Consider the following 576,716-nt stretch of genomic DNA (forward strand, 5'->3'; position numbering starts at 1 on the left):
ACATGTAGGATTTAGCCATCTAAAAAGGAGGGAATTTTAAATCCGTTTTATCTTTGAATCCAAGGCAAGGAGAAGAGCTTTGTATTTTCAGTTTGGAATGGATTACGACTCCATTTCCAGAGATGGACAGACAGTGTGCTGATATATTGTGACGTTCAGATCATCATAACTGAAAACATATTTTTAATTATTTCAGAAACATGATTTCAACATGTATTGAAAAAAAATCCATCTTTGTTCGCATTAATATGTAATTATGGGATTGCATTAATGATTGTATAAACAAAATATACCATGCTCCATTTGAAATTTTAAATTAAGGTTATAAATTTCACTTTGAGTAAAATCCAGGCACCATCGTTTTTTGCTGATCATAAGTTGTATACTGAACCATTGCATCATATGGGATCAAAACCAGAAGTGGTATCACTACCTTCAAAAACTGTAATCACTTTTAACGAGATCAATTACCTTTTGGGAGAGAATTCACTTTGTGGAATCTTTCAATTTAGTTTTGATCTGTCTTTTTTATTAGCTATCTGCGGTTGCAGGTGATCTAAAAAATTGTGGTTTCTACCACAGTTTAGTTGAATTATTTTAACTTCACTGCCCTTTTCAAGCCTTTATGTATCATTTTTTGCATGATTTCCCTTTAACATCTACCATTGTCCTTTCCAGCACACAGCACTTTTGTATTAAATGTATTACACACTCTAGTAATCATACAGCTACATTTGTATTCCATTGGTTCTCTCAATTGAAATTTAATAATCCTCTTTTCTGAGTTTCAGATTTTGCAGGTAATTTAGGATGGATGGATTGATGAATGGCGAGATGACAAACTGCTCTAAAACTGAAAAATAAATTAAAAGTTATAACTGACTAGTTATCCTAGCAGAGATCTCTCTTTCAGTTTGGATAAATTGACCTGCAAGTAAGATTAGGGTGTTGAATACAAATGTTAAAGATAATTTCAAGGTCAAACAAAGATATATTTTAAAACAGAAGACAATGAAAAATATAAGGTCTGAGTATATGTTCAAAGTGATAGAACTATTATAGAGGATCATGAACTGGTTGTGTGTGTTTTCTGCATCCATTCATTTTGGCTCAATGATGATTGTAGGACTCAGTCAGCTGTGTTATTTGAAGATAACGCAGACGATAGTTGATAAATACCTGTGTTGAAAGTGGCAAGGCCTTGATATATTCAGAATTTTTATCATTAACTTTCATCAGCTAGGTGTCTAGGAAATGGAAGGTAAATGTTCAAGAAAGTATCACTGGAAATTATGGACCAGTTAAGCAAACACTGGTGAGGAGTGAGGAATGTATCTAAATGCTTGAAAGCTTTTCAGAACAGCCATTATAGATTTAGAAAAAAAAAACAGTTAATGACTATCCATTTTGTAAAATTTGCTTAAAATAGTTGTGTTTGAGGAAAATTAAAGTCTTAAAGTCAAAGGTAAATTTAATTGACTGGATTATAGATTCAACCGACAAGAGTGAGCGGGAAATAAGGTTCTGATGTTATTGTAGCTGTTTTTTTTGCGTGGGAGGGGGCTGGGGGGGTTTAACATTCTAGCTGCTGTTTTCCAGGTGGGTAATCTGATATTTTTTGTGCAAGGGAGGGGTTGGGGGTGTGGTTTGGGGTTTACAACATTGTTTTTTTTCTTTGTCGTGTGGAGGGGGAGGGTTGATGTCTTTTTTTTCAATGACTTCCATGGTTTTTCTGTATTTCCTGGTGATCCGGAGAAGAATCTCAGAGTTGTATTCTGTGTACATACTTTGATAATAAGATGAACCTTTGAACCTTTGCAATCGAAGGTTGTGGCTGGTGGAGATTTACAGACTTATATTTACAACTCCCATCTCTAAGGAAAGTATAGCTTGTAATACAGTGACACAACATCACTCGATGGACTAGGTACCACTTGATGGGCATAAGTAACATGCAGAGAATATTGAACAAATTAAATAGATTGATTTAGAAATGATAGGAGTGATTACCTACAACATAGTAGATTGTACATGAATGCAAGGAAATAGAAAATGGAACTGATTAATGACTAGTTGCTTTGCCAAAGATATAAGAGAAGAAGGATCTCAAGTGATTGTTAACCATTTACTCAAGATATCCCATCACTATTAATAACTCAACTAATCATAGACAATAAATATCTAGTAACCCGGGATGCTTGGGACTGTGGTGGTGCTGCTCTGGAATGTTTTCCATCAGAGACCTCATCTCTCTGGAGATCCCCCTCCATCCTTACTGTTTCCCAAACCTACACTGTCAATTTCCAATATCTACCAAATATTCAGAAACCAAACAACCCTGGTGGTCCATTGTTTCTGCCTGGTCCTGCCCTGCCAAACTCCTCTCTTCATTTCTTGGATCTATCTTGACCCATGGTCCAATCCCTTCCAGTTACATCTGTTACATCCACATGCTCTCCTCCATTTCAACAACTATCATCTCCCTGGCAGAGAACACATTATTTTCTCCATGGATGTCCGGTCCCTGTACGCTTCTATCCCCCATCAGGAAAGCATCAAGGCTCTGCATTTCTCTCTAGAAAAGGAAGTAAACTGGTTTCTGCACCACCACCCCCCCTTGCCCTCCTCCATTTGGCAAAACTTGTGCTTACCCTCCAGAGTGCAAAGTCCAGATGGAACACTGACTGTTGATTTCCCTCCATAGGTGCTGACTGACACACAGAGTTCCTCCAGGGCTTTATGTGTTGTGACAGACTTTCCAGACTGCAGTATATTATTCCTATTTATCCCCCAAAACACTTTTAGTTCCATGTTTTATGTACTGCACAGTAACGTAAAAAAGATTCCAGTGACCCTGGTAAGATTAAAGTGAGCGAAGGAATTAGGGTAAAGATTAATGGGTGCATGGGAACCCAGTGAGTTGAAAGAGAGCAATCATCACTTAGTCAGCCACACACCAAACCATTGGGACTTCCAAATAATCAGATAGCAGACATATGAGTTTAACTATTTTGGGGTGCATCTCAAGTCACTTGATTGCAAGTTAAAGCAAATTATTCTGACCTTTTTATTTTTGCTACAAATAGAATATTACATATCATTTTGACCTTCTGAAATGAGGAGCGAAGGCAGTCTGAAACTGTGTGGGAATTAAAAGTCATGAAAAAAGTAGGGTACACCCTGGCCCAAGAAAGAGGACTCTGGTGAGCTTCCAATGGTGGCCTATGCGCTAGGAGGGCCGATCGGCTGAAGAAGACGTGTTCAGTTTTTGTCACCAGCCTACAGGAAAGATATAAATAAGACTGAAAGAGTACAGAGAAAATTTACAAGGATGTTGCCAAGGCTGGAGGACCTATGTTATAAGGAAAGATTGAATACGTTAGAGCTTTATTCCCTAGAATGTAGAAGATTAAGGGGAGATCTGATTTAGGTATATAAAATTATGAGGGGTATAGAAAGGGCAAATGCAAGCCCTTCCATTGAGGTTGGGCAAGACTACAACTAGAGGTCATGCGTTAAGGGTGAAAGGTGAAATGCTTAAGGGTAACATGAGAGGAAACTTCTTCATTCAGAAGGTGGTGAGAGTTGGGATAAGCTGCCAGTGCAAGTAGTGGCTGCGATTTTGATTTCAGCATTTAAGAGAAATTTGCTAGTACATGGATGGGAGGGGCATGAAGGGTTATGGTTCAGGTCAGGTCAATAAGACGGGGCAGTTGAAATAGTTTGGCATGGACTAGATCAGCCGAAGGGCCTGTCTCTGTGTTGTATTTCTCTATGACACTATTACTCTTTATAATTAATAATTAGAAGTATTCAGTTTGTGCACCAAAGCATTTATGAAAGATACTTTCAATGTTCTCCTAATTAAGTTATTTTTAAAGGTCCAATCTTTCAGTCTTACAACATTTATCATTGTATATTGCTATTCTGCTTATATTTTATAATTAGAATGTTTGTGATGGGTCCCATGGTTAAAAATAATAATTTTCTTACTGTAATACGAATACAAAAGAATTCATGATTTTTCAGACCTTTACGTTTTTCTTCCTAATGCGTAAGAAAAAAGTGCTTGTAAAGATCATATATGAATAATATGTTTTTGCGTTTAAAATTTAAGTACTCAGTTATAATACAACTACTGCTTCATTTAGACAAACAGTCCAAGCCATAGCTACGGATGGCAGAGGGAATGGGAGAAACAGCAAGTAAAAACTGAAAATTTTAAATATACTTTTATTTTTGTTGAAAGCTTAATGTTACCAGAGGATTTGAGTTCTGTTTAGCCAAGCTTTGCTTCCTTGGTACAAAGATGTGTAAATATCTTCATTCATGGAATAAAGATTGGAAATAATTCAGATGGAATTTATCACTACAACTACCAGAAAAAGACGAGTGAAATGCGTCATAAACATCTGACTAATTTTCCAGACGGTTTTCGGGAGCAAATTCATAGTAATTGGTTTTGTAATCGTCCAGTCACAAGATTTTTTATGGAGTAAAATAGGAACATAAAATTTAAAGGCTATGTGATAATGAAGTGTTAAGGGGTCAAATGTGTTGCTACTTCTCATCCTTGTTATCTTAAAGATACTGTAACTGAAGAAAAAGCAGTACTTTGGATTAGGCAACCTTGTGTTATAGTGGCCAATATTAAACAATATGATTCTCTTCCTTTTAAATATTCTCTTATTCCCTATCTTCTTTTATTCTTACATGCCAGAAGAGTGAAAGATCACAGATGCCATATGATTCCTGACTTCATTGCTAGTTTCTAAATGATTTATTGGGCTGCTTGATCTACAGACAGAACTCAGCACAGCTCAGAAGTTGCTTCACTTATCATCCGGACTAAGCTGATAAAAGCTCATCATACATGTGGTTACGGGCAGGAAAAGATTCTACCCTTCCTACCTCTTATAAAGGAATTCGCTTGAGGGAGGATAAAGCTGATTTTCTCAGAACAAATGAACTTACACAATTTTATTTTCAATAGAACAAGAAAAGGAGAATTTTAATATACAGCCAAGGTTAACAAGATTGTAAATGTAATCATCCAGTCAAAACAATGGTATTGGAGAATTTTAATTGAAGAGAAGCAACCAAGATTTTCTAATAACTTTTAAACCAACAAAATAACTTCTAAGGTCTTTCGTAGGAGCCCCAGGGTGAAATTTGGCATTGAGGCACAGGAAAAACATTAGGGCAGATAACTGATCAGTGGGTTAAGTATCTGAAAACAGGAGAAGCGATAAACTGTAGAAAAATGCCCAAAATTGGGAGAGATTAGAGAGTTGGCAATAGATTTAAGTCTGGATTATGGGAAGGGAAGGCTGTAAAGGGATTTTGTGAGCTGATGGTCATTCTCTGTAGTTATCATAAATGGTTCACAGGGACATGGTTAGCATGACACTGTTGCAGCTTGGGTCATCAGAGTTCATTTCTGACACTGTCTGTAAGGAGTTTATACGTTCCTCCCCTTGAATGTGTGAGTTTCCTCCAGTTTCCTCCCATATTCCAAAGACATGTCAATTAGTAGTTTAATTAGTCATTGTAAATTGTCCTGTTATTAAGCTAAGGTTAAATATTTGGGGTTCTGGGCGGTGTGGCTTTTTGAGCCTGTTTCATGCTGTATCTCTAAATTAAATTTTAAAAATCCGTAAAATAGAATGCAAACCAATCAGAAAAGAATTAAAGTCTGCACAGTGCTCATAGTAACATAAGAGAACTGGATGCAGTTTTGTAATACCAGAAACCAGACATAGGGATTACTGAATGACGACTACAGTGAAACCAGGAATTATCCTTTGATACAAGAGATTCTGCAGATGTTGAATATTTTGAGTATCACACACAAAATGCGGGCAGAACTCAGCTAGTCAGGCAGCATCTATGAGAGTGATCCATTGCAGGATATAACATGTTTAGAATAGAAGGAGACAGGGAAAGATGTGGAAAGTGGGGTTTGAGGGGGTGGAGATGGGAAGGGAGAGTGTTGATGGATGATACATATTAGAGATAAGAAGAAAAAGAAATACACCTATAATAACAACAAAATTGGAATCCATTTGAAAGGAGATAAAAAAATCATTTACATAGTGTGTACAGTACCTAGTTAGTACACAGAAGAAGAGGAGGGAAAATGGGGCCAAATTAGTGAAATAAATATAAAACATAGATTAGTAATAATGGAGATTTCAGCTACTTATTCTAATTTGACACAATAAATACGGGAAATACGGGAATGCATTTCCTGTATTGCAACAGTACTCATTTCAATCCGAATCTGAAAAATGCTGAGGCAGGATTTGCTACTGGATCTTGAAACAGGGAGTGAACTAGAGCAGATGATAAAAGTTAAAATAGGAGAACATTGGGGCCGTAATTACGATAATGTAATATGCTTTAAGTTGATAATAGAAGACATATGTATGACAACAGCAAGACTAATTGAATCGGGAAAAGCTGATTATTGAGAATCTGAGAATAGAATTTCAGAAGATAAAATGAACAATAAAAATATAGGCAAATCCCTGTATATAAAACAAAGGGAAACGTGTCTATCGATATGTAGCAATGCAGGAAAAATATATTCTGTTAAAGAAAAAGAACTCATGGAACTCCATGGATAAATGAAGACATAATGGCACGAGTGACAGTAAGGAAAGGGGAATTTAATATGCAAATTGAAGAAAAGATCATAACAAGAGGGAGTGCAAAGGGATTAGCAAAATAATGTCAAAATTAGGAAAGCAAACAAGGAGCAAATTATATGGTAAAATATGCTATAGAGACACAGCAATCAGTAAAAATGAGGATGGGGTCTGAGCCATTAAGGGGTAGGTGTGAAGGCACAGATGAACATAATACAGACAAGAATAGGGAGAAAGCAGCAATGTTATTATGCCTCTGTGCTTGCAAGGAGAGAGAACAGGTGGACCTGACATTATAGGTCCAGATAGTAATAAAAAGAAGAATGGATATATAAACTAATTTAATGAAGCTCAGAGGATAAAACACCATCCCAAGGGATTCTATCCATCCATTTGAAATAATCTAAAGAAGAGAAAGCAAAAGCATTATTGCACATTGTAATTTATTAAGAAAAGGTTAGGTGCCCGAGGACTGACAGTTAGCTAACATAATCTATATTTAACAAAGGGAATAGAATACATTAGTTTAGCTCTGGTGGTAGGAAAGTTAATGGAACCCCTGCCAACCAAGATAATGGAATATCCAGAATAGGGAAGTATAAAAGTGATTCAGCGTGGTTTTTAAAGGGGAAGCCCTGCTTGACTAAATTTAATCAGTATTTCTGGAGGAGGTAAGAGAGGAAGTAATCAACGATAGGGAGATGGTAAAAATACGACTTTGTTTCGGCAGATGTAATGTATCTAAAGGCATTCGCTAATGTGCCCAATGGTAGACGAATGAGAAAGGTCAGTGAATGCCGAGTCAAGGGAAAAGTAGCAGGAGAGATTGCTGGTTGGCCTCAGGACAAAGCACAGCAAAGAGAAGCTATTAGCTAGGACCACTGCTGTTAACAAATTAAGTCTTCGGAATCTAAAATCAAAAACACACTTTCTAAATTTGTAGAAGGCACCAAATTGGGAAACTGGTTAATACTGAGGAGGAATAAACAAATTACTGGACATTTATTAAACTTGCAGAATGAGGAAATAATTGGCAAAAGAAGTTAAACATGGATAACTGCAAGGCAATCAGTTTAGAGGTTACATCTTCTCTGGAAGATGCAAATTTTGATGGGGGAGAGGAACAAAGGGATTTTTGATTACAAATATACATTGGTAGTGGTGTCACCCACTGCTACAGGGAACCTGGTTTGTTCCAGAGTTCAGATGATATCTGTCTGGAATTCCCCTGTGACCACATGGGTTTCTGCTAGATTTTCTGGTTTCCTCTCACATTCCAAAGGAAGATTAACCAACTAATGTAAATAATCCCTGAATGTGGGTATGTGAGTTACAGGGGAATAGGGAAGTATAGAGAGAGGGGAAGGGATTGAAGGGATTGCCCTGTTGGGGCTGGTGTGGACCTGATGGACCAAAACCTTTCCTTTTGTGGAAAGAGAAACAGTTAATGCTTCAAGTCTAGGACCACTCATCACAACAGCTGAAAGGCATCACAAGTAGCCTGCTTAGGAGCACATAGAAACATAGAAACATAGAAAATAGGTGCAGGACTAGGCCATTCGGCCCTTTGAGCCTGTACCGCCATATATTATGATCATGGCTGATCATCCAACTCAGAACCCTGCAACAGCCTTCCCTCCATACCCCCTGACCCCCGTAGCCACAAGGGCCATCGCAAGCTAATGTACACTGTGAAGCCAGGTGACAGACAAGCTTGGATGGCAACAAACAAACTGCTGGAACTCAGTGGGTGGAACAGCATCTTTGGTGGGGGCGAGCAGGAAATTATCAAGTTTTTGCGTCAAAACCCTGAAACCATGCATCAAATTTGGTTCACTGATTTGCATAAGATTCTCCACCTTCTATGTCAAATAATTTATCACTGAGTTGCTGACCTCTTGCTCTTCTGGCAAGGAGGATGAGAAACATGCCTACCATTATCTTCCAACACTTCCTCCTTGCTACTGACTTCTGCCTGAGTAATAGCATTCCAGAGGTGGTCAGTATAATCTCCTTCATGTGAATAACCTGCTTCAGAGTTTTACGGGAGAACTGCTGCCACCTCTTCTTAGATGCCACCTTGTTCAACAAAAGTCGGGGGGGGGGGAACAATTAGTGATGAGTAGCCTACAATGTGCACATTGTAGGTTATAACGTGCATTGGGCAAGTGGCAGAGCTGAGTACGTGACCCTGTGACTTTATCGTAGGAGTTTTGATGAACAGAAAGCATTGGAAGGTGAATGAAATTAGTCTAGTCCATAGAGCAGTATGAGCCCGCTGGTATAGCAGGTGATATTTGAGTTTTGAACATCACTGTTCACTGACCTTGACCAATCAGGTGAGGTCATGGAATCTTTTGTGGAACTAGTTCTTTTTTCCTTTTTCAATGTTTTTATTATTAATTTCTACATAAAGAATACAGAGTACAAGAAGTATATATTATTTCAATAAAAGATAAAATAATACCAATACATGTTTGAATCACACTTGCAATCTCATTATTCTATATTCATGTAAATTAAATTAAATCATAATATTGAAATATGATAATTTTATTATTATACAGAAAAAAACTCTAAACCCACTACCAAGATTGAAGCTGCTTGGTAAAGAAAGAAAGAAGGAAGATAAATCCTTATTATATAGTGAAATATGTTATTAGCCAACATCTGTACTTTAACAACAAATCACAGATTTTGAAAATATTCACAATGTGTGAAAGTCTTGGCTAGATTCAGAAATTGAGCAATGGATCTTTTCTAAAGTTAAACATGACATAACATCATGTAACTATTTAGCGTGAGTAGGCGGAATGACATCCTTCCATTTAAGCAAAGCATCATCCTAGCTATAAGAGAAATAAAAGCCAAAATGTGCATATCAGATGTCAAAAACTAATTCAAGTTCAAGTTTATTTATGTCATTTAAATGCCATGAAAATTTTGTAGCAGCAACACAGCAAATTATAAGAAGATCCAAATATTTATCATAAATGAACATAAATAAGACCATGAAATATAGGAGCAGAATTAGGCCATTTGGCCCGTCAAGTCTGCTCCATTATTTCATCACGGCTGATCCATTTTTCCTCTCAGCCCCAGTCTCCTGCCTTCCCCTGCCCGTCCCATATCCCTTCATGCCCTGACCAATCAAGAATCTATCAACATCTGCCTTAAGCTATTGCCTGTGGCAGTGAATTCTACAGATTCACCACTCTCTGGCTAAAGAAATTCCTCCTCATCTCTGTTCTTAAAGGACGCTCCTCTATTCTGAGGCTGTGTCCTCTGGTCTTAGACTCTCCCATCATATGAAACATCCTCTCCACAACCACTCTATCAAGGCCTTTCACCATTCGATAGTATTGAATGAGGTCACCCTTCATTCTTCTAAATTCCGGTGAATACAGCCCAGAGCCCACTAAACGTTCTTCATATGACAAGCCATTCAATTCTGGAATAATTTTCGTGAACCTTCTTTGAACCCTCTCCAGTTTCAGCATATCCTTTCAGAGATATGGGGTCCAAAACTGCTCACAATACTTCATGTGAGGCCTCACCATGCTTTATAAAACATCAACATTATATCCTTGCTTTTATATTCTTGAAATGAAATGCTAATATTACATTTGCCTTCCTCACCACAGACTCAAGCTGCAAATTAACCCTTAGGAAATCCAGCATAAGACCTCCCAAGTTCTTTTGCATTTCAGATTTTTGTATAGTCAACTCTTTCATTTCTTCTACCAAAGTGCATGACCATACATTTTCTGACACCGTATTCCATCTGCTGTTTCTTTGTCCATTCTCCTAATCTATCTAAGACCTCCTGTAGCCTCTCTATTTCCTCAAAACTACCTGCCCCTCCACTTATCTTTGTATCATCTACAACTTTGCAACAAACCCATCAATTCCATCATCCAAATCATTGACATATAACGTAAAAGGAATTGGACTGAACATAGACCCCTAGTCACCAGCAGCCAACCAGAAAAGGCTCCCTTCATTCCCACTCTGTGCATCTTGCCAATCAGCCACCGCTTCATCCGTGCTAGGACCTTTCCTGTAATATCATGGGGTTGTAGCTTGTTCATCAGCCTCATGTGTGGCACCTTGTCAAAGGCCTTCTGAAAATCCAAGTACACAACATCAACCGATTGCCCTTTGTCTATCCTACTTGCTATTTCTTCAGGAATTCCAACAGATTTGTCAGACAAGATTTTCCCTTGAGGAAACCATGCTAACTATGACCTATTTTATCATGTGCCCCCAAGTACCCCAAAACCACATCCTTAACAATTGAATCCAACCACTGAAGTCAGACCAACTGGCCTATAATTTCCTTTCTACTGCCTCTCTCCCTTCTTGAAGAGTAGAGTGGCAATTTTCCAGTCTTCCTGAACCATTCCAGAATCTAGTGATTCTTGCAAGACCATTACTAATGCCTTCACAATCTCTTCAGCCACTTCGTTCAGAAACCTGGGTGTACACCATCTGGTCCAGGTGATTTACCTACCTTCAGACATTTCAATTTCCTAAGAACCTTCTCCCTAGTTATGGTAACTTCATGGCCGGTGACACCTGGTAGCACCATACTGCTAGTGTCTTCCACCCTGGAGACTGATGCAAAATACTCATTCAGTTCATCTACCATTTCCTTGTCCCCCATTACTACCTCTCCAGCATCGTTTTCCAGCAGTCCTTTATCCACTCTTGTCTCTCTTTTATACTTTACGTATCTGAAAAAACTCTTTTTATCCTCTTTAATATTAGTGGCTAGCTTACTTTCATATTCCATCTTTACTTTCGTAATGACTTTTAAAATTTGCCTTCTTTTGGTATTTGAAAGCTTCACAATCCTCTAACTTCCCTCTAATATTTGCTCTATTATATGCCCTCTCTTTGTCCTTTATGTTGGCTTTTTCGAGCCATGGTTCTGTCATCTTTCCTTCAGAATACTTCTTCCTCTTTGGGATGTATATATCCTGCGCCTTCTGAATTGCTTTCAGAAATTCCAGCCATTGCTACCCTGCCGTCATCTTTGCCAGTGTTTTTTTTCCATGGCTAATTTACATAATTTGAAAGATTCGGAGAAAGAAAAAAAAATACAATATAATCCAAGCTCATTTTATGATTTTTCAGGTTGGTTGAAGAACCTGATTGCAGCTATTGTTGAGCATTGCGTTGTGTGTCTTCAGGCTCCTCTACCTCCCGCCTGATGGCAGTATAAAAGAGGGTAAGGCCTAAATTGTGCAAACTACATGGTTCCCACCTTCCTGAGATGGTGGCAGGGCTACACCCATGATAGAGCTGACTGAGTCAACCCCCCCCCCCCCGTGGCCTCCTGCATACTAGGTCATGATAGAGCCTGGCAGAAAGCTCTACAATGTATATCTGTAGAAGGTTGTCAAAGTGTTTGATGCCATGCCATATCAACTTAAATTTTTTAAGAAACTAAGGACATTGGCTTGCCTTCTTCATGGACGCATCTATGTTCTGGGCCAAAGACAGTTCTTCCAAGATGCTGACATACAGAAACTTCGACCTGCTCACCTGTCCGAGGCAGATTCTTGAATGAAGACTGGTGCATTGTTTGTCTGACTTCCCCTTCCTCAAATCCACAGTCAGTTCCTTGGTCCCGCTGATATTGAGAACAAAGTTGTTTTTAGACCGCCTTGTCAACATACATAATTCAACCAACAATTACACCAATATGTTCTTGGTTCTTGCATTAATTGCCCTGATCATCTGCACCCATTGCCCAAGAAGAGCTTAGTGGGTTGCCTCCTGGGGGTCTATGTCAAAAACAATGGATGAAGGTTAATCAAACAAGGTAACCTCTGTGTCCACTTTCAGGGGCTCTCCAATTTATTGCTTGTCTGCTCTGTTTGCAAAGCCCTTCACAAAGACTATATAACAGTGGGACATCTCAACCAGCTCTGCTGCTGAGAAAAATATGTAGGAGCTGGCCAATTATTCTAAATAGGGTATACAACTCGTATCATAAGTGAAGCAGTTGGGCATATTACCTCAACATAAGAAGCTTTCAAACTGAAATCACTGAATGCTTCCTTGTATTTCCAAAATATTTTGGCAATGGACCATGTGTCCATTCAGAAATGCATACTATCAGATGCATTTTATATTCTGTCTGCTTTATATTGTAATATAATATACTAAATTCCAGTCTTCTTCAGCATTTGCAAAGAATTCGTTTGAAACCTTGACTGTGAAGAATTAGACAGATTTTGCAGTCTAAATTAAGGGAAACTGGGGAAGTTTTTTTTTCAAGAAAGTGCTCATTGGTTAAAAAAAATGTGTCTGTGATTGTAAATCCTTAAGTCATGAGACATACAGTAGTCATAGCATTACTTTCTAAACACAATTAAACCCACTATGCCTGCTCAATGTGAGTAGTGTGTACTTCACCACTTGTGACTAAAATAAACTTGAAAAGTAATGGGGCTATGGTGTGATTTACTGCATCTCTGTCATTTTTGTTATTCTAACTACTCCTATGCAAGAACTTGGAGTTTGATCAAAAGTTCTGCAAATAAGAATACTTGGTGGATTTTGAAATTAATACTTAAACAAGAATCTGATTTTTACATTTAGCTATTTTCGTCTCATTTCTTTTTGCCTTGATCATATAATATATTTTTTAAATAATTCTTTTTAGCATGCACCTTGAATTTTCCAATTCCTGATAAAAATAATTGTATTTATGATTATGCAAGTAAAACCAGCATGAGCAAAGCCCATTGAACTCTATCCTTCTGTGCAGTGATGCATAAGGCTAGTTCAATGCACAATTTAGTTACCCTTGAGAAGGTCACCCATCTGCTTGAATTGCTGTAGTTGCTGTGATGTCAGTGCTCTCACTGTGCCTCTAGGCAAGGACTACTGGGATTTTAATTCGGGAACAACGAAGGAAGGCAACCTAATTGCTACACAGTATTCAATGATGTTTGGAGGTGGAGATTCCAGGTGCCTCATGTTTGGCAATGTTGCTGCAATCTCTTCTACATAAGTGTCAGGCTTCTGGAGCTGCATTTATTCGGTCCAATTGGTTCTGTCACATTCCTGACATGCCTTGTAGCTGTTCAAAATACTTTGGGGGATCAGGAAGTGAGTCATTCTCCATGGGAAACCCAATCTCTCAGAAGATTTTGTCTAGCCACAGTATTTAAGTGGCTAACCTATTTAAGTTTCTCATTTATAGAGCGCCGATGGAATGCTGCCACAGGAAAGCAGCATCCATTATTAGAGCCCCCACCATTCAGGCTTTCGTCTTGCTGCTGCCTTCAGGAAGGAGATACAGAAGCCTTAGGCCCCACACCACCAAGTTCAGGATGGCCATTAAGCTCTTGAACCAGTGTGGGTAACTTCATTCACCTCAACACTGAACTGATTCCACAAACCATGGACTCACTTTTAAGGACTTAGCCACTCATGTTCTCAGTATTATTTACTTCCTAATCATTATTATTATTATTAGGTTTTTTTGTATTTGCAGAGTTTGTTTTCCTTTGCACGTTGGTTGTTTGTCCGTCTTTGTGTGTAGATTTTCAATGATTCTATAGTGTTTCTTTGTTCTACTGTGAATGTCCACAAGAAAATGAATCTTAGCGTAGTATATGATAACACATACATACTTACATAATAAGTTTACTTTGAACTTTGAACCATGTAAAATAACTCATCTAAAAATTATATCTGTATTCCATTGTTTGTGGGAGACTTCAATTTTCTAACCGAGAACACATTCCATCTTTGATACTTCCTCTTTCATTCATCTGGCTATCTATCAATGTTTACCATGTGTATCTTTGTTAGAGATCATTTAAAATGTAGTTCATAAACAGCTAATAACATGATTTCAGTGGAGAAGATGTTGTCATTCATGCAAAGTAAAATACAATAAAATAATTATTTTTTTCTTGATAGTAAAATGGGAGCTTACAATGGAGAAGTAGATTATACTGTATATGGTAAATACTGTATATGTATGTGTCCATTTTTAAATGATTTGCTACATAGCCAAGTGAGAGAATTCTATCCATTAAACGGGCAAGATTGTTTTTGTAAAATTTGTTAGCAATCTCAAAAAGTTATTTGGAATTAAGGTCAAATGCAGAAGTCAGTGAAGTGGTAGATCAAAAGCACAATCTTTGGAGATATAAAAATGTCTTTATGGGTGAGCTGTAGAGAAGTATGGGCACTGGCACTCCTAATTTCTAATTAGCTTGAGGGCATTATTGTTACAGATTTAAAGCTCTGCAGTTTCACTGAAGAGAGAGCAGAGAAGATTCACCAGAATGTTGCCCAAGATGGAGTATTTCAGTTATGAGGAAATATTAGATAGACTGGGTTTACCTCCCTTGCTGAAGAGCTGAAAGAAGTGTACAATATTATAAAAATCATAGAGGATATAAGGGAAAAAAACACCGAGAGTTGTTGAAATTTGGAATGCTATCTGAGAAGTTGATCGAGGTACGTATTCTCATTACATTTAAGAAGTATTTGGATGAGTATTTGAATCACCAAGGCATAGAAGACTATGGACCAATCGTTGGCAAATAGCATAGATAAGTGCTTTGTGCTTGCATAGATACGATGGGCTGAAGGGCCTGTTTCTGATCTGTATGACTCTATGATCTTAACTGGACATCACAAAACCAAAGATCAGGGGCAAGCTGGTGCACCAATGTTCAAATTCAAGTTAAAGTTTAATTGTCATTCAACAATACATGAATACCCACGAATGCAGCCAAATGAAACAGCGTTCCTCCATGGCCAGGGTGCAAAACACAGCACCAACATTCACATAAAGCACATATACCACATATAAAATAGCAGTTAAACACACTGTCACACAAGAAAAATATAATACAGCCCATCTCTCAGAGTCCATGGATGATATCGACAAAAGCAAGCCTGCAGCAGTCTGTAGGCAAATGCAATCTAGCTTTTCTCCCACTGAGTGAAAACTGGAGTGCAGCACTGATACCAGCATGGATGCTGCACACCAGCGCCTTTGACATCACTCTCTTGGGCAGCAGCAACAGGCGACACTGCGGCATAAGACCTAATCGAGGTCATGCAGCATCCCCGCCACTACCAATAAACTAGCGAATTGGACTTGCAGCATTCCATATTGCCAATGTTCAACAGGGTCTTGTGATCCCAAGAAAAATGGCACAGACAGTCACTCGCTGTTAAAACTGAACACCGCTCACACATCAACTCCGATGTCTCTCTGTAGTACGCAGCAACACGGTCCACACCAAATCCAGCTCCTCTACCAACGAGCATCTCCCTGATGGGGTACACCTGCAGAACTTGAAGTTCTTAATGTTCAGCAGTGTCTTGCAATCATAAAAAAGATGTTTTAAAAAGACAGCAACACCTTTGATTGCCCCCATAGAGGCTGCCATCTTACCAGATTTTTAATTTTTAAAAGTTAGAGGTAAAAGCACAAGCCTCATATTCCAAATGTTTTGAAGACATCAAGTTGATGGATGCTGGTAATTGATACTCCTGACACTGACATTCAGAATTCTCAGATGACTTTCAGCATCATTTGCTGATTTATCACTTGCCCAACTCTAAACTATGATTCAGCACTTGTTACTTTCTCTAGCTTGCGCACTTTACATTCCATTTCAGTTAAAAATGCTATATATTTTTAAATGTACTTAAAAACAATTTCCTAAATTTTTCAAGTATTAGAAATTAATTTTCATACGGATGGAGAAAATGACAGATCACGCTAAAAATATAGACAGAAGTTCAATGGATAAATTGCTACTGAGCTGTTTAGTTTCTACCAATATATTTGGGATTTAAGGAAACACTGAAGTTTCTGCAGGAGTTATGATAGGAACAAGAACAGTCCTGCTTTGCTTTTGCTGTTTCAAGAACTCCTGGTCCTGGACTGATTCCCTGATTCCCATTGTAAATTATGCCAAGAGGAATAAAGTGTATGTCAACTATTCATAGTGTATTATGTGTGTGTGTGTGTGTGTGTGTGTGTGTGTGTGTGTGTGTGTGTGTTGGTTCTCAATATAATCTACGATTTTGCAACTCGCCCAGAAACTGTGCTGATAGCCTTCTCTGATATCATTGTGTCTGCACCAAACCATGAAAATAAGACCATAAGATATAGGAGCAGAAGTAGGCCATTCAGCCCATCGAGTCTGCTCCCCCATTCAATCATGGGCTGATCCAATTCTTCCAGTCATTCCCATTCCCCTGCCTTCTCCCCATTTTTTTTGATGCCCTGGCTAATCAAGAACCTATCTATCTCTGCCTTAAATACACCCAATGACTTGGCCTCCACAGCCACTTATGGCAACAAATTCCACAGATTTACCACCCTCTGACTAAAGTAATTTCTCCGCATCTCTGTTCTAAATGGACGTCCTTCAATCCTAACACCATGCCCTCTTTTCCTAGGCTCCTCTACCAAGGAAAATAACATAGTCATAGTCATAGTCATAGTCATACTTCATTGATCCCGGGGGAAATTGGATTTTCGTTACAGTTGCTCCATAAATAATAAATAGTAATAAAACCATAAATAGTTAAATAGTAATATGTGAATTATGCCAGGAAATAAGTCCAGGACCAGCCTATTGGCTCAGTGTGTCTGATCCTCCAAGGGAGGAGTTGTAAAGTTTGACGGCCACAGGCAGGAATGACTTCCTATGACACTCTGTGTTGCATCTCGGTGGAATGAGTCTCTGACTGAATGTACTCCTTTGCCATATCTAATTTGTTCAGGCCTTTTAACATTTGGAATGTTTCTATGAGATCACCCCTCATCCTCCTGCACTCCAGGGAATATAGCCCAAGAGCTGCCAGACATCCCTCATACGGTAACCCTTTCAAAAGCCTTTCCAATGTTAGTATATCCTTACTAAATTAAGGAGCCCAAAACTGCACACAATACTCCAGGTCTGGTCTCACGAGTGCCTTATAGAGCCTCAACATCACATCCTTGCTCTTATTTTCTATACTTCTAGAATGAATGCCAACATTGCATCCTGGCTATATAAAGTGGAAACTACAACTACTTTGGGTGTGCTAATTGGATCACCGGAGTGAATTCAGAATCAGAATCAGGTTTAATATCACCAGTATATGTCGTGAAATTTGTTGTTATATGGCAGCAGTACAATACAATACACAACAATAAAAACTGTGAATTACAGTAAGTAAACTTACAGTGCCTATAAAAAGTATTCACTGCCCTTGGAGTTTTCATATTTGATTGTTTTACACCATTGAATCACAGTAGATTTAATTTGGCTTTTTTGACACTGATCAACAGAAAAAGACTCTTTAGTGTCAAAGTCTTTTTTTGTTGATCATATTTAGTAGGTAAATTAAGTAAGTAGTGCAAAAAAAGTAGTGAGGTAGTGTTCATGGGTTCAACGTCCATTCAGAGATCTGATGACAGAGGGGAAGAGGCTGTGTCTGAATCATTGAGCATATGCCTTCTGGCTTCTCTACCTCCATCCTAGTGGAGGAACATTCCACAGGACTGAACTTAACTTCAGAATTTCATATATATATATATATATATATATATATATATATATATATATATGTTTGTACAAACGTATGTGAAACTTGCATGTGTGAGTTAAGAATACTACTCATGGGTACTCAAAGCAGAACTATTCATGCTTTCTTATTGTGGGAGATAGAAATCTCACCACCACTGATGTAATTAATAGACAGTGCTTCTTACCTCTTGAGGGAGATGCACTCAGATAACTTACTATTAAAATTGAGCACCAACATGGATGGCAAAAGTGGTGGAGAAAGCTCCTAGCTGACATTTAGAGCTCTGCTGAAGATCATGAAGGAGACTGTGGGCAAGTGGAAAGAGCTGCTTTTTGCAGAATTTCAAGGGAAGTTATTGGTTTCCAGTGTGTACGGAGAAATGAGGAGCACAGCAGTTAAAATACTGAAATACTTGGGTTAGCAGAGATGTAGTAACTGACCAAAAGTATGATCCCAAATGAGCAAATCTCAACTTTTCTGCTTAGCTCTGATCTCTGTCCGGCTTCAGAATTCTCAAATCTTCTGCCTGCTGCAACTTCAAATTATATCATCACGCTTTGCTGCCATGTTTTCCTCTGCTACTTGCAGGCTCATCTCAATGACTTCCCTCTGCTGTTTAAAAGTTATGCCCTTCTTCAAGCAGAGCTGCTCAGTCCGAAGAGGCATTTCTTCACATCTTGTCATTTGGCTGCTCGGCACTGGTCATGTGTTTCTTTAGGAATTCCATTGATGACTGCTTGGGAATTCAATAGCAGAAGATTCCTTTTCCACATGTTGAATTGAAAATTGTTTTTGTTTCTCTCAAAAATTAAATATCTTTTTGACCATTTCTAGGCCACACTAGAGATTTGACCAGGTACATCCTTGCAACTCCAGTGAGATTTTCTCCTTCTGAGGTGCAGGGGATGATGCCATTCACCTTCCAGCAGTCCATCCTTAAGCACGCCCCCCCCCCCAGCTTTTTCCACCCGACACCCAGATGAGTTGAGGAAGTCCTCCTGGTCTTCATGAATCATTATAGGACTTGCCTGGTTGTTTGTTGTACATGCATATTCTTCCACTGCCATCCTCTCCACACAGACCATAGCCTCTGGTGCCCACTGTTCCCACAGATCTTCCTGACCTCTGCCTTCCTCACACCTGACCCCACCTAAGGTTCTCATATGCATTTGAGCATGCCTTGGTAATACAGTACTGGGTGCTCTGGGTTCGATCACACACTTGTATAACAGGTAGTGGGCCTAATTCAAGTGGATCAACCACTAGTACCTTTGCTGGCCCACAGCTTCTGCATCATCCTGGCTCGTCCTAATTGGTGCTTGACAATTTTGATATTAATGTGCTAAAATTATGGTGACAATTTGAATGAAATTAGAAATTATTGGTGAAGGGTTCTTTATACAAAAATGAACTTAGATTAACATAATCTAAAAACTAATTGAGCCACTGCAGAGTTAATTATATTTGCATTTTGACTCCTCTGTTTCTATATTTTTAACCTGGAGCCATGAATTACACTGATCTGTGAGAGGCCATGAGATATAGTCTTAGGCTATGATCAGACACTTTGCAATTTGCTGTTGCTGATGCTTAATCTCTTGGTATTTCCATATTTTGCTGCTGCGGTTATTGATCTCATTAGCACAGTATTTCTGTTAATGACTGATTCGAAAAAAATAATTGCAGTGAATTCCTAACATTGTTTCAGAAAGTGGAAGATGCTAGACAGTTGACATTTGGAGGGGCTTGGCCATTGTAAAACGAAGCTCCATGGTTATTAAGCCAAATCCCTCTCTTTTAACTCGGCAGTTCCTCCAATTATTTTTGTCAAGCTGTGTCATCAAGATTTTTCCCTTCAACATTAAAAAAAAGTGTGCAGTTAAAAGGATATGGAATGTATTCCAATTAAAAAAAGGTTAATTCCATTTTAAGCTCGCTCAGTATTTAGTTAAACTAAAGAATTTAGTAAGGGTGCTGGGCAGAGATTGTCAAATGCTCCCATGACACTATAAAAATGACAACTGTGGAAAGCAAATGATCATATTTGAATGATCTAAAACAAATCTAATATCCAAATGTTACTTTCTTTTTGCTGGATAGCTGGAGAGAAATTTAAGAGGTACATACTTTAATGTTTTATCAATGCTTACTTCCTTGGGATATTCCTTTCAAAACTGGAGAAATATTTATTGTGCAGCTGAACTCCATTTTTGTGACTGAGTGCAAGTTGAAAGTATATCTCGGTGAGGCTTATTTCTTGATCAGTATTCAAGTAGTATGAGCTTCTAAACAATTCTTGTTGGCCTTGGCATAGGGCATTTGTAACTGATGTTACAGATATCAAAAAAAAATGTCAGGAGAATTTGAGTTTTGCTAAGTTAAAATAAGAATTCAATGAATATTTTAGCATTATTTCTTTCCTCTTGTTTCTTTTGCAGTACTATTTGTAACTTGACTTGTATGTACCCAGGGGCTGTTCTTTGATCTGGGTTGCTGGCAACTCACCATGTTCTCACTTTAACACAGGCTCCTAATTTATATCCTGTTTATCATCAAATCTGCTTCCTTCTATTGCCCCAACATCACCTGCCTCAGTCTTGTTGCAGGGTGCACCATATTCTGCATCTTTGCCCCCTCCATTCAAAACTACTCCACTGCAGACCTGATTCTTCACTCTCAACACTACCCACACATTACATAGCACCTAACTGTGCTTACATGTCATAGATTCATACATCACAACAGCACAGCAAGAGGCCCTTTGTCCCATCTAGTCTGTGCTGAACTATTATTCTTCCTAGTCCCATCCACCTCCATCCCCTCCCATCCATGTACCTATCCAAATCTCTCTTAACTGTTGAAATTGAACCCGCATCCACCACTTCCACTGCCAGCTTGTTTCACTCTCACCATTCTATGTGGATGAATTTGCCCTTAAGTTTCCCTTGAATATTTCATCTTTCACCCTTAACCTAATTGGGTTCTGGTCTCACCCAACCTCAGTGAAAAAAGTCTGCTTGCATTTACCCTATTTATACCCTCATAATTTTGTATAGCTCCAACAACTTTTCCTTATTATTCATGATCTCAAATCCTGGCAGCATCCTTCTAAATGCTCTCTGTGCTCTTTCAATCTTATTGACATCTTTCCTGTATTCGCTCCAGTTTTTGTTGAACCACAAAGTGCACTTCATTTAGAAATTTGCCTTGTATTTAAGTACTATCCTATAGTATTCTTTTCCTAACTTGGTAACATCTTTAAATCCTCCAGCTTTTTTGAAGGATTTCACCTACCACAAGCAGTGGTGTGTTGAACTACAAAGGTCTTATCAACTAACTTTCTCCCCAAAACTCTCCTATCCAATTGATCTAGTTTTTAACACCCCAATTTCAGCCATGATGGAGTGGTGGAGAAGACTCGATGGGCTGAATGGCCTAATTCTGCTTCTATGGCTTATGGTTTAATAGACTTCTTGTCTTTGGTGTTTGAAATTTGGCTCTAAAGTCACTTTCCTCACTGGTTTTGCTGGGATCTAACTGCCAGGAAAACTCTAGGTCAGCCTTTTTCATCTATTTCTCAGTAAAACATTCAACCTCTTAATGGAACATTCCCTCTCTCTTTGCTCAAGCTACTGAAACTATTGATCAAAGCAGATTTTAAAAAAACACCATTCTAGTGAAAAAAGACAGCAGCAGCAGCAAAATTGCATGATAAACTGACTCAGACTCACTGGATTTTGAAGCTAAGTTATAACAGAAGTAGCTGTGTCATCGAGAAGATGGAAACTTTAATTTGCCTACTCAGTAACAAGTGTGCATTATAGTAACTGTCTTATTTATGTAAATTGTAAAAATGTAAAATGTAAAAGTAATGCAAAACTGAATTAAATACCATAGCTGACTGATTATGACCTCTTTGTTCAAGTGAGTTTTATAACACCTGAACTAATATTATGTAAATTGGTATCTCTCTCCTGAAAATTAACCTTGTACTTTGAAAATATTTATTGGTGTTGGTCCTAAATTGTTGCACCAGGATTTGTGTAAGAGTGTGCGTGCATGCCTGCATGTGCGTGTGTGTATGTGTGTGTGCGCATGAGAGATCAATGGCTTCAATCTTCTGATCATGTGATCCGATGGAAGTTCATGACTACCATGTGAAGGTAGAAATAACTGGTGAACCTGGTCAAGTGAGGTGAGCCAATTCATTTCTGCATGGAAAAGAGCTAATATAGAATAATTTCCTTCACTTAATTGTGAAGGTTAGATATGAAGGATCACAGGCAGAAAAATGTTGACTGTTTCCTTTTCCTTAAGCACTGCTTGCTCTGCTGATATTTTTTTTCCAGCATTTTTTTGTTTCTGTTTCAAATTTTGTGCCAGTGACCTGTGTTCATTTCCCGCCACTGTGTTTAAGGGACTCTGTGGATATTCTCTAGGTGCTCTGGTCTCCTCGCTCTTTCCAAAGACATACCAGGTTAGTAGGTTAATTGGTCACTTGCGTGCATTTGGGCAGCATGGGCTTGTTAGACCTGTTTCTGCATGGAATCTCTAAAAAAAATAAAATTTCCAGGATTGGCAAGAATTTGTTTTAAATTCCTGATTCAAACGATCATTGGTACAGCTAATGTGCCTAGATGCAGAGTTTAACCAGCACTCAAAGCAACTGATGGCAGGGCTTGTCACCTTTCTTTAGTTCAGGGGTTCCCCACCTTTTTAATGCCACGCACCCTCACCATTAACCGAGGAGTCCGTGAACCCCAGGTTGGCAATCCCTGCTTTAGTGATTGTCTTTAGTGACTTTAGTGATTCTCCTTTAGAACTGGTGCAGTGGGATGAAATGAATACCATGTGAAAGTGTCTAATTAAACAATGATGTTTAAACGACATTTGCAGAAGTACATGGATAGGAAAAGTTTATAAAGATATGACACAAATGCAGGCTACCTTACATAGGCAACTTCTCAGCTGGATCAGTTAGGCCATATTACTCTTGGACTCTAGTCAGAAGTCATTCAGTTCATTGGGATTGCTTTGTGAGATGACAAAAGCCAATTCTCTCACTAATTTTCTCTGTGACCCACCTGCACTGGGGGCAACTTACCGGGCCAACGCGAGGAGACTGGAGCACATAGAAAAAAAATCCACACACTCTCAAGAGCAACAAGCAGACTGTATGCAGACAATATCGAAGTCAGAATTGAACCCAGGTCGCTGCAACTGTGAGGTACCAGCTCCAGTACCTCTGCCAATGGTTTTGATAATCCCGTGACAGCTGGATCCCAGTTACAGGCAGCTGGGTCCAGAGACTTACTTTGGTCAAGATCTGGCTTCAAAATCAAGCGCTGAGCTGAGGAAGCTCTGCACCAACAGCTCAGAAACATGGGTATCAGAAGCAATTTAGTTTAAGGTTTCTTGATCTGACATTCTCTGACACTTGCTTAAGTGTTCAAATAAATAAATTTGTGCAGAATATTTAATAACCAGACAAAGCCACAAAAAATTCTGGAGTGTCCACTTTCAGAATGATAAGAAACAACTCAACTTCCATTATGTATTCTTCTGGTTTTCAATAAATCATTTATTCACAGATTTGGCTTGTTTATTTATTGTAGTATTTATGCACCACACATAGTCAGATGATGACTACTGTAAAGCAATGACATTTCACAGGAGTTAACTTTTACAATGTTCTACAAAATAGTCTGTGGGGAAGATTTTGGCCTTGGATGTTTCTTGCCTGATGTCTCAGAGGTTTTACAATTGTAAAAGTTTATCCATGTGAAAGTTTTTCACTTTTAGGAATGTTTTACACAGTTGATACAAGTATTCTAACATAAATTTCATTACTTTCCTAAGAACTAGATATCAAACTGTGGAGCTTTACTTTAGTTTGTCATATCGTACAATACTGCTGTTCAGTGATACAATCCTAGTCACCTATCTCACCATTCTATGCTCTGTAAAGTACTGTCCAATCAAGTTTTATCGTACTACATTTTAGAGTAATCAGGTTACTTACCATGGATGTTACAATTATTTTAACTGTTGCAACTTATTCTGGAAACCTAGATAAAAGTTGCTTTAGAAAATGCATTGGATGCTGATTATATTGAAGAATTCAGGATTCGTATACTGAGAAGTACTTCTCTTTCACAGAGATTCAGAATCCTTTGAACGACAGTATAATTTTTGCACCATAACTTGTTTCTTTTCAAAAAAAAAGTTCAGAAACTGAAAATGTCAATGTTTTTCATGGTGCGAGGGAAATACAGCACCTAAATAGTTAAGAATACAGACAATGGCTGAATTGCAAAGCAGCTGGACTCACCTACACCTTCACATGCCTTGTGCTTTTCCATTAAACCATGCTAGAATCAATACTGTTCATATATCAGTGCAACATCGTCCTAGCTAATTAACTAAACATTCATTATTTCTTCAGAAATGATTTATAAAATTGCACTAAGCAATTAGAGCTTGGTAATGGGAACAGGGTTTATTAAAAGGGAGAATTTGGTGAACGAACAGTCTCGGACGAGCTTGGTGAGTAATCTTCAGATTCAGAGTTGTGTTCTGGTGCATTAGTTTGTACCACATAGCTTCTCCTCACATCCTGGTTGCATCTTCTTCGGAAAACCTGCCTCTCCTTATCAAGAGCGGTGGTCTGTCAGGGTCATAAAATAGTAAATGAGAAAAAAAAATCAGGTTTGAGACACATGTAGGAACATTACCTAAATTGTAATCATGATCAAAGGGAATAAGACTTTATATATATTATACATTTTACAAGTGGATATCTTGGAATAGATAATTGCATTTCAAACGGTGTCTTTGAAGCATTCTAGCACTGGCAATTGTCACGTTTCATAAAATATTATTTTCTGTAAGTTGATGCTTGTAAATGAAATCTTTGATGTTAATTTTCCAATATGCAAAAACCTATTCTATTCTGAATTGTGCAAATAAATTTAGTCCAACCTCATTAATGTTGTTATTTACAGGAATTGAAAATAATGTGAAGTCTTAGTTAATGCATTCACTGTGGATGTACAGTATGCCTAAAATGCAGGAATACTAGGGCCTCTGTTAGAGTGAGGTCAGAGCTGCTGTAAAACTGTTAATAGGTCCCCTTTGAAGAAAGGGATTAACACTCTCATTACCTTCTGGCTGCCCAGGACACTCCTGCCCCACGTATATATACACACACACACACACACACACACAAACTTCAACAAGCAGTGAATTATTTCTAAGGTTGGAGTGTACATTTCAGTCCAAAATCAATTTGGATTGGTTATTATTTGTTTTTAAAGTTCAACATAATTCTAGCTTTTTTGTAAAATTGTAATCGTGCCTATTGGCTTGCAGATGTTGCATACCATACTGTGATTCTAAAAGCTGTGAAATCCATCCAGTAAAAGTTTAATTTAATGTATTTAATCACCATAAACCAATTACTTTGACTATATAAAATAGTAGATCCTTTGTGTAATGTAGGCAAGCCCACTGATTTTACCTTACCACAGGAAAGATAGATAGAGTAATGGAATACCATTCTAAAACAATAGTAAGTTTACTCTTCTCCCATCTAATATAAATAGAACCCTGTAAAATTGTTTATCAAAAATTTGTGGCACTGTTACTGAATATTATGTATTCACATTAAACAGAAATCCAAGGATGAACACTAGAAATTTATACATTAAAGTAAGCAGCATCTTTGACTACTAAAACTATATCCATTTTCCCATTATTGATACATTTATTCATTTGGGGTCAGCCAACTGTTTTGATTTCATCCGATTTCACTAACAAGAATTTGGAAAAAGAATAAGAAAATCTTTCCAATAGGCAAAAGAGCAATAGAACCATAGAACGGCCCTTCTAGTCTGTGCTGAAACATTATTTCACTAGTCCCATTGACCTGCAGCCAGTCCATAACCCTCCAGACCTCTCCCATCCATGTACCTACCTAATTTATTCTTAAAACTTAAGAGCCTGCATTTACCACGTCAGATGGCAGCTCGTTCCGCACTCCCACCACTCTCTGAGTGAAGAAGTTCCCCCTAATGTTCCCCTTAAACCTTTCCCCTTTCACCCTAAAGCAATGTTTATCTCTCCTAATCTAAGTGGAAAGAGTCTATTCACATTTACTCTGTCTATACCCTCATAATTTTGTAAACCTCTATCAAATCTCCCCTTATTATTCTATGCTCCAAGGAATAAAGTCCTAACCTGTTCACTCTTTCCCTGTAACTCAACTCCTGAAGACCCGGCAACATCCTAGTAAATCTTCTCTGCACTCTTTCAATCTTACTGATATCCTTCCCATAGTTAGGTGACCAGAACTGTACACAATAATCTAAATTTGGCCTCACCAATGTCTTATACAACCTCCCCATAACATCCCAATATATAAAATTATTTTAGAATGTATTTTTGATTATCTGGCAGCAATTATCTTGAGAGGGAGGTGAGCCAATGAATTATTAAAAGTACAAAAACATTATCAGGAACTTTAAAAAAATCAAAGTAACAATTATTTCTTATACTTTTCCCTGAATGCAAGTCAGTGACACTTAGAACTTATACTGCAGCCTGACTGGTTCAGCTGTCCTTTTATAATAAAGGAATAATGCTTTAAATTCTTTTCCTACATTTTGGTTTTTAAAGTTCAACATAATTCTAGCTTTCTTTGTAAAACTAATCGTGCCTATTGGCTTGCAGATGTTGCATACTATAATGTTGTTGGATTGCAGTTTGTGTTTAAAGTTTTGAAAATGAAAACAAAAAAATAAAAATTTAAAAATGTAACCAGTTCTATTAACAATGCACATTCACTTCATTGCTTGATGGGAATAATTTAAGGTATTTTTGCATTCGGAATATTGCTGTAAATCACGATACACTGAGGTACTTTATTCTGTTCATATGAGCACTTTAGTTAATATTGCATCACATTATGATGTAACATTAATGATTACAACTTAAAATATAATTCGATATCTTGTTGAAAATAAGTGTGACATTTAAACAATCCTGAGACAAACAGAGGAAGATTTGCTGAAAATTATGCTGACATCTGCCTTATTTACCATTGTACAAAGTTCAGAATGAAACTAACAAAAGAAAACTGGGGAGTTTCTTGCTTTTACGGTAGTTAGGTTGCTGTTATACCACATCTACCTGACTGACTGACACATGTATAGATTTTGCAATTTTCTTGCCAGCAGACTGGTTATATTGTAAACCACACTGAACTAAGAGATGAAGAGACTGCACATACCCTAAGTGTAGGAATTACTTAATTCAAAGTTACATGAGAAAGATTTTTACAATAATGGAACAATTATCTTTTTCTGAAAAATATCAGCAGTTCTGACAACTTTCTTCCAAGACTGTCAGGAAGCTTTGAATACTTGTGCAAGGCCGGAGTTCAAATCTTTCCGACAGTTGTTTACTGGGATTTCTAGACTGGGCTTTGCTGTTAGACACTTTGTGAAGTCATGTGCTGGAGCAACAACCCAGCAAATCCCCAGCAGCTATGCTGATTAATCTGTCCAGCTAACCTATACCAAGCTGGTTTATCACTTTTTAAAGGAGCTCTAAAAATATGTACAAGTAACAGAAATAATGAAGTCTGAAAAGTCGGAAGACTTTGCAAAGACTAACATTTTAAAATATAATCCTTTTAATGCGACTTGCTTACACTATTGTTAATAACAGACTGACATCTAGAAAAGTAACATCCAGGAAAGACATCACCATCTGGGACATCTCTTCTTCTCATTACTATCACCAGGGATGAAATACAGAAGACCCACACACAACATTTTAGGAACAGCTTCTTCCCCTCCGCCATCAGATTTCTGAATGGTCCACGGACATTATTTCACTATTCCTCCTGTGCACTATTATTATATATTTATTGTAAATTACTGTCACTTTTATGTCTTGCTCTGTACTGCTGCCACAAAACAACAAACTTCACAAAATATACCAGTGATAATAAACCTGATTCTGGTTCTATTTCTAATTGATTGTAAATAAAATCCAAAGTTTCAGAATCTACTACCCAGAGTTCTAAACAACTTGCTATTTATGGAAAAAGAGACATCTCATGAGCACAACATAAGCGAAAAAAAGGATAAGTAGAAGGTAGTTGCCTTTTAGCCTGTATCCAGAATGAACAAGATTAGTGAACAAGATTAGTAACCTGGAAATCAATTTAAAATTTTGAATTGGTATTCAAACTTTCCCAAACACCATACAAGCAGATGTCACAATACCTCCATTTTCATACGTTTCTTGGTGACATGCATATTTTACTTTTAATTGATTAGAAATACTAACACTTAGAACTTTTAAAACAATGTAAATAACAGAGTTGAATGTTACGATGTGTCTCGCCTGAGAAAAGCTTTCTGTTTAGCAGCTTAGTACATTCAAAGAGCGAGTTCAGTAACTGAGATCATTAATTATGTTATTGCTGATCCGCTAATGCTTCTGAATGATTCCCGCTGGGACCGGTACTTTTAAATTGTTCAACACTCTCTCTTTGGCTTTTTTTAAAAAGGCAAGCTCTTTACACTTACAGTATTCCAAAATACTAGCAAAGTCACTGCAACCAAATGTCTTAGTAACAGCAAATTGTGTAGTCTCTCTATTCTGCTTTTGAAAACAGGTTAGTGAATAGCATATGAATTTTGGGAAAATTTCTTGTTCAGATAACGAATAACTGGAGGTATGTAAGAATTTTACAATGCAAAGTAGAAATTCCATCTGTAACATCCTTTTTCAATCATAGCTCAAGCTTATATAGCCACAGAGTATTGGTTTTCATGTTAATATACCATTCTAACAGCAACAAAGAAATGCACTGGACATGCACAGTGTAAAAGGTAAATGGTTATGGCATTTCCCATCATTCTCAACTCTTGTACTCAGGGTTGTTATCTTTTTAAAAATCCCTTTGAAGTTTTTCTGGAGTTGAGTTTTGGGAAATGGAATACTTTCTCTTCTGGGGAACCAGTACCATTGTTGAATATTATCTGTTTCACTTCACTCTGAGAAAATGGTAAACACAACTTGAGAATACTCAACAATGACAATGGTTGCCAAAGCGAGAGTGATTTTCAGACTCTGCAAATTGCTTCTTACTCTATTAGTGACATTCTTCCTTTCCCATTCCAGCTATCACATGATATCTCTAAGTAAGATTGCCAATTTAGTCCTAAACTGAGGGCAATTAAGACCTGCACGAACTGGAAATTGGGATGCAATAGTTGGTACTCATTTCATGTGAATCTTTCATCTAAGTGAGATAAGAGACTCGTATTCCATCAGAATGGGCTGCAATCGCATCCAGGATAAATTGTCTGCTCTTATTCCCTCAATCTCAATACTGTAACCTTATAGTGACCATGGGGAATTGACTGATATTCTTTATTTTTGAAATTTAACAGAGAAGTATGTAAAAAGTTCTGGTACTTCTGAAGTGAATTATCGACATCTGTAACTTTATATCCATCCTGGGGGCGAAACGAACTCAAAGCTTTGTTGTTACATAATCTTCATAAAATAATCTGACTGAGGGGCTGCCTCCTCCAACCATGTCTCTGATATATTTCCATTTAAATCATTGATTTTGTCAATGCATATGTTGTAATTCAGCCTTAATATGTGGAAGGAACCAACAAAAAAATGTAAGAGAGAAAAATGGGGAAATATGATGAGGGACGAACTATAGACTGAGCTGGAGACATACAAAAGCAATTGTTTCTTAATGGAATGTATTTCTGCGACTCTAGGATTACCTTTTCCTTTTATCTTGAATAATGTTAGGAAGACTCCGGGGACTCTTGTCTATTTTCTCAATGAACTCATACATTCAATCAACTAAACCATTGCTTTCTGTGTGAACTACAGCAGTGATTCTTGCACGAAGAATAGGCATGTTTTTCTGAACTACTGCTCTGCATGTATTTTTATACTTTGAAATTAATAATATGGAGACTGAATACAGTTACGTTCATGTTCTTGTTTGGATATGGACAATTGAATAAAACACAGATAAACATTAGAACTGTTGTGATAATCACCCACTAGTTTTTCATATAAACAGTGGGTTCCAAAATTTGCACTATTGAAGATAGCAGTTTGAAAATGTTCCAGAATTTGCTGAAAGCTATTGGTAGGGCAACTTTTTATTAGGTGATCAAACCTTATGAAAAGTCATTGACACAATAGTTTTTAGGTAGCTATATGAAACCAATTAGCACCAAATATGAGTCCAGCTCAGTCTACAAATAAAATGCTAAGCAGAGGCAGAACATGGGGCTCTATGACTTTGTAACTATGATTCTAATTATTAAAGGACAGTCTTTAGTCAATGTATTTGGCTTAAACAGTGAGTACTATTATGAAGAAATGTTCTGGAGCAGGTACCAAACTTGATGTGCAAGAAAAATCAATCTTTCTAGAACATAAATGTAGCATTGAGAACTGTGCCAAAAATCATTTCTGTGTATGCTGCCCGAGGTACTGCACCGGAAATGGTAACTGTAAATAACTCTCCACCAGAGGAGCAAAGCACCACATGCTGCAATGTATTCTGGGTAGGGTGAGGGTCTGCTGAGCCCACACCTCAAGGCCAATAATATGATGGAGCTCTAGTACAGTTGTTATTTGTTACTTCAGAGCCCTAGAATGTTTGCCAAATTTTTAAAAAGAGTTGACAAAATCAATGTTTAAGCTATTGAAGCAACCTATAATTAGTGAAATTTCATTTTTAATGTTGTTTGCTGCTCTCATCTGCCTTTTATACTACACCGGTGTCCAAGTAGACGATAACATAGTACTATAAAAAATGTATGAGTCCTCTTTGGGTAAATCTTTCTATGAGATTAGGACTGACCAGCCTGAATAGTAAATCTCAAGCACTTTCAAGTGGAAAATGGTTCAGATGATCATGTGAGTAGCCTGCATGTGCACTGAATAACCCAATTGGAGCCAGTTAGTATTAAGTTAATGACAGACACGGGACATGCCAGTATGGAACAATTCCTCTTCTGACAGACAGTATGGCAGAGTTTACACCACACCGTCGCCTATATCTGCACTCAAGAAGAGACTGAAAAATGTGAAGGGTGGGGAGGAGGGTGGTGATTGTGAGAGTGTGATCAATAGGAAATGATGGGCCACTCTTCAATGTGTAATTTCCTCCTACGAGCCTATTTGCATGACCTAGTCACGACCAGGAGTGTGCCTGTACAGACGATATTTCTTTTCCTGGAAATAATTAGATTGGCAACATTGAAGATAATTTAATTTTAGAAGGGCTCTTCTAGCATAACATGTGGCTTATTTTCAAATGCAATGGACAACTGCATTAGCCTGGAACTTCAAAGCAACTTTTGTCCACATGTGGGATCCCAAAGACTTGCTAGTTGATAGGTTAATTGGCCTCAGTGCAGATGAATGGAAAGAAAAGCAGGAGTTGGATTGGGGAGCTGATGGACATATGAAAGAGACTACAGGGAATAAATTGGGGGAATGGGATGGTGGGAATGGGATGGTAGGAATTGCTGACCTGACCACAATGGGCCACATTAACCTCCTCTTATACAGAAATAAAATATGTGAAATAACTCTTCAATGGCTGGAGTCACGTCGTGCACAAAGGAAAATATTTGTAGTTGACGAAGGTCAATTATCCCAATCTCACTACATTACTGTAGAGTTCCTCAAGGTCGTGTTTTAACCTCAGCTACCTTAGTCAATGATTGTACAATGTTCAACTGCATTTGCAACTTCTCAGAAAGTGGAGTTCAAACCTTCATCTAGGATTTAGGGATAGGCTATTAAGTAGGAAAAAAAGTGTCAGAATTAATAGACAAAAGCCTTCTCCATCAATGGAGCATTAAACTATCTTGATATTCAAAATACATGGCCAAGTCCCTCTCTGTTGACTTTTTGAGGGTCACCATTGAGCAGAAACTCAACCGGACCAACAATGTGAATACAAGAGCAGGTCAGAGAAGAGTATACTGTAGCAAGCTGCTAACATTCCAAAGACCATCCACTAACTGAAAAGTTCAAATCAGAAGTGTGATTGAACACTCTCCGCCTACTTGATTAGGTGAAGCTTCCAACAACGTCAGATCAGTTCCATCCAGGACAAAAATAGGCCTCTGCACACTGTGACCACAGTCCCTTCTATCTTAAAAAAGCCCTGCAATGATTTATCTGCCTATTCCAACAGCACTCTCGAAGTCACAACTTCTGCTGTCCAGAAAGATAAATGCAAAATGTATATGGGAACAACACAACCTGAATGTTCCCCTCTAAATCACATACCATTCTGCCTTGTGCTTGGCCTAGACCCCAGAACTCCTTACCCAACAGCATTATGGGAGACAGAGTCACCAGACAGAGTCTAGTGGTTCCAAGTAGTCACAACAGTTATTGTCATTTTTCAACAAAATGGCTGACCCATTATGCTGTGTAATTATTAATTCTAAATTCTCCAACCAGGAAACTATTGATCATCTTTCCTGTCAAGTTTAATAAACTTGTTTCAATATGTCCCAATCTTCTAAACTCCTTAACAAAAGCATAGAAAGCTAGGATACAAAAAAAAGGATCTATTCTGTTACACAAGACAAAAAGAATTTAGGTTAATCTCACTTTCCAGCTGTTACTTGATCATCTTGTACGTTATACCCCTCAGGTAGCTCTTGGAAACCTAAATATCCATTATTGGTTCCTGCTCATCTACTCTGATACAGTCATTTAAAATTCAAACAGATTCCAAGATTTGTGCAAACTCTAAAAATATCTTGTTGTTCTACTCTTCCCATGAATGTGAACAACCAATCTTTTCACTACATCGTATTTTTGTTCATTGCCTATATTTCTCTGAACTCTCATTGTGATATAACCTGAACTGTCACTCCACTGGAGAGAAGCATATGACTATCTCAGTAATCTGTGCATCCTCCCTCATTGGTCAGACCTACCATGATGCACGAATATTATATTTAAACAAGCCATTGGGGAAACTGATGCTTAATATTCAAGGAGTGATGCTTCTGCATTGCACTTCTGGCTTTCAAGAAGACCATAAGACATAGGAGCAGAATTAGGCCATCTGGCCCATCCAGTCTGCTCCGCCATTCAATCATGGCTGATCCTTTTTTTAAAATCTCCTCCTCAACCCCAGTTCCCGGCCTTCTCCCCGTAACCTTTGATGCCATGTCCAGTCAAGAACCTATCAATCTCTACCTTAAATACACCCAACGATCTGACCTCCACAGCTGCATGTGGCAACAAATTCTACAAATTCACCACCCTTTGGCTAAAGAAATTTCTCTGCATCTCTGTTTTGAAAGGGCGCCCCTCTATCCTGAGGCTGTGCCCTCTTGTCCTAGACTCTCCCATCATGGGAAACATCCTGCCGACATCTACTCTGTCTAGGCCTTTCGACATTTGAAAGGTTTCAATGAGATCCCGCTTCATCCTTCTGAATTCCAGCGAGTACAGACCCAGAGCCATCAAACGTTCCTCGTATGATAACCCTTTCACATAAGAACTGCTGCTTGGTAATAGTTTTCAAAGTAACTGCATTATTTTGGTTTAATTTCCTGTCTTGAAATGATAAATCTGTCATTTGCCTCAATTAAGTTATATTTCAAACATTACAAACTGATCACTTTTATTCATCCCTTTTGTTTATGGGGTTTAGATTGATGGGCAGTGCTTTAGTTGTATCTTAAAAACAAAACAGCAGAAACACGAGGAAAAAATGAACAAACAGACATGAGATTAATACTTGCTCCTTGTTCCCAGCGCAGCGATGTTGATGAACAATTGTGGTATCAAAATTTCATTTTCAAGCCAAAATGAAATGGCTACCAAAGCAAATATATGATGCAAGGAATTTGTGAAAGCGACACAGAATGCTGAAAGAAAACTGAAAAGAAATTTGTCGCAGAACAGTGAATTGTGAAAGGAGATTGAAAGATTCCCTCTTGGTTAAAGTAAAAGCTTCATTTGTTACTAACACTGTTTAAAAGTGAAGAATTGAAGCATTTTAGTCTGCAAAACTCAAAGGCAGTTATTGATATTAGCTGTTGATGTTAAGGTTAAAAAATTGTAAAATATGTTTTATTTGAACAGTTGTTAACAAGCCCGCACAGCCAGAAGCTGAGCCATTTACCAAAGAAGAGCAAATAAATGAACTTTAGATGTAAAATGACATAATAATCATTTACATTCACAAAGCCAGCTCACTGGGGTTCATTCACAAAGAGTCAACACTATGCCAGTCAAAGATCTGAAATGGGACAGTAACCTGTCACCTAATTAATTGGTAAGGAAATTAATCAACCATTTACACTTGTATTGGCTTTGCTATTTTCACTCTGTACCCTTAAAACAAATGCATATACAAAAACACAAGGAAATTAGGGCAAGACAGGATGACTCAGCACCTCAAATCTGTTCCATCATTCAACACTGATCAACACTGGCCTAAATTTGTCATTTATACTAGTTCCCCTATACTCTCATTACCCTGATTTTTCAAAACATATCCTCCTTCACCTTAAATACTTTTAATGATCTAATCTGCACACCCTCAGGGTACAGAATTCCAGAGCTTCACCATTGTCTACAAAAAGAAATTTCTACACATCTTTTTGAATTACCAACTCCTTATCTTGTAGCAATGCTCCTTGTTTTTTTAGTGAGAACATCTGAACATTTATCTTGTCAGGCACCCTCAGGATCTTTTATGTCTCCATAAAATCACAGCTCATTCTTCTGAACTGCAAAGCAGGCCCCAACTGTCTAGCCCCTTGATAGGACAGCACCTTGATTATTTGGATGAATAAATATTATTCAATCTTTTTTCCTGTTACATCACTCAGAAGCCCACTGAAATATAACCATATAACAATTACAGCACGGAAACAGGCCATCTCGGCCCTTATAGTCCGTGCCGAACTCTTACTCTCACCTAGTCCCACTGACCTGCACCCAGCCCATAACCCTCCATTCCTTTTCTGTCCATATAGCTGTCCAATTTCACTTTAAATGACAACATCGAACCTGCCTCAACCACTTCTGCTGGAAGCTCGTTCCACACAGCTACCACTCTCTGAGTAAAGAAGTTCCCCCTCATGTTACCCCTAAACTTTTGCCCCTTAACTCTCAACTCATGTCCTCTTGTTTGAATCTCCCCCACTCTCAACGGAAAAAGCCTATCCACGTCAACTCTATCTATCCCCCTCATAATTTTAAATACCTCTATCAAGTCCCCCCTCAGCCTTCCACGTTCCAAAGAATAAAGACACAACTTGTTCAACCTTTCTCTGTAGCTTAGGTGATGAAACCCAGGTAACATTCTAGTAAATCTTCTCTGTACTCTCTCTATTTTGTTGACATCATTCCTACAATTCGGTGACCAAAACTGTACACAATACTCCAAATTTGGCCTCACCAATGCCTTGTACAATTTCAACATTACATCCCAACTCCTATACTCAATGCTCTGATTTATAAAGGCCAGCATATCAAAAGCTTTCTTCACCACCCTATCCACATGAGATTCCACCTAGAGGTGTACATTGCACCACTAAATTCCACCAAGTAGTGAGTGGTGTATGTGGTATTATGCTACAAGAACAAAACCTCTCCAAATTAATTTTCCAAGACAAATCATCTTTACCTTGGAAAGTGATGGCTTTTGGACAGCAGGAAATAGAACCTGAATATGAGTGATTCTTCACATCTTTCAGAGTGTAATGGAAGTTATATACTGGTGTATTGTGAGGAACTTCACTACAAAATGAGAACTGAAGTTGTAGGACTGGCCACAACCAGCAATACTCCAAGCATTCATCTGTGTTTGGGCATTCAAACTAAATTAAGTCTGGACTTACATGCACATGCTTCGAGTCTGGGGTTTACTGAAATATTGGGATGCAGGACCTGTTACCCAGCTCTTCAGCTGCATTCCCCATAGATTCCAGTGGCAGACCATGATTATTCTAGGAAAACGCCAGCTGGATCCTCTGTCACTCAACCTTAGTCAGCTTAATTGTTTGTATTAGTGAACCAGATTTAAGAGGCGTTCAGCCAGACACATGAACAGCAGGGTACGGAGGCATATGGGCCTCACAATGACCAGACATCATAGGCTGAAGGGCCCATGGCTGTGCAGTAATGTTCTATGTAGGTCTGCATGTTGGTAGGTGTGGATGGAGGTAATTGAAAATGTATAAAAAAACAGATATTGAAAAGCTGAAATTAAAATCAAAAACGCTGGAAACACTCAGCAGGTCAGCCAGCATCTTTGGAATGAAAAACAATACCAGGTTCTCAGGCCAAAGATCCTACGTCAGAACTACGGGAGAAAACAGGCTGGTTTTAAGTTGCAGACAGGGTAGGAGGAGCAACAGAGTCATAGAACACCACAGCACTGTAAGAGACCCTCAGCTCGTCTAGTCCATGCTGATCTACTAACCAGCCTAGTCTCATCAACCTGCACCCGACTGTAGCCTCCATACCCATCCCATCCATGTACCTATACAAATTTCTCGTGTTGAAATTGAACCTGCGTCCACCACTTCCACAGGCAGCTCGTTCCACTCTCTTACCACCCTCTGAGTGAAGAAGTTCCCCCTCACATTCTCTTTAAATATTCACCTTTCACCCTTAACCCACGACCTGTAGTTCTAGTCTCACTCAACCTCAGTGGAAAAAGACTACTTGCATTTACCCTACCTACACCATCCATAATTTTGTATTGTTTTTCCTTTTCATGCCTTGTGGCATATTGGGTGACATTTTTGCTGTTTCCATAGCATTTGACTGTTTTTACAAGGTCGAGTTGCTAGCTCAACACTTAACCCAGCATAGGTGGAAAGTGTGCAAGGTGCTGACTGGATTCGAATTCAGGATCAGTCACCTCGAAATCCGGTGCTGATGCCACACCACCGGCCGGCAATAATTCTGTATACCTCTATCAATTCTCCTACGTTCTAGAGAATATATTAAAGCCCTAACCTATTCCACCTTTCCTTATAATTCAATTCCTGGCAACATCCTTGTAAATTGTCTCTGCACTCTTTCAATTCTACAGCTTTCCTGTAGGTAGGTGACCAGAACTGCACACAAGTAAATGAACTACCTCTGGTAGCTTGAGGTCAAGGTGACCGAGGAGATGCTAACTGGGTTAAGACCTTACCACTGGGCCTGGAGGGGTGATACTGAGCTCCCAGCTACATGCTGCTTTAAGTTTCCAGCTCATTCTATGTTTCTACTTCTTGTTTCCTGTACAAAGTCCAACATGAAAAACAGCACTTCAACTTCTGTTTGGACATGTTGCAGCCTTTAGCACTGAATTCAACTATTTCAAATAACTCAATTCTTTTCTGTGTATATCAGAAATGTCCAGTTCTACTGTAAGGTTATCCATCTGGAACATAATTAATTCAATGTTTGCCTCTACACAAACAGTCCAATCTGTTGGGGATTTCCACTTTCCCCTTTTGGTTTATCCTTTTAATAATATGTATGGCTTGGATTTTGCGGCTTTCTCTCCCTCTCATTACCCTCATTCAACCATTGGCCAGACCACTCCAAAAACATCGGGATCAGTCGAGCCAGCCCTGCCTCATCCTATCTGTTTTGAAGGAGGATCAACAGCCTGAAATGCAAACTCTTTCTTATTCTGCAGTGCTGTCTGAACATACTGTTTATTTCCAGCATTTTATTTCACATCTTATTAAAGGGGAGAGCGTTAGGGTTTTTTAAAAAAAAACCTTTAGTTTAATTTGTTAATTATTTAAGTACTTTTGTATGTTATTAATAAATATTATTAATCCCAAATTTTTCTTACTCAGTTTTAAAATGCCTCTGAAATATACACGTTAAAAAGACTTGACAGAAAACTATCTCATCATAACTAACTATGTTTCATCATGTTTTTGAGATTTATTGCATTGACCTACAACCTCAGGGTATCTGTAGATCGTACTGTAAAAGAATGCACCTGTAATTATTGTGGTGCCGCCTATAGTTGTCTCATTAAGATGACAGCATTACAAAGTTGTTCTGATCCATATTGCTTGTTTTCTTCTCTCTCTTGCATCCTTTGTGAGTGTACTACTCTATAAACAATATCTGAGGGGAGGGAGGGAACGTCAACTCAGACCATGAGAGGTCTGTGTCAGGCATTTTCATGCCTTACAAGGCGCAGATTGAATTTTCTTAGATTGTTGTGATTGAAGATGACTGTGACTTCTTTGAGATGAGTACATGCGCCAAGATCTATCTTTCCAGATGAATTTAAAGTTTTGCACAGAACTCCTTGAACAGCAGGGTTGACCCCTGGATCAATTTCCATTTCATCGGCTAATACTGCTTAAAAATATCTTCAGCTGTGTCATTCAGTGCTATTTCTGGAACTTTACTGTGTGTAAATCAGCTGCTGCAACTTTGATAACTGCACTTCAAAAAGTTCTTAAATCAGTGTAACAATCTTTGGGATATCTTGAGGTCACAAAGACTGCCTTTAAATATTTTGTCCTTATGTAAGCTCTTTCATTGTGGTGATTTTTAAATCAACAAAAAATTGAGTATGTTTAATTTATCCTATGCAGAATATTTAACAGCACACATGAAATGCCGGCAGAACTCAGTGGAGGTTGTCCAGTTTAACTTTCTGGTGAAGGGTGACCCCAGGGGTGTTGATGGTGGGGACACTTGGTGATGGTAATGCTACTGAATTTCAGGATTGGTTCATCTGTCTCTTGTTGGAAATAACCATTGCCTGGCACTATATATGGCCTGGTTGCTACTTACCAGCTCACATTTGATTGGTTGTCTGGGTTTTGGTGAATGCGGATATGGACTGCTCATTTGAACTGGTAATCATCAATGAATGTCCTCATTTCTCAGAGACACAAGAGAGGTTATTGATGAAGCAGCTGAAATTTGTTGAACCTTAGGATGCTGTCCTGAAGAATTCCTGAAATGATGCCTCCAACAATCACGAACATCTTTCTTGGTGCAAGGTTTGAGTTGAGGATGTTTCTTTTTCTTTCCCCTTGGCACTCAAAATCACTTCACCAGAACCTTTTGTTGCCAGACTTTATTAAATACAGCTTTAATTCAGGAACTGAGCTCTTGGGTCCATGTTTATACCAAGGCTTCATAGACTTGTGGAGCTCAGGGTTCTGGTAATACCCGAACTGACCATCAGTGAATACATTATAGGTGGAAAATTGGCATCAGCATTGCTTCTGTATCATCTTCCATCACTTTACTGTTGACCAAGCAGTGGATTTTTGATTCTTTTTGTGAACAGACTATTTCTTACACTGTTAGTTGATATTAGTGTTGCAACTGCACGAGAACGCCAAGGTCAGAGGACTAGAAAAATAAAAAAATTACAGCTACTAAAGTAGTACTAATGAAGTGACTGAAGTGATTTTTTTTTTCTGCTTTCCTCTCACTAGATGCTGCCTGATCGGCTGTGTATTTCCAGAAATTTCTATTTTTAGAGCTACAGGAGTGGCTAGTTTCAGGCTGAAGTCTTCAGTATTACAGCTGGGAGATTGTCTCATCTGATAGCTTTTTTTAAAAACACCCAATACTAATCGGTGTTTCTTAGTAATACAGAGTGAACTGAATTGACTAAATGTTGGATTCTGTGATGTCCAAGATCTCTGGGGAAAAAATTTGAGATAGATTATCTATTTCACACTTTTGGCTGAACATGGTGGTAGTGTGCAAGGTGGTTGCTGTGAGTTCTGTAGAATTAGTAAAAATTAGAACTTAATGATGTGGCACAATTTTTAACTATTTTTAAATCATAAAGCACTTTACAAATAAATCCACAAAGAGAAGAACTAGTTAAAAGTAAACTAACTAGAGGAATGAAATTTCTGCAAAATAATTTTCAATGGAATTAAACCCAAAGAAAGTCAGAATTTACAATGAGTTAGAAAATCATTGCTAGTAGGAAGGAAATTTTAGCTGAGAACATTCTTTTTTTTCTGAAGAAGAGATAAAATTAATTGATGCTTATCTGCTATGAATGTGGCAACCCGTAAAGGAAATGCTTTCAGTTCAAACATGAACTACTGAGATAATGCAATAGGACAAACTGATTTTTAAAGGTGTTTAGATTGATGGTGAAAAGTTATTCCAATAAAGTGCCAGTATGATAGTGTTAAATGGACACTAGTGATAAAACTGTTTCATGTTGATCCTTGTATTTCATCAGACCAAAAATAATTTATTCTGAGCTCCTCCAGCATTTTGTGTGTGTTTATTGCTTTGAATGTTCCCTTTATTAGTGACAGTTATCCTAATGGCAGTAAGTATGATATGTTGACTAACAATGGCTTTCGCAATGAGTGGGAGAACTTGCAGAGACAATGTTTTTTTAAAAGTGAACTGTCCAAAACAGTTAACTAGAGTAAAGAGTATTAACTAAATTGTTCAAACTAAGTGACTGTATTTCAAAGGATTTTGGGACATCCTAGGGATGCAAATAGCCACTAGCTAAATGCAAATTAATTCTTCCTTTTAGTTCTGATCTGTATTGTCAAGGACTCAGACCGTATTCATTTGTGCCTTTGAAAGAAGAGTTAAAATTGATTCCTCTTTGGTACATGCCAAAATGAAATGCAAGTTTGTAAGACAAAATGGTGTTAGCCTAGAAGTGGGAATGTTTTGAAGAAGTGATAAGGAGTACAAGTCTACAGCCCTAACAGTAGATAATGATGAATACGTTTTTATCTGGGGAAGGTGAGATCATCTGCAAGTGCAAGTACCAAGAGGTCAAGACTGCAGCAGCTACTTAAGACATGAGTAGGCCAAGCTTCCTTCCTTCTGCAGACTACTGTCACATACCTGAAGACTGAAGTATGTGTCAAGTCCAAAAGAAAGTTTTGAGAGCTGTGAAATTTAATTCTGTGGAATAAAGGTGAACTTTGCTCTTGGAAGAACAAGCAAAAAGCAACTTGTTCACTGTAATGAATGTGGAAATAAAATACAATATCCTTCTGTGAATATGACCACTGGCATGCTGAGTTTTGTTGATGTTATGCAGCTTGCCCCTTTCCTTAATTGATTTTCTTTATTTCTTTAGGATCCCAGTAGTTATAGCTGGGTGTAATCTGTGTTTGCTTCAGTATTATTACTTTAATTTTTATTATTTATATGTTGTACTACAAGTTGGGAATAAAAATTCTGACATTCTATATTGTCACGGACCAGTGGTTTAGTTTGGCTGATACCTGAGAGTACCAGAATCTCATTCATCAAATGTCCATTCAAGAACAATAATCTGGTTACATTAAAAAAGAAAAATGCTGCTTTTACAGAAATAGGACTATATTCAATATTACTTCAGTCTTCAAAATGGGCAGCTCTCTGGTTAACCTCTGGATTTTTTTTTTGGTGTTTTACTTCTAATTAGGTATTTCAATCTGTTTTCCTCAGTTGTATCAATGCTGAACTGAACAAGTGAAGTCTCACATGAAACAAATCAAAGGAAGGGGGAAGAAAAATTAAAATAAAAAATCTGCAGGCTATTGTACAAATGTTTCTTGCCCATTTACAAGTAATCATGAAACAAATTTTGGAAAAGTTGTGGCTTACATCATTTCTCTTTCCCATGTGACTAAAACTAATCATAACAAATATGATACTTAACTGGAAGGAATGTATTTGGACAATGGAAAGAAATAGTTTCCAAGAGAGACCAAGAAAAAAAGTAAAAGTTTGGGGGTGAGCCAATTTTCAGATGGGCTGTTCTACAGCTGGATAACTGTCAGTCATGATTGCCAATTAAAATAAGAGTTGTAGGCTGCGGCCGTGTTGATCATTCTACAGCCCAAATGTAGGAAAACAACAACTTGAAACCATATAGTGCTTTTAATGTTGTGAAGCACCACAAAGGGCTTGTTTTAGAGGAAGCTTTTAAAAGGGCTCTTAAAGGAGGCCTCTAAGAGGAGCACAACCTTATGGTTTGGAGGCCTGTGTGCCTCAAAGACCTGGAGAGCTATGTTGGCTGCAGTCAAGGCCTTACGCTTTGGCTCTTGGAAGGGTTGTGAAGCCCCTTGTGATGCTTCACTACATTAAAAGCACACAATAATTTCAAGGTGTTGTTTGCCCTTGCCAAACAAGTCAAAGGGTTGAGACCAGACTAAGAGTGGTCCAGTAGTCCTCCAGGTTCAGGGGTTCAGCTTAGGGCTAACCACCCTGACCGGTAAAACAAAGTTGTTAAGGAAACAGCAATGAACAATCCTTCCACATCTAAGTGTGACAGTATTTGTGAGGCTCCACCCAGGACTTGCATGACTGACAGTAGTGAAAACCGAGAGGAAATTACTGACATGATGGAGGACGGCCTGAGCACCACCAGAGATGGAGGACCTTCACTGCTGCCCACTAGCAGCATAAGGAGGAATGAGTTGATTGGCAGTGAGGCTTAAGGGGAGAGATGTAGAGCTACGAGCTTTTCCAGTTTAAAACAAGCTTGCCAATGGTGCAGTGAATAAACTCGATGATCACCCAGGCAGAATTTGGCTATTCTATGGCTGGAAGTTGCATTGACTGGGAGTGATGTGAACACAAAAATGAGAACATTAAAATCAACGCATGATCTAACCAGGAGCCATTGTGGTTTAACATGGTGGGTGGATGGGATATGTTGTGAGTTTGGACAGTTTTTATGAATTCAAGTTTGCAGGGTACAAAACAGGGGAGGCCAGCCACTAACATAATTGAAATATAGGGTCAGGGGTTGAAGAAAGGAACAGATGAGAGTTTCACCTGCTGAAGCAAAGTTACAAAGGATAGTGTTAGTTGTGGTGCAAAGATGTAGCTCAACTCTCATCTCAGGATCAAATAAAGCTTTCAGAAAATTTCCAATGAGAGGGATGGAGCTAGTGGCTGAGATCCAGAGTCTGTGACAGCGACTAAAGGCAAGGGCTCCAACCTTATCAACATTCAGCAGGTGGAATTTTTTGCTCATTCCATACTAGATGCCATTCAAGCTATCTAATAATTTAGAGATTGGACAACTGAGGAATAGCTGGATGCTGTCAGGATACCTCTGGAAATTGTAGATCATCAAGCACAGGGTTGAGGGTGATTGTCATGGTACATTGAGGAGCAGGGGAATCAGAATGTTGTATGATTTCAGCAATATGTAGATGACAAATAAGAGGAAATTAAGTCATGCCACTTAGCCAGCAATGGAGGTGTGGGATGGGTACTTATGGAAGGCCATTCCCTGGCTATGAGAGCATCAGGAAGAACAGCATTAGCCAAGTACATTCCCACTCACCCAGATGACAGTGGAGAGTGATTGGAAGATGAGGAGGGGGAAGATTAGGTTAACTTTGAAGACTGTGAGAAATCAAGAAAAGTAAGGGGAGAGGTTATTATTGTTGTAAGTTTAGAATAGTTAAAGGTATGGGTGAACTAACATGAACACTGATTTTTCTCCCCTCAAAGGGAATGTGTGATACTGATAAAGGTTTAAAAACAGAAGACATTACTTTAGTGCGTGACTCAATCAGATCATGCTTGATCTATTTAAATAGATTTTATACATACCTCCAGCACATATGCAAACAGTGCAATACAAATATGATGTATTTTTTAAACCTGTCTGTATTACTTTGCAAGATTAAATGTGAAACAATGAAAATTTAAGCTAAACTGATATACAATGAATGGGTAAAAGCTTACAATGACGGCATGATGCACGAGTGGAGGATGAAGATGAGTGATTTGTTGTTTGTCTGTTACGATGAACTGATAAAGCAGCATATGGATAAATCAAAGGCACAGCTTTAGTTGCATAACTGACAGCTGAAGTAAGGTTAATGGAGACTGCCAGCACGTTGTCATGGAAACACTGACTTTTGGCACTGCACCATTTCATACCTTATCCAATACATTCCTGGTTGCTGGTAGTAGTCCAATGACTCTGATCGGTTGATGGTAAACCCCTGGTCCAGCTGAGCAGAGAGAAATCGGCAACTCAGTCCATTGCCATTGCGATCCCATACCCAACAGACCCATGTTGAGACTAGCCAGCTACTAATTCATATAAAGCTACAGACTATAGCCTGGTAACATTTTACCATAAAACTTAAAAATTAGGCCATATTGCAGGTTCGGGAACGTCTCAATGTTGCAACAGACATGAAAAATAACATGCAAGCTTCATGTAAAATGCAGTATTCATAGTAATGTAATAAGTTGCAGTATTAAAACCAGTTAAAGGCTATCATCCATAGAGTCAATCACAAGCACTAGATTGATTTAGCATACTGCATACCATTTTACCCAGTTCCAAGTAAGACAAAATCTATGAATTTTGTTTATTTTAATGTAGATTAACCTATTTATCTTTGGTACTCATGAATGCTTTGTTTAAAGCTTTCACATATTTAAAATGATAAAAAATTAATTGATCAAAATATCATTCCTTTTTATATAATAAAATTTTTTGACTATAGTTCCATGTATGGTTACTTAATTTTTTGACTTCATCTATTCACAGCATATTGTTCATTATAAAATCTTCTATAATATCCCTAGTGTTATGCTCAAAAATCATTCTGCATTGGACTCTTGGAGTAAAGAGAATTAGTGCTTGGCAAGCTTATGTTCGTCTACCAAATACAAAACTCCTATTGTTAGTACAACAGTAGCTCTCTTACTTCTAACGTTCTGGCCATGACTTTGAGGTTCCACAGCTATTTGTTACTCCAATCTACTTGCTGCACTTGTGGTTTGTTATGCTGGTTCAGATCTGAACAGTTGGGCAAAGAGCAGTGCTGTTGCTAAATGCCATACTCTTTGAGATGACTGGACATGGTTTCCTCGTCTCACTATAACATCTCCTTTAGTGACTAAATTTCTACAAAACCCACCTTACCGAGCTTAAACACATCTAACTATGCGACCCACCCATCCAAACTTGATTTCTTCAGTACTTGTTTCAACTTTTAAAAGATTGCACATGGTATGGTAATAATTAGATAGTGATTTGAAAGTATTCATTAAAATCACTTCCAATCTATATTAATAGTTGGCTTCTTCTCTTTCTGGATGTTCTTCAATATAAATCAGCAGAGAAAATACATGATATATTTTGGAAAAAAGCATATTAAATACAAATATTTGATTCAATACAGTACTAGAATTCAAAAAGAAATCTGTCATACACAACTCATCTTTTTTTAAACTACACACACAAACCATTCCTTTCGCAAAATACTATTTTGTCTCTTGAAAGCCTAAGATATAAAATTATATCTCAGCAGCCCTGAACAAATGAAGGCTTGTCTCATATCATTGGTGACATCATTAAAATGGCTGTTGCTGGTTCATGCATTAAATGCATTATTTATTTTAATAAATGCAGCACTTCCTGAAAATGGCTACCGTGATAAGCATGGTCCACTTTGACTGAAAACATGTTTTTTTCTTGGCTCTCTATTTAAATTGGACTCAAAATACAAGGCTTATTTGAATTTTTTTGAAGAATGCTGTTACAGACTTATTTAAAAGGCTATTTCTGGACCATTGGTAAAGATTCTCTCTAGGAACTGTTATGTAACACTTCCTTTTGTAAATGGTATACTTACACGTTACCTAAACAATCATGTTTTATTAAAGGCAACAGCCATTAAGATAAAAACCAATGTTTTCCATTTGATCATATCCATTTCCTTCCTCTAAAGCTGAAAGCCTTTTCTCCTGTCAACCGCTGCCATCTGGTGGCCATTTAGTTTGTGCTAAGTGTTTTAAAATCCCTCCAATGGCTATTTAGGATATTATCGCTACATCTTCTACGATTAGCTTAAGTTTAAAGTACTCTTCTTTATGTTATTTATAAATACCCATTACTTACAATCAACTTTACTGAATTTTATGAAAAGCACAAAAATGGTCTTTAAAGGAACAACTGCACAAATATAATGAGGTGAGCTGATTTTTATGAACATGCTTCCTCACTAATACTACTCCTGTATAGACTTTTTATGCATGTCTACTTTTTTTTTATAAATCCACTATAAAAGAATACTAATTGTTATTTACTATAGGATTTAATACAAACCTTGGCATTTCTTAGAAAGTCTGAAGACTATATGTACAACAGAAATTTCAGAATTTACAAAATACAAACTTTATTTTTGGAACGCCACATTCCTGCAGTTAGTTGATGACATCAGATATGCAATAATATTTTCCACAGTGAAAAATCACCGAGACTGGAAACAGATAAACAATTGCCAATGTCTTTGTTCCAATAACTATTATTATACTCACTTAAATTCCTGGACTTCTCCTTAAAAAGATGATGCTCACATTATTACATTTAGGTGGTCATTATATATTTTAGAAAACTTAATTTAGGCTTAAGAGATCCAGAAAGCAAAAATATTCTAAGATTGCACAATGAGAAAATAGCTCCACATGACCAAGCATATCCTGTTAGAAACCTTAGCCATTGAGTGCTTGACCCCAAATGAAATGACTGACCTCACAGGATATGTTAGAGGTTAAAGGTTATTCTCAACTCATAGAACATGTCAAAGGCAACATATCTGATTGAAGTCCTATGCTCACCCCGAGGTCAAACCATTGCATAATGGTATCTGGTAATATACGGATTGTTTCAAATTCAAAACTGTTAAACTTCAATAACATACAGCCAGATAAAAAGTTCCGGGAAATAATCTAAATGGTTCAGCATCCATTACCTTCATTACATTTGGAATTTTTAAAATAAGTTCTACGGCATTAAATTGAATGCCTAAGGGTCCTTTAATAATAATATTTTATTATTAAGTCTGTTATTATGCAAAATGCACAGTGAAGTTAAATAAGTGGGGTTTAAGACATGTTGGTAAAGTAACTGATAAAATAATGCACAGGGTAAGAACAATATTTCACATGTATTTACCTACTAAACTGCGAACCCACACTAAACACTATTTAACACTAAATAGAAAACTGTTGACAAAATGGGTATTAATTAATATCTGGGTTAAAACTCATTCCTTTTTGCTTCAACTCCATACTTCAATAACTGATTTTTGACTTATCAGGTTAACATGCAGTTTTACATACAGTTTATAATATTCTTTTTATTTTCCTCCTCCACTCCTTGCTACAATATTTATGCTGGGGTATAGTGCACAGATGGCCAATACCTTCCAATACTAATTCAAAATTCTAATTTTCATCTTGCTTCTCAAAAATATCATCACATGATCATCACAGCAAAGCTCTGCTTTGTCCTCTTTTGACATCAACACAGAGCCATTTTCAATTTGAATTACTAAGTAGCAATGACAAGGAGGAATCCAGTTTGTTCCATATCCTAGGTCAAGGACACCGGTCCCTGCTGTTTTCCTGGCCAAGGTAATTAAATTAAGCAAAAACTAAACAGCAAATGTAATCATACAACAGGGTGTATTCACCTATTCAGTCATAAGATGATTCAATGCACTATATGCATCTGCAGTAAAATTCACTTAGGGCGCAAGGTAATTGCAAGTTGTGTACATTTATAAACTTATAACTCAAGATGTTTAAAATCATAAAAAATGTTCACATTATTATTAAGGGCGTATTTAAAATTAGTGACTCTATTTTTGTAATATCAAGAATACTTCAGTGGGATAGCAGGAAATACATTTTAAACAGTTTTTCTCTTTGAAATTGCTTCTTTCTCTTTTAATTTGCTTCACTCATATCAGACATCATTATCTTAGCTGCTAGGCAAATGTGTCTTGTTTCTAATCCTCTGGGGGATAAAATGGTGCACGTTTTGGGTTGGCTCATCAGAGGATTTTTCTCCCCACCATGGGATTCTTTAAGTGTATCCTATGCTTTATTATGTTAGAAGATTATTGTGGACCATATACCTTGTGCTATTTGCTACCAGTAAATTACTGCCTTTCACCTTTTGCCACATATTTGAAAATAGGTTACTCTTTTTAACCAGGTACACAAAAGCAAACTACTGTGATCATTAGAAACCTGAAACAAAATAAAAAGTGCTAGAATACTTAGCATTTTCTGTTCTTATACAAATTTCTAAACAGTTGCTTTTTTAGGTGCCTATCAGCTATCATGATGTACAAACAACATCCTAACTGATTTGCTAACATTCATTAGGAATGTAGCATTATCTCATACATTTATATTCTGGATAGAAAATGGAGAATACAAATGATCAGAGTAAAATAATAAGCAATTCAAATGGGAAAATTACTATCTTCAGCATAATGAGATTAAAGCAAAAAAATCAATTACCATATGATTTTTGTGATATTTGAGATTAATAATTCAAATAATAATTCTGATAGTCTATAGTAAATGAATAAGACAATTACTCTCCCAAATAAAATTACAGTACTTTGTAAATTCCTAACTGTTTTGTGACTGTATCCTGATATTTTGCCATGGAGATTTTTGACTTTGTTGAAAATCAAATTGTAACAATGATGCTGATTTGAATTTCCAAACTAGTCTAACTTTAATAATTTCCAAATGTGGTCATATTAACCATTTAGTAAAATAAATTTACTGTAATGTCAGACATAAACAGTGCTACCAAAGGACAATGAAACTGATATAAAGGCTTGTAATTACACAGGAATTTAGATTACATGGATACAAGTTAAACAGACTATTTGTGGTATGTGTTAAAATTTTTAATGTTATGAATGGCCTTTCTCAAATTCTTCAACACATGAATTAGAAAATAGAATTCTCCCCATGAAATACCTTTTTTCCTCTTTGAATTAATGCTTCATTTCTTTCTTTGCTTCCCCTGAAAAACTTTATATTCATTGCAAATATCTCTCAATGAAAAAAATGACTGAATAAATAGCACAACAAACTTTTGACATGGCTTTGAGTCCATAAAAAGCATATCATTGAAACTAAGATTTAAGTAGAAATCAAAACATGGTTTTGGAAACTCCAATTGGAAGTAAAACATGTATTTATGGTCATGGTCCAACCTTCCAATCAACACTACAAAATTCCACTCAATTAATTAAGGCACTTTTAAAGAGAAAGAACGTATGCAGTAACATCTATCATATTAGTTACTCCATGAGAGGAGGCTATTTAGCTCAGCGAGTTTATACCAGTTCTCCAATCAATCCCATTCTTCCACTTTATTCACTAAAACATGTTCACCCTTTCACTGCAACCCCTCAAATCTCTCACCAGTCATCTACGGATAAGTTACAGGAGCCAATTGGTTAAGGTGAAAGAGATATAGGAGGAAACCTACATGGTCACAGTGAGAATATTCAGACTTCATACAGGTTGTTTCAATGCTTGTCACAGCAGACACATTACCTGTAGTGCCATGGTGCTATCTCTTATCACCTTTCATTGACTCAAAGCATCCCAAAACACGTTACAGTCAACAGAATGAAATGTAGTTCCTATTGAAATCCAACAGCAAATTTCTTCATTTCAAATTAAAGCCATGCAATGTGATTCATCCCCTTGGGATCCTACTGTATGTGTGGAGTTCAGGTTGTAATGGTTTTGAGAAAAGTCAGCCCTTGGCCTTGAGTCAAATTGGACGAGGTCAGCTCTGTATAAATAAATGAAGTAATCGTCCCCAGTTGAGTTCCTGATTAAATGCAGACCACTTCTTAAAAAATAAATCCCAAACTGAATCAGCATCACTATTGACTGCCTGCCTGTATGTACTCTATCATTAGATTGAAATGATTCCATACAACACAAATTAGCATGGGCATTGAAATGCCCTGCCATTCTCCAGCCTTTTAGTCTGATGGGTCAAGGGGCAGTGGCAAATGATCATGTTTGGCTTTGCTGAATTATGGAGAAGATAGGATGAGTGTAACTGGACTGGAACTGATTAAGTGTTGGAGTTTCTGAGTGATAAGTGAGCTGCAGGAACCTCTGACACTAGCCAGGATGAGGAATAATGTTCCTGAGTTCTAGCAGAGGTTTTACACAATGGACATCCTGGAATATGAATGTGAAATATTGGTGCATTCCGATGGCTGTGTGGTGGTGCATATCCTGAATCTATGGTAGAGGGCTCAATGATTTGGGGAGATGGGAGACAGCTTGACTCAGGCAATGTGGCAAATGGAACAGCCTGAAGGTGGGGCTCCACCAAGGGACAATGCCTGCATTTAAGGCCACAGACCACTACAGAACTGGTAAACTCCAGATTTGAACCTATAGGCTTTCTTAACTCAAGTAGATTTGTCACCTGCTACAAAAGAAAAGAGATGATCATGTTGACCAGACTTTAAACATGCTCTCAATGAATGGAGTCTACCTGAACTCAGCTTGACACAAATTTACATTCATTGTATTGAGACAAGAGCAGAATTAGAGATGATAAAGACTTTTGTTGTTATGATTCAAAGACAAGTTGCCCCCACAGGATTGTGGGCAACTATTAATTTCCAGTAGATCTTGGTCACTTGACCCAAGACTGCTTGGGCCCAATTATAGTCAGTGGGTTTGGAGAAACGTGCAAAAGTTTTGTACAATCAATTAACTACTTGGAAAAACTCTAAAACCTACCCCTGACCAAAGCAAACTGTGAAAGAGGCCAATGATTTTCCACAAGTAGGGATGGAAAATCTAAAGAAATTAGCTTGCCTTTTTAAGTAGTTACACAGAAAGAAAAATAGTGAAAATAAAAGTCTTAAAGTAGAAAATAACGGAAATGCATTGTAATCCTATTGATTGTAATGCATCTTGACAAAAGGTTACTATCCAAAACATTAAAATATTTTCTTCTCAGATACAACACACCTGCAGTGTTTACTGCATTTGTTTCAGTGCCACTCATAGTAAGTGGCGACATCAAGAACAAATCTCAGGCTCAGGCTGTGAACAAAATGAACACCGGAAAGACATTCAAAGTTTACATATCCCTCACTCTGTCACACTTCCTGAATTTGTGAATAAAACAAAATAATTACAAGGAAAATTTGATATTTCACCTAGCTGGCACTCATGTATATTTGTGGAGTGTAATGTATCACTAATATATTGAAGTACAACATGACAGCTCACTGGTACTATAGATGAGTCTTTATGCATGGTGTCAGTCATTGTACCTACACTTATAGGTAAACTGTACATCTGCTGAACCACAACAAATAAGATGTATCATTTTCTAATGTTATCACACTGCCTCATATATATATATATATATATATATATATATATATATATATATATATATATACACACACACATACACACACAGTTTAGAAAGCTTCCCATAATCTACATTATGTAAATCCTGAAACATGTTCACAATGTAACCAAAACCAAAAATCATGAATTTAGCTTCAATGAGTTGAATTATCATTGGAGCTTCCTGTATTTTATACACTAAAAGATAAACATCTTGCAGCATTCAATAAAATAGCAGTTTTACCACTTTTCCATCCTTTTTTGCACACTGATTGTCTGTCCTGTTGGTGCGGCCTTTCATTGATTCTATTATGATCATTGGACTTACTGAGTATGCCTGCAAGAAAATGCATCTCAAGATTGTATATGGTGACGTATAGGTACTTCGATAATGAATGCACCTTGAACTTCAAGCTTTGTATTTAGAAATCTAAATAATATAAGATTTGTAGAAGATGAATATATGAATATGATTTAGGTAACATATTTGCTGGTATTATTTTAAGCTCTTGTTTTGTGTGTCTATCTACTGGTGTTACTTTTGCTTTTAAACCATCTGCTGTATTTCCTACTAATTAATCCGAACTGAAGCAATATCTGTGGTGTTCCAAGATGAATTTCTGGAGAAATCCAAGTTCAGCGCACTTCATATTTTTATGGTGCCCAGATGATGTTATCACGTGGTTGACACAAATTTGCATAACACAGGAAGAACTTGGAATGGCTGAATATATTCTTTGTAGGTTCACACAGTGCAAATGACATCACCCACAAATGCATTCATGGGCTATCTCCACTCTCTTTCAGATAGATTGGTAAAAGGACAAAGAGAGCAAATGACTGTGCAATCTAATGGCAATTGTGAGCAGTTTTGGGCACCTTATCTAAGAAAAGCTGTGCAGGCATTGGAGGGAGTCCAGGGGAGGTTCACGAGAATGATCCTGGGAATTAAAGTGTTCAAAGGTTCATTTAATATCCGAGTATGTATACAATACATGTATTAGGGATAATGTAAGTATATATACATACAGTATATGTATTAGGGATAATACAAGAGGAGCATTTGACAGCTCTGGCCTGTACTCACTGGAGTTAAGAATAACGAGGAGGAATCCCATTGAAACCTATTGAATATTGAAAAACCTAGACTGAGTGGATGTGGAGAGGATGTTTCCTATATTGGGTGAGTCTACAGATGAAGGAATACAGCATCAAAGTAGAGGGATGTCGATTTAGAACAAAGATTAGAAGGAATTTCTTTAGCCAGAGGATGCTGTATCTGTGGAATTCATTGCCAAGAACAGCTGTGGAGGCCAAGTTATTGAGTGTATTTAAAGTGCAGGTTGATAGGTTCTTGGATAGTCAGGGTATCAAAAGTTACAGGGAGAAGGCAGGAACAAAGTGTTGAGAGGGATCATAAATCAGCCATGATGGAATGGTGGAGCAGACTAGATGGGCTGAGTCGTCTACTTCTGCTTCTATGTCTTATGGTCTAAATGATGTGGCACGATAAAATATAATTAGTGGAAATTATAAAACACTTCTATATTTATATAAAATGGTCAAAGTTTTCTTTTAAATGTTCAGTAATTCCCATTTTCCAACTCCTAGGGTTATTCCAGCAATTGCTTTGTTGAGTGGAGAGTAAGAGGGGAGGACAGAGAATGTGGATACGAGATCAGGACACTCTGAAGTAATACAATACCTTGTAAAAGTATTCACCCCCAACCCTTTGTTCACATAAATGGGTATTACAACCAAGGATTTTGATCAACTTAAATGAGAATGTTAACACAGGGAAAATTGTAAAGCATGAAAAACTAAAAATTCAATGACTACAATGTCCGCAGTTCAGAAGTTTTCATTCCCTTTCCTTGGTATTTATTTGAACACCTCTCACAGTTAGTACAGCCAGTAGTCTTTTTGGATAAATCTCTATTAGCTTTGCACAGTGTGATGGAGCAAGATTTGCCCATTCCTCTTTGTCAAATCGCTCAAGCTGTGCCAAATTAGTTGTAGTGTGGTGGTGGAGAGTAATCCAGAGGTCTTGCCAGAGATGTTTGATTGGGCTAAGGTTAGGATACTAACTGGGCCACTCAAGGACATCAATTTTCTTCATTTGAAGCCACTCTGCGGTTGCTCTGGCAGTGTGCTTTGGGTTGTTGTCCTGATGAAAGATGAACTTTCTCACCAGTTTAAGCTTTTTGGCAGAGACTAGCAGGTTTTATCCAGGACCTCCCTGTGTTTAGCAGCATTCACATCAATTCTGACCAGATTTCCAGCCCCTGCTGCTGAACTCCCTGTAGAATGAAGCAACCTCCGCCATACTTTACAGTAGGGATGGTGCTACCTGGCTGACGTGCAGTATCAGATTTACATCACACGTACCGCTTCATGTTGAGGCCAAAAGTTTCCACTTTAGTTTCATCTGATCACAAGATCTCCCTTCCACATCCTTACAGTATATTGTAAGTGACACTTTGCAAACTCTTTATGGGCAAGGATATGTTTTTTTTTAAGTCAGAGCTTCTTCCCTGCCACTCTTTCATAAATACCCTTTTTGCGTAAAGCCTTAGAAATGGTGGAGCTATGAACTTCATCTCTAGTCGCAACCACTGATTTCTGCAGCCCACTCAGAGCGACTGTAGGCATCACAGTAGTCCGTCTAACAAGTGCCATTTTTCTCTGGTGACTCAGTTTAGAGGAGCAGTCTAAGCTAGGCAGTGAGACTGTGATTTCATATTTTTTCCACTTTCTCACAATGGACTGCACTGAGCTCCAAGGCATGTTCAGTGCTTTTGAGATGGTATTGCACCCTTCCCCAGATTTGTGCTTCACTATTATTATTTCCCCGACTTGTCTAGAATGCTCTTTTGTCTTCATTTTGGTTTGGTCTGCTGAAAATCGACCATACGGTTGGACCTTACAGAGAGCGGGAGTGTTTATTCCTATGAATTCATTGAAACAGGCGATCCTCCAATTTTCTACATTGACAAATTGGGTGAGTTGATAAGGTAATATATAGTATTGCACCTGAGGAAAGTTAATGTAGTAAACAAAGGAGATAAATACTTCATCAGCCCCACGATATTGGTTTTTAATTTTCAGTAAATTGTGGACAGGTTTTGTAATTTTTCTTTTGATTTCACATAACGTTTTGTAGATTTGCTCAAAAAATTCCTACTTCAGTATATTTAAATTTAGAAAACTAGACAGCAAAATGTGAAAAGAGTTGTGGAGGCTGAGTGCTTTTTCCAAGGCACTGTAAGTTCAGTGTAGCTTTCAGCTGGGCTATTCACATTTTGTGTGGGGTCTAATTTTGTTCATTTTGTCAGTGGCTGTGGGATAAGATGCAGGTCAGGGAGTAAAGGTCCTCCTCTCAGCCCAAACCAATTGTTGCTCTCTGAAGATCTGATGATGCTGTGCATGAGGAGAGGTAATTGGATTAATGGAGAGGCGCAGAAGGCCAGTCCTTTTGTGTTTGGGGGAGGGTGTGCGGGATCTACCAGGCAACCCTGTTTTTTTTTGGACATGGAGCAAAATTCCTTTTACCACTTGTGCATAAATAGTCCATAAATTCATCCAATTCTCTTAAAATTCAGTTCTTCCTCACTTTCAGTGGCTGGAAACCCAGCAGTCTGTACATATAAATGGATTAAATGCTAAAATTAAGACATGTGGCCTCATGACAAAATCTTTCACACAAGCAAGAAACATCTTTCACACAAGAAAGTAGATTCAGTTCCTGATGCAGCCTTTTCCAGTTGAGCCTCTGTCACAACTCCACATGCCAACATATGTTAAGATCAGCCACTGTCTGCCTCTCTGAGTAAATTATACAACAGAACATGATGACAGAAAATTACAACAATCTTTCAAGTCTGGTTCTTTACTCCGCCCTCCATGCAATTCCTACTGGACCAGTCATGGAGGGCTTTTTCATTCATTCAGCATCCTATAGAAATAGTAAAATGGTAAATGCATGAAAGGTATCGAGCATCCATTTAGCTGGCCTACAGAAACTGTATGAAGCTATGTGAGTCAGGGTGGGGGAGTGTCCTGTTTATATCTCTGTGTAGAAAGCAACCTTTCTTTTAAGAGGTGTGTGTTATGGTTTCCTTGAATTTCACTCTGTGTTTTCTCTCTCTGTGGCTGGGGCATGAATGATAGAGAAAAGTAGGCACTCGGTGCATTGCATACAGAAGGGAAACTTCGGGTGTCTTTGGATTTTGATCAAGATCGCTATAAAATTGGATTTGGTGTTTTCATTGAAAGAGCTTAAATGATTAATAATTATTGATGCTTACTGCTATCACAGACACTCCAGCCGTGGTGTTGTTAGGTTTGGGGCCTGTATTGAAGTGCTTCTGTAACTTTCCTGCCACTGAGAGCTGATACTCATTTTCTGGTAATCCATCATCCTAAACGAAGAGAAGAAAAACAAACATAAAATAAGCCATTAAGTATAAAATATCTGTTTGAACATTTATTGAGACTTTCTAAGTATCTTAATCTAATATCATATAGACCCGAGTAGCAAGTTCTTTTTAAATATTTTGCATCAGGTAAAGAATATAAGTTTAGGAACTTAGTAACCATTGCCATCAGCAAGTCTGGTAATGAACAGTTAGCTTATGATTAAAGTATCCTATTATACTGTCCAACAACAGGCCAAAAATTGAACATTGATGCCTTACATCACCTTATACCCAATTAGTACAAAAAAGGGCATTTTTATTCTGATAATATAGATTTCATTTCATTTTTCAACTTTGCTTAGCTGAGATCAGACTTCCTAATCAATGTTATGAATTATCCTTAAAGCTGGTAAGAGCCCACTTTGATTTTATCCATTTGAGATAGACTCAAAGACATTTTCCTGAATGACAAGAAATTTAGATACTTCCCATTCGTTCCAAGATAATTATTTTTAAGTTTACGCTATATTATGCTATTTACTGCAAAATAATTGAAATCAAGAACTTATCATTCCCGCAATACATAAAATTAATTTCAAGCATGATAGAACACTTTACCAGCATATCTTTTTCACTATGGATATTCTGATAAAACTGCAATTACATGTTTCTGTACAACAGAATTACATGATTTATCTGAATCGTATTTCTAATAATATACTTCTAATTAAAATATTTTGACTAATATTGGCACTTGTACACCAGCTGTGCACTAAGCCAAAGATATGAAACTATGCAGTATTGTGTAACTCAAATTGTGACATATTCTTGTGTTTTATTGCCTTTTCACTGTTTATAGAGATACATTCCCAAACTACTTCTGCAATATTTCATAGGAGAATTATTACCACAATTATCTACCCGTCATATCCATCTATCCCTCCAGCTGTGGAAATATGAAACTGAAATATTCTGCTCGAGCACATGATGAAAGCATCAGTAAACAAGACTTACATTCACCCAGGGGTGGTCCAGTAGCTGCTGTGCAGAATATCGTTGTTCTATATCAACCTGAAGCATCATGGTGATAAGCTCCTAAAAATAAATGCCCAGATGGGTATAATGAAATATCACACAAAGATTCCAGATGACTATTTACCTGGATCAGCAAGGAAAACATTAGGAAGCAATAATTCATTAGTCCAACAAAGCAAATCTTCTGTATTTCATGATAATTGCCAAGTATTCCTAACCTAAGTCAGAGGTACTTCATATCAGGAAAGAGATAACAAAACAGATATATGAAGGGTGTGCACAGGAATTTTAATTTGACCAGTTTTGGAGGTATACCTTAAATAAAAGCACGTTATACAAATATACCTACATGCTAAATGAATATTAAGAATGCCATTGCCTCTGCTACTCTGTTCATCTCTCTCATGTCACCTTTCAGCACCACCAACCCCAAATCATACACTAATTCTTGGGTACACCCCTGCAGAGAGGACAATATACTGTCACATCTTCATATATGTTCAGATTAAGTTTAAATACATGCCAAACTATATGGTACTCTTCAATAATAGGAAACACAGCTCTCACTTCCCTCATTTCCTTCAATTAATCTACATCTGAGTTACATATTGATTTTTTTTAGTGTTTTTGATCCTCCCAATCAACATCAGTGAAATGTTTAAGAACTTACTCCAGAGATATTGTTCTTACAAATTTTTAATCCGAGCACTCTGGAAGATATATGCCAGATGAATGAAATTATTCTCCTGATGATTACAGAATATGCCTTAAAGTTGAGTTGTTGGATTGCCAAGTTTTGAATTATGTTGAACTTTTGATCTAAACTGCTATAATCTAAGTTGTTTAAAGCAGTAAAAAAAAACTCAACTATTTTTCCTATTGGTAACTGAAAATTGGAAATGCCCTAAATAATAGAACTTTGTAAATACTGTCATGTTTAGATTCCAAATTTTGGACCTATTAATCAATGAAACTCAAGGAAGTGGAAACATACCACTGTGTTCATTGAATTCGGCAACCCATAGGGCCAGTTTATGCCCTTATGCATTTCCAGCATCAGGTAAAATCCTTAAACCATCACAGCTCCAATTTCATTTTAAAGTAACAATGTTTATAATCAATCCTTTTTTTTTACTTCTATGCTGGTTTATATATGTCTGGTTTTCCTAACTACAGTATGTTTTGCTTTATCAATTAAAAATCAATTGTTCTGTTTACTGATATTTGAAATACTATCCAAAATGCATTCATCTTAGCCAGTTAGATTTGATATAATTACCAATGGCAATATATTACATTTATTAAACCCAGTGCCATTCTGGTGCAGTACATTCCATCCTTTATTATATATAAACATTTCAGAAATCAATATTAAATTGAGTCAGGCCAAAGGGAAGTCTAGCTTTTGTATCCAGGTAAATGAGCTCAATTAAATTAATTATTGATTTATGATCCTATCAGTGTCATTCTTGCCATGGGATCAGTAATCATTCTTGAAAATATGGAAACAACCACGTTATCTCACATGCTTTTCTAACTCCCCGCATTCACTTCAGTCAGTGATGTTTATATTAAACTCTTCATCAATTATTAAACAACGTAATGCCTTTTAGTATATTGTAGTGCTGTGAAGTATTAAAATACAATAATAATAGCTTTTAAAGTGCAGTGAATGGATGAGAAACATTTCTGCAGATTTTTGTAATTTTTGAATTAAATCACAGTAAATCCAAGGCCACAACATGACCTCAGCTTTCCCGACACAAACTGAAGCCACAATAACATATTATCGTGAGGCTGAGGGATCAGAGCACCATGAAAATGAACTGAAGTGTTTCCTGAATGTCAATGACACAACTACATGGTGAAGACTCCCCATCTGATTGTTACTTCCCCAACCACCCTGAGACATCCAAATTTTGCTTGTTACTACTGCAGAAGATGGTTGACACTGAGAGCAGGGAATCTGAACGGTAACCAGGACTCACACCCACCTGTCGAATTCTCTGGCACTGTACAACTGCAGTCTTATGTACTGCCTAACTGTATCCCAGTGTTAGGATGACAGACTAATGTCCACCAGTATAGAAACACAGGAACTGCACTGGTCAGTACTTGACACAAGAAAACCTGTACATGCTGGAAATCTAAGCAGCACACAAAATGCTGGAGGAACTCAGCATTTTGTGTGTGTATTTAGTCAGTACTTGACCCCATTTTGTAATCCAAACACTAACCTGCACTTACTGATACAATACTTTATACTTTACAATACACCTGCATAGAGCTCTGGCAAGGGGTTTGGACCAACCTAGAAGAAAAGGGCACTTCTCACATTCAGCTAATCCCTCCCCCTTCCCCCTTTCAAGGGTGGGAATCCCAGTTTCAACTATCCTTTCTGTGAGGCATTTTGCACAGGACCTTGTACAGAGTTTGGAAGTTATACTTTCCAGGTAGGAAGCACTAATTTGAAAATCTGTGGATCTAATCACAATGAGGCATCAGACGGTCCAAAACTATCTAATGTCTCAGCACCGTATGAAGAGCGTTTGATGGCTCTGGGCCTGTACTCACTGGAGTTTAGAAGAATGAGGAGGTATCTCATTGAAACCTATCGAATATTGAAAGGCCTAGATACAGTGGACGTGGAGAGAATGTTTCTTATAGTGGGGGAGTCTAGGACCAGAGGGAACAGCCCCAGTATAGCAGGACATCCCTTTAGAACAGAGATAAGGAGTGATTTCTTTAGCCAGAGTGTGGTGAATCTGTGGAATTCATTGCCACAGACAGTCGTGAAGGCCAACACTCACAATGCGCTGGAGGAACTCAGCAGTTCGGGCAGCATCCGTGGAAAAGATTGGTCGACGTTTTGGGCCGGAACCTTTCGTCTTTTCCACGGATGCTGCCCGACCTGCTGAGTTCCTCCAGCGTGTTGTGAGTGTTGCTTTGACCCCAGCATCGGCAGATTATTTTGTGTTTACGTGAAGGCCAAGTCATTTGGTATATTTAAAACTGAGGTTGATGAGTGGACCACAATTTTGGTGTGGTTTGGAGGTTTGCGTGCCTCAATGACTTGGACAGCCATACTGGCTGGAGTCAGGGCTTTATGCTTTGGCTCTTGGTAGGGCCCCCCATGCCAAGAAGTTCAAAGGGTAAAGGCCGATTAAGAGTGGTCCACTGGTCCTCCAGGTTCAGGGGTTCAGCTCAGGGCTAACAACTCTGACTGGTAAAACAAAATTTTTACGGAAACAACAATGAAGAATCCTTCCACATCTGAGTGCAACAGGACTTGTACGACTGACAGTAGAGAAAATTGAGAGGAAGCTACTGACATGATGAAGGAAGCCCTGAACACGGCCAAAGATGGAGGACCTTCATTGCTGCCTTGAGTGCCAGCAGCATAAGTTGATTAGTTCTTGATCGGTAAGGGTGTTGAAGGTTATGGTGCGAAGTCAGGAGAATGGGGTTGAGAGGGATAATAAATCAGACATGATGGAATAGCGGAGCAGAGTCAATGGGCCAAATGGCCTAATTCTGCTCCTATGTCTTATGGTCTAAATGCAAAGGAAGCTCAGCCTGTATTATCTAAGGTCAGGTGACTGACATTGGGATGCAGATTAGAGTTTGTAAAAGGATTTGCAGACATCACTGCAATCCGGCAATCTATCAACTAACCAGATATATGAGACACAAACACAGTGAAAAGTCATTGGCTCCATAAACCACAAGCCAGATGTATTGTACTCCCAACTCTGGTGTGGCTCTGACAATTGCCTATCAACCAGCTAGGCAGCATTCAAGCCAGGACTCCTAAAGCTGCTGAAATTTGCTCTCTAGTACCATCTGCAGTTCAGCAGCCACCTGTCAGCCATGATGCAGGTGGTGGAGTGGTACATATATAAACACGAGAAAGTCTGCAGATACTAGAAATCCAAAGCAACACACATAAAGCGCTGGAGGAACTCAGCAGGCCAGACAGCATCTATGGAAATGAATAAACAGTCAACATTTCAGCTGAGGCCCTTCTTCAGGACTTGAAGAAGAGTCTTGGCCCGAGACATCGACTGTCTATTCATTTCCACAGATGCTGCCTGACATGCTGACTTCCTCCAGCATTTTGTGTGTGTTGCTTTGGTATGTATATACACAGTCGGCCAGACACTAAAGAAACGCGCAGGGGTGAATAATTACATTTGAATAAAAATGGCATGTTTTCATTCATGAATTTGGTTTCACACTTTTTGTGTTGACTTTAAATTTTTGCATCGAAGAAAGGGACACTTCGTAATTTTACCTTCAGCTCCTCAGCAAGTTGCCTTGCAGTTGGTACAAAGGCTGAGCCCTCATGATGTTAAGGCCCTTCAGCAAACAGCAGATCACAGCACCTGCCAGCCACTCTCTTGAAAAATGCAAAGTTCCTCCAGAGCAGTGCAGGAGGTAGGTACAGCATACCAACTGCCTACCCTAGCACATTTTCAGAGGCAGGAAGGCTTTCATTCTGCACATCCTGCAATGTGGTGCATTAAATAATCAGACACAAATTATAGCACATTGTCTTTATCACTAGTAACCAGGGTCTGCTTCCCCACAGCTGACTCAGCTAACTTTAGCAGAATGGAGGTTATTGGACTGTTGTCAGGACCTGATCATCAGGATTGACTGGCTATTATCTTAGACCAGCTATACGTTAAGGGCTGACAGAATCCCTTTCAGATTTGGCACAGGGCAGGATTGAAATGTGGAGCATGCTACACACATCACTGGAATTCCACATTCTCCAAATGTTCTATGGAAAGAGCAAATAGGGAATGAATCCTTCTACTCAACACTGATTGTCAAATTACAACATTTTACAAATTCCTCCAACTCCAGCATGAAAGGAGCTAAACTCATGAAAAATCTTAACTACAATCATTCTGACAGACAGATGAGCGCTTCTTTTGCTTTGTGGTTATGCTTGTAGCTACAGGTGGTAGTAAAGATACACGCTGTACACGTGCAACTAATTCGTGCAGAAGCCTTCAAGGTAACACAAAGTCCTTCAACACCTGCCAGATCACTCTGTCAACTCAGGCAATGTGATAAATATAGAAACCACTGAACACCTAGAGGATCACATCAAAGGTCAAAGAAATCAATTAGTGTCTGAATTTTCAGCATCTACTCCTTGCAAATAGCTTACCAAGCGAGGGCAGTAATAACTTTCTGATATTAAAAGGCCATGCTGGCATTTGATCAGAGCATGAACTGTCTGGTCTACATACTTCCTTCAGATGTTCATTATGACCTTGACAATATCCTCACAAATGGCATTCTGCACGTATGTACAGTGGCTCAAAGATAGTAAACACCCAAAAACAAAAGACTGACTGCGCCCATTTTTGTGTAACACAATCTCTCTATACTGTCTTCAAACATGTATGATCAGTTTTAGATCCTCGGTTAGAATACCCCATGATCTTGAAACCTCATACTCCCAAGCAGAAGCATTTAATGCCTCCTGAAGTAGTTCTAGATAAGTTCATGAATTTTTCAAAAGGTCAGTTTAAAATATAGCTCCACGCTGGAATGAAAGCATACTGCATCTATTATATGACTTAAATATTTTATCATATTGATATGATCCTATGTATTTTGACTTTAATATGTTTAGTAGTCAGGTTCTAATCTAATATCTACAAAATCTCCCTCCCATACATACATGTCTGTAACCGCAAAAGTACCTTTACAACTGCACAGCAATGAAGAGTATATGTTTAGCTTTCAAGCAAATCATTACATTGGCATGGTTTCTTGCTAATTAGCAGATACTCACTTTTGCAGAGTCTGAAATATTGTCCCAGTATGGTGATGGAAATTCCTGGTGTCCCATCAGTATCTGATCAAATAGGACATCCTGATCATTGCTATGCCTGTAAATAACATCATCTTTAGTTTATTACTTTTCTTTAAAGATGTTCAGGAAAATATAACATTTGTGGAAAAGGAAGCTGAAGATATAAAATTGCTTAATGTAATGCTTTTAATAAATCTCCAGACATGAGATTTTAAAATACTGAGAATATGGGTAGAGAGTGCCAATGATGGGACCTTCTGAGTTGGTTTTTAATAACAATACCTACAATATACAAATCATCTAGAAGAAACATAGTGAATCTATAGTTTTTGGGAACTTTCACATCCTAATGTTAAAGATAGTTAGCATAAAGTTGTTTTTCCCAAGATAATAGAAATAGAAATGTAGATAGATGAAATAAAATTTAAGTATTATTTGTTCAAATATTTAAATCCAAATGTTGCTGTTACTGTAATACACTAAAACTTCACTAATCCAGCAAACTGAGGACTTCAGTGATGGTAGACTGGCAGATTTTTGGATGTATTCAAATTAATATTCCAACACATTTAAATTCAATTACTTTAGTTATTACACAATATACAGTATATTATAATAATTTTGCCAGCAAACCTTCTAAGTTTAAAATGAGTGCAGAAACTGGGGCTCGATTGTGTGTAATGGGAGCAAGGCGTGAAACTGCACTGTGTGAACCAAATGCTGAACCATCAGGATTTTCAACATTGAAACAGCAGACCATTGATATTTTACCATAGTGGCATTTCTGAAGCATGATTAATAAAAACTCCAACATTATTACGATGCACCACTAAGATTTATCAAAGTACTTGCTAAAGGAAAACTAAATACTTTACAATAGAGTGGAGGAAATAAAGAGGCTCTGGAGGGATAAAGGTAAGCTGTGACAGAAGTGCTAAAAGAAGGCTTTTGGAACAGGAAGGTGTTGGGGAATGCTTACAGTAAAACTTTTTCAAAGGACAGCAGCTTGGGTTATGAATGACCTGAGTAACAAAAATCCAATTATGGAAATGTTCTCTTTGTTTTTAAAGCATTTTTCAATCTAGTATTAATAAAAGAATGTTTCGTGAAATTCATTATTGACTGGATACGTTCCATTATCTTAAATATGGGTAGTGGTATGGTGATTATTCAATGAAATTAAAGAATTAAAGCAAGTGTACGTGGAGCAATTTTATATGGAAAACCAATGATTCTGACTTAAGAAGAAATCAGTTTACAGACAGTTCTCAGGGACAGAACCCTCACACATCTCATAGTTTGTGGGCACTTACAATAATAGCTAATGATAGCGACCTAAAGTGAACAGGAGGATTATGTCTCAACAGCAGAGATCGGTTAAGAGTACAGATATGATTAGTGGCGATGTCTAGAAAGGGAAGGCAATATTGAAGTTGAGGACAACGATCTTGGGATCCATGCACTAAGTCCAAATGATTCTGTCAAAAATAGTGGTAGGAGGGGGAGGATTAAAAGTTGAAGTTTCGCTCAGTATAGGGGAGTCTAAAACTTTCTTTGGTTTATTTATAAAGGAAACCTATTGAATATTGAAAGGCTAAGTAGAGTGGATGTGGAGAGGATGTTTCCCATAGTGTGGGAGTCTAGGACCAGAGGGCATAGCCTCAGAATAGATTAGAGGGATGTCTATTTAGAACAGAGATTAGAAGGAATTTCTTTAGCCAGAGGGTGTATATTTAAAGTGGAGATTGATAGGTTCTTGGTTAGTCAGGGCATCAAAGGCTGTGGGGAGCAGGCGGGAGAATAGAGTTGAAAGGAATAATAAATCAGCCATGAAGGCATGGCAGACAACTCAACGGGTCTTATGTCCTTATGGAAACTGTTGATAAAGTTGCAAGGAGAAGCATGTTGCAAGGTGATTTTGACAGGAATGGGGAGAAGGCTATGGTTGTGGCGTTATCATGGACATTACCCTGTATTCAGCGGAGTCCACAAGAAATGATATAAATTAATATTCAATTTTAAATGAAAATTTACATTGCTTTGGAATCACAGCAGGGAGTGTTCAGTGAATTTATTCAAACGATTTAGTGAACTTATCCCATTATTTTAGCTCATTAAAGTGTCATACTGAAAGTTATTTAGAATTTTTATTGAAATACTGACAATTCTATTTCGAATGAACTCTGAAGCAAATGAACTTTACTTATTACCCCCCAAAAATTATCTCCATATCTTAGGTGAAGGAATCCAATTTGTACTTTAACATTTAGCTCTGAAACTGACCGTTTTTACCTCTGTGCACAACTTATGGCCCCTTGCTGCACTCATAAAATAGGGTATGATGCTATTGAGCAGTTACATCTTTGAATGGCATACCTAATTCATGAAATATTCTACTATCATAATAGCTAAGTGGTTCCTTAAGGTTGTCATAGCCAAAGGAGGTAGTGGGGATAAGTTCCCACTACCTATTAAGTGCTCCCAATGGTATGTAGCTCAAATAGCCGTTGGCAACCAAGTCTAGCTCACGTGTGGCTTAGCTACTAAACCTAACAGATCTGTTTCTACTGACAGGAAAAGGGGCAAAGGAGGGTTGCTGGTGCCTTAAAACCAGTTCTTTGGGCCAACGGGGCTCGTCAGCCATGGTTAGCAGCTCATGTAAGAGAAGTAAAACTCTGACCTCAAACCGCCACTGCCATGCGGCTAAACATACTCATGGGAAAGACTTCAGGAGTAAACCTTGAGGGAAACATCTGGAGCTGGAGTCCCTAAGGCAGTGCTACATTGAATTCAAGTTGACTGGCAACTCCTGTGATGGCGCCGGTGCCAAACTGCATTGGTCTCTGCTGTTTCTTTGGATTCACCAGCTGCACGGAGAGAGGGAGCCTGCTGCATTGGAACAGCTTGCTCTCCATATCGTACTGCACTGGCCTGCATATAACGTAGACAGCCAGGACACAGCATCGTCAAATTACTAACTTTATCAAAGCACAATGCAGTTTTCAAGAACTTCTTAGAGCCTCTTTCCCAAAATAGGCAAGGGGTTGATGTCTAAAAATTGATAAATATTAAATCTAAAAAATTACCCAGAACCATTTATTCTGAGGGAATAGGATGCACAAATTAACACCCTGAGCATTAATGTACCTGATAAAATACATTATCTCAGAAATCTCATGGATTATATCATTGATTAGTGGTCACACAACTTGATTTTAGTAGGGTTTCTGTTGGATTCCACAAATTAACTCATCTACATCATCTTGTATTGCATTGTACTGCTGCCGCAAAGTTAACAAATTTCACGACATATGCTGGTGATATTAAACCTGATTCTGATTCTGATCTGTTGTTTAAACTAAGTTACTGAGTTATTTTCACCAAGGTTGTTAGTTGGTATCCTTATTAAATTCACACCTATCGGAATTTGGTGGCAGATTGTGGCTGATGTTGATGGAACTGTCCAACAGCAGTTTGTACCTTTAAAAAAATGAAGCGAAGCAATTTTGCTGTATAACTGATTGTCAAAATAATAGACTTAATCTATGACAACAGTTTGCAATGGCTGCAAACACTGAAAATAAATATCAATTTATACAGTGCATGTGGTCAATGAATTACATCTGTATGATTTCCATACTGAAAAGTCTTAAACAGTAAGCTGAAGGACTAGTTTATCTTTCTCTGTTGGTTAACGTGACAGTTTATTGTGATGAAGGCTTCTGGCACTCAGTTTAACATCTCTACTAAAAATAGCATGTTTGAAAATCTTTGTACTCTGCTGTAGTAATTTTCTTTATTATGTGCTTAAGTAGCTGGAAATGGGCTTAACTACATAGGATTTAACTAATCCAACAGCAAGGTTACTGTAGCCAGTATCTGTTCAGTATAATATATCGTCATTTCATAACTTGTCAGAGCTTTGCAAAAATAACAGATCAAATGCTATATTAAAACAAATCTCAATTTCTTTACTATCAAAATTGTAACAGTTATTTAGTGTTCTTAATGCTTATCCATTCAGTATGCTTCCAGGATTAGTAACTAGTGTCACAAAAGTGCTCTAGAATAAAATCTTACCGTAGAATAAAATAGCATATCATTATAACATATTGTACTACATTTAAACAAAACTATATGTAAGCAAGCTGCAGTTTTCGATTCTGATATTAATGGAACAGAGTAGGAATAAATGATGAAACACTGTGTCATTGCAAGAGGCCATTCAGACCATTAATTCTATGACAGCAAATGTATTACCTCACTGAAGTGATTTACCCAAAGTACTTAAACAACTTGAAGTGTTACAAGGTAGAAAGTCATACCAAGACTGAAATGAAAACTGCCATTAAATACATCAAATACAATTCTGAAGGTAAAGATCAGCTTCAAGACAGTTTTCTGGCATTTTGTTTTAACAATGCTCTGCTGATTGCCATCTATTATCATCAGAGCTTGAGATGGAAGATAAAGATAAGTTCACAGATCTCCACTTCACATTGGAAAAAATTTGCTGAAATGTTCCTGTGCATTTGCCAAGGTATCCACTTGCAGATTACTCATTCTTTCCTGGAAGCCTGATTTCTATATTGTCTACAGACACTGAGATTCTGTTCAGCTTTTTGTTCAGTAAAAAGTATCCTCAATTAAAATCTACTACAGCATCACATATCAATAAAATGAACTAAATAGCTTGAGAGCAGTTTGAAGTACCCATGCACATAAACTAGTTTTTCAGGACATAGCAGAAGGTCATATTTTTAAGTTCTATGTGTCCGTCACAATTTTACATCAGCAAAATAGTCTACTTGATCTAAATTATAGAAATAAAATACTGAATAATTCAGGTAATTCATTGATTTATGATCTTGAGATAAGAAGACTGTAGCAGTCACATGACTGAAGTTGTTATACATTCTTGATGGTTATATATCATTTCTCTTAACTCATCAATTATAACACAATGTAGCTCATCAGCAGCCAATTGCAGCTGTCTTTTACTATTATGAACTTCAGCTGAACCTGTGAATAATTATAAGATGATGATGAATTATCAACTCTGCATTAAGTGAGTGATTATTCATAGCTGTTCTATAAGGAATTTGGGGAGCAATCTGACCAAATGATAGAGATAAATTCATACTTGATTGAGATAATAAGACAATGATTGCAGGTCCACAGATGCCTATCAACTTGATATGCCCTCAGTCATTCCAGAATTATACTAGTATATGTCAATTTTGAAAGAGATTTTAAATTAATTTAATATAAAATATGAGCATGTACACAATGAAAGCAATTACAAACTACAGCCAAATAATAATTTAAAACAAAGCTAAAAAATGATATTTTTCCATTTCCAGTTTTAATGCCCTAGGCCTGACTTACATCTATAATTACACTATTACGCCCTCATTCTCTATTGCACTCTCATACATTATTAGTCATCTTATCATTAAGATCAGTTTTGATTTTTTTTTCCCAAAAATGTGTTGATCACCCCGTTTCTCTTTCTGGTTCAGCTGGCACTGTTATATTTTTAGATCTCTCACTACAATCCTATTATTAAACAAAAGGTTTGATTTTGTCCTTTTCATTCTAACCTCAGCAATTCTCTGAGATGTCTGCAGTGCACCAAACGCAGACTCTTGACTTTCCATTACGCTCCTCCCAATGTTGTGTCCACAGTGTTATACACATAGAAACCTAAAATAACCTTACTAGATTGCCCTACATCTCTCTTCTATAAGCTTCTCCTTCAAAACCGAACTGTTTGAGCAAGCGATCAATTATCTATCATAATACATCCTTAACCAGCTCAGTGTTAGTTCGTGTCCAACTCAGCCTCAATGTTAAAGCTGCTATATAATGTCTTCCTGTGCTTTCCAGGAAATGTTGATATTTGCTGTTACTCCATTTAAATAAAGAAAAAAAAAGCAAGGTCCATGTTCAGCATTGTCCACCAATATCCACTAAAATGAACTGAAAAGCTAAAAGAAGATCATCTGCATAGTACATACCCACGAAACGGAGGGAAACCACAGAGCAGAATGTAAGTGATCACGCCAGCAGCCCAGATATCCACCTTCAGTCCATATCTATGAAGATAAAAACTCATTTAGGTATGTATAGATATAAACAACAATCTTCAAAACTCATATGTGCAATATGGATCACTAACAAGGCTCATGCAATGTCCTTCACATAGACTATGTTGAGAATATTAATTCGTGCTGCAATGTGTTCAAACGCATTTTTATCCTTTCTCTCTCAGACAGAGTTCTTCATTTAAGTTCTGTGCTGTGGCTGTTGCTGGCCCATTTGTTGTTTATTAGGTGAGTAAATCAGGTTCTGAATGTAAGTACTGATCCACCTCTTCAAAGGCGATACACTGACAGTAAAACAACGAGAGGAGAGATGTATTTCCTTTCATTTACACCACCTAGCTTTAAATTAATAAGCTTCTTCTCTCCTAGAAAATAAATCAGCTGTCTTAATGCAAAATTTAAATGATCTCTTAAATTTGGATTAAAGTTGCCATGAGATTGTTTGTATGCATAATGAAAAATGTCCCACTGATGTAGGAACATTGCTTTTCAAACATGATCAGGACTGAGTAGAGACTTATTTTACACGGATAAATTCTCTGCAGAGTTTACATAAACCTAAGAAAAAATATTCTATTTTAGTTTTTGTTTAGTCATGCAATAAACTCATTTCACTTAGCATGTGAAAGTTAAAAATATTCACAAATTTAAAACAGAAGGTCAGGAACAGCTGCTGAGTACATGAGATATAAATTCAATAGAGATGATGACCATCGAGTATCACAAACGCACAAAATCCTTTCTCTCATTATATTTATGCCAACTATGATGCCAAATTAAACTCAGCTCATCCAAGATTAGAGTGAAATGAACCATGCCTGCACATGGTCCATTTCACTCTTTTCCCTGCTTGTTCATGCCTCATCAATGTTGCTGTTCTAAAGGATTTTTTATACCTTCCTAACTGCAGCTTCTCTTGGCAAAATGCTCTCAGTACTTATCACTCTCTGAGTTGAACTTGCCTCATAGTCTTTGTTTAAATTGTCCTCCTTTGGCCTTAAATTTATGCACTCTTGTATGTGATATCTCTACTCAAGAAAACGACTCTACCTACCTTATCTGGGCCTTTCATAATCTTGTATACAGCTATCATGTTGTTCCTCAGCTTTCGATGTTCAATAGAAAACAGTCCAAATTTACAGTCACAGAGAACTACAGCAGTGAAATAGGCCCTTTTGCCCATCTAGCCCATTCCTAACTGCCTAGTCCCATCCACCCTCACCTGGACCATAACCCTCCATACTCTTCCCATCCACGTACTTAACCAGACTTCTCTGAACCCCCCTCCACCACTTCCACTGGCAGCTCACTCTACACTTGAATCAGCTTCTGAGAGAAGAAGTTCCCTTTAAATATTTCACACTTTATCCTTACGTATGATCTCCAGTTCTAGTTTCACCCAATCCCAGTGGAAAAAGCCTGCTTGCATTTACCCCATCTATACCCCACATAATTTTGTATAGCTCTATTAAATCTTCCCCCATTCTCCTATGCTCCAGGGAGTAGTCATAACCTATTCAACCTTTCCCTATAACTCAGATACTCAAGTCCTCACACCATCCTTGTAAATTTACTCTACACTCTTTCGATCTTATTGATATCTCTCCTGTAGGTAGGTGACCAAAACTGCACACAATATTCTAAGTTTGTCCTCACCAACGCTTTATACAACTTCAACATAACATCCCAACTCCTGTACAGAATGCCCTGATTTATGGAGGCCAATGTACCAAAAGCTCTCTTTACACCCGTCTGTCTATGACACCACTTTCAAGAAATATGGATCTGAAATCCCTTTGTTATATGCTGACTTTCCCTAATGAGTCCATGATTTTCCAAATGCAAGTACACCCTGACCCTTAGAATCTTCTCCAATATTTCCCTATCACTGATGTAAGGCTTGTCCATTTACGGTTTCCAGGTTTGACTGTTTCCCTTCTTAATCAAGGGAACAGCAGTGGCTAATGACTATTCTCCATTCTTCTGGACCCTCACCTGAGGCTAATGAGGAATCAATGATCTCTGCAGATCTCGCAGCTATTTCCTCACTTGCTTACCTCAAAGTATTTTAGGATCGATCCTATTGTTGGGACCTCCGTAATAATTTTCAAGACAGATGTCACCTCCTCCTTCCTGATATCCTCTCCCTAATTTCTAGAGATGTACCATGAAGAGCATTCTGGCTGGCTGCATCAGAGTCTGATATGGGGGGGTGGCGGCTACGTCGAGGAGCAGTGCCCAGAAAGGCGGGATCCATCATTAAGGACATCAGCCAGGACATTCCCTCTTCTCATTGCTACCATCAGGAAGTAGGTACGGAAGCCTGAAGGCACACACTCCCTGATTCAGGAACATCTTCTTCCCCTCCGTCATCCGATTTCTGAATGGACATTGAACCCATGAACACCATCTCATTACTTCTTTTATTTCTATTTTTTTGATCTTCTTATTTGATTTAACTATTTTATTTCTCTATTATTATGTACTGCATGGTACTGCTACTGCAAAGTTAACAAATTTCACGACATACGCCGGTGATATTAAACCTGATTCTGATATCATCTTTTTTCCATACCCTTCTTAGTCTTATATGTGCTACTACAACTGCCTTACATCCTTGGGTTAGAGAAGGGAAGAAAATTGCTCAGAATTCCTGAATTCTATTTATTGAACCTTGACAGAAAGTTCAAGTTTGTCCATGACGTCATTCACAATTAAATAGCATTGTTATTTCAGCTCTATAAAAGAAATCTAGCCTCTTGTTTGATGTGGTAATAGGACAGCTGATATCAAAGGAAACATACACAAGTATTTCTATTCTGGAGAAAAATGGAAAAAAAACGAATGGAAGTCATAATAGAACATGCAATAATACTTAAATGTATTGCTTAGAGGAGGATATCTGTACATGGCAAGCATATTCATATGGTACAATACCCCGTCTCTGCAATTATTTCTGGAGCCACATATGTAGGTGTTCCACAGACAGTGTACAAAGGCCCATCTACTACCGTGGCAAGGCCAAAGTCCCCTAGCTTCAGAGATTTGCTTCCATCTTGATGCTCATATACCTATGCAATAAAATACAAACAACAGGTGTTTGGGTACATGCCAGCTATGCATTTGTTTTTCTATAGCAATACACTGAAATCGTGACCCTTCCGTGAGAGCAGTTTTATAATCATAGTACCAGTGGGGACAGCCATTCATAATGTCATATTTAACTGATGCAGATTCAAAATTGCAGTCACCAGTTAAAGAAAACATAAGGATGCAGCCAAAACACTTTGATTCAAAGACCAATGCAATAAGACATGCATGTCGTTAAGAATTTCTGTCCTGTCTGTGGCTGTGCCTCTCATCCCACTTTGGCCTCAGTAGTCAACTCAGAATCCACAAAATTGGAGTAGAAGCAAATCATATTCAATCCTAAGGGATGGCTTAAGAAGAAGAGTTAAATGTTTCATATTTTTTCTTAATTATCAAATGTTTCACATAGTTGCTTTGTGAGTTATTTTATTCCCCTTTATTGCTGCTATTATTCCCTACATGTTATTAAGAGAGAGGCAGTGCTCTGTTCTTTGCCTTAATATAACAAACTATTAATAAAACAGAAGTCTACTTGCTAATCAAAAATATCTATTTAAAAAACGGGCCATCTAGGGAACAGAAGAGCCGTTCCGGGTGTTATTTAATCACACTCATTACCTCAGTGATCGTGTGGCTTAATTGTTCTCCAGCATTAAGAAAAATAATAAACATTTGTTATTATAACTACTAATTTGAGACTTAAGTGCTCCATAATTCATTACTGTTCAAATCACTGTCTTATTTCCTTTGTGCTTAAAGAAATTAATTCCATAGCGAGTCAATGATCAAGCCAAGATTATGGAAACAATAGCACTTGCAAAAAATGACCAGCTAAATTACAACTAAGGACAAGGTAATGTTGGGTTTATTTTGTATTATGTGAATTACATTTGCTCCACTTTGAAATGCAAGTCTCTCATGTATCTATTATCCCTTTATATAGGTATGCAAAAGAATTGAGGAACAGTAGCTAACCAGAATCCAGTGTAACGATATTTTAGATTGTTTTTATAGTCTTACTTATGCAGTAAAATGTGTTAAGGAGCTGTTCAAAACAGAAATTGTGCAAAAGTGGGGGAAAAATAGATAACTAAAGGCACGTTTGAGAGATAATTTTTGTAAGTGGTTAAAATCCCACATTAAAAACAGTTGTAAGAACTAAATTATATTAAATAGAAATCTAATAAAATTTAAAGTCAATTAAATTGCAGATGCTAGAGATCTGAAACAAAAGTAGAAAATGCAAGAAACAAACATAAGGTCAAGCAGTTTCTGTGGGCATTGTGATTTTGGCCATTTTGATTTATAAAATAATGGTCAACATCATGCATGCATCAACCTACGTATTCCCTGAGAGAACAGCTGAGTACTTAAGCATTTCATATTTTCAATTTATGACGATCAACAATGGGCAGACAAAAAGGTACAGAATAGTTGAGTAAGCAACGCAACATGGGTTAGATAAAGACAGCTACGCAAAAATCGATAAGGGTTTGAAGCTCTAAAGTTATGAAGTATTTCTGGTGTTGAAGTCAATACTGGAGGATTTCTGGGGCTTCAGGTCCCAGTGTGAATGGCTAACCCTGTTAATGCCCTCAATAAAGCCAAATTTCATAGTGTTTGCTATATGCTCAGTACACTAGCAGCAGTTCTAAAGACAAATTATAAAATATTGCAGTGAATTGTGCAGTTTTGAGTTAGCTTTTAGTGTTTATTTTTAGACTAGTTTCTCTCAAGAGGGTTATGTGAATTTTTAAAAAGATTGTTGGCTCCATTTTTTTCTCCTTGCTCTTTGGTTATATTCTATCCCAACTCATTTTTGAGATTAGTGGAGAGAGGAGCATAGTGGAGAATATCCTGATTGGCTGCATCACAGTCTAGTTTAGAAACATCAATGCCCAAGAATAGAAAAACCCACAAAAAGTAGTGGATACAGCCCAGTCCACCATTGATTGCATCTACAAGGACTGTTGCCACAAGAAAGCGGAATCCATCATTAAGGACCCCCGCCATCTAAGCAATAACTTCTTCTCACTGCTGCTATCAGAAGGAAGTACAGGAGCCTTTGGTCCCACACCATCCGGCTCAGGAACAATTATTACTCTTCAACCATCAAGCTCCTCAATCAGCATGGATAACTTCACCCGACACTCAAAATGATTCTGAGTTCAGTTTTAAAACAAAACAGGTGTTGTATGCTGACCAGGTAATTTATTTAAGATACGTGTTGGCCCTGATGCTGGAAGGACTCCCTATTGTTCTTGAACAGAGTTTTGGATTGTTTTACAAGTTTGTGATGGGACAGACATGGTCTCACTTCTAAGTACTCAATAACTCATGTTCTCAGTATGATTTATTTACTTAATTATTATTAATTTTATTTGTTTTTTGATATGCACAGTTTGTCTTCTTTTGCACATTGATTGTCAGTCTTTGTTTCTGTGTAGTTTTTCATTAATTCTGTTGTATTTCTTTGTTCTACTATGAATGTATGCAAGAAAATGAATCTCAAAGTAGAGTACGGTGACAAACACATAATTTGATAATAAATTTACTTTGTCTTTGATTTATGAGTGCAGAAGTCTTGTTGTTATTCTTAATTTCAAAGACTTCATCAGAAAACGTGGGGTGATATATCATTGCAGCAGAGAAGACGTGCTCCACTATTAGAATGTTTGTCCCATTACAAATATGCAAAACAATCCAAAACTCTGTTCATGGACAAGAGGGAATCCTCCCAGCATCAAAGCCAACCTATATCTCAAATCAATTACTTGGTTACATCCAAAAACAATTTTATGTTGAAACCATATTTCCCTCAATGACTGCATTTCAAACATTTTGGAATGCCTAGAGAAGGTGAAACATGCTCTATCTTCTATCTTCTTTTCCTAGACACATTTTTTATGAACACAGTTGAGATTGGCTGCTCAAACTATTTAAGCAAGCCAGTTGGACATATACAGTATATCAAATTGTAATACTCTTCAACTGTTAGTGTTTTAGAAGTGTCCAGCCTCAACAACCACAATTCTACAAAGACTTAAGCTTGTAAATTCAACATATTTTTATGTAAAGCTGCAATGAGAATAATTAATAAACAAGTCACAATTGAATAGTATAACTGATAAATATATCATGTAAATGACCTCAGAACCTTGCCCCAGCTTTACTATTTTAGATTAAATTGATATTAATTTGTAAACATGTATTTCTAACCCACATATGATTTGCATTGCATAGATCCAGATTTATAGAAGTAATAAACATATCATTGAAAAACTTTTCCCCAGTTCTTTGAGCTGTTAGATAATCGTAATACAATTTTGTTTAAATGGTAATGAGTGGAATAGCAGATACTTCTGGCACAGAAGGTTACCATTTGGCCCACAGTATGAATATCAACTCGAAAAGCACTGCCCAGCCTAATTCCAACTGTTAGTTCCGGTTTCCGAGTCTTGTAGGTTAAAGACACATCCAAGTACTTTGTAAATTCCACAAGAGTTTCTGCCTTTATCACCCTTACAGGCCACCCATCTTTTAGGTGGGGATAATTTCCTCAGGTCACTTGACTAATTTCACTATTCATCTTAACTCAAGTTTTTACCCAACTAATGCTCATTCCAGCTCCAACTAAAACAAACAGATCTCATTTTTGTTTTACTGTCTACCTCTCTTAGTTGCCTTTGTTCCACTTGATGATCTTTACCTGAAGCCAAAACTCTCCAGTCCTGGCAAAATCAACTTATCTTTACTGATATAGGAATCATTGAAACAACAAGACATTTGTGATTTCTATGATACCTACATCAGAAAAAGTAACGTCTGGAGTCTTCTCTTTGAATCAGAAGCAAATATGATGATGTGGCATTATTCCCTTTGCAACCAGATCCTTGGCTTCTTGACCAACAGACATCAATCAGCTAGGATAGGCAGCAACACCTCCTCAACACTTGTGCTCCACAAGGCTGTGACCTCCGCACTCCCCTTTATTTCTTATACACATGGTCCGACTCTGCTCCGACTTCATCGATGAGTTTGCAGATGACACCACTATGGTAGGCCGAATCTCAATTAATAATTAGTTGGAGCACAGAAAGGACACTCTAATGGCATGATGTCATGACAATCACTTTTCCTACAGTGTCAGGCAAACATAAGAGATGGTTGTGACCTCAGGATGGGGTGAGGTGGGGGGGAGGTAATGTACATGCTCCTTTTTGCATGTCATGCATCGATGCTGCTCTGGTCCAGAGGGTTGACAGCGTCAAGCTCCTAGCAGTGAACATCACCAATATCGATGTGGTCCAACCTCATAGACACCACAGTCAATGAATACACACCAGTGCCTCTACTTCCTCGAGAGACTGGAGAGTTCCACTTCATCCTCACCAATTTTTACCAATGCATCACAGGAAGCACCCTACGTGGTGCATCATGGCTTTGCACATCAGCTGCTCTGCCCAAAACTGCAAGAAGCTGAAGAGATGTGGACACAGCTCTGCACTTCACAGAAACTGATCTCCGCCCCATTCAGTCTGCCTACACTTCTTGCTGCCTATATAATCAAAGACACCCGGACACTCTTTCTTCTCTCCTCTTGCATCATGCACAGAGTACAATTGCTTGAACGCACACACCACCTGGCTCAAGAATCGCTTCTTTCCAGCTGTCTTAGGACTCTTGAATAGTACCCTAATATGGTAAGATGGACTCTATCTTACAATCTACCTTGTTATGGCCTTGCACCTTATTTTTTCCCTTCACCGCACTCCCTCAGTAATTGTAACACTTTATTCTGCATTGTTATTGTTTATCTTTGTACTACTCAATGATTGTAAGAATGGAATGATCTACATGAATGCCATATCCTTGGTACATATGACAATTAAAAAAAACAATTCACCGATTGGGGCTACACTCAAAGCAGACTAGGGAAGGATAAATCTCATAAAGATCTTTTTGATTTTTATCACTATTTTGAAAATTAATCATTACTAATCATTTTTGTAGTTAGTATTTAAAATATGTGATTTAAAAGTTAGAGGGAATCTTCTATGAGTATGGACTATTGTTACATTGTTCCATTAGTATGCTCGCATATTGCCGTGTTATCATATATGTTAGTATTTTTCAAGGATATTTATTTCACAACTTACCAATAGATTTTCTGGTTTGATATCCCTATGCACGATGTTAAGGCTATGCAGGTATTTGATAGCGCTAGCCAGATTGTAAAGCATTCCACTGGCATCACGTTCTGTGTATTTGTTGGTAGAGGTAATTGCATCAAAAAGATCTCCACCCTAAAGAAATTATATCACTGTATGGTTACCCTTTCAGAAATATATTCCATCAAATATTCTAATAGATTCCAATTATGTAGATAGATAGATGTAAATATTTCAACAATTTTACTGTTATCAAGTTATTAAAACTTGATTTGATTATATATTTGAGAAGCATTATAAATACATTTTATTAAGTTATTTAATTTTTCATTACTCATTCATCAGTAAAATAGTCTTACCTTGACCAGCTCCATGACAAGATAGAGCTCATTTGGTGTATCCATCTCTTCAATTAAAAGAACAATGTTTGGATGTTTAACTCTTCTTAAAATGGACACCTCATTTTGAATCATATGTTCCTGCAAGAGGTACAAGGAGCATTATTTTTGTAATATGACATCATATAACTTTTCTGCCTACCTTTGTCAATGCAACCACGAAGATAGTTAATCAGCCGGGATTTTTGTTTTAAACTGTTCCATTATTCTATATGATAACAGATGATCCTCTACCTCAGTGACATATTCCCACTCTCTGCACATACCCCTTTAGGGATTTTCTATCTAAAAACATGTTGATTTCTTTCTTAATAGGTTTTGCCAGAAATTCTACTGTACATGGAACCACAGCTCCCTTCAGCACAAGTCCCAATATGTTTTAGCCCCACAGACATATTCACAAATCCTAAACATATGAGCCAAGCTCTACTAGTAATTTGCCCACAGTGCTCTGTGGTTGCACTTCCCACCAAGTTTAATGGTCAAGCACAAGTTCTGCCAGAATTCTTCAGCATGTATGCACCTGCCCTCAGAATTTGAGTCAGACACAAATCCATTCATTTGACACAAGCGATTCTGCAGATGCTAGAAATCATGAGTAACACACGCTAAAAGTGTGAGAAACGCAGGAAGTCAGGCTGCACCTATGGAGGGGAATAAACAGTTGATGTTTCAGGCTGAGCCTTTTCATCAAGACTTCATCAGGATCAGGATGGAAGGTCTTGACTTGAAACATTGACTGTTTATTCCCCTCCACAGAATCTGTCTGACTGGTGCTGTATCCAATTAGCCAGCTCCCTGGGATCCCACACCATCTAACCTTCCACAGCAGCCTTGCAGAACCAGCATTTTGTATGTGCTATTCCATTCATTTGAATGTGGATTGTTAGTTCTGTGAGGATCAGTCAGAATGTAAGTTATCTTTCTAAAATTTGTTTCCTTTTAATATTACAGGTGTCCCCCGCTTTTCGAACGTTCGCTTTACGAAACCTCACTGTTACAAAAGACCTACATTAGTACCCTGTTTTCACTTTCAGAAGGTGTTTTCACTGTTACGAAAAAAAATCAGCGGCGATAAAAAATTTCAGCACGCGATAAAAGGCAGCGCGCACTCCAAGCAGCCGCTCTCCCCCGGATTCGGAATGGCATTGCTTTTACACGTGCCTGTGAGCAGCCGTTTGCAAGATGAAGTTCTAAGGTGTCGGAAAAGCATATAAGAGCTTGTAAGGGTGTTACATTTAGCGTAAAACTAGGCATAATTAAGCGTTTTGATCGTGGTGAACGAAGTAAGGACTAAATGAGTTTGGCTTGAGGAAGCTGACGAAGATGATGTTGAAGAGGTTTTGGCATCCCATGACCAGAAACTGATAGATGCAATTGGAAGAGAAAAGGATAACAATCCAAACCAAATGCAGTAGCGAAAGTGAAGCCACTACGTGAGATTTTCGCTGCAATGATAAAGTACGACTTTAATTTTGAAAGGGTACGTAGGTTTAGGGGATATTTTCAGGATGGTTTGAGTCCTTACAAAGAACTGTATGATAGAAAAATGTGCGAGGTTCAGCAGTCAAGCAAGCCTTCCACATCAGCCACAGCAGACGACGAACCTCGACCTTCGACATCGAGGCGGGCAGTCATAGGAGAAGGTGAGCTGCCTGCCCTAATGGAAACAGACGATGAGATGACACCCCAGTGTCCCATCACCCCAACACCCAGGCCACGGACAGATACTGTACCGATTCGCGGAGAATGTAGCAGTAGCCGGGAGGCACACAGCACATCTTTAAGAAAAAAGCCGAAATAAACATGCTAATTAATTAGGTGCTGCCCAACACATAATTGTCGGCCCAGATCAGAGGCGATGCAATCGGCAATCAGCACTGATCTGGGCCGACATGCAATTGGAAGAGGAAGTGGGCTTGTTTATTTCAGCTTTTTTCTTAAAGATGTGCTGTGTGCCTCCCGGCTACCGCGGGACCCCTGCATGCTTCGCGGATTGGTATCGGTTGGCGGCCCGGAGGGTGGGGGCCACTGCACCAGCCAACCTGCGATGACTCAGTCTAACACACCATCATCAGTGTGCTCTGCGCTGTCTTCCCAATTCCAGTAAGTGATACTACACTGTACATACATTATTTCTACTTTATATAGGCTGCGTATTTTTACGTGTTATTTGGTATGATTTGGCAGCTTCATAGTTTAAAGGTTACTGGAGAGCACTTGCACCGTGTTATTGCCAACAGCGCTTGCGTGAGATTTTCTGCCAATGGCGCTTGCGTGAGATTTTTGCTACGGAGAACAGTGCAGTAATGATTGTGGAAAAGTATTTCTACTTTATATAAGCTGTGTATTTATCATATCATTCCTGCTTTTACTATATGTTACTGTTATTTTAGGTTTTATGTGTTATTTGGCATAATTTGGTAGGTTATTTTTGGGTCTGCGAACACTCACAAAATTTTCCCATATAAATAAATGGTAATTGCTTCTTCGCTTTACGATATTTTGGCTTATGAATCGTTTCATAGGAACGCTCTACCTTCGGATGGCAGGGGAATAGTGTACTTAAAATTTGATTTGGTTGTAATTTTGAAAAATAAAAATTACATTTTAAAATAATTTTCTTAGATTTTAACCTTTATTTAGATGCTTTAGAAATTCAGAAATTGTGGCTCAGAATTCGCTTGTGCAGGCTCCTCTGGATGCAGAGAAGCTATTTTGCAGAATCCTGCATTATGTCCCTTAAAAAGACCTTAAAAATATAATGGAATGATCCTGAAACTATTTTAGAAACCTTTGACAGACAGCAGCTTTGTAGAAATATATACATTTTTAATGTCTTATATCTAAAAATAAATTCACTATTTTTAAACCAACAAAAATTAAAAGTAATAAACACAAATATGTTAAAATAAAAGCAATATACAAAGGAAAAAAATCCAGATAATCTCTGCCTACACAAAATTCTGTAAGTGTGAAATAAAAGCAGAAAATGCTGGAAATGCTCAGGAGGTCTGGAATCGTTGGTGGAAGAAGAAACAGAGTTAACATTGCAATTCCATAACCCGTATAACTTGCAGGGTATTTCCATTTCTTTCTATTTTATACCCCCCTCTTTACCACTTTTGCAGGTCTACAATCCTTAGTGAAACCAGTAAGCGATAACTAGCATAACACAGGATTCCTAAACCAAAATGCTAGACAATACCAGCAAAGTCCAACTCCACTCATTTCAGTGGCCCAGCAAAGCTGGGAAAGGAAATTAGACCTCAAGACAGTAAGTTCAGGATTTCAATGTTTGCACTTCCCATCAGAACTTATCTACTGAAGAATCTTACTGATATCTTAGACAGATGGCACTGCTAAGGGAGGAGAATTTTTTATATGTTGAAGCTTTTCTGTATGAGTTCTCGGGCAGGGTTTCTTCTAAACTATCCATATCACCCTGTCACATTACTCATGGCCCTAACATCAGTCAGGATATTGTGGTTCATCTTCAGGATCATCTACCTTTAAGTGAATGAGGAACATTGGTGACAAGATCCATTAAGGAAAATCCAGTACATTATTTCCAAGCAGTAGTAGTTTAAGAGAAAAAATAATTATTTCTGTACTCACTTTTCCTCTACACTTGCTTTTATTAATAATTTTCAAAGCATATTCTCTGCTGGTTGATCTAATGGAAAAAGCAAAAAAAAATTAAAATGCTTGCTCAGAACAAGTACAACTTAAAACAAACAGTTGCAAGTGCAATCAGACTAAAATTAATAAAAATTATGATCTGGAGACCATGAAAATACTCAATAAACACTTTTTAACCGCAATGTACTTAACAACGGTGTAAAAAAACTGATAACATTTTCTTCAATGGGTACACCATCAAGGAGGAGCTCCTCTGGTCTGTGGCCTCAAATCTGATCGACACCCTGGTCACAAGTTCACAGTAAAGACCCCTGCATTAGTTATTTTCAGGAGCTCCTAAACTGGACACTTGCTGATTATGAATCAGGAATTGATACAAAGTGCAAGGAATTTACAAACTCATTAAATAGTATATCTGAACAGTACCAAGGAAAGGAGGTGTGTAGCCACTTTAGTCAATTAATTGTGCTTATTAATCAATAGTTCCTCAAACATACCTTTAAGGAAAATACAACCAGATATACAATAGACTTAATACTGCATATGAAGATGTCCATTTCAACAGACAAACCTTTCTATGCATTCTTTCACAATTGCAAAATTTCCATCCCCTATTGTTCTGCCAACTTTGTAACGTTCAGCTATAGATGCTGGCACCTGGAACTCTTCCTCCACAACTTCTGCAACAGAAAGGTACTAGTTAAACACTTTGTCAAGAAAATAAGACCTTTGAGTCAAAGTATAGGCTTGAAATTACTGTCTTTCATAAAAGTGAAAAATGTTTAATACTCCCTTTCAACGCAAGTGCTAACCCGATGAATAGGTTTACGCCTTTAATGTAATAATGTCAGGGAAAGACATATAATGCATGGGTATAGTCCTACTGTTATTGTCAACAGTGATTTCTAACCTAAAATGTTTTAACATTTAAAATATGTCATTTTAATGATATTTTTGGTAAAGTAAATGGTTATTGGTCAAAAATTACATTATTGTGTTTGTACAATAGATTACATTAAAATCTAATTACATTAATTAATTGTATTTCTACTTACGTGTAAGTTATTCTTCTCAAAAACAATCCTACCATTGTAACATAGTGTTATTACATTATCAAGGATGGAAAATTCCTGAGGCAAATTTAAAAACTGAGGAAATTTATAAATCAATACATTAAACTACAAGGTATAAATGGAAAATGCCATGAATGAATAGAACTGCATAATGGAATAATCACAAATAAGACAACTAAAAATTCTAAAGTTAGAGTGATAATGACACCCAAAGTGGGAGACCCTGAAATCCCAAAAGATCATTATGAGATATCAGAAGTTAGCAGTGTAAGGTAAATGCCTAACAAATTCTCCATAAATGATCTAATTTTAATCTGCAAGATGTATCAAAGACAATAACTTTGATAATTAAAATGCACATAATTTAATACTTGAAAACTTCACAACTTGCAAGATTTTGTAAAGAGTGGCAAGGAGGTATATTGTACATAGAACAAAAAGAGGAAATGTTAGAAATGCTTTAACAGGTGAGGCCTCGTCTGTGGAAAGAGAAACAAAGTTAACATCTGAAGTTGATAACCATTTGTGAGAACTGAGAAATATTAAGAGATAAACAAGAGCTTTAACTTGCAGAGAAAATGAGGAGGGTTTATTCTAGACCTTCCCCATTGTTCTCTCTAACCCCTACCCTTTTCTCTGTAATGTAAATCTTTTTGTTAAATATAACTTTTTTTCCCAGTTCTGATTGAAGTTTTCAGTCTGAAACATTAATTATCTTTATCTCTCCACAGACGTTGCCTCACCTGGTAAAATTACCAGCATTTTCAGTTTTAAATTTAGATTTCCAGCATTTGAGATATTTACTTTTGAAGCATTTATAAAAAGCTAAAAAAAACTTCCCCTACTATTAACTGGTACATTCACACATAACAAAAACAAACATAAACTATAAAAGAGAAAAAAACAATACACTGTAATAGACCAATGTAACAAAAATACTACATGCTAAATGAATTCATACCTTCGCAACCTGGCCCCTCATTGTCATCTATGGAACTACAAACTTTGGTTGATGCCAGAGATGTTGAGGATCCACTGTGTTGAGAGCTCTAGCAGCAAAGAGAAATGTCATTGCAGTAAGTGAATAAATTACATTCTTCATAAACCTCATATGTCATTTTCTGCTGAAGTGCATTACCATGCAATGGCTCATTTTATTTCAGTCCTAAAGAAAAGGTCAGCTGCAGTAATGTTGAATAGTGCACGTATAACTTGCTGAAATTAGTTATGGGAAAGCATTAAACTTTGCTTTCACAGGAAAATATACTTCATTTCATGCAAACATTTGTAAATATTCATGCAAGAGTCTAATAATTTGAATTACGATTTAACATTGATCTCTTCTATTTAATATTGTACACAGAAAGTCAAAACAAAAAAAAATTCCAATACGACTGGAGATCTGTAATTTTTATCGGCTCAAGGTGCCCAGTCGCAATCAAACCTTAAAATTTTGGTGAAGCTCACCAGATCAAGAAGAATACCTCTTCCCATACCTGCTCACATTTTGTAACAGAAGCCTTTATATACCATGGGAATTTGTTGTTAAAAAAAGGACTACTTTAAATATCCAGACAATAAAAACAAAAAACTAACTAATGTAACTTCAAGATCTGTGACCACAACCACAACTGTGACCATAAGAGTATCAGGCACAAGCAACATTAGCACCTTCACTTTCAATGGGGTACATGTATTTCCTACGAGCTCCCTGTTTAAAATTGTGTCCTGTAGCTTATACAGATCCTCCTTATCACATCGTAACTATTCACATTTTTTCAACATTAAATATCTTCTGCTATGTATTTGCCTATTCCCACAGCCTATCAATACTTTTTATGAAATCCATTAATAGCTACTTCAAAAATCCTCTTTGCCTCCAGCTTTTGCATCATCTACAAATTTGGAATTGTGATTTATACATCCAAATCTAAATCATGAATACATAACTAATGTAAAGCAATGGTCACAATTGCGAGCCAGAGAATTCCACTGTGCACTAACCACCCCCAATCAACCCTTAGAGGGATCTTCCTTACTTTCAACTACGTGCTGGCTTTTCCTACTCAATTAACCACTCATTTTCTGTCCCTGATTATCATTTCTGTAATATTCCCCACCATTATCACCATTCATTGTTTTACTAAATGTTTTCCCAGAGATAATGTGTAATTCTATAATGTGTTTACAATAGACCCCCCCACAAAGAAGGTTCTGTACTGGAATATAGAACTGTTCAAATTCAATATTTTAATTAAATTGTCCTGTTTTTTTCCAAACTGGACTAAAACAGACTTCACCAAACAGTACTGATTTCAAATCAAGTTTGCTTATAAGTTGAAAAAAAAACAGCATTCTGTTTACAGACTTTATAAACCTATTTTAAATTTGAATGGGCAATTTGACAATATGCCTAATTCCTCTCACCATCTCAAAAAAGGGAAAATAAAGTAAAACCACTGAAAACTTCAAGTGCAGTAAAAATTTAAATTCCATTTAACTTTGCAAGCTTATCATTTTGAAGTTAATAATGCTGTAATTATATGTGCACGAATCCCACAGCAATATTAAGTGGCGAGCAGCTGTGCATTTATTTGCCAATATTCAAAGATTCCTCTTCAAATTATGAAGTTCTTTAGTTGTATAATGAAAGTAATACTTCAGTCTGCCTCAGTAGCGAAGGAGGAGTCGTTTGAACCGTCTGATGTTGTGAGACTTACATAGTAGTTAATATCTCTTTTGAAGTCAAGTTTTAGATCATATCATTTCAAGTACAACAATCTTTTAGCAAAGTGATACACATTAATTATTGCTAATCAACCCCTTTACACTAAAAATTAGCTATCAAAACCACAGTTACATTCCTTAAGGTATTAAATGTTATTGGTGTTGTTAAAAGAATTCAACAATTTTTGATAGTCATAGATGCTACAGCACCAAGCCAGGCCAATCGGCCCATCTTTCATGCCAAAATCTTTAATCTGCCTAGTCCCATCAACCTGCACCTCGACCATCGTCCTCCATACCGCTCCCATCCAAATTTCTCTTAAATGTTGAAATCACACCTGCATCCACTACTCGAGTTGGCACCTTGTTTCACACTCTCACCACCCTCAGAGTAAGGAGGGTCCATCTCATGTTTCTCTTAAACATTCCAACTTTCACCCTTAACCCATTCCCTCTGGTTGTAGTCTCACCGAAATTCAGTGGAAAAAGTCTGCTTTCATTTACCCTATCTATACCATGATCAAATCTCCCCTACACTCTAGGGAAAAAAATCCTAACCTATTCAACCTTTCCCCATAACTCAGGTCCTCAAGCCCTGGAAATATTCTTGTAAATTGTTTCTGTATTTTTTTCAATCTTATTTACATCTTTCCTATAGGTACAGTAGGTGACCAAACTGCACACAAAACTCTAAGTTAGGCCTCATCAACATCTTATGCAATTTCAAGATAACATCGGGAGGAGGAGAAGATGGTGGCGTGATGCAGCGCGCACGGCCTCTCTAGTGATGAATATCTGTAATCTGTCAAGTAGGAGGGCATACACAATTCTGATTTGATGGAGGCAGACGTGAGAACACAGAGGAACATCTGGTGAAACTTCTGAAATGCCCGCTTCGCTGCCGTTGCTACTGTGTGATCCGAAATCTCTGGAGGGGAAGGCCCCGAATCCTCGGCTTTGCCTGTTGCTTGGCGGCCGGGGTCGAAGTGCTCGGCAGAGATGGTGCTCGGTGCTGGAGGCTCGAAGTTTTCAGATGGACTCAGAGTCGGACTGTGGTCAGGTGCTTCCAGGATGCTGCATTGGCAAGTTTACAGTGCTGGAAGAGTTTCTTCCTTCTACCGTCTGCGTGAGATGTTGGGGCTATCGGGATCTTGAGACTTCTTTTTTACCGTGCTCATGGTCTGCTGTCATCAAATTACGGTATTGCTTTGCACTGTTGTAACTATATGTTATAATTATGTGGTTTTGTCAGTTTTAGTCTTGGTCTGTCTTGTGTTTTTGTGATATCATATTGGAGGAACATTGTATTATTTTAATGCATGCATTTCTAAATGACAATAAACGAGGACTGAGTGTCCTCATAATCTAATCTAATCCCAACTCCTGTACTCAGTACATTGATTTATGAAGGCCAATGTGCCAGAAGCTTTCTTTATGATCCTATCTACCGTTGACACCACTTAAAAGGAATTATTCCCAGATCCCTCTGTTCTACCACACTCCTTGGTGTCCTGCTTCTCACTGTGTAAGATCTATCCTGGTTGGTCCTCCCTAAGTGCATCTCCTTACACTTGTCTGCATTAAGTTCTATTTGCCTTTTTCAGCCGTTTTCCAGTTGGTCCAGATCCCACTGCAAACTTTGATAGTCTTCCTCGTCGTCCACTATACTCCCAATCTTGGTGGCATCTGCAAACCTACTGATCCAGTTTACCACATTGTCACCCAGATTGTTGATATAGATGACAAACAACGATGGACGCTGCACCGATCCCTGCAGCACACTGCTAGTCACAGACTTTCAGTCAAAGTTGCAACCATCTACTACCACTCTCTGGGTTCTCCCACAAAGCCAATACCTAATCCAATTTACTACCTCATCTTGAATGCCAAGTGACTGAACCTACCTGACCATCCTCCCAAGCAGGGCCTTGTCAAGGGCATTACTAAAGTCCATGTAGACAACATCTACTGCCTTGCCTTCATCAAATTTTCTGGCAACTTCCTCGAAAAACTATAAATTTGGTTAGGCATGACCTATCATGCATGAAACCATGTCGACTGTCCCTAATCAGTTCCTGTCTATCCAAACACTTATACTAATATATACATTCCAATAACTTTCACGCTGCTGCAGTCAGGCTCACCGGCCTATAGTTTCTTGGCTTATTCTTAGACCCATTCTTAAACATTTGAATAACATTAGCTATCCTCCAATCCTATGGCACCTCATCCGTTCCTAAGAGTGTTTTAAATATCTCTACTAGGGCCACTTCATTTTCTGCAATAGCATCCCACAGGGTCCAAGAGAACATTTTATCAGGCCCTGGGAATTTATCCACCCTAATTTGCCTCAAGGCAGCAAACACCTTCTCCTCTGTGAACTGTATAGGGTCCATCAGTTTGCTGCTGCTTTGCTTCACATCTATAGACCGTATGTCCATCTCCCGAGTAAATACAAATGCAAAAAATCCATTTAAGATCTCCCCCACCTCTTCTGGCCCTCTATGCATAGATTACCACTCTGATCTTCCAGAGAATCAATTTTGTCCCTTGCTATCTTTTTGCTCTCAATATTTCTGTCGAATCCCTTAGGATTCTCCTTCACCTTGTCTGCTAGGGTAACTTCATGCACTCTTTTATCCCTCTTGATTTCTTTCTTTAGTGTTCTCTTGCATTTCTTATACTCCTTGATAACTTCATTTGTTCTTGCCTGCCTATACCTGCTATGCACCTCCTTCTTTTTTCTTCACCAGGGCTTCAATATGTCTTGAAAACCAAAGTTCCTTAAACCTGTTTCATTGCGTTTTATTCTGACAGGGACATACAGGTACAAACTCTGTACTCTCAAAATTTCTATTTTGAAGGCCTCCCACTTACAAAGTTCACCTTTGTCAGTAAACAACCTGTCCAGTCCACACTTGCCAGGTCCTTTCTGCTACCACAAAATTGGCCTTTCTCCAGTTTAGAATCTCATCCCAAGGACCAGACCTATCTTTTTCCATAATTATCTTGAAACTAATGGCATTATGATCAATAGATGCAAAGTGTTCCTTTTTCTTTTTTTTATGTAAGAGCAGAATTAGGCCATTCAGCCCATTGAGCCTGCTCCACCATTTCATCATGGCTGATCCCGGCTCCCACTCAACCCCATACACCTGCCCTCTCACCATATCCCTTGATGCCCTGACCAATCAGAAATCTATCAGCTTCCGCTTTGAATATACCATTGGACTTGGCCTCCACCGCAGTCTGTGGCAGAGCATTCCACAGATTCACCACTCCTTGGCTAAAAAAAAATTCCTCCTTACTGCTGTTCGCTCCTCAGTTCTGAGGCTTTGACCTCTAGTCGTGGGTGCTCCCACCAGAGGAAACATCCTCTCCACATCCACCTTATCCAGTCCTTTTAATATTTGATAGGTTTTAGTGAGATTCCCCCGGCATTCTTCTAAACTCCAGTGAGTTCAGATCGAAAGCTGCCAAATGCTCCTCTTATCTTAAAGCTTTTATTCCTGGAATCATCCTCGTGAACCTCCTCTGGACTCTCTCCAATGACAATACATCCTTTCTGAGATAAGGGGTCCAAAATTGTTGGCAATTCTCTAAATACGGACTGACTAGTATCTTATAAAGCTCCAGCATTATCTCTTTGTTTTTATATTCTATTCCCCTTGAAATAAATGCCAACATTGCATTTTCCTTCTTTACCACAGACTCAACCTGTAAATTAACCTTCTGGGAGTCTTGCACAAGGACTTCTAAGTCCCTCTGCAGCTCTGATATTTGTATTTTCTCCCCATTTAGATAATAGTCTGCACTATTGTTCCTTTTATCAAAATGCTTTATCATACATTTCCCAACACTGTATTCCATCTTCCACTTTTTTGCCCTTTCTTCCAATTTGTCCAAGTCCTGCTGCAATTGCATTGCTTTCTCAGTGCTACCTACTCCTCCACCTATCTTTGTGTCATCTGCAAAATTTGCCACAAAACCATCAATTCCACTATCTAAATCTTCTTCTCCCCCTTCCTTTTGAGCCATAGAGCCAGGCTCAGTGCCAGCGACCTGACTGCTGTGGCTTTCTTCTGCCATTTCGCACTCTCCTCCCTCACCCAGTTACCAGCATCCTGCATCTTGGGTGTAACTATATGCTTCCCCGTATGTCCTGTCTAACAACCACTCGGCCTCCCAAATGTTCTGAAGTTCATCCAGTTCCAGATCCATCTCCTTTACACAGTCTGTTAGAAGCAGCAGCTAGACACACTTCTTGCAGGTGTAGGGCTGTAGTCATCAGGGATACTGGAGGTCTCCCTGCCTTTCTACAGCCCACAGGAGGAGCATTCCACTATCTTCCTCCCTGGCATCCCCACCGCTCTAAATATGAAATAAGAAAGAAAGAATAAGTAACAAAAAAAATCTACCTACAGTCTAAGCCTCTTCTCACTGAAGCCTCGATAAGCTGAAGTCTCAACTCCTCACTCTAACAATGGCCCACTTACACAGCAACCACTCTCCTTAACCTTACTTCTTTTTACTGGATCTTGCCAAATGCCTACTTTTGTACAATCCAATGTCTCCTTGGGAACAGTGGCGCACAAATTATGCTGATTGCCCCCACTCGCTTCTTTTAACTCTCCCTCCCTCTATGCAATCCAATATCCTATTGCAAACTGTGGCATGCAAAGTATTTTAAAACATTTCCTGTTTTATTTTTAATCTCCAAATGCATCCTTACTTTTTTCCCCCAATGCCTAAAAATTGGATCAACTTGCACACCTTGCACTATTTCCCTTAAGTCTCAGCTGTTAAAGTGACTACTCCAATCATGTTCACAGTAACAGATGGCATTTCCCTATTGTCATTACACACATAATGACATCATCATTGTGCATGGCACTCAATACTGCCTTTTCACAAGAAACTGATTCAAAAGGTCAGTGCCTAGAACCGTTATTTTTCACCTACTGTCAAACTGGGAATGACATTTTATGAGCATCAGCTCCCTACATTCATATTCATGTACTGATCTTTAGTCAGAGATAAGAAAATCACTAAGACACTCCAGCAGAAGCAGGTCTGCCTTACCAATCAGTAAGAGCATTGCTGATCCAAGTTTGGCTTCAACACCACTTTGCCTCTCTCTCCATATCCTCTTCACAGTTCTTGCAGCTCAAATATCTGTCAATCTTCACCTTGCATATGTTCAATTAAACTGTACCCACAATTCTCAGAGGTTGCATATTCCACAGAGTCACAAGCTCCTCATCTCTGTTTTGTATCAGCAATCCTTTGTCCCACTAGGGGACACATCGTCCCAGCATCCAATCTGTTAACTTCCCCCAGAATCTTAAGTGCAAGATAAAGATCATCTCTCACTCTTCCAAATTTCATTGAGTAAAGGTCCAGCTAACTCAGTCTTTCCTAATCCATCAACTTCTTTATCCTGCAGGCAACAATGGCAAATCTGCACCAGATTACCAATGCTGCTGCTTGAGGCCCTAAAAATCTAAATGTTTGCCTTGGATTGGGGTCCATCTGTGGTACAGTGCATGTGCATGCTGCTGCTTCTAAGGTAGGTGGGGTTGAGAGATGGTCTCAGTGAGCAGTTAGAGAGTTGATTTCCCTTCCTCTTACTAATTTTAATCATCCCCCGCCCCATTCTGTTCTCCTTCATCCCTTGGCAACCTGTTCCAACAGCATGGCTACTAAGCTGTCAGATTTTTTTAAGTTTAAAAAAAAGCTCCATCTTGTCAACATGAGGGTCAAGTATTAATGTTTCAAAATGGTACAAAATTAGAATAACAACTTCTTAAAACAATGATGTCCTAACTTCACGATCTCTTTTAGTGATTCCCTATTTGTGTAATACTCTTTGACCAACTTAATTTCGCTCTTCATAAATGCTACTAAACCTGCTGGGTTAGTCCAAAAAGTTCTGTCTGTATTTCAGATCTCCAACATTCACTGTATCTGCATTTTTAAGAAAATACACAATGTCCTCTTGACCTCTTTAGGGCACAAGCAGCAGCACATGAGGAAACCGATCTTAACATCTGTGTAATACTAAGTGAACTTATTCAAATTAAGGTTAGAAAGCTTACTTTTATCTTTGTAGGTAGAGTCTGATTTTAGATCACCAACCACTTATAGAACATGCCTGATCATTGTTCCACTGAAACCGTTGCTGTAGAGCTAAATGAAGCAGCTGTAAGCCACAGGGAATGGGAATGGTACTATGGTGATTGCCTTGGTTAGAACTTAAAGAGTTGTGTTCAATGTTGGTATTTAAGTTACTGCCAGAAACAGTGGGGAAGAGAATCATTTCAATAAAGCTAAGAGAACAAATTTCCTTCAGATTTTGGTTTGGTAAATTAATATTCATAGCATGGTTTCATCTGCACTGATATTGGTTGAACGAGAGCATGAGCTAATCTTCATCGTGTTCATCAAAATGATGCCAGACAGTCTTCTTGGAGATGAATGCTAAGTACAGCATTAAACAAGAGTCACATTGGAGAATTTGGAGAAGTTCTTCAGTGCCTCTCCACCATTGGACATTGCAGAGGTCAGATTAGAAAAAGCATTGAACTGAGGAGGCTTAGAAATGACTCTACTCACTGCATTGAAATTGAGTGTGATAGTAAAGCTGAAACCAAAAAAAAAGTCCACCTTCATATGGTTCTGTATCCTTTGCTGGAAGAAACTGTCCATGAAATTTAAGAATCAGGGATTGATTAATGTTGGTTTGTTTTTAGGATGTTCTTAATTTGTTAAAAGGGAAATAAACTGAGATCAATGCGATTGAGAAACAGCATGGACACGATGAACCAAATGGCTTCATTCTACATCATAAAGACAAAAGAAATGAAAAGAGAAATAACTACTATGTTCAGGTTTCAGCCAACAACGTCAGTTACAATATTCTTCAGTTTGATGATTCTTCAAAAAAATAGTGGGTGATAATTGGACTAACAGGCACTGAAGAAATACAGGTCTGATAAATTCAGATACAACTTTAGTGGATGTGGATTTTAGAAAGGTAGTATGCCATCTACAATATTAGAACAATATACGTGTAAAGGACAGGAATGAATGGCATATAAAATGTGAAAAAATATGAATTATGTTAAATAACCATTTTTGCTTTTTGTTCATATTTGATATAGTATTTGTAATAATGTCAATAAGTCTTGTTAATGAATACAAGTAGTGATCTTATAATTAAGCAAAGAATAATGAAAGCTATTATTATAGGTTTTCATCCTTGGAGCCTGACTCACTTGATGCCCTTCACTATTTGCCCAGAGAGAATGGCGGTGGACCTTGTTGACCAATCCACTGAGCAATTTCACACCACTGTACATATTACTGAGACTGCACACAGGCTATTTAATAGTAAGGTGAAGCCTTCTACAACCATTCAGCAGCTTCACAGTCACTTATTATTCCTTATTGTTCCACTAATATTTAGTTTTTACTTTGTGATTATTTGACCATCACCTAACTTTAAAAAGTTATGCATAGATGACTGAACTTTAGATGCAATTCTTTCCTCTGGTTTCAGCAAGAAATTAAAGATAAATAATTAAAAATGTAAAATCATAAAGGTAGTTAAATGTGATACTATTACGTAACAACCTCTGACATTTAGCTCTATTGTCTCTCTACATTTGAGTCTCCCACAGAACATGAATCATTGATAGAGAGGGGGAGGTACAGTCCCCATGAGATGAATTGAAGTGCAGTATTGCACGCAGTCCTTTGAATTATATTTCCAGATGTATTGTCTGGTTTGAAAATTTACATTCCATTAACCCTTACTTCACTGGAAACTCAGGATTATTCAGGTTAGTTGTAGCTGTTTACTGAAGTGGAATTAATCACTGAATAAAACCTAACAGACTCTGTGATGCTGGACAGTTGGATATCACCAGTTTAGCCCTGTGTGATCCTGGATGAAGTTATAAGTGCATCTTTAAGTATATAACATTCTGAATCTAAATAGTATTTATGGTATGCTCTTTATACACACACTTTTTTGCTGAAATTCGCAAAGAGAGTCATTTTGAATCAAATGACTGCACTGTCAACAGTTCTGCCCTATCATAAATAAACTACTAGTTGACCATCCAGTTGCTTCCACGGATGTTGCTTGTCCAGCAGTTTAATTTTTGCCCCAGATTCTTGCATCTGCAATCTCTTGTGTCTCCAAACCATTAATTAGAACGTGCTTAAGTTTGAATAAATGACAGTCTATGCCTTAGTAGCATCAGAACTTCAAAATTATTGCAAATGGAGTGCATTTGTAAAATGAGAACACTATAATCAGTTCCATGCCAAACATTTAAAGAAAATCAGAGTCAGATGTATAGTTTTAAAATTGTTGTATATCAAAATTACAATGATGTCTCAGTATATCTGCAAAAAAAATGTTTATCTGCATTCAAGCATTTTTTTTAACTGTAAAGGGGAAAATAGAAGGAATGCTAATGATGGAGCTGACCTTGCAAATATTTGCATTTCTTTGATTCTCCTCATTGCAGATTTAGTTGCTTTAGGCATCGTAATGATCAGAAAGAATAATAATTAAAACCAGTACACAATGCAACAGCTATCTGAGGAATACTATGCCTTTCATTTTAGCACAAACAATTTGTACTCACATCGTCATACTTACAGCTGAGGGACATGCACGTGAAAAACTATAGCTCTCCCCAACAAAAAGTTCCCTTGCAGTTAATGAACCCCTTTGAAATATCTGTCAGATTTATTTAGTATTGCTGCCTATATAATGATTAATCACTTTGACCAATGAAATCACTATATACTTAACTATAATATGTCACTATAAATGTAACTACAATGTGTCACTATAATATATATCATTATATATTTATATATAATGCGTGCGACTTCGCCGGTGAAATGATATCGTATTTGTTCAATAGGGGGCCGTACACAATCCTGATTTGATGGAGATGGACGTGAGAAGCACGGAGGAACATCTGGAGAAAACTTCTGAAATGTCCGGTTCGCTGCCGCTGCTACTGTGCAATCGAGAATCTCCGGAGGGAAGGCCCCAAATCCTTGACTTTGCCTGTTGCTGGCGGCCGGGGTTGGGGTCGAAGCGCTCGGCAGAGAAGGTGCTCAGTGCTCGGTGTCGGAGGGCTGGTCAGAGGCTCGAAGTTTTCGGACGGACTGAGAGTCAGACTGTGTTCGGGTGCTTCCAGGATGCCGCATCGGCAAGTTTGCGGCACTGGACGCTCATGGCAGTGTGACAAGAATACACATAGATAAGATGTTAGCTGTCCTGTGTGATCAGCAGTTGGTCTGCCACCTGTCTTCAAGAGAGAGATAAGGAAAACAATGGAGCAGCATTTGGAGATGTGTAATGAAGGGACAGGAGAGAGAGCTGTCAAGAGCGGCTCCTCCTTTGAACCCTGAACTGTTTGAAGTGATGGACAGGCGATACCCCAGCAGGGGGATAAAAAGGGACAGGTTTGCTAAGGCAGGACACACACGACACCACAAGGTAACGAGACCCTGGAAGCGGTGCCCCCCCGCAAGTCGGCGGGAGTCGTTTGGAAGGCTGGTTGCGGAACCAAGCCATAGACGCACAGGGTGGAAAGGTATGATCAGCGGGAACCTGCTGTGTGTCTACCCTTGCTTGGGTGCCAGGTTCACTGCAGAGGATCAACCGCATCTGGAGGAGGGGTCACAGTCAGTGACCCCAGGTGACATCACAAAGCACTCGCCCGAAAGCTGCTTGTGAGCAATATCGCAGGCCTGTGTGTGGAAGCCATTTTGAATGATCATTCGTTCTTGTTCTCTCTCTCCTTCCCCCCACATTGTCCATTGCCACGGCAACGATTACTGCGAACTGAACTAAATTGGACTGAACTTTGCGTCACTTTGAAATTGGTCATTTACCCCTAGACAACGATAGAGCTTGATTGATCCTAGTATCTTAATTCTGTGCACATGTGTGTTTATCATTGCTGAACTGTTGCATTTATTATCCTTTCGATTACTGTGTTGCTTGTTTCTTTAATAAAACTTTCTTAGTTCTAGTAATCCAGACTCCAACTGAGTGATCCATTTCTGCTGGTTTGATAACCCAGTTACGGGGTACATAACAGCAGGAAGAGAGTTTTCTTCCTTCTACCATCTGCGTGAGATGTTGGGACTTTCAAGAGACTTTGAGACTATTTTTTTTACTGTGCCCATGGTCTGTTCTTCTATCAAATTACGGTATTGCTTGCACTATTATAACTATATGTTATAATTATGTGGTTTTTGTCAGTTTTTCAGTCTTGGTCTGTCTTGTGTTTCTGTGATATCACACCGGAGGAACACTGTATCATTTCTTAATGCATGCATTACTAAATGACAATAAAAGAGGACTGTGTGTCCTCATAATCTAATCTAATCTTACCTTCTGCTTGCGTAGGCTGCCTGGGCTGGTTGGTGATGGGCTTGGTGTTTTGGTGGAACGTGGAGTAGAAAGCTGGCTGCCAGGGGCTCCATTCACTAGAAGAAGAAGCAAATATGATCTAATTATTTCATAACACGTACTGGGCAACCTGGGTAACATGGCTGTCAGTACAAAGAGAAAAAACTCTCTGAAGCAGAAGCATCTATGTAAATAATGAATTTTCTAGGAAATCTATGGTATTCTGAAAAGATTTACAAATAATTGAGTTTCTTACTTAATAAAGAATTCATGGGTTTTTGTGCTTTTAGTATCACTATCTTTTTCTCTCGCCGTTCTATTTCAGAGATTACTTGTCATAAGTTCATTATATCATAGTTTACTGGGTTGACAGTTGAGAGTCTTGCTTCCAACTTTTTATTCAGTGTCTGTATTTGAGACTCCACAAGGAGATGTAAGGAAAAATCTATTGGATGCAATCTTTTTCTGGAATACTATCATCCAATTCATTGTAGAAGCTCAATCATGTAGCTGGTTTCCAAAGAACTCAATGGCAAGCAAAAGTATTTCTTACAAATATTTGGCATGGAGTTTACGGAGCTTTTTTTGCCCAACATCACATAATCTATGCTTAATATGCTGCACCGATCCCAAGGCAGTTTACTGCATTATATAACTTGCGATATGTTGCAAATGGATATGTGAAAATTAATTGCAAGCCAAAAAAAGTGATTGTGATTAGTGGTTGAAGGTTAGTTTGGGGAGATAAGTTCTTAAGTTCTTTATAAAAATGATTGGAGAGGCATTAAATTGGACAGATCTATAGAGAAGATCGCAATAAGAATAGCTGAGATGTTTGATAGTTTAGCTGCACATGGACACGTGCTGGTTTACAACTGTGCACAAGTAAACTTGAGAATTCCACACTGAGACACTGAAACACAGAAGTCAGGAATGAATTGGTGATCAGATGCCAGCGCTTGAGATCTCCTACTCAATTCGAAGGAAGGGTCTTCAACCTAGTTCTCTTTCTCTCCCATTGATATTGCTTGACCTGTTAAGTGTTTCCTCTATTTTCTGATTTTATTTCTGACCTCTCACTTCACTGCTTGACTATGGCAATGACAATGAACTCCAATTGGAAAATTTTGGAGACATGGATCAAAATCAAAGGATCATGATTGACACAAGGACAAGCTAATCCAAACACAATAATTGGAACAAAATTAAAACATACTTGAGATTAAGAAAAAAATTTGTTTTGGGGTGCAAGTTTTGCAATTTAGATGACGCAAAGAATGTGCAGTTTTAGTTTTAAAATAATACATAACATTAAAATTGTAATTTATTAAAACTGGCTCAAAGCACAAGACTGGGTTGTGTTAACAGCAAGGCAGTGGAGTTTCTGACAATGCAAGTGGCTTCATTCTTCTCAGAACTGAGCTTGCTGTTCTCTAGGATCTGATGCTGAACAAATAGCATCATCAATGTGACTAAGTGACTTCAGTGTTAAAATAAAAGATATCTCCATCCAGCTGAAGTTGCTGAAGAGTAATGCGCAGATAAAGAGGAAAAGACTGGTCTCAACCACCTTGGTGTTGAAAGATTGCTTATTTATCCATTATGAAATAGGGGGCCACATTTAACCCAATGCATCCATGCAGGCTCCCAGCAGAGCAATTCCATTCCCCTCACCTTATTATCCTTCATGTGCTCATCTGCACTTTTATTCTTCTGCAAATTACCTATATCCAATTAACCCACCGATACATCTTTGAAATGCGGGAAGAAAGCAGAGCCACTGGAGCCCTGTCCATGGCATCACTGGGAGAATGCAAACTCAAGATCAAGAAGAAACCTGGATGCCTGGAGCAATGAGTAATAGCACTAACCATGAACAATAACAGTGTTATTGTCAGGTGAAACAATGAACAATGCCACATCCATGTGTGTTTTACCTAATATTTAAACATATCAACAGAGTGCCCTTCCTAACAGTCATCTATTTTTGATATTTCAAAAAAATTAACTAATTATTTATTTTTGTCCATCTCTGACAATAACTTCTGTATTCTTGCTAACACAACAGAATCATACCACTTGAAATAGACAGATTTCAGATTCAAACTGTGCAAAACATTTTCAAACATCAAACGCTCTATAAGCTGTCAGCATGTTTCATTTATTAGAGTCATAAATCAAAATGCTTAATCTCAGTCAAAACAAACTAGAATGCACAGATAGATCAACTGGCAATTAATGGCAGATGTAATTGATATCATTCATAACAAAATTTAAAATAAGGTTACAATAAAATAGCACTTTGTAAACAGTGATATATCTGTGCATGTACCTGGTAATTTTTTTAAATTTAATAAACTCAGTTATGTAATTCTTCTTTAGGTTTTCTTTCTTTAATCCTTTTGCAACCTAAAGATAAGTCATGCTACCAAATAACAGTTTCTGTCAGCAGATCTTATCCTTCCAACCACTTCAAATCTCAGCTTCAAGACTAATTGCGACTCTTGTAGAGGGAAATCATTACAGTTAAAGTTACTCTTTTCTCTGTCTAGCAACAAGTACAAGGACTACACCAGGACTTACTCAGCAATATTTAACAGCAGGAGCCCAATGGAAGCTTCGCCCTCACTGAATACCAAGCGTGACATTCTCATTATTGCTTTGGCTCAAATTATATAATCTAGTATAAATCAAAATTGAATCTAGAATTTTCCGTGCTTCATCTAGTATATTTAGCGACTAAATAAATATTGTCCTTATTATTTTTATTTCAGAATGTAAAATAAAGATTAATCTCATAGTTGTGAAACACAAACTTGTTTCTTTCTAGTAGGTAATATTAAAGGAGTGCTCCCAGTCCAGGACCAATAAACAGTTGCTGTGCAGAGATTAGGCATTTATGATTTTAAAAAGTAGCATTTTATTATTCCATTTATAATAAAATTGCAAATTTAATGAGAAATACTTTCACTTTGTATGGTATACAGTGAAAATCTTCCTATTAGATGTGAATTATAATCTTCTCATCGCACGTTTTTTATTGGTTTCCTTTCAGATATTTTAATATATATCTAGTTAAATTAAGCATGAAACTGATGCTAGATGAGAATACTAATGAGGCAACTGACTCCCCCTCAACTTCCTCTATCAACAATACACAAGGGTCATGACTTAGAAAAAAATATATACACACACATTTTATATATATATATATATATATATATATAGAGAGAGAGAGAGAGAGAGAGAGAGAGAGAGAGAGAGAGAGAGAGAGAGAGAGAGAGAGAGAGAGAGAGAGAGACAGAGAGAGAGAGAGAGAGAGAGAGAGACAGACAGAGAGGAGAGAGACAGACACAAAGACTTTTGCACAGTACTGTATTTGTCAATGGGGGCGGGGTGGAGAGTGATTTTTTAAAAATCTGGCGGGCAAAAGGATGTTTGGAATGGTGAGGGTGGAGCCCCCAGGAGGGGTGTGAGATAGGTGGCAGAAAAGGAGGAGGAGGGGTTGGGTTGGTGCAATGCGGGTGCAGACACACCCAGTCCTGAGACACCAGGCAAGGTGTAGACACCTGTAGCCAAGTTTCCATCCAACTCAATATTACAAGTTTGCTGATGACACAACAATTGTAGGCCGTATCTCGGGTAATGATGAGTTTGAGTACAGAGAGGAAATTAAGAACCTGGTGGCATGGTGCGAAGACAATAACCTATTCCACAACATCAGCAAGATGAAGGAATTGGTTGTTGACTTCAGAAGGAGTAGTGGACTGCATGACCCAATTTACATCGGTGCTGTGCAAGTGGAACAGGTCAAAAGCTTTCAGTTCCTCGGGGTCAATATCACAAATGACCTGACTTGGTCCAATCAAGCAGAGTCCACTGCCAAGAAGGCCCACCAGCACCTTTACTTCCTGAGAAAACTAAAGAAATTTCGCCTGTCCCCTAAAACCCTCACTAATTTTTATAGATGCACCGTAGAAAGCATTCTTCTAGGGTGCATCACAACCTGGTATGGAAGTTGTCCTGTCCAAGACAGGAAGAAGTTGCAGAAGATCGTGAACACGGCGCAGCACATCACACAAACCAATCTTCTGTCCTTAGACTCACTTATTACACCGCACGCTGTCGGAGCAGTGCTGCCAGGATAATCAAGGAGACAACCCACCCAGCCAACACACTTTTCATCCCTCTTCCCTCCGGGAGAAGGCTCAGGAGCTTGAAGACTCGTGCGGCCAGATTTGGGACCAGCTTCTTTCCAACTGTGATAAGACTGCTGAACGGATCCTGACCCAGATCTGGGCCGTACCCTCCAAATATCCGGACCTGCCTCTTGGTTTTTTTTGCACGACCTTACATCCCAGTTTTCTATTTTCTATTTATGATTTATAATTTAAAATTTTAATATTTACTAATTTTTACTATTTTTAATATTTAATATTTGTAATCCAGGGAGCGGTAAGCACAGAATCAAATATCGCTGTGATGATTGTACATTCTAGTATCAATTGTTTGGCGACAATAGAGTATAAAGTGTAAAGGTCAGTTTATTCCAAACGATTAGCTTATTAAACATTACAGAATGTCTCCCTGGTTCTTCCTGCTCAGCCTCCATCTCTTTTTCCCAACCATGATTCCCTTCTCCCTGTCCCCTTTCCACTCTCAGTCCACAATAGAGACCCATATCAGAATCTGGTTCATCATCCCTCATATATGTCATGAAATTTGTTTTTTCTTGTGGCAGCAGTACAGAGTAATACACAAAATTACTATAGTACTGTGCAAAAGTCTTAGGCACCCCAGCTATATATATGTGCCTAAGACTTTCGTACAGGACTGTACATGACACATTGCAGTTACTGTCAGTGATAATAAACCTGATTTTGATTTTTCAAATTAGCAATCTCCAAGAAGATTAATGGCAGTGGATGCATGGTAAACTACTAAATGCAGTCACCCTTTCAAGCCCCACTCCATCCTAATAGGAATTTATTGCCTTTCCCTCTGCAGTGGTGGGAATAAATACTCGCTCTCCTATCCAATAGCATTGAGACCTGCTTTCACCAAGAAGACTGCTGCTGTTCAAAGCAACAACTCAGTACTACTTTCTCAAAGGCAATTAATATCACCCGCATTCTGAGAAATGAGAAAGTGATGCAAGCTCATTCCAAACAGCAGTTTTGTTTTACTTGTGCATCTTAACAACTGCACTGCACATAAAATCAGACAACCCTTAATTTACGTAGCTGCTTCAACTTCCAACTGTATACTTGGCTTCAACTTATCATAATGCTTTTCCAGCTGTAAATTTGTCCCTCACTTCATGCTATTGCACCTTAGTCCATTATGAAAATTACGTTATGTTTGATGGAACTTACAAGGGGGACAAGAAGCGTCCAGGAGTTAAAACTTTTTTTAAAAAATAGATAACCAAAGAAATAATAGAAAATGTTGGAAAAATCACCAAATCAGTCAGCACTGTGGAAAGAGAAAGAGAGATCGTACTTTAGGTTCTGAAGGGAAGTCTTCAGCCTGGAAATATTAACTCTGTTTCTCTTTCCAGACACTGCCTGATCTACTGAGTGCTTTCACCATTTTCTGTTTTTGTTCTTTTAATTGAAACAGTATCTTAAGCCCTATTTAATGTGATAGTAGTAGTAAAGCAGTGTACCAACTAAGTAAAGGAGCTGATATTTACAAGCTGGTTGAGTATTTCTACGGTTGACTATACATTGAGAGATTAATTGTGATTTAATTTGTGCACTGATACTCGTTAACAAGGTTTTGCAGGACTACGGTGAATTAAAAATTCATAGTAAATTTAATATCAAAGTACATATACTTATGTTACCATATACTACTTTGAGATATATTTTCTTGCAAGATTTGCAGGAAAAAGAAATACAATAAAATGTTATGAAATACTAAATGTAAACAAAAGACAGACAAACAACCAATGTGCAAAAGAAGACAAACTGGGCAAATAAAAATAATACTGAGAACGGGATTTGTAAAAAGTCCTTGAAAGTGAGCCTGTAGGTCAATTCAAAGTAGTAGTGAATGAATTTATCTACATTGGTTTAGAAGCCTGATGGTTGTAGGGCAATAACTGTTCCTAACAACGGTGAGGGACTTAAAGCTTCTAGACCTCCTGCTCCATGGCAGTAACAAGAAGAGGATGTGGCCTGGATGGCAGAGGTCTTTGACGATGGATGCTACTTCCTTGTGGCAACACTTTGTATGAATCTACTCAATGCTGGGGAGGGCTTTACCTTTGAGTTCTGTGATAGCGTTCAACCTTGCATCCCTTCCTCATAGTGACCAGTTGGCTGGGAGCAAACAATCATTGCAGAGGATTTTCAGTGTTCCATCTCCTTTACCTGCTCATGTGTTGCTAGGGACTTGAAGAGAGCCTTTGAAACAAATTTGAAGAGTTCTGGAAAACTTTGTCAAGGCTTCAACATTTACAGAAAAGAATTTGCTAATAGATGGCAAGCAACATTTATGCTCATTTTTTAAAAGGTGATAGGATTCTTGTTGAAATTCTTATCTAAAAAGTGTTGTTGACCGTGTAACACCCACAGTACTGCAAAGGACTGTGCTCAAACAGAACTTGAACTCATGACCTTGTGAATCAGAGCCAATAATGGAATAGTCAGTGGATTACAGTGAGTAAATGGGTTTCCAGGCCTCTCAGAGCTACAGCAGTCTCTCCTTGGATAGACTACTAGGGTTGCTCAGCTGTTGGCACATCAGAATGGCCGTTGTTCTTACAGCAACAACATGATGCCTTCACTCTGGAAGATGGCATTCTTCCTTCCAAATCTGCCAGCCTACCGAGTGCCTCTGTTGCGCTCCTCAGCTATGGACTGGAGCTGCTGATGACGAGATGGGGGAAGCCTGCAGTATTCTTTTTCTAGACACAGACCTGGTCAAAAGAATCAGCTATCTCCTTCATTAAAGATCAGCAATCTTACACAACTGGGCTGGTGCAGACAGCAAAAGCACTAGGACAGGCAAATTTACAGTGACACACACAAAATGCTGGAGGAAGTCAGCGGGTCTATGGAGAGGAATAAAGAGCTGACTCTTTGGGTCGAGACCATTTAGGGAGGATAGGCAATAAGGGAATGTTTCAGAGTGGTTACTCAGCTTTAGTGGGTAAATAGCATAAGTATTTATATACAGATATGGTTTGGACTGTTTATTATGATTGTTTTCACTTCTGGATTATGGTAAACAAGTGTGATAATCAGTGAGGAGGGAAAGATGAAACTACTGATGAAAGGGGAATTGGATAAAAGCATAGGGAATAGGAATCCCACATGGATGTGTACTTCACAGATAAATCAGTATAATGCCTGTCAATGTTATTTTATTTATTCTCTTTCTCCAGTTCTCCTTGTCCTTTCTTCCTACTGTTCGGCTGCCAACCTTACAACAGCTGGCAAGGGCGGTACCATCATAATAGTATGGTATTGCTGTATACAGAAGGCCATCCTAAGGTCTGACACTCCTGCCAAAAATTGCAGGGCCCTTCCAAGGCAATCCAGATGGTGGAAGAATTTCCCCTACATATCAATGGCAGGTCCCCACAAACTTCATGTATGCATGCTGCCCTGAACACAAGGGGCACAGACTCTGTATCAGTCTCTGCTGGTAAGCAGCCATCTTTCAGTTTTCAAATGCAGTTTGGAGCTGAGAAATACTGCAGAATGAAAGCACGTGTAGGACCACTGGCAGTGGACCACACAGCTGATAGCCAGCATTGTTATGCAGGAACCAGCTGCACCTTGAAGGAATGGTTTCTCTTTTGGTTTTAATATGGCAAATTGAAAGCAAATATTGTAATGGCTTCTTGTACAAAAAGGAAGTCTGTATTTTTCTCAAACTGCATGTCTTTTCTACACTCTCTCTCTGGCAAGAATTTAAAGGCCTCACTGAGCAGGGAAAAAGATCCACAATGTCTCTGAATCAACATATAAAACTAAAAGATGTTGCAAAATACCACAAGCACAAGATTTGTTATGTGATCTTTGCTTTGTTCTCAGGTGCCAATATTTCAACATGGGCACAGTTAATGAAGAACAAATGCTTCACACATTGCTCCCCTCTTAGGTTCAGGTGGGAAATTTGCTCCCTAAACACCCCGGGCAAACATGGCATTCTGCTGAAAATCTTTTTTTTGTTGCCCTGTAGCTTGTCCTGTTGTGTGCTTCTTCAGCTTACTTTGCTGGATATGCAGTATAAGGGAAATGCTTACTAATATTGGAAGCTTAGGAGCAGCTGTTTTGTGCAGAAGCCTGAGGTTAGCCAAAGTCCATCAGCTTTTGACACACTTGAAAGCACCAAATACTTCTATAACTGTGTTAAGTGCCAGATAAAGAACAATCAGCAACTGACCAGTAAAGTGATGATAATCCCTGTTAATATTGAAACTGGGGATCCTTCCTGCATAACCTTGCCATGGTTAATAGAATGTGTTAGGGCTAGTAATTAGCTCTGAACTGTCATGGGAATCAAGTGTTGCATACTGGTATCTGGTGAGATTCACTCAAATGTGCCCTGCACACTGCAGACAGCTTTTGGCCTTTAAAGGATTCATGTAGGAAATAAAAACAGGCACTCCCAAGTCCAGTTCATCCACACATTTCACCTCTGTAGATACATAACAATGAATCCTAAGGCTTTATTATTATCTGACCTTCCAAAAGGTTACAAGTGGTCACAGTCAGTATAAATACTAAATCAGGAATGGTTTTTTTCACAATTTTAAATATAAATTTATACTTTATAGAAGGACCTAGTAACTAAGGAAACAGCATTCAGAGAAGTAAAGTCTTTAGAATTAATGTGATTTGGTTTACTTTATCTATATTGAGGTACAGGAATATCCTAGTACTATAGTATAAAATATAACATTTACATAGATCAATAGCTTATTACCCAAGCTGAAATAAAATTTAGATGATAATGTTCCAATGTCCATACTTACCTTCTATGTACTTCATTACGACAGCAAATTTTCAACACACAAAACACCTTCCCATGTAATTCTCAGACACTGAGTGCTGACTGTATAAAGCTTCAAGTAGAGGAAATAATGGAATGAAGCAAAAAGGCTGAGGTGCAGACTCACAGCTAAAACCACTGCTTGTGAAGATAGCCAAGTAAGAAACGGCTATCATAAGCAAATGCTTTTTCTGCGTAAGACTGACGTCTGTGATTTGGGAGTGGGTGGTTCAGGTGGCTCCTTAAGGCTGCATCATAGGTGTCAATTAAACCAATTGCAAGCACCATGAGATTAAGCTGCTCTTCCCCCTTTGATAATACAAATGAAAAAAAATGAATAATTTAGAATGCGAATGCATGATTCATCTGACATGAACCCAATAGCAAATGACTCATCCAGAATTCTACTTAACATTACTTGTCAAAGGCTTTCAAGTAATGTAGATAGTAACATATAACCACGTCACTTGAACCACTAGATTTCAAGTTATTTAGGTTATGGTTCATTCACAAACAAATGAAAGACAATACAGTATTTAATCTACATTTACAAAGAAATGCCTAGACCTATTGCTTAGTAAAGAGTAATCAAAACAAGCTAAACCAAGCACAAAAAAACAATGAAAACCAATTAGTTTAACTTACATTTCACCTTGGAATTTGTCATTTGTTAATGATGATGAATTCATTGTGCTGGAACAGTTACACATTGTACTGGTTCCAAAATTCAGTTCTGCTGAAGTCAAAGAAACGGACTTTCTGAAGGAGAGCATTGCATGCAGCATATACTTTGTATGTTGTCCATCAACTCAGAATCTGGATCAGGTTTAATATCACCAGAAATGTCGTGAAATACCGTAGGTTAACTTTGCTGCAGCCAGCGGTTCAATGCAATACATGATAATATTAAAAAAAACTGTGAATGACAGTAAATATATATATTCACTGTAATTGACAGTTTTTCTATACTATCATGTATAAAATAGATAAATAAGTAGTGCAAAAACAGAAATAGAAAAGTAGTGAGGTGGTGTTCATGGGTACAATGTCCAGTCAGAAATCAGATGGCAAAGGAAGAAGTTGTTCCTGAGTCATTGAATATGCACCTTCAGGCTTTTGTACCTCCTTCCTGATGGTAACAGTGAGAAGAGCAAATTTCTAGCCATTTATTTCTCACCAAGTTGTTCACTTCAATATTGAGTGAAGAATTATTGTGTGAAGAGAAACTCATTTATATATGCAAACACGAGGAAATCTGCAGATGCTGGAATTTCAAGCAACACACATAAAAGTTGCTGGTGAACGCAGCAGGTCAGGCAGCATCTCTAGGAAGAGGTATAGTCAACGTTTCCGGCCCAGACCCTTTGTCAGGACTCGGCCCGAAACGTCGACTGTACCTCTTCCTAGAGATACTTCCTGGCTTGCTGCGTTCAACAGCAACTTTTATGTGTGTTACTCATCTATATATTACCCTTTTCCCTTATTTTGCTCTCTTTTTGCACTAATTTAATTTAATTTTCTTATATTTGTTCTTAGTGTAATTCACAGTTTCTCTTTTATTCTGTATTGCAATGTTCTGCTGCAGGAAAACAACAACTTTCATGACATATACCAATGATATTAAAGCCGATTCTGATGTTAGTCAATATTTCAAAGCTTGAAGGAGAAACAGTGATTTAAGTGTATGGAAATTTAATCTTACAAAGTTCCATTTGGTCTCAAATTCATTTTCCTTCTTGTATTTTATGATCAATGCTATATTATGAGCAATGTCATTTTCTTTCATCTTTGTGAATACGTATATGACCTAGTGTATGATTTTTCAACAGCCCTACAGATAAAATGTGCTTGCTGCTGGCACTGGGAACCTTGGAAGTTTTCATTGCAATTATCATCAATACAATATTGAGAATATACTTTTCTGTAGCTAAGGCAAGATTATTGCTTTCCATTTAATGACATTCAAGAGTATCAACATCTGAATATCTTTTCTTTTTCAAAAAAATTATGTTAAAAGTCATTATGTCAATAAAAGTAATATTATGTCTTGGAAATATAAATAATGCAACTGTCAGTCAGACCCACAATTCCCTTATAAAAATAATATATTTTTATTTTGAACTCAAACTGAAATTGTGGCTCTATATGATGTCCTGCAGAATTTTTATTTTGCATTCCAATCTCAATAATGGTAAAGAAAAAAAGGGAATAAATTTATTTTATTATTTTCAAAACTATTTGAAAATATTCAGACTATGTACAAATATTTGAAAAATATTTATTTGACGTATAATATTAGCAAAGCATAGTAAAACAGCACAAACATATTCAGTTAGTCACATATAGGATCGACTCATGAAGTAGAAGAAGGAACCAGAAGGAAATTTCTCAAGAGCAGGAAGAACTTCAGTTTCAGGCAAGATCATCACTGTAGTCCATCTGCTTCAGAAACTTCCATCCGCCTCAGGATTATTTTCCCCAAAGTAACCAGGATGCCAGATGCATCAGTAGACAGAGACACAGATTTATCAGTGTAATTAATTTTCATCATTATTCAAATATTAATTCAGTTTCTTTCCACACATGCTGCCTGAGCTACTGAATAATTCTAGTACTTTCTCTCAATTCATATTGCCAGCATGGACATGCTTTGCTTGTAGATTTTCCAAGCTTTCCATTTTGTCACTGACCAAAACAAAACACTTCTAAGACCTTATTCACTGTGCTTATCATCTTAACTAAGTCTCTCAACTCTGTTTAAATCCCTTCTTAGCCTTGCCAAACTTTATCTCTTCACTACATCTAAATATTATAATCAAATCCCATCACTGAACTCCAAATTCTTCGTATCTGCTTTTCTGGTTTATAATAATGTCCCTACCTTTTAATTCACCATTTTAATCTGTCTAGACTCACTCACACCGGAGCTCCCTCACTAATGTGCAATGCTTCCTTCACCCTTCGAGGCTTGCTTTGAGCAAAACCTCCCACTCATAACTTTGCCTCCATCCATTTGACATGAATATGCTGTCTGTGAGGCATTTTGCATAAATGGAAAATATTGTTAATGGACTGGTATACTGAGTAATGGACTATTGTAGGGTGTAGTTTATATTTATATTTGATAATTGATTGAATTTAATGGAAGATTTAACTGAGGCACACACATTTATGAATGACACGGATAGGGGAATAGATAGAAAAATAACCTTTACATTTTTAAGTCTTTGTGACCGTGATTCAAATGTATTTATTTATAAAGGATTGAAATTGTTCCAACCGGTCACTAGCTCCTGAGGAGGAGGATCAATGCCCAGAAATATTGACTGATTTCTCTTTTCATGATACTACTTGATCAGATGAGTTTGTCCAACATTTCTGTTTTTGGTTCATTACTCCTTAACTAGTTGTGAGTATAAATGTTGTGTCCATATGATTCAGCATAAGATTTGTTATAATCTTTTTTTCTTTTAAAATTACGTATTAAAAGAGTTTAGTGATTATTTCTGTTTTGACAATTTGCCTTGAAATTACCAATTCCAAAGTGAACATTTCAAGTCAGCAGACACAAAGATAGAAAAACCGAACATAGGAAAGTACACCTCAAGGACAGACCCCTCGGCCCTCAATGCTGTGCTGTACTAATTATGTTAATGGCACCTAATTAAACTCACAGCACGCTGGAGGAACTCAGCAGGTCGGGCAGCATCCGTGGAAAAGATCGGTCAACGTTTCGGGCTGGAACCCTTCGTCAGGACTGTAGAGGGAGGGGGCAGAGGCCCTATAAAGAAGGTGGGGGGAGGGTGGGAAGGAGAAGGCTGGTAGGTCTAGTTGAAAATCCAGTAATTTGAAAGACAAAGGGGTGGGGGAGGGGAAGCAGGGAGGTGATAGGCAGGAAAGGTGATGAAGGAATGGGGAAAGCACAATGAGTAGTAGAAGGAGGCGGAACCATGAGGGAGGTGATAGGCAGCTGGGGGAGGGGGCAGAGCGAAATAGGGATAGAGGAAGGGAGAGGGAGGGAATTACCAGAAGTTGGAGAATTCTATGTTCATACCAAGGGGCTGGAGACTACCCAGACGGTATATGAGGTGTTGCTCCTCCAACCTGAGTTTAGCCTCATCATGGCAGTAGAGGAGGCCATGTATGGACATATCTGAATTGGAATGGGAAGCAGAGTTGAAGTGAGTGGCAACCGGGAGATCCTGTCTGTTGTGGCGGACAGAGCGGAGGTGCTCGACGAAGCGGTCCCCCAATCTGCGTTGGGTTTCACCAATGTAGATGAGGCTGCACTGGGAGCACCAGGAGTGTTGTTTTGACCCCAGCATCCGCAGATTATTTTGTGTTTACCTAATTAAACTAATCCCACACGATCTAAATAGCTCCATTCTATGTGAATTCACATGCCTATCTAAGAGCCTCTTAAACACCTCTATTGTACCTGCCTCCATCTCTACCCCAGCAGCATAGTCCAGGCATCCATCACCCTGCGTAAAATAAAAACTTGCCACACATCTCCTTTGAAATTCACTACCCCTACCCCACACGTATCTTAAATGCATGCCCTCTAGCATCAGACATTTCCAACCCTGCACGAAAGATAATAACTGTCTGCACGATCTATGCTCTTCATAATTCTATAAGACTCCCCTCAGCCTCCACCATTCAAATCAACCCTACATTCATTGATCTTGTAAAATCAAAGGATTACAAGCAATTGTTTAAATCAGTAAATAACAAAACAACAGTCAGGTGTACTGATAGTTGCATGGTAATAGGCAAAAATCAAGCGGAAAGGCCTTAAAAGGCAGACTAATTCAAAATCACTTGCTGATGTGTTATTATTATTACATAAAAGTCTTGTCTTCCCTGTTATAGGCTACTCTGTTAGTTTCTATAGCAACCCTGACGTACATAACTCTGTACAAACTCCTACTCTTCTCTGCTACACAATTATACTAGTTTAAAGTATACTGCGTCAGACTGTTTCACTGCATTTATATTTTAAGTGAGGTGCCAACCTGCAACATGTGACATGAGAAATTATGTATATTGAGTGTTTAACACCATTTTTTGTAGGTTTGGGAATTGGTTTTAACACATGACATTAAATGTAAGTTGCTAAAATATCCCAAATACATGAAGTTAACTTTAAACAACTGGTTGGCCACAACTGTATATTGAGTATTTTACTAAGTTCTCAATGTAAGCATATCATAAGAGACTGGAGTTATCACCTATAATTTACTGTCTCTTCCTTATTTTCTAAGGTGCTGCTCAACATTTGGCTTTCTGAGCAACCAGGGATAAAAGTACGAATATCTAATTTTTGATGCAAAAAAAAGGCCTAATGCACCATGCCGAAAAATATAGATGGGATTATATTTTTGTACAGGACACATATAGTAAATACGATTGGAAGATCTAGATTATGATACTAAACTTCTTAATGTTTGCAGACCACAGTAAAGGTGCAGCAAATTAAACATGGTCAAAAATTAAGTCATTAAATCTATTCATTAAAGCCCACAGGCAGAGTAATTTCAATTTTGATTCATGGCAGCCTACTCCTGCAGAATTACAACATGGACTCTTGCCCCGTGATAGTGGCAAAAATCGGACAGGATTTCTGGCTTTCTTGGAACACATACTCTCGAAAACTTCAGAAGGTCAAGTGCACACTTATATACATTACGTTAACAGTAATATTGGAACAAATTATCCATATTAAATTGTGTCTGTCCCAAAGATCTCAATTTAGCAAATAGAAGTTTCCTTTCTACCTCATAGGATCTGTATTCAAACAATATATGCTGCACTGTTTTTGACAAGTGCACTCCTTACAAATGTCTGTGTCATACATATTAATTTTGAGCAAGGAATTATTCAACTTAGCATGTCCAATATGTAAACATCCAAGTATAACTTGTTCCCTCCTGTTCACCCATCTCCCAACCGAGTTCCCACCATCCTCTGAATTTTATAAAAATACTGTGCTTTCTTTTCTTTATCCCAATTTTGTTGCCACAGTGACCGAATAGACTTTGTAATTATTACTTTCACTCCCCCTGCCATTATGCAAAGACACCACTTTATTTACATCCTTAATTTTAAGTGATTGCTTGGTTAGAATGTCTGCCATCTCATTTCCTTCAACCCCAACATGGACAGGGAGCCATAAGAAATGGATATATAGCAGCCTCGACAGATGTTGTTCAATCTCTAGAAGAATCAAGTTTAAGCAATAACCCTTGCTACCACTGACTCTTTACTAACTTGGGCCTTACAAATATCAGATTCCAAACTTAATACCAAGTCCATGGTCATTCTCTCTTTTTGAAATCCAGATTGGTATAGAGTACAGCTAATTTTCCATGACTCTCCACAAAATAAGAAAGCCTTGCTATAACCATTCATTCCACTATCTTACATAAATGTGAAGTTAGTGAAATAGGTTTATAACTAGAAGGATCTGATTGATCCGTACCAGGTTTCAATAACCTTCACTAATTTCCAGGAAAAAGGAAGTTGACCTTCAATCCATATTGTATTGAAGAAATTCCAAAACTAACATAAGTTTTGAATCCAATAAGCACGTAAACATACTATAACAAATATCATCCTTCCCAGGTGATGTCTGACCAGCAATATTAACAGGCCTTTTAAGTTTATATAATGTGAAGTCAACATCCAAGTAGGAACTGGAACATTGTTTTTCTCAACAATCTGAGGATTGCTTGCCAAAACTGTTCATCTATAACATCGCTCTTCTTCACTTAAATTGGACGAACTAAGTACACAGGCATATGCTTTTTGCAAATAATTCTGTCTTTGCAGAGCCAGCAACTGCTACCTTCTCTCCACCATACAAAACCAGCAATGCATCATGTTTTCTAACTCCCCTGTTTTCTGTATCATATTCCAAACTTCCCCTAGCTGGATCTCTTTCCTAATACTATCATAAACTGTATATTCTCCAATACATTTTCTTTGCCCTTCTCGTTACCTTTCTTACTATGGTTTGAGCTCATTTAAATTGTATGAAAGACAAATAGGAGTAACACTGCCCAACTTTCCTAAAGCTTTATTCCGCACCTTCATAGTTGTTTTACATTCATCCATCGACCAGGGAACAGCTTTCCTTTTATTATCTCCCAACGATCTGGGACTTACTTCAGTTCAGTACAGAGTACTCAGCTCAACAACCTCCAAAACCAAATGATCAGGAAATCTACTTTCACATAAACCATCAAGTATATCCCAATTTCTTGTTTTAAAATTCCATCTGGAGAAATGAGAAACTTTCCTCTGACACACATCTATTTCCATTGTACAGATAATGGGGAAATGATCACTCCCCACTGTTGTATCATTATACACTTCCCTGATACACACACTTGCTGTATCCTCAGATACCAGCGTAAGGTCTATAGTGAAACAGTATTATTAGATTTATCCTTGTACTACTACCATCATTCAAGCACACCAAACACTTTTCTTCCACCACCATCCCATTCACATTTGTGTCACTGCAACCCCATAAAGTACTATGAGCATTAAAATCCCCACACATATAACCTTACTTCTCCCATTTCCACCCACACTTCCCAATATATCGTGTTAACCTTTCACAAGGGCAATAAACACCTAATATCTGTAATTTACTATTTTTGCCTCAAATTCCAAGCACAGTTGACTCATAAACGGCTCCAATTTCCAAATCTGTATGTGCTACCCTATTTTTAACAAAGGTATCCACTCCTCCATTACTCATTTTCTGATCGCATCTTATATCAACATAACCTTGTATCTTAAAACTGAGACAAGATTTCAACCAGGTTTCCTGTACAAATATAACACCAGATTTATTTGGTGAATCTTCAAGAACTTCTAGCCTTCGATTGTAAGATTAGGTAAACCACGAACAACCCTCCTTTGAAGTCTGACTATTATTTACTTTTTCTTGTAATGCATCGTTAATAACTTCTAAAGTTGTCTTTTATCCCTAGAAGTTTTTCTGCAGCTTTCAGTATAATTTTATTTTTTTATATCAACAATCAATGAAACCTTTCTTAAAAGATCATGCCTCGCCTGAGCCAAGGTGAGGCATAGTTGAGGCAGAACCCGGGGTGGAGAGCAAGGAAAGAACTGAGGTTTGACTGACTTAAGTGCTGGGCTGAAATGGAAAAGTTGGGTACGGACTGAATCGAGGTGGTAGGGCCCAGCCCAAGAGCATATCGAAGTGACAGGCCCCAAGTCTGTGAGCAAGGAACGACCTGAGGTTTGAACGATTTCAGTGGTGGGCCAGATTGAAAAGATCAGAGTCCCAGGACAAGGGATGGGCCAGTTCATCTCTATGCTCCACAAAGTTTACTTGTCTCTGTGCTGAACTTTCGTGAACTTCAGTTCTGAATGTTTACTTCGCATGATTTGTTTGTTTCCCTTCCTGAACATTTGGTGTTTGATAATTGCTACATTTTAGCCCTGGTGCCCGTCTTCCTACCCTTTCTCCTATGGCCCAACATCCTCTCCTAACAGATTCCTTTTTCTTTGGCCTTTACCTTTTCCACCTATCACCTCCTAGCTTCTCACTTCACCAGCCCCCTCCTCCACCCACCAGGCTTCACCTACCACTTTCTAGCTTGTTCTCCTTCCCCTCCTCTAACCATGTTCTGCCTTCTGTCCCTTTCCTTTCCAGTCCTGATGAAAAGTCTTGGCCTGAAATATAGACTGTTTATTCCTTTCCATAGATGCTGCCTGACCTCCTGAGCTCCTCCAGTATTTTGTGCATGTTGCTTGTGAAAAATAGATTTGTTTGAAGTGATTTGGGTGGCCTTCAGTTACATCAAGAAATTAGAGCAGGGATAATTCTTCTTGGAGAATGTATTAGAAGGATTATAGAAGGTAGTAATGAAACTATTAAATAGCAGAAGGATTTGGGAACCCCATGAACCACATAGGATACAGGAGGGAATTAGGGGACATTACTGCACAATAAAATGTTTTGATCTGGATGGTAGAGCTTGAAAAAGGTAATAAAAACAGTATCTTTCAAAATGGAATTGGATAAGTGTTTTGAAAGGCAGAGTTACAGGGAAAGATCAGAATAGAAGAACAGGATAGATAACCCTTTGAAAAAGGACAGCTTAGGTAAAAGAAACCAAATAGCACTGTACGTGCTACGTGACTCTCTGCTGAACATTTGTGGATTCCAGCCAAACATCTGTTGATATTCAGGACTTCAGTATTTACCAAGTTTACGGTTTCTATCAATTGTAGTTGAAGTGCAGATCAATGAATGCATTGCACCTATGATGGGTGCAGGCATTTATCATATCTCGAATAAAAAATTTTAAAAATACAGATAGCATGAGAGATATCAGTTTGTATTTGACATTGCACCCTATTAGTGTGGCCAGATCTATCTTGGGCATTGTTTATGAGGAGATTAAAGGTGATTATGCAGGTGATCAGCAACTAGAATGGCAAGAGAAGAGGGTGCAATCAGATCAGGAGATACCTGTGATCAAGAATTTTGGGTGTAGATATGCTGAATGCCAGAACCCTTTGCCTGGCTCCTTATCAAAATGTTTAATATGTTAAATAAAAAACAGAAGGTTGGAACACTTAGGAGGTCAAGAAGAGAATGTTAGAATTTTAGATCAAAGAACCTTAATCTGAACAGGGAAAGAGATAAGATGAATTGGACAGATTTAAACTAAAGCATATTAAACTGACCTGTTTTCTCGTTTACCCAGTTCCGATGAACGGTCTTTGATTTGAAACATTAACTGTTTTCCCTTCTACAGATACTGCCTGCCCTGCGGAGTGCTCTCAGTTCTTTATGTATGTTTATTTCAGCTAAAGTTTTTAGATTTTCAAATGTCGTCTTTCTGCACTCTTCATCCTTCTGGGTGGTAGAGCTCATGCTAGTGCAGCCTATTTGGAAACCCTTTCAATGTAACAACTCCTTTCTACACACTTGATTGAAGGTTTGGTGGGCTGTCTAACTTTTAAGAGAAGGTGCCTGAGCATTTTAATTTCTAAGCTTCATGACATCACTTAGAGTGATGCAATTTAAAAATTGGCTTCAGACAGTTACATTTCTGGAAGTATTATTTTTGGCTAAACACTCATATTTTTATAATACTATTGAATATATGCTTGCCTACTAGAAATTAAACCATAGGTAATTATGTAAAACATGCTGGTGACTTTCAGAATATATCATAAAAGGGGGAAGATGAGGTTCAGTAAGCTAGGATTTTCCCATGCACACTGCTGACAGCAAAGCTTCCCTGCTGGGTACAAATACTCAAAAGTTATATCATATGAGATAAGGTAACGTGGGCTTTTAAATGAAAAGGCAATGTTACACAATAAAAGGTCAAATCCATAGCTACTTACTATAGACAAGTAAGGAAATCAAGATCAATATCAGATTGACAATCTTCACCTTAAATACTAGCAAATCAATAAAATAATTATTATTCTTCATCTAGTTCTGAAAAATAAACCAATTCCTGTCATTACACTATAACTACTTTGCTAGCACATTTAAGATTGACTGGCTCAGTTGATCATTGGTTCATTATTAGAGCCCAGATTAAGTAACAAGCAATGACTTGAATGTGATTGCTCTACTATGTGTGAGTTTCAGGAACTGATTTTACTAATGTAGAAACTGAAGCACCTTCAATTACTCCAAAAGACTGAGCTTTGGTAAAAGACTGAAAGGCTTTTATTCGCTGTACAATACGACCTCCACAGTGAGTGTCTGCCCCCGGACTGAGGGGGAGCGGCAAGGCGAACACATTTATACAGGACTCTGTGGAAGGAGCCACAGGGGCAGTCAGCAGAGGGGTGTGTCCAGACAGGTAACCGAGTTACAACATATATACATGGTTTACCACAGAAACCATCAGTGTACATTAGTGTTTGTTGAAGTTTACTACAGAAGGTAACTAACAAGAACATTTAATCCGATATTTACCTTGGCATGACTGAAAGACCCTAGATTACACTGCAAGGACCCACAGAGCTGAATTTAGCTGACTGCTTAACGGAGTTGGGCTTTCATAAAGGCTTGCAATTATAATAGGTAGCGCATCTTATTGCTAGTATTATATACCAATTATCATTTTCAATAATCATTTTTAAAAAGCCATTTGAAACCCAAAGATTGCAAAACATGAGAACAGATTACATTCTGTATGGTAATAACCATAATGTTGTGAATCAATTTGAAAATAATTACTATAAAATGAAATGTGGATGAATTTATTAAGCAGCACAGAACAAAATATAGCAGATTTGAAATATATTAGTACAACTCATCTAAAAGGAGTTTTGAAATGAGAAGAATTCCCTTTCTAATGGTGCAAATAAATAAGTTAACACAATCTTATAATGTACTTCAGCAGCTTTATGCATTGGTTTAAATTGCAGCTCAGTGATGAACTGTCTGTTCCAGAAAGGTGGATAGGGCCAGTTTATTTTCAATCTGTTATTGTGTGATATTTTCCTTGTAACTTCTCACACATTTTTATTTATGTGTCCTTACATTTTCAGTAGTGCTTGCAGTTAGATCACTTATTTTAACTTTTAAATTAACTTTGCCTGAGGCCCCACTTCAATGCTGGTGTCATTCAATAAACTAGAGTGGGGGTTCTGAATAGATGCAGTGAAGTTCTCAATCAACAAGGTAACGTTCAGTAGAAATCAGAATCTGAATCGGAATCAAAACAAATGACAAAATGATGAATCTGATATTGAATAAAATGCACAGACATATCCACCGGCTTTTAATATTGCCAATGTCTGGTACTGCTATATACTGCCAAACCATTAAGTCTTCCCATGAATTTTCATTATTTTCATCAGTGTCTAAATATAAATTCTGTTACTTAAATAATGTGCCTAAATTATATATGCCAATTTCAACTTATTATATTCCAAATTATACGTTCAACACTATCAAAAAACTTCCGTTGTAGGACTGCCACTACAAATACACTGAAAAATAATGTAATTGTGTGCAGGTTCACAAACAAACAACTCTCACAGGAGTTGACTGTGGATCCAGCAACCCTACCTCTTGTGATGGATATTCACTTTTCAGGGCTGGGAAGGCTTATTGCTCTCTTCAGCTTTCTAACACAGCAGCATGACCTTTCCAATGGGTCAGAGTTGTTGGTGACAAATGTAATGCACTGTTTCTATTACCATGCTGTAGATATTTCATTTTAGCAGTTTCTGCAAAAGCAGTGTGTCCTGCTTGTAGATGTTTTGGCTTCAGCTAGAAATTGGAAGTCCTGCTGTTCAATTTAGGAATATTGTGTCGGCCAATCAGGAGAAAGTTCTAGAGAGTAGGGCAGAGAGAGATTTTTGATGGACAGTCGTCTGTTTTGGGTTTTTTTTGGGGGGGGGGACTGCAGAGAGTACCGTGGGAAGGAGCAGCCCCATTGCATGGTGCTTTGTGCAGATGAATGGCTCCAGGGAAGAAGGGCCAATACTCTCGAGAGCACCCGTTTGTTCGAGATGGATTTTGAGTGAAGTTCAGAACGTGGTGTGTGTTTTCATGCAGACTGTGGGTCCAGCACGTGAGTTAAAGACTCCAGTATGAGCTCCAACTTTATGTGCACATTTGCACTAGTTTAACTGTAATGAGCCCTTTTATTTTTTTACTTTTCTCTTTCCTACTAACTGTTCGATAAAGCTGAAATTTGTAAATATACTTTCTTTATAATTTTATACAGTGTACGATCTGTTATTTCTTGCTGGCCGACAATTGTGTATGGGCAGTATTTACATAGCATTCGCTCAAATTGTGGTTTCTTTAATCAGAACATCATGACATTTCTATTTGGTTGAACCTCAAATCATACTGACCCTAGACGCCTATGGTTAATGAAAAGTGGCCTTCTCACTGCTGAGTCCCGTGGCTGTTAGCAGAGCGGGTTAATGAGCCAAGGTTGCATACCAGCCCAGTGAGGGGGGGCTACACAAAGTTAAACTTCTAACTGATATTCCTCGCTTTACTTAAACATGTAAACAATGAGGACTTGTGGGCCCATGTTTAATCAACACAACAATGGGGTTATGTTAATTGGCCTGAATCAAACCAGACAACATTGACTAAATTATTTGCACCACTGTGACTGAATTCAAGGAAATTGGCAGACCAGACTGATGAAACATGGTCCCAGGTATAGTTGATCAATCAATAGTTGGGATATTTGTGTACTCAGCCAGTCACCCTTATCACAGCATCAAGTTTGTGCTTCTGGAATCTCCATCCCCAGAAACATTTGGGCCATCTGTATGAAATACCTTGTCCAGCAAAGGTTTCTGATGAACATCACATGAAGGTAATGTCAACTAGTAGCAAAACAGTATAAATGTTAGGAAGTATTGGGAATTGTTAGGAATGACAAGGAAAGTGACAGAAAGACAGGGTGACAGAAAGAATTAGAATTCATTCCTCAACCTTCAGTTTCTGCGATGGATGACTCACTCATCTGCAACTCGTTGGTATGTTATTTTAGTTCTTAAGAATTGTACCTGTGTTTGGAAATCTTCAGTAATTTATAAATCTTCTGCAATTTGGAAATCTTTTATAAATTGGAAATCCTCCAAGTTTTAAGTAAGTGTTAAGAACTATTTGTCTAAAATTAAACATGTATCATTAAAAATAAAATGGGTTTCATTTAAGCTATTTCATTAGCTGGAAGCATCTCTTCCTTGGTAGAGTGGAGGAAACCGTCACTCAAATAGTGATTATTGGCAGATAGAACTCACTGGAGAGACTAGACAGGGAAGCAAGCTAGTCCTTGAAGAGTAGGTTGACACAGTATAACCTCACTATAGTGAGGGTATCAGTACAGCTCTATATTGGATAGGGCTTAAAATCTTCTTCTGAGTTTAGGGCTTTGTGCACAATGAACCTAATACCATCACACTCTCACCTTATTAGTTTCTGGAGATACTAAACCTTCTTCACTTAGACAACAAAATTTTAACAGCCAAGTCCAAAGTAGTCAGTTTAAAAAAATCAAAAAGAGAAAACAAATGGGGCCTAAAACATGAAAGGAGAATAAAAATGGATTTAAGTGCAAAGAATAGGAAAAGGAAATGAAAGAGGAAGCTAAGTAAGAACCTTCTACAACAAATGAACTTCAAAAGCATAATTTTAGTTGGGAATGGGTCTTGATAACAACTGTTATAGTCCTGACTCTAGAAAATATTTAGGGAAATACAGCTAACCAGAAGGTGGGAGTAAAGCTAGGTGCACCATCAAGTTCAACTTGAAACATAACTCTGTTTCTCTGTACGCAAATTGTCAGTACCTCCAGTTGAACTCCCTGAGTTTTTGTGTGTATCCCCCTAGCCGTCAGTCTGTGGTTCTGCATTGCCATGTGCCCTTGTTTGTTTTCATCCCCCATGTGCTCCTGTCCCCGCTCCTGCTCTACTCCACCTCCCATCTGTTTCTCATTATCAATTGTTTTGCAGCCACTTCTGTCTCATTGTGCTCCGCCTATCATCTGCCTCTCTGTTTATTGCTCAGTGTATTTTAGTCCTGTGTGTTCACTTGTTTGTTGCCAGATTTTGCCAGTGAGTTTTCCTGAGCCTTTCCAGCATTTGTAACTGAACTCTGTCTGTCTGAATATGATTCTGGTTTTTGGATTTCTCTGGAACTTTTGATCTCCACCGGAACTTTGATGCTGACTTAGTTGCTGCTCTGGATTTGCTACTCAAGAAATATCACAGTGCGCACAGTATTTGGTCTGCGATTGGGTCCCTGCTTCAGCGTTCTGACACAAATGTCGTCTGACCTGCTAAGTGTTTCCAGTATTTTCTGTTTTTATTCTTGTGCCAGTAAGAAAACAAGTTAAAGAAATGTATTTTTTTCCTGAAAGAAAGAAGGAGGTATAAATGCTTGAAGGCAAACACTCAGCGATTTCAGGGACAGCTTCTTCTCCTCTGCCATCCAATTTCTGAATGGAACCCATGAACACTACCTCACTTATTTAACATATTATTTCTGTTTTGGCACTATTTTTAATCTAGCTGTTTAATATACATATATATACTTAACTGAAATTGATTTATTTTTTCCATATTATCATGTATGGCATTGTACTGCTGCCGCTAAGCTAACAAATTTCATGACATATGCCATGGATATTAAACCTGATTCTGATAGAAGGATGTGAAAAGAATTACATCAACACATTTTGTTTTCACTTCTCTGAACTTCTCCCACAACCCAATACTTCCCCTTGCAAAGCAATGTGATAACACACAGCTAAATGCCCTGTTCCTGATGTCAGTGACAGTGGTGAGGCTGCATTACATGCCCATTTATTTGAGAAATAGGTTCACTCAGACCTGAAACTACTTGAGCTTGCGGTAATGACATGGATAGGTGACTCAGTAATAATAAAAGAAATCCAAGCTTGGGGGTATATTTTGATCAGGAAGGATAGCATAATTGTTAGCCTTGTTGCCTTACTACCCTGTTCAGTTGTCACCTTGAGTGAGGTGTCTACAGTGTGCATACCTCCCTTTGGTCATGTGGGTTTTCACTCATTTTTTTAGTGTTTTCCCCATTTTCCAAAGACATGCTGGTATGGTTATCACAAATTACCACTTAGTGTAACCAAATAGAATCAAAAGGGGAGTTGATGTTCATGAAAGGGAGAAAATGGAAAAGAGTGGGAGTGATGGAATTCTACTGTGGCCTCGTTATGAACCCAATGGCCTAAACAGCCTTCCTGTGTTGAAAGAGTTAAGTGGAGGATGCAGGAGGTGGTTCAAATAAAAACAGAAAATGCCAAAGCACTTGTAAATGTTCGCAGGTAAAACCATGTGAGGCATTTTATGTTTAAGTAAAAACCATAGCCCTGCTCATTTATTGAACTCCAAACAACTGAACACAAAGCAAGGTAAAAGTCCGTTATGTAATTATGCCACCACGTCAGACCAGCCTCAAAGTGAAACCCTATCTCAATGTCAGTTACATTGCCCTACACAGCCCTCTCCCCCAGGCTGAGACATTGCACAGGAAAGAAACCTCAGCTTCTCCAAACGTAAATTCAGCCAACTGCAGGCTCGTGACTGCTGTTCGGTAAGCCTGGATCTCCGGGTCGGTAAGTTGGTTAGCTGGCATAGTCAGTCCCTATGTCTATGGCCTCAATGGCTGGCCGTGAGAGGCAATCAGCCACGGCCGAGAGAAAATCTGCAGATTCTGGAAATCCAAGCAACACACACAAAATGCCAGAGGAACTCAGCAGACAAGGCTGCATCAGCTATGGCATTATTTTTCCCTTGATACGTTGTATATCGGTTGTGAACTCTGTTATGCAGGGTGGTTGGTGTGCTACAATGCAGGCCAAGGGTCTGATATTTTGGCCATCATGTGCACGAGCAGTTTGTGCTCAATGAACACTGTGAAATGGCGACCCACTAGAAGAAAATTAAAATGGTTGACAGCCAGATAGAGACCAAGAAACTCACAGTCAAATGTGCTGTATTTCCTTTCAGGGGGAACAGAGCTGTCGATGCACGCACAGTGTAGTCCAAAGTGTCAGTAGTAATGGCTATGAGTGCTTTGGGCAGCGAGTGTGCCAGAAGCATTGCGTTGGAAAGAGCTCGCTCGGTATCATCAAAGACCCTGGTCATGTCTGCTGACCAGTCAAGCACTTCATTAGGGCACACTATTCAGGGGAGTATAAGTTCATATGCGGAGATGAGATACATGCTCAGATTTGAATGCACCAGCAACAAGTGTGTCATCCAAGTAAACTAAAAGAAAATCTAAGTCGTTCAATACAGAGTCCATCAGCTATTGGAAAGTCTGTGCTGCATTTTTCAGTGCAAACGGCATGCGCAGAAGTTCAAAGAGGCCACATGGGATTATCACAGCTGTTTTGGGAATGTCCTCTGAGCATTCAGGCACCTGATAGTAGCCCCTAACTAAACTGACTTCGGAAAAAAATTAGCTTTCTTGCTAAATGTGCTGAAAAGTCAAGGATTTGTGGGACTGGGTAACGACCGGGGGTGGTGGCCTTGATATGGTGTTGGTAATCACCACATGAGCGGCAACCACCATTGAACTTAGGGACAATATGGAGGAGTGAAGCCCAGGGCCGGGTCTTCACGCCCTGTGTGACAGGGTCCTGAATTACCCCTATGAACTGTGCTCGATTACCCCTATGAACTGTGCTTTTGAAAAGAAAGAGAGAGAGTTATTGAACACCGACATGTTGTTTTGAAAGAGAGAGAGAGACAGAGACAAAGACTAACTGTTGGACTGTCACTTTAAGGCATGGGAAAGAACTGGCTAACTTTTGGATTTCTGCTGAGTTGTAGACAACACCGAGCAGCTCGTAAGTTGCTATGGTGACTGAGGGCGTTATCTGATGGACAATCAATGTTATGATTTTTCGGCAGCGTGTTGATACTTCTCAAGAACATTTGCCTGCTCGCATTACTTACACAGAGAGAGGAAGGAGGAGTTATTTGAATGACAGCTGGTATCCAGTACGGTGAGATAAATAGGAGGTCAGTTGATATAGACCTCAGACACTTGTTTTGGACACTGAATGAGCTTTGTTGTGCCTGCAGAAAACTGGGTTTTTGGAGGATCGGTCAGGCAGATCGATCAGTGGCTCTTGCAGTGAAAAGAAAAGGCAGTGACCAGTGGGGAGTTGTCCATGTGTCCACCCTTGCCTGGGTCATAGCTCCACCACAGAAAAACGGTCCCCTTTGTTGGTGACTTTTAAAGGATTTCGATGGACAACGAGAAGATCGATGGCGTCAGCTCACCTGAAGACTCAAATCTCTCCTTCTCTCTCTCTCCATCACTACTCAACTCAATACCACGAACTGAACTGAACTTTACTCATCATCATAAGACTGTATCTTTTTACCCCTAGACTTGAAGAAGCTTAGTTTATTTCACATATATTTCCACACTTACTGATTTACTTACTTATATACATATAATCACTGCTAACCTGTTTGATTTATCTACATTTATATTACTGTATTGTGTAGTTACTAATAAATATTATTAGTTAATAGCAATACTGGACTCCAAAGTGTTTTCTATTTCTGCTGGTTCTTTATTCCCGTCATGGGGTACGTGACACCTGCTACTGAAACGCCCGTCTCTCCTTCCCCCACCACAATTCTGCAATCCTGTCTCTTTCAGGTCCCACCACCAGCTCTTGGGTCCTCTAAGACTCCATCCTCCTCTCATTTCACCTTCCCTGAACACCCCAACCCTCCCCTCTCCTTTGACATTTCCCCCCTTCGTTCCCAGTTCTCATCCATGCCAGGTCTTCACCATTCCCTCCGACCTTCCCCTCTCTGTGACAGAGCATTCTGCCCTCAGTAAGGGCAGTCACCATTGTCCCCCTGTGCTCACACCGCAGAGAGTTCCACACCCGCCATGACACTGAGCTTTTCTTCCACTGCCCCCATCTCAGAGCCTACTTCTTTGGCAAGAACTCTCCACCCCGCACCATTGACCCCTTCTTGTGTCTTCAACCCTCCTTCTCTTCCTGGACACCCCACTCGGGACTTCTGCTTGCTCTGGACCTTTTTATTGCCAACGGCTGACAGGACAACAGCTGCCTCGACTTCAACACTCCTCTCTCCAACTCCAACTTCACTCCTTCCGAACGCTCTGCTCTCCACTCCACTAACCCTAAACTCCCGATCAAACCCGCAGATAAAGGGAGTGCTGTAGTAGTCTGGTGAACTGACCTGTACCCTGCTGAGGTCCACCCACAATTCTCAGACACCTCTTCTTACTTACCCCTCAAACAGGACCCCACTAAGGAGCACCAAGCTGTTGTCTCCCGCACTACCACTGACCTTATTAGCTCTGGAGATCACCTATCCACTGCCACCAACATTATAGCTTCCTCACCCTGCACTTCCTGATTCTACCTCCTACCCAAGATCCACAAACCTGCTTGTCCAGGTAGACCCATTGTTTCAACTTGTTCCTGCCCCACTGAACTCATATCTGCATACCTCGAATCTGTTTTATCCCTCCTAGTTCAGTCCCTTCCTACCTACATCCATGACATTTCACACACCCTGGATCTTTTCAATGATTTCAAGATCCTGGCCCCATCATTTTATTTTTACGATACACCTCCATCCCCCACCAGGACAGCCTCAAAGCTCTTCATTTCTTTCTGGACACCAGACCCAACCAATTCCGCTCCACCACCACTCTTCTCCGTCTAACAGAACTTGTCCTCCCTCTTAATAAATTCTCCTTTGACTCCCCCCACTTCCTTCAAACAAAAGGTGTAGCCATGGGCACTCTCATGGGTCTCAGCTATGCCTGCCTTTTTGTCAGCTACATGAAACAGTCTTTGTTCCAAGCCTACACTGGTGTCCGCTCCCCAATTTTCCTATGCTACATCGACAACTGCATTGGTACTGCTTCCTGCACCCGCGCAGAGCTCATCGGCTTCATCAATTTTGACCCCAACTTCCACCCTGCCCTCAAATTTACCTGGTCCATTTCTGACACCTCCCTCCCCTTTCTTGATCTCTCTGTCTCTGGAGACAGCTTATCTACTGATGTCTACTATGAACCCATGGACTCACAGTTACCAGGACTATACCTCTTCCCCACCTGGTACTTGTATAAACACCATCCCCTTCTCTCAATTCCTCCGTCTCCACCACATCTGCTCTCAGGATGAGGCTTTTCATTCTAGAACAAAGGGGATGTCCTCCTTCTTCAAGAAAGGGGCTTCCCTTCCTCCATCATCAACACTGCCCTCAACCATATCTCTTCTATTTCACGCACGTCTACTCTCACACCATCCTCTCCCCGCCCTACCACGGATAGAGTTCCTCTTGTCCTCACCTACCACCCCACCAGCCTCCGCGTCCAGCACATAATTCTCCATAACTTGCACCATCTCCAGTGGGATACTACCTTTAAGCACATCTTTCCATCCCCCTACTTTCTGCTTTCTGCAGGGATCGCTCCCTACGCGACTCCCTTGTCCATTCATCCCTCCCCTCTGATCTCCCTTGCAAGCCCAACAAGTTTAATACCTGCTCCTACACCTCCTCCCTCACTACCGTTCAGGGCGCCAAACAGTCCTTTCAGGTGAGGCAACACTTCCCCTGTGAGTTGTGTTGAGGTTATGTACTGTGTCCAGTGCTCCCAGTGTGGATCCTGTATATTGGTGAGACCCAACATAGATTGGGAGACCGCTTCGCCAAGTACCTGCACTCTGTCCAGCAGAAGAAGTGGGTGGCCACCCATTTTAATTCCACTTCCCATTCCCATTCCGACATGTCAATCCATGGCCTCCTCTACAGTTGCGATGAGGCCACCACTCATGTTGGAGGAATAAACCTTATATTCTGTCTGGGTAGCCTCCAACCTGATGGTATGAACATCAATTTCTCGAACTTCCAGTAATGGCGCCCTCTCTCCTCCACTATTCCCCATCCCCTTTTCTCTCTGTCACTTCCTCTCCTTGCCTATCCATCACTTCCTTCTGGTGCTCCTCCCCCTTTTTCTTTCTTCCATAGCCTTCTGTCCTCTCCTAGTAGATTTCCCTTTCTCCAGCTTTGTATCTCTTTCACCTACTAACTTCCCAGCTCTTTACTTCACCCCTCCCGGTTTCACCTATCACCTTGTGTTTCTCCCTCCCCTCCTCCCACCTTTTAACTCCGACTCCTCATCTTTTTTTCTCCACTCCTGCTGAAGGGTCTCAGCCCAAAACGTCAACCCTACTCTTTTCCATAGATGCTGCCTGGCCTGCTGAGTCCCTGCAGCATTTTGGCTTCTGTGTTGCTTGGATTTCCAGCATCTCCAGATCTTCTCTTGTTTGCCCAGGGGCTATTCAACCAGCGTACATGCCAAGTCTTTCCACGTTGGATAGCTCAGCCTTCATGGCTACCAGCTTTTCTGGGTCCAGTCTACACACATAGGCATGGACTGGCGGGCCAATTGACTAATATCCTTGGGCACCGAGCAGAGGTCTAGCCACTTTAGCTAGGACAAAGTCCCATATGCAACGTTGCCCACTCAAGCAGAATGTCACCCATTATATCCCATAAGTCTGAATCTTGCTGCTGCTGGTGACCTCCAGCGAGGTTTCATCGCTCCTTGCCTTCTCATCTATAGGCGGTGCTGAGCACCTGTGTCACACAGGGAGCGTCACGTTGAAAAGTGGAACCCACGGTGTTCACAGATCTCTGGTGCCCTGATGCTCTGCCACCATCGAAGCTGCAAGGTGGTCGGCACTTCTTAGCATTCGTACCAAAGCGAGCGTGGTAAAAACACAGACCCAGCATAGTTTGTTTTGCCCTTGCTGACTGGGCTTACTGAGGCACGGAAAAGAGGTGGAATTATACAGCACCGCCTGGCTGAGCGTGGATTATCATCCATTTTAGCAAGCTCCCTATAGCCATTCACGGGTGCATTAGCAGAGGCTATGCAAACTTGATCGGGCATTTGCAGCATGAAGAGTTCTTTAAAAATAAAACAGGGGAGGTGGTTTTCCAGTAGAGGCAGTATGTGGTCCATTAGCTCCGATGGCTTAGCATCGGAGCAACTATTTGGCGTGCTCAGACTCCGATAATTCAAAAGTCTGGGAAGGGTGAGTTTCAGCGATCGGTATTTATCATATCCAGCTGAGTGTTCTAGTAGACTCACCACTCTCACAGTTATGGAGCTTCTAAGCGACGTTACTACATAGTAGAATTTGGTGCTGTCAGCGGTGATTTCTCACAGCGCGAGTTGGGCCCCAGCCTGTACAAACCAAGCAATGGCATTTTGTTCCCAAATCGCTAACAATTTCAAAGCGAATGTGTTGGCTGACGTGTTCAATAACTCTGGAATCATCCTGGAGCATCAGGGTCACCAATGTAGGTTTTCACAAATAAAACAACATGAGATGTTTAATATTTTAGAAGAAAACATAAGAACTCATTTATTGAACTCCAAAAAAACTGAACACAAAGTGCGGTAGAAGTCCTTTATGTAATCACGTCAGACCAGCCTCTTAAAGTGAACCCCAGCTCAATGTTGGTGGTCGTGAATTCTGTACATTTCCACCAATTACATTACCCTTCACACTCAGAAGGTGTGGCAAGAGATTCCAAGTTAACAATCAAAGACTTTTTGTCAGAACTGGAGAAGAGAGAAAACAAGTTAAATTATTCTCCTTTTCTCAGTCCCCTTTAAATTCCTGATAAATAATTAAAGATACTTGTGGCAGCTTGATTTTGCAGAATCTTTCAGGCTTTCATCTTCTACATGTTCCACAGGTCATGAGACACATCTTGCAGTCTATTGTGGATGCAAGTACTGGCATCCAGCCAAATGAGCACTACCACTTTCTTGAAAATCTCTTATTCATGGCCACTTACAAACCTTCTGAAGTGTCTCCTTGGATGATGATTATTCCGCCATCTTTCATGGAAGAAGGTGATTTTTCCTGTCAAAGGGGTTGGCCGAGATGTCGAAGGAGCCTGTCAGGATATTGGAGGAGCCTGTCAGGATATCAGAGGAGCTGGTCCGGATATCAGAGGAGCTGGTCCCGATATCAGAGGAGCTGGTCCGGATATCGAGGAGCTGGTCCAAATATCGAGGAGCTGGTCCAGATATCGAAGGAGCTGGTCCGGATATCGAAGGAGCTGGACAGGATATCGAAGGAACCTGTCAGGATATCGAAGGAGCCTGTCAGGATATTGGAGGAGCCCGCCGATGTGACAGAGGAGCCGGTTTGGGTTCAGAGGAGCTGACCTGGCTGCAGACTGTGTTGCAGACCGAGTATAACCGTGGGAGATTGTCTCTGACACTTCACTTGCAATTGCAAGACTCTATTGGACAGTGATAATGTAGGTTGCTGCAGTCCTGTTACCCTTGTCTAGTGGAGGACAGTCAACATGGGAGCTGTGTACCCTCAGTTGTAGCGAGAACTAGGCCTCACGCCTCGAGCTTGCCTGCTGCCACAGACCAGGTGAAAGTGCTACAATGTGGTTGAGCTTGGCTGGGACCAGGCCTTGCCCATCAGTGCTGCCCCCCGTGTTCAAGTGACAGAACGACAGGCTGGACTGCATGTGTCTGTACACTGCCAGGAGACTATATCATCGATTGCTGGACATTGTTGCTCAGGGTTTTGGACTACTTTTTTTGAGCAAATATGCTTCTTTGCTCGATATTTTTGAATTATATTACTCACTATTTTTGAATGTTTGGTTCCTATTTTTAATGTTTTGCACCTTAGCCCCAGAGGAATACTGTCTCGCTCAGCTGTATCTATGTATGGTTTGAATGATAATTAAACTTGATTTTTTTTGCTGCCCCATATGTGCTCTATCTGAATCCAGTGACATTTCTTCTAATTCGTCTCTCATGTTGTGGTAGAATGAAAAAGAATTAGTGATTTCCTTGTTGCATCAGCTATAACATGGCTGAATATTTTGCAAGATGGCTGACTCAAGCTTCATTTTAGGCTCTAGTTACATAGATAGGCCTGTCTGTAACAATTTAGTGGAAATCATGAGGCAGTTTCCAGTAAGTTGCGTATAAGGGGTCTTGCCATATATGAGGCTGTTATTCACTTGGAGATTCTGAACGGTTTAATAGTAAGGATGTTTCAAAAGATCCTTGGAGCATCCTATGGCCTGAATCGTGACCACTGCCTACTACTCATTCATGTCTCACCGAAGTGCTAGAGCTCTCTGGAGAGACTAAAGACTGAGTGGTTAAAAATATACAAGCAGGACTGCTAATTGTTGATTGTTGATAAGTATTACTATGAATTGCATGCAATCTTGAATCTCCTTTCCCAATATGTACCATTTCCATAGAAGAAAACCTCTTCCAACTCTGTCAATGTAGCCTAAACCAACACCTTCAGAGACTTTACCCCCTTTGACTGAAACTTCAGCCAAGAGGACCACAAAGAGTCTGTGTGCTCTCGACATGCTAACACTTCAAAGCTAACTGCACTTTAAGATATTCTGGTCACTGGTGCATGTTGCTCCCAAGTTGACCATTGTATATCAGAATTCCAAGTCTTTTAAGTTTGCTGGACCCTAACTGAAAACTCCTGCAATTGAACTATTTGCTATTGTGCATATCCTTTCCTTGCATTTCTCTTGAAGCTGGTTTTCTTTCCTGTCTGCATGATGGTACATAGTAGAATAAAATTCTTTAGATCATAAAAGCTTTCAATAAACTTTCTCAAATTTTGCCTACATCATTTCTGTTCACTCCATCATTTACAGAGGCATATTATTCAACTTTTGTTCAGATCCCATTAGTTAACCACAAAGTCACATTTCCAGCTATAGCCCCAGCATTATTCTTGCAGACCTCTGGCCCTTAATACAATGCTTGCACCTAGAAGATTTTTTAAAAATACTTAATGAGTTGTGCATATCACTGGCACCTGCTGTCCATCCCTAATTGCTTCTGAATTGACTGAGGTCATTTCAGAGGTCAAGTAAAAGTCAGCCACATTGCTGTTCAGAAGGCAGGAGTATAAGTTATCTTCTGAGAATATTAGGAATGAGCCAGCTATGTAAAATTTCAAGGCTATGGTCTCTTTTGCAGATATTACTTCTTGTCATTGGTTGCAGGTTTATCCATGGAACAGCTACTCAATAACCTTGGGAGAATGAGGTGGTGATAGACAGGAGCTACAGGGAGGTTGCAGAAGCCAGATAACTGGGTGACTGTCAGGACAAGGAGGGGAAATTCACAACCAGTACAGAGTACACCTGTGGCAATTTCCCTCAATAATAATGACCAACAGCTCTCTATTCCCAGTGTTGTAATTCATTTCTGCTGGGGATAGTCACCTGGAAAAGAATGCACACAGGTGTCGTTTATTGCCTGAAGATGTTAAAACAACGCTACACCCACTCTGATATCTGAGGTGTCCACTTCCATGATGAAGGGAAGGTCTGGGTTGGGTGTAACCAAAATGGGAGCTGTCATGAACCGCTGTTTGAGTTCTGCGAAAGCAGCCTTCGCCTCGGTAGTCTGAACAAAAGGGCCCATGGATCTCTCGGTTAATGCCTCAGCAGAGCCACCACTGAGCTGAAATTTCAGATAAACTTTTAATAAAAGTTGGCAAATCCCAGGAATCATTGGACCTGCTTCATACTGGATGGTTGTTACCAATCTCCATCTTACTAGGGTCCATCTTGAGATTGCCATTAGAGATGATAAAGCCCAAAACAGAAAAAGTGGTTATGTGAAGTTCAGACTTCTCCAGCTTGACGTAAAGTCCATGATCAAGAAGCCTCAGTAGGGTATCTCTGACATAAGCAACGTGCTCCTCCATGGACTTCGAGAAAATTAGGATGTCATCCAAGTAGCTGAAGATGTACTTATGGAGAGCATCCCAGAGCACATTGTTTATAAAGGTCTGGAAAATTGCTGGCACATTCACAAAGCTGAAGGGCTTTACCAAATACTCATAGTGTCCTGTCAGTGTGTTGAATGCAGTCTTCTACTAGTCACTCTCCTTTATGCGAACCAGGTTGTATGCACTCCACAAGTCTAGCTTCGAGAATACTCTTGCCTCTTGGAGAATCTCGAAAGCAGTGTTCATGAGTGGAAGAGGGTAATGATTCTTAAGCATTATGCGATTCAGCCCTTTGTAATCCTGCGAAGAAGAAGCCAGCGCCGGCTGGAGAGGTGGAGGGCTGAATGAATCCCAAGGCAAAAGCCTCCTTAATATACTCCTCCATAGCGCTTCTCTCTGGGCCTGAGAGCACTTATAATTGACCTCGGGAAGGACACGTGCCTGGCTGTAGATCTATTTCACAGTCATAAGGTCAGTGCGGTGGAAGGATCAAGGCCTTTCCCTTCTGAAGACCTCTTCCAAATCCTTGTAGAGGGAAAGGATTTCTACCGGCTTGGATGCTGCAATTACCCCCCAAACTTTCCTCCGAGGATGACCTGAGACTCCGTCGGTAGTGGGGATGCTTCAGCAGATCCCAAAGTCTGTCCATAGGTCCATAAAAGTCTTTAGTGAAAACAGAAGCTACATCACAGTCCAAATCCTAATCTATCTCCTCAGACATTGGCAGCAAGGTGCGACACATGGTCCTTGTGCTCCTGGGACTAGGTTCCAAGGATCTCCATCTTGGAGCCTTCCCCTTAGACAGGACCTGGCAACTGGAGCCCATGGGCTTAGCTGCAAGAGTTCCATACTGCTCGGGCACCTCCTTGGTTTGCTCCTGAACTAGAGATTTTGTTCCCGCGCACCCCTGACCGGACTGGGTTGGAACTTGCACAGCCTATTGGCTGGAGCCAGCTTGTGTTCCTGACTGGGTCTCCTGAAGGCTTCAGGTTATCCTGAGCAGAAGTCTGTCCCTTCGTTAGCTGCTGGTCTCGGGTCAGAACACCAAGCCGAAAACAAACAAACTTACAATAGCTGGGCAAGCAGTGATTCTCCCCTCCCTCCAGTCCATGGATGAGTTATACTGAGACAGCCAAAGGCACCCGAGGATCAGGGGCACGAATGGAGAGTCAGTAATATAGAAACTCATGTCTTCCACATGATCCCCTATTCTCATCTGCAACACGACAGTCTATTGCTGGATCTACCTGGAACCTAGTAGGTGGGCATCCAAGACAATTGCGGGCAAGGACTGACTCAACTCTCACAGCGGTATGTTGAACCAACAGGTGGTTCCTCTATCCAGAAAATTACCCACTGCCCCAGAGTCCATGAAAGCCTTTAGCTGCCTCAGGTTCTTACCCCAGGTAAACTCTGCCTTCAGCACAAAACCAGAATCCGTGGGGGTGGGCATAGTGGCTGTTACCGTCACAGTCCTCTGGACGTCGACAGTGTTAGCAGTTCCCCAGGTGCCTAAAACGTTGGGCATTCAGCCTGTAGACGACCTGCTTTCCCCCAGTAAAAGCAGCAACCTTGACTCCGGCACCGGGACCTCAGGAAAAATCTGGTTGTTGCTGGATTCCAAGAGGGGTAATTTCTAGAACATCTACAAGATGGCTTTTTAGAGCAGCTAGTGGGTGAGCCCACAAGAGGATCAGCTATTCTGGACTGGGTGTTGTGCAATGTACGAGGATTGATTAGAGAGCTTAAGATAAAAGAACACTTTGGGGCATATGATCATAATATGATTGAATTCACCCTGAAATTTGAGAAGAAGCTAAAGCCAGAAGTATCAGTATTACAGTGGAGTAAAGGGGATTACAGAGGCATGAGAGAGGAGTTGGCTAGAATTGATTGGAAAAGAACACTGGCAGGGATGGTGGCAGAGCAGCAATGGCTGGAATTTCTGAAAGCAATTTGGAAGGCACATGACATATACATCACAAAGAGGAAGAGGTATTCTAAAGGCAAGATGACACAACCATGGCTACAAGAGTAGTCAAAGCCAACATAAAAGCTAAAGAGAGGGCATATAAGAGAGCAAAAATTAGTGGAAGTTAGAGGATTGGGAATACCAACAGAAGGTACCTAAAATGTCATTAAGAAGGTAAAGATGGAATATGAAAGGAAGCTAGCCAATATTATTAAAGAGGATACCAAAAGTTTCTTCAGAAATATAAAGTGTAAAAGAGAGGTGAGAGTGAATATTGGACCACAGGAAAATGATGCTGGAGAGGTAGTAATGGGGAACAAGGAAATGGTGGACGAATTGATTAATTATTTTGCATCAGTCTTCACTGTGGAAGACACTAGCAGTATGGTGGAAGTGCCAGGTGTCATGAAGTGTGTGAAGTTATCACTACTAGGGAGAAGGCTCTTCGAAAACTAAAAGCACTGAAGGTAGATAAGTCACCTGGATCAGATGGTGTATACCCCAGGGTTCTGAAGGCATTAGTAATGATCACTAGTTTCTGGAATGGTTACGGATGACTGGAAAATTGCAAATGTCACTCCACTCTTCAAGAAGGGACAGATGCAGAAGGAAATTATAGGCCAGTTAGTCTGACCTCAATGGTTGGGAAGATGTTGGAGTCAATTATTAAGGATGTGGTTTCAGGGTACTTGGAGGCATGTGATAAAATAGTCTGTAGTCAGCATGGTTTCCTCAAGGGAAAATCTTACCTGACAAACTGGTTGGAAATCTTTGAAGAAATAACAAGCTGAATAGACAAAGGAAAATCTGTTGATGTTGTGTACTTGGATTTTCAGAAGGCCTTTGACAAGGTGACACACATGAGGCTGCTACAAGCCCGTGGTATTACAGGAAAGATTCTAGCATGGATAAAGCAGTGGCTAACTGGCAGGAGACAAAGAGGAGGAACGAAGGGAGCCTTTTCTTGGTTGGCTGCCGGTGACTAGTGGTCTTCCACAGGCGTCAGTGTTGGGACCGATTCCTTTTACGTTATATGTCAATGATTTGAATGATGGAATTGATGGCTTTGTTGGAAAGCTTACAAACAATATAAAAATAGGTGGAGTGGCAGGTAGTTTTGATGAAGTGGAGAAGCTACAGAAGGACCTAGACCGATTAGGTGACTGGGCAAAGAAGTGATAGATGGAATACAATGTCAGGAAGTTTACGGTCATGCACTTTGGTAGAACGAACGTAGAGGATTGACTATTTTCTAAGTGGAGAGAAAATACAAAAATCGGAAGCGCAACGGGATTTAGGAGTCCCTGTGCAGGATTTCCTCAATGTTAATTTGCAAGTTGAGTCTGTGATAAGGAAGGCAAATGCGATGTTAGCATTCACTTCAAGAGGACTAGAATATAAAAGCAAGGATGTAATGTTGAGACTTTATAAAGCACTGGTGAGGCCTCACTTGGAGTACTGTAAGCAGGTTGGGCCCTTTATCTTAGAAAGGATTTGCTGGGGACTTCCGGGTCATCAAGGGAATGGCGGCGTAAGGAAAAGGTCTCTCGACAAAAAAGAAGGTAAACTGCCCCAAAATCGAATTTAGACAAATACTTAATATTGCATAACTATATTAATAAAAGGGGCAAGGATGATGTCTAAGAACAAGAATAAAAAGTCCGCTTCGAAGGCTGATAAACATAAAGAGATGCAGCAAGGCGACGGACCTAGCTCCCCCACGGCAAGCCAGGACGGAGATAATGAGGGGGAATCGGTGACTCTGTCTTTGATTCTCGGAGAGATTCGCGAGTTCCGACAAGATAACAGCAAACAGCTGGAAGATATTAAAGGAGAAATAGTAAAAACTAACTCGCGGATAGATGAAGCCGAAGCGAGGATTGTTGGAATTGAAGAGAAGCTACAAAACGCCGAGGAAGTGATAGCAGAAATGCTGAAGCTACAAGACCAGCTCCAGTGGAAACTAATAGATCAAGAAGGCCGCTCGAGAAGGGAAAATGTGAGGATCTACGGAGTTCCCGAAGGAACCGAAGGTAAACCCGGATTGATGATTCCCTTCGTGGAGAAGCTGCTTAGAGAGAACCTTGATATAGCGGCCGCAAAAGACCTACAGATAGAAAGGGCTCACCGCACGTTGGCACCACAGCCTCCGGCAGGCGCCCAGCCCAGATCGATTCTGATCAGATTTCTCAGTTACAGAACGAAGGAAGAGGTGCTTAAAAGAGCATGGCAAAAGAAAGGTTTCATGTGGAACAACTGCAAAATTAGTTTAGACCACGACTACGCACCGGGGATTCTTGCCAGACGGAAGGAATATACGGAAACACGGAGAGTCCTGAAGGAAAACAACATCAGATTCCAGACCCTGTATCCAGCTCGGCTGAGAGTCTTTTACAACGAAGGGACAAAAACTTACACTACGGTGGAGGAGGCAACGTTGGACCTGGCGGACCGGGGACTACCTATTAAAGTTATCACCCAACCGGAGTCGCTACTGGAGAGGATTCGGCAGAAGTCGTGGCAGTTAGTGGGGCGAGGACGCTCCACTCGAACCAGAGTGTCAAACTACAAGGAAAAGCTGCAAATATTCAGACGCGAATGTACAGAGAATACAGATTAATTAAGAGAAATGACTGAAAAGAGTAAATCGGACTTAAAAGTAAAATGAAAACTGGTAACTGAAAATAAACTAGGCGGAGTAACTTGAATGATAGCAATATGGTCGAGACATAAATAGGAGAAAATTCTCTATGATTATTCAAACTGCTGAGGGCCCTCTAACACAGGGTGAAGATAGAGGTTATCCCTCTGAACTGAGGCGGGTCGGTGCTCAGGCCTCACTGTGGGAAGTCGGGAAAAATTTTCAAATGTTATACGTTCAGAAATGTCTAGGGTGTGGTTATATGTCTTGGTTTACTGTTGAGAAGGGATTGCTTACTGTTTGGTTAGAAAAGGAGAGTGCTTTTTTTCTACTAGAGAAAAATGCAAACTGAATTGGTAAAAATAATTTCCTATAATGTTAATGGGGTTTTGTATCCAATTAAAAGAAATAAGATTATGTCTAAATTGAAAAAAGAGAGGGCACAAATAGCTTTCCTCCAGGAAACACATATGAGCCAATCTGAACATGGAAAATTAAAAAGAATGGGCTTTAAGCATGTATTTTATTCATCATATAAATTGAGTCACAAAAGAGGGGTAGCTACTTTAATATCAAGTACTCTTAATTATGAACATATTTCAGAGACTAGAGACAAAGAAGGACGGTTTGTAAAAATCACAGGAAGAATAGAAGGTACAGAAATAACATTGCTGAATGTTTATGCTCCTCCAGGTAGTGAATGGTCATTTTATAGACACATTTTTGACCTAATGGTCAGTTCTCGAGGGGTAGTAATTTGTGGAGGGGATTTTAATATTAGATTAAATCCTATATTAGATTCTTCAAGAATAGTTACTCAGAATAAACCTCTGACTCGGAAAATGAATTCATTGATGGAGGAGTTGGGAATTATAGATGTCTGGAGGGAATTACACCCTACTAGTAAAGATTATACATATTACTCTTTCCCTCATTCAGCCTATTCAAGGATAGACTATTTCTTTATCTTTAATACAGATAGACTCAGGATAAAAAACTGTAATATTGCAACAATTGATCTGTCGGATCATAGCCCAGTCTCTATGTCTCTAATCCTGGAAAGGAAAATGAGGAAAACACTATGGAGGCTAAACTCACATATACTCAATAACCCGAAAGTAATGGAGAGATTAAGGGGAGAAATCAAAGAATATCTAGACCTTAATGACACGGGAGAAACATCACCAGTGATTTTTATGGGATACATTGAAAGCTGTACTGAGAGGGAAAATTATTTCCATTACTACTCACATGAAAAAAATCAATGCACAAAAATTAGCAGACCTTCAAGGAAAATTAAAACAACTTCAAGTTGTAGATAGCAACAAAAGTAATTCAAATCGAAAACAGGAAATTAGGAAATTGCAAAGTGAAATTGATGATATTTATACGTTGGAAACTCAAAGAAATTTTCTTTACCTGAGACAAAAGAATTATGAAGTAGGAGGTAAATCAGCTAGATTATTAGCATATAAATTACGAAAACAACAAGCAGACAATACAATTCATAAAATAAAGAATCCAAAGACAAAGCTTGTGGAGAGTACAATAGGGAAAATTCAAGAGAGTTTTGAAACATATTATCGAGAGCTGTACTCCCAACCCCGGGCCCCCAATGAGCCCTATATAGACAGTGTATTGAATTTTTTAGATCTACCTAAACTTACAGATTTACAAAATGAAAGTTTATTAGAACCAGTAACTGTCAAAGAACTGAACGTGGCCATCTCTAGGTTAAAGGCTGGAAAGTCCCCGGGTTCTGATGGGTTTACCTCAGAGTGGTACAAGTCCCTGAAGACACAGTTAGCCCCATTACTACTTAACACCTTTAATTGGATCTTGCAGAGAGGAGAAACTCCACCTTCCTGGAGAGAAGCGATTATTTCAGTTATTCCTAAAGAGGGTAAAGATAAACTAGAATGTGGCAATTATCGGCCAATTAGTGTTCTTAATTTAGATTACAAACTATTTACATCTATATTAGCGCGCAGATTGGAAAAGCTTTTACCTGGCCTAATCCATTTAGACCAGACTGGATTTATTCAACAAAGACAAACACAGGACAACATAAGGAGAACTCTGCACATATTAGAACAGGTTAATAAGAACGAGACAGAGACAATGGTAGTAGGATTGGACGCTGAGAAAGCTTTTGATTCGGTTAGTTGGGCATTCCTATACAGAGTGTTAGGAAGATTCGGCTTTCAAGAAAGGTTTATTAAAGTAATTCAGACTCTATATGACAGCCCTACAGCCCGAATTAAGATAAATGGGGACCTCTCTGACTCCTTCATTTTAGAGAGAGGCACTAGACAGGGATGCCCAATTTCTCCTCTCCTTTTTGCGCTATATATTGAACCACTTGCCCAACTAATAAGACAGAGCAAAATCGTAAAAGGTATCAAGGTGGCAGGGATTGAACAGAAAGTGGCGTTATTCGCAGATGATGTTTTGGTCTATCTGAGTGAACCAGAAAAATCATTTATAGGATTGTTTACACTGTTGGATGACTTTGGGAAAATATCAGGTTATAAAATAAATGTAAAGAAAACGCAGGTTATGTCCCTAAATTATACACCATCCAAAAAATTGCAGGATACATACGATCTTAAGTGGGAAGCTAAATCATTAAAATATTTAGGAATAACCCTGCCGAAGGATCTTTCAACACTGTCACAGGTAAATTATGGGCCATTAATCTCAGAGATAAAAGCAGATATGCATAGATGGAATCTTATCCCCTTTTTAAGTTTAAATTCAAGGATAAATACTATAAAAATGAATATTCTTCCTCGGTTATTATATCTTTTCCGTACTTTACCAGTGGAGGTGGATGATAATCAATTCAGGGAATGGGACAAATGGATTTCCCGCTTCATTTGGCAAGGAAGGAAACCTAGAATTCGATATAACACCTTACAGTTAGGGAAGGAAGGAGGAGGTATGGTTCTTCCTTGCCTGAGAAATTATTTTTATGCCTCACAGATAACCCCTCTGTTATATTGGTGTAATAGGGAATATAAGGCTAGATGGAAGGAAATAGAATTTGGATTAGTTGACAGTTTTCCTCTTCAGGCCTCAATAGCTGACAAAGGATTGATGGCCCAGTTGGAAAAATTTAATAATGCTTGGATAAATCTTACATTAAAAGTATGGCAGAAGGTGGTTAATTCATGTGGAATTAATAACATGTTAAAACTCTTTAGGTGGTGTGCGTATGATACCGAATTCCTTCCCAACAGAGGAGATAAAAGATTTGAGCTATGGATAAAGAAAGGTCTTACAACCTACCTCGCATTTATAGATAAAAGAGTATTACAAAGTTTCCAAATCCTGCAGGACAAACATGGCCTAGAACATAATGACTTTTTTAGGTACCTTCAAATACGAAACTATGTTAACCAGAGTTGTAGATATACAGACCTATCAACAGTAGAATTAGAATTTTTCAAGATTCTGAATTTGGCTTGCAGTTCAATACCTAGTAAATCAGTTTCTCGCCTATATAATGCACTCTCCCATGCTAAAAATGTAAATACACTGTATATTAAAGAGAAGTGGGAGAAAGAAGCGGGGTTGGTACTTTCAGAGGAGGCTTGGGGGAAAATCTGCAGCTTTCAATGGTCCTCGACTAATTCTTTGACTTGGAGAGAACATTGTTGGAAAAACATTATAAGATACTTCAAGACCCCATATCAGGAAAAATATAAAGATACAAATATGATGTGTTGGAGAAGGTGCGGCTCCAAGGAGGCAAATCATTTTCATATTTTCTGGGATTGCCCTAAATTAAGTCTATTTTGGGAAGGTATTCATAGAACATTAGTTAAGGTACTTAGGTCCTAGATACCTCTGAACTTTGAGACGCTCTATTTGGGGCATGTATTGTTCCTTGAACAGAAGGAAGATATAAAGTTGCTGCAGGCCCTCTTAGCAGCAAGTAAGAAATCAATCACTAGAAAATGGCTAAATCCAATACCACCTACATTAGCAGATTGGTACAAAATTATCTTGGAAATATTTAAAATGGAAAAGTTGACTTACTCCCTGAGAACTCAAAAAGAAACATTTTATCAAATCTGGAATAAATGGATTGAATATATAACCCCAATGCGAGCAGATTTTAGATGACTCTCCTAATGATTTATATTGCTCTTCTCATCAACACAGTAATATTGCTAACGTAAGTACTCCTAGTCTAAATGTTTGTTTTTTTTTGGAAAATAGAGAATTAACACAAGTAAAGGGAAAGATTTGGGAAAGGGATAAAAAAAATGAAAAAATTAAGTAAGTACATAGGGATTGGATAATTATGTCTGCGGGCAGGAACAAGCACGAACAAATTGGGATATAAACACCTACAATGGTTGGTATGTAGGCTTGTATGCAACATTTTGGACCAGTGGAAATAGTCCAGAAGGGTTGTATGGAAACTATTATTACTATTTTTCTTAACAACTAATTTCATTACTTAGCCTAATAGGTTAGATTTACCACAGTACATAATTATCTATTTAAATGTTTATTTTCCTTTTATATCATCTCAATGTGTACTTAAGAATGTATAAATAATTGTAGTTTTATACATATAAAAAAATGGAAAAGGTTATATGTGTGAAAAAAGTACATGATAATTGTGAATTCCTTACCCAAATAAAAATAAAATTAAAAAAAAGAAAGGATTTGCTGAAACAGGAGAGCGTTCAAAGGAGGTTCACAAAATGATTCCACAGTTGAATGGTTTGTCATATGAAGAGCCTCAGAGTAGAGGAGCATCCTTTTAGAATGGACATGAGGAGGAATTTCTTTAGCCACAGAGTGGTGCCTGTGGAATTCTTTGCCACAGGCAGCTGTTGATGCCAAGTTTTCATGTATATTATTTGAAGCACCGGTTGATAGATTCTTGACTGGTGAGGGTATGAAGAGATATGGGGTGGGGGGAGGGGCAGGAGAGTGAGGCTGAGAGGGAAAGCGGAGCAGCTATGATGAAATGCGGAGCAGACTCGTTAGACCGAATGGCCCAGTTCTGCTCCTGTATCTTACGGGCTTATGATATGCTGAGTTTCTCATATGGGTTGCTTCAGAAATCTTCTATTTTTGAATTGAAATCTTAAAGTCAGAATTTCATGACTTTACAAAAGGCAGCAACAGAAATCCATTAGGGGTATGTCTTAAACCCAATCATCCTTGGCAGCCTTTGCTCCATCATGAAGAGACCATCTAGCCAGTATTTGCACGAAAGTCAGATTCATTCATAAACCCTCAGAAAATGAACCAACCAAAAACCACATGCAACATGATCTGGATGAGTGGCAAACTAAAATTGTGATACACTTAAGGGCAATTAACAATAAACAGTAAAGGGCCACAAACCACAAAAGAATTTTAAAATGATTTTTAAGAGGATAAGCCTCTTTCCAAAAAAAGCAGAATGTAAGAGTTACCCACAGCAGCCTTACAAACCAGCACTTTGATGCTATTTGCTGTGGAATGAGTAGAATAGCTTTATGAAGCCATAAGGAAAGAGTCAAGGAATTTCACTATCTTCCTTCTCCAAAGGCGGCAGTATACCAGCGATCACTGCTCCTGGATATCTGAAACCTAAATGCTCCAATATGCAAAACACCAGCATTTATTGTGCATATGGAATAGATGCCAAAGTTTGCATTGATGCAATTATACAAAAAAAAATGACAGAACTGTGTCAGGGATTCATGGAAGACAGACAGGAGAGAGAGGTTTATGTAATGGGAAAAAAATAACTTGCTGAGTCAGGGATGGCATAAATAAATGTTTTTACCTAGGTAACAGCATGGAAGGTAAATATAAATATATTTTTGATGAATAGAGGGACTTCGGATTTCAAGACCATAATCATGCCATTCTACAGATGGACAGTGGAGAGCATCACTGTATGGTTTAGAAACTGCACTGTATTGAACTGCAATGGATAGTTAAAACTGTCCAGGGCATCACCAGTTCCAGCCTACCTACCATCAAGGATATATATATATATATATATATATATATATATATATACATAGAAAGGTACTGGGAAAGGCCAGCACTATTGTAAAGGATTCCACCCACCCTACTTATGGACTGCTTGTCTCACTCTCATCAGGGAACAGGCTACACAGCTTCCATGCCAGGACCATTAGACTCAAAAACACCTCGGGCTAATCAACATCTTCCACCCATTTACTGATCCACCACCACTATGTACACATCACCTAGCATCACTTCATACACATACAGTCGGTCTATGTATATAACAGTACATTGTGTTTTACAGGATTGCTTTTATATTTATATTTATCGTGTTCTTTATGCTTATTGTGTTTTTTCTGCTACATTGGCTCCTGAGTTAACACATTTTGTTCTCCTTTGGACTCCTGTACTGAAAAATGACAGTACACAATCGTGAACCTCGTATCTTGTAAATTGTCACAACAGATACATGGTGAATAAGGCTTTTGGCTTGCTTGGCTTTATAGCTTGGGGCACAGAGCATAATAGGTGGAGATAATATATTACAACTTTACAAAGCAGTGGTTAGACCACTCTTGAAGTACTGTGTGCAATACTAACAGGAAAGACATGGTTGTCTTGAGACACTGCAGAGGAGATTCACCAGAATGTTATCTGTTTTGGAGGGGTGTCTATAGCTAATAGACTGGACTTGTTTTTTCCTGCAAAAACAAAGGCTGAAGGGTGACTTGATAGAGAAACAGTATATAGGAGATATAGGGAGGATAGACAGAATCTTTTGCCACCCTTCTTAAGGATATCAAAAACATGGGGGAAAAGATTTATGGTGACAGGCAGTAACTTTAAAGGGACTGCAGGGAAATTATACTTTCTTAACATAGGGAGTGGTTAATGTCTTGAATGAGCTCTCAGGAAAAGAGGTAGAATCAGATACAATTGTGCATTTAACAGACATTTTGATAGACACTTGAATGGATAAGGTATGGAAGGATGTGGATCAAATATAGTCAAGTGGGATTAGTGTAGATAGGAAAAATAGTAAATCAGCAGAGATGTGGTGAACCAAATGTCTGTTTCTGTGGTACAACTCTAATAGCAAGAAAACAATTTAACTCCCAAGATCTTTTTGTAACATTAACTTAACAAATATGCAGATGAATTCAGCTGTCACAATTTATCTTCAATGAAATAACATGAGAATGCAGGAAAGAAAATAAAAATATAAGTCAGCTCAATAGACAAGTAGTTTTCATGTTCCTGCTGTTTCACAATCGCTAAGAATTGCATTGTAGTAATGGTTAGTTCTATTTTTTAAAAGTGTTGATTTTATTACAGGATGTACTAACTTTTCACGCATCAGTACAGAATGTTTCTTGATTACCTGAGCCAGTAGAAGCTGGAGACTTGCTACGCCGTGAGGGCCCAGGGCTCTTTGTAGTGGTGTTTCGGCCAGTGGCACCAGGGACTTTAGTGTATGATGTAGATTTAACAACTCTACATTCTGTGGATGCAGAAGAAAGGAAAATTATATTTTTTTAAAAGAACAATTCAAGTTTCAAAATGTTTTATCTCTGGAATGTAGAAAGTTTGTTAACAACGTGTGCACAATGGCCCAACTAATCTAGCTACTGCTTCACAGCTCTGAAAACATGACCTCGATCCTGACCTCCAGTGCTATCAGTGTGGGATTTGCATCCTCTCACTCTGTTGCATGGGTTTCCTCTGTCTGCTCCTGTTTCATCCCAAAGACGTGCAGATTGGTAGGTCAATCGGCCCAGTGTGTCGATGAGTGGTCCAGTCTGGGGTTAGTTGATGGAAATATGGGGAAAGTGAAATGAGATTACTGAAAATGGATAGTAAGGCTCAGCACGGAGTAAGTGGACCAGTGGAACAACACACACACATTTTTTGTGTGTTGCTCAGATTTCCAGCATCTGTAGATTTTCTCTTCTTTGTAAGTGGACCAGTGGACCAGTTTCCTTGCTGTTTGATTCTATCTTACGTACCCTTTAGAAGAAAAATATACTGTGGGTGATTGATTGCTTGAGCAGAAGAATGGACAATTTTTGAGGAGTTAATGATATGAGCATTGACATGTTCCAATGCTAATCCAGGGAAAGGAATTAAGTATGTGGGGGAAGGGCTACTAGAGACATCTCAGAATCCGGTTCAATCCATAAAGAAGTATGCTATAAGACTGAGAGGATATTTTCACCTCCCCACATAGGTCTCAACACTACTCTCAACTTATCCCCCCTACCATTCCTAGTAATGCTTCACTTCCATCACATCCTTCACCATTCAACTCCATTGTACATGAAACTCATACTTTTTTATTTCAATTCCAAACCCAGTGATCTCTTCTTTTCTACTCTTTACAATTTTTCTAAGTTCTTATGTAACTACTACTTACAGACCACTCTTTCCTCGCCTAACTTTATGAATACTTCCCTTTACATTCCTCAGCTGACTTTCCATTTCCCATTTTATCTCTTTATGGTCTTGCCACACAAGCACTGGAAATTTCAACCAATCACAAACTCCCACACCTTTTCAGTAAAAGACAGCTTAATTCCAGTGCTCAGAGGCATTAATTGCTATATCTTGGCAGAGAGACCTCGAAGAGTCTACATTGATTAAATAAAATATTAAAACAGGCTGGTAACGCTTAGCAAATTGAGCAGCATCCATGAAAAGTTTAATTGAGTTAATATTTAAGGTCAAAGACACTTGGTTTTGATGAAAGGTCTTTGATTTGAACCGTTAGTGCTGCCTCCTTTTCCACAGATTCTACCATAGATATACTGGCATAGTTCTAAAGGGTGTAAAGAAAGAGAGGGACAGTGGGATCTGTTGCATTGCTACATCTGTCTTTGAAAACTATGAGATACGTTGAAACTGTGGTTCGCTAAATTCATGAACACAAGAGATTCTGCAGATGCTGGCAATCCAGAGCAGTACACTCAAAATACTGGAGAGATGCAGCAAGCCAGGCAGTATCTATGGAGGGGAATAAACAGCCGACATTTCGGGCCAAGACCCTTCATCAGGACTGGAAATGAAGCTCAAATAAGAAGGTGGATTTAAAGTTTTAAGCAAAACATACACAGTAGATGGAAAGGAAGCTTTTATTTTAAATGTAAAACATAATTATGACCTCTAACTGAGGCAGTGGGGCCCAAGCCTGAGAGTGGGAAGTGAGCCAATGTTTGGCAACTGGTGGAGCAGCCTTGGAGTAAAAAAGCGCAGATCCAAGGTGAGTCAGAGTCGAGGCAGCAGGGCCCGAGTCAGAGAGCAAGAAAACAACCCGAGCTTTGGCCAATTTAAGTGCCAGGCCAGAATGAAAAGGTCAGGATTTCGGAGCCGGGGGTGAGGGAGGGGATGGTGTGTTCAGCTTGCTGCTCCGTAAGGTTTACTCATCTCTGTGCTGAACTGAGGCTGTGGCCTGCAACTGAATCGGCTACAGTGATGGCTGGTTTCGTGGCTGTGGACTCACTTCCATGAACTTCAGTCCTGAATGTTATTTGCTTACTTTTATTGTTTGAACAATTTTTCCTCCTGCACTTTGGGTGTTTGATGGTCTTTTTTAATGGGTTCTATTGGGTTACTTTGTTTTGTGGCTGCCTACAAGGAGTCGAATCTCAAGGATGTATATAGTATATATACTTTGATAATATATGTACTAATAACTCTAATTTGAACTTTGAGATCAACACCAGTAACAATAAAGTATCTGATAAATCATTCAAATCCATCAAAGCTGATCATATACATCTAATTATTAAAAAAAAGCTGCAGTGATGGTGGATTCACCAGAAAATCCTAGATACTCGAATTTTACTCTGATATTTCAAAACAAGTGGGAGGAAGAAAACAGAGCATGAAAGGCACAGACTATCATTAGTAATATGGAAAAGGCTAGAATTCATTGCTAAGCATTCAGGACAGGGGAAAAAAAGTATGATTTTACAGAGTCAATATGGTTTTATTAAATGGAAATTGAGCTTGTAAAATAAATTATGACAAGTAACTAGCAGATTCGATAAAGAACAATTCAACAGAAGTTTATTTTCTTCTCAGATTATATAATGCCAGATCTCCATAAAAGTCAAGGTAGACAGAGAACATGAAAAAAAGATGCTTGCGTTCCACAAGGATCACAATGTTTGTCAGATGATTCTACAAGAAAGAACGAGGTTATGTATTATAAATTGAGAAGGAACATAAGAAAATGATTTTAGAATACTAGTTAACATAAAATGACCCAAAAATAACTTACCAGCAAGAAGAAAGAAGTGTGTTGACACTCATGATAATTAAGGAATCACGCTCACAAGGCATAGGGTAGGCTGGGATGTTTAATGAGTACTTTTGTCAGTGTTTGCTGAGCTAATAGATCTTAACCATATACTAATAAAAGCAGAATAGAAGAGGTAACAGAAGGCTGAAAATAGGCAGGATGCATGAGAAAGGATGGCTATACCTAGAATGGATGTCACCTAGTCTAAAGGTTTTCAAGATTTTGACAGGTTCAGATAAGGTAACAAAGAAAAGCTGTTCTTTGGAGTTGTTAGCACAAGGATTAGGAGATATAGATTTAAAGGATTAGGTAACTAGTGATAATGACCTGAAGCTCTCTGCCAAGAGTACAGGAAAAGCAAATACATCGATGATTTCAAAAGGAAATTAGAAATAAATTTACAGGGCTATAGGAATAAAGTAGGAGGAATCAAGAGATTTATTTGCTCTATACACAGCTGGCGTGGACTCAGCAAGTCACAGGGGCACATCCTTTGCCGTCATGACTATGTGACTACCAACTATGCAATGCCTACCTGTCACCACGGCGCTTCTGCATCCATCAATTTCCTCAACTACTGTCACCTGTCAAAATCATCCATGGAGAATTCAATGTCAATTGTCTACACAACAATATTACATCTGGTGGTAGCTAACTTCAGTTTTAATAGGATTTTCCCATTAACGTGACAGCCCTTGACAACAGAATCACTATAATTGCATAAACTAGATTCTGAATGTCTCTGTGAACCACTTCTGAAATTTCTCATTTTCTAGGTTCTATACCAGTTCACTTTTTAAGATGAATTTTGTCAGTGTACGTTTTTACATGATACTGCACATAGCTCCTGTTCGCCTTGCATAATTACTAAGCTGTCTTCTGTCTCCATCATCTCTAGTGTAATAAAAAATGAGTTTAACTTCCACTTCAATCCTACAAATGTAATAAAATGATTTTTATAGCACTCATATCTTGCTTTCTTCTAAAAACAAATCAGAAAGCAATTAAACTCAAAAAGCCAATGCTTGTGACTATTGGGTACCAATCTGGTGGAAAGGTTCCCTGACTTCGAAAGAACTTAAGCAAATTTTTCTCCCTATGGCTTTAATGTAGTGATAGTTATAGGGAGATATTCAAAGTGTGAAATTTTGACTGCTTCACTACAACAGATGCAACAAAGACAGATTTATTCCCTGACATTATTTATATTTTTATTTTTATTTAGAGATACAGAGCGGATTGGCCGTTCTAACCCAACGAGCCGCACCACTCAGCAATCCGTCTATTTATCCCTCGCCTAATCACAGAACAATTTACAATGACTAATTAACCTATTAACCAGCACGTTTTTGGACTGTGGGAGGAAACCAGAGCGCCTGAAGGAAATCCACGGGGTTCATGGGGAGAACGTCCAAACTCCTTACAGATGGCACTGGAATTGAACTCCAAACTCTGGAACAGCGTCGTGCTAGGCTGCTGATTTATTAAAGTGTTAAGCTATAAAGAATAACCTTTATGTCAGTTTAAACTGAATTGATTTTTAAAAAAAGATAACGTGGGTTTGAATCAGCTAAGCAAATTTCAGGGCTTTTTCTAGGAAACTTGTTTTGTTACAAAACTGATCTAAGTGTAGCACAGCTCACTGATGTGAGTAGTAAAAGCAATAGCCCTAGATTCATTTAAGTAATACTGCAATTGAATATATATTAAGATCTCTCAGCTTAAAATGCATTTTTCAAGAATAACCTGATCGTCACCATTGACCTTGTGAATCAGGACTTGAAATTTGCTATAACCATATAACAGCTACAGCACGGAAACAGACCATCTTGGCCCTTCTAGTCCATGCCGAATGCTTACTCTCACCTAGTCCCACCGACCTGCACTCAGCCCATAACCCTCCATTCCTTTCCTGTCCATATAGCTATCCAATTTTACTTTAAATGACAATATCAAGCCTGCCTCTACCACTTCTACTGTTAGCTCATTCCACACAGCTACCACTCTCTGAGTAAAGATGTTCCCCCTCATGTTACCCCTAAACTTTTGCCCTTTAACTCTCAACTCATGTCCTCTTATTTGAATCTCCCCTACTCTCAATGGAAAAAGCCTATCCACATCAACTCTATCTATCCCCCTCATAATTTTAAATACCTCTATCAAGTCCCCCCTCAACCTTTTAAGCTCCAAAGAATAAAGACCCAACTTGTTCAACCTTTCTCTGTAAATTAGGTGCTGAAACCCAGGTAACATTTTAGTAAATCTTCTCTGTACTCTCTCTATTCTCTCTATTTTGTTGACATCTTTCCTATAACTCGGTGACCAGAACTGTACACAATACTCCAAATTTGGCCTTACCAATGCCTTGTACAATTTTAACATTACATCCCAACTCCTATACTCAATGCTCTGATTTATAAAGGCCAGGATACCAAAAGCCTTCTTCACCACCCTATCCACATGAGATTCCACCTTCAGGGAACTATGCACCATTATTCCTAGATCCCTCTGTTCTACTGCATTCTTCAATGCTCTATCATTTTCCATGTATGTCCTATTTTGATTAGTCCTACCAAAATATAGCACATCACATTTATCAGCATTAAACTCCATCTGCCATCTTTCAGCCCACTCTTCTAACTGGCCTAAATCTCTCTGCAAGCTTTGAAAACCTACTTCATTATCCACAACTCCACCTATCTTAGTATCATCTGCATACTTACTAATGCAATTTACCACCCCATTGTCCAGATCATTAATATATATGACAAACAACACTGGACCCAGTACAGATCCCTGAGGCACACTGCTAGACACCCTCCTCCAATCTGACACACAGTTATCCACCACTACTCTCTGGCGTCTCCCATCCAGCCACTGCTGAATCCATTTTACTACTTCAATATTAATACCTAACGATTGAACCTTCCTAACTAACCTTCCATGTGGAACCTTGTCAAAGGCCTTACTGAATTCCATATAGACAACATCCACCGCTTCACCCTTGTCAACTTTCCTAGTAACCCCTTCAAAAAATTCGATGATTTGTCAAACATGACCTTCCACAGACAAATCAGACCCTGTCTATCCAGATAATTATATATACCATCTCTAAGAATACGTTCCATTAATTTACCCACCACTGACGTCAAACTTACAGGCCGATAATTGCTAGGTTTACTCTTAGAACCCTTTTAAACAATGAAACAACATGAGCAATACACCAATCCTCTGGCACCATCCCCGTTTCTAATGACATTTGAAATATTTCTGTCAGAGCCCCTGCTATTTCTACACTAACTTCCCTCAAGGTCCTAGGGAATATCTTGTCAGGACCCAGAGACTTATCCACTTTTATATTCCTTAAAAGTGCCAACACTTCCTCTTCTTTAATCGTCACAGTTTCCATAACTTCCCTACCTGTTTCCCTTACTTTACACAATTCAATCTCCTTCTCTTTAGTGAATACCGAAGAAAAGAAATAATTCAAAATCTCCCCCATCTCTTTTGGGACCAATTTTATCCCTCACTATCCTTTTGCTATTAATACAACTGTAGAAACGCTTGGGATTTATTTTCACCTTACTTGCCAAAGCAACCTTGTATCTTCTTTTAGCTTTTCTAATTTCTTTCTTAAGATTTTTTTTACATTCTTTATATACCTAGATATCTCTCTTTTTCCGAACCGTTTCCAATATCCCTTGAAAATCATGGCTCTCTCAAACTTTTAACCTTTCCTTTCAACCTAACACGAACATAAAGATTCTGTACCCTCAAAATTTCACCTTTAAATGACCTCCACTTCTCTATTACATCCTTCCCATAAAACAATCTGTCCCAATCCACTCCTTCTAAATCCTTTTGCACCTCCTTAAAGTTAGCCTTTCTCCAATCAAAAATCTCAACCCTGGGTCCAGACCTATCCTTCTCCATAATTATATTGAAACTAATGGCATTGTGTTCACTGGACCCAAAGTGCTCCCCAGCACATACCTCCGTCACCTGTCCTATCTCATTCCCTAACAGGTGATCCAACACTGCCCCTTCTCTAGTTGGTACCTCTATGTATTGCTGCAAAAAACTATCCTGAACACATTTTACAAACTCCAAACCATCCAGCCCTTTTACAGTATGGGCTTCCCAGTCTATGTGTGGAAAATTAAAATCTCCCACAATCACAACCTTGTGCTTACTACAAATATCTGCTATTTCCTTACAAATTTGCTCCTCCAATTCTCGCTCCCCATTAGGTGGTCTATAATACACCTTATAAGTGTTACTACACCTTTCCCATTCCTCAATTCCACCCAAATGGCCTCCCTAGATGAGCCCTCTGATCTATCCTGCCAGAGCACCGCTGTAATATTTTCTCTGACAAGCGATACTTGAATATAATACAGAACAACCACAAAATAATGGCTTAAAAGCAAGACGTTCTGTGTCTTGAAGGTAATCCTATGTTTGTGGTTGACATTACGCAGCCATACGCGTTCTAACTGGAAACAAATATTGTGTTTGCTGTGTAGGAGCAGGACTATTCCACACAGAAAATTGTGTGTTTATGAAGAACTGATGACCCAGTTCTGAAATCCTATTGGGATCCATGCATTCTCTGCAAAGACTGATAGGCACTACAAATTTTGCTTCTACAAGGAAACTGTGCTCTACAATTAAACAGTCCGGGGTTACAGCTCAGCTTGCTTAAAGTTCTTTGTTTCAAAGTTGTTATCATGCTGCTTGAGATCTAAATCAGTTTTTCATAACTCTAACTTATATTTGAGAAAAAGAAGAATCAAGCCAACCTCGATTTATGGATTTAACAAACTGACCCTTGCATCACAATCAAATGTGTAAAAAGCTTTTGCATCCATAGGTTTGAAAAATACTAACATATTCCGGAGGTCAACCACTGACGATTACTTTTTGCACATCTACGAAACTTAACTTTCTTTATCCTGACATCAAGAACATTTAAGCTCACTGAGACATTTATATACTTGTGACATTGGGGCCTAATAATTACTTTCCTTCAGAATAGAGACCACAGTATTACTATGTACGTTATAAATGTTATTGGAAATATTCAAGAATATCACACTCAATTTATTCTACAGTTAAATGGTTTACAGGCAGGTATTGCATATGATGCTGTTTCTTAATAAAAGTGAAGCCATGTTCATCTTTTATTTAGTTAGCTGCTTGGAAAAGACTGAACAGAAATTATTCATCATGCGTAGGTAAGGCAATTCCTGGTGAAAGTTCTCGGCCCGAAACATCGACTGTTTACTTTTTTTCCATAGATGCTGCCTGGCCTGCTGAGTTCCTCCAGCATTTTGTGTGTGTTGCTTGGATTTCCAGTATCTGCAGATTTTCTCTTGTTTGTAAAGCAATTCCTATTGTTTTAACCATCAATAGTTAATGGGTAAAATTTTGGTCAGTTACTTGGTTAGTGTTATTAATGTTTGAATTAACGACAGATCTAAAACATCACAGCAAAAAAGTTACTTAAAGTAGAAAAGTATTCTGATCCTTCATAGTAAATCAGACAAGTAAATGCCAAGCCAAGGAGACACAAGAGACTGCAGTCTGAAAAAATCACTAAACAATTACCATCAACATATCCCTTGTAATACCAGAGGGAACAACACACTGAGCCATTGTTACACCACCAAGAATGCCTAACGTGCTATTCCACGCCCTCACTTCGGGAAGTCTGATCACCTGGCTGTACTTCTGCTCCCTGAGAACAGGCAGAGGCTGAAGACTGCAGCACCAGTAGTGAGGACCAAGAAGGTTTGGACAAGGGAAGCACAGGAGCCCCTACCGGACTGCTTTGAAACAGTGGTCTGGACAGTATTCAGGGATTCATCTTCGACTCTGGATGAGTAGGCTGCAGTTGTGACCGACTGCATTAAAACCTGTGCGAATGAGTATGTGCCTACAAAGACTTGCTGTACATTCCCAAGCCAAAAGCCGTGGATGAATCAGAAGGTACGTCGTCTGCTGAAGGCTAGATCTGTGGCATTCCTGTCTGGCAACCCAGGTCTGTACCAGAAAACTAGGTATGATTTGTGGAGGGCTATGTCAAGGGTGAAGAGACAAGTTCGAACGAGGTTGGAGGTGACATCGGATGTACGACAACTCTTGCAGGGTTTGCAAATCATTACTTCCTACAAAGCAAAACCCAAGAGCATGAATGGCAGCGATGCTTCACTACCAGATGATCAATGACTTTAAAGCTATCTTTGAAAGGGAGAATACAACTACAGCTGTGAAGATCCCTGCTGCACCCGGTGACCCTGTGATCTCTGTCTCAGAGGCCGATGTTAGGTTGTCTTTAAAGAGAGTGAACCCTCGCAAGGCGGCAAGCCCCGACAGAGAACCTGGTAAGGCTCTGAAAGTTTGTGCCAACCAATTGACGGGTGTATTCAAGGCTCATTGTTACGGGCAGAAGTTCCCACTGCAATTATAGTGAGAGCTGCCTAAATGACGATCGCCCATTAGCACTCATATCTACAGTGATGAAATGCTTTGAGAGGTTGGTTATGACTAGACTGAACTCCTGCTTCAGCAAGGACCTGGACCCATTGCAATTTGCCTATTGCCACAATAGGTCAACGGCAGATGCAATGTCAATAGCTCTTCACATGGCCTTAGATCACCTGGACAATACAAACACCTATGTCAGGATGCTGTTCATCAGCTATAGCTCATTTAACACCATCATTCCCTCAATCCTGATTGAGAAGTTACAGAACCTGGGCCTCTCTACCTCCCTCTGCAATTGGATCCTCAACGTCCTAACTGGAAGGCCACAATCTGTGCGGATTGGTGATAATATCTCCTCCTCGCTAATGATCAATACTGGTGCACCTCAGGGGTGTGTGCTTAGCCCACTGCTTTACTCTCTCCATACCCTTGACCGTGTGGGCAGGCACAGTTCAAATACCATCTATAAATTTGCTGACAATACAGCCATTGTTGGTAGAATCTCAGGTAGTGACGAGAGGGCGTACAGGAGCAAGATACACCAACTAGTGGAGTGGTGTCGCAGCACCAGCCTTGCACTCAACATCAGTAAGACAAAAGAGCTGATTGTGGACTTCAGGAAGGGTAAGATGAAGGAAAACATACCAATCCTCATAGAGGGATCAGAAGTGGAGAGAGTGAGCAGTTTCAAGCTCCTGGGTATCAAAATCCCTGAGGATCTAACCTGGTTCCAACATATCGATGCAGTTATAAAGAAGGCAAGACAGCAACTATACTTCATTTGGAGTTTGAAGAGATTCGGTATGTCAACAAACACACTCAAAAACTTCACTCTCTAGCTGTCCGGTATGGGGTGGGGGCTGCTACTGCACAGGACCAAAAGAAGCTGCAGCAGGTCATAAATTTAGTCGGCTCCATCTTGGGTACTAGCCTATAAAGTACGCAGGACATCCTCAGGGAGTGGTGTCTCAGAAAGGCAGTGTACCATGTAGCCTACTGTATAATCTGGGACTATTTTATGTCGTAGTAACACGTTATTGAGCATGTGCTATTAGGCGTGTATTGATCTGTATGTATATGTTCAGTTCAGGTTCCGTAAGTAAAAGCCCCTGTTAACTTAGCTCCAGTCTCTAGCTTTTTTTATTAATGATATTGTTGTGTAAACGGCCACATACACAACAACACACATCAAAGTTGCTGGTGAACGCAGCAGGCCAGGCAGCATCTATAGGAAGAGGCGCAGTCGACGTTTCAGGCCGAGACCCTTCGTCAGGACTATGGAGACCTGACGAAGGGTCTCGGCCTGAAACGTCGACTGTGCCTCTTCCTATAGATGCTGCCTGGCCTGCTGCGTTCACCAGCAACTTTGATGTGTGTTGCTTGAATTTCCAGCATCTGCAGAATTCCTGTTGTTTACATACACAACAAATTGGCGACGAGGTTAATGAACCTGCATCGTATCGGAACGCAGTGTTTTAATTGATAACGGTACTCAGAAGAGGCGAGTCTGAAAAGAAGCGGGAGTTCATTCGGAGTCGGGAACGTCGGGTGACCAAAAGACACAGTCGGAGCCATGGTGCGTCCAGGCGAGACCACAGCCGGTGCTGAACCCCAGGGCTGAGGGTCTGCCTGCCTCAGAAGGGAGATTAAAAAAAAAGGAGTGACACATGCATCTAGCTAGAGTAAGCTCGCGACGCTAGCAAAAAAAAAGTCACGTGAGTCAAAAAGAAAACAAGGGACCTTGGTTAAATTAACAAGGCCGGGGCTAAATTAATATAACAAGGATAAATTAACACAACAAGGATGGCGTTAATTGGAACCATTACAGCATTTGATAGTGGTATTGAAGACTGGGCAATTTATATTGAAAGAATAGAGTTATATTGTGATGCTAACGATGTTAATGCAGAAAAGAAAGCCAGCGTCTTACTTAGTGCAATGGGCGCAAAAACATACGGCCTACTACAGAGCTTGTTAAACCCTGTAAAGCCAGCTGACAAAACTTTCAAGCAAATAGTAGACACTCTCCAACAGCATTTAAACCCCAATCCGGAGATCATTGCTGAAAGATTTAAATTCCATAAACGGAATCAGAGCAAAAATGAAAGCATTTCTGAATATTGTGCTGAATTGCGCAAATTATCAGAAAATTGTCAATTTGGAGCTGGTCTATCGGATGCATTGAGGGACAGGTTAGTGTGTGGTATGCACTGTGAAACCACACAGAAGAAGCACCTGTGTGAAAAAGACTTTACATTTGAGAAAGCACTAAACATCTCAATATCATTAGAAACAGCCGCATGAGGTGCTTCAGTGATACAACAAAAATCTCTAAAATATACTACGAATAAAATGTCACTGTGCTGAAATGAAGGAAAGAAATGTTACCATTGTGGGAACAGGTCACATGACCCTGATGATTGTTGATTTAAAGATAAAGAATGCCAAAACTGTGGCAAACAGGGCCACACTGGCAGAGTATACAAAGCCAGTAAACAGCAGTAAAAGGGCAAAATACAGAGAAACAAGATACCCCATAAAGGAAAATACAACAATGTGCACAAGATGAAAGAAAGCAGTTCTGATGAAAATGGCTCAGATAAAAGTGAATTGTCTTGTCTGCCACTTCACAGCGTGGAAGAGACAGATGATCGAAGAGTAATATGGATCACTCCATAAGTGGCAGGCGTGAGACTGAAAATGGAGTTAGACACAGGCTCAGCCTTAACAGTGATCTCTGTACACGACTACAAACAACTGTTTTCTCACATACCTCTGAAACGAACTAAATACTGCTAAAGACTTACACAGGACAGAAAGTGCGTCCCAAAGGCAAAATTAAAGTGACAGTGACCTACGGAGACAAAACACAGCAAATGAACCTCTATGTACTGAAAAATGGAGGTCCAACATTGCTGGAACGTGACTGGCTCAGAAAAATTCAGTTGGATTGGCACACCATCAAGGCGCTAAACGTGTCAGCAAAGGCTACGTCTAAGAGACTGTCGCAAATACTTGCTGACTGTGAGGAAGTGTTCATGAAAGGAATAGGAACACTTCGGGGTATGAAAGCAAAGATTGAGATTGAGGAAAGTGCATGTCCAAAATTTCACAAAGCCAGGCCAATGCCATATGCAATCCGTCCTACAGTAGAGGCAGGGCTGAAAAATCTGGAGCAGACTGGGGTCCTGTCAAAGGTGGATTGGAGTGAACGGGCCACGCCTATTGTTCCAGTGATGAAGAAAACCTCCAGCACAAAACCAGGAAAACCAAGCAAGGTACGCATATGTGGTGACTTTAAAGTGACTGTTAACCCAGTTCACCGCACAGTACAGTACAGGTTTCCCCTGCCATCCGAAGGTACAGCGTTGCTATGAAACGGTTCGTAAGCTGAAATGTCATAAAGTGAAGAAGCAATTACCATTTATTTATATGGGAAAATTTTGTGAGCATTCGCAGACCCAAAAATAACCTACTAAATCATGCCAAGTAACACATAAAACCTAAAATAACAGTAACATATAGTAAAAGCAGGAATCACATGATAAATACACAGCCTACATAAAGTAGAAATACTTTTCCACAACCATTACTGAACTGTTCTCTGCAGGGAAAATCTCATGCAAGCGCTGTTGGTAAAAACACTGCGCAAGCGCTGTTGGTAAAAACACGGCGCAAGCGCTCTCCAGTAACCTTTAAACTATGAAGCTGCCAAATCATACCAAATAACACGTAAAAATACACAGCCTATATAAAGTAAAAATAATGTATGTACAGTGTAGTATCACTTACCGGAATCGGGAAGACAGCTTGCCGAGCACATTGATGATGGTGTGTTAGACTGAGTCGTCGCAGGTTGGGTGGTGCAGTGGCCCCCACCTTCCAGGCCGCCGAGCGATACATTGCTGCGAAGCATGCAGGAATGCAGCAGTAGCCGGGAGGTACACAGCACATCTTTAAGAAAAAAGCCGAAATAAACAAGCTAATTAGGTGCCGCTCGACACGTAATTGTCGGCCCAGATCAGTGCCGATTTCGGATTGCATCGTCTCTGATCTGGGCCGACAACTACGTGTCAGCGGCATCTAATTAATTAGCATGTTTATTTCAGCTTTTTTCTTAAAGATGGGCTGTGTGCCTCCCGGCTACTGCTGCATTCTCCGCGAATCGGTATCTGTCCGTGGCCTGGGGGTTGGGGTGGTGGGACACTGGGGTGTCATCTCGTCCTCTGTTTCCATTAGAGCAGGCAGCTCATCTTCTTCTATCTCTGCCCGCCTTGATGTCGAAGGTCGAGGTTCGTCGTCTGATGTGGCTGATGTGGAAGGCTTGCTTGACTGCTGAGCCTTGCTCATTTTTCTATCACACAGTTCTTTAATAAGGACTCAAACCATCCTGCAAATATCCCCTAAACCGACGTACCCTTTCAAAATTAAAGTCGTACTTTATCATTACTCATTCGGTTTCGATTGTTATCCTTTTTTCTTCCAATTGCATCAGCTCTTCAACTGTCAGTTCTTGGTGATGGGATGCCAAAACCTCTTCAACATCATGTTCGTCAGCTTCCACAAGCCAAACTCACGTTGTCTTAATTCGTTCACCACAATCAAAATGCTTAATTATGTCTAGTTTTACGCTAAGTGTAACACCCTTACGAGCTCTTTCAGGCTTTTCCGATACCATAGAACTCATCTTGCAAACGGCTGCTCACAGGCACGTGTTAAAGCAAAGCAATTCCGAATCCGGGGGAGAGTGGCTGCTCGGAGTGCGCGCTGCTTTTTATCGTGTGCTGAATTTTTTTTCGTAACAGTGAAAACACCTTCTGAAAGCGAAAATGATACTAATGTAGGTCTTTCGTAGCAGTGAGGTTTCGTAAAGCAAACGTTTGAAAAGCGGGGGACACCTGTATCCTCTACCTCGTAATGAGGACTTTTTGCTTCCCTGTCAGGAAGGGAACATTTCACAAAAATTGATTTGACCCAGGCTTACCTTCAAATGGAAATTGAGGAAGCATCCAAGAAATACCTAACAATAAATGCACACTAAGGACTTTATCAGTACAACAGGTTGGTGTTTGGGATAGCATCAGCTCCTGCAATCTGGCAAAGGGCAATGGACCAGGTTCTGCAGGGAATTCCAGGGACTCAGTGTTACCTGGATCACATCATTGTCACCGGCAAGGATGACGACAAACATCTTTCTAACCTAAAACAAGTGCTCACCAGGTTATGAGAACATGGGCTCAGAGCTAATTGACAGAAATGTGAGTTTTCCAAAAAGGAAATTTCATACTGTGGGCATGTGATCAACAAGGATAGCTCCCACATGTCTCTAGAAGCGGTGCTTAAGGCACCACCACCTGAAAATGTGCCTCAGCTGAGAGCATATCTTGGTCTAGTGAACTACTACCACAAGTTCTTGCCTAACCTATCCACAGTCCTACACCCACTAAATGCACTATTACAGACAGGGACACAATGGAAGTGGACTGACAGCTGTGAGAAAGCGTTTCAAGAAACTAAAAGACTCATAACTTCAGACGGGGTGCTTGCGCACTTCGACCCCTCCTTACCTATCCGACTAGCTTGTCATGCCTTGCCCCATGGGATAGGAGCTGTGTTATCACACAAGTTTCCTGACGGCTCCGAAAGACCAATAGCCTTTGCCTCAAGAATGCTAACTTCAGCTGAACACAACTATGCACAGATTGACAGAGAGGCCCTAAGCCTCGTGTGGGGAGTCAAGAAATTCAGTCACTACCTGTATGGCCAAAAGTTTACTCTGTTGACTGACCATCAGCTGCTCATGTCGATCTTCAATCCAAGAAAAGTCGTTCCAGTGATGACAGCACAAAGGCTACAGCGATATCCCTTTTCTTAGGAGGTCACAGGTATGACATTGAACACAAGGGGACCAAGCAACACGGCAAAGCACATGGTTTGTCACATTTACCACTGCCCACTTGAGAGGTAACTACACAAATGGATTCAGCAGAGATCTTTCATACAACAATAGTTGAACAATTACCAGTAACAAACAGCCTCATTGAAAGGGAAACACGCAATGACCCTATGTTGTCAAAAGTGTATGACATCACGGTAAAGGGATGGCCAGTGCGTGGTAACACACTGTTTCCAGCCTTCTCAGTGAGGGAGAGCAGTTATCGGTGTGTCGGGGAACTCTAATGTGTGGCTCACGAGTTGTGATTCCTTCCAAGCTACACACCAGAGTGCTGGAGGAACTGCATGAGGGGCATCTGGGTACCGTGAAGATGAAAAGTCTTGCCTGTGCCTATGTGTGGTGGTCAGGAATCAATAAACAAATTGAGGACATGACCAAGAACTACTCTGGATGTCAAAAGATCCAGAACACACCACCACAAGCCCTTTTCCATCTGTGGGAGTGGCCCTCATCCCCATGGCAGCGAGTGCACATCGACTTTGCTGGACCATTCCTGGACTCTATCTTTTCAATTGCCATTGATGCACATTCCAAATGGCCAGAGGCCATCAAAATGAAGACAACCACACCGGAAAAGACCATTACAGTGCTGAGAACCATGTTCGCCAGGAATGGCATACCACAGCAAATCTGCACAAACAATGGATAACAATTTGTCTCTGAAGAACTCCAAAGTTTTGTGAAGAACAATGGAATCAAGCACTTTACATCGGCTCCTTCCCATCCATCCACAAATGGCTTGGCAGAAAGATTTGTACAGACATTCAAGAAAGCCCTTAAGGCAAGGGACAGCGAAAATCGACCACTACAACACAAGATAGACAGCTTCCTCCTTGCCTATCGTAATGCAGTACATGCAACCACTAATCAGACCCCAGCGATGATGTCTCCGAACAGGAACCTGAGGTCCCGCATGGATCTTCTCAAACCAAATGTTCAGTGTGATGTAGAGAACAGACGGTTCAAACACTTGAATGTTAAGTCAACACAGAGCTTCAATGTGGGACAGTCAGTTCTTGCACGGGATTACCGTACTGAAAAGTGGCAGCTGGATATAACTTCCGCCATAGGCGAGCCAGTGATGTATAGAGTACAGGTGGGAGAGAACGTATGGAGACGTCATGTGGATCAAATCCTGGATGCTCAGGTGGAAAACACAACAATACCTTGCCCGGACTCCTATGACATAGAAGCACATCATGTGGATCAAATCCTGAATGCTCAGGTGGAAAACACAACAACATCTTGCCCTGAATTCCCCAGACATAGAAGCAAACACTCCTGAAGTGACCACATCAGCCTCATCCACAGATAAGCCTGTCATCAGTGCTGAGGACCCACCTGATGTACCTGTGGAGACTAATTCCCCAAATCAAACGTTGCAGGGCAGATGTTACCCGGAGAGGCAAAGGAGGATCCCCACCAGAGACTTGTTATAATTATTATAATAATTATTAATATTACATTACTTTGTTATAATTTTATATTATTAAGTTACTAATTAAACAGTGAGCGTTTGTATATTAAGGGTACACATACAGTATTTATTTAGCATAGTTCCCCTAAAACAAAAACAGTTGATACACCTTTAAAATAAAAGGGGAGGAGTGTACCATATAGACTACTGTATAATATGGGACTATTTTATGTCGTAGTAACACGTTATTGAGCATGCACTATTAGGCGCGTATTGATCTGTATATATGTGTTTAGTTCGGGTTCTGTAGGTAAAAGCCCCTGTTAACTTAGCTCCAGTCTCTAGCGTTTTTATTAATGATATTGTTGTGTAAACAGCCACATACACAACAGGCGGTATCCATTATTAAGGACCTCCAGCACCCAGGGCATGCCCTTTTCTCACTGTTACCATCAGGTAGGAGGTACAGAAGCCTGAAGGCACACACTCAGCGATTCAGGAACAGCTTCTTCCCCTCTGCCATCTGATTCCTAAATGAACATTGAACCCGTGAACACTGCTTCACTTTTTCAATGTATATTATTTCTGTTTTTGCATGATTTTTAATCTCCAATATACATAATTTATTTACTTATTTATTTGTTTGTTTATCCTTCTAGATTATGTATTGTACTGAACTGCTGCTGCTGCTAAGTTAACAAATTTCATAACACATGCCGGTGAAAATAAACCTGATTCTGATGTTGAAACCTAAAGCAAGAAGCAATCGGCTGGAGAAACTCTTTGTATTAATTAGTATTTTGAGGGGTGTAGGGGGAGAAGGAATTGTCGACATTTTGGTCAAACCCCAGCATCACACCAGGAACGCAGATTGTTTGTTATCAAGACAAGAAAGCAGATACTGGGAATGATGAAAAAGGGTATTACGAAAGACGAGGAAGGTAACTTAACAAAGTAGTTTAAGTGGAAATTCCAGAACTTGGTGGATGTGCAACAAAACACAAGAATTTGATGACCTCAGCTGTAAGCCTGCAGGAAACCAAAGAGATAGGGAGTGAGAAGGTCACCACAGAACTTACATGTGAAGATCATAATTGTGGACTTTTGGGATTCGGGATCAGAAACCAAAGTAATTCTACACAATAGTGGTGATGGACAAGGAGGAGTTGGTGCGATATAGAGCTTGCAGTTCAATAGGCTGATGGTTGCAAATAACTGAAAATGCATAACCAACAGGAAGGCATCAAATGGGGTCTTTCCCAACAGGATGGGTGAGGTAACAATAATGACAGGCAAAGAACGTGAAAATATCTTTGATGAAGCTAATAGCTCTGAACAAAATTGTGAACAGTCTGATATAATCTGAGACAATGTTGGTGTCCATAAAATGTAAGGTACAGTTTACCACAAAAGGAAATGTTACCCCAAAGACAATTCAGTTCTCCCAGTGTGTCATAACAATAAAAACACCAAAGAAACTAGGAACAAGAGTAGACCATCGGATCCCTCACATCTGCTCCACCTTTCAATATGGTGATGGCTGATCTATGCTGCCTTACATCAGTGATTTGATTTGAGCAGTCTTTAAGATAAAATGCTTTGTGGAATATAAGCAAATTTTGAACAATATTTCCCAGACAAACAATGGTGACTTTAATTTATACAGCATCTTTAACATAAAAAGTGTTGTTAGTGCTTAATAGAAGCATACTCAGACAAAACGAAGGAAGTCAAAATTTTAAACTTTTAATCATTTTTAAAAATGGAAGACATTGTTCTGTGGTCTATAAAATTACTTTGGCACTTTACAGAATAGGCAGAAAAACTCTGCATGAATATCTCTGAACTTTAACACTGATGTTGAAAAACTGCTTTGCATTACATTTGCAAGAGGAAACTTAACTTATCTACCTAAACCAGAAACAGGAGCATCTACATGATAAATTGTCCACTCTAGTATAGTGTTAGCATCTCAGTGGTTACGGTGCCTTGTCAGTGGGATCAACACCAAGCTCCTATCCCAAGGAGGAGCCATGGCCATAAAGAAAAGCCGAAACACTTTTACCGTGCCAAAGAAAATAACTTAAAAGAATAAATTACTCGTTCAAGTAAGTACTTCCACACATACAATTATTATAGAATGGGAAATTTTGCTGAGTGGGGAATACTGTGGATTTTGTAAGTTTAAATCCTATTAAGATTTAGTTATATTTCAAATTTCGTATTTAACTTAAAGTTAATCTATAGCTCTTTCGGTGTTAGTGAATGGTAAACAAACTGCATTTTGGTGTCAATTACACAGTTAATTAAGTAGCTTGGCAGAATTGGCTATCTGATTATTGCTGGCAGCAGGAACTAAATCAGGTCTTTGGAATTTTTGCTGGGTATAAATATAGGAAGCTTATGCTAATACCAGGAATACAAATCCACAGATGATTGCTTTTACAGATTACAAAATTTGGGATTTTTGTGATGATGAAAAAAGAGGTGCTGCATTTTCATTTTAATTTAAAAGCAGAGTTGAATTAATAAAAACTACCAACAGCAGCAACCTAAATTCAGACTGTTTTTAAAAAATAGGGGGAGAAAGAAAAATCCATGTGGTATCACAGAAAGCCTGGTAGCAATTGACTGCAGCTTTTATTTCTCTCTCTCACAAAAGCATTTGCTCTAAATTATATTCCCATGAAACAGTGTAACAGAAATTGGCAACTAGTAATGAGATTAGTAACTAAACTGTATTATTAAAAGTTGTAAAAAGACCAGTGGAAAATGTAATTATTGGAAGAAATAGGACATAGAACAGTACAACACAGGGACTGGTCCTTCAGCTCTTGATATTGTGCCGAATTAATTCAATTACTTATCAAATGTCCAACTAAACTAATCCTTTCTGCCTCTAAAATGTCCATATTTTCCTCTTTCTGTGCCTGTGCCTGTCCATGAACCTCATGCATGCCTTTATCAAATTTGTCTCCATCAACACTCCAGTCAGCACATTCCAGGGACCAGCCATTCTCTTTGTAAAAAAAAAACTTGCTTCACACAATTTCAATTTAAATGTATACCTTCTGGTATTGGACATTTCAACCCTGGGGATAAAGATAGTAACAGCCTATCTATCTGTGCCTCTCATAAACTTATAAGCCTCTATCTGATCTATCCTCAGCCTCTTTCACTCCAAAGAAAACAACCCAAATTTGTTTAACCTCTCCTTACAGTACACATTCTCTGATCTTGGTAGTATCCTGGTAAACCTCCCCTGCACCCTGTCCAAAGTCCCAACATCCTACTTATAATGGGGCAACCAGAATTGAATGCAGTTCTCCACACACAGTCCAAGTAAGAGTTTCATAAAGCTGTAATGTAACTTCCTAACTCTTCAACTCAATTGCTTGGGTAATAACAACAAGCATGTTTACCACCCTATCACCATGTGATGCCACTTTCAGGGAGCTATAGATGGACCCTAAGATCCATCTGCATATCCAGACTGTTAAGGAACTTGCTATTAACAATGTACTGACTCCATATTTGATCTTGCTAAGTTCAACACCTCACATTTGGCAAGGTTAAACTCCATCTGCCACTTCTCCACCCATATCTTTTACTAGACTATATCCTGTTGTCTCCCTTGGCAGCCTTCTACACTACCCTCAACACCAGGAATCTTCATCTCAAAGGCAAACTTACTAACCATAAGACTATAAGATATAGGAGCAGAATTAGGTCCTTTGGCCCATCGAGTCTGCTCTACCATTTCATCATCCCTGATCCAATATTCCTCTTAGCCCCAATCTCTTGCCTTCTCCCCATATCCCTTCATGCCCTGACCAATCAAGAATCTACTGATCTCTGCCTTAAATATACATAAAGACTTGGTCTCCACAGCTGCCTGTGGGAAAGAATTCCAGAGATTCACCACTCTCTGGCTAAAGAAACTCCTCCTCATCTTGTTCTAAAGGGATGCCCTTCTATGCCGAGGCTGTGTCCTCTGGTTGTAGACACTCCCACCATAGGAAGCATCCTCTCCACATCCACTCTATCAAGGCCTTTCACCATTCAATAGGTTTCAATGGGGTCACTCCTCATTCGCCTGAATTCCAGTGAATACAGGCCCAGAGTCATCAGACGCTCTTCATATGACAAACTATTCACTGCTGGAATCATTTTTGTGAACATCCTTTGAAGCCTCTCCAGTTTTGGCACATCCTTTCTAAGATAGGGGCCTGTAATGTGCTGTACTATTCTATGTTCTATGTTCTAAAACTGCTCACAATACTCCAAGTGAAGCCTCATCATTGCTTTATAAAGTTTCAACATTATATCCTTGCTTTTATATTTCAGTCCTCTTAAGATGAATACTAATATCGCATTTGCCTTCCTAACCACAGACCGCACCTGCAAATTAACATTTAGGGAATCCTCATCAAGGACTCCTAAGTCCCTTTGCATCACAGTTTTTTTTATTTCCTCTCTATTTAGAAAATACTCAACCCTTTCATTCCTTCTACCAAAGTCTATGACCATACACTTCCTACTGTATTCCATCTGCCATTTCTTTGGCCATTCTCCTAATCTGTCTAAGTTCCTCTGTAGCCTCTCGACTTCCTCAAAACTACCTAACCCTCCACCTATCTCCACATCATCTTCAAACTTTGCAACAAAGCTATCAATTCCATCATCATGACATGTAACATAAAATGAATCGGTCACAACACAGACCCCTGTGGAACACCAGTTGTCACCGTCAGCCTGCCTTCTGCCAATAAGCCACTGCTTTAAACATGTTAGAATCTTTCCTGTAATACCACTGGCTCACAGCTTGTTAAGCAGCATGTGTGGCACCTTGTCAAATGCCTTCTGAAAACCAAGTTTACAACATCTAACCTCCCATCTATGTTTTCATCCAGGTCACAAATAGAAGAACTCCCAGTATGGATCTCAGAGGAACAACACACAAGTCACAGACCTGCAGCCAGAATAAGTCCCAATGACCACTACCCTCTGACCTCTATGGGTAAGCCTTCTATGGACAGGACAATTCATCTTGGATCTTACGTATCTTGAATTTCTGGATGAGCTTCCCATGAGGGACCATGTGAAATGTTTTACCAACATCCACAGCTCTACTTTTATCAATCACCTTCATCATCTCCTTGGGAAACTCAATTAAGTTAGTAAGATGCAACTTGTCCCGTACAAAGCTATGCTGACTTCCCTAATTAGGCCATAGTTTTCCAAACGCTCATAAACTGCATTTCTAAGAATCCTCATCAGTTACTTCCCTACCACTGATGTAAGACTCACTGGTCTATATTTTCCAGAATTATCCCTATTTCCTTTCTTGAATACTGGAAGGACATTAGCTACTCACCAGTCCTCCAGGACCTTGTCTGTGGCTACAGAGGACATGAAGACATTGGTCAATGGCCTAACAACCTCACCTCTTGCCTCTCTTCATAATCTAGAGTACATCCCTTCAAGCCCTGGAGATCTATCCACTTTACTGTTTTTAAGAGACCCCACTCTACCTCTCCTTAATCTTAAAATGCCCTTAGCCTATTAGCACACTCTACTCTCATCTCCCTGTACTCCACACCCTTCTCTTTGGTAAATACCAATGCAAAATACTTACTTGGGACCTTCTCCACAACTTTTGCCTTCAAGCACATGTTACCTCCTTTATCCTTGAGTGCTCCCTAGTTATCCTCTTGTTCTTTTTGTATAGAATACCTTGAGATTCTCTTTAATCCTACTTGCCAGAGACGTTTCATGGGCCTTGTTGGCTTTCCTAATTCCCACCTTCAGTTCTTTTCTGGCTTCTTTGTAATTCTCAAGGGCTCTGTTTGAATTTAGCTTCCTAAACCTTACATACACTTCTGTTTTCTTCTTTACTAAATTCCCCACATCCCTTGATATCTAAGGTTCCCTTACATTGCCATCTTCATCCATCCTTCTTACTGGAACATATTTGCTCTGTAATCTGTGCAGTTGCCCTTTTAAACACCTCCATTTATCGGATGCCTAAAAACAGCTGTTCACAATTAATTCTCCCGTAATTTGCCCTGCTCTAATTTAATATTCTCTGTTAAAGTCCATACCTATCCTTATCTACAGCCATCTTAAAACTCAAAGAGTTGTGGTCACACTTTCCTAACTGTGGGGTCTCAATACTCCCTTGCGCAATTGGATCCTGGATTCCTTCACTTGTAGAGCTCAGTTAGTCTGGATTGGTAAAAACGTCTCCTCCATAATTTCCATCAGCATAGGTGCACCACAGGGCCCCCTGCTCTACGTGCTTTACACCTATGACTAAGTACAGCTCCAACACCGTATACACGTTGCTGATGACACCACTGTGTGGGCTGTATCAAAGGGGGTGATGAATCAGCGTACAGGAGGGAGATTGAATACTTAGCTAAGTGGCATAAAAACAACAACCTCTCATTCAATGTCAATAAGACCAAGGAACGACTGTAGAGGGAAACCAGAAGTCCATTAACCAGTACTCACAGGATCAGAGGTGGAGAGGGTCAGTAACTTCAAGTTCTTGAGTGTCACCACCTCAGAGGACTTGTCTTGGACCCATCATACAAATATTATTGTGAAGAAAGACACAACAGTGTCTCGAATTCCTTAGGAGTCCGCAGAGATTCACCATGCCATCAAAAACTATGGCAAACGTCTCTAGATTTGCGATGGAAAGTGTGCTGACCGGCTGCATTACAGCCCAGTATGGAAACACTAATACCTTTGAGCAGAAAATCCTACAAAAGTAGTGGATTTGGCACAGTGCATCATGGGTAAAGCCCTCCCAACCATTCAGCACATCTATATGAAATGCTATCATACTAAAGCAGCATCCATCATCAAAGGTCCTGACCACCCAGGCCATGCTCTCTTCTCACTGCTGCCCTCAAGTAGAATGTACAGGTGCCTCAGGACTCACACCACCAGGTTCGAGAACAGTTACTACCCCTCAACCATCAGGGTCTTGAACAAAAGAGATTGCTACACTCATTTAAGGGCTCTGTTATATTGTTTATTCATGCTTGTTATTTATTGCTATTTATTTATATCTGCATTTGCACAGTTTGTTTACAGTTTACTGTTCCTGATATTGACAGTTTACAGTTACTGTTCTGTAGATTTGTTAAGTATGCTCACAGAAAAAGAATCTCACAGTTGTATGTGGTGACATGTATGTACTCTGATAATAAATTTTACTTTGACTTTGTTCTTGCACCAGGCTTATTATCAAGTACCAGGTCCAGTATGGCGCTGCCTATTGTTGGACTATCAACATATTTATTTAAGAAACCATCCTGCCTACACCTAACAAATTCTGCTGATAATTTATGTAAATAATAGGGATAAATAATGATAGATAAGGCACTTCAGGTGATGTAGATTGGTTTTGGCCTTGAAAGACTATTGTAACACAATAGTCACATTTGCAATGGAGATAAGGTGATATGGAGTTTGTGGAACAGCAGCTCAGAATTGATTAGCTGCAACCTTATATTTTGACATTAACAGAGGAAGGAGAGATTTACCTGGAAGCTTTGCTTCAGCTTGAATTCTCATTGAAATTTAAATGGGTGAATTTGACAAGATGGTTATTGAGAGGAATTGTGACCTAGGTAGTGTTTCGGAGTAAGATGCTACTCATTTAAGATAGAATGAGCACGTATATTTTCTCTGATGGTCAATAGTTCTTGGAATCCTCTACTTATCGTGAAGACAAGTGGAGCTGAGTCTAGGATCAGATCAGGCATGATCTTATTCAATGGTGGAGCAAACCCATGTGTTCATACAGAATATCACCACACCCACTACAGCAGGCACCCCAAAGCAGTGGAAAATACTATCAAGTAGTATTGACAGTACTTAATTCTATCTGCCACACACTCCAAATAAACCAAAAAACAGATCAACCAGTGTCATTATCTTCTCCCAGGCGCACATTCCTGCAGTGAGGCCTGGAACACACACTTTAATCTGAGCTCCACACACAAAATGCTGGAGGAACTCAGCAGGTCAGAGAGCATATATTGAGGGGAATAAGTAGTCAACATTTCGTGCTGACAGCCTTCAAGATGGGAAAGGAAGGGGGAAGAAGCCTTCATAAATCTGAGCTGTCATGGGAGCAAATTACCAAGCAGGCACAAAACAAAAATTCAAGGATGTAGTCACAACTTCCTTTTAAGAAGTGAAAATTTCCCTCTGACTCATGAGAACCTAAAGCTATCACCTCTCAGAATGGAGGAGGAGCATAAAGCATTGTATGCAGAACCTCAAAGCCATGAATCAAGACAGCATGTGCAAGTGGCAGAAGGTTTGTACCAGCTCCCAAGCCAGCCAGCCACCCATCACCTATCCCATCTGTGACAGAATCTTGACACAACAACCTCATTAGTGATTGGAGAACTCTCAGAATTACAGTAGAAGCATATATTCATCAATGCCTTTAGTGACCATTTGGATATAATCATATCGCCCTCGTGACTGCCAGACCATATCCCGAGCACCCCTCTTTCCCTTTCCAGCCATTACATAAAAACTTTGATTTACAATGCACAATGAAAGAAAACAGGAATTGCAAATTCAAAGCAGTGACAAATAGTTGCAGAAATTATTCAATCTATTTAAAGCTACAAATAAAATTATTTAATTACAGAAAAAATAATTTTAGAACGTACATTAGTTGTCCAACTATACACTACTTCATTGCCTTTTCAATTTTCAATGAGATGGATGGGCTTGGTGCAGTGATATCAGCTTCTCAACATCAGGCTGAATGTCGTTCAGAAGGAGTCTCAGAAATAATGATGTTGGAAAGGCAATAAAGAACATTTTGACATCTTTCCACAGTGCAAGATAGTGTACAAAGATTTCTTTCTGCAACCAAAAGACTTAATATAATTTTTTGAACCTCAGGTTCTGCTCAAAGTCATTTTATAGCAAGATAAGTTCTTCCTCTACCCTTCCTATTAACTCTTCATTATAAGTGTTCAGAAATGGATTTACTGCCTATCTGGAATTTGGATCAAGAGAAGATCTTGAAATCTCTCGGACATATCTTTATGCAGCTCACCTAGGCAGGCACAGCATACTTGAAGATCATCATGTGATATTCTTCCTTTCTCTTCAGTCAGAGAGGCATGGAAATTGGAAATGTTACAACGGCCAATTTGCACTTAAATAGGATTAATGGAGAGAAATGTGAAGACAACTGATTTTGAGTTTGATAAGATTCACATCATTTCCTTGCAATTGAAGACTGATGTAATTAAACTTTGCAAAAAATTCTGACAAATAAGCAATGTCATATCTTGTAGCGATGTGCTACACACAGCGCTAGAATAACCACACGGAGTCGGTGAGTTAGAGTTGTGATAAAAGAGATTTATTCAAACTTCGCGGCCCGCTTTAAAGCCTTCCCGTTCCCGCCCTCCCTGGGCGGGACTACTGTGGGGAATGTATATTCCCAGACCCTTTCCGCACGTGGGATTTTCCCCTTGCTGGTGAAGATGGCCTGGCGCCCTTTTTGCTGCCGGCCCTCTGCCTGCGCGCGCTGTTGTGAGCCGGTTCGCGTGTGCCAGAAAGTGGGTCGCCACATAACCCCCCCCCCCCAGAACCGGCGATACCTCCCCCAATGTCCACAGTCTGGATCGGCCTCTGTTTGGGAGGTCTGCCCCAGCGCCGCGGTGCCTGAGCCTGGACCGGTTGCGCCAAGTCCACATGGGCCGGTTTGAGTCGGTCCACCGTGAATACCTCCTCTTTCCCCCCAATGTCCAGCACGAACGTGGACCCGTTGTTCCTGATCACCTTAAACGGTCCCTCATAGGGCCGCTGTAGCGGTGCCCGGAGTCCGCCCCGTCGTACAAAAAGAAACTTACAGTTCTGCAGGTCTTTGGGTACGCAGGTCGGGCTCTGTCCGTGCTGTGAAGTGGGTATGGGGGCCAGGTTACCGAGCCTCTCTCGTAGTCTGTCCAGGACTGCTGTGGGTTCTTCCTCTTGCCCCCTTGGGGCTGATATGAACTCTCCTGGGACGACCAGGGGCACGCCGTACACCAACTCGGCCGACGAGGTGTGTAGATCCTCCTTGAGTGCCATGCGGATTCCGAGCAGGACCCAGGGAAGTTCGTCCACCCAGTTAGGCCCCTCCAGGCGGGCCATGGGAGCCGATTTCAGGTGACGGTGGAAGCGCTCCACTAGTCCGTTCGACTGTGGGTGGTAGGCAGTTGTGTGGTGTAGCTGTGTTCCTAAAAGGCTGGCCATAGCCGACCACAGGCTGGAGGTGAACTGGGCGCCCCTGTCGGAGGTAATGTGGGCCGGTACCCCAAAGCGTGCTACCCAGGTTGCTATCAGTGCTCGGGCACAGGATTCGGAGGTGGTGTCGGTGAGCGGGACTGCCTCTGGCCATCTGGTGAACCGGTCTATCATAGTTAGGAGGTACCGCGCTCCTCGCAACACTGGCAGGGGTCCCACGATATCCACATGAATGTGGTCGAACCTCCGGCGGGTGGGTTCGAACCGCTGCGGCGGAGCCTTGGTGTGCCGCTGCACCTTGGCCGTTTGGCACTGCATGCACGTTTTGGCCCATTCACTGACCTGCTTACGAAGTCCATGCCATACGAACCTGTTGGAGACCAGCCGGACGGTTGTCCTGATGGAGGGGTGCACTAAGTTGTGAATGGACTCGAAAACCCACTGGCGCCAGGCTGCTGGGACGACGGGGCGGGGTTGGCCGGTAGCTACGTCACATAGTAGGGCCCTCTCACCTGGGCCTACGGGGAGGTCTTGGAGCTGTAAACCGGAGACTGCAGTCTTGTAACTGGGGATCTCAGTGTCTGCCTGCTGTGCCTCTGCCAGCGCTGCATAGTCCACTCCCTGGGACAGGGCCTGTATGGTAGGTCTGGAAAGTGCGTCCGCCATGACATTGTTCTTTCCAGAGACATGCCGGATGTCCGTCGTGTACTCGGAGATGTAGGACAGATGTCGCTGCTGGCAGGACGACCAGGGGTCGGACACCTTAATGAACGCAAAGGTAAGCGGTTTGTGGTCCGTGAACGCGGTGAAGGGCCTACCTTCTAAAAAGTACCTGAAATGCCGGATTGCCAGGTATAGTGCCAATAGCTCCCGGTCGAAAGCACTGTATTTGAGTTCGGTTAGTCGTAGGTGTTTGCTGAAGAACGCCAGGGGTTGCCAGCGACCCTCGATGAGTTGTTCCAGCACTCCACCGACTGCTGTGTTGGATGCGTCCACCGTGAGGGCAGTAGGAACGTCCGTTCTGGGGTGCACTAGCATCACGGCGTTTGCCAAAGCTTCTTTGGTTTTAACGAAAGCAGTTGCGGCCTCTTCGTCCCAGGTAATGTCCTTGCCCTTACCCGACATCAGGGTGAACAGGGGGCGCATGGTTCGGGCTGCTGAGGGGAGGAAACGGTGGTAAAAATTCACCATACCCACGAATTCCTGCAAGCCTTTGATTGTGTCGGGTTGGAGGAAGTGGCGGACCACGTCTACCTTGGCGGGCAGCGGGGTTGCCCCGTCTTTAGTAATCCTGTGGCCCAGGAAGTCGATGGTGTGGAGTCCGAACTGGCATTTGGCTGGATTGATTGTAAGGCCGAATTCACTTAGGCGGGAGTAGAGCTGGCAGAGGTGGGACAGATGCTCCTGCCGACTACTGCTGGCTATGAGGATGTCGTCCAAATAGATGAATGCAAAGTCCAGGTCGCGTCCATTAGCTGCTGGAAAGTCTGTGCGGCATTCTTTAGACCAAACGGCATTCGGAGGAATTCAAAAAGTCCGAACGGGGTGATAAGTGCAGTTTTGGGGATGTCGTCCGGATGTACAGGGATTTGATGGTATCCCCGGACGAGGTCTACCTTGGAAAAGATCCTTGCGCCGTGTCGGTTTGCTGCGAAGTCTTGAATGTGCGGCACAGGGTAGCGGTCTGGCGTTGTAGCCTCGTTCAGTCTGCGGTAGTCACCGCATGGTCTCCAGCCTCCCGTTGCCTTGGGCACCATGTGAAGGGGGGAGGCCCATGGGCTGTCGGACCGTCGTATGATCCCTAATTCCTCCATCTTCTTGAACTCCTCCTTCGCCAGTCGGAGCTTGTCCGGGGAAAGCCTTTGAGCACGGGCGTGGAGGGGTGGCCCCTGGGTCGGGATATGGTGCTGTACTCCGTGTCTGGGCATGGCTGCCGTGAACTGCGGCGTCAGTACTGATGGGAAATCCGCCAGGACCCTGGTGAATTCATCGTCGGACAGCGTGATGGAGTCCAGGTGTGGGGCTGGCAACTGTGCTTCACCCAGGGAGAACGTTTGAAAAGTCTTGGCGTGGACTAATCGCTTCCCTTGCAAGTCGACCAGCAGGCTGTGGGCTCGTAGAAAATCTGCCCCCAGCAGTGGTTGGGCCACGGCGGCCAGTGTGAAGTCCCACGTGAACCGGCTGGAGCTGAACTGTAGCCGCACCGTGCGGGTGCCGTAGGTTCGTATTGTGCTGCCATTAGCAGCCCTCAGGGTGGGTCCCGGTTCTCTGTTGCGGGTGTCGTAACTCGTTGGAGGTAAGACGCTGATCTCCGCTCCGGTGTCGACCAAAAAGCGGCGTCCCAACTGCTTGTCCCAGACGTACAGGAGGCTGTCCTGATGGCCAGCCGCCGTAGCCATCAGCGGCGGCTGGCCCTGGCGTTTCCCGGGAATTTGCAGGGCGGTCTGCAGCGGCGGGCCTCTATGCCCCACCGCTGGTGGTAGAAACACCATTGTTCGTTGGGCTCCTCACTCCCGTCGCCGGGTTTTGTAGGCTGTGCTGCCGGGCCTGGTCTGGTCTGTCGTTGGGCACGCGGCTTGGTGATCTGTGCGACGGATACCCCTCTCTCTTTCCTGGCATTCCACAGCATATCTGCTCAGGCCGCCACCTCCCGGGGGTTGCTGAAATCTGCGTCGGACAGCAGCAGGCATATGTCCTCGGGCAGTTGCTCTAGGAACGCCTGCTCAAACATGAGGCAGGATTTGTGCCCTTCAGCCAGGGCCAGCATCTCGTTCATTAATGCTGACGGCGGCCTGACTCCCAAACCATCCAGGTGCATTAAGCGGCGTGCTCGTTCGCGCCGTGAGAGTCCGAAAGTCCTTATGAGCAGGGCTTTGAATGCTGTGTATTTGCCGTCCTCCGGGGGCGACTGTATAAACTCCTCAACTTGTGCAGCAGTCTCCTGGTCGAGTGAGCTCAGCACGTAGTAGTAGCGAGTGGACTCCGAGGTTATCTGCCGAATGTGGAATTGTGCTTCTGCTTGTTCGAACCATAATTGGGGTCGCAGCGTCCAGAAGCTTGGCAGTTTTAACGAAACTGCGTGAACAGATGCAGCGTCGGTCATCTCTGGTCCAAATATCGTTTGGGCCGTCGGGGTCACCAATTGTAGCGATGTGCTACACACAGCGCTAGAATAACCACACGGAGTCGGTGAGTTAGAGTTGCGATGAAAGAGATTTATTCAAACTTCGCGGCCCGCTTCAAAGCCTTCCCGTTCCCGCCCTCCCTGGGCGGGACTACTGTGGGGAATGTATATTCCCAGACCCTTTCTGCACGCGGGATTTTCCCCCTGCTGGTGAAGATGGCCTGGCGCCCTTTTTGCTGCCGGCCCTCTGCCTGCGCGCGCTGTTGTGAGCCGGTTCGTGTGTGCCAGAAAGTGGGTCGCCACAATCTAATATTATTGAGTAGATTACGGAATAGTATTCAAGCCATCAAAGAATTACATCAGTTTCAAAAATTGCATAAAAGCATCTCAGGCAATTTCAAAGTTCAAAGTTAAATATATTATCAGAGTACATAATGTACACGTCACCACATAAAACCCTAAGATTCTTTTTCTGCGGGCATACTTAGCAAATCTATAGAACTGGAACTGTAAACAGGATCAATGGACAACAAACTGCAAATATAAATATAAATAAATAGCAACAAATATCAAGCAGAAACAACAAGACAAAGAGTCCTTAAAGTGAGACCGTCCGTTGTAGGAACACCAGTTATCCGCTTTTGTTTAAGAGCCTGATGGTTGAGGGGTAGTAACTGTTCTTGAACCTGGTGTTGCAAGTCCTGAGGCTCTTATACCTTCTACCTGATGGCAGCAGTGAGAAAAGAGCATGGCTTGGAGGTGAGGATCTTTGATGACAGATGCTGCTTTTCTACAGCGACGTTTCATGTAGATGTGCTGAATGGTTGGGAGGGCTTTACCTGTGATGTACTGGGTCAAATCCAATGCCTTTTGTAGGATTTCTGCTCAAAGGCATTGGTGTTCCCATACCAGGCTGCAATACAGCCAGTCAGCACACATCTATAGAAGTTTGCCAAAGTTTTCCATAACATGTTGAATCTTCACAGACTCCTGCAGAAGTAGAGGTGCTGTTGTGCTTTCTTTGCAATAATATTTATATGATGGCTCTAGGTCAGATCCTCTGAGATAGTGATACCCAGGAATTCAAAGTTACTGATCCTCTCCACCTCTGATGACTACTGGCTCATGGACCGCTGGCTTCCATCTCCTGAAGATTACTGTTCCTTGGTTTTACTGGCATTGAGTGAGAGGTTGTTGTTATTACACCACTCATCAAAATTTTCAATGTCCCTCCTGTATACTGATTCATCACCCCCTTTGATACAGCCCACAACAGTGATGTCATTAGGAAACTTGTATATGGTGTTGGAGCTGTACTTAGCCACACAGTCATAGGTGCAAAGCGAGTAGATCAGGGGTCTAAACACACATTCCTGTGGTGCACCTGTGCTGATGGAGATTGTGGAGGAGATGTTTTTGCCAATCTGAACTGACTGGGGTTTACAAATGAAGAAATCCAGGATCAGTTGCACAAAGAGGTAATTGAGGCCCGGAAGTTGGGGTTTACTGATTAGTTTTGAGAGGATGATGGTATTGAATGCTGAGCTCTAATCGATAAAGAGCATCCTGATGATGTATCTTTGTTGTCCAGATGTTGTGTGAAGAGCCAATGAGATGGTATCTGCTACAGACCTGTTGCTTCAGTAGGCAAATTGGAGCAGATCCAAATTGCTACTCAGACAGAAGCTGATATGCTTCAACACCAGCCTCGCAAAACTCTTCATCACTGTGGATGTAAGTGCCACTGGGCGATAGTCAGTGAGGTATGTTATCATGCTCTTCTTGGGCACCGCTATGATTGAAGCTTACTTGACGCCTCCTTTTGAGAGCCATTTGACTTCTATGTGCAACAGCAAGCAGTCAAACGTTCATTATTCTCAACAGAAAGCTTTTGAAATAGTCAAGAATTGACAGCATGGGGATTGATTTTACTTACCATTCTGATAACAGTATTTAACGATTTGTGCAGCCAATCAATCAAGTATTTTGCAAAAGGTATTGTCTGTGAATTATACAGTGAATGGTAAATATGTTAGGTACATCTTTTTTCAAGAAAGTAATGACCCCATGGTGGTGTCCTGTCATAGATGGTGCCCCATCTGTTGCAAAAGCAAGAATGTTGGTGACTGTAATGTCCTTCTCTTTGAACAATTGCTTAAAACCCTGAAGTATAGTCTCCTCCGTCACATCTGTTTCTGAGTCCCCTTGCAAATAACAACTCATGAATGATGCTTTCATCTTTTATGTAGTGAGCATTACCAAGAAGGAAAATTTCACTGCCTGGCAAAGTTGACACACCCAGCTGCACAGCAAATTCTGTAAGTATGTTGCACAACGTGTCTCCCACATTCTCAGTCATTTCATCTATCCTTCTTTCAACAGGGATGTCACTGAGCGGAATCACTTTAAACACTTGGTCTGGTGACTTGTGCAAAACTGAACTCAGAATCTCCCTTACTGCTGGCAGAATCAGTTTTTCTCCATTTGTACGCGTCTTTCCAAATTTAGCAATGAACACTGAAATATTGTACGGACCACACAGACCAACACTGTTTTGTTGTGAAGTGCTGGCAAAAACGTTCTGAAGCGTTTTCTATTACTGAAAGTCTTCATGAAGTGACTGAAAATAAGTCAAGTTCTTGTTTGGTTTATCGGAGTGTATTCTCTTCAAATATTCAGGGAGTTTTAAAATGTATTATCATTGGGCTGTGGGCACGAGAAATGTAGTCAAGAAAGGGCAGATTCTGAGCTTTACCCCATTTGATACCATACCCTAATTAACAGAATTGCGTCACTCTGTGATTACAGTATGGGAATCGTCCTAGCTACCACAATACAGTGGTGAACAGCAGTAATGCACAGGTTGGGCCTGGAAAAACACAATTTCTTCAGTTTAGATTTCACATATGTCAATTATAGATGTGTCACATTGCTTTATAACACACTTTGAGCAAAGTCTAAGAGAATGGTGGGTTAGTAAGACATAAGGTGATTATGTGATAATTGTAATGTGTTAAGATGTTTATCAGTAATTCATTTTTAATTAGGCCTGTAATCCCTCAGCTACTTCGCTTGTTACCAAGCACCCCCACCCCACCGTCCACTTTATCTTTTTCATCCCTTAGAATGATCAAGTGAAGACTGACATTGTTGATATTCAAAACCATCAAACACCATCTACAGGCTTGAGCTGGTATTGTAGATAGAATGAATTTATTCCTCTCCAGCAGCAAAGTTTCTTTGAATGTTTCACAAATGATATCCTTTAACTACTAAATTTAATATTTTAATATTCAAGGCCATTGTGCAGCTGCTAAGAACTTGGGTCAGTTCAGGTTTGTTTTGCAATGTTATGTATTTCAAAGATCAATTTTACCCACAGCAAGTCATGTTAGTGAAGATTTCCAGGTGAAAATGCACCAGATACAAAATTTGACCAAGCACTTACAACCATAGTTCATATCGGTATGTCTGACATTTTCTTGACATCAAATATATACTGAATGACATCAATTATCATGATAACATGCAAAGTACAAAGAAATGGCCGATGAACTCTAAGTATTTTGTGTCCGTCTTCACTGTGAAAGACAGTAGCAGAATGCCAGAGGGCAGAAGTGAGTATAGTTGCTATTACTAAAGAGAAGAGATTGTGGAGGCATTGGTAGTGATCTTTCAAGAATCACTAGAATCTAGGATGGTCCCAGAGTACTGGAAAATTGCAAATGTCACTCCACACTTTAACAAGGGAGGGAGGTAAAAGATAGAAAAGTAGAGGACAGTTAGCCTGACTTCAGTGGTTGGGAAGCTGTTGAAGTCTGTTACTAAGGATGAGGTTTCGGGGTACTTGGAGGCACGTGATGAAATAGGCCAAAGTCAGCATAGTTACCTTGAGGGGAAATCTTGTTTGACATATCTATTGGAATTCTTTGAGGAAGTAACAAATAGGATAGACAAAAGAGAGTCAATAGATGCATTCATTTGGATTTTCAGAAGGCTTTTGACAATGATGTCACATGTGAGATTGCTAAGCAAGATAAGAACACACAGTATTACATGAAAGATACTAGCATGGATCGAAGATTGACTGACTGGCAGGAAGCAAAGATTGTGAATTAAGGAGGCCTTTTCTAGTTGACTGCTAATGGCTAGCGGTGTTCCACAGGTGTCAGTGGGGACCACTTCTTTTAACATTATATGTCAATGATTTGGATGACAGAATTGATGGCTTTGTGGCCAAGTTTGCAGATGATGCAAAGATAGTTGAAAGAGCAGTTAGTGTTGAGGAAGCAGTTACTCTGCTGAAGAACTTAGATAAATTAGGAAAATGGGAAAAGACGTGGCAGATGGAATACAATGTAGGGAAGTGTACGGTCATACATTTCAGAAGAAAAATAAAGGTGTAGACTATTCTCTATACAGGGAGCAAATTCGGAAATCAGAGTTGCAAAGCAACTTGGGAGTTCTCGTGCTGGCTTTTCTAAAGGTTAACTTGTACATTGAGTCAGTGGTAAGGAAGGCAAATGCAATGTTAGCATTTATTTTGAGGATTAGAATATAAAAGTAAGGATGTAATGCTGAGGATTGAAAAGGCATTGGTCAGACTGTCCTCGGAGTATTGTGAGCAGTTTTGGGCCCCTTATCTGAAAAAAGGTGTGCTGACATTAGAGGTTCATAAGAACGATCTTGGGAAAGGACGAGTTAATGTATGAGGAGAGTTTGATGGCTTAAGAAGAATGAGGGGTGAATCTCACTGAAATCCATCAAATTTTGAAAGGCTTATATAGAGTGGACATGAAGAGAATTTTTCCTGTAGTGGAGAAGTCTAAGACCAGGAGGCACAGCTTCAGAATACATAGAACAGAGAATCAGAGGAATTTCTTTAGCTGGCGGGTTGTTAATGTTAATTCATTGGCACAGACAGCTGTGGAGGTCAAGTGATTGGGTATACTTATAGCAGAGGTTGATAAGTTCTTGATTAGTAAGGGCATCAAAGGTTAGAGGGAGAAGGCAGGAGAATGGAGTTGAGAGGGACAATAGATCGGCCATGATGGAATGGTAGAGCAGAGCCAATGTACCAAATGGCCTAATTTGGTTCCTAAGAATATGGTGACATTGCAGATAGTACTGATATAAATTAGAACTCCCAGCTCCATACTAATGGGTTAGAAGCAAGATACCTATCAATGTAAGGTAGTTAGCAACATCTATACCATGATTATCCTCAACACAGCTCCCCCACCAGGCTGCATCCTCACCCCTCCACTTTACTTGCGATAGGAGCATAGTGTGGCATGACAACACCATATCCTTCAATGACAGCTTAACGAAAGAGCTGCTCACTGACATTAAGAAGCCGAACATTGCTGCTGTTTGCATCACTGGTGCTGAGGCTAGGATGGTTGAGAGCTTCAAGTTCTTAGGAATAAACATCACCAATAGCTGGTCTTGGTCAAACCACATAGACACCTTAGTAAAGATCTTAGTCCCCTATTGACTACCATCAATTTTTATAGATGCACCACAGAAAGCATCTTACCTTAATGCATAACGGCTTAGTTTTTTCAACTACCCTGACAAACAATACAATAAACTGCAGAAAGTTGTGAACACAGCTCAGCACATTACAGAATTGTGTTTCTTTTATTATTATTATTAGAATTGTGTTTCTTTTATTACTATTATGTTCCTTATCTTATTGAGTTTTTTAAATGCTGTATCAAACTTAAACTTGGGCTACTGGAAATGACATTAAATAATCTTGAATCCTCGAACATACACAAAATGCTGGAGGAACTCAGCAGGCCAGGCAGCATCTATGGAAAAGAGTACAGTTGACATTTCAGGCCGAGACCCTTCAGCAGGACCGGAGAGAAAAAGATGAACAGTCGGAGTTAAAAGATGGTGGTGGGAGTGGGAGAAACACGGGGTGATAAGTGAAACCGGGAGGGGGTGGGGGAGGTAAAGAGCTGGGAAGTTGATAGGTGAAAGAGGTACAGGGCTGGAGAACAGGTATCTAATAGAAGAGGACAGAAGACCATAGAAGAAAGAAAAGGGGGGAGGAGCACCAGAGGGATGGGAAAATGGTGGAGAAGGGGCAGGGCCATTACCGGAAGTTTGAGAAATCGATGTTCATGTCATCACAGACATCCCACCTCTCCCGGAAGTTCCGGGAATCTCCTGCATATTGAAAGTGGCTCCCTGATGCCTGCAAATTATACACAATATCCCGGAAGTCAATTTTTTTGAGAGCAAGAGAGCGCGAGAGCAAGAGAAAGAGCGTGCCATGGCAGAGTGTTCCAAAAAAAAAGAAAATATAAAACGTACGTCACCCCAGACTACACTAAAATGTACCCCTGCCTAACAGGGGTCAAAAATAATGACAGTGTTGCTCGCTGTGCTGTTTGCAACAGTGACTTTTCTATTGCCCATGGTGGGTTAAGACTGTACAAGACATGTTGAGGTGAGTTTAACAGGTGTCATTCATTCATTAGCGTAGCTAACGTTATTTAAACTAGCTGGCTAGCTGCTAAGGAGCTACTCTATTGCAGACATCCCACCTCTCCTGGAAGTTCCACGAGTCTCCCGTAAATTGATGGTGCTACCTCCCCAAAATGAGTTTTTGCAGGGTGGGATGTCTGCCATCAGATGGAGGCTACCCAGACGGAATATAAAGTGCTGTTGCTCCAACCTGAGTGTTGCCTCATCGCAACAGGTGGCCATGGATTGACATGTCGGAATGGGAATGGGAAGTGAATTAAAATGGTGGCTGCTGGGAGATCCTGATTCTTCCGCCAGACGGAATATAGGTGCTCGGCAAAGCAATCACCCAATCTACGTCGGGTCTCACCAATATATAGGAGGCCACAGTGGGAGCACTGGACACAGTATATGACCCCAAAAGACTCACAGGTGAAGTGTCGCCTCACCTGGAAGGATTGTTTCATGCCCTGAATGGTAGTGAGGGAGGAGGTGTAGGGGTGTAGCACTTGTTCTGCTTGCAAGGATAAGTGCCAGGAGGGAGATCAGTGGGGAGAAATGAGTGGTTCAGGGAGTAACGTAGGGAGCAATCCCTGCAGAAAGCAGAAAGTACAGGGGTGGAAAGATGTGTTTAGAGGTAGTATCCCGTTGGAGATAGAGCAAGTTATGGAGAATTATGTGCTGGACGCAGAGGCTGGTGGGGTGGTAGGTGAGGACAAGAGGAACCCTATCCCTGATAGGGTGGCAGGAGGATGGGATGACAGCAGATGTGCGCGAAATAGAAGAGATGTGGTTGGGCGCAGTGTTGATGGTGGAGGAAGGGAAGCCCCTTTCTTTGAGGGAGGAGGACATCTCCTTTGTTCCGGAATGAAAAGCCTCATCCTGAGAGCAGATGCAGTGGAGACGGGGGGTATTGAGAGAAAGGGATGGCGTTTTTACAAGTATCAGGGTGGCAAGGGGTCTAGTCCAGGTAGCTGTGAGCGTCTGTGGGTGTTTAGTCTTGCGAGACCATGGATCTGTGCCTGGAAAGTCTTCACTCTCCAGGGCGCAGGCCTGGGCCAGGTTGTATAGAAGACCAGCAGTTGCCCATGCTACAAGTCTCCCCTCTCCACGACACCAATGTTGTCGAAGGGAAGGGCATTAGGACCCATACAGCTTGGCACCAGTGTCGTCGCAGAGCAATGTGTGATTAAGTGCCTTGCTCAAGGACACAACACGTTGCCTCATCGCTAGTCCAATGCCTTAACCACTTGGCCACGTGCCCACATACAATGTTTAGTAGATGACAGTAAATAAGCTGCTTCCAGATATAGAGACAGTGAGATCGAGAAAGGGGAGGGAGGTATCAGAAATGGACCAGGTAAATTTGAGGGCAGGGTGGAAGTTGGAGGCATTGTAGATGCTTGCCTCTCTGATTGGAGGCCTGTGACTAGTGGAGTGCCACATTGTTGTTTGTCATCTATATCAAAGGTCTGTATGATAATATGGTTAACACATTCAGCAAATTTGCGGCCATCACCAACATTTGGGGTGTAGTGGACAGCACAGAAGACTATCAAAGCTTACAGTGGGATCTGGTCCACCTAGAAAAATGACAAATGGAATTTAATGTAGACAAGTGTGAGGTGATGCACTTGAGGATGACCAACCAGTGTATGTCTTACACAGTGAATGGTAAGGCACTAAGGCGTGCGGTAGAACAAAGGGACCTGGGCATACAAGTCCATAATTCATTGAAAGTGGCATGACGGGTAGATAGAGCTTTTGGCACATTTGCCTTCATCGATCAAAGTATTGAATACAGGAGTTGGGATGTTACGTTGAAGTTGTATAAGATGTTCGTGAGGTATAATTTGGAGCATCGTGTGGAATTTTGGACACCTACCTACAGGAAAGATGTAAATAAGATTGAAAGAGTACAGAGAAAATTTGCCGGGATGTTGCTGGAACTGGAAGGCCTGAGTTATAAGAAAAGGTTGAATAGGTTAGAATGTTATTCCCTAGAACAAAGAAAATTGAGGGGAGATTCGACAGAAATATACGAAATATGAGGGGTATAGATAGGGTAATTGCAAGCAGGCTTTTTCCATTAAAGTGGGTGAGACTATAACTAAAGGTCTTGGGTTAAGGGTGAAAGGTGAAATGTTTAAGGGGAACATGAGGGGAAACTTCTTCACTCAGAGGAAGATGAGAGTGTGGAATGAGCTGCTAATGCAAGTGGTGGATGCAATTTCAATTTCAACGTTTGAGAGATGTTTGGATAGCTACATGGATGGGAGGGATATGCAAGGCTATGGTCTGGGGGCAGGTCGATGAGACTAGGCAGTTTAAATGATTCAGCATGGATCAGATGTGTGAAGGGCCTATTTCTGTGTTGTAGTTTTCTATGACTCTATGAATCTATAATACAATAATAATAAAAGCACAATAAATATACTTAAATACATAAGATGCCTTTTCTACATAGATTGATTGCATGTCCGTAAAGTGATGGTAGGCTGTAAGTAAGGTGACTGACAGGAATTAACAAAGTAATGGTGGAGTTAGTGGGTGGAGATGTTGATCAGCCTTACTGCTTGGGGAAAGAAACTGTTTTTGAGTCTGGTGGTCCTGGTGCACCTGCTACACAGCCTCCTCCCTGATGGGAGTGGGACAAACAGTCCATGAGCAGAATGGATGGGATCCTTCATATGATATTACTGGCCCTTTTCTGTACATATGTCCTTGATGGCAGGTAGACTGGTGCCAATGACGCGTTGGGCAGTTTTGACAATAAGTTGTAGAGTCTTCCTGTCCGGCACAGTGCAGTTCTTGTACCAAGCAGTGATGCATCTTGTTAGGATGCTCTCTAGTGTGCATCTGTAAAATGACGTGAGCAGAATGTGCAAAGTACAGCTCTCTTCAGAAAGCACAGGTCACTGATGAGCTTTCTTAACTGTGTAGGATATGTTCTGGGACCATGAGAGATCGTGTGTGATGTGCATTCCCAGAAGTTAGAAACTGCTTGCAGTTTCCACTGCTGTGCTGCCAGCGTAAAGGGGATGTGAATAGTGTGAGTTCTCCTGAAGTCAATTACCATCTCCTTTGTCTTGTTGACATTAAGGAAGAGATTATTTGTCTGGCACCAGGCCTCAACTACTTCCACCTCCATTCTGTAAGCTGTCTCATTGTTGTTGGTGAAGGATCCCACCACTGTCATGCCATCAGCAAACTTGCTGATGTGATTGCTGAGGTCTTTGGCCGTACGGTCATGAGTGAGCAGAGTGTACAGCAATACACAGCCCTGAGGGGCACCTGGAGAATGCATTCTGCTATTGCTTTCCAGTGAATGAATTTGTGTTGTATATAATTTGAAGTAGTTATTATTTAAATTACTATTTTTCAAATCACAACTCCACCCCGTAAATGTGAAGTACATTTTTACCTTTGTTCACATTAGAAATTAGCTGAATTTGTAAAGGAAAAATTGGACTGACTGGGTTGTGTGAACTAAGTGAGAGCTTTATAATTCTTTCAGAACCAGATCAAGCAATTTATTATACCATTCCTAAGTTAAAGTAGTAATACACTAACCCAGTGGTCCCCATCCACCGAGCCGCGGACCGGTACCGGGCCGCAGAGCATGTGCTACCGGGCCGTGAGGAAACGATATGAGTCAGCTGCACCTTTCCTCATTCCCTGTCACGCACTGTTGAACTTCAACATAGGGTTGCCAACTGTCCCGTATTTGCCAGGACATCCCGTATATTGGGCTAAATTGGTTTGTCCCATACGGGACTGCCCTTGTCCCGTATTTCCCCCGCTCAGGTAGAGCGTTCCTATGAAACCTTTCATGCCGAAATGGCGTGAAGCAAAGAAGCAATTACCATTAATTTATATGGGAAAATTTTTTGAGCGTTCCCAGACCCAAAAAATAACCTAACAAATCATACCAAATAACACATAAAACCGGAAATAAATAACACTAACATATAGTAAAAGCAGGAATGATATGATAAGTACACAGCCTATACAAAGTAGAAGTATTGTATGTACAGTATAGTCGGGAAGATGAAGGCGAAACCGATTTGTGGGGGAAAAAAATTGGTACGTACACCCATGCGCACGTCACGCATATGCACACAGGTGCCCGCGCAAGGCTTCATGGTCATGGTAGTCTTACCTGGGGTAAAGTGCCCCGAGATTTGACTGCTACTTTTGTCCCTTATTTGGGAGTGAGAAAGTTGGCAACCCTAACTGTAAAAGACATGTTGCGGTGAGATTAACCCAACTTGAACACCTCCCCCACCTCGCCCTCCACCCAGTCGGCTGGTCCACAAGAATATTGTCAATATTAAACCAGTCCGTGGTGCAAAAAAGGTTGGGGACCCCTGCACTAAACAACTTTGCTTTCTAAAATTAAGAAGCATAGCGAAATTAAAGTTTAATTTTCAAGCAATATTTGAAGAACTCAGGAGTTCTGGAGGAACTGGAGGATTTATGAACAATATCAAGTGGTTATGCTTCCAAAGTCAGAGATTTGCCATCTCAGATATGAAGTGCAAGTTAACACGTGCACTTGCTCTGTCGATGATACTCTGCTCTTTCATGTGAGAAAACTGAAATTCTTTGAGGAACAAAGAAATGGGGAAAAAACATAGGCATGAATAAGAAATTATTAAAGTCCCTCCTAAATCTGTAATTGGATCCACCTGGTGTGCTGTTATATTGAAAATGGTACAATACCTCTGTTAAGGCCGGCATACATAACTACCAATCAATATATTGTGACGATTTGAAATCTGAAACTTAATGATGATGAAGATCTGAAATAAAAACAGAACATGGCACCTAGTTGTTGCATATTTCCAACATCTGAGGAATGAGCAACAGAAATAATATTTTTAATCATCAGCTTTCATCAGAAATGATGAAATGTCAACTTGGTTCTCTACCTACAGATACTGCCTGGTACTACCGGTCCCTCTCCTAAGTGATGTAAATTCATCATCTTTGTTCCAAATCTTATGTCAACTATTTTTAACAATCTTGTAACTTATGAAATCAAGACCAGATGTGGCCACTCAAAATGAGGCAGTGGGAATGGCAAGTACGTCTCCGTAAATTAAAAGTAGATTGAAGTATGGCCAGCACAATGAAGCGATGGAGAAGGAGGCACACTGCCATCTCACGCAGACAAATTCACAACAAGTAACTAATGTTTACAAGATTCCAGGAGGAAATAACATATCAGCTTCTCCTTTATCACTATTTGCCCTACACTGATTAGATCCAACAAAAATTCATCTTCACTGTTTTTGTAATGGCTTCTTCCAGTCTTCTAGTAAAGCTACTTTAGGCTGGTCAACAGAATTCTTGTGGAATTTCAGCAGTAGAAACATAAGACTTGTGGCTCAAGATAAAAAAGAATACAGTCAAGCCCTTGGTTTATCCACTTACTGCTTGGTAAGACACCTGAACATAACAGCCCTTCTGGGTTCTCAAGTTAAACACAAAAACAGTAAGATTTTCCTGCTTCTGTTTTTATCCATTAACCACTGATGATAAATGCGCATCTCGTGAGCTCAGGGTATCAGGGTATCTTTGACTGGAAAAAGTCATTATCAACACTTGGTAAAGTTATTTTGTTAAAGGACTTTGAAATCCTGTTACAATGTGTCACAATGTCATTGAGAGAAAGGGAAACTGTGATAAATAAATCAGCATAGTTTTTTGTATAAAAGCAAACTAATATTAAGACGTTACACATAATTAACCACTGGTTCTGGTTATTTAAAACCTGAAGGGCTTCATGAACAACTTAATAACAAGTACCTGACAATTCAATTGGTCATTTCAGAATCTTATCTGCAGCGATGATAATGCATTAGGCTCTATGTGCCATTAGAAAAATATCTTGCAAAAAAAACCAAGGATAATGATAACTTGATCAAATTATGCAATTTTTGACGGTATTGGAATATTTAAAACATATATACAAATATATTCTTAACATAATGGAAGTTATACATGCCCACAGCTTTCTTGTCTCGACCTGTGCTTGTTTGTATAAGCACCAGGAGTTGTAGAGTGGCCTTCAAAAATTGTCTGCCTGCTCTAGTCAAAACTGAAAGGAACACAAAAAACTGATCTGATGTTCAGTATTCAAAACAAGGTCAGCTTTATGGGAATGTAAGAGGGAGAGGTGATACCTTTACAAAATAAGGCCATCTTGTACAAATCAGTAATTGCCAAAGATAAGATGCCTAGAACAGCAAAGAATCTGCTGGAAGAACTCAGCGGGCCAAGCAGCTTCTCTGGAAGGGAAGGATTTCTTTCCTCCCACAGATGCTGCATTACCTTTTGAGTTCTTCCAGAGGATTGTTTGTTGCTCCAGATTCCTAAGTCTGCATTCTCTTTTGTCTCCTTAACATGCCTAGAAACAGTTTGTCATGTGATTACAGCTACATCCAATATAGTTTGGTAAAGGGACTGAGAAAGTTGTCTAGCAAACTAGAAGAATGCACATGCCAGAGTTAAGAAAAGGAGTAAGTTCCCTGTACTGGAGATTGACCTGGAAGTAGTAAGGATTCTGTATATGTTGTACCTCTCTCCATCTACCCCTATCTGCTGTAATTGGATAATTGAGATGGTAAATGTAAATAACTTAATGATCTACATTAGAGTTCTATGGCTCCTAAAATAACATGAACAAAAGTGTTTTAGAAAATAGACTCAAAGAGAGGTGATAGAGAGAGGGAGGAAGAAGAATAAATGGTGGTAGCAAATTGAACTATCTTTGAAATATAATTATTGAAGTACTGCTGAGTCTTCTGCCATACGAGGATATTAATATGTATGCAACATGATGTAATAACCCATGTTCCAAAATGATTGCTTAATTTTCTTTCTCTATTAGATTGTTGACATACCCAGCATTGTTAATCAGAATAATTTTGTCAATCAAATCATGAATTAAGAATTTTGGCACTCACACATTAAATAAATAAATCTGATTCTTTCAATCTAGCTGTAGGGGGAATAATGTAGAAGTACTGTCAAAATCTTACACTTGTGCTCTGATTATCTGACAAATTATTCTAACATTTTGATTATTTTGTAAAGCTTCAGTGTGTACGCCAAGAGAAACTTACCATTTTCATCCAATGAGAAGTCATCCTGTGCATAACGAAACTTCTCAGGACCACAGGCAATAAAAATGTCATCATCACCAAAAAAATCCTGAAGGCACATCACCTGTAGAGTGAAAAATAAGCAAGTGAGAGAAATTCCATTACAGTCTGTGACAGGCATGCATACAGAAACCTGCTGACTTCCCTGCCCTGAAATCAGTATTAACACAAACCAAGATGTAAGTGAATATTCCCACTCAGAGCTCTTTTTTTGCTTGAGAGACTCCTTCAAAATCTGCTGAATTGCATTTTGTGAATGTTACTTTATTTTATGATTATTTAAATCATTCTGTTGCTAATGCTGCTGTTCACCTTTGTTGCTACAATCTTTATATAAAACAATTTTAGGTTTTTTTTTCTATAACACCAAACAGTATAAATCTTAGAACACTGAGAGACACAAGAATGTGGGTAGTCAGAGACCCCAGTATCAGTTCTAATTGTTTTAATCCCTTCTTGCAAAGTATTATGTATAATATTTTTTTCTGATATGCTTAATATTCCACGCATTAGCAGAGAAAACCTGTGATTGCTATGCTAAATACAACAAATTCTACTCGTAGAGGTTAATTCCAGCTCTGTTCAAGTCAGACCCAGTCATTCCACAGCAGAACAGGTTTTAGGTATTTACCTTATTCGAAATTCCTGGGATCCCTTGTCTAGGTATGAATAGTTGGGTCTCTCTCTGTCTTAGAATTCCTGCTTAGAACAGATAGTTTTCCCAGTAATCTCAAGGTACTAGACTTGAAATCCTGTACCTTAAACTGGCTTTGCAGGACTCCGGTGAACAGGTGTTTAGCAAATTATAGATGCATTCTTCAATAAAGAAAGCAATTCTATTTTCTTCATCATCAATGACAGGGAGAAGCAGAACAGGACTTAGCAGTGGAGAATGGAGGATCCAATATAGAGGATCACAGGAGGCTGCAAAGAGCTGTAGACCCAGCCAATCCCACCATGATCACAACACTCCCAAACATTCAGGACATCTTCAAGAGCTGGTGCCTCAAGGCAGTAGCATTCATCACTAAGGTCCCTCACAATCTAAGACATCATCGGGGAAGAAGTACAGGAGCCTGACTCACACTGAACAATTCACAAACAGCTTCTTCCCCTATGCCATCAGGCTTCTAAATAGTTCATGAACCCATAAAAACTACCATGTTATTCCCTTTTATTGCAATATTAATTTATTTTTGTATTCTATGTAATTTTATATCTTTTCACTGCACTACTGGCATAAAAAAACGATTTCATGCTATAAAAGTCAGTGATTATAAATCTGACACTGATAGCAAAGCGGTATTTTACTGGACCAATTTCAACTACCTTAGGCTACTGATTCAGATCACAGTCGATTCTCTCTAAATCACTTGGGAAGTTTAAATTCTATTTTTAAATAAAGACCTATAGCAGTTTAGTTAACCCTGAATCTCCCTCAGAGGTGGCCCAGCTAGATTCTGGATTCAGGGTAAATTGGGACAAGGAGTGATTTCCAGTCTAGTCAGCAATGGCTATGTTTATGACTGAACACAGCAAAATAGCAGAGAACCAGTCTAACAAACCAGAGACACATGAGGCAGCAAAAGTGCTTGTGGTAAGTTGGAGCTTAGCATTATTCAAAAGCTTATTGAAACAGATGTTATGTTTTAAGACAACATCACTGAGAAGAATTAGAGGAGAAATATAGATAGAGTGGTACTGTGCCACAACTAGCTGTCTCACAGATCCAGTGACCTGCATCCAATCCAGTGCTGTTTATGTGGATTTTCTCCAAGTGTTCCAGCTTCCTCATCTATCAAAAACACAGGCAAGTCAATCGGTTAATTGGCACTGCAAATTGCCTTTAAGTGTGTAGGTGAGTAATAGAATCTGATTGATAGGACTGTGCAAAGAATGGGTTCACGGAAAAAGTAGCCGGGGAGAGGACTGGTCTGGAAGACAGCAAAGACTCATTGGGCCAAAGAGGACCCTTTTAAGTCATATGGAAGTATGGAATGAGCCAGGTGAGGGAAAATCCATGGAAAGTGCCTTCAAATGAACTTGAAATGGACAAATGGCTCTCCTCTGGGAAGGTGGGCCCAAGATGATATCCCTTATAGTAAGCACTATTCTCTTTTAGGTATGTACCCATTCAGATCAAAATCCTGGATAGATTTAAATATAAGACAACCATCGGGCACCAGTGGGATGCTATTACAGCCTGGGACATTGGAGTTTGTACGTCCTCCCCAAGGAATGCCTGGGTTTCTTCCGGATGATCCAGCTTCATCCCACAGTTCAAAGACACACTGATTATTAGGTCAATTGGTCATTGTAAATTGTCCCATGATTAGGCTAGGGTTAAATTGGTGGGTTGCTGTCAGTGTGGCTCGAAGGGCCAGGGGACCTTTTCTGCACTGTATCTCTAAATAAATAAAAAGTATTCCATGACATAAAATATATGACCTGTTATACCATTGTGCCTGCTTGCATAACAGAGACTTAATTTGCTTATTACTTCCCATGGAGAAGAGTCTTCTAATGCATCCTGGAATATTAGTCAGATTCATATATTTTCTCATTACATATTCACATTGAATATTACAGTACATTACAGGCCATTCAGCCCAAAACATTGTGCCAACCTTTTAGCTACTGTAAAATCCATCTAACCCTTCCCTCTTTCATAGCCCTCATCTTTCTGTTATCCACATGCCCAGCTAAGAATTTCTTAAATGCCCTTAATCTGTCTGCCTCTACCACCATCCCTGACAGGGCACACCACATACCCACCACTCTCTGTGTAAAGAACTTAGCTCTGACATCCCTCTCTATACTTTCCTCCAATCACCTTTAAATTATGCCCACTCATATTAGCCATTTCCATCCTCTAAAATCAATCCAACTCTTCCTTCCTACCTAGCCCTCATTAATGTGCTATCTAAGAGTTTCTTAAATGTCCCTAATGTATCCCCATTTACCATCACCCCTAATGTATCCCCCTTTACCATACCCGGTAGTATATTCCACACACCCACTTTCTGTGTAAAAAAATTACCTCTGAAACCCCCCCCCATTCTGTCCTCCAATCATCTTAAAATTATATTCCCTCACATTAGCCATTTCTGCCCAAGGAAAAAGTTTCTGACTATCCATTCTGTCTATACCTCTTACCATCCTGTACACCTCCGTCAAGTCACCTCTCATCCTGCTTCACTCCAAAGAGAAAAACCCTACCTTGCTCAAACTATCTTCATAATACCTGCCCCCTAATGTAGGCAGCATCCTGGTAAATGTCCTCTGCACCCTCCAGAGCTTCCACATCCTTCCCATAATGAGGTGACCAGAAACTGAATACAATATTCCAAGTGTGATCTAACCAGGGATTTATAGAGCTGCTCTTGAACTTACTCCCCAGCCTAATGAATGTGAACATACCAATCAGTAACTATCTTAACAACCCTATCAACCTGTGCGCCAACCATGGACATGGACCCCAAGATCATTCTGCTCCTCCACACAGTCAATAATCATGCCATTAACCTCGTATTTTGCCTTCCAATTCGTTCTTCCAAAATTAATCACGTCACACTTTTCCAGGTTGAACTCCATCTGCCACTTCTCAGCCCAGCTCTGCAACTGGCAATATCCCTACAACAACCTTCCACACGATCCACAACTCCACCAACCTTTGCGTCGTCTGCAGAGTTACTAACCAACCGGCAATGTCCCTACAACAACCTTCCACACTATTCACAACTCCGCCAACCTTTGTGTTGTCTGCAGTTACTAACCAACCTTTCCACTTCCTCATCGAAGTCATTTATAAAAATCACAAATAGCAAGAGTCCCAGAACAGATACCTGAGGAACACCACTGGTCACCGATCTTCAGGCAGAAAATGTTCCATCTGCAACCATCTTCTATCTTCTATGGGCAAGCCAATTTTGAGTCCTCACAGCCATGTTTCTCTGGATCCTATGCCTCCTGACTTTCTGAATGAGCCTACCCTGGGGATCCTTATGAAACACCATACTAAAAATCAATATAAACCACATCCTCTGCTCTACCTTCATTACTATGCCTGGTCACATCCTCAACGAATTCAATCAGGCTTATGAGGTATGACTTGCCCCTCCAAAGCCATGCTGACTACCCCTAATTAGTCTATGCCATTTCAAATACCCATAAATTCTGTCTCAAAGAATTCTCTCCAACAATTTGCCTACCACTAAATTAAGATTCACTGGTATATAATTTTGAGGATTTTCCCTACTCCCTTTCTTGAACAAAGGACTAATATTTGCCACCCTCCAGTCATCTGGTACTACGCCTGTGGCCAGTGAGGATGGCAAGATCATTGGCAAGGGTGCAGCAATCTCTTCCTTTGAATCCTGTAGTAACCTGGGGTATATCCTGCCCGGCCTCAGGAACTTATCTATCCTAAATCCACATCTCTTGCATGAATGAAATAAAACAGGTAGTATTCATAAGTGCCTAGAATACTACATGTTTTTAATAAGTATGATAGATAAGTCTGAATTAATTTAACTTGAAACAGTGTTCTAATTTAATGTTGATAGATTCCTCTGCTGTACAATTTCACTTCAGTACTTCATTGCAAACACAGTTTCAAGAAAAATAATCATGTTGATCTTTTCAAGATCTGTCTCAATTTTAAAATATCATCTGAATGAAAAGTAGTAAATTATAGATTTACAAAATCTAAAAATATGGCAAATAAACCTGATGATGCTAAATTGGTACCGTATGATGCAATTTACTTCAATTTACATTTTCTTTCATTCTAACATTTTGGTTTACCTCCTCCTATTACATTGTGTGGCATTTTAAATTACAATTCCACTCTGACAGCTTAGAGATAATTACATGCCATAGAACACACACTCAAGTTCATCCATGAAAGCATCATTTTGTTCAGTAGAGTAGATAAAGCTATTAACTTTGTGAATTTGCAGAATTAGGTTATCTACTTGGAAGAGCTCATCCTAAAGTATTTTATTTAACACATTTTAACTCTTTGAGTACAGCAATAGTATTGTTATAAATTTGGCAATCTTCTTAGTCTTCTTTGCTCAGTTGCTCAGGATTAAGAACGACTTAAGAATTAACTATATATGGAATTAACTATAGATTGGGATCCATGTATTTTAAGTACAGTATATATTATAAATAAATATGTAAAAAGAGACAAACAAAATGAATGTTGAAAGATTAGTTATTGGTTTTTAGTATTCATAATTAAAAGGGTTAGATTTGAATAGCTTGCATCTGTTCAAGTGTCAATAGCAGGCTCAGTCATGTACCATATTATTGCAAAGAGATACTTAATTTAGTGAAGCACACACTTAGTAATTGTTAATCATCACAATTTAATGGCTCTAGATAATTCCATTTCTTTTTTCTATTGCTGCAAAATAGAGATGATTTTACATCAGTAAACCCTTGGTATTGTGAACATCTGATCAGGGGAAGTAATTTGCAGGATCAACATGAACAACTAATTCTATTGCCATGTCATAATCGTGGAAGTAGTTGGCAAAATTACCTTATTTTTCTGTACTTTTAAAGTTACCTAATTTTGACAGACTATATTAGGTCTGCTGAGTGTATATTGTAAACTTAATAAGCAAGATTACTGAAAACAAGATACATGAAAAAATGCACATCAGCCTTTTTATTTTTAGAAGACTGGAATTTCCAGCTGGCATTAACTGAACACTAACTGCAACCCATTTGATTTCGCAACAACTACAAAACCCAGGCCACGAGTTCTGTTGTGAATAAAGTACGTTTACACCCACATCCACTGCTCTACCTTCTGCTATCTGTTTAGTCACTTCCTTGAAAAAGTCAGATCAGGCTTGTGAGGAATGACCTGCCCCTCAAAATCTACGTTGACTATCTTTAACAAGACTGCACTTCTGCAAATGCTCATAATTCCTATCGCTAACAATCCTCTCCATTAATTTGCCCACCATTGACGCAAGAGTCACTGGTCTATAATACCCAAGGTTATCCTGATTACCTTTTGCCTCTGAAGATCAGATTAATCACAAGGAAATATGCGCTGAGAACTTCTCATGCTCTGATTTATTCCATCCTGTCTGAATCACTGGCATCAAGCGTTGCACCTTATCATCCTGTCTAGCTCCTTTTCAAGCTGCTGTTTCAAAAGCTGGGCATCTGAAATACTTGTTTCACCATACTTATGATCTCAAGGTCAGTATCTTGGCCATCTCTCAGGTTCTTAAGAAAGACATGGGTTAGCGTGTGAACTATATGCCTGAAAGCACCAAAACTTAATCATTAATGCCCGTGGCTTCATAAATTCTCTGCACCCTCTTTAATAGCCTATGGAAGATCTTTCCAGCAATTAGCTCAAATGGTTTGTGATTGCTTGAGAACACAGAATAGGTCCTTCAGCCCACATGGTTTTGCCAAACTTTTAACCTATTCATACATCATTCTAACCTTTCCCTCCTACATACCCTCCATTTTTCTATCATATCGAAGAATTTCTTGAATAAGACCTTAAGATATAAGAGCAGAATTAGGCCATTTGGCCCATCAAGTCTGTTCTACGATTTCATCATGGCTGATCCAATTTACCTCTCAGCCCTAACGTCCTGCCTTCTCCCCATATCCCTTCATGCTCTGGCCAACCCCTGCCTTAAACGTATAAAGATTTGGCCTCCATAGCTGCCTGTGGCAAAGAATTCCACAGATTCACCACTCGCTGGCTAAAGAAATTCCTCCTCATCTCCGTTCTAAAAGGACACCCCTCTATTCTGTCCCTAATGTATCTGCCTCTACCACCATCATTGGCAGCGCATTCCATGCACCTGCTACTCTGTGTAACGAAACTTACTTCTGACATCCCCTTTATATTTTCCTCCAATTACCTTAAAATTATGCCCCTTGTAGAGCCATTTCCACCCTGTGAAATAGTCTCTGGATATCCATTCAACCTACGCCTCGTCATCTTGTACACATCTATCAAGTCGCCTCTCTTCCTCCTTCACTCCAAAAGAAAAGCAGCAAGACATGTTCTCTGATCCAGGCAGCATCCTGGTAAATCCCCTTTGCATCCTCTCTAAAGCTTCCACATCCTTTCTATAATGAAGCAACAAGAACTGAACATAACATTCCAAGTGTGGTTTAACCAAGGTTTTATAGAGCTGCAACATTACCTTTCGACTCCTATGCCTGTTGGTTTTATTATAAATGGTGGAAGCATGTTTCCTCATGAAGTTCTAGATGCCAGAACCTTCTTTCATCCACCACCAAAAACATCTATGGCAATAGTTTCCAATCATCTTTATGGGAGAGGTACTCCACTTCAAAACTTCATTAACTTCTCTAAGTGCTTTTGCAATCATATCTAGCTCATCCATTTGAGCTTTTGATCAGATGTGACCTTCCCTATGCTGTTATGGGAATATCATTGAACTTTCAGGGAGAGTGGCTGGACTCTTTGCTGGAGTTGGTCATGGTCTGACATCCTTGTGGCGCAAATCTTACCCGTTATTTAGCATTTCAAGCCTAAATATTGTCTAGTCTTCATGTGTGCAGCCATAGGTTACCATATTGGCTGAGCATTTGCAGATAGAATTAGAGATTATGCAGTCATCAATGAACATGTCTACTTCTGATTTTATGATGGAAAGGAGGAAACTGAGGAAAGAGTAGAAGCTGGTTGGGCCTAAGACAACACCCTGGGAAGCCCCTGTAGCAGCATTTGGGGGATGACATGATTAATCTTCAGCATTTGTCACCATAGCATCTTGCATTGTGTAAGCATACCTTCAAACCAGCTCTTCCAGCCTACTATTCCAACTAGTAAGTTTGCAGCTGATCTGACTGTGACTCCAGCTCCACATTCATGTCAATCCACAGTAATCTTCTGGACTCCGTCTGTAGGAGCCATGCATCCGTTCTCTCTCTCTGCATTGTATTCTGTGTTGTGCATTTATTATGGCAACTAGTCATGTGGGTGGGGCGCGGCAAAAAGCTAAGAGTTTAGTTTAGTGTTCATACTTTCTTCTGGAGTTGGAAACCGTCGGGTATAATATCTTTTGTTGATTGCTTAAATTTGCTTAATTACATTTAATTACATTTGAAATCGCTTAATTCTACTTTAACTTGGCTTATGTCCGCTTAAGTATGTTTAATATCGCTTGTTTTAGTTTCATCACTTCAAGATTGCATATTTTGCTCATTGCTAATAACGAATCGAGTACATTTCTCTGACTTCTGGAACATTATTGTTGGATTGATCAGAAGCAACTTCACACAAGATAACTCCCCGTGCAAGGTCTCTCGCAGCGGCGTTGTTTGTTTGAGTAGCTGCTCCATCCGCTATCAATAACCTCTCTACCCCTGGTCTAAAAATATACAAAGACTCTCCTTCCAGTGTCTGTGAGGAAAAGATATTCATCCATCAAACTGTTTTTCCCTAATGTTCTCTGACTTTAATTTTACAGGAGCTAAAAGAAGCCGCTAATTTGATTTAATCATTGCTGAAATGAGTGTGAGGTACTGCAAACAGTTATATATTTTAAAATTATAAACCAAACTTTAGAGGGAAGAAAAGGCTACGTGCAAGATAGAATAACACAGATCATCTTAATCAATGAAAGGAAGAATTCTGAATAGATAAAACTTGGCAAGACTACAATCCAGTCATTAAACAATGAGATGATAAGTAGTTTGGAGAATGAAACACAATATTACTGGAAGCTGAAAGAAAATAGACAGTAACAATTGAAGATTATATCTGTCCATGAAAGTATAAATGTTTCTATTATTCAGTTGATTTTGACTTACTGCCAAGAGAAGCAGGTTGTGAAGCTGCTGGCTTAAGAGATGTGCTGCATTTTTAATGTTTTTAAGAATACATATGCTTAGGTCTTACGAATAATTATAATTCTATTCAAATACAATATGAATAGGGGCATTTCACATATCCTTATTCTGTGAATACTTTTTACATGACTCATATGTACACTTTTATACAAGAGATAAAATTATGTTTTTGGAGTGATAGACAATAACTCCATGTATATTTGGTGCATTGACTAAATCTACATATAAGCTTGCTACGTGCAAGACTAGTGGTGATATAGCCAGAAATGCGCAAAATGAGGGGCAATCTGAGGATAGGCCTCGGCTCACGTTCAGGGGTGCCATTACAGGGACAGTAAGGGTAAACATTGCATTGTAGTCACTCTTAGGGAGTTGACGTGGTTAGAAAAGTCAAATTTAGAAACAAGTAAAATGGGTGGGTAAGTAGTCCATTTGGCCCTTTAAGTTTAGTGTTTCATTTAACAGGATCATGGCGGATCATTATTCAATATTACATTCCCACTCCCTTCCCTTATGCCTTGATGCTTCTTGGTCCAGAAGTGCATCTTATTTCCTCAAGTATATCAGTGACCTGGCATCCACAGCCTTCTGTGGCAGAGGATTTCATGCGACCACCATTGTCTGAAGCTTCTCAACATTTCAGCCCTCGGTGTCTTGCTGCATAACCGGAGACAATGGCCCCTCATTCTAGAACTTCCATTTTGAGGAAGCATCCTCCCTACATCCAGCCTGTCAATCCAAGTCAGAATATTATCTGTTTCATTGAGATCTCCTCTCATTCTTCAAACTTCAGTAAATATAGCAAGTTGATCCAGTCGCCCTCAAAGGACAGTCTCCCCGTACGAAGAATCATTGTGGTAACACTTTGCTGAAGCAATTATTTTAATGCTCTGCAGACGTTTATCACAGAATAGAAGCTAGAATACAAATACCATCTAGTCCTAGTTAAGAGAAAGCAACAAGGATACACTACACACTACTCCTATCAAGGAAAAAATTAAAAATGAGTTGAGGAATCAACTAAGGCTTAGCTAGTAGCCCCATTAGCATAACTATTTGGAGGAATCTGGCTGTTATATGTTAAGAAGTAAAACTGAATGCTAAAGACCTGCTTGAATAAAACTAAAGATTAGTAGGTTAATTTGTCATTGTAAATTGTCCCATGATTAGGGTAGGGTTAAATTGGGGGTTGCTGAGTGGTGCATTTCTTGCACTGTATGTATCTATGTATGTAAGTCAGTCAGTAAGGAAGTAACCAATTCTATCCCCTTATCCTTTGTAATTTGCTTCTTTTAGATTTATGATGTCGGTTCATATTGAACTAAATAACTTCCAACCTTCAGAACATATTATGATCACAATTCCCTCAAGACCCTTAGCCTAAATTTTTAATCAATATTTTCTAATTGGACAAAACCAAATATGAGATAGTCTGTTCCCTCATTGTTTCTCAACGTGTTGATCTTGCAAACCACCTTCTATATACTGTGGCTCATGAACTTGCACTTTTGCACTATTACTACTAATTTAGCCTGCATAATCTTTATGTTGATTAGAGTCTAGCATGATTATTTTATTTCTCTTGTTACACTAGCCTATAATCCCCTTCTTTATAATCTAAATTAACCTTAATATTTGGTGGCCCACAAACAACTTCCAGTTTGTTTTTTGTTCATTGCTGATCCCTGGCTTCACCCAAATCTATTCTGCTTCTAGAATTTGCAGGCTATTTCCATCCACCACCATTATCCAATTCTTATCGGAGCTGCTTCTCCATCATTTCCACTTCACTCGTCTCTTCTAACAGCTAAGTATCTGAAAGTATTTAATTCCCCACCTGGGTCACTTTGCAGCCATGTCACTGCAAAATCTACTTGATTAGTGCCAATTATTTTTATTTATGTCTTTAACTTATTGACTCCTACATACATTCAAATAAAGCAACCAATTTCATTTTCATGCCATTTTTTCTGTTTTGACTCTAATTAGAGCTCAGCTCTTTTATCTGTGTACTCTGTCCTTTCCTGCCACACTCCAAATGTCTTTCCCTGGCAGAGTAGTGAAATATCACTTTGTTTTTCCCCTTTAATGTCCTATATTTCCCCTCTTCTCTCTTTAACTTAAAGCTTTACTCTCAGCCTTAGCTATTCGATTTATCAGGTCTCCGGCCCCAGCCCAAGTTACATGAAGCCTACCCCACAGAACAGCTCTCTCAGTCCCCAATATTGGCATCAGTGCCCCACTGACTGAAATACATGTCTGCCACACCAGTCTTTGAGCCATGCTTTCAAATCATTCATTTTATTTACCCTATGCTTATCTGCACATTGTTCAGGTCCTGTTCTATATTATTACTTTCGTGGTTGTTCCTTTTAATCTGAACTGCTCGTATTATCTTGGATCCATGTCCTTTCTCTGCATCGTTACCCTCCATATCGATGAGTCAACAGTCTTTCTCTTTCTACTCAATGCTCCTCTCTAGTATCTTTAATCCTGACTGGCAGAAAATACATCAGCTATGATTTTTCACTGGCAGTTACAGAGGAAGGTATCTATTTGAACTAATTATACTATTCCCCATCATTGCTGCAGTCTACCTCCATCTCCTCTGGAATAGCCCCAGCACCACCATGCCTTTTCCAGTTTATCCATCTCTGCTGCTATCTGCATCAGCTATGACAATTACATATCTGTTAGACATGCTAGGACTGAGGATTGTCCACTACTCCTTTCTGGATCCCCATTCCTACTTTACTCACAGTCTCACTCTCCTATCTCCCTTACATAGCCTACTTTATTTTAACACTTTTAACTAGTGACCGAGTCTCCGGCACTGAGACTGCTGCCATGGCTCAGAAGAGCAGACAGGAGAAGAGGACTGCAGTGTTGATAGGAGATTCCTTAGTCAGAGGAACAGGGACGAGTTTCCATGGGCATGAGAGAGACACCCAGATGGTATGTGGCCTCCCTGGTGCCAGGGTCAGGGATGAACCAGATCGGATCTATGGCATTCACAAGGGCAAGGGTGAGCAGCCAGAAATCTTGGTGCAGATTGGCACCGATGACATAAGTAGACAAGTGAGGAGGTACTCAAGGGAAATTTTAGGGAGCTAGGTACAAAGCTGAGAAACAGAACCTCCAGTAATCTCTGGATTGCTGCCTGTGCCACGTGACATTGAAGGTAAGAATAGAATGATTTGGCAGGTGAACGTACAGCTGAGGAACTGGTGCAGTGGGGCAGGGGTTCAGATTTATAGATCATTGGGATCTCTTCTGGGGATGGCATGACCTGTACAAAAGAGATAGGTTACACCTGAACCAGAAGGGGTCCAATATCCTTGTGGCAGGTTGGGTAGAGTTGTTCAGGTGAGCTCAAGCTCATTTTTCTGGGGGATGAGAAACGGAATCATAGTGCTGAAGATGAGTTAGTTGGTTTACAAATAGAGGCAATGTGTATTGAGGCTCCTAGCATGGAGAGGCTGCTGATAGGGCAGAATTGCAGTCAACAGGATAAGTTGCAACATAAAAGGTGGACAACATTGAAAAAGGTGAATACAGGACTGAAGGTGTTATATTTGAATGTGCACTGTAAACAAAATAAGGTAGATGAACTTGTAACACAGTCGCAGATCGACATGTATGATGTTGTAGGCATCATTGAATCATGGCTGAAAGAAGGTTCTAGCTGGGAGCTTAATGTCCAAGGATACACATGGTATCAAAAAAATAGGCAAAAAGGCAGAGGGGGTGGCATTGCTCTGTTGGTAAAAAAGTGAAATCAATCATTAGAAAGAGGTAACATATGGTCGGAAAATTTGAATCATTGTGGATAGAGCAAAGGAACTGCAAGGGTAAAAAGACCCTGATAAGAGTTATATACAGACCCCCACACAGTAGTAAGGATGTGGTCTACAAATTACAATGGGAGATAGAAAATGCATGCCAAAAGGGTAATGCTTCAATAATCATGGGGTATTCAATATGCAGGTAGATTGGGAAAATCAAGTTGGTGCTGGATTCCAAGGGGGGAGTTTGTCGAATGCCTCTGATATAGTATTTTAGAGCAGCTCGTAGTTGAGCCCACCCGGGAATTAGCTATTCTGGATTGGGTGTTGTGCAATGATCCAGAATTGATTATGGTAAAAGAACCTTAGGGGCAAGTGATCATAATATGATCAAATTCACCCTGAATTTTGAGAAGGAAAAGATAAAGACAGAAGTATCAGTATTGCAGTGAAGAAAAGGAAATTACGGAGGCATGAGAGAGGATTTGGCCAGAACTGATTGGAAAAGAACACTGGCAGGGATGACGGCAAAGCAGCTATGGCTGGAATTTCTGGAAACAGTTTGGAATGCACAGGATATATACATCCCAAAGAGGAAGAAGTATTTTAAAGGCAAGATGACTTAACTGTAGCTAACAAGAGTAGTCAAAGCCAATATAAAAGCCAAACAGAAGGCATATAATAGAGCAAAAATTAGTGGGAAGTTGGAGAATTTGGAAGCTTTCAAATACCAACAGAAGGCAACTAAAAAAGATAATAAGGTGGTAAAAAGGAGTATGAAAGGAAGCTAGCCAGTAGTATTAAAGAGGATACCAAAAGTTTCTTCAGATACATAAAGCGTAAAAGAGAGGGGAAAGTGGATATCAGACCCCTGGAAAACAATGCTGGGGAACAAGTAAATGGTGGATGAACTGAATAAGTATTTTGCATTAGTCTTCATCGTGGAAGACACTAGCAATATGGTGGAAGTTCCAGCTATCAGGGGTCATGAAGTGTGTGAAGCTACCTTTACGAGGGAGAAGGTCCTTGGGAAACTGAAAGGACAGAAGGTAGATAAATCAACTGGATGAGATAGTGTACTCCCCAGAGTTCTTAAGAGTTGGGTAAAGAGATTGAGGAAGTATTAGTAATGATCTTTCAAGAATCAATAGATTCTGGAATGGTTCCAGAAGATTGGAAAATTGCAAACATCACTCCACTCTTCTAGAGAGGAGAGAGGCAGAAGAAACGAAATTATAGGTCAGTTAGTCTGACCTCAGTGGTTGGGAAGATGTTGGAGTTGATTGTTAAAGATGTGGTTTTAAGGTACTTGGAGGCATGTGATAAAATAGGCCATAGTCAGCATGGTTTCCTCAAGGGAAAATCATGCCCGACAAATCTGTTGGGATTCTTTGAAGAAATAACAAGCAGGACAGACAAAGGAGAATCGGTTGATATTGTGTTTTTGGATTTTCAGAAGGCCTTTGACAAGGTGCCACACATGAGGCTGCTTAACAAGCTACAAGCCCATGGTATTACAGGAAAGATTCTAGCATGGATAAAATTATGGCTCACTGGCAGGAGGCAAAGAGTGGAAATAAAGGGAGCCTCTTCTGGTTGGCTACCAGTGACTAGTGGTGTTCCACAGTGGTCTGTGTTGGGACCAATTATTTTTATGTTATATGTTAACGATTTGGATGCTGGAATTGATGGCTCTGTTGCAAAGTATGCAGATAATACTGAGATAGGTGGAGGGGCAGGTAGATTTGAGGAAATAGAGAGGCTACAGAAGGACCTAACAGATTGGGAGAATGGGTAAAGAAGTGGCAGATGGAATACAGTGTCAGGAAGTAAATGGTCATACACTTTGGTAGAAGAAATGAAAGGGTTAATTATTTTCTAAGTGGAGGGAAAATACAAAATATGTTGCACTAAGGGACTTGGGAGTCCTTGTGCAGGATTCCCTAAAGGTTAGTTTGCAGGTTGAGTTGGTGATGAGGAAGGCAAATGCAATGTTATCATTCATTTCAAGATGACTATAATATGAAAATAAGGATGTAAAATTGAGAATTTATAAAACACTGGTGAGCACTCAATTGAATTACTGTGAGCAGTTTTGGGCTCTTAATCTTAGACAGGATGTACTGAAACTGGACAGGGTTCAAAGGAGGTTCACAAAAATGATTCCAAGTTTGAACAGCTTGTCATTTGAAGAGCGTTTGATGGTTCTGAGCCTGTATCCACTGTAATTCAGAAGAATGAGGGGCAACCTCATTGAAACATCAAATGATGAAAGGCCTTGATAGAGTGGCTGTGGAGAGGATGTTTCCTATGCTGAGAGTCTAATACTACAGGGCACAGCCTCAGAATAGAAGGGCGTCCTTTTAAAATGGAGATGCGGAGGAATTTCTTTAGCCAGAGAGTGGTGAATCTGTGGAATTCATTGCCACAGGCAGCTGTGGAGGCCTAGTCTGTATGTATAGCTAAGGCAGAGGTTGATAGATTCTTGATTGGCCAGGGCATGGAGGGATATAGGAAGAAGGCAAGAGATTGGGGCTGAGAGGAAAAACAGATCAGCTATGATGAAATGGCAGAGCAGACCCAATGGGCCAAATGGCCTAATTTTGCTCCTATGTCTTATGGTCTTCGTTCTTTACACATAAGGCTACACAGTTGCCTTATCTCATTACATTTTCTCAAGCTGCGTTCCTGGGTATCACAAGCTCTGAGTCAGCTGACTTTAGTTAACTTATTCCAAGTGGTTACCTAATTACCTTGGTAACTGGCAGGATATTATTTACAACATTATTCTACTTGCATATTTAACTTGTGATAAAATTTTAACAATAAAACTAAAGAAATAGATAAATAAAATGAATAAATTCCCAATACACCAAAATCCACATTCCAAGTCCCTTCATTCAATAGCTGCAGTAGCTATGCCTTAGCAGAACCCACAACCTTGTATTCCAGGCACCAAGTGTTCTCAGCCAGCTAACATCCTGCACAAGGTATGAGTCGCATGATGGACTATCCTCCACTTCATCTGCATGGTTCTGGATGGAAGGATGAAGAGTCTAGCTCCCACAACTCTATAACCAATCAAACAGATTGACCCTATTCAGGATGAACCAACCCAATTCACTGTCTAAACATATATTCCCTCCACTACCAGCATACGGTGACTACAAAATGCACGACAATGCTACCTCAGAGTATCTCTGAACTCTATGATATTTACTGTTAAAATGTACCAAGGCAGTTTTTCAAAAGAACAACACACTTATAAGTCCCCTCAAAATTAATCATGCCAATTGTAAATATAACACCAGCTCTTCATCATTGCTGGATTTAAATACTGGAAATCCTAAACCAACAAGGTTGGGAAAATTCCTTCACCAGAACTGCAGAGGCTCAAGGAGAACATCCTTGAGGAAAAATAACAATGTTCAGAACTGAAAATTTCTATGTTGGCAAACCATATTCTAAAAGTAATACAGTGCCAATTCTACTCTCTGACTCACACTGCACAAAGAGCATCAGTATTTGATTACCTCTTAAAAATACTCTGCACTTTTCCCTTTCTTTCAATTTGTATTCAATGCTAAATATTAGCTGTGACATTCCAGAAAAACTAAGTTGCTCTGTTCAGCCAACTTTCTAACACTAATACTGAGTTAATTCCAGTCTCTAAGTGTCAAAATAAAGTTACATCACCGACCTTCTGCTTTTACCATGTCTGCCCTGTTCTCTTATCTTTAGTTTTGAGATGGTGTCATTAGATCAGTTGATTAGCCTTCTTAATTTCACATATTATTTGTTCAATGTGGTTGACAGTTAATAATCTGTTTTTTTTGCTGACTTCCTTTACATGGATTATACTCAGACTACTGTTAGAATTTTTGCTTTTAATATTAAATCTATTTCTGCGATGAAATTCTATTCCCAATAATATAACCTTATGTTCCCAATAAAAAGTCAACCTTAATAAAATGTCTCCCTAATCCTTCAGTTCTTCCTTGTCTAACATGGAGCTGTTCCAATAATTACAGCACTTTACCTAAATTACATGCAGAGGTAGGATCTGGTGCCTGGAAATCCCTTCATACTAAAAATTGATCACTCAAGTTCCTCTTCTTGATTCAAACATACAGTAGAAACAGAGGAACAGCAATTGGCTGCATAGCTCCACTGCACATTCAATGAAATTATTCCTCACCTGCTATCTAACTCCACATACTTGCTATTCCTCCTGAATCTCATATACTGTATCTACAGTTTAAAGTTAACAACTGACCAGATATCTATGTGGTAAATTATGTAAATTAATAATGAAGCATAGTTATTACCCCTCAACTATCAGGCTCCTGAACCAGAGTGGATAACTTCACTCACTCCAACATTGAACTGACTCCACAATCTATGGACTCACTCTACAATACATGTTCTCAATATTATTTATATCTTTTCTTTTTTTTTGTAATTGCACAACTTGTTGGCTTTTGCACGTCGGTTGTTTGCCTTCGTTGTGTGCAGTTTTTCATTGATTCTATTGTGTTTCTTTGTATTAACTGTGAATGCCTGCAAGAAAATGAATGTCAGGGATATATATGGTGACATATACAGTATGTACTTTGATAATAAATTTACTTTGAATATATAAACTTATTTTGAATAATGGTAAAACTAATTGCAAGACAAGTACAAATGAAATGCCTTCCAAAACCTTTACACATCATTTGATGGTCATTTTTGATGAGGTAAAAGCAATGGCAATATTAAATATAGGTAGCAATGTGGCATGATGTATCTAGATACTAACTCTGTATCTCTTTGAAAGCGTATTCTGAAAATATCCTCACCAGAGACATCAAACCTTCCAGTAGTTACTTAGTTTGTGCATAAATCCTTTTAAGATGGCAAGATTAAATGACAGAATATACCGTACAAGCATCAAATTAATGTAATCAATGCATCCCAGCTTCATCACTTATTTCTTTCAGTACCATAAACTTAAAATCATATGGAAATGGTAAACATGTACCAGAGATACTAAACACACACGATATAGGTAGTGGGGGTGAGAATGTTTTCACATTAAGAAATAGGATAATAGAACCAGGGGCTATTATTAGATCAAGAGCTAAAATACAGAACAATTATAATCTCACACAGTATAATTTCAGGTGGCATTAGGGTTAGGGTTCATGGCATTAGGGTATCATGGCAGCCAGTGTAATACTATCACAGAGTCAGCAACCTGGCTACAATTCCCACCACTGTCTGTAAGGAGTTTGCACATTCTCCCACGACTGTTTAAGTTTCTTCCGGATGCTCCAGTTTCCTCCCACATTCCAAAGACATACAGGTTAGTAGGTTAGTTGGTCACATAGGTGTAATTGGGTGAGAGGGTCCTGTTACTGAGCTGTATCTCTCCAAATAATAAATTTGAAAAACTGAATGTCAGAAGAGATTTGATGGCATTTGTTACTGTATTCATTTTTCTGGGTATCACAATTAATGCCAGCATTTATTTACAACCCTTGTCACAAGTACTGAGATATAGTGTAAAGCTTTTGTTTGCCGTGCCATCCGGACAGGTTAACCCATACATCAAGGTAGCACATGGAAAACAGAATGCAGAATATGCTGCTAACGTCACTGAGAAAATGCAGAAAGTACAGAAACTGCAATGAGTGCCCTCTACAAAAGGCATAAAAAGTTGCACGAAAAGTTGGGAGTCCAAAGCAATTAGTGGTGTTTTATTCTGGATAAGTCCACAATTCCTCATGAGATTGAGGAAAGCAAAGGCCCCCCACCCCAAATCTTAACCACATTTTCTAAGAGCACTATTGAGAAAATCCTGACAAGCTACATTTCCATCTGGTATGGGAGCAGCCGAGTATCGGACCAGAAGTCCCTACAAGGACTGTGTGAATGGCTGAGAGGATCATAGGTGTCTCCCTACCATCCAGCAGGGTCGCTTATCAGGAGTGCAGCATATGCAGGACCCTTAGTATTACAAAGGACCCATCCACCCATCCAGCATCCTCTTTGACTTTCTACCATTAGGCAGGAGATTAGACAAGAGTGGTCAGGATGGAAACAGTTTCTTCCATCAGGCCATTAGGCTTCTGAACTCCCTGCTGCATTGCACTCAAAGTGTCACTGGTTAATCTGCTCTATACCCTACAATATTTAACTTATGCACTTTAGTTTGTTTATTTATGTGTAATCCACCTGTGGATTTCATCCTTACTTTCATAAGTTATTGTGTGTTTTGTTTACTACAGTGCTTTATATCCTGGTTCAGGGAAACATTGTCTCATTTGACGGTATACATGTATATAATTAAATGACAATAAACTTGACTTGACTTAAGAGCTACTGGCAACGCATTCATCGAAGCAAGTAGAGAGCATTCCATCACATTCCTCACTGCTGTCATGAAGATGATGGAAAGGATTAGATATGAACAAACTCAATTCTGATACCCTGATAGAAAGAAGGTCATTGATGAAGCAGCTGGAAATGGATAGGCTTAGGACACTTCCCTGAGGAAATCCATGTCAGGGGGGAATTGATTTCCAGCAAACAAGCTATCATTCTTTGTTTGATCTCATCCCATCCATCAATCAATGGGTTTTCCCCTTACCCACTAATTGCTTGTGATCAGTGCTCCTCAATACCACACTTAGTCAATCGAGTCAATACTTGCGATTGGGTCTAGAACTTAAATCAAAAATGGTTTAAGCAAGCGGCTTCTGGTGTGTCAGCACTGCTCAATAGCTCTGTCAATGTTGAAGGAGGACAGCAGACAGATTGGCCCATAATTAGACAAAATCACCTCATTGTGCTTTTTGTGGACATGACATACATGGGTAATTTCCACATTACTGAGTAGTTTCCAGTGTTATAACTGTTCTGGATCAGCTTGGCCAGAGATGGAGCACATTCAGGATCAGGTCTTTAGCTGGGATACTCTCTGGTCTCATCACATTTCCTGTTGTCAGTACTCTTCTAAATGCAGATTATGTAAATTACCTAATTAATCAATTTGTTAAAATCAGAAACGCACTTTGTGAAAGGAAGCCTGAACATTAATGAAACTTTAAGTCATGTCCTATTACATTGATTATTGCATTATTAATGAAAAAAATGTAGTGTGTTGTTCATTGGGTGGTAACTGGAAAAATACATTAACATTCAACTGATAAATTAAGGTAATTTACTTAAATCTATTGCAAAATCACTACTGCAGACAAGAGAATCCCAAAACAAACATTTACCTCTGTTAGGATAGCTCCATCATGCTGTGAAATAACGTAACTTCCACAAAAAGATTGCTAAAAATATTTATCATCATACAGAGGACAACAACGTTCAAAGTAGAATCAGCAAAAGAAGCCTTCTCTAGCTATCTCTTTTCTTGCCCTGATTAATTGGTTAATGTGATTGAGATATTTCTTTTAAGGAACTGAATCTTGTAACCTTAATGAATCCAAGCCCAAATATTATATATTTTGAAATTCAACTTAAAAACAAAGTATTATTTCAAAAGATTAACAATCAACCAAAGGATCATTTTTCTCAGAACCAAACATGGCGGCACACAGATTCATGTCCAGTAGTCCCCCTCATGGGTATGCTCACTTAACGAAAGCAGGCTGTTCAGCAAGAATGGAAGATTACAATCTGGATTTACTGTATGTTCACTCAACATGCTGGATAATGGCCAGGATGCTACTGCATTCTTCACTCCCCACTGATGCTGCCTCACTGGCTGAGGACTTCCAGTATTCTCATCTATTTCAGATTTTCAACGACAGCAGCTTTTTATATTCCCTTCCCTCCTCTTCCTCATTCATCCCCTTCTACTTAAAAAAAGGATCCACAGCTTCTCTGGACAGATCAGCTACAATTAACAAGACATCCCCAACCTCACCATCTCTATGTGCGCTATCCATCGAATATAGAACATGGAACAGGCCTTTCGGCTCACAATGTTGTGCCGAACCAGTAAAAATAGTAATCGAGCGGTTAACTAAACTAATCTCTTCTGCCTACACAATGTCCAGATCCTTCATTTTCCTCACATTCATGTGCCTATCTAAATGTCTCTTAAAAGCCTCTATTGTTTCTGCCTCTACCACCACACTAGGCAGCACATTCCAGGCGTCAATCACTCTCTGGGCAAAAAACTTGCCCCTCACATCTCCTTTGAAATTATCCCCTCTCACCATAAATGAGTGTCTTCTACCCCTGGAAAAAAGATATTGTCTGTTTACTCTATCTATGCCTCTCATAATCTTATAAACGTCTATCAGATATTCTCTCAGCCTCCACTCCTCCAGAAAAAGCAGTCCAAGTTTGGCGCCAATGTCTCATTGTAGCACATGTTCTCTGATCCAGGTAGCATCCCGGTAAACACTTCTCCACCCTCTCCAAAGCCTCAACATCCTTCCCATAATGGGGTGACCAGAACTTTATGCAATACTGCAGATGCAGCCTAACTGGAGTTTTACAAAGCTGCAATATAACTTCCTGACTTTTGAACTCAATGCCTCAATTAATAAAGGCAAGCATGACATATACAACAGGAATTCTGCAGATGCTGGAAATTCAAGCAACACACATCAAAGTTGCTGGTGAACGCAGCAGGTCAGGCAGCATCATCAGGACTCGAGTCCTGACGAAGGGTCTCGGCCTGAAACGTCGACTGTACCTCTTCCTAGAAATGCTGCCTGACCTGCTGCGTTCACCAGCAACTTTGATGTGTGAAGCATGACATATACTTTTTTAACCACCCTATCAACCTGGGCAGCCACTTTCAGGGAGCTGTGAACTTGCACTCCAAGATGTCTCTGCTCCTCAACACTGTTTAGGATTTTGCTCTTAATACTGTAGTGTCCCTTAGTATTTGACTTACCAAAGTGCAACACTTCACATTTGGCCAGGTTAAACTCCATCAGCTATTTCTCTGCCTATATCTGCAACTGATCTATATCCTGTTGCCAGTCATTTACGCTACCCACAACAACACCATAGATATCAGAAGTCCCAGTACAGATCCCTGTAGAAACCCACTAATCGCAGACATCCAGCTGGAATAAGTCCCTTCAACACTACTCTTTGTCTTCTATGGGTAAGCCAGTTCTGAATCCAAACAGCCATCATCCCTGATGAAGATGATGGAGTTTCTCATCGAAATACCAGTTAAAATCGACATCTGTACCCGTCTGGACCCCCGAGGAGTCTTTATGCACCAAACAGCTGACTCACCATGGATCCCATGCATCTTAATCTTCTGGAACCATAAGGGCCCTTGTCAAATGCCTTACTATAATTCATGTAGACAGCATCAACAGCTCTACCTTCATCAATCACCCTCATCACCTTGCCAAAAATCTCGATCAAGTTGATAAGACAACACTTGTCCTGCATAAAGCTTAATTGTTGGCTCTCTCTAATTAAACCTTGGTTTTCCAAATGCTCATAAAATCTATCCCTAAGAATTTTCTTCAGTAACTTCCCTACCACTGAAGCGAGACTCACCGGTCTGTAGTTTCCAGGATTATCCCTGGCTCCCTTCTTGAAAAATGGAACAACATTAGCTACTCGCCTGTTTTCCAGCATCTTGCCTGTGGCTACAGAGGAAGTGAAGATATTTGTAACACCCATGTAGCACCAGTCCCATCGTGTGTGACAAATTTGGATTCTTTAAATGAAAATAAACTTATACATCCAACCGTATTAAATCATCTGCGTCATTACACATTTCGTCCCCGCACTGGTTCTTCATCTGGGTGGCTCGTCTGAATAGTTCATCATTCAGAGAAAGTCAGTTCAAAAACTTGTACAGAATTTGACCAAATGCCTTGGTATGATTTTGTAGAACGAGTTCCCAACTACATGGTAGGGATTTTGGACACTGGTCTCTGCCGATATTGTCTCGTTATAGCTGTAGCTTAAATAAATCTTTTATCGCTATTGTCTCTCCTCCAGGGGTTTCACGTTTCTCTCCTTGTCTAGCCCGCCCCTCCCTCACAAAGGGTTTTCTTCAAATAATTTTTTTTTAAAAATCGGTAAACCTTGTTTTCATCCATCTGCAGGTAATCATTCTAACATTACAATTTTGGGTTTAATTAACCTGGGTTACATATTGGTCAAGGCCCCAGCAATCTCTTCTCTTGCCTGTCTCAATAGCCCATTAGGCCTGGGGACTGTCCCACCTAGTTTCCCTTGAGCCACACAGTCACAGGAAGGTAAGCTAACCAATAATATAAAAGAGAATACAAAAATATTTTATCAGATAAAGTGATAAGTACAGAAAAGTACTTCAGGTATTCATTCTCTGCTGAGAGTGGATATTGGACCACTGGAAAATGATGTTGGAGAGGTAGTAATGGGGGACAAAGAAACAACGGACGAAATTAATTCGTATTTTCTACCAGTGTTCACTGTGGAAGACACTAGCAGAATGCCAGAAATGCGAGAGTGTCAGGGGGCAGAAGTGAGTGTTGTTGCTATTACTAAGGAAAAGGTGCTTGAAAATTTTGAAGGAAGATAAGTCATCTGGACCAGATGGATAAACACCAGGGTTCTGAAAGAGGTAGCTCAAGGCATTAGCAATGATCTTTCAAGAATCACTAGACCCTGAGGACTGAGGACTGGAAAATTACAAATGTCACTCCACTCTTAAGAAGGGAGTGAGACAAAAGAAAAGAAATTATGGCTAGTTAGCCTAACTTCAGTGATTGGAAAGATGTTGGAGCCTATTACTAAGGATGAGGTTTCACAGCACTTGGAAGCACATGATAAACTAGGTCAAAGTCTGCATGGTTTTCTCAAGTAGAAATTGTGCCTGTCAAATCTGTTGGAATTCTTTGAGGAAATAAGAGACATGATAGACAAAGGAAAGTCAGTGAATGTTGTTTATTTGGATTCTCAGAAGGCCTTTGACAAGATGCTGCTTAACAAGATAAGAACCATGGTATTTCAGGAGAGATAGTAGCATGGTTAGAAGATTGGCTGACAGGCTGAAGGCAAAGAGGGGAAATAAAGGGGGCCTTTTCTGGTTGGCTGCCGGTGACTAGTGGTGTTCCGCAGGGGTCTGTGTTGGTGCCCCTTATTTTCATGTTATATGTCAGTAATTTGGATGAAGGAATTGATGGCTTTGATACCAAGTTTTCTAACGTTACAGAGATAGATGGAGGGCCAGGTAGATGAGGAAGCAGGATGTCTGAAGAAGATCTTAGATAGATTGGGAGAATAGGCAAACAAGTGGCAGATGGAATATAATGTAGAGAAGTGCATGGTTTTTGATAGAAGGAATAAAGTCATGAAATATTTTCTAAATGGGGAGAAATCTTTTTTTTTAATATCAGAGCTGCAAAGGATCTTGGGAATTTTTGAGTAAGATTGCTGGTTGACTTGGTGGCAATGTTAGCATTCATCTTGACTAGAATATCAAAGCAAGGATGTAATGCTGAGGTCTTATAAGGCATTGTGGCCAATTTTGGTCCCATTATCAAAGAAAAGGTTAAATTAGATTAGATTAGATTAGATTAGATTATGAGGACACACAGTCCTCTTTTATTGTCATTTAGTAATGCATGCATTAAGAAATGATACAATGTTTTTCCAGAATGACATCATGAAAACACATGACAAACCGACTTTAAAACTAACAAAAACCACATAATTATAACATATAGTTACAACAGTGCAAAGCAATACCGTAATTTGATAAGAACAGACCAAGGCACGATAAAGTCTCAAAGTCTCTCAAAAGTCCCATCATCTCACGCAGACAGTAAACCTCCAGCGCCGCCAACTTGCCGATACAGCATCCTGGAAGCATCCGACCACAGTCCGGCTCCGAGCCTCCGACCAGCTCTCCGACACAGAGCACCATCTCTGCCGAGCGCTTCGACCCCAGCCCTGGCAACAGGCAATAGGCAAAGCCGAGGATTTGGGGCCTTTGTCTCCGGAGATTCTCGATTGCACAGTAGCAGCGGCAGCGAAGCAGGCATTTCAGAAGTTACTCCAGGTGTTCCTCCACGCTTCTCACAGTTGTCTCCATCAAATCCGGATTGTGCATGGCCCCCTAGTTATACATAAGATATTCATTCAGAACGGCTGCGTGCGTTGCATCGCGCCACCATCTTCTCCTCCCTCCTCCACGAGGGCAAACTTCAGGAGGGTGTTCACGAGGGTGTGATGGCATTGGAGAAGGTCTAGAGGAGGTTCATCAGAATGATTCCAGGAATGAAAGGGTTAATATATGAGGAGCATTTGATGGCTCTGGGCCTATACTCACTGGAGTTTAGAAGAATGAGGGGAGGAACTCATTGAAACCTATTGAATATTGAAAGGCCAAGAGAGAGTGGATGTAGGGAGAATGTTTCCTAAAGTGTGTGGGGGGGGGGGGTCTAGGACCAGAGGGTACAGCCTCAGAATATAGGGACATCCATTTTAGAATGAGAATTAGAATCAGGTTTAATATCACCGGCATATGTCGTGAAATGTGTTAACTTTATGGCAGCAGTACAATGAAATACATTATAAATAAATATAGAGAGAAAAAAAACAGAGATACATTAAGTTGACAGACCAAATCTCATCAAACTCCTAACGGAATAAAGCCGCTGTCTTGCCTTCTTTATAGCTGCATCAAAATGTTGCATCTAGGTTAGGTCCTCAGAGATACTGACACTCAGGAACTTGTAACTGCTCACTCTCTCCACTTCTGAACCCTCTATGTGGATTGGTTTGTGTTCCCTCATCTTACCCTTCTGAAGTCTACAATCAGGAAGGTGGCACAGGAGCCTGAAGACACACTCCACCGTCTTAGGAACGGGTTATTCCCATGCACTATCTGATTTCTAAATGGACAATGAACCCATGAACACTGCCTCACTATTTCATGCTCTCTTTTTGTAGTACTTGTTTAAGTTTTATGTATTTATTATAATTTATAACAAATTTCATGACATGCGTCAGTAATAATAAATCTAATTATGATTCCAATTCTACAATACAACCCAACCCAACACCTCTATCTCTGGCTGCAGAAACAAGTGATCTTATTATTTCCCTCATCTTCCCCTACAATTTAAAAGTCATGGTGAAGAAATATATCTTTTAAAAACAGTGTTTCATAATTTCAGTTTTGATGTCAGCCATCACTCAAAGAGCCAAAAATATCTGCGGAGTGGTAAACCATCTAATATTTTCTACATCCTTGTGGATCCTATGGTTATTATCCTGCTGCTTTACTCTTTGCACACAAGGTGGTGCTGTTAACATTCGGTAGAGAGCGTGTTCCTCATTATAATTTCATACACACGTTTTCTGTTGAAAAGTAAGTTCTAACCTTAGCAATATTACTTTACATTCATGATATGTTTTTCACTAAAGATTGTGATGAGGGAAAATAGACCTGCACTATATGCTAATAAATCTGAATAGGCATTCAGCTCCCTGGATCCGCTCTGTAACAATGTAATGAAGTACGTTTGGGATAAATTATTCATTTCAACCATAAGCATTAACATCAGCAAGCAATTATAGAAAGATAACAATACAGTACGGTGGGAGTGTTATTACCAAAATCCAAAATGTATTTATAATGTCAGCAACCAGAGTAGTTGATCCATTAATACAATTTTATGTTCTCCTTTACTGTGGAAATCTAAACAGCAACAAACTAGGGCAAATTCTCTTTGCCCTGAAAAGTCTGTGCTTTAGTACAAGGTTACGCTGGAGAGAACAACACAGCTTTACACTGAGTTACACACTACTGGGAATTTTCAAAGCAATTTATCTTGCTTTCATTAAAACATACAAGGTTTGCATATGAAAGATGTTAATAAAAATAAAACGGATTAGATTTTCTTAGAGCTATAATTATAACAATTGTTAAAAATTGTTTCCCTTTATTTCTATAAACAAAGACCTAGCACAAAACTCTGCTTCAAATATGTCAAACCTATTCAGAGACTATAGACTGTAAATGCTAGAATCTGGAGTGAGAGAAGAACTGCTGGGTGAACTCGGTGGGTCAAACAAAGAAATAGTGAACATTTTGGAACAAGACTGTGCATCAGGACTGAAACTGCAGAGGGGAGAAAGCCTTTTAAGTTATTACTTCACTAAATGCAATTCATCATGACAAAAGGCAGAAAAGAAGTGGGAAATGCACTCATTTTTAAACAGAAGTTCATCAAATCACATATTGACAGACTACGAAACATTTGAGGAGAGCCGAGATTTGGTAGCACAAAAGAGATGGAATCCAAGAGGGAATGGCACAGTAACAGCAATGAATTTGTTGAAAGTTAAATTTAGGAATTTGCTTAAAATGAATTATTGCTTTGGTATATCAGTGATAGCCTTGAAGTATCCATTTTGTCAATCAATTTTGAAATGCCTAACATTAGCAGGAGTAAGGTCAGCCTGCATCAATTCTCAACTTACTTTTTAGTTAAACATTCAAAGATAGTTTTTTTTTAAAACTAGCTACTAAAATGATCTCCCATTCAACAACAAATAGAATAAATCCTACAATGTTCTCCAGTCCAGATGTGTTTCTGGAAATAGGGTGGGGTTCAAATTAACTAGATAAGGGGCCAGATATAAATCTGGTCTCACAGTAAACAAAGCTTACATCAAAGGCTTTGTACAACCTACAAACAAAATGACAGAAAGTTCTGCAAATGAACAATAAATTTATGACTGGAAAATATCAAAATTTACAAGCAGAGCTACTGTAGAGCAAGATAAATTGCAACTTCAAACCATATTTTCAACACAGGAAACCTCAGCTCTAAAATTGGAGCAGAACTCATTCTCTTTACATTATCACTCTATAAAAAAAACCACTTCTTTTAATGCATTAATTACCTATGGGGATATAAAGCAAGATGGATATGATTACTGCCCTCTTTGCAAAAACAGAGTTCGTCCACGAGGGAGTAAATTGGAATTACAAGCTAAATTATGCATCCTGTGTTTCATTGTTCAACTCAAGTTCACCTCAGTGCTTTCAATTTTGCAAAAAAAAATAGACAAATAGAATCAAGTTCTAATAGGAAGCAAGTTGAAAGGAAGTGTATTCACGATAATTATGGAAGTCTTTCAGATTGTAACTAATACAGGTCAAAGTCAAAATCAAAGTCAAGTTTATTTTCATATACACAAGTACTATACATCCACTCACAGGCACAAAGTGAAGCTTATTTACAATAGCATCACTGGCACGTAACATCAAATAAGCAGCAATCACAAAGAAACATAAATTATACATAAGTTTTACAATAAAAATCAATTAGAACAAAAAAGTTAATTTTAGTGCAAAGTATTCAAAGTGTTGCTGAACTGTAGTGACTAGAGTTTTGCTTGTTGATGCAAGAAAAGAAGGATTGAAGTGAAGTAGCTGTTATTGAATGTGGTGCTGTGGAACCTTAAGCTCCAGTACCCCCTGTCCCTTGGTAGCTGAAAACAGATGGTGTGGCTCGGGTGGTGGGGATCTTTGATTATAGACGTTACCTTCTTGAGGCAGTGTAGATACTATCAATGATGGGATGGGATGGGATGTGATGTGATCACAAAGTATTGTGCAGGGTGCACTGTTCTCAGCAGCCTCTTACATTCCTATGCATTTGAATTGCTGTGCTAGACCATGACGCAACCTGTCAGGATATTTTCAGCAGTAATATCTGGAAAAGTTTGTCTGAGTGTTCTATGAGATTACAAAGCCCCTTAATCTCTGAAGAAAATAAAGATGCCAGCATGTTTTCCTTATAGTTACATCTAGTTCTGGGCCCAGGAAGTTACTTTAACGCCCAAGAAGTGAAAGCTGCTGACTCTTTCCACTGCTGACCTCCCAATGTAGAAGCGCATGTTTGACCACCTTTCCCTTCAGCTCTTTAGCTTTACTGACTCTAAAGGCTGATTTATACTTCTGCGTAGTAGCCTACGCAAGTGGCCTACGCCGTTGTGAGCATTTATACTTGTGCGTCGCTCTGCAAATCACCGGAAAACGCTAGATGGCAGTGGGGTTTCTATGCCACTGTGTTGAGTTTCTTTGTGTTGAAACTCAACACAAAGAAACTCAAACTTCAAACAATGGCGACTGAAGTTGAAGGAAGGTGAATTTTCTGTGCTCGTCCGGCCACTGAGAGACATGGACGAGGAAGTGCATTTCAAATATTTTCGGATGTTGGCAGGTAGATTTGACGATTCGGTTCATTGTCTCCAACCATTTATTTCGCATCAGTGTACGCACAGTATACTCAGAGACTGACAATCACCATCCGAGATTTAGCTTCAGGTGGAAGCCAACAGGCTGTAGCAGCTAGCTACAAACTGGCGTCAAGCACAGGGTCATCCATAATTTTGGAGGTCTGTAAAGCTTTATGGAAAGTATTGCAGCCAGAGTTCTTTCCCTACCGTTCAGTCACCCAATGGGAAGCTATTGCAGCGTAAGAGGAGATGTCATGCTACCAAGCGGACCAATCACAGTTATTGCGGTCTGTGTCGCGCGACACGTAGTTACACTTTTGGGGAGGTGTGCGTCAGGCTACGGCGTAGGGTACGGTGTAAGGTACACGGCTACGCCGTACCTACAGTGTTGATTTGACACACAAGTATAAATTGGCCTTAAGAGTGAGGCTGTTTTTGCAGCACCACTCAATCAGATGATCTACTTTGCTCCGTAATTTGACTGCTGTTTGAAATGGAAATTTTTAAAACGCAGAAAAAGGGAAGAACCATCTAAGAGTGAGAACAGGACAGAAACTCCAACAAAAGTTATAAAAATTACATGTGCAGGAAGCAGTATCAATACAGTTGTCAAGTTACTGGATAAAGAATTTGGGGAAGGGTTTGTAGCAGGACAGAAACAAGGGAGGGCTGTCACACTTCTCCCATAAAAGACAGGTGTAACTTGAAATCATGCAGGCTCCCAAATTTGCAACTTAGACTGAAGGAAAGGAATAGAATTGATTGTCTGGAATTCAATAGTAATTCATGGTCCAAGGGGAAATAAACCAGGGTGGCAATCTCTGGATTGCTGCCTGTGCCACACGCAGTGAGGGCAAGGATAGGATGATTTGGAAGACGAATGCGTGGCTGAGGAACTAGCTCAGGGAGCAGGGGTTCAGATTTCTGGATCATTGGGATCTCTTCTGGGGAAGTTATAACCTGTACAAAGGGGATGGGCTACATTAAAAACCCAAGGAGGACTAATATTCTTGCAAGTATGTTTGCTAAAACTTTAGGGGAGGGTTTAAATTATTTTGCTCTAGGTATGGGATACTGAGTGATAAAACTGAGGATGGGCTAGTTGGTATACAAACAGAGGGAGTTTGTAATGAGACTGTCAGGAAGGACAGGCAGATGATTGGGCAAAATTGCAGTCAGTGGGATGAGCTGCACTGTAACGAGAGGACAAAATTGAAAAGGGTGACGCATACATGACTTAAGGTGTTATATTTGAATGCATGCAGTGTACAGGATAAGGTAGATGATCTTGTAGCGCAGTTAGAGATTGGCAGATATGGCATTGTGGGTTAAAAGAGTACAGTTAGGAGCTTAACATCCAAGGATACACATTGTATTGAAAGGACAAGCAGGGTGGCATGGTTATGTTGGTAAAAAAGTGAAATCAAATCCTTAGAAAGAAGTGACATAGGATCAGAAGATGTAGAATCCTTGTGGGTAGAGTTAAGGAACTGCAAGGGTAAGAAGATCCAGATGGGAGTTGTACACAGGCCTCCAAACAGTACCCAGGATGTGGACTAGAACTACAATGGGAGATAGAAAATACATATGAAAAGGGCAATGTTACAATAGTTGTGGGAGATTTCAATCAGCAGGTAGATTGGGAAAATCAGGTTAGTACTGATTTTGCATCCCAAGAGAGAATTTGCAGAATTCCTACGAGATGACTTTTTAGAGCAGCTTGTAGTTGAGCCCATTAGGGGAAAGGCAATCCTGGATTGGCTGATGGGTAATGAACCAGATTTGATTCGGGAACTTAAGGTAAAAGAACCCTTAAGAGACAGTGGTCACAATATGCTAGAATTCACTCTGCAGTTTGAGAGGGACAGGCTAAAGTCAAATCTATCAGGATTACAGAGGAGTAAAGAGAATTACAGAGGCACGAGAGAGGAGCTGGCCTAAGTTGATTGGAAGGGGTGCTTACAGGGACGACAGCAAAACAGGAATAGCTGGAGTTTCAGGGAGCAAATTGTAAGGTAGATGATAGATTTATCCCAAAGAGGAACAAGTATTTTAAAGGCAGGTTGACACAACTGTAACAGACAAGGGAAGTCAAAGCCAACATAAAAGCAAAAGAGAGGGTATATAGTAGAGCAAAATGTAGTGAGAAGGTAGAGGATTGGGAAGCTTTTAAAAACTAACAGAGGCAAATGAAAAAAGCCATAAGGAGGGAGAAGATGAAATATGGCGGTAAGCTAGCCAATAATTTCAAAGAGGATACCAAAAGTTTTTTCAGACATATAAGCAGTAAAAGAGACACAAGAATAGATATTGAACCACTGAAAAATGATGTTGGAGAGGTTAAAAGGGGGGGGGCACAAGGAAATGGCAGATGAACTGATTAAGTATTTTGCTTCAGCTTTCACTGTGGATGACACTAGCAGTATGCTGGACACTTCAGAGTGTTGGGGGAAGAAATAAGTGCAGTTGCTATCACTAGGGAGAAGATGCTTGGGAATGTGAGAGGTCTGAAGGTACACAAGTCACTTGGACCAGATGGACTACACCCCAGGGTTCTGAATGAGGTAGCTGAAGAGATTATAGAGGCATTAGTAATGATCTTTCAAGATCACTAGATTCTGTCATGTTTCTAGAGAACTGTTAAATTGCAAATGTCTCTCTGCTCTTCAAGAAGGGTGGGAGGTAGAAGAAAGGAAATTATAGGGCAGTTAGCCTGACTTCAGAGGTTGGGAAGATGGTCATTCTCCATACTCTGGTTTGAATGTTGAGGTTCAGGTGATCTTGGTTCTGGAGTGTACATGCCATAGGTTGATTCTAATTTCACATTAATTCTGAAGATCAGGTCTTCTCCCACATGGTTGTATCTGTAGTTATAGTAAAAGACATGTCATTCTGCACTACGAGTGACTCCCCATCTCTACCAAGCACTACTGGAACTATTGGCACCAACATAGTCTGTCAAAATTTTGAATTACTATCCGATACCACATGATCTACACATATCATAGCATCAGATACATTTCAATCAGTGGCTTGAATGGAAAAATATGTTTATTTGTGTGCTTTAGCATTGAACTAATATTGGGTTAGGGTATTATCAGAATATAAGAAAAATACTTCACCAGTCCTTTAAACAATTCTTTTCATAGATTCAAAGAATTAGTTCAAATCAAAATGAATCTTACCTATACTACGGCTTAATTTTTTTTAAAGCAAAACAAGAATTGCAACTCAATAGTCAGCACCAAGCACCATGCCTCCCAAACCTCACATCCATTCCCCAGTAAAGCAAATCTGTAAAATGCAATATTTAAATTTAGAAATGCAAGGCTCTGCCACATAATGCAACACTGCAAGGCAGCAATCACTGGTACCTTATCAAGGGCAATTAAAATTAAACTGTAGTGGCCTTGGCATTTACACCCAGATCCTTTGAATGACTAAAATGAAAGATTCTTCAGATACATACTAGTTAATAATTGTCATTCTGATGTCTGATCAGTAAGGTGTTAATAAAATGCAACTATTCCTCTCGAAGTAACTGGATGGTGCATACTGTGTGCATTATCACTTTCCATTGCAATGCTGGGAATTAAAGAATCCATGCATAAAATTTCATCAACTCTTTTGTCCTCAACTCAATTTTCAACATGAAAAATAACTCTAAGTTGAAATATGATACTTTCTGTCACTCACTTTCAGGCTAGAATAGATAGCGGAATTAAAATCTAAAATTACTAGCTGTGCTGTTAAAAATAATTAAAATATTGTCAACCCTAAATAGGAAATGGGTTATGGATTTATCAGCATCTGGTGGAAGAAAAGACAACTATCCATTTGGCTGTAAAGTTTTACCCGGTAGAACTTTTCACTTTGTAGGTGGCCATGGGCCTCCAGCACATTGCCAGCATGTTTTTGTTTTGGGTAACATGCGCAAGTTCTATGCCACACTTTGACTTTGTTCTCATCTCTTGTGATCTTTATTCTCTTCAGCTTGATACAAAATGTGTAAACATACTGAAATTTATTGATTGTAGGACATCACAGAATTCTAATTGACATAATCAATTTCTTTGAATTTAAGCTCATTACAAATGCAATTCAATACTGTTATGTACCCTTAGGGGTCATATTTTTTATGGACTACATCTTTAAAAAGAGAGAGAGAGGCGTCCAACACAGACACCTTGTTATTAAGAGAGAGAGAGAGGCAAAGACTGCTTGGAGATGGTGTTATGGTTTCTCTGCAGCATCTTCTGCAAGGACACTGGCAGCTTCGAAGTTCTTACAGAGAGAGAAGGAAGGAGCTACTTGATGGACAGCTGGTGCTCAGCATGGTGAGATAAATAGAAGGTCAGATGATAGACTCACAGACACATGGTTTTGGACACTGAATGAGCTTTGTTGTGCCCACAGAAAAGGTGGGTTTTGGAGGATGGATCAGGCAGATTGATCAGTGGCTCTCACAGTGTGAAAAGGGTGTGACTGGTGGGAAGTTATTCGTGTGTCCAACCCTCGCCTGGGTTGATAATTCCACCACAGAAGAACGGTTCCCTTTGTTGTGGTCACAGTCGATGACTTCTAAAGGAATTCGGAGGACAACAGGAAGATCGACCGCATCAGTTCACCTGAAGAACTAAACACCTCTCTCTCTCTCTCTCCATCACTACTCAACTCAATACCACGAACTGAACTGAACTGAACTTTACTCATCACCATAAGACTGTATCCATTTACCCCCAGGCTTGAAGAAGCTTGGTTTCTGTATTTCCACATACACACACACACATATATATATTACTGTATTGCATAGTTACTAATAGAAACATAGAAAATAGGTGCAGGTGTAGGCCATTTGGCCCTTCAAGCCTGCACCGCCATTCAGTATGATCATTGCTGATCATCCAACTCAGAACCCTGTACCTGCCTTCTCTCCATACCCCCTGATCCCTTTAGCCACAAGGGCCATATCTAACTCCTCTTAAATATAGCCAATGAACTGACCTCAACTGTTTCCTGTGGCAGAGAATTCCACAGATTCACCACGCTCTGTGTGAAGAAGTTTTTCCTGATCTCGGTCCTAAAAGGCTTCCCCTTTATCCTTAAACTGTGACCCCTCATTCTGGACTTCCCCAACATCGGGAACAATCTTCCTGCATCTAGCCTGTCCAATCCCTTTAGAATTTTATGTTTAAATAAGATCCCCCCTCAATCTTCTAAATTCCAGCATGTACAAGCCTAGTTCATCCAGGCTTTCATCATATGAAAGTTCTGCCATCCCAGGAATCAATCTGGTGAACCTTCTTTGTACTCCCTCTATGGCAAGAATGTCTTTCCTCAGATTACGGGACCAAAACTGCACACAATACTCCAGGTGTGGTCTCACCAAGGCCTTGTACAACTGCAGTAGTACCTCCCTGCTCCTGTACTCAAATCCTCTCGCTATGAATGCCAGCATACCATTCGCCTTTTTCGCTGCCTACTGTACCTGCATGCCCACTTTCAATGACTGGTGTACAATGACACCCAGGTCTCATTGCACCTCCCCTTTTCCTAATCGTCCACCATTCAGATAATAATCTGCTTTCCTGTTTTTGCCACCAAAGTGGATAACCTCACATTTATCCTCATTAAATTGCATCTGCCATGAATTTGCCCACTCACCTAACCTATCCAAGTCACCCTGCATCCTCTTAGCATCCTCCTCACAGCTAACACTGCCGCCCAGCTTCGTGTCATCCGCAAACTTGGAGATGCTGCATTTAATTTGCTCGTCTAAGTCATTAATATATATTGTAAACAACTGGGGTCCCAGCACTGAACCTTGTGGTACTCCACTAGTCACTGCCTGCCATTCTGAAAAGGTCCCGTTTATTCCCACTCTTTGCTTCCCGTCTGCCAACCAATCCTCTATCCACATCAATATCGTAACCCCAATACTGTGTGCTTTAAGTTTGCACACTAATCTCCTGTGTGGGACCTTGTCAAATGCCTTTTGAAAATCCAAATATACCACATCTACTGGTTCTCCCCTGTCCACTTTACTAGTTACATCCTCAAAAAATTCTATGAGATTTGTCAGACATGATTTTCCTTTCACAAATCCATGCTGACTTTGTCTGATGATTTCACCACTTTCCAAATGTGCTGTTATCACATCTTTGATAACTGACTCTAGCATTTTCACCAGCACCGATGTCAGGCTAACCAGTCTATAATTCCCCGGTTTCTCTCTCCCTCCTTTTTTAAAAAGCAGGGTTACATTAGCCACCCTCCAATCCTCAGGAACTAATGCAGAATCTAAAGAGTTTTGAAAAATTATCACTAATGCAACCACTATTTCTTGGGCTACTTCCTTAAGCACTCTGGGATGCAGACCATCTGGCCCTGGGGATTTATCTACCTTTAATCCCTTCAATTTACCTAACAGCACTTCCCTACTAACATGTATTTCCCTCAGTTACTCCATTTCACTAGACCCTTGGTCCCCCACTATTTCCGGAAGATTATTTATGTCCTCCTTAGTGAAGACAGAACCAAAGTAGTTATTCAATTGGTCTACCATGTCCTTGTTCCCCATGATCAATTCACCTGTTTCTGACTGTAAGGGACCTACATTTGTCTTAACCAATCTTTTTCTTTTCACATATCTATAAAAGCTTTTACAGTATTAATATTAATAAGTAATATTACTGAATAGCAATACCAGACTCCAAAGTGTTTTCCATTTCTGCTGGTTCTTTAACCCGTCACGGAGTACATGACAATACACAGGAACCTAAGAAGCTACAGAGAGTAGTGGGCTCAGCCTAATACATTGCAGGCACATCCCCCTCCACCATCCAGAGCAATTATAGCAGGTACTGCCTCAAGAAGGCTACACCTATCATCGAAGATCCCTTCCATCAAGGCCATGCATCAGCTTCGAGAACAGTAACTTCCCTTCAAACATTTGTTTCCAGCACAACCCAGGTCACTACAAGTTTAGCAACACTCTAATCATTTTGCACCAAAATGGAATTCGCTGTTTTTTTTTTAAATTTAATTGTATTCTTTCTGGTAAAACTTGTGTACAACTTAATTTAATTTGTTTTATTCTTCTGAATGCTCTTATAAGGTGCAATGTGCCTGAGACAATGTACCATAAAAAACATCCTGCTGGGACCCCAGTTGTTTACAATATATATTAATGACTTGGATGAGGGAATTAAATGCAGCATCTCCAAGTTTGCGGATGACACGAAGTTGGGTGGCAGTGTTAGCTGTGAGGAGGATGCTAAGAGGATGCAGGGTGACTTGGATAGGTTGGGTGAGTGGGCAAACTCATGGCAGATGCAATTTAATGTTGATAAATGTGAAGTTATCCACTTTGGTGGCAAAAATAGGAAAACAGATTATTATCTGAATGGTGGCCGATTAGGAAAAGGGGAGGTGCAATGAGACCTGGGTATCATTATACACCAGTCATTGAAAGTGGGCATGCAGGTACAGCAGGCGGTGAAAAAGGCGAATGGTATGTTGGCATTTATAGCAAGAGGATTCGAGTACAGGAGCAGGGAGGTACTACTGCAGTCGTACAAGGCCTTGGTGAGACCACACCTGGAGTATTGTGTGCAGTTTTGGTCCCCTAATCTGAGGAAAGACATCCTTGCCATAGAGGGAGTACAGAGAAGGTTCACCAGATTGATTCCTGGGATGGCAGGACTTTCATATGAAGAAAGACTGGATGAACTAGGCTTGTACTCGTTGGAATTTAGAAGATTGAGGGGGAATCTGATTGAAACGTATAAATGGACAAGCTAGATGCAGGAAGATTGTTCCCGATGTTGGGGAAGTCCAGAACGAGGGGTCACGATTTGAGGATAAAGGCGAAGCCTTTTAGGACTGAGATTAGGAAAAACTTCTTCACACAGAGAGTGGTGAATCTGTGGAATTCTCTGCCACAGAAAACAGTTGAGGCCAGTTCATTGGCTATATTTAAGAGGGAGTTAGATATGGCCCTTGTGGCTAGGGGGAATCAGAGGGTATGGAGGGAAGGCTGGTGCAGGGTTCTGAGTTGGATGATCAGCCATGATCATAATAAATGGCGGTGCAGGCTCGAAGGGCCGAATGGCCTACTCTTGCAGCTATTTTCTATGTTTCTATGATGTTTGATATGGCAACTGTGACCAAAGGGAACTACAGAGAGTTGTGGACGGTGCTCAGCACATCACAGAAACCAGCCTCCCTCTAGGATCTCTGTCTATACTTGTTGCTGCCTCAGTAAAGAGGCCAGCATAATCCAAGACCCCGTCCACCTGGATATTCTTTCGAGTCATAGAGCACTTCAGCAAAGAAACAGGCTCTTCAGCCCATCTAGTCGATACCAATCTATTATTCTGCCAAGTCCCATTGACTTGCACCTGGACCATAGACTTCTCCTCTCTCCTTCTCTCTTCTCCTATTGGTCAGATGGTACAAAGGCTCAAGGACAGCTTCTTTCCTGCTGTTATAAACTACTAAATGGTTCCCTAGTAGAATAAGATGAACTCTTCACTTCACAATCTACATCATTATAATCTTGCACCTTATCATCTGTCTGCACTGCATTTTCTCTGTAACTATTATTCTGTTACTGCCTTGCCTTGTACTAACTCTACAAATTGATCTGTATGAGCAGCATGCAAGACAAACTTTTCACTGTGCCTCACTAGATGTGCCAATAATAATAAGCCTATTCCAATTCAGTGCTGCTGCAAGTAAGTTTTACACTGCACCTGTGCACTCACCTACTTGTGTATATGACAATAAACTTCACCGTGACTTTGACCTGTTAATGAAATAGAACATTTCCATTCAGCAGACAATTATCCATTAGCATGATAAAGATCATACAGATTAAAAAGCTATTTTTACAATATTGCAGATTAATGTTACCCAAATGCTGCAGATATGAACTTCCTTGTCTTTAATATCCCTCATGTTTTCACATCCTGTGAAAATGGATGAGGCTACATGTTCAGCTACCCTGCTCAAAAAGGGCCATATTTAAATAAAGTGATGTCACTGCACAGATTGCAGGTCCTGGCATTTGCCCAGCTTTCAGTGATTCAGTTACTTCTCAAATCTATTAGCCTTCCAAGTAGGTTGATGAATTATGTATTGATCGTGAGGAAACAGCCAGGACTTTGAAATATTAACACAATCTAAAAAATGTATGTCCCAGCCAGAGAGAGGCTGGCAAGGGAATCAGGAAATGAGATTAATTAAGACTAACTATTTGTCACAATGTTTAATTTTTAAAATATTATAACTTCAAAACGTAATTCAATAAAAAACTTATAATATGTCTATAATTTATTTATTGAATTAATTTGTTGTATAAATGCATGTTATTGGTAACATCCAAGAACAAAAAGTAGAAATGCATATTATTAAGACAAAATCATAGGTACGTAATATTCTGCCACAAACTTCAGATCTATCACTCATAACTTTTTCAAAAAAAGATGTTTTGTTAAAAATTAAGTATCATTTAAGTCAAAAAGTATATATTAAAGCAAATGAGAACATACCTAAAATGTCTACAATCACTTACTCGCTGTGTCTGTACACCAGGGAAAACACTTAATTTTAGGAGCTGAAAGTCTCCAAGTTCATTTAGTTCTTACATTAACAAGCAACAATACCCCATTCTTTGATATGAAATCACACATTATGGAACAGAATCTGGAACAGATGCAAAGCAAAGTAGTATCACTTAGCACAAACGGGATGCCGAAGGATCTCCACAGGACCATAAGACAAAGGAACAGAATTAGACTATTCGGCCCATTGAGTTCTCTCTACTTTTTATGTCTGATTTATCATCTCTGTCAACCCCATTCTCCTACCTTCCCTCCGTAACCTTTGATGCCCTTACTAATCAAGAACCTAACAACATTTGCTTTAAATATACCCAATGTCTTGGCCTCCGCAGCCATTTTATGGTATTAAATTCCACATACAGTGGCATGCAAAAGTTTGGACATCCCTGGTCAAAATTTCTGTTACTGCGAATAGCTAAGCGAGTAGAAGATGAACTGACTTCTATAAGGCATAAAGTCAAAGATGACACATTTCTTTAATATTTTAAGCAGGAAAACTTTTTTATTTCTATCTTTCACAGTTTCAGAATAACAAAAAAGGAAAAGGGCCCGAAGCAAAAGTTTGGGCACCCTGCATGGCAGTACTTGGTAACACCCCCTTTAGCAAGTGTCACAGCTTGTAAACTTTTTTTGTAGCCAGCTAAGAGTCTTTCAATTCTTGTTTGGGGGATTTTCACCTATTCTTCCTTGCAAAAGGCTTCTAGTTCTGTGAGATTCTTGGGCCGTCTTGCATGCACTGCTCTTTTGAGGTCTATCCACAGATTCTTGATGATGTTTAGGTCAGGGGACTGTGAGGGCCATGGCAAAAACTTCCGCTTGCGCCTCTTGAGGTAGTCCATTGTGGATTTTGAGGTGTGTTTAGGTTCATTATAACCTAAACACACCTCTTTACTAGGTGTTGTAGAAGCCATCCTCTTTTCACCTTCGGCTTTTTTACAGACAGTGTGATGTTTGCTTCCAGAATTTGCTGGTATTTAATTGAATTCATTCTTCCCTCTACCAGTAAATGTTCCCCATGCCACCAGCTGCAACACAAGCCCAAACATGATCGATCCACCCCCGTGCTTAACAGTTGGAGAGGGGCTCTTTTCATGAAATTCTGCACCCTTTTTTCTCCAAACATACCTTTGCTCATTGCGGCCAAAAGGTTCTATACAAAAGGTTCAAAGGAACATCTAAACAAGCGTGATGCGTTTTGGAAACAAGTCCTGTGGACTGATGAAGTCAAAATAGAACTTTTGTTTGTTTATTTCGGCCTTCTTCTTAAAGATGTGCTGGGTGCATCCCAGCTACCACTGCACCCCTGCATGCTTTGCGGCAACGTATCGGTCCGCGGCTCAGAGGTTGGAGACCACTGGTTTAGGAGATTAACACTTGGATGAATAGTCACCAACTTCCCAATTGCCTTCCCCTTACTCCAAGTTTGTGATTTAACAAGCTGGCATGCAATATTTTCAGGATGAAGGGATAAGGGGGGGGGGGGAACGCAGCAAAAGCTGCAATTGGCACACCAAACTCCAGCCCAATATTGTGAACTTTTTGTAAGTAATTCAAACTGAATTATTAAACCTACTACCCACCAGAAATGGGCAAGTTAGAAACTTAAGTATCTGTGAGAAATACTTTCCACAGTCCCAGCTTCTTCTCACTGGTTCCTATTTTAACATGTCCATCTAACCAGGTTAGAGGGACGCTGCAGTGTTTTTTCTTTTTTTTTGACTATGCAGGACAAATACTAATTAGATGCAAAGGGGCCACTAGGATTTTAAGCAAAAGTTTGTGAAGGAAACTTCACCGGCCTTTTCAGCAGCTGAGGAGCTAGGGAACTGTTCCATAAAGAAAAGAGAGCTTTTTTTTACATTGTACCTCTTCAGCACTCAAGAGAAAGAACCAGCAGACTCCACTCAGCAATTTGCTACTATCCATTTGCCTGATCCCATTAGTAAAGATTTTCATTGCTCTGGTGTTTGTTCTGCAATGGTCAGATCAGTCAAATCAAAGTAGATGTTTCTCATAGACCACACAGGTGCAGGCAGAACATTCTGAAGGATCTAATCTTACTTCAATTGTTATAGTAAATTTACAACAATGATCATTTTGCCTTGCATATGTTATATGGCAGTAATTTAGTGGTATGGCTACTTCGTGCATTGTTTATAATCTTGGGTTGTGAATTACACTTGTTAAGATATTCTAAAAGAACAATGTATAACTGATGGGAGTCTGCTGACAGATTCAGAGACACAGCAGTCATGGTTACATTATGCTTTTGATAAGTTTAATTCACTTTCATTACCAACTCAATGAATTCTGTAGCCATTGATGTCCAGTTGTGTCATATATTGCCTTCATTCTTATAGACAACTGCAGAATGTTCATACTGTAAGAAACCATCACCACTGGGAACAAAGCAACATATCTGAGAAAGCTTCTGATATGTTAATCAGCCAATTACTTACAAATTGTGGTTTGGTTTTAAACTGGAAGAGAGCTCAAGGAGTTTCCAGAAAGTTGCAAGCATTCGGCTTTCATAAGTACTGTATGTAGAACCAGAATCTACTCTGTGCCTATGAAGGCTCAAGTAGGAGACAAAAAGCTGCTTATAAAAGTAGATGCAAAGACCAAAGTACAGCTGGATGAAAAGAAGGCCTAAAAGAAAGGAGTCAATTAAGATATGAAAACAGAGGATTCACCAAATGGTGTTGTGGATGAGGAATCCAAGAGGAGAGATCAGATTGTAAAAGGAGCGATAGATGGTTTAATAAGAGAATACTCCAGTGAACTAAATGCACTTTTCCAAGATCAAGATGCACATCCTAGAAAGAAAAAAAAAGGAAAAGAAAGAGGAGGACGACCTAAGTTCTAAGGAAATGGAGAGGATAAATGAGATCCAATTTTTCAAGAAATTAGCAAATTTGGAGATACTCACAAGAAACTAGAAGATAAAGGGAGGGAAGAAAAAGAAAGACAAGAAATTGAAAAGGAAGGAAGAGATAGAGAGAAAGAATGAGTGAGGAAAAGAAAGCCATGAAAGAGAGAAGGAACATGAAAGAACAAACAAAAAGGAGCGTGACCTAGAAAGGATCGAGAATGGGAAAAGCCACGACTGAGAGAGAATCAAGGATCAAAGGAGATCCAGAGAAAAAGACTGAGAAAGGGAGAAGGAAGGTGTCCACAGCTGTCAGAACAACTTCCTACAACCTCGAAGTCAAGTCCCACAACCACCATGGAGGAAGCCCCAGAACCCAAGATTGTTTCACAGTCATAAATCTCACCTGCCAAGCAGAGTGACCTCCCTTGTCAGGAAAGACATTATCCCACAAGAGTAAGAAATCCTCCACAGTGATTAAGTCTTTAGGCCTGAATGGGACAATTTGAAATTTGCTATGCTGTGGATGTCTATATAGTAGTTGTAATATATGGTATACTGTGTATATAGTATATGCATATAGGTTGAGATGCATTCTCTATTGAGTTGAAGTTATAGCTAAGCAGGGAGGAGTGTTGTATATTCAATATGTCAGTAATATTTTAGTAATATGGTAAATACACTGTTTGATTAAGCATTCTTGGTTGTATAAATAATTCATTATGGTTATATGTCTCTCTCTTCGGTTGTCCATTGAAACCCGATGACGACGTCCACTCCTTCAACGGTGAGATCTTTGATGACTATACAGTCCTATCCTGGACCCACAAGCTCTATTGCAGGTGGGACATGTATATGTAGTAGTGGTGGTAACCATGGCTGCATTTCTCCTGGCTCTCTTCTGCTGTCTTCTGGTTGTTCTTTCCATCTCCAGAATACGAACCCCGTCCCTAAACAGCTGTCGCCAAGTAGTATGGTCAGCAGCAACCTCCTCCAGGTCCTCGAGTCTGATCTTGCACTTCCTTAAAGCATTCTGCATCTGATCTTTATAGCGCTTCTTCGGCCCTCCAGCTGAGCGTTGACCATGATGTAGCTGGCCGTATAACACTCTGCAGAGTATCCTGACGCTGAGTGATCATGGCCTCAATACTTCTGCAGTTGGTCTTTACAAGCATTTCAGTGTGAGGCACTCAATCACGCCAGATAATTCCCAGGATGCGCTGGAGGCAGCTTATGTGGAAGCGCTCCAAGGACTCGATGTGACAGCTGTAGGTTACCCAAGCTTCACAGCTATAAAGGAGAGTGGTGACACAGACCACTTGGTATACGGCGGCCTTTGTGGAGGGACAAAGGCTCCTGTTCTGAAAGGCTCAACGCCGAAATCTCCCAAAGGCAGCTGATGCCTGTTTAACACGGCTCTGGATGTCGTTGTCAATGCCGCTATCCTCAGAGAGCATGCTCCCCAGATATTTGTACAAAGTACAAAAATGGCATACGTTATCACACCACCACATCATTTAGCAGTTACGTGACATAACAATAAGAACAGATGTAGATAATGAGAACTTGAACTAATCTTCTGATCTACTGTGTGCAGCTGAAACAATAGTGTTATAAACTCATGGTGAAAGGAAAAGGTGCTTAGATGGTTTTCAATCACAATTGTAAATCACATTTCCAAATTTGTAAGAAGCAATTCAATGACAGTTAGTAAAACTACTGAAAGAATTAAACTAATTCCCCATTTTTGCTACAACTATTAAAACTTGCACTTTATGAAGTAAAAACAAAATTCTCAAGAGAATTAATTCTGCACTCTCTATATCATTTTGTACATACTCTGCTTATTTTTTGCCATGTTCCTGCTCCCCATTGTGCATTTTGTTTGAAGTAGCAAGTGCGAAAGCGACATTTGAAAACTGCAAGACTTGTCAGGAGTGAGTCATTGTTTGAAGCAGTGAGTGAGAGAGTGACATCTTGCTGAGCTGGAGACACTTGAAAACTGCAAGACTTATCTGGAATGAATCATTGCTTTAATTAGCAAGTGACAGAACAACATCTTGCAGGGTGGGAGCTGTTTGAAAACTTCATGTCTCATTGGGAATGAGTTTTATTTGACCCAATCAAAAGAAGCGAAGCGCAGGCAGAGCAGCCATTGTGGGAACGGCCACTGTTGGAGTGAGCTAGTGTTAGAATGGTCTGGCTTTGGCTCAACAGGCAGAGGTTCTAAATAAGTTTCTAGTAAGTTATTTTTCTCTTTCTTCGTCTATAAGAACATAAACAGTGCATTGTGAATGGGTCCAGAGTTAGTAGCATGCTCTTTGTGTGAAATGTGGGAACTGTGGGAGGTCTCAAATCTCCCTGATAACTACATCTGCACAAAATGCATTGAGCTGCAACTCCTTAGAAACCGCATTAAGGAACTGGAGCTGCAGCGCACTAACCTTCTGCTCATACGGGAGACTGAGGAGATGATAGATAGGAGCTACAGGGAGGTAGCCATCCCTAAGTTGCAGGAGTCAGGTACCTAGGTGACTGTACCTGAGGAGAAGGGAAAAGGCAGCCAGTGCAAATGCCCCTGTGGCTGTTCCCCCCAATACTAAGTATACAACTATCAGGGAGAAGCCACAGCCAGCAGGCCTCTGGCACTTGAGTCTGGCTCTGTGACTCGGGGAGAAGAGGAGTGCAGTAGTGATGGGGGAATTCCAACATTAGAGAAGCAGACAGGAGATTCTGTAGACGTGAGAAAGAAACCTGGATGGTATTTTGCCTCCCAGGTGCCAGGGTCAAGGATGTCTTAGATCAGGTCCACAACATTATAAGTGGGGAGGGTAAGCCATAAGAAATCATGATACTTATAGGTACCAATGACATGGATAGGAAAAGGAAGAAGGCCCCTGAAGAGAGAATCTAGGGAGTTAGGTAGGAAGCTGAAATGCAGTACTTGCAGGGTAGTAATTTCTGGATTGCTGCCTGTGCCATACACCAGTGAGGGTAAGAATAGGACGATTTGGCAGATGAATGCATGGCTGAGCAATTGGTGCAGAGGGCAGAAGGCAGATTTCTGGATCACTGGGATCACTTTTGGGAAAGGTATGACCTGTACAAAAAGGATGGGTTATACCTGAGTCAGAGAACCAATGTCCTTCTGGGCAGGTTTGCTAGAGTTACGTGACGGGGGATAGGAAACGGAATGATAGGGCTGAGGATGGAGCAATTGGTGCACAAGTAGGTGCAGCGTGTTGTGAGACTGTGAGGCAGGACAGGCAGATTACAGGGCAAAGTTGCAGTCAGTGGGATGAGTTGAAGTGCAACATGGGGGAAAATCAAAAAGGGTCATGAGTACAGAACTGGAGATTTTATATATGAATGAACATGGCATACAAAATATGGCAGATGATCTTGTAGCGCAATTAGAGACTGGCAGGTATGACGTTGTGGGCATCACTGAAACTTGGTTGAAAGAAGTTAAGTTAAGAACTTAACATTAAACGATACACACTGTATCGAAAAGACAGGCAGGCCCGTTGGGGAGAGGGAGAGGGGGAGGGGGAGGGGAGGGGTGGTTCCATTGAATGAAATGAAATCAAATCCACAGAAAAATGTGAGGTAGCTCAAAGTACAAAGTAAATATATTATCAAAGTACATATAGGTCACCATGTACAACCTGAGACTTGTTATCTTGCAAGTATACTCAGTAAATCCAAGAACTTTAATAGAAACAATGAAAGACGCCATCCAACAGAATGGACAAACAATGTGCAAAAGATAACAAACTATGCAAATTCAAAAGAAATAAAAGAAATAATAAGTAAGCAATAAATATCGAGAACATGAGATGAAGAGTCCTTGAAAGTGAGTCCACAGGTTGTAGGAATATTTCAGTGATGGATTGAGTGAAGTTATCCCCACTGGTTCAAGAGCCTGATGGTTGAGGAGTGATAACTATTCCTGAACCTGATGCTCCTGTACCTTCGTCCTGATGACACCAGCGAGAAGACCATAAGACATAGGAGCAGAATTAGGCCATTCAGCCCATTAAGTCCACTCTGCCATTTCATCATGGCCAATCCTGGATCCCACTCAACCCCACACACCAACCCTTGTACCATATCCCTTGATGCCCCGACCAATCAGGAATCTATCAACTTCCACTTTAAATATACCCATGGATTTGGACTCCACCATTGTCTGTGGCAGAGCATTCCACAGATTCATAACTCTGGCTAAAAAAAAAAATTCCTCCTTACTTTTGTTCTAAAATGTCACCCCTCAATTTTGAGGTTGTGCCTTCTAGTTCTGGATACCCCCACCATAGGAAACTTCCTCTCCATGGACACTATATCTAGTCCTTTCAACATTCGGTAGGTTTCAATGAGATCCCCACGCATTCTTCTAAATTCTATTGAGTACAGGCCCAAAGCTGCCAAATGCTCCTTATATGTTCATTCCTGGAATCATCCTCATGAACCTCCTCTGGACTCTCTCCAATGACAATACATCATCCTTTCTGAGATAACAGGTCCAAAACTGTTGACGATAGTATTGACTAATGACTTATAAAGCTCCAACATTATCTTCTTGCTTTTACATTCTATTCCCTTGAAATAAATGTCAACATTTTACCACAGACTCAACCTGTAAATTAACCTTCTGGGAGTCTTGCATAAGGACTCCTAAGTATTCCATCTGCCACTTTTTTGCCTATTCTTCCAGTTTGTATAAGTCCTGCCGCAATAGCAATGCTTCCTCAGCACTACATACCCCTCCACCTATCTTCGTATCATCCGCAAACTTTGCCACAAAGCCATCAATTCCTCTATCTAAATCATTGACAAAGAATGTGAAAAGTAGCAGTCCCAATATTGTCCCTTGAGGAACACCACTAGTCACTGGCAGCAAACCAGAAATGGACCCCTTTATTCCCACTCACTGCCTCTTGGCTGTCAGCCATTCCTCTATCAACGCCAGTATCTTTCCTGTACCATCATAGGATTTTATCTTGTTAAGCAGCCTCATGTGTGGCACCTTATCAAATGCCTTCTGAAAATCCAAGTAAATGACATCCACCGTCTCTCATTTGTCCACTCTGCTTGTTACTTCCTTGAAGAACCCTAACACATTTGTCAGGCAAGATTTCCCTTTACAAAAACCATGCTGACTTTGACTTCTTTTTATCATTAGTCTCAAAGTACCCCAAAACCTTATCCTTAATAATGGACTCCAACACTTTCCTAACCACTAAGGTTAGTCTAACTGGCCTTTAGTTTCCTCTTTTTTGTCTTCCTCCATTCTTAAAGAGTGGAGTGACATTTGAGAGGATGACCTGGGTAATGATAGATGCTGCTTTCCTGTGACAGCACTCCATGTAGATGTGCTCAATGGTGGAGAGGAGTTTACCAACTGATGGACTGGGCTGTCTCCACTACTTTTTGTAGGATTTTCCATTCAAGGGCATTGGTGTTTCCACACCAGGCTGTGATGCAACCAGTCAATATACTTTGCACCACACATGCATGGAAGTTTGCCAAAGTTTTAGATGTCATGCCGAATTTTCACCAACTTCTAAGGAAATAGAGGTGCTACCATGCTTTTTTTGTGGGGCCAGGACAGGTCCTCTAAAATGATAACACTAAGGAATTTAAACTTGCTGACCCTCTCCGCCTCTGATCTTCCAATGATGACTGGCTCATGGACCTCTGGTTTCCTCCACCCGAAGTCAATAATCAACTGCTTAGTGTTGCACACACAAAACAATGGAGGAGCTCAACAGACCAGACAGCATCTATGGAAAAGAGTAAACAGTCAATGTTTCAGGTCGAAATCCTTCACCAGTCCTGTAAAGGGAACTACAGAGGCATGAGAGAGGTGCTGTGCAAAATTGATTGGAAAATACATCCACAGGGATGACAGCAGAACAACAATGGCTGGAGTCTCTGGGGGCAATTTGGAAGGGGCAGGATAGATACATCCCCAAGATGAAGCAGCATTCTAAAGGGAGGATGAGGCAACCATGGCTGACAAGGGAAGTCGAAGACAGCATAAGAAGAACAATGAGAGCATATAATAGAGCAAAAATTAGTAGGAAGTTAGAGGATTGGGAAACTTTTAAAATCCAACAGAAAGCAACTAAAAAAACATAAGGAGAGAAGAGATGAAATATGAAGGTAAGCAAGCCAATAATAAAAAAAGAGGATACCAACAGTTTTTTCAAATATGTTAAGAGTAAAAGAGAGGTAAGAGTAGTCATCGGACTGCTGTAAAATGATGCTGGAGAGGTAGTAAGGGAGACAAAGAAATGGTGGATGAACTTATTAAGTATTTTGCAATAATCTTCATTGTTGAAGACATTAACAGAATGCCAGAAATTTGAGAGGGGGAAAAAGTGAGTGTAGTTGCTATTACTAAGAGAAGGTGCTTGGGAAGCTGACAGGTCTGAAAGTATTCAAGTCACTTGGACCAAATAGATTTCATCCTTCTGAAAGAGGCAGCTGAAAAGATTATGGAGGCATTAGCAATGTTCTTTCAAGAATCACAGAATTCTAGAGGACTGGAAAATTGCAAATGCTGTCACTCCACTCTTCAAGAAGGAAGGGAGGCAGAAGAAAGGAAATTAAAGGCCAGTTGCCTGACTTCAGTTCATGGGGAGATGTTGCAGTCCATTAATAAGGATGAGTTTGAGGTATTTGGAGGCACGTGATAAAATAAGCAGAAGTCAGCATGGTATCTTTAAGGGAAAATCTTGGCTGACAAATCTGTTGAAGTTTTCAGCCAAGATAGGCAAAGGAGAGTCAGTGGATGTTGTTTACTTGGATTTTCTGAAGGCCCTTGACAAGGTGCTGCACATGAGGCTGCTTAATAAGGTAACAGCCCATGGTATTACAGGAAAGATACTAGCACGGATAGAATATTGGCTGTCTGGAAGGAGGCAAAGAGTGGGAATAAGGCCTTTTCTAGTTGGCTTCCAGTGACTAGTGATGTTGAAACTATTTTGTTCATGTTATATGACAATAATTTGGATAACAGCGTTGATGGCTCTGTGACCAAGTTTGCAGATGATGCAAAGGAGAGGCAGATAGTATTGAGGAAGTAGGGAGTCTGCAGAAGGATTTTGACAAATTGGGAGAATGGGCAAAGAAGTGGCAGGTGAAATATAGTGTAGGGAAGCATAGGCCATTCACTTTGGTAGAAGGAATAAAGGTATAGACTATTTTCTAAATGGGGAGAAAATTCAAACACCAGATGTGCTAAAGGACTTGGGAGTCCTTGTGCAGGACCCCCTAAAGGTTAACTTGCAGGTTGAATTGGTTGTAAGGAAGGCAAATGCAATGTGAGCACTCATTTTGAGAGGACTAGATTATAAGAGCAATGATGTGATGCTGAGGCTTTATAAGGCATTGATCAGACCGCACTTGAAGCATTGTGAGCAGTTTTGGACCCCTTATCTAAGAAAAAATATGCTGCCATTGGAGAGGATCCAGAAGAGGTTCACGAGAATGATTCAGAGAATGAAAGGGTTAACATATTTGGAGTATGTGATGGCTGTGGGCCTGTATTCACTGGATGTTAGAAGAGTGAGTGGGGATCTCATTGAAACCTATCAAATGTTGAAATGTCTGGACCAGAGAGTGACACCTCAGAATAGAGAGATGTCCATTTTGAACTGAGATGAGGAGGTATTTCTTTAGCCAGGGAGTAGTGAATCTGTGTGGGCACGTGGCCAAGTGGTTAAGGCATTGGACTAGCTACCTGAAGGTCGTGAGTTCGAGCCCCAGCCGACGGAACGTGTTGTGTCCTTGAGCAAGGCACTTAATCACACATTGCTCTGCAACGACACTGGTGGTATGGGTCCTAATGCCCTTCCCTTGGACAACATTGGTGTCGTGGAGAGGGGAGACTTGCAGCATGGGCAACTGCTGGTATTCCATACAACCTTGCCCAGGCCTGCACCCTGGACAGTGAAGACTTTCCAGGCACAGATCCATGGTCTCGCAAGACTAACAAATGTCTTTATTTATTTAGTGAATCTGTGGAATTCACTGCCACAGATGGCTAAGGAGGCCAAGTCATTGAGTTATTTAAAATGGAGTTTGATAGGTTCTTGATTAGTCAATGTGTCAAAGATTAAGGGGAGAAGGCAGAAGGATAAGATTGAGAAGGATAATAAAATCAGCCGTGATGGAATGGCAGATCAGACTCGACGGGCTGAATGCCATAATTCTGCTGCTACGTCCTGTGGTCTTCATTCATACAACAAATACAAATAAGATCCTGTTTAAATTATAAAATAAATAATAAATATCAATTATGGAACTGAAGTCCATCTTTGCCAAAAACATCAAAGGATGGTAACAGATTGAAAAGATAATTAGCATTTTGTGAAGCGGGATGCCAATGTACTAACTCTTGTTGTACATTTTCACCAAAGTTCTTGACCTAGACATCCTTAAGAATATAAGAAATAAAAAGGAAGAGTAAACCACATGGCCCATTGAGGCTGCTTCACCATTCAATAAAATGGTTCAAATTCCCTTTGCTGCCTGATCTTCATATCATTTGTCTCTTACTCTAAAAGTCTATCTACATTCCAATAATGTGAGCATACACCATCTGGAGTAGCACATTTGAAAGACTGCTATCCCTTTATGTGAAAAAAGTCTCATTTTAGTCCTACAGTCAATCCCTTATACTAAGACTATGTCTCCAGCTCTAGCATTACCATCTACAGGAAACTAGCTTCTCAGTATCTGCTGTCAATTCCTCACAGTGTCTGTAGAAAAAGACATTTCATGTCTGGGATCCTGCAACAAAACTGCTCTGATAAAGGGTCCTAGAACTGCAATGTTTGTCCATTTCACTTTCTCCAGTTGCTACCTAATCTACTGATTATTCCCAGCTATTCCTATTCTTATTTTAGATTTCCAGCATCTGCAGTTTAGTTGATTTTTTTCAATCCTTCTCAGAATCCAATCTGCCAAATGAGATCACATCTCACTCATCTAATCTCCATTGGGTGTATGTCCTCTGCATCTCCATTTGTTCCAGGGAAAAGTAGTTTGAATCTATGTTTCAAAATACTCACATACCCAATGGGTGGCGGGGTGGAGATACGTCCCTACCAAAGGAGGTGTAAGGCGCTCCTTCCCTCTGCTAGCCTGCAGATCACCTTTGGGTGAGATGTAGCAGCTGCTTAGACCCCCCCCACTCCAAATCAGGGTCACATGAAGCCATGGGAACAGGTGGTGGATGGTTGTATGAGCAGCTGGCACATGTCACAAGTCCTGGTTATGCGACCACTGATGCCAGGCAATCTCTGAAGAGTATTGATAATGGCTGGAGTCACCCGTCTTGTGAAGCCACTACCCAGAAGGCAGCAATGGCAAACCACTTCTGTAGAAAATTTGCCAAAAACAATCATGGTCATGGAAAGACCCTAATCGTCACAGCATATAACACAGTACATAGAGATGATGATGAGCCAATTGTGTACAGCAAATCTTTACCAGTGATGAATCAGATCCTCTGAAGAAATCTACGATTGCACTTAAAGCCCAAAGGCAAATGTGCTCCTTAGCCTTTCCTCTACTGACTCTGCCTTTACAGAAGCTGCAAAAGAAATCTGGTAAACTACAAGGCTGGAGCCTGGATCATCAGCCTCATGTTGTATATTGTGCAAATACAATAGCATTCCACTTGTCAAAAGTTAAAAGTTCAATGAATGCTTTTACAAATCTACCGTCATGACTTTCAACCCCAGACTCAATTTCCCAAGATCACTAAAAGATAATAAGCAGGCAGTTTTCTTGCCATTTAAAACTGAATGAAGCCAGCTTCCTTCCGATATTTTACAGTAATTACTAAAATATTCAACAGCACTTTAGCTATCATTTTAAATCCCTCGTGTGGATAACAGCGCCATTGGAATGAAAACTAAAATCAATAATTTACTCCAGTGAGCCATCAGTGAACTGATCCAATAAACAAAGCACAAACAAAAATATCAAGTATGGATTGTGAAATATAAGAACAAACAAGCTATGGTGCCAATGTTGCTGTCTTTTCTCAATTAATAGATAGTCAGGGCTAGTTGAGTCGTCTAGTCAATATGTCTTTCACACTACTGAAAGACTATCAGAAAAGTTCTATTACTGGAGCAACTTTGGTGCATGCAATTCATACAGGATAAATTCTTCCTGATTTAATGGAACTTGTATTGCAAATATGGAGCATCAACAAGACTATAATTACTGTAATATTCAGTCATACATTTCAAAACAGAAGTCACCAAGAATTCTGCTGCTCATCCCCTAACTCACACCAAACCCCATTAACTCATTACCTCATTTCTTCTGGTAAGATGGTCGCACACTCATATGCAGCGGCCACACTGGATCCACTTCTTTGCGTCTTTTTTTTTTACGATCACACGACACTGCTAGATTCTAAGGACTTCATGTAATTCAATCCCATCAGCGAGTTGCTCGATAGCGATGGAGTTGGACTTATTGCATACTGCTGTTGCGTTGTCGCCTGGCTTTGTTACATACTATTGTTGTGCCGAGGCGGTGTGTGGTGCAACTGATTGTCTTGGATGTTTTTATTGTGATGGCAGGACCCTGTTGGATATTGATAATGTAGTATACTGCAAGTCCAGTTCAGCGGTTCATTGGAGAGACCTACGACAGAGGAGCTTGGTTGTGGCGAAAACTAGGCCCTCGTGCCATGAGATGGGTGGTTGCTCAGTGCTGCCCTCCAGTGTTTGCCCAGTGGAAGAACAAGCTTACCAACTTACCATCAATCTACACACCATGCCACTCAGGGATTTGGGCTATATTATTTTTTTTCCTTTGTGACTACATATTTTTCTGCTATCATAACCACACATGCTAATTGTGCTATGTACTATGTGCAATGTAATGTGTGCTGTTGGTAATATGTTTTTCACCTTGGCCCCAGAGAAATGCTGTTTTGTTTGGCTATATTCATATATGGTTGGATGATAACTAAACTTAAAGTTGAACTTGCATGCCTACACTGGCTCCTGATTAAGGAATGCCTCAACAAAAACTGTCAACTTCTTTTCTAACCTATTCAAGCCCCCCCTCCCACACACACTATGTCCCCATAATACCTCTCCTATCATTTCGGGTCTCTCCCTCCCCCTCCCACTTTCAAATCTCTTACTATCTCTTTTTTCTGTTAGTCCTGACAAAGGGTCTCGGCCCGAAACGTTGACTGTACTTCTTCCTATAGATGCTGCCTGGCCTGCTGCGTTCCACCAGCATTTTGTGTGTGTTGCTTGTCCCCATAATACTGTTCATCCTCCAGTCTTCAGGGTTCTACACATCTACGAGGCATTTCCAATTTTGATCACTCAACCTAAGGCAGGAAAGCCTAAAACTGGTAAGGCCCAATGCCACAAGTCTGTCCATCTCGTGTATCTTACAAGAATTCTCAGACAGTCTTTAAAAGGTACTTGTTTGGATTCTGTTATAATTGCAATCACTCTGGTTTGAAGTTTGCTTATTGTAACAGCAGTTACTTTAAATTCACACAATTTCAAATGTTACATTGGTCACCATAGATCAGCATAGCTGCAGAAATCAAAGTAGTTCCAGCTCTCTTTTCACCATCATATTGATTTCAGTTGTGGATGTGCTGGTTACTTTGTACATGGTCATAATCATCTTTTAGCAATTTATTTATCATCTACAATAAACAAGATTGACAACTTGGAGTGGTTAGAGCATGAGGTAGGCTGGAGATCCTGGTACAAATCCAAATGCCATTAGGTGCTGATGATAAAAAGAATTGTACAGAAAACAGCACAGGGGCATAGCTGGTAAAGCTGCTGCCTCAGCGCCTCAGAGACGCAGGTTCAGTTCTGATTCTCCCTACAACTGCATGGGTTTCGTCCAAGGGCTCCAACTTCTACCAACATCCTAAAGATGTGGAATGATGTAGGGTCACGGGCACAACCATCCCCCACCATCGAGGACATCTTCAAGAGGCAGTGCCTCAAGAAGGTGCCAAACATTACTAAGGACTCTCACCATCTGGGACATGCCCTCTTCTCATTACTACCATCAAGGATGAGGGACGGGAGCCTGAAGACGCACATACATCACATACAAAGTAGCTTTACAGGTTTTAAGTGATGTCTTTGATGAACTGTCTGCACTGTGCAAGATTCTGCAAAAGAGTGGCCTGACACCGATTGATTCACTTCATTTTGCGCGAGGCAAAATTAACAGGATAAGAAAGCAGTATCTGGGAGACAGTGTTTCGTGGAGTGACAAAGTTAAAGTTTTGCTAAGCCAACAACGTGAAGAAAACATCACAGTAGATACAAGTTCACTGTTGACTTTTATAAATAGTCCTTGTGTTCATTTAGAAGAAAGGTTTCCTGAAGATCAGGTACAAGAATGGTCGGCTTTTGATTTCTCCGCAATTGCAGATTGTGACTTCACATTTGGCGGTGAACAAGTTAATGCCTTATGTCTAAAATATCATGATTTTCTAGCTGAAAATACCGTAATAGTCAGAAAGTTTAATGACTTCAAATTTTCCGTGCAAGAAAAATTAAATCCAAACTGATTTCAAACTTTGCTCAAATGGTGGCATTTGTACTTCAAAATGAACAGTTTTGTGATCTTGCACAGTTGATGGACATTGGGGGAACCTTTCTTGCATCTAGTGCAGACTGTGAGCGAGGTTTTAGGCTAATGAATCAACTCAAAAACAAGCTGAGAAACCGTTTAAGTGAATGTCATTTGGATATGTGAATGAGAATCAAAAGCTATCAATTAGATGGAAGTTCTATTAGTCTAGATAGGGTTACAGTACAAAGAATGGGTAAATGCCAAAGACAGAAGAGAGAAAAAAATAACTGAGTCACTTGTTACAAACACCTGTCAGGGTGCATTCTCCAGTTACCTCATAAGGAATGTTATTATACGTATGTAAATACTTAGGTTATTTTGTTGTTATTCTGTGCAGTTTTATATCAAATATTTTGTAAACCTACATAAACTGTGCCATGTGTGCATTCAGTGCACACATACTTTTGTCACAGGAAAAAAATTTGCACAACATAAGATTTTTGCGCATACTGACTACTAAAAATTAGAGGGAACATTGAAAGCAAGGCCTGATAAAAATTGAGGGAGAGAAGGAAAGATAAACATCAAAGATTGTCAGCACTGTTCCTGCTTAGCCATTGCTACTCACATCGAACAGGGATTCAGAACTTCAACTGATCTTTTGGAGGTGAGACAGCAGGACGTGAGTAAATACTACTAATTTGTTATGTTCTTCCCAATGCAAATGTGTTACAGTTATGGTAGGAGATAATAATCTAACCTGTGTGAACGTGATATCAACTTCTAACAAAGCTGGAAAGGCTTCGAATGCCATTTTGAAAGTCTAAATGCTTTGTCCATGGAGCTGGTCATCATATTCAATCAAGATACAGATCCTGAAGCATAATATTATACAGACCTAAAATAGATCACTACAGTTTGTTAGCTCAAATTCTCCTGACAGATCTTTCAACCTCCAACTGCTGTGAGTACAAAGCTTCATTTTTAGAACCCCCTGAATCCACATCCCTTCCCTTGACTGCAGTACTGGGAGAGTATCCTGGATTAGTTCTACCATCAGTACCTGATACTACACTTTGATGCAGAGATTTGGATCAAGACCACCACTCTAGCTCATGCAATAAACAAGTCAAGTTGTTAATCTCTGAGCAGATACCTGAAAACAATGACTGTTTTGACCATTTTGTCAGAAGGATTTCCCTTTCAGGCCGCTCTGAAGGACCTGGAGGAAGAAGAAAATGATAAACAGTTGCAATGCCATCAAGGACTGGAGCACAGGTTGTGTGCTTGTAAATTTCAAAGGAGAGAAATAATAAAGAGGTCTTATTGACAAGAATCATCATTCCCAAGATGTTCTACTCTTTCAAGAATACCAATGATTTCAAATAAATTGCTCTGCAGGTTGCAAAGCCCACCATGAGGATACCAGGTCTTTCATGGATGCTATTCTACTCTTCATTGTCCTACACCCATTGGGAGTCCTCGTACAGGATTCCCTTAAAGTTAACCTCCAGGTTGAGTCAGTAGTGAAGAAGGCGAATGCAATGTTGGCATTCATTTCTAGAGGAATAGAGTATAGGAGCAGGGATGTGATGTTGAGGGTATATAAGGCGCTGGTGAGACCTCATTTGGAGTACTGTGGGCAGTTTTGGTCTCCTTATTTAAGAAAGGATGTGCTGACGTTGGAGAGGGTACAGAGAAGATTCACGAGAATGATTCCGGGAATGAGAGGGTTAACATATGAGGAACGTTTGTCCGCTCTTGGACTGTATTCCTTGGAGTTTAGAAGAATGAGGGGAGACCTCATAGAAACATTTCGAATGTTAAAAGGCATGGACAGAGTGGATGTGGCAAAGTTGTTTCCCATGATGGGGGAGTTTAGTACGAGAGGGCATGACTTCAGGATTGAAGGGCGCCCTTTCAGAATGGAAATGCGAAGAAATTTTTTTAGTCAGAGGGTGGTGAATCTATGGAATTTGTTGCCACGGGCAGCAGTGGAGGCCAAGTCATTGGGTGTCTTTAAGGCAGAGATTGATAGGTATCTGAGTAGCCAGGGCATCAAAGGTTATGGTGAGAAGGCGGGGCAGTGGGACTAAATAGGATAAAATGGATCAGCTCATGATAAAATGGCGGAGCAGACTCAATGGGCCGAATGGCCTACTTCTGCTCCTTTGTCTTATGGTCTTATGGATGAATGAAACAAGAGCTGGTGGCCTCACACAAAAGGTGCGTGCACTTGTGTTTATTATACAGGTAATGAAAGAACAGACAGAAAATGATGCAGCAGTGCTGACATGGAGGAGATAAATCCCAAATCTGTGATAGAATAAAACCTGTGAGAAAGATCCCAAATCTGTGATAGAATAAAAGCTGTGAGAAAGATCACAAATCTGTGATAGGATAAAAGCTATCAGATGAAAAGAGATAGCTAGGATGAATGCTAAACAAAGAACAAGGTAAAGAACATGATTAAAAATGATGTATTATACAAGAGGTAAATATTGAAAGTGGTAGGGGAACTAAGAAAGGCTATTCGCCCTAAGTTACTGGGCATGAAGCTGAGCTCTCTATTGCCATTGCTAATATTACAATGTAATTGAAATATATCTTGTATTGGTTGCATGCTGTAAGGCAGAAAAACTACATTTGGTCCTGCCAAAGGGTTTCAGCCCGAAAAGCCAGCTGTACATTTTTTCCCTATAGATGTTGCCCGGCCTGCTGAGTTCCTCCAGCATTCTGTGTGTGTTGCTCGGATTTCCAGCACCTTCAAATTTTCTTGTGTTTGTGAGGCAGAAAATCTGTTGTTTCTATAAACCTTGTTGACTTCCTGTAAGCCTTATCTCACTAGGTGGAAAGCGGGTACACTCTCCTCAATTTGACTTGTTCCAGCAAAAAGTCCAGGTGCTAGAAGTTTGGGCTTCATCGTCTTTCTGAATCCAGCCTCCATTGAAGAGCACAACTCACTCATTGGCCATGTCAAAACCCCAAGCCATGCATGGTTTGTGTTTGAGAAATGGCAGACCATTTAATTGCCTGCCTCTTACTGGATTATCAAGTCTCTGACATCGGAACATAACCCCATTCCACCACTATCAGCTCTCGACTCGTTGACTTAGGTACAAAAGGTAGCCTTAAAGGTGGTCCATTTCTCCTCTGAATCTCACTGCCCATCATAGTGGCAGTGCCGGCTAATTTGTCATGATGAGAAAGCTCCTGAGACAGCAGGCATTTCTCTGTCAGTGTGATGATGCGGAGATATCTGGTGTCCTTTGTTTACTGTTTTTTCCCCTTACTCCTTGAATTGCCACAGATTTCCTGATGTAGGGAGATGCCTTTCCAATAATGATGCACAAGTTTCCAAGGAGAATGTACTTCACTGGCCTGAGGCATCCAATCAGAATTCTACAGTATTCATTTAGCACTGTGTCATTTAATTTCTCTGCATGGGAAACACAACATAAATGAAGTTCTAATTGTAGATGAATATGGTTGCACACCAACTACACCCCTCCCCCAACAGCTACCTTGAACGGACACACTTCTGCTAAGCTGCAAGTGGGTTGTTGCCACTTCAGTTGATGTTTAGATTTTTATTTGCATCACAACTGCTTGGGTGGAAAAGATAGTCGTGTAATTTATTTAGACTTGGTTTAAGTGGATTAGCTGCACAAAACCTGGTTAATCAAGTCCAGATACAAGAGATTACAAATCTGCCAAAGGAACTCAACAGGCTGAGCATTGGGGTAAATGCCAAGAGAAGTGCTGTCAAACAGCTCCTTGGGTAGGCCACCACTTTACAACTTCCAGTGCTTGCATTTTCCTTGACATATGTGATTCTGAACAACATGGACCAGCTGGCATCTCCTTATCACTTTTTTGATCTTCCAAGGTGTCTTTAGATAACTGATTGTGCTGTGTGCCATTGAGGCATCAATAAAAGGAAGACAAGTGTTATAACTTCTCTTCAAAATTATTTGGTAAGATTCAGGATGATGCACCAGGCTGATGTTAGAAGTAAAAATAGATTTATGTGAAATGTATTGACTAAACATCAAACACTAGCGATTCAAACACAAAAATAAAACTAATAAACTATTTCATGATAGGTCTTATCTTAAATTATTGAAGTTATGCTCAGGTATCATAGAAACAGCACAGAAGAGGCACATATTAGCCATTGAGCTTATGTAGATGCTATGAAGTAACAGTCTTGCTTGGCTGCACACCACTATTTGTTGGCTTCTCAGTCTCACCCATTGAACTTTGTTAAAATTACTTCTGGAATCAGGCACCCTTGTACAAAAATGAAAGACCCACCACTTTGGGGTCCTCACCAATAATCTCAAACGCACCAACACTGAAATACCTTTGGGCAGGTAGACAAATAAGATTTTATCCAATCTACTATGTTAGATTTGAGAACTGAGTAATGAGTTCAGAGCTCTCATGATGTCAGTTCTCAACTTCCTCCGTTCTAAGTATATTCCGTATGTTTTCAACCTCTATTCAAAATTAAAATCCTAATACTTTGCAAATCACCTGAAATCTTATATGTTTCCAAGATGCTGAGGCCAGAATTGTCCAATGTTTTGCTGAATCCTACCTAATGTTGTTTGATTTCTGTCTCAGGATGAGGCTTTCCTTTCCCGGATGCCAGATCACATTTCTTCAAAGAACGGGGTTTCCCTTCCTCCACAATTAACTCTGCCCTCATCTACATCTCCTGCGTTTCCCGGACATATATCCTCACCCCATCTTCCCATTGCCTTAACAGGGATAGAGATACTCTTGTCTTTACCTACCACCAAATCATCCTCCGCGCCATCTGCCATCTTCATCAGGATCCTACCACCAACCACATCTTTATCTTCCCCTCCCCCACACTCTACTTTCCACAGGGCTTGCTCCCTCCATGATTCTCTTGTCCATTCATCACTAATCTCCCTCCAGACATATACCTCCGCAAGTGACGAAAATGCTTCACCTGCTCATTTACCTCTTTCCTTACCTCCAGTCAGAGCCCCAGACAGCCCTTCCAGGTGAGAAAATACTTCACCTGCAAATCTGCTGGTGTCATCTATTGTATCCTTTGCTGTCAATGTAGCCTCCTCTACACTGATGGAACCCAACATAAATTGAAGGACCGGTTTGTCAAGCACCGCCATTCCATCCACAAAAAGCAGAATTTCCCATTTTAATTCCTATCTCCATTCCAATTCCAACATGTTGGTCCATGGCCTCCTCTTTTGCCACAATGAGGTCACTCTCAGGGTAGAGGAACAACACCTCGTATTCCGTCTGGGTAGCATCCAACCTGACAGCATGAACATCAATTACTCCTTTTGGTAAAAAAAAACTTCCCTCCCCTTCCCTCTTCTTCCATTCCCCACACTGTCCTCTTACCTCTTCTCCACACCTGCCTAATACCTCCTCCTGATGCCCCTCCTTCCCTTTCTCCCATTGTCTTCTCTCTTTTCCTGATTCCTTCTTCTCCAGCCCTTTACTTTTCCCACCCACCTGGCTACACATATCATCTTCTAGCTAGTCTTCCTTTACCTCTTCCACCTTTTTTTTCTGACATCTTCCTCCTTCCATTCCAGTCCTGAAGAGAAGTCTTTGCCCAAAACATCAACAGTTAATTCATTTCCATAGATGCTGCCTGACTTGCTGAGTTCCTCCAGTGTATTTTGTGTGTTGCTCTGGATTTCCAGAATCTGCAGAATCTCTTACCTTAATGACTTGTGAAGCTGTAGCATGTTCCTTTTGCTTTTATTCATTCTAAGAAACCATTTAACAAACCCATCTTGTGGAGCAACAAAGTTAGTGAAGTTGGTCAAGGGGCAAACCGAACATTATTTGTGTCTTCCTCTTCTTAAGCAACCCCACAAGACTGAGGATGATATGCTTCCACTCCAATTCTGCCAATTCTGAAATAGCTGATGGGTACTAAGCAATAACTCGAGATTCTGTCACAGTTGGATAGATGGTGGTTAATCGAAGTGGGTTATTTGAGAATTATGTTCTCCTTCCAGCTTGCATTTGAGACTTTGTGAAAATCCTTGAGGATTTTTCTCTGTCCTCCTCCATAGTATTCCTCCAGGGGTTACAGAAAACAACATGTACAAGCAAAGTTCAAAATTTAAAGTAAATTTATTATCAAAGTATATATATGTCTCCACATACAACTCTTAAGATTCCTTTTCTTGCGAGCAATCACAGTAAGTACAAGAAACAGTGAAAGACCACACCTAACAGGGAGGATAATAACCAATGTGCAAAAAATAAACAACAAATTGTACAAATAAGAAAAGAGAGAAAAAGAAATCATAATAAATTAATATGGAATAAATAAATATCGAGAACATGAGATGAAGTGTCTTGAAAGAGCATTTAGTTCAGCTGGAACGGTTCATGATGGGGCATGTGAAGTTAAGTGAAGTTATCCCCATTTCAAGATCCTGATGGTTGAGGGGTTATAATTGTTCCTGAACCTGGTGGTACAGGTCCTGAGGCTCCTGTACCTTCTTCCTGATGGCAGCAGTGAGAAGAGAGTATGGCCTAGATGGTGGGGATCCTTAATGATGGATTCTGCTTTCCTGCAATAACGCTCCGTGTAGATGTGCTCAATGGTGGGGAGGGTTTTTCCCCCGATGGACTGGGCCGTATCCACTACTTTTTGTAAGATTTTCCATTCAAGGGCATTGATGTTTCCGTAACAGGCTGTGATGCAGCCAGTCAATTTCCCTCCTATATGCTGATTCATCACTACCTTTCATTCAGCCTATGACAGTGGTATCATCGGCAAACTTGAATATGGCATTGGAGCTGTGCTTAGCCACACAGTCATAAGTGTGAAGTCAGTAGAGCAGGGGGCTAAGCACACAGCCTTGTGGTGCACCAGTGCTGACGGAGATTGTGGAGGAGATATTGTTGCCAATCTAAACTAACTGGGGTCTGCAAGTGAGGAAATCGAGTATCCAGTTGCAAAAGGAGGTATTTAGACCAAGGTATTGAAGCTTATTGATTAGTTCTGAGGGTTGATGGTATTGAATGTCAAGCTTTAGTCAATAAAATACATTCTGATGCATGCACCTTTGCTGTCCCGATGTTCCAGGGTTGAGTGAAGAGCTAATGAGATGGCAGTCTGCAGAAGTGAGAGGTTAAAGGTCTCAGTGAACACAACACTCCAGTCAGTTGATCAGCGCAGGTCTTTAGTTATTGGCCAGGTAGCCCGTCTGGGCTAGATGCTTTTTGTCGATTCACCCTCCTGAAGGCCGCTCATGCATCCACCTCAGAGACAGAAATCAGGGGATCACCAGGGGCTGGGGGAGTTAGTGATGGTTCCTCCATGTCTTGATGGTCAAAGACATTGAGCTCATTCGCGCGGAGAGTTTAAAAAGGAAGGTTGCTACCAACGACTGTCTTTTGGATCGGGACTACAGAGCGTCGTGGGAGCTGAATTCTGAACAGCATGGAGAGTTTAAAAAGGAGACCACCCTATACAGCAGGCAGCTGTCGGAGTGGTCAGCAGAGTGAGTGGGAGCAGAGTGTAGGGCTTTGGCTTCAACGGCCTTCAGCGGTAAACGGGAAGAGGCGAGAGCGAAGCACCAACTCGTGTTTTCTCCCCCGCCCATCGGCCCGGACAGACAGGAACAGCAGGGCTCTCACAGCTAACGGTTTAAAAAGTTCATCTGTTTGGCGAGTTAAGTGGGTGAGTAGACTTATTTTTCCTGTTTCATTCCTGTAGAATTAGATAGCATGCCTGCAGGGTTAGTGCTTTGTACAAGGTGTCAGATGTGGGAATCCTGGGAGACCTCCAGCTTCCCTGATGGCCACATCTGTGCCAAGTGCACTGAGATGCAGCTCCTCAGAGACCGTGTTAGGGATCTGGAGCTGCAGCTTAAGGACCTACTGCGTATTAGGGAAAGTGAAGAGGTGATAGACAGAAGCTACAGGGAGGTAGTCATCCCTAGGCTACAGGAGTCAGTAGTCATCCCTAGGCTACAGGAGTCAGAAAACTGGGTCACTGTCAAGAGAGGGAAGGAAAATGCCTGGATAGTGGAGAGCACCCCTGTGGCTGTCCCCCTCAGCAACAAGTAACTTGTTCTGGATGCTGTTGAGGGGGATGACCTGACAGGGGATGCCCACGGTGACCGGGTCTCTGGCACTGAGCCTGGCGCTGTTGTGCAGGAGAGAAGGAGGGAGAAGAGGAATGCGGTAGTCATAGGGGATTCCATAGTCAGGAGAACGGACAGGAGATTCTGTGAGCCTGATAGAGATACCCACGTGGTGTGCTGCCTCCCAGGTGCCAGGGTATGGGATGTCTCGGATCGGGTCCTGAATATTCTGAAGGAGAAGGGTGAGCAGCCAGTTGTCTTGGTACATGTTGGTACCAATGACATAGATAGGACAAAGGAGAAGGTCCTGAAGAGAGATTTCCAGGAGTTAGGAAGGAAGCTGAGAAGCAGGACCTCCAGGGTAGTAATCTCGGGATTGCTACCTGTGCCACGTGCTAGCGAGGGCAAGAATAGTAGGATCAGGCAGATGAATGCGTGGCTGAGAGACTGGTGCAGGGGGCAGGGCTTCAGATACTTGGATCATTGGGATCTCTTCTCGGGGAAGTATGACCTGTTCAAAAGGGACGGGTTACACCTGAACCCAAAGGGGACCAATATCCTGGCAGGAAAGTTTAATAGAGCTGTTAGAGAGAGTTTAAACTAATTTGGCAGGGGGATGGGAACCGGAATGACAGAGCGGAGGAAGGAGAAAACAGAAATAAATCTAAGATAGTGAGCAGTAAAGATGTCAGGAAAGACAGGCAGGTGATGGGGCAAATTTGTAGCCATTGAGATGAGTTGCAGTGAAATCAAAGCAAAAAGTACCAAATACTGGTCGTAAGGTGTTATACTTAAATGCACGCAGCATAAGGAATAAGGTGGATGATCTTGTCGTACAGCTACAGATTGGCAGGTATGATATTGTGGCCATCACTGAGACATGGCTGAAGGATGCATGTCTCTGGGAGCTGAATGTCCAAGGATACACAGTGTATCGGAAGGATAGGAAGGTAGGCAGAGGGGGAGACGTGGCTTTATTGGTAAGAACTGATATTAAATCATTAGAAAGATGTGATATAGGATCGGAAGGTACAGAATCTTTATGGGTTGAGCTAAGAAATTGCAAGGGTAAAAGGACCCTGATGGCAGTTACTTATAGGCCTCCAAACAGCTGCAGGGATGTGGACTACAAATTACAACAGGAAATAGAAAAGGCTTGTCAGAAGGGCAGTGTTATGATAATTATGGGGGATTTTAACATGCGAGTGGATTAGGAAAATCAGGTCGGCACTGGATCTCAAGAGAGAGAATTTGTAGAATGTCTGCGAGATGGCTTTTTAGAACAGCTTGTTGATGAGCCCACTAGGGGATCGGCTGTACTGGATTGGGTATTGTGTGATGAACCGGAGGTGATTAGAGAGATTGAGGTGAAGGAACCCTTAGGAGGCAGTCATCATAACATGATTGAGTTCACTGTGACATTTGAAAAAGAGAAGCCGAAATCTGATGTGTTGGTATTACAGTGGAGTAAAGGAAATTACAGTGGCATGAGAGAAGAACTGGCCAAAGTTGACTGGAAAGGGACACTGGCAGGAAAGACGGCAGAGCAGCAGTGGCTGGAGTTTATGCGAGAAGTGTAGAAGGTGCAAGACAGGTATATTCCAGAAAAGAAGAAAAAGGATGCAACCATGGTTGACAAGAGAAGTCAAAGCCAAAGTTAAAGCAAAGGAGAGGGCATACAAGGAAGCAAAAATTAGTGGGAAGATAGAGGATTGGGAAGTTTTTAAAACCTTACAAAAGGAAACCAAGAGGTCATTAAGAGGGAAAAGTTTAACTATGAAAGGAAGCTAGCAAATAATATCAAAGAGGATACTAAAAGCTTTTTCAAGTATATAAAGAGTAAAAGACAGGTGAGAGTAGATATAGGACCGATAGAAAATGACGCTGGAGAAATTGTAATGGGAGATAAGGAGATGGCAAAGGAACTGAACGAGTATTTTGCATCAGTCTTCACTGAGGAAGACATCAGCAGTATACCGGACACTCAAGGGTGGCAGGGAAGAGAAGTGTGCACAGTCACAATTACGACAGAGAAAGTACTCAGGAAGCTGAATAGTCTAAAGGTAGATGAATCACCCGGACCAGATGGAATGCACCCTCGTGTTCTGAAGGAAGTAGCTGTGGAGATTGCGGAGGCATTAGCGATGATCTTTCAAAAGTCGATAGATTCTGGCATGGCTCCGGAGGACTGGAAGATTGCAAATGTCACTCCGCTATTTAAGAAGGGGGCAAGGAAGCAAAAAGGAAATTATAGACCTGTTAGCTTGACATCGGTGGTTGGGAAGTTATTGGAGTCAATTGTCAAGGATGAGGTTACAGAGTACCTGGAAGCATATGACAAGATAGGCAGAACTCAGCATGGATTCCTTAAAGGAAAATCCTGCCTGACAAACCTATTACAATTTTTTGAGGAAATTACCAGTAAGCTAGACAAGGGAGATGCAGTGGATGTTGTATATTTGGATTTTCAGAAGGCATTTGACAAGGTGCCACACATGACGCTACTTGACAAGATAAGAGTGCATGGAATTACAGGAAAGTTACATACGTGGATAGAGCGTTGGCTGATTGGCAGGAAACAGAGAGTGTGAATAAAGGGATCCTATTCTGGTTGGCTGCTGGTTACCAGTGGTGTTCCACAGGGGTCCGTGTTGGGGCTGCTTCTTTTTACATTGTACATCAACGATTTGGATTATGGAACAGATGGCTTTGTGGCTAAGTTTGCTGACGATACAAAGATTGGTGGAGGGGCCGGTAGTGCTGAGGAAACGGAGAGTCTGCAGAGAGACTTGGACAGATTGGAAGAATGGGCAAAGAAGTGGCAAATGAAGTACAATGTTGGAAAGTGTATGGTTATGCACTTTGGCAGAAGTAATAAATGGGCAGACTATTATTTAAATGGGGAAAGAATTCAAAGTTCTGAGATGCAACAGGTCTTGGGAGTCCTTGTACAGGATACCCTTAAGGTTAACCTCCAGGTTGAGTCGGTAGTGAAGAAGGCGAATGCAATGTTGGCATTCATTTCTAGAGGAATAGAGTATAGGAGCAGGGATGTGATGCTGAGGCTCTATAAGGCGCTGGTGAGACCTCACTTGGAGTACTATGGGCAGTTTTGGTCTCCTTATTTAAGAAAGGATGCGCTGACGTTGGAGAGGGTACAGAGAAGATTCACTAGAATGATTCCGGGAATGAGAGGGTTAACATATGAGGAACGTTTGTCCGCTCTTGGACCGTATTCCTTGGAGTTTAGAAGAATGAGGGGAGACCTCATAGAAACATTTCAAATGTTAAAAGGCATGGACAGAGTGGATGTGGCAAAGTTGTTTCCCATGTTGGGGGAGTCTAGTACGAGAGGGCATGACTTAAGGATTGAAGGGTGCCCATTCCGAACGGAAATGCAAAGAAATTTTTTTAGCCAAAGGGTGGTGAGTCAATGGAATTTGTTGCCACGGGCAGCAGTGGAGGCCAAGTCATTGGGTGTATTTAAGGCAGAGATTGATAGGTATCTGAGTAGCCAGGGCATCAAAGGTTATGGTGAGAAGGCGGGGCAGTGGGACTAAATGGGAGAATGGATCAGCTCATGATAAAATGGCAGAGCAGACTCGATGGGCCGAATGGCCGGCTTCTGCTCCTTTGTCTTATGGTCTTATGGAAGTGAAGCTCTGTTGTCACCTAAGTCATTTTATTTCACTTTATAAGAGGTGACAGCATTCAAGCCCTGCCACAACTGTCAAGCATCCTTCATTGACTCAAGTTTAGTGCGGGACTGCCACTTTGTTCATGAGAAGGCTTTCTGGAGATCGTATCTAGACATCTTGTAATATTTTTGGTCACCAGACTTAAGTATTTCTGATCTGGCCCTTGGCACATTGCAGATCAGATGGTTCATCCAAGGCTTCTAGTGGGGAAGACTGAATGACCCACTCATCCATAGCTGTTTTTATGAAGTCTGTGATAACCATGGTGTATTCATTCAGATCGGCAGATGTGCCCTTGCACATGGCCCAGTCCACCAACTCAAAGCAATCCCATATCCTCTCCTCTGCCTTCCAAGAATTTATGTTCTTCTTGTGAATGCTTGTTATATGATGCTACAGTATGTCCCTGAAATGCTATCGTAAGTTTAACATTGCACCTGTGCATACATGTACCTATGGATATGACAATAAACTCAACTTCAACTTCCAGGAAATTTTTTTTAAAAAGAGTAAAAAGGAAACAGTTATAAAACTTCTGCCCTTCATATTAATTACAACCAAAATTAGAATGAACTCTCCACACACGAACTTAACCAGCTCAACATGTGTCTCTTTTATGAAACATCAGTATATCCATTAGATATAATTCTAAACTACCTTTTACTGCACTAATACATACAAAAGAATACAATGGTGTGATATTATGTTTAAAAATAGAAGCATCTAGCATCCATGTGGGAACAGTTGTGCCATGAAGTGGCAGTCTGACAATAATACAATAGAATACTTCTTAAACACAAGAGATTTGGTTGATGCTGGAATCCAGAGCAACACACACAAAATACTGGAGGAACCGAACAGCTCAGGCAGCATCTATAGAAATGAGTTAGCAGTCGACTTCTCAGGGCGAGACCCTTAATTATGACTGGAAAGGAAGGGGGAAGATGGAAGAATAAGAAAGTGGCGGGAGGGGAAGGACGACAAGCTTGAAAGTGATAGGTGAAACCAGATGGGTGGGGACAGGTGGGGGGAGAATGAGGTAAAAAAGCTGGGAATTGATAGGTGGAAAAGGCAAAGTGCTAGAAAAGAAGGAATCTGATAGAAGAGGAGAGTGGACCATGAGAGAAAGGGAAGGAGAGAAAAACAGGGTGAAGTGATAGCCAGGTGAGAAGAGGAGGAATTGAAGCAGATGAAAGAGGGAGGGGAAAAATTACCAGACATTGCAGAAATTGATGTTCATACCAGCAGGTTGAAGGTTACCTTGTCATCTTTGCCCGCATTCTGCCCTTGGTCACGTGATAGAGAAATTGCAAGACTGCAACCTTTGCACAGAAAGTTAAAAACAGAAGGCAGTGAGCTTGTGGCATTTTGTCAAAACTCCCAGGAGCCAGGAGTATGTGGCTTTGGTTGCTCTACTTTCATCAGCTGGAAACCAGTACAAGGAGAAACTGGAGATAAGTCAAAATGAGACAGAATTAAAAGACTGAAGAAGGCTCTGTAGAGAAGGCAAAGAAAACCTTGATGCTGAACAATTTGTTAAAAATTCAGCAAGTTCTCATGCATACTTAAGGATATTAATTCCTTTCCCAATTTTCTTTCCTTAAATATCTTTTAAAAATCTTCTCTTAGGAAAGCCACAGCTTATTAATTAGCTTTCTCCCCCTTTCTTTGTTTTTCTCTGGGATTGTTGGACATGTCCAGGTGAACTTGCTAGAGTTGTCTTACTGCTCTGCACGACACAACTCCCACTTGCCTTTGTCTATGTTCCCCTGCTCCTTTTCACTAATTAGCCACATAATCATGTGAACTGACCATCCCCATGGTCACCGTGGTCTAACCCCATCGCAGTCCCCTCTCACCCTCACCACAGCTTAGCAAGCTTTTCTTTCAGTTCTGATGACAATTCTCTGACCTGAAGCATTGATTCTGCCTCTCTTCCCTCAAATGTAGGTCTGACCATGAGTCGGGCTGACTGTAGCAATGAGAAACACTTGGAAGGTTTTCAAGTAGCCTTTACTTTGTTTGTTGGGGCCGGTGGGAGGAAGCACAGCTGGCAGTGCGGACAGCAGTCAACCTAGAATTATAGCAGCTTCAGGTGAGTTCCCGAAGGCTGCTAAAACATCGTTGGAGCGAAGGAGCCTGAGAGGCGACTTGAATGAGGTGAACTAGATTTGAAAAGTCATAGATAGATTGGATAGCCAGAGGGTTTCCCCCACCCATGATGGAGAGGGCTAAATTGAGGGAGCATAATTTTAAGGTGACTGGAGGACAATATAGAGGGGATGTCAAAGAAAGTATTTTTCACACTGTGTAGGTGCAGAGAATGCACTACCAGTGTGGTGGTGGTAGAGTCAAAGTCAAAGTAAAAGTAAATTTATTATCAATGTATATACGTATCACCACATACAACACTGAGATTCATTTTCTCGCAGGCATACTCAATAAACCCATAATTAACCATAAACAGAATCAATGAAAGACCACATCAACTTGCATGTTCTATCATGGTGCAAAAGATACAAGCTGTGCAAATGCAAAAGAAATAAATAATAATAATAAATAAATAAGCAATCAATATTGAGAACATGGATGAGAAGTCCTTGAAGGCAAGTCCATATGTTGTGAGCGTATTTCAATGATGGGCAAATGAAGTTGAGTGATGTATTCCCCTTTGGTTCAAGAGCCTGCTGGTTGAGGGGTAATAACTGCTCCTGAGCCTAGTGGTGCAGGTCAGAGGCTCCTGACCTTCTTCCTGATGGCAGCATGTCCAGGGTGATGGGGGTTCTTGATGATGGATGCTGCTTTCCTGCAACAGCGCTCCATGTAGATGTGCTCAATGGTGGGGAGGACTTTACCTATGATGAACTGGGTCATAGTCACTATTTTTTTTTGAGGATTTTCTGTTCAAGGGCATTGGTGTTTCTAGATCAGGTTGTGATGCAACCAGTCAATATACTCTCCACTGCACATCTAAAGAAATCTGTCAAAATTTTAGATATCATGCCAAACTTTCGCAAACCCCTGAGGGAGTGGAGGTGCTGCCGTGCTTTCTTCATAATTGCACTTATGTGCTGGGCCCGGGACAGGTCCTCTGAAATAATAACACTGAGGCAGATACATGACAGACACTTAAGATACTCTTAGACAGATGAAAGAAAAATGGAGATCTCAGTGGGCAGGAAGGGTTGGATTGATCCTGGAGGAGGATAAAGTGGTGGCATGTCACCATGAGCTGAAGAGCCTCTACTGCGTTCGATGTTGGACGCCTCTGCACAGAAATGCCTCGGTATACCACAAAAGGGCAGGTGAGATCTTTTATTGGCTCCTGCACTTGCCTCAGTGCCAGCAGCAGCTGCTAAGCTTCTAGAGTTAGGTCCCAGTCTCGAGGGAGAGCTGGCAGATGTTCTCCTGTGTGGAAAGGTGCATGACGTTCAGATGGACCTGTAACTTAGTGCAGTGGCTGGTGCTGGACTCTTAAGTGTAGGTGCACATGTGGCGTTTGGCACTGAAAGGTAGCCACGCTGATTATAAACAGATTGTTGCTGAGGTTACTGGGCTCCTTTGCATTACCTGTGCTTTTGTATTATCAGCGGGTGCACTCCGCTTCATTACCCAAGTTAATTGAAAGTCAACCATGTGCTAAAATTAACAGCTGCAGAAAAGGAGGATTATTGCAAAGCAACAAAACATAATTAATATTAAATAATAACATGAGTGGTAGGGCCAGGACTGATAGCAACAATAGGACTAGAGCTCGGATGATTGATATAGGTTCAGTCAGGGGTGGGTGCAGAAATTTAAACAAGTGCATTTTGAGGGCATTGAACCAATGTTTTAATACATAACATTTACATATAATGTATACTGTTTATATACAAATTTGCAAATGATACCAAGATTGGTAGAGGGGCAGATAGTGTTGAGGAAACAGGCAGGCTGCAGAAGGATTTAGTTTAGGAGGATGGGCAAGAAAGTGGCAAATGAAATACAAAGTCAGAAAATGCATGGTCATGCACTTTGGTAGTAGAAATAAATGTGCAGACTATTTTCTGAACAGGAAGAAAATCCAAAAACCTGAGATGCAAAGAGACTTGGAAGTCCTTGTGCAGAACACCCTAAAGGTTAATTTGCAGGTAGAGTTGGTGAGGAAGGCAAATGCAATGTTAGCATTCATGTCAAGAGGTCTAGAATAAAAGAGCAGGGATATGATGCTGAGGCTTTAAAAGGTACTGGAGAGGCCTCACCTTGAGTATTGTGAACAGTTTTGGGCTCATCCAAGAAAAGATGTGCTGTCATGGAGAGAGTTCAGAGGAGGTTCACAAGGATGATTCCAGGAATGAAAGGGTTATCATACGAGGAATGTTTGATGGCTCTGGGCCTGTACTCGCTGGAATTTAGAATGATGATGGGGGGATTTCATTGAAACCTTTCGAATGTTGAAAAGCCCAGACAGAGCAGATGTGGAAAGGATGTTTCCCATGGTGGGGGAATCTAGGACATGGGCACAGCCTCAGGGTAGAGGGGCGTCCATTTAAAACAGAGATGCAGGGAAATTTCTTGGTGGTGAATTTGCAGAAGTTGTTACCACAGGCAGCTGTGAAGCCCAGGTTGTTGGGTGTATTTAAGGCAGAGATTGATAGGTTCTTGATTGGACATGGCATCAAAGGTTACAGGGAGAAGGCTGGGGAGTAGGGTTGAGGAGGGGAAAAAAGATCAGCCATGATTGAGTGGTGGAGCAGACTCGATGGGCTGAATGGCCTAATTCTCCCATGTCTTATACACACACCCTTAAAGTAAATCATATTGGATAGAGGAAAAAAAAGTGCCCTTCAAATCTCTCCTCTTGCATTACCTAGGTTTCAACCAAACTATAAGTGACATCAGTGCATGATCCTGGGGAAACATCTGATGCTGTACAAACAATTCAATCTTCACAGCTGGTTGTGCATCAGATTTTTGCTGCAGGGGACTACATTATTTTTCTCTGGAAAACAGCCTGTCCAAGAGCTTTACAAATTTAGCTGAAAAACATGGTTAGTTATTGTTAATGGTTGCTTTGTCCTGCAATTCAGGAATACCAGTGGAGGATATGATTTAAATCAACTACTGTCCATGCTAGACGAGATGCAGGTTGTTAAAAGAGATCAAGGAAGGGCGATACAAAGCTATATCAAGCAATGCATTGTTGATGTTAGTTTTTGGTCCTATTGGTGCCAACTTTAACTAAAGGAGAGTGTCTGCCAGTTGAGAGATGGTGATAACTTTGGAGCAAAACAAGGTAGTCATTTCTCAAGCTGCAAATCTATTCTTACCCTGAAAAATGATTTAAATTCCAGGGCATATTTTGTCATCTTGTTCTCCTATCCTCTATTCCATTATAAAACTGTCCACTATAAAATTGTTTGAAACTGCAACTGTCTGATTTTTCTGTTCAAGCATCACATGACTGTAGAAGGAATAAAGGTCCCAGCCAGAGAGGTATGATCTTGGAATGACTTACAATGGCTATCTTAGGGAAGGACGAAAAAGTGTGTCAGACCTTCCTAATTGCAATAGGGACAGCAGTCCCGCTGACCCCAATTTTTCCTTGTTTATTCATAATGTGCCATGTCAATTTTTCCTCACTAGTTTCACTTGTTGGGAAAGCCATCTTCAATGGCATTACCTAAAATAGATGTTGGGTTCCAATGACGCAAAAAAAATCTTCATGCCAGTTGTCCTTGTAGTCTTCTCAAGCGCAGACCGAAACAGAATACTGGAAGAAGAGTGGGCATCAGCAGAATAATTTTAAAAAAGCAGGCTAACCAAGGTCAATAGAACTAAAATAGACTCTTATTATTTCACAGTTTTTCAATAAAAGCTGTAGTACTTCCAACTCCAGATAAGATTCTCATTATTCTTCCATTTAGAAAAAAACAAAGACTAGATTTAATGGAACACTTTACATTGTTATAAGACAAGTCAAAAGGTAAACTGAACTTAAAAAACCACTCAAAGTTTAAGCAGGAAATTAGAGAGCTGAGGACAACCAATTTGGTCATTGAATCAGAGTTATGGAGTAATGGAGCACGGAAACAGGCCTTTTGGACCAACTCATTCATGCCAATCTAGGTCCCCCCTAAGCTGCAATGTGGCTTGCATTCCTCTAAACTTTTCCTATCCAAAGGTCTTTTAAACGTCATCATTGTGACTGAACCCTGACAAGGATGGTCCCAAGCCTGGATGCGAGAGGAGGAGGAAGGTTGGGCGTGGGGCTAGCAACCCGATCCTGTAAAAGCCCAGTGCTACAAAAATGTTCCAAAGACCTCATTCCTGGGAGAGGAAGGATCTTCGAAGATGGGCTACATCTGAGAATAATTTGAAAGACTGCCCCAAGATAAAGGTCTTGGTCAAGCTGCTGTCAACGGCCTGTGCCCCAGTAGTGGCGATGGGCTAAGATGAAGAAGAACTGGATCTGCCTCAATTACGTGCCTTGTTCATATGTTCACCTCTAGTGGGGGAGCATGTCACGTCCTTTTCAGGGCGGTTAGTCCACCTTTGGTCCCCACCTGCCACTCAGCTCTCACCTGTGGCTCCCCGTAGCTGTTTGCATGCGACAGCGGCCACACCCCGGGTAACGGCTTCGACAAGCCGGCTAAACCAGGTGAGGGTAGCCGACGGGTCTCAAACCCTCGGTGTGATAGGGAATTGTCTATCCCAGCACGTGAAGACAGACTCCGGCGGATGGAGCGGACAAGACCTATGGAAGGTCCAACGGTCAAGAAGGCAGTCTCTGCAAGCGTCTTGGAACGTGTAGAGCAGGACAAGGCACAGAAGACGTCCTGGTCATCCATTGCACCTAGTCCCATCTCCAGCCGTCTAGACTCTGTCTTACCCCTGGATCCAGATGGGAATTGGGAAGAGAGAGTGAGGCTGACGCTGCGCAACTCTCCCTCACTTAAATCCAAATCACGCGCTAGTCTCGACACCATCATAATGGTGTCGAGGTCCTCATCGACTTCAACTTCATATGTTCACCAGACTTAAGTCCCTTTAAAATGTATATCTAAGTTCTGTTTTTACTATGATACTGAGTCCTCTAGTTCCCTTTACCTGGGAAAAAAAGACTCTGTGCATCCACCCTCTATATGACCCTCATGATTTTATACACCTCTATAAGCTCAACTCTTCCATTTCCTTCATTCCAAGGAATAAAGTCCTAGCCTGTCCAACCTCTTCCTTCAATTCAAGCTCTCGAGTCCTGGCAACTTTCTCTTCATCTTCATTGCACTCTTTCCAGCTTAGTGACATCTTTCCCATAATAGGGTGAGCAAAACTGTACACAATGCTCCAAGTGTGGCCTCACCAGCATCTTGTACCAATGCAACATTCCAACTTTTATACTCAATTCAAGATTTAAAGCATATTTATTATCAAATGTATAAATTCTACACCTTGAAATTTGTCTGCTTACAGGCAGCCACAAAGCAAGAAACCCAAAATAACCCAATTTTTTAAAAAGACCAAAAACCACTGCGCAGAGAAAGAGAGAGGAAAAAAAACACACACACATCATGCAAACAACAGAAGCAAGCCAACAGCATCCCAAAGCAGACTGATGGCCAGATCTGCTCCCAGAGCAGCTGGAGAAGGCCCAAGCCTCAGTACTCAGTACATCATGCCAGCAGGGCAAAAACGCACAGCAGTCAATCAGTTCACAGCCTTGGCTGTACAGAGAAAGGAATAAGCATTCATGGGAGAGAGTGGAATCAGCCCGACCCTCACCTCCGTACCCGAGATTCAGGCTTCTAATCTATGTGAGTCGACACTTAAATTGTCCAAACACCATGTAGTGCTATGTTCCAACACCCTAAATCAGGCATGGCGACACACCTGGACTGCCCAGACCGAAGCAGTTCCCGATCTCACCAAATCAACTCAGCGTTTGAAGCAATCCAATCTCGCAACTGAAATTGGTGGATGGTCATCGAAACTCTTCCACATCGATCTCTCTCCAAATCACTCACTCCATCTCTGGGTAGCAATACGAACTCCATCTGCTTCCCCTGGCACTAACATATTGCGCCTCCAATGTCCCAGCACGGCTCATCGCCCGAACCAGCATCGCCTCCGCCTGCCTCCTTACTGTCTGTGGCGGTAGCTCAGTACAATTTGCTTCAGAAAAGATGATTTAAGTAATGTTTTTTAGTCAAATCTCTTGCCTTATGATTTACCAATAAGCTGTCACTCATCTTCAGCAGCGCCATCTTAAACCGGAAATTAACTCAATGCCATGACTGCTGACGGGCACCATACCAAACACTTTCTTCCTTGTCTGCCTAAGATGCAAATTTTAGCAAACTATACATCTGCACTCCTGGGTCCCACTTCCACACTCCTCAGGGTGCTATCATTCACTGCTCAAGACCAAAACTGGTTGGACTTCCCAAAATGCAACTTTATCTGGACTGAGAACCATTTGCAAATCCTTACCCACTTAACGAGCACCAGCACCAACCCACCAGTCACAGGACCCCAGCCCAAGAAACAACCTTCCACCATCACTCTCTGCTTTCTTCCATCTAGCCAATTATGAATTGATTTAGCTGACTCTCCCTGCATCACTTGCAATCTAACCTTTTAGACTAGCCTCCCATGTGGGAACTTGTCAAAGGCCATTGTCGGAGTAATTAACTTTGGAGGTGATCATGTGGCTTAGATGCACTATGAATTAGTCTTGGTGCAACTTAGAACGTGGGCAGTATAACTTGGATGACTTTGAAGTTTATCAAGTACAGCCAACCAGTAGCATCGGTAAATGTTCTAGTAGCAGACAAGCTAACCAGTGCAGTGTCTGGCCAGGTTATGAAGCTGTATACATATAGCCTTAGAAAAGGCAAAGGTACATAAATCGAAGTTCATAATAGCAGCAAGCTGACAAACATTTTGTTTCAGTTTCAGATTATTGCTTGGGAGAGGGGTGGTGCTTCCACAAACAATAGAAAATCTGCAGATGCTGGAAATCTGAGCAACACACACAAAATGCTGGAGGAACTCAGCAGGTCAGGCAGCATCTATGGAAAAAAATTACAGTCGACGTTTTGGGCCGAAACCCTTCGGCAGGGGTGGCGTTTGTTTTATTCTTGCCGGGAAACAGAGGTTATTACGACTTCAATCTCCCTAAAGTTCTGTGCAAGAAATTTTTTGCCCATTGGATCTCAGATAAGCTGCCTGACAATTTTCAGAAAGTGTTGGGCTCAAACACTGCTGGCAAGAAGCCTGGGCGTTATACATCTTGGATGATGCTCCTAAACTCTGATTGCTTCCACTGGCTCATCTCTCTCTTCATTCACAACAAGGAGGAAAACCTCTTGCCAAGTGAGGCGAATCTAAAACCTTCCAAACCAGTGTATGAATGTACTGAATACTATGATGAGCTAACACATTCTTACAACCTGTCTTAAGAGAAAAGCAACTGTATTTGCCTTTCCTTCAAGATGCTAAACATCAAAGTCTCTTAAAATATTTCCATTATTCTACCCAAATATATTTCACTTAAAAATTCAAATACACGACGTTAAAAATAGTTCAACAAATCCAGAAATGCAACATAGTTTTTGCAGTTTTGAGTCCATGAAAATTGTGAAGTTAACCAACATGGCAACATTCAGATAGAAATGTGTGGATGTCCATGGTTCGCAACACATCATCGTAGTTTTTTCAAATATTTCTAAATGAATATTTGATTTTTGGATCTACTGACATACAGTTGACAGTATTTTCACTGTACCCAGGGCTCAATGGAGTATTAATTTCATGCACAGAAAGGGCAGCATGGATGGACTAAAAATGCTAACCTTGCCAATAATGTCCACATTCCATAAACTGTTAAAGAAAAAGCTGTTTAGTTTGTAAAAAAAAAGCGCAAAGCTCATCCAAATCATACAGAAGATATCTTTCGATTTTACCAAAGAGGCTGGGGATTACGTAACCAAAACACTTTTAAGATTTGAGCCAACAGATAGGTTACTAATATTACGCTTCAGATTTTGGCAGACATATCTACAGGGATATGTTTTGCAAAGCTCAAGGAAGAGAAGGCAAGAGAGAAATGTTAATTCAATGCAGACTTCAGACCAGGGCAGGACCATGATCCACCTACCCTCTCAACTAAGATTTCTGTGATCTGCTTGCTCTCACCCAAATATCCAATCCCATCCCCAATCACAGTTTCAAGCTAAATGCTTTTCCCTTCTATTTTGCTCTATAATAATGATTTTATATTAAATTTCTCTATGTTCCTTGTTCAGATTCTGTCTCTCTCAATAATGATTCTTCAATCTAGTACTCTAAATAGGCAAACTCTCTTTGCTCTGTTCACAGTGGCAGCGAACTAAAATTGTTTTCCAATAAATGCAAGCTATCACACTGGAGGCCACTAAAAATTAGTTGGCAGCTATAAATGGGATGTTTTTCAAGTACAGTTTATTTGCCATTGCCAGCAATCCCCCAACCATTCCTTCACTCAAAAAGCAAGACCCATTTTTAGAGCCGTACAATGCCTGCTTAGTGGTGTTATCACCAAAACCGAGCACCATTAACATAATGTCATACTGAATACTCTGCAGCAAAATTCCTTTGGAGAGAAGTGGCCCAGATACTGATACTCTGAAAGTTAAACTATGAAAGACTATACAGTCAAATTGAGTCCACTAGAGAACTCTGATCAATGAAAGATAATGGATTTTCTAGTTCTCCTTCTCCTCCCATATGCTCAACAATCATCACAAGTCAAAACAAGTGGATTTGTATAGGCAAAATAGACTGCAATGAAAATTATTGACCATCTTAATCAAACCATTACAGAAATGTACAGAAACAGAGTTCTATGGTCGGGTAGATAGAGAAATTGGCCCACACCAAAGCAGCATTGATGTACAGAGGAGCTTTGGAGTACAATTCTATAGCTCATTGAAGTGGGAACACAAGTGGATAGGGTAGTGAAGAAGGCATTTGGTAGATTGGCATGAAGGATTGCCTTCACTGGCCAAGGTATGGAATATAAGAGTTGGGACATCATGTTGCAGGAATACAAGATATTGGTTCAACCACGTTTGGTATACCTGTGTATAGTTCTGGTCACCATACTACAGGAAGAATTTGGTAGCAATAGTAAAAATTCAGAAGAGATTCACCTGGATGTTCCCTGAAGTACAGAGCTGGTGTTACAAGGAGAGATTAAACAGAGTAGGTTTACTCTCGATAGAGCTAGGAGGCTGAGAAGTTACACTATAAAGACATAAAATAATGAGGGATATAGATATGATAGATAGAGTCTTTTGCCCCCATAGCAGAAGAGACTAGAACAAGATGGCACAGTTTTAAGTTAAGGGGGAAGAAACTTAAAGAAGATCTTAAAGGTAAACTTTTCACATGGAAGATGGTCATCATCTGGAGCAAGCTGCCTTAGAAGCTGGTAGAGATAGATATAATTACAATGTTTAAAAAGCATTTGGCCAGATCCTTAGAGGGAAAAGGCATACAGTGATCCAGGAATTATCAAGGCAAATGGGATGAACAAAGATAGGCCTCAGAGTCAGCATGAACAAGGTGGTCAAATTGGCCATTTCTGTGCCGTATGATTCTACGCTATGTTTATAAGATCATACAGTACACAAAGTAGAGAATCCCACATTGGTGTTCCAGCGTGTTAACATTTTTCTGGATATCCATTATTTTATACGAACAAGCAGTTTTGATCTATTGTAAAACATTTTAAAAATACAGTGTTTCTATCTTGCTGGAAATTTAAGCAAGGAATATTTTTCTTGATTAGGAACATTCTGTTATCTTGAAAGTCATGGATTCAGAACAAGCCACACTGGTATTCTGAGCTTAACAAAAATATAGCAGACAATATTCTCAGGACACAGGCTCATGAGATGAATGCAAAACAAAAAGAAGCCTACTATCTATCTAAGATTTCAAATAATTCCTGTGAAAGTACATTTGTATTTTTCTTCTATGTTTAACATATTATGGCAAATTGTATCCCAAGTATGAGAAATACTGCGGTAAAAAACATCACATGAGAGTCTTTAGGGACAACTATAAATTTTTTACTCATCCTCAGGATGAGGTTTAATATTTACTGCCCAATCAAAATGTTATGACGCAAGTACAACTATTCACAGCAAATTTATAGTAAATTTTTAATTGAGTATAACTATTTGGAAAAAATATTGCCAGCTTCTCCATATCCAATATTTTTGTTTAAAATCAGATCACTGGTTTTTACTAGAATATAATATTTCTGATGCATACAGTAATAAGCTTTATATATGGAAGTGGTTTTTCAAAATATCTTTATGTGTGGATTAATCAAGATAAATGCTTAAGAGGACAATTTTCACTTCAAAAAATGTTATTGGCTGCAAGTTGATTTCATTTATTGCTTATTCTATATTCTGCCTTTGCAAATACAGATGCAATTTTATCCATCTCAAAGAATATGGTTTTATTACAAAGCTGTGAAGATATTGATAGCCTCCCAGGACTCCCATGTCCTAAATTCTGAAAGGAAATTAGGTCAAAATTTTGCAAACATTCAATCAGTTTATTACAATAACTGAGAAGATAGCAGTAAGCACCAGAAAAAAATAGCATTTATAGATCTATTAAACCAAGCAGAGTATAACTTATTTATGAATGGTCATTTACCTTGCATAATGAGTGAGACAAATGGGTCGTAACACTAATACCATGAAAGCAGATTAAAAATTTACTGGACTGATTAAAAAACAATAAAAGTTCAGATGCTGAAATCTGAAACAAAAACAAAAATACTATAATAACTCAGCCTCCAGGCAGCTCTTGTGGAAAAGAGAACCAGTCAGTGTTTTGGGTCAGTGAACACCAGAGGGCAATATATAGTCAAACTATCTGGCTCACAACTAGAGTAACATTCTGTTCAATCTTGAAAATAAAGCCAACATTTTTCTCATGATTATTTGTCATGACATTATTATTCTGAACAAAAGCTGAAAATGCTTGTAAATACTATATTCTTCACCATAAATACTTGTAAGCAGGAAGGCAACTGATGAAACTTCTTTTTTTGTAATGTTGGTGGTAACCTAATAGCTATTTTATGATTGATTATAGAGAAAACCCGATATTAAACACAAAGGCACATCTAAAGCATGACAACCGTAGACTGAATAGAAATTTCTGGACAATATCAAAGGAGAATATCTGTATACTATCTTCCATAATTACAGTGCCAAAGCTAAAGACATCCATTTCATCAGAATAAATGTAGGCTTTCTAAATTAATATCGTTTCAGAAAAAAATTCCCAAATTAACGATCACCAGAAGCTTTTGAAAGCAGAGTATACTTATCAAATCACTACTTTAGATGTGCATGTGAAACAAGCACTGCAGATTTGTCTTGATTTCATTAGTATTTACAACAAAGATTGAAAGCATATTAAAATGCAGGTGATAAATAAAGAGGAATTCATATCAGAATCAGGTCTAATATCACTGGCATATGTCATGAAATTAGTTGTTTTGCAGCAGCACTACTGTGCACCTCATAATGAAAAATTATAAACTATAAATTACAGTAATAAATATTTTAATTAAATTAAGTAAGTAGTGCGAAAAGAGAGGAGAAAAGAATTGTGAGGTGGTGTTCATGGATTCACTGTCCATTCAGGTATCTGATGGCGGAGGTGAAAAAGCTGTTCCTGAAACACTGAGTGTGTGTCTCCGGGCTCCTGTACCTCCTCCTCCATGATAGCAATGAGAAGCGGGCATGTTCTGGGTGATGGAGGTCCTTAATGTCCTAGAATGTGGATACCACCTTTTTGAGGCATAATCTTTTGAAGGTGTCCTCAATGCTGGGGAGGCTAACGCCCATGATTCAGCTGGTTGAGTTTACAACTTCCTGCAGCTTTTTCAGATCCTGTGCAGTGGCCCCTCCATACATACAGTGATGCAACCAGGTAGAATGCTCTCCATGGTGGACCTGTAGAAATTTGCACGAGTCTTTGGTGGCATGCCAAGCCTCCTCAAATTCCTAATATATAGCCACTGTTGTGCTTTTGTTGCAATTGTCTCAAAATGTTGGGCCCAGGATAGATCCTCAGAGATGTTGACGGCCAGGAACTTGAAACTGCTCACTCTTTCCACTTCTGATCCCTCGATGAGGACTGATGTGTGTTACCTCCCCTTCCTGAAGTACACAATCAATTCCTAATCTTTTTGATGTTGAGTACAAGGTTGTTATTGCGACAACTCTCAACCAGCTGATCCTGTATACCTCCCTGTTAACATTTGAAATTCTGCCAATAATAGTTGTGTCATTGGCAAATTGACAGATGCTGTTTGAGCTGTGCCTAGCCACGCAGTTATTGGTATTGAGAAAGTAGGACAGTGAGCTGAGCACACATCCTTGAGGTGCCGCAGTGTTGATTATCAGCAAGGAGGAGTTGTTAATTCTGATCCGCACAAACTGTGGTCTCCCAGTGAGGAAATCAAGAATCCAGTTGCAGAGTAGGGTACAGAGGCTCATGTTTTAAGCTTGTTAATTAGAACTGAGGGTATAATTGTGAAGAACACTAAGCTGTAATCAATAAACAGTAGCCTGATGTAGGCCTTACCATTGTCCAGGTGATCAAAGGCTAAGTGGAGAGCCAGTGAGATTGCATCCACTGTAGACCTGTGATAGGGAGGGTATCAGGGTGCACTGCTTGTGCTTGCTGATTATGGTGCTCAGCTCCTCCAGTGCCTACCTGATGTTGGCCTGAGCTGGAATGTAGACTGCTACCAAGTGATGGTGGAAAACTCCCTTGGCAGATAAAATGGACAACATTTGACAACTAGACACTCCAGGTCAGGTGAGCAGGACTGAGGCAGAACCACCACACCTGTCCATCACGATGAGTTAATCATAAAGCATACTCCACTTCCTCTACCTTTAGAAGACTGAGCTGTCCTGTCCTTGCAGAAAAAGATGAACCCATTGAGCTGCAGCGCTGTATCCAAAGTGGCAGGGAATAGCCATGTTTCGGTAAAGTAAACTACACAGCAGTCCCTGGTGTCCCTCTGGTACAGCAATCTTGTTCTGAGGTCTTCAATATTATTTCCCGATACCGTACATTCACCAGCAGGATAGTCAGGAGTGGTGATCCATGGTCTCGGTGTTTATACCATGCCTGTAAACCGGTTCAGTTTCCGCGATTACATTTTCTTCATGCGAACTGCACTCACACCCAGAGTCTGCGGTCCGGGATCCATCGATTTTGAGAATGACATCGATTTTTGAAATGACTTAAAACAATGTTGCTTACTGAAGTGGTTGTGACTGTGTAGTAGACCTAAACGGGGATATTTGATGTCTATGCTGAAAAAGATTTCATCTTTATTAGTATCGGGTTTGAAAATTGTTTATCACCAACAATGGAGCTTCAAAGCATTCATTAAAATAAGTTGAAGGTTAGGTTATGGCAAAATGATTATGTGAGAATGATCAAGGGATGGAAGGATTGGTAATAAATTTGGAAGTCATCTACTCGAGAAAGTGCAGTAACTTTTTATATTCTGTACACAAATTAAAAGCTCTCACCCTAGTTTATATAAACGCATAAAAATATTTAAAACAAAATAGGAAACTGATTATAACAGTGTAGTTACAAAGTTACAAAGATTGGGAACAAATATATTATTCCAGAAATGTAGGCTTAGTGGAAAGTGTATGGTGTAGGCCTGATAATAAATCTTAGATCACAAATGGTATATAGGAAAATCTTGACTCACAAGAATGAGTTTGGAGAAAAGAAAAAGGTAACAAGGCACAGAAACACAGTAGGGGCAGCTTACAAGCTCCCTAATGGTAAATTATGGGTTTAGCAGCCATAGGTAATCTAACCCTTCCATCTTGCTGTATTAAGATCACCTTTGATCTTGCACAAAATGCTGTTTTCCAGCTCTCATAACCCCTAATTTCCTTAAAGCCTAGGAACCCATCAATCTTCATTTTGACTAAAGTCAATGATAGTACCTTCACAGCCCATCAGGGTAAAATACTCCAAAGTTTCGCCACCCTCTAAGCAGGAATAAAAACCTTTCATCTCAACCCTAAACAAATTTATTCTGAAACTTCGCAACATGGTATCCAATTCCTCAGAAAGGGAGAGTATGTTCCCTGATTCAAGCATGTCTGATCTTTAAGAAAATTATATGTTTCAATTGTATGTTTAGAAGAATGAGAGTAAATCTTTAACTAAGCTCGCCGATTTATTATCGAGGTACGTATGTATACTGTGGTTCCTAAGGTTGTCATAGCCAGGGGTGGTGGTGGGATAAGCTCCCACTATCTATTAAAGGGCAAAGGCAGACCACTGGCACCTCAAAACCAGTTACTTCGGGCAGATGGGGCTTGTCAGCCTTGGATGGCAGCCCGCCTAGGAGAGGGAAAACTCTGATTTTAAACCTCTGCCAGCTTGCGGCCACAGCCACCCATGGGAAAGACTTCGGGAGTAAATCCAGAGCCAGGGTCCCTAAGGCAGACATTTCCAAAAACAAACATCAGTCTTCCAGATGCTGAAACAAAGGAATAAATAGTAAATATGGAAATAGCAGTCAATATTTTAAGCATTACTTGAAGACAAAGTTAAAGGTAAGGGTACCAGGTGGCATTCAAAAAGACACATAAAACACTGGAGGAACTTGGCAGGTCAGGCAGCATCAACGGCCAGCTGATATTTAGGATCAAGACTCTTCACCTGGACTTTATTAGTCTCACTGAAAGGTCTGACCTAAACATTGACTGCCCATTTCCTTCCCTTGATGCTGCCTATTCTGTTGAGCTCCTCCAGCACTTTACGTGTTGTACCAGATTCCAGCATCTGCTGTCTTTTGTGTCACCATTCAATGAGCAAAAAATGGTTTGGCTCAAGCATGTATCCAGTGAAAGCAGGGGTTTCCAACCTTTTTTTTTATTGCCATGGACCCCTACCAGTAGCCAAGGAGTTCATGGACCCCTGTAGGGAACCCCTGAGAGAAAAGAATTCACGTTTGGGTGAATACAACTGGGTGAACAAAAAATAGGCAAATTTATTATTGTCATACGTAAAAAGCTTTTGTTTTTCATGCCATCCAGGCAGATAATGCCACACATAATTATGTTGAGGTAGTAAAGAGAAACCAAATGCAAAATATAGTGTTACAGTTATAGAGAAAATGCAGTGCAAATACACAAATAATGTGCAGGGCACGATGAGAGAGATTGGTAGATCAAAAGTTCATCTTTTAGTGTAGGAGAAATCTGTTCAAAAGTCAAGATATATAGAGGTACAGGGATGAAATGATAAAGGAAATCAGGAAGGGTAAGGTGGTGCAAGGTATAATTTGAAGAAAACCTGATTTTATATATCCCTTTGTACATATACAGTATGTTCTAAATGTTTAAAGACCATAATGGTAACCTGTATGCAGAGGTTGAAGACGTGCAATTCTAAATAATTTGCATCCATCTCCTCAGTCAATGGCACTAAAGAGGCAAGGGTAGAATATTAAAAATTATAAACAGAGGAAGAGCCAGTATATTTTAGAATAAATAAATAGTCCTGCTCAAAAACTATATCAAATGCTCTCAAAAGACTACAGGCTCAACTGCTATTGTACAAAGCTCTGGGGGTATAGGCCTAGTGGCAGAAGAATGCAGGCTACCTATATAGTCTCCATTTTAAACTGGAGAAGGAATGGGCCAAGTAGCTACAGGGAGTCAGGTGGGAAGACCATTGGCAAGATCTCTGAGGAACTGATTAATCAAAACCACTTGTCATGGATTTGTTAAGGGAAGGTTCAATCTGCCTAAACTTTTTGAGAAGGAAACAAACAGGATTGTTGACAGTAGCCATATGACGTTGGCCACCAACTCGCTAAAAATCTATGTGGGCTAAGTGCTATATTGATCAGGAAAATAAATGCCTTGGGATCTAAGGGAAAGTGGAAAGTTAAGTTAAAATTGTCTCAGTGGGAAAAAGCAAAGGTAATGGTCAATTGTCATTCTAATGTCTCATTCACTGCATGCATTGGGATTCCACAGGGCTAAATACTAGGCCCTTCGCTTTTCACAGTACGTTAATGACTTGGGCATACCCAGGGGCCACGTCAATTGCTTATGCATTCTTTTTCCACAATCAGAGTACTTCTACTTATTTATTCTAACTGTTTTGGAAGCTATAGTGATATGATGGTAACTCCGAAGTTAATGCTGAAGAAAATCCTCACTTTAATGGTGTGAATAATTGAGGCATGCAAATATAGTGTGGCAATAACATAGTATGTAATCCAGATGAGCAAATATTTGCAGTCGCAAATGCATGCCAAATTTGAGACTGACGACATTTTAAGGGCAGTAGGAATGGACAATAAACGCTAGTGACACCAGACATGCCAACACCAAAAAGGAATTTCATGTACTCAAATGAAATTTTAAGAAAATATTCTATCAATAGGAATGAATCCAAGTTAGCCCAAGTGTGAAATACATGCATATTACTTACAATGTGACAATTTTGAATAGGTTTAATTCAGTGAAACAATAACCAGAAAACTCATGTGCCCACATTGATGCAAAAGGGGAATCTGGAAGGCATTTTTTGAGTAATACAACTTCTAAAGAAAAACATAATTTATTTTCTATAAAAATAAGCAAAAGGTTGGCACCTGAGAATACCTGCACCAAAAGCAGTATTCAATGCAGGTTAAGCTAATATTATCGAGCTAGTGTGCTGAAAGGAATGATTGTAAGCTTGGACATTGTTTCATATTTCAGCCAGTACAACATATTTTGGTGCTTTATGCATACCAAGTAGCAAATTACTTGTATTGTCCTGTTGAGTTTCTGATCAGTAGTGAAACTCAGAGAGCAAGGAAGGGAGATCAATATATTGTCACTGAATGTCAAGATGTAATGATGGTTAGTTCATTCTGCTGGAGGAAGTTATTGTCTGGCACTTATGTGGTATGAATGCAATAACATTTATTGCAATTACAGTACAAGGTCAAGTCCAGATGTCCTACTGCATGCAGACGTTTACTGCTTCCTTGTTAGAGAAATTATAAATTTGGGTGAACTGGTATAATCACTGAACAACTTCGACTTTGACAAGGTGGGAATGAAATCAGGGAATTGATTGAAGATAACTTTTGCCAAGAATACTATTTCCTGTAAACAACAGGAATTCTGCAGATGCTGGAAATTCAAGCAACACACATCAAAGTTGCTGGTGAACGCAGCAGGCCAAGCAGCATCTGTAGGAAGAGGTGCAGTCGACGTTTCAGGCCCAGACCCTTCGTCAGGACTAACTGAAGGAAGAGTGAGTAGGGGATTTGAAAGTTGGAGGGGGAGGGGGAGATCCAAAATGATAGGAGAAGACAGGAGGAGGAGGGATAGAGCCAAGAGCTGGACAGGTGATAGGTAAAAGGGGATACGAGAGGATCATGGGACAGGAGGTCCAGGAAGAAAGACAAGGAGTGGGGGGGGGACCCAGAGGATGGGCAAGAGGTACATTCAGAGGGACAGAGGGAGAAAAAGGAGAGTGAGAGAAAGAATGTGTGCATAAAAATAAGTAACAGATGGGGTACGAGGGGGAGGGGGGGCCTTAGCAGAAGTTAGAGAAGTCGATGTTCATGCCATCAGGTTGGAGGCTACCCAGACGGAATATAAGGTGTTGTTCCTCCAACCTGAGTGTGGCTTCATCTTTACAGTAGAGGAGGCCGTGGATAGACATGTCAGAATGGGAATGGGATGTGGAATTAAAATGTGTGGCCACTGGGAGATCCTGCTTTCTCTGCCGGACAGAGCGTAGGTGTTCAGCAAAGCGGTCTCCCAGTCTGCGTCGGGTCTCGCCAATATATAAAAGGCCACATCGGGAGCACCAGACGCAGTATATCACCCCAGTCGACTCACAGGTGAAGTGTTCCTCACCTGGAAGGACTGTTTGGGGCCCTGAATGGTGGTAAGGGAGGAAGTGTAAGGGCATGTGTAGCACGTGTTCCGCTTACACAGATAAGTGCCAGGAGGGAGATCAGTGGGGAGGGATGGGGGGGACAAATGGACAAGGGAGTTGTGTAGGGAGCGATCCCTGCGGAATGCAGAGAAGGGGGGAGGGAAAGATGTGCTTAGTGGTGGGATCCCGTTGGAGGTGGCGGAAGTTACGGAGAATAATATGTTGGACCCGGAGGCTGGTGGGGTGGTAGGTGAGGACCAGGGGAACCCTATTCCTAGTGGGGTGGCGGGAAGATGGAGTGAGAGCAGATGTACGTGAAATGGGGGAGATGCGTTTAAGAGCAGAGTTGATAGTGGAGGAAGGGAAGCCCCTTTCTTTAAAAAAGGAAGACATCTCCCGCGTCCTAGAATGAAAAGCCTCATCCTGAGAGCAGATGTGGCAGAGACGGAGGAATTGCAAGAAGGGGATGGCGTTTTTGCAAGAGACAGGGTGAGAAGAGGAATAGTCCAGATAGCTGTGAGAGTCAGTAGGCTTATAGTACTTCAGAATGCTCTGCTCTCCACTCCCTCCGCACTAATCCTAACCTTATTATTAAACCCGCCGATAAGGGGGGTGCTGTTGTAGTCTGGCGTACTGACCTCTACCTTGCCGAGGCACAGCGACAACTCACGGATACCTCCTCATATTTACCCCTCGATCGTGACCCCACTAAGGAGCACCAGGCCATTGTCTCCCACACCATCACCGACTTTATCCGCTCAGGGGATCTCCCATCCACTGCTACCAACCTTATAGTTCCCACACCCCGCACTTCCCGTTTCTACCTCCTACCCAAGATCCACAAACCTGCCTGTCCAGGTAGACCCATTGTTTCAGCTTGCTCCTGCCCCACCGAACTCGTTTCTGCATACCTCGACACTGTTTTATCACCCCTTGTTCAATCCCTTCCGACCTACGTTCGTGACACTTCTCACGCTCTTAAACTTTTCGATGACTTTAAGTTCCCTGGCCCCCACCGCTTTATTTGCACCATGGATGTCCAGTCCTTATATACTTCCATCCCCCATCAGGAAGGTCTCAAAGTTCTACGCTTCTTTTTGGATTCCAGACCTAATCAGTTCCCCTCTACCACCACCCTGCTCTGTCTCGCGGAATTAGTCCCCACTCTTAATAATTTCTCTTTTGGCTCCTCCCACTTCCTCCAAACTAAAGGTGTAGCTATGGGCACCCGTATGGGTCCTAGCTATGCCTGCCTTTTTGTTGGGTTTGTGGAACAATCTATGTTCCATGCCTATTCTGGTATCTGTCCCCCACTTTTCCTTCGCTACATCGACGACTGCATTGGCGCTGCTTCCTGCATGCATGCAGAACTCGTTGACTTTATTAACTTTGCCTCCAACTTTCACCCTGCCCTCAAGTTTACCTGGTCCATTTCCGACACCTCCCTCCCCTTTCTAGATCTTTCTGTCTCTGTCTCTGGAGACGGCTTATCCACTGATGTCTACTATAAGCCTACTGACTCTCACAGCTATCTGGACTATTCCTCTTCTCACCCTGTCTCTTGCAAAAACGCCATCCCCTTCTCGCAATTCCTCCGTCTCCGCCACATCTGCTCTCAGGATGAGGCTTTTCATTCTAGGACGAGGGAGATGTCTTCCTTTTTTAAAGAAAGGGGCTTCCCTTCCTCCACTATCAATTCTGCTCTTAAACGCATCTCCCCCATTTCACGTACATCTGCTCTCACTCCATCTTCCCGCCACCCCACTAGGAATAGGGTTCCCCTGGTCCTCACCTACCACTCCACCAGCCTCCGGGTCCAACATATTATTCTCCGTAACTTCCACCACCTCCAACGGGATCCCACCACTAAGCACATCTTTCCCTCCCCCCTTCTCTCTGCATTCCGCAGGGATCGCTCCCTACACAACTCCCTTGTCCATTCGTCCCCCCCATCCCTCCCCACTGATCTCCCTCCTGGCACTTACCCGTGTAAGCGGAACAAGTGCTACACATGCCCTTACACCTCCTCCCTTACCACCATTCAGGGCCCCAAACAGTCCTTCCAGGTGAGGCAACACTTCACCTGCGAGTCGACTGGGGTGATATACTGCGTCTGGTGCTCCCGATGTGGCCTTTTATATATTGGCGAGACCCGACGCAGACTGGAAGACCGCTTTGCTGAACATCTACGCTCTGTCCGGCAGAGAAAGCAGGATCTCCCAGTGGCCACACATTTTAATTCCACATCCCATTCCCATTCTGACATGTCTATCCACGGCCTCCTCTACTGTAAAGATGAAGCCACACTCAGGTTGGAGGAACAACACCTTATATTCCGTCTGGGTAGCCTCCAACCTGATGGCATGAACATCGACTTCTCTAACTTCCGCTAAGGCCCCACCTCCCCCTCGTACCCCATCTGTTACTTATTTTTATGCACACATTCTTTCTCTCACTCTCCTTTTTCTCCCTCTGTCCCTCTGAATATACCTCTTGCCCATCCTCTGGGTCCCCCCCCCCCAACTTGTCTTTCTTCCCGGACCTCCTGTTCCATGATTCTCTCATATCCCTTTTGCCAATCACCTGTCCAGCTCTTGGCTCCATCCCTCCCACTCCTGTCTTCTCCTATCATTTTGGATCTCCCCCTCCCCCTCCAACTTTCAAATCCCTTACTCACTCTTCCTTCAGTTAGTCCTGACGAAGGGTCTCGGCCTGAAACGTCGACTGTACCTCTTCCTACAGATGCTGCCTGGCCTGCTGCGTTCACCAGCAACTTTGATGTGTGATACTATTTCCTGTAATGACATTTTGGGACTGAAAATAAATTGGCCACCAACAACTTCTCTCTTGAGTTTTAAATTACTTTTTACACTGTTTCATTCTTTTACTTTCTCAATCTGACAAATGCCTTCATTTACAAAAGCATCTTGAGGCAAGATGCAATTATCGATCGGAAAATAAAAACATTATGTGGAAAAAAACACAACTGCTGATTTAAGCCCAGGTAGCGAACCAATAGCATTACATATTCTTGCCAGAAACCAGGGCTACAGTAAGCAACACTTCTCGGAGTATGGCATTAGGAAAATTGATGTAGGAAAAAAATCTTGCACTTGCTGGAGACCTAATGAGAGATCATTTTGGCTTATTGAGACTAAATCTTTCTCAGTCCCAAGATACCAACACCAGAATTCCTCCAGTTTGGGACTGGACCAAATCACCTTCTGCCTCTTTATCAATCAGTAGTCTCAATCGGCATGGATAATGATTGAGTATTATATAATGTTCAGCTCCATTCACGATGCCTTAGAAGATGAATGCACACCTGCAGGTAACAAGGCCAACCTTCAGACACTTGTCTGTCTCAGTAACATCTCTACCATTCAAATACCAGGTGAGGACCATCTCCAACAAGAGAGAATTCAAACTACATATCTATAGTGCCTTGTAAAAGTATTCAGTCCCCTATACTTTGTTCACATAAATGAGTATCACAACCAGGGATTTTGATCAGTTTAACTGAGGATTTTTATTTGTGAATCACATGCTCTTTTTATAAAAACACAGTTGAGTCCAAAAAACAGAGAAGATTGTAACACTAAAAATTTTAAAAACTGAAGTGTGATCTGTTCAAAAATATTCATCCCACCTTGCTCAGTACTTAGTTGAACCCCATCTCACAGCTAGTACAGCAGGTAATCTTTTTAGATAAGTCTCTATTAGCTTTGCAACAATGTGATGAAGATTTGCCCATTCCACCTTGCAAAGTTGCTCAAACTGCGCCAGGTTAGTTGGGGATCAATGGTGGACAGCAATCTTGAGGTCTTGCCAGACATGTTCAATCGGGTCAAGGTCAGGATTCTGACAGGGCAACTCAAGGACATCAATTTTCTTCATTCGAAGCCACTCCATGGTTGCTCTGGCAGTGTGCTTTGAGTCATTGTCCTGCTGAAAGATGAACTTCCTCCCCAGTTTAAGCTTTCTAGGAAATGCTAGCAGGTTTTTATTCAGAATCTCTCTGTATTTTGTATCTTTCATCTTCTCATCATTCCTGACCAGATTTCCAGTCCCTGCTGCTGAAAAGCATCCCCATAGCATGATGCTACCTCCAGCATACTTTATAGTAGGGATGCCGTTACCTGGCTGATGTGATTAGATTTACACCACACGTACCACTTAGTGTTGAGGAAAAAAATTCCACTTTAGTCAAATCCAACCACAAGACCTTCTTCCACATCTTTACAGTATTGTCTAAGTGATGCTTTGCAAAGTCCTTATGGCAAGAACAGAATATGTTTTTTTTTTCCAGCTAGGACTTCTTCCTTGCCACTATTTCATAAGTACCCTTTCTGTGCAAGACCTTGGAGACTGTGGAGCAATGAATGTCATCTCCAAATGAAGCCACTGACTTCTGCAGCTCACTCAGAGTGACTGTTGGTGTCACAGTAGTCTCTCTTATAAATGCCTTTCTTCCCTGGCGTCTAAATTTAGAGCGACAGCCTGACCTAGGCAATGTGGCTGTGGTTTCAAATTTTTTCCATTTTCTCATGATAGACTGCACTGAGCTCCAAGGCACGTTCAGTACCTTTGAGACTGTCTTGAACCCTTCCCCAGATTTGTGCTTCTCTATTATCATTTCCCTGACTTGCTTTGAATGCTGTTTTGTCTTTGTTTTAATTTGGTCAGTTGAAAATCTTCCAAATTTTTGGACCTTACAGAGAGAGGTATGTGTGTTTATTCAGGAGATGCTCCAATTTTAAACATCAACAAACTGGGTGAGTTGGCAAGCTAATATACTGTATTGATTTTGGACAGTACCTGCCAAAAGGGTACTGTCTATGAAGGATTGTGCAGCTTGAAGAATACCTCCACCGTGCCATGAGACGAACCAGAAGAACCATCCTTGACTATGACTGATCTCTGATGATGACGATGATGATACGATATCGCACCTGAGGAAAGTTAGTGCAACATTTACAAAGGAGATGAATAGATTTTTAGCCTCACAATTTGGGTTTTAAATTTTAGTAAATTGGTGACAGGTTGTGGAATGCTTCTTTTGATATGATATGATGGACAATGTTTTGTAGGTTAGCCCAGAAAATCCTACAGTATTTCAATACATTTTAAATTTAGAAACTGAGTCAGTAAAATGTGAGTATAGTTGTGTGGGCTGAATACTTTTCCAGGGCTCTGTAGATAACACTGTGGATTTTAGAGCAGGTTAGAAGCACCTTATCCAACAGTAAGTTGCTCAAATCCTAATACCCTCAAGCCTTTCCAGCATCTACAAGATGCAAGTCAGGAGGATGGCAAAGTACACTGCATTGGGCTGTATTTCCTCCAGCAGATGTGAGGAAGCAGACAAAGGACTGGTTAACTGGCATACTGTCCAGCACCTGCAACATATGTCCAGTTTTCATTATGATTACTTTCACTATATCAATCCTTTTTAAAATTTAGAATGGGGGTACAAGGTTTTTCAATGTTTCTGAGCAAAAACACAAATTTTTTGAGCCATGGCCATTTTGCTTTCTTTCATGCCATTCATACAAGAAATCATCATTTGTGCCATTTTTTGCTTCTGATATGCTTCCTTTTCTCAGATGCAAAAGTTCATTTGTGATCGTAATGCCTACACATGATTCAAATTCAATAATCTTCTTATCATTGCCCACAGTATGAGCCTATTCATAACAAAGGAATCCAGTTCTATTTTTAAATGACTGCTTTTACTTGCACTCACGTGCTTAAAAATATATGAATTTCTTCACTCTGACCTCCAAGCACATAACCATTTAGAGCACATCTCCATACAGTTCACCATGCTTGTGCTCTGGGAACATTAAACTAAATAAACCAGTCTGAGGACTTACTATTTGATCCGTTTTTATTTTTGGTCTTCTAGATGTTATGTTATTCATTCTAATTTATTTCCTTTGATATCTAATGCTTTCTGAAATTCTATTGCATTATCTATTGCAAACTCTATTGCATATGTTGTGATTTGATAAAATGTCAATTGTCAGTCTAGCACCATAATGAAGCCAACAGTGACTGCACCTTCCCCTTCCCCATCACTGAAAAATCCGTGTACTTCCTGTCATTCACTAAATTAAACTCATAATATACAGTACATTCACTACATAAATAGCACAAGTTATCTATTCATGACATAATTGCAAAGATTATAATTTATGTTAATCCGTAGCATTTTTGTTATACTTCTTGATCTACAGATGACAGGTCTTTCATTGCCAAGAATTACATCACTGAGTTATAGAGCCCTGCAGCTCCATACTGCACATCCTGTTGCTAAGCAACTAAGCTTTGCCAATTATTTTACCATGGAGACAGAAATCAGACTAATTTGTAATCTGAGAAAATGCTGCAACTATAAAGACAATGTGGAAGAAAGGAGGTAATTATCCAAATAGCACATACTATTTTTTAAAAATATGTATTTTTTTGATTTGCAGATTATAGCCAGAAAAAAACTGATTATTTTAATGATTACAAGTGAAGAATTTTATCCTATTTCCAATTAATGTCGTTTCAGGCTGTTCAGGATAATCAAGAAAAATGAATAAATAATTTAAACATATTTACTGCAACACCTATTCAGAAAGTGGCTATTACACATTGCCTTGTGAAGTGTGAAGAAAGTAGCTCACATCAACCATATGTTATGAAGCAAGCACCCCAAATGACACCATAGAAGAAATGTGAGTAGATGTAGGTCACTCAGGCATTTGAGTCTACTCAACCAGTCAATAAGATCATGGTTGATTTTTCATCTTGATGACACTTTCCTGCATAAACTATGTGCCCCAGATTCCTGTTAATCTATTTACCTCTATCTTGAAAATTCTCAGCAACTGATCCTCCATCGCCCTTTTGAGTAGAAAATTCCAAAGGATCTCTGCAATCGGTGTGAAGAAATTCCATCTCTCAAAGGCTGGCCTCTCAGTTAAGGTATGTGTGAAGCCCAGGTTCCAGGGGAAACATTGATCTATCTTTTCAAGCCCCATCAGAATTTTGCCTGTCAATGATATCAACATTCATTCTTCTAAATTCAGCCTATGGATAAAGCCTATCTATCCTCTTATATGATAAGCCAGCCATCTCAGGAATCAATCTGGAGTTCCTTTGTGTTACAGGTATATCCTTCCTTTGGTTGAGAGAAAGAGTCTGTACATAATATGCCACACATAGTTTCACCGGAGTCCTAAATAAATGGGGCACATTGTCCCTACATACAGTTTTTGCCTTTCTGCTTGCTTACTTTACCTACTGATTAATTTTCAGTCATTTACAGTGTATAGAAGATCACCCTGAAAACCAAAACCATTCAATTTCTCACCATTTAAAAACAATACTCCACCTTTTTCTTTTCATCCTACTAGATTGCACAACATCAAATTTTAAGAGCTGACTTCGAGTTTAGTGGCATATGCACAAATAAAATTTTGTGCAATTAAAAACTCACTCACAGCAGCATCATAGACACATATCATCATCAGCAGCATTCTAAAGAGAAACAAAATATATACAATTTTTACAAAAATAATGCAATTAGAACAGGAAAAAACTTCTCCACATTAGTACAAAGTAATCAGTGGTCATAGTGCCGCTAAACTGTAGTGATGATGAGAGTTTTGCTGCCTGGTTTAAGAAGCCAATGGTTGAAGATTAATAACTACTCTTGATCCTGGTGGTGTGGGATGGCAGGCTTCTATACTTCCTGCCGAATAGTAGCTGTGAGAAGATGGCATTCTAGATGTTGATGATCTTGGATGATGAAGGTTGTGTTCCAAGAAATACTGTCAATAGTGGAGAGGGCTGTAACTGTAATATACTAGGCATAGTCCACTACCATCTGGAGCTCCTTTTGCTCCTGCGTATCTGAATTGTCATGCCAGACCATGATGCAACTAGTCAGGATACTTTCAAGATTACATCTGTAGAAGTTTGGAAGAGTATTCAGTGCTCTTCCTAAGAAAGTAAAGATGCTTTCCTTACAATGGCATCTATGTGCTGGGTGCAGGACAGGCCATCCTGGTCTGCCCCAAGAACTTAAAGCTGCTGACTCTCTCCCCGTCATCGATTCCCCAACTTACACTGGGGCATGTTCGCATTCCTCGTTTTTTCTGATGTGAGCAATCAGCTGCTTAGTTTTGCTGACAAGGAGCAAGAAAACGTTGCTTTAGTATCACCAAGCCAGGTAGAGTGGCGGGTACAGATACGTCTCTACCAAAGGAGGTGTAAGGAACTCCTTCCCTCCTATAGCCTGCTGGTCACCCTTGTACAAGGTGTAGCCCCCACATCTTCTTTGTTGTGTTCTGTGCTGTTTTGCGGAGCATTGTGGGCATGCTGTGTTAACCCTCACCCTCACAAAATGTGGCGACACTGGCAGGCTGTCTCCAGCACATCCCTAAGAATTGTTGGTCGCTAATGTAAACCATGCACTGCTTTTCACTGTATGTATCAGTGTACATGTGGTAAATAATTCTAAATCTGACTGTGAAATATTTAGCACCTAATTACAGAAATGGGTGACAGGATGGAGATACGTCTCTACCAAAGGAAGTGTAGGGTGCTCCTTCCCTCCGCTAGCCTGCAGCTCACCCTTGGGCAAGGTATAGCATCTACTTAGCCCCCCGATCAAGTTCATGTGAAACTATGGGAGCAGATGGTGGATGGTCGTATGAGCAGCTGGTGCACATCACATGTCCTGGTTATGCGACCACTGACGCCAGGCAGAAAATCTCTTAAGATAATAGCTGGTGCCACCCATCTTGCAATGCCGAACCCCTACTGTAGAAAAATTTGCCAAGAACAATCACGGTCATAGAAAGACCATGATCGTCTACGTCATATGACATGGCACCTAACAAATGAATGAAACCAAGTATTCTACCTCACTCCAGTGAGCTAACTTATCACCACCTGTGATTCATCCAACGACAGTAGTGTCACTCGGCAAATTTGTAGATGGCATTGGAGCCATGCTTAGCCACACTGTATGTATAGAGAGGAGAGCAGGGTCCCAGGCTTTGAAGTGTATCTGTGTTGATGATCATTGAGAAGGGGATGTTGTTACCAAACCTCACTGGTGATTTACTGATAAGGTTGAGTATCCTGTTGCAGAGGGAGATACAGAGGCCCTGGTCCTGAAGCTTGATAATGAATTTAGATAAGATGATATATTGGTAAGTGGATTTTTTTTTATATTTACTAAGGTACAGCAAAAAAATTTGCCTTCATACTGTCCATACAGATAAATTCATCACAAGAGTGTATTGAGGTAAAACAAGAACAGGGTGCAGACTAAAGTACAGAGACAGTGAAGTGCAAGGTCATAAGGAAGTACACTGTGTGGTCACAGCCCAGTTTTATTGTACAAGGCGAACATTCAATCACCTTATATCAATGGAATAGAACCTGTCCTTGAGCCTGGTGGCACATGTTGTGAGACTTTCGTATCTTCTGCCGAATGGGAGCAGGGAGCAAAGAGATGATCATACTGAACACTGTGTAGTCACTAAATAGCAGCCTGGCATATGAATTCCTGTTGTCCAGATGGTCTAGGGCAGAGTGAAGAGCTAAAGAAATTACATCTGCTTGTTGACCTTTTGAGACGGTAGACAAATTGGCGCGGATCCATGTCAACTGAGACAAGAGCTGATTCACACCATAACCAACCTCTCAAAGCACTTGATTACATTCAGTCAGCCACTTTCTTGGCCAGTCATTTATCTACCTCATTTCCCTCTGAAGCCTCCCTGCCTTTCCTCACAGCTGACATTACCATTTAGAGTTGTATCAACAGCAAATATCTTTCTCAATCAGCATCTCTTGTTTAATTACAGATTAGTTAAAAGTGTAGTCAGGTTTATTACTTGAAAGTGGATTTAAATAAAAGAGGGTGGGGGGGGGGGTTTGAAACAGGATGAAATACCATAAGGAAGAAACATTGCATACAGGGGATAGAGAGAAAAGAGTGGCATAGTACCTTGGAAAGAGAAATCTTATATGAGAATAAAGCAAAGTAGAATTAGCAAGTTGGAAGTGTATGTGACAAATAAGATGAACACTGAATGAAACAGAAGATAAAAGGACAGATGGAGACCTAGTTTAAATACAGACAGGAATAGGGAAATAACATTTCTGATGAGAATGGATTCAGTGGAGATAGTTAAGAGAAGAATATACACTGATAACAAGGATACAGCTACAAAGCAAGAAAGGGGGTGATATTAGTGGTCAAAGGCAGAACCTTAATGGTTATAATTAAGGAACAGAAGAGGGGTTGTTACATTGCTGGGTTTAGACCACCAATCACCCAAACAAAGGGAGGAGAAAACATGCAAGCAAATTTGAAAAAAATAAAATTAAAAATAAAACTAATTTGTTTATGGCTGAACAGGTAAGGAGGATAAGCTGGCTGCTGGTGTCGTGGCATCCGCACTGGACTTTGAGGCGAATGGTCCTGGGTTCGAATCCGACCGGCTCCTTGCATCTGTGCTGGGTTGAGCACTGAGCTAGCAACGTGGCCTTGTAAAAAAACAGACTCTTAAAGAAGTGGCGAGGTTGATGTCCAATGTGCCACAAGACATGGAAAGGAATAACAACCAGGATAAGGATGGGAAGAATCCTTGAGAAATGTACTTTGAATGGTTCTTATCACAATTATCCCAGATGCGGTTCTGGGATGTCAAATGGATTTCAGTGCTAAAGTCTCAGGAAAATTGTGATCGTAATATCATGAGACTGAGACCAATTATGGAAAGATACAGTCAACAGTGAAAACACTCAAATGAACAAAAAGTAATGTTAGAAAAGTAAGAGACAACCTGCATAATATATATCCATCAATTTTCACAATTCACGTTTCTAATCATTAAAGGGAAACTGGACATCAATGCAAAACTTTTTCAGATATCCTGAAGTTGAAGATAAATGCAAGATTTTCTTATTACAATCAGGATGGATCAGGTTTATCAGTATTCATGAATATCACAGCTGTTCTCATTAAATATCCTAATGTGGAGAATTGTTACAATAGAATGCCCATCACATTGGACAATTTACAGGTTCTTATACCATTTACTTGAGGGAAAAAAAGAGTGCAACATTACCAAAAACTAAATAGATTTTTTCTTTAATATTTACTTATTCTCTGCATAGATACATTGATAACTAGTGGTGTCAAAATCCAGCTACTAGCAAACTAACTGTTCAAACAAGTACAGTATTCATATAACGGTAGTATCTCACATTAAGTATCTAAATATACCATTAATAAAGGTTACCTCAACTACATTAAACAAAATTGTTTTCCTAACCAGAAAGACCATAACTTTAGACTGTTCTCTAAATGGTATTATTTAAATATGTTTAACTTCAGAATTTTAATAGGCTTTCAATGTGAAATTTACATTATTACTGCTAACATATTGTTTTACAATGTTTCCATGCTTAACATCTATGTATTATGCATCAGCCATGTTCTCTTTTTTAATAGCTCTACACTCATTTTATTCATAACTGTGGATGTTAAGCTTACACTGGCAATGATAACTTCAATTTAAAAACATATATTTTGTAGAGAGCAAATGGAAAACTTGGAGACATTACTTTTTAATTTGGTACACATTTGAAATTATCCCACACAACACAAAGAATTCTTAGCTAAAATATTGAAAAATTAACTTATTACAGGCCACAGCAGCACAAAACTGTTCATCATTCAAGTCAAATGTATAAACTGCAGTGAAATTCATCATCACTTAATTCTGCTCACCAGACCTGGAATATCCCACAATTAAGTGCCAGCCATTTTACCTGCCGTGGGAGATTTCTGTGATTATTTTGGCAGCGGTGTACATTCCATTTCAGGCCAGCGTCAAACAATCTCTAGATGATCTGAGCAATGGAATCAACATGCACAAAACAGCAAAACCTGACACCCTTACCATCATTTTGGGGGACTTTAACCAGGCCTGCCTGAAAAAAATCACTAAATAAATATCATCAAAAAATCACTTGCAATACAACACACTGGACCACTGTTACACTACTATTAAGAATGCCTATCGTGCTAGCCTTCACTTTGGAAAGTCTGATAACCTGGCTGTGTTTCTACTCCCTGAGTATAGGCAGAGACTGAAGACTGCAGCATCAGCAGTGAGGACCAAGAAGGTATGGACCAGGGAAGCACAGGAATGCTTTGAATCAGTGGACTAGATTGTATTCAGGGATTCATCTTCAAATCTGGACAAGTATGCTGCAGATGTTACTGACTTCATTAAAAACTGTGTGGTTGAGTGTGTGCCTATGAAAACTTGCTGTACCTCCCCAAATCAAAAGACATGGATGAACCAGGAGGTACGTCATCTGCTGAGGACCAGATCTGTGGCATTCAAGTCTGGTGACCTAGTTCAGTACAAGAAAACCAGGTATAACTTGCAGATGTTTATTTCAAGAGTGAAGAGACAACTCTGCCAGGCTTTTCAGGACATTTCTTCCTCCAAAGCAAACCCCAATAGCATGAATGGCAGTGATGCTTCGCTACCAGATGAGCTCAATGCCTTCAATGCCAGCTTTGAAAGGGAGAATATAACTATAGCTGTGAAAATCCCTGCAGCACCCAGTGACCCTATGATCTCTGTCTCAGAGGCTGATGTTAGGCCGTGTTTAAAGAGAGTGAACCCTCACAAGGCAACAGACCCTGATAGAGTATCTGATAAGGCTCTGAAAACTTGTGCCAACCAACTGACGGGAGTATTCAAGGACATTCTCCATCTCTCACTTTTACAATTGGAAGTTCCCACCTGCTTCAAAAAGGCAACAATTACACCAGTGTTCAAGAAGAGTAGTGTGAGATGTCTTGTGACTATTACTCAGTAGCACTCACATCTACAGTGATGAAATGCTTTGAGAGGTTGGTCATCACTAGAATGAACTCCTGCCTCAGCAAGGACCTGGACCCAATGTAATTTGCCTGTCGCCACAATAGGTCTATGGTGGATGCAATCTCAATGGCTCTTCTCACAGCCTTAGATCACCTGGCCAAAACGAACACCTATGTCAGGATGCTGTTCATTGACTATAGCTCTGAATTGAACACCATCATTCCCTCTGTACCTTCCTCTGCAATTGGATCCTCGACTTCCTAACTGGAAGACCACAATTTGTGGGGATTGGTGATAATATCTCCTCCTCACTGACGATCAACACGGGCGCACTTCAGGGGTGTGTGCTTAGACCACTGCTTTACTCCTTCTACACACAGTATGTGTGGCTGGTAATAGCACAAACACCATCTATAAATTTGCTGATGATATAACCGTTGTTGGTAGAATCTCAGATGGAGATGAGAGGACGTACAGGAGTGAGATACACCAGCTAGTTGAGTGGTGTCACAACAACAACCTTGCACTCAATGTCAGTAAGACAAAAAGAGCTAATTGTGGACTTCAGGAAGGGCAAGACGAGGGAACACAAATCATTCTCATTGAGGGATCAGAATTAGAGAGAATGCGCAATTTCAAGTTCCTAGGTATCAATATCTCTGAGGATTTAACCTGGTCCCAACATATCGATGCAACTATAAAGAAGGCAAGGCAGCAACTAAAATTCATTAGGAGTTTGAAGAAATTTGGTTCATCAACTAAAACACTCGAAAACTTCTATAGATGTACTATGGAGAGTATTCTAACAGACTGAATCACTGTCCGGTATGGGGGGTTGGTGCTACTGCACAGGACTGAGAGAAACTACAGAAAGTTGTAAAATTAGTCAGCCCCATCTTGGGTATTAGCCTCTGTCGTGCCTAAGACATCTTCAAGGAGCAGTGCCTCAGAAAGGCAACATCCATTATTAAAGAGCCCATCACCTAGGACATGCCCCCTTCTCACTGTTGTCATCAGGAGGGAGGTACAGAAGCCTAAAGGCACACACTCAGCAATTCAGGAACAGCTTTGTCCCCTCTGCCATCCGATTTCTAAATGGATATTGAACTCATGACACAGCCTCACTTTTTAAATGTGTATTATTTCTGTTTTTGTGCTATTTTTAATCTATTCAATATACATTTATATACTTACTGTAATTTATGTATTTATATATTATCACGTATTGCATTGTATTGCTGCTGCTAATTTAACAAATTTCGAACATCTGCCGGTGATAATTAACCTGATTCTGATTCAGACAGTTGCTTTTATTTTTCTTTGGTGTTTTCAGCTTATATTGCTACGAGCAAGCCTGTGGGCAGGCAAAAACTTTCAGAATGTAAAGCTGTTTCAATTTTGGAATTCTACATATGAATAATATGATCAATGTCGTGGTCAATGTATCATGCTTACAAGGAGAAAGCTGACCTTGAAGGTGAGATTCTCAAAACTCAGCAACATGGTTTACCTCAAGTCATGTCTAGTTTTGATGCCATTAGTAATGGTAATTGTATACTTCACTTCATCGAGAAGGCTTTGAGAACATTCTTCAATTGCTTTCACCTTTTCATATGTCAAGCTCGTTACGAGAGGACAAATGGGAAACTGTTTAGCCTACGCTGTTTCCATTCCAGAGCCAAGGCCATTGAAACCACAGTTGCCAAGCTGCAGTATACAGATTACCTTTGCCAATGACCAGTGCTGATTGTGGACTACAGAAGGAATGGAGCTAGGCTAACCCCTATTGACATCAATGGATCAGGGTTTCAGAGGGTGAACAGCTTTAAGTTCCTTGGCATAAACATCACCAAGGATCTCACGTGGTCTGTACATAACAGCTGTGTGGTGAAAAAGGCACAACAGCACCTCTTTCACCTCAGGTGGTTGAAGAAGTTTGGTATGGGCCCCAAATCCTAAGAACTTTCTACAGGGGCACAATTGAGAGCATCCTGATTGACTACCTGGTACGGGAACAGTACTTCCCTCAATTGCAGGACCTTCCAGAGAATGATGTGGACAGCCCAATGCATCTCATAGTCATATAGTCATAATCATACTTTATTGATCCCGAGGGAAATTGGGTTTTCGTTACAGTCACACCATAAATAATTAAATAGTAATAAAACCATAAATAATTAAATAGTAATATGTAAATTATGCCAGTAAATAACTCCAGGACCAGCCTATTGGCTCAGGGTGTCTGACCCTCCAAGGGAGGAGTTGTAAAGTTTGATGGCCACAGGCAGGAATAACTTCCTATGACACTCAGTGTTGCATCTCAGTGGAATGAGTCTCTGGCTGAATGTACTCCTGTGCCCAACCAGTCCATTATGTAGTGGATGGGAGACATTGTCCAAGATGGCATGCAACTTGGACAGCATCCTCTTTTCAGACACCACCGTCAGAGAGTCCAGTTCCATCCCCACAACATCACTGGCCTTACGAATGAGTTTGTTGATTCCGTTGGTGTCTGCTACCCTCAGCCTGCTGCCCCAGCACACAACAGCAAACATGATAGCACTGGCCACCACAGACTCGTAGAACATCCTCAGCATCGTCCAACAGATGTTAAAGGACCTCAGTCTCCTCAAGAAATAGAGACGGCTCTGACCCTTCTTGTAGACAGCCTCAGTGTTCTTAGACCAGTCCAGTTTATTGTCAATTCGTATCCCCGGGTATTTGTAGTCCTCCACCGTGTCCACACTGACCCCTGGATGGAAACAGGGGTCACCGGTGCCTTAGCCCTCCTCAGATCTACCACCAGCTCTTTAGTCTTTTTCACATTAAGCTGCAGATAATTCTGCTCACACCATGTGACAAAGTTTCCTACCGTAGCCCTGTATTCAGCCTCATCTCCCTTGCTGATGCATCCAACTATGGCAGAGTCATCAGAAAACTTCCCACTATTCAGGACATTTATAAAGACAGGTGTGTATAAAAGGGCCCAAAGGATCATTGGGGACCTGAGTCACCCCAACCACAAACTGTTCCAGCTGCTACCATCCAGGAAACAGTACCGCAACATAGTCACCAGGATCAACAGGCTCCGGGACAGCTTCTTCCACCAAGCCATGAAACTGATTAATTCATGCTGACACAGCTGTATTTCTATGTTATACAGTTGTATATTTGTTTATAAATTACTATAAATTGCACATTGCACATTTAGATAGAGACATAACGTAAAGATTTTTACTCCTCATGTACATGAAGGATGCAAGTAATAAGCGGTTGAGGAGAAGTAGCTATCCCTAAACTTGGTGGTGTGTAACTTGCAGCTTCTGTACCTGCCCAACGGCAAGTGTGAGAAGATGCCATGGCCCAGACTGTGGGGATCTCTGATATAGATATCGTCTTCCTGAGACAGTGCCTTATGCAGATACTTCTAACAACAGGGAAAGATGCGTTGAGCTGAGTCCACTACTGGGGTTCTCACATCCCTGCACATTTGAATTGTCGTACCAGACTACGATGCAACCAGTCAGGATAATTTCAACAGTACATCTGTAGTGGTTTCTTAGCATTTTCTCTGATATTCTACACCTACTTCTCCTTCTGGGAAAGTAAAGACACTGGAAAGTCTTCCTTGTGATTGTATCTATGTGCTGGGCCCAGGACAAGTTTATCTAATATGTTAGCACCCAGGAAATTAAAGCTGCTGACTGGCTCCACCACCAATCTCCCAGTGAAAGGAGTGTGAACGTGTAGGCATATGCTTATGCTCCTTTCCCTTCCTGAAGTCAACAACCAGTTCATTAGTTTTAATGATGCTCAGAGAGAGGTGGTTGCTGCAACACCACTTGACCAGTGTCCTATTTCACTCCTGTACGTTATACCTGTGATTGTCCAATGTTACTGGTGTCATTAGCAAATTTGAAGATGGCAATGGAACCGTACTTAGCCACACAATCATGTGAGCATGCAGCCTTGAGGTGATGTGTGCTGATGGTCAATGAAGAGGACATGCTGTAACTGATCCTAACTAACTGAAGCATATGATGAGGAAGTTGAGTTGCAGAGAGGGCTACAGAGGCCCAGGTCTTGAAGCTTGATCTACTGCACAGCTGTGATCCCTGTCCTCAAATCATCTTCTGAGTCCTGAACAACTACAGCAAGAATAGGGTTAGGGTTAGGGTTAGGGTTAGGGTTAGGGTTAGGGTTAGCTGGAGAGAAACCACCAATGCTGTCTCATTTAAATCCACTGGCAGGCACAGTAAACCAACATCGTAATGCCTCATAGGCTAACATCCCCAACTACAGCCGTAAATAAATTCAGTGAGTTCTACTTGGTGGGCCACATTATTTGCACATCTAGGAAATTCTTAAACAGACACATTATTATGAACGCCTTTACAGCAAATGGTTACAAACTGGATATAAGAAATGATTCACAGATGTTCTCAAATCTGAAAATATGTAACATCCCCACTGAAATGGGAATCCTGATCTATGATCACTAAACTTGGAAGACCAGAAAGGGGTCTATGAGGCTAAGAGAGGGACAGAGACAATATTTGAAAATTCTGCACATCTAAACCTATGTTGATATGTTAACACAACACTTATAACCAATTGTGTGGGACTGTCTTTACACGCTTATGAAAATCTGAATTTTCCCTAATCTACCTGATAAAGTACACCCACACATGCCTTCACACTTATCAAACACAATTTCCCTTCCATTAAACTATTGTCCTGCTTCATCAACTATCCACTTCAAGATACAAGATGGTTTAATGTTATTTCCAGTACACAAGTGTATAGGAGAAGAAAATTATTGTTACTCCGAATCCGACACAGCACAAAAAAAATACAGTAAGATAAAGAGCATGATAATTTAAGAAAACAATAAATATAAATACACAAGATTATATATAGAAAGGAAAAGTACGTCGCATCCAGAGTTTCTCCGGTTAGCAATTTCCCTCCACACCTGACGTAGTGGGGAACTGCGTACAAGGCAAGTTACAGCAGTGGTTTGCCATTGCCTTCTGCCGGGTGAGCTTCCAAAGAGATCACCAGCTCGTAACCCAGCACAGATGGAAAGCGTGCAGGGGAGCCAGCTGGATTCAAACTCAAGACATTTCGTCCCAAAGTCCGATGCTGATGCCATTACACCACAGTGCCTATAAAACATATTCACTCCCTTTGGAAATTTTCATGCTTTATTGTTTTACAACATTGAATCACAGTTGATTTAATTTGGGTTTTTGACACTGATCAACAGAAAAAGATTCTTTCATGCCAAAGTGAAAACAGATCTCTACAAACTGATTACAAATTAAAAAAAACACAAAATAATTGACTGCCTAAGTATTCACCCCTTTCACGTCAGTATTTAGCAGGTGAACCTTTGGCAGAAATTACAGCTGTATGTCTATCCACGGCCTCCTCTACTGTAAAGATGAAGCCACACTCTGGTTGGAGGAACAACACCTTATATTCCGTCTGGGTAGCCTCCAACCTGATGGCATGAACATTAACTTCTCAAACTTATGCTAATGCCCCTTCTCCCCCTCATAACCCACCCGTTATTTATTTATATACACACATTCTTTCTCTCTCTCTCCTTTTTCTCCCTCTGTCCCTCTGACTATACCCCTTGCCCATCCTCTGAGCTTTTTCCTCCCTCTCCCTTTTCTTTCTCCCTAGGCCTCCTGTCCCATGATCCTCTCATATCCCTTTTGCCAATCAACTGTCCAGCTCTTGGCTCCATCCCTCCCCCTCCTGTCTTCTCCTATCATTTCGGATCTCCCCCTCCCCCTCCCACTTTCAAATCTCCTACTAGCTCTTCTTTCAGTTAGTCCTGACGAAGGGTCTTGGCCCGAAAAGTCAACTGTACCTCTTTCTAGAGATGCTGCCTGGCCTGCTGCATTCACCAACAACATTTATGTGTGCAGCTGAAAATTTGTGTGGATAGGTCTCTAACAGCTTTGCACCATCTGCCATTTCTGTGCTCACCCTTTATATTATGGTTGCAATTTTCCCTCAGTTTTTAGACCCAATTATTTCCCAACTCTCATCAGACATCTGTTTTCCAAAATGTCTGTAGCATGTCCTACTGGAAAGGTGAACATAAAGAGTCATATGTTTACAAGGTTGGTTATATTGAGGTGGGGGATGATGGGGGGGGCGGTGAGGTCAGGCAATATAAATGAGGGAAGAACTTAAGATACAAAACAAAAAAAATGACAGATCATCTTCCCCATGTGCTGTAGAGTTTTAACACTTGTTGTTTTCCTCTTTAGGCCTTGATCAATGTTGATTCTACATTTTGTTTCTTTGAGCCAAGCCAAGATTCCTTCTCTTAAGTAGCTTCATTCTTTTTGTGAGAGTTCCTCGACTTCTTTCCTATTTTGCATCTCTTCTCTAAAGCCAAGATCAATTTAGAATCCAGTTTTAATCTCCAAAAAGCTACTACTCAACAATGGTTGCTCAATCAAAGTTGTTTCTCCCTCTTTCTGCCATTAACTCATCTTCCTTATTACATGAATTCATATACGTCACCACTAAATTCAGTTATTTACTGTTTTCCCTGATGTGCTTTAGTCACTGATATACTGCCCTTTCTCGGGATTCGCTCAATTTGATCCAAGTTGCTACTCTGGATTTAAGACCTCGCATAGATTTACCTTTAAACACTAAACTCCTGCCTTTCTTGGACTAAATGAAATCTTTTTACACATTATCTCCAGTAGAAAACACGTTTGTAGTATGTTCTTTGGACCAGTTAGGAAACGCATTCTCAGGCCCTTCTACCGGTCCAATTAAGTCCCCTTACCAGCAAAGCATGCAGTAATACTCTCTGTCCATTGGCAAAATCTAAACCTCTGTCTAACATAACATATTTCAAGACAAAGCAAACCACTTGTTTGATATTCCATTCACTATACCAAACATTCATTCCCTCCTCCACCACTGGCCACAGTCCCCATCATCTACAAATGCTCTTCAGTTACTCACACAGGCTCTTCTCACTACACCCCTCAAATTGATGTGGACTGTGGACTAAGTACTTCCCTAGAAAGACTTCAAAGGTTCAAGGCAGCAGGTCACAATCATCCTCCCAAGGGCATGTAGGGATGATCAATAAATTCTGTGCCCAGATCACAAAAGATAAATGAATAAAAATCCAGCTGCCTCCTTGCATGAGTACTCCTCACATCAATGAAGCACAGTGCCTGTCCTTTGAACTCCAATTCAACCACTTTGAATGAAAACTCTTGCAGATAGTTACAATGTAGGCGTGTTCGTTGGGATTATCCTACACAAAGTGTCATATGCTACCAGCAAGGAACAAGTTCTGCTCTAATAGCTTGGTCTGACCTTACTCTGGGTTTTACAATATCTACAGTTTTATGTAAATACTTCTCAATTGTTAAGTTTAATATGAAACTAATTGATTAAAGATATTTAGTTTTTTTTATTTGCAAATGGAATGTTATAGATTCAGGGTTTACACCACTGCTATCAAGTTATCACTTTTGATTGAATACAAGGCAATATAATAATTTGAACCAAACACTAAAAGACTATCATAACTTTAAATATTGCCCAATTTATGAAAAAGAATACAAGTGATAGAGTTTAAAAGAATCACCTTCCGTTTCCTCACCATATTCTCAACTGCCCACTTCACTAATAAATCACTCCGCTAATGCCACGATCAGCGATAGAAGGACAAATGCTGTTCAGGGCATCAAGAAATGAGCTCTTTCCTTTTTAAAATAGTTTCTTAACTTATTTTATACACAAGAGGAGATCTGGCCTCATTAGTTTCATCTGACAGGCAGATCCTCTGACAGTGCAGCACTCTTTTAGATAAGTGTTGAATCATTAGCCTAAATCTTGTACTGACTAAGAGGAGTCAGAAATTAACCTATAATTTTTGGGCACAAAAATACAAGTGACTGCTGAAAGACAAAAGGGGTAGTGATCTTCTACATAGACGATGAGCTAAAATGTGAGTGCACCATTGCGCAGCTCATAGAACTACTGCCTGACAACTCCAGCAGTGCAGCTTCAATGCCGGCTCCTGGAGTAGTCTGAATGCGAAGTGCGAACGTTCTTCATTGGAAAGTGTAGTTTTCCTCCACGTGCTCCAATTTCATCCTACATCCCAAAGCAGAAATTGGCTGCTGTAAATTGCATCTGGTATATAGGGTGTTTGGTAGAATCTGGGGCAAGCCAATGGTGAAGAGGGGAGAGTAAAAAAGAGGAGGAACTGGTGTAAATGGTGGTCAGCATGGACTCTGTGGACTGTGCTGTATCACTCAATGTACACATAAATGGACACAAATGATGTCTGAGTTACAAAAACATCATGATTTAAATAGTCCTGAAAATAAAGAGCAGGGCCAATTGATAACCGTGAAGCGTGCTAGTGCTACATGCTGTGAGAAGTAATTTACTGAGGTAATCTGCTGCACAAGACTGATTCAGAGATGCAGTGAGAGGTTGAGCCTTCAGAGATACCAGCTGAACAACTGCAGGGCAGCAATCAACTTATGACTTAATTCACAGAAAAAAAAGCTTCTCTGTAAATTTCTGGTGATTTGCGCACTAATTGTTGCAGGCATTGCTCAGATGCTGTCGTTTACTTTAGGACATAGAATAGTACAGCACAGTACAGGCCCTTCGGCCCACAATGTTGTGCCGACCCTCAAACCCTGCCTCCCATATAAGCCCCCACCTTAGATTCCTCCATATACTTGTCTAGTAGTCTCTCAAACTTCACTAGTGTATCTGCCTCCACCACTGACTCAGGCAGTGCATTCCACGCACCAACCACTCTCTGAGTAAAAAACCTTCCTCTAATATCCCCCTTGAACTTCCCAGCCCTTAACTTAAAGCCATGTCCTCTTGTATTGAGCAGTGGTGCCCTGGGGAAGAGGCACTGGCTATCCACTCTATCTATTCCTTTTATTATCTTGTACACCTCTATCATGTCTCCTCTCATCCTCCTTCTCTCCAAAGAGTAAAGCCCTAGCTCCCTTAATCTCTGATCATAATGCATACTTTCTAAACCAGGCAGCATCCTGGTAAATCTCCTCTGTACCCTTTCCAAACCTTCCACATCCTTCCTATAGTGAGGTGACCAGAACTGGACACAATACTCCAAGTGTGGCCTAATCAGAGTTTTATAGAGCTGCATCATTACATCGCGACTCTTAAACTCTATCCCTCGACTTATGAAAGCTAACACCCCATAAGCTTTCTTAACTACCCTATCCACCTGTGAGGCAACTTTCAGGGATCTGTGGACACGTACCCCGAGATCCCTCTGCTCCTCCACACTACCATGTATCCTGCCATTTACTTTGTACTCTGCCTTGGAGTTTGTCCTTCCAAAGTGTACCACCTCACACTTCTCCGGGTTGAACTCCATCTGCCACTTCTCAGCCCACTTCTGCATCCTATCAATGTCTCTCTGCAATCTTTGACAATCCTCTACACTATCCACAATACCACCAACCTTTGTGTCGTCTGCAAACTTGCCAACCCACCCTTCTACCCCAACATCCAGGTCGTTAATAAAAATCACGAAAAGTAGAGGACCCACTTGTGGGACACCACTAGTCACAATCCTCCAATCTGAATGTACTCCCTCCACCATCACCCTCTGCCTTCTGCAGGCAAGCCAATTCTGAATCCACCTGGCCAAACTTCCCTGGATCCCATGCCTTCTAACTTTCTGAATAAGCCTACTGTGTGGAACCTTGTCAAATGCCTTACTAAAATCCATATAGATCACATCCACTGTACTACCCTCATCTATATGCCTGGTCACCTCCTCAAAGAACTCTATCAGGCTTGTTAGACACGATCTGCCCTTCACAAAGCCATGCTGACTGTCCCTGATCAGACCATGATTCTCTAAATGCCTATAGATACTATCTCTAAGAATCTTTTCCAACAGCTTTCCCACCACAGACGTAAGGCTCACTGGTCTATAATTATCCGGACTAACCCTACTACCTTTTTTGAACAAGGGAACAACATTCGCCTCCCTCCAATCCTCCGGTACCATTCCCATGGACAACGAGGACATAAAGATCCTAGCCAGAGGCTCAGCAATCTTTTCTCTCGCCTCCTGGAGCAGCCGGGGGAATATTCCGCCAGGCCCCGGGGACTTATCTGTCCTAATGTATTTTAACAACTCCAACACCTCCTCTCCCTTAATATCAGCATGCTACAGAACATCAACCTCACTCACATTGTCCTCACCATCATCAAGTTCCTTCTCATTGGTGAATATCATTGAGGACCTCGCGCACTTCCACAGCCTCCAGACACATCTTCCCACCTTTATCTCTAATCGGTCCTACCTTCACTCCTGTCATCCTTTTTTTCTTCACATAATTGAAGAATGCCTTGGGGTTTTCCTTTACCCTACTCGCCAAGGCCTTCTCATGCCCCCTTCTTGCTCTTCTCAGCCCCTTCTTCAGCTCCTTTCTTGCTTCCCTATATTCCTCAATAGACCCATCTGATCCTTGCTTCCTAAACCTCATGTATGCTGCCTTCTTCCTCCTGACTAGATTTTCCACCTCACTTGTCACCCATGGTTCCTTCACCCTACCATTCTTTATCTTCCTCACCGGGACAAATTTATCCCTTACATCCCGCAAGAGATCTCTAAACATCGACCACATGTCCATAGTACATTTCCCTGCAAAAACATCATCCCAATTCACACCCGCAAGTTCTAGCCTTATAGCCTCATAATTTGCCTTTCCCCAATTAAAAATTTTCCTGTCCTCTTTGATTCTATCCTTTTCCATGATAATTATAAAGGCCAGGGAGCGGTGGTCACTGTCCCCCAGATGCTCACCCACTGAGAGATCTGTGACCTGACCTGGTTCATTACCTAGTACTAGATCTAGTATGGCATTCCCCCTGGTCGGCCTGTCCATATACTGTGACAGGAATCCATCCTGGACACACTTAACAAATTCTGCCCCATCTAAACCCTTGAAACTAATCAGGTGCCAATCAATATTAGGGAAGTTAAAGTCACCCATGATAACAACCCTGTTATTTTTGCACCTTTCCAAAATCTGCCTCCCAATCTGCTCCTCTGTATCTCTGCTGCTACCAGGGGGCCTATAGAATACCCCCAGTAGAGTAACTGCTCCCTTCCTGTTCCTGACTTCCACCCATATTGACTCAAAAGAGGATCCTGCTACATTACCCACCCTTTCTGTAGCTGTAATAGTATCCCTGACCAGTAATGCCACCCCTCCTCCCCTTTTTCCTCCCTCTCTATCCCTTTTAAAGCACTGAAATCCAGGAATATTGAGAATCCATTCCTGCCCTGGTGCCAGCCAAGTCTCTGTAATGGCCACTACATCATAATTCCATGTATGTATCCAAGCTCTCAGTTCATCACCTTTGTTCCTGATGCTTCTTGCATTGAGGTACACACATTTCAGCCCTTCTACCTTACTGTCTTTACACTGTTTATTCTGCTTCTCTTTCCTCAAAGCCTTTCTGTATGTTAGATCTGGCTTTACTCCATGCACTTCTTTCAATGCTCTATCGCTCTGAGTCCCATCCCCCTCGCAAATTAGTTTAAACCCTCCCGAACCATGCTAGCAAACCTACCTGCAAGGATATTGCTCCCCCTCGAGTTCAGGTGCAACCCATCCAATCTGTACAGGTCCCACCTTCCCCAGAAGAGATCCCAATGATCTAAAAATCTAAAACCCTGCTCCCTGCACTAACTCCTCAGCCACGCATTCAACTGCCATCTCCTAAAATTCTTACCATCTCTGTCACGTAGCACTGGCAGCAATCCTGAGAACGTCACCCTTGAGGTCCTGTTCTTCAGCCTTCTGCCTAATTCCCGAAACTCACACTTCACGACCTCATCCTTCTTCCTGCCTATGTCGTTGGTCCCAACATGTATCACGACTTCTGGTTGCTTTCCCTCTCGTACCAGGATGTCGTGCACCCAGTCAGAGACATCCCGGACCCTGGCACCCGGGAGGCAACAAACTATGCGGGTGTCCTTCTCACGTCCACAAAATCTCCTGTCTGCTCCCCTGACTATAGAGTCTCCAGTGACGACAGCTCTCCTCTTCTCCGTCCCACCCTTCTGCACCACAGGGTCAGACTCAGTGCCGGAGGCCCTGCCACCGTGGCTCACACCTGGTCGGTCGTCCCCGCCAACAGTATCCAGGATGGTAAACTTATTATTCAGGGGAATGGCGATAGGGGTGCTCTGCACTACCTGTCTGCTCACCTTCGCTTTCCCCCCTCTGACTGTCACCCAACGACCTGCTTCTGACAGCCTAGGTGTAACTACCTCCCTGTAGCTCTCATCTATGACTGCCTCATTCTCCCTTATGAGTCGAAGGTCATCCAGCTGCTGCTCCAGATTCCTTACACGGTCTTCCAGATCGCCCAACCGTATGCACTTCTGACAGATGTGACTCTGCTGGAGAGGGGAGTTCCCCCAAGACTGCCACATCTCACATGAGAGGCACATCACCATCTCAGGAGACATTGTAAAAACTAACTGCGAGCTAGCTTGTCCTCCGCCTCTTGAGTCAAAGCCTCAAAGCTCCACTCCTTCACTGGCCCACTCACACTCTGGCCGCTTTACCAAAATCTGCTCTGGAATTTGAACACTTCTGTTGAAAATGTCAAAACTTACTGCATATGATGGATTAAAATATTTCAAGATCTTGGTGCAAACCAAATATCACCTGCTTCTTTTAAAACTTGAAGTGTTGTACTATTTCCAACTGAGAGGTGTCAGCACAGATGCAACACTTACGTCTCTGAGTCAAGCTTTGTACCAGAAACTTGAATACCATTGCTAAGATTCTGTTCCTGTGAAGTTCTGAGGAAATTATCTACAGCAAAAAGTGTTATCTCTTTGATGAAGCATTAAACTAAAACTTCAAATGACCCTCTAAGAATGGTTTGATGGTTTAACTGTCCATCTGGTGTGCCATTTTGAAAGGGGGGAATAAAGAGCTAAGTTCTTCTATGTAACATGGCCAATACCTCAACCAGCACATTGAACTAATCGGAACAGTACGATTTACTACTTCCCCTAGTACATTAATTGGCCATCATTTTTCCTACAGCACAACAATGAGGATGCTTCAAAGATCTTTCAGAAGTCATGAAGGGCACTGCATCATTTCAATGAAGTATTTCTTATTCAAATGTATGAGATAAAAATTCAACCAAATATTTCAATCAGGACATATTACAAAGAATAAAATATTATGGAACGCTTCCAACATTGATCAGCACCCATCCTGTGATCAAACGATTTCTTTAAAAAATTGAAAAATATCTATTAGCATTCAAGAACACAGAAAAAATAGCAGCCTATTTATCCCTCGTGTCCATTCCTCCCTTCAAATGTAAATAGGTTAGTGATTGCTACAAAGACATCATGACTACTGACTATTGATTGTAAGCTGAGCATTTGTTTCTCTATCACAGAACAGCTGAGTGTTGAACATTACAGTGTGGAAATTGCTTCAATTGTACTTTTCAGTGGAATTAGAACACAATGTGCCTGCAGCAAATGGCTCCTGTGGACTGAGGAAGCCTACAATCTTCAAAGTCTTGCACTTTCTCCACCTGCTGGAGAAACGTTTTAAATTTTTTTGTACAGAAGCCATCTCCATACTTAGCCTAGAAAGAATACAAATGTAAATTTTAAATTAGAAGTCTCAATCTTAAAGCCAAGTTCCAATTGTTCTTGTCCCTTATTGAGACCACATTTGTGGTTTCAGGTTTTAATGACAGCATCTTATTGAATTGCAGAAGTTAAAATCATTGATCCTTGCTCCAGTACAAGTGGAAGAACTGCTCCCTGAACTTGCCATTTTTGGAACTCCAAGTCACCAATAGTCCCCAAAAGGTATCGGGCCCAATTTCTTTACAAACGTCTGCGTTATATGCATTCATCGAATTGTTGCAAGATAACAAGGTTGACATTATCATTTACAATCATGGGTGAATACTCACTTAGGCAAATTCATACTGAATGGGTTACATGACCAAACTCATTTAAATTATGCTTATACACTGAAAAGAATTGAAAATGCAGCTTTCATTATTATTTAATCTCTCATTATTTCAAATATATGAGTATACATTTATTGCTTTACCAAAAAAAACAATATATCCTTGTAAACTGAAATTCCAATTAAGCTGTGCCCATGAAACAATAAATGCTGGGCTAGAGGACTCGTTTCCATGCTGAAAAGTGATGTCAGTGAATATTACCATTCTCTAATACTGTGTGTTCATTAAAAACACAACATGTTTCACTTTCTATTCCCTTCAAGGAGGTCCACAATAAAATCTAATAACATCTACAGTCATATTTGTGAAGCTAGCTAAAAATTATTTCTTGCTTTAACAAAAAAGTCAAATTTTGTTTCTCCATTTCTTGAGTCTCACATTTTTAATTCTAATGATGGTTTTTTTTGTGAAATTAGCTGAAGGCCTACCTCAGACAATACAGTGGCAATCTATCTTAACTCAATTGGTTTTACTGTTTTATAATTACATTGTTTTCTATTGCAAGGCAAGTTAAAATCATGAATCAATTCCCTTCAAAAAGAAAACTTGTAATATTAAGTTTATTCTCTATTATAGTGGTTAATTTAAGGTGGATTCATGCTCATGCATGATTTTGTTTAGAACTAAGAATAGAGAGATCAACCTGAATAACCATACAACTACATAATCCACAATGATGTTGCCAAGATTAGTTCCTTTGAAGAAGATAATTAATGGTCCAGAATTACTTCTCAGCCATTCACCAAAATACTTGGACTGTTACTTTGTTTCCTGATTTTAATAGATTACTGAACTTATTAACATGTTCAAACAGAAGTGACTTATCGCTCTGCTGCATCGTGGAGTGAGGCACCATTACTGATGACAATAGTTCAAATAGATATCCTGGAGCAGATATCACCCAAGCTGATCAGAAATTATTTAAAACAAAGTGTCTGGAAAACAGCTGAGAGGGCTTAAATGTCTCTTTTCCCATTGATTTCTCAAAGTGCAATATTTCAATTAATTATTGCTTCCAGGACTTATTTTTACTAACAGCAATTCACAGGAAGCCTCTTGATCTATATCTGATAAAAGTGTTATATTTCCTGTAATATTTATATCAAGTGTACATCAAAATAATTGTGTGCAATTTTACCAGCGAATTAATCCATCAAGTGGTGAAACTAGGTGCTAGGTATTGCATCATTTTTACCGGAATGGAATAAGAAAACAATGATATAATTTGACCAAGACCAGTGGATGAATCAAAAACACCATCTTGCTTCAAATTATAATTATATGGTACCTGATATAGTTGCAGCTTGGTTCCCTTTTGAAGTACATTTAACAAATAGTTAAGACCGAAGATGTAATCTCCTACCAGTTGAGGGACTCCCCAAGGGAAATCATACAGCTCCTGCAGACGTAGCCACAATTTTTACACTTGAAATATTGATGCTGGTCTACAGGTTAAAATTTCCTGATTTTTCAAGCTTGTTGCAATCAGGTATAGCACTGGAAATGCACAATTCAAGTAACACCAGTGCTGGGGTTGTTGAAAGTAGCTTATTTTTTTAAAATATTGTTGCTGGGCAATGAGGTCTAGTGATAGTGCAGTTTGCCTATCATTGGTGAATTATACACTCTTGTAAGGATTATCCATAGTAGCAAGATCAGAGATAAGGTACCAGACAAAGAATAGACAAACACAACAACAGCAGTCCAAGTGAATGTACTGTAGATGCCATGTTACAAAGTGCTGCAGAGACAAATGAAGGCTGCAACAGGAGGAGAAATACTAGATGACTTGGACCTGCTTGTCTTTGGACATGTGCCTCTCTTCCAAGATTCACAGAGTTACAGCTCTGCCACAGCCTTTTTACATTAAACAATATTCCAAATGCTTTCATCAGTGGAGGCAAATATTCAAATTCACTTACCAAACCCTATGGCAACGGACAAATGGAACTGGGGCAAATGAAGAGTGATCTCCTATTCACAAACACATTTGTAGGTAATGGTATTATGAGATTGGGTGGCGGGCTGGAGATACTGTATGTCTCTACCAAAGGAGGTGTTAGGTGCACCTTCCCTCCATTAGCCTGCAGGTCACCCTTGGGCACCCGTTTCGCCCCCTGATCAAGGCCACATGAAGCCATGGGAGCAGGTGGCGGATGGTCATTTGAGCAACTGGTGAATATCACAAGTCCTGGTTATGCAACCATTGATGCCAGGCAGACAATCTCTGAAGAGTACTGATAATGGCCGGGGTCATCCATCTTGTAAAGATACTATTTAGAAGAAGGCAATGGCAAACAACTCCTGTAGAACTCACCTAGAAAAATCCATGATCACCCATGTCATATGACACAGCACATGATGAAAATAATGATGATGACAATGATGACTACAATGATGAACATATTGTCCATGAAATGATGAAATAAACATAGCAGGTAAGAAGGGAAACTTGGTTAGTGACTCTTAAAGAACCCTTATGCCCAATCCACTCGCTGAGAAACCTGGAAAAGGTGCCTCCAACAAAGATTATAACCTAGTCTGTACTTAACTCAAGAAATCATGTTTTCTTAATTCAGATCCACCTTAGATTTGAAGTTGGAAGAATAATACTCAAAAATATCAAGGGAGGCTGAGAAGAAAGCTTATCTAAAGCTCACAGAGAAAGAATCAATGGTGATAATGGCAGAACATCCCGTTAAGGAAGCACTTAACAGTCTTCAGATCTAGGAAGTGGTTTGTCAGACAACAAAATAGATGAAAGAACAAAGCTCCAGATGGCACACTTGCTGAGGTCTTCAAAAATCAGTAAAGCAATCAGTAAATCAGTACGTAAAGAGACAGTTTACAAGGATGTTGCCGGGTCTTGAGAAACTTAGTTACAGAGAAAGGTTGAATAGGTTAGGACTTTATTCCCTGGAGCGTAGAAGAATAAGAGGTGGATAAAATTATGATGGGTATAGATAAAATGAATGCAAGCAGGCTTTTTCCACTGAGGCAAGGGGAGAAAAAAAACCAGAGGACATGGGTTAAGGGTGAGGGGGGAAAAGTTTAAAGGGAACATTGGGGGGGCTTCTTCACACAGAGAGTGGTGGGAGTATGGAATGAGCTGCCAGACGAGGTGGTAAATGCGGGTTCTTTTTTAACATTTAAGAATAAATTGGACAGATACATGGATGGGAAGTGTATGGAGGGATATGGTCTGTGTGCAGGTCAGTGGGACTAGGCAGAAAATGGTTCAGCACAGCCAAGAAGGGCCAAAAGGTGTTTCTGTGCTGTAGTTTTTCTATGGTTTCTATGGTTTTAATGGCCAATGAATTCCATTCACTGTATCTCAAAATCTGGAAATTTCTGCTCAGCTAAGGAAATTCCTTTTTTAAAAGAATAGGCATTGTGATACCACCCTCTTCTGTAGCACAGGAAGATCCTTGTGCTATTACAGCCTGTTCACTCTTCAGACCACCCAGAGGAACGGTAACTGATAACATAGACTTTTATGGACTAAAGGATCCATCACAATGTCTGAGTATGGCTTTTATTAGTTAAATCAAAGCCTTTGGCTGTCAGCTGCAGAGTCTTATAAAATCTTTTTTTGAAAATCAACTGCTCAGAAAAAATACCTCAATCTTAAAACTTCTTCATGAGTAGATGAGTATATCCATCACATGAAATGGCCCTGCCTCAGAGTACTTTACCATACAAACTGGAGTCAACTGGAATGCGTAAGCACATCAAATCTTCTCCTCCCACCTCCCCCGACCCAATCTTACTCTCCATCAAAATGACATCTGCTAAATGGGAGCAGCACCAAATGAACAGAATCCTCAAGTTCTCCCAAACTTGAACCAACGCCTAAAGTTACATTTCTTGAACTTCACTATACCAACAACTGTATTCCTGTTTCACATACTGACAAAGCCCTGTAAGACACCACAAAATTACTTTCGGCAAAGATACCGGATAAGGATTTTTTGTTTCTCAGGATTGGAAAATGGATGTGGACTTGGAAAAAAAGCTTGAGTTTCCCCCAGACATTGCGGCTACAACACTCCGGTCAGACATGGTCCTGTGGTCCACAACAGCCAAGCTGGCATATGTTGTGGAATTAACAGTACCGTGGGAAGATGGTGTTGAAGAAGCTTATGACAGGAAAAAGACCAAGTACTCTGAACTGGCAACTGAAGCTGCCCAGAATGGCTGTAAGACCAAGATTTTCCCTGTAGAAGTGGGATGCAGGGGATTCGTTGCTACATCTACAACCAGTCTATTGAAGAATATGGGGGTGAGGAATCACTCCCTCCAACAAGCAATCAAGTCCTTGTCAAATGCAGCAGAAGAAAGCAGCAATTGGATTTGGATTAAAAGGAAACACAACAACTGGGCTGCAAGATGAAGACAGGAGGGTATGGAACTGAGGGGGGTGTATCTGGGATGCCAGGTAGCACCGTTGAGCCCTCTGGAGACGTCGTGGGCTTATCAACGAAACGTCAAAGGAGGGTGCCCATCTGATGACCCCGATGACATACCTACCTTCCTTGTCACCACTCCAAGCCCACTGCCAACACTGAGTGCTGACTTACCGTAGAGATTGAAACATCAAGTCCTAGTAGCTCTACTGGCTGGCTAAACTAAAAACTAAATATGCTTGACCAGCCTGCTCCAGAATGATCAGCTCAGCTGGGAAAGACCACCACTGATAAAAAGTCATGAATATTGCACACTTTTTATATGTTGGCAGTCATTCCTCACAGAAAGCTAAGAGTAGATCCAGCGTAGAATCTGATGATAGCTTTACATTTGGTAGGCTAAATCACTGAGTATTAAATATCCATATCATCAGAATGCAAGAAAAGCTCCTGGTGTCCAAGGCTATGCAAATCTTCTCACTGTCAGTGAAACTTGAACAACCTGCTGAGCAGAAATTCCTACTCATATAGGATTTTTGATTTTAAAAAAAGCACCATTGCAATGGTACCAAAGTAAGACATTAAGGAGGCAGAGGAAATTGTTTAAAGACTCCCTCAAGCATTTAGCAATAGAATATAAAGACCAGAAAATATGAAGTTCTCACCCATGACATGCTACAAACCATCAATTAATAAGGTCATATCATAATGACAGAGATCTCACACTTGAGTAGAGAAAACAACAGAAAAAATGGAAAGTTCAATATTTCTGCAGCATGACCCTTTTATCAATTACTGTCTGTAGTGTTTGCCAGTAAGAATATGGCACAAGAATCAAACTTTCTGACCATCTACAACTTTTATCTCATCCATGGAGGAGACAGTCCTTGATCCTGAGGGATCACCATTTCTCAAAGGTAATTTGTCTTCTGAAAGTTTTGATTTTAATGAGATAGACAAACCGCTGCCACTGCAGATCAACAGCAGTAAGCTTATTCAATATTTCTATTTTTCAATAAAATAAATAATGTTCATGAAAAATTCCCATTATAACTATTCTAGTTTGCCGAATTGTCCAAACATAGATTAAACAAATCTTTACCACAGATATCAGAGCACACACAATCTAATTCCTGTGTACTTTGTGGGCTGATGTTACTTTTCTATGACTTCCTACTGCAACTTACAAATGAAACACATTAAGTGTACCTACAAAAACATTAAAGCAACCTCTTTTACAGAATATTTTCATTTTATTGATGAATTAGCCTTGCTTCATGTAACACTGCATATCTATTGGAATATAATAATGTACACCCATTTTGCAGTGGAAATGACAAGTTTGAAACAATTCTACTGATGTTTTTGCAAAATAATTTTCAAATATGCCTTAAAATTGCCTGAATAAATAACAATGAATATCCAAACTAATAGCCCATACAGCAAGTTTCTATAACCATACATGTTTGGATTCACCGTGGTAAACTGTTAGCCAACTGTTCAAGATGTTTGAACATTTTACAGTATAGCATTCATGTTTAACAACTAGTTTTGCTTGTTTCCTACATGCACCTGGTTTTAACAAATTAGATCTTCTGATTTTTTTAAGCATTCTTAGTAGCATATAGAAAACAAAGATTGTTGCATTTCATTTTACTTCTTCTCAAGCCTCTTCATTTCATCAATTACCTGAGTAATAATTAATAATATAACTTTTTTTCTCTACTGTAATTATTGGTACAATTTTAAGAAAGGCACTCTACCTGTTTCCCATCTAAGGTGTACAAACGTTTAACTGCTCCAGAATCCAACTTGATGGCATCAGTGATATCTGTGAGAACCTGGTCAAACGAATGTGCAGTCTTCTTATTCAGCAGAATTCTTACAGCTTTCCGTGGCTTCACACCACTCCTGATAATGGTCACCAGCTTGGGGCGGATGAAGTCTTTGTTCTCTTTCGCCTCAGCAGCACTTGCTTTGCTACTACTGATAGATGTTGGTGTGCGTCCAGCTCCGGTTGCTTTGACGTTCACTGACCAGTTAGGATTTACATTCTTTGTGTAGTCCATCTTCCGAAATGGTTCAATAGATGCACACACATAACTTTCTCCTAAGAAATGACAATGATTCTATTCAACAGATGCACAGATAATGTTTGCTGTAATTAGATACAATTTTATTGTGGCAATTTATTCAGATTAAAAGAATAATAAGCACCTATAAAGTAAAAAGAGTACATCTAGTAATATTAACCAGTCCTTATTTCTTCCTCTCTTTCTCAGAACTGGCACACAAGAGTTTACACCTAGTAAATATTATAAGGTAAATTCTATGTATAATAAAGGCCCATCAAAGCTCACTTAATGATGGCCTTCATATATGATTCAAGTCTATCAGGGACATCTAGATATGCCCTTAAGCTAAAACCAAGAGTAATATATTAGTGAAGTTCATTGTGCTGAAAGCTCCCAAAGTTGTTCAGTTCCAACCCCACCTTGACAATTTACAAAACTACATTCAACAAATTTGTCTACTTTTAGCTAGGAAAACGAAGCAGATTTTCCAGAATGACAAAAGAATCTAACCAATTCACTATTTTATCCCCATTTTGGAGAGACTATAAATACCCAATCTTGCAAAATATCCCTCACTGACATATGCTTGTTAGAGGAGCCAGCACACGGGATCAGCCCACCGATCAGTCGATCCACAGTACAGCACTGTCAAAGCATCACCATAGCTGTCTTTTATAAGACACCGTTGCTGCTTCTCACTATATTCGGCAGAGTATTTCAAATCCTAGCAATCATTTCCACAAAAAAAAACGTACGCTATGCACCTACTTCTATTTATCGACTGACAATCCCAAAATTTATAGGCCTTAATATTAGTATCCTTCCTCCTACCACAACAGACAGGACAGGATTAACTCAAATTGTATCCACAATGTACCATTATATATAGTTGTAATTATCACGATGGAAATTTTTTCCACTAACATATAACTGAGCCCATTGTAGGCTCTTTCAGAAAGTCAGGAGGCATGGCTTCTAGGGAAGCTTGACTGTATGGATTCAGAATTGGCTTCCCCACAGAAGGCAGGGGACAATTATAGATGGAGTGTAGTCTGTCTGGAGCTTGGTAACCAGTGTATTCCAATGGGGATATGTGCTGGGACCCCTGTTCTTTGTGAGTTTTGCAAATTACTTGAATGAAGAAGTGGAAGTGATGCACACAAAATGCTGGAGGAGCCCAGCAGGCCAGGCAGTATCTATAGAAAAAAGTACAGTTGATGTTTTGGGCCAAGACCCTTCAGGAGTCCTGCTGAAGGGTCTCAGCCCAAAACATCGACCGTACTTTTTTCCATAGATGCTGCCTGGCCTGCTAAGATCCTTCAGCATTTTGTGCGTGTTGCTTGGATTGCCAGTGTCTGCAGATTTTCTCTTGTTTGTGAGGAAGGGAAGAGTGGATTAGTAAGCTTGCAGATGACATGAAGGGTGGTGGAGCTACAGATAGTGTAGATGTTTGCTATTGGTTACAATGGTACATTAACACCATGCAGAGCTGGGCTGAAACATGGCAGATGGAATTCAACCCAGAAAAATATGAAGTGATTCACTTTGGAAGGTTGAATTTGAAAGCAGAATAACTTGGCAGCAGGGTTAATGGCAAGATTCAGAACAGTGTGGAGCAGTCGAGGGATCTTGAGGTCTACGTCCTTCGATCCCTCAAAGTTGCCACGCAAGTTGATAGGGTTGTTAAGGTGGTGTATCGTGCACTGGCCTTCATTAGTTGAGGGACTGAGTTCAAGAACTGCGAGAAAATGTTGCAGCTCTATAAAACCCTGGTTAGACCACACTTGGAATATTGTGTTCATTTCCAGTCACTTCATTAAAGGAAGGATGTGGAAGCTTTAGAGAGGGTGCAGAGGAGATTTACCAGGAAACTACCTGGATTAGAGAGCATGTCTCATGAGAACAGACTGAGCAAGCTGGACTTTTTGGAGCAAAGGAGGAGGAGAGGTGACTTGATACAGATATAGAAAATGATAAGAGACACAGATCAAGTGGATAGGCACAGGCATTTCCCAGGATAGAAAGGGATTATACTAGGGACAATAACTTTAAGGTGATTGGAGGCAAGTATACAGGGGATGACAGAGGAAAGTATTTTTTGCATAGAGTGATGGGTGCATGGAATGCTCTGCCAAGGGTGGTGGTAGGGGCAGATACAATTGGGACATTTAATAAACCCTTAGACAGGATGATAGAAAAACAGGGGGCTATGTATGAGGGATTGATCTTAGAGTAGGTTAAAAATTTGACAACAAAGAGCCTTTACTGCGCTGTAATCTCAGTGTTCTATGTTCAATAATCAAGGTCATTTAAATTGGGGAAAAAATAAACTAGCTGATACTGGACATGTTTGGCAGGGGTTGGAAAAATCAGCCTCCCTTTTCTCCATTCTACCACTGTCATCATGTCCACTTTCTCTTCCATCCCATACTTATTTGACAACACTACAGATAAGAGCAAGACGAAAACAAGTTTCCATTTAGAGTTGGAGAACATAGAAAAGTACAGCACAGAAACAGACCCTCCAGCCCATCTAGATCATGCCAAACCATTTAAACTGCCAACTTCCATCAACCTACACTAGTACCATAACCCTCCGTATCGCTAACATCTATGTACCTATCCAAACTTCCCTTAAATGTTGAAATCAAGCTTGCATGTACCACTTGAGCAGACAGCTCATTTCATACCTTCACGGCCTTCTGAATGAAGAAGTTTCCTCTTATGTTCCCCTTAAACTTTTCAACTTTCACCTTTAACCCATCACCTCTGGTTGAGGTCCCACCCAACCTCAGTGGGAAAAGCCTGCTTGCATTTACCCTATCCATACCCTTCATAATTTTGCATAACTCTATAAAATCTCCTCTCAATCTTCTACATTCCAAGGAATATAGTAATACCTAATTCAAACTTTCCATGTCCTCCAGACACAGCAACATCCTTGCAGTTTTTCCTTGATACTTTTTCCAACCTTATTTCCATCTTTCCTGTAGATACGTGACCAAAACTGCACACAATACTCCAAATTAGGCCTCACCAGTGTCTTATACAACTTCTACACAACATCTCATCTTCTGTACTCAATACTTTGATTTATGAAGTCCAATGTGCCAAAAACAACCCTATCTACTGTGACACTACTTTCAATGAATTATGGACCTATATTCCCAGGTCCCTTTGTTCTACCGCACTCCTCAATGTGTAAGACCTACCCTGGTTTTAACAGCTCACACCTGCCTTCAATATATTCCATCTGCCAGTTTTCAGCCCATTTTTCCAGCTGGTCAAGATCCTGCTGCAAGCCATGATAGCTATGATGCACTACCGCTCCACAGCTTCTCCCACAAAGCCAATGTCTAATCCAATTTACTACCTCAACTTGAAGCAACTGAACCTTCTTGAACAATCTCCCATGCAGGACCCTGTCAAAATGCCTTGCTACAGTTCATGTAGCTAATATTCACTGCCTTGCCTTCATCCACTTTCCTGGTAACTTCCTCGAAGATCGGTTTGACATGACCCATTATCCTTAATAAGTCCGTGTCTATCCAAATGCTTATATATCAGGTCCCTTAGTACATTTTCATGGAACATTTATACCCATATTGAAACAGGGAGCTTGCTAAAATCATAGACCCCATTAAAAGAATGATAGGAAGTAGGGTTTTTTTTAAAATGCTGAGAATTGATAGTCTAAGACAGACAGAATGTTCAAAAAGAAAATCCAGCTTCAGCTGGGAGAATAAATGACAGCTCTAATGAGCATGCAGGAACAAAAGGGCATAGGGATACATGTACATTAATCCTGAATTGTTGCAGCTAGATAGGTAGGAAAGCACTAAAGGTCTGATTTATAAATAGTGGCAAAGAACACAAAAATCAGGAAAAGCCCGTAGTATTACAGGAAAGATGCTAGCATGGATAGAAGATGGCTGATTGGCAGGAGGAAAAGAATCAGAATAAAGGGGTCCTATTCCAGTTGGCTGCCGGTGACAAGTGATGTTCCGCAGGGGCCAGTGTCGGGACCACTTCTTTTCATATTAATGTCAACAATTTGGATGACTGAATTGATGGTTTTGTGGCCAAGATTGCAGATGATACAAAAATAAGTGAATGGGTTGGTTGTGTTGAGGAAGCAGAGACTCTGCAGAAGGACTTGGACAGATAGGGAGAATGGGCAAATAAGTGGCAGATGGAATATAGTGTAGGGAAGTGTATGGTCGGATACTTTGGTAGAAGGAATAAAAGCGAAGACTTTTCTGAACAGGGAGAAAATTCAAAAATCAGAAATGCAAAAGGGCTCAGGAGTCCTTGTGCAGGATTCCCTAATGGTTAACTTGCAGGCTGAGTCAGTGGTAAGGAAGGCAAATGCAATGTTAGCATTCATTTTCAGTGGACTAGAAAATAAGAACAAGGATGTGATGCTGAGGCTTTATAAGGCCTTGGTGAGACTGCACTTGGAGTATTGTGAGCAGATTTGGGCCACTGATCTAAAAAAAGATGTGCTGGCATTGGAGAGGATCCAGAGGAGGTTCACATGAGTGATTCTGGGAATTAAAGGTTTATCTCATGAGGAGTGTTTAATAGCTCTGGGCCTATACTCGCTGGAGTTTAGAAGAATGATGGACGAGAGACCTGGGCAAGGATGGTCAAGACCCAAGTATTAGACTATTTAAGACTAGAATCGAGACATGATTCAAGACTGAAATGAGAACAGGGCACTAAACTAGATGTTAGACAATTATCCAAGTAGAGCTGACGATTAAGCACTGAACCTCAGTTCAGGTGCTCTTTAAATATGAATTTCCTGGCACCAAAACATGGCTGCCAATAACAGGGCGGGCCTGAACTTTTAAAGGGGCTACACCAGAGGCTGACGTGGTCAGATGCAAATGAGCGGGTGTTGGGGGGGGGGGGTTTCTATATAAAACCTATTGAATATTGAAAGACCTAGACAGAGTGGATGTGGAGATGATGCTTCCTACAGTGGGTGAATCTAGGACCAGAGATTACAGCCTCAGAGTAAAGGGATATTCATTTAGAACAGAGATGAGAAGGAATTTCTTTAGCTAGACGTGAATCCGTGGAATTCCTTGCCAAGGATGGCTATGGAGGCCAAGTCATTGAGTATATTTAAGTCAGGTTGATAGGTTCTCGTTGAGTCAGGGCATCAAAGTTTATGGGGAGAAAGCAGGAGAATAGGGGTTGATAATAAATCAGTCACGATGGAATGGCAGAGCAGATTTGGTGGGCTGAGAGGCCTAATTCTACTCCGATGGTCTTATTCATCTTTTCCCTCACCTCCCTTCATGGCCCCAAACTGTCCTTCCAGGTGAGGCAATAGTTCACCTCTGAATCTGTTGGGCACTATATCCGGAGCTCCCGATGTAGCCTCCTCTACATTGATGAAACCCAATGTAAATTGGGGGAAAATCGCTTTGCTGAGCACCTTCGCTCCATCAGCAAAAAGCAGTATTTCCCAGTGGCCAACCATTTTAATTCCCATCCCCATTCTGACAGGAAGTTTTATTTAACCTGTCCAAAACATTGTGAAGACTGCAAGTGGAATATTGCTTCAAATTCTCATTACCACATTTTAAGAAAAGTGTGGAAGTTCCAGAGAGAGTGCAGAAACGATTTACTTCTAGAGTTGAGTGATTTCATCGCTAAGTTTAGACTGGAATCCAGGACTGTTCTTCTTGCAAAGAAGGTCAAGATTGGATAGAAATGTACCTGATCGTAGTGAATTTAGAAAGAGAAGACAGAGAGAAGATGCCCCAATTAGCAGATGATTTCTGGACAAAGCAAAGATTTAGAATTTTGGATGAAAGACTCAAGATGGATATAATGAAAAACTGTTTTAAAACTTAAACTACAAACTGGCATTTATCTACAAACTAGAATACATCACCTTGTATTGATAGCAGAAACAGAATCAATGGCTTCAAAGGATAACTGGATAGACATATGACAGACAATCATGTGCAGAGCCAAATGTTCAGGGGAGTTACTGGATTGCTCTATAAGGAGCCAGGATAACCTCAATGGGATAAATGCCAGAGCAATACTATGATTAAAAATTATTAATGTCAATGTTGTTAAAGAGACTATAAATACTTATTTACAAATTATTAAAAAACACAAATGTCAAATATGTTGTTAGTAACTATCTTTTGTTTGGAAGATTAAAGGTTCTACAGTGTAATACAGTCAACTCCGAATGCCCAACACTCTGACCTGGACATGACTGGGAGCATGTGTATGAAGGTAATGATGAGATCAAAGATGTCATTAAAATCAGTAAAGATGGGCAGTGAATAGAAATTCTCTGGGAAGAATTAAATAGGGAGCATGCAAGGCTCATGGGAATTACTCAGAGATCTTACATTACCTATGATGGAAATTTTTAATATTCACATAGAGTTAGAAGCAGAAACAGATCAAGATCTAAAGGCAATGAATGAAGTATATTCAGGACAGTTTTCTGACATTGAGTAGTAATAAGCCTGAATCAGTCAATAATCTAACTAAAAATATTACCAAGGGGAGGAACTAACCGGATTCAATATATTAAAATGGGACAATGGAGAAACTAATGAGATTATCGTCAGGTCAAAACCCATTAGTTCCCACTTCAGGGTTTTAAAAGACATAGCTGAGCACATATTTAATTAAGTTGCTCAGAATATTCCAAAGCACTTAAATCAAGAACTGTTGCTTTACATGGAAAATTACTGGTGTTGTACATTATTTAATAAGAATGGGACAAATAATCAAAGAAGATTATAGATCTGTAAATCATAGGTAATTTGGGGTTGAGTAACTGATCAGAGGGATAAGTTGGTATCCTATCATATCTAATAAATTTTTGAACTTCTTTGTGGGTAACAACAGATGAGCACAGATTGCATTTTATTTATATGGACATCCAGAAACATTCATTAAGGTTTCACATAAATGCTGCCTGACCTGCTGAGTTCTTCCAGCATTTTGTGTGTTATATCATTTAATATGATCAAATGTCCAAACGCAGACTACTAAAAATTATCCATTTAACACCACTTGGTGTCCTGAGCTTTAAGTAATTTCCTAAGTCCATTTGATTGGACTCTATTTTAATTTCACCCTTTTTAACTTGGACATTATTCATTATTATGCACAGTCCTGCCCTTATTCTTTCCTGTTGATACAAGAGACTACAGATGCTGGAACCTGGAGCAAAAAAAAACTGCTGGAGGAACTCAGTGTGTTGAGCAGCATATATGGGGGCAATGGTAATCCACATTTTGGGTTGAGCTTCTGCATCTGGATGGAGAATGTAAATAAAACATAGCCAATATGAAGAGGCAAGGAGGAGGGTTAAGGCAGATGCTGGCAGACAATAGGTGGAACCAGATGAGGTGGTAAATAATGGGTAGAAAGCGCCACCTTGGAGTAAGAATGGGAAATAGTGGCTAGTGGGCGATAGGTTGAGATGAAAATGGGATAGATGCAACCAGGAAAGAGGAGGGTAGAAGTCAAGGTGAGGGCTTGTAGATGATAAATGGGAAAACAAGAGGCTGGAATATGATAATTAAGGAAGGGAAGGTGGACCCAGATAAAGGAGGGATGAACAACAGGTAGGGGAGGACATAAGAGAGACATAAGAGAAACATAAGGTGTAATGTGTGGGCAGTAGGCAGATGGAACAAGGTGGAGGAAGGCAATGTAACTGAGTGATCAGGGAAGACGGGTGGTTGACTAGAATGAGAAAGAAATGAGCAGGTGGAGTGTGGCTTACCGGAAATTAGAAAATACATAGTTCATACCCTTGGGTTATAGAATACAGCAAATATGAGATGATATTCTTGTGGTTTGACTTTGGCAGTATAGAAGGCTGAGAAATGACAGGTTGGTATGTGGGTGGGAAGGGGAGTTAAAATTACATGCAATCGGGAGATCAGGGAAGAGGACACAGTACAGATGCTCCACAAAATGACCACCTCGTCTATGCTTAGTCTCACCAATGCAGAGGCCACATTAGGAGCACTAGATACAGTAATCGAAGATGGAGAAGCTAAGTGAATTTTTGTCTAAGCTGAAAGGATTGTTTGGATTCCTGAATTCGTCCCTTTCTAACATGTCGTAGTTTCTGAGCTGCTGCCTTCAGTTAGCTCAGTACAATAAATTGTTAATGAAATCACAAAGAATATTAATTCCTTTCTTCAAACTAATTCTGGCATAAATTATTTACCTCAAGCTATAAAAAGTTCATATTTAATATGGAATGTTCAGATAATCTGCCAATGTCCTATGTAAATAGCCACAACAGCTAAGGATTTTTTGCGAATAGTACTAACACTAGAAAATGCGTATTTAATTTTTCAATTTTCCTATGAGAACTAAAATGTCTTTGATGAAGGGATATTGAAATATTTTTCTATCAAATGTTGCTTCTCTCCTGGGAATAACTGATTACAAATTGAGAAGAAATGACTGACAATCTTCCATACAGAAGACTGTTAATGAAGCTCAAAAGTTTTCACAGCTAAGAATAAAGGTTAAGAATGGTAGAGAAATTTGCTGATGAGTTGGAAGTGCAATTTTTGGTTAATGGAGAGATAGATCTAAAAGTGAGGGCTTGTCATAATTAGTCCCTATCAATAATGTAAAATCAACTAACTATGCAAGTAACTCAGACAGCTCCATCACTGGCAGAACCCTCCCCACCAGAGAGGGCATCAAAAGGTGGAGCCTCATCCATCACTATCCAGGACAAGCCCTCTTCTTACTACAATTCAGGAAAAGTACAGGAGCCTGCAGTCACACCCACACACAATGATTCAGAAACACGGCTTCTTCCATTCTGCCATCAGATTTCTGAATGGCCCATTAACACCAACTCGTTTAATTTATTTATTCTGTAATTTATAGTAATCTGATATCTTTGCACTGCTGCCGCAAAACAACACATTTCACTTCATCTAACTCGATGATAATAAATCTGTCTGAAATCTATAGTAAGAACAACAAATAAATAAAATGGAAAGATGTATTCAAACAGCATTTTATAATAATCAACGTTCAAACTAGCACTGAATTAATTTAATTGCTTGGAATAAATGGCTTCCTCATTCATATTTATTTGCTCACGGCGAAGATTCTATTAAAACCACAACCCGGTATATATTTTTAACTGACCAGTTTCTACTCAGCTGCATTCTGGTTGTTGAATATTATTTGCAAAGTAATATCTGAACAGAATGCCTCGCCTCGTGTTTTCCCCAGGGGAAACCAGCGGCCTTAAATCAAAAATGGCGCAACTTCCTCAGCTACAAGTTGGTCGGGAATTACTTAGCTGGTTAAACTCTGCAGCCTGGAGGAATAAAATGAAGGTCGCTTTTTGTTTACTATCAGTTATTTCCCCATCGATATGTTTTTGTTACTACATTTACCGCAACCTAATTCCGAGAGTCGCCATTGGTAACCATATCCCCAAACGCCAGGAGTTCGGCGAGTGACGCTCACCTTCAGTGGGTATTGGCATTTAGGTTTGATCAGTCGGTCTCCGTGGCAAGTTTACACATCTTCATAAAAGGAATAGTTGGTATATTTAACACATTTAAAATAACTTAATAATAGGAAAAGCTTTGAAAACTACCATCTTAGATTACCCATCACAGCCCTTACGATTCTATCTGTTCAAGTGCATCCACTTTCAATAGGAGTTGAAGTTAAATTATTCAAAATGGCGAAATTCCATGAGTAAAATATATATTAGGGGATGATTTGTGTAAAATTATTTCATCGATAGACGAACCTTTAATAATGCTATCCGGAGACATCGCCTACAGATGTTTCCCACGTTGTATATCAATACGTTACTTTCTCTCAATATATACCAGTAATTACAGGTGATTCACATTTGACCAATGCAAATGCATTTTCAATTCGGTGAACTTAGTTCATCACAACAACAAAGGAAAATTATGGGCAGAATCATCTTTCAAAAGAATCAAAGGAAGCATTCTGACTCCACCCAGATATGCTCTTTGTGTGTGGCATTGCAGATACTCTGTACACCCTGGTTCTCCTATATAGTCTTATTCACCTTTATAAAACAACCGTTCTATTTTTAATTTATATTTTTGAATATCGTTGAAACTACGCCGTTGGCAAATCACATAAATTTTGATTTAGTTATGAACGCAGTTTAAAAAGGTGTTGAGCTGACATGGTCTTTGTGCTATTTTCTGGTCTGTTGCATGTCCTTTAAGTGGTCGATTAAAATGGTTAAGTTGGTTCTTATTGCCATCATAATGCGAGATAACTTGGGGTTTAATAGTCTTCACGGGTATATTTTCAGCCAACCAATGCACGCCCCAATTTCCCCATTTATTGCAGTGAATTAGAAATAACAAAAAAAGATGGTCGGAAGATTTAGAAATAAAAAAAATAATACGTTCTAATGTATGGGAGTTTATTTGCCTCTCCTCCTACACCTGTGGTCTAGTTTATTAATGAAAGAATTGATGTTTTTGGATGCAAGTCCCCGTTCTGAGAAAAAATGTGAGAACTTAAACTGCAAACTATTCCATGATTTTACCTAAAATCTGGGGTTGTCGCACTCCTAAGAAAAAAACTATTAAAATTTATACACTTCAAAGCTGGAATTAGTCTTATTTATTTGGCTTTTATTTTCACGACATACTACGTAAATTCATTTGTAAGAATTCACTCGGAGCGATTAAAGAATGGAGTTTTGTTTTGACTGAGCTTGCGAGAGAGTTTAATCTCTATTTGTTTCATATGTTAAACTGAGGAAGATGCTGAAGTGTCCACCCGCTCGCATCAGGTGCTTACAGGCTCCTCTCTGCGACCCAGTGCAACTACTAAAGGTCCACGTTTTCGTGGTTTGGTTTCAATACACACCTGCCACCAACTCTTCGAGACTGCTAATTTTCTTCTGGCCATCAATGCTGTAGATGACCCTGACCCCCTGGGGTAGGTTGACGTTATCCGAGAGAGTCCGGGTCAGGTCGGCTAGAAGGGCCTCGAAGGTGCGGAAACGGTCCTGGGATACTGCATACACGATGCCTTTAAAATAACGGTCCCCATTGCGGTAAAAGCGCACTTTCTTGGCTTTTTTCTCGGAGCTGAGAGTCTGCAGGGTGCGGGTCCGATAGAAGCTGCAGTGGGCGCTGTGTGTGGGGCTGGGTAAACCGTTCAGCCGGGACGCTCTGCCGTATCTCATTCCCTTGTCTCGTTCATCAAAATGTTCGAACTCTAAATCTCGATCCATGTTCAGTTAATCTGGAATTATTTTAAAAAAGCAAATAAATTTCGCTTAGAACTCGCCTCTAGTCCACGAAACACGAGATTGTTTTTTAACAAAGGGAAATCACTGTTAAAAGCACAGACACACAGCTCACAGAGGATCTGTCAGCATCAAATATGAAAAAAAAACGAATCGAAATCATCAATTAAAATATTTATTGAGCAGTTCGCTTTTGACAGTATCATCTGGTCCGGTTTAAAGCCGCTGTTCTAACTGGATTAGACTGGAGGAAACGTAATAATATACATACCAATATCTGGAGATGTAGGTGGGTCTCGAGACGCTTTTATTTCAGGAAAATTTCTTCTTAATATTTTTATTAGGTGTAGATGAAAGTGGTGACAGAAGAGATGCTGATTGCCTTTGTTGTGTCTCCGGGCCTCTCTCAGTGTCAATTCTATGTGTTAGTGTGTGAGAGAGAAGAGACGGGGCTGGGGCTGGGGCTGCAGCTGCCGGTTTCTGCTGTTAACTGTGATTTGCATTGGCCCGTCCCTCATTTAAATTCATGTTTCGCACCAGTCACACATGCGTTTAATACTCCCGAGAGAAAGTGTTAACGGATTTCAAATACGCGCATCTTAGCTAGTGCATCACTGCAACGTCCGGTTTGTGGACAGACCAATTAATCCAAGTTGTTTAATTTGAATAAAAATAAAGATTCTGACCAGCGTCGGTACTGTTTTTTCTGCTATGATAGAAAATACACGAGTACAAAGAATAGTGAATTGCAGTGTTTTAGTGATGTTACAGAAATTGAATCAATCCATATTCCTCATGTGTTGATCCCTTCGCCGCTTTGTGATCCACACAACCCAAAGGGCCATCATATGATCAAAAGAGTACGAGGCCGGTGGGGTTTGCATCTTGGGGTGCAGATCTGAAGAAAGCAAACGCAAAGAGAAATAATCTGTGCATTCTAAAACATTCTAATTGTATGAGCCATTAAAATCCTCGTGGTTTAAAACAATAGAATGGAATATTTCTTACATAAAATTAACTGAAAATCGTAAATAATCAATTTGGTTTTACCTGAAAATTTTGCACTACTTAATTTTTTTTATAAAATGTTTCATATACATACACATATCTTATTGTAATTTATAGTATTTTTGTATTGCTTTGTAATGCTGCTGCAAACCAACACATTTCATGACACATATCATTGATATTAAACCTGATTCTGATCAGTTTTTGTTAGAAAAAAATACTGTTTTAAATTAATGATTTAATGATCATGTGAGTAAATTTATTTCCGTTTTCAATTTTCCACAGGCCATGCTTTATCTGCATAATTTAGAGCATTATTTCAGCACACTATTTGGGAGAGTTATGTTTAACTGCCTCCTGGGATAAGGCCAGATGAGGTGTGTGATGACTTATTCGTTCAGTGTTTGGCAATAGGAAAATGCAATAACAATTAGAACACTAAATAATTAGGTCATGTTTATGATAATCAGCAATTTATTTGGGCCTAATGGCATTTTCTGAAACTAATCAAATGTTTTTTTTTCCCATTGACAAATTTAAGTAAAGGACAAGGGCCACAGTGAAAGACATCAGCAAAGCTGAAAAAAATGAAAGAGAAATAAAGTAGGACAAATATAAAAATAGTAATTAAGTGATACCAAATATGGGATTTCAAAGTCTGAAGTGTGTGGAAGGACAGAAAGACTGTCACATGTGGCATATCACATTCTAAATCTTGTTTAGAATTCAACTGGAGCCATAGCAATAATGAAAATAATACATATAGAAAGATGCTTTGCCTTTGGGAGATATACACTCCGTGGCCACTATATTAGGTACGGGGTGGAACCCTATTAATGCAATTAAAAAAAAATCTAATCAATCATATGGTAGCAACTCAATGCAAAAAAGCATGCAGACGTGGTCAAGAGATTCAGTTGTTGTTCAGACCAAACATCACAACGGGAGAAAAAAACAGATCTAAGTGACTTTGGCTGTGGAATGATTGTTGGTGTCAGATGGGGTTCTTTGAGTATTGCAGAAACCACTGATTTCCTGGGATTTTCACGCACAACAGTCTCTAGAGATCACAGAGAATGGTGTGAAAAAACAAACAAAACTTCCTGTGAACTGCAGTTCTGTGGGCGAAAATACTTGTTATTAAGAGGTCTGAGGAGATGGTCAGACTGGTTCAAGCTGACAGGAAGGAAAAGGTAACTCAAATAACCATGCGTTACAACAGTGGTGTGCAGAAGAACATTCCTGAATGCAGAACATGTTGAACCTTGAAGTGGATGGGCTACGGCAGCTGAAGACCACTTGGGGGTTCCACTCCCGTACCTCATAAAGTGGCTCCTGTGCGCAGATGATTTTGATATAAAATACTGACCCAAAATTTGTTAACGACATAGAGAAGGAATAAAAATGGTTGCGATAGACTTGTTTAAGCTAACATGAAACATCAAGTTTGAAAATAAACTCATTTGTACCAGTCTTTTTTGACACTACAGAAGCCATTGGTTTAAACAGAACAGTTGTGACATGTGTCCGCAGGATTCCATTTTGGGGAAGGAATTAGTGCAGAAATTCTGAATGCCTGCTGGAGGAATGGAGAAAAGGTAGATCATGCCATCAGTCTGCATATAATGGTAGCTTGACACCTGTATTACCATTTAGTAAGCTCTATGCTCTAATCAGTTGGTTGATTGGCATCCATCTGTCTCAATGGGTGATCATTGTCACAAGCCTGGGCAGAAGCTATGGCGATCCTGAGATACCTAGTCATCAAGATCCCCCTCTCGGCCTCACCAGTGTAGTCCAGAGGAAAGCTTATGAAGCAACACGCTTAGCACCAGCTTGGCTGCAGGAGCTGCCGGAAAGATGTTCAATGACGTCCAGCCACTTTAGGTGCTCTAATTACACCTTTTTAAACATGCATAACTAAGCACATGCTGAATACAATGCCATTATTTATAAATTTGTTGCTGGTTGTTTTTAAATTCAATCATTGCCTCTACTTTGTTGGTGTTGGATGCTTACTAGCGTTGGTTCCAATTGCAGAAGTCTCCAAAAGGTGGAGTATTAGGTACAAAAAAATTCAGTAGTACCCAGACAAGAGTTCAGTCATTGGTATTTCCCTAGTAACAACATGCTGGGGAGAATGAGCACAGGTTATACAAACTAGGACAAATGGGTAGGGGTTTGAGGTGGGAAAGAGAGGGGAAGAACTCCTAGTAAAAGTCTATACCTCCCCAGACTATACAGGGAGCATTTTTAAAGCTAGATATCAGAAAAGAACAGTGTCTGGAATGTGTTATAATTAATATTGGTTTGATGCAGATTCAGCAGCATGATGCATATTCTGCGACACTAGCTAAATAGTAAGCAGAAACAGGACAAGAAAGGAAAAGTCTTTTTCTGCCCATGATATTCATTAAGAGTTCACTCATGTACCACCTTAACAGCCAAAACCCTATTTTGTTAGCAGTCCCCTGACTTAACTTTCCACTCTTACTAGCTATTAGGAGTATAAAATCCATAACAAAATAAATATTCTAAAACAAATTAATAAATTAAATGATGCTGTATTAAGTTCTGGTCAATTTTGAACCTTTGTATATGTCTTCAGTGGCCATCTTCCATGTGCCTTTACCTGTTCTATTGTTCTTTCATGTTGCTGCCTCAGGGGCAATGATTGTTTGAAGGCTACTGACTTTCAGTGGAAGGGATTGCAAAGAAATTATGGGGACAGTCTTGAGCAGTTTAGGGAATGTGCAGGTTTGGAAGGAATACTGCTGTTTTGCCTTGTCACATTGGTGTTGGATAACTCCTTACTCCCTGACTTACTAAACAAAAGCTTTCCAGTGGGCTTCTCTATGCACCAATCATTTCATTGCATGCAGTGAAGTTTTCATCAGCATTCTCTACTGTAGAACTAATGAGAGAACTTCTTTTCCATTGAGCCTGCATCGGGGAGCAAGCGAAAACTGCATTCTCACACCCCTGCAGCTTATAATCTTTAAGACAGTGTGACTAGTCATTAAAGTATGACATGAGAAGGAGGATTATGGAAGAAGATCTTAGTCTTCAGTAGTTTGAGCCCCAATACTGGCCATGGAATGGGTATTCCAGCAATGGTCAACATTGTTGGGATAAGACTTTGCATCTAACCCTCAAGTTTACTGTTGCTACTGCTGTATCCAGCGGTGTAGTACATTTTCATGCTAGGGAAGGGGAAGGATGTAAATGAATGTGTTCGGTAATGTTAAACACAAGAAAGTCTGCCGATGCTGGAAATCCAAACAAAATGATGGAGGAACTCTGCAGGCCTGGCAGCACCTATGGAAATTGACAAACAGTCAGTGTTTCAGCATGAGACCCTGCTTCAGTTTAGTAATGTGTTTGCACTAGTTGAATAGCCTGCAGTGACTGCAGGCTGTGTGACATGGCTGTGCGGCTTGCAGTAATGTTGTGTATGTGAACGTTTGCCAGAGCAAGTGAGTATACGATTTGGGTCCTGATTGATGACAATTGTTGGTAAGTGAGGGAATGGGTTTCAGTTGATCTACATTATCTGAGGCCGGTAGTGCAGATAGATTGGATTAAAGCTGTATTTGGTGATATTTTTTGACCAATCGTACGAGATCATTCATCTCATATGATGCTATGTTCAGTTCTTTGTCGATTGGTTACCACCATTACTGTCATCTACACCTCCTCCACCAAGGTTTTCAATATGATATCTAAAAACCCTAACGTTATACACACACACACGCGCGCGCACACACACACACACACACACACACACACACACACACACACACACACACACAACCACTCTTCTCAGTTTTCCAGATGAGGCTCACATGACTATTGCCTGTGGCATTTACAGATTTAAATTTACAGATTTAGAGGCTTGCTTTAAGCAATGCTGGCTAGTTTTAACTGATATAAGGTGCTCACCATGTGTCCTATTGGTGAAGCATCCTGTCAATGAGTAGCACAATATTCCTGGATAGACTTCAGGCTCACGGAAATAAGCAAATAGCACAAAGTGGTGTGTTGCAGACATTCCTCTGATTGGATTTGGATTAAGCATACATTGTGAATTCTATGCACATTTTTAGAAACCTTTCAGTTTTTTTTTCCCGCAGACTCTTTGCAAACTGAAGTGCGTCAAAGCATTTTGTTAAATCTGTCCTGAGGACACCATTTTAATTTTAGTAACAGTTGAGCATTCATGAATAAAACAGGGAATGTACATTCATGCAGTATATTCAGTCTATCAATGACAAACTCATTTGTGAGGGCATTTAATTAGGAGAATGTAGATAGCAGTATACAATTAACAAATAATGAGCAATACTCAAAGTATCGGTTTGTAACTAATGTGCAGGAAGGTGAGAAGAATCTCTAAACAGAGCTGGGCCTTGGAATGATTTTCAGGATGAATTTAGATTATGATTCATAAGAAAACTTCATTGTGAAGATACAAGTTTTTCAAGTAGCACATACAAAATGCTGGAGGAACTCTGCAGGTGAAGCAGCATTGAGGGAAATTGAACAGACTGAGACCCTTCTTCAAAACTGGAAAGGAAGGGGGAAAGGTGGGGGCGCAGATTTCAAGTACACTATTTTATTATGGCATCATAATGAATCTTATGACAAAGTGTAGATATGGCAGTATTTCAATCCCACATGTTTGTGTGAGAATCTATTTTATAAAATGGAGTAACCTGGGGTAGATCATTTCTATGTGACAGCTTTGTCTTTTGTCACCTCTTAAGTGACATGGTTTTGGGTTCAAGATCCATGTCAGTGTTATTGAGCATGACATTTCACATCTTTCTTGTTTCCTTGTGCCATGAAATGGTTTTCATCCCACTGAGTCTTTGCTGGTGTTCAAGACAACCCCAACAATGCCATTCCGACTCCTTTTTGCCATATGAGCTACCTTTCTCAGAAGTCCATATTAATCAGTAGTAAACCCACTGATTTTCCAACTAGCCACCTACACAAAGAGTAATTTAACCTATTAACCAAGAGCCAATTAGCCCACCAACCAACACATCTTTGGGGCATGGAACGTAGAACAGATTAGCACAAGAATAAGTCATTTGGCCCACAATGTGTGTGCATAACATAATGGCAATTTAAACTAATCTCTTCTGCCTGCACATTGTCTATATTCCCCTATCCTCTGCCTATTCATTGCCCATATAGGTGCCTCTTAAATGTTGTGATCATACCTACTTCTACCACCACCTCTGCATCAGATTCCAGGCACATACTGTGTAATTTAAAAAATTACCATGCCAAATCTCCTTCAAACTTACTCCCTCATCTGAAATCTATGCTCCCTAGTATTCTACATTTCCACACTGGGAAAAAGATGTTGACTGTCTATCCTACAAAAACTAGTGGAGACAGCCCAATCCATTGCAGGTAAAGCCCATCCCACACTGAGTACATCTACACAGAGCTCTGCCGCAGGAAAGAAGCATCCCTCATCAGGGGCTCCCTCCACCTGGGCCATGCCTTCTTCTCACTGTTGCCATCAGGAAGTGGTACAGGAACCTCAGGACCACACCACCAAGATGAGGAACAATTATTACCTCTTAACCTAGTGGAGATAACTTCACTTGCTTCATCACTGAAATAGTCCCACAACCCATTGTCTCACTTTCAAGGACCTTTCATCTCCTGTTCTTGATATTTATTGCTTATTTATTATTATTGTTGAATTTGCACAGTTTATTGTCTTTTGCACATTGGCTATTTGCCTGTACGGTAGGGTGCAGTCTGTCATTGATTCCATTGTGTTTCTTGGATTTACTGTGTATGCCCGCAAGAAAACAAATCTCAGGATTGTATATGCTGTCATATGTACTTTGATAATAAATTTGCTTTGAAATATCTTTGCCCATCATAATTTTATATACTTCTTGTAGGTTGCCCCTCACTCTCCAATGCTCTAGAGAAAATAATTCAAGTTTGTCCAACCTTACATCTAACGTACTCTAACCTAGGCAATATCCTGGTCCATCTTCGGCACTCTCTCTAAAGCCTCCACATCCTACAAGTACTTCTCATTTCTTATAGAGACTTATGAGAAAAATACTTTAGGAAACAGCTAGTGTTAAAGGTTTTGAAATATGAAAGTGCATAGAAGTTGCAATATTGAAATAAGTCATCCAGCCAGTTAGAGTAAACAATTTTTTAATAAATATGTTTTTGTAAATTGATATAAAATTGCTCAGGAACATCAGAAAGACTTCCAACAGCCCAGTCAGTGGCAGGAACAGGCCACAGCGACAAGGTTTCTTGCAGGTCAGTGATACTTATTTAAAAGTACAGAAAGGACAAGCAGGGCAGCTATTGTTTGGAGTAGGCCAGTGGTGAGAGTAGAGTGTCAGGCTTTGGCTCAAAGGAGGCTTCAGCTCAAAAGAGGTGTTGGCTCTAGGCAAGTTTCTGTTAAGGTTCCTTTATTTTTCCTCTTACTCTACCTAAGGTTCGTCCATCGTCTTCGATGAAGACCTTGACACCATTAGTACTTTTTACGAGGTCGAGTTGCTAGCTCAACGCTCAACCCAGCACAGATGGAAAGCGTACCCGGGAGCGGCCCGACTGAATTCGAACTCGGGAACCTTTGCTCCGGAGTCCAGCGTTGATATCACTGCACCACCAGCCGGCACTTATGATGATGTGCTTGATTTGGATTTAAGTGAGGGAGCGCCAGCCTCAATCTCTCTTCCCAATTCTCATCTGGATCCAGTGGCAAGACAAGAGTCGAGATGGCTGGAGATGGGACTAGGCGCTGTGGATGACCAGGACATCTTCTGTGTCTTGTCCTGCTCTACACGTTCCATGACACTTGCAGAGACCACCTTCTTGACCGTTGGACCTTCCATTGGTTTCATCTGCTCAATCCGCTAGAGTCTGTCTTCACATGCTGGGATAGACAAATACTGGGATACTGTACCAAGTGTAGTAAAAGGCTGTTGTGTCTTCATGCCAGACTCCAAATCTGAATGAAGTGCATCTGGATGCAGCTCCTTGAATACCTTGTTAAGGATCTGGAGAAGCAGCTGGATGACCTTCAGCTTATATGGGAGAGTGAGGAGATTATCGATCAGAGTTGCAGGGGAGTAGTCACCCCAAAGTTGCAGGAGGCAAATAGCTGCGTGACTGTCAGGAGAAATGAAAATGTCAATAGGCAGTTAGTGCAGAGCACCCCTGTGGACATTCCTTTCAATAATAAATATACCATTTTGTGTACTGTTGTGGGGGATGATCTCCCAGGGGAATGCCATGGAGACCGGGTTACTGGCACTGAGCATGGAGCCCTGGTGCAGAAGGGAAAGAGGGAAAAGTGGGGAGCGGTAGTGATAGGGGACTCAATATTCAGGGGAACGGACAAGAGATTCTGTTGATGTGACCGGGACACCTGAACGGTATGTTGCCTCCGTGGTGCCAAGGTCAGGGATGTCTTGGATCACATTCACAACATTTTGGAGAGGAAGAGAGAGCAATCAGATGTCTTGGTACCAATGGTACATATTGGTACCAATGACATAGAAAGGAAAAGCAAACAGGTCCAGAGAAGAAAATTTAACGAGCTAGATAGAAAGTCAAGAAGGAGGACTTCCCGGGTAGTAATTTTTGGATTGCTGCCCGTGCTACATGCCAGTGAGGGTAGAAATAGGATGATTTGGCAAATTAATGCATGGCTGAGAAGCTGGTGCAGGGGCAGGGCTTCAGGTTCTTGGATCATTGGGATTCCTCCTGTGGGAGGTATGACCTGTTCAAAAGGAGAACTAATATTCTCATGAGCTCTACTGTTAGAGCTGTTGGGGAGGGTTTAAACTAAATTGGCAGGGGTTGGGAACCAGAGTGAAGAGACTCAGGATAGGACTGATGGTAAAAAAGCCAAGATAGTGTGCATTCAGACTGTCAGGTAGGGTAGGCAGATGATAAGACATAATTGCAGCCAACAGGGTGAACATTAGTGCATTGGGGGTGCAGAATCAAAAAGGGTAGCAAATATAGCACTCAAAGTGTTATATCTCAATGCACAGAGTATAAGAAATAAGGTGGATGATCTTGTTGCACTATTACAGACTGTCTGGTATGATATTGTGGCCATCACTGAGTGATGGCTGAAGGTTCTAGTTGGGAGCTGAATGTCCAAGGTTGCACATTGTATCAGAGGGATAGGAAGACAGACAGAGGGGGTGGTGTGGCTCTGCTGGTAAAAAAAATGGCATCAAATCTATAGGAAGATATGACATAGGATCAGAAGATGTTAAATCCTTGTGGGTTGAGTTTAGAAACCGCCAAGGTAAAAGGACCCTGATGGCAGCTATATACAGGCCTCCAAATAGTAGTTGGGATGTGGACCACAAATTACAAAAGGAAATAGAAAAGGCACGCCAAAAGGGCAATGTTATGATAGTCATGGGAGATTTCAACATGTGGGTCAATTAGGAAAATCAGGTTGGAACTGAATCTCAAGAGAGTGAGTTTGTTGAATTCCTAGGAGATGGTTTTTTCAGAGCAGTTTGTCATTGAGCTCACTAGAGGATCAGCTACACTGGATTGGATGTTATATGGTGAACCAGAGGAGATTAGTGAGCTTAAGGTAAAGGAACACTTAGAAGGCAATGATCACAATATGATTGAGTTCAGCTTGGAATTTAATAGGAAGAAAGTAAAGAAAGTAAAGTTTGATGGAGCAGTATTTCAGTGGAGTAAAGGAAATTATGGTCGTATGAGAGAGGAGTCGGCCAAAGTAAATTGGAAGGAGACGCTAGCAGGGATGACAGCAGAGCAGTAATGGCGTGGGTTTCTGTGAAAAATGAGGAAGATGCAGGATGATGTATTCCAAAAATGAAGAAATATTCAAATGACGAAGTAGTACAACTGTGGGCAACAAGAGAAGTCAAAGCTAACGTAAAAGCAAAAGAGGGCATACAACAAAGCAAAAATCTGGGAGGGGAGCCCAGAGGAAGATGGAGAGCAAGCAAGGAATGATTGTGAGAGGGACAGAAGGAGAAGAAAAAAAAGGGGGAATAAAAATAAATAAGGGATGGGGTAAGAAGGGGAGGAGGGGCATTAATGGAAGTTAGAGAAATCGATGCTTCTCTAACTCTAATTCTGCTCTCCATCTTCCTCTGGGCTCCCCTCCCCCTTTCTTTCTCCCTAGGCCTCCTGTCCCATGATTCTCCCCCTTCTCCAAATCTGTATCACTTTTGTCAATCAACGTTCCAGCTGTTAGCTTCTTCCCTCCCCCTCCTGTCGTCTCATATTATTTCGGATCTCCCCCTCCCCCTTTCAAATCTCTTACTATCTCTTCTTTCAGTTAGTCCTGACAAAGGGTCTCGGCCTGAAACTTCGACTGTACCTCTTCCTAGAGATGCTGCCTGGCCTGCTGCATTCCACCAGCATTTTGTGTATGTTGCTTAAATTTCCAGCATCTGCAGATTTCCTCGTGTTTGGGCTATAGTAACCCTAGGTAATTTCTAAGCTAAGGACATGTTCGGCAGAGCTTTGTGGGCCGAAAGGCCTTTATTATGCTGTAGGTTTTCTATGTTTCTATGAGAGAACCTGGCGAAGTTGTCATATCAAAAAAAAGAGAAGGGGTAGAGTTAATTAAAAAGGAAAATAATTGTGCAGCAGATAAAAAGACTGAAACAGTGAAATTGAAAAAGAGAAGAACTGAAGAAAATGAAGGGGAAAAGTGTGTAGATGTTGAAAGAAATGCAAAATCTGTAATATGAATAGAAACACAGCAGAAACTGGATACGAAGTGTTTCAGAGCCCATTGGATAATACATGGATGTACCTTTACACTAAACTAATTCTATACCAAGTGAGTAGGCAATGTGGAAAACTGCAGTACATGTTCCATGTTTAGTTTTGACTGCTACCCGTCCAGACTCTTTCTACCTGGAATATAGCACAGAAATAGCCCTTTAGACCCACAATGTTGTGCCAAACCAAATAAATTAGTAATCAAATTGCCAACTAAACAAAAACCTCATGCTACACAATGTCCACATCCCTCCATTTTCTTTATATTCATATGCCTATCTGTCTCTAAAAAGACCCTAATACAGCTGTCTCTACCACTACCCCAGACAGCTCATTCTAGGCACCCACTACTCGCTGTAAAAAAAAACTTGCCTCTCACACTTCCTTTGAAATTACCCCCTCTCACCTTAAATGTATACCCGCTGGTATTAGAAGTATCCACCCAGGATGAAATAAAGATACTGTCTTTCTACTCTATCTATGCCCCTTGGGGTATATGGGGTGTCAGGGAGGGGTAGCACCTCTGGTGGGGGAACATGTTGCGTCCTTTTCAGGGCGGTTAGTCCACCTTTGGTCCCCACCTGGTGCTCAGCTTTCACCTGTGGCTCCCCGTAGCTGTTTGCGTGCGACAGCAGCCACACTCCAGGCAACGGCTTCGACAAGCCGGCTAAACCAGGTGAGGGTAGCTGACGGGTCTCAAACCCTCGGTGAGATAGGGAGTTGTCTATCCCAGCATGTGAAGACAGACTCTGGCGGATTGAGCGGACGAGACCAGCGGAAGGTCCAACGGTCAAGAAGGCGGTCTCTGCAAGCGTCGTGGAACGTGTAGAGCAGGACAAGACACAGAAGACGTCCTGGTCATCCACTGCGCCTAGTCCCATCTCCAGCCGTCTAGACTCTGCCTTGCCACTGGATCCAGATGGGAATTGGGAAGAGAGAGTGAGGCTGACGCTGCGCAACTCTCCCTCACTTAAATCCAAATCACGCGCTAGTCTCGACACCATCATTATGGTGTCGAGGTCCTCTTCGACGTCAACGATGGACGAACAACAATGCCTCTTGTAATCTTATAAACCTTTATCAGATCCCCTCTCAGCTTCTGCCGCTCTAGAGAAAACATCCCAAGTTGTCCAACCTCTCATGACAGCACATGCCCTCTAATCCAGGCAGCATCCTGGGAAACCTCTTCGGCACCCTCTCCAAAGCCTTGACAACTTTCCTGTAATGGAGTGACTGGAACTGTACGTAGTATTCCAGATGTGGCAGAATTAGAGCTATATGAAGCTGCAACTTAGCTTCTTGACTTTCAACCTCAATGCCTCAACTAATAAAGGCGAGTATGCCTTATCCCTTCTTCACCACTGTGTGGCCACTTTCAAGGAGCTCTGAACTTGGACACAAAGATTCCTCTGCTCATCAACACTGATGAGGGTCTTGCCCTTAGCATTGTACTGTCCCTTTACATTTGACCTACCAAGGTACAACACCTCACACTTAGCTGACATTTCTCCACCTATACCTGCAACTGGTCTATGTCCTGCTGCATTCTTTGCCAGTCATTTACGCTAACCACAACACCACCAATCTTCATATCATATGCAAACTTACTAACACACCCTTCCAGATAATTTACAATGCCTATAAAAATTATTCACCCAACCCACCCCTCCAGGGAGTTTTCATGTTTTATTGTTTTACAACATTGAATCAAAATGGGTCAATTTTGTTTTTTGGCACTGATCAACAGAAAAAACTGTCAAAAGAAAAAACAGATTTCTACAAATTGGTCCAAATTTATTACAATTATTAAACACAAAATAACTAAATGCATAACTACTTAACCTCCTACATGTCAGTATTTAGTAGATGCATCTTTGGCAGCAATTACAGCCTTAAGTCTGTGTAGATAGGTCTCTATCAGCTTTGCACATCTGGACACTGCAATTTTCCCCCATTCTTCTTTACAAAACTGCTCAACCTCTGTCAGATTGCATGGGGACCATGAGTGAACAGCCCTTTTAATATCCAGCCACAAATTCTCAATCGAATTGAGGTCTGGACTCTGACTTGGCCACTCTGGGACATTAACTTTGCTGTTTTTAAGCCATTCCTGTGCAGCTTTGACTTTATGCTTGGGATCAATGTCTTACTGGAAAAGAAATCTCCCCAAGTCACAGATCTCTTGCTGACTGTATCAAATTTTCCTCCAGGATTTCCCTGCATTTTGCTGCATTCATTTTACCCTCTACCTTCACAAGCCTGCTAGGGCCTGCCACAGTGAAGCATCCCCACAGCGTGATGCAGCTACCGCCATTCTTCACAGTAGGGATAGCGTGTTTTTGATGATGTGCAGTGTTTGGGTCTGATGTCCAGAAAGCTCAATTTTAGTTTCATCAGACCATAGAACCTTCTTCCAGCTGACTTCAGAGTCTCTTACTTGCCCCCTGGCAAATTCCAGCTGAGATTTCATGTGAATTCCCCCCGCTCCCCCCCCCCCCCACAACAGTGGCTTTCTCTTTGCCACTCTCCCATAAAGCTGTGACTGGTGAAGCACCCAGGCAACAATCTCTCCCATCTAAGCCACTGAAGCTTGTAACTTCCAGAGTTGTCATAGGTCTCTTGATGGCCTCCCTCATTAGTCCCCTTCTTGCACAGTCTCTCAGTTTTTGAGGAAGGCCTGCTCTAGGTAGATTTACAGCTGTGCCATATTCTTTCCATTTCTTAATGATTTACTTAACTGCACTCCAAGAGATATTCACTGACTTGGAAATTTTCTTGTATCCATCTCCTGATTTGTGCTTTTCAATAACCTTTTTACAGAGCTGTTTGGAGCATTCTTTTGTCTTCATGGTGTAGTTTTTGCTAGGATACTGACTCACCACCCGTTGGATGTTCCAGCTACAGGTGTATTTTTACTACAATCAATTGAAATGCATCGTCTGTACACAGGTGATCTCCATTTAACTAATTATGTGACTTCTAAAATCAGTTGGTTGCACCATTGATGATTTTGTGTGTCATATTAAGGGGGGTATGGTGAATATTTACAATCAATTATTTTGTATTTTATATTTGTAATTAATATAGATCACTTTGTAGGGAGCTGTTTTCACTTTCACACAAAAGAGTCTTTATTCTGTTGATCAGTGTCAGAAAAAGCCAAATTAAATCCATTGTGATTCAATGTTGTAAAACAATAAAACATGAAAACTTCTAAGGGGGGGATGAATACTTTTTATAGGCACTGTATATATATCACACACAACAGATGTCCCAGTACAGATCCCTGCAGAACACCACTAATCGCTCCAGCTAGAATAAGTTCTTTCAACCACCATCCTCTGTCTTCTAAGGGCAAGCCAGTTCTGAATCTAAATGGCCAATTCACCACTGATCCCATGCACCTTCTGGATGAGCCTCCCATGAAGGACCTTGTCAAATTGCTTTACTAACATCCGTGTAGACAATATCCACAGTTCTACCTTCAACAATCACCCTCATCACCTTGTCAAAAAGCTCAGTCAAGATAGCAAGACATAACTTGCCTCGCACAACGCCATCCTGGCTCACTGTAATTAGATCATGGTTTTCTAAATACTCCTTCAATCCCTTCAAATTCTACTCTGTCCTAAATTTCTATGGCTCTTGAGTTGAAAACAGTTTCCCTCTCTGTCCTTTTTGGGGAACCTCTCACGAACCCATCTCTCCCTCATCATCCCTCTCTCCATCTCAGGAGCAACCACCAGAGTTGGTCAGCATTCTTCAGCTTGACCACTTCAAGTTTCATTGATGAATATTTTACTGTGAATTGTCCCCTTAGGGTCCAAGGTCTTGGGCACAAGGTGGCCTCAATCATTGCTCTCATCCATTGAGAATTTCATCCGTTTCCATTAGATTGTCAACAACTGTTCACTTTTCTATTGAAATCACATTCCTACTCAAATTGAGATGGTTAGTATTTCTAGTTGTCATTTGAGTTCTTGCAATATTCACCTCATTTAGATCTCACTTTCTTCTTCAAATTTCAATAGTTAACCCACATTTCAAGTTCGTTGGCTCTATGACTCTAAGAGGAAATGAAAAAAATATAATATGTGTATTGGGACCTGTAGATAAACCAATTTAATATAATTCCTGATGAATCTATTGGCAAATGGGCAATTGGGAAACCGTATATGGCAACAAGGTAAAGGAGACGACTGAGCATGTACATAAACTACTTTGTGGATTGTTGAAGCTGAGGAAAAACATAGAGAAAAGCTGAAGATGAGCTCAGGTACTAATCAAAGCCAAAGACATATCATGTACACATTAATTAGAAGAAAAAGTAATTTGTTAGTATGTTGAGCCAATGTAGTCATAGGAAACTACAGCACAGAAACAGCTGATCTAGTCCATGCCAAACCATATAAACTGGCCTGCACCTGAACTGTAGCCCTCCAAGCCCCTCCCAACAAAATACCTCTCCAAACTTCTCTTAAACGTTGGAATCAAAATCGCATCCACCACTTACACTGGCAGCTTGTTCAACATTCCCCCCATCCTCTTAGTGATGACGTTTTCCCCCATATTCCCCTTAAATATTTCACCTTTCACCCTTAACCTATGACCTCTAGTTGTAGTCTCACTGAACCTCAGTGGAAAAAGCCTGCTTGCATTTACCAATCTATATCCCTCATAATCTTGTATACCCCTATCAAATCTCCCCTCAATCTTCTATGTTCCAGGGAATAAAGTTCTAATCCATTCAATCGTACTTTATAACTCAGCTCCTCCAGTCCCAGCAACATCCTTGTAAATTTTCTCTGTACTCTTTCAATCTTATTTACATTTTTCCAATCTTATTTACAATACTCCAAATTAGATTTCACTAACATCTTATATGTTCAATATAACATCCCAACTCCTCTTCTATTTCACACACGCCTCCCCTCACTCCATCCTCCTGCCACCCCAACAAGGATAGGGTTCCTCTTGCCCTCACCTACCTCCCCACCAGCCTCCACATCCAGCACGTAATTCTCCATAACTTCCACCATCTTGAACTGGATCCCACCAGCAAGCACATCTTTCCTTCTGCACCCGCCCCCCCACTTACTCTCTGCTTCCTGCAGGGATTGCTCCCTGCACAACTCCCTTGTCCATTCATCCCTCCCCAATGATCTCCCTCCTGTCACTTATCCTTGCAAGCGGAACAAGTGCCACACCTGCTCCTACACCTCCTCCCTCACTACCCTTCAGGGCCATAAACAGTCCTTCCAGGTGAGGCAACACTTCCACCAGAAAAAGCAAGATCTCCCAGTGGCCACCCATTTTAATTCCACTTCCCATTCTGACATGTCCATCCATGGCCTCCTCTACTGTTGCGATGAGGCCACACTCAGTTTGGAGCAGCAGCACCTTATATTCCATCTGGGTAGCTTCCAACCTGATGGCATGTATATTGATTTCTCGAACTTCCAGTAATGTCCCCCCTTCTCAATTCCCCATCATCTTTTCCCTCTCTCGCCTTATCCCCTGGCCTTCCCTTTGCCTCCTTGTGGTGCTCCTCCCCCTTTTTCACTTTCTACCATGGCCTCCTATCCTCTCCTATTAGATTCCCCCTTTTCTAGCCCTGTATCTCTTTCACCAATCAACTTTCCGACTCTTTACTTCACCCCTCCCCCTCCCTTCAGTTTCACTTATCACCTTGTGTTTCCATCAAAATTAGCCCTTCTCCAACTCATAAACTAGAAATGGACCAACACATCGGAAGGGGAATGGGAAATAGAATTAAAAGGTTTGGCCACTGTAGCGGAATGTGCAGAGGTGCTTGACAAAGCAGTCTCCCAATTTACGTTGAGTCTCACCAATATAGGGGAGACCACATTGGGAGCACCAGATGCAATAGACAACCTCAGCAGATACGCAGGTGAATTGTTACCTCACCAGGAAGACTGGGGCTGTGAATGTAGGTGAGGGAGGAGGTGAATAGAAGTTAGGGAGGAGGTGTACGGGCAAGTGTAGCACTTGGGCTGCTTGCAGGGATAAGGGCCGGGAGGGAGATTTGAGAAGAGGAATGAATGGACAAGGAAATTGCAGAGGGAGAGGTACGTTTAGTGATAGGATCCCTTTGGACCATTTTAACCAATTTCCCCCGGGATCAATAAAGTATGACTATGGCTATGACTATGGAGAGGGTAGAACAGTTTCTTTAAGATTATGGATTTAACACTATCCTTCCATCAGAACCTTTAATTCATTTATAATGAAACCTTCACAGATGCCAAGAAATAAGTTTTATCCTGCCAAGACATAACATCCTTTTCAAGGAAAATACTATGAGGTGCATTCCACAAAGCTGCAAATGCAACTGTCCCTTGTGGCTTTGATTTTGTGCAAATTGTACCCAAAAAATTGCTCTGGCTTAATGAAAACAGGTGATGAATCCTGGAACCTAGTCTTTGCAGACAATCTGATGCTGCTTGGTGTGCCCAGTGGGATGAGTCAACTTCACAGATGGATTTCCTGTTTATTAACAATCTTCATTGCTTTTTCTATTCTGCTTTAATTCAAAATATCTCCCTGTAACAGTATTTTCGAATGAATCTATTTTTACCAGGAAACAGATCATATGCATTTACATTTTTTCTTTATTTGACTTAATTTGGATTAATTTATATCGACTTTGTTAGATTTAAATAGGGTTAATTGATACAGACTGCACACTGCAGTTCCTGACGAGACGGTGAGTTGCATAGTGGGAGAGGGAGTTTTAAATAGTGATATTTCAGTAATATTATAAATGTGTTGTTAATTAAGCATACTTTCTTTGTTTAAGTAACTCAATACAAGTCTCATGTAGAAGTATATAAATTACATATGTCATCATGCCACTGTGTCATATGTACACAACTCAATTAAAACTGAAAGTGAAACTAGATACATTATTCCTGGCTCTGTGTTTTTGCTTTTAATTAGTATTATATTTTGGAGTTACAAAGTATAACAGTGGTGACAAGGAAGTTTTAAACAAACCCGAGATGACTACCTGTCTGTTGAAGCACAGTGGGATATTAGAGTTTAAATTAAGAAAAGGTCAGCAAGACATTAGAGTTTAAAAAAAAATTAGTGTGATATTCTAGTTTAAAAAAGGCAGAAAATGGAAGAATTAATGAGTTCAGAAACAGTGAGTGCCGAATGTTAATGATCACAAATTTGAAAAAAAGAGCAGAAATGACTGGTTACATCAGAAAGAGAGATGCTTAATTGCACAATAGATAAATAGCTGCTGTATATGGGATGAATTGAACAGTATTTTGAAGTAAATGAAATAGCTAATGAGAAACGAGTGCCAGTTTTGCTGAGTGCATTGGGTGTAAAGGCATACAGACTGCTTGGAATTTTGGCTGCTCCGATCTAACCAGCTAAAATGAGCTTTACTGATATCATGAAATTAATACAAGGACATTTAGAACTTCAGGTATTATTGATTGCAGAATGTTTTAGGTTTCATAAGGGGAATCAATTTCAGTGTACATGGCTGAATTGAAGAGATTGCCTGAACATTGTCAGTTCAGTAATAAGCTTAATGATGCACTGAGAGATCATTTAGTTTATGGAACCTTACAAGAAAACATTCAAAAATGGCTCCTAACTGAAGCTCAAATTACATTTAAAAGAGCAGTTGAAATAGCTGTATTAATGGAAACAGCAGACAGAGACACAATTGAATTACAGTCAGGAATGAAAGTGAGCGTGAACAAAATTGTAACATCTAAACAGAAACTTAGATGGCTGAACAAATTGTTTTACTGTTGTAGCAGGGGCTCATATACACCAGAACAATATAGATTTAAGGGTGAAACTTGCAGAAAATGCAACAAAATAGGACACATACAAACTGCAAGTCAGGCAGACAAAAATCAATGGACTGCACAGGGAAGAGAAAAATATAAAAAGTTTCATTTTCAAGAAGAGCAGTAATCTGTATGCTGCTGATGCAAAATCTAATTATTTGATAGACATAGGAGTAGGTAGCCTGAAGATTTACAATGTGTAAACTAACAATGGGCAAGCAAGCTGGTTTACACCAGAAGTGAAGGGCAAATTATTTAAAATGGAATTGGACACTGGTTCAGCTGTTTCAGTCGTTTCTCAATGGCATTTTAAAGATACTGAAATGAAGTCTACAGGCATTTAATGAAGAACTTATACCGGAGAAAAGGCAACTTGTGTAGGAATGACATTCATAACAGTGAGATACAACGAACAAGTCATATTGGGCTTGTACATAGTAAAAACAGAAGAACCTGCATTGTGGGGTTGTGAGTGCCTGGAACAACTACAACTTGATTGGAGATCCACCCACCATGTACATGCCACATCCCCTAAAATCGAAAGTGAATTAGGTACTGAATGATGCACAACATGTTCAAGGATGGTATTGGAAATTCAAATATATCAAGGGTAAAATAGTTTTAAATGAAAAAGCCACACCCAGGTTTTGCAAAGCCCATCTGGTTCCTTATACCATCCATGATAAAGTAGCCGGTGAGCTAGATCGCACAGAGACTGAAGGAGTTCTTTCCAAGGCTGAGTGGAGCCTTGGCAAAGCTTAGAAGAATGGGCCTGCCAGGATCTTTGATGATTTTAAGGTCACCATTAATCAGGTACTAAAAGTAGATCAATACCCTCTGCCCAGGATAGGGTATATCTTTGCAAACCTTTCTGGTTAGCTGAGGCCTGCCTACAGACGGAAATAGAAGAGTAGTCTAAAATGTTCCTTACCATGAACACTCAAAGGGCTTTATTGCTATGATAGGCTGATTTTTGGAGTAGCACCTGCACCTGCATTCTGGCAGAAAACCATGGACCAGGTCTACAAGGCTGTCCAGGCACTCAATGCTGCCTGGATAACATCATTGTTACCAGTAAGGATGACGAGGAACATACCGAAAATCTCAAGACCGTGTTAAAAAATAAGATTATGGACTCAGAGCATGACACAACAAGTGTCAATTCTTTAAACAAGCATTACTTACTGTGGTCTCACAATTTCGACGCACAAGGATTACACAAGTGCGCAGAGAAAATTCAAGCAGCGGTGGATGCCCAGGGCTGCAACATATGTCACAATTGTGGTCCTCTTTAGGATTTGTCAATTACTATAACAGATTCCTGCCAGTCTACTGTGATCCAGCCCTTGAACTCATTACTACTGATCAGGGAGAAATGGCAATGGACAAGGCAGTGTGAGTTGGCTTTCCGTATGGAAAAGGAAATGATGGTGTCAGATACCGTACTCACACATTATGATCCATGTCATCCAGTGAAACTTGTTCTGTTCAAGATGTGAACACTTCCAGAAGAAATATCCATAGCTGTCAGAACCACTTCCTGCAGTCCCAGAGTCAACTTCTACAACCACCACAGAAGAGGCCCCAGAATGAGATTGTTTCTCTTGCTAATCAGAGTGACCACCCCCACCAAGAATGATGTTATGCCACAAGAGTAAGAAATCCTCCACAGCGATGAAATATTTAGGCTTCAATGCAACAATTTAAAATTTACAATGCTGTGGATATGTATATAATAGTTGAGATGGAGTTTATAGCTAAGCAGGGAGGACTGATGTGTATTTAATATTTCAGTAATATTGTAAGTATATTGGTTGAGCATTCTTTCTTTGTTTAAATAATTCATTATGGGTTATATGTAAAAGTACGTAAATGGCAAATGTCATCACGCCACCACGTCATGTGTGCATGCCTCACTTAAAGTAAAAATGAAACTAGATACTTTATTCCTGGCTCTGTGCTTTTAATTAGTTTTAGGTTTTGGAGTTACAAAACATAACAGAGGACAGTTGAGACATTCTGCGTGACACAGTTTCCGAAATGAGTTGAATTGCATAACAGCTGGGAGTGTAAAAGAAGTGAATTAGGGGCAGTCAGAACGTTCTGCATACAACAGTTCCCGAGGTGACATTGGATTGTGCATAATTAAGCACCTGGGAAGGTTCAATAAAAGAAGTTAAATTTAAGCAGAGCGGCCATTGTGTGAGTGAGCATGTATTAGAGTGGGGTGTTTAGGCTTTGGCTCAAAGAGGATTTGGCAAGAAAGAGATGATACATAATTTTTATTTATTTATTTTTGTTATTGCACATTAAGAGCAGTGGGAATGCCAGGGCTGTAGGAAAGCAGGGAGATCCCTAGTGTCCCTAACAGAAGTGCATTCAACTGTAACTTCTTTCAGGCCACGTTAAGGAGTTGGAGCTGGAACTGGATGAACTCCAGGTCATTTGGGAGTCTGAGAGGTTGATCAATAGGACATACAGGGAGGTAGTTACACCCAAGGTGCAGGACACAGGTAATTGGGTGACTGACATTAGGGGAAAGGCTATAGGGAGCCAATGGTAGAAAAGGAGTCGAGGTCCTACAAAGTGAGTTCAGGGAGTTAGGTGTGAAGTTAAAGGACAGGACATCCAGGGCTGTAATTCAATATTGCTATCCATGCCACCTGCTAGTAAATAGGATGATCATACGGGTTGACATGCAGCTAAGGAGATAGCACAGGAGGGAGGACTTCAGATTTTTAGATCATTTGTCTCTCTTCCAGGGATGGTGTGATCTGTATAAAAGGTCAGCTTTCACCATAATTTGAGGGGGACAAACAGCCTTGTGGGAAGGTTTGCTGGAGCTGCACAGAGGGGTGGTTAAACTAGAGTTACAGGGGGATGGGAACCTCTAGTGGAGTGGTTGTGGAGAACAATGTTGTTAAGCCTACACATGAAGTCGGGAATTGAAAAGTTGAGCATAGTGGGACTAATGTTTTGAGTTGTGTCAGTGCAAGGAGTAAACTCTGAAAGGAAGATGAACATAAGGTATGGATCAGCATGTGAAATGATGACGTTGTAACCGCTAGAGAGACTTAGTTGCGGGGGGACAGGACTGGCAGCTCATTGTTCCAGGGTTCCATTGCTTTAGACAGGATAGAGCGAGAGGGATTAAAGGAGGAGGTGTGGCATTACTGGTCAGGGAAAATGACACAGCAGTGCTCAGACAGGACAGACTAGAGAGCTCATCTATTGAGGCTATATAGATAGAATTGAGGAATAAGAAAGAAAATTTTAGTGGGATTATATTATTGACCACCAAATAGTCCATGGGATTTAGAGGAGCAAATTTGTAGAGAGAATTCAGACTGGTGCAAGAAATGTAAGGTTGTGATTATAGGTGATTTTAACTTTCCGCATATTGACTGGAACTCCCAGACTGTAAAAGGGCTGGATTGGATAGCGTTTGTCAAATATATTCAGGAAAACTTCCTTAATCAGTACTTAGAAATCCCAGCAAGAGAGCGTGCAATACTATATCTCCTATTAGGGAATGAGACAAGGCAGGTGGCAGAGGTTTGTGTAGGAGTACAGAGTTTGTATGTTTGAATAAAAGGCAAAGGTAACAGGCTTAGGGAACTTTGGTTTTCGAAAGATATTGAGGCCTTGCTTAAGAAAATGACGGAGGTGCGTAGCAGGGATAGGCAGGTAAGAGCAAATGAGGTGCTTAAGGAGTAGAAGAGATATACAGTATTAAGTGCAAAGTGATTGCAAGGGACAAAATTGGTCCTCCAGTAGATCAGAGTGGCCATCTATGCATGGAGCTGAGAGAGATGGGGGAGATCTTAAATGGATTTTTTGCACCTGTATTTACTTAGGAGATGGACACAGATTCTATAGAAATGGGGCAAACCAGCAGTGAAGTCATGGACAATTATTACAGAGATAATTGTAGATTACAGAGGAAGGAGTGCTTGCTGCCTTGAGGCAATTTAGGGTGGATAAATCCCTAGGTCCTGACAAGGTGTTCCATTGGACCCTGTGGGGGGCTAGTGCAGAAATTGCAGAGGCCATAGCAGAGATATTTAAAACGCTCTTACCCACAGGTGAGTTGCCAATGAAAAAATGTTGTTCCATTGTTTAAAACAGACTCTCAGAATAAGCCAGGAAATTATAGGCTGGTGAGCCTAACATTAATAGTGGGTACGTTAGTGGGAAGTTAGTTATTCTAAGGGACCGGAAGATGCTATTGCTTGGCATCCAAGATGAAGTAGTAAATTGGATTAGACATTAGCTTTGCAGGAGATACCAGAGAGTGGCAGTAGATGGTTCCCTCTCTGACTAGTGGTGTGCTGCAGGGATCAGTGCTGGTTGTTATTTGTCATTTATATCAATGATCTGGATGATAATGTGGTAAACTGGATCAGCAAATTTGTGGATTTGTGGGCATAGTGGACAGTGAGAAAGTCTATCAAAGCTTACATCTGGATCTGGACCAGCTGGAAAAATGGGCTGGAAAATGGCAGGTGGAATTTAGTGCAGACTAGCATGAGGTGTTGAACCTTGGGAGGACAGATCAGGGTAGGTCTTACACAGTGAGCGGCAGGACACTGAGGAGTGCAGAGGAACAAAGGGATCTGGAAATACAGATTCATAAGTCCTTGAAAGTGACATCACAGATAGATAGAGTCACAAAGTAAGTTTTTGGCACATTGGCCTTCATAAATCAAAGTATTACATACAGGACTGTGATTATATTGAAGTTGTGTAAGATATTAGTGAGGCCGAATTTGGAGTATTGTGTGCAGATTTGGTTTCCAAAATACAGGAAAGAGGTCAATAACATTGAAACAGTGCAGAATCACTGGTGTACAGCAGGGTTATGTGCTTAGCCCACTGCTCTAACCCATGACTATATGGCTAGGCATAGCTCAAAATTTGATGATGATATTGTCAGCAGAATCTCAGCTGGTGATGAGAGGGCGTGCAGGAGCGAGATATACCAGCTAGTTGAGTGGTGTCGCAACGACAGTCTTGGACTCAATGTCAGTAAGACAAAAGAGTCGATTGTGGACTTCAGAAAGGGTAGACGAGGGAACATAAACTAATTCTCTCAGAGGGATCAGAAGTGGAGAAAGTGAGCAATTTTAAAACTTCTATAGATGTACGGTGGACAGCATTCTGACTGACTGCATCACTGTCTGGTATGGTGGGGGGGGGGGTTGTTGGAAGGCTCTGCAATTGGATCCTTGACTTCCTAACCGGAAGACCACAGTCTGTGCAGATTGGTGATAACATATCCTCCTCGCTGATGATCAACACTGGCGCATCTCAGGGGTGTGTGCTTAGCCCACAGCTCTACTCTCTCTATACCCATGACTGTGTGGCTATGCATAGCTCAAATGCCATCTATAAATTTGCTGATCATACAACCACTGTTGGTAGAGTGAGACATGCCAAGTAGTGGAATGGTGCTGCAGCAACAACCTGGCACTCAACGTCAGTAAGACGAAAGAGCTGATTGTGGACTTCAGGAAGGGTAAGACGGAGGAGCACATACCAATCCTCATAGAGGGATCAGAAGTGGAGAGAGTGAGCAGCTTCAAGTTCCTGGGTGTCAAGATCTCTGAGGATCTAACCTGGTCCCAACATATCGATGTAGTTATAAAGAAGGCAAGACAGCGGCTATACTTTATTAGGAGTTTGAAGAGATTTGGCATGTCAACAAATACACTCTAAAATTTCTATAGTTGTACCGTGGAGAGCATTCTGACAGGCTACGTCACTGTCTGGTATGGCGGGCTACTGCACAGGACCAAAAGAAGCTGCAGAAAGTTGTAAATCTAGTCAGCTCCATCTTGGGTACTAGCCTACAAAGTACCCAGGACATCTTTAGGGAGCGGTGTCTCAGAAAAGCAGGATCCATTATTAGGGACGTCCAGCACCCAGGGCATGCCCTTTTCTCACTGTTACCATCAGGTAGGAGATACAGAAGCCTGAAGGCACACAATCAGCAATTCAGGAACAGCTTCTTCCCCTCTGCCATCCAATTCCTAAATGGACATTGAGGCTTTGGACACTACCTCACTTTTCTTTTATATACAGTAGTTCTGTTTATGCACATTTTAAAAAATCTATTCAATACACGTAATTGATTTACTTGTTTATTTATTATTATGTTTTATTTTATTTTTTATTATTATTTTTTTCTCTCTCTGCTAGATTATGTATTGCATTGAACTGCTGCTGATAAGTTAACAAACTTCATGTCACGTGCCGGTGATAATAAACCTAATTTTGATTTTGATTCTGAACATTAACTTACTACTCTTTTTAAGTTACTGTTTTTGCGCTACTTATTTTTTATTTAACTATTTAATATACATATATACTTAGTGTCATTCAATTTTTTTTCTATATTTATTGTGTATTGCACCGTACTGCTGCTGCAAAGCTAACAAATTTCACGACGTATGCCAGTGATATTAAACCTGATTCTGATTCTGATAAGTTACAAGGATGTTGCCATAAGTTGAGGACCTGAGTTAGAGGGAAGGTTGAACAGGTTAGGGAGAGCATAGGAGAATGAGGGGAGATTTAATAGAGGTAAATTTGATAAATTATGAGGGATTAGAGAATGGGTGAGTGTAAAACTAGAGGTCATGGGTTAAGGATGAAAGGTGAAAATGTTTAAGCACAATATGAGGGGGAAATTTCTTCACTCGGAGGGTGGTGAAAGTGTGTAATGAGCTGCCAGCACAAGTGGTGGATCTGGGCTTGATTTCAATGTTTAAGAGAAATACGACAGGTACAGATGGGGGGCGTTGGGAGAGCTATGGTCTGGGTGCAGGTCGATGGGATGAGGCAGAATGGTAGTTTGGCACAAACTAGATGGCCAAAGGGCCTGTTTCTGTGCTGTAGTGTTTTATGACTCTAAGCTAGGCATTGGTGACACATGGGGAATACAACTCCTCACTGCATGTTTTACTGAAGACTAAGGAGCTTAACAGTGGGGGTGGGAAGGGTAAATGTTTGGGAGCAAGGGGTGGTAATGTTGCCCAGAGGATAACAGCAGCAGGGAGGAAGGTTTATTTTAGTATTTACTGGGAGTATCAAACAAATCATGCAACAAAAAAAAGCATATAAAATAAATCGCACATCAAACTCTCAAGTAACGTGTCTACTAATCAGTAGTTCAACAGCCATCTGTAGAGTATAGGTGTTATCTAATCACTAGTCCTCATTAATTCAATTCAAGCACTTTTAAGCTTAAGTGCAGGAGATTTAAACCTTCAAAGGCAGTAGTAACCTGTCATAGGGGCCAGAAGAGCAAAGCTCCACTAAATCTGATTTGTATTCATAACTAGCAAACAACTGCTCTAACAATTATGATTAATTGCCTAGATAGGGGTTTATTACTCAATTTTCTCCATTGCTACAAAACCTCAAGGTCAGGAGTTCCAGTTCAAGTCAGGGTTGATGGTTAAAAATTGTTAGAATTGCTCTGGTGCAGAAAGACAATTTGGCTCATCATGTTTGTGCTGGCTTCAAGTACAGACATCCTATCTGTCTCAATCATTCACTGTTTTCCCATAGTCTTGCCAATGATTCCCTCTCGAGTTCCTATCCAATTCCATCTTGGAAGCACGAATTGTGTCAGCTTTTACAAGGGACACAGGATATCTCTGTATTCTGCCACATTCATTTTACCTTCTACCTTTACAAGCCTTCCAGGGCCTGCTGCAGTGAAGCATCCCCACAGAATGATGCAGCCACCACCATGCTTCATGGTAGAGATGGTGTGTTTTTGATGATGTGAGGTGTTTGGCTTATGCCAAATGTAGTGTTTAGTGTGATGGCCAAAAGGCTCAAATTCGGATTCATCGGACCATAGAACCTTCTTCCAGCTGACTTCAGAATCTCCCACATGCCTTCTGGCAAACTATAGCTGAGATTTCAGGTGAGTTTTTTTCGATAGCGGCTTTCTCTTTGCCACTTTCCCATAAAGCTGCAACTGGTGAAGCCTCCGGGCAACAGTTGTTGTATGTGCAGTCTCTCCCATCTCAGCCACTGAAGCTTGTCACTCCTCCAGAGCTGTCACAGGTCTTCAGGTGTCCTCGCTCACCAGTCCCCTTCTTGCACGGTCACTCAGTTTTTGAGGACGGCTGCTCTAGGCAGATTTACAGCTGTGTCATATTTTTCCATTTCTTAATGATTGACTTAACTGTATTCCAAGGGATATTCAGTGACTTGGAAAATTTTTTGTATCCATTCCCTGACCTGTGCTTTTCAATAACCTTTTCATGGAGTTACTTGGAATGTTCTTTTGTCTTCGTGGTGTAGTTTTTACCAGGATATTGACTCGCCAGCAGTTGGATCTTCCAGATACAGGTTTTATTTTACTACAGTCAATTGAAACACCTTGACTGCACACAGGTCTCTAAAAACAGATCTCTATTTAACTAATTATGTGACTTCTAAAACCAACTGGCTGCACCAGTGATGATTTGGTGTGTCATATTAAGGGGGGCGGGGTGAATACTTATGCAATCAATTATTTTGTGTTTTATATTAGTAGTTAATATAGATCACTTTGTAGAGATCTGTTTTCATTTTGACACAAAAGTGTCTTTTTCTCCTGCTCAGTGTCAAATAAAGCCAAATTAAATCCACTGTGATTCAATGTTGTAAAACAATCTGTCTGTCTGTCTAGGTACCATATCCGATGTGGACTTTGGTGACAATGGTTTTCCATATAGATCTATCCCTTGTTCTTTGGATGACTTCCCTTTCCTCAATGTGTAGCCACCTGGCTATGCTTTTGATGTACATAAGCCGAGGTCTTCCTCTAGGTTTGCTCCCCTCAATCTTTCCAGAGAGCATGAGTTTTTCTAGTTCATCTTTCCGCATGATGTGTCCTAGGAATCTGAGTTGTCTTTCTCTTATTGTTGGTATGATTGATCGACGTGCTTGGGCTCTTTTGAGAACTTCTTGATTTGATGTGTATGTGGTCCATGATATTTTTATCATTCTCCTGTAGAACCATAATTCAGCTGCTTCTAGTCTCTTATCCATTGCTGGGGAAATGGTCCAGCATTCACTTCCATGAGTCAGGATAGAACAGATGTAGCACTGCAGTATTCTGTTTTTAGTGTACGTGCTCATCCTTAAGTCTGTTAATATGGTCTTCATTTTTTGGAAAGCTTCTTTCGCCATCGCTATTCTGTATTTGATGCCTGTGTCGCTCCTGCCATCACTTGTTATTAGGCTGCCAAGATATCTGAATTTGTTGACTTGTTTGATGTTTGTATTTCCAATCTTAATCACACATTGTGGGATGTTTGTCTTTCTGGAGATGACCATGCTTTCTGTCTTCTTGGTGTTGATTGAGAGGCCTCTGCAATTACTTTCTGCTGCCACTATAGTGAGTAGTTCTTGAAGTTTTGTTTCTGAGTCAGCTATTAGTACGATGTCATCAGCATATCTGACGTTATTTATATTATATCCTCCAATTGTGAATCCTTTGATGTCTTTGATACTTCTCAAGATATTTTCACTATACAGGTTGAATAAGTCTGGCGAAAAGACACGACCTTGCCTGACTCCTCTCATGATATTCACATACTCACTCACTTCTCCTTCTATTCTGATGGATGCTGTCTGGTCCCAATATAAGTTTCATAAGAAACATTTATCTTTCCCATCTATGTCAAGATCTTGAAGCGTTTCCAGAAGATCTTGGTGTTTGACAGTGTCAAAAGCTTTTGTATAGTCAATGAAGTATAGGTAGATGTCTTTTTGTACCTGGATGGCTCATTCAGAGATCATCCGTAGCATGAAAGTTGCATTTCTGGTTCCAGTGTTTTCCACAAAGCCGCATTGTTCTTTACTGATTTCTGGTTTTATACAGCGTCTTGTTCTCATCAGAATTACTCTGAGAATAATTTTTGCCACACGGCTCATCAGGCTTATTGTACGATGTAACACACATTCTGTTGCTCCCTCTTTCTTTGGAAGTGTGATGAACACTGATTTACTTAAATCATCAGGTATCCCCCCATGATCATAGATTTCATTTGCTATTTCTGTTATTTTCTCTATTCCAAAATCTTCTAAGGCCAGTATCATTTCAACAGCGACATTGTCTGGACCAATTGCTCTGTTATGTTTTGTCTTATTTATGGCTGCTTAAATTTCTGATTTTAGAATGCTAGGTCCTTCAAGATTCTACTTTATGTTCAGTTTTTATCCTCTTTGGTCTTCAAAAAGTTCTTTTATATATTCTGTCCATCTGTTTAGGATTTTCTCTTTGTTCATAATTAAGTTGCCATCTTTTGCCTTGATGCATCCACTTGCTGAGCAAGGTAATTTCCCCAAATGCAAGGAAATCTGCAGATGCTGGAAATTCAAGCAACAGACACAAAATGCTGGTGGAACTCAACAGTCCAGGCAGCACCTATAGGAAGAGGTACAGTCGACGTTTTGGGCCGAGACCCTTCGTCAGGACTAACTGAAAGAAGAGATAGTAAGAGATTTGAAAGTGGGAAGGGGAGGAGGAGGGGGAATCCAAAATGATAGGAGAAGACAGGAGGGGGAGGGATGGAGCTAAGAGCTGGAAAGTTAATTGGCAAAACAGGTACAAGGCTGGAGAAGGGAGAGGGTCATGGGACGGGAGGCCTAGGGGGAAAGAAAGGGGGAGGGGAGTGCCAGAGGAAGATGGAGAGCAGGCAAGGAGTTATTGTGAGAGGGATAGAGAGAGAAAGAAAGGGAAAATAAATAAATAAATAAGGGATGGGGTAAGAAGGGGAGGAGGGGCATTAACGGAAGTTAGAGAAATCAATGTTCATGCCATCAGGTTGGAGGCTACCCGGATGGAATATAAGGTATTGTTCCTCCAACCTGAGTGAGGCTTCATCTTGACAGTAGAGGAGGCCATGGATAGACATATCAGAATGGGAATGGGACATCGAATTAAAATGTGTGGCCACCGGGAGATCCTGCTTTCTCTGGCGGATAGAGCATGGGTGTTCAGCGAAACGGTCTCCCAGTCTGCGTCAGGTCTCAACAATATATAGAAGGCCGCACCAGACACAGTATATCACACCAGCCGACTCACAGGTGAAGTGTTGCCTCACCTGGAAGGACTGTATGGGGCCCTGAATGGTGGTGAGGGAGGAAGTGTAAGGGCATGTGTAGCACTTGTTCCACTTACAAGGATAAGTGCCGGGAGGGAGATTGTTGGGAAGGGGTGGGGAGGACGAATGGACAGGGGAGTTGCATAGGGACTGAGGCGGGGAAGAAAGTAGAAAGAGGGGGGGAGGGAAAGATGTGCTTGGTGGTGGGATCCCATTGGAGGTTGTGGAAATTACGGGGAATTATATGATGGACCCGGAGGCTGGTGGGGTGGTAGGTGAGGACAAGCGGTACACTATCCCTAGTCGGGTGGCAGGAGGATGGGGTCAGATTAGATGTGCGTGAAATGGGAGGGAGGCGTTTGAGAGTAGAGTTGATGGTGGAGGAAGGGAAGCCCCTTTCTTTGAAAAAGGAAGACATCTCCTTCATCCTGGAATGAAAGGCCTCATCCTGAGAGCAGATGCGGCAGAGACGGATGAATTGCGAGAAGGGGATGGCATTTTTGTAAGAGATAGGATGGGAAGAGGAATCGTCCAGGTAGCTGTGAGAGTCCATAGGCTTATAGTACACATCAGTAGATAAGCTGTCTTCAGAGATAGAGACAGAAAGATCAAGAAAGGGGAGAGAGGTGTCAGAAATAGACCAGGTAAACTTGAGGGCAGGGTGAAAGTTGGAGGCAAAGTTCATGAAGTCAACAAGCTCAGCGTGCGTGCAGGAAGCAGTGCCAATGCAGTCGTCGATGTAGCGAAGGAAGAGTGGAGAACGGATACCAGTACAGGTGTCCCCCGCTTTTCGAACGTTCGCTTTACGAAACCTCACTGTTATGAAAGACCTACATTAGTACCCTGTTTTCGCTTTCAGAAGGTGTTTTCACTGTTACAAAAAGAAAGCAGCACGCGATAAAAAAAATCAGCGCGCGATAAAAGGCAGTGCACACCCCGAGCAGCCGCTCTCCCCCGGTTTCGGAACTGCATTCTCGCCGGCATTGCTTAAACACGTGCCTGTGAGCAGCCGTTTGCAAGATGAGTTCTATGGTATCGGAAAAGCCTAAAAGAGCTCGTAAGGGTGTTACACTTAGCGTAAAACTAGACACAATTAAGCGTTTTGATCGTGGTGAGTGAAGCAAGGACAAAGTGAGTTTGGCTTGTGGAAGTTGACGAAGATGATGTCGAAGAGGTTTTCGCATCCCATGACCAAGATCTGATAGACGAAGAGCTGATGCAATTGGAAGAGGAAAGGAGAACAATCGAAACCAAATGCAGTAGCGAACTGAACGTGAAGCAACTGCGTGAGATTTTCACTGCAATGATAAAGTACGACTTTAATTTTGAAAGGGTATGTACGTTTAGGGGATATTTGCATGATGGTTTGAGTCCTTACAAAGAACTGTGTGATAGAAAAATGCCTGAGGCTCAGCAGTCAAGCAAGCCTTCCACATCATCCACAGCAGACGACGAACCTCGACCTTTGACATCGAGGCGGGCAGAGATAGAAGATGACCTGCCTGCCCTAATGGAAACAGACGATGACGAGGTGACACCCCAGTGTCCCACTACCCCAACCCCCAGGCCACGAACAGATACCAATTCGCAGAGAATGCAGCAGTAGCCGGGAGGCACACAGCACATCTTTAAGGAAAAAGCCGAAATAAACATGCTAATTAATTAGGTGCTGCCTGACATGTAATTGTCGGCCCAGATCAGAGATGACGCAATCGGAAATCGGCACTGATCTGGGCTGACAACTACGTGCCGGGCAGCATCTAATTAATTAGCATGTTTGTTTCAGTTTTTTTCTTAAAGATATGCTGTGTGCCTCCCGGCTACCGCGGGACCCCTGCATGCTTCGCGGCAATGTATCGCTCGGTGGCCTGGAGGGTGGGGGCCACTGCACCACCACAGCCTGCGACGACTCAGTCTAACGCACCATCACCAGTGTGCTCTGTGCTGTCCCGATTCCGGTAAGTGATACTACACTGTACATACATTATTTCTACTTTATATAGGCTGTGTATTTTTACGTGTTATTTGGTATGATTCGGCAGCTTCATAGTTTAAAGGTTACTGGAGAGCGCTTGCGCCGTGTTTTTGCCAACAGCACTTGCGGAGATTTTCTGCCAACGGCGCTTGCATGAGATTTTTGGTACGGAGAACAGTGCAGTAATGATTGTGGAAAAGTATTTCTACTTTATAGGCTGTGTATTTATCATATCATTCCTGTTTTTACTATATGTTGCTGTTTTAGGTTTTATGTGTTATTTGGCATGATTTGGTAGGTTATTTTTGGGTCTGCAAACACTCACAAAATTTTCCCATATAAATAAATGGTAATTCCTTCTTCGCTTTATAACATTTCGGCTTACGAACAGTTTCATGGGAACGCTCTACCTTCAGATGGCGGGGGAAACCTGTATAGGTTTGGAACATGGACTGTTCCACCAAGCCAATAAAAAGGCAGGCATAGCTAGGACCCATACGGGTGCCCGTGGCTACACCTTTAGTTTGGAGGAAGTGGGAGGAGACAAAGGAGAAATTATTAAGTGTAAGGACTAATTCCACCAAACGGAGGAGAGTGGTGGTAGAGGGGAACTGGTTAGGTCTGAAATCCAAAAAGAAGCGGAGAGCTTTGAGACCTTCCTGTTGGGGGATAGGGACTGGACATCCATGGTGAAAATAAAGGGGCTGGGACCAGGGAACTTAAAATCATTGAAAAAATTCAGAGCATGAGAAGTGTCACGAACATAGGTAGGAAGGGATTGAACAAGGGGGGATAAAACCGTGTCGAGGTATACAGAAATGAGTTTGGTGGGGCAGGAGCAAGCTGAGACAATGGGTCTACCTGGACAGACAGGTGTGTAGATCTTCGATAGGAGATAGAAATGGGAAGTGCGGGGTGTGGGAACTATAAGGTTGGTAGCAGTGGATGGGAGATCCCCTGAGCAGATAGTCGGTGATGGTGTGGGAGACAATGGCCTGGTGCTCCTTAGTGGGGTCACGATCGAGGGGTAAATAAGAGGAGATATCCGCGAGTTGTCGCTGTGCCTCGGCAAGGTAGAGGTCAGTCCCGCCAGACTACAACAGTAACCCCCCCCCCCTTATTGACGGGTTTTATAGTAAGGTTACGATTAGTGCAGAGGGAATGGAGAGCAGAGCGTTCGGAAGGAGTGAGGTTGGAATGGGAACAAGGTGCGGTGAAGACGAGACGGTTGATGTCCCATCAGCAGTTAGCAATAAAGAGATCCAGAGCAGACAGAAGACCAGAGCTGGGTGTCCATGAAGAGGAGGAGGGTTGAAGACGGGAGAAGGGATCATCGGTGGGGGTGGGAGAGTACTTGCCAAAGAAGTAGGCTCGGAGACGGAGACGGCGGAAGAAGAGTTCAGCGTCATGGCGCATGCAGGGCTCGCTGAGGTGTGGGTGAAGGGGGGCAAAGGTGAGGCCCTTACTGTCTGCATTCTGCCTCAGATAGTTGAAGGCCGGAGGGGATGGTAAAGACCCGGCACGGATGAAAAGTGGGATCAGAGGGGGGAGGGGGGAGGGAGGCTGGTGGTATCAGTGGAGAGGGGAGGGTTCGGGTGAGAGGAAGATGGAGCCTCTGAGGGCCCAGGAGCTGACGGTGGGATTGAAGGGAGACGGGGTTGCAGAGTGGTGGTGGGGGAAGGGGAGACGGGAGTCACAATAGCAGCATGTGAAGACCTGGCCTGGAGTTCAAGGCTTGAGTCACAGCTGGAGGTTGTGCAATCGCTTTGAAGGTGTCCATGGTCGTTGGAACCCGCATTGATGATGCTGGAGTCTGGGTTTTGAATATGCCCTGGGTTGGTAGAGCCGCCAAGATCAACGGCGGGGGCCGCAATCTGAAGTTCACGCCTGCTAGGCTCTGGGGTCTGCAGATGGAAGATCTTGCGATCCTTGCCTAACATGATAAAGTCAAAGAAACGGCGATTGCATGCATGGATCTGATGGAGAATGAAATAACGGACAGGTCCATTACAGATGGCGAAGAAAGTGTCCCAGAGGTGTGGAAGGGACTGGATAGGGACGCCAGGTACCTCCTCATAGCAGAGGGTGTTGCTCTCAGAGCTCAACGGGAGAAACAACGGGAGGCAGAGACAATAAAATGTGAGTACCTGGGATCCTCAGAAGGTCCAAATTGAGAGGCTCGAAAACGAATGCTGAAGCAACTGGAGTAAGTTGGCAGCAGAGACACAATCTAAGGAAGGATATATAGCTGTAGTAGCTGGTCTGGGTCAAAATGTTGTCGAAAAGTTGAAAGGCTGAAGAAATTATAGATGGGGAGCAGTGAGAGAGGGTTTCACTAAACTCCTGTCAAAGAGAAGATTAAAACTTCTTCAGTGTAGGCATCACTGGAAGAGGCTTCGCAGTAGTGAATTTAAAAAAGCAAACACAAGGAAACTGGGAGACTGGCAAACTGGATGCAGACTGGAAGACCATTTTGCTGAACACCTACGATCTGTCCACCAGAGAAAGCAGGATCTCCCAGTGGCCACACATTTTAATTCCACGTCCCGTTCCCATTCTGATATGTCTATCCATGCCTCCTCTACTGTCAAGATGAAGCCACACTCAGGTTGGAGGAACAACTCCTTATATTCCGTCTGGGTAGCCTCCAACCTGATGGCATGAACATTGACTTCTCTAACTTCCGTTAATGCCCCTCCTCCCCTTCTTTCCCCATCCCTTATTTATTTATTTCTCTTTTTTCTCTCTCTCTGTCCCTCTCACAATAACTCCTTGCCTGCTCTCCATCTTCGTCTGGTGCTCCCCTCCCCTTTTCTTTCTCCCTAGGCCTCCCATCCCATGATCCTCTCCCTTCTCCAGCCTTGTAACCGTTTTGCCAATCAACTTTCCAGCTCTTAGCTCCATCCCTCCCCCTCCTGTCTTCTCCTATCATTTCGGTTCTCCCCGTCCCCCTCCCACTTTCAAATCTCTTACTATCTCTTCTTTCAGTTAGTCCTGACGAAGGGTCTTGGCCCGAAACGTTGACTGTACATCTTCCTATAGATGCTGCCTGGCTTGCTGCATTCCACCAGCATTTTGTGAAGGTAATTTCACTGTTAGTTCTTTAACCATACTGTGCATCAACTTTGTTCCAGGGTTATGGGTTTGTAGCATTTCTATCCCTGAGCATTTCTCATTTAGCCATCTATCTTTAGCTTCTCTGCATTTTATTTCTATTGCCTTATCAAGTTGTTTGTATTCTTCGATGCAAAAGTTGGTGAGGGAAGAGAAGACCATATTGTTGGAGACCAGGGATTGGGAGAAAGAAATGAAAGAGGAGAAAATCTTATATCATGGTGTAAAACAAACAATCAGATAATCACCAACACTTGGTTTAAACAACACCCAAGAAGGAAATGGAAATGGAGAAGCCCAGATGGGAACAACAAAAATCAAACTGACTACATAACAATCAATAACAGATTCAAAAACTCGATAACTCAATCTAAAAGCTACCCTGGAACAGACTGTGGAAGCGACCACATACCAGTCATTTGCAAAATGAAAATAAAGATGAGAAATCAGAACCATTGGATTATCAACAACTACAAAACAACCGTCAAATGACATATGAGGAACATGATTAACATATGAGGAACGTTTGTCCGCTCTTGGACTGTATTCCTTGGAGTTTAGAAGAATGAGGGGAGACCTCATAGAAACATTTCGAATGTTGAAAGGCATGGACAGAGTGGATGTGGCAAAGTTGTTTCCCATGATGGGGGAGTCTAGTACGAGAGGGCATGACCTAAGGATTGAAGGGCGCCCATTCAGAACAGAAATACGAAGAAATTTTTTAGTCAGAGGGTGGTGAATCTATGGAATTTGTTGCCACGGGCAGCAGTGGAGGCCAAGTCATTGGGTGTATTTAAGGCAGAAATTGATAGGTATCTGAGTAGCCAGGGCATCAAAGGTTATGGTGAGAAGGCAGGGGAGTGGGACTAAATGGGAGAATGGATCAGCTCATGATAAAATGGCGGAGCAGACTCGATGGGCTGAATGGCCTACTTCTACTCCTTTGTCTTATGGTCTCATCTGAAAGCAGAATACACAATCAAGGTGAAAAACCGTTTTCAATTGCCGCAGGATGAAGGAGGCAAATCTTCCTGGGGCATTCTGAAGGAATCCATGGTGGAAGCTGCAAAAGAAATGTAAAACAATGAAACATGAAAACTTCCAGTGGGGGGCGGGGGTGAATACCTTTCATAGGCAGTGTAATCACTGCCATTTCACACAATATCTGGTGAATCTCTTCTGTACTCCATTGCCGCCACATCTTGCCAAATATGACCAGAACTGTACAGATTACTCAGTCATAAAAAGTGTGGTCAAAGAGTTTTGTGTAAACGCAGCATGATGTCTCAAATCTTATACTCAAGCCAATGTTCTCTGTTCAGAATAACCTTGCCTCTTCATACAAAGATACAACTTTCCATAGCCACTTGCATCCACTAATGCACACCAAGTAGTCCCTACTATTTCAACACACATTCATTTCAGTTGATACCTTGATCGTTCATTCATCAGTTCATCAAAGGACAGACCCTGAGGTAATCACATGCTTTGAAGTGGAAAACTATGTCACAACCACTGACTCTGCAGTGAACTCTGGGCCCTCGCCGCTGGAAAGCTGAATGGGGTTGGCAATCACGCTTGTGACTATACACCCAGTTAGTGTTTCATTGTGGTTGTATTTTACTACTTTCCTTTCATTTCAGTCTTGTTGTCTTGACCAAAGCACAGCGAAGACTACGTTCCCTGCTTACCTTAGTTTTCATTCCAGGAAAGTAAACTACGGCTTAGATTAAAGATTTAGAGAGCAGAATTAATTTAGAAACAACACAAAATCTGCAGTTGCTGGAAATCTGAGCAACACACACAAAATGCTGGAGGAACTCAGCAGGAGGAACTAGAATTAATTTAGTATTAAGTTATTAATTCTGAGTCACAGTGTCAGAGTTAGATTTAGTTTGAGAGTTTTAGTTAATCACTCTGTTCGTACAGCATTTATAAGTTTTCCTTTTGTTCCGCAAAGTTCTTGTTAAAATTCAGTGAACTCTTCAGTTTACTTCAGTGTCTCTCCCTCTGTCAGCAAGACGCGACCACCAAAATGGACTCAGCGGAAAGAGAACAGCTGACCATGGCCCTGACATTCATTGGTCCGGTAGGAGAGAAGTTAACGTCAGTGGAGGTTGCATTGGCAGAGGTGGCTCATGCGGTGCGACAGCTACTCACAGAATGACAAGCTCAAGCCAAACTGAATTTCGTGGAGGAGAAGTACAGAGTCAGGAGACTGCCAACCAACTCATGGACGTACAGCATGGGAAAGGGCCAGTGAGGGACTACGCAATAAAGTTCCACATGCCTGCAGTTGAGTTGGGTTAGAATGAGAGGACCCTCATCACTGCTTTCCAGCTTGGGCTGAATGCAAGGGTCTGGCATGAGATCGCAGCGCACGATGAGTAGGAAAGCCTGGATGCCCTGATGAATCTGGCCACTTCACTTGGTAACTGGGCAACTGAATGGTGCAGAGAAAGAATGCCCTGAGCTTCCTACTTTTTATATCACCATCTGTCTCCACCATCTCCCTCATCACCCAGTGCACAGTCAATGGAGGAGCCTATGCAAGTGGGATGCATGCATCTATCTCGGGTGGATAGATTACTGCTTCTACTGCAGTGCTCCAAGACACTTCTGGGCATCAGGTATAAAGTAAATGAGTATACCCGTCAGCAGGAAGGGTAATTCTGATGGGTCAATTTCCCTGTAAGTATCTTCCACTAATTATGTATGCTCCCAGCTTCCTTATCGTGGATTAGCGGCCGTCTACATCCCAAGGTATCCACAACTTCATCCCGGCTTGTCCCACATGCCCAGGACAAGACGTCATGTCAGCACCCTGCTGGTCTGCTCTGCCTGTCCATCACAGCCCATGGTCTCACCTCTCGGGGGATTTCATCACTGGCCTGCCTCCGTCAAATGAGCACTACCAACACTGCCATTCTGGTGGCTGTGGACTGGTTCTCCAAAGCTGCCCACTTCATTGCTCTTCCCAAGCTCCTGCTAGCTCATGAAGCTGCCAGCTTCATGTTCAGTCCATGTTCAGACTGCACGGCTTCCCTCATGACATAGTGTCTGATCGAGGACCGTGGCTCATGTTTCATTTTTGGAAGTCTTTCTGTTCTCCTTTGAGAGCCACAGTCAGCTTTTCATCAGGTTTTCATCTCCAATTTAATGGCCAGACTGAGAGAGTGAATCCAGAGCTGGAGACAACCCTGTGCTGCCTTGACTCTTCCAACCCAACGACCTGGAGCTCCCAACTGGCTTGGGCAGAGGTTGCTCACAATAACCTCCAGTCGTCCTCCACTGACATGTTCTCCTTTGAATGCCAAAGGGAATTCCAAGCACCACTCTTCCCTGCCCAAGAGATTGACGTTGCAGTTCCATCGTCAATTGAAATGGACGTGGAAACCATAGAAAGGATGCGGAGGAGATTTACAAGGATGTTGCCTGGATTGGGGAGCATGCCTTATGAGAATAGGTTGAGTGAACTCGGCCTTTCCTCCTTGGAGCGACGGAGAATGAGAGGTGACTTGATTGAGGTGTACAAGACATTGATCGTGTGGATAGTCAGAGGCTTTTCCCCGGGGCTGAATTGGCTAGCACGAGAGGGCATAGTTTTAAGGTGCTTGCAGGTTGGTACAGAGGAGATATCAGGAGTAAGTTTTTTACGCAGAGAGTGGTGAGTGCGTGGAATGGGTTGTCGGCAGCGGCGGAGGCGGAAACGATAGGGTCTTTTAAAAGACTCTTGGATGGCTACATGTAGCTTCGAAAAATAGAGGGCTATGGGTAAAGCCTAGGTAGTTCTGAGGTAGGGACATGTTCGGCACAGCTTTGTGGGCCGAAGGGCCTGTATTGTGCTATATGTTTTCCTGCTGCTGAACAGTTGGTCCAACGCTACAAGCGCGCTGGACACCGGACAGGGCCTCTCTGCTGCGCACTCAGAAACAATATACCGACAGGTGGAGCCTCTCAAGCCAGGGGAGAAAGTCTGGCTGACCTCTAAAGATATGCATTTGAAAGCTGCGAGCCGCAAGCCGGCCCTTTGCCACCAGAGACCATTCGCAGTGGAGGAGACTATCAACCGAGCCTCCTATAGACTGCACCGGCTATCATCATTGAAGATTCACCCAGTGTTCCATGTTTCCCAGCTCAAACCGGTCACTTCCCTCCCCCCACCCCCCAATGCCCTAGTCGTTCCCCCTTCTCCCTCCTCATGCTTGGTGGACTGGTCCCTGGTCTAATCTGAGACCTCCTGACGCCTCGCCGGGTTTGAGGCAGGACCCAGTATCTCGTGGTTTGGGAGGTGTACGGCACTGAAGAAAGTTCTTCGGTTCCGGCTCATGACGTCCTGGACAATTCTCTCATCTGGGACTTCCAGCGGCAAAGATCTCTGGTATCCCAGGAGCTGCGCCTGGGAGGGGAGGGGGACCCGTCGCAACCACAGCCCCTGTCGCGGAGCCTGGCCGTCCTGGCAGGCGAGCAGCTGAACAAGATCGGCAATCTGTGCCCATTCCCGCCAATTACTGTTCATTGCGGTTGTATTTAACTACCTTTCCTTTCCGTCTTGACCAAAGCACGGCGATGGCTACGCTCCCTGCTTACCTTAGTCTTCGTTCTGGGACGACGACAGTTTAGATGGCCGTTGTAAAGGAGCGGGATTAACTTAGTATGAAGTTGCTGCTTCCGAGCCGCAGTGCCGGCATTAGCTTTAGTTTGAGATTTCTAGTTAGCGGCCCTGTTGACTTAGCGTTTATTAATTTTTTTCTTTTTATTCTGCACAGCTCGTATTAAACGTAAACTGTTCCATCCGCTTCTCCGTCTAGGCCATGGCCGCACATCCCGGTCACAAGTCCGGGTATCGAGCAGAGCAGCGTGGGAGTCATTAGCCAAAGGAGAATAATGGATCGGTGGTTAGAAAGGTGAGGAAAGGGCTGTATTAGTGACTGTGTGATACCGATACAGCAGAAGTTTTAATTAGTGGTTGCCACTACGATTCCATTAAATACATTTCAAAATTATATTGTTGTGCTTCTATTCCAAAACCAGAACAATGGGAAAGAAACACAAATATCATGAGGTAGGAATTTGTTCCCAGTTGCATCTTTGAGTGTCTTTTATGGTGACGTAATTGCAAATGGAACTAATTGTGTGGAGTCAGAGTAGAATGTTTACGCACAACCATAGCATCTGGGACGAAAGAAGACTTTTTCCTTCATTAAGTTGTATCAACAATGGCAATACATTCATGATCTATAGAGGGCAATTCATTGGTATTCACGTGTCACGGTAGCGTAGCAGTTAGTCCGACACCATCACAGATTGCGGCGCCGGGATTCAATACTGACTCCTCCGAGAAGAGTCTGTATATTCTCTCCGGTTTCGAGCTTCAGTATAGTTCGTTTTTATTTTACTTAGAATAATAACCAAAGCAGTAAAGAATTACGACTATCACCTGCATAAACATTTGTAATGATTCTATTTCCAGGTTAGATTAAAAGCTGCACAACAGATTCATTTGTGACCAAGTTTCCTGTGGGAGTAGTTTCTGAAGTATAACAAGAACTTTTATTTATATATGCATTATTTCTCAGCCTTGGTTAGTCATAAAGAGCTTATCTCTTTAATACCTAGGTGTTATATCTATGCATAAAATTTCCGTGAAATAGACCTCAGAGTTCTCAGCATTTTGTTCTTGGAATGGGTGTGTGTTGCAGTGGTAGATGACCACAGAGTCTCTTTCAGTAGGAGGGAGAAAAGACCAGGAGAACTCATAAAAAAACAATTACATTGAGACAATTAATAATTAATTGGTGTATTATTGCCCCATATACTGGAATAAAGTGAAAAGTTGTTTTTCATAACATCCATGCAGTAATTTAATCACATCAGGACATCAAGGAAAAATAACGGGATGCATAATATAGTGTTGCAGAGAAGGTGCAGTGCAATAACACAGTAGAGGTGGGATCTCATTTTAACATCTTATCCGTATGTGGGACCTGCAGCAATACAAATTCCCTCAATACTGCTCTGAAGTGTTAACCAAGGTTATTTATTCAAAGCCTAAAGATTCTGATTCCAGTGCGCCCGTCTTACAGGAATAAAACAGGATTCTGAGCGCTCGATTTGCACATACTGGGGACGTGCACGTATGCTCTCTTTTCTGCAACATACGATGTAAATGCTGAAATAAAGAGGAGACTGTAGACGGTGGAAATCTGGATCAACGCACACGCCGCCAGAGGAACTCAGTAGGTCACGCAGCATCTATGGAGGACAATCAAGTTGAGACCCTTCATCAGGACTGGAAAGGAAGTGGACAGAAGCCTGAATAAAAGAGCGTGGGAGGGGCAGGAGCAGAAGCTGCAAAGTGATAGATGAGAGGGGAGAGGGGAGAGGGGGAAGGCATTAAACAGAGGAGGCGACGGACAGCATGGGAATACAAAGTGGAATTAAAATGGTTGGCCACCAGGAGATCCTGGCTGTTGAGGCCAATGGAGTGAAGATGCTCCCCTACTGCTATACACAGATCAGAGCAGCAACAGCTCCTATTCCAATTTGGTAATCTCCAACCCCATGGCATGAACACCAATTTCTCTAATTCCCACTAACTGCTCCCGTTTTACCTATTACAACTCAATGCATATAAGCGTGCAGACGTCAAGAGGCTCATTTTCCGCCTGTATTCATCTAAATTGATTCATATTTCCTCTTTCTGTAAAGAATTGAAATTACTAAACGGGAGATTCAAAATGCATAATATAAACTGCAAATGATTCAAAGATCATTGATAATCTTAAGCAGTCCCTTGTGGTCAAGATTACATTCTTCCACTTCTGGGGTCTGAGGAGGCTGATGAATCCATCGACTGCCACAGGCGAGGCTCTTGCTCCCAGACAGACATTAAGATGCTAGGTTGTCCTTCAGAAATTTGTACTTGACTTTAATGAGCTGTTCACATAGAGACAGGAAGTGATCAATGTCTTTCCTGGTGCTCCCTCGCCATCCTTGACAATCTTACTAGAGAGACAAAAAGAGAGATCAGCCGTCATGAGGAGAGTCAGAAACAAAACTGGAGTATTCGCAATCACAATGATATGACAAGCAAATTCATCAGTGGGAACAGCGGAAGGGCCATCAACACCTGGGGTTTCCTCCGGCACTGTGCAGTAGTTTCCATATCTTAATTAAGCCTTTTAAAACCTTTAACCTGTGTACAGTGTCTCCCTGGTTTGTGAATAGCTCTTGCAAATTAGGAAAGAACATTTTCATTATGGATAGAATCTTGTTTTCTAGGGGAAGGGAATCTAAAACTAAAGGGCACCGGTTTAATGTGAGAGAGGAGAAATTTAAAGGCGGTCTGAAGAGGTATTTGAGGAAATAATTTTTTGAAAGATCAGAGGTTGAGGGCTACGTGAAACTGACATAAGAATTGAAGTCTTGGGCAGAACAGCAATTATCATATTGATTGTTGGGAATTACCTAAAGAGCTAAGAAGTGCCTCTTGTACCTATTTTCTTGTGCATATCATATGTAATGCTATTGTGAAGTTCCCGCTTGCTTCAAAGGGGCAGCAATCATACTGGTACCCAAGAAAAGCAGGGTGAGCTGCCTCAATGAGTACCTTCTAGTTGCACCCACGTCTCCTGTAATGAGGAGCTTCAAGAGTTTGGTGTTTGGATAGAATTAACTCCTGCCTGAACAAGAATCTGGATCCACTGTAATTTGACTACCACCACAAGAGGTCCATAGTAGATGTAATTTCAATGTCTCTCCACTGTGGGCTGGAGCACCTAGACAACCACTGAACAACATTCTGACATTAGAAGTTAGATGAGAGTAAAACTTTTCCTGAGAGCACAGAATGAAGTAACTTAATCATGCATTTCCATTTCAGCAAATAAGCCTCCAACTGTAGATAAAGAGCATCTAATGACCTTTCAAGATCTGAATATATGGAGTTCCCTAAACTAATGATGTCTTTTGGGAGATAATAATTTTCACAGTAGCGAGAAGGTAGCCAGGGAAAGAATCGGTCCCACTTCGACCCAAAGGGTATCTATGTGTGGAGTCAGGCAATGTGGTGACAGCCAAAAAGAATACTTCTCATCCATATTCACCAAAGAGATAGGACATAAAAGATAGTGGTTTTGGGGAATATACATTCAGTTACAACTGTTTGGTAATACAAATACCTAATCAGCCAATCACATAGCAGCAATTCAAAGCAGGCACGGTTAACATAGAAACATAGAAAATAGGTGCAGGAGTAGGCCATTTGGCCCTTTGAGCCTGCACCGCCATTCAGTATGATCATGGCTGATCATCCAACTCAGAATCCTGTACCAGCCTTCCCTCCATACCCCCGATCCCTTTAGCCACAAGGGTCATATCTAACTCCCTCATAGGTCCAGTTCTTCTTCAGACCAAATATAGGAATGGGGACAGTGGTTTGATTATCAGAATTAGGTTTATTATCACCAAAATGTGTCACAAAATTTGTTAACTTAGCAGCAGCAGTTCAATAAAATACACAATGTAGAGGAAGAAGAAAAAATAATAAATAAATTACAGTATACATATAATGAATAGATTAAAAATCATGCAAAAACAGAAATAATATATATTTTAAAAATGAGGTAGTGTTCACAGGATCAATGTCCATTTTGGAATTGGATGGCAGAGGGAAAGAAGCTGTTCCTGAATCGCTGAGTATTTGCCATTAGGTTTCTTTACCTCTTTCCTGATGGTAATAGTGAGAAAAGGGCATGCCCTGGGTGCTGGTGGTCTTTAATAATTGACACTGCCTTTCTGAGACACTGCTCCTTGAAAATGTCCTGGGTACTTTGTAGGCTAGTACCCAAGATGGAGCCGACTAAATTTACGACCCTCTGCAGCCTCTTTCGGCCCTGTGCAGTAGCCCACCACACCCCGTCCCCACACCAGATAGTGATGCAGCCTGTCAGAATGCACTCCACTGTACATTATAGAAGTTTCTGAGTGTTTTTGTTGACATACCAAATCTCTTCAAACTCTTAATGAAGCATAGACGCTGTATTGCCTTCTTTGTAGCTACATCGATATGTTGGGACCAGGTTAGATCCTCATAGAGACCTTGACACCCAAGAACTTGAAGCTGCTCACTATCTCCACTTCTGATCCCTCTATGAGGATTGGTATGTGTTCCTTTGTCTTACCCTTGATGAAGTCCACAATCAGCTCTTTCATCTTACCAGAAACTGCTGATCTCCTGGTATTTTCATGCACAACGGTCTCTAGAGTTTACAGGGAATGGTGCGAGAAACAAAAACATCCAGTGAGTGGCAGTTTCGTAGGCAAAAATGCTTGTTAATAAGAGAAGTCAGAGGAAAATGGTTAGTGTGGTTCAAACTGACAGGATGGCGGCAGTAACTCAAGTAACCATGTGTTATAAAAGTGGTGTGCAGAAGACCATCTCTGAATGCACATGCTGAAGCTTTAAGTGGATGGGCTACATTAGCAGAAGATCACAAACAAACACCCAGTAGTCACCTTATTAGCTGCAGGAGGTGCCTAATAAAGTGGCCAGAGTGTATGTTTTTGATTACAGATCAGCATTCAACATCTTCATTCCCTCCATACTAATCAGCAAGCTCCAAAACCCAGGCCTCTGAACCTCATTCGGCAACTGGATCCATCACTCCCTTGTTGGGAGTCTACAGTCAATGTGGATAGATAGTAACAGTTCATCCTCATTAAAAAATTATTAATATAGGTGCACCTCAAAGATGTATCCTCAACGCCATCTATAAATTCACCCAATGACACTACTGGTGTTGGTAGAACTTCAAATGGCAACGAGAAAGATTCCAGTGGTGAGGTAGACCAGCTGGTTGAAGGAAGTCACAACAGGAAGCTGGCATAAGGCCTCCTTAAGGGATCAGCAGTGGAAAGAGTGAACAGCTTCAAGTTCCTTGGTGTCAGGAACCTGGTTCAACTGTTGTTGCAGTCACAAAGGCAGTATACCAACGGCTCTACTTCATCGGGAGTTTGAGATTTGGTATGTCACCATAGTCTCTTGCAACTTCTACAGGTGTATGGTGGTGAGCTTTCTGCCTAATTACATCACAACCTGGTATGGAGGTTCAGTATTCAAAAGATTGCAGGTGATTCTAGACTTAGCCAGCTTAATCACAGACACAATCCTCACCACCATCAAGACATCTTCAAGAGGCAGAATCCATCATTATGGATCTTCACCATCTGGGACATGCTCTCTTCTTCTCATTGGAGAGGACGTGCAGCAGCCTGAAAACTCTCTTCAGCCATCAGATTTCTGGATGGTCCAGGAACTCATGAAGAACATCTCATTTTCCTTTTTTTCTTGCAATATTTATTTATGATTGTAATTTATAGCAAAGTTTTGTAATGACACTGTCATGTTGCTGTAAAACAATAAATTTCTTATTACCTGAGTCAGGGTTAAGCTATTTGATTTTGATTCCCCAAATCTAAGATGTCTAGCAGCAAGAACAAAGATAGCAGCACGTACATAGAAACACCAGCACCTGCAAGTTAAGCACCCTTTACTGTTGCTGGATTTAAATCCATTGCACAAGTACTTTCACCATTTAAAGGGGGAAGCTCACCATCTCATTCTGAAAGATATTCAGAAAATGGGCAAAAACCAGTTGGCTTTGCAGCAATAGTCACATCATGAAAAGTGAAAGTAAATGTAAAACTATGCATATTAATCCCAAACAAAAGGCCCCTTACTGCTTTTGATTCATGTTGCTGCTGAACCAGGAAGTGTTGATTTTGACACCAGGTGCTCAAGCATGTTAATGGACATAAAATTAGGAAACTCTATGGGAATATTGGAAATATGCAAGCAACTAAACATGAGAATTATTTTCTGGATGAATAGTGTTCCTTAAGCCATGACACACTATTATGTATGAACTCGTCTGAATTTCCGACTGCAACATTGATGAGGACTAAGCGTGAGCAGTCACAGCTAATAATATTATTAATAGCTAATAATATTATTGAAAATCAAATACTGTAACTGCCGTGGATGCTGGAAACCTGGAAGAAAACTGGAAATTGCTGAAAAGCATCTGGGAGATTAAACAGCATCTCTGTGGAAAGAAAATTAGTTAACATCTTAAGTCAAAGATACTTACCAGAACTGGAAAAGAGAGAGAAAACAACTTCCAAAAGAGAGTGGGGAAGTGACGGATAGGATAAAGGTAACATTTCAGATTGCCAGATTGAAATGCTGCTGATGAAGCCAATGGGTTGAAGAAGGTTGATAGGATATTGAGACAAGAGAGAAAAGACAGCAATATCTAAAAGTTGTAAAATGCAGATCAAGACTAAAGGAAATGCCTCATAGAACAGCTAGTGTTAGTAAAGAGAGAAGAGCTGCTCTAATATTAATGACTTGCGTAGAAGTGGGCAGTTCTGATACAGAAAAATGATTCTTGTTAGCATAGTGCAAGAAGCCATTGATATATCTTAGTGGGAATGAATTGAAGAAAATGAAATGGTGCTCATGGTAACTTACCAATTAACTTTAAGAAACAAACATGTGCTTGCCATCATGTAATAAACATATTATTCTAATTTTTCCTAGTCCTGATGAATTATTGTTTTTTTACAAATGCTGCCATAATAAAACATGTTTCTCTCTCCCCCACCAACATATAAATTTAAAATAAATGACACACAAGTTGTCCAGCAAAAACCACTCTGTTTCATGTGTGCACCAGACATAACGGAAAAGTGAAAAATGGTAGATGCAATCCTGGTCCAATTGCTTAGTAGGTTTATTTTGTTGAGAACTCAAATAGAAAGAATGAGTGATGGTGCTATGTAAATTGTTTCTGCTACTAAAATGATATTTCAGTAAACCTGTAAATACTGCCACCAGTTTGTTAATCAAGATAAAGGGATAATTTTGATAAATTGAGGCCAGGATTTCCAAGGTGATCTGCTCTTTATGAAGCTGAAAGACAAAATAGGAAAGAGGGACACAACAAAGCAATGAAATTCACCCTTCTCCGCTCAGCTGGAGAAAGGATTGATTTTGTTTCTTTATCACTTTCTGCCCTCCAAGCCTCTTGATTCACAAGACATCCTGCCCAATTTCCATCTCCAAGTGCATCTTTCTGTCCCCTCCTTTTCTAGCATTCGAAATAGGTATTTCCCTTTGCAACACCCAGGTCCACCCTTTTTCCTCCATCAACTACTCCACTGCATGTGGCTCTTTTAATTCATCTTTTCTGATTTTCAGGAACCCAAAAAGACCTTTCAGATGAAGCAGTAATTTACTTGTATTTCTTCAGATCCTGTGTTTTGCATTTGTTGTTCCTCCCCTGGGAGAAAGAACCGAATTTAGAGTTGATAAAGCACTATTATCCGCTTGCTGCATAAAATATTTGTGATTTCTTCTTCCTCCTCCCACTTCTTATATTTTGTTTCCCATCACCAATTTTACATTGTGGGGAATCATTCTAAACTTGTGTGGAAAAAATATTCCTTTTACCTTTTAGATATCTACAATTTATCTTTAATTTCTAGCCAGTTTTTGGATTACTTATTTTGACAGATAGTTTGATCTACAGGTTTCTTTTTTTTAAACTTTGAGCACCTGTCAAGTATACTTAGCTTTCATCTTCACAGTGATTCTGGGCTTTAATCCATGACTTGACAACCAATACTTGGCAAATGTTTTTTTTTAAGCTGTGTATTTATGTATTGAGGAACGCAAACCAGGTTTAGCCTAACCCTTATATTAATTCCCTCCCTTTCTTACTCCCAAAATCCCACATTAATTTAATGACACAATACTCAGCTTGGCAGCAGTATTCATCTATTGAATCAGAATTCATGCTTTCCAGTATATAATCTTGACTGTTACTCAACTGCAGCATAGAATCAATTCTGCTTTGCCTTTAGAAAAGATATTAAACAGAGATCCTAACAGGTGGATGATAAAAGAAATCTACCAGACTTACATTTATCCCTCAATCAACATAATCACATCTGTTTAATTTGCTATGAATCTTATTAATGAATGTGGCTCTCTTCCCATTTCCCTGAGTTGCAACAGCGACTTCACTTCATATACAGTATACTGGCTTTGAAGTACTTAGGGACATAAATTTATGAAAGATGCTCTAAAAATGTAATTCATATTCTCTTCACTGTTAATAATTTATATATTGAATTGGGAATTATCATTTCAGCAGCATTATTTGTTCTTTATCACTGTTCCAAAATGTATTTTTTCTGTAGTGATTTTTTACCTATTATCTGTTTTTGCCTGGTGAATGTGTATATACTTAAAATGAATCATCTGATCAATTCCCATCTGCAGGGTACTGACAATTACTTCATGAAACTCTTGAGTGCCTTATTAATTTCCAGGTTTGAATTAACAGAAAGAATCCTTGGTCACTGAATAATCCATTGCTATTTTTTTCTAATCTTATCTTTTATCAGGCAGAGGAAGATTATAATGTTATAATTATGTAGTCTTGTCAGTGTTAAGTCTTTGTCCTTTTTTTGTGATATCATTCTGGAAGAACATTATATCATTTCTTAATGCATGCATTTCTAAATGACAATAAACAAGGACTGAGTGTCCTCATAATCTAATTACTAATATCCACTGACCTGGCAAAAATCCAAAACTTTGAGAACACGGGGAGAAAATGAGGGAAAATAATACCTTAAACAATACAAAGCTATTAGTTTGCTTTTCAACTTCACACAGCTCTTCTTGACATATCAGCTTTGAAATACGGTGTGAATAACCTTGAGAAACTTTTGAAAATCCTGTTCTTTTTATGTAGTTCAGTCGAAGGAACGAAGCCCAAGGAAACATTTTCCAATTAAAAGGTTTACTTGTTCTTGGGATACATAACCCTAGCCTAATCACAGGACTATTTACAAAGACGAACAAACCTACTAGCTGGTACATCTCTGGACTGTGGGAGGAAACAGCAGCCAGAGGCAATCCATGCGGTTTACGGGGAGAACATACAAACTTCTCACAGACAGTGCTGGAACTGAATAACAAACTCAGCAATGCCCCAAACGGTAATAGTATTGTGCTAACCGCAATGCTACTGTGGCGTTAAGGCTAACTATATACTGTATATTTGAATTGATAAAAAAAATCAGGGTTAGAATTACACTTTTTAAATTGCTAGCGCATTACACCATGGTAAAATGTTAATTGTTTCAGCATAAAGACATAAGTGTTGCAAGTTCATTACAGTGCTGGTTAGGCCATCTTTATCATTGTATTTGCCATGCAATTTTATAATACTTTATTGAACAGCAGTTCAGGAAGACATGCTGATAACATAGGTGATGACAATCTCAATACTAGACAGTATTGTTTGTTAGTACAATTGGAAGAAATTAACTTAGCAAAGCTGAACCCAGTGTTTTAGAAATATCACAATCTCAAATCAAACTTAAAAAATCCTTTGTAGTAATATTCATTTACAATTCTGACATTTTTCCAAAAATCACAATTTTTTAAACTTAGTTTTGACAGTTATTTTGACAGAGTATTTTTATGCTAATTTAATACTTTCAAAGGACCAGTTATTTTAACTCATCCAGCAGAAACAAAGCTGTTTCAAATTGTTGCCTGATTATTATGTGAATTCAATATAGTACAAAATAAGACATGCACAATGGGCTTACCTGAAACTGGCATATTCTTGTTAGGTGGGGTTAGATAAAATTACTTTCATGGACTCAAGACCACATTCAGTACTTGAGAAGTTACTCGTTTACCCTTCACTAGTACATATTAATATAATTTCACCAGATGCATTTAATAATGGTTTTAATTTCAATCCATCACAAAATTCAATACAAAGTTTTTTTGTCAGCAAATTAATGTGCCTCTCTGTGGTGGAAATTCCAGTTTAAGAATCTGAAAGAGAAGTATGCATTTTAAATGACGAATCTCAGCATTAGCTACGGCTAGAATTAATCAGTTTCCAGAATAAATGGCCATTGACTAAAAGTGACCAATAAGTAGAACTCCATGCAGCTTTCCCATTCACTTAGAATCAACATTGTCTTGTTGAAAGTTTCTTTCTCCATCAAAAAGGTTTTGATCTTCCTCCAATCTTCCAGTTCCCTCTACTTTGGTACATCTTAAGCTAGCACTTAAACTCTATTTCAGAAAGATACACACAAGTAAAGATCAGCAGTCCACACTCTTCTAAAGCATCATGTAAACCTGTTTAATATTTACTCTAAAAAACTAGGATTGCAGAAAGTTACATGTTCTATTAAAAAAAATTTAGTCAATGATAATATCACCTCATCTATCTAACGCCATGCCTCAAGAGGAAGAGATTGTATCACCAAGCCATTACTAGTATCACACTGCTAGTGGACCACCAATAAGTTATCAGGAAACTTTCCACTACATATCTTCTTAAAGTAAAACCAAATGTGTTTACATAATACAAGGCAATAAATTAAAGACCATGGACTCAGGTACAGGCTGGCAAGTTATCGAGCGCTGGCAGCATGCTCCACCAGCTATCCATCAGTTTATCACCGAGCCCAGCACATTCCATCAGTTACTGGGCACTTTTTATTTGGTCCTCTGATTTGCACCAATTATGTTGACACACCTAATATAGTTACATTCATTTCAATGGGATTTTTAATTATATTTCAAGGTATTTTTACATCATTAATTAACAGCTTTCAAGAAATATAATTTTCTAATTTTTAAAAAAAATGTCAACTGATTTCAACTGCTTCTGATCATCAGAGATACTGGGAAATATTTAAAAAGCTTTGTGAAACCACACAAGTGTAGCTACCCCAGCCAGCACAGTGGACAGCCAGAGACAGATCAGAACGATCTTTCCATGGGTGCTTCCTGACCAGTTGAACATATCCAGCATTTTAAGTTTTTTTATTTCAAATTTCTGGTATCTACAGGATTATGAAGTTACAGTGCCCTGAAAAACATGCAGCAAATGCCACCCTGCACAGAGTTAGTGGCAGTTTTGCTTACTGGCCTGTCATTGTAAATTTCAGATGTGGCCATATTTACCAGGCACACATTACACTTTTCTTCACACTCTACAATCTTTACAATGAAAAGTGTCTGTGTCTGGGACAGGGGCAAGGTCAGGAAGAGCGCTGCACTGGAGGCCTGATTGAGGTATGTGTGGGGATGTGGCCAAAAGACACCTTGAGGAGTGTTTGAGTGAAGGTTGGGGTTCTGCTTGTGCAGCTCAGTCCGGTATCTTATTTTAATCAATTTTACATTTAATTTCTGGAAAATAATCATATTGGCATTGATAAATATTGTGAAAAATTACCTTGCAGAGCTGATCTAATCAATGATGTTGCGAACATTTTCTCTTCCTTCTGTTCCGGGTTCTTTCCCATTGGTTGTGCACGCAGTTGTGGGTGGCTTTGCTGGGTAATTCATTGGTACATAACCTATGCTACTGAATGTCATTGCTGGGGAAGAAGATGTGTTCACAGTTTGTGTAACAGAAGTAGAAATTACAGAGCAAGGGTTGACAGAATATCCTGGATGAAATGACGGAAGAGAACTCAGATAGTCACTGGAAAATGGTGGAGGTGAAGGTGCAATGGCAGGGCTAGGTACATCAGAGGCCCAAGGTGTAAACATTAGAACGGAACCATTAGTGCTATCAGTTGAAAGGAAAATTGAGTTATTCGCCAGGTTAGTGATGCAAATATTTTGATCATATGGAATAGAAATGACTGAGGAAGGAGGAATATTTGGAGGCAAACTTGTTTGAGGTTGTGGAACTAACTGTTTGGTGGCAGGAGCGTAATACTGATTGGACTCTAAAGCAGCCCTTGGATATACAGAAGTGCCATTCATGATGCTTGCAGCTGGGGGAAAAAAAAGTCAAACTTTCACTTAACAGAGTCAACTGCAGACCACTTAACATTCAAATAATGATTCACTTTTGAAGTAACAATAATCAAAATGCTCACAGCATCTTCCAAAACACCAGATGATAGGAAAAAGGAGAAATATGAAACCTATGCAGCATTGATTTAGACAATTGTATCAGAGTATTCTTACACAAATTAGATTAATTTACAGATCTCTGATTTGAATTATAATTATAGAATTTAATTTGAAGATGAATCAATATAACTTCTGGTGTTTCCAGAATCCTACATTCATAGACGTCTAATCTTTTTTAAAATTCTGTCATAGGCCAGCACTTACTGCCTTTGACTGTTACTTATTGGCCTATTCAAAGGTTGCTAGGAGTCAGTCACGTTCTTCAGAATCAGATTTAATATCACTGGCACATCATGAAATTTGGTATTATAGAGTTATACTGCCTGGGAACAGGCCATTCAGCCTATCTTGTATACGCTGGCCACATTGACTAGCTGAGCAAATCTTATTTGCTTGCTTTTGTCCCATATCCCTCTCAAATCTTCCCTGTTTCTCGGACTGGATGCACTAACCAGTGGTGTGCCACAGGTGTCAATGCTGAGATCTAATTTTGATTTTGATGTACATACATAAAGGCATGGTAAGTATGCAGATGTGACTAGTATCCTCAAAAATTACAAAGCAATGTTGATCAGCTAGGTCAGTGGGCTGAGGACTGGCAAATGCACACTTGCTCTGACCAATGCCCCTTCTTCCTAGACAGAACAGCAATAAAGCTACCTTGGTCCTCATCCTTCCATTTCCACCAGCTACATCACACGCACTACTAGTCATATTTTCTGGCTCTCCCCACTGCTATCTGCAATGACCACTCCCCTCAGGACTCCATGATTCACTCTTCCCTCCCCACCCCCTGGCCTTTGCCACTGTAACTAAAGGAGGTATAAAAACTGTCCATTTAGTTCCTCGCTCACCACCATTCGGGGACCTAAAATGCCCTTCCAGGTGAGGCAAAGGTTCTTCAAACTTCTGAAGAACTTTTGAAGGTTCTTCAAACCTGGTTTTCCCCATTTAGTTTTTGCAGTGTGGTCTCCTATACATTGGTTTCGTGGATCACCCATGTTTGGTCCCCATTCTTTGCTTTTAATGTCATTTGAAATCTATTTCCCACTCCCACTCCAGCCATCTGTCCTTGGTCTTCTCCATCACTTAGAAGAGCCAAACGCAGACTGGAAGAACGATGACTCTGATTTCATTTGGGAATATATTCAAAGGCATGAATACTGAATTTTTCAACTTCAGATAAGCCACACCTCTGGAGTTTTCCCATACATGGTCTCTGGACAGCCTAATTTTCCTGTCCCTGTCAGCACACATCAAAGTTGCTGGTGAACGCAGCAGACCAGGCAGCATCTCTAGGAAGAGGTACAGTCGATGTTTCAGGCCCAGACCCTTCGTCAGGACTAACTGTACCTCTTCCTAGAGATGCTGCCTGGCCTGCTGCGTTCACCAGCAACTTTGATGTGTGTTGTTTGAATTTCCAGCATCTGCAGAATTCCTGTTGTTTCCTGTCCCTGTGATCATACTCCTCTTTCCTTCAGGAGCATCCATCTGCCCAATAACCCCTCCCCTTCTGGCTCTACATACTACTTGCCAGATCGGAGGTTGGAGAGCTTGGTTTGTTTACTCTAGAGTGCCAGAGGCTGAGGGGAGACGTGAAACAAGCTTGTAAAATTATTAGAGGCCTAATAATTAAAGGCCTAATAATAAACGATTAAACAATCTTGACTAGATTGGTTCAATTGTCAGATTCTGTTTCCCACAATAGAAATACCAGAAACTAGAGGTCGTGGCTTTCAGGTGAGATTAAGCTTTAAAGGCAATTTTAAAAAACACAGGGAGCGGTAGGTGCCTTAAACATGCTGCCAGTGGTGCCGGTGGAAGCAGACATGATAGTGGTATCTAAGAGACATTTAGACAGATACATGAGCATGAAAGGCATGCAGGGATCTAGATAACATGCATGTAGATAGGATTAGTTTAAATATGGTCCATACTGTCACTGAAAGCTAATGGGCCTGTTCCTGTCTAGGTTCTATGTTTCATCCAACTCTCTCATACAGTGTTCAATCTACCCACTATCCCTCCCTATCTGGTTCCACCTACCTTGCATCCCACTCTCCTATGTATTGCAATATACCGACAATGTTTACTGTTCGTTCCTTCTCCCTACGAATGCAGGTCTCAACCAGAAGCACTGACTTGCACCACTTGCCTCCACAGATGCTGCTTGGCTTGCTGAGTTCTTCCAGTGTTTTACGTTAGTTCTAGATTTAATTAATCACTGCTGCGGACAGATTTGAACTCAACACCCTGGATCATGAATCTAGGCCTCTAGATAGACCTGTGATACACAGCCTCAGAATAGAAGGACATCTCTTTAGAACAGAGATGAGGAGGAATTTCTTTAGCCAGAGGATGGTGAATCTGTAGACTTCACTGCCACAGATGACTGTAGAGGCCAAGTCATTGGGTATATTTAAAGCTGGTGTTGATATATTCTTCAAAGATTACAGGGAGATGGCAGGAGAAAGGGGACGAGAGCCATGATGGAATAGTGGTGCAGACTCGATAGGCTGAATAGCCTAATTCTGCTCCTATGTCTTATGGTCTTATAACAGCCCAGTAATTTAACTATTATGTCACTAAACCTAATTATTGCTTATCGCACTTGAATATTAATGATTCCCTAGGAGGCTGACATTAACTTATTACAACTTCTTTACAGAATTGAAACCAGTCTGAGCTTTCCAGCTCTTCAATGAGACTGATGGTCCATAAAAATCTCTTCTATCCCCCTTTATTTAAATCTATCATAGCATACACAGTATTTCTACTCCTTCTCTCTCTCATTTTTATCAATCATACCTTAAAGCACCATTTTCCTTAACCACTCCTTTTAGAGGTACGTTCAACTTTCTTACCAACCTTGGAGCAAGGAAGATCCTTCTCAGTTCCCTATTATAAGCTCTTTAAGACCTTAAGTTTTGTGGTTCTCTTACAACATTATTTTTCATATTTGTCTATTATAAATTCATTATCATTATTAACCTTTTTAGGAGTTATTGGAGTTTCTCTGATAAATATATAGCCTTGGTTCCAATATCATCTTTGTGAAAAGACGTTGCACTTTTTACAATTATGCTATATCTCTGCAAAATTCTCACAAATACAGCCAAGATAATTCACAGCTTTTCAGTTACAGATCCTTGTGAATGGTTTGAAGTTCATGCCTTCATTTCTGCCGCATTGCTACTTACACTGAGTTACGAATCTTTACTCTAAGATTCTTTTGCTCTTCCATTCATTTAATAATTATCAATCAAGTATGGATTCTCCTCATTTATTGCACAATAGTGCACATAACTCTCTGGAATACCATTTACACACTATTCTCCATTCTGTAGCTAATTTGCACTTCTGTATTTCACTGAAGTGTGCAACTAAGCCCTCAAATTTGTCGGTGTTTACAAAGTTTTAAATTGTGCTTCCATTCCCCCAAAATATTAAGATCAACACCCCTGATCTTTTTGACAGTGTAAGTAATTCTCTTTAACTTCACCTCCCAGATTCCTGTCTTGGTGCTTGCTGGAATCTATACTTAAACTATATGAAATAGGAACAGAATTAGGCCATTCGACCCATCGAGTCCTCTCTGCCATTCCATCATGGCTGATTTATTATCACTCTCAACCCCATTCTCCTGCCCTCTCTCCATAACCTTTAAGGCCCTTACTAATCGAGAACCTATCAACCTCCACCTTAAATATACCCATTGTCTGTGGCAATAAATTTCACAGATTCACCATCTTCTGGCTAAAGTAGTTCCTCAAAAATCTTTCCAAAGAGACATTCTTCTATTCCAGGTCATCTAGTGCTAGACTCTCCCATTATTGGAAACATCTTCTGCACATCCACTCTATCTAGGTATTTCAAGGATTGCTTTTCTGTCAGTTCCTTTTTTACCAATCCCCCAATTCTACATGCAATACCTCAATCACAGGTCTACTCTGCTGTGAAATATGACAGACCTTTAAAATCCAACTATATTAAATCTACTGCATTACCTTTCTCTATTCCTTGCTTTGTTTTTTCTTAAAACTTAACATAGTAGTTCAAGCACAATCTTCCTTTTGAAATCTGTGTTGACTATTCAGGAATATGTTCTAGGCTTCTGGGTATTTTTCCATTACATTTCTTGCCACTAATTTTAAGATAAATGTTCCACATTTGCTCTCCAGGGGAATTAGGATTATTATTAGCTGCTTACGCATCACACTTAGTCTCTGAATCCTAACCCCCTTTGCAATAAATGATTCAATTTATTCATACCATCTGTTTTATGATTGTTGAAATATTCATTTCCTGTGAATCGGTGTGCAGTATACTGAATTTTTGGTTTTATTTTTTCTGAAGGTGAATTACTGGTAAAAACATTCCTCCTGTAATGAAAAACCAGATCAGTTTAATTCTTTTCATCCTGTACTTCAAAATAAAATAGCACAATCTGTTCTGAAATCAATTAGTAAGAACTAAAAATAGCACAAACTAGGATGGCTTCCTAAAGCTGCTCTTCATAATCATCATGACCTCAATTTTGTACTGAAATATAACGGATTCCAGTTAATTGGGACACATCGGGATCAATACATTTTGGCCCAACTAAGTGGCTGTCCCAATTAGCCGAAGTTCCATGGTAATAGGTAAAACAGTATAAAAAAGGCAAACTAATATTTAACTGAGTAGCAATTTATGGATTTAAATGAAACACAGAACAAATTAGAGCACTACCAACATATCTGCAGTACTATAAAACTGTGTATTAGTTCCTAATAGTTATCGACAAAGAAATTCAATGTAAACTGCCATGTTCGTTTGATTTGACTGTAAACGAACAGCACTCACCTGTGGTTCCAAGTAACTACCTGCATGCCACAGCGGCCACACCCTGGTACACGGCTTTGACAGGCAGGCTAAACCAGGTGAGAGTAGCTCTCGGGCATCAGACCCCCGAGAGATCGGGACATGCCTGTGCTAGCACGCAAAGTCAGCAGCGGTACTGAGCGGATGCGATGAAACGGCCAGAAAGGCTGCTCTGTGAAGCTCCGTGGACAGCGAAGGGCATGATGATGCACGGGAGCAGTCAGTCATCAACTGCAACCAAGAGCAAGACACACAAGATTCTGCAAGAACTCAGCAGGTCAGGCGACTTCTGTAGAAACGAAGAGATAGTCAGCACTTCAGGCCAGGACTTTTCTTCAGAACTGGAAAGAAAATTTCCAGGTGGCCAACCATTTTAAGTCCTAACTCCATTCATGTTCCAACATGCCGGTCCATAGCCTCCTCTTTTGCCACAATGAGGCCACTCTCAGGGTGGAGGACCAACACCTCATATTCCACCTAGGTCAGCCGTCCCCAACCACCGGGCCGCAAAGCACGTGCTACCGGGCCGCGAGGAAACGATACGATTTGGCGATATGAGTCAGCTGCACCTTTCCTCATTCCCTGTCATGCCCACTGTTGAGCTTGAACGCACACGAGGTCATTACGCATGCCTCATCCATGTCAGCGCGGGAAAGAGATCAACTCCTCGAGCTTGCAATGATGGCAGGCTGAAAAGTATGTTTGACATAACATCTCTGCCGGCATTATGGATCAAAGTCAAGACTAAGTATCCTGAGATAGCCACGAAAGCACTGAAAACATTGCTTCCATTTCCAACATATCTCTGCATTGAATGCAACGAAAACTAAGTTGCGAAATAGACTGGACATAAGGAACCCCCTTCGAGTATCGCTGTCTCCCATCACCCCTCGATAGAACCGTCTTGTTGCAGGGAAACAAGCCCAGGGCTCCCACTGAATCAGCGATATTGGTGTGTTGCACTGATTTTATATGTTCATACGAGGAAAATATGCCCTGTGTTTAATATGCAAATATTACTTAAAATGTTATGATGTTATTGACTTACAAGTGACTTATAATTGACTTATCACTATATTCATGTGAGGAAAATATGAGCTGTGTGTTTAATATCAACTTCGTTAGATAAACTCTTCTATAAACGAAATTGAATGTATTAGCCACTTATACGTGACACAGTTGACTTATCACCAATATTCCAGTCGTGATTAACACCCCACCGAACAGAATCGCCAAAACATGATTTGTAGAAAAAAAATCGGCACGTACACGCATGTGCAAGTCACACATGTGCACTGGTGCCCGCGCAAGGCTTTATGGTCATGGTAGTCTTTCTCGGGGTAAGCGCAACGTATTTGACTACTACTCTTGTCCATTGGCAACCCTACCGCCCCCCCGGGTCAGCCGGTCCGCAAAAAATATTGTCAATATTAAACCGGTCCGCAGTGCAAAAATGGTTGGGGACCCCTGATCTAGGTAACCTCCAACCTGATGGCATGAACATTGATTTCTCCTTCCAGTAATTTTTTCCCTAGCCCTGCCGTCTTATTCTATTCCCCACACTGGCCTCTTACCTCTTCTCCTCATCTGCCTATCACCTCCCCCTTGTGCCCCTCCTGCTTTCCTTTCTCCCACGTCCACTCTCCTCTCATATCAGATTCTATGTTCTCCAGCCCTTTTCCTTTCCCACCCACCTGGCTTCACCTATCACCTTCCCTCTCACCTCCCCTGCCTTTTTTCATTCAGGCATCTCCCCCTCTTCCTTTCCAGTCCTGAAGAAGGGTCTCAGCCTGAAACGTCAACTGTTCATTCATCTTCACAGATGTTGCCTGACCTGCAGAGTTCCTCCGGCACTTTGTGTGTGTTGCTCTGGATCTCCAAAATCTGCAGAACGTCTTGTGTTTATGAACTACAAACAAGGAAGATGATAGTTGTGATGACTGCTTGTACCACTGGATCCATAATTCCAAGGTCAAGAGAGTGTAACTGCCCAAGTGAAAAGGCTTTTCCACTTTAAAAAACTCTTGCACAGGTCTCCTGTCATCGTTGGATGTGACAGACAACCACCATATGAAGAAAATCTGTGCAGACACCTACTGCAAATAATGAACTTCCTTCAGACAATGCTTTTGAAGACTGCATCCTCCAAATCTTTATTTTCATTGTAACATTCAAGATGATTGTTGATACTGTTAAAGTCATTGTAGTTCTTATCTTGTTAAAGTCATGCAATTGTTTACTTTTCACTCCCAGCTGTTTCTGGCATCTCCACACCTGAATGCTTGAAATCACGGTGAGCAAAACAACCCTAAGTTGTCTTAATGCTTATTTCTCCCCCAAATATCAGTGACAGAAATCACTGCATTTCAAAAACAAACACACACAACTGATGCTATTTTAAAACAGTTTGCTTCAAGTATGGTGTAGTGCACAAGACTGACACTCGTTAGAAACTATTCATCAACAGTCTCCTGTCCTAATTAAGTGGTACAATGTCACAAATAAACAAAGAGAACCACAGCTATTTTTTTTCGATTAGTTTTGCTTTTTTTTAAAAACAAAGAGTTGTCCCAAATAAGCAAACATGAGGAAATCTGCAGATGCTGGAAATTCAAGCAACACACACAAAAAATGCAGTCGTCGATGTAGCGAAGGAAAAGTGGGGGACAGATCACCAACTTTATCAGCTCAGGGGATCTCCCACCCACTGCTACCAACCTTATAGTTCTCACACCTCGCACTTCCCGTTTCTACCTCGTACCCAAGATCCACAAACCTGCCTGTCCAGGTAGACCCATTGTCTCAGCTTGCTCCTGCCCCACCAAACTCATTTATGCATACCTCAACACTGTTTTATCCCCCCTTGTTCAATCCCTTCCTACCTATGTTCGTGACACTTCTCACACTCTGAATTTTTTCAATGATTTTAAGTTCCCTAGCTGCTACCGCTTTATTTTCACCATGGATGTCCAGTCCCCATATACTTCCATCCCGCACCAGGAAGGTCTCAAAGCTCTCCGCTTCTTTTTGGATTCCAGACCTAACCAGTTTCCCTCTACCATCACTCTCCTCCGTCTAGCGGAAATAGTCTTTACTCTTAATAATTTCTCCTTTGGCTCCTCCCACTTCCTCCAAACTAAACGTGTAGCCATGGGCACCCGCACGGGTCCCAGCTATGCCTGCCTTTTTGTTGGCTTTGTGGAACAATCTATGTTCCAAGCCTATTCTGGTATCTGTTCCCCTCTTTTCCTTCGCTACATCGACGACTGCATTGGCACTGCTTCCTGCACGCATGCTGAGCTCGTTGACTTCATTAACTTCACCTCTAACTTTCACCCTGCCCTCAAGTTTACCTGGTCCATTTCCAACACCTCCCTCCCCTTTCTAGATCTTTCTGTCTCTATCTCTGGAGACAGCTTATCTACTGATGTCTACTATAAGCCGACAGACTCTCACAGCTACCTGGACTATTCCTTTTCCCACCCTGCCTCTTGCAAAAATGCCATCCCCTTCTCGCAATTCCTCTGTCTCCGCCGCATCTGCTCTCAGGATGAGGCTTTTCATTCCGGGACGAAGGAGATGTCCTCCTTTTTTTTAAAGAAAGGGGCTTCCCTTCCTCCACCATCAACTCTGCTCTCAAACGCATCTCTCCCATTTCACGCACATCTGCTCTCACCCCATCCTCCCACACCCCACTAGGAATAGGGTTCCCCTTGTCCTCACCGACCACCTCACCAGCCTCCGGGTCCAACACATAATCCTCCGTAACTTCCGCCACCTCCAACGGGATCCCACCACTAAACACATCTTTCCCTCTCCCCCCCTTCTGTTTTCCGCAGGGATTGCTCCCTACGCTACTCCCTTGTCTATTCGTCCCCCGCATCCCTTCCCACCGATATCCCTCCCGGCACATATCCTTTATGCGGAATAAATGCTACACATGCCCTTACACTTCCTCCCTCACCACCCTTCAGGGCCCCAGACAGTCCTTCCAGGTGAGGTGACACTTCACCTGTGAGTCGGCTGGTGTGATATAATGTGTCCAGTGCTCCCGGTGTGGCCTTCTATATATTGGTGAGACACGATGCAGACTGATTTATCTATCTATCTATCTATCTATTTATTTATTTATTTATTTATTTTCTCTCTCTCTCTCTCTCTCTTTTTTTCTCCCTCCGACCCTCCCACTATAACTCTTTGCCTATCCTCTGGGCTCCCCTCCCCGTTTCTTTCTCCCTAGGCCTCCCGTCCCATGATCCTCTCCTTTCTCCAGCCTTGTATCCCTTTTGCCCATCAACTTTTCCACTCTTAGCTCCATCCCTCCCCCTCCTATCTTCTATCATTTCGGATCTCCCCCCCCCACTTTCAAATCTCTTACTACCTCTTCTTTCAGTTAGTCCTGACACTCCTCCGTGGATTGTCACTTTGTCATGGTGGAGAGGCTTGTGTGGTCCTGTGATCCCGAGAGCAATGCCGTCTGGAGCTCTGCTCCTGGTAGGGTCACCCATGGCGGTAAGGTCGAGGATGAGGTCCCTGACAAAGAACAATCCAACCAAGACCTCAATGGTGGAATAGGTGGACAAAGTTACTTCAAACTCAACGGCTGTGAAGGCGGATGAAGGCTGCAACAAATCCATCAGCTCCAATCATTGTGGTTTCCATGCCATTGGAATCGGTGAGTTGTTTTGTGAAGTATCGTGTGCTTCTTGGAGTGCAACATCAAGTACACGTTAAACAAATACAGGCTTCACTCTGTGGGCCACTCCTTGAGAACGAAGACTATCATCCTTGACCTCGAGGGATAGCCACGACCAACGAGTCCTGACGAAGAGTCTTGGCCTGAAACGTCAACTGTACCTCTTCCTATAGATGCTGCCGGCCTGCTGCAATCACCAGCATTTTTTGTGTGTGTATTGTCCCAAATAAGCAGTTGCCCTGTTTAACTGGTGGCCCACAACCAGAATCCACCATTTTACGAAATCTGCCTACATCCAATTCATTTTAATCTTCTATAACAAATCACAGAAGCTTCAGCCAATTTTACATTAACTGCTATCTTTGAACAAAAAGAAAGACAATAAGAACATTTTCCAGGTGCTACTGAAATTATTTCTATTATCCTGTAAAGTGAAGTCAGTTTGAACTTCACCAAAAGTATGTCTGTACTTGTAGTTATGTAAAAAATATTGTGAATTATACTAATTATTTCAACCATTTCCATTGATATCAACATGAATAAACAGTAATTAATATTAATCAAATGACTCAATTTTACTTACCTCTGTGTTAACTGGTTTTGGTGATACTTGTGATTATCTGCCTTCCATGCATATTTACAATATCTTGAATTTGTCTGAAAGACTTCAACAATCTGAAATAATAAGACATTTCAACACCTTAACTTTCCATTTTGATCATTGATTTATACATAATTATCAAGTTACCAAGTTGTTAAAAAAAAATAAATGGCACTCTAGGTAAAATAAAACTACAACAGGAAGTCTGTAATGTAGAAGTTTTCCGATGTTCCCTCATAAGTACTTAAACCATCTGCAGGAATCTACTTTCTACAGCATTTAACTGGAGAAAGAAACCATTAGAATCATTTATTAAAGTCCCCTTTTCCATTATTTTGTGTAATGAAAACTTGTTAAAAAGGTTACCAAAGTAGTTTAAAGGTTTATGCTTCTTTTTAATACTATTACATCCTTGACAAATCAACTTACCCATGAGAGATTGGATACAAATCCAACATGACATAAGGAAATACAAAAATCTTCATGCCAAATTGCTTTGGTAAGCTACTGTATAAAGTCTGTCAATAATGTTTAGTATCTCTCAATATGCAATTGCACTATGGGGGGAGGGGGAAGGAAGATGTTTGTTTTCCTTAGAGGATGCAACAATTGATCAAAGATTTGTGGATGCACCCATGGATTTTATTAACATAAAGGTGGTTTTATTAACATAAAGGTAGAAAGTTAAAGGATTTCAGTATGATAATGCATTTTCAGTCAAGAGGAGTAGTTACCAATAAACTAATCAAGTAAAAAGAGAAAGCTTAACGTCAATTAGGACTGGTCTTTTTGAAACTGATATTCTAATTCTACTGGATTATACATTTAAACATTTTAATGCAAATGCTCTTTTTGATTACACAGTGCATTCAGGATGTAACGTTAGATTAAGGTAACTTGGTGTGCCATATGAATGGTGCAGAGAAAGACAACCTACCGAGCTGTGCACATGAATAGATTACTAGCAAAGCTGCTGATGCCCTTTTGATTAATACCTTGAGAAATGACTTTGATTAGCATCTGTTGAGAATATGATTAAAAAGATTATAAGTATAGCTATGTATTGAGAAGATCAAATCTCCACAGGGTCCATTGCCTTTCTGAGTTATTGATGGAAAAAAATGTCTGCAGCCTAGGCATCTTTTGTTGATAGAAGCAATTATACGAACTTCTGAGGTTTTGATTGATTACATTTGACATTAGTTTGTCTAATCATGTAGAATATCTCCACAGGAAATTACTAAATGGGCTCAAGTTCATAATGGGAGTAAAGAGAATAGGATCTATGACAGTATCAAGGTTGATAAACTCCATCTTTGAAGGCTTTTTAAACCAAGAATGTTACAAGAGGTCCAGGTACAAGCTCCGGAAAGCCATCTCACGGGCAAAGTGGCAATTCCAGACTAAACTTGAATTAAACGAGTTGTGACAGGGCACCTCTTATAAAGTTAAAGCAAGTGACAGAGACAACAACAGGGTTTTGCTTCCAGATGTGCTCATTGCCTTCTATGCTCACTTTGACCATCAAAAGATGGAGGGACCATCACAAACTCCCACAGCCGCCCGATAATCCTGTGCTTACAGTCTCTGAGGCTGACGTGCGAGCAGCCTTCAGGAGGATGAAGCCATGAAAAGCATCCGGCCCAGATGGGGTACCTAGTCAAGTATTAAGGACCTGTGCTGATCGACTGGTTGGAATATTCACTGAGATCTTTAAACTCTCACTTCAGCAGACTGAGATACCCACCTGTTTCCAGCAGGCTTTAAATATACTGGTGCCTAAGAAGAACGCGTAACCTCCCTCAATGACTGTCATCCACAGTGATGAAGTGCCTTGAGAGGTTGGTGATGAAACATATCAGATCCCGCCTGAGAAGTGACTCCAATTTGCCTACTGGAGCAACAGGTTCACAGCAGATGCCATCTCAGTGGCTCTTCACTCAACCCTGAACATCAGGACAGCAAAGGTGCTGACATCAGGAAGCTCTTTATCAACTACACTCAGCATGCAATACCATCATCCCCTCAAAACTAATGAGTAAGCTTCAATACCTTGGCCTCAATACCTCCTCGTGCAATTGGATCCTCGATTTCCTCACTTGCAGACCCCAGTCAGTTCAGATTGGCAACAACATCTCCTCCACTGTCTCTATCAGCACAGGTGCACCACAAAGCTGTGTGTTTAGCCCCCTGCTCTATTTACATTACATTTATGACCACGTAGCTAAGCACTGGTCCAATACTGTATTCAAGTTTGCTAATGACACCACCGTCATGGGCCGAATCAAAAGTGGTGATGAATCAGCATACAGGAGGGAGACTGAAAATCTGGCTGAGTGTTGCCACAACAACAACCTCTCACTCAATGTCAGCAAGACCAAGCAGATGATTATTGACTTCAGGAGGAGGAGAAAATCAGAGATCCATAAGCCAATACTCACTGGGGGGTCAGAGATGGAAAGGGTCAGCAACTTTAAATTCCTCGGTGTAATCATTTCAGAGAACCTGTCCTGGGCCAGCATGCAAATACAGTTATGAAGAATACATGGCAATGTCTCTATTTCCTCAGGAGTTTGTGAATATTTGGCATGACATCTAAAACTTTGACAAACTTCTATGGATGTGTGGTGGAGAGTATGTTGACTGGCTGCATCACAATCTGGTATGGAAACACCAATGTCCTTGGTATTATGGAAAATCCAACAAAAAGTAGTGGATATGGCCCAGTCCATCATGGGTAAAGCCCCATTCACCATTGCGCACATCTACACGAAACATTATCGCAGGAAAGCAGCATCCATCATCTGGGATCCTCAACACCCAGGACATGGTTTCTTCTCGCTACTGCCATCAGGAGGGTGGTACAGGAGCCTCAGCACACACACCAATTGGTTCAGGAATAGTTATTACCCCTCAGCCACGAGGATCTTGAACCAATGGGGATAACTTCACTTGCCCCATCATTGAAATGTTCCCACAACCTTTGGAGTCACTTTCATGGACTCTTCTTCTCATGTTCTCAATATTTATTGCTCACTCATTTATTGTTATTATTTCTTTATTTTTGTATTATAGATTTATTGAGTATGCCCACAAGAAAATGAATCTCAGTATATGGTGACATACATGTACTTTGTTAATAAACTTATTTTGAACTTTTTACAATTTAAAATGCAATTTTTATCAAGTTTGAAGGATGTGATTTTTTTCTCTAGAGAAAAGAATCACTATTGAGTACTAGATCAACAAATCAATGTAACCTTTTCAAATGTCTGATACTGTATTAATTTTTTACTTTACCTGATGGTCACCTAAAGTTATAATTACAAATGACAAGAGTTTAATTTAATATCTGGAAAGGCATTTTTGTATAATCCAATAACTATTTAAGTACCAAAGATTATTAAGAACTATATTTTAAGGATCATTTAGAGTCTTGTCCATCTAGAACAAGGACTACTTGTTTTGAAGTAGATGTAGTCTATATTGACCAGCACAGCCTTTAAGTTTCTGTATAGTAGGCTGCTTTGGAAAATTAGATTGCATGGGATCCAAGGGGGACTAGCTAGTTAGATGCACAATTGACAAGGTCATAGGAAGCAGAAGGTGATGGTGGAATGTTGTTTTTCAGACTGGAGGCCCATTACCCCCATGTTCCCCAGGTGTCAGTGCTATTTGCCATCTATGGTATGTCAATGATGTGGATGAGAATGTAAAAGACAGAGTACTAACTTTGCAGATCACACTAAAATAGTGGGTATCAATAAGGGTAATGACTGTCTTCAGCATTTACAGACCGATCTTGATCAGCTGGCTAAATAGGCCAAGAAAAGGCAAATGGTATTTAATTCAGTTCAGTGTGCCGTGTTACATTTTGGGAGAACAAACAAAAGTAGGGCTTTGTAGAACAGAGGAACCCAGAAGTACAAGTATGCAGTTCCCAGAAAGTGGTGTCATGAGTAGATGGGATGGTAAACTGAGCTTTTACCACCCTTCATTCATCTGAGTATTGAGTGAAAAAGTTCCGGTGTTATGTTGTAGTTGTACAAGATGAAGGTGAGGCTACATTTGCAATATTGTGTTCAGGTTTAGTCACTCTGCTATAGGAAAGATGTCATTAAGCTTGAAAGAGTGCAGAGGAAAAGAGAGAGATGGGCCAAATGCACGCAAATGTGATTCTCTTGGATAGGAATCTTGCTGGCATGAACCAGTTGGGGTGAAGGATCTGTTTCCATGGTGTATGACCCTAAGAATAAAACAGAAATTCTTGCAATCCCATTCTACAAATAAGAGCTCATAGATTAAAATTTTTATAGTCAAACCTAGCTACAACGATTAAAACAAGCAGTTTATTAGTTTTATGCAGCACTTTGTACATGACCAAACTGATTTTAAAGTTGGATCATAAGCTCCCTCCTATATTCAGTGCCCTGACTAATGAAGGACACTATCCTATAGATCTTCTTGGCCACATTATTTACCTATGTTGCCACCTTCAAAGGTCTATGAGATGTACTCAAGATCCTACTGTTCCTCAAATCTCTCTAAAATCACTCATATGGAAACCACATCTTCTTAAATCAGGTGACCATAACCTGCAGAATGACCTATACTGGCATATAGGTAGGTTAGAAAAATGTTGAATGTGCTCAATGGTGGGGAGTAATGAAGTAATAAAATACGTTGTGTGATTGTCTACTCTGGTGGCAAGACAATTTTGAAGACTCGTGGTCAGTCATAGTTAAACGTGCAGACTTGAAGTGACATGACTCGACTTCAAACTGATAACAGCCACAAACAAAAAAAGGTAATTCTTGCTGAGTACAAACCTTGCTATTGTTAGTGGGTGAGGCGCAAGATGGTAGCTCAACCCCAAATGGATTTATTAATGTTTCCTATGGTGAAGGTATCCAGAACTACAGGGCACAGCCGTAAAATTGAGGGGAGACCCTTTAGAACAGAGATAAGGAGGAATTATTTTTAGCCAGAGGGTAGTAAATTTATGAACTGCTCTACCAGAGACTCTAATGGAGGCCAAGTCTGTGGTTATATTTAAGGGGGAAGTTGATCGTTTCCTGATCGGTCAGGGCATCAAAGGATATGGCGAGAAGGCAGGTGTATGGAGTTGAGTGGGATCTGGGATCAGCCATGATGGAATGGTGGAGCAGACCTGATGGGCTGAATGGCCTCATTCTGCTTCAAGGTCTTATGGCCTTGTACTTAAACCCTCTTGAAATGAATGCTAACATCACACTTGCCTTCCTTACCACCAGCTCAACCTGCAAGTTAACCTTTAGGGAATCCTGCACATGGGCTCCCCAAGACTCTTTGCTCCTCCGATTTCCGAATTTTCTCCCCGTTTAGGAAACAGTCCATACTTCTATTCCTTTTTCCAAAGTGCATGACCATACACTTCCCTCACTGTACTTCATCTGTCACTTCTTTACCCATTCTTCTAACCTGCCCAAGTCCTTCTGGAGACTCCCTGCTGCCTCAACAACATCTGCCCCTCCACCTAACCTTATATCATTTGCAAACTTGGCTACAAAGCCATCAATTGTGTCATCCAAGTCATTAACATATAATGTGAAATGCAGTGGATCCAACACTGACCCCTGTGGATCACCACTAGTCACTGGCAGCCAACCAGAAAAGGACATAAAGGCACGTTCATTTGACTATTATTTATTGACTACAGCTACACTTTCAATACTGTAATTCCAAGCACACTCACCTCTGAACTCTAGAGTCCTGGGAGTCAACTCCTCCATCTGCACCTGGATTCTTGACTTCCTGACCAACAGACTGCAATCAGCAAAGATAGCTAATAACAACTCTTTACAATACAATTATTGTAAACACTAGTGTTCCACAAGGTTGAGTCCTCAACTCCCTACTCTTCTTACTGGAAACTCATTTCTGCATGGTCATATTCTCCTCTAAGCTCACCTAAAAGTTTGCAGGTGATATCTCAGATAATGATGAGTCAGAGTACAGGAAAGAGACAATACTTTGTAACGTGGTGCCACGACAACAACCTTTTCCTCAATGTCAGCAAAAGAAAAGAGCTGGTCAGTGACCATGGTGTACATGCTTCTGTTCACATCAGTGCTGAGGTTGAGAACTTCAAATTCCCAGGAATGACCATCATCAACAGCCTTCCCAGGTCTAATTACATTGATGTCATGGTCAAGAAAGCAACACCGCTACTTCAAGAAGCTGAAGAAATTTAACATGACTCGTTAATACTTACCAGTTTTTATCAATGCACAATGGAAAGCATCCTATCCGAATGCACAACAGACTGGAATGGCAACTGCACTGCATGCAACCACAAAAAAACTGCAAAGTTTTGGACACAGCTCAGTACATCATGAAAACAATGGACTGTCTCTAATTCTCACGGCCACAGTAAAGCAGTTAGCATAATCAAAGACTCCACCTACTCCAGACATTCTCTCTTCTCCCTCTTCCACTGGTCAGAAGATACTAAATCCTGAAAGCACAGGCTCAAGGACAGCTTCGACTCCACCATTGTAAGATAAATTGGACATGGCCTCATAATCTACTTCGTAATGATCTTACACCTTATTGTTTACTTGCATTGCACTTTCTCTGTAGCCATTAGACTTTATTCTGCATTGTTATCGTCTTGTTCCACTACAATGCTCTACTTAATTATCTTATCTGTATGAACAGTATGCAAGACAAGCTTCGCATGATAGTAATAAACCAATTTCAATTCCACATTCAGGTGAGAGCATTAGTGAAACCATTGTAGTACTGAAAAATTTGGCTTGATTATATAGTTTTAGTGTCTTCCTAAATTGAACACAGAGTGTAAGCTTTATGAACAGATGAGCAGATTGAATCTAACTTATTACTTAAACAAGATTTAATGGTGAGCATGCCTTCCATAAATGATAAAGAATTTACTCAGAATTTTGGATTAGGATCCAGATTGTTGTTTTTATTGTGCTTCTCCTTTAATTTTTAGCTTTCTTCAATCACCTGTTATGTTTGTACTTTACTAACTTGTAGTATATTTGGTTTTAGTTCCTTTGTTTGCAAAGTGGAGTGTAAATCAGTCACTGCTCATGATTTTTTTTAAAATCTGGGACCAGCCTGACTGTTTTCAAAGTTCAAAGTAAATTATCAAAGTACATACTGTACATCACCTTACAACCCTGAGATTCATTTTCTTGCGGGCATTCACAGTAAACACAAAGAAGCACCATAGAGTCAATGAAAAAATGCAAACAACCAATGTGCAAAACACAAACCATGCAAGTACAACAAGAAATAAATAAATTAATAACAAATAAATAAGACAATAATTATTGAAAACCTGAGATGAAGAGTCCATAGGTTGCGGAAACATTTTAGTGATGGGGTGAATGAAGTTATCCCCTCTGGCTCAAGAGCCTGATGGTTGAGGGATAAGAAGTGTTCTTGAACCTACTGGTGTGGGTCACAGGGCTGCTTATACCTTCAAGAAGAGAGTATGGGCTGCATGGCGGGTTTCCTTGATGATGAATTGTGTTTTCCAGTGACACCACTCCTTATAGATGTGCTCAATGCTGGGGAGGGCTTTACCTGCGATGGACTGGGTTGTGCCCACTTTTTTTTAAACATGCTTTTCCATTCAAGGGCCTTAGTGTTTACATGCCAAGCAGGGATGCAACCAGTCAGCTTGCTCTCTACCACACATCTATAGATGTTTGTTTAAGTTTTAGATGTCATGCCAAATCTTCACAAAATTCTAAGGAAACAAGGGTGCTGCTGTACTTTCTTCACAATGGCACCGACGTGCTGGACACAGGAGAGATCTTCTGAAATGATAATGCCGAGGAATTTAAAGTTGCTGACCCTCTGACTCCCCGATGAGGACCGCTTCATGGACTTCCAATTTCCTCCTCCTGTATTCAATAGTTAACTGCTTGGTCTTGCTGACAGTGGGTGAGAGGTTGCCGTTGTGGCACCACTCTGCCAGATTTTCAGTCCCCTTCCTATACACTTTAACATCTCCATTTTTGATTCGGCTAGCGACAGTAGTGTCACAGCATTGGTGCTGTGCTTAGCCTCACAGTTGTAAGTACAAAGCAGTTTTGCAGTTTAAAGGGACACACGTGCTCATGTTCCTTTAACACATACAAAGATAACATTGCGGGCCCTTCTGATAAAGTGCCTCAGCCTGAACCATTGACTATTCATTCCTCACCTGACCTGCCGTGGTCCCGCGGCATTTTGTGTGCAGTTACTCTGGATTTCCAGCGTCTGCAGAATCTCTAGTGTTGATGTTCCTTTTGTTACAGTGACAGTTACTGTCCCTCTTTTGCTTCTCTACTTTGCTTGCTGGTGCAAGCTAACACTGCTGAACCTGCACTACGGTGAACATGTAATAAAATGGCTGTAACCATACGATTTACATTTCATTTATAACTTACAAAAGATCTTCAGGGCAACATCATCTCCAGGTCGAACAGCATACAGTGTGAGTATTGATGCTGATATACAGTACAGGCTAGCAGCATTAGCAAATGGGAGTTCCAATACCATACCCAAGTCACTTCAGTACAAACAATGATAACAAAAAATAAGCCAGCTCAAGCATTCTATTCTACAGCAGTGAAATGCTTTGACTGCAAGAAGAAAATCATTTGGCCTTGGCATTCAAGGCTACTGAGGATTACAAGCCATAAAAAAAAAATTACCCAAGTAAATTCCCCATGTAAGGTCAACACTTGTACAGAATGCCACAAAAGGAGAAAATGCGTGCAGGCAGTATCTATGAACAGACACCAGTCTGACTTACTGAGTACTTCCAGCAAACTCTGCCTTTATTTCAACTTGCAGCATCTAGTGATTTTCAAACACAGAGGCTTGTACAACTTTGAAGCTGATGAGCAGCAGGAAGCTTCAAAAAGCTTTAAAAATGTTCTGCAACAGCAGCAATCCTGTAAAGTGCAGCAATTTTAAAATTGAAGCGAAGGTTAGTAATTAGTACATCAATTTTAACATTAGTCCTGCTGACTGCTCAGCTGTGTGGACATAACTGAGAAGAAATATGTTCAAGTAGTTCAAAGTGCAGTTAGCGAGCTGATTCCGGAGACATATTCTGATGAAACATTGGAAACCCAATGGCTGTTGCAATGGTCAAGCAAAACTATTAATCATAGTGGTTGTCAACACATACAGACCAACTCTATTCTTGCGATAATTTTCTGGCGCTCTTTAATTTCTCCCCTGAGCTGCGAAGGTTTCCCGCAGGTGCTCCCGTTCCCTCCCGCGTTCCAAAGGCTAACATAACTAAGCTGAGGACGGACGTGCTACGCTGGCTCTGTGAGCACGGCGACACTTGCAGGCCTCCCCTGCACATCCTGAGTGTGTTGGTTGTTGACGCAAGCCGTGCATTTCACTGTATGTTTCAATGTACATGTGATAAGTTAATATTTATCTTTAACCATATCAAAAAATTAAGCAATGTACTGAAAGAATTTATTTTGTGTGATATGTCAGAATCACATCTAGTTAAGTTCCTAGAGCAATATGCATATATATGCAGACCAGTTAAGAAATCATTAGAAAGACTGGTCCCGACACACCTCCGGGCCATTGCAAGTCCATCACGGGACCCCCTGCAGTTGGCTTACCAACCACATTTGGAGTCAAGGACGCTGTTATCTTCCTGCTTCAGTGGGCTTACACTCATCTGGATAAGCCAGGCAGCAATGTGAGAATTATGCTCTTTGATTTCTCCAGTGCTTTTAGCACCATACGACCCATTTTACTGGGGAATAAGCTCATGGAGATGCAGGTTGATGCTCCATTAGTGTCCCGGAACACAGACTACCTGCCCAGAGACCTGCCCAGAGAGCCACAGTATGTGAGATTGTAGAGCTGTGTATCAGATACTGTGGTCAGCAGCACAGGGGCACCTTGGGACCATTCTTTCCCCTTCCTGTTCACTGTCTATACCTCTGATTTCAGATACAACTCAGATTCTTGCCACCTGCAGAAGTTTTCGGATGATTTGGCAGCTGTAGGCTGTATCAGCTGGGTTCAGGAGGCTGAGTACAGAAGAGTGGTGGACAACTTTGTTGAGTGGCGTGGGCTGAATCATCTGCAGCTCAACGTCACTAAGACAAAGGAGTTGGTGGTGGACTTCAGCAAGGTGCTTTCCCATCTCCATTAGGAGAATGAACGTGGAAGTCATTCAGGACTACAAATACTGGAGAACTCACCTGGATAATAAACTAGACTGGACTAAAAATACAGGGGCTCTGTACAAGGGACCAGAGCTGACTGTACTTCCTGAGGAGGCTTGGGGTCATTCAACGTCTGCAGTACTAAGTTACAGATATTCAATGACTCAGTGGTGGCCAGCTTTCCATTTTACCCTGCAGTCTGCTGAGGCAGCAGGGTGAGAGCAGCTGACACCAAGGAGATCAATAAGCTCATCAGGAAGGCTGATTCTGTTCTGGGGTGGAACTGGATTACCTGCTGGTTGTGTCTGAGAGGAGGATGCTGCAGGAGCTGTGGAGCATTATGGACAATCCCTCTCACCCCCTCCATACATATTGGACAAAGGAGCATCTTTAGTAACAGACTAATTCCACCGAAGTGCGTCACTGAACCCCACAGGAGATCCTCACTCCCTGTGGCTATAAGACTCCATAACTCCTCTTCCTTAAGTATATAAGTATATGGTTTCATTACACATCTGTATTTTGTACTATTACCTTCTAATGCTCATTTTGTATTCTTTTTCGTTCCTCAATGCTTACACTTTGTATTTTAAAGTATATATTTCTGACTGAAGAAACTTGTAACAATAATTTCCTTCAGGATAAATAGAGTTTTATCTCATCTTATCTTACATATATTCAAAGATATGCATACAAACGAGTACAACGTCCCTCAAACACCAGGCCATCTTACTGCAAGCCTGAACTAGTACTATATGCATTACTGATTTAACTAGTATTACTAGTATTACATACAAGAAAAGGAGCTCAAACATCACAATGTGTTGGCCAAAGCCACAGAGTGTGATTGAGTGATACCTATTATTATGCTGTCCAGAGCAAATAAGACATCTAGTTTTGCAGAGACTCTAAGGTAACCATCAGCTGAAATATGGATAATGAACGTACAATATCCATTGTACCAGCTGAACGTTGAATTCACAAAGGCCACATAGGACCCATCACATGCATATGCATAACTAAACATAGATAAAGAAAGCCAAGACTAACAAGTAACGACTGCGCTACACTTTACTCATATACCAAACTGAGGATGACGATGCATTCAGATGCAGTGACCTCTTGGGGGCCAACCAAAGGTGCTTTTTTCTTTGTTAAATGTCCTTTTTACAATCAAAGGACAATGCTGGACTCCAAGAACTTTGAGTACTGCAAATCTACCCCATCAGTGAGCTGCTCTTTGATCAGAGGAGCTGGACTGGGTGCAGACCATGTTGCGGCCTGCTATAGGAAAGCATCGGAGGCATCGGAGTTGTTGTGCGAAGGCAGCGAACACTGTGACCATGGGTGATTGTCTTGGATGTTTCTCTTGCAATCGCAAGACCTTGTTGGACATTGATAACTGTAGATACTGCAGGCCAGTTTCCCTTGTTGGCTGGTGTGACAGACGGCAGGGTAACTGTGTAACCTTGGTTGTAGCAAGGACTAGGCCTCAAGCCGCGGGCTTGCCTGCTACTGCAGTCCAGGGGAGGAGACACCGGAGGTGGTGTAACATGGTGTTTGTGCTCTGTTGGGAGCTGGCCTCTGGTTTTTGTTTTTTTTTGCTCACTATTTTAAATGAGCTGTGCATGTCTTGCACCTTGGCTCCAGAGGAATGTAGTTTCACTTAGCAACATTCATGTATGCATGAATGATAACTAAACTCGAATTTGATTTGATTTGCTGCATTATCCAAAATATTTCAGGCTGCTGTGGATAACATGTTAGATGGAATTCATAATCGTCAATACAAACAAGATCACATTTAGATCACAACTTCCCAGTGCATGAAAATCTCCAAACATTGAATAGTTGGGTAACTCCTTGAACATAATGTTAAGTTGAAGACAGTAAGCACTACTTTGTACACAAACAAGTGGTGGCACATACACAAAAAAAAGAGGCCATTGTCATGGGAAGAAAATCTAAGAACATTACGATGTCGATCTGTCTGAGCAGCAATCCAAAATTATGCAAGTTTACTATTACCTTAGTGGTGGTAAAGGAACACAGAGGGTGTATTACAATATCATCTGAATACTGAAGCTGCTATACAATGTCTCCAATATGTAGTAAAAAACAATTCACTGTCTCATTATGAACAATGACCAGGAAAAGCACAATGCCTTTGTATTACGTGCACTAACCAAACAGCAAGAGAAACCACGAAATACCCAGGAAGAAGCAGCAGCAATGGAAATCATACTTAGGATTAAAAAGTCCCACTCATTCTTATTAGAAAGACCATTCATTTTGGAGACAGACCTCAAATTCACAGTGGCTATTCTTGGACACAAGTCTGCAATTCTCATATTGGTGGTCTCAAGATGGAAAATTGGGTCTATCTGTTGTCCTAATGTGATTATCATGTTATATATCAAGCATCGCGTAGTTGATGCATTATCAAGATGGCCTCATGAAGCAGGGAAGTCAGATTGAATGTTTATAAAACACTGGTCCAGCTCAGTTAATGTACTGGGTTCAATTCTGGTCGCCTCATTTTAGGGAGGATGCAAAGGCAACAACCTGAATTCAGAAAAGGTTTAAGGGAATGCTTCCTGGGATGAGGAACTGCATTTACAAGCAACAAACAATTGGATGCAAGATGTTGCCTGGAATGGAGGGCAGTATGGAATGGGAGAGATTGGATAGGTTGGATTTATTCTTACTGGAATACAGAAGGCTAAGGGGTAACCTTATTGAGGTTTATAAATTATGAGGAATATAGATAGTAAGAGTCTTTTTTCCAGACTACAAGAGTCAAAAACTAGAGGGCATATGCTTAAGGTGAGAGAGGAATGATTTGAAAGAGATCAGAGTACATTTTTACCCACATAGAGTGGGGCATTATATAAAATCAGCTGCTGAGGAAGTACTAGAGCCATTTATAATTATAGTATTTAAAAGACATTTGGACCATACTTGGATAGGAAAGGAGTAGAGGGATCCCTGTCTAATGTGTGATTATGGAATTAGCTACAATAGGCGTTATGTTTGGCATGGTCAAGTTGCACTGAAGGGCACAATTCTATGCTGTACAATAATGACAATAATGCAACTTAAAGGAATTTGTAGGCTGCTGTTTCTTCAGGTGTGCTGATTCATCAGAACAAATATTGGCTTACGACAATGCAGACACAAAATTCCCAATCCTTAGATTCTCCAGGAAGTTAAATTACTGATAACCCAGTGAATATGTGCAGGTGCTGTAATTGTCCAGTGAAACGTTATTACAATTGCAGAGCCTTGCCTCAAGAATAGGGATGACAATATAACATTGCAAGTCTCATAACAAAAGCATGTTCCACTATTTCAATTTTCATTTCTTCACTTTTACTGTTTGTTCAAAAACATATGCACTAATAATATAGAATGTTATAATATTATCATTTTACCTACACAAATCATTTGAAGCAATTTGGAAATTTAATTCTCTAATTAATGAAGGAATTTATAGTTTAAAAAATATCTCAAATTCCATATTTATTAATTTGCAGCATTAAAACTTTTCTACCTGTGACATAACGTTGTTCGGTATTTTACCATAAATGTATCTCATATATTCCACGGTCATCTCCAGTACAGAGGCCACATCAGTTCTTCTTCCTTTCACATATGGCAAAAGCACTCGTAACTGGTCACAACAATCCTTAATGCGCTCCCTAATTGTAAATTATTTTAAAAAATCATTAATTACTCTTCAGTTCTAATTATAAAAAATAAAAATGATGAATATTTGTTATTTATTATGACCTTCTGATTAAGACTGGTGTGCAAAATGCATTGAAAGTTTCCTTATGTTTAATTTTATGCCCTCAACAACTAAGTTATTGCACTGAATAAATAAACTAGGTCATTCTAAATGTCTATATCTGGGTCACATTATGATCTATTTTATTTTCAATGCATTCATGAAATAAACATAGCTTTTATAGATCCAAGCTACTGGTAATCCAGAAAGTGCACTACCTTAGATTATATTGTGATCATATTAAAGGGAATGAATACCAGATGAGGCACCCTCCTCCACACAGCATGATTCTCTGCATTTCTCTGTATGATATTTATTCATTTCCAAACAAGGTCCTTTCTTTTGCCACCCATAATCTTATTGTCAATGATTACATTGTCATCTTACGTTAGACTAAATTGTAGTTCACATATGATAGCATCTTTCTCCTTAGCAACCAGTACGACTAAATATTCTATGATCTACTCTACTGCATCACTGAGTGGGTAACACTTATTGGTAACTCACAGCTTGGTTTCCATCTACTCTTCCTCAAAACACTTCAGCCACTTTCTATTCTCTTCACTTCTCCTTTAAAAGTTAATCATTGACCATCCTCCCACAATTTCTCCCAGTATCCTCTTGTACATTTACTCCAACAGTACTTACCAGGATGATGCCTGGACTAAAGGGCGTGTCTTATGTCGAGAGGTTGAGCGAGCTGGGGCTTTTCTCATTGCAGAGGAGCAGGATGAGAGGTGACTTGATAGAGGTGTCCAAGATGTTAAAAGCCATAGGCAGAGTGGACAGCCAGAGACTTTTTCTTCAGGAATGGCTATTACAAGGGGGCATATTTAAGGTGATTGGAGGAAAGTTCTTTACACAGATAGTGGTGGCAAATACACTAGGGGCATTTAAGAAACTTTTATACAGGCACACAAATAATAGAAAAATGGAGGGTAATATAGGAGGGAAGTATTAGATGGATTAAGGAGGTTGAAATGTTGGTGCAACATCGTGGGTCAATGGGCCTACACTGTGCTGTAGAATTCTATGTTCTTTATGAATAGCACTCACAGCTCCACTGTAAATGTAACTACCCCAAGAAAATATTTGCTCTCCAGATTAAGGGCCAGTGACTTCACAATTACTGGTGTAAAGACAATTTACGATCCATCATCACTGGATTTCATCTAGCTAGACTAAACAGCACTGTGGGCTGACTCCTCCTTGCACATACACTTAAGATTCACACTGGATTAGCTTTACACTCTACCAAGTTTCTCTAACTTGGTCCCAGCAAGTTCCTGAGCTTACTTATAACTACAAACAAGACTGCTGAGTTTCCTCTGTTACTCTGACCTTGTTCCTCTTGCCCAAACTAGAATTCACTACAGATCTCTCTAACCTTAACCCTAAACTCCCTTTCCTAGTCTCTTGGCCTAGTCCCATTAATTTACTCATCACTCAACCATTCCTAGCATCATTGCTCATGCTCACTACCAGGTTGCCTCATTTTCTTTCATTGTTACAATCCCGTGATATCCTTTTAGTGCTTGTGCTGCATACAAAGATATTTAGAGGAGGCTAATTGCACATTCTCCTAGAACATCCCTGTAGGTCTCATTTTCACACCTATTTGTCATAATGTATTCACCCTCACACACCCCACAGTTCTCCCTATTGCCCTACTTGTACTTCTCTATGATGGGGAAGAAAGCTGAGCACCTGGACACAACCTACACCCTCACAGGCAGAATGCTCCACACACAGAGCACAAACTCAGAAATGAACCAGGGTCACTGGTGCTGGCAGCAGCAACACTTAATGTTAGACCACCCGGCCACTCACTTATAAGTAGACATTAAACAGATATCAAAATAAAAAGGATCAGAGATCATTTTGAAAGAGCATCTACAAAGAGGAATGTGATGTGGAGAGATTGAAGGAGAGGAACATAGAGGGTAGAACTTCAGTATTTTAAAGCACAGGAGTTATTACATTGGTATAGCCAAGGCATCAAAACAGAAGGGTGCATTTATCTTGGAGAGTTGCATGGCCAATGGAGATTACAGAGTGAGTGAGGAGCAGGACAATGGAGCAATTTGAAAGCAATTTGAAAATCAAGGCTTTTTTTTAAATCTGGAGGCAATGTGGTAAGAGAACAGACAGCAAGTGGAGGATGAAGAAAGTAGAGCTGTAGATATTTTTAGATTTATAGATAGTGAAAAAGGAATCAGCAGTGGTTTGGAATGATCATGGCTAAAACAACAAAAAATTGGTTTCACGCACAAAATACTGGAGGAACTCAGCTGGTCAGGCAGAATCTATGGAGAGGACTAAACAGTCAAAATTTCAGGTGGAGAACCCTTATCAGGACTTGACCTTCACCAGTCCTGATGACAGGTCTCGGCTTAAAACGTTGACTGCTTCTTCCTTTCCATAAATGCTGCCTGAGTTGCTGAGTTTTTTCGGCATCTTTTGTTCATTGCTCAAGATTTCCAGCACCTGCAGAATCTCTTGTATTTAAAATTAAGGTTTCAATTGAAAATGTACTAAGAAAGTTGTAGTTAGGTAATGTTACCAATACAATGCTCTTCCATTTTGTCCATTGCTTTTTAGATTATGTTAGTAACATTCGTGTCCTAAATATTATAGGATTTTCTCAATCCTCTCTTAGTTTTTTCTTCATTCAAAATATCAAACATTTCTGTTTCAGTGCTTATAATATTATTTTTTTTACCAAGTCCACCATTTATTTATTTATTACAGATAACTTCCTAATTGTATGAAAGAATAAAACCTGGCTACAGTTTCTCCTGGTCATATCCACAGTATTTTACTTTTCATATTACCATTTCTAAAGAATTGTATTGGCTAAAGTAATCAGTCACAGCACTGTTTCATATAAGGGCCGTAACCTTTTCATCCTTTCGACCACAGTGAACCCTGATTGTTAATCCTCAGTCTGATATATTGGTTTCCCAAGGCACCATTTCAACATTCTGACTACCCTTAATTTATCCAGTACAGACTTGATTGACCAGACTGTCTCCTTTTGCTGTAACCATTCTATGATGTGCCTATCCTGTTGTCAACCTCTTTGAGATAAGTTGAATGAATTACACCAACAGCAAGCCATAATGCCAACGTACTTAATTTCTTTTGAATACCTAGTTCATTGTTAATTAGTTTTCTGCTCATTACCTTCTCATTCGTTCCAAGCTGCTGTGAAGCAAAGCATCTGTGCAGCGTTTCTTGCAGCTTGATTCAGAGGTTGGGGATTCTGGCAATTCCAGTTCACATGATACACTATTTTCTTCAGGTTTTGAGCTGAGTAAATGAGCCATTGAGTCATGTTACAATCAGCTTTGTAAATATCAGGCACCATTTTTATTGCTCTAATGATATGCAAATGATTTTAATTAAATGCACCCTCTCAGATGCTATAAATAAGACATAGATTTTTCTGATATTCTCTGAAGAAAAATGGTGCAGTTTGGCAGGAGCATAAAGGAAATTCTATTGCCTTGATTAACTTGACCCATTCATGGACTGCAACATTTTTCAAAAGAAAATCACAATCTTCCATGAAAATTAGAAGGATAACCAGCAGCTTTTAGTTACAGGTACCATGGCACACAAGGAGCGCATGTGGTGTTGTCAAATTCAATTTCACCTCAAACTTCCATCCTGCCCTCAGATTTACCTGATCCATCTCTGACACCTCTCTCGCCTTTCTTGATTTCTTGGTCTCCATCTCCAAAAGATTCTGTACATCTTTTACAAATCCACCGACTCCCACAGTAACCTTGGCTATACCCCGTCCCACCCGGTCACTTGCAAGGATGCTATTCCCTTCACTCAGTGCCTCTGTTTCCACTGCAGCTGTTCTCACGGTGAGTTTTTCCATTCCATAACTTCAGGTATGTCCTTATACTTTTCAAAAAAATGGGGTTTCCCCTCCACTGCTATCAATACAGCCCTCAATAGTGTCTCCTCCTTTTCCCACATATCTGCCCTCATTCCATCCCTACCCGACACAACAGGGACAGGGTTTCCCTTCTCTTCACCTACCAACCTACTAGCCTCTGTATCCAACTACCAGCCATCTCCAACAGGATCCCACCACCGGGCACACCTTGCGCCCCACACCCCCGCCCCACCTCTCTCCACAGGGATCCCTCATTCAGCGACTCCATTGCCTGCTTGCTCAAGACCCTCCAGGCACTTACCTCTGCAACTAAGCTAAGTGTTATACCTGCCCCTACACCTCTTCCCTAGACAGTCCTTCCTAATGAGGTAGTGCTTCACATGTAAATCCATTAATGTCATCTATTGCAACAAAAAGAATATCCAAAAAGAAGGAGAATCCTATCTGCAGGCTGAGAATAAACGGGGAAGACATAAAACAAGTACAGAACTTTTGCTACTTAGGAAGCTGGGTGACATCAGATGGCAGGTATGACATGGACATCAAAAGAAGAATAGGGATGGCAAAAGACACCTTCACAAGAATGAAGAGTATACTGACCAATACTAAACTAGGCATGACAACCCGCCTCAGATAAACGTTACGATTATCTAGTTATGTCATATGGCTCAGAATATTGGACAATATCTAGTAACATGAGGAAACGAATTGTAGCAGCAGAGATGTGGTTTTTGAGAAGAATGCAAAGAATATCATAGACGAAACGAATAGCTAACAAGGATGTCATGAACAGAGCAAACACAAAAAGAGAAATAATGTATGAGATCATGAGAAGGCAACGTAACTTCATTGGACATGTGATTAGGAAAGAGGAATTAGAATGCACAGTAACTATGGGGAAGATTGAAGGGAAGAAAGCAAGAGGAAGGCAAAGACAAATGATGATGGAGACAGTAGCCAGAGAACTGGAAATGAATACCAATGAATTGATCCACTTGACCTGAAACAGGAGTGTGTGGGCCATGGCAGTCAAAGCTCAAACTCGGCATGGCATCTGATGATGATTGCATCAGTTGCTTCTGGCACACCCTGCTCTACATCCGAGAGACCCAGTACCAACCCCTTTGCTCTGCCCACCACAACAGGCAGAATTTCCCAGTGGCCAACCATTTTAATTCCACTTCCCATTCCCACATCATGCCTGTCCAATGCTTCCCCACTTCTATGCAGAAGCCAAACACAAATTAGAGGAGCAACACCTCATAATCTGACTTGGTGGATGGATTGAATATCGATTTCTCTAACTTCTGGAAACCACTCCCCTCTATTCCCCCTGCCCTGTTTCCTGTTATCGCTGTGATCCCATTATCCAATCTCTTTCCCCTCCATCCACCACCATCACAATCTGTTCATCAGCTTCACCTCCATCCCTTTATTCCATAGTCTACTGTCCTCTCCTAACAGATTCTTTCTCCTTCAACTCTTTGCCTTCCCCAACCATCACCTTCCAACTTCTTCTATTATTCACTTTAAACCCCACCCTCCTGCCTTCACCCCTCACCAAGATTCGCCTATCACTTGCCAGCTCCTGCTAAACCCCATTTCTACTCTTTCATTCTGGCCTCTGTCCCCTTCCTTTGCAGTCCCGATGGAGGGTCTCGGCCTGAAATGTTGACTGTTCAGTTTCCTCTGCAGATGCTGTCTGACCTGCTGAGTTCCTTCAGGAACAAGGAACTTCATAATTTTAAGTATTCAAAGTCATTCCATATAGACTTATATCCAAGGTGTTAGAAGCTGACTCATTTTTATGCAGTTGCTCTACAAAATAAGTTATCGTTTGGAGTTTGATTAAGAAGATCTTGTCAAAATTCAACTAGAAGTTATAAAATGTAGTTGTTGGCCAAATCCAAAGAAATTCTAAATACTTGTGGCTTTTCAAATATTCAAATTATTGCAGCCATTCATTTTTCTGATTTTCCTTCATCTCTGATTATCTTGCAACTAAATCAAAGCTTCTGACTCAATTATCAATACATAAAAAACGCACCTTCCAGCAGGAGTTAAATTATGACCTTTCAGCACAGACTCGTTCCATGAATCCAAATTCTGCTGTAAAATAAAGAAAATATTTCCATATGGTATCACAGAGCACTATGGAAACATTCAATGATGTCTTAAGATAAATAATTTTACTTCAAATATAATTTTCTAGATTGTCTTACTATCACCAATTTTATATGACACTTGATTGCTTTTTTTATTCAATGGCTGAGCACAATTTGGTACTTCATGCACTAGCGCCTTACTTAAAGATTTTTGATCCTCCAGGTTCTCGTCATTCTCACCCTCCAATTTCCCAATTTGCAGCAAAAGAATAACTAACTTATATAGCACCTTCATAAACTTTATAGACTAACATGATCGAAGACACCAAGGTAGAAAAATAAAGGTTAAAGTGGGCTGTGCAGCACAAATATGAAATACTCAAATGCCAACCCAGCAGTGACCAGTGACAAAGGTGTGATTACAACATGAAAAGCCCACAGACGGAATGAAGGGACAGGACTACATTGCCAGATTTTGTCGTGAAGGGAAAAGTGGTAGTGACCCTGAAGAAGGCTGCTGTCATAGATCTAGAAATCTAACCTGCGGATTTCCTATCCCAGCAGAGTTTCTTTCTGGTGCCAGTTTTAGGAACAGGTATTTAATAGGCAATGCATAGATGACACAGCCCTAATGTGAGCAAATGCAATTAGTGTAGATGACAAAAAGGCTGTCATGGTTTGATAGGCCACAGAGCTTGTTTCTATGGTACATGACTCTATGGCATCCCTGGCAACAAGCAACACTGATGTCATCAAGCATCAAGTGGCCCAGAACAAGGTCTTAAATTAATAATCACCTGTTTTTACAGTGGAGAAGGTCACAGGTGTTAGGGAATTCAGGAATATAATGTCCTGAAACATACTGATGTTTTGAAAGAAGTGTTGGTAGTCTTTAGGCACATAAAGATAGATACATTTCTCAGGAGTGAAAAAAAAGATTTTAGCCCAGGTGGGGTAACAGACAACTGGAGGGTTGCTAATCTTGTGGCTTTATTTAAGATGGGCTGCAAAGACACGCCAGAGAGCTACGGACTAGTGAGCTTAGCATTAGTGATGGGAAAGTTACTGGAAGGAATTTTGAGAGACGGGCTCTGTCTGCATTTGGAAAGGCAAGGACTGATTCGAAATAGTCAACAATGGCTTTATGCATGGGAAATAATGTCTCTGAAAGTTAATTGGTTATTTCTGAAGAGGTGACCAAGAGGTTTGATGAAGGCAGGGTAGTAGACTTCCCATGGGATTGTAGAATGGCCAGGGAGGTGATATTACAAATGATCCAAGATGATTTAGCCAAATGAATATAACACAAAATGGAGGAAGTCAAGGAATAGTAATAGAGGGTTATTGTGCTGCTGGGCCTCCTGTTGTTTGCCATGTATTAATGATTTGGATCCGTGCTGGGTATGGGGCTGGCCCCTCCCATCTTTCTGCTCTCCGGTGTTAGCTCCCTGAAAGACAAGCTGGGTTGCCTGCAGCAGACCCAGCGAAAGACAGGCTGACTTGCCTTCGTCTGCTGAACCCGCGCGAGATGAGGGACTGCTGTGTACTTGTTCTTGCAGGAGATGAAAAGTTTGCCTCTTTGGCTGGGGCATCAAGCACAAGAGTCATATTACAGCTTTATCAGTGAGCGCACAGCTGGAATTATGGAAATACTACAAGCAATTCTGGTTACAATACTATAGGCAGGATATGGTTAATCTAGAGAGGGTGTAGAAAAGATTCACAAGAATGTTGCCGGGAATGGATGACTTGAGTTATAGAATGGATAGGTTGGGACTGTTTATTCTGGAGTGAAGGAGGCTGATATCGTTCGTCTGTTATGTGCTGCAACATATGACGTAGGCGATCATAATTTTTCTGTGACTGTGATTGTTCTTAGCAAAATCTTCTACAAAAGCGGCTTGCCATTGCTTTCTTCTGGGCAGTGTCTTTACAAGATGGGTGACCCCAGCCATTATCAATACTCTTCAAAGATTGCCTGCCTGGTGTCAGTGGTTGCATTAACCAGGACTTGTAATATTCACCAGCTGCTCATATGACCATCCACCACCTGATCCCATGGCTCAACATGACCTTGATCAGCGGACTAAGCAGGTGCTACACCTTGCCCAAGGGTGACCTGCAGGCTAGTGAAGGAAATAAGCACTTACACCTCCTTTGGTAGGGGTGTGTCTCCAACCCACCACCCAGGCCTTATATAGCTTTGTAGAACTATAAGGGTAGAATGGATGACCACAGTCTGCAGACCCGAGGGGCAGGTCACTGTCATGGGTGTATAAGTGGCAGAAGAGGTACCGCTATATTGTTTAAAAGACATTTGAACAGGTTCACAGAATAAAAAATGGACAGAGGGAAATGGGCCAAATCAGACAAATGGGATTAACTCCAGAAGGCACATTGGCCAGCTTGGTCAAGTTTGTGCTGTATAACCAAATTGCTGCAGGTACGACATTACAAACTTTCTTCTTCTTAGACAGTCCTTTGAGATTTAAGATGATTTGGTCTCCCTCCAGATCTGTGGGTTCAGAGAAGCTAACAGCATTAATCAACAATCACAGGCTCTCATGCCAATGAAATAGTTCAGTATGTAATTTGTGAGGTGGTGAACTCCTGCCACTTGCACTCTATTTTCCTCTGCTTCTAAAGCATGAATGAGGTTCTTAATCCATCCTGAATGCAGCACCTTGCGTGGCCATGGAGCATGGATATCCAAGAATAAATATGCCGGGATCTCACTGACCCCCCCCACTCAGCCTTGCACCACCCGTACACAACAGTGTCTACATCAGGCTGCTGTTTATTAATGACAACTCAGCATTCAACCCCATGGTAATCAACAACCTTCAAAACCCGGGCCTCTGTACCTCCCTCTGCAACAGAATCCCTGATTTCCTCATTGGGAGACCACAATCCGTGCCAATTATAAATAATAACTTCTTCTCACTGACAATCAATACTGGCGCACCTCAAGGACGCGTGCCTAGCCCACTACTCTACTTTTTCTACACACATCACTGTATGGCTTGGCACAACTCAAACACATTCTATAAATTTGCCAGTGACAACTGTTGTTGGCAGAATCTCCAATGGTGACAAAGAGGTGTACAGGAGTGAGAGAGATCAGCTGGTTGAGTGGTGTCACAACAATCTTGCAGTCAGTGTCAGAAAGACCAAGGAACTGATTGTAGACTTCAAGAAGGGAAAGCCAAGGGAACACACATCAGTCCTCAGAGGGACAGCAGTGCAAAGGGTGGACAGTTTCAAGTTCTTGGGTGTCAACATTTCTGAAGATCTATCCTGGGCCCAACATATTGATCCAATTACAAAGCAGGCATGTCAGCAGCTATATCTTATTAGAAGTTTGAGGAGATTTGGTATGGTCACCAAAGCCTAACAAATTTCTCGTGTTTATTGATAGTTATCTTTCTAGGGTCTTGAGGTACTGGCTGTAGGTAGTCTAGGTCTCAGAAGCAAACAGGAGGGTAGGGATCACTGCTGCCAGATTTGTGGTCTTGATCTTTAAACCTCCTTCAACTAATCAAGGGCAGTGCTGTTACATTGAAGACAAGTGAGATAGATCAGCTGGTTGAGTGCTGTCCCAATAAAAATCTTGCATCAATGTCAGTAAGACCAAGGAACTGAGTGTGGACTTCAGGGAGAACAAATCAGGAGAACACATAGCAGTATTCAACTAGGGGGAAGCAATGGAAAGGGTGAGCGGCTTCAAATTCCAGGGCATCAATATCTGGGGCCAACATACTGATGCAATCATAAAGGCAGCACACCAGCTTCGTTATGTCACCAAAGAGTCTAGCAAATTTCTACAGATCTACTGTGTAGGGTATTCTGACCAGCTGCAATGCCTGGTGAGAAAGCCCCAATGCACAGGCTCGAAAAAAAAGAGGGTTGTAGACACATTAAGTTCCATCATGGACACTAGCTTTCCCACCATTGAGAAGATCTTCAAAAGGTGGTATCCATCATTATGGACCTTCGGCATCCAAGGCATGCTGTCTTCTCATTAATACCATAGATGAGGTGGTACAAGAGCCTGAAGATGCATAATCATCATTTTAGTTTCTGCCCTTCCACCATCAGGTTTCTGAACAATCCATGAACACTACCTCGCTACTGTGCTCTCTTTGCACTATTTTTAAAAAATATTATAACTGATAGACTTGTTTAATGTATTGCATTGTATTCCTGCTGCAAAACATCAAATTTCACGACATATGTGAGTGATAATAAACCCGATTCTGAATGGCAAATTTCATCATCAACGTCTGCTACTGCTCAGAGCTGGTCCATTTCCCCCAAAGGTATCACTGTGAACTGTTGTTGACAGAAGGCAGTGTTGTACAATGGAGGCAAGATGGTGAAGGACATTTGTCTGGACATGTCGAGTACAAGGTCTCATTAGTTTCAGTAAACACTTCAACAATGGTTTGGAGATCTTTCCTCTGTGTGCACAAATGCAAGTGCCAGGCTACATACAGCATTTGACTGCCAATAATGGCGTGCTCTTGCATCTGACGTGTAACTAACTGCATTATAACAACCCATGTTACAATTCTTTCAGATGGATTTACCAATGAATAAAATAGTCAAAACATACCTTACTCTTTTCAACAGAAAATATTTTCAGACAGCAGCTTTAAAAGTTAAAAGCATAATCCATTAGAATTAAAGTACTGACCAAGCATCTGAAGATAACCAGAGTGTAGTGAAGAAAATATGTTGCCCTCCCCCCACACTAGTCAACTCTTTTGAGCACAAATTAGCAGAATGAGCACAGCTTCTTTTTGCAATTTGAAAACCAAAAGCAACAGAGTTCTTCTGATAAACACGAGAAAACCTGCAGATGCTGGAAATCCAAAGCAACAACAAAAAATACTGGAGGAAATCAGCAGGTCAGGCAGCATCTATTGAAATGAACAAACGGTTGACATTTCATAGAAACACAGAAAACCTACAGCACAATACAGGCCCTTCGGCCCACAAAGCTGTGCCAAACATGTCCTTACCTTAGAACTACCTAGGCTTACCCATAGCCCTCTATTTTTCTAAGCTCCATGTATCCATCCAGGAGTTTCTTAAAAGACCCTCTCGTTTCCGCCTCCACCACTGCCGCCAGCAGCCCATTCCACACACTCACCACTCTCTGCGTAAAAAACTTATCCCTGACATCTCCTCTGTACCTACTTCCAAGCACCTTAAAACTATGCCCTCTTTTCAGCCATTTCAGCCCTGGGAAAAAAACCGCTGACTATCCACACAATCAATGCCTCTCATTATCTTGTACACCTCTATCAGGTCAACTCTCATCCTCCGTCGCTCCCAAGGAGAAAAGGCAGAGTTCACTCAACCTTTTCTCAGAAGGATTGCTCCCCAATCCAGGCAACATCCTTGTTAATCTCAGCTGCACCCTTTTATGGTTTCCACGTCCTTCCTGTAGTGAGGCGACCAGAACTGAGCACAGTACTCCAAATAGGGTCTGACCAGAGTCCTATATAGCTGCAACATTACCTCTTGGCTCCTAAACTCAATCCCATGGTTGATGAAGGCCAATACACTGTACGCCTTCTTAACCACAGAGTCAACCTGCGCAGCAGCTTTGAGTGTCTTATGGACTCAGACCCCAAGATCCCTCTGATCCTCCACACTGCCAAGAGTCTTGCCATTAATGCTATATTCTGCCGTCATATTTGACCTACTAAAATGAACCACCTCACACTTATCTGGGTTGAACTCCATCTACCAGTTCTCAGCCCAGTTTTGCATCCTATCAATGTCCCGCTGTAACCTCTGACAGCCCTCCACACTATCTACAACACCCCCAACCTTTGAGTGATCAGCAAATTTACTAACCCATCCCTCCTCGTCCTCATCCAGGTCATTTATATAAAAAAAAATCACAAAGAGTAGGGGGTCCCAGAACAGATCCCTGAGGCACACCACTGGTCACCATGCAGAATATGACCTGTCTAAAAACACACAAAGCAATGTCCCCTTGAATCCCATGCCTCCTTACTTTCTGAATAAGCCTTGCATGGGGTGCCTTACCAAATGCCTTGCTAAAATCCATATACACTACATCGATGGCTCTACCTTCATCAATGTGTTTAGTCACATCCTCAAAAAATTCAGTCAGGCTCAATAGCCACGCTGACTATTTCTAATCATATTATGCCTCTCCAAATGTTCGTAAATCCTGCCTCCCCAGATCTTCTTCATTAACTTACCAACCACTGAAGTAAGACTCACTGGTCTATAATTTCCAGGGCTATCCCTACTCCCTTTCTTGAATAAGGGGTGAGACCCTTCCTCATCAGTGGAAAGGAAGGAGGAAAACACCAAAATAAATAGATGAGGGGAGGGGAAGGATGATAGCTAGAAGGTAACAGGTGAAGCCATGATAAAGTTTAAGGGAATGGATGGGGGGTTCTCAGATCCCTGTAAACGATGAATTAAGTACTGACTATGTCTGTGACTGCACCGTGTTTGAATAATGTCTCACAGCTGCCTTCTTCGGAGCAAGATGATTAAAGTTCGCCCAGATCTACATAGATGTCTCTGGGCTTTTCACACCTTTTGATTTTGACAAAAAGCAGTACCTGATGGAAATTAGACAGGACATTAATTAAAGCACAAATTTGACAGATGTTCTTATCTCTGTCATTAACTTGTGGCTCCAGCAAACCAGGTAGGACATTCTTTTCTTTAATTAAGATGGCTGGAGTGTCTAACAACTTGATTGTACTTTTGTATCAATAGTCCATTGACTTGACCAGAATAGTTATCAAACTGATTGTTCTCTGTATCAATAGTCCATTGACTTGACTGGAATGGTTAACAAACTGATTGTTCTTTTGTATCGGTGGCCTTATAACTTCTGGCAATCCTGACATTGGGCAGTGAACTTGTAGAACCGCCGGAGAGATGAGAAAGGGTCTGCCCCTGATGTCCGGTCCGAGTTCACTCGCCGGCTGAGCTCGAAGAAATAAACGGGTGAAAAGATAAGTAACGATCTTTTTGTGCTGTCATTATTTAATCCAGCAAAGTTACGTTTACACCAGGTGGGTAGGAAAGTTAAAGGGCAGGAGAGGAAGGAATCTGATAGGAGAGAAAAGTGGACCATGGGAGAAAGGGAAGGAAGAGAGACCCCATGGGGAAGTCGTAGGCAAGTGAGAAGAGTCAAGAGGCCAGAGTAGGGAATAGATGAAGAGGGGAGGGGGAAGGAGAAATCGATATTCTTGCCATCAGGTTGGAGGCTACCCAGATGGAGTACAAGGCGTTTCTCCTCCGCCATGAGGATGGTCTCATCGTGGCTCTAGATGAAGCCATGGACTGAAATGTCACAACGGGAATTGGCCACCAGGAAGGGAGCTGAATGCAGAGCAAAGCCCAACCCCTCAACTTCAGAACAATGAGGGGTCAACTGCAGTTGGAGATCACATTTTGCTTTTGATCTCAGAGGAAAAGAAATGAGTGCAGGCTATTATCAGGTAAAATACATTCCTGGGCAGGATGTTGATAAAACACGCAGCCAACCACGGGTTTACCTATGATGGGAAATTGCTTGCTACACTAAAATAGTTCTTGTGACTTATTATTATAATGCAAGGTTGCATTCATATATTACACAAAACAATCTTAACCAAACAGGTGAAATTTTAGACCACCAACCCCACTGTCACAAACTCGCATCTTACACAAACACCAACCACTGATCATCTGTAATAAGAAAGTTGAAACACCCATCAGAGTGGAAATCCCCCACTACCAACAGTTCTGAATTTTGGGCTGAAGCTGGGCCAATATTGGCCATAGGACTAACTGCACCAGCCCTACACACACTTTGGTAACAAAACAGGAACAGATACAGTACCTAAAAAACCTCTGGTGAGAATCTTATATTTTAACACCACAAAACCTTTCCAACATTCTCTGGGTACCAATTTGAATCATCCCTCCATCTTCTCACTATGTTTCATTCTGTACAATTCACAAAAGATACTGGAGTATTTGCAGATTTGGGAGGTTATTATCTATAATTGCTATCCGAGTGTCAGGGTGCAGGTATTACGGAATACCTTTCTATTCCGCACTCTTGCATGTTAGAGCAATCCATCTGCTTTCAGTAATTATAAACGATGCTTTAGAGTGGAAATAATTTATGAACAAGAACACTGAACATTACAACATAGTACAGGCCCAAAGGCCCACAATGTTCTGCTGACCTTTTAACCTACTCTAAAATCAATCTGGGCCTTCCCACCTACATAGCCCTCCATTTTTCTATCATTTATCTGCCTAGGGTCACTCAAATGTCCCTAATATATCTGCCTCTACCAGCATCCCGGTAACACGTTCCACACACCCACCATTTTCTGTATTTTTAAAAAATGCCTCTTCCAGACACCCACCATTCTGTGTAAAACATTTACTTCTGACATCCCTGCTATTATTTTCTCCAATCACCTTAAAATTATGCTTCCTTGTATCAGCCACTTTCACCCTGGGAAAAAACTCTAGCTGTCCAATCAATCAATGCCTCTTATCATCTTGTACACCTCTAATTCTCCATTACCACAAACAGAGAAGCCCTAATCCACTCAATTTAAGAGATGTTCTCCAATCCAGGCAGCATCCTGGTATATCCCCTTTGTACCTCTCTAAAGCTTTCACATCCTTCCAATAATGAGATGACCAGACCTGAGCAGAATATTTCAAGTGTGGTCTATACAGGGGTTTACAGAGCTACAGTGTTACCGTGCAGCTCTAGAAAACAATCCCTCAACACACCATACGCACTCTTAACAACCCTATCAACCTGTGCAGCAAACTCAAAGGTCGATGGAGATCGACTCCCAAGCTCCCACTATTCCTCCACGTTGCTAAGAATCCTGCCATTAACCCAGTATTCTGCCTTCAAATGCGAACTTCCAAACTGAATCACTGCACAATTTTCAGGACTAAACTTCATCTACATCTTCTCTCCCCAGCTCTGCATCCTATCAAAGCTCCCTTGTAACCCTCAATAACCTTCTACACTATCCACAACACTTGTTGATTGTCTGCTGGCCTTTTGCTATCGCTCCAAGGTTAACCTTTCAGGACACAGAGGATAAATATGTTTATTATACACACACTCTAGAATATTCTACATTTCTGCAATACCTACTTCTGTTACATGCCTGCCCAGGATACTCATTTTTACTCATGACTAGATTTAATGTATATTTACAACCATATAGTTCTAATAAAAGAAAGAACATTATAGGCCACGGACATAGGATTTTATAATATTCCACTGAAGCAAATGCAATGGCAATAATAATCTTAAGCACAACACTATGAAACTCAACCATATTCACTTCATTATCACTCAACTTTATTTTGGAGCTACTTAGCCACCACCTTCCGTTACTATAAGTTAGCTTATTTGTCGAGTAACTAGTATTTCCTTTTGGTGACATTGACAGCTATTAAAGAAGAGTCAACACATCTCCCAAACACAAAAGAACATTTGAAACTTAATATTTAAACATTATTTAGATACAGGGTGCATCGTGGTAGACACAACCTTACAGCAAGGAAAAACGCCACAATTTGATTAACTTAAACTTGTAATATTGAACAAACGCGATACAGCTATTTAAATTCTTTTTTTCTTTCTTACTCCAAAATTTAACCACACACGGCTTACAAAAATGCGCGCAATTTTTAAAAACCCTTATCAAATCGGCCGTACTAATTTCACGTGGAAAACAAACTTATTTCTGCTTTTACGTGGCTTCTCGCAGCAACACGGAATTCTGCTGGGGTTGAAATGATTTCATTCGGTTACCACTGGGAAAAAAAACCCGAGATAATAAAACAAGGGGCGTTTAGCAAAGATGCTCAAAAGTAATTCGAATTTAGAGCAGAATGTTAGAAGAAAGGAATATACCGTAAAAACTCCATCCATTTCGACCGCGCACCCACCCACGCCGCCGCCTTCGGTTAATTCTGATTGGACCGCGGCGTCAATGAGAAGATCTTAGGACATTAAGTAGACTTGGTATGGAGTCCGTTTAACAACACAATTCAATGCAACGCAAAGTAAATGATGTTTAATGTTGCAGTGCTGGTGGGTTGATTGGGAGTAAAATGTTAACAACTTAAGGATTTTTTAAAAAAAAATTACCTTCCTATTTTTGCCATTGTCCATCGAGCCTTCCACTAAGGCTCCGAAAGAAAGTGGGAGTTGTTACTATAAAATATACAAAGATAACTTAAATATTGGATTCTACAATTTTTTTTAGCTTTATGGGGATTGAATTTAATCCTATCTTGCTGTACTTTGACACTGATACCATTTGCAAGAATAGTTTATGCAATGTCTTTTTTTTAAAAGACGTGATTTTAGAAGATGTAAAATGGGTGTCAATAGAGTTGAACTCTACCAAGGATCTTTCAATTTCTGCACTTCTCCGTTCCGCACTTGTTATTTGCCTGGACATATTGTTAATCCTCTTATCAGACGTACTTTAAGATATGGGCTCAGTTCAGAAAAGTTAATGGTCTTCATGGTTTTTCTCTCTCTAGCCCTGTTTTACACAATCATCTTTTCCTACTTTCTATGCGGGATTCAACATTTTACGATTGGCATAGAAAAGGTATTAGGCGCTTTGAAGATCTTTTCATAGATAACCGTTTTGCAACTTTTCAACAATTGTCTGTAAAGTTTAATCTACCTAATACTCATTTCTTTGGTTATCTTCAAATTAGACATTTCATTAACCCTTTGATATCCAACTTTCCTGAGATGCCTGAGAAAAACATTCTGGAGTTGTTTCTTTGTATCAATCCATTGGGTAAACGTTTAATTTCTGTTATTCAGGATAAATTAGTGATTTTGAGGTGTACCCCTTTCAGTAAAATTAGAACTGCCTGGGAACAAGATCTAAATATCTTCTTATCTGATGCAGTTTGGGATTCAATTCTGAAGTCAGTTAACTCAACCGCTCTATGTGCTCACCACTGCATTTTGCAGTTTAAGGTTGTACACAGGGTTCATAATGTCTAAAATGAAATTATTGCGGTTTTATCCTGACATTAGTCCTGTCTGTGATAAATGTAAAGGGGCTGTGGCTTCCCTTATTCATATGTATTGGACCTGTCCTAATCTAGAGAAATTCTGGAGAGAAGTTTTTTCAACCTTATCTCATATTCTTAATTGCCATTTAGAACCTAACCCTCTGGTTGCTCTTTTTGACACCTTGGGTGATGTAAATTTGCACTTGAGTCCAACTAAATGCTGAACGTTATCTTTTGCTTCTCTTGGCTGGACAGTTGGTTCTCCTTGGGTGGAAAGATACTGCCCCACCCACTCACGCTCAATGGCTTAGTGATATTATGGCCTGTTTAGACCTCAAAAAGATTAATTATTGACTTCTCAATTTGGACATAAAGTTTCATAAGGTGTGGGGACCTTTTCTTGAATATTTTCACAATTCTTCTTTAGGGTAAGTTTATCCTTTTTGTATGCTACAATCCATTACTTTCAGCTTTTTTTGTAAGTTATACGGTGTTTTGATGTGAATTACATTACACTTTTGGTAGTCGGCATTATACTTTTTTTCCTACATATATTTACAGTTCTCTGGGGTTGAATGCTCAATTGATTTTTTTTCTTTTGTATGCAAAATGGTTGGCCTGGGTTTTTTTTAGTGGGAGGTTGGGGTGGATACTAATTTTACATAATTCTCTTTTGGGTGCTTTTTTTTCTTATTGTTATGAATTATATATTGGATTTGTTTGTTTCACACTGTATAAATCTCCATTTTGTTGGGTTCTCTTTCTGTAGTTTCTTGTAGAAATGCATAAACAAATTAATTTAAAAAATCTAAGACTGATTTAATCTGGTAAAGTGTTTCGGCCCGAAACGATTGTTTATTCGTCTTCATTGATGCTACCTGACCTGCTGTGTTCCTCCAGAACTTTGTGTGTTTCTCAAGATTCCCAGCATTAGCAGAATCTTGTGTGATTATGAGTAATTTATGACGTGTTCGAATAAAAAAATGTTGCGAAAATGAATTTGCTCTGATTGCTCATTTCTTTTGTCTTAATGGAAACTAAATTATGATTTTCCAGTACTTAACTGGGCTATAATATGTACCTCTATCATTTATCCACAAACAAATTGGCCTAAAGGATATCAAATTATCTCCAATGATCCTGCTTTATGAATGAAATATGTGTTGAGCCATTGAACCATAATTCAAGTACATTAGAATCAATATGAATGTGCTGTTCACTTTTCTCTCAAAGAAAAGTCTTTAATATAATATTGATGGCATTAAACTTCATGCAGAACAAGGAAATGTTGAATAGCTCTTGAGAATAAATCTAATTTTTTTTTTACATTGCTATAAAATACCAAGGGCAAGACAATGGACATTTAGGGTGATTGGTTTGTTGTGTTTCTTTGACACGTGCGTGGTTTAAATGTGGTATATCTTAATGCTGTTTATGTTTTGTGAATGCCATTGTTGAGATGATCAATATATGTAAACAATAGTGGGGGGAAGTGAGCAATTGGGGAATTAAGATATTGTTTTTTAATTTTACAATCTTGACAGATGTTTCTTAACTAAGCCAGAAAGAGCTCCTGTCATTGGCTCCTTTCCATGCCACACAACTTCCAAGCCCACATAATTGACAGGCTCTGTAGCAATGTCAGAAAATAATGAATTCTGAGATTTCTGGAGTATATACCAAGGTGACTCTGGGCAAGGAAGGCATTGTCTAAGGGTATTGATGGTTTGCTTGATTTTGTAGTTGGTAACATTAGCATTCTCTTGTGCCACACTCTACTGGAATCTGATATGAATTGTCTTCTCCGAAGTAGCAATCAGCTGATCTGGTGCGGAAACAAAGCCAGTGGATATGACTGACTGCTAGAAGTAGAACCTTGCGTTCTCTATTTCTCTTCATTTGCATCAAGGGGAAAATACTGCGGTCTGCCATTTGTGCTACTGATTAGTCAGAGAACTGTAGAATTGTTTTATTGTGTGTCATTTAAAAGGAGACCTCACCCATATTTATGTTGGTAACTCTGTATCTACCAATTGAAGTACAACTAGTACAGAAAGATTTTATCTCTTTATGGAGATGCAAGCAGTTGTAAATGCATTGATAGAAGGAAATGGACAGTCAACATTTCAGGTTGAGATCCTTCATTTTGACCAAAAATGTCAACTGTCCATTTCCCTTTACAGATGCTGCCTAACCTGCTAAGATCCTCCAGCAACCCATCTTTTGCTTTGTTCCCTTATGCCTTTCAAAGTAACTGTAGTCTTGTATATGCCCAGGAGTCTTTGAGAAATGGAACTTTTCCTAGCAAAAAGCAGCATGGAAAGTTCACCACTCTTAACTCTTCTAAATAAGAAGATTGATGCATGGTTTGTGAAAGACTGGAATTTTTTTTCACCCACACTCCTCAGCTTCTTCCCCAATAAAATACCCTAGTCCAAAGTAGTGTAGAGTGATCAGAGTTGGAGGTGTACTGGGAGGATGTGGTGAAGAGACACCTAAGGAAATAATGGAATGGAGGCTATGGGGTTGGATAATTGACAATTTATGTAGTTTTAACTCGAAATATGATGGCAAAATAGACATTTGCCTTAAGGAAGATAGTACATCCTTAAACTTATTATTCATTATCCACCAATGGTCCAGGTAAGGATGGGTTCTATAATTCTACAATTGCTTTGGAGTTAATAATTTCAATAATATCGAGTATATTTAGTTTCTCAAAAACAAAAGCATGACATCAAATCTACTTGTTACATTTGCAGAGCAGCCTCCATCCATGTGAACAGTAATCATACCCTGGAACCTTCTAAAACCCAGAGTACTGTGGAGACACGAGACTGCTGATGATAGAATTTGGAGCAGCACAGAATGTTGGAAGGATTCCAGTTGATCAGGCAGCATCTGAGGAAGGAAATGAACAGCTGTCCTTTCAGGTCAAGGTTCATGATCAGAACATTCTGTAGAGTGTCTCTAAGTGCTAAGGTCATTGAATAAAATTTGACAATGGGCTTAAAAAAAAAAAGGCAAAATTTCCAAAGTTTAGTCGGAGGACATTAAGACCACTAAAGATATGGACAAATATTTTATTTTTAAGGAGCATCATAAAAGAGAAGAGAGTTAGGGAAATTTGGAGAAGGAACATTGCCAAACATTGGCAGCTGAAGATGCAGTGATTGAAAGTTGGGTATATTGTATTAGTGGAGATGTAAACATCATGAAAGATGGAGGAAATGTAGTGATTGAGGTTCGTAGGGTATTATTTCCATAGGATTTTTTTGAGAATGCATGTTTAAAATTTGAATTGGTGCACAACTTGGAATTGGTGTGGTTCAGAAAGCACAGAAGTGACGTGTGAGTGGGACTTAACTGAATTTAAATATATAGAAGGTAGAGTTAGGAAGGTTGACGAGGAATGCATTAAGCAAGTCTGGAGAGAACAGGCATGGCCCAGGATTTCAGTAGTAGCTAAGCTGAGGTACAGTTGGGGTTGCAATTAGAAGCGGAAATGGTCCAAAATTCATTTTGAAGTGTAAACGTCCTAGCTCGATCTGCTAAGGAGTTGGGTGAGAGCTGTAGGAACTGATAATTGCTGGTCTTTCCAATATTTATATGGAGGAAATCTTAATTATTCCTTTACTCGATACCAGATGAGAGTCTGCTAATTTAGTGTCAGGAGGGACAGTAGGCTGGTAGCACTGAGTGCTGTTAGCTCTCTAATGGAGGCTAATGCATTTTACAGATGATATGCTGAATGGACATAATGTAGATCACAAATCTAAAAAGATCACCTGAGCTAAAATGCAGAAATGTGAAGTGAAGCTATCATGGATGAATGGCTATTACTGTTTATGGAATTAGAACCAAACCAATTTGAATCTAGTCAGCTCTATGATGCTGGAAAGGAGTTGGAAAATGGTATGGTCCATCATGCTGAAGGCCACATACCAAGTGTGGAGAGTTAACTTCAGTCCAATAGAATATAATTTTTGATTTTGTTCAGAAATCTTCCTGAGTGTAGAAATCTAAATTGTAACTTCTGGGAAGGTTGGGTGTGGATTTTAAAATCAAATTCTTGTTCAGACTTATGGGAGAAGGGGTGAAGATGGAGAGTTGAGGGTTGTGTTTTGAAGTGTGATCTGATGGTAAATCATACGTTGGTAAATAATGTTACCAGAGATACAGAGGTATTAGCAATGACAATACCATGAGAACCAGAGAAGGTAATTTTTGATGAGTATGGAGTTCAAGGAGCAGGAGATGATTTGTGTAGGTGAGATGAGCCAAATGGAGATGATTGGCATTGTAGGATTGGAGGTAGAACTAGAGCTGAAGGTAATTTGAGAGCTGCTTTTGACCAGTGAGCTAGGGAAAGAAAATAAGACAGAGGTAGTAGATTGGCTGCAGTGGCAAACTACAAAGTGGTATTTTGAAAGTGAACTGGGAGAATTTTTCTCTCACACTGACTGAGCTGTTGCCCAGTTCTGAGAGCAAAGAAGAAAGCAATAAAAGTATCCAGAGGACATTGAAAAATTGGTGCTTAAATAAAGAATGAAACATTCTTTGAATGAAACCTTTCAAAGGTTATGGGTGCTGCTCAAACAAGCTGCTAAAATGCAGACATGATATTTAGCCACATGACTTTTTGAAACATCTGAGTATTAAGAGAGCTTACATTATTAAATTGATTTCCATGTTCATATGGTACCAAATGAATGCAGAAAATCAATTTGTTTTGTGCAGTATTCTTCATAAACTTCTACCGATATCTGCAATGAATTTGAGATCCTGTTGGATGTTTCTTCATGAAAGGATGTCATGCATCCAGATGGCAAGTGATTAGGGAAATGTGGAAACTTCTATGTGCTCTTGATCTATTGCCTTGAGGTTCTCTATACCATCCCAAATGTAACTTCTTTGCTTCTGAGCAGTTATGTGCCAAGAAATTACAAGAATCAGTGGGGATGGTATTCATTCCCCAGCCCCCACCCCAACAAAGTATTTGCATACTTGAATCTTTTCCTGTGACAGAATTCTGAACTGTGTCTGCTTTGAGAGTCTGATATCAGGTATGAAAACAATTTGGACTGTCCAACAAAACAGATTGAGTATAATTGGGGCCACACAGCTGGGAATGTTGTTTATAACTTGGTTTATTGGTAAATGATATGGGCAGTTAATCAGATTACAAAGTCTGACATGCCAAAATAATTTGAAAGTTATTCATCAAGTCTTCCTCTGACTATTACATGTATATTGATAAAGTTCATTTTATGAAATTTCCTCAAGCTTGACACCTAAATCAAAGCTGGTTTTATCAATTCCTTTATGCTTAATACATCACAACCAAAAAAAGGCTCTTGTTGCAAGATTAACAAAGCAGCAAGACTGGATCTGAAAGATAAAAATTTCTTATGTCTATTTTATACAATCTAAATGAAAAGCCAAGTGTATAATTCAGATTTAAGTTTATTTGAATTTGGTTGTAAAGTCATAGAATAATACAATATAGACCTTTACAATAGTTAGTGTTTTAAAATCTGAGCTGCAAACTGATTATAAAATAATCTGGAGAACCTAGGGTAACTACAGATTATAAGACATCTTGTGAAGTCTACAGAGTCTTTTCTCCAGCAGTGAATACAATAGGCTTCAGTGGTGAGAGAGCTGGTGAGTATTTTGTAGTTTACATGTGTACTAGACATTACTGAGTTCAGTTTAACTAGTTTCATTCAAAGCAAACATCAAAGTTCTTGTGATCATGCTCAATATTTAGTCATTTGTCCTTGGTCATAGTCTATAGCACAGAAACAGGCCCTTTGGCTTATCTAGTCTGTACTAAACTATTAATCTGCCTAGTTTCATTGATTTGTACCCAGATCATGGCCCTCCATACTCCTTAGATCCATGTTCGTACATTTGTATGTGCCATGTCGTATAATGTGGGTGATCGTGGTCTTTCCATCACCATGATTGTTCTTGGAAAATTTGTTCTACACAAGAGGTTTGCCACTGCTGTCTTCTGGGCAGTGTCTTTACAAGATGGGTGATCCCAGCCACTATCAATACTCTGCAGAAATTATTTGCTTGGTGTCAGTGATTGCATAACCAGTACTTATGATATTCACAAGTTGCTCATACGACCATCCACCACCTGCTCCCATAGCTTCCCTTAAACATTGAAAGTGAACCTGAATTAATCTAATCTAATCTAATCCACCACTTCCGCTGGCAGCTCATTCCACACTCACCACCCTCTGAGTGAAGAAGTAACCCCTCATGTTCCCCTTAAACAGTTCACCTTTCACCCTTAAGCCATGATCTCAAGTTCTACTCTCACCCAACCTCAATGGAAAAAGCCTGCTTGCATTTACCCTATCTGTATCGTTCATAATTTTGTACACCTCCATCAAATCTACCCTCGTCCTCCTATGCTCTAGGGAATAAAGTCCGAGCCTTACTCAACCTTTCACTATAGTTCAGGTCCTCAAGTTCTGACAACATCCTTGTAAATTTTCTTTGCACTCATTCAATCCTATTGACATCTTTAGGTAGGTGACCAGAACCCCACACAATACTCCAAATTAGGTCTCACTAGTGTCTTGTACACTTCAACAGAACACTCCATCTCCTCTACTCAATACTTTAGAGGTCAATGGAAACGAAACTCCTTGCTGTGGGAGTAGAATACTATAAATTGGCACGTGTTCCCCTCCACTCCAAGCTCAGCACAGCAGATTTTCCATCAATCTTCAAAGCAAGCTAATACACAAGTAATACACATGGAGACTTGATCATTAAAATTTAATTTGGAATAAAGTGGATTCCAGTTAATTGGGACAGCCACTTATTTGGGACAACTCTTAAAGAACAAAGACTAATCGAGAAAATTGCCAGGCAGAACTCCCTCCATTTAAATGGGGCCAGGAAACTGTTTTCCAAACAGGTTCTAACTAGCGTCAGTCATGTGCACTTGTGTGTCTGTTAGACACCACACTGTGTTTAAGAGTGATCAGTTTTCAAATGGCATTTGTTTTGTGTGTTTGTATTCAAAAACCAGAGAATTTTGTCACTGGTGAGGAATGAGCCGTAAGATAAGTCAGAACTGTTTTGTTTCTAACCTCAGCTGCTATTGAAGACCACTACTTCACTGTGCTCAGGATACATTCCCAAGGACAAGAGCGCAAATAGAATGTTTGTGCAATGGCTCAGTGCATCGTTACTTAAATAATATGGGGAAGAGTGAGAGTTTATATTGCTTCTGTGCTGGGAATATGGCAGCCTATGGGACAATGCAAAGCATGTTATCCTGTGTGCTTTTATGCTGCTAAAGGGAGGCCTTACCGACCATGAGCCGAATATTTCAAGGACAGTATTTGTCTCAGATCTACCTAACAGACAATGACTGGGATCCTGTGATCAACACTCTGACCATTGATCTAACCAAAAGCAATTGAATCTTGCCTTGGCACAATCATTACAGTGGAAACACTCTGCTTGTCAATGGCTTGACATTCTACTTATGGATGGTCTCCGAAATTGATAAAGACTATCCATAAGTAGAATGTTCTTCCAATTCCCCCAGTTTCCTGCAATAGTCTCACACCATCCAGTTTAGCAGGAACCAAAAAATAGTGACGTGCCCTGCCCTCAGTTTTGCAAATCTAGCGACTGTTTAATTAAATTGTTCATAAAACAGTTTCTAACATCATGATCCATTTTCTCCAGCTCTGCAGTGTAAGGCAACCATATCGGCCACCTTGCATTTAAACGAGCTCAATATTGCATGCAATTTATGCTCCGGAATATCTTGCTAAACAAGCTTAAATGTGTCAAATAGATGTAATAAGTGCCCAGTTCTATCCTGCATAAATGCTGTGACTGCCTGTAAATAACATTCTCATCATGCATGTAATTTGATTTAAACTCCTGAGAATAAAATATAATAATATCTTTATATTACTTAAAATTCCCAACCCCAATATGACCCTGCTGCCCAAAGTTGATACTGGAGATATGGTTTCATAACTAAAGATGATTAACAATCTGTTGCTTCCTATTCAAGAGATCAATAAACTGAAAATGATATCAAATAATATTGAGGTCTAGTATCTGGCTAGCTTCCAAATCCTTACTGTATAAGGATCCTAGACAATTACGTCCTTGGATGCCAAAATCCCTACAGAACTTGCATATTGAAATCTCTTTTGATGTTAAATCCATCAACCTGAAATGCTTTTTCTCTCACCACAGAAACTGCCTGATAGAACAACATAGCACAGCACAGAAACTGGCTCTTTGGCCCACAATATTGTGCTGAACTAATTAAGTTAGTAATCAAAATTAGCCAAACTGAACTACTCCCTCTGCCTACCAAATGATCATATCCATCCATTTTCTGCACACTAATGTGTTTATCTAGAAACCTCTTGAATGCCCCTATTTTGTTTGCCTCTACCATCATCCCAGGCAGCATAGTCCAAGCACTGACCAATCTTGTCCTGTACTTCTCTTTTGAATTTACCCCCTCTCGTCTGAAATGGATGACTTCTGCTATTAGATATTTCAGCTCTGGGAGGTGGGGGCAGGGGAGATGCTTGCTGTCTGCACTAGCTATGCTTCTTGTAATCTTAGAAAGCTCTGTCGGATCTGCTCTTAGCCCCTGGTTCTCCAGAAAAACAACTCAAGTTTGTCCATCTTCTCCTCATATACCTTCTCATCCAGACAGCATCCTGGTAAAACTCGTCTGCACCTTCTCCAAAGCCACAACATCCTTCCTTTAACGGGGCAACTAGAGTTATATGCAATACTCCAGATGTGACCTAATCAAAGTTTTACGAAGCTCTAACATAACTTTCCAATTATTGAACAAAATTCCTTGAATAATAAAAGCAAGCATGCCATGTGCCTTCTTTAGAACCCTATCATCCTGTGAAGCTACTTACAGGGAGCTAGGGATTTAGACCCCAAGATCCCTCTGTACGTTAGCAGTGTTAAGGATCTTGTCATTAACAGCGTACTGTCTCTTTACACTTGAACTCCCAAACTGCAACTCTTCATATTGACTGGGTTAAATTCCATGTGCTGTTTCTTTGCCCATACTTACAAGTGATCTATAACTCACTGCATCCTTTAGCAGTCCTCTACATTATCCAGTCTTTGTATTATCTGCAATCTTACTAACAAACCCATCTCCATTTTTCATTAAGTTCGCTTACATATATTAAAACAGCAGAGGTCCTAGTATGGATCCCCGTGGAATTTCACCAGTCATAGATCTCCATCTTGATATGTTCGAGTATTTCCTATATTTTCTGTTAATTATCTCCAAATTTTGATTTCTTATTATTTATTGCATTTCACAAGTTCTTCTTTCTTTTATTGAAACTCTAATTGGCTACACATTTTCCTTTATCTCTTTTTGCTTTATGGTGCATGGCAGAATATTCACACATTGAAACATTGTCTTTAAAGCAACTTATTATTCATGAATTCCCATCTTTTAAAAACCTTCTGAAAACAATGCTCCTTAATTTTATTCAATCTTCTGGAATGGTAGTCTGTCGTGGATCTCTTTTCAATTGTGAGGTGTTTTGAGATATTTTGCTATGTTCACATAGTGTAAATACAGTATGTCAAATACATAATTCAAACATGTATTGATTACTTAAGCAAGAATACTAAATAATTTTAACACTAAGGTACTGGGAAGGAACAGTAACAGTACTAAATATGAAGACAAGAGAAGGTCAAACTAAATACAATGGATGAAAGGAATTAGTAGGAAGAGTAATGTAGATATTTATTGTCTAGAATCTTAAAACATTGGAAATTATTTATATTGTAAATCTTGTTCGCACACAGATATGATGGAATATATATATATATATATATAGAGTAATATTAAGGACGTTGTGGTACAACTACATAAAACGTAAGTTAGGCCTCAGCTAGAATATTTTGGTATTTGTTTTCTTATTTCCACAACCATCATTTATACATTGGGCCTTTGGTTAAATAGTCACCACTTTTAGTTCTAGGGTAGTGTAGGGGAGCAGAGATCGACATCTTGGAGAATCTCTGTGAAGCGAGAGTCAACAATGGGGTATACACTTCTTGGCATGTCTCTCAACTGAATTTTGTCACTAAATACCTGTTTGCATAAAATTTATTATAAGATTCATTCATTTCTCTCTATAGTAATCCAGACCATTTTAGGAAATACCACACTGAATAATGTTGCACATTCCACACAATCTCTTCCAAGAGCTTGAGAAGCAGCTAAAGCATTTATTACTTTGTGCATCCTGAATAATCACACAAGTGCATGATAAAAACCAATGGTGAGGTGAATGTAAATGAACTTCACAGAACACCTCCCCAACTCAATCACCTTCCTCACCTGCAATGTCTACCATATAGGTGAACAGACGTGCATGGGAACACTAGCACCTACCAGTTCCTCTCCAAGTTGCACATCACATTGACATCGAATGCATTACTGTAACATTGTTGCTGATATTAAAACAAGCATGATGCAATCATTATATTCAGGTCTATGCAATTTCCATTCAGAATGGAGCCAGATATGTTCAGCATAAACTGAAGTCTGAATCATTGCTTAACAATTACCAACTGAAAGCATCTTAAGTGCAGGACACTACTGCAATAAAGATTACTTAAGTGCATTATTATCTGTACAAAGTCTATTACATGGCACCCAACAGCAACTCCTTTGCTTGCATCTTTGAAAACAGTCCTAATTCAATCTTTAATATCTCTATTTTTCCCTTTCAGGATTCTTTTGAAAACCCTAACCTGGAGTTGCACGTTGACTACAATTCTTTGCGGGAATGGGACCCGCTCTCGAGATTCCACAATCAGCTGCTATTCAGCATGCTAAAGACTTGGTCTAAGATTTCGGCGTGGAGTCATCTGCTGTGTGCCTGGGGACCCAGGATCTTTGCGACCTTCAGGCACAGAGCTCGAAAAAAGTGATGTAATGGACTTTTAGCATTATAAACCAGCGAGTTATTTGTTATGTCTCCCCGTTTGTTGGAAAATGGAGTCACCTCTTTCTCCCTTATTAGGAGAGAGAGAGAGCCTGCAGCATGTTGAATTATCGGGTGAACAATAAAGTCTTTGAAGTAACTGCAAGTCTGTGTCTTTGCTATTGCTTTGCTCATGCTTGAGTGCTGGTAGCAGGTGTGCTTTATTTTTGCTGGTGGGGGGGATTGTTGCTCGCTACTATTTGTGTGCGATAGGGAGGGGAGCTGGGGGTACTTTGGGGTTCTAACATTTAACATCATTCATTCTTGGGGCACTCTGTTTTCGTGGATGGTTGCGAAGAAAAAGCATTTTAGGATGTATATTGTATACATTTCTCTGACATTAAATTGTATCTTTGAACATCCCTGCAAAGCTAGAAATGGCTTATCAACTGAATGGTTGTTCCATATTGTGAAACCAGTAACTTTAAAAGGAAAGAAAGGATGGTAAAAATGCTTCACACAGAAAGAGCATACTTTAATGCAAAATATCATCATGAGTTTCTGCAGATGATGTGGATCCAGAGTTTCCCACACAAAATATTGAAGGAACTTAGTAAGTCAGGCCTTGTCAGTCCATGGCCTCCTCTTCTACCATGAGGAGGCCACTCTCATGTTGGAGGAGCGACACCTCATATTCCATCTGGGGAACCTCCAACCTGGTAGCATGAACATCAATGTCTCCAACGCCCAGTATTTTCCTCCTTCCTTTCCCTACTCTGGCTCCCCTTTACCTGTTCTCTCCTCACCTGCCTATCACTTCCCCCAGTACCTCTCCTCCTCCTTTCTCACATGGTCCACTCTCCTCTCCTATCAGATTCCTTCTTTTCCAAGTTACCACCTTCACCACCTATCACCTCCCTGCTTCTTACTTCGTTCCCTTCCCCCACCTTCCTGGCTTCACCTATCACCTTTGAGCTTGTACCTCTTCCCCTCCCCCAACTTCTTATTCTGGCTTCTTTCCCCTTTCCAGTCCTCATGAGGGGTCCCAGCTCGAAATATCGACTGCTTATTCCTTTCCATAGATGCTGCCTCACCTGCTGCGTTCCTCCAGTATTTTCTATGTGTTTCTTTAATGCACAGCTTTTCGCTGAATATACAAAACATTATTTTGAGGTGGAGCCTCTAAAATTGTGTGTGTGTGTGTGTGTGTGGTGGGGAGGGAGCTTCAACCAATTTGCACACAGCGAATTTCACAAATAACAGAAACAACTGTGTTATAAAATTAGGTCACTTTGAAGCCAGAGTGAAAAAGACTGATAACTCTTTAGAATAGTCCAATCATCCCCAGGAGTGAAGGTAAGATCTGAAATGAAGGATACCAAGTCTAGAAAAGAATAAAAACTAAAGTGTGCTAATCTCTGAAGTGCAAAGAGGTAGAAGCCATGATTATCACACTGAGAAGTGAAGTACCACCAGCTCTGTTATTCATCTAAAATTCTATCAGGCATCCAAAGAAATAATTGAAAGCAGAAATTTTACCAGCAATTAAACAAAACTCAAGTGGGAACAATTGTTATAAAAATACATTGCCTATTTCTCATCTACAAATAATTACCACCAGGGTAACAAAATCTAAATATAACTTATCTAGGCCCAGCAACAATTAAACAACTGCTCTAAATGAGCTGCAAGTACTGTAAATACAGCTTTCTCTGACACACAAAACACCATGTCTGTTCCATAACAGTATTCTAGCGTCAATGTTTTAATTTTGGAAGCTGCTTCATTGCTGCAGTCTTTTTAATTGGTCCTTTCTTGAGATCTAAAATCCTTTTTGTAGTTGGTACATTGCACTTTCCTCTGAAATAAACAATTATTATTCAATTATAATATTTAATTCCATTCAAGTGTTGCAACAGTCTGTAATGGCTACATTCTGTAAAATATCAATATTATTTTCACATTTTAATAAGTACAATGATTAAGATCTATTTTATGCAGTTCCATATTTGCATCATATGTTTCATTCAGTGGAGGAGGGGTGGGGAACGCAGGGAGAAAGGAAAGAAGCATTTATCAATGAGTTTACTGGTATTCATTGGAGCTTCATATTTGTTCTCTGCCATAACTTCAAAGAAAAGTAATTACTGAAGAAAAACAAAATCTAGAGCTTGCATTCAAACCAAATCTAGTCACAGAAGGCTAGACACTGCAGCATACATCATTAGATTTGAGGAAGTAAAGATGGCAGCTGAATTGAGAACGATACGCACAGAAATCAGTTTTAAAAAATCTGCTATGGCCAAGGCTATCAAAATTAGAAGTAATGGAATAGCTGAGAAAAGACTGCTGTAAATGTACCATCGGAAATAAATAGCTAAAGGGAAGGCAGTGAGACTTTGAAGCTATGGATGTACGCTTTTAACACAGCCAGCTGAAAGAAGGAGCATGAGAGAATGGGGAATAAGTGATATGACGGATGTGGCAAGAGCTGCAGACCTTTAGAGAGAGTTGGAGGGGCAAAGCCTGGAGGTCTGAACAACTGAAAGGAGGAAGACAGTCACATAGCACAACCTTGTTCCAGGTCGTCTGAGTCTGACTGAAATGCAATTTTGATACATCCCTCAAATAGTCCCCATTTAGCAATCCTGGAAATGTTGCAAAACCCAAGTGCAGATTGGGTGACCGCTTTGCAGAAGACCTGTGTTCAGTCATCAGGTAATTCTGAGGTTCCTGTGGCCTGCCACCTTATTTCCTCCAGCCAGTCTTAACTAGAGATTGTGGCTCCTGTACTATCACAGTGGCACCCAATGCAAGCTTGGGCACGTTGAGACTTCACGACTCAGTGTCAAATTCTATAGCTTCAGGTAGCTTGTTTGTATCAGTCATCCATCTGTCATATTGGCTTAGCCAGCTATATATATGCATACTCTTTTCCCTCTGTGAGTGGAGGACATGCCCAACCCAACTAGTGGACACAACTTCCTGCTCTGTACTTCACAACTCTACTCCATTTCATTTCTTGACTATGTTCTCACTCTCCACTTTCTCCCATTCGCCAGAACCAGACAATCTTGTTGACAATCTCTCCCACAGTCACCTGGGCCTTATCCTATCAGAGGCATTCCCCTCCTTGCAATTTATTTTTTTATTCTTTCTTACTTCTCTTCTAGTATCTGTATATCTGTGCACATGTAATGCTACTGTGACATTGTAATTTCCTTTGGGATCAAATAAGTATTTATCTATCTATCTTAACAAACTTATTTAGTCTCCAGCATCAGCAGTGTTTGGATTTTCATTTGTAAATGGATTACCATATATGGCCAAGTTTTTGGAAGAGGGCTCTCGAGTTACCACTGAACCTGATTCTGCATCATAAATTGTTGGGGAGGCCCATGCCCTTGATCTATATTATTATCTAAATTTAGTGACACCCTGCACCAATGTATTCTTCAAATATGTAAATGAATCCTTGTTTTCATAACTAGATGGCCACATTACTGGCTTGCCCCTTTCCAAAGGTGGGTATTTGGAAAATTTTGCTTTCAGTTATCTTTTAACATCAGCTACTCTACGTCGCCATTGCTTTCAGTATACACTGGCGGCAACAGGTGGCGCCATCTGCTTGAGTTGGTTCAGCCCATACACTTGATCTGCTGCTTTTTAATGACAACCTATAGGTACTCATTACAATTTCTGGAGTCCTTTCCAAAATTTAGGGCACTCATTACCCTACCTTGTTACCTAGAACCAGATTTAAAACAAAACTGTACTCTCCCCAGCCATCACTTCTAACTCTAATAAATAGTGGTTAGCTAGCGAGCCAGGTTCAGTTCCTGCCGTTGTCTGTAAGGAGTTTGTATGTCCTCCCCATGACTGTTTATGTTTCCTCCAAGTGTTCAGGTTTCCTCCCAAAAACTAAAACTGTACGAGTTAATTGGTCATTGTAAATTGTCCTGTGATTGGACTGGGGCTGAATAGGTGGGTTGCTGGGCCAGAAAGGCCTGTTCTGCACTGTATTGCTAAAAAATAAATGAGGACGTCTCAGCATTGGTTTTCTAGTGGTATGAAATGTACCATTAAGTTCCCAAGCAAGTTTACTGTTACGTAAAAATAATTGGCAAAATTGATAAAATACTTACGTCAAAACCTTCGTTTCCCTTGACCCCATTGCCTTCTGTTTCTTTGCTGCTGCAATTGATAAGGATGTCTATAGGAAAGTTAATTAGAAAAATAACTTCAAAAATTCACAGTTTATTGTTATAATTATCTTTTTTTAAGTTACTCTTTTACTCCTATAAAAAAGCTCTATATTTTAACCAGAAATAAAACACAGAAGATGCTAGCAATCTGAAATAGAGGCTAAAAACTCAAATGGCATCTGTGGAGAGGGAAATAGATAACAACAACAGACATCCCACCCTGCAAAAACGCATTTCAGGGAGGTAGCACCATCAATTTGCGGGAGATTCCCGGAACTTCGGGGAGAGGTGGGATGTCTGCAATAGAGTAGCTCCTTAGCAGCTAGCCAGCTAGTTTAAATAACGTTAGCTATGCTAATGAACGAATGACACATGTTAAACTCACCTGAACATGTCTTGTACAGTCTTAACCCATCATGGGCAATAGAAAAGTCACTGTTGCAAACAGTGCAGAGAGCAACACTGTCATTATTTTGACCCCTATTAGGCAGGGGTACACTTTAGTGTAGTCTGGGGTGACGTACGTTTTATATTTTCTTTTTTTGGAACACTCTGCCATGGCGCTCACTCTCTCTTGGTCACGCTCTCTCACTCTCTCTCTCGCTCTCATGCTCTCTCTTGCTCACTCTCAAAAAAAATTGATTTCCGGGATATTGTATATAATTTGCGGGCATCAGGGAGCCGCTATCGATATGCGGGAGACTCCCGGAACTTCTGGGAGAGCTGGGATGTCTGCAACAAGTTTAAAAAAAAATGTTCAAGATCAACATTTGGTGCTAACAATTGGAAAAATGCACTTAGCATTGAGTAAATGGATCCATTTTCAAACCTCTCTACAAGTATAAGATTTTACTCTTTATATTCATTATTTCTAGAACTCTACATAGTCCAAACTCTCATTTCAGCAAAGATTCCGCCTTTCCTAATTGCTGAAATCCTCTTCGGAAATATCCTCTGGGTTTTGGAAACTCCTGAAGGTTGTTTCACACATACTCCATTCAGTGGCAAATTCAACTGTGATTGAAATGGTGTTGCAGAAGGGAGGACAAGAAGTCGCCTTATCAAAGCCTGTGTTTCTATGTTCTGTCTCACTGGACTCCTGCAATATCCTGCTAGAAGTAAGCAACTAAGCACTTTACTGCTATTCAGTGGGGAATAGAATCCCAATATGGAGTATAATATACAGTGTCTTACTCTAAATACCGAACATGTTTGTACGCCTAGATTTTCTACGGATAGGCTTTGTTGCAAAAATTTACACCATTGGTTTAGTCATGCTGAAAATGGACTTGGCCATTCCTTCAGTAAACGCATATTGTCCAGCTGAGATGCTATTTAGAATTAGAATTAGAATTGTCTTTATTTCTTACATCTTTCACATACATGAAGAGTAAAAATCTTTATGTTACGTCTCCGTCCAAATGTGCAATTTATAGCAATTTGTAATAAATAGTATGTACAACAGGACAGTCAATATAGCATAGAAATACAACTGTATCAGTGTGAGTTAATCAGTCTGATGGCCTGGTGGAAGAACCTGTCGCAGAGCTTGTTGATCCTGGCTTTTATGCTGCGGTACTCTTTCCCGAATGGTAGCAGTTTGTAGTTTGGGTGACTCGGGTCCCCAATGATCCTTTGGGCCCTTTTTACGCACTTGTTTCTGTAAGTATCTTGAATAGTGGGAAGTTCACGTCTACAGATGCGCTGGGCTTTCTGCACCACTCTCTGCAGAGTCCTGTGATTGAGGGAAGTACAGTTCCCATATCAGGCAGTGATACAGCCAGTCAGGATGCTCTCAATTGTGCCCCTGTAGGAAGTTCTTAGGATTTGGGGACCCATACCAAACTTCTTAAATCGTCTGAGGTGAAAATTATCTCTGTTGTGCTTTTTTTTTTACCACACAGCCGGTTATGTACAGACCACGTGAGATCCCTGCTTATGTGCATGCTGAGGAACTTAAAGCTGTTCACCCTCTCAACCCCAGATCCATTTATGTCAATAGGGGTTAGCCTGTCCACAATCAGCTCCTTTGTTTTTGCGACATTGAGGGAGAGGTTGTTTTCTTGACACCACTGAGTCAGGGTAATGACTTTTTCTCTGTAGACTGCCTCATTATTATTTGAGATAAGGCCAATCAATATAGTGTACTACTATTACTATTTCTACTACTTTTGCTCCAGGAGTATCCTGTTTCTCAACAGCCCCTGAGGTGCAGCATCAGTGATCACTTCAGTAAACGTACCCAGTTTATCCTATGTTATCCTCTGACATTGCCCCACCGCCCATTCCGTTGCTTTGGAATGCAACACAGTAGAGTAGCCCATTGTTTCTTTCCTCTCTGAATATGCTGAGAAGATAGTCTCTTCTGGAGAGAGTTCTTCTCAACTTTTTCCATAAGCTTATCACACTCTGCATGTCTACAAGGGAGATGCCCACATTTTGCTATTCCAGCAAAGGATGCATCATTTTTACTTTAAACTGGAAAATACTCTGGTAGAATAATGAGTGGAATTTCAAAGAGAAACTGAGTGTACATGCTTAAATCCAGATATTAAACCTATTCCAGGCAGAGACTCCGATTGCAAAGTTCTACATTGCTATGTAGAGATCTCTTTATATTTCAGAAATCTTGTTATAATTTGCTACCAAAATCCAACTGCAGTTCTTTGAGTAGTAATACCAAAAACATAAGGAATTGAGACCCTGTGCAGGTGTTTTCCTGATATAAATATGATAGTGCCAGTTTTTGTGTAAATTCGTAGCTTGAGTTAGTTATTGTCATTGTTGATTAAGACAATATATTATGTGACTTAGTTGTTTTCTAGGCCCATAGGGACAGTTTTGGGGATAGAGTGGGGAATTAGGAGTGGGGTTAGGGTTTAGGGACTGGGACATGGAGAGGTTAGATGTCTGGCTGGAGTCTAGGCCTCTGTTCTGCGCTCTGTGTTTAAAAGCCAGTGACATGGACGTGTGACCAAGGACATTCATGGTCAGATGTTGGACTGGCAGATCAGTGAAGATCAGGGCTGGTGCTGCCCCACCCACCATGGTCAATAAGCCATTGGCAGATTCCCTGATTGGAAATCCTTGCAGGCAGGAGGCATTAGGGCCGGTCAATCCCCGAGGTATGTAATTGGTGAGACCAATGTTTGGGGCCACGTGTTCAGTGTTCTGATCATCAGAGAGTCTGGCATTGAGGCCCGGAGATTTGGGTCCTCCTTTGTTGTAATCAGTGAGTCATGGGTTGATACTGAAGATCGAAGCCCAAAGCTCAATTGGAAGTCTGGAATATGAAGCCCAGTGGCTGCAGTCCTGAATCTACAAGTCTACTGGGGAAGTCAAGGCCCCAGTGAATGCAATCCGCAAGTCTGTAGCAGGCTGGAGACAGTCTGTCTTGGAGTAAGAGGACCGTAGTGCACGTGGGGGGGGGGGGGGAGAGGGTGAATGAGGAAAGGGGCTCTTGGCTTCTTTTGCTGTGGTTGTTTTGTTGTTTGCTATGCTGTGATTTGTTATGTTCTGTATTGTTCTGCTGAGCATTGTGGACATGTTATATTGGCGCCAGAATGAGGGCTGCCCTCAGCACAACCTTTGATTGTGTTGGTTGTTGACGTCAAACAACACTTTTCACTGCAGATTCAGTGTATATGTATATGAATCTGAATCTGAGTGCTAGAATTGAATTATTTTCTATTTTGATGTGATGAATTCAGTTGATAAAGAAGTTGTTGTAATAAATAATTTGATTATTTCAGTCCTGCAGAAAGAATCTTCACAGTTAATACATTTTTGAATTTCAATTTGTAAAATAAAGACCTTTTCATAAAACAATAATGGTATCAAGTAATGTTTAGTTTGTTTCTAAAATCAAATTGTTTTCAACAAAATCCGCCTCTGTGGAATGAACATAACCAGTGGGCAAAACACAGGTTTAATGAAGGATTTTTTTTTTATCTCTGATCAATTAATAGCAAAAAAGAATGGTAGAGTTTTATCTACAATGAAAACAAAAACATTGGAAACACTCAGTATATGGGAAGCATAGATGTAGAAACCAATAGTTAAATTTGAATCAAAGTCTCTTCTCAAACAAGAGAAAATCTGCAGATGCTTAAAATTCAAGCAACATACATAAAATGCTGGAAGAATTCAACAGGCCAGGTGGTATCAACAGAAAAGAGTAAACAGTCGACGTTTCGGGCCAAGACCCTACATCAGGACTGGAAAAAAAAAGATGAGAAGTCACAGTAAGAAGGTGGGGGGAGAGGAGGAAGAAATACAAGGCGGTAGGTGATAGGTAAAACTGGGGGGGTGAAGTAAAGAGCTGCAAAGTCGATTCATGAAAAAAATAAAGGGCTGGAGAAGGAGGAATTGATTTTCATGCCATCAAGTTGCCATACATTCCTTGTATGTGGAATACAAGGTGTTGCTCTCCCTACCTGAGTTTGGCTTCATTGCATCAGTAGAGGAGGCCATTGTCCGACATGTCGGAGTGGGAATGAGAAGAAGAATTAAAATGGGTGCCCCAAACAGTCATTCCAGTTAAGGCAACACTTTATCTGCGAGTCTGTTGGGGTCATCTACTGTATCTGGTGCTCCCGGTGTGGCCTCTTGTATATCGGTGAGACCTGACGAAGATTGGGTAGGAACACCTCCGCCAGACAAGGAGAGATCTCCTGGTGGCTAGCCATTCCAATTCTATTTCCCATTCCCATTCTAACATGCCAGTCCATGGCCTCCTCTACTGCTGCAATGAGGCCACCTCAGGTTGGAGGAGAAACATCTTATATTCCATATGGGTAGTTTCCAACCTGAGGGCATGAACTACGATTTCTCAAACCACCAGTAATTAACCCTATCTTCCTCCTTCATTGTTCCTCATTCCCATTTCCCTCTCTCACTTTATCCCCTTACCTGACCATTACATCCCTCTGGTGCTCCTCCCATCCCTTCATCTCTTATCAGATTCCCCCTTCTCCAGCCCTTTATCATTTTCACAAATCGACTTCCCAGCTCTTTACTTCACCCATCCCTCCTCCCGGTTTCTCCTATCACCTACCACCTTGAATTTCTTCCTCCCCACCCCCCCCCCACCTTCTTACTGGGATTTCTCATCTTTTTTTCTCCAGTTCTGATTTAGGGTCTCGGCCTGAAACGTCAACTGTTTATTCCTTTCCATAAATGCTGCCTGGCCTGCTGAGTTCCTCCAGCATTTTGTGAATGTCTTTTCTCATTTTTCAGCATTTGTTTGGTTCTTCAAATTTCTGGTATCATTGATATTTTGCATAACTGGGTAAAATTATATGCTTGATTCTGTGATGCTAAAAATGACAACTTTATGTGAGTAATCTCATAATGAATCCTCTTGAACACGAACAAGATAAGGAGATTGCCTTTGGTAATCCTTAGGTTCATTTGTATTATATTCCACCCACCTCCCCGTTCCCATCCTCAAATACAGCAAATTAGAAGCTGTAGTCAACCCTTACATATAAAGCATTTGCACAAAGATTATAAGATTTCTCTTTATTTTCGAAATACAACTTATTGCTTTGATTGTTCCCACAAATAGGAAAGAGTTAAAAGGAAGATAATCTTCTAACTTCTCCAAATAGCAATGGGACTGAACATAATTAGTGCCTTTCATATGAATCAGCATAATAATTAAGGCAACAAGCTGCACATTTCTTTGACATCACATCTTCCTGTTTTAAAAATAATTAATACCTCAGACAGAACCAGGATAATGTTTTAAACGTTTCCTGCATTTACAAAGTTTAAATAGTGAAGTATTTGACAATAACTTTTGAGTATTGTGACCACCGCTTCAGATTAATAATATTCATTTACTTACAATTCTGTTTTCCTCTACTTTTAACTATTGTTATCTATATTATTAAATTTTATTTGCCAAGAACACATTTCAATTATTACTTTGTGTTTATATGCAGTAAATATGGAATTGGTTAAAATGACTACTTGTGGATAAAACAGAAAATGTTCTTCAGTGCCTTTATCCATGATGCCACTTGTCCTTTACTTACCCTCAACAATAACAATCCTTTTGAATTATGTGAACTAACACATTCAAAGGACTGATATGCTTGTATATTTCACTACATCCTTGGTGAAATATATGGGCACATGAGATTCAGAGAACACAGAACACAGAACACAGAACAGTACAGCACATGAACAAGCCTATTGTCCCATGATGTTGTGTTGATCCAATAGGTTAGTAACCAAATAGGCAACCTAGCTAATACCTTACGTGTACACAATGTCTACATATCAATATTTTCCTCAAATTCATGTGCCTATCTAAACTTCTCTTAAAAGTCCCCAATGTTTCTGCCTTTACCACCACCCCAGGCAGCACATTCTGGGCACCACCACTCGCCGTGTAAAAAAATTTGCCTCTCTCATCTCCTTTAAAATTACCCCTCTCACCTTAAATACATGCCCTCTGGTATTAAACATTTCAACCCGGGGAAAAAGATAAACACAAGAGATTCTGCAGATGCCGGCAATCCAGAGCAACACTCACAAAAAGCTAGAGGAACTTAGCAGGTCAGGCATCTATGGAAAACAGTCAACATTTCAGGCTGAGATCCTTTATTTGGACTGGAAAGGAAGGGAGGGGAATAAAAAGATGGCAGGGAAGGGAAAGAGGACAAATTAGAAGGTGATAGCTGAAACCAGGTCGGTGGGAAAGATAAAGGGCTGGAGATGATGGAATCTGACGAGAGAGGAGAGTGGACCATGGGAGAAAGGGAAGAAGGATGGGCACCAGAGGGAAATGATAGGCAGCTGAGGAGAAGAGGTAAGAGGCAAGAGTGGGGAATAGAAGAAGGGGGCAGAGGGACGGGAAAAAAAGAACAATCAAAAAATTACTGGAAGGAGAAATCGATGTTCATTGCATCAGGGTGGAGGCCACCTAGATGGAATATGAAGTGTTCCCCTCTCTGAGGCATAACTTTCTGTCCTCAGCAAGGGCCTTGCTTTTGTCTTCCTTCGCTCAGACCTCAGTGAGTTCTGTGCCTGCCATGATTCTGAACTCTTCTTCCATCGCCTCTGTCTCTGAGCCCACTTCTTTGGCAAGAATTCTCCACCCTATACTAATGACCCCTTCTTCCGTCTCCAACCCACCTCCTCTTCCAGGACAACCTGCTCTGGTTTTCTGCCTGCTTTGGAGCTTTTCATCTTGAATTGCCAACGAGACATCAACCAGCTTGACTTCAGCACTCCTCTCCACAACAATCCTAATCTTACCATCAAACCTGCAGATAAAAGAGGTGGTGTTCTAGTGTGGCAGACTGACCTCTACCCTGCTCAGACCAGGCAGCAACTCTCAAAAACTTCCTCTTACTTACCACTTGAAAAGGACCCCTCTCCAGACCATCACGCCACTCTCTCCTGCACCATTACTAACCTCGTCAGATCTGGAGAACCCTCAACCACTGCCACCAAACTCATAGTTCTCTTAGGCCACATGGTTCTTTTCTACCTCCTATTAGCAGTGAGGTAGGCCCACTGTCTCTTCCTGTTCCTGCCCCACTGAACTCAAGTCCACATACCTCAACTCCATTCTATCCAGCCTGGTTCAGTCCCTTCCAAGATACATCTGTGACACTTCACATGCTCTTAATCTCCCCAACAACTTTCAGTTCCCTGGCCCTGACCACCTCATTTTTACCATGGATGTCCAGTACCTATACGCTTCTATCCCCCATCAAGAAGGTGTAAAACTCTTGGCTTCTTTCTCAACAAAAGACCTAACTAGCTCCCCTCCACCACCACCCTCCTCCATATGACAAAACTAGTCTTCACCCTCAACAATTTCTCCTTCAGCTCCTCCCACTTTCTCCAACCTCACCTGCATGAGCCCTAGCAATGCCTGCCTTTTCAATGGCTATGCAGAACAGTCCACGTTCCAAGCTCCCCAACTCTTTCTGCACCACACTGACAATTGCATTGGTGCTGTTTCATGCACCCATACTGAGCTCGTCAATATCATCAACTTTAACTCCAACCTCCACGCTGCCCTTAAATTCACTTGCTCCACTTCTGATACTCCATCTCTGGAGACAAACTGTCTAACAACATCTTTTATAAACCTACCGATTCCCATGGCTATCTTGACTATACCTCTTCCCATCCTCTCTCTGTCTTCAAAGAACAGTGTTTCCCTTCCTCCACCATTGATGCTGTGCTCACTCTGCATCTCGGGCGTTTACAGCGCATCCGCGCGCTCACACCTTCTTCTCACAGGATTAACAGAGATAGAGTTCCTCTTGCCTCCTACCACCTCATGACCCTCTACATCCAACACATCATTTTCCACAACTTCCACCATCTTCAATGGAATCCTACCACCAAACACATTTTTACTCTCCACTCTCTCCCCCACTCCACTCTCCACTTTCTGCAGAGATCACTCCCTCCATGATTCTCTTGTCCATTCATTCCTCTCCACTAAACTCCCTCCTGGCAAATATCCCTGTAAGTGAGAGAAATGCTAAACCTGCCCATTCACCTCCTCCCTCTTCTCCATTCAGGGCACCAAACAGCCCTTCCAGGTGAGCCAACACCTCACCTGTGAATCTGTTGGCGCCGTCAATTGTAGACAATGCTCCCAATGCAGCCACCTCTACATTGGAGAGATCCGATGTAAAATGGGGGGGGCCACTTTGTTAAGCAACTCAGCTTCATCCACCGAAAGCAGAATATCCCGGTGGCCAACCATTTTAAATCCTATCCCCATTCCCATTCTGACATGTCAATCCACGGCCTCACCTCCATTCAGGGCCATGATCTTCTGCCAAGATGAAGCCACTGTCAGGGTGGAGGACCTACACCTCATATTCCATCTAGGTAGCCTCCAACCTGATGGCATGAATATCGATTTCTCCTTTCAATAACTTTTTAATTTTTCTCTTTTCCCCCCTTCCCTTTCCCTCTTCTTCTTTTGCCCACTCTACCTCTTCTCCAGCATTTTGTGTGTGTTGCTCTGGGGAAAAGATACTGTCTGTCTACTCTATCTATGTCTCCCACAATCTTAAAAACCTCTGTAAGAATCCCCTTCAGCCTCTGCCGCTGTAGAGAAAACAACTCAAGCTTATCCAACCTCACGTTATAGCACATGTCTTCTGATCCAGGCTGCATTTTGGTAAATCTCTTCTGTACTCTCTCCAAAGCCTCTACATCCTTCCTATAAATGGGTGACCAGAACTGCATGCAATACTCCAGAAGCAGCCTAACTAGAGTTTTATACAGCTGCAACATATCTTCTTGACAATTGAACTCAATGCCTTAACTAATTAGTCCCTTTGACCACTACCTTCGGTCTTCCATGGGCAAGCCAGTTCTGAATCCAAATAGCTAATTCACCATTGATCCCATGCATCCTATGAGCCTTCCATGATTGACCTTGTCAAACACCTTACTAAAATCCACGTATAAGATCCACAGTTCTATCTTAATCACCTCATCAATTAACTCAATCAAGTTAGTAAGACCTGACTTGCCCCACACAAAACCATGCTGGCTCTCCCTAACTAGGCTATGGTTTTCCAGATGCTTATAAGTCCTATCCTTAAGAATTTGGTCCAATAAGGCACTGATCTATAGCTTCCAGGATTATCCCTGGTTCCCTTCTTGAAGAAGGTGGCAAAGAAATCAAAGTATAATTTTGTTTCCTCTTATAAGATGATTATATCAAGCTGTAAACTATAGCTACGAGAGCAAGTTAATGCCTTCAAAACATCTGAAAGGGTAAAAACACAAACCTTATATTTTCTATGACAGTTCTGTTTACATAATAACGTTACAGTTTGGATTATGTTGCTATGTATAAATATTCAGATAAAGAATTCAAGGGATAGAATAAATTAAGTTAATTGTGCCATGTGTCAACTGTGGTTCAGTTCTTTTCTTAATTGCATTCATAAGTCATTCTGGAGGTTTGAACAGTACCAAATGAGTACTGAATATTTTTTCCACAAACAAGAGAAAATCTGCAGATGCTGGGAATCCAAGCAACACACACAAGATACTGAAGGAACTCAGCAGGCCAGGCAACATCTAAGGAAAAGAGTATAGTTGATGTTTCAGGCCTAGATTCTTCATCAGGGCTAGAGAAAAACAGATCAGGTCAGAATTAGAAGGTGGGGGAAGGGAGGAAGAAACACAAGGTGAAAGGTGAAACTGGGAGGGGGAGAGGTGAAATAAAGAGCTAGAAGTTGATTAGTGAAAGAGATACAGGGCTGGAGAAGGGGGAGTCTGACAGGAGAGGTTTCACCTATTGCCTTGTGTTTCTTCCTCCCCTCCCCCTCAACTTCAAATTCTGACTCCTCATCTTTTTTTTCAGTCCCGATGAAGGATCTCAGCATGAAATGTCGACTGTACTCTTTTCCATAGATGCTGCCTGGCCTGCTGAATTCCTCCAGCATTTTGTGTGTATTGACTGAATATTTTTTGAGATGATCGATGAATTGAGTTTGGGGAAACAGATCACATGTCACACTTTTAAGAATTTTTTTCCCTGTATTCTGCCCAAGAATTATTCCTCATTCGATGACACGAGAAACAGATTGTTGTTTATAATGTTGTTGTTTATGATATCCTGATGCGCCACGGATCCTGCAATGCAAGTCCAAAATTCTTCACTGACTGCAAAGCACTTTGGGATATTTCATAAGTTATAACTGAACCCTAGAGTTCATAGAAGGTTCTACATAAAGTGAAACCAAAAGAGTCATGAACAAGAGCAGGAATAATATGATAAAAATATGGTCTTTAACCAGTGTTACATCTTGCTTTACTAATGATAAGGAAATTTTATTATTAAATTGATCCATTTTGATTTACAACTTCCACAATCTGAACCATTGGTCTAGAAAGGAAGTTCTGGAGTATGAGGTAAAACTGTAAGTGGTAATTCATAAGATTGGATAGTACAGATGATGAATTATCCATCCTGTGCTCCAGTGCTAAAAGTGAGAATAAATGAAGATTTTTAAAATGTGAAGATTGTACCTTTGAATAGTTTTGGGAAGGTGCACCTCTTGCCTGTTAACAATTATTTGCCTGGAAATTCGAGCTGTCTGCTCCCATTTCTATGAGTGAAATGCACATGGAACTACTTTGGCATGTTTTGAAATGTTTACATCCATTTCCTGCTGAAATACTGTCCATAGGGAAATTGACCTGCACACCTGAAGAGTGGGAGACAACTTTCTTCTGCAAAACATACTCATGGCAAGAACAGAAAAGAAAATTCTGGAAATACTTCTGCAGCAGGTCAGGCATAGTTTATTTGTATACTTTTAAAGCAAAAGTGGTTAGATACTTGATAAGCAAGCAATGAGGGTTAAGGAAACAATCAGAGTAGCATGTTTGAAAAGCAAGTGGCCTCATACAGGTTCTAATTCATCTGCTCATGAATAGATATTACTTGAAATTTAAGAGATCACTAATGGAAATTACCTAAATACATTTAGAAATTGACAGCAACAGGTCTGTATGTTTAGTTCTGATAAAGATTGCTGACCTGAAACATTAACTCAGTTTCTGTTCAATTTCTGCTTGACCAGCTGAGAAGCATCTTGTTTCTAGTTGCATGTACGTTGTACCTGGTGCAAGTATAAAGCCATTAAGACCATAATCAAAGAACTGGTTCTTTAATTTATTTGTTCATGGGATATCAGTGGCAGCGCCAGCAATTGTTATCCATTCCTAATTACTGTTGAACTGATTACCCTGGATGTTAAAAGTCAACTACATTGGTAGATCTACAGTCATGTGGGGCCACACTGGTTAAAGACGGCTGATTTACTCCCCTATGGACATTAATGAACCAGATGGATTGTTACATCAATCCAGCAGTGTCATGGTACTGTTACTAAGAGCAGATATTTTAAACAACTGGAACTTAAATTCCCGAGCTCTCGTGGTGGGATTTTGACTTGTGTTTCTAGAATGAGTCGAGAATTCTGACTGCTGGTCCAGTAACTTAACCACTATACCACCATGGTGCATGACCTATCTGTGTTTATCGTCAGTCTGAATGTCATAAAACACATTCTTAACTTTCAGACTTTTACATTGCATAGTATTTTTCAACTTGCTTTTTATGATGCTAATTATAAATTAAGAAATAAAAGGCCCAAGGTTCACACATTATTTTAAAAAATATAGTTGCTGAAATTAATAATAAAGGCATCCGATAGTCTTGCTGACCATGGATCTGCGCCTGGAAAGTCTTCACTCTCCAGGTCGCAGGCCTGGGCAAGGTTGTATGGAAGACCAACAGTTGCCCATGCTGCAAGTCTCCCCTCTCCATGCCACCGATGTTGTCCAAGGGAAGGGCAAGGGTCAATACAGCTTGGCACCAGTGTAGTCGCAGAGCAATGAGTGGTTAAGTGCCTTGTTCAAGGACACAACACACTGCCTCGGCTGGGGCTCAAACTCACAACCTTCAGGTCACTAGCTGAATGCCTTAACCACTTGGCCCACGTGCTGAAATTAATATATTGCACTATTTAGTCAATTTTTGTTTATGTCTGCTAAAACATGTAGACCTAAATGAATTATTAAGCAGTCAATTTTCCATTAGTAGGGAAAGTTATAAATCCAAGAAGGTTTTTGTTTTAAAAATCAATTGTATATCCTCATTCACTTCCAACATACTATGGAGTTCTTAAATCATTCCAGGAAGTACTGCAATGGTTTCTTCATCAATTGATAATTGCGAAACAATCAATGCAACAACTGGAGAAAGAATTATTTGCAAAATATTTAGGTTCCTGCGTTGGTTTCAACTTGTAAATTAGTTTACAAAATCATTCAAAATAATGCTAAGGAATATATTGGAATGTCTCATCAATTACCCCACCAAGGTAATGAACTTACATGTGCAATTTCTGTCAGATAAGTGCGACGATCATCATTGACTTTATGGTAAGCCTGAAGGAAAAACAAAGCAATTGAACAAAGTTTGGTTAGCTGACTGATCATATGTGGAGAAATAATGAATCTTAGCTTAGTACTGTCCAAGAGAATTTGATGACTGGCTACGGAATCTGACTCCACTGCTTTTGTCAAATGCAGAGACTTTAGCAGCATCTTCTTATATACATGTAATTATGCTTCTTGTGTACTAATGAAAACAAACAAAATTCCCTAATAGGTCAAAAATGCTTGCATTTTTACCTAACTTATAGAAACTCAAAAGAAAAAAATAATAAATATTGTTACTATAAACACGAGTAAGTCTGCAGATGCTAGAAATCCAAAGAAACGCACACAAAATGCTGGAGGAACTCAGCAGGCCAGGCAGAATCTATGGAAATGAACAGATTGTCAATGAGCCCCTTCTTCAGGATAATATAGTATACTGTTTTTCAAACTGGAAGTAATAAAGTCCAGAAAAAATGTATATATATAATGTTTGCAAGATTCCATTTTAAATAAGTACTCGCAGAATACTTTAAATAAGTATTCACAGAATCCTCTGGATAATCTTCTGGCGCTTAAATTGGCACTGGAATTGTTGGGAATAATTCACCGCATACTTCCAACTGAGAGTCATATTTAAAAGGAATGTATGTTGGAAAGCAAACTGCAGAACTAGAGCATTCAGAATTGTGGATGCAGAGTTGGTGAATTTGTCCAGGCATTTTTAATACACAATAAGTAGATACACTTATAACTACCAGGTTTTAAAGCTGCTCAAAATAATAACTCTAAAACAAACCTTTGCTTCTTGTTCTATTCTCCACTCATAATTTTTAAGCTGGTTTAGAAGACTTTTCTTTTCTTTGTCCATTTGCTTTATCATTTGTTGAAGTGCACCCTGCAAAAACATAATTTTGGAGATTCAATGATCTGCTGACTCTTAATCCAAAGAAAACACATGAATATTTTCCAGTTTTAGGATGAAATTCAATGATTAATATTCTACTTTGTTATTGTATTTTGAAAGTTTATAAACTTTCAAGACAATACATCAGAACATGCAGTTGAAAGGAATTGAGTGAATAGTCAGGCATTAAAAGACAAGAGGACCTTTACCATTTTTGATGTCAAAATGGTTGTTGTGATGTGTCTAGTATGGTAGCATAGTGGGTAATACTTGTCACTCTCACTTTGAGCTTCCACCACTGGCTAGCAGTCTTGCGAAAAGGCTCATTTGTCACACACAGAAACTGAACTCCTTTTCGACTCAGGCTGAACTACAGAGGAAAGGGAGGAGGTCTAGCTGCTGCAAACAGCACACAGGCCCACCAGTATGTGGACCCAGCTACGGATAAACAGCCCCACTACTTTGTTGGCAGCCTCAAGAGAGATAAAGGCTACAGGAATAAACCCAGACAGCAAATCCGGAGTTGAACCCCTAAGGCCGCTGGACGTCATTGAACATCCTTCCGGCAGCTCCTGCAGCCAAGCTGGTGCCAAATGTATTGTTTCATAAGCTTTCCTTTGGACCAGGCTGGTGAGGCCGAGAGGGGGATCTTGACAACTGGGCATCTCAGGATCTCCGTACCTTCTGCCCAGGCTTGCGATGATAATCATCATCACCCACTTTCCTTTGAGACAGACAGATACCAACCTCCAAAGGACAAGAGGACAAGTAAGGAAGGGAAATATTTCACTGCAAAGCTTGATAAATTGGAATCTATATTCGAATAATCTTGAAACAACATTGCTGGAGTTATCAACTATCTGCTGAGCTGATGAAATTACAATAAAAATACAGGTGCTGGAGATATTAACCATTTCTCTTCATACAAAACTGTTAGATACTTTCATTCAAATTTAGAATTTTACACAATATTTTCCTTTATAAACATATTCATTTGAATATAATTTGCATATTTTCTCAATTGCTTTGCTTTATAACAGAGTGACAGAATGAACAGCTGTTTCAGGAGATACCGCATTGTGATTCCAAAGCACCTGACATCTATCTGTCTCATTACAATAATCAAACATCTACAGGACAATTCTCAAATGTGTGGATTTGGTTGAAATGCATTTTCAATCCTGACCTATTGCATGACTGTCAATGTAATCTAGACAAGTAAATCAGCAGTAGATGAAAGGAATGAATACCCAGCCAATGATGAGCAACACATTTATCTGACAGAAATTTTCCCATGCTTGTTTGAAATTTCAGGGTAATTTGTACTCTTCATCTGTGGTTCATCAGTTCCTTGCTTGAATGATTGATGGAAAATTGCCATTTTACTCAAGCAAGTCTCCATAGTGGGGTGATTATTTCAAGCTAAATTTTCAAACCTAATTTTTCTAATTATGTGCATGAAACTTGTTAATTACATTTTGGGGATATCCTAATGAAGCTTTAAGATTTTTGATTGGAATGATGCTTTGGTAACTGGTTGGCTGTAATCAGCCAATTTTAAGCATGCAATGTGATTTCTTTATAACATGTAATATTCTGAGTTTATTGATAGAATTAATACAGAGAGGCTGCTTACTCTGTTCAGAAAATCTAGAACTAGAGAACATTATCTCGAGATAAAGACAGAGATGAGGAGAAATAGTTTTGGAATTCTCAACCCAGCAGATAGTGGATGTTTAGTCAATGTGCATGCTTATTTAAATGGAGACCGCCCGATTTCTAGGTGTAAGGGAATCAAGGAACATGGGGATTGGGCCTAACACTGAGTGGCACTTGCATTTCCTCCGAACTACCATTTATTCCCTAATTCACTTTCCAGTCAACCTCTTTTTTGTTATTTTATCTCATAGTACATAGAATAGTACAGCACAGTACAGGCACCTTCAGCCCACAATGTTGTGCCGACCCTCAAACCCTGCCTCCCATATAACCCCCCACCTTAAATTCCTCCATATACCTGTCCAGTAGTCTCTTAAATTTCACTAGTGTATCTGCCTCCACCACAGACTCAGGCAGTGCATTCCATGCACCAACCACTGTCTGAGTAAAAACTTTCCTCTAATATCCCCCTTGAACTTCCCATCCCTTACCTTAAAGCCATGTCCTCTTCTATTGAGGAGTGGTGCCCTGGGGAAGAAGCGCTGGCTATCCATTCATCTATTCCTCTATCTCTTCTTCCCTTCTATCCATCACAAACTTTCCCATTTCAAAAAATAATTCATCCTCCCTTCATTTATCTGTAATGATTCCCAGTTCCAGTAAACAATTGTTAATTGCTTCTTTCTCCACAGATGCTACAAGACAAACTAATCATTTTCACAGATTAGCTACATACCTTTCAAATGGCTGAGAGTATTCTATAAATGGAACACTGATCATCAAATGTTTGCTATATTTGAATTTCAATTTGTTATCTAATTGTCGGCATTATTTAAAACAAGGATAAAATAGAAACTGGGAGTAATAAAAATAGATATCAATTTAATCCTTTACAAATCTTGCTACAGTCTTGTAAGGAACTATGCACAATGTATCTATTCAAATGTCTTTTTAAATGTTGTTATTGTACCTACCTTAGTCACTTTTCCTGGCAGCTTGTTCCATATACATACTGCTCTCTGTGTGAAGAAGTTGACCCTCAGGTCCCTTCTAAATCTTTCCCTTCTCACTTTAAACCTCTTGTGCCCTCTAGTTTTTGTTTTTCTACCCTGGTAAATGCATCCATGATTTTATACATCTCTATGAGGTCATCCCTGAGTCCCTATTTAAACAAGTTTTTCAGTTTTCAGAGTATGCTTATCGAAAAAAAAATGCAAATCCCAACAGAAAAATAAGAATGCAACATGGCTTAATTTATCAGTGTAATTTAGTGGCCCAATTCAATGTAATTAATGTGGTAGAAGTGACAGGGTTTCCAAAGCAACAAGAATATTAACAGGGCTGTTGCTCCAGGCTTATCATGGTCTCTCTCAAGAAATTAAAATCATTGATGCAGATTTCTTTAAAATTTGTCCATGTCTTCAGAGAGTGCTGTCAGGTGCTAACAGGTTTTCAGTTCTGACGAAGGCTTGTAGACTGAAATGCTGACCATTTCTCTTTCCACAGATGTTGCTGAGATTTTCCAGCTTTTTGTTTTTGTTTGAGAACTCCTGTATCTGTAGTTTTTTTTAAATTTTATTTTTACTAATAGATTCTGTGTTGACGAAGGCTTATATATAAACCACATTTAATATTGCACTTATTGATGGTGATGTGATTATTGGTTGCTTGTATTTTCTTGAATATACGATGCATGCAGCACCTTAGAATGACCAGCTGACAATTTCAGTGATCCTGCATTTATTCATTATTATAATTTCTCCATCAACTTTGACCACATAAGTGCCAATGCATTTACCCTTTCAATGACAGGGTCTAACCATCTATCCTAGATGTTCAATAGTATCAAATCATTGAATTTCACTACCATCAAAATCTGAGGAGTCTCCACTGATCAGAAACTAACAGGATCAGGCATATAAAAGCAGTCGCTTCACCATTCAGTATCTGTTTATCCTACAGCAAGGGATTTGCCTACCAATTTTCCCCAAAGATATCGACAAGGCAGAAACAGTTCTGATGAAAATGCCTTCCTCTTGCCCAAATGAGTGCTATGCCAACAACATATAAGGAGCCTGACAAAGCAACCATTTTCACAAGCTAAATATTCATTCCTTCTATCTACAAAATGTACTGCTTACTGACTTGTTTAAGTTATGTTGACAATGCTGCTCAAATTTGCAACTTCTCCCCAAATGAACAAGGGTAGTACAGCGCATCCTCCTCTTCTGTCATATTGGCACCAATATCAGGTTAGAGGAACAACACCTCATATTCTGTCCAGGTAGCCTCCAAACTGGTGGCATGAACTTTGGTTTCTCCAACTTCCCGGTAACTTTCCCCTCTTCTTCAGTTCCCCATTCTGGTTTCTTACCTCTTCTCCTCACCTGCCTATTACTTCTCTCTGGTGCCCCTCCTCCTTCCCATTTTCCCATGGTCCATTCATCTCTCTTATCAGATTCCTTCTTCTCCAGCCTTTTGTATTTTCCACGTGTCACCTCACAGTTTCTTACTTTATCCCTCCTCCCTCATCTGCTTGGCTTCATCTATCACCTTCGAGCTTGTCCTCCCTCCCCCACCACCCACCTTCTTATTCTGTCATTTTCCCCTTTCATTTCCAGTCTCGATGAGGGTCTCAGCCTGAAACATTGACTGTTTATTTATTTCCATAGATGCTGCCTGGCCTGCTGAGTTCATCCAGCATCTTGCGTAGGAAGACCACCAGTCCTTATTGCAAGAGGATCTGAATATAAGAATGAAGACAAGAGTAACTATCCTATGGAGCCATGATGAGATTGTAAAGGGATACTGTACAAAGATTCTTTTTCTTCCTATTGTTAAGAAAGATATCGTTCTGATAGAAGTCCACAATGATTCAACAGATCAATGTCTGGGATGGAGGTTTATTGCATGAGGAGAACATGAACAGACTGCGCCTATTTTCTTAGAAGAATGAGAGGTAATTCATTAAAGTATACAAACTCTTTATAGAATAGTTGCAGGGTTTGATGTTTCCCCTGAATGGGGTGTCCAAAAATGAAGACAATTGCATAGTAAGACATTAGACAATTAGGAAAAAGAAAAAAAATGTCACCTTAAAGATAGTGACCATCAAGAATTCTCTACTCTAGAGGGCTGTCTCACCAGGAAAATAGAACTGAGGATGAAGAAAGAAATAGCCCCAACTTTGTTAAGTCTGACAAAAAAGAGCCAAGTGGTCTATTTCTACTTTTGATTATTCATGGCTCTAATTTGAGATGGCCATAAAGTTTTAGTTTTGTCAGCAACAACTTTTCTAAATGATTTTTTAAAAATTGGATAATGTTCCATGTTGCTTTCTTTCGTCTTGAAGTATAAGTCATTACTATTGGTTTTTCTGTGCTCTGATATCATATACTTATGTTCCAGTTTGAACAAGGTGTGTATGAAATCTACGTATCATGAATTTGAACAATGTGCATCTCATCGAGAACAAAAAGTAAACACTGTTCTTATCAGTATCAAACCCCACCAAACCAATATCGCTGCTGAAAGAAAATGAAAAACCTGAAGATTGTAGAAATCTGGAGTTCTGATGAAGGGTGTTCAACCTGTAACATCAGTTTTGTTTCTCCTTCCCCAAAAGCTGTCTGACCTGCTGAGAGTTTCCAGTATTTTCTGGTTTTTATTTTAAATCCACACTACAAGTTTCCACTGTGAGTCCATATTTTATATACACACACACACACACACACACACACACACACGGGGTGATTGATAAGTTCGTGGCCTAGGGTAGACAGAGTCGATTTTAGAAAACCTAGCACATTTATTTTTCAACATAGTCCTCCCCTACATGTACACATTTAGTCCAGCTGTCGTGGAGCCTACGGATCCCTTCTTTGTAGAAGTCGGTGTCTTGGACCTCCAGAAAGTGGTCCACAGCAGGGGTAATTGATATGTTCGTGGCCTAATGTAGAAGGAGATGGGTTATTAACTTCAAACTTTCTGCATAATCACTCAAAGAGTTGAACTGCACGTTCATGTAACGAGAGCTGTATAACTCATCTCCTTCTACCTTAGGCCAAGAACTTATCAATCACCCCGGCTGTGGACCACTTTCTGGAGGTTCAAGACGCTGACTTTTACAAAGAAGGGATCCGTATGCTCCACAACCGCTGGACTAAGTGCATAAATGTAGGAGGGAACAATGTTGAAAAATAATTGTGCTAGGTTTTCTAAAATTGACTCCTTCTACCTTATGCCATGAACATCAATTACCCCTCGTTCATAGTCATCGATGCATTCATAAAGGAGTGGATGGGGATTACAATCCAAAAACAAGTGACTATCCACATGAGGATGGTTACTAGTGAAGTAGGGACTTTAGATGCAAAGCTGTAAGTGCCCTGTCATCCCCCTCCAGACATATTTTCTCTTCATTTCACCAATTCCATCTCATTCTCCTGCGACACTGATTATATTTGTCAGATTACGTAATGTACAGCAGACAGTGACTATTCACAATAATTAAGCGAGCAGAAACTCATTCTGAGTGCTCTGGTCCTGTTCCCGCACAGAGGAGCTGAATAGTCTATTTAATGCATACACAGTACAGTGTGTAGGACCTGCCAGTAAAATGTTGAACATGCCTGGATGATGACCATCTTGAAGCTCCAGATCTGTTTGGTGATGACAGTAGGAGGCTGATGTTTGCACGCTGATGGTGAAAATGGGACTATATCCTCACATATGTATTCTGTTCTTCGCTTGTTACTGAGGCTAAGTAGAGCTACTTGAAGAGTGAGAATCCTTTGCAAGGTGCAACACAAGTGGGCTTGCAGTTCACTCCTTTTGCTTTCCGTATTGGTTGATATTAAGAAGTGACAAGCTAAAAATTATAAGCAACACACATCAAAGTTGCTGGTGAACGCAGCAGGCCAGGCAGCATCTCTAGGAAGAGGTACAGTTGACGTTTCGGGCCGAGACCCTTCGTCAGGACTAACTGAAAGAAGAGCTAGTAAGAGATTTGCAACTGGCACCTGTCATAATCCAGTCAGCAGGAGGTTGAAAATAACAGTAGCATTCGTTCATGGCTGAAACTTTCCCTAAAGGTGCCCTAGAAAATCATAGTCTCTAAGTACAGAGCTCCTCTAATACATTTCCCCTAACAAGGGGAGTGTTACAGGAAATATAAGCCATCGGGGGACAGTAAGTAGGACCCTAACGTGAGGGACAAGACCTGACTGACTGTTAGTAGAGCAGGCACTTCCAAAAAAAAGATGAGGCACTGGAACATAAGAAGAACCATAGTTCTGCAGGAGGTGAGAACTCTTTGTCACAACATCTCTGAAACTCGGCAATCTCATCTGACCTTACCAACCAAACAGATGCATAAATTAGCAACCAAGGTCCCCAACAATTCCCCTTGACTCTGGGCACAGAACAAGTTTATGCAATTTAACAGTTGGTAAGTCAAGTACACCCTCTCAACTTTCTCTACAGATCTATGGAAAACAGGTCATGCAACAATACAGTGCTGGCTGGAACCGAACGCTGAAGTAGAACTAATCAGACAACCTGCCAACCCCGAAGATTACTCTTGAGGTGTTCAAAACAACCTCAGCTTCATACATGCAGCCAAGAACCACCTTTGTGGATTATGAGACCTTAAGTGATCGGTCAATCATGCTAACTGGAATAGTATAAAGGTAGCCTGCTGGACACCAGCTCTATTCCCGAATAACATTCAGATTTCAATCTGAGTCCTTGCTAACGTAATTTTTGCTGCTGTGATCGTCTTCATCTTCAGCTCGCCATTTGTTTGTGTGCTGCTACCATCATTCCATTCATTCCAACTCGCTGCCATTGTCAACATCCGATAGGCATTGCCAGTTTGTGTTAATTTCTTATTTTAACTTAGCCCTGCTAATGATCGATAAATACATACGGTAAGATCTCTGTGAGTCTGAAGGCGGTGAAGCCTTGAATTCTATCCTGCTAAGAAACAGAAACTACAGAAAGTGCATCAATACAATGTTACGTACCTGGAGTATGGTTTTATTCCGTTTCTGTCAGATCAGCAATGGCCCATGTGTCTTATTTGTAGTACTGTACTATCTAATGAAACCATGAAACCATCAGGATTTCAGGGACACTTCCGTAAAAGACACCCTGAAAAAGCTACTTATGATATTACTCAGTTCCACAAGATGAAAGAAGCATTTGAAAAGCATTGCACACTTGAGTCATTTACCAAGAAGACTAAAAATGACCTTGATAGTGGTCTCATTGCTTCTTATAACATTTCCAAAATGATAGCAAAGTGAGGAAAATCTCATACAATTGGTGAAAGATTAATAATGCTTGCTGTATCAGAAGTGCTCACCACTGTTCTCAAAATGGATACCACTATCTTTTCAAGCATGTCTCTTGTTATATCTGTTATCAAAAAAATTAAACCTCAACCACTAAATAGCAAAATATTTCACCAGTCATGCCATAATAATGATGAAGAGTTTGAATGCTTGCTTCGTCTCATAGAAATGTCAAAAGGCTGCTGCTTAAAATGTTACTTGGATCTTTTTGACACTGTGGTTGAATTTTTGCTCAAAGTTGACAAGAGCTTGGGAAACAAGATTGAGCTTCTACGTGAAGATGTGGTACACCTTGCCAATCTTTATGACAAAATAAACATTCTAAATATGAAACTACAGGGTGCGAATTTCAATTAAATCCAGGAAAAAAGTGCAGTGTTCACTTTTATCAGGAACTTGGAAATATGTAAGCAAAACAATGGGAAAAGAATGTTCTCACAGTTTCCCTGCATAGAAAGTATAGCACTTCCTTTCACAGACTGTGATTTGCAAGAATATTGCTTATATTTGCAGTCACTGAAGAAGGAATTTCAGAATCAATTCAGGATTTGAATGATGTGGAAATTCTGGACTGGGTCATTAACACATTTCTTTGGAAGGTGGAAGAACAGGAAGAGAACTTGCAAGAAGAAATTATTGAAATTCAGAATGAAGAAGAAGCAAAAATGCTTTCAAAAATGTCGGCTTTTGTGGTATGTGGCTACACTGTCATACAAAGTTTGCTGGTCTTTGGAGAAGATCGAAACTGCTCTTCATTGTATTTCCATACTCCTACCTTGTTGAAAGAGGCTTCAGTAGAGTGAATCACATACTCACAAAAAACAGAAACCGCTTGGACATTGCTACTGTATGTGTGGGGACTTAAGGCTTTTGCTGTCAGAACTTGAACCAGATATTTCAACTCTTGCTAAAACCATCAAGCTCAAGGATCACATTGATGATATCAAAGCTGCTGTACAGCGCACAGGTACTATGTAAGCTAGGTTTAAAGACATATAAAAATTTAAAGCAGAATAATTTTTCTCATGTTAGCATATGGTAGACAAGTTTGTACACTATGAGGGAGCTGGAAAGTATATTGTGCCTAAGAGGGGCACTGGCAAACGTGAAGGTGCTTTGGGGAGTGCTGGGCTAAAAAAGCTTGAGGCTGCACAACAATGTAACCTTCCCTACCAATGATAAAAGGTAACTGAGCTCAGCACTCCAATCTTTGTAATATATGCAATTCCAGTCCTGTGCCCATGGAATCATGTGAACACAACTCAAATCAATCTGTTAATAAATCTGGTAATGGGGTGGCACAGTAGCAGAGAAGCTAATGTAACAGTTTGCAGCACTAGCAACAGGGTTCAATTCCTGCCAACTCTGTAAAGAGTTTGTACATTCTCCTGTGACACGTGGGTTTACTCTGGGTGTTCTGGTTTCCTTCCACATGCCAAAGACACAAGGATTAGTAAATTGTGGGCATGTTATGTTGGACCCAGAAGCATGGCAGCACTTACGGACTGCCCCCAGCACATACTGGACTGTGCTGTTTGTTGATTTGAGGCAAACGGCACATTTCATCATATGGTTTGATGTTTCAATGTACATGGGACAAATAAAGCTAGTCGTTTAAACATTAATTCCCTGCCATTAGCACAGACACGGGGCACGTCCTTCCTGTTGATTTGCTTTCTTGTCTAGTCTGTATAGGGTGTTAATTATATTTATGGGATTGAGCTGGACGTTACATCATCTATGTTTGTGGGTGTGTTAACATAAACAGATGTGACCAGTTGAAGACTGTATTATTCACAATGCTTGCGATAAGGTCACAAATTTATGCTGTGATCGATTGAGCGTAAAATTAATCATAAAACGCTTAACAAACATATGCTGTGAGACAACTTCTAATATCTACAAAAAGATGAGTGAAGTAAGGGAATGGGATCCCAAGGGAAGAAAATTGGAAATGAGCACTTGAGGTCATTGCTGTAATTAGAACTTCTATTACACTGTCAGATCAAATGCACGACTGGCTGCTGCAGAGTCTTCAGTACCAGCCACTCGAAACGAGGCAAGGAAGGAGAACTTCCAGGCGGGCAGAGACCAAGACATCATGGTGTGAACAACAATAAAAAAAAAATTATGGAAAGCAGTACAGCAATATTTAATGTACCTGTCACATACTAAAATCAAAGGTCCAGATCACTGGCCTTACTGAAAACTGTATTTTGAAAATTATGCAAATGACATTTATGATTGATGAATGTGAGTTCAAGGAAGCAATTATAACTGTTGCCAGGCTACAAAATGCCCTTCAAAGAGGCATACTATAAATTTTCAAGTGATTTGTCAATATAAAAGAGCAACAAAAGAATAGTATTTCTATAAAGGTTAAAGCATTATGTTTTAATCACTGATATATTGGCTTCTGTTCCAGAGATCCCTCTGCAGTGTTCTAATTTATTTCAGATACCACAGATGAATTTTGACAATAAGACAGAGAAACATTATTACATTCATTAAACAACGAGGTGCTTAAAGAAGAAAGGTCATCTCCCATGCTTGACAAAACAATTGATAGAAATCCTGTTTACTTCACAATCTTTCCAATCTACCAACAAAATTGCAATAACATAAAGGGCAGCAGAAACCGCTGAGGAAGGGAGGAGACATTCTAAATGCAGCTCCTAGCTGCAATGAAACAGCGAATAAAAATCTATACTGCATTTTGATTAAGGGTGTTAAATCATATGAAACAGTAACAAAGAGCATGATAAATAGATCCTGAAGCAACCTTGCCTTTTTAACTCCACTGAGCAAAATGCTGCAATGTGGAAACATCTTTATTCCAGATTTAAAAACTGAACATTAAACACCTGTAAGACGTTGCTATAGCCTTAGGTTGGCAATATGGTCTTTGAAATTTCTTTAACCATGCTGATACCAAAATGAGATATCAGCTAAACTTCCAGTAGGAGCTGGTTCATGGTGATTTTGCGAAAGGGGAATTAATTTAAAATTTAAGCAGAGAAGATTTACTGGTCATTCAATCTAGTCTTCGGAGAAAATGCAACTTTTTTGGAATAGCAGGTTTGGATAGGTAAGTGACTTAAAAACAAGAATTATTCTGTCTGTAGTAATGTTTCTGCTTGATTAGTTTATGGACATATTTTTCCCTCCAGTAATCCTGCTTTTAGTGTGATCACCACAGCTTACACTGAATTAAATGACCATAAACAAAATAGTTTACAATGGTACTCCAATTATTAGAAAGTTGAAATGACCAACAGAAGGTAATTTTGCATTATATGCCCTTTTAATCTCCATGCATCGCCAATCATTATTTAACTTTAAATGCTAATGGTGGGCACAATTCTTTTTGTTTCCTTACTGAACTCAAAGTATTAATTCATAATGTTTTTCTGAGAAAGAAGAAACATGCCCAGTTATATTCCCCAAATTTATCAATCAAAATGCGCTTACAGCCTCTGGGCCTCTGATTACCATCTGGAAATATTTAAACACTCTCTGTAGCTGTTCAGGAAGCAACTGCATGAGCTTCTATATTCTACAGTACATTCATTACACATACACACAGCCAGATCAACATATATCCAGGAATCTGAAAAGCACTGCATTACAGAAACTGAATGTTGATATACAGTATATTTATAGGATTATTACAAATTCAGAGTATTATGAAATCATACATTGTACTGTATCAGGAAACAGTTGCATATTTTATGTTTTCAAAGTTCAAAGTAAATTTATTATCAAATTATATATATGTTTCCATAGACAACTCAGATTTATTTTCTTGTGGGCATACTTAATAAATCCATAACAGAATAATAACCATAATAGAATCAATGAAAGACCACACCAAATGGGCATCCAACCAGTGTACAAGAGACAACAAAATGTACAAATATAAAAAAAAAATTTTAAATGAGCAATAAATCTCAATAATATGAGATAAAGAGTCCCTGAAAGTGAGTCAATATGTGTGGGAACGTCTCAATGATGGAGCAAGTGAAGTTGATGGATATTATCCCTTTTGGTGCAAGAGCCTGATGGCTGAGGGGTAATAACTGTTCCTGAACCTGGTGGTGGTGTGAGTCCTGAGGCTCTTGTACCTTCTTCCTGGTGGCAGCAGTGCGAGAGGAGCATTCCTGGGTGGTGGGAGTCCCTGATGATGGGCGCTGCTTTCCTGTAACAACACTTCATGTAGATGTGTTCAATGGTGGGGAGGGCTTTACCCATGACGGACTCGGCCATATTCACTATCTTTTGTAGGATTTTCCAATCAAGGGCATTTGTGTTTCCATAACAGGCTGTGATGCAACTAGTCAATATACTCTCCACAAACATCTATAGAAGTTTGTCAAAGTTTTGGATGTCATGCTGAATCTACACAAACTCCTAAGGAAACAGAGGTGCTGCTGCGCTCTCTTCATAATTACACTTACCTGCCAGGCTCAGAACACGTCCTCTGAAATAATAACACCAAGGAATTTAAAGTTGCTGACCCTCTCCACCTCTGATCCCCCAATGAGGAGGGACCCAAGGACCTCTGGTTTCCTCTTCAGCTCCTTGGTCTTGCTGACATTGAGTAAGAGGTTGTTGTTATGGCAGCGCTCAGTCAGATTTTCAGTTTCCCTCCTTTGACTTGGCTACGATAGTGATGTTGTCGGCATTAAAGTCACACAGTCATAAGTGTAAAGTGAGTAGAGCAGGGGGCGAAGCACACAGCCTTGTGGTGCATCTGTGCTGATGGAGATCATGGAAGAGGTGTTGCTGTCAATCAAAACTGACCGGGGCCTGCAAATGAGGAAATCAAGGATTCAATTGCACAAGGAGGTATTGAGGCCAAGGCCTTGAAGCTTATTGATTAGTCTTGAGGGGATAATGGTATTGAATGCCAATTTGTAGTTGATAAAGAGCATCCTGATGTAAGCACCAGATCTGATTTAATTTGCCTGATATAGGCAAAGTGGACCATAACCAAGTTGCTTCTCAGATGGGAGTTGATATGTTTCATCACCAGCCTCTCAAAACACTTCATTACTGTGGATGTAAGTGCCACTGAACAATGGTCATTGGGGCAGGTTATCACGTTCTTCTTGGGCATTTAATTGAATATGCAATTTCAGAAACATTTTGCCTACTTAGTCTCATGACACTAACTTTGAGGCTATGTTTTTCCATCAGAAAAGGTAAAACAGAAAATGCGGGAGATAGTCAGCAAGTCAAACAGGAAAGAGAAACATAGTTACTGCTTCAGATTAGTGACTTCTGATGTGAGGTCATTTGAGCTGAAACATTAACTGTTTATTTCTTCACAGATGCTGCCCAATCTGCAAAATATCTCCATTTTCTATCTTTAATCTCTTTCCAGTTTCTCATTATTTTTGCCCAGTCTGCTGACTTCCCCAATTTTGCAGCTTTGTTATATCAGACTCACTACCCTATGACTGGACAATCATGACTATCTTAAATATTTATTCTGCATACTAATCTATAATCTCCAGGACTCTGGATTTTTTTCATAACAAATATCCCATATCAAAAAAGTACGTGAAAGATACTGCTGAGACTCATATTTATTTGCTTTGTTTACGTACTACCCTGAAACAAAAACTTCATAAATATATGCAATGCTTGAGAAACATCATGTCGTAGACAACTAAATAATGCAGAAGCATATAAACTATATATTCACCCTGTCCAGAGTTGACAAAAGTATATATGGTGCTCCCACCTCCCTGCGACGCACACAGTATATTGCTCTTAAGTAAACTATTACAGTGTCTTAATCCTATCCAAATATTTGAAGTAAGGAATCAATATTGTAGCATGCACTTGAACTCCATCCACCCGACACCACCCCCCACCAAGTCACCACCACAACAGGAAATAAATTAGACACAATACACTAAAAAGGAATAGACTAAATAGCCTAAATAAACATTCTGATATTCATATACGGGAAGTGGATAATGCTGGCTGATGGTTAACAAACTTTTATTGCTCATTCCAAATTATACTTGAACCCAGTGCCCACTACACCATTTTAAGTAGTGGTCAATTATGTTGTTATGGGTCTAAGGTAACATACTTGCCAGACCAAGTCATCAAATTTTCTTCTTTGTAGAACTTTAATGAATCAGACAGACAGCCAAATATGATGAGCCTGAAAATCTTTGGCAATGGTGCTTGGGACTCTTCACATTCAGCTCTGGGACATTTAAGGTTTCCTGTATTCATCTGATCAGAATAATGTTACTCCAAAACAAAATTAATGCAATCATTATGCCTTTGGAAAGTAAAGCTTTCAACTCATGATGTTGAGATGCACCAGTTGCTTTTGTAGTTTAAATGTTGTAACACATCTTATGTCTGGTTAAATGTCACTTGTAAAGTGGTGCATCTTCTGCCTCATAAGACCATAAGAGATAGGAGCAGAATTAGGTCATTCAGCCCATTGAGTCTGCTCCGCCATTCTACCATGGTTGATTTATTGTCCCTCTCAACCCCATTCTCCAGCCTTCTCCCTGTAACTTTTGACTGCTTTACTAATCAAGAGCCTATCAACCTCCGCTATAAATATACTCAATGACTTGGCCTCCACACCTTTCTGTGGACAATGAACTTTGTAGATTCACCACCTATTGGTTAAAGAAATTCCTTCTTATCTCTGTTATAAAGTCTTTCTATTTTGAGGCTGTGCCCTCTGGTTCTGGACCCTCTATAGGTTTCAAAGACATCCCCCTCATTTTTCAAAACTCCAGCAAGTACAGGCCCAGAGCCATCAAATGCTCCTCATATGTTAACCCTTTCATTCCTGGGATCATTCTTATAAACCTCCTTGGACCCACTCCAATGCCAGCACATCCTTTCTAGGATAAGGGGCCCAAAACTGCTCACAATACTCTGTGTGGTTGATTAATGCCTTGTAAAATCTCAACATTACATCCTTGCATTTATATTCTAGCCCTCTCAAAATGGATGCTAACATTGCATTTGTCTTCCTTACCACTGACTCAACCTGCAAGTTAACCTTTAGGGAATCTTACACAAGGACTCCCAAGTTCCTTTGCAGCTCTGGTTTCTGAATTGCTCCCCATTTAGAAAACAGTCTACGGCTTTATTCCTTCTACTAAAGTGCATGACTATAAACTTCTCTACACTATATTCCATCTGCCACTTCTTTGCCAATTCTCCCTATCTGTTTAAGTCCTTCTGCAAACCCCCTGCTCCCCCACCTATCTTTGTATCATCCGCAAAGCCATCATCCAAATCATTGACATATAATGTGAAAAGAAATGATTCCACCACCGACCCATATGGAGCACCACTAGTCACTGGCAGCCAACCAGAAAAAGTCCCTTTATTCCCACTCTTTGCCTCCTGCCAGTCAGCCAATCTTCTCGCCATGCTAATATCTTTCCTGTAATACCATGAACTCTTACCTTGTTTAACAGCCTCATGTGCAGCACCTTGTCAAAAGCCTTCTGAAAATCCAAGTAAACAATATCCATCGACTCTCCTTTGTCTATCCTGCCTGTTATTTCCTCAAGAAATTCCAACGGATCAGATAAGCAAAATTTACTGTTAAGGAAACCATGTGGACTTTGCCCTATTTTATATGTGATGCCAAGTACTCCAAAACCTCATCCTTAATAGTACACTCTAACATATTACCAGCCACTGGAGTCAAGCTAAATGGACTATAATTACCTGCTTTTTCCAGGATTGCCTTTTCCCTGGTGAACTCAACCTCAAGCTGCTCTAAAAAGTTATCTTGCAGCTATTGTACAAATACTTTCGCTTGTGATTTAGCACCAACCTGATTTTTGTAATCTACCTGCATATTGAAATCCCCCATGACTATTGTTGCATTGCCCTTATTACATGCCCTTTCTATCGCCCGTTGCAATTTGTACATATCCTGGCTACTGTTCGGAGGCATGTATATAACTCTCATTAGTGTCTTTTTACCCTTGCAGTTCGTTAATTCTACCCACAAGGATTCTAAATCTCGTGTCCTCAAATTCTTATTTAGGACTCCTTCCACAGACATATTCAAATGCACTTGCAGAGGTATTTAACTGATCATATGAATTTGCGCAATGCCTTTTGACTGATGCCTGTATAACAGTGGGTTCAGATGTTTGATAGAAAGGCATATTTATTACTTACCTTGTTTTATGGCCAAGACCACCACACCCACAGGGGTACAGACACAATAGCTACTGAATCTAGAATGATCTAAGTTCTGCTATAATTTGGTTGCCCTACAACTGACCAAAGCATTTTTAGATAACAATCTATAAATATGATACTGTGATGGCTCAGCCACACGGCAAGCGAACCAGCTCCAGCAGTCGCCGGCGAGTCCGCAGCCAGCGGCAACCGAGAGGACGCTGAGTGCAGGACAGACCTCGGCCCGGAAGCCGACGTCACTTCCGCCCCGCAAAGAGCGGGGGATGCTGGTAGCAGGCACTTAAGCGTGTGCGGATTTAAACAGTAAACGGTTCAACCAGACCCTGCTCGACTCAGTGTGTAGCTTTCACTCATTGCATATCAGCGCGACTACAATACTCCAATAACTAGCACAGGGTGGTCTTTGACTAATATCAGCTAAATGACTGTGCCGGAGCAGACAAGAATACTCATTTGTCATTGTAGCCCATATATGAGCTGCAGTGTTTCAAAGGTGAAATCCATTATATTGTTAAAGCACTTGTTACATTGCTAATTCATCAAAAGAACCTTAAAAATCTTGTATTATTCATTTTAGACCAGAGGTTCCCAACCTTTATACCATGGACCATTAACCAAGGGATCCATGGACCCTAGGTTGGGGACCCCGATTTAGACTGAGTTTTCTACACGGTAAGGTATAAACCTATTGGGTCCTGTTTCCATTGCACAGTATTTTCAAACTATGGATGTGTGAATATCATTTGAAACCCTCTTACGATAAATTTGTATGATTTCCACTAGTTCATTCCAGGCCTGTACGATGCCCACATTCACAGAGATTACTAGATGTGCATACACTATAACATCTTTATTTTGTTTTATTTAGAGATACAGTACAACAAGGCAGTGCCACACAATTGCATCCATGTGACCAATCAGCCTACTCACTCATAAGTCTTTGGAAGGTGGGAGGAAACCATTACACCCAAAGGAAACCCATGCAGTCACCTTACAGGCTGTGTTGGAACTGAACCCAGGTTACTGGCGCTGAAATAGCATTACTCTAACCACTATACAATCACGCTGTCCACATTATACCATGCATAATTGTACTGTGCATACAAGGTACCTGCCTATACTTCTGCCCCAAACGTAAAAGCAGAGACTACTGATCGCAACACGGGTGGTGAGGAACAAGAAGGTATAGTCAAGGGAGGTGGAGGAGCACTTACAGAACTGCTTTGAGTCAGTGGACTGGACAATGTTCAGGGATTCATCTTTGAATTTGAATGAATACACCAGAGTTGTCACGGACTCCGTAAAGATCTGTGTGGATGAGTGTGTATCTTCAAGAACATACCGGACATACCCAAACCAAAAGCCATGGACGAACCAGGAAATTTGTAGTCTGCTGAGGACTAGATCCAGAGCTATAGAAGAAATCCAAGTACGACCTACAGAAGGCCACTTTAAGAGTGAAAAAGCAATTCCGATTAATGTTAGAGGTGGAATTGGATGCACTTCAGTTCTGGTAAGTTGTGTAGGTCTTTCTACAAGGCTAGACTCAACATCATGAATGGCTGTAATGCTTTACTCCAAGATGAGCTCAATACCTTTTAAGTACATTTCTAAAGGGAAAATGTAATGTATGTATCTATTTCTTTTAGAGCAATGACTCCCTTTAGTACTATATATTGATCTGTTGCCTTTGCATGTGCATTGTTCTCTCTCTCTCTCACTGCAATGTGAATACACCAGTTAAAGCCATCACCCATGTGCTCACTTTTATTTAATCGATATGTAATTGTGCACAGACACAACAACTTGGCAACAAATACAAACCTGAATGTCAGAAAATATCACAAACTTCACCAACAGTTACGTGACAAACAGCGAGAGTTGAACAGCTCAAGAAGGCCGTCACAGATGCTAACAAATACGTGAGTACAGTGCATTGTAACAGTGAAAGACACGCTGAACTTCAAGTAGAAATAGCATAAAAATAAAATAGCTTCAGTCAGAAAAGTTTACGAATTTGATAGCGCTAATGAGGACTGGGAGTCGTGGTGTACAGTCTCTTACACAACCTATTAACCCCTGAAAAGCCAGCAAGCAAGACTTTCGACAAAATTGTTACAATTTTACAAAATCACATGAGCCCTAAACTGCTGGCAATAGCTGAGAGATTTAGATTTTACAAGAGGAACCAGTCAAAAGATGAAAGCATTTCTGAATACAGTGCAGAACTGTGCAAACTTTCCCAGTACTGTGACTTTAGAGATGGACTTTCTGATGCATTAAGGGACAAGCTTGTAAGTGGCATGCATAGTCAAAGCACTCAAAAGAGACTACTGTCTGAAAGAGACCTAACCTTAGGACAGGCATTGATCATTGCAATATAGGATTCAACAAAGGATACAGCAGAACTATAGAAAAGGTGGTTAGAATGTGAAATGCACAAAATGTCCCTGAATAATGCAAAATGCCAAAGATGTTATCAATGTGGCAAATCCTCCCGTGATGCAAATGACTGTTGGTTCAAAGAAAAGTCAGCAGAAAGTATCACAGACAAAGTCACATAGAGAGAATGTGCAGGACAGACAAAAAGCACAACCGAGTGAAAAGTCTTACACACAAAACTAAGCGAATGCATAAAGTTACCAAATGTAAAACAGAATTAGAAAACACAGAGTTTTCAAAGGTGAACTGACATACCTCTAACTGCATAGTATAACTGAAGCAGATCACAAACTCATCTGGATGTGTCTGGTGTAAAACTGAAAATGGAGCTGGATACAGGGTCAGCTTTGTCCATAATTCCAGAGGCTGACTACAACAGACTGTTTTCTAAGATACCATTATAGAAGACCTCAGCAATGCTAAAGACTTATACATGCAAAGAAGTGTCTCCCAAAGGCAAACTGAAAATAAATGTGACATATGGAGGCCAAACACAACAGTTAGAGCTTTATATATTGAAAAGTGGTGAGCCAGCACCTTTTGGACGTGAATGATGGAGAAAAATCCAACTAGACTGGCTGTCAATCGAAGCTCTCTGTGTGACATCAACAGGCAATGGCAGCCCAAATGGTAGCACTAACCAGAGACTGGCACCGCTGCTTAATGCTAATCAGAAGGTGTTTGAAGGCAATAGATAAACAGATTGAAGACCTGGCCAAAAGCTGTTCAGGATGCCAAACAGTTCAAAATGCATCCCCATAGGCAGCATTACACCCATGGGAGCGGCCATCTTAGAACATAGAAATCTACAGCACATTACAGGCCCTTCGGCCTACAAGGTCGTGCCAAACATGTAATCTACTCTAGAAATTGCCTAGAATTTCCCTAGTGCATAGCCCTCTATTTTTCTAAGCCATGGTCTTCACCATGGCAAAGAGTACATATTGACTTTGCAGGGCCATTCATGGACTCCATATTCCTGATTGTTGTGGATGCTCATTCGAAGTGGCCAGAGATTATACCAATAAAGTCAACCACCTCAGCAAAGACTGTCTCTGCCTTGAGGACTATCTTCACCAGAAACAGCTTATCAGAACAAATTGTGAGTGATAACAGACCACAATACACATCAGAAGAATTCCAACTGTTCATTAAGAAAAATGGCATCAGACATTTCAAGTCAGGTTCTCACCACCCAGCAATGAATGGGTTAGCTGAAAAGTTTATTCAAACATTCAAGAAGTCCATTAAAGCGATGGGCAAGGAGGACATTTCTCTACAGCACAAGATGGACAACTTCCTTTTGGTATATCGGAACTCTGATCAGGCGATGACAAATCACACACCTGCCATGTTGTTCATGAACAGGGATCTGAGATCTCGCATAGACCTCCTGAAACCAGATCTACAGAGGGAAGTACAGAATAAACAGTTCAGCCAGTTGCCAAGTAAAGCAGCAAGGTAGGAGCTACAAAAACAGGACCACTGATACACACAGTGGATGTTGGAGATCAGACATAGAGAAATCACATGGATCAGAGAGTGGATGTTCAACCGAAGAACACACCTGAGTCAACTGCATCCAACAAGATGGACACATTACAGTCACCAGATGTCACTGACCGGAAATTGAGAACGTTGTCTTTGACAAGACACCTACCAAATCTGATGCTGCTCCACAGTTCCAGCGGCGCTATTTTGAAAGAAAAAGAGTGCCACCCAAAAGACTGAACCTTTAGAACTGTGAAGTTAGTTATGGACTGTTATTGTGAAAGCATGTTTATTTGGAATATGGGTTTCTAAAAGGGAAATTGAATGTTTTGTACAAATACAGTTTTATGTTGCATTAATATAAAGGGGGAGGAAGTGTAATCTATGGATCTATTTCTTTTAGGGCAATGACCCACCACTGCCCCCTTAGCACTCGTTGTCGTCGTCATGGCTGTCCCTCGAGATCAAGGATGATGGTCTTTGTTCTGTTGATCTACTTATGGGCTCTCAAGTGGCTTATGAGTCCAATCTTGGCTTTGAAAGTTCTTCCACATTCAGGACAGGTAGTTCCAGATGGCAGATCGGGCTTTGGTTGTTGCTGCTTCTCTTTCCATTTTCTTCTCTTTTCTTCTAATTCTGCACATCTGTTGGCTTCGAAAGTTGCTGTTCCTTCTCGGATGATGGCTTGCCAGAGTTTCCTGTCCTTGGCATTGGTTTCCCAATTGTTGATGTCGATGTTACATTTCTTCATGTTGGCTTTTAAGATGTCTTTGAATCTATTCTGAGGTCCGCCTCTTTTACGTTTTCCTTCTTTAAGCTGGCAGTAGAAGATTTGTTTCAGCAGACGGTCGTCTTTCATCTGAACAACATGACCACTCCATCTTAGTTGGTTCTTGATGACGTAGGCTTCGATGCTTGTTGTTTTTGCTTCATTTGGCATGCTGACGTTGGTTCTTCTATCTTCCCAGCTGATATTTAAGATGTTTCGAAGACAGCATTGATGGAACTTTTCAAGTGCCTTCAGATGTCATCGGTATGTTGTCCAGGTTTCTGATGCATACAGGAGCATTGGGATTACCACTGCTTTGTACACTAACATTTTGGTGTCTGTTTGGATGTCATGATCATGAAAGACTCTTGTTTGGAGACGTCCAAAAGCTGTTCCAGAGTATTTAAGACGATGTTGAATCTCGTCATTAAGGTCGACATTGGAGGAGAGGTGACTTCCAAGATATGGAAAGTGGTCCACGTTTTCCAGGGTTGTTTCGCCAAGTTGAATTGATGGTTCTATCCGATTTGTCTCAATTGGTGACGGTTGATAGATGATCCAAGTCTTCTTGAAATTGATGGTAAGTCCAAGTTTCGCGTATGCACGGTTGAAGGCAGTCAGAATCTGTTGTAGGTGGTTTTCTGAAAGAGCTGCAACACTGTTGTCATCTGCGTATTGGGACTCAATGAGAGAACTCGTGAATATCTTCGTTTTGGTCTTGAGACGGGCAAGATTGAAAAGTCTGCCATCTGTTCTGTAGACAATTTTGATTCCTGGGGGTAGGTCATCCTTGATAATGTAAATGATTGTCGTAATGAAGATGGTGAACAAAGCTGGGGCAATCACACATCCCTGTTTTACTCCTGATCTAACTTGAAAAGGCTCACAGTTAATGTTGCTGACCATGGCTGTGGCAAGCATGCCATCGTGGAGGAGTCTCAGGATTCAAATGTACTTTTCAGGGCATCCATAGGGGGATAGGACATCCCACAGGAGTTCCTTTGATACCGAGTCAAAGGCTTTGGTGAGGTCGATGAATGCCATGTACAAAGGTTGAAGTTGTTCGCGACGTTTTTCTTGTAGTTGTCGCATTGTGAAGATCATGTCGATTGCTCCATGTGATGGTCTAAAACCGGCTTGTGTTTCCGGAAGGATCTTCTCAGCTAAAGGCTTGAGTCGAGTGTTCCTGATGCGGGTGAGGATCTTTCCTGCCGTTGCTAACAGGGAAATTCCACGATAGTTTCCGCATTCGGATCGATCACCTTTCCTTTTGTAGGTGGTAACGATTGCTGAGTCTCTAAAGTCTGCTGGTACATCTTCATTTATCCAGATCTTGATGAGAAGTTGATGCAGTTGATGATGGAGTGGGTTACCTCCAATTTTGTAGACCTCGGCTGGTATTCCATCAAGTCCAGCGGCCTTGTTGTTTTTCAACGTTTTGACGGCTTCCTTGACTTCTTCAAGTGTTGGTATTTTGCTTAGGGAGTCGTCAACGGGCTGTTTTGGAATGTTGTTAATCACATTCCTGTCAAATGAGACGGTTTGATTTAGAAGATCTTCAAAGTGCTCCCTCCATCTAGAATTGATGTCAGCATTGGTCTTCAGGATGGTTGAACCATCTTTGCTTTTGAGTGGGGCTTGATCGTGAGTGGATGGGCCAAAAATAGCTTTAGTTGTGTTGAAAAACCCTCAAGTGTCATTGGTGTCTGCTCGTTGTTGGATTTGCTGAGCTTTCTTCCTCCACCATTGGTTTTTCAGGTTTCTGGGTGCTCTTCTAGACTGCAGCTTTGCATTCCTGATAGCATTTCCTTTTGGTAGCCGATTGTTGGTCATTTTGTAATGTAATGAAAGCTTTTCTCTTTTCGTCGATGAGCTGTTGGAGTAGCTTGTCGTTATCATCGAACCAATCCTGATGTTTTTTTTCTCTTGAACCCAATTGTTTCTTTGTAGGAGGTGATGATAGCATTCTTCAATTGATTCCAGTGTTCTTCTACAGATGGTGGGATTTGTTGAGGCAGTTGTTCTTGAAGTTTTTGGTGGAACTTCCATACATGGCTGATGTCTTGAAGGATGTCAATATTAAATTTCTTAATAGTGTTCTGATTTCGGTGTTTACTTTTGGGCCGCATCTTCATTCTCATGGTGGACGAGATGAGTTGATGGTCTGTCCAGCACTCGTCAGCACCAGTAACAGCTCTTGTTATCAGTACATCTTGTTGGTCCTGAGATCGTACAATGATGTAGTCGATGAGGTGCCAGTGTTTGGAGCGTGAATGCTACAAGGAGACTTTGTGCCTGTTTTTCTGGTGAAATAGGGTGTTTGTAATCACCATGTTGTGTTCAGCACATTTGGTGAGGAGGAGTGTTCCATTGGCATTGGCCTTGCCAACTCCTTCCTTGCTTATTATTCCAGTCCAGAGCCCATGATCTTTCCTGACTCTGGCATTGAAGTCTTCCAAGAGAATTATCTTGTCGTTGTTGGGAACAGAGGAAAGGACATGGTCAAGTTGGGCGTAGAAGTTCATCTTCACTTCATCTTCAGCGTCCAGAGTTGTAGCATAGGCGTTGATGATGGTCACGTGTTGGTTCTTGACAAGCTGGATTCGTAGAGTCATGAGACGTTTGTTGATTCCCAGTGGTTGCTCTGTCAGCTTCTGAAGTAGGCTATTTCGGATGGCAAAACCCACTCCATGGATCCTCGGTTGTTCAGGATCAAGTCCTTTCCAGAAAAAGGTGTATTGACCTAGCTCTTCCTTTAATTGCCCTTCTCCAGCTCTGCAGGTCTCACTCAGAGCAACAATGTCAAAGTTGAATTTTTGGAGTTCCCGGGCAACAAAGGCTGTTCTCCTCTCTGATCAGTCTGAGTTTGGGTTATCCATCAGAGTTCATATATTCCAGGTTCCAAATTTCATTGTTTCACTTCTCGATGTTTTTCGACTGCATGATGGTGATCCCTCTGGACGCAGCTTTCCAGACAGGATGGGGTGAAGCAGACTATTTTTAGAGCACCTTTTCTAGCCCCTTCCCAGTTCAGGGGGAGCAGAGTGGATCGTAAAAAGGGCTGCTCAGATGTGAATACTGCTGCCGAACAACCTTCCTGCTTCTGTCCAAAAGTTGAGCGACTAAATCAAGTATTCACTGCTTTCGTGCCGGTTCTTGACTAGGAGCTTCCAGCCATCACATTGCCTGCTCCCGTCGCCCTCCCCGATCGCTGAAAGACTTGAGGAAGCGGTCCACAGAGTGAAGACGCCTGTTTGTGTATTTGTTTAATGTGTACTTGATGTTGCACTCCAAGAAGCACACGATACTTCACAAATCAACCAACTGATTCCAATGGCATGGAAACGACGACAATTGGAGCTGATGGATTTGTTGCAGCCTTCATCCGCCTTCATATCCGTTGAGTTCAAAGTAACTTCGTCTGCCTGTTCCACCGTTAAGGTCTTGGTTGGATTGTTCTTTGTCAGGGACCTCACCCTCGACCTTACCGCCATGGGTGACCCTACCAGGAGCATAGCTGCAGACGACATTGTTCTCGGGATCACAGGACCACACAAGCCTCTCCACCACGACAAGGTGACAATCCATGGAGAAGCCCTCAGCACTACATATTGATCTGTTGTCTGCACATGTGCATTGTTCGTTCTCTCTCTCTCTCTCTCTCTCGCTACAACATGAATACATCAGTTAAAGCCATTTCCCATGCGTGCTTTTATTTAATTGATATGTAGTTGTGCACAGACACAACAGAAAATAAACCAACACCTGTACAAATCCCTTCAGTATCTGGGGTCTATGTGATCTCTGTCTCTTTGGCTGATGTCAGAACACCTTTCCAAAGGGTAAACCCTCAGAAGGCATCAGGCCCTGATGATGTACTTGTAGGGCACTCAAAATCTGTGCCAACCAACTAGCAGGAGTGTTCAAAGATATCTTCAATCTCTCATTTCTGCAGTCGGAGGTCCATACCAGCTTTAAAAGGGCGACAATCACAACAGTATCCAAGAAGAGTGGAGACAGCTGACCCCCGTAGCCATTCCCCTGAATAATAAGTTTACCGTCCTGGATACTGTTGGCAGGGACGACCGACCAGGTGTGAGCCATGGTGGCAGGGCCTCTGGCACTGAGTCTGACCCTGTGGTGAAGAAGGGTGGGACAGAGAAGAGGAGAGGAGAGCTGTCGTCATTGGAGACTCTATAGTCAGGGGAGCACACAGGAAATTTTGTGGACGTGGGAAAGACACCCACATGGTTTGCTGCCTCCTGGGTGCCAGAGTCCGGGATGTCTCTGACTGGGCACACGACATCCTGGTACGAGAGGGAAAGCAACCAGAAGTCGTGATACATGTTGGCACCAACGACGTAGGCAGGAAGAGGGATGAGGTCCTGAAGTGTGAGTTTCGGGAACTAGGCAGAAGGCTGAAGAACAGGACCTCAAGGGTGGCGTTCTCAGGATTGCTGCCAGTGCTACGTGATAGTGATGGTAAGAATTGGAGGAGATGGCAGTTGAATGCATGGCTGAGGAGTTGGTGCAGGGAGCAGGGTTTTAGATTTTTGGATCATTGGGATCTCTTCTGGGGAAGGTAGGACCTGTACAGATTGGATGGGTTGCACCTGAACTCGAGGGGAAGCAATATCCTTGCAGGTAGGTTTGCTAGCATGGTTCGGGAGGGTTTAAACTAATTTGCAAGGGGGATGGGATCCGGAGCGATAGAGCAGTGAAAGAAGTGCATGGAGTAAAGCCAGATCTAACATATAGTGAGGCTTTGAGGAAAGAGAAGCAGAATAAAGGGTGTAAAGGTAGGAAGGTAGAAGGGCTAAAGTATGTGTACTTCAATGCAAGAAGCATCAGGAACAAAGGTGATGAACTGAGAGCTTGGATACATACGTGGAATTACGATGTCGTGGCCATTACAGAGACCTGGCTGGCACCAGGGCAGGAATGGATTCTCAATATTCCTGGATATCAGTGCTTTAAAAGGGATAGAGAGGGGGGAAAAGGGGAGGAGGGGTGGCATTACTGGTCAGGGATACTATTACAGCTACAGAAAGGGTGGGTAATGTAGCAGGATCCTCTTTTGAATCAGTATGGGTGGAAGTCAGGATCAGGAAGGGAGCAGTTACTCTTTTGGGAGTATTCTATAGGCCCCCTGGTAGCAGCAGAGATATCAAGGAGCAGATTGGGAGGCAGATTTTGGAAAGGTGCAAAAATAACAGGGTTGTTATCATGGGTGACTTTAACTTCCCTAATATTGATCGGTACCTGATTAGTTCCAAGGGTTTAGACGGGGCAGAGTTTGTTAGGTGTGTCCAGGACGGATTCCTGTCACAGTATGTTGACAGGCCGACTAGGGGGAATGCCATACTAGATCTAGTATTAGGTAACAAACTGAGACAGATCACAGATCTCTCAGTGGGTGAGCATCTGAAGGACAGTGACCACCACTCCCTGGCATTCAACGTTATCATGGAAAAGGATAGAATCAGAGAGGACAGGAAAATTTTTAATTGGGGAAGGGCAAATTATGAGGCTATAAGGCTAGAAATTGCGGGTGTGAATTGGGATGATGTTTTTGCAGGGAAATGTACTATGGACATGTGGTCGATGTTTAGAGATCTCTCGCAGGATGTTAGGGATAAATTTGTCCCAGTGAGGAAGATAAAGAATGGTAGGGTGAAGGAACCATGGGTGACGTGAGGTGGAAAATCTAGTCAGGTGGAAGAAGGCAGCATACATGAGATTTAGGAAGCAAGGATCAGATGGGTCTATTGAGGAATATAGGGTAGCAAGAAAGGAGTTTAAGAAGGGGCTGAGAAGAGCAAGAAGGGGGCATGAGAAGGCCTTGGTGAGTAGGGTAAAGGAAAACCCCAAGGCATTCTTCAATTATGTGAAGAACAAAAGGATGGCAGGAGTGAAGGTAGAACTGATTAGAGATAAAGGTGGGAAGATCTTCCTGGAGGCTGTGAAAGTGAGCGAGGTCCTCAATGAATACTTCTCTTCGGTATTCACCAGTGAGAGGGAACTTGATGACGGTAAGGACAATATGAGTGAGGTTGATGTTCTGGACCATGTTGATATTAAGGCAGAGGAGGTGTTGTAGTTATTAAAATACATTAGGACGGTTAAGTCCCTGGGGCCTTACGAAATATTCCCCAGGCTGCACCACGAGGCGAGGGAAGAGATTGCTGAGCCTTTGGCTAGGATCTTTATGTCCTTGTTGTCTACGGGAATGGTACCAGAGGACTGGAGGGAGGCGAATGTTGTCCCCTTGTTCAAAACAGTTAGTAGGGATAGTCCGGGTGATTATAGACCAGTGAGCCTTACGTCTGTGGTGGGAAAGCTGTTGGAAAAGATTCTTAGAGATAGGATCACTGGGCATTTAGAAAATCATGGTCTGATCAGGGACAGTCAGCATGGCTTTGTGAAGGGCAGATCGTGTCTAACAAGCCTGACAGAGTTCTTTGAGGAGGTGATCAGGCTTATAGATGAGGGTAGTGCAGTGGATGTGATCTATATGGATTTTAGTAAGGCATTTGACAGGGTTCCACACGGCAGGCTTATTCAGAAATTCAGAAAGCATGTGATCCAGGGAAGTTTGGCCAGGTGGATTCAGAATTGGCTTGCCTGCAGAAGGCAGAGGGTCGTGGTGGACAGAGTACATTCAGATTAGAGGGTTGTGACTAGTGGTGTCCCGCAAGGATCGGTTCTGGGACCTCTACTTTTCGTGATGTTTATTAACGACCTGGATGTTGGGGTAGAAGGGTGGGTTGGCAAGTTTGCAGATGACACAAAGGTTGGTGGTGTTGTAGATAGTGTAGAGGATTGTCAAAGATTGCAGAGAGACATTGATAGGTTGCAGAGGGCTGAGAAGTGGCAGATGGAGTTCAACCCGGAGAAGTGTGAGGTGGTACACTTTGGAAGGACAAACTCCAAGGCAGAGTACAAAGTAAATGACAGGATACTTGGTAGTGTGGAGGTGCAGAGGGATCTGGGGGTACATGTCCACAGATCCCTTAAAGTTGCCTCACAGGTGGATAGGGTAGTTAAGAAAGCTTATGGGGTGTTAGCTTTCATAAGTCAAGAGATAGAGTTTAAGAGTCGCGAGGTAATGATGCAGCTCTGTAAAACTCTGGTTAGGCCACACTTGGTGTACTGTGTCCACTTCTGGTCACCTCACTATAGGATGGATGCGGAAGCATTGGAAAGGGTACAGAGGAGATTTACCAGGATGCTGCCGGGTTTAGAGAGTATGCATTATGATCAGAGATTAAGGGATTACTCTTTGGAGAGAAGGTGGATGAGAGGAGACATGATAGAGGTATACAAGATATTAAGAGGAATAGATAGAGTGGATAGTCGGTGCCTCTTCCCCAGGGCACCACTGCTCAGTACAAGGGGACATGGCTTTAAGATAAGGGGTGGGAAGTTCAAGGGGGATATTAGAGGAAGGTATTTTACTCAGAGGGTGGTTGGTGCATGGGATACACTGCCTGAGTCAGTGGTGGAGGCAGATACACTAGTGAAATTTAAGAGACTACTAGACAGGTATATGGAGGAATTTAAGGTGAGGGGTTATATGGGAGGCAGGGTTTGAGGGTCAGCACAACAATGTGGGCTGAAGGGCCTGTACTGTGCTGTACTATTCTATGTTCTATGTTCAATGCCTATCGCTGAGTTGCACTGATGTCTACTGTGATGAAGTGCTTTCAGAAGCTGTTCATGGCCAGAATCTCCTCCTGCCTAAACAAGTATCTGGACCCTCTGCAATTTGCCTATTGCCACAATTGGTCTACACAGGATGCAATCTCACTGGCTGTTCTCTCATCCTTGGATCACCTGGACAATAGTAATATCCATGTCAGGCTGCTGTATGCTGATTACAGCTCAGTGTTCAACACCATCATACCCTCAGTACTAATCAACAAGCTCCAAAACTTGGGCCTCTGTACCTCCCTCTGCAACTAGATCCTTGACTTCCTCATCAGATCACAGTCAGTGCAGATCAGAAATAACATCACTTCCTCACTGACAACCAACACTGGCGCACCTCAATTATGCGTGCTTAGCCCACCGCTCTACTCTCTCTATACCCACTCAAATTCCATCTATAAATTTGCAGATGACATAATTGTTGTCGACAGAATTTCAGGTGGTGGCGAGGAGGCATACAGGACCGAGATAGATCACCTGTTTGAGTTGTGCAATAACAATAACCTTGCACTCAGTGTCAGTAAGACCAAGGAATTGATTGTGGACTTCAGGAAGAAGAGGTGGAGGGAACACACACCAGTCCTCTTTGAGGGATCTGCAGTGGAAAAGGCGAGCAGTTTCAAATTCCTGGCTGTCAATATCTCTGAAGATCTATTCAGGGACAACATATTGATGCAATTACAAAGAAGGCAAGACAGCAACTATATTTCATTAGGAGTTTGATTAGGAATCACCAAAGGCGCTCAGAAATTTCTGCAGATGTACTGCAGAGAGCATTCTAACTAGTCAGCCAGCTTCATAATAGCCAATAGCTTCTCCGACATTGAGAATATCTTCAAGAGACAATGCCTCAAAAAGGCGGCATCCATCATTAAGGTTCTGCCCTCTTTTCATTGCGACCATCAAGAAGGAGGTACATGAGCCTGAAGACACAAAGTCAACGCTTTAAGAGCAGCTTCTTCCCCTTTGCCGTCAGATTTCTGAATGGACTATGGACCCATGTATGCCACCTCACTATTTTCCCCATCTTTTTGCACTACTTACTTAATTTTTAAAAATACTTCTTATTGTAATTTATAGCCTGGGTGTATCAGCATGGCATTCTTCCCAGAATCCTGTGGCCCCTCCTCGTCTATGCAGTTCCGATCTCGACAGTCGGAACCTTAGAGAGGAGGGTTAGCAACCACCTCAGGAGATGGCTGGGGCTGCCAAAGAGCCTGAGCAGCATCGCACTCTATGGACACCACAACAAACTGCGACTGCCCTTCAAATCCTTGGAGGAAGAATTCAAGGTAACAAAAGCCAGGGAAGTGCTACAGTATAGGGATTCAAGTGACCCAAAGGTGACTAGAGCAGGAATCCGCGTGAGGACTGGCAGGAAGTGGAGGGCAGAGGAAGCTGTTCAGGAAGCAGAGGCAAGGCTGCATCACAGGAGGCTGGTGGGAGTGGTCACACGAGGCCAAGCTGGGCTAGGATCCTTTCCAGCTCCCCAAATGGACACCAGAGGGAAGGAAAGGCGTTGTCTAGTTCAGGAAGAGGTGAGAGCAATAGTGGAGGAGATGAGAGCCTGCAAGGCAGTGGGAATGAAGCAACAGGGAGCTTGGACAAGATGGGAGAATGCAGTTGAGAGGAAAGTGACCTGGGCTGATCTTTGGAAAGCTGAACCACACCGCATCCAATTTCTCATCCAGGCAGTGTACGATGTGCTTCCAAGCCCATCAAACCTGCACACATGGGGCAAGGCAGAGTCATCTGCGTGCCCACTGTGCTCCAAGCGAGGAACCCTGGAGCACATCCTCAGCGGCTGCACAAGGGCACTTGGTGAGGGCCGGTACAGGTGGAGGCATGATCAGGTCCTGAAGACCATCGCTGAAGCCGTCAGCGCAGGAGTTGAGTGGGCGAAGCGGTCCCCACCCTCCAAGCAGACCATTGCCTTTGTCAGAACTGGGGAGCAGCCAATACCCGCCAAAAGAACATCTGCAGGCATTCTGACCTCTGCAAGGGACTGGCAGCTGTTAGTGGACCTCGAAGGATAGCTGAAGTTCCCCAACTATATTGCAGCCACCACCCTGAGACCAGACATTCTCCTAATGTCTGAGTCTACTAAGCAAGTGGTGCTGCTAGAGCTGACAGTCCCATGGGAAGATAGCTTGGAAGAGGCCTTTGAAAGGAAGCTCTCCAAGTACGCAAGACTGGTCAGCAACTGTCAGCAGGCTGGGTGGAGAGCGAGGTGTCTCCCAGTGGAGGTTGGTTGTAGGGGATTCGTAGCCCATTCTTTAGTTAGATCCTTCAGCATTTTGGGCATCGAGGGAGAGAGGAAGTGGAGAGCCATCCGCAGTACCACCGATGCGGCAGAGAGGGCCTCAAGATGGCTGTGGCTCAAAAGAGGGGAGCCATGGAGTCATAAGTAGCTAGCCATCTGGACACAAGCTGGGGTCTGATCAGCCCCGGCTGGGTCACCTGGAGGAGGTTGTATGATGTTGAAAGACCCGAAACACCTGATGATTCCAGGAACATCACTGAAGATGTGTCCAGAAGCATCAATAGATGTATGTACACAGCATAGGATTTTTAATTATTATGTATTTCAATGTACTTCTGCCGCAAAACAACAAATTTCACAACATAGACTAGTGATGTTACACCTGATTCTGATTCTGAGTGGTATGGGCTTGAACATTTGACTGAGTCTGAATGAAAATGAGAAGCTCTTCTCCAACATTAGTCGCTAGGGATTTCAAGACATCAGTCTTTTTTTGAGACTGATTCCTTCTTTCTCGTTTTACCCATAATGTCCCTCCCACCTCTCCTCCATATCCTTGTGAAAAATTTCCATTTTTTACTAATTAGAACTGTTCGTGCCACCCAATTAACCTTTTCCCCATGTTCTCCAATATCCTACTTGACACCTCTCCAAATCTGTTAGCTCTCCCTTTTGCCCCAGTAGCAATCTCATCTTGGGCTCTCTAATCAACTCCTCACTAGTCACAATCCCCTCACTTTTTAATCATCATTATGCCAGCAGTCTCTTCTTCTACAGTATCCATCTAGATTCTCACTGGCCCTTTGACATACCCATCCGTCTCCAATTTTCTCCTTGCTTACAATCACCGTAGCAGTTACTTCCTTCTCTATGCTAACTGATCAATTAGTAACATTCATTCTCACCTTGCCCTTGATCATCTCCTCAGCACTAAATTTCTTTCCCAGCACCCAGCTCTGATCTAGAGGGGAAGAGAGGAAGAAGCCGTTCCTAAAACATTCTAAAATGTTGAGTGTGTGTCTTCAAGTTCCTGTACCTCCTCCTTGACAGTAGCAATGAGAAGAGGGGATGTCCTTGGTGATGGGGGTCATTAATGATGGATGCCACCTTTTTGAGGCATCACCTTTTAAAGATGTCCTCGACGCTGGGTGAACTTGTGCTCATGATGGAGCTGGCCGAGTTTGCAACCTTCAGCGGCTTTTTTTCCAATCCTGTGTAGAGGCCCCTCCATACCAGACAGTGATGTAACTAGTTAGAATGCTCTCGATGGTGCATCTGTAGAGATTTTCTAGTCTTTGATAACATCCCAAATCTCCTCAAGCTCCCAAAGAAATATAGTTACTGTCATGCCTTCCTTGTAATTGTATCAATCTCTTCCAATGCAGCATCCTCTCCTGTCTTCATTCCCCACCTTTGATTGTTTCCCCAGCTCCCTTTGATTCATAACTTCTTCCTAGTCCTTAATAATGTCCCGCTGCCATTATCTTCTGGGCAACACTACCACCCCATGCTCCCAAACATTTACAGTACCCTACCCACCCCTGTTATTAAGTTCCCTTCTCTTCACACAGATCATGACTGACCACTCCAGCACAAACCTCCAATATGCTGTCTAATGGGATCTATAATCTCCACTAACTGATAAAGTGTGAGTTCATGGAGAATTATCTTTGAACTTGAACGGCCTGCAGGTTTGTCTATTCCTGACACATTGGGAATACAGGAGCCTCCAAGATTTATGATGAAACATTGTAGAAAACTGCAGCAGCTCTTCATAAAGTGATATTAAAACATGCAGCGAGGAATTATATTCTCTTTGTGTCACCAATGCCTAGCTTAGAGTCATTGAATACTACAGCACAGAAAAAGGCCCTTTGGCCCATCTAGTCTTTGCCAAATTATTATTCTGCTGTCTCATCGACCTGCACCCAGACCATAGCTCTCCACACCCCTCCCATCTATGTATTTATCCAAATTTCGGTTAAATGTTGAAATTAAACCTGCATCCATCACTGATAGCTCGTTCCACACGCTCACCACCACACTCAGAGTGAAGAAGTTCCCCCACATATATCCCTTCTAATGTAATGTAAATAAATGTTTCCTTAAAGATAAGAATTAAAAACTTCTAGTACACTGATTTCACCATTAGCCATATCAAATCATTAAGGACATGATTATAAAGGCCATGCCATCACTTTTCACAGCTACTATCAGGCAGGAGTTACAGAAGCCTTAAGTCTCACACAACCAGATCCAAAAACTTCCCTTCAATTATTTGGTTCTTGAACCAATCAGCAAAATCCTATTTACTATAGTTTTAACAAACTATGATCACTTGTACTAAAATGGTTTTTGTTTTATTTTTGCTGTAATTGTGTTGTCTTGTAAAGATTGTGTATAATTTATATTTAATTTCTATTTTTCTTCTGGATGTCGTGGTACGTGCCTGTGATGCTGTTGCGAGAAAGATTTCCATTGCTGTGCATTCCTGTACTTGTGCATCTGACAATAAACCCAACATTGAATAAAGGAGTAGGCTATCTGGAGCTTTGAGCTTGCTGTGCTATTCATGGCTGATGTAATTGTTCAGTACCATTTTCTAATACTAATTCCATTTCCCTTTATTTATAGCATCTTGGAATTATACAGCACAGAAATAGGCACTTCAGCCCATCATCCATGCTGACTAAGTTACCGACCCAAGTATCCTATCCCACAAGTTCAAAAAAATTTAATTACCTTAATGTCCAGAAATCTGTCAATCTTTATTTTGAATGAACCTGTCAAACCTCTGGTTTTACATGGTACTTGCACTAGTTAAGGCTTATTGAACAGAAAGAATAAACTTCAGATGCTGTTTAAACAGCATAGAATGCTGTAAGTGCTTAGCAGGATCCATGGAACAAAAAAATGTTAACATTTCAGTTTGATGGCTTTTCATTAGAAAATTTCTCCAAAGGCGCTGCCTGACCTTTTGCGTATTCATCTTGACTACATTTCAAGAAATCTGATCATCAGGCTGGCTCCTCCTACCTGCATATATGTAGACACTAAACAGCAAAACAGCAGAGGTAAGGACAACAAAGAGGTGGTCATGGGAGGCACAGGAGCACTATGAGTTACTTCAAGTCTGTGGAATGGGTCATGTTCAAGGTCTCAGAGGACCTGAATGAATATGCCATAGTTGTCACAGACTTTATAAAGACAATATCAAGGATTAGTGTATCCCCACAAAATAATTCAGGAATCTTCCACGACCAGAAGCCCTGGATGAACCATGAGATTCACAATCTGCTGAGGGCTAGACAGGTAACATGGAGGACTGGTGATCCAGGTAATTACAAGATGTCCAGGTAAGACCTCCAGAAAGCCATCTCACATGCAAAATGACTAAAGATAAATCAGAGAAGGATGCTCAGCAGCTGTGGGAGGGCTTGAATGCCAACACCTCCTACAAAGCAAAACCAATCAACATAAATTACAACAAGGCTTTCCTGCCAGATGATCTCAATGCCTTCTATGCTTGCTTTGACTGACAGAGCATGACGGCATCTTCACAAATCCCCACGTCCTTGAAATGTGATTTCTTTCTCTGAGACCAATGTGAACGTATTTTTCGGGAGGGTGAATCCAGAGAAAGCATCTGGCTCAGACAGGATAACTGGGTGAGTACTAAAGACCTGTGCTAAACAAATGTCTGGAATGTTTACAGATGTCTACAACCTCTTGCTTCAGATATCTGAGGTACCCACTTGCTTCAAGCAGGTTTCAATCATACCAGTGCCCAAGAATAACATGGTGACCTGCCTCAATAACTATTGCCCAGTAGCATTTATATCCAATAAGATGAAGTGCTTTAAGAGGTTGGCCATGAAACATATCAACTCTTGCCTGAGAAGTGACCTGGATCTGCTACTGTCATAACAGGTTTACAGCAGATGCCATTTTATTGGCTGCTCAGTCAGCTTTGGAACATCTGGACAATGAAGACGCATACATCACTATCATCTCTTCAGAATTAATTACTAAGGACATAGGACTTGATACCTACTTGTGCAACTTGCAATTTCCTCACTTGCAGATCCCAGCCACTATAGATTGGCAATAACACTTCCTCCTCAGTCACCATCAGTATAGGTGTACCACAAGTCTGTGTGCTTAGCCCCTGCTCTACTCACTTTATATTTATGACTGTGAGGCTAAGTACAGCCCCAATGCCATATTTAAGTATGCTAAACAGCTTTTTGACACCACTATTGTTGGCCAAATCAAAGGTGGTGACCAATCGGCATACAGGAGGGAGATTGAAAATTTGGTTGATTTTCTCACTCAACATCAGCAAAACCAAAGACTTGATTATTGACTAAAGGAGGAAGAAGCCAGAAGGTAAATGAGTCAGTCCTCATTAGGGGATCAGAATGGAGAAGTTCCGTAACTTCAAATGCCTTGGCGTTATCATATCAGAGCATCTGGCCTGGAGCTAGCACGCAATTGCCATCACTAAGAAGCCACGGCACCAGCTCCACTTTCTTAAAAGTTTGCGTAGGTTCAGCATGTCATCTAAAACTTTGACAAACTTCTACAGATGCACAGTGGAGGGTATCTTGTTCGGTTGCATCATCAACACCAATGCCTAGAATTTAAAAGTCTATACAAAGTGGTGAATACAGCCCAGTTCATCACGGGCAAAGCCCTCCCCACCATTGAGTAAATGTTACAATTTTACAAGGAGTGCTGTCACAGGAAAGCAGCCTCCTTGTGACTTCCCTCATCTAAATCTCCCTCATATATTTGGCCAGCCTCTCCTTAAGTTTGTATATCACCAAGAATTTCCTCTTGGATTTCTTGGTGATTATCTCAATATTGATAACCCCTAATTATGTTTTTACCAAAGATGGAATCATTGTTTTTCTATCCACTCTATCAAAACCTTTCATAATTGTAAAGATCTTAATTAACATGTTCATCTTTTCCCATGTATAATCTCACTCCGGGGAGAAGGAAAAGAAAATCAGAGAAGAAGAGTTGTGCACTGCGCTACCAAACAACATAAGCTAGGAAAATTCTATCCACTCTGTCCTTAGGGAAAGACTACAAACTGGAACAAAGGATCAAGATAGTTGGCCAAAGGATCTGATTTTAGCTGGGCATTTTGATTAGAAGGTCATTAAGGGTATCAGTCACAGTGTATTTCAAAGGAGAGTGATGAAAATTCACCAGATTGAAGCTGGATGAAGGGAAAATCACAATTGAAATGCTTCATTTTTATACATTCTCAGTCAGCTTGTCAGAGAAAGTAGAGGAGACTTGACCCAAACACAGGACAGTGGAGACAATTTAGTGATGAGTGATAACTTTAACAATAAACTGCAAAATAACAACCACAAGGGGCCGCAAAAACAAGAGAGGACAGATATTTAACACAACAATACAACAAGGTAACTGAAGACTAGGAGCAACTCGAGGCGGGCCAAAGTCAGGATGGCGCTAAACGGCCACTCCTTTGCTTGCATCTTTGGCAACAGCTCTATTTCTTATCTTTGATATCTCTTTTTTTCATTTGCAGGGTGGGGGGGAGTTCTTTTGAAGACCTTGACCTGGAGTTACACTCTGACTTTGGTTCTTTACAGGAACGGGACCTGTTCTCAGGGCCCCACAACCAGCCACTTTTTGATATCCCACGTACGCGAGCTGGAAGACAAATGCACGTTCAGGGTTCCGGGATTTTGTGGCTCTGAGGACATGCTGATTCCAGGCCGGTGCCCCTGACTGAAGTGTCGTGGGAGAACACGGAATGTTGGGAGCAACGGGTTAGCTGCCGGGGGTTGTGTATCCAGAGACCCGAGCCCTGGTGCTGACTGCCTGGTCGCAGAGCTCGGAAAAAGCAATGCAACAGACTTTTAACATCATAAATCAGTGTTATGTCTCCTCTCTCACTGTGAAACAGGGCCACCTCTTTTTCGCTTTTTCGGGAGAGAGAGAGAGAGAGAGAGAGCCTGTGGTATGTTGAATTACTGGGTGAATGAGTGGTTTTTGGGATGATGCAAGTCTGTGTCTTTATTGATGCTTTGCTGCACGCTTGAGTGCTCGGTGGAGGGTGCAGATGCTTTTTTGCTGGTGGAGGTTGGTGGGGGTCGTTGCCTTGTGCGTGGGAAGGGAAATTAGGGGGACAGGCTTTGGGTTTCAAACATTTTAACTGTCATTCATTCTTTGGGGCACTCCTCTGTTTTCATGGATGTCTGTGAAGAAAAGAATTTCAGGATGTATATTTTGTATACATTTCTCTAACATTAAATGTACCTATTGAAACCTTTGAGGCTGGTTGGTTTGTATGTGTGAACGAGGATTGTGGATGAGGTTGGGTTTAAATAGGCTGCAGGTAATGAATTGAAAATAAATAGCAGGTGATTCCTGTTAACTGGGTGGAGCCTTAATATGTAGCCCTGACAGGAAGCTCCCCACAGGCCAGCCCCCGATGGCACGGGTGATCTGGATGAATCCAGTGGAACTTTTCATGAGCGATGGATCTAAGATGTAACTGGACGGCACCCAAGATCTATCCTCCAGGCCGTACCCTTCCCAGTCAACCAGGTACTGCACATCCCATCCACAACGACATAAATTCATCAATCGCTGAACTATGTATACTGGATAACCCTCCACCACCCTTGGCTCCGAAGATGAAGGCTCAGGTGTGTTGAGCGGTGCATGGACAACGGGCTTGAGGCAGAACACATGGAAGGTAAGTGTAATCCTGAGGGACAGTGGCAGCCGAAGACAGTATATGATTGGATTGATGCAATGGGTAATCTTATAGGGGCCAATGAACTGAGAGGAGAGCTTGCAGGGGTTGGTGTGCAGGGGCAGATCTCGGATGGACAGCAGACACTGTCCCCAGGCCAGAGTAGCTTGGCTGGGCACTGACAAGTAAGCGCAGTTGGCATCAAGGATGGCCCTCTTTTCACAATGCAGCAGCACTGAATCAGGGCCCTGGCAGACGGGACCTCCACCATTGGCTCTTCTGCAGAGAACAACAGGAGGCAGAAGAGGTATGTAGATTGTGAGACAACTCGGGCCAGGGCAGATACTCCTTCCATAAGTAAGGATTAGGGGCAGTGAAGCATCGCAGAAACTTTTCCACTTGCTGGTCTACTCTTTCTGACTGTCCTCTGGTCTCCAGATGAAGCCAGAGGAGGAAGCAGAAGGCTTCCCAGAAGCGGGAGACAAATTGTGGGCCCTGGTCCAACACAAAGTCCTCGAGAATCAAGTCTGCTGTCTCAGTGGCTGATGGAAGATTGGGGAGGGCAATGAAGTGGGCTGCCTTGGAGAACCAGTCCACCTCTGTCATGATCACCATGGCCTCATCAGAAGGTAGCAAACCCCTGATAAAATTCATGGTGATACACAACCATGAGTGTTGAGGGACCAGATAGGGTCACAGGTGCCCGGAGGACTGATGGTTGGAGGAGTTGGACCAGTAACATTATGGGCAGCCAACGACAAACTGATGTACATCTGCGCTTCAGGTGGGCCACCAGAACTGGCAATGCAAAAATTCCAGAGTCTATTTTGTGCCTGGATTGCTGGAAAGGGGTGAGGAGAGGGCCCACTGGAGTGCCCCAGAGCGTACAGCCACTGGCATATACATGAGGTTGTCAGGTGTGTCAGTTGGAGCAGGCTTGAGCTGTAGGGCCTGGCAGATCGGGTTCTCAAGGTTCCAGATAATCAGGTTGAGGATCTGGGAGGATGGAATGATGGACTGAGGGTCAATCTCACTGGGTTGAGCTGTGACTGGGCATCTGCCTTAGTGTTCTTGGAGCCAGGTCAGTAGGAGATGGTGAAGTTGAATTGCTCGAAAAAGACCGCGCAGTGAACCTGACCTGGGTTGAGTTGGCAAGACTGTTGAATGAATATGAGGTTCAGATGGTCAGTCCAGATCAGGAAGGACTTGGTGTTTCCCATTAGCCAATGTCTCCATTCCTCCAAGGCCCATTTGATAGACAGTAGCTCCCTGTCTCCTACCTATAACAGCACTGTGTAGAGCAGAAATTGTGTGAGGAAAAAGGCACAAGGGTGTGTCTTCCCATCTGGTCCCCACAGGGAGAAGATGGCCCTGGCGATCATGTCCAATGCATCCATCTCTATCACAAAAGGTCCAAAGGGTTTCAGATGGCAGAGAATGGAAGCAGTAGTGAAGTGTCTCTTGAGCTCCTCGAAAGTGTGGCCCGCAGCTGCAGACCAGGTTATCAATGAGGTAAGTGACTTGGTGAGGGAAGTGAGAGAAGCAGCGATTTGGCTGTAGTTTATAATGAGCTCATGATAGAAGTTGGAGAAGCCCAAGAAGCATTGTAGCTGTTATAGAGAGCATAGTCGGGGCCGTTCAACAATGGTGCGCACTTTCTCTGGGTCCATGGTTATACCTTGACATGAAAAAACGTAACCAAGGAAGGAAAGGAAGAGGTGTGGAACTGGCACTTTTCTTACTTGCAGTACAGTTGGTTTTTGAGGAGATGCTTAAGGAATGATCAGACATGACAGACATAGTCTTGGGAGTCATTGGAGAAGATGAGGATGTTGTCAAGGTAGATGAACATGTACTCGTGTAGCACGTCTCAGAGGATCTCATTGATGAAGGTTTATAAAATGGTTGGACTGTTAGAAGCTCTGAATGACATCACCAGGTATTCGTCATGGCCAATAGATGTTATGAATGCTGGTGAGAATCAGGTTGTGTGCACTCCATATATCTCAGTTTGGTGAAGATCTGGGTCCAGCAGAGTGTTTTGAATGTGCCATCGATCAATGGAAGAGGATAGCAGTTCTTAATGGTGATATTGTTGAGTCCATGGTTGTCAATGTAGGCATTAAGACCCCATCGGGCTGGGGATCCTCTGAAGTTCGGACACCAGAAATCCACCTCTTCCGAAGGAGGAGGTTGATTGGTTCAGGATTGCTGTTTCGAGGCGGAGAGCTGGTTGAGGACGGTGAGCACCTGGGCAATGGTTTCCTGCTGCAGCTGGATCATGTGCTCATGTCGACAGACGACTTCCTTTTGGCTAACAAGCTCTGCTCAGTCAATCACTGGTTCGCTCATTCTGTCAGGAAATGTAGAGGAGGCTTGACTCAAATGCAGAGCAATGGAGATAACTTAGCGGTGAGCAACGAGTTTAATAAGAAACTACAAAACAACAAGCCACGAGGGGGGGTCACAAAACAAGAGAGAAAAGAGCAGGTGTGATCTCTGGAAAGTCATCTCACAGGCGAAGTGGAGATTCCGGACTAGACTGGAATCAACGAGGGATGTTCGACAGCTGTGACAGGGTTTGAATGCCATATCCTCCTAAAAAGTTAAATCTTGCAGCACAGGGCTTCACTTCCATATGAACTCAATGCTCTCTAAGCTCACTTTGACCACCAGAACAGGGAGGAACCATCGCACACCTCCATATCTCCTGATGATCCTTTGGTCTCAGTATCTGAAGATGACATGTGGGCTGCTTTCGAAAGAGTGAGTGCAAGGAAAGCATCCGGTCCAGATGGAGTACTGGCTGAGTACTGAAGACACGTGCTGACCAACTGGCTGGTGTGTTCATGGATATCTTCAACTTCTCACTCCAGCAACGTGTGGTACCTACCTGCTTCAAGCAGGTTCAATCATAACAGTGCCCAAGAAGAGCACGGTAACCTGTCTAAATGACTATTACCCATTGGCACTTATATCCTTCAATGATGAAGTGTTTTGAGAGGCTGGTGTCGAAGTATATCAGCTCCTGTCTGACTGATAACTTGGATCTGCTCCAACTCGCCTACCGAAGCAACAGGTCCACAGCAGATGTCATCTCATTGGCTCTTCACACAATTCTGGAACATGTGGTCAGCAAAGATGCATACATCAGGGTGCCCTTTATCTGTTAGAGCTCAACATTTCACACCCATCATCCCCTCAAATTAATCAGTAAGCTCAAAGACCTGGCCCTCAATATACCCTCTTGTGCAATTGGATCATGGATTTCCTCCCTTGCAGACCCCAGTCAGATTGGATTGGCAAAAACATCTCCTCTACAATCTCCATCAGCACAGGTGCACCACAGGGATGTGTGCTTAGCCCCCTGATCTACTCGCTTTACACCTATGACTGTGTGGCTAAGTACAGCTCCAACACCGTATACAAGTTTGCTAGTGACTCCACTGTTGTGGCCATACAGGACGAAGAAAGCCCTTAACTCCAAGTTAACTGATGGTGTTTTTTTTTTTAGCAGGCTTTCTTATTTTTACGAGGCCGAGTTGTTAACTGAATGCTCAACCCAGCACGGATGGAAAGCATGCAAGGGAGCCGGCTGGATTTGAACTCGGGAGCCTTCGCTCCGAAGTCCAGTGCTGATGCCACTACGCCACCAGCTGCCCAGCCATACAGGATGGAGACTGAAAGTTTGGCTGAGTGGTGTAATAACCACAACCTCTCACTCAATGTCAACAAAACAGAGAAACTGGTTGTAGACTTCGGGAGAGGGAAACCAGAGGTTCATAAGCCAGTAATCATCAGAGGATCAGAGGTGAAGAGGGTCAGCAACTTTAAATTCCTGGATGTCACTATCTCAGAGGACCTGTCTTGAACACATCATACAAGTTTAATTGCAAAGAAAGTGTGACAGCACCTCTACTCCCTCAGGAGTCTGCAGAGATTCAGCATGTCATCAAACACCTTGGCAAACTTCTATAGATGTGTGGTGGAAAGTGTGCTGACAGGCTGCATTAAGCCTGGTTAGGGAACACCAATACCTTAGAGTGGAAAATCCTACAAAAGGTAGTAGATTCAACCCAGTACGTCACCATAAAGTCCTCACAACCACTGAGCACCTCTACATGAAATGCTGTCATGGGAAAGCAGATCCATCATCAGAGATCCTCACACCCAGACCATGCACTCTTCTCACTGCTACCATCAGGTAGAAGGTAGAAGTGCTTCCGGACTCGCACTACCAGGTCAATAACAGTTACCACATCTCAACAATCAGGCTCTTGAACAAAAAGGGATAACTACACTCACTCTACTTCTGATGTTCCCTCAACCAATGGTCTCACTTTAAGAACTCTATCTTGTTATCTATTTATATTTGCATTTGGACAGTTTGCTCTTCATTGATCCTGTTTACAGTTCTATTTCTATAGATTGCCCAAAAGAAAAAGAATATCAGGGCTGTATGTGGTGATACGTATGTACTCCAAAAATAAATTTAACTTTGAACTTAACTCAGCAAGGTAACTGAGGGCTAGGAGCAACTGGTTGAGGCTGCAGGTTTGCATGCGTGTACAAGGACAGCGGATAAGGGCTGGGTTTGAATAGGTTGCAGATGAGGAGCTGGAAACGAGTGGCAGGCGACTCCTGTTAACTGGGTGGAGACTTGGAGGAGCCTGCATGTGCACACCTGACATAGCTTTGTTCACCAATATTTAGTGAAGGTGTATTTGAATGATGCATCCTGAGGCAAAGTGCCACATCTGTGGGATGGTTACTACAGCATGGTGGTACTTTTTTTTCAGCACGCAGGGAAATGAAGGAAAAAAGTAAGCATTTTGTTTTGCAGTACATCTTCCTGTTGGCAGAATCTGCTAACACCATATCCTGCCTCGCTGGAGTTAATAACAACTACACTTTTTTAGCACTCTTACTGCCAGAGGATGCTTTTACTCCCACGCACAAGCCTGTAGGAAAGATTGGTATGGAAATTGTGTCTAATTACTTTCTCATGAAATTGTAATTCTGGATCTCCAGCTGTCCTGACATAAAAATGACTCAAATACACAAAAAGATCGCACCCTGTAGATTCTAAAATAACGCTTTGGTAATGATTTTTTTAAAACACATTAACCCTTACCCACTGCAGGAGATTCAGTGGCAGAGTTTAACCCACCAATGATTTATTTAACACTTGAGTGTTACAATTACCAGGGGAGACTTAAGCAGTTATCAAAAAATATCAGGACTCTGTTTTCTTTCATTCCTCACACAATACCCACTCCTCATTTTCTTGAAAGCAGTCTTCATTATTGAAGCAGTTTTTAATGAGCACAAGATGCAGATGCAAGCCAGTCTTTTGAATGCTGGATTATGATAATTAAAGTGTGTTTTTTTTAAGTTGTTCATTCAGGAGATGTGGATGTCATTGATTAGATCAATATTTATTGCAATTCCCTTGAGCAGAGAACAATCAAGAATCAACTATGCTAATGCATCATTAGTCATACCAGGATGGCGGGCTCCTCACCTGAAGGACATTTGGGAATCAGCAAATAGTTTTATGGTTACAATAAATTAATGCTGCTTCTTATTTCATGTATTGGAGTAACCTGGAATTTGAACTGAAGTCAGTATTCCAGGTATCAGTATTCCAGGTCTCTGAATATCTGTCCAGTAACAACCACCATGCTGCTGTACCAGGTTCTCAGCCTCATTAAAGTTTGGTGAGTGTATGAAACTTAGACAAATAACACAACCAATTGAAGGAGAAGCAGCAGAAGTATGAGTGGGATATAAAGAAATAAATGGGATGAAAAAGTGTCAGAAGGGAGAATTCTTGTTGGAGGTTGAATACTACCACTGAAGAGAAACTGTTCTTCAGGTTCCAAGAGCTGTCATAACCTTGTAATTTTGTTGATGAAAATGAAGCCTTCTCAGGCACTGCCAGTAAGAAAAATTCTCTGCCTGTGCACCCTGAGCTGGAACACTTGAAGGTTCAATGTTGCCAGTGAACATGATTCAATTTGTTGATGGATGCACTCTCCTGGCTTCCATCCATGTACTTAATGGCTCCTTGAAGCACCAGTTACAATGGAATCTCTAGATTTCACTATACAGGAGTACCTCGAGTTGTCACTCTGTTCACTGTGATATTTGAGAACTAAGTGACTTCTCCAGTAGCTGAATAGTGCTTATGTGACCTCTCACTTTACTATTATGTTTTTGCCTGAGGACCACTGGACATGTTCTGCACTGCCAATTGCGGTGTTGAGTAAGCAGATAATATATAGAAATCTTGGGAGTCCAGTAAAGCTCCATTAATCCTGAGATTTGGTAATATGGTGGTGCTAGACTGGCAGATTTTCCAGATTATTCTATATTACCCTCCCTTATTAAATCAACACACTTTTTACTTTCTTTTTGAAAAGTTACACAGTAACATGATAAACATTTCTGTACTGAACACAGTACACCTTCTGAATTTAAAGGGCAGTGCGTTTAAAGGGACTGTGGGAATCAGGGCCCCAGAGTGAGTTTGAGGAGGGTACAGGAACCAGGCCCCTGATGAGTGTGTATTGGGCACAAGTACCAGGGCCCCAGTAAGCAGTACCTGGTGAGCTGGATGGAGAACACTGAGACAGCAGATTTTCAGAGTAAAATTTCACACCCTGCTCTTCACAGTTAAGATCTTTACATTTATTTAGCAGCACCCACTGAGAAAGCACAAAATTTTGAATAATTTATTTGCCATGAAGAAGGGTTGTATAAATTTCTTATTCAATATCTTGATTCATAACAATTTGATTCATTGTCAAAAATAGCATTGTTCATAAATTATTTAAAGCTATATCTCTACACAATCATGACAAAATGTTAATTTGTATGGCTACAATAAATTTCAACTTATACTTACCTCTGACATCTCTTCAAATGAACGGACAGAAGACAATCTGTCTGAAACAACAAGATAATTTAATTCAAAATAAATTCAAGATAAACTGTTAGTCATTCAGTATCTGTAAAACAATATACTCTGTGCATTTATCACCTTATAAAATATTTTATTCAATGGAAACTGTTGACCTATCGATGGCCTATGGAGAAACTAAATTAGCCTGAGGCTTTGATGTAAACTGCACGAAATAAACTGAAAATTGCAAAAAGAAATATTTTTTTTTAAATGCGTCTGTACTTACTTGCAGGATTACCACGAGTAAACTCCACTTTCTGTTCTAAAGTTCTGATTTGCCTCTCTAGTTGTAGATTAAGCTCCTGTTGGGTTTCATACCTGGTTTTCCATTCATTTCCTAAGGATGAATGAAAATACAAAAAAAAAACTGAATGAGTGTGTTTGGAGTGAGAATTGAAGTCATGCTTGGAGAGCTTTGCAGGTACGCCTACTACAAATGATTACATCCTTTCTTAAAGGAAGAGAAATGGACAATAAATGCTCTGCTTGGTAATAACACCCACATCTCTTAAATGAAAGAAAATGGAATTACTGTGAATTCCAATTAATTGGGACACCAGTTAATCAGGGCAGCTGCTTATTTGAGACAGCTCTTCAGGAACAAAAACTGATCAAGAAAACAGTCAAGATTCCCTTTGTTTATTTGGGACTCTATGCCACTTAATTGGGGCAGGAGACTGTTGCCGAACAGTTTCTAACCAACGTCAGTCGCATGCACTTGCCTGGCTGTTAGACACTGCACCATGCTGAGAGCAAACAGTTTTTAAATAGTGTCAGTTGTGTGTGCTTGTTTCAAGAAGCAGTGATTTTTGTCACTGATAGTTGGTGAGACATAAGCAGTAAGGCAATACAGAACTGCTTTGCTCACTGAAGTTTCAAGCATTTGGGCTTGGAGATGCCAAAAAATGGACAGGAGTGAAAATGAAACGACTTCACTACTTCAACAAGTTAGGAACTACTGTACAATGAATTTGAAGGTCTCAACAATCATTTTGAATGTTACAGTGAAAATGAAGATTTGAAAGACGTAGTCGTCGAAAGCATTGTACGAAGCTAATCCATTATCTGCACTAGGTGCCTGCACTGATTTTGTTCATTTACAATTAAAAGAACATGGCAAAGTACATTGGATGAATTCCTCTGACAATAACTATTAGGAACCAACACACAGCTTTATAGTACTGGATGGAGCACAGTATTGGGATCCATTTCTTAAAGTCCATCAGCAATTAAGAGAACCTATAAAGTTTTACCCAAGATTTCATTCATCTGATCCCATTAGCGGTAGTGAATTCCATAAGGACCAGGGTCATGCTGGCCGTGTGGATTAGCTTATGGAGCGCAAAACATAGGATTTAATTCCAAATGTACACAAGGAAAACCAACCCCATCACTCTTATCATGTCCCTAGACTAACACCACACCCAAATAAATGTACATTTACTTATCTGTGGGATGTAGACATCACTACCAAGGCTAGCATTTATTGCCCACCCATAAATGCCCTCAAGAAGGTGGTGGTAAACACCCTTTTTGTACCATTACAGCCCTTCTAGTGAAGATACTCTCACAATGTCAGGATTTAGATCCAGCAACAAGAAGAAACAGTAATACTGTACTAGGCACATATATAGCTAGGGTGGCTAAGACTTTTGCACAGTACTGTATGTGTCAGTATGAAGTGGAGACTGAGTTTGTAGGTCTGGCAGGAGCGAAGAACGTTGGGAATGGCTGGTGAGAGCGCTGTGGGAGGAGTGTGGGACAGTTGGCAGAAGTGGAATGCCAGTGGCGGCGTTGGGGCGGGGGGGGGCACAGTTGCAGACGCACCCAGGCAAGGCGATTTGATTCCCAACAATTGGTTTATCGATCATTACAGGATGTCCCTCTGGTGCTTCCTGCTCCCTCTCCTTTCCCTTCCTCTTTTCTCAACCATGATTCCCCTCTTCCTGCCCCCTTCCATAATAGAGTCCACAACAGAAACACATGTTCAGAATCAGGTTTATCATCACTCACATACATCATGATTTTTTTAATGCGGTAGTACAATGCAATACATAAAATTACTACGGTATAGTGCAAAAGTTTTAGGCACCCTAGATATATAATTCCATATCAGAATACTGTGCAACTTGGGGATGTTGGGGTCGTGCTGTGCTGATCTAAATTTCTCAGCGCTCATTTATAAACTTCCCCTTCTCTATTACATTTGCACACCAGCTCCTCTGATGGTGATTCCAATCAAAGGTTTCCGATTAGATTGTAAATACTGATTTAAAATCCAAGAATGGAACACTATAGTAATTACAATTTTCGTTTACCTTCATCTTCAATGTTGTCTACTCGCTTTTCCAGTTGAGATACTATGTTTCGTAGCTCAGAAGCAGATTGATCAAGCATATCTCTGTATTACAAACAAAGGATAATGCACTGAAACAATTAGCTACTACAACAAATATTGTACATATGAGTCCTGAAAGAAGAGTCTCGGCCTGAAACGTTGACTGTTTACTCTTTTCCATAGGTGCTGCCTGACCTGCTGAGTTCCTCCAGCATTTTGTGTGTACTGCATTGTACATAGTGTTTCTAATATAGGACCTGAAGAGAGCTGGACTGTGCACATCTATACTCACATCATTCTACAGATGCAAAGAAGAGAGCATCCTATCAAGCTGCATCACTGCATGATATGGGAACTGCACTGTGGTGGACAGGAAGATTCTACAATGGCTAGTCAAAACTGCCCAACATATCACTGGCACCAGCCTACCTGCCATCAGGACATACTCTATATACAGAAATGCCAGAAAGGGCCAGTAACATCATGAAGAATCCTAGATCATTGACTGTCCCATTCCCATCAAGGAGGAGGCTACGTAGCATCCATGACAGGACCACTAGACACAAAAACAGGTATTTTCCCCAAGCCATAAGGCTGATGAACCCCTCCACACTTCCAGCCACTGCTACTTTATCATTTCCTGTCAGTCGCCTTATGTACAGACACTCTTGCGCCTCCTGTTACTTTATGGACATACAATCAATCTATAAGCTACCTATGTATTTATATTGTTTTTTTTACTGTTGTTACTATAGTGTTCTTCATCTTATTGTAATGTTTTTGTGCTACATTGGATTGGAGAAACAATTATTTCATTCTCCTTTACACTTGTGTACTGCAAATGACATTATACAAGCTTGAATCTTAATGAAAATGATATCATGGAAGTTGATATTACACACACAAAATGTTGGAGGAACTCAGCAGATCAAGCAGAATCTATGGAAATATATAGATGCTGCCTGACCTGCTGAGTTGCACCAGCATTTTGTTTGTGTTGTTCTGGATTTCCAGCATCTGCAGAATCTCTTCTGTTTGGCATTTCACAATTTATCATTTGAGTTGAATTGAACTGACTTTATTTCTTACATCCTTCACATACATGTGGAATAAAAATCTTTATGTCATGTCTCCATCTAAATGTGCAATCATAGTAATTTATAATTTATAACAAATAGAACAGTCAATGTAATATAGAGTACACTCAAATTAGCATGAGTTCATCACTCTGATGGCCTGGTGGAAGAAGCTGTCACGGAGACTGTTGGTCCTGGTTTTTATGCTGCGGTACCGCTTCCCGGACGGTAGCAGCTGGAATAGATTGTGGTAGGGTGACTTGGGTCCCCAATGATCCTACGGGCCCCTTTTATACACCTGTCCTTGTAAATGCCCTGAATCATGGGAAGTTCACAACTACAGATGTGCTGGGCTGTCCACACCACTCTCTACAGGGTCCTGCGATTTCCCACTCTATACAGTACTGAACCAATTTACAGTGCCTGTTGATTGTATGCATCTGCAATGGATCAAATATTTATATTAAATAAGGCTTACAAAAACAGTGTGGTCACTATGGCTCTCATAAATATACTCAGGATTACCACCGACATAAATTAATGAAAAGATTTGTAAACACACTTATAATGCCATTAAGCATTTTGCAGAATTTATTGAAATCATTTTACATCTGTTTATTAAAAATTGAAGGTGGTAGATAGGATTCTTCAACCTTGGTAACTGATATTGAATTAGATGAGGATAAAGTTCTCCATTTGGAATAAACTGAGGTGCCCAGTCTAATTCCCATTAAATGAGCAGCAACAAACAACAGAACTATGACAGTGAAATGCCACCAAGATGGAGGGATTGGGAAAGTAAATGCTAGAGGAGATGGACTTTGATTCTTTACTCACCATCCAACCCCATATCATCCCCATGTCACGTTTGTAATTCCATGTTTTTTGACTGTGATCTTTGCGTTGTGCAGCAAGATTTTCATATCCTCAAAAATGTTTTGATGACAACAGAAGCAATAATATAATTGAACTCTTGCAATAAAGTAGTTTTATATTTTTTTAAATATTATTTATTCATAATTTCACAGGGTCGGTCTAAAGGAACAATTTCAACTTGAAAACTTTAACTTCACCTCATACCTGTGATTCCCTTGCAAACCCATAATTTTAAGCATTTTACTGCTTGACGCCATTAAGTGTTACAAATATAACATCCTCATCATTCACAGTTGTTCAAAACAGAATGAAAATTTTGTTGGAAGCAATTTTTAATTGATTACATTTCTACCATGCATTATGCATCAAATATTTCATTTAATAGTCAGCTGCAAAATTATAAATATTTTAATGGAACACACATAAAAGTTGCTGGTGAACGCAGCAGGCCAGGCAGCATCTCAAGGAAGAGGTGCAGTCGATGTTTCAGGACGATTAATGGCACTCTTTTGACTCACCAGAAACAAAAGGAGCATAGCGCTCTACAATGCTACATTATATCCACACTAAGTTTAGCTCTAGGGAAATCTACTTCATCCAGACCCATACGTTGATACCCCAATGATGCATTTAAACCACAATAGAATTGCTGTGAACCTATTTTTGTTTTGCTTGAAAATTAAAGTCCTATAATTCAGGAGTAACTTGATTCTGCCTGTAAATTTCGTTTTGATTGTCAACATTCTTCAAATAACAAACAAACAAAAACTTTCACTGCTCTCAAAGCCAAAGGCAGGATTTTCTCTTATCAGAAATCCTACTTCGTGATCATTTGCTGTGATACGTCGTTTACAACACCTTGCAACTCACCATTGCATTTCAGAAGATATGGAAAGCTTCACAGGCAAAGTGGGCAACATCCCATTCTTGATCCATGCGAATCAGGTTCACACATGGAAGGGACACTTGGCAAATCACTAATGGATTCATTTTTCTCACAACGCTGAATGAATTGTATAGATTCTTCATTTTTTGTTTTTAATTTGATGTTGGTTCACTTTTTATTATCAAACTCATAAAATTCTGACCTGCTGGGCAGCTTCCACCACCCTATCATTAGCAATACATTACAAAGACTAAGCTTAATGTGCTGGTAAAAGCTGCCGATACTCTATTTCAAAACACTCTTTGTTCTACACAACTCTTCTCCACCTCTTTCCAAATGAAAATTAACATGTTTCCTTCCCCCTTCTCAGTTCTGTTGCAGTGTGAAACATAAATTGCTTTTCTTTCCACAGATACTGCCTGACCTGCTAAGTTTTTACAGCATTTTCTTTTTTTATTTCAAGTTTCTTTATTGATTCTTTTCCCCCATTCTGCAAAACTTCCATTTCATTTGCCAAAAAAAAATTTCCCTTCATAAAAACTGTGCTAACACTGTTGTAATTTTCTGTGTCCTGTTACCACATCTTTAATAACACGCTTTAGAATTCAAATGTTGTTGTTGTTGTTCGTCCTTCGTAGTCGAAGATGACCATGGCTTCAAAGTCAAATGGGAGATTGGTGGCTGTGGGTCCGGAGGTGACTGATGAGGCCAATCCGGGCCCTGAAGGCTCGCCCACACGTGGGACACAAGTGGGTGGGTGCTGTCGTGGCAGTGGACGCTGCTCGGGCCTTGCGCACAGCACGCTTTCGTTGTGCCTCGATGATGCGCCTGACTTCAGCTGCACGGGCTCCTGTGGTGATCTTGCTGCGTCAAGCTGGACGGTCGAGGGCAAGCGTCTCCCATGTGTTTCCCCCATTCTGCAAAACTTCCATTTCATTTGCCAAAAAAAGATTTCCCTTCATAAAAACTGTGCTAACACTGTTGTAATTTTCTATGTGTCCTGTTACCACATCTTTAATAACACGCTTTAGAATTCAAATAATGTTAGGTTAACATAAACTCCACAATTTTCCTACTCAACCTTACTTAAATCGCAATATCGTCTTCCTGGGATTCACCATAGGGAATCTTTCCAGAATCTAGGGGATTTTGACAGATCAGACTATCGAATATTTCAGTTAAAACCATAAAATGTGCACCATTACATGTAATGGACCTGTGGTTACTAGGCTCATTAAACTCATCACAGCAGCATACTATTTGGGCTGCTTGATCATTATTTCTAAAAAAAAGGCTTTCTACACTCCAGACAAAGGCCACTAACAAAAAATAGATAGATACTTTATTGATCCCAAAGAAAATCACAGTGTCACAGATATACAAATATTAGAAGAGAAGTAAGAAAGAATAAAAAAAAAGTTACCTCGAACAGTCTAACAAGAGGGGGTCATCACTTCCCCAGCTATAGGTTGACTCATTCTAGAGCTCAGTGACCGAGGGTAAGAATGACCTCAAATAATGCTCTGGAGCAGCGCAGTTGTCTAAAGTCAACTGCATTATAGAAACCCCGCAAATATTCAGCAGGAACTTGAGGAGCAGGTGTGTAGAGAAATTGTTCAGAATTGTAGGAACAGTAGGTTTGTATTCGTGGGAGGTTTTAATTTCCCTGGTATTGATGGTATAATCAGAATGTTGAGGGCCTGGATGGGGTGAAATTTTGGAATGTGTCCATGAATGTTTTCAGAGTCAATATACAGAGGGTTCTGCTCAGGAAGGTGCAATACTGGACCTCTTCTTAGGGAACTAGACAGGGCAGATAACTGATGAAGCATTCAAGGAGCACTTTGGCTCTAATGTCCACAAATCTATTAAGGTTTAAGATAGTAATAGAAAAGGATGCAATAGGTGCACAGGTTAAAGTTCAAAGGTTCAAAGTAAATTTACTATCAAAATACATATACAGCACTGTGCAAAAGTTTTAGCCACAAATATATAGCTAGAGTGCCTAAAACATCTGCATAGTACTTTATTAATTTTATGTATTGCACTGTACTGATGCTACAAAAAAAAACCAAATCCCATGAGAACAACAGGAATTCTGCAGATGCTGGAAATTCAAGCAACACACATAAAAGTTGCTGGTGAACGCAGCAGGCCAGGCAGCATCTCTAGGAAGAGGTACAGTCGACGTTTCAGGCCGAGACCCTTCGTCAGGATTCAATGAGATTCCATGAGATGTGTGAGTGATTCTGATACGAGTCTCTTTTGTGGACTATGAGGGGGAAGGGATAGGGAGAAAGGAATCATGGTTTAGAAAAGGGGAAGAGAGAGGGGAGGAAGCAGGAAGCACCAGAGGACATTCTGTAATGAACAATAAACCAATTGATTGGAATCAAATGACCTTGCCTGGTGTCTCAGGGCTGGGTGTGTCCACAACACACCCCCCCCTGCCCCAGCACTCCTCCTCTGCGACCTCCCCTACACCCTTCCCGCGGCACTCCACCCTCGCCATTCCCGCCAGATTTACAAACTCGCTCTCTGCTCCACGTGGACAAGCATGGTACTGTGCAAATGCCTTAAGCACCCAAGCTATATATTACTTTTCCACAGTACTGCATGTCACCATATACTACCATGAGGTTCATTTTCTTGCAGGCAATCACAATAAATAGAAAGAAACACAATAGAATTAATGAAACACTACAAAGACAGAAAAACAACCAATATACAAAATACAGCAAATTATTCAAATACAAAAAGAAAAACAAAACTATAATGATAGATAAATAAGTCATGAATAATATTGAGCACGGGAATTGTAGAAACCTTTGGATGTGGGATCAGTTCAGTGTTGGGCTGAGTGAAGTTATCCACTCCAGTTCAGGAGCCAGATGGGTGAGGGACAAGAACTGTTCTGAAACTGGAGGTGTGGTACTTAAGGCTCTTGTGCCTCCTTCCTGAAGGCCACAGCGAGGTACATGAGCTGGATGGTGGAGGCCCTTGATGATGCTGCTTTCCTGCCACAGCGCTCCTTGTAGTGTGTTCAATGGCGGTGGGGAGGGTGGCTTTACCCATGATGGGCCGGGTTGTGTCCACCACCATTTCTGTAGGCTTTTTTTTCTATTCAAGGGTATTTCGATAATAGTCTGTGATGCAAACAGAATACCACACTGCAGCAGGGTTAATTTTGGGCAGACCAGAGTTTAGTTAGGAGAACCGTTTTGAAGGGGAAAGAATGAATAGCAAGGTTAGAATTTGCAAACACGAGGAAATGTGATGCTGGAATTCCAAAGCAACATACACAAAATGGCGAAGGAACTCAGCAGGTCAGCCAGCATCTGTGGAAAAGAGTAAGTAGTCGAAGTTTCGGGGCCAAGACCCTTCTTCAGGGCTGAAGAGGTTAGAGTTCCCCTGTTTTAACTTTCCATCTCAACAGCCTCACTTTTCAATGGACCATCCTTTATAATCTTTTAACACTAACAGACACGTCTTCCCCATTAATCCACTTTCCGGGACTCCCTGACGTGCTGCCCAGTAACCACTCTCCCCTGTCCCCTTGCAATGCCGAGAGCTGTAACCAGCTTCCCTTTCCAGCATCCAGGGGCGCAAAGCGTGTGGTGTGGTGATTTCACTGCCGCTAGATAGCGCTCTCATTCTATCACACCGACCCCGAACCAGATCAACACAGACACGAGGAAATCTGCAGACGCTGGAAATTCAAGCAACACACACAAAATGCTGGTGGAACGCAGCAGGCCAGGCAGCATCTATAGGAAGAGGCATAGTGGACGTTTCGGGCCGAGACCCTTCCTTAGGATTGACACAGATCTGCTTCGCCCGATATACCCCAAGAAGTGGCCGGTTCACGGGGATACAGACTGAACTTGCGGAAGGAAGCAGAGCAGCCAGGTCTTCAACAGGCTGCCCTCTCCCACCACCCCTTTTACCTCATCTCCTTCTCCTGCTCCAATTCACTACTCAACCACTCCAGGTCGCCCTCACTGTAACCAGCGCGCACCTCCTCCATGCTGTTGCATTCGTCTCCTTGGCAACGCGCGGTCATGTGATCCAAGCCGGAAGTCTGCGTGGCGGCGAGCGTAGACTTCCCCGCGCGATTTCAGGCAATCAACCGGCTTGTTTCTCTAAAGCTGAAAATTATGGATAGATTGACGGAGTCTTCGAAAGAGTACCAGAGGATGATAACAAATATCGGTAGTAATATGTATTTGAAATGGTTGATTTAATGATGCTGAAAGTAGATTAATGTGGGATTAAGTTTGAGTCAACAATTTCAGTCAAAAAGTGTTGATAGGGCAGTGGAATTATTTTACCGCCTTGTATGGTACCTTGCGATTAAAATTTGTTTCTGTATTAATAATCAGCTCTTTATTCAGGGGGCAAAAATTGCATTTGTCAAACCCTTTTCTAGATTTTAAAAGGTTAATATTAGCTAAATTTATCTCAAGTCACAGTGATGTTGCAAATCATACGTGTATCAAATATTTTGATTCTAGATAATCCTTGAAAATTTGTTATTAAATGACAGATAGCGAATGTTACAAGAGACGCTTGGAAAGTAGATTCTTTTCATCCCGTTTATTAGTAGGGTTCACTCGTTAACCACACATTAAGAGAAATGGAGACAATGTTTTAAATTCCACATAAGTGTGTTCAGATTTATAATAGAGAAATTGGAAATTTGTATTTCTATAATGAAGATGCTCTTACGTCAATCTCCCTTGAACTTTACTCTCCCTGGGCAATGGGTAAGCTAATATTAAAACAGTATTTTAAGTAAACATAATAGACAATTTCACATGGTATGATTATTTGTATTGCAGAGAAACTTACAGAAGAATCTTTACAGTTGGCTTCACACCAGAAAAAAATGGTGGAACACAAAGTTGTGCTTACAAAGCTTTGCAATAATTTCGATGAGGTAATTTGAAGCTGCTTGCAGAGTAGTGTCTGAATCTTAGACTTAAGTGATTTTGGTTAGTTGCAGAATGGATCACTCTTTATCTCAATAATATTATTTACCTGACTCAAGCAAAAGATGCCAATGTATGAGTTTTGTAGTCATAGAAGTCATAGAACACTACAGCACAGAAACAGGGCCTTCATTCATCTAATCCAAGCCAAACTATTAAACCACGTGTTTTATTGAAATCATATATTAATCCATGTTTTATACTTTCATAGCATTTAGGTGCCTATTTTAAACTATTACCAGCCAGGCAACTGTTATAAAATACAAAAAAAAAGTACTTAAGCTGATAAAATTGGAAGTCAATGATTTATACCCCAGAGTTTTGAAAGATATGACTATTGCAATAGTGGCTGCCTTGCTTTCTGTCTTTGAAAACTGTATGGAATCTGGTATTGTTCCTGCAGGCTGGAAAGTAATAAATGCAAATCAATCATTTACAAAATTATGCTGTTTCAATGGTAGTGAAAATGCTGGAAACCGTAAAGGATTATATAACAGAACACATACGTGGCGTAGTGGCATCAATGCCGGACTTCAGAGCGAAGGTTACAAAGTTCGAATCCAGCTGGCTCCCTTGCACGCTTTCCATCCGTGCTGGGTTGAACGTCGAGCTAGCAACGCTAGCCTCGTAAAAATAAGAAAGCCTGCTTAAAAAAAAAGCCGTCATGATGGCGTCCCGATGACTCCACTCAGAGTTAAGGACTTTCCTCTTCACACACAGAAATAGTAGAATTGAGTAGAGTCAATATTAATTTAAAAGGAAATCATATTTGACTAAACTGTTGGATTAGATGTACGAGTAAAATTGATAAGGAAGAACTAGCATGTCTGGTGTACTTAGATTTTCATTAAGATCCTACAAAGAAGGTTGGTCAATAAGTTTAGCACACAGAATTGTGCGTAATGTACTGGCAAGGATTGAAAATTGGTAGATGAACGAAAGACAAACAGTTGGAGTAATTGGGCTTTTCTCAGAGTAGTTATAGGCTACTTCAAGATTTGTGCATGGCTGAGGAGACCAAAGATCCTATTTCCAGGTTTGCTGATGATTTTAAAAAAAACTAAATAGGAATGTGGATGTAGTTGGGAGAATATAAAATTGCTTCAAGGGGACCTAAAACAGATTGAGATAGATAATAATCTGGAAAAGTTTAAGATCATCCAGTCCTGATGAATGGTCTTGGCCCAAAATGTCAAAATGTCGACTGTTTATTCCCATCCATAGGTGCTGCCTGACCTGCTGAGCTCCTCCAGCACATTATGGGTACTGCTCTATATGTCCAGCATCTGCCACACCTCTTGTGTCTAAGGTCATCCACTAAGTGCACAAAACATTAAAGCATTTTTAATGGTGATAAATTTTGTTATAGAAATATTCATGAGGACCTAATTATCCTTGTACATGTCTCAGAAAGCTAACCTGCAGGTGCAGCAAGTTGTTGGGAAGCAAATGACACAGTGGTGTTTGGTAAAGGAGCGTTTGTATATATGAGTACAAATGTCTTACAGCAATTCTATAGAGCCTTGCTGATGCCATATCTGGAATATTCTATACATCATGGAAACAGGCCCTTCAGCCACTGGGTTGGCATTGATCATCAAGCACCCATTTATGTCTATCCTATTGTGTGTAGTTTTGGTCTCCTTACGTAAGAAATACTTGTCAAAGCAAGGGTATGAAAGAGACTTTCCAGGGAATAGTGTTTGCTGAGAGAGTAAACTAGGCCTGTAATCTCTGGAAATAAAAAAAAATGCGGATGTTGGACATATGAAATAAGATCGCTTTTCATTCGTATAAGCTCCAGAAAATACAGAAATAAAACCAAAAAAAAATTGGAAATACTCAGCAGGTCAAGCAGCGATTGTGGAATGAAAATCTGCTAATGTTTTTGGTTGAAGACCTAGGGCTTATCCTAAAGCAGACTGCACAACATACCCTCAGTTCACATCTTGAAAACACTTTACACAAAGAGACTTAACTGTCCAATTAATGGCTTTGTTATGTCATCCCATTACACACATTCCCTTTCCAGCCTTCCCTGCACATTCTGTTTCACTTACTGCTGCCTCAGAAAAACAAGCAATATAATCAATGACCACCCCCACTCCCAGAAGATACACAAGCATGGGAACACAAACCACCAAATTCAAGGACAGCTTTTATCCCACTGTTATCAGTTCTTAAACAGACCTTTTCTACACTAAAGATGAACTCTTGATCTCCCAGTCTACTTCGCCATAGCCCTTGCATTTTATTTGTCTACTTGCATTGCACTTTGTAGCTGTAAACATGAGAAAATCTGCACATCATGGAAATCCAAGCAACACATACAAAATGCTGGAGGAAGTCAGCAAACCAGACAGCACCTCTGGAAAAGAGTAAACAGTCGATGTTTCGGGCTGAGACCCAACAGGACGCTTCATCCTGAAACTTCGACTGTTTACTCTTTTCCATAGATGCTGCCTGGCCTGCTGAGTTCCTCCAGCATTTTGTGTGTGTGTCTCACTATATTATATATTATTTTATCTTTTGTACCACCTGAAACATTAACTACTTCTCTTTTCATTGATTCTGTTTAACCTGTGTTTTCCAGAGTTTATAATTAGAAGTAATCTCACTTAAATGACAAAATTCTGACACATTCCATGGGGAGGTTTTCCTTTGGCTAATCCTAGAACTAGGGCTGGCCACATAGGACTGAAATGTGGAAGTATTCATCCACCAATGAAATTCTCTACTTTCGAAGCTCTACTGCTGTGCAGCTCATTCAGATCATACTGATTGAATTCTGGATTCTAAAAGGAATTGAGGGAAAAGGGGAATGCAAGAAAATGAAGCCAAGGTTGAAGGTCCAGATCACCACCACCACCACCTAATTTTATATCTGATTCACTATTGCATAAACTTCATAAAGTATAACAAGATTTTTTCTCTATTTGTAGGTTCAGTCAAGACTGGAACGAATAGCAGCAGTGAAACCTGGTTGCACATTACTAAAGTATTGACATTTTTGACAACATCAAGTTACAAAAGCTAAGACCGTAGTATTAAGCTGATTTATCTGGAATAGTTCACTTTTGATACAAGTGAATTTTCAAAGCCATTTTTTACATTTAATTGTTCACATGAAATGTTACTAAATTTTGAATCTGTGTTGCAATTTAAATGGTGCAATAAAGTTTATTCAAGTTTAAAAACTACTGAAGGGAACTTAAACTGATTTCGTAGATACTCATTTGATAATGCAAGTTGAAGTCTAAGTCAACACCTTGCCAGCTTTAAGCAAGCACACTTAAAATATTAATAAATGGGATTATTCAGATTATTAGTTAAATCTTTAAAACTGAAGATTCCAAATTCAAGCTTCAAGTCCCATTGGTCTGGGCAGAAAGCAGATGGCTGAACCAGATGCTGTTACTTCCCACACATGAGACACAGTGGTACAGAATGTTCCTGAGATTTGCTGTGATGCCTTGTTTGATATCAGCTGCACAAAATTCTGAAGCAGCTCCAGTCTCCAGGGGTGCAGTGAGCTTTGGTGTTCTGGAACATCATTCTACTCAGTAGGCAGAGAGGTCCATCATTTTCTAGATTGAAGTTTAATTGTTAACAGTCAACCCCTGCTCTCAGATTTCAACTCCTGCCCATGTTATTCTTCTGTTTTATAACTCCGAATCATAAAACTAATTGAAAGAAAAAGACAGGAGCCCGTGTCTTAGTTTTGTTTTTACTTTAAATGAGGCATATGTAAATAACGTGATGACGTGAACCATTCGCATATAACCAATGCAAACAAGAGTACGCAATCGAACAATATATCTACAATATTATTCAAATTATTACCAAAATATTAAAAACACACTATTCCCTGCTTAGCTATAAACTTTAATTCAATATACATCTCAACTAGAAACATATACTGTATAACATATTATATACAACAACTACTATATTGACATCCTGGTTGGCGGGTTAGAGATGTGTATCTACTGAAGGAGGTGTAAGGTGCTTCTTCCCTCTGCTGGCCTGCAGATCACCCTTGGGCAAAGTGTAGCATCTGCTTAGCCTTCCTGATCAGGGTCATGTGAAGCCATGGGAGCAGGTGGTGGATATCACAAATCTGCAATCAGTAACAGTTTCAGTTCTAAATGTTCCTGCATTACTTTCACGCTATCAGCAAAGCTCATTTCTGCTGATTTGGTTGGAGCAGTCAAACTTCTAAGCAAACTATATGCCTTTAAACCCAATGCACTCAGCAAAACTGGTTCTTGTTTCTCATTTGCTATATAATTTGCTTCAAAATACAGCTCATTTACTCCGTATGCAAAATCCAGTTATCTCTTGTGCAATCGTACCCGTCGATCTTTCCAATGTACCCAGCCATTTCTGCTGTTTTAAAAATTTGATCAATATCACCCAGTACTCACTGCTTATGAACCTGTGAATTGGTGTTTTCTGCCTTTTTTAAACTCTACCATGTCTGTTCCTTCCAAAGAACACATGCTGCACTGTTATTTTTTCACTTAACCATTTCTCACAGCACTTTTTTTAAAACTCTTAACATCTTGCTGGACTTCAACAGGTACATAGTAATCTCTGGTTCGTTTAAAACTTCCTCATCACCACGTAAAACTAACTGCAAGGAAAAGACAGGAACCCAGGGGGTCTTAGTTTCATTTTTTACTTTAGACGGTGTATGCATGATGATGTATGCTAATCACGTACTTTCACATATTACCCATAATAAACTATGCAAACAACAAAGTATATGCTCGAACAATATATCTACAATATCACAGAAATGTTATATACACAACATGCACCTTCCATTGTGTATTTTAAATCTGGAGCCTCTTCAAACATAAATGCAGTGTTCTGCAACATCAGATTGCTGAAGCTGTATTCATTTGAAAAGAAGGTACTGGAGGACTGTGGAATTCAATGTTGTTATGAAGGTTTGTACGGCTGTGGGAGACTTGGTTTCAGAGAGCCCATTATTTGTTGCCATTAGTGGGTTAGTCAGAGACAAATATTCATTATGCTTTAAGTATTTAACTAAAGAAATTTGGCCTGTCCCCTAAAACACTCACTAATTTTTATAGATGCACCGTAGAAAGTATTCTTCTAGGGTGCATCACAACCTGGTATGGAAGTTGTCCTGTCCAACACTGGAAGAAGCTGCAGAAGATCGTGAACACGGCGCAGCACATCACACAAACCAATCTTCTGTCCTTGGACTCACTTTACACCGCACGCTGTCGGAGCAGTGCTGCCAGGATAATCAAGGACACGACCCACCCAGCCAACATACTTTTTGTCCCTCTTCCCTCCGGGAGAAGGCTCAGGAGCCTGAAGATACGTACGGCCAGATTTGGGAACAGCTTCTTTCCAACTGTGATAAGACTGCTTAACGGATCCCAACCCGGTTCTGAGCCGTACCCTCCAAATATCCGGACCTGCATCTCAGTTTTTTTTGCACTACCTTACTTTCCATTTTTATATTTTCTATTAATGATTTATAATTTAAATTTTTAATATTTACCATTGTTTTGTAATGCAGGGAGCGGGAAGAGCAGAATCAAATATCACTATGATGATTGTACTTTCTAGTATCAATTGTTTGGTGACAATAAAGTATAAAGTATTTAAGAACTTGCATGTTACTAAAGACTCTCACAAAATTTTTACATATGTACCATGAACAGCATTCGAACTGGTTGCATCACTGTCTACTATGGAGGGGCTACTGCACAGGGTCAGAAAAAGCTGAAGGAAGTTGCAAACTCTTGCCAGCTTCATCATTGGCACTAGCCTTCCCAGCATCCCCAGGTGACATCCGTCATTAAGGTCTCCCATCACCTAGGACAAACCCTCTTCTCATTGCTATCATAAAGCTGGTACAGGAGCTAGAGAACACACAATGTCTTAGGAACAGCTTCTTCCTCACCACCACCAATGAAGCTACGTACATGACCTCACTTTTTTTTTCTTTTTTTGGCTGTCTTTCTGCACTACATGTTGAATTTAGATTATATTTCTTATTGTAATTTATAGTTATTTATTATGTATTGCATTGTACTGCTGCCACAAAACAAGTTTTATGACGTATGCCAGTGATATTAAACCAGATTCTGATTCTATAATTGGATGAGAAACTATAAAAATGGAGTAACTGACTGAACAGGTTGGCAAAGATCAAGACTGATGTTACCAAAACTTGTTACTCATAGTAGTCTGACAGAAGACCCAAAAAAAAGTATTTCGGAGTCTGTAGATGCTAGTTTTCTTTGAGGACCCTTAGTGATAAAGTCAGGGATGGGCGGAAATGAGCCAAATTATATACTCCTAATGTTTTGACGAGAAAAAATTGCAGGAAGAAAGGGAAAGGATAGTCAATGGGTAGCCAGCTGAGAAATTATTAAACATTGAATGGCCATTCTTTTTGGTTGGTTAGTTAGTTATTGACAGAAAGGAGAATATTAAGTAGTTTTCATGAAACCTTTGGCAGTACATCTCAGATTTATTGTACACCATACTAGTTGTTCAACATTAGTAAAACTAGCTAAAGATTTTGGTCATGTTTTCTGCGTTTTACGAGAAGAGCACCAAAAGTAAGCAGATTTGGGGATCATATGTTATGTGAATAGAATAACTTTATTCAAATCTATTAGTACCATTTAATTAAACATTCATACAAGTACATCTACATGGTGTCGGATGGTTCAAGCAAAGGCACTTTGTGAATAAGGTTGTTGAGAGTTTAAAGCACAAGATACAGGTGAAATGTTATTCTACAGAAGCAGTTATTTAATCAGCATCCTTAAGATGGAAGCAGCGATGCCCGTCCAATTTTCACCATTCTATGTTAACGTTCTCACAAATTTACATATCATTTTACAGATTACAAATTATATAATATTCTCTTGCATTTTTAAGGAAATAATTTCAAATAAAACCAATCAACTTCTTCCATTAAAGAGTAGTATTTGAAGCCACTCTACTAGACTAACTTGAAAAGAGAATCCTCCTTTTTCCTCAGTGCTGGTAATGTTTTGGTCACTCATATGACTGGACAAAATTAATGTCGCTAACAGTGCAAATTTTTTTTTCCTACAATTATTTGCTTTATCACAACTGAGTTGAGCTTTGAACATACTCAGACAATATCAAAATACCAATGCTGTTAATTGGTTTATTCTCACTCTTAAATATTCTTCTACACAAAATGCACATCAATTATCTCCTTCATTCAATCACAGTCATTTTGCACACAAAAGCCTAAATCAATGTAGCAGCATGGATGCATACATTTTAGGTGCAAATGCAAGAAAAAGACTTTAAATAATCACTTTTGTGTTCTATTTTCCCAAATTCCCCACACCATATCAAAAAAAAATCACATCCAATGAACAAATCCAAACTTCTATATGCATTATAACATGTTTGATTCACATCCACTTCAGTGCAAGATAGATGAGAAATCTGAAAGAGATTCTTCATAAGGCTAGGTTGTTTCTTATATAATTGAGGGGAAAAAAGCCATACAGTTTTCATACTTTATAAACATATCATAAAGCCAACGTGACAATCAAAAGATAATTACTCAGTGCCATTGTTTCAAAGTGCCTTAGGATCTTCAGCTTTCAAGATCAACCTACATGTTAGTTGAAAATATAATTCCGCAAAACAGTACTGTTCATTAGCACTGGTTAAATTGCATGTTAAAATTTAATTTTATCAGCTAAATTCAAATTATTCAAAGGTGAAATCAATCTTTTTTTACTGGTTTTTCTTGTTTCTCTTGCAATTTGTAGTCTTCGAGCATAGCATGTCCAGTTTCCTTGGCAGTGCGTCGTGCTATCGCCTTGATGCCCAGATGATCAATATTAAAAGCTGTCACACCAACATTGATGGCAGAGTTAACAGCGTTGTCTGTAACGTTCCCAGCAGCAGCACCGTACCTTTATTAGAATGGATCATCGATAATCATTTAAAGCAGAAGACCCAGAAAAAGCAGACAGCTGCAAATATGAACACGTCTACTTGCATTTTCAGCAGTATTATTCCCAAACCTCTACTTTTGCTTCCATTACCAAAGATTGATTTTTTTTTCTGCTTTAGTCCTTTCTTTTCTCATCTAAATACTTAATGGATCACTAACAGACCACTTGCTACAAGACAATAGCTACTTTAAATGTGCCAAAGTACACACAAGACCAATTTTTTCCCCATTTTTCAGGAAACCCACAACCTACAATATAATCCAGAAATCTACACAAGTTCATAAAGGTGGATGGTACATAGTGACTTCAAATCTAGAAATTTATCTTCCTTTTAACAATCAGTGAAAAGTGAGCAAAAAGTTAAGTTTTCTTTGTGATATTATAGCCCCAGATGATAAAGGGTAACACTCTGTAAAGTCGTACTAATCACCAGAGTTTGGCTTAACTATCTCAAATATGCATGGGTAAAATTTGTGGGTGGGTTGGGGGCAAGGGAGGCAGTTTTATCTACCCATGCTAACAAATATTTTTTAATGGTGAAAGATTATGGTTTCACTATAGAAAGATCATCGATAAAAATGAGGCAAACAACACAGAGCACAGCAGGCTTGAACAGCAGTGCTAAATTATTACAGAAATTGCTAACTGTGAGCAGGGTTCAAGGCAATGCTTTTTTGAACTGTGAACTTGTTGGGCTTTGTGGAAAGCAGAAGCATGTCAAATTTTGCAAATTAAAAGGAAGTAACAGTTCCAGGGATTTAACTGCCCTGGTGCAGCTGGAAAACCAAGTTGTTAACATGGGAATGGAACCATGGGTAATTTTAAGGAGCGAGACCAATGACTCTTTTTTTAAAATTTAAAAACTCCATTCACTTTCAGTCATTTGAAAAGAAACATGATATCCATGGAGATGAATAAAGAATGTTTTGGGCTGAGACCCTTCATCTGGACAAGGTCTGAAAAAGGGCCTCAGCCCGAAACATCAACTGTTTATTCCTCTGCATAGATGTAGCCTGACCTACAGAGTTCCTCCAGCATTTTGTGTATATTTCTCTGGATCTCCAGCATCTACAGAATCTCTTATGTTAAGGAAAATAGTACCCCTGATCTACACAGATTAAGATTAGTTAACTCAGCACAGGGTTCAAAATTGGAGCACCTCTATCTTTGAGCAGTGTACAAGTTAGGGTAAGCCATTTGAGGAAACATCTGTACACCTATTTCCATATGTGAAGTTAGTTAGTAATAACTAAATCTAAAATGTAAACATTTCATAGACAGAACTTTACAATAGTTAAGATTCATATGCCACAAAAAAAAGCCACTTGACCCAACTGAAGTATGCCAACTAACATCTAAGCTGATCTTATTTACCCATATTTGGCTTATACATCTCTAAACCATTCTAATTCCCCCTCACCTTAAACCTGTACCCTCTGGTCATATATACATCAACCCTGGGTAAAAAAAAGCGCATTTAAAACTAAAAGGCATTTTATTAACCTTCTCCATATTTTTGGGAATAGGACCACAGAGCGAAAGCTGGCAACTGAAGTTAGGAAAATTTAAAAATGGGAATTCACTTAATGAGTTAGTCAAAATAACTAGCTCACTCAGTATGCAAGGATTGAATTTCCACAATTTGCAGGAACAGCAGAAAGCAAGTTACTGATAATCAATAGGATTCTGTAGAAAACATAGTCAGCAATATTTCTACATCCATTTTGTAAAAAATTATTCTACAGCAGCAAGAAATATTATAAAGACCAAAATGATTTATAATGATCACGATATCATGTCCAAAAGCTAATTTAATCAATAAAATTTAAGCTGTTTCAAATGAGCTTAGTTCAGTTTTGAAATACACATCTTCCCATTTCTGTCTCTGAAAGCATAGAATATCAGATAACAAAATACAAACAACTTGCAAAAAACTGAATTTGTATTGAATTCCACTCCACACCACCACCACAAATAATAAAAGAAACTTACTTGTGTTTCACTGTGTGAACAGTTTCTGATGCAACACTTTTGGCTATGCATTTTGCTGCACATTCTAAACCATTCCAGACAGTTGCAAATCCTGTGTAAGAAAGTAAGGACAGAATTCAGAGCAGCTGTTGGTTATTTATTAATTGGATTGAGATAGAGTGCGGCATAGGCCTTTGAGCCACACAGCCCAGCAATCTCCAGGTTTACTCAGAGCTGAATCACAGGACAATTTACCATGACCAAGTAACCAACCAACCTGTACACGTTTGGACTGTGGGAGGAAACCCACGCGGTCACAGGGAGACCGTACAAACTCCTTACAGGCAGCAGCTGGAATTGAATCTGGGTCACCTGCACTGTAAACCGTTGTGCTAACCATTACATTACCGTGTCACCCTACATTAGTCTTTTATCCCAACATCTTGTTTCTCAGTTTTCTTTATGGTGTACCCTTTATTCTGAAATCACAAGTTCTAGTTCTAGATCTAGACTCCTTAGCAGTTACCCTGTCAAGCCCTGTAAAAATGTTGTAAGTTTCAATGAGATCACCTCTCATCCTTTCAAACAGCATAGAATACAACCCATTCTTGTCCTGTATCAAACCTGCTATCCATGGAACCAGATAATGAATCTCCATACTACTTTCCCCAATGACAAATATTTCCTTTTTAGCTAAAAGCAAAAGCTTAGAAAATTACAATATATTTGTTCACACCTTGCTCTTGTACTCATATCCTCAAAGGCCAATGTGCTTTCCTAACTGCTTGCAACACCATTGAGCACAGCTGCAGCACGGAGTGTTGTCACAGGAAAGCAACTTCCAGCATCAGGGGTCCCCACCCCACAGGTCTTGCCCTCTTCTCACTGCTGCCATCAGGAAGAAGATACAGGAGCCTCGGGTCCCACACCACCAGATTCAGGAACTGTTATTACCCTTCAACCATCAGGCTCCCGAACTAGAGGAGGTAACTTCACTTGCCACATCACTGAACTGTTCCCACAACCTCTGGACTCACCCTCCAAGGACTCTTCATCTCTTTGTACTTGCACAGTTTGTAGTCTTTTGCACATTGGTTGTTTGCCCTGTTGGTGCAGTCTTCCACTGATTCTATTATGGTTGTTAGATTTATTGAATATGGCCACAAGAAAATGAATCTCAGGATTGTATATGGTGACATGCATGTACTTTGATTAAATTCACCTCGAACTTTGATGGTCACTTCCAGTCCCTTTGAACATTAACAGTTCCGAATTTGTCACCATTTAAAAGTTTACTTTTGTTTGGTGTACTGCAAAGAATGACCATACGTTGCATTTCTCCAATGACATTCCACTTCATTTTGTATCAGTAAACCTCTGCCAAATCATTAATATATGTCATGAAGAGCATGGGGACCAGCACCAATAACTGCTATATCCCACTGATCACAACATGAAAAAGACTAATCATTCCAATCTGATTGCTGTTTACTAATTTTTATATCTATGCTGATACAAAATTTCAACTATGTGCAATAACATTGATGACCAATCTTCTATGTGGAAACCTATCTAAAGGTTTCTGAAAATCTAAATATACTTTTCCTTTTATTCGTTGCATTAGCTATGTCCTTAAGGTACTCATTATCAACACACATGTCAAACAGAGTGGATTCCAGTTAACTGGGCCAACAGTTTATTTGGAACAACTCTGAACAAACACCAACTCCAGAAAATAGTCATGATTCCCTTCATTTATTTTGGGCACCATGCTGCTTAATTAGAGCAGGAGACTGCTGCAGAACAGTTTCCAACTGGCGTCAACCACGTGCACTTGCATGGCCTTTTGACATTACATCATGCTTAGAGTAATCAGTTTTTAAATAGCATCAGTTGCAGGTGCTTGTATTAAAAAAAGTGATTTTTGTCATCAATAGCTTACAAGAAATAAGCAATAAGACAATTTGGAGCTGCTTTGCTCACTGCAGTTTCAAGCATCCATGCTTGGAGATGCCAGCAATGCCTGGGAGTGAAAATGAAATGATTTCACTACTTCAACAAGTTAAGAATTATGAAGGTACTAGACAACGGGGTGACCCGTTGGGGCACCCTTTGAGAGAAGGATAGTGCAGAATGAACATTAAATTTTCCTGAATGCTATTGGTATCGCTTTGCTTTGGAAACTGAAGTAGAAAACCTCAGTTTATTAAAGAAGAACGACGCATAGCAAAGCAAATATAGCTCCTCCTCGTTTAACAAAGGACACTTTTGATGGCATCATTTCTGGTTTATCTGCCACCCTTGTGCCTCTCATTGTCATTCTGGAGACGTGCAGCCCTTTCATCCCCCGTCTCTTCATCTCTTCTGCTGTTTGTTGTTTGTCTCTGATCCTGAAGATGTGCATGCCTCTCCTCCTCTGTCTCTTCTCTCATTTTTTTTTGTCCTGACTCTTTGATCCTGGAGTCGTGCGGCCCTGGCCTCATCCAATTCTTGTTCTCTCCCTCTTCTTGCTGCTTCCCGACGACGTTTGGCGTCATCTCTTGACCATAGTGTCCCCATTCCCTTCCCACGCGGCATAATTAGGCTGACAATTTTGTTTTACCCCAATGCTGGATAGAAGATACGAAGCAGTAACACCAAAGGATGCTGATTATTCTTGATGATGTTGTTGACGCTCTCCTAAATGGACGTGATATAGTCATCGCTGTCCTTTGACTGCAGCAAAGGGTTTTTATGGGTGTCTCAAAGTACGTCATTACAATAAGATTTAATTATCTCTTATTGATGGGTGGCAGTTAGATCTGTCCAAATTCTGCATATGCTGATGGTGATCAGCAGAATGTGACCCTTCCAAATAGAGCTGCCCTGCCCTTTCGCTCCGGTAGATGTCGCTGCTGAGGCTGGCCGCACACATGCGTCGGTCTGTCACGTCCCGATTTCCATGATGGCAGATCGGCTCTCGGGTGAAAGCAAGCCTGTTGATTATGGCGAATGAGCAATTTTATACGAATATGTAACCCTGAACTTTGCCTGCATTCCGTAAGTTAGCGCATTTTAACTCAATTTAGCCAAAAAAAGTGCCACTGTAATGCACCGTTTGCGCTAATTGGAGGTCACAAACAGACAGACAGAGCATGAGAGTTTTAGTAGTATATAGATTGACAGTCATCTTGAATGTTACAATGAAAATGAAGATTAGGAGGATTCAATTGTTGTAAGCTATTATTTACACTCGGTGCCTGCACTTTTTATTTACAGTCATAAAGAACACAGCACCGTACACGACTGGATGAACTTTCCGATCAATATTAGGAATTTTATAGTACTGTACAAGCATTCATACTGTTCAAATTTGTTCTGTATTTCATTTAAATACATAAATTGTTACTCATTTAAACCATAACTTGTCACTTTTATATCTTTCAACCTTTTTCGTGAAACCGGCTAATTAGGGCAGCTGCTTACTTGAGCCAAAATGTACTGGTCCCGATGTGTCCCAATTAACCAGAAACCAATGTACTTAAGTCAGCGTTGCCTTTCTCGCTTGTATTCTTCTTTTCTAAATGTTCCTTAATAACACAATTATTATAGCTTCAACACAGTTTCCCTACTACCAATGTTCGGCCAGAATTCCCCATTTTCTCACTACCTCCTTTCTTGCATTGTATGGATATACATGTTATCGTCCAATCAATACTCCAGAATGTACAGGCTTTGAGAAGCTGGTAATGCAAGCCTCCACTATCGCTTTTAAAACTGTGGGATATAGTCATTGGATCCTTGTGATTTATCAGCTTTTGGTCCCATCGATGTTTTTTTTAAAAAATTATTCTCTTATTGTTGCAACTCTTAGCTCTCTAATACTTCGTTTTTTGTAAAGCTTTTTTTGTGAAGCCAAAATGTATTTATCTGCCATTTCCTTATGCCCTAGTAGAAGTTCCCCTGTTTGCTTGCAAGAAGCCAATACTTATCCTCACTGGTCTTTTCCTTTTTACCTGCCTACAAAAAAACCGTCTGTCCATTTTACTCACAAATTTACTTTCTTCATCAATTCCTTGATTTTTCTAGGCCCAGTTTCAAAATACTGCTGAACCTGTTACTATTTCTGGCAACTTTATAAGCCTCTTCTTTTGATAGCAAATTCTTCCTAATCTCTATTAGCCATGGACAGACCACTTTTTCTCTATTGCTTTTCAAGTCTTAAAAATAGAAATACATACATTTACATATTATTGTTTTATTTATTAGCCATTGTGGCTGTTAATGTTGCTTCCCCATTAACTATTACCAACTTTGATAGCTTACACCTTGCATAGATTCTTTGCTCAGGTATAGGACTGCAGTTTCAAATCAAAAGGCATTACTTTCAAGCTGAATAAAGTTCTATAAAATTCACTCTTTTCTAAAAGACCTTTTAGAACCTTTAAACCTTTTCTCACTACAAAATACAAGTAAATTAGCCTTTTCTATAGCTGGTTCCCAATATATTGCTCTAAGACATCTCATGAATTCCATAAATTTACCCTCCACCTTATTTATCGCTAACTTGTCTTGGCCAGTCAAAGTAAATTAAAGTACTAATGATTCCTGTATTTCACCATTATATGCATCATTTTTAATTCTTCTTTATGATCTAATAAGCCATAATCTTTTCTCACTACTGTACTGACACCACCAGCCATTGTTGATGTAACACCCATTCAATAAATTGAATTTTATTGTCACAGTTGATGCATGGTGTAACTGAGATTTTACACTGGCGCATGTTAAATTCTAAGTATGTGAATAAAAACTATGTGAACCATTTGTGAACTGAAAGAAGAAAAACATCGTATTTTGGCACAGTACTTAGATGTAGAAATAAAAATTACAAAGTTAGACTTTGATAACAAAGGAACAGAGGAGAAAACCAACATCACTTATAATTTTAAATATTTAGATGAAAAGCACATGACACTAAAAACCAGGGTTCAGTCATTTGGGAGTTATTATTCATACAAACTCAGTTTGCATTTACTGCAGACTGTAAGACCACAAGATACAGAAGCAGAAGTAGGCCATTCGGCCCATCAAGTCTGCTCCACCTTTCAATTATGGGCTGATCCAATTCTTCCAGTCATCCCCACTCTCCTGCTTTCACCCCATACCCTTTGATGCTCTGGATAATCAAAAACCTATCTATCTCTGCCTTCAATACACTCAATGACTTGGCCTCCACAAATTCCACAAATTTACCACCCTATGACTAAAGTAATTTTTCCATATCTCAGTTCTAAAAGGACGTCATTCAATCCTGAAGTCATGCCCCCTTGTCCTAGAATCTCCTACCATGGAAAATAACTTTGCCATATCTAATCTGTTCAGGCCTTTTAACATTCGGAGTGTTTCTATGAGATCCCCCCTCATTCTCCGGATTTCCAGGGAATACAACCCAAGAGCTGCCAGACGTTCCTCATATGGTAACCCTCTCATTCCTGGAATCATTCTTGTGACTCTTCTCTGAACCCTCTCCAATGTCAGTATATCCTTTCTAAAATAAGGATCCCAAAACTCGTTCCAAAAAAGGATTCGAAGTGTGGTCTCACGAATGCCTTATAGAGTCTCAACATCACATCCCTGCTCTTATATTCTATACCTCCAGAAGTGAATGCCAACATTGCATTCGCCTTCTTCACCACCGACTCAATCTGGAGGTTAACCTTAAGGGTATCCTGCACGAGGACTCCCAAGTCCCGTTGCATCTCAGAACTTTGAATTCTCTCCCCATTTAAATAATAGTCTGCCCATTTATTTCTCCTGCCAAAGTGCATAACCATACACTTTCCAACATTGTATTTCATTTGCCACTTCTTTGCCCATTCTCCCAATCTATCCAAGTCTCTCTGCAGACTCTCTGTTTCCTCAGCACTACCGGCCCCTCCACCAATCTTTGTATCATCAGCAAACTTAGCCACAAAGCCATCTATTCCATAATCCAAATCGTTGATGTACAATGTAAAAAAGCAGCAGCCCCAACATGGACCCCTGTGGAACACCACTGGTAACCGGCAGCCAACCAGAATAGGATCCCTTTATTCCCACCCTCTGTTTTCTGTCAACCAGCCAATGCTCCACCCACGCTAGTAACTACCCTGTAATTCCATGGGCTCTTATCTTGCTAAGCAGCCTCATGTGCGTCACCTTGTCAAAGGGCTTCTGAAAATCCAAATACACCACATCTGCATCTCCTTTGTCTACCCTGCTTGTAATTTCCTCAAAGAATTGCAGTAGGTTTGTCAGGCAGGATTTTCCTTTCAGGAAACCATGATGGTTTGGCCTATCTTGTCACGTGCCTCCAAGTAATCCATAATCTCATCACTAACAATCAATTCCAACAACTGATGTCAGGCTAACAAGTCTATAGTTTTCTTTCTGCTGCCTCCCACCCTTCTTAAATAGCACACTAACATTTGCAATTTTCCAGTCATCCGGTACAATGCCAGAACCTATTGATTCTAGAAAGATCATTGTTAATGCCTCCGCAATCTCTCCAGCTACTTCCTTCAGAACCCAAGGGTGCATTCCATCAGGTCCAGGAGAATTATCCAACCTTAGACCATTAAGCTTCCTGAGCACCTTCTCAATCGTAATTTTCACTGCACAAAGTTCACTTCCCTGACACTCTTCAAGGTCCAGTATACTGCAGATGTCTTCCACTGTGAAGACAGATGCAAAATACGCATTCAGTTCCTCTGCCATCTCTGCACCTCTTGTTACAATATCTCCAGCGTCATTTTGTATTGGTCCTATGTCTACCCTCTACTCTCTTTTACCCTTTATATACTTTAAAAAATACTTTTAGTATCTTCTTTGATATTAGTCACCAGCTTCCTCTCATAATTCATCCCAAATGACCTTCTTAGTTTCCTTCTGCAAGTTTTTAAAATCTCCCCAATCCTCTATCTTCCCTCTAGCTCTGGCTTCCTTGTATGCCCTCTCTTTTGCTTTTACTTTGGCTCTGACTTCACGTGTCGGCCACGGTAGTGTCCGTCTTCCCTTTGAAAATTTCTTCTTATTTAGAACATATCTGTCTTGTACTTCACACATTTTTCGCAGAAACTCCAGCCATTGCTGCTCTGCCGTCTTTCCTGCAAATGGCTCTTTCCAGTCAACTTCGGCCAGTTCCCCTCTCATGCCATTGTTATTTTCACTGTAATACCGACACACTGGATTTGATTTTTTTCCCTCTCAAATTTCAATGTGAACTCGATCATATTGTGATCACTGTTCCTAAGGGTTCCTTAACCTTAAGCTCTCATATCACCTCCGGATCATTGCACAACACCTAATCCAGCACAGCCGATCCCCTAGTGGGCTCAACAACAAGTTGTTCTAAAAAGCCATCCCTTAGACATTCTACAAATTCTCTCTCGAGGTCCAGTACTGACCTAGTTTTCCCAATCCACTTTCATGTTAAAATCCCCAACGATTACCATGACATTGCCTTTCTGACACACCTTTTCTATCTCCTGCTGTAATTTGTAATCCACGTCCTGGCTGCTGTTTGAAGGCCTGTATACAACTGCCATTAGGGTCCTTCTACCCTTGCCATTTCTTAACTCAACCCATAGAGACTCTGCACCTTCCAATCCTATGTCATCTCTTTCTAATGATTTAATATTATTTCTTCTACACAGAGCCACACCACCCCCTCTGCCTACTGACCTATCTTTCCGATAAACCGTACATCCTTGGACGTTCAGCTCCCAATGGCAGCCATCCTTTAGCCAAGTTTCAGAGATGGCTACGACATCATATTTGCCAATCTGTAGCTGAATTTCAAGATCGTCCATTTTATTCCTAATTCAAATACAAGTCAAGCCAAGTCGTTTTTATTATCATTTCAACCATAACTGCTGGTACAGTACACAGTAAAAACGAAACAACATTCCTTCAGGTGCTGGAGGAACGTTGTTTCGTTTTTACTGTGTACTGTACCAGCAGTTATGGTTGAAATGACAATAAAAGCGACTTGGCTTGAAATACAACACTCTCAGTCCAGTATCTGTTGCTTTCTGTTTTAACTACACCACACCTCTATTGCCCTGTAACTCATGCCACTGGCTTTGATTAAGCCTCATCTCCTGCCTGTTCTTTCTATAATCTCTGTTGCACGCTATTTATTTATTTGATTTATTGATTTATTTCTGTTTTCCCCTTCCTCAGCCCTATCGCCCCAAATCCCACCCCCCTGCCAAATTAGTTTAAACCCTCCCTAACAGCTCTATTAAATGTGCCTGCCAGGATATTGGACCCCTTTGGGTTCAGGTGTAACTCATCCATTTTGTACAGGTCATACCTCCCCAGAAGAGGCCCCAATGATCCAGGAATCTGAAGCCCTGCCCCCTGCACCAGTCTCTCAGCCACACATTAATACGCCTGATCATACTATTCTTGCACTCACTAGCACATGGCACAGGCAGCAATCCTGAGCTTACTACCCTAGAGACTGAAAAGATTTTAAATGTATTACAAGTGTATTGTGATATTAACTGCAGTAGCGTCTGATAATCTGCTAGTTCAGCTCTACCAAAATCCCAAGAGTGTGACCTACTGGAGTTTTATTGTAGACCGTAACACCACAAGACAAAAGAGCAGAAGTCGGCCATTTGACCCATCGAGTCTGCTCCGCCATTTTATCATGAGCTGATCCATTCTCCCGTTTAATCCCACTTCAGTGCCTTCTCACCATAACCTTTGATGCCCTGGCTACTCAGATACCTATCAATCTCTGCCTTAAATACACCCAATGACTTGGCCTCCACTGCCGCCCGTGGCAACAAATTCCATAGATTCATCACCCTCTGGCTAAAAAAATTTCTTCGCATCTCTGTTCTGAATGGGCGCCCTTCAATCCTTAAGTCATGCCCTCTCATACTAGACTCCCCCACCATGGGAAACAATTTTGCCACATCCACTTCTTGCCTTTCAACATTCGAAATGTTTCTATGAGGTCCCCCCTCATTCTTCTAAACTCCAAGGAATACAGTCCAAGACTGGACAAACGTTCCTCATATGTTAACCCTCTCATTCCCGGAATCATTCTAGTGAATCTTCTCTGAACCCTCTCCAACATCAGCACATCCTTTCTTAAATAAGGAGTCCAAAACTGCCCACAGTACTCCAAGTGAGGTCTTACCAGTGCCTTACAGAGCCTCAACATCACATCCCTGCTCCTATACTCTATTCCTCTAGAAGTGAATGCCAACATTGCATTCGCCTTCTTCACCACCGACTCAGCCTGGAGGTTAATCTTAAGGGTATCCTGCACGAGGACTCCCAAGTCCCGTTGCATCTCAGAACTTTGAATTCTCTCCCCATTTAAATAATAGTCTGCCCATTTATTTCTTCTGCCAAAGTGCATAACCATACACTTTCCAACTTTGTCGGTGAAAAAGGCGAATGGTATGCTGGCATTTATAGCAAGAGGATTCGAGTACAGGAGCAGGGAGGTACTACTGCAGTTGTACAAGGCCTTGGTGAGACCGCACCTGGAGTATTGTGTGCAGTTTTGGTCCCCTAATCTGAGGAAAGATATCCTTGCCATAGAGGGAGTACAAAGAAGGTTCACCAGATTGATTCCTGGGATGGCAGGACTTTCATATGAAGAAAGACTGGATGAACTGGGCTTGTACTCGTTGGAATTTAGAAGATTGAGGGGGGATCTGATTGAAACGTATAAGATCCTAAAGGGATTGGACAGGCTAGATGCAGGAAGATTGTTCCCGATGTTGGGGAAGTCCAAAACGAGGGGCCACAGTTTGAGGATAGAGGGGAAGCCTTTTAGGACCGAGATTAGGAAAAACTTCTTCACACAGAGAGTGGTGAATCTGTGGAATTCTCTGCCACAGGAAACAGTTGAGGCTAGTTCATTGGCTATATTTAAGAGGGAGTTAGATATGGCCCTTGTGGCTACGGGGGTCAGGGGGTATGGAGGGAAGGCTGGGGCGGGGTTCTGAGTTGGATGATCAGCCATGATCATAATAAATGGCGGTGCAGGCTCGAAGGGCCGAATGGCCTACTCCTGCACCTATTTTCTATGTTTCTATGTTTCTATTGTATTTCATTTGCCACTTCTTTGCCCATTCTTCCAATCTATCCAAGTCTCTCTGCAGACTCTCTGTTTCCTCAGCACTACCGGCCCCTCCACCAATCTTTGTATCATCAGCAAACTTAGCCACAAAGCCATCTATTCCATAATCCAAATCGTTGATGTACAATGCAAAAAGAAGCGGTCCCCAACACGGACCCTTGTGGAACACCACTGGTAACCGGCAGCCAACCAGAATAGGATCCCTTTATTCCCACTCTCTGCTTCCTGCCAATCAGCCAACACTCTATCCAGGTATGTAACTTTCCCGTAATTCCATGGGCTCTTATCTTGTTAAGCAGTATTGTGAACTATGGGCTTGTATGTACACCCAAAAAGGATATGAGCAAATAACTTACATTAATCATTTGGAAGAGTTGGCAGTAGAGGACCCTTCGTAGATCCAATATTTTGCCTTTTTTAAAAAAAAAGTTATTTACTCTTCTAAATAATGCTCTTCCTGCACCCAGTTTATTGAACATGAATTGTTTTAATGACAGAAAACAAGGAAAACAACAAGGCTATCAAATAAACTAATAAAAAAGCAAAATATGAACCGTACCTTGAACTCCACTTGCTGCCACCATAAGGGCTCCATCTAGTTTGGCTTTTGAATCATTATCTTTTTTAATAGATTCTGGAATAAGTTTACTTCCATGCTTCCTTACATGTGGAGCAAGCTCTTTTCCAACAGTACTAGCAACAGTACAAAGTCCATCAACTGTGAATTAATGAAAGAGGACATGTAAAACTACCTTTAAGGTTCAGGCATATACAACTACTTAGTTTAAGGGCCGTCACTATGGACTGTATAAAGTATAAACCAAAGATACAAAAAAAAGTGTATGTACAATCTTCCACAATCAAAGATAAAGGACAAAACTCAAGCACAAGCTATGATCTCCTCTATTTTGTTAATGCTACAGCATGATTAGTTCATTAAATTCTCAAGAAAATTCTTTTTTTTTTTGCATTGACTACCAAGACCCTGCTAATATATCAATAAGTGTGAATGTAAAGACACACAGGAAGCTTTCTTTTATTGGCCAAAGCATAGAATGCACAAGCAGGGAAATTATGTTAACCCTTTATATAACATGTTGGAAGGACAAACCAAGGTAAAACATACAGGGTTAATGGTAGGGCACTGAGGAGTGCAGTGGAACAGAGGGATCTGGGAATACAGATACAAAATTCCCTAAAAGTGGCGTCACAGGTAGATAGGGTTGTAAAGAGAGCTTTTGGTACATTGGCCTTTATTAATCAAAGTATTGAGTATAAGAGCTGGAATGTTATGATGAGGTTGTATAAGGCATTGGTGAGGCCAAATCTGGAGTTGTGTTCAGTTTGGTCACCAAATTACAGGAAGGATATAAATAAGGTTGAAAGAGTGCAGAGAAGGTTTACAAGGATGTTGCCGGGACTTGACAAACTCAGTTACAGAGAAAGGTTGAATAGGTTAGGACTTTATTCCCTGGAGTGTAGAAGAATGAGGGGAGATTTGATAGAGGTATATAAAATTATGATGGGTATAGACAGAGTGAACACAAGCAGGCTTTTTCCACTGAGGCAAGGGGAGAAAAAAACCAGAGGACATGGGTTAAGGGTGAGGGGGGAAAAGTTTAAAGGGAACATTAGGGGGGGGCTTCTTCACACAGAGAGTGGTGGGAGTATGGAATGAGCTGCCAGGTGAGGTGGTAAATGTGGGTTCTTTTTTAACATTTAAGAATAAATTGGACAGATACATGGATGGGAGGTGTATGGAGGGATATGGTCCGTGTGCAGGTCAGTGGGACTAGGCAGAAAATGGTTCGGCACAGCCAAGAAGGGCCAAAAGGCCTGTTTCTGTGCTGTAGTTTTTCTATGGTCTCTATGGTTTCTAACACTAGTTAGATCAAAGGTTGAATACTACCTTTTCATTCTGATAAAATGATTATCAGAAAAATAAAGATTTAACTACACTGAACAACATGAAAAGGAATTTACAAGAAGGTTGCTTACTATAAAATTGTAGCTATGATGAAATATTCGATAAGCCAAGGACACACAAGAGATTACAGCTGGAATCTGGAGCAATAATCAATCCACTGGAGGGACTCAGCAGCATCTGTGGAGATAAAAGCTGCTCAACTTGCTGAGTTCCTTCAGCAGATTTTTACATTGGATACGTGAAAGCTGCTGTCTTTGGAAAATAGGAGTATAAAGTTTAAGGGGCTTGGATACAGTAACCAGAAAATGACCTTAGCCAAGAACTCAGGGAATAGATTAAATGGATGAAGGATTGGTAGGCAAATGAGGATTCCTCCCCTCCTCCAGCCTGGCAACCTGTGGTAGGGGTCTATAATGTGCTGCCTAAGAGGGTGGTGGAGGGAAAAACCCTTAGTACATTTAAAAAATACTCCGAGCTATTACCTGAAAGGCCACAGACCTAATCCTAGATGATGCGATTAGGTTAGATAGTTCTTTTCAGAATATCAAAAATATCACAGCACAGTATAGGCCCTTTGGCAGCCTACACTAAGATCAATCTAACCCTTCCATCCTACATAGCCCTCCATTTTTCTATCATCCATGTGCCCAAGAGTTTCTTAAATGCTCCTGATATAACCAGCACATCCATAAAATGCTGGATTCCGTTATGGCTACAATTTTTCATTGACCCCATAACTTGTATTCAATAAATCATTACCCAGCAATCTCAATTCCATAACATCACTATTAAATTCTCACCTTGCTTATCCGTCATTCAGGACTGGACCAGGAAAAATTTCTAACCATCAAATATTTAGAACAGTGAAGCCACAGTATTCTTTGCTTGCCAAAGGCCACTGCCTAGTCACCAACTCCATATTTCTTCTTGGTAATGGGGGCTGATGTTAAACAAACATCCAACCATGTACACTCAGTAGCCACTTTACTAGGTACCTTTGATGCCTAATAAAGTGGACACTGAGTATGTTTGTGGTTTTCTACTCCCGTAGCCCATCCACTTCAAGGCCCAATATGTTGTGTGTTCAGAGGTGCTGTTATGTACACCACTGTTACAACACATGGTTATTTGAGTTACTGTTGCCTGTCAGCTTGAACCAATCTGGCCATTCCCCTCTGACCTCTTTCATTAACAAGGCATTTTTGCCCATAGAACTGCCGCTCACTGGATTTTTTTTTTTTGTTTTGTTCCCTATTAACTCTGGACTGTTGTGCATGAAAATCCCAAGAAATCAGCAGTTTGAGATACTCAAACCACCCCCTCTGGCACCAACAATCATTCCACAGTCAAAGTCACGTGGATCATATTAATTCCCAATTCTGATGTTTGGGCTGAACAATGACTAAACCCCTTGATCACATCTACATGTTTTTATTCATTGAATTGCTGCCACACGATTGGCTGATTAGATAGCTACATTAACAAGCAGTTGTACGAGTGTACCGAATAAAGTGGCCACTGAGTGTACACCTGTGTAACTATTGAGAGTGTTAAAATTGTCTGACTGCCCTGTCTCAGATATCCTTAGCTTGAACCTTCATCCATGCCTTTTGGTCACTGGTCTTAACTATTCCAGCATGCTCCTGGCCCGCCCACCATTTTCTGTTTTTAGGCTTAAATTTATTCAAAATTCAGCTACTTAAGCCACATTCACTTTCATTCTTGCCTTTGATGGCCTAGCCTCCCTGTTGTGCCATGTCTTCATTTTAAGATACATATACTTGTTAAATTCCTTCATAGCTTCATCCCAGACACAAACAGTATTCTCTTGCCCCAGTACCCTATTAAAAGTCTGCAAATTTTGAATATTCCAGATTTTTAATATACTCTATGTTCATTCCTGTGCCTTCCGCAATGCAAGAGCCCAAACTCAAAGATCCACCCTATTTACCAAACCTCTCCACTTCTTTTGAAGTATGCTCCTTAAAACCCATTTAATGTATAGACCAGATATTAAAGGAATAAAGAGCCAACATTTCAGGCCAGTTCTGATGAAGGGTTTCGACCTGACATGTTGACTCTGTATTCCATAGATGCTGCCTAACCTCCAGAATGTGTGTTACTCTGGATTTCCAGCATCTGGAGAATCTCTTATGTTTATGACCAGATATTAAATTTTGCTTGAAAACACTCCCAGGTCAGTGATATGAATGATACACATTGTTTACTTACCCAAAAATTGGCTGACTTTTACAGCCCCTCCTGTTGCTTGTCGTGCAACGCTTAGTCCTTTTTGCACAGTGGGACTGACTGTCGCAGGTTTATCTTCAGGCTGAATATGCTCTCTCAGTTTAGTGGCTCCTTTCTGGATTGCTTTACCAGTGAATTCAGCACCTTTAACTAAACCCCAGCTCAACCAAGACGCACCTGAAAAATTAAATAATGGGATTTCAATTTTCAAAGATGAAAGGAATTATGTTGACAGGAATTGAGTTGCACATTCCTTTTTCATCTAAGAATTTCCTACACACAAAAGGCATTCCATCAATGTTTTCAGACTGATTCTCAAGATTTAACTAGTCCAATTTTAATGGAGTGCTGAAATAAAAGCAGAAAAGTCAGAAGATGAGGCAGCATCTATGGCAAGGATTGGACAACTCAATGGGTTAGGCTCCTAAACTGGATCAGGGCTAATTTTAGAGGAACTAGACATAATCTAGCAGAGGTTGATTGGTGAACCTGCTTGAAGGAAAAGGAATGGGAGGTGAGAGACTATTAAGAGCTTGATAGCAAGTGTCCAGCAACAGCATGGTGCTGTTAGGCTGAAAGGTAAACTTGGCAAGTCCAGGGAACCTTGGCAGACAAGTGCTACTGAGAATGGTCAAGAAAAAGAAATCATACATTGGGTCTAGGAAGACAAGATAAAAAAAAATCCCTTAGTGGCTATAAAATGATTAAGAATACACCCGATTGAAACCAGCAGGGTATAGAGATGGCATGTAACATTAAGAAAAATCCCAAGAGGCTCTATAGTTATATAAAAGTAAAAGGTTAGCTAGGTGAACAGTAGGCCACCTTAGAGAGCAACAAGGCTATCTACGTCTTAAGCCGCAGGAGATGGTTGGGATTTTTAAACAAATATTTTCCCTCTGTGTTTACTGAGGAGAAAATCATACTCAAGAGATTAGAGAAGCAAGTGGAGATATTTGAGGATATTCATATTACCAGAGAGGAGATATTTGCAACCATACTGTATATTAATGTGGATAAGTCACCAGGGCCTGACCAAGTACATTCACAGATTGCATGGGAGCCTGGAGAGGAAATTTCAGAGGCCCTTGCAGAGATAATCATTAGCCACTGGCAAAGTTCCCAAAGGCTGGAAAGTAGCTTAAGTTTTCAATAGGTACTTTTAATGACAGAGAATTGTATACAAATTCTTTTCCATCACAAGCATCAACGAAAACAAAGGAGTGCCCCAAAGAATGAATGACAGTTAAATGTTAGAATCCCAAAGCCCCCTCCCACGCATAAGCAGCAGCAAAGCAACGACCCCCTACTCCTCCACCAGCAAAAAACATCAGCACCCTCCACTGAGCACTCAAGCGTGCAGCAAAGCATCAATAAAGACAAAGACTTGCAGTACCCCAAAGACTACTCGTTCACCCAGTAATTCGACATATCACAGGCTCTCTCTCTCTCTCCCCCTCCCCCAAATGAGGGAAAGAGAGAAAATCCCCTTTTCACAGTGAGAGGGGAGACATAACAGAACAACTTGAGTAATAACAGTAGCAAGGACAAGCCAGGGAACTACAGGCCTGTCAACCCGATATCAGTAGTGGGGAAGTAACTGGAGGAAATTCGGAGGGACAGAATCCACCAATATTTGGACAGACAGAGTTTGATAAGGAGGAATCAGCATGCTTTGTGCATAGGAAGTCGTGTTTGACAAACCTTGGAGAGTTTTACGAAGAGGTAACCAAAGAGGTACATGATGGTGGGGCTGCAGAGGTTGTCCTTTTGGATTTTAGCAAGGCCTTTGACAAGATCCAACATGGTAAGCTGGTCTGGAAGGTTCAGTCCCATGGAATCCAGAAACAGCTAGTTAGGCAGATTGAAAATTGGCTCCAAGATAAGAAACAAAGGATGGTGGTTGAAGATTGTTTATTGGAATGGAGGTTGGTGTTGGGACATTGTTATTCTTTATTTATGTAAATGATTGGGATGCAAAGGCATAAGGCTTGATCAGTAAATTTGCAGATAGCAAAAAATTAGGAGGTGCTGTTGATAGTGAAGAAGGTTATCATAGACTACAAGCTAGTGAACCAAGGGGTGGCAAATGGATTTCAATACAGCTAAGTATGAGGTGATGGTTTTGGTAAGACAAGCCAGAGTGGGGCTTATACTAAGAATGGTATGGGACTAAGGAATGTAACGGTACAGAGGGACCTGGAAGTACTATTGCACAGATTGTTACAAGCAGCGTCACAGACAGAGAGGATAGTGAAAAGGCATTTACGCACACTGTCCTTCGGAGCACTGACGACAGGAGTTTTATTGTTGTACATGTCACTGATGAGGCTACACTTAGTACTGTGCCAAGTTTTGGTCAACCTACTATCAGAAAGATGCAATTCAACTGAAAAGAGTGCAAAAGAGACTTGAGAATGTTGCCAGGACTAGAGGCCTGAGTTATAGGGAGAAGTTGGCCAAGCCAGGTCTTTATTTCTTAGAACATAGGAGAATGGGGAGTGACCTTATAGAATTTTTTAAAATTATGAAACACGTAAATAAGGTGGTTGATAACAGAATTTTTCCTATGGTGAAGTCCAAACCAACAAGCACATTTTCAGGGTGAGTGGGAAAAGATCTGAAAAGGGCCCAAGGAACAATTTCTTCATGAAGATGATGGTGAGTATATGAAACAAGCTGCCAGAGGTGATGATTGAGGCAAGTACAATATTTAAAAACAATATTCAAGAAGCTTTTGGATAGGTACATGGAGTGGTGGGGCTTAGAGGGATACGAGCCAAACATAAAAAATTAGGACTAGCTAGGTGGGCAACATGGTCAGCACATACTCATTGGGCCGAGGGTCTGTATCCACAGTATATTGCTCACTGATTATGACTGTAAAGGAGTTAACTTCTCATGTTTGTTTCCATATTATTTCACATTGCTACCATCTGCAACTCAGCAGGTTTGGCAACATGTATGGAAGTGAATACACAGTCAATGTTTCAGGCTGAGACCGACTCCCGAAGGCAGTTTCTGAAACAGTCAAACACCCTGTCTGCCATCAACAATCATTCCACGGTCAAAGTCACTAAGAACACATTTCTTCCCCATTCTGATTTTTGGTCTGAACTACAAGTGAACCTTTCGACCGTGTCTGCATTCTTTTATACATTGAGTTACTACCATACAATTGGCCGAATAGATATTTGCAGTAATGAGTAGGTGTACCTACTAAAGTGGTCACTGAGTGCACACTTCTCTAAGATGGAAAAATAATCTTTCATCACACGATTGACAAATACTGCTACTCCATATAAAACTGTGGACAAAAATTGTGCTTTTAGAATGTATATGGTTTGGGACATCGAAGAAAAGCAGTCGTCATAAACTTTTAATTGAGATAGGTAAATAGCATTACAACTTTTAAACAAGACTGAAAAATAAAATCAAAAAACTACCTATGCTGGAAATATGAGCAAATTTGTTTTTTTCTCCCACATAGGGTCTTCAAAGTAAAATGTCAACTTATTCTCAATACAGATGCTGCTTGATTACTAAGCTTCTGTTTCTATTCAAACCTAAAAAGTGAACCACTACTTAATCAAGTACTTGACTTGCATACATGCTTATAAAAGCTAACATAGTTCTGTTTCTTGTGCACATGAACTGCTTACCCGTTAAAATTCCACGTGCTACTTTTTCACTCCACTCTGGCAGAACATGCTCCTGGTTACTTGATTGTATTTCATGATTCATCAGCACAGTTTCACTCAAATTAATGTCATTAGCTGAAGCTTCAGGATCCTAAACAGACATAATCTAGTAAAATACAAGTTATTTCATGCTACAAAACAAGATAAAAAGCTCGGTAATCATCTCTTTTCCAAAAAAAAAGTGTTACTCTACCTCTACACAAAAGCTCAATTAACTAAAAGTTCTATTTTAACCAAAAAGTTCTATTTTAACTTGATCAATCCACAGGACTTGTTTCCAAAATGCATCAGGCTTGTTTAGACGTTCCTTTGAACCTTTTGAATAGAACTTTTTGGCTGCAATGAGCAAAGGTATGTTTGGAGCAAAAAGGGTGCAGAATTCATGAAAAGAACACCTCTCCAACTGTTAAGCACGGGGGTGGATCAATCATGCTTTGGGCTTGCGTTGCAGCCAGTGGCACGGGGAACATTTAGTGGTAGAGGGAAGAATGAATTCAATTAAATATCAACAAATTCTGGAAGCAAACATCACACCGTCTGTAAAAAAAACTGAAGATCAAAAGAGGATAGCTTCTACAACAGGAAAATGATCCTAAACACACCTCAAAATCCACAATGGACTACCTCAAGAGGCGCAAGCTGAAGGTTTTGCCATGGCGCTCACAGTCCTCTGACCTAAAGATCATCAAAGATCTGTGGATAGACCTCAAAAAGCATGCAAGATGGTCTAAAAATCTCACAGAACTAGAAGCCCTTTGCAAGGTAGAATGGGCAAAAATCCCCCAAACAAGAATTGAAATACTCTTAGCTGGCTACCAAAAGCGTTTACAAGCTATGATACTTCCAAAGGGGATGTTACTAAGTACTGACCATGCAGGGTGCCCAAACTTTCGCTTCGGGCCCTTTTCCTTTTTTGTTATTTTGAAACTGTAAAAGATGGAAATAAAAAAGTTTTCTTGCTTAAAATATTAAAGAAATGTGTCATCTTTAACTTTACGCCTTTTGGAAATCAGTTCATCTTTTACTCGCTTAGCCATTCACAGTAACAGAAATTTTGACCAGGGGTGCCCAAACTTTTGCATACCACTGTATATGGTTATTTGGAGGAAGAGGTTCAAGATCATCCCCATTCTTCATGGCAGATCTCCGCACAGGAACGCTAAAGACAGCCCACCTGGCCATGCAGCAGATAATATTCAGACATTGTTTGGGAAATGGCAATTAACATTTGTGCCACTAAAGTGTCAAGCAATAACTGCTGCCAACAGAAGAGTTTAGCCACCTACCCTTGAGATTCAAAGGCATTACCACTGTGAAGATCACATTGGAAAGATCAGGAACTCAACTGGGCCAGCCACATAAACACTGTGCCAACGAGTGCAGGTCAACTCCACCATGGACAGTCCTGAGCCCAAATGCAAAAAGAGCGGGGCTGGGCATGGGGGCTAGCAAACCCATCCTGTAAGAACCTATCCTGCAGAAATGCCAAAAGAAGCTCCACAAAGCCTCTTCTGGGAGAGGAAGGATCTTCAACGATTGACTACACCTGGGGACAACTTGAAAGACTCTAGCAAGCTGCAGTCAGTGGCCTATGCCACAAAGGAGGTAATGGGCTTAAGTAGTAGTAGTACAGGTCAAAAGCCAATGGGTGTGCATCAAGAGATTAGCCTCATGATAAGCCAAAGCTGCATCCACTAACCAAAGGAGTCAAGCAAGGAATGTGACAGAATACTCTCAAGAAGCTCGTCTCCACCTGGTACACGGCAGCCTGCTTGAAGCAACCAATTCATCATCCTAAACATTTATTCCCTCTACCACCAGTGCTCAGTAACTGCACTGTACATTATCTATAGCCCTCACTCGGGCTAGTCTGATATCATCTCCCAAACTCCTGAGGACTACCACCTCGAAGGATGAAGCCTTTAGGGAATACTGTTATCTGCAAGTTCCTCCCATGTGGAAGTATAGCAACACTGTTTTAACACTGGGTCAAAACCTGGAACTCCCTTTACAATAGTCCTATTGGAGTACCCTCGACATAAGCAAAATGCAGCAGTTCAAGGCAGCCACTAGGCAAAGGCAATAAATACTGATCTTAGCATCAAACCGAAACAGTAAATACATGCTTAAAAACAATTGGATATTTTAAAAGGCTTGCACATTTTAAAATGAACTAAAGTTATACTAGTAGTAGATTTATATAATGTCCTCATGAAGGATCTCAGCCCAAAACGTCAAACAGGGACATCAGAGCTCCCCTCCATAGATGCTGCCTGACTTGCTGAGTTCCTCCAGCATTTTGTCCACATAGATTTATATAGGTCGTACAATTTGTCTGAGTCCTTGAAACTTACCTGAACTTTCAAGCAAGTCATTTGTTTCAACAAGTCTTCAAAGAGTTTGCGGTCTGAAGATGGCAGCTCTGAGGATAACACTACTCCAACAAAGACGTCAGGATTTTGTGACATTATGTCTGGAAACATGTAAACTCCATTGTTACACTGCAGCACAGGAGACTGATTGGGTATCAGTGGATATACCCAATCACAAACCTAGACAATAAAATCCAGACAAGGAAACAGAAAGAATTGTGCTGCTAAGAACATAGATTTTCTGCAGTATTGATAACACAATACACAATATTCTAATATTTTTACTGGTACCAATATTACATTTCAAAAATGAAACACAATTACATCTGATTAATTAAATCAACTATTTAAAAATCTAATATAACTCTTCAATTCAAAAAGGTATGCATTACATATATCAAAATGATATAGAGCATTAACTTCCTTTTCACAACTGCTTGATTTGCTTAATCCAGTACATCTTGGTTTTACTCCAAGTAAGATTTATTATTTTTCCTTGTAACACCAAGTTTAAACCAGCAGTCAGATCTATTTGACACCTAGGTCAGCAATTGTCACCAATACAAGAAATATTAGGAATAGGGTAGTTAACTATGCACATGGTTCAGTACATGGAATTACAATGCTGCGGCCATTACAGAGATTTGGTTGTCACAACAGCAGGATTGGCTGCTGATGTTCTGGGGCTTAGTGATTAGATGGGGGGAGTAGGGAATGGCATTACTAATCAGGGACATCACATGTGCAGAAAGCAGGGAATGTTGTTCAGGAATCATATACTGAATCACTGTGTGTAGAAGTCAGAAACAGGAAAGGGGCAATCCACTCTACTGGGAGTATTCTATGGGCTCCCCAAAGCAGCTGTGTCACTCAGGACCAAATATGTAGGCTTTTGGAAGGATGCAAAATTAACAGGATTGCAGTCATGGGTAGCCTCAACATCCCTAATATTGATTGGCAGTTCCTTAGTGCAAAAGATTCCAGGACATCTCAGAGCGCCTGTCCTGGACCCATCATATAAATATTATTGCGAAGAAAGCACGCTAGCTCCTCTACTTCTTCAAGAGTCTGCAGAGGTTCGGCATGTCACTGAAAACTTCAGCAAATTTCTACAGATGTGTGGTGGAAAGTGTGCTGACTAGCTGCATTACAGCCTGGTTTGGAAACACTGATGCCTTCTGAGCAGAAAATCCTACAAAAGGTAGTGAAATAGGTCCAGTACATCATGGGTAAAACCCTCCTGAACACTGAGCACATCTACATGAAACATTGCCACAGAAAAGCAGCATCCATCATCAAAGATCCTCACCACCCAGGCCATACACTTCTCACTGCTGCCCTCAGATAGAATGTACAGGTGCCTCAGGACTCGCGTGACCAGGTTCACGATCAGTTACTACCCCTCAACCATCAGGCTCTTGAACAAAAGGTGATAACTACACTCACTTAAGGACTCTGTTACATTATTTCATGCTTATTATTAATTGTTATTTATTTATATCTGCATTTGCACAGTCTGTTTACAGTTAACAGTTCCCAACGTTTACAGTTTACAATTACTATTCCATAGATTTGCTAAGTATTCCCACAGAAAAAGAATCTCAGGGTTGTATGTGGTGACATGTATGTACTCCGATAATAAATTTTACTTTGAACTTTGAAGATTCCCTGGGCAGAGAAATGGCAAATGGAGGTCAATCCAGAAAAGAGTGAAGAGATTTGCATTGGAAGATTAAACTTGAAGGCAAGGTATAAGGTTAATAGCAGGATTCTTAACGTAGAGAAATAGAGGATTCTTGGGATCCAAGTCCATAGGTCCCTCGAGTTGATGAGGTAGATAAGAAGGCATATAGTGTTGGTCTTGATTGGTTGTTGGATTGAGTTCAAGAGCCACAAGGTAATGTTGCAGCTCTATAAAACTCTGGTTAGACCACATTTGGAGTATTGTCTTCAGTTCTGGTCACCTCATGACAGGAAGGATGTGAAAGTTTTAGAAAACGTGCAAAGGAAATTTACCAAGATGCTGCCTGGAATAGAGAAAATGTCTTATGAGGAAAGATTGAGTAAGAGAGGGCTTCTCTCTTTCGGGTGAAGGAAGATGCGAGGCAACTTTGATAGAAATGTATAGGATTATGACAGAGTGGGCAGCCAGCACCTCTTTCCCAGGCGTCAGCAATGACCAATACCAGAGGACATCCATTTAAGGTAAATGGAAGAAAAGTTTAAGGGAGATGCCAGAGGTAGGTTTTGTTTTTAATATATGTGACAAGTGGCAGGTGCCTGGAACACACTGCTAGGGGTTGTCGTAGAGGCTGATACAACAGGGACATTTAAGAGACTCTAAGAAAGGCACGTGAAGTTAAGAAAAAAGGAAGGTATGGGCTGTTTAGGTGGGAAGAGTCAGATTGGTCATAGAGTAGGTTTATATTAATCCACAGAATGTAGTGGGCTAAAGGCCCCATAATGTGCTGTACAGTTCTATGTTCCAACCCTCAAAAGGTAACTGGCAAATCAGCTTTTTTGAACTATGCTCCTAAACTGTGGAACTCAATCCCTAAAACTATAAAGAATGCAGACTCAGTTGACACTTTTAAACGCCAGCTCAAAACCCATTTATTTAACCTTGTTTTTAACTAACATCTTTTTGTCTTTTACTTTCAGGTTTGCGTTTTATCCCATCGTAAAGCACTTAGAACCACATTGTTTGTATGAAAGGTACTCTATAAATAAGTTACTATTAACCTATTTCTCTCAAGCTATTACCAAATCGTTATTTAATTATAAGTTTACTTAAACCAAATTCCTAGTAGCTGGTTTGGTAGATGATTAAAAAAAAATCCAAAAATTATAGGCTGTACTCTAAACATACAGTATATAAAAATACTTTTAAAAACTGAGCTATTTGTACATCTCCTATTATTTCCAATTTCTTTTCATAATTATCAAGAAACTGGACTCAAGTACAATAAAATCAATAAACTTTATGCATTCTGACGACAGAGTTAACAAACAATATCTTCTCAATTATCTGAAGACTTCTTACCTGCAGAAAAGGTGGCGGTCTGCCCGGTGCTGCACCAGTACCGTTCTCGGAAAATGTCACAATGCGAAGAAATCCAGGATAAGAGGGTGCACTCACTTGTCCATCAGGTGTTACATAGAAAATTTGTACGCCTTGTTCAATTAAAATAAGTTCACTTGCATCCATACTGAGTGGTTCCAAAGAATGGGGCTGTGTACTTTGTCCAAAGACACCATCACCTACGACGGCCACCTCACCAGATTCGGTGCCATAGGAAAGTGTCATATGCCCGCCTACAGCCTCAGGTGTGTATACAGGAGGCAGCTCATTGGATCCAGGTACAGTATCTGGTGATGAAAGAATAGGGGCTGTACAGGATGAGCTTCCATTTGCAGTTCTGTTCATCTCCATGGCAGAAGACTGACAGAAGACAGGTGGTGGATTTGAAGATTTCTCTTCGCAAGGCGTTGGTACAACTGGATATAGTCTTGACTCTGCTTTTGGATAGTTTGACCCTGAAGTTCCAGGTGCCTGGTTTAACTGATTAGATGCTGCTGGATTTTCATCAAGCTCCAAAATAGTCAGTCTTGTACATATGTTATTTAGTGCTGCATTCATTTTATCTTGCATTTGACGAGCCACGTCCCACTCAGCACCTATGCATTCAGGATTATTTGCTGGAATATGCAACCCATTATGTAAATGCCCTTTTCCTTGTCTGTAATACTGCTTTGCGGCTTCTTTTTGACCCGATTCATCTGCAGCAAGACCTTTATTTATTAATTTAAATGCCTGTTTATATTCTTCTTTGATACGATTAAGACTCTCAGGTGTGTTTTTGGTGGGAAGTTTGCAACTTTCCATACCTAATAAAATTAAAATATGATAAATTTAATTAAACGGAAGAAAAACTGAAATTGATTCAAAACACTCATGACTGCATCTCAGCTCTTTCATTCACCATGGTTGTTCTTGAAATTTGCTCCTAAAAACCTGGAAAATTATCCACTCCCCCCACCAACATTGGTTCCTCAACACTTCAGGAACAGCTTCTCCCCCTCCGCTATCAGATTTCTGAATGGACAATGAACCCACCTATACCACCTCTATTTTTTTGCTCTGTTTTGCACTACTTAATTTAATTCTGTGTGTGTGTGTGTATGTGTATATATATATGTGTGTGTGTGTGTGTGTGTGTGTGTGTGTGTATATATATATATATATATATATATATATATACACACACACACACACATACACGTCTTCCTGTGATTTGTATTTTTTATTAAGTATTGCAATGTACTGCTGCCACAAAATAACAAATTTCATGACATGCGCCATTGATAGTAAGCCTGGTTTGGATTCGGACAAGATTTTTCTAACATGAAAACAACTGATGAGAGATCCAGCAGCTAATTAAGTCACCAAAAGTTGTTTTTGACCTCCTTAGGCTCCTGTTTTCTATATCTGGTGTCCAGATCAAAATCTTTTAATAAACTGATTCTGCTGCACAACACAAACCTTGGCAATGAAAATCCATAGAGCATAAGATATAGGAGCAGAATTAGGCCATTTGACCCATCGAGTCTGCTCAGCCATTTCATCACAGCTGATCCCATTTCCCCCTCAGCCCAATCTCCTCCCTTCATGCCCTGGCCAATCAAGAATCTAATAACCTCTGCCTTAAATGTACATAAAGACTTGGCCTCCACAGCCGCCTGTGGCAAAGAATTCCACAGATTCACCACTTTCTGGCTAAAGAAATTCCTCGAACAGCCCTCTATTCTGAGACTGTGTCCTCTACTATTAGACTCCCCCACCATAGGAAACATCCTCTCCACATCTACACTATCAGGACTCTCACCATTCAGTAAGTTTCAATGAGGTCACCCCTCATTGTTCTGAATTCTAGTGAACACTGGCCCAGAGCCATCAGACACTCTTCATATGACAAGAGCTGTTTAATCCCGGAATCAGTTTTGTCAGCCTCCTTTGAACCCTTTCCAGTTTCAGCAAACCCTTCTAAGATAAAGAAACCAAACCTGTTCACAGTAAACAACAGGAATTCTGCAGATGCTGGAAATTCAAGCAACACACATCAAAGTTGCTGGTGAACGCAGCAGGCCAGGCAGCATCTATAGGAAGAGGCGCAGTCGACGTTTCAGGCCAAGACCCTTCGTCAGGACTAACTGAAGGAAGAGTGAGTAAGGGATTTGAAAGCTGGAGGGGGAGGGGGAGATCCAAAATGATAGGAGAAGACAGGAGGGGGAGGGATGGAGCCGAGAGCTGGACAGGTGATAGGCAGAAGGGGATACGAGAGGATCATGGGACAGGAGGTCCGGGAAGAAAGACGGGGGGGGGGGGTGAGAAAGCAGGATCTCCCAGTGGCCACACATTTTAATTCCACATCCCATTCCCATTCTGACATGTCTATCCACGGCCTCCTCTACTGTAAAGATGAAGCCACACTCAGGTTGGAGGAACAACACCTTATATTCCGTATGGGTAGCCTCCAACCTGATGGCATGAATATTGACTTCTCTAACTTCCGCTAGGCCCCACCTCCCCCTCGTACCCCATCTGTTACTCTTTTTTATGCACACATTCTTTCTCTCACTCTCCTTTTTCTCCCTCTATCCCTCTGAATATACCTCTTGCCGATCCTCTGGGTCACCCCCCCCCCCGTCTTTCTTCCCGGACCTCCTGTCCCATGATCCTCTCGTATCCCCTTCTGCCTATCACCTGTCCAGCTCTCGGCTCCATCCCTCCCCCTCCTGTCTTCTCCTATCATTTTGCATCTCCCCCTCCCCCTCCAGCTTTCAAATCCCTTACTCACTCTTCCTTCAGTTAGTCCTGACGAAGGGTCTCGGCCTGAAACGTCGACTGCGCCTCTTCCTATAGATGCTGCCTGGCCTGCTGCGTTCACCAGCAACTTTGATGTGTGTTGCCTGTTCACAGTACTCAAGTAAGGCCTCACCAGTGCTTTATAAAGTCCCTCACATTATATCCTCGTTCTAGTCCTCTTGAAATGACTGTCAACATTGCCCTGTCAGTCTTCACTCAAGAACACATTCAAGTTTTGTTTAGATGTGATGAGAGTTTCTGTCTCTATCACCTGCGCTCTAACTACTCTCAAACTCAGTTCCAACATAGTGCACCTGATCTTATATTGGACGTCTCAGGAAATGAATAAAAACATCTCACATCTTAAAACCACCTTACTGACTTATCCTTCCATTTCTAAAATCTCTGGATGCGTACTCCCAAATTCCTTGACACACTCGATATGCTGATAGTTACTGTATATTCCTTCCCCTCACACTTCCCTGGCCTGGATTTTATTGATATCTCATCATACTGTATGCACTGAGATATAAACAGAACATTACAACATAGCATTACAGCAACAGAGAAGCAACCAAAAGGCAATGCAGAAAGACAAAAAGTACAAGGGCCATAATTAAGTAGATTGGGTATCTCAAGAGTTCAACCTTTAGCAGATAAGAGGTCCATTCAAAAGACTGCTAACAGTGGGATAGAAGCTTGTCTGGTGGTTCATGTTGTCAGGTTTTTAAAAAAATCTTCAACAGGAGGGGGAAGAGAGTGACTGACATGAGGAGTCCTTGACTATGTTAGCTGCTTTCTCGAGGCAGCAGGACATGTAGATGGAATTAATAGAGATTTTCATGATGTACCAGGTTGTATTGACATCTATCTACAATTTCTGGTGATCTTGGGCAGTGATGTTGCCACACCAAACTGTGATTCATCCAGATAGGATGCTCTCTGTGGTGCATCTATAAGAGTCACCACCAACATGCTGAATTTTGTTAGCCTTTTGGGAAGATGAGGAAATAGGACAGGAAGTTGGCACTTTTCTGACCAAACACTAATCCATTGTTGTTCTCCTGTTCACTGAAACTTACTTTCTGTTAACTAACTGAATGAGTTTAATTATCTGCCAACTTCTTCATCGTGCCTAAAACAAGAGAATATCTGCAAATGCTGGAAATCCGAGCAATACACATAAAATGATGGAGGGACTCAACAAGCCAGGCAGCATCTATGGAAAAATGTACAGTCGACGTTTCGAGCCAAAATGTCCATAGATGCTGCCTGGTCCAATGAGTTCTTGGTTCTTGATCCTCCAAAATATTCCACATGGGATTTAAACTGGAGGTGGCGGAGGGTGAGCTTAAGGAGGAGATTTTTGAAGAACAAAAGCTGCCTTAAATTTAATTGGGTTTGGTTGTGTGACTGTGTTACGAGTAAGATTATTCCATGCTTTAACTGCGGGCGGGGGGAGAATGAATTGCTGTACGCATCTGACTGGATGTTCCTTCAACATTTTGCGTGTGTTGCTTCTTCAACAAGCCTTACTACACTATTGTGGCTGGAATTTACAGACATTTCAACAGGCTCTATGCAAATCTTTTCCTATGATGAAAGGAAAGCGAGAACCCGGGATAAAACTGAAAAACATTAAAACCAAGCCCTTCGCGAGTGAAGGCCTTAAGCTTTACCATTTTGAAAAGAGGGCCGAGAAAGTTGGAATTTCTTTTACCGAGAGCAAAAGGTAAATATATAATGATCAAAAGTCGTGGAATTAAAGTCAGCCTGTGGATTTGACTTAAAGATCTGCCACAAACTGACAGGCAGTATAGCCACTCGTCGCATTAAGCCAGGACATGTTCGAGAACAAGTCCCACAGCACTTTACAGTAACAATCGAAACCAAGCTTACTTACTGGACTTTTGGAATTTCTCCCTACCCCGTGAACCGGGTTCAATTAGGTCGGGAACTGAAACACGCGGATATTTTCCGTCGGGGCCCCGACACCGTGTTTATTTACATGCAGCGCAGTGATTCCGCTTAGTCAGGGCCAAACCTCCTGGATTTCAGTTGCCACTCAAAATGATTGGGTTCAGTGTCGTAGGCGGAGCGGGCCGGTCACATCCGGACCTCACCACCGGGCCGCCCCCGTAAACCTCACCGCGGGAGGGGAGCGGAGTGGAGCCGGCGCCTTGCTGGGTCGCTTCATGACGCCGGTGCATGGTCTTGCAATATGATGACTGCTCTGTATTTAATATTTAAGTAGTATTGTAAATATACCGTTTGATTAAGTATTCTTGTTCGTTTAAGTAATTCATTTAATCACGCCACACGTCATACGTGCGCGCCTCGCTTATAAACGAAACAACACATTATCTCCGCGCTCCCATCTTTTGCTTTCACTTAGCTTCACGTTTTAGAGATACAAAACATAACAATGGCATCAATCAAGCAGAGTGTGGTTACAGTGGGACCTGGAAGAACTGCCATGTCTGTGGGTGATAATGACATAAGCAATAGGCATGTAAGAATATAAGCAATATGCATTGTGCCTTCCAGTCCACGGTCCAGTCAGCTGCTCAGACAACGTGTCAGGGAAGTCGAAGGATGGTTTGGAGTGGGCAAGAGAAGTTTGCAACTCGGGTGAGAACTATGCCAGGGGAAAGAAAGGAGAGAATGGAATCTATCTGTGGGAGCAAGTGAGTAGGTGCAGGAAGCAGCAGAATGTAAAAAGAAGGAAGATGTCCAAGGGAGTATGGGAGGGATACAGAGGACACTGGAAAAAGACTCAAGGTTGCAGAGTACTGGGGGTCAAAAGGAGGAAGAGTGGATGGGGGTGCATTTGATGTGGAAAGCAATAGCACCTGTGACTGAACTGACATATGAGTTGATACCAGTTGACAGGCATCTTACACAATAATGTCTATGCAGCAGAGCCTCGTCTATAATGCCTGGCCCCCATTGCTCAAGTCCTCGTGGAGGCTGATGTGCAGCCAGTACTCACGTTGATTTAAAAAAAAAATAACATGACGTTTGGGACATGGAATGCCTGGACCCACAAGGATAGTCCCTTCGCAACACACCTGAACAATGTTCTGTTTACAAATCCTTGAAAATTGGAGGTTTTCCTATAAAAGGGGTATCAAAAGCATGAGAACATAGCTTTAAGTAAATGAGTTAGAGGTTTTAAGGTGATCCTGGTGGAACTTGATACAATTATTACATTTAAGAGGCATTTAGACAGGCATTTAAATACGCAAGTTATAGGAGGATGAGGTCCTAATTCAGGCACATGGGATTACTGCAGATGGGCAAAATGGTTATCATTGATGTGCTAACCAAAGGGCCTGGGTCTGTTCTGTACAACTCTATGACAGTGTCATCACTGTCCAGGTGAGATAAAATGGGTGAGATAGCCCATTTGACAGGCAATGCATACACCTTCCTCTGGAAGGGCAAACAAGAAGAGGAATCTTCATGAGATGAGCACTATTCCTAAGAGAGTGCTTGTCTGAAGTTTCAGCAGCTCACCGCATGGAATACTTGAATATCCCATGACTATTTGGTTCACTCTTGCAGTGAAACATCATGTGATGGTCATTATTGCATACGCTCCAATCTTGAAAGCTGTGGATGCAGCCAAGGAGTTGTAACCCAATACTGAAAAAACCCTGGTGTGCAACAAATGATGATGGGCTGATCTTTCTGGATGCTATAAATGCCGGGATTGAAAGATGCAATCCTCCAGCAAGATATGAATGGTGTGGGGGATATGAATAGAATCCTAAGAAAATGTTGAGCATAATATTTTCATAACCTATTATGTATCACCAAAGAGCCAAACAAGACAATAACCCCAATTCAGACACTGGCATCTACTAAATTAAATCACTAGTCAAGAAATAGACGACAGGTGACAGCATTGGCACCGTCCTTGGTACCAATGACTATGGACCAATCTCTTGCGGGTGCGTTCAAAGACATCTTGTCTCTCACTGCTGCAATCAGAAATTCTCACCTGCTTCAAAAGGGCTACAATCATACAAGTGCTCAAGAAGAACAAGGTGAGCTTCCACAACAACTACCACACAGTGGTACTTACATCTACTGTGATTAAGTGCTTTGAGAGGGTGGCCATGGCTGGAATCAATTCCTGCTTGAGAAAGAACCTGGACCCGCTGCAATTTGCCTATTACCACAATGGGTCTACAGCGGATGCAATCTCACTGGCTCTTCACTCGGCCTTGGGTCACCAGGACAATTGTAATACCTATGTTAGGCTGCTGTTTATTGACTACAACTTAGCATTTAACATCATCATACTCTCAGTTCCAATCAAGAAGCTCCAAAACCTGGGCCTTTATACCTCCCTCTGCAACTGATTTCCTCACCAGGAGACCACTGCCAGTGCAGATCAGAAATAACGTCTGCTCCTCACTGACATTCAACACTGGTGCAACTCAAAGATGCTTGCTTAGCCCACTGCTCTACCCTCTCTCTCCACACCCAGAACTGTGAGGCCAGGCACAGCTCAAATGCTATCTACGTATAAATTTGCCGACAGCACAACTATTGTTGGCAGGATTTCAGATGGTGATGAGGAGGCGCACAGCAGCAAGATGGATCAGCTGGTTGAGTGGTGCCACAGCAACAACCTTGCACTCAATGTCAGTAAGCCAAAGAATTGATTGTGGACTTCAGGAAGGGGAAGTTGAGGGAACACATACCAATCCTCATCAAGGGATCAGAGGTGGAAAGGGTAAGCAGTTTCTAGTACCTGTGTGTCAACATCTCTGAGGGTCTATCCTGGGCCCAGCATATTAATACAATTACAATGAAGGCACAGCAGCAGCTATATTTCATTAGGAGTTTGAGGTGCACATTGGTATGTCACCAAAGAGATTCACAAATTTCTACAGATGTACCATGAGAGCATCCTAACTGTTTGCATCACTGTTTGGTACGGAGGGGCCACCACACAGGATCGGAAATATACAGCTGCAGAAAGTTGTAAACTCATACAGCTTCATCATGGGTCCTAGCACCACCACCCCCCGAGCATTGAGGACACCTTCAAAAGGTGGGCATCCATCATAAAGGACCTCCATCACCCAAGACATGCCTTCTTCTCATTGTTACCATCACGGGGGAGATACAGGAGCCTGAAGATACACAGTCAATGCTTCAGGAACAGCTTCTTCCCGATGCCATCAGATTTCTGAATAGACAATGAACACAGGAACACTACTTCCCTATTTTTCCTCTCTTTTTGCACTACTTATTTATTTATATATACTTTTGGTAATTTATAGTTTTTATTATTATGTATTGCCATATGCTGCTGCCACAGAATAACAAATTTCATGACATATGCCAGTGATAGCAAACCTAATCTTGATTCTGCTTCTGTTGAATTTGTTCAGTTATCACCTTCGGTTGGCCCCATGTGATATGAACCTGGGAGAGGGCAACCTCGCTGCAACCCAGAAATGAGTGCACAGATAGTACAACAATCTTGTTGTCAAATAGACTCCGTCTGCCTCACCTGACTGAGGTGATGTGCAAGAGAAAACTAAGGAGGCAGAGCGAAGTCAAGATGGTGCTAAATGGCGACTCCTTTGCTTGCAAGAGCCGAGAGGTAATGTTGCAGCTATATAGGACCCTGGTCAGGCCCCACTTGGAGTACTGAGCTCAGTTCTGGTCAGCTCACTACAGGAAGGATGTGGAAACTATAGAAAGGGTGCAGAGGAGATTTACAAGGATGTTGCCTGGATTGGGGAGCATGCCTTATGAGAATAGGTCGAGTGAACTCGGCCTTTTCTCCTTGGAGCGACAGAGGATGAGAGGTGACCTGACAGAGGTGTATAAGATGATGAGAGCCATTGATCATGTGGATAGTCAGAGCTTTTTTCCCAGGGTTGAAATGGCTAACACGAGAGGGCACAGTTTTAAGGTGCTTGGAACAGAGGAGATGTCAGGGGTGAGTGCGTAGACTGGGCTGCCGGCAATGGTAGTGGAGGCAGATACGATTATGTCTTTTAAGAGACTCCTGGATAGGTACGTGGAGCTTAGAAAGATAGAGGGCTATGGGTAACCCTAGGTAATTTCTAAAGTAAGTACATGTTCAGCACAGCATGGTGGGCCAAAGGGCCTGTATTGTGCTGTAGGTTTTCTATGTTTCTGTCTTCAGAAACAGCTCTATTTCTATCCTTGATATTTATTTTTCACCTTTTCAAGGTTCTTTTGCAGACCCTGAACTGGAGTTACACTCTGACATTGGTTCTTTGTGGGAATGGGACCTGCTCTCAGGGCCTCACGACCGGCCACTTTTTGATATCCCAAGCATGCAGCCTGGAAGGTAAGCACGCCTTCAGGGTTACGGATTTTCGTGGCTCTGGAGACATGCTGAATTCAGGCAGGTGCTCCTGACTGAAACATCGCAGATGAATACAGACCATCGTGAGCAGCAGGCTAGCTGCCAGGGGTTGTGTGTCTGGAGAGCTCTCTGGGCGCAGAGCTCAGAAAAAGCAAAGCAACAGACTTTTATTATTGTAATTCAGTGAGTTGTTTGTTATCTCGCGCTGTGAAACGGGGACACCTCTTTTTCTTTTGTTAGGGAGAGGCAGAGCTTGTGGTGTGTCGAATTACCGGATGAACGAGTAGTTTTTGGAGTACTGCAAGTCTGTGTCTTTATTGATACTTGCTGCACGCTTGAGTGCTCGGTGAAGGGTGCTGATGCTTTTTGCTGGTGAGCGGTGGGGAGGGGGGGTGGCCGTTGCCTTGCTGCTGCTTGTGCAGGGGAGAGGGAAGCTGGGGGTTCCAATGTTTTAACTGTCATTCATTCCTTGGGGCACTTCTCTGTTTCTGTGGATGTTTGTGAAGAAAAAGAATTTCAGAATGCATATTGTATACATTTCTCAGACATTAAATGCACTTTTGGAAACCTATTGAATAAGTACACTTTAAAAGTTTGCAGAATTTCACCTTAAACTCAACTACAGTTTTGCTGTGTTCCTTGATAATGATATGTACATTTTTGATTATATTGTGCTTTAGATTTCTTTTTATTCTTCATCTCACAATTTTGTATCTCTGTTATGATTTTCAGAGAAAATGGTACTTATGGGGCTTTAGAGACAAATTCAAGCAAAATCAATCCCTGTTGTAACATTGCAATATAATAATTTCCCACTAATGGAGAAATGACCAAGTTATCAGATTTAATAATGTTGGATATATGATAAATATCCTCCTCTTCATATAGTGCTCTGGATCTTTTATGTTTGCCAGATGAACAAGAAGAAAACATTTCTGTGTAGTAGGTGTCACTGTAGCCTCCGACAGTCTGATTGAGTTATCTATAGTAAATCATTCAGTACATAAACAAACATATCCTCAGCACCATAAGTGTGCATGTATTATGTTGTCAAAGCTCTTCAGTTGTTCCCAGTCATCCAGTCAGTAAATTCATTAAAGAAATGGTAGTATTATTGGAAGGCAGTTAATGTATTAAAGATAGGAAAATGTGCAATTACTGGTTTTAGTTAAAGTAACCCCTTTCTGACTTTGATCAGGTATTTTCCCAAATTGTGTGGGATGATGAATTTTCTTCAGGGGTTAAACGCTTTGGATTGGATTTAAAGAGTAGTGGTTCAGGAATTACCGGTCATACACCGGTCATCTGTCAGACAAGGGATTGTCTTTAACTGTGCCTGATGCACTGATGCACTGTTCACCAGTCAGACAAAGGATTGTTGAACAGCAGGGGAATACATGGGAAACTGCTTTTCATGGAGATATCATTTTTGGTTCTAAGTAGTATACTTAGCCACCCAACCTGAGACCAATAGTGTCTCACTTTGTGGATCAACTTCAGAGAGAGTATCAAATCTTTGAGCTTGCGTCACATGTTCTGATTGGGCTTAGGTTATGTTTTGATTTTATGCCCATTGGGACCTCTGCCAGGAAGTAAGTTGCCAACACTGCTTCTTTTTCAAAATTATTTGGTAACTGCATAAGGAGGAACAAAATCACTTCCTGCGAGTAATACTATAGCTAGCTTAGAACTGCTTTTCTGAGCCAGAAATTAAAATTCTACATGCAAAATCTCACACTTGAAAAGTTATATTATTAAAATTAGGTTCGATGTTGTCGTTTAAAGTTAAATTGGACAGCTATATGGACAGGAAAAGAATGGAGGGTTATGGGCTGAGTGCAGGTCGGTGGGACTAGGTGAGAGTAAGAGCTCGGCATGGACTAGAAGGGCCGAGATGGCCTGTTTCTGTGCTGTAATTGTTATATGGTTATATATGAGGAAATGATATTTAGCGTTTAACTAATGTAGAGTCCAGAACCCATAGCTGAATATCAAAATGTTTAGTCCTGGTTTTGGTAATATCATGTCAAACTATTTAGCTTTTATCTTCTATGTACATATAACATTAATATTATTGTGATCTTTGCCTAGTTTATATACCACTGCATCATCTCAGTATTCCATACATTTCCTTTGATGGTGTTAGTGAATTTAAGATTCATGGTTTTATACATTGGGACAAGACACATTTATATGGATATTGAAAGTACAGAAAGGAACAAACTTTATGATTCTAATTGTTCTTGCCGCATAAGGTACTTCCCTAACGTATTTTGGGTATTTTCCAAAATGCTGTAGCTTTATTGAAATAGCTTCTTTCACACATTTCCTGCTCTTGTGCTTATGATCAATGTTAAGAATAACAAAATAGTAACAACAACCATCAAATGTATTACTTCCATCTGAGAGGAATGTAACACTAGACTAAATTCTAAAAAATCCCAAAGATCAGTCTGTGCCCTGGTTTGGCAACAGGTTAATCTTAAAATGTGTGTCATCAGTTTCAAGTTCATCCATGGGCTCAGCTTTCCCCGGCTCTGTAATCTCTCCTCCCCTACATCTCTCTCTCTCCATCTTTCTCTCTGGCCTTTATAGCATCATAATTATTAGGATTAATGCTATGTTCACCTGGCTCTGGAATATCATTCCTAACTTTTCCATCTCTCTTTTCCTTTAATGCCTACAACTTGGACAAGCATTTGGTCATCTGCCTTATGCAGTTCGATCATTTGTATTAATATCTCCTTGTGTGGTTCAGTGTCAAATGTTGTTTGACAACATTTCTGTGTAAATCTATGGAACATTTTAGTATATTAGCAACATTTTTAAAATGTCATTAGTAGTAAATTTGATTATTAGTACCAACCATTGCTTTTAACCAACAGCCATCTGGGCCCTAACACTAACTGCTATGTGACTATATATGCTATCCAGTTGCACTCATCCCCATCATTGCAAAGTGCTTTGAGACACTGGTTCTATCACATCTGAAATACTGTCTGCCCACAACCCTGGACCCCCATCAATTTGCCTATCGCACCAACAGGTCAACAGAAGACGCCATCTCCACGGCACTTCACTTGCCCTGACCCACCTGGACAGCCCCAACTCTTACGTCAGAATGCTGTTCATTTACTTTAGTTCGGCATTCAATACTGTGATCCCCTCCAAACTGATCGCCAAACTTCGCCAGCTTGGTATCAGCTCATCCCTCTGCAATTAGACCTTGGACTTTCTGACTAACAGACCCCAATCAGTTAAGTTAGACAACCTCTCCTCCTCCACTCTCACCCTGAACACCGGCGTGCCTCAAGGCTGTGTGCTGAGCCCTCTTCTGTACTCCCTTTTCACCTATGACTGTCTTCCTGTACAAGATTCTAACTCCATAATCAAGTTTGCAGACGACACCACGGTGGTTGGCCTGATCAGAGGGGATGATGAGACGGCCTACAGGGACGAGGTCCAGCACCTGGCCACGTGGTGTGCCGACAACAACCTGGCCCTTAACACCCAGAAGACCAAGGAGATCATTGTGGACTTCAGGCATGCTAGGAGCCACACTCACGTCCCCATTTACATTAATAGAGCTTTAGTGGAGCATGTATCAAGCCTCAAATTCCTTGGAGTCCACATTTCCGAGGATCTCACCTGGTCCCTGAACTCCTCCATCCTAATCAAAAAGGCGCAATAGCGCCCTTATTTCCTGCTGAGCATCAAGAAAGCTCATCTCTGTCCCAGGATACTGACGGACTTTTACCGCTGTACTATTGAGAGCATACTCACCAACAGCATCTCAGTGTGGTCTGGCAATTGTCCCGTATTGGACCGCAAAGCACTCCAGCGTGTGGTGAAAACTGCCCAGCGGATTATCGGCACCCAATTGCCCACCATTGAGAACATCTACCATAAACACTGCCTGGGCAGGATGAAAAGCATTATCAAGGATGATCTCACTCTAACCATGGACTTTTCACTCTCCTCCCATCCAGTAGGCGATACAGGAGCCTCCACTCCCACATCAACAGGCACAGGAAGAGCTTCTTCCCTGAGGCTGTGACCCTGCTGAACCTCACATCACAGCACTAAGCAGTATTGCATCTGCATTGTACTGTCTCAGTACTTTTATATTTCTGTGCTGTCGCACTTACTTTTTATTTGCAGTTATTTTGTAAATAACACTATTCTTTACATTTCTGGTCAGATGCTAACTGTATTTCATTGGCTTTGTATCTGTACTCGGCACAATGACAATAAAGTTGAACCTAATCTAATCCTCAGTAATACTCTGCACTTTGGGAAATTCTGTAAAAGCAGGAAGTGTAATAGGGAAAGCATTGGAAAAAGGGAGGAAGTAGCCATATAAAAATATTCAATTCTAATAATAGAAAGATAGCATTTAATAAAGAAAATCTGATAGTGGAAAAATTACTAATTTCAAAAAAGAACACCACAGCAAGCAAGACTGGGTATTATTATTGTATATCCTCTGATCTCTGATGCAGTTGGTAGCAGAGAGGTCAGAAAGATATCCAAAGAAGTACAACAGTGTATGTTGCAAATGCAGCAAATTTCTAAATGTATTCAGGAAAAATTTATGCAGGTTGTACTGTACTAGATCTGGAGTTGTGAGATACGGTTTTCAATTTATATGCAACTTTGAAAACCAAAAATAAGTCCACAATAAATTTAGTGATTTTCCTATCTGATTTCCATTACAACTGTAATTTGGTCTTTTATCAATGGAGCTAAACTAAAGGGCCAAAAATACTGCATCTGTTCCAGAAATTTCTATGTGAACTAAGTGGAAAGTATTCAAAGAAGTGTTCAGAATAATGCTGAATCAGTACAGAACACCAAAAGGGAACAATTCCATTAGCACAGTTCAGCAACAATATAACTGTGAACAATTATATCTTGCTTAGTCCTCAAAATGTATTCCCAGGATGGAATCAGTGATAGCATATGTAGATAGAGGTGTGCTACTGAATGCACTGCTGTGCTGGGTACCTGGAGTGAATCCCTACCCTCCACTCCCTATCTCACCGCGTGCTGGGGGCCTAGTGAGAATCTAGCAATTAATAATCCCTGGCTCAGTGTGAAAATATTGCCAATGAGGGCTCATATTGGGCAGAATGGGGTGCCCATTGCAGTCACTCAGTACTTGAAGTGTGGGTCCCAAGATATTCTGGCTAGCATTGACAGTACCATCCCCATGGCTTGACAGACTGGTTAGATCCTGTGTTTTTTCTCATTACCACCTGTAAAGTGTGATTATGAAAGCAGCTATCTCCCTCTCTCCTTGTTTGGATACGCAAGCTCAAAGGCCACTACCCACCATTAAGCTTGTCATCACAGAGAAAGCCATGGACTGGGGATAGCTGTGCAGCCAAACACCAAGTGTGGACAACTAAGATGAAGTGAAATGGACAAGGTGGTTTCACTTCCAGGTGAGCTCAATGCCTTTTATGCTCACTTTAGAACATAGACATAGAAACATAGAAATCTACACAATACAGGCCATTTGGCCCACAATATTGTGACAACCATGTAACCCACTCTAGAAACTACCTAGAATTACCCTCCCACAAAGCTCTTTATTTTTCTAAGTTCCATGCACCTATCTAAGAGTATCTTTAAAAACCCTATTGTATCCACCTCCACCACCGTCGCCAACAATGCATTCCATGCACCCACCACTCTCTGTGTGAAAAACTTACACCTGACATCCCTTCTGTACCTACTTTCAAGCACTTTAAAACTATACCCCCTCGTGTTAGCCATTTCAGCCCTGAGAAAAAGCCTCTGGCTATCCACACGATCAATGCCTCTTATACACCTCTATCAGGTCACCTCTCATCCTCTGTCGCTCCAAGGAGAAAATGCCAAGTTCACTCAACCTATTCTCATAAGACATGCTCTCCAATCCAGGTAAACATCCTTGTAAATCTCCTCTGCACTCTTTCTATAGTATCCACATCCTTCCTGTAGTGAGGTGACCAGAGCTGAACACAGTACTCCAAGTGGGGTCTGACCTAGGTCTTACATAGCTGTAACATTACCTCACAGTTCTTGAACTCAATCCCACAGTTGATGAATGCCAACACACCATACATCTTCTTAACAACACTGTCAACCTGCGCAACAGCTTTGAGTGTCTTATGGACACAGACTCCAAGATCTCTCTGTTCCTCCACACTGCCAAGAGTCTTACCATTTATACTATATTCTGTTTTCAAGTTTGACCTACCAAAATGAACCACTTCACACTTATCAGGGTTGAACTCTGTCTGCCACTTCTCAGCCCAGTTCTGCATCCTACTGATGTCCCGCTGTAACCTCTGATAGCCCTCCAGACTATCCACAACACCCCCAATCTTTGTGTCATCAGCAAACTTACTAACCCATCCCTCCACCTCCTCATCAGATCATTTATAAAAATCACGAAGAGTAGGGGTCCCAGAACAGACCCCTGAGGTACACCACTGGTCATCAACCTCCATGCCGAATATAAACCATCTACAACCACCCTTTGCTTTCTGTGGGCAAACCAATTCTGGATCCAGGAAGCAAGGTCTCCTTGGATACAACCTCTTAACTTTCTGAATGAGCCTTGCATGGGGAACTTTATTAAATACCTCACTGAAATCTATATGTACTACATCAACTGCTGTACCTTCATCAATGTATTTTGTTACATCCCCAAAGAATTTAATCAGGCTTGTAAGGCCCTTGACAAAACCGTGCTGACTATCCCTAATCAGATTTGATCACCAAAACATGGAGGAACCATCATGAACTCCCCCAACTCCCGATGAGCCTGTGATTTTCAGTCTCTGGCCAATGAGCAAGCAGCCTTCATGAGGGTGAACCCTCAGAAAGTATTTGGCCCGGGTGGGGTACCTGGCCAAGTACTAAAGAGCCATGCTGATCAACTGGCTGGAGTGTTCGCTGAGATCTTTAATCTCTCTCTTTGGCATTCTGAGATACCATCCCGCTTCAAGCGGACTTCACTTGTATCGGTGCCCAAGAAGAATGTGTAACCTGCCTCAGAGATTATTATCCAGTAGCACTAACATCCACTGTGATGAAGGGTTTTGAGAGGTTGGTGATGAAACATATCAGCTCCTGCCTGAGAAGTGACTTGGCCCCACTGCAATATCCCTACTGGAGCAACAGGTTCCCAGCAGATGCCAGCTCATTGGCTCTTCACTCAATCCTGGAGCACCTAGTCAACAAAGGTGCATACATCAGGATGCTCATTATCAACTACTGCTCAGCATTCAATACCATCATCCCCTGATAATTAATCAATAAGTTTCAAGACCTTGGCCTCAATATCTCCTTGAGCAATTGGATCCTCAATTTCCTCACTTGCAGACCCGTCTGTTCAGATTGGGAAAAACTTCTCTTTCACAATCTCCATCAGCGCAGGTGCACATACAAGTCAAATTCAAGTTTGCTGACGACACCACTGTTGTAGGCTGCATCAAAAGTGGTGACAAATCAGCGTATAGGAGGGAGATTGAAAATCTGGCTGAATGGTGCCACAATGACAATCTCTTACTCAATGTCAGCAAGACCAAGAAGCTGATTATTTGCTTCAGGAGGAGGAACCAGAGATCCATCATCCAGTCCTCATCAGAGGATCAGAGGTGGAGAGGGTCAGCAACTTTAAATTCCTCAGTGGACTAGGCTTGGGCTCAGCATGTGAATGTTATTACAAAGAAAGCATGGCAGTGCCTCTGTTTCCTGAGGAGTTTGCGAAGATACGGCATGACATCTAAAACGTTAACAAACGCCTATAGAGGTCTGTATGTGTGATTTGTATTTGCAGAGTTTGTTATCTTTCATACACTGGTTGAACACCAATGTTGGTGCAGCCTTTCATTAAATGTATTATGGTTATTATTCTTTTATTGGTTAATTAAGCATGCCTGCAGAAAATGAATCTCAGGGGTGTATATGGTGATGTTTATGTACTTTGATAATAAACTTACTTTGAACTTTGAACTTACTTATGAGCACCAGTGGTGGGCATTGACCCTTTGATCAAATGGTGTCAGAAAAAATAAAGTTTGCTTCTTTGAGGCTACTAGCAAGCACTGTTGCTTCACTGCTAACAAAACTCCAGGGCAATGTTTTGCTATGAAATATTGCAGAAACAGTTTAAGGTCAATTTCATTGCCACAGGTGTGGAGTCAAAAAGCCAACCTGACAAAAGCCTTCCTTCACTAAAGAACACTAATGAAAATGGTTGGGGAAGAAGGAATCTGATATGATAGGAGAGTGGACCTTAGGAGAAATGGAAGGAGGAGGGGACACAGGGTGAAGTGATAGGCAGGTCGGAAGAGGTAAAGTCAGAGTGGGCAATAGTAGAAGAGGGGAAGGGGAAGTTGATATTCATGTCATCAGCTGGGAGATTACCCAGACAGAATATAAGGTGTTGCCCCTCCACAAGAGGAGGCCATGGACTGACATGTTGGAATGGGACTGGGAATCAGAATTAAAATGTTTGGCTCCAGTAAGTTCTGCTTTTGGCGGATGGAGTTGAGGTGCTCGACGAAGCAGTCTTCCAATTTACAATGGGTCTCACCAATGAAGAGGAGGCCGCATTGGGAGCACTGGACACAATAGACAACCTCAGCTGATTCACAGGTAAAGAGTTGCCTCCCTGGAAGGACTGTTTTTGGCCCTGAATAGAGGTGAGGGATGAGGTGTATAGACAGGTGTTGCACTTTGGCCGCTTGCAGGAAGAAGTGCGGGGAGGGAGATTAGTGGGGAGGGACGAATGGACAAAGGAATCATGGAGGGAACAATCCCTGTCAAAAGCGGTGGGGGGAGGTAAAGGTGTGTTTAGTGGTAGGATCTGTTTGGAGATGGTGGAAGTTGTGGTGCATAAGATGTTGGATGTGGAAGCTCATGGGGTGTTAGGTAAGGACAAGAGGAACTATCACCATTAAGGTGAAGAGAAGATGGAGTGACGTTTGGGAATTAGAGGAGATATAGGTGAGGGCAGCATCAATGTTGGAGGAAGGGAAACCCTGTTTGTTGAAGGAGGAGGACATCTCTGATGTCCTGGAACAGAAAGCTGTGTCCTGGGAACTTATGCAGTGGCGGCAAAGGAACTGAGAAAAGGGAACAGCATTTTTACAGGCGATAAGGTGGAAAGAGGTTTGGTCAAAATAACTGTGGATCTCGGTAAGTTTATAAAAGTGTAGCAGATGATGTGTTGGATGCAGAGGCTGATAGATTGGTTTATTTTGTCACATGTACCGAGGTACAATGAAAAACTAGTCGTGCATATTGTTCACAACCAATTCATTGTAACATTGCATTGGGTAGTACACTAACAGAATGCAGATTTAAATGGTACAGTTGCTGAGAAGACAATGAAGTGCAAGATCATAACAAGGTAGTTTGTGAAGTCAAGAGTGTGAAAACAAGGCAGAAGCTGTCCTTGAGCCCGATGATACTTGCTTTCAGGAAATAGTTTAAAAAGAGAAAGTACTGGTCAACTGACCAACAAATTATGTACTTAAATGAAATACAGAACAAATTAGTACTATAAAAGTGTATTAGCTCCTAATAGTTATTGACAGAGGAATTCATACAGTGTATGCTGCCGAGTACTTTTTCCATGGCCAGATCAGCCATGATCTTATTGAATGACGGAGCAGGCTCAACGGGTCAGTTAGCCTAATCCTGCTCCTGTTTCTTGTGTTCTTATGCTCTGTTTATTGAATGTAAATGAACAAAATCAGGGCAGACATGTCGTGAAGGTAATGGACTGCATTGCCTTCTTGCATGAAGCAGTGTCAGCATTGGTTGGCTCAAATTAATTACATAATACAAGCATACATAACTGATGTTATTTAAAAGCAATTTGTTCTAAGTGTCTAACAGCCACAGAAGTGTATGTGACTGATGCTATTGAGAAACTGCTGCATCCTCCAAATCTTAGCTTTCATTGTAACATTCAATATGATTGAGTGTTCCTTCAAATTCTTTGTAGTTCCTAATTTACTGAAGACGTGAAATCATTTAACTTTCATTCCTGGATGTTTCTCGCCTGAATGCTTGCATATGCAATAAGCAAAACAGTTCAGAATTGTCTTATTGCTTATTTCTCGCTATCAGAGGCAAAAAACACTGCTTTTTATACGCCATCACTCACAAGTGATGCTATTTAAAAACTGTTTGCTCTAAATAGTGTGTAACATCCACACAAGTGCACGAGATGGATGCTAATTCAAAACTGTTCAGCAACAATTTCCTAATCCAATTAAACAGCATGGTGTGTCTCAAATAAACAAAGGAAATCTCGGCTATTTTCTCGATTAGTTTTCATTCTTTAAAAGTTGTCCCAAATAAGCAGCTGCCCCAATTAACTGATGGCCCAATTAACCAGAATCCATTGCAATTAAATTTAGATGTTCCAGCTGCCATTTTGAAATTTGAATTTAGGCCTCTGATTCATTTGCCTTGGCTCCTGGATTATTTCACTGTTGGGATTAGACAATAGACAATAGGTGCAGAAGTAGACCATTCGGCCCTTTGAGCCTGCACCGCCAGTCTGAGATCATGGCTGATCATCCACCATCAATACCTGGTTCCTGCCTTGTCCCCATAACCCTTGGTTCCCCTATCCTTAAGATACCTATCTAGCTCCTTCTTGAAAGCATCCAGAGAATTGGCCTCCACTGCCTTCTGAGGCAGTGTGTTCCACACCTCCACAACTCTCTGGGAGAAGAAGTTCCTCCTCAACTCTGTCCTAAATGACCTACCCCTTATTCTTAAACCATGCCCTCTGGTACTGGACTCTCCCAGCATCTGGAACATTTTTCCTGCCTCTATCTTGTCCAATCCCTTAATAATCTTATTTGTCTCAATCAGATCCCCCCTCAATCTCCTTAATTCCAGCGTGTACAAGCCCAGTCTCTCTAACCTCTCTGCGTAAGACAGTCCGGACATCCCAGGAATTAACCTAGTGAACCTATGCTGCACCTCCTCCACAGCCAGGATGTCCTTCCTTAACCCTGGAGACCAAAACTGCACACAATACTCCAGGTGTGGTCTCACCAGGGCCCTGTACAAATGCAAAAGGATTTCCTTGCTCTTGTACTCAATTCCCTCTGTAATAAAGGCCAACATTCCATTAGCCTTCTTCACTGCCTGCTGCACTTGCTCATTCACCTTCAGAGACTGATGAACAAGTACTCCTAGATCTCTTTGTATTTCTCCCTTACCTAACTCCACACCATTCAGATAATAATCTGCCTTCCAGTTCTTGCTCCCAAAGTGAATAACCTCACACTTATTCACATTAAATGCCATCTGCCAAGTTTCTGCCCTCTCACCCAGCCTTTCCAAGTCACCTTGAATTCTCCTAACATCCTCATCACATGTCACACTGCCACCCAGCTTAGTATCATCAGCAAACTTGCTGATGTTATTCACAATGCCTTCCTCTAAATCATTGACGTAAATCGTAAACAGCTGTGGTCCCAATACCGAGCCCTGTGGCACCCCACTAGTCACCACCTGCCATTCCGAGAAACACCCATTCACTGCTACCCTTTGCTTTCTATCTGCCAACCAGTTTTCTATCCATGTCAATATCCTCCCCCCAATGCCATGAGCTCTGATTTTATCCACCAATCTCCTATGTGGTACCTTATCAAATGCCTTCTGAAAGTCAAGGTACACCACATCCACTGGATCTCCCACGTCTATCTTCCTGGTTACATCCTCGAAAAACTCCAATAGATTAGTCAAGCATGATTTGCCCTTGGTAAATCCATGCTGGCTCGGCCCAATCCTATCACTGCTATCAAGATATGCCGCTATTTCATCTTTAATAATGGACTCTAGCATCTTCCCCACTACTGATGTTAGACTAACAGGGCGATAGTTCTCTGTTTTCTCCCTCCCTCCTTTCTTAAAAAGTGGGATAACATTAGCCATTCGCCAATCCTCAGGAACTGATCCTGAATCTAAGGAACATTGGAAAATGATCACCAATGCATCCGCAATTTCCAGAGCCACCTCCTTTAGTACCCTAGGATGCAGACCATCTGGACCTGGGGATTTGTTAGCCTTCAGTCCCATCAGTCTACTCATCACCGTTTCCTTCCTAATGTCAATCTGTTTCAGTTCCTCTGTTACCCTATGTCCTTGGCCCATCCATACATCTGGGAGATTGCTTGTGTCTTCCCTAGTGAAGACAGATCCAAAGTACTTATTAAATTCGTCTGCCATTTCTCTGTTTCCCATAACAATTTCTCCCAATTCATTCTTCAAGGGCCCAACATTGTTCTTAACTATCTTCCTTCTCTTCACATACCTAAAAAAACTTTTGCTATCCTCCTTTATATTTCTAGCTAGCTTGCGTTCATACCTCATTTTTTCTCCCCGTATTGCCTTTTTAGTTAAGTTCTATTGCTCCTTAAAAATTTCCCAATCATCCATCTTCCCACTCACTTTAGCTCTGTTATACTTCTTTTTTAATGCTATGCTATCTCTGACTTCCTTTGTCAACCACTGTGGCCACTTGCCCCCCTTTGAATCCTTCCTTCTCCGGGGGATGAACTGATTTTGCACCTTGTGCATTATTCCCAAGAATACCTGCCATTGCTGTTCTACTGTCTTTTCTGCTGGGATATCCGACCAGTCAACTTTGGCCAGCTCCTCCCTCATGGCTCCATAGTCTCCTTTGTTCAACTGCAATACTGACACTTCTGATCTGCCCTTATCCCTCTCAACTTGCAGATAAAAACTTACCATATTATGGTCACCACCTCCTAATGGCTCCTTTACTTCAAGATCACTTATCAAATCCTGTTCATTGCACAACACTAAATCCAGAATAGCCTTATCCCTGGTCGGCTCTCGTACAAGCTGCTCCAAAAATGCATCCCGAAGGCACTCTACCAACTCCCTATCCTGGGGTCCAGTACCAACCTGATTTTCCCAGTTCACCTGCATGTTGAAATCCCCCATAACTACTGCAACATTTCCTTTGCCACCTGCCATTGTTAACTCCCTATTCAACTTGCACCCAATATCCATGCTACTGTTTGGGGGCCTGTAGATAACACCTATTAGGGTCTTTTTGCCCTTACTGTTCCTTAGTTCTATCCACACTGACTCTACTTCTCCTGATTCTATGTCCCCCCCTTGCAAGGGACTGAATCTCATTCCTCACCAACAGGGCCACCCCACCCCCTCTGCCCACCTTTCTGTCCCTTCGATAGCACGTATACCCTTGTACATTCAATTCCCAGGTCGGATCCCCCTGCAGCCATGTCTCCGTTATCCCAACAACATCATAGTTACCCATTCGCACCTGAGCTTCAAGCTCATCCACCTTATTTCTGACACTTCGTGCGTTCAGGTATAGAATTTTTAACCCATTTCTCCTCTCTCTGTTTAAATCGCTGCCTATTGCGCATAACCCAGCTCCCCGAACTCTCACCGGGCTATACGCCCCTTGAATTTTGTTGTCCTTCTTAAATTTACTTACTCTTTCTGCACATTTAACTTGATATTCCGTCAGACCATCCTTCTGCACATGTATCCTCCTTATCACTCGTTCTGCCTCACCTTTCTCTACTTCACACTTAATATTCCGGAACCCTGTAGTCCCCACCTGTCCTTTATACTTCATCTCGCTATCCTCTCTCACATTCTGGATCCCTGCCCCCTGCAAATTTAGTTTAAACCCCCCCAAGCAGCACTCTTCCTGTTAATAGAATGTTCTTCAGAATCAATGGGGAAACTATATAACTATATAAGAATTTAATCTATCACCAATAACAACATAACTTTCTCTCAGGATCCTGTTTTAGTAAACATACAAATTTAAAAATTTGTTAAAGAATATATTTCAAATCTTTCTTTGAAGCTAGTTGAAATAAATACTGAAGTATGCCAAGATTATTGTTGTAAACTTCATTATAGCAGGAAGTAAGCACGTTTGTAAAACTGGTTTCTTATTGCCATGTGTAACAAGCCCTCGGTAGCTTATGACTATGTTGAATAATGCATTGAAGACTGCCTCTAACTTTAAATGAGGCATTGTTGTGATATGCAGTAATTTTAAACAAACATGCACCAGCATAGTCCAGCTTTGTGCAAAGAGCAGCTGACAACTAACCCAAAATAAATACACAATTGTTTGTTTACTGATCATTTTGTTAAAAGGATGTATAGCTCAAAAAACAATTTTAATCACCTTGGTATATTTAAATGTGTCAAAGGCAATTTCAAGACATGCATTAAACGTTTGCCTTGCTCACTTTCCAGACTGAGGTTCAAGATTTAAGATTGTTCATTGTCATTCTTCAGGACATGAGTGCAAAGGAGAATGAAATGATTGTTAACATGAGGAAATCTGCAGATGCTGCAATTTCAAGCAACACGAACACAAAAAATGCTGGTGAACGCAGCAGGCCAGGCAGCATCTATAGGAAGAGGTACAGCCGACGCTTCAGTCCTGACAAAGGGTCTCGGCCCAAAACTTTGACTGTACCTCTTCCTATAGATGCTGCCTGGCCTGCTGCGTTCACCAGCATTTTTTGTGTGAAACGATTGTTACTCTGGTTCAGATGCAACTTTAAAAAAAATCACAATAAGTACCTCCTGTACCTAATAAATTGATCACTGAATGTATGTTTGTGATCTTCTGCTGCTGTGGCCCATTCACTTCTAAGTTTGAAGTGTTGTGCTTTCAAATATGCTCTTCTACATATCACTGTTGTAGCACATGGTTATTTGAGTTACTGTAATTTTCCTGTCAGCTTGAATCAGTCTGGCCATCCTCCTCTGACCTCTCTCATTAACAAGGCACTTATGCCCACAGAACTGCCACTCACTGGACTTTTTTTTGATTTTCACACTATTCTCTGTAAACTCTAGAAACTGTTGTGTGTGAAAATAACAGGAGATCAACAGTTTCTGAGATACCCAAACCACCCCATATGAGACCCACAATCATTCCATTAGATCATATTTCTTCCCCGGTTCGATGTTTGGTCTGAACTACAGCTGAACTTCTTGACCATGTCTGTATGCTTTTATGCGTTAATTTGCTGCTACATGATTGGCTGTTTGCATTAATGAGCAGGTGTACAGATATATATAATGAACTGGCCAGTGAGTGTGTAAGTATAAAAGCAATCTTATAAAATGCAATGTACAAGTAACTGTAAAGTGGTAGTCAGTGGGGGGGGGGGGGGGAGGGCAGTGGTGATGAAGGGTCCCGAGGGTCTCTGGAGAGGAGTAGTTGATGTGGATGTTGTGTTGGTGGGGGGGTGGGGGGTGAATTAAAAGGTGGAGTTATTGATCAGCCTCACACATGGGGAAGTAGCTGTTTTTCAGTCTTTTGGTCCTGATGTGGATGCCATGTCACCTCTTCCCTGATAGGAGTGGGACAAATAATCAATAAGCAGGGTGGGAGGATACCTTCATGATATTGCTGGGCTTTTTCTCACTTTTCTAATTTACAGTACGTGTCCTTGATGGTGGGTAGGCTGGTGCCGGTAATGCTTTGGGCAGTTTTAACTAGGTGTTGTAGAGCCCTCCTGTCCATCACAGTGCAGTTTCCAAACCACACAATGATCTAGCAATTTAGGATGCTGTAAATTGCACATCTGTAAAAGGTCGTGAGTATAGATGTACATAGTCCAGCTCCCTTCAGCCTCATCAGAATGTAGAGGCATTGATGAGCTTTCATGACTGTGGAGGATGTGTTTTGGGATCATGTGTGTGATGTGCACTCCCAGGAGTTTGAAACTGTTCATAGTTTCCACTTCTGTGCTACTGATGTAAAGAGGGGTGTGAACAGTGTGGGTATCCTGAAGTCAAAATCTATCTCCTTCACCTTGTTGACACTGAGGAAGAGATTATTTTCCTGGCACATCTAGTGAAGGGAATAAAAATGGCAAGTTATGGCAACCATGATGCACGAGCATTATTTACAGTATAAATGATTTACAAAAAAAAATCACACGCAAAACTACTGGATAGAGAAGAGTACTGAGCGTCTAGCAAGAACGAGCAACGAAAGGAACTAAGCATAATTCAAAAATAGTGCTGGAGAAATTGGTGACTGCAAAAGCTAAAAATTTCCAGGGACCCAATGATTTGCCTTACTGAGTTTTCGGGGATGGTGGATGTTCAAGTTAACATCTTTCAAAGTTCTATAGCTTTTGGAATTGATCCTGTTGATTGGAAGGTGACAAATATGATCCCACTATTTATGAAAAAAGATGGGAGGAAACAAAGAACTACCAAGCTGTTAAATGCAACAGCAGTGGCGTGGAAAGTACTTCAATCCATAATGTAACACTGAATAATAAGAAAAATGTCCATGTGCATTTATAATGAGAAACCTGTGATCTATTAATCTGCTGAAGTTCTTTAGGAAGTGTAAGTAGAATAGATCTGGTTGAATCAGTGGAGTGCTACATTTGGATTTTCCAAAAGCAGTCCATAAAGTCCCACACAGGTTATGATAAACAAGGTAAAAGCACATGGAACCGGGGTAATATATCTTTATCGATTGAGAATTAGTTATCAGATAGAAAGAAAATTGTGGGAATCACTCCCCAGTTACGCTGTGATCAGTGCTTGGACTCCTGGCTTTTCACAAAATAAACAATGACTTGCTCTATTTCAAAGTCAAATTTAATATCCTCTGCACAAGTACATGTACACACAGGTATAATTAAAAACTGACTTGCAGCAAATTCACAGGCACAGCATCATAGAAGCAGCATTCACACGAAAAACTGAAAACAAACATAAATTACACATAAGTTTTACAAGAAGCAAACAATTAAAATAAAAAAATCAATTTTAGTGTAAAATAAACAGTACCGTTGCTAAAGTGTTCCAAGTTTTCCGATGATACTGAACCAGGTGGGATTGTGAGTTCGGAGGAGGATGTAAGGAAGCTTAAGGAGGACATGGACAAGCTGAACAAACAGGTGAGGATAAATGTGGCACATGAAAATGAATATAGAAAAATGGGAGTTTATCCTCTTCCATTTATGGGTCTATAACAGAAAAGTAGAATATTTCTAAAACTATGTGAGAGCACAGACAATATTGATATGCTTGCTCAGAAGTCACTGGTAATAAAGAAATTTTATTGTAATATTGCGTTGGTAAGAATGCACCAGGGAAGGGGGTTTACTGTAAGATGAGTGATAATCCAGATACAAACTGTATTCTTTGAAGTATGGAAGAGAGGATGTCACGATGAAACATACAAAATTCTAAAAGGGCTTGACAGGCTCGATACAGGAAGGGTCTTGTACCTGAGTTGAATGTCTAAAGGCATTTTTGGTTTTGCAGGCTAATTACTGGACTGGAGTGCACCAGAGACCAGTGCTGGTACGTCAGATATTCACAATGTGTCCATGCTTTGGTTGAGGGGATTAAAGTATACTGGAATTTGCTGATGATGTAAAGATAGTTGGTAATGAGCTAATGAGGATGAAGGCAGACTTCCAGTAATTTTTTGAAAAATGTTAGATTATCCACTTTATCAAAAAAAAAAGAAAGCTTAAATATTGTGTTAACTACTGAGAGATTGAACGATATTTACCTCCTTACATCCACGGCACAGCAGCTGAACCTACAAGCAGTTTCAAAGTACCGGGAGTGCACATCTCTCATACCCCTCATTGTCCCACAACACATTCTGCATAATCAACACTTCCATTTTCTGAAGAGGCTGAAGAGAGCTGGGATCTCAACATCTATACTTATGTCATTCTACAGATATGGATTGTATGGAAAACTGTATTACAGCAGGCAGAAAGGCTCTACAAGCAGGTAGTCAAAACTGCCCAACACATTGCCAGCACCACCCTACCCACCAGCAAGGACATATATACAGAAAGGTGCCAGAAAAGGGCCAGTAATATCATGAAAGATCTCATTCACCCTGCTCATGGACTGTTTGTTCCACTCCCATCAGGGAGGAGGCTACGTAGCATCCACTCCAGGACCACCAGACTCAAAAACTGTTACTTTCCCCAAGCAGTAAAGCTGATCAACACCTCCATCCACTAACCCACCCCACTACACCCCACCCCCTACCATCACTACTTTATTATTTCCTGTCAGAGTCACCCTATTTACAAATCCTCTTGGAATAACTGGAAGATGTAATCAGTTAGAATGTTACAGTAAATGAAAGTTTAAAAAAAAACAACTGCAGATACTGGAAACAAAATAAATAAAGTTCCTAGTGACACTTTATGGACATAAAATCATATAATATATAAATGCATATATTTTATGTATTTATATTTATTGTGTTTTTTATTACTGTGTTCTTTATTTTATTGTTTTTTCTATGAGCTGCATCAGATCTGAAGAAACAACTATTATGTTCCCCTTTACACTTGCGTACTGGAAATAACATTAAACTATCTTGACTGATTGATCTTGATTACTTGACTATTAGTGTTCATGGGGATCTGGGTGTCCCTGTGCACAAATTACTTAAAGTTAACGAGCAAGATCAGCAAGCATTAGGCAGACAAATGATCACAGTTACACGCGTGGGTAATATAAAAGGAAAAAAATCGAATGTAGGATAGGAACACAGGAGATTCTGCAGATGCTGTAAATCCAGAGTAACACATACAAAATGCTGGAGGAACTCAGCGGGTCAGACAGTGTCTATTTAAAGGAATAAACAGCCGACATTTCAGGCCAAGACTCCTCATCTGGAATGCAGGATACAGCGCTATAGTTACTGACAAAGAGCAGTGTAGGTAGACAAATGAAGTACAATAAATGAAGTCTGAGGTACATTGAGAGATCAAAAGCTCATCTTTATCATTGCAGAGATCCGTTCAAGAGTTGTGTAATAGCAAGATAGAAGCTGCCCTTGGGCCTTGTGGTATGTGCTCTCAAGCTTTTGTTCTGATGGGAGGGGAGAGAAATGTCAATCATTTATAAAGTTACTCCATATCGTTGGGGCTAGCCATCCACATTCACAGATCTAAGAAGCTCATTAAAATTTCAATAGAAGCTCTGGTCTATACTTGCCCAGATGATCTGAAATTGGATGAAAACACAGGAATGCTATCAATAAACCAAATGTTTATTTGTTGGACAAACAGAAGGATTTAGGTGTCGCAAATAGCTGTGGTAGTTAGTGACTAGCTAAGAACAAACATATTCATTATAGAAATTGTGCTGTATGGTAACTCACTTACCGATACTTAAAAATAGATCAAGAAGCACAACTGGTGTACTGTAGGATCACCCAGTAACATTACCAATGTGGGAGGATAATGCTTGAATTAATTTTAAATAATAGTAAGGATCCTAATAAAATACTTGCAAGCAATTGAAGCTAAGCTTTAGAAAATTAGCAAGCTATAATTATTGTTGTTATGTTCACATCTATCAGTCTAAATGAAAATGGGCAAGCCAAATGCCCTCGGGTCAAACTCATGTTCCCCACTGAGCTTCTTAAGCTGAACAGAACTTTTCTTCACTGCCGACATAGAAAAGAAAGGCCATGCAAATAACTGGCAGGTGAGAAACAGATGTTGTTTTACTTAAACCAACATTGGTCAAATAACCAAACTTTTTAGGCAAAAATACTAACTGACATATATTTGTACAACACAAATAGCGTCTAGACTAATAGTTTATGCTTCGTGCAAGATCTGACCAAACACTTTTTCTCTGTGTCACACAATGAAGTACAAGGCAGTCACAAACATCAATGTATTGCAAATGTCATAATGAAAAATCTGCTTTAACATAACCACGCAGAACATTGAGTCATAGAGTACGACAGCACAGACACAGTTTATCCAGTCCAATTTATTCAGTCCATGTTGACCTGATCTTCTGCCTAGTCCCATCTACCTGCACCCAGATCAAATCCCTCCAACCCACTCTCATTCATGCATCTATCCAAACGTCTCCTCAATGTTACAATTGAATCTACGTCTACCACTTCCACTGGCAGCTTGTTTCACATTTACACCATCCTCTGACTGAAGGTTTCCCCTCAGATTCCCCTTAAATACTTCACCTTTCATCCTAAACCAATTACCTCTAGTTCTAATCTCACCCAATTTGATGTGAAACCCCTTAGCCAATTAAATCCCCAAATGAACTGCAACATCAAATTTGTGTGGATAGATTTTGAAGGATTACAATAGTAATCTGAAATACTTACCTTAAAACAGCATTCTCTATAAGCTTACTAGGAAATCATTCCATGAATCATCTTATGGCTTGCACATGTTAGGTCCAGTCATTTATGCAAAATTATCTGCTGCATGACATCTGTACTGTCCTGAATGATTCCATGGGCAACGTTTTCCAGATAGCAAATTTTGCCAATTATTACACTTTCTCTATGCCTTCTGCTTGTTCTTTTTGTCTTGTTTGTGTTACTGAAACTGTTGGAGCCTGTGATGTGCAGTTTGGAACTTGATTGCAGGATCTAGCACTATGCTATGTACGGAGAGCTGCCTCATAGGGATCAGAGATGGGGGGGGGTGGGCATGCAAAAAGAATCAAGAACACAAGCTGACTCATGGAAAAGACCAGAGATAAGGCGTGGAGACATGAATGACTCTATCTCAAAGTGGCGAGGAAGGTTGAGCGATGGCTCACAACAGGGGCAGTCAGCAGCCAGATCGGCTGCGTTCAGACCCAAGTCAGCGGTCACTCTTTATGGAAGGACTAAGTTTGTGTGGCTGCTCTCTTTGTATGCAGACGAAAATACATTTCCTATATTCTGATATTTATGTGATTATTGGATTGTACTTTATATTGGTTTCCTTCAGTTTTTTTGGTGTGACCTTTCTTGTGGACAATTGGTGGGTGGGTGGGTGATCTGTTAACTTTTGTGTGTAAGAAGGGGGTGTTGGGGGATTGGGATACTGACGCTGTTCTTTTCTGTGAATGAAGGGGTCGGTGATTGTTATTGTGGCTGTTTTTTTGCTGCAGGGGAGGGGGTATTTTTGGGCATCTGCGAATTTTGTTTCTTTTTATCTTCATGCTGGGGCTGGAAGTTGGTGTCTTTTCTTTTTTCAATACCCATGGTCTTTCTGTATTTAGTGGCTACCTGGAGAAGAGAAATATCAGAGTTGTATTGTACATGCATACTTTGACAATAAAATGAACCTTTGAAACTTTGATGAATGGTCCCAGCCTGAAATTTCGACTACTAATTCACTTCCATAGATGCTGCCTGACCTGATGAGTTCTTCCAGCATTTTGTGTGTGTTACTGTTGACATAATCATTGAAGTACTTAGGAACTCTGCACTAATAGCACTAAAATAATTTTCTGCTAACTGCCTGCTTGATGTATATTCAAGTTAAAGTTTATCAGCCTTAGAATAGGATCACCTCATACCATAAAAATAAGCACTACTGGGTCCAGTGGGTCTGGTCTGATTCATAGGTATGGTTCATTTAAGTTGCTACATTTAAGTTGTTTCTTGGTTGTGAATGCCTTTACTTTTATTTATTTTTGCTGCTTCTTAATTATTAAAATTCTAAATTATTTATGAGAATAGGTTGAGTGAACTTGGCCTTTTCTCCTTGGAGCCACGGAGGATGAGAGGTGACCTGATAGAGGTGTATAAGATGATGAGAGGCATTGATCGTGTGGATAGTCAGAGGCTGAAATGGTTGCCACAAGAGGACACAAGTTTAAGGTGCTGGGGAGTAGGTACAGAAGAGATGTCAGGGGTAATTTTTTTTACTCAGAGAGTGGTGAGCGTGTGGAATGGGCTGCTGGTGACGGTGGTGGAGGCGGATACGATAGGGTCTCTTAAGAGACTTTTATATAGGTACATGGAGCTTAGTAAAATAGAGGGCTATAGGTAAGCCTAGTAATTTCTAAGGTAGGGACATGTTTGGAACAACTCTGTTGGGCTGAAGGGCCTGTATTGTGCTGTAGGTTTTCTATGTTTCTATGTAAAACCATCTATTGTCTTCCAAATTCCTGCTGTGGTGCCACATCAGATGATGGGATATTCTTTAGAAAGCCCAACAGCCTTGAATAACTTGCAGGTACAGACTGAACTCCTGAAGGCCAACTCAATCCAATAATAAAGGATTCTAAATGTGATTCAACAATGCAGCAACGGTAAGTGCAAAGCATGGATGTGCAATCAGAAGGACTGAGATAGAATATTTTAGCTACTTTTGACCCTTGTGTCTTAGTAACAATTCTATCAACTCAGGCTTATCAATTTCTGTCTCGGTTTCCTATGTCCTTTATTTTTAAGATGACTAACTTTTGTTCCTGAGACTTGTCATTAACAATTTCCTATGGCAGCAGTTTTCACCCTGCGCTATGGGCTCTGTCTAAGGGGGTTGGGACACCTGACTAGGTGATTATGAGACCTGTGGATTAAGGTAAAAGACAGAAGTAAAACTGAAAACAAATGTCTTGAATTCTGAAAAGAGTTCAATTAATTATTTGGCTTGGAGCCATCTCAATGTCATCTTCAAGCACATAACCGAATCTAAATTTGGCACTTCTGTAGTAGCGTCTGTGTGAATAGTGAAGCTTGGCTCTCCCATTTAGTAGAACAATGACTGGGGTTAAGAAATGTTCCGTTCTATTATAACCATTGTTTCTGTGGTGGATCACTTTTCCTTGAGTGCCAGCAATAACTATCATTTAGCCAGGGTGGGGATAAGGAAATAAATTCTTGGCTAAAGGCCTTAATAAATATTTGAAGTCCTGGAACTCGAGAACTCATGGTGAGTGGAAAGGAATAAATTTAGGTAGCATGAGGCCACATCTTCTTTCATAACATGTAGATATTGCCACTACTCCCACAATCTCGATTAAAGAGCACTGGAACAGTAGTATTTGAAAGCCTCTGAAGTGGTACAAACATCTCTCCCCCCCCCCACAACTTTCACTGCATTACAATGGCTACTGAAGGAATAGTTCCAATTGGAATGAATACTTTCCAGTCTGCTTGATGTAAGGGATACAGAGACACGGTCTGCAGATGCTGGAATCTGGATCAAAATTGAAACTGCTGTAGGAAGTCAGTGGGTTAGGCAGCATCTATAGAAGGAAATGGACCATGATGCACCTTCCACTGAAATTAAAGAGTTAAGAGGGAAAAGCTGGTATAGAGTGGTGAAGGCTGCAAATGCTGGCAAGCAATAGGTGGATCCAGATGAGGAGGGATGTTTGGCAGATGAAGCCAGGTACAGGAGGAAGGAAATCGTAATAGAGACTAAGAGATGATAAATGGTGGCAACAAAGGGGTGTGCATGATGGAAACTGATTAGAAAGGAAGGTGGAGCATGGAACCAGATGTGGGCATGGGGAGTGCAGATGGGAACAACTGGGGGGAGAGGGGACTCAGTGGGAGGAGTGTGTGGGTGATTGGCAGATGGAGTAGGTGGAGAATGTAAATGAATTTGGGTGATAGGCCACTGAGAGTGGTGTGGGAGGGGTGTTGTGTGGGGAGTTGTGTGTATACAGGAGGACCATCAGAATTCGATGTTCATGCCATTGGAATCCAGATGAACAGCATCTCGTATTTTGCTTTATTACAACCTGATGGCATGAACATTGAATTCTCCAATGTCATTTAAACTGCTGCCCTCCTATCCCTTTCCCTCATTTCTGATCTACCCAGGTTCTCTTACAGCGATACAGAATGAATGGTATACACTACTTGCTCTTCATGGTCTATGGTTTAAGTTGTCATATACAATTGTTAAAATATCCTCTTAAATAATCAGATTCACAAATGGATAGAAAAATGTTCTTCAACAACAGTATAATGACTGATGGATTATAGATTTCTGAAGAAACCACTATAAAGATTTGTATGGATTCATGAAAGGTTGAAGAGCACTGTATCTATAATAGGTACTGGTACTATACAATGAGTACTGACAGCTGACAGCAAGATATTTTTGCAACGTTAATGACAGTACAGCTCAACTTAGCCAGAAACTTTTGGATATTTAAGTTGAATTGCCAGAACTTGCTACATCACCCAATCACAATTGTGCAGGAAACCCCACCATTATGCTGACTAGAAAGTCTATGCCAGTAGGAAACAGGAGTCACTAATGGATATGTTGTAATAGGTTTCATAATAATCTTTTTTTCCCTGATGCAATGGAATACTTTAAAATTGGTTTGTTATTTGACTTTTTTTTTAATCTGGCAAGAAAGTACTATCCACCTGAGAGAACCAATGGTACTTTGGTTTAATATCTTAACCATTATAGAGGGTTGTTGAAGGATCCTGATGAATGGTCTTTACCCAACAATGCCAACTGTTCATTTCCCTCCGTAGGTGCTGCCTGACCCATTGAGTTCCTCCAGCTCCGGGCTGCATGGCAGTGTAGCAGTTAGTGCAATAATTTACAGCTCCAGCAATCTGGGTTCAATTCCCACCACTGTCGGTGAGTTTTTACCTGTGACTGTGTGGGCTTCCTCAAGTGCTCTGCTTCCCTCCCACGTTCCAAACACATACAGGTTAGGGTTCGTACGTTGTGGCATGCTACGTTGGTGCCAGAAATGGATACACTGAAATATTCACTGGTGGTTCATGACATAGAACACAATTTTTAAAGTTTATTCCTAAGGTAATTAAGTGATCTCAGCCAGTGTGGTTGCTGAGGTATTACTGTTGTCTCCACAATCGTTGAACTCATGAGCAAGATCAGCAGGCAATGCTATTCAATCTTATCAAACAACAAATGATGAATAATGTGTTATACATATTTTGTGGAATAAAGGAAACAGACAAAAACACTGTAAACATATAAAATAGATTTACAATGTTGCTACTCCTAATACATTACAAATAAGTTATCCTTTTATGTTCTAATAGTTGAATAATAAAATACCCTGCAAGCATTTACTATCTAGGCTGGTGAGCAGTTAGTCATTATTCCAGAAGAGAGTGATGTACATTTTTGACAAGGCTCCAGATGTAAATCTGATGCTGTCAACTGGTCACTTCATGTAGAAAGAGTGCTCTTTTCATTTCAGTTCATAGAAATGCTTATAAAATAGGTTTATAAAATGCAAACCTATCCAGTGATTCTTTTACACCCTTGGGTGCAATAGGAATTGTGTAATTACACAGGAACCTGAATCAGTCCAGATGCCTGAATGCATAGTGGAAAGTCACTGTATATATTGGTATTTATCTATCTATCTATCCATACAGTGTGAAGTAGACCCTTCTGGCCCTTTGAGCCATGTGGCCCAGCAACCACTGATTTAACCCTAAAGTTATGGGACAATTTACAACGGCCAATCAAACTAGCAACCAGTATGTCGTTGGACTGCAGGAGGAAACTGTTCCACCTGGAGGAAACCCATGTGTTTATGGGAGGAAACAAACAAACTCCTTACAGACAGCGACGGGAATGGCAGATGCTCGACTATTTTGTTAACTTTTTGTATTACTTATTTCAAAATCCATTTTCACAACAGTATGTGCATTGGTTTGGCTCCAGAAAAGATTGGAAATATTTACTATTATCCAGTGAAGTGCAGGACTTCCAAATTAAAATTTGGCAGAGAATTGCTTAAATCTAAATGTTGCTTCTGTCTGAAGTAGAATGGCATTTAGAACAATCTTAATATGGATAATGGTAAAATGCAAAATGATGGTGAGGAGAATGAAAGCAAAATCACAGAACAGAATTATTGCATTTAATCATTGTAGAAACATGTTGCTTAGTGTTTAGATTTTCAGATTGTATGGATGATTTTAGCAGAGCAATAGTGAGGACATTACAACTGACCTAGAAGATGAGAAGATCGACCGAGGTTTCAGGCTAATTGATCGATATTTGTATAACACAAAGAGGTTCCAGACTAATGTTTTATGGTTCATACAAGATCTGATCAAACACTTTTTCTTTGAGCCACACAAGGACGTACAAGGCAGTACATTAGGAGTAATGTTACAAACATCAAATGCATTGCAAATGTCACAATCAAAAATCTGCTTTAACATAACCATGCAGCACATTAAGTCACAGAGTATGACAGCACAGACACAGTTTATCCAGTTCAATTTATTCTGTCCATGTTGACCTGATCTTCTGCTTAGTCCCATCTACCTGCACCCAGATCAAATCCCTCCAACCCACTCTCATTCATGCATCTATCCAAACGTCTCCTCAATATTACAATTGAATCTACGTCTACCACTTCCACTGGCAGCTTGTTTCACATTCACACCATCCTCTGACTGAAGGTTTCCCCTCAGATTCCCCTTAAATACTTCACCTTTCATCCTAAACCAATTACCTCTAGTTCTAATCTCACCCAACCCCTTAGCCAATTAAATCCCCAAATGAACTGCAACATCAAATTCGTGTGGATAGATTTTGGAGGATTACAATCGTAATCTGAAATATTTACCTTAAAACAGCATTCTCTATAAGCCTACTAGGAAATTATTCTTTAAATTACGCGAAACACCTTATGGCTTGCTCGTATTAGGTCCAGTCACTTATGCAAAATTATCTGCTACCTGACATCACTACTGTCCTGAATGATTCCTTGGGCGACATCTTCCAGATAGCAAATTTCTCCAATTATTACACTTTCTCTATGCTTTTTGGTTATTCTTTTTGTCTTGTTTGTGTTACTGAAACTGTTGGAGCCTGTGATGTACAGTTTGGAACTTGACTGCAGGATCTAGCACTATGCTGTGTCTGGAGAGCTGCCTCATGGGGATCAGAGACGGGGTGGGGGAGCACACAAAAAGAACCAAGAACATAAGCTGACTCATGGAAAAGACCAGAGACGTGGCATGGGGTCATGAATAACTCTATTTCAAAGTGGTGTGGAAGATTGAATCATCGAGGTGAAGGCAGAGAGAGTCAGCGTTGGCTCCCAACAGAGGTGGGCAGCAACTGGATTGGTGCGTTCAGCCCCAGATTGGCAGCATTCGGACCTGGGCCAGTGGTCACTCCGTATGAAAGGACTGACTTCGTACGACTGCTCCCCTCTTATGCAGACGAAAAGAGATTTCCCATATTCTGAGATTTACGTGATTATTGGACGGTCTTTTATTTTGGTTTCCTTCAGTTTTCTGGTGTTTTCTTTCTTGTGGAGATTGACGGGTGGGTGATCTGTTAACTTTTTTTGTATGGGGGCGCTGGGGGTTTGGTGCAACTGTCACTGTTCTTTTCCATGAGTGGGGAGGGGGGTCGGCGATTGTTATTGTCTCAGTTCTTTTCTCCGAGTGAGGGGGTCAGGGATTGTTATTGTTGCTGTTCTTTTCTGCAAATTGGGGGCTAAGGGATTGCTATTGTCATTCCAGTTTTTTGTGTGGGGGTCGGTGATTGTTATTGTGGCTGTTTTGCTGCAGGGGTGGGGGTGGTTTGGGGAGTCTGAAAATTTTATTTCTTTTCTTTTTCATGCTGGGGGGAAGTTGATGTCTTTTCTTTTATCAATACCGATCGTCTTTCTGTATTTAATGGCTGTTTGGAGTAGACAAACATCAGAGTTGTATGGTACATGCATACTTTGACAATAATTTGAACCTTTGATGAATGGTCCCAGCCTGAAATTTTGACTGCTAATTCATTTCCATAGATGCTACCTGACCTGCTGAGTTCCTCCAGCATTTTGTGTGTGTTACTGTTGACATAATCACTGAAGTACTTTAGAACTGTGCACTAATGGCACTGAAATAATTTTCTGCAAACTGCCAGTCTTCATGCATATCCTCTAAATGGATTATAATCATAACTTCTTTAGCTTTCTCTTCATTATGTACCATTCACAGATTGAGTAAGCCACTGATCTCAAAAGTAACACTATGCCTGAAATTCCTTTCGGCTTTTTATTGCAAAAATCTGATTTAACCCAGAGAATGTACTCAAGTTAAATTTCATCGGCCTTAGAATAGGATCCACTCACATCATCAGACCAGACACACTTTTGGGAGAGGTGGGTCTCATCTGATTCTCAGAGATGGTTCATTTAAGTTGCTAGATTTAAGCTGTTTCTTGATTGTGAAAGCCTCTATTTTTATTTATTTTTGCTTATTCTTAATTATTAAAACCATCTATTGTCTTCCAAATTCCTGCTGTTGTGCCACATCAGATGATGGGATATTCTTTAGAAAGCCCAACAGCCTTGCATAACTTGCAGGTACAGATTGAATTCATGGAGACCAACTCAATCCGATAATAAAGGATTCTAAATGTGATTCAACAATGCAGCAAGGGGTAAGTGCAAAGCATGGATGTGCAATCAGAAGGGCTAAGATAGAATATTTTAGCTACTTTTGACCCTTGTGTCTAAGTTACGATTCTATCAACTCAGGCTTATCAATTTCTGTCTCGGTTTCCTATGTCCTTTACTTTTAAAATGACTACCTTTTGTTCCTGAGACTTGTCATTAACAATTTCCTATAGCAGCAGTTTTCACCCTGCGTTATGGGCTCTGTCTAAGGGGGTTGGGACACCTGACTGGGTGATTATGAGACCTGTGGATCAAGGTAAAAGACAGAAATAAAACTGAAAACAAATGTCTTGAATTCTGAAAAGAGTTCAATTAATTATTTAGCTTGGAGCCATCCCAAAGTCATTTTCAAGCACATAGCTGAATCTAAATTTGGCACTTCTGTAGTAGCGTCTGTGTGAATAGTGAAGCTTGGCTCTCCCATTTAGTAGAACAATGACTGGGATTAAAAAATGTTCCGTTCTATTATAACCATTGTTTCTGTACCGGATCACTTTTCTCTGAGTGCCTTAATAAATATTTGAAGTCCTGGAACATCCAGAACTCATAGTGATGGAAAGTAATAATTCCAGGTAGCATGAGGCCACATCTTCTTTCATAACATGTAGATATTGCCACTATTCCCACAATCTCAATTAAAGAGCACTGGAACAGTAGTATTTGAAAGCCTCTGAAGTGGTACAAACATCTCCCCCCCCCCCACAACTTTCACTGCATTACAATTGCTACTGAAGGAATAGTTCCAATTGGGATGAATACTTTCCAGTTTGTTTGATGTAAGGGATACAGAGACACAGACTGAAGATGCTGGAATCTGGAATCAAAATTGAAACTGCTGTAGGAAGTCAGTGGGTTAGGCAGCATCTGTAGAAGGAAATGGACCATAACACACCTTCCACTGAAATGAAAGAGTTAAGAGGGAAAAGCTGGTATAGAGTGGTGAAGGCTGCAAATGCTGGCAAGCAATAGGTGGATCCAGATGAGGAGGGATGTTTGGCAGATGAAGTCAGGTACAGAAGGAAGGAAATAGTGAGAGACTAAGAGATGATAAATAGTGGGAACAAAGGGGTGTGCATGATGGAAACTGATTAGAAAGGGAGGTAGAGCATGGAACCAGACGTGGGCATGAGGAGTGCAGATGGGAACAATTGGGGGCAGAGGGAAACTCAGTGGGAGGAGTGTGTGAGTGATAGGCAGATGGAGGTGGAGAAAGGGAATGAATTTGGGTGATAAGAGGCTGAGAGTGGTAGCAGGAGTGGTGGTGTGCAGGGAGTTGTGTGTATACAGGAGGACCATCAGAATTCGATGTTCATGCCATTGGAAACCAGATGAATAGCGCCTCATATTTTGCCTCATTACAACCTGGTGGCATGAACATTGAATTCTCCAATGTCATGTAAACTGCTGCCCTTCTATCTCTTTCTCTCTTTTCTGATCTACCCAGATTCTCTTACAGCGATACAGAAATGAATGCCATACTCTACCTCTTCTTCATGGTCTATGGTACAAGTTGTCACATACAATTGTTAAAAGATCCTCTTAAATAATCGGATTGAAAAATGAATAGAAAAATGTTGTTTACTTCAACAACAGTGTAATGAATCAGGGATTATAGATTTCTGAAGGAACCACTCTCTATTAAAGATATTTTAGGGATTCCTGAAAGGTTGGAAAGCACTGTACTATATAATAGGTACTGATAATATATAATGAGTACTGACAGCTGACAGCAAGATATTTTCGCAACGTTAATGACAGTGCAGCTCAACTTAGCCAGCAACTTTTGGATACTTAAGTTGAATTGCCAGAACTTGCTATTCTATCCAATCACAATTGTGCAGGAAACCCCACCATTGTGCTGACTAGAAAGTCTATGCCAATAGGAAACAGGAGTCACTAATGGATATGTTGTAATAGATTTCATAATAATCTTTTTTCCCTGATGCAATGGAATACTTTAAAATTGGTTTGTTATTTGACTTTTTTTTAATCTGGCAAGAAGGTATTATCCACCTGAGAGAACCAATGGTACTTTGGTTTAACATCTTAACCATTATAGAGGGTTGTTGAAGGATCCTGATGAATGGTCTCTACCCAACAATGTTAACGGTTCATTTCCCTCCGTAGGTGCTGCCTGACCCATTGAGTTCTTCCAGCTCCGGGCTGCATGGCAGTGTAGCAGTTAGCGCAATAATTTACAGCTCCAGCAATCTGGGTTCAATTCCCACCACTGTCGGTGAGTTTTTACCTGTGACTGTGTGGGCTTCCTCAAGTGCTCTGCTTCCCTCCCACGTTCCAAACACATACAGGTTAGGGTTCATAAGTTGTGGCATGCTACGTTGGTGCCAGAAATGGATACACTGAAATATTCACTGGTGGTTTGTGACGTAGAACATAATTTTTAAGGTTTATTCCTAAGATAAGTAGGTGATCTCAGCCAGCATAGTTGCTGAGGTATTACTGTTGTCTCCACAATCCTTGAAGTCATGAGCAAGATCAGCAGGCAATGCTGTTCAATCTTATCAAACGACAGCTGCTGAAAAATGTGTTGTACATATCGTGTGGAATAAGGGAAACAGACAAAAACACTGCAAGCATATAAAATAGATTTACAATGTTGCTACTCCTAATACATTATGAATAAGTTATTCTTTTAAGTTCTAATAGTTGAATAATAAGATATCCTGCAAGCATTTACTATCTAGGCTGGTGAGCAGTTAGTCATTATTCCAGAAGAGAGTTTTGTAGATTTTTGACAAGGCTCCAGATGTAAATCTGAGAGCTTGGATACATAAATGGAATTATGATATAAGCAACAGGAATTCTGCAGACGCTGGAAATTCAAGCAACACACATCAAAGTTGCTGGTGCACACATCAAAGTTGCTGGTGAACGCAGCAAGCCAGGCAGCATCTGTAGGAAGAGGCGCAGTCGACGTTTCAGGCCGAGACCCTTCGTCAGGACTAACTAAAGGAAGAGTGAGTAAGGGATTTGAAAGTTGGAGGGGGAGGGGGAGATCCAAAATGATAGGAGAAGACAGGAGGGGGAGGGATAGAGCCAAGAGCTGGACAGGTGATAGGCAAAAGGGGATACGAGAGGATCATGGGACAGGAGGTCTGGGAAGAAAGACAAGGGGGGGGGACCCAGAGGATGGGCAAGAGGTATATTCAGAGGGACAGAGGGAGAAAAAGGAGAGTGAGAGAAAGAATGTGTGCATAAAAATAAGTAACAGATGGGGTACGAGGGGGAGGTGGGGCCTTAGCGGAAGTTAGAGAAGTCGATGTTCATGCCATCAGGTTGGAGGCTACCCAGACGAAATATAAGGTGTTGTTCCTCCAACCTGAGTGTATTATGATGTAGTGGTCATTACAGAGACTAGGCTGGCACCAGGGCAGGAATGGATTCTCAATATTCCTGGATTTCAGTGCTCTAAAAGGGATAGGCAAGAGGGGTAAAGGGGGAGGCATTATTGGTCAGGGATACTATTACAGTCACAGAAAGCGTGGGTAATGTAGCAGGATCCTCTTTTGAGTCAGTATGGGTAGAAGTCAGGAACAGGAAGGGAGCAGTTACTCTATTGAGAGTATTCTATAGGCCCCCTGGTAGCAGCAGAGATACCGAGGAGCAGATTGGAAGGCAGATTTTGGAAAGGTGCAAAAATAACAGGGTTGTTATCATGGATGACTTTAACTTCCCTAATATTGATTGGCACCTTATTACTTCCAATGGTTTAGATGGGCAGAGTTTGTTAAGTGTGTCCAGGATGGATTCCTGTCACAGTATGTTGACAGGCCGATTAGGGGAATGCCATACTAGATCTAGTAGTAGGTAACGAACCGGGTCAGGTCACAGATCTCTCAGCGGGTGAGCATCTGGGGGACAGTGACCATCACTCCCTGGCCTTTACCATTATCATGGAAAAGGATAGAATCAGAGAGGACAGGAAAATTTTTAATTGGGGAAGGGCAAATTGTGAGGCTATAAGGCTAGAACTTGAGGGTGTGAATTGGGATGATGCTTTTTGCAGGGAAATGTACTATGGACATGTGGTCGATGTTTAGAGATCTCTTGCAGGATGTTAGGGATAAATTTGTCCCGGCAAGAAAGATAAAGAATGGAAGGGTGAAGGAACCATGGGTGACAAATGAGGTGGAAAATCTAGTCAGGAGGAAGAAGGCAGCATACATGAGGTTTAGGAAGCAAGGATCAGATGGGTCTATTGAGGAATATAGGGTAGGAAGAAAGGAGCTTAAGAAGGGGCTGAGGAGAGCAAGAAGGGGGCATGAGAAGGCCTTGGCAAGTAGGGTAAAGGAAAACCCCAAGGCATTCTTCAATTATGTGAAGAACAAAAGGATGACAGGAGTGAAGATAGGACTGATTAGAGATGAAGGTGGGAAGATGTGCCTGGAGGCTGTGGAAGTGAGCGAGGTCCTCAATGAATACTTCTCTTCAGTATTCACCAATGAGAGGGAACTTGATGACTGTGAGGACAAGATGAGGTTGATGTTCTGGAGCATATTGGTATTAAGGGAGAGGAGGTGCTGGAGTTGTTAAAATACATTGGGATGGATACGTCCCCAGGGTCTGATGGAATATTCCCCAGGCTGCTCCACTAGGCAAGGGAAGAGATTGCTGAGGCTCTGGCTAGGATCTTTATGTCCTCGTTATCCGCGGGAATGGTACCGGAGGATTGGAGGGAGGCGAGTGTTGTCCCGTTGTTCAAAAAAGGTAGTAGGGTTAGTCCGGGTAATTATAGACCAGTGAGCCTTATGTCTGTGGTGGGAAAGCTGTTGGAAAAGATTCTTAGAGATAGGATCTATGGGCTTTTAGAGAATCATGGTCTGATCAGGAACAGTCAGCGTGGCTTTGCGAAGGGCAGATCGTGTCTAACAAGCCTGATAGAGTTCTTTGAGGAGGTGACCAGGCATATAGATGAAGGTAGTGCAGTGGATGTGATCTACATGGATTTTAGTAAGGTATTTGACAAGGTTCCACATGGTAGGCTTATTCAGAAAGTCAGAAGGCATGGGATCCAGGGAAGTTTGGCCAGGTGGATTCAGAATTGGCTTGCCTGCAGAAAGCAGAGGGTCATGGTGGCGGGAGTACGTTGAGATTGGAGGATTGTGACTAGTGGTGTCCCACAAGTGGGACCTCTACTTCTCGTGATTTTTATTAACGACCTGGATGTGGGGGTAGAAAGGTGGGTTGGCAAGTTTGCAGACGACACAAAGGTTGGTGGTGTTGTGGATAGGGTAGAGGATTGTTAAAGATTGCAGAGAGACATCGATAGGATGCAGAAGTGGGCTGAGAAGTGGCAGATGGAGTTCAACCGAGAGAAGTGTGAGGTGGTACACTTTGGAAGGACAAACTCCAAGGCAGAGTACAAAGTAAATGGCAAGATACTTGGTAGTGTGAAGGAGCAGAGGGATCTGGGGGTACATGTCCACAGATCCCTGAAAGTTGTCTCACAGGTAGATAGGGTAGTTGAGAAAGCTTATGGAGCGTTAGCTTTCATAAGATGAGGGATAGAGTTTAAGAGTCACAGGGTAATGATGCAGCTCTATAAAACTCTGGTTAGGCCACACTTGGAGTACTGTGTCTAGTTCTGATCACCTCACTAAAGGAAGGATGTGGAAGCATTGGAAAGGGTACAGAGGAGATTTATCAGGATGCTTCCTGGTTTAGAGAGTATGCATTATGATCAGAGATTAAGGGAGCTAGGGCTTTACTCTCTGGAGAGAAGGAGGATGAGAGGAGACATGATAGAGGTATACAAGGTATTAAGAGGAATAGATAGAGTGGATAGCCAGCGCCTCTTCCCCAGGGCACCACTGCTCAATACAAGAGGACATGGCTTTAAGGGAAGGGGTGGGAAGTTCAAAGGGGATATTAGAGGAAGGTTTTTTTTACTCAGAGAGTGGTTGGTGCGTGGAATGCACTGCCTGAGTCAGTGGTGGAGGCAGATACACTCGTAAAATTTAAGAGACTACTAGACAGGTATATGGAGGAATTTAAGGTAGGGGTTATATGGTAGGCAGGATTTAAGGGTTGGCACAACATTGTGGGCTGAAGGGCCTGTACTGTGCTGTACTACTCTATGTTCTATGTTCAACTGGTTACTTCATGTAGAAAGAGTGCTCTTTTCATTTCAGTTCATAGAAATGCTTATAAAATAGGTTTATAAAATGCAAACCTACCCAGTGATTCTTTTACTCACTTGGGAGCAATAGGACTTGTGTAATTACACAGGAACCTGAATCAGTCCAGATGCCTGAATGCATAGTGGAAAGTCACTGTATATATTGGTATTTATCTATCTATCTATCCATACAGTGTGAAGTAGACCCTTCTGGCCCTTTGAGCCATGTGGCCCAGCAACCACTGATTTAACCTTAAAGTTATGGGACAATTTACAATGGCCAATTAAACTAGCAATTCACCTTCGTTGGACTGCAGGAGGAAACTGTTACACCCGGAGGAAACCCATGCGGTTATGGGGAGAATAAACAAACTTCTCACAGACCGCGACGGGAATGGCAGATGCTTGACTGTTTCGTTAACTGTTTTTGTATTACTTATTTCAAAATCCATTTTCACATCAGTATGTGCATGGGTTTGGCTCCAAAAAAGATTGAAAATACTTACTTCTATCCAGTGAAGTACAGGATTTCCAAATTAAGATTTGGCAGAAAATTGCATAAATGTGAATGTTGCTTCTGTCTGAAGTAGAATGGCATTGAGAACAATCTTAATGAGGACAATGGTAAAATGCAAAACCATGGTCAGGACGGGCAGGAGAATGAAAATAAAACTCACAGACCTGATTTATTGCATTTAACCATTGTATAAACATGTTCCTTCGTATTTTTAGTTTTTTGGATTGTATGCATGCTCCTAGTGGAGCAGCAGTGGGGACATTACGATAGACTTAGAATATGAGAAGTCGACAGAGGTTTCATTTGTAATGTAAATTATATCAAAAGGTAGTTTATATTGTTTTATTAGCACTTTAGAAGGCAACGCTTCAGTTAATTAAAATTCTCAAATGCCTCGGAGGTTAGGAATAGAAATAATGATATCGTGTTTTTGCAGGTGATTACTGAGGTCGTTACGTTTTCGATGTTGAAGTAGAAAACCGCTGCGGCTCGATTTGCGGCAATGCTACAGGGACTGGGGAAAATGCAGTCCGACTCCATAGTAACTGCACCACGCTGAGCCGAAAAGCTTGAGGTACTCGGCGTCCTTGGAAATAGAACGCAATCAGTTGGTGACTAATTATAGAGCTCGGGTCTGAGTGTAAAACTGACCATCAACCCGATAAAGTAACACGCGATTATACGTAGTTCTAAAATACCTTGTATATTAATATATCTGGAGTAGATTCCATATTTTTATTTGTGTGCAAATTAAAAAGAGAAATTATGAGCGATTATTGCAGGTGCAACTCTGTAAAATTTAGCATATGCAAGCTTTCTGGGAAAAATGATAAATATTAGAATAACTAATTCGGAATATGCAAAACAATCCTTGTGATTATTGTCGAATCCAATATCGGCAATCGCATTACTTCATTGTTACTGCCCGTCGCACAAGAAACAACAGAACGAAATATTAATTAGCTGCAAATGGTAACAGACGGTCAAATTGAAACTCTCGTTTCTTTGAAAATAAGTACAATGTTTTGATGCCGACTATACGGGGAAAAACTCTGTTACTGCATCAAAAGAACACTGTGGAATGTTTACAGCTATAATGGTTAAGTAATTACGACGTTTTCTCACTAATTAGGTATTTACATATGGGATCTTTGGCCAGAATGATTCAGCTACAAATCGATAGTTAGATAAATACATCATCCTTTTACACTCATTTAAGTAAACCAACATACAGTCTTTATCCAATATTTATTTTTGAAATGGAATTCCCATTTGATGCATTCTAGCTGTTTTTGGAGGTTAATAAGCTGTACTCACTAAAAGTATTGGAGCTCCCTTCATAATGAAAGCAAAAGGCATTTCAAAGTACATTTATAAAGCAACTTTACAATGTTGGGGTGTGCAGACAATTCAGTATTTTGGAGGATATGCAGTTGCAGGAAATAAAAACTCAAACAGCAGTGGGTTAAATTTATTGATGATTCAGGGTTAAGTATTTGCCAGCATAATCTTTGAAGCTTTTCTTTCTATAGTGCCTTAAGATCTTTTATATCCATCTGGGGAGACAGATGGCATCTTAGTTCTAATCCTGGGGAAGGCCAACTCTCCTCTGGTGCATCTGTTCCTCAGTACTGTAATGAAATATTAGTCTAAAAATGTGCTCATCTAGGTAATGTGGAGGCAAAACTGCGAAGAGTGATACTTTATTCCAGAACATTTAAATGATGATTTGTATTGTTCTTTGCCTTTCAATAGTCAGAATATCTATAACAGAGGTATAAGTTTAAGGTGAGGAGTGAGAGAGTTATAAGAGATGAAAGGGTGAATGCACTGTCTGAGAAGGTAAGTACTCGAAAAACATTTAAAAAAGGATCACAGGGAGATGGGGTGGAGTAAAAAACATATTAAGTCAGGGCATTGAGTGTAGGAGTTGGGACATTATGTTGCTGTTGTATAAGTTGTGGGTGAGGTCATGCTTTAAGTATTGTGTACTGTTTTAGGGAAGACGTGGAAAAACTGGAAAGAGTGCAGGTAAGATTTCTGAGGATGTTGCCAGGACTAGAGGGCCTGAGTTATAGGGCGAGGTTTGCCAGGCCAGGTCTTCATTCCTTGGAGGGTAGGAGAATGGGCCTTACAGAGGTTTATAAAATCGTGGGGGACGTAGAAAAGCTGATAGTATCAGTCTTTTTCCTAGAGTAGGGGAATAGGGAAGAGAAGCATGAAAGGAGAAAAATTTAAAAGAGACTTAAGTATACTTACAATAGTATAATTTAAGAAGCACTTGGATACACACGTATATGCAAGGGTGAGAAACAGGCAAATCTGAGCCCAATCCAGAAAATTGGGATGAGATGGGTGGGCACCATGGTCAATGTTGACTCAATGGGGCGAAGAGCCTGTATCTGTACTGTGTTGCTCTATGATTCCATCACTCTGAGTATCTGGGCAAGAACTTAAATTGCCAAGGCATAAAAGCCTATGCACCTAGTGTTGGTAAATGGGATCAGTATAGATGGATACTTAGTCAGCATAGACATAATGGCCTGAATAGCCTGTCTCTCTACTGTATGACTTGACCAATGTAAATGAAATGTAAATACGTCTAAGGTGTAACATCATAACTCATTGATTAATATTAATCCCAAATTGCATGTAACTTTGTTTTAAACTATCCCTATGTTTTAAATGTATAGTAATATCCAAAGGTCTGATTTCTACACAATTTATTTGTCTATTGTAGGCAAAATATTTCACTCCCTTCAATTTGAAGAAGTGTTTCATTTAACATTAGAGTATTTACAATCTTTCATTTTTAGCCAAAAGCCCTGCTGACATGATTGGAAGCACTGTAAATATAAATATCTAGGTCTGAATAAAGTTTAGCCCTTTTACAAATAACTACAATAATAATTACATTTTAGATCAGAAAGAATGGTTTCACATTATACAGCAAGAAAACAAAAAAGCAATAAATATATGAAATAAGATCAAGAGTAGGCCATATAGTCCCTTGAGTCTGGACCACCATTCAATGAGATCATGGCTGATCCAATTTTTGGCAGACATCTCTGATATCCTGCAATCAACTTATCAATGAATCTTTTTAAAACTGCCTTCAATGCAAATATATCTTTCCTTCAATATACAACTCAGAATACACAGTTCTGGTGGACACAAGAGATTTTGCAGCTGCTGGAAATCCAGATCAACACAAAATTCACACATAATTCTGAGCAATCCTGGAGGAACTCAGCACATCAGGCAGAATCTATGGAGAGGAATAAACAGTCGACATTTTGGGCCAAGACCCCTCATCAGGATTGGAAAGGGAGGGGGAAGAAGCCGGGAATAAGACGGTGGGAAGAGGAGAAGGAGTAAAAGCTGGTAGGTGATAGGTGAAATCAGGTGTTTTTTTCGTCAACCAGACGTCTTTGCATAGTAATACATTACCCTCGAATGCCCTAAGCTCTTAACTTTCGTTTTTTCAAATAACAATCTAACACAACATATCTGCAAGTTCCCCTTCAACCATCTCATTTACTACAAAATTTCCACAAAAAAAAACAGAATACAACATTAGTTCTGATTTTTCTTAATGCCCTACTATTGACAATCATTGCTATCTGATGGTGCATCTGTTTCTCAATACTGCACTGAGGCATCATGAACAAACTTGGACATCTGTTTTATTAAGCCATTATCCACACATCTTATGAAAACTGTGATTTCTTGCAGCCCCAGCACACAGTTCCTTTCCTCCCAACCTGAGTACAGTACTTGCCCATTATCTCTTTTAATCGCCTCGTATTAGTTAACCGATATGCTTATTTGGCCTTACTTCCTTATCTGTCTTTTTTTTGTATATCAGAACTAAAATGAGAACTCTATAACATTCCTCTTTCACCCTCGCCATTTTTTATAGATGTACCGGAGAAAGCATCCTATCCTATGAGTTCCTCCAGCGTGTTGTGAGTGAAGCATCCTATCCTGATGCATCACAGATTGGTATTGCAACCACTCTGCTTTGCTTAGGACAACAAGAAACTGCACAGAGTTGTGGACACGGCTCAGCACATCACAGAAACCAGCCTCCTCTCCACGGATTGTCTGCACTTCTCGGTGCCTCAATAAAATAGCCAATATTATCACAGACCCTATTCACTCCGACTATTCTATCTAACCCCCCCCCCACCCCACCCCACCCCACCCCACCCCACCCCACCCCATCAGACAAAAGATACAAAAGCCTGTAAGCATGTACCATCAGGTTCAAGGGCAGCGTCTATTCTCACGTTATAAGACTTTTGAACAGTCGGTCCACTCGTACGATGAAACAGACTCTTGACCTTGCTATGACTTTGCACCTTATCGTTTGTCTGCACCGCACTTCCTCTGTAACTGTAAAACTTAATTCTACATTCCGGTATTCTTTTCTCTTGTACTTCCCCAATACACTAATGTGCTGAAATGATCTGTATGGATGGCATGCAAAACAAAGTACGGGTATTTTCACTGGACCTCTATACATGTGACAATAACAAACCAACCCTTGATCAGGGAGTTATTTCAAATGACACGTATTCTGTTTTAAACACTAACAAAAAATAAATTCCCAGGGATGCTGCCATCACCTAGGTAACACGCAGCCGCAGAGACGATACGGAAATCACGTGAAACCGATAGTTTACTGCGTTACCATGGAGTTGTTAACTTAATGCACATGTGCATAAATAACGGAAGCTGATTGGTGGGGTTTAATAGACGCGGGCTGATTGAAAGTAATTTGTTACATAAAATGGAACCAGAACGAGTTATTCTCTGCTTAGAGGCCAATTAAAATTGGTTTCATTTATGTAGTGTGGTTTGTGCTCAGTCGTAGAAATCCGAAATTGTTTTGAGTAGTTCAGGAGCCAAAGAAAAACTATTCTCAGTCATGTATAGGAACAATGTTGCTGGGACTGTAAGGAACAACGCTAATCAAGAGAACATTTATTCTGTCCCACAAAATTGTTCTGTTCTTCAAAAACAACGAACGGCTTTGGGAGTGTTAAATGAAAACGATCAACAGATACGTTCACTTTATCAGGTAATAAGTACTTGGTTACAAAAACTGTTATTTATCTGCACAACCTATAAAGTTATTTAAACATTCTCTTTTGTATTCCGATTCGTCCATCCGCTTCTATCCAACTTGCTACATCAGGTTCCTCCTAAACCCAATGGTATCGTTGCACTGGACACACATGGCTTCACTACTACTAAAAGCAGCACCGTTTTTGGGGTGCGCTCGGTTACTTTTGTACCTCACCCAAACTTCAATATTTACATGGAGGATGAAATCCAAGATGAGGTTGAAGTATCAAAACATAATCTGACGTCCAGTTTGGAAACCAGATTGGGGGAAACTGGTCATATTTCCAAACCAGCAAGCGACGATATATTCTTGGATCTTAGTGAAGGTAATAACACGATCTGAACTAAAGCTATTAGCCTACTTGTCATTTGCTAACTAGTTTAATGCCTTGCCACTTTTCTGTTGTTACTACAGTATTACGTTTCGGCTTCTAAAACGTATCACTTTATCCTTTTATCGCTCGTTTCAAATACCTGCTTCCTCTGTAGCTTCGCCAATGGTAGTAGATACATCAGTTCGACGTTTCAATTGTGAACATGTAGATTTTCTTTCTGTGGAAGAATATGCGGAAGACATTCATCAATACCTTCGAGAAGCCGAAGTAAGTTCTGCGTACTGGTTTTGCTGTAGTCTCCGACTGTTAAAGTTGTCTCTTATCAAAAGCCACATGTAAACACGATTTTAGTAACTTACAACATTACAAAAGTTAACGCTTTTGAGTATCGTGGGTTAACACAAACACGTCGATAAATCTTTATTCTGAACCACTAGAGACATCACTTCGATGGCATGGTCCACCCGAATCCAACAACGATTCACTTTCACCGTGTCAGGTACGGCAAGGAACAATTAATTTCGATATG

At 40.7% G+C, this 576,716-nt stretch overlaps 5 protein-coding genes and 1 long non-coding RNA gene across 15 annotated transcripts in view; 2 read left to right on the forward strand and 4 right to left on the reverse strand.

Annotated features, from left to right (window-relative positions):
• Positions 1-23,449: 23,449 nt before the first annotated feature.
• dclk1a (doublecortin-like kinase 1a) lies at positions 23,450-316,741 on the reverse strand. 4 transcript variants are annotated; one of them, XM_063054334.1, is made up of 18 exons: positions 316,509-316,741; positions 315,853-316,233; positions 304,630-304,976; positions 185,608-185,710; positions 141,812-141,931; positions 95,424-95,518; positions 83,226-83,313; positions 81,763-81,871; positions 81,168-81,225; positions 77,511-77,630; positions 77,140-77,286; positions 71,828-71,961; positions 68,804-68,881; positions 62,763-62,859; positions 56,927-57,007; positions 55,802-55,915; positions 44,202-44,275; positions 23,450-24,888 (listed from the first exon to the last, which is right to left on the reverse strand). In XM_063054334.1, exons 2-18 carry the CDS (start codon positions 316,220-316,222, stop codon positions 24,831-24,833), a joined length of 2,193 nt encoding a protein of 730 aa, XP_062910404.1. In that variant the 5' UTR covers positions 316,223-316,233; positions 316,509-316,741; the 3' UTR covers positions 23,450-24,830. The 4 variants fall into 4 exon arrangements, with proteins under 4 accessions (XP_062910404.1, XP_062910405.1, XP_062910403.1 ...); XM_063054335.1 differs by lacking the exon at positions 44,202-44,275 and having other exon boundaries at positions 23,450-24,898; positions 55,801-55,915; XM_063054333.1 differs by lacking the exon at positions 44,202-44,275 and having other exon boundaries at positions 23,457-24,888.
• A 40,137-nt stretch (positions 316,742-356,878) lies between these two features.
• Positions 356,879-408,521, reverse strand: LOC134349672 (uncharacterized). 5 transcript variants are annotated; one of them, XM_063054338.1, is made up of 8 exons: positions 408,482-408,521; positions 398,235-398,296; positions 395,461-395,586; positions 392,038-392,185; positions 378,259-378,350; positions 372,389-372,498; positions 367,425-367,974; positions 356,879-358,086 (listed from the first exon to the last, which is right to left on the reverse strand). In XM_063054338.1, exons 1-7 carry the CDS (start codon positions 408,503-408,505, stop codon positions 367,439-367,441), a joined length of 1,098 nt encoding a protein of 365 aa, XP_062910408.1. In that variant the 5' UTR covers positions 408,506-408,521; the 3' UTR covers positions 356,879-358,086; positions 367,425-367,438. The 5 variants fall into 5 exon arrangements, with proteins under 5 accessions (XP_062910408.1, XP_062910407.1, XP_062910410.1 ...); XM_063054337.1 differs by lacking the exon at positions 356,879-358,086 and adding an exon at positions 364,686-366,007; XM_063054340.1 differs by lacking the exons at positions 356,879-358,086; positions 408,482-408,521 and adding exons at positions 364,686-366,007; positions 408,245-408,301.
• Positions 408,522-421,929: 13,408 nt separating this feature from the next.
• ccdc169 (coiled-coil domain containing 169) lies at positions 421,930-492,292 on the reverse strand. The gene is made up of 8 exons (XM_063054342.1): positions 492,168-492,292; positions 485,363-485,445; positions 483,271-483,381; positions 482,988-483,028; positions 438,321-438,419; positions 437,477-437,530; positions 424,508-424,575; positions 421,930-422,222 (listed from the first exon to the last, which is right to left on the reverse strand). The coding sequence occupies exons 1-8, from the start codon at positions 492,281-492,283 to the stop codon at positions 422,120-422,122; spliced, it is 675 nt and encodes a 224-aa protein (XP_062910412.1). The 5' UTR covers positions 492,284-492,292; the 3' UTR covers positions 421,930-422,119.
• Positions 492,293-492,300: 8 nt separating this feature from the next.
• On the forward strand, positions 492,301-496,402 carry LOC134349675 (uncharacterized). Its single transcript, XR_010018749.1, has 3 exons — positions 492,301-492,432; positions 493,062-493,159; positions 496,154-496,402. It is a non-coding gene; the product is annotated as an uncharacterized LOC134349675 (long non-coding RNA).
• Positions 496,403-496,983: 581 nt separating this feature from the next.
• On the reverse strand, positions 496,984-531,666 carry sparta (spartin a). Of its 2 annotated transcripts, XM_063054343.1 has the most exons (9): positions 531,337-531,666; positions 526,611-527,455; positions 523,550-523,747; positions 522,066-522,122; positions 521,157-521,286; positions 517,477-517,671; positions 513,877-514,035; positions 503,207-503,297; positions 496,984-501,172 (listed from the first exon to the last, which is right to left on the reverse strand). In XM_063054343.1, the coding sequence occupies exons 2-9, from the start codon at positions 527,451-527,453 to the stop codon at positions 500,980-500,982; spliced, it is 1,866 nt and encodes a 621-aa protein (XP_062910413.1). In that variant the 5' UTR covers positions 527,454-527,455; positions 531,337-531,666; the 3' UTR covers positions 496,984-500,979. The 2 variants fall into 2 exon arrangements, with proteins under 2 accessions (XP_062910413.1, XP_062910414.1); XM_063054344.1 differs by lacking the exon at positions 522,066-522,122 and having other exon boundaries at positions 496,985-501,172; positions 531,337-531,663.
• A 42,210-nt stretch (positions 531,667-573,876) lies between these two features.
• The window catches only part of ccna1 (cyclin A1), a 7,674-nt gene continuing 4,834 nt past the window's right edge, over positions 573,877-576,716 (forward strand). The window contains exons 1-3 of one of the 2 annotated variants that reach the window (XM_063052906.1): positions 573,877-574,103; positions 575,923-576,178; positions 576,342-576,454. In XM_063052906.1, coding sequence (XP_062908976.1) covers positions 576,046-576,178; positions 576,342-576,454 — 246 coding nt within the window. In that variant the 5' untranslated portion in view covers positions 573,877-574,103; positions 575,923-576,045. Of the gene's footprint in view, positions 574,104-575,521; positions 575,806-575,922; positions 576,179-576,341; positions 576,455-576,716 lie in introns of those variants that run through there. The other variant, XM_063052905.1, reaches the window with a different exon arrangement.

Source organism: Mobula hypostoma, chromosome 7 (assembly GCF_963921235.1).
Source record: "Mobula hypostoma chromosome 7, sMobHyp1.1, whole genome shotgun sequence".
NCBI lineage: Eukaryota > Metazoa > Chordata > Chondrichthyes > Myliobatiformes > Myliobatidae > Mobula > Mobula hypostoma.

Excerpts from the sequence above, each read along its gene's own strand:
- dclk1a (XM_063054333.1), bottom strand. The coding sequence starts at position 316,222 with ATGGATCGAGATTTAGAGTTCGAACATTTTGATGAACGAGACAAGGGA. Across the intron at positions 141,932-185,607 it reads CTTCTCATTGGATGAAAATG|AATGTAGAGTTGTTAAATCT; the intron begins GTAAGTTTCTCT and ends CTGCATCCACAG. Across the intron at positions 71,962-77,139 it reads TCAAACCAGAAAATCTATTG|GTATATGAGCATCAAGATGG; the intron begins GTAAGTTGTGAA and ends TTTATTGCATAG.
- LOC134349672 (XM_063054338.1), bottom strand. The coding sequence starts at position 408,505 with ATGGACAATGGCAAAAATAGGAAG. Across the intron at positions 392,186-395,460 it reads AGCTTGGAACGAATGAGAAG|GGAGCGCATTAAGGATTGTT; the intron begins GTAATGAGCAGA and ends ATTTACAATTAG. Across the intron at positions 378,351-392,037 it reads CGAACAACGTTATGTCACAG|ATTGTTGAAGTCTTTCAGAC; the intron begins GTAGAAAAGTTT and ends TTATTATTTCAG.
- sparta (XM_063054343.1), bottom strand. The coding sequence starts at position 527,453 with ATGGAAAGTTGCAAACTTCCCACCAAAAACACACCTGAGAGTCTTAAT. Across the intron at positions 523,748-526,610 it reads GACCGCCACCTTTTCTGCAG|GTTTGTGATTGGGTATATCC; the intron begins GTAAGAAGTCTT and ends TTTATTGTCTAG. Across the intron at positions 521,287-522,065 it reads AAGTTTGGGCACCCTGCATG|GATCCTGAAGCTTCAGCTAA; the intron begins GTCAGTACTTAG and ends ATGTCTGTTTAG.
- ccdc169 (XM_063054342.1), bottom strand. The coding sequence starts at position 492,283 with ATGACCGCGCGTTGCCAAGGAGACGAATGCAACAGCATGGAGGAGGTG. Across the intron at positions 485,446-492,167 it reads GAGCAGGAGAAGGAGATGAG|AGATATGCTTGATCAATCTG; the intron begins GTAAAAGGGGTG and ends TTTGTAATACAG. Across the intron at positions 483,382-485,362 it reads AGACAACATTGAAGATGAAG|GAAATGAATGGAAAACCAGG; the intron begins GTAAACGAAAAT and ends ATTCATCCTTAG.